Source organism: Lissotriton vulgaris, chromosome 1_1 (genome assembly GCF_964263255.1).
Source record: "Lissotriton vulgaris chromosome 1_1, aLisVul1.2, whole genome shotgun sequence".
Taxonomy (NCBI): Eukaryota; Metazoa; Chordata; class Amphibia; order Caudata; family Salamandridae; genus Lissotriton; species Lissotriton vulgaris.
The window spans coordinates 1013883128-1014370714 of NC_141685.1; the positions used below are offsets into that span (position 1 = coordinate 1013883128).

A 487587-nucleotide genomic window follows, 5' to 3' on the forward strand; every position below is an offset into this window, starting at 1 on the left:
CAACCAATGACAACTCATCCAACACTTTACTGAAGGGCCTCGGCATTAGGCAGCACACTTTCTTCTTCCCCCCTCTCCTGATCATTTCCTGTACTGCCTTCAAAACTTCATCATTATTGATAGCACATGACCACTCTGACTTACTAACTGCTCCACAACTCCAGTGAATGGCATCCTCCACACTGGCTACCACTCCTACCTACACCTTCCTCATCCACACTCTTCCAGTCCAATGATACAGTTGACAGGCAGTCGGCTTGGACGATCCTCCAGCCCGGTATGTATTTAACTGTAAAACAGTACTCCGGCAACTGTGAAGCCAGCCTTGCCGATCCTTTACCTGAACTACCCAGGGATGACATTTCCATTAGTGGCTTGTGGTCAGTTTGGAGCGTTATCTGATGTCCCCACACATATGTTCTAAAATATTCCATACCCCATGCTGCTGCTAATGTCTCCTTTTCAATCACAGAGTAGTGATGTGCAACAGCGTTTTCGCCGCTGAGTTATGCACTGATACTAGTGGTACTGGCATCCACTGTGAAAATTGGCCTTTTGTTGGTGTCAAAGGGAACAAGAATAGCGACATTAGAAATCTCTTGTTTAATGTTATCTAAACATTTTTATTGTTCGACGCCCCACAAGTATTTAACTCCTTTCCTTATCAACACTTTTAAACATTCGGTCTTGCTAGCAAAATTGTGTACAAACTTTAAATAATAGTCGATCAGTCCTAGGAATGACTGCAATTGGTCCTTCCCCTGCGGTATGGGTGTGAATTTTATTGCTGCAAATAAATCTTTCTTTGGTTTAACCCATGCAAAGATAAGGTGTGTCCTCTGTTACCTGAAATGCACATTTCTCTTTGCGCAATGTTAGACCTAAGTCCAAAAGTCTGCCCAACACCTCCTTTAAAGCCTTATTATGGCTTTCCATACTGTCACTATACACCAATATGTCATCTTGTTTTTACCTGTCGCCTGCCTAAGATCAGGAAGCAGGCACACCGAACCGGCACCTCCTTACCACTTATTGTTAGCCAATAGCAACCCCCATGCCCAGCATACACAGAGAACTACACTGCTATGGCACAGCACTACCAACTGCCTGCCTTCCTGCCCCTACACTGTTACCCCGCGGTGCAGCCACAAGACAGTGGCTACATTGCCTGTGTGCCCCGCAACACGTTGTTCCTGCCATGGTGGTTTCCCACAGCTGGGTGCAGTTAATAAGTACAGGGACCCAAAGATATGTGGCATCGCAGAATAAGAACGAACGTGGTACAGGTAGGCTTTTTTTTATTTATTTATTAGTTTTTACTTTTATATAGCGCAAACTTTTACCGCAGGTATCGGAGCACTTTAAATCAGCATGCTTATAACAAGCAAGACTAGCACTCTATATTACTGCCAACTTTGCTTAGCATAAGCAACAGCTAACAATTCACAAACAAATTTTATATACCAATTGTAAATTTAAAATTTTTTTTATGCAAAGCATTGTCATTTACAATGCCAGTAACTCAAACTTTAATGCTGCGAGAACTATTGCATTGTAAATGCTTGTTTACCAAGGCTCCCATTCCGACGATGGGGAATGATACAAGCTATGGGAATCTATGAAAGTTCAAATACTGGGTTAAACACCTGTATCGCAAAATCCCTTCACAGAGAGGGGATGGTGGGTAGGTCGGTAACAAATCTGCGACTAGACAGTCTCTACCAGGTAAGGCATTACCAAAGTAAGTAACTTGTTTATCTGATAGAAACTTATAGCCACAGATTCCTTAACTCAGAATAAATACTCAAGCAATAACTCCCACTGAGGATGGTCTGTGAACCAGATTTAGATCACATAGTCCTTCAGGACAGAAGGAAACTGGGAAACTGGGTTTTAGTTGCAGTACTCCTTCACTTTTTGCCTGGTATCTGCTGCAACTTTGACTGAAAGTGTGCTGGGTTCCTGCCAATCAGGGTTCCCGCCTACTAGAGGGTAGTCTCAGGCAGCCTGCTACCATTAGACATTTTTCTGGCCTCCTGGGGCGAGAGTCTTCGCACTCGAGCCCAGGAACAAAGCCTGCTCTGGGCCGGTGGTCACACCTCGTCCAAACAGGAACTGCCTTCCAGGGCGACCCAGGCCTCCCCAGTTAATGGAAGATGCCAACCCCCCGTCATACCCCACTTTTTGGTGGGGACAGGCAAGAAAACAAGTTAGATTAGGAGGTGGGCCAACACCTAGCCAGCATCACCCCTAATGTGGGGAAGCTTATGTGGATCCCACTTTTTAGAATCCTCCATTCTGTGTTGGAGGGAATTAGCCTATAAGGGTGAGGGTTACGCCCACTACCTACAGGAAGCAGCATATAGAGGGTGTAGTCACCCTAAAGTAGGTGGCCCATTGGCAACTACCTGGTACCTTAGCACCCCTAAATTGAGTAGTTATGTGGCACCCCTTGACCAGCGCTTCAGATTCAACATACCCAAAGGAGAAAAGGAGAAAACAAAGAAGAGCTACTGAACACAAGTACTGAGACCCAGTTGAGAAGTTTTGGGGCAAACCCCTGCCTTCCGCTTTAAGACTCGACAGAGGTGAACTGTCGCATCCTGGTGCTGTGTGGACTCTGAGAACCCCAGAGGACCGCCAGCCTTCACCAATTGCCATGAAATCCCTTGGAGTAGAGTAGCTACTCCCCTGAAGTCCCAGGACGCGACTTCCAGCTCACCGGCATGAACTGACGCACCAACCAACCAGGAAGAGGTATTCCAGCTCTTGGAGGTCAGATCTGCCTTCCCCTTGAGAGTGAAGGCACCAGGACTACCCCGAGCTGTGCAGTACCAATCCCCGGCGTACCGGACGCCCTGCATCAAGACCAACCACCAAGATTCCAGTCGGGACTCCAACTGCCCAGGAAGCAAGCACCAGTCGAGGGACATCAGCACTCCTAAAGCCCACTCTGGGAGTGGCCCAGCCGCCTTGAAACCGTCCCTGCCAATTGTTTGCTCTAGACCGCAAAGACTGTCTTTGCGCACAGAGTCCAGCTGACCTACCTGCTCTGCACTCAGAACCCCCAGCCAGGGCAACAACTGCCCAACTGTGGTCCTGTACTACTGAAGCCCTTACGGCTGTGCCCCCGCTTAGGAGCTCCCAGATTTGCCTACCAGTCTCCATCTGCAGCCTGTTTCTAGGCGGCCCCCTGCATAGTGTACTAGCTACCAACGCCTTTAGCCCCCTGCTCCCAGGCAAATCCAGCACTCTCCAGACGAAGTGCTGGTAGAACATTAGATCTGGGTTTGCTACCTCTCAGAAGCCACATGGTGGACCCCGTAGAACAGTCTTCCCAATTTTCCGTGCATTTCAGCTTTTTCCTTCCATAGGAATCCATTGTGCATAATTGCGCACAACAGTGAACTATTTTCTGAGCTTTGCTAATTTATAAGAAAAGCAGTACTTACCTTTGAACGAGGTTCTTGGTTTGAAAAGATATATAAAAACAAGTGTTATTTTTCTAAATTGGTCTCTGATTTTTTCTTAAGAGTGTGTGTCTCCATCTGCAGCCTGTTTCTAGGTGGTCCTCTTCTGCGTAGCGCACCAGCTACCGACGCCTTCAGCACCCTGATCCCAGCCAAATCCCCTTTTGTATCGCTTTGTTCGCCCTAAGTTGGCAGGGTATGCTCAGACGTGAGTCCCTTGCTCACTTTGCACTGGATTCAAGATAGCCTGGCTGATGAGGATTATGAATCCGAAACCGGTCCCAGAATGCTTGTTTCTGGTCCAGGGAAGACATGGCTTGGCAGTTCGGGCTGGACTGTTCCCATGAGGCACAGGGTTAGACTGATTTGCATATGGCCATGTCTGAACTGGGGTGGCGGAGTGAGCTAAAGAATGGTAATGGATTAAACCCAGATCAGTTGACTGGGGGTGAATGTTTGATTTGCTCAAACGCTCCGTCCATCATCCCCTTTTGTATCCCCCAGTCAAATCCAGCACTCTCTCGACGAACTGCCTGCTGTCTAGGTAGTAGTGCATCATGAAAGTGTGCAGCGAAGCCCACAATGCAGCCTGACAGATGTCTAGTAACAAAACTCAACATTCTAGCACATTGATTGCAGCCTCTGCTCTTTGGAATGAGCATGCAAGCCCTCCAGGGGTTGCTTCTTGGCCAATGTGTAGTTAATGCAGAGCATAATCTATCAGGAGATTGTTTGATTCTGCGCTGCCTTTCTTTCTTGACTCCGATATAACCCACGAAGAGTTGATCATCCACCCGGAATGCTTGTGTGCAGTCAAGGTAGAACAAGAACACTCTTTTGGAGTCCAGCCAGTGGGGTCTTTCCTCTTCTACAAAGGGATGAGGCAGAGCACAAAAGGTAGGCAAGGTGATGGACTGGCCTACATGGAATGGGGTGACTACCTTCAGTTTTTCTGGGTAAAAAGAGATGTACTTAGGCTGAGATGTCAGCGCCTCTCCAGGCACATGTGATTGCCACAAGAAAGGAAGTCTTAATGGTGAAGAGTCTAAGAGGGCAGTTATAAAGAGGCTCAAAGGGCACGCAGATCAGAAAAGTAAGAACCAAATTGATGTCCCATTGAGGGATAACGAAAGAAGTTAGAGTAAACGTGTTGGAGACCTTAAAGGAACCTATTTACAATAGAAAGGGCTGATCTGGCAGCCGCAGAAAGGCTCAGAGCGCAGATAAAAAGGTCCTTCAATGTTCCCATTGCAGAGTATAAACAGAAGAACTTGGGGAAGGGGTGCAGATAAGGGGTCAACCGATTTTTCTGTAAACCATGCCACAAACTTTTGCTAACGGCTGGAGTGTATAGTCCTGGTGGAGGGACGCCGAGCTGCGAAAATTACACTACAGACTTTGGGCGGAAGGATAAAAGGCTGTCAACTTTCACTGCTCAATCTCCACCCATGAAGGTGTAGTGTTGACAGGTTCAGGTGGAGATCCCTCTCCTTCTGCTGTAAAAGAAGATCCTCCCAAAGGGGCAGCCTCATCAGAGGATGGATGAACATGCCAAAAAGCTTGGGATACCAGAGCTTCCGAGCCCAGTCTGGGGCCACAAGGGTGACCAGGACCCGGTCATACCTGATCTTCTTGAGAACTCTGGGCAGGAGTAGTATTGGTGGAAAGGCATACGGTAGGTAGTGCTCCACTCTGGACAAAAAAGTCTAAGCGAGAGCTGCCTTTGAAACCCCAGTGCGCAGAACTGCTGACAATACGTGTTCAGGGCCTCTTGACAGAGGGTCACGACCCCACCCCGTCCTATTTGTTACAGTACCACATGACCGGAGTATTGTCCGATAACACCTGCACTAGCCTTTCTTTCATGGAGGATTGAAAGGCTTTTAATGCTTATCGGACCACTCAGAGCTTCATCAGGTTGATATGGAGTCTGGATTCCACTGGAGACCAGAATCCTCTGATCTCCACCTCTCCCAGCTGGCCGCCCCAATCCAGGAGTGACCCATCTGTCACTACCGTCAGTTCTGGTTAGGGCAGGGAGAGGGTTCTGTTGTTGACGTATCGCGATTCGTCAGCCACCACTGCAGATTTTTAGGTCGAGGACCTAAAGGCTGCGCTGGCGCAGTCTGGGTTCGGAGATTTAATGTCCCTTAGTAGCTCTTTGGAACCCGCCTCCCTGCCCTGTCTCTCCTCCATTGGCTGGCTTCCTAAATGGAGGCCAGCCATTGGAGGAGAGATGCGTCACTCCGATTTAGCCCTGTCTTTTTCGGATTTGGGGGCGTAAGTTTTGCTGTTCTTTAGACAGTGACGTTGTCTGTCACTCAAAACAGCAAAACCACGCCCCCGAATCCGAAAAATTCTGAAGCTGGCAGGCGCCATTTTTTCTCGTCTGCGGTGAGGTGAGGATCGATCGTCTTATGCCGCAGGACCCTGCCGCCGCCTCTTCTACCCAGTCCCCCACCCTCCTGTCCCCTGGGCGCCCGGAGATCACTGCTGCCGCCGGCTCCGTTTGAAGGTAAAGTTCTGGGGCATTTATTTAATCAGCGCTGAATCCTCGAAGGCACGCTCTGCCATTCAGAAAGGAGTGGTCTGCCTGTTTCTTGACAATTGTTCTGCCATGCCTGCGCGCGCGCGCCGCGCTCACCGCGGCTCCCCGGCGAGGGGCTCTGAGGCAGCAGACGAGCAAGCCGGGCTCTCTTCCTCCACGAGCGGGAGTGGGCAGACGCTGCTCTCCTCGCCAGCCTCGCTTCACCTCCTTTGGAATGATTTTACCTCACGAGCGGTAAGGGCAGATTTGGTCTGCCATGTTTATTTACAAAGGGGGAATCTTTGGCGAGGTCACGGGGCAGGTTTGGGGACGAGCAGCATTATTGAGAGGCATATGCGCGTGTGTGTGGTGGTGGGCACGGGAAACGGCTGTGTGTGTGTGCGCTGTAGGTGCACCTTTGGTTATAGTGTAGCTTAGAGCTACGCGGATGGCTTTCTGAGCCCCTGATACGCATAGTCGTAATTAGGGAGGCTGCGTAGCTCGTTTTGATTGATGCATGTTCAGAAGCATCTTTTATGAAAGGCACCACCTCCCTTTCTCGTGCATCGTAGAGTCAAGGGCATGGGCGGTAGTCTTTCTTTCCTGTGGCTTGTGTATGGCAGAAACAGATGCAGCAAATAGCGCCGTGTGCAGCATTTCAGCCTTTGTCTGTCAATGCAAGGAACAAAACAGTAATTGCGTCTGCTCACTGGGATGTGCAGGTTCCTAAAATGCTGCTGTTTCATCATCATCGTCATTGCACCGCTCACAATGGAGATATTTGCACAATTCTGCCATGGTGTCTGGGCACTGCGTATGCGGTGAGCACAGTCCAAATGGAACAATATCCATAGTGCCTGGTTGCAACCCTGCACCTAATTGTTTAGCATTAATGCAGAAAGACCGCATCACTGTGAGTGTATATTATGGCAGAGGTTAGCGCGGTCAGGAGATGCTGGGTTCTTTCTCCAAAGCCTGTTGGTGCAGTGATTCACAGCGGTCTGGCAGATGCTTCCTAATCAAGGTTAGAGACTTCAGAGCACGTGTGTCAAATAGTTTCCTCTCCAAGTTAATTGGTCCTGTGGCCTCTGCACCAGCCTGAGAAAAGATCTGCATCTCTCTTCAGCAGACCCTGAAATTGTACTGTGCAAGTTCTTGCTATGTTTGGTCTAAGTTGTACACTTTAGCCATTAGCTGATTTTACTTGTATTTCACCATTTTGTAATGCACTGCTCTGTGTGTGTGTGTGGCATAGGAGCAATGCATGGATGTAATTAAATGTGAATAATCGTTTATTATTGTAAAGGGAAATATAGTCAATTTATTTGTGCATCTACTGTTGTGACAGAAATTCAAAGAAAGACTGGCAGCTTCGAATATCTAGTCTTTCTATTGGCCTACTTTGAATCAAATGTCTGATTTTCCAGAAACCCGTTTCTGTAGATATTTGTACCCTACAGAAACTATTTTCATTCTGGACTAATGTGTAAGGTGTTTCCAAATTCCATGGACCGCCACTGTAAAAAAAAGTCTTGATCCAAGAAGATAGTGTGTACTGTTGGGTTGTTACCCCCTCCTATTTTGAGGTGACAGAGAACTACAATATTATTAACAATGACTCTTTTAGAACTTTCTAACCTACTGGTAAATGTATTCACTTTTGTTAGCTATTTTCCATACATAACCTCACTCGCTCTGTCTTCCAGTTTTCTCACTATTTGGTAAACTCTCAGTCATAGGTTTTAAAAGCAATATGCGTTTTTTAGAAGGCTTTCAAGCCAGAAATATATATTTACTTTCAGCAGCTCAGATCATTTGGTTCAGGCATGTGTACTTAGTTCTCTTTTACAAATAAGCCAAAGTGTAGAGATGTTTGATTGTGAATATTATGCTATGCTTCTTTGTATTCTTTCTCCTTATTTACTCTCAGACTCGTGGCTTTCTCAAACCCCTTATCAGCTCTGTCAATTTGTTTTTGTGGGGCTTTCAGTTTTGACTCATTATCGTTGATGTAATCCCATATGGTGTAAATGCAAATCTTAATGAGGTTACTGCGGTAACAACCAGTGGTGAAATGTTTTGAGTGTGTGCTACTCTTGTAGCGTGGAAACAGGTTACAAGCTGAGGGTAGATTCTGAATGATCATTATTGACAGAAACAGGAAAAAAGAAAGTCCCTCCAGCAACTATTGAGAGTATAAACTGCCAGTGAGCCAAGAATAGGGCCTTGAATCTAGGGATTTTCTTTCATGAGTCTGCAAAGAGAAGAAGCTGGCTGCTGATGGGTCATGTGTGTTTGAGATCATCATCAGTTGTTTTTTATGAGATAGAAGCAGACCTGTTTTCAGCAAGATTAAGGAATTGATTACAGAGGGTTCTGGGTGGCACATCGGGTATGACCCCAAGCTAATCCTCCTACACATCAATACAATCATTGACTGGGACAGTCAACAATTAACACTACTTTGGCTGGGACTCACAGTGATGAAACAAGACATTACCCATTATTTGGTAAAACAAAGACACCTACTCGGTTGGGGAGCAGAAAGCGGGAATGGATTATTGAATGTGTATTGAGAGGGCAGTATATGAAGGTCTGGGATGCTGCAGGAAATACATTAAAATATGGAGATCTTGGGCGGAATATCGAGGTATCAAGATTACTCCTAGGATAGATTGGGTTGAGTCTCTCTGTGGGGATACACACATAATAGGGACAACCGTATGGTGTCTCAACACTGGACTAACTGGATTTCAGACTGGGAAACATATACTGGAAGAGCATGGTTTGGGGATACATGGGGAGTGGGTAGGAGTATCCAAATCAGCACCTCTGTGCCTTTGGTTTCTGTAATCGTTTTGTTTACACTCATTATAGTAACATTCATTATGGATGTTTCCAGAATTAAACCAACAATTACATTTGTTATAAAATGGAGGGGCCGAGAAAAGCAACTCCAACATAATGCTTTAGAAACTGCTTTCTGGCGTCAGACTTCAACATGCAGTTGAACCAACTGCAAGGCAGGCACAAACTTGCCCTTGTGAACAGAAGCCATGCTAAATTGCTGTTTACAATAAACTATGAAAAGTTTCAGATTTGTTGATTTCCAGTAAAGAATAACTCAATATTACCAAGTGTGATACTTTACTATGACTGCACCTCCGAGTCATTGACCATATAATGATCGGAAGCAGCATATCAATCAATCATTAGATTTGTAGAGTGCTTCTTGTCACCCATGACGGTATCCAGGTGCTGGCAGAGTCCAGTTCATTAGCCGAATAGCCAGGCTTTCAGGGACTTTCGAAACTCTGAAAGAGACGGGGAGGTCTGTAGATGAAAGGGTAGCTCGTACCTTGTCTTTGGAGTTAGGAAGGAGAACAAGCTACATGCGGTCTCTAGGGCGGTGCGACCAGTGCCACCGCACCAGGTGCTGACTTCTTGGGGGCACCGTGTTTTTAAGTTTATTATGTTTTTAAAGCACCTGCTGCCTCTTTCCTTTCCTCCGGCAATTACCAGGCCTCACAAAAATGTCAAGTTTACTCCTGTGATTAATGTTCTTCCGGGAGAGAGAGAGATTGGAGTTTTGGATATTTGATGTTTTGACTTATGTGAAAGTAGTGCAGAGGGTTAATATGCCTTCTATAAAGAACGTGTACAATGTAGATTCCAGAGTGCATATAATGTAAATAGATCAGCAGTGAGGTATTAACTTTCATCATAGAGCTGCATACACACTGCAAAGTATACATTAGAGCATAGATTCATTTTGCAAAAAGGGTTAATTTGGGTATAAATTGATTCTTATTTATAAAGAAAACTCCCAACTATGCTGTTTCTTTTTCCACGCTGAGTTTGTGCTTCTCCACACCAAGCGCTCCTAAACTATACTACCTACCAATATGGATGACATGTGATTCCTACACTTTTAGTCCTTTGGCTTATGTAACATATCGTATAAGCTGATTTACACACATATGGTTGATTGTGAGGAGAGTTGTTGGCTGATGGCTTTTTCTAATACTATGGCCGGGGGCAGGGAGATTGGACAGTAGTTATTGAGTTTGCTGGAGTCTGCGAATGGTTTCTTTAGTAAGGTGTTCCTCGGTGAAAGTGGCTGTGGCAATTCAGGTGTTGAACAAGGCGGTGAGTATGTGGCCGATTCTAGCTTCATTTTTGTTGTTCAGGTGGTGTCTGTGGTGTGTTGGGGTGGGGCTGATGGTGGGCTGGTGTGCCTACTGTAGCAGGTGAACTGGCAGTGGGTGCAGGTGAAAGGTCCTATTGTGGAGCATGGGTGACAGTGCTTGTTGCTGGGTCGAGGATGTAGAGCTCACCGATGGTGTATCTGCAGGAGGCCCAGGGATGGTGGCACTGGGCGCAGTCCAGTCGTGGATGAGCACAGACAAGCTTGCCTTTCGCACGCCGGTAGTGCGGTTGCACTGCGGCCTGCATTAAGTAGGTCCTGAGGTGAGTAGGGCTTCAGTCGGTGGGAGCTAGGGCTTCTGTTGGCGGGAAGAACGGTGATCGAAAAACCTTGGTGTGAAAACCCAGGCAGAGGCTTTTGTCACGAGATCAGGCCTGAAGAAGCAGGATCTGGAGGCAACAGGCAAGGTGGGTGCCCAGGTGCCTTCTAATGTGGTCATGCATTAAGTAGGTCCTGGAGGGGGCAGGGCTTCTGTTGGCTGGAAGAATGGTGAGTGGGAAAACCCTATGGCTGGTGTGATAAACATCACTGATGGCTAGTGACTGTGTGCATAATATTATCGTTTGCTTACAGACCAGGCACTGGGCATTTATATTAGTGCATTTTCTGTACAATTGGAAGGCAAAAGGAATGGAAGAAATTGGCTTTTAGTGTGAGAACTACACACCTCGATGTCCAGTAGTACTGAAAAATCTATAAGAACAGCTGAGGCGTTTTCAGCTAGTCGAGCAATATCCCAGAAGTAAGCTAGTGAGATAACAGTACAGCATTTGCCTCATGGTCCCAGTTACAAGGTAATTGTGAAGGAATCAGGGGCTAGTGAAAAGATTGAAGTAGCACTTGCACTCTCAGCAAAATGCACAAGCAAAACATTTGTGCTTTTAATGAAGAACCCCCTGGTTCTCCTGCCCCTTTGCGGTGCTTGTTCTCCTGCCCTCTCACTGTGCTTGCTCTCCTGCCCCCTGGCTGTGCTTGCTCTCCTGTGTGTGTGTGTGTGGCTCTGTGTGTATGTGGCTCTGTGCGTGTATGTAGCTCTGGGTGTGTGTGGGGGCTCTGGGTGTGTGTGGGGGCTCTGGGTGTGTGGCTGTTTGTGTGTGTGTGGCTCTGTGTGTGTGTGTGTGGCGCTGTGTGTGTGGCGCTGTGTGTGTGTGTGGCGCTGTGTGTGTGTGTGGCGCTGTGTGTGTGTGTGGCGCTGTGTGTGGCGCTGTGTGTGTGTGTGGCGCTGTGTGTGTGTGTGGCGCTGTGTGTGTGTGGCGCTGTGTGTGTGTGGCTCTGTGTGGATAGCTTTTTTTGTAGGTGGCTCTATGTGTGGATAACTTTTTTTGTAGGTGGCTCTATGTGTGGGTGGCTCTGTCTGTGTGAGGGTGGCTCTGTGCGCGTGGCTCTATGTGAATGACTCTGTGTGGGTGACTCTGTGTGGGTGGCTCTGTGTGGGTGGCTCTGTATGTGTGTGTGTGTGTGGGTGGCTGTGTGTGGGTGGCTTTGTGTGGGTGTAAATGCAATAGGTCATGCATTTGCCAGCGATTAAGCTATTGGCATTGTAAATGACAATGCCATTTATTTAACGATTAAGCTATTAGCAATGAAAATGACAATGCCATTTATTTAACGATTAAGCTATTAGCAATGAAAATGACAATGCCATTTATTTATGAAATAAAAAAAAATAAAAAATGCAATGAGCAATGCCAATAGCTCTACCTTTAATAATGCCGAGACCATTGCATTGTAAATGCTTGTTCCATTACCCGCCTGGATCTGGACCATGTCAGACAGATTCACCTGATGCTGCGCTTAAAGGAACTTTCGGTCCCACTGCAGAACCCACATATGCCAGAAGGCATGCATCACAAGCACAATGCAGAAGGCAATAAGGCCCAGCAGCCTCGGAGTCAGTCTCACCAAAATCTAAGATAGAGGCTGAAATATCGGTATTATAGCCTGAATGTCCTGAACTTGCCGCCCAAAACTGCAATCTGTCCAGACACCTCTTCACTGCCAAAGCAAATGAGGTTCCCTCCTCCGTAGCTACATTAAGAGACAAATTCAGTATCTGGGGCAGCAGGTATCCAGACCACTGGAATCCACCAGATCCTCACACCAGGTGTCCTTGGTGACTTTCTGGGGGCTGGTATTGTTCATAAGGGTCCAGTGGCCCCTCCCAATCATCCCAAAGTCCTAGCCCCATACAAATAGGACACAGGTTCCGGCATAGCTGGAAGAAACAAATAGATTAACCCCTTCCAAATATGCATAACTATAGGAGACTTAAATAACTATGGATGATCCGGTAAACAAAACTCAAAAAGATTGACAAATACACCTTAACAGTGCCCACAGCAAACACTTGCAGGGAAAAAGAAAGCGTAAAGTGCAACACATCAAATAAATGCACCTTCACATGATCTATTCTGCCTCTGCACGCCAAGTGTGTGTGCATAACAAATATACTCAGACTGCCCCACTCAATCTCCAGACATGAAGGTTGAGGCTCTGGAGTTTTGGATGCAGAACCAGTCCTGCACTGCCCACTATGACAAGTAATCTGCCGGAAGCAGACGAAGAAGCGGGCACAGGGACAAGCAGAAAAAATCAGATTACCCTGCTCCTCCATGGCCATTTTGCCACAGTGAGAGTGCTCCCTACTGTAAATTGATGTATTGATTAGTGGTTCCATGATTGGATGTTTGGTTTACTTGTCAGACCCTAGTACAGTGCACTGAGTCTGCCCAGGGCGTGTTAATCCAAATGCTGCTAGTGGGCTTGCAGCACTGGTTGTGCCACCCACAGAAGCGGCCTTGTAAAATGTGTCTAAGGTCTGCCATTGCAGAGCCTGCATGCAGTCTGGTACGGTCATGCTGACTGGGCAAGTACTCCCACTTGCCAGTCCCTAAACCTTCCCTTTTCGTCATATTAGTCACCCCTATGGTAGGCCCATGGGCAGGGTGCATTCTAAGTATAAGGTAGGACAAGCCCTGATGTGTGTGGCATGTCCTAATAGTGAATTACAGCTATTTTTGTTTTTCACTATTGCAAGGCTACCTGTTCTCCATAGGCCAGAATGGGCTGTTAGAATTATTACACTTTATAATCCTAGCAGACTCAGAGAACATGGTAGAAATTCGAGTTTAGTATGCCTGGACTCAGAATAATAAAATACATCTTTTAGTGAAGTTTATTTTAATATTCTGTGTTTGCAAATACCACTTTTAGAAAGTAGGTATTTGCTTGCCTGACCATTTGAGCCTGCCTCTGCGAGGTTGTTTATTCCTTATCTGGGTTTGTGTGCGACAGGGCTGGGGAATTCCAGGAAACAGGCTGGGGCTGCCCGGTGGTGAATAGGGAGATCTGCATCCAGATGGGAGGGAGGAGTTGCACCTGGGACCTGAATAGGGATGGGCCTTCCCTTTACAATGCTGGTTCCACCTCCTGTGGTGCGTCTGATGTGTCTGCCCTGCACATTGAAAGAAGAGGAGGAAGACTGTCAACAAAGTGCTCAAGGACTGTACTTGCCTTCCACAATGCTGGTTCCACCTCCTGTGGGGCGTCTGATGTGCCTGCCCTGCGTTGTGAAAGGAAAGGAGACGTCTTGTAAACAGAGTGCTTCAGAACTGGTTTTGACTGGGCACAGGCCCCTCTCCCCTCAGAGAACAAAGGATTTTGGGGTATAAGTATTGGGACCCTGATCCCAAGAAATTAGATCACTTCTGGACTTACAAGACGAAACCTCTGCTGAGGAGAAGGAATCTGATGAAACTGAGGAGAGACTATTCCCAATCTGAAGTGCTGCTTGGGGGATTGGTCTGCAGTGGTTGCCTGACTGCCAAAGAGAGGAGAAAGAACTTTGGACTTTTTTTTCAACTTGTGCAAAGATCTCCAAGGGCTTGGAAGAGAGCTTGCCCCTCGACCGAAGTTCCAGGTCCAGTGGACTTCACCAGCCTTTGTGAATTGCTGCTGGAAACAAGTGGCTACAGAGGCAGGGAGCTGTGACCGACTCGCACGACCGGCCCGGTGACCTGTAGGCACCCCATCAAGCATTGTCCGCCTCGAACAATGCAAGCTCTGCGCTCACCGACTTCGTCCTGATGCCGTCACTGAGCCGTAGCCTGCACAACGACTGGAAGGACACCGTGGCGTGCAACGCCTGGCTACACCGAATCGAACTGTGCTGACCGACGCGGTCACTGCTGCTGACTTAGAGTCCTGCAACCGCACCGGAGTTGGGCACCGCCTCTCACACTTTGCGACGCACCGCCCGACTCGCACCGCTGTCTGGACTGATCAACGCCAGCTCCAGAAGCAGCGTCTCGCCCTGCAACGCAAGCCTTGCATCCACCGACTGTCAACTGGCCGCTGCCTGAACCGCATCGAGGGACAACGTGTCCTGCAACGCTTCCTTTCTGCACCGCGACGATCACCGGAACCGGCTCGCACATCCGTGCCGGCCGACCCAAGTAAAAGGTACTGTCACTGAGCCTGTCGACCATTCGAGTGGGCCCGTACCGACGCGGTCTGCTGGTCCGGGCTACCGACTCGCACAGAACCTTGATTTAAGCCTTTTCAACACGAACTCTCGAAAGCTAATAGTACTGTGGATTCTTTTTATTGTTTATTGGTTTTGTGGTAACTATATAAAGCATAACTTATTTTTTATATAAAACCTGTGTGGTGTCCATTTGTAGTGTTGTCACTGGGTTACTGTATGTGGTCATAAATGCTTAACTTACACCGCCTCTGAAATAAGCCTTGCCTGCTTGCACACCTCAAGGGTGAGCAGGGGTTATTTTGGGAGTGTAATCTCCCTTACTCTGACTAGAGGAGAGGGTCCCTATTTGTCACAAGTACCTACCTGTGCCAACTAGAGACCCCCAATTATAACTTTCCCACTTAATCTCCAGACATGAAGGTTGAGGCTCTGGAGTTTTGGATGCAGAACCAGTCCAGCACTGCCAACTAGGACAAGCAATCTGCCGGAAGCAGACGAGGAAGCGGGCACAGGGACAAGCAGTAAAAATCAGATTACCCTGCTCCTCCATGGCCATTTTGGCATGATTGAGATCACCAGTGCACAGTCCTGATGCAGCTATCAAGACAAATGGGATGAAACGCGTAGGGGAGATGGAAGTCCCACCTCAGACAGAAAGCATCTCCTTACAGCAGAAACTACAGGGCACAAAAAGCTGCAGCAGTGCTTGTTCTCATGAGTGACAAATAGGTCCACCAGAATAGTGCACCAAAGGGCAAAGCTGGATTGGACTATCTTCACGTGAAGATGCCACTTATGTTTGGCTAGATGGTACCAGCTGAGATCATCTGGCCACATGTTCAGGGAAGTCACCCATATGGTTCACAACCATCCATTGCAAACCTTAGTCCTCTACCACAACATTAAAACCTCCAGAGGGGAGTGGAAGGGACGTGAGCATACCACATTGCAGGATCTTATGTAACCAATCACGGATGGAGAACAGGAACACCTTAGGGGCCAGAGGAATCGCATTAAGCTTGAGGAGGTTGATATCAGACCTCCGTGCTGAGGGAGGCCAAAAGCCTCTGCTCTACAGTACGTCTGGATGACCAACTCACAAGAGTGTGGAGACTCTGGTCAAGAGCATGACCAATTGTGGTAGAGGGCAAAATGGCTTCCCACATGTGAAGTAAACTTTTACCATCCACCACTACAGATCTCGAGCTTCCTTTTCAATTGACATCCGGGTGATGTCAGTGTGGACTCCCCAGTGATAGTTCTGCCGGAAGTACAAACAGCACTGGAGTGCACACATTGCCTCCAAGCGTGGGACACCAGCAAAATGCAGCAATTAATAAAGCCCAGAATGTGCAGATTGTCAGGACTGGAAGAACTATCTCCTGAAACATCAGTATCAAAACCTGGGTATCCTGTATCCACGGGAGAGGCAGGAAAGCCTTAAGTTCAAGTTCAAAATTTGTATAGCGCACTACTCACCCAGAGGGTCTCAAGGCGCTTGAGGGAGGGGGTTTCTTTACTTATCGAATATCCAAGTTTTTAGTTGCTTTCTGAAGGAGAGGTGGTTCTGTGTAAGGCGGAGGTGGGTGGGGAGAGAATTCCAGGTTTTGGCCGCTAAGTAGGAGAAGGATCTTCCTCCCATGGTGGGTCTATGGATTTTTTTTTAATTTTTTTAAAATAATTTTTATTGTAGTCATACCTGTACAGGCCAATACACACATATAAGTAGCATCATAAGTTTTAGCAGACATATAATACATCTCGTCAATCAGTACACAGCCGTCCGGCCCACAACCCGGGGGTTGGACGGCGTTGAAGCCTCTGCTCATCCATGCCTGACGTTCAGTACAGAGGAGTGGTTAGTGTCCGGATTAAGTGTATGACTACTTTTATGGCCCTACTAAACTACGCGCTAATCCCCAACTCCCCTTCCCTGCGCCAACCCAAAAACTCCCCCCCCCCATCCCATCCCACACACCACCACCCGCCTAAGGCCACGCTGTTACCATCCCTGGGTTGCTGGCTGCAGTCTCCATACCTTCCTGCTGCTCCTAGGGCCTCAACTCGCCTCCTCCGTCCCCTCTACCCCAGGAGTCTCCTCCTCTGCGTCAGCTTCGCTATCCCTGAGTGCCTGCACCATTACTTCCCATGCGGTCGCAGTGTCAGCTGCTGTCTGGCTAGGGGTCCTGCGCGCAAGTTGGTATCTATGTGTGCTGTCAGCCGTAGCCCATTTTAGAAACTCCTGCCGCCATCTCCGTGGAGTAGGCCCCATCCTCGCCTTCCAGTTCTTGGTGATCTCCCTCTTAGCCACCATCAGTCCCATGTCGATAAACTTACTCGTGAGTTTATTTTTGGGGGTATGGGGAAACCAGTGCAAAAGACATTCCGCCGGTCCGTACTCTATAGATCTTTCAGTCACCTCATTCAGCACCTCCCCTACTTCCTGCCAATAATCCCGTAGGGCCGGGCATGCCCACAGCATGTGCACTAGCTCAGCCCCCTCCTCCGGGCACCGGGGGCAGGCTGCCGTATCATCGCCAAAATACCGCCTGATTCTACCTGGGGTCATGTACGCCCTATGCAACACATAGTAGTGGATCAGCTGGAACCTGGCGTTTCTCGTGCTGTTGCGAGCCCTACGGACAAGTTGTGCCCACGTCGTGTCCGGTATGTCCCTATTCAGATCCGCCTCCCATTTGGTTTTTAGGGATGTGAGAGGAGGGATATTCTCCCTAATCATCCGATCATATAGGCACGTAACCGCCTTAATCGTGCCCGCCGCCATCATGGTGTACTGGCACGCCGCTGCCGTCCCGGGTTCCTCAAGTCCCGTGCCCCAGTGGGCGTGCATCGCCCTGGTTACTGCTGCATGCAGCAGAAATCCCCCTCTCGGGATACCGAAGCGTTCGATTAACTCCTGGAACGGGAGCAGTGCGCCATTTTCAAAGAGGTCCCCAACTACCTGTATCCCCGCTTCCTCCCACTCCTGCAGTTGCGACCAGTCGCCGCCATGCGGTAAGGCCGTTAGCATGCCCAGTGGTATCTCAGGCGCGTATGGGCGCTGGGTACCCGCTCTCTTCTGGGTCCGGTTCCAGCATTGACGGTACGTGCGCTGCTCCAGCGACAAATCCCGACTGTCCAGCCGTTGTTGGAGGGTTATATACGCCAGGACGTGTCTGGGCGTCCCCCGCGAGCTTTCGTCCTCTGGGCCCCGAAATACCCTCGCTACCTCCTGCGTGAAGACTTGCAGTTGGGCTGCTAGGTAATAGAGCTCAAAGTCTGGCACTGCCAAACCCCCCTCATCTTTCGGGCGATAGAGCGTGGCCAGCGCTACTCTGCACCGTCCCGCTCCCCAAATGAACGTTGTGATTTGAGATTTAAGGAGCTTAAAGAAGGAGCCAGGTATCCAGATTGGGAGCGTCCGGAAATAATACAGTAATCTCGGTAGGGCAACCATCTTTAGTAGGGAAATCCGGCCCGCTACTGATAGTGGTAATGTGGACCAGAAGGACATACAGCCCTTCAGTCCACGTACGCATCGTCCCAGGTTGCCCTCAAGCAAGTCCTTCGGCTTATGGTAGATATGGACCCCCAGGTATTTCATGCAGGTAGGGTTCCAGGTCGCCTCCGACTGGTGTTGTGGCTGGGCAGTGCCCTCCAGTAGTGGGAACAAACTTGTCTTGGGCCAGTTAACCCGTAGGCCCGACATCTCTCCGAAGCTCTCCAGTAGAGCTTCCGCTCTCCGTAAGTCCTCACCCCCGTCGCAGAGGAACAGTAGTAAATCATCGGCATACAGCGAGATGAAATGCTGTCCGTCACGGGCCCGCACTCCGCGGGTGTGCCGCCCCGTTCGGGCCGCAGCCGCCAGCGGCTCAATAGCCAGTGCAAAAAGAAGCAGTGATAGGGAGCAGCCCTGACGAGTGCCCCGCTCCACCGGGTATCGGAGGGACACCGCCGGTCCCACCCTTACCCTCGCAATCGCTTCCGCGTAAAGGACCTCCGTCCAGTGAATATAACCAGCACCCAGACCAAAGCGCTCCATGACAGCATAGAGGTAGTCCCACTCGAGGCTGTCGAAGGCCTTTTCAATATCGACCGAGAGGACCAGTTCCGTCCCTGCCCCTTCGTTCAGCCCGTCCATGAGACGGATAAGCCTTCTGATATTGATCGTGGTGTTGCGTTTCGGTATAAAGCCGTTCTGGTCGTCGTGTACAAGCCCCGCCATGTGGGGCAGGAGCCTCGCCGCTAGTACGGAACTCAGGATTTTATAGTCTGCGGTGAGCATAGAGAGCGGTCTATAGGACGCAGGGTCACCACTCTCCCTGCCGGGCTTCAGCAGTGGGACCACTAATGCCTCCCTCATCGACTGCGGTAGCCGTCCCGTCGCCTTGGCCTCCTTATAGACAGTCAGGAGTCGCGGTGCCAGTATGTCCAGATATTTGTTATAGAACTCTATGGGGAGTCCGTCTATCCCCGGCGATTTGCTCCTCGCCATGCGCCGCACCGCCGATCGTATCTCCCCCACGTCAATGTCCGACCCCAAGTCCTTCGCTTGTTCAGCCTCTATCCGGTGTAGGGGCAGATCAGCCAGGAAGGGTTCCACCAGTCCCGTCCTGTCTCCCGGGGCACTCTTGTACAGGCCCTCGTAATATTTCTGGAAGCCGTGGACTATGCCCAGCTGAGTTTGTTGTATCACGCCCGTCATATCCCGCAGTTGGAGTACGGGAGCGCATCGTCTGGCGGGGTTCGAGAGCCACGCTAGGAGGGTGCCCGCCTTATCGCCGTCAACATGGGAGCGCAGCACATAGCGCTTGTAGTCAAAGGCTCGGAGCCTCTCCACTTCAACGGCTACCGTCTCCCTGGCCAAACAGAGAGACTCCTGGAGTTCTGGGCGTCCGGGCCGCCTCCTCTCCGCCTCCCTCAGTCTAGCATCCGCCGTAGCCAAATCGCCCAGCAGTACCTTCCGCACGCCTACATAATCCCTGATACAGATACCCCTCACCACTACCTTGAAGGCGTCCCACTCCGTCGCCCTTGAGGTCGCCGTCCCTTCATTCTCCGTGAAATACAAGGCCACTCCTTCCGCTAGGGCCTCCCCGAAAAGGGGGTCCTCCAGAGTCTCAGGCCGCAGTCTCCAGAGCGGAACCCTGGGCTTCTCCGCCACCCACGCCAGCCGGATCAGGAGCGGATTATGGTCTGAGATTGTTCTCGATAGGTACTCTGAGCCAGTGACGCATGGTAGCACCTCCCGGGAGCAAAGTATGGTGTCCAAACGGACATGCAAGTCATGGAGCCCGGAGAAAAATGAATAATCCCGGTCAGTCGGGTGTTGCCCTCTCCAGACGTCTACAAGTTCCCAGCTCTCCTGCCAGTCCCTCCTACCTCTAGAGAGCCTGTAAACCGGGGAGTCACGAAGGGGGGGGGGTGAGACCTGTCCAGCAAGGGGTCGGCAATGGAGTTAAAGTCACCCCCTAGTAGGACCGGGCCTGCAAGGGAGTGGGCCAGCGTCCCTGACAGTGTCGCGAGGAAAGCCAATTGGTCCGTGTTTGGGGCATAAATGCTAGCTAATACTATATCTCTACCTTCAAGCTTCCCCTCCACCACCACATACCTCCCTTCCTGGTCAACCCATTGGCGTGTGAGTTGGAAAGGCGTGCCTGCCCTAACCCATATGAGCACTCCTCGCGCATAGGCCGAATAGCTGGTGTGATAAACCTGTCCCCGCCATCTCCTCTGTAGCGCCTCCCCCTCCTGCCGTGTGAGATGCGTCTCCTGCAGCATTGCGATGTGTACTCCCCTCCGCACTAAACAGGCATGTATTTTGTGTCTGCGCTGCATAGTGTGTAGGCCCCGGACATTCCAGGTAATACAGGTCAATCCATTTACATTAGCCATTATCCCAGTAATCCGGTCGAAACACTCCCTCCAGGTCCAGCCCGTCGGCGGTGGTGGTGCCCCCCCTGAAAAAAACAAAACTCCCCAACAGCCCTACCCATGGTACACCCAGGGTCAACAACTTCAAAAAAAGCAAACAATCCCCAACTGTGGAACCCCCCCCCTCCCCCAGAACAGGCCCCAATATCGAAATACCAGTCCCCATCCAAACTCCCATACCTGATGACCCAGGTCTCAACTACACAGCCGTAGCTGTGGGTGCCTTAAGGGCCTACGGAGCACGGCCTTGTCCAGAGGGAGGCCGCGTCGCCCATCTCCACACTCCCTCCCCAGTTCCTCATGGCCCCTCTGCCCTGAGCCCCGCCGTGTGCCCCGGCCCCCACTATGTGCATAGGCAATGGTCCCCCCTCACAGCTCCCCAAACATTACCCACTCTGCATCAACAGTAGTTCATATATTGAGGATCTCGTCCGCCGTCTGCGGCGTCACCAGCGGCCCTTCCGTGCGGTGAATCCCCGATAGGTCCGACTCCGAGCCAGAGGCCGATACATGAGTGTCCGAGTCCGTGGCCCCCCTAGATCCGGGACCTTCTGCTCGACCGAGCTTCTCCACCTCCAACAGCGCCGCCTGCCTTTCCGCTTCAGTCTGAGAGGCCGATGGGCCTAGCTTCCCTCGCCCTCGTTTCCATAGTCTCTTCGATTTCCGCAGCCGTTTGGGCGAGCGTTCCCGCTCTTTTTCTCGCTCTTCTCTCATCCTGGCGCCGTCAGTCCCGGCCTTGTATGTCTCCCACCAGTCCCAGGCTTCCGCTGAAGTCGCAAAGAAGATCGCCTTGTTGTCCACTACCACTCTTAGCCTGGCTGGGAAGAGCAAGGAGTAGGCAATCCCTTCATTCCGCAGTTCCCTCTTGATCGTGAGGAAGGAGGCTCGTTGTTTCTGCGTTTCGAAGGTGAAGTCCGGAAAAAGTGTGACTCTACTGTTCGCTATCTGGAAAGGGCCATCCTCACGAGCCTTCCGCAGGAGCAGATCTCTGTCCTTGTGGTGTAGCAACTTGGCTATGATCGGTCTGGGTGGGAGCCCGGGCTTGGGCGGTCCTGAGGGGACCCTGTGGGCCCGCTCCAGAGTGAAGAATGGCGAAAGCCCTTCCGGCGCCACCACCGATTTCAGCCATTCCTCCATGTAGGCAATCATGTCCCCCGTCCCCTCCGTCTCCGGCACACCTACGATCCGCACGTTGCTGCGTCGGCTTCTATTTTCCGCGTCCTCCGCTCGCCTTTCCAGGGTGCTTATGCGGTCCAGGGCCTCCGTCAGCTTACTCTCCATCGCCTTGTGAGCCGGCGCCATGACATCGAGCACCACTTCAGCCTCCTTGACCCTGTCTTTTAGTTTGTCGTGGTCCGCCCGGAGTAGGCCCAGCCCCGACGCCACCTGCGCTATGTCGTTGTGGAGCGCATCTCTGGTGGCCGTTATGGCGTCCAGTATCCGGTCCTGCAATCGCTGCAGGTCTGTCTGCTCAGCGGGGCCCCCTTCCACTACTTCCGACGTTGCCGCCTCCTCCACCTTGGCCCTCGGCTTCCCCATCGTGGCCGGCCTCGCCGCTCTCGCTTTCCTCGCCTGCCTGCTGTCCCCGGGCCTCGGCCGCGTGGTCCGCCCCTGTGCGCTACGGGGTCTCGCTGCTCGACCACTGCGCCCCAGAGTAAGTGTCCGTCGTGCTGTTCGACCCCCGGGTGCTGTGGGGTATCGTTCACTCCCCCCTGGGGTGGCGTGGTAGGCTGGACGCCGCCAAAGTCCCTTCACTGTCCCTCGGGATCCTTCGTTATGCCCCCATATGCTGCACGGGCCACTGCTGTGGGGGCGAGGGGGGGAGGGGGGCCCAGGATGCACAGCTCCGCGCACCGTCTCCCACGGACCCCCTCTCAGGGCGGCCCCCGCTCACCTGTTGGGTCGGCCGGTGCCTGGGGCTGGGTTGGAGCTCCGGTTCTCGTCCTCTCGGCAAGGAGTCCGCCGGGAAGCCTCGCCCGCAGGAGCGGACCCGGGCGGCCGTCACCGCCCACTCCCGATATCGCCGCACACCGCGGCCGGGCTCTAAGGATCAATCCTCGCCGTGTGGGGTCCGTCGCTGCCGGCGATCGCGCCTCCCCTATGTACGCCGGCAGTGTGTTCCTCTGGCAGCCCACCGCCTTTCAGAGCTCCGCCGTGGCAGCCATCTTGCTCGGCGCCGTTCTCCCCTCCGCTCCAGGGGCCGCCGCGATCGGCGGTCGTTCTCGGCTCTGCGATGCCGCCGGCAGCCCAGATCTCGTCCGAGCAGTCACCGCCGGACTCCCAATCGGCGCCGGGGCACACACGGGCTCTCCGGCCCTTCTGTCAGGATTCCTGTGGGGAAGAGGCACGGAGCTCCGGGCTCACGCCGCCATTTCCCTCGGCGCTCAAGCCACGCCCCCCCATGGTGGATCTATGGATGCGCGGAATTGCGGCGAGGGCTTGATTGGACGATCGTACTTGGCGGGTGGGGGTGTGAAAGGACAGGCGCGTGTTGAGGCATTCTGGTCCTAGGTCGTAGAGGGCTTTGTGTGCGTGGGTGAGGAGACGGAACATTATTCTCTTGTTGACGGAGAGCCAGTGGAGGTCTTTCAGGTGACCGGAAATGTGAGCTTGGCGGGGGATGTCTAGTAGGAGTCTGGCTGAGGCGTTTTGGATGCGTTGGAGTTTTTTCTGTAGTTTGGCTGTGGTTCCGGCGTAAAGGGTGTTTCCGTAATCCAGTCGGCTTGTGACCAGTACGTGGGTGACCGTCTTTCTTGTTTCGGTGGGGATCCAACGGAAGATTTTTTTGAGCATGCGTAGGATGTTGAAGCATGATGATGAGACGGCGTTGACTTGTCTGGTCATCGAGAGGGAGGAGTCCAGGATGAAGCCCAGGTTACGTGCGTGATCCGTAGGTATGAGAGCAGTTCCCAGGGCCGGTGGCCACCATGAGTCGTCCCAAGCAGAGGGGGAAGAACCTAAGATGAGGGCTTCCGTTTTGTCCGAGTTCAGTTTTAAACGGCTGTTCTGCATCCACTCGGCTACTTCTTTCATTCCTTTGTGTAAGTTGGTTTTGGCGGTGTTTGGGTCTTTGGTGAGGGAGAGGATCAGCTGGGTGTCGTCTGCGTAGGAGATGATGTTGAGGTTGTGTTGGCGCGCGATGGATGCGAGGGGACTCATGTATACGTTGAAGAGGGTGGGACTGAGTGAAGATCCTTGTGGTACGCCGCAGAGGACTTCGGTGGCCTCTGATCTAAAAGGGGGGAGGCGGACTCTCTGGGTTTTTCCGGCGAGGAACGAGATGATCCAGTCCAATGCTTTTCCTTGTATTCCGAGGTTGCTGAGGCGTTGTATGAGGGTGCTATGACAGACTGTGTCGAAGGCTGCGGAGAGGTCAAGTAGGATGAGGGCAACTGTTTCTCCGTTGTCCAGTAGTGTTAGAATGTTGTCTGTTGCTGCGATGAGGGCGGTTTCGGTGCTGTGTTTGGTTCGGAAGCCGGATTGTGAGGGGTCGAGGGATTTGTTGGATTCGAGGAAGGCGGCGAGCAGACTGTTGACGGCTTTCTCAATGACTTTGGCAGGGAATGGGAGGAGCAAGATGGGGCGGTAGTTCTTAAGTTCAGTGGGGTCTGCTGTGGGTTTCTTCAGAAGGGCGCTGAGTTCGGCATGTTTCCAGCTTTACGGGAAGGTAGCGGAGTTGAGGGAGCAGTTGATGACGTCTCGGAGATGGGGTGTGATAATGGAGTCTGCTTTGTTGAAAATGTGGTGGGGACATGGGTCGGTTGGCGATCCTGAGTGGATGAAGTTCATCAGGCGGATGGTGTCTTCAGTGGTGATTGGGTTCCAGGTGTAAAGGTTGTTAGAGGGGGGTTTTGGTTCGGAGGTGGGTGGAGTGGACTGGTCTCCGGACTGGTTTTCAAAGCTGTTATGTATGTCGGCGATTTTGCTGTGGAAGAATGAGGCTAGGGAGTCGCAGAGGTCTTGGGAGGGAGTGATGTCGTTGGTGCCGGCGGTGGGGTTGGTAAATTCTTTGAAGATGTTGAATAGTTCCTTGCTGTTGTGGGCGTTGTTGTCAAGTCGATCCTTGAATGCTGATTTCTTGGTGGATCGGATCAGTTGGTGGTGTTTGCGGGTGGCGTTCTTTAAGGTGGCCAGGTTGTCAGTGGTTGAGTTTTTTCTCCAGGCTTTCTCGAGGGTGCGACAGAACTTCTTGGATTTCTTAAGGTCATTGTTGAACCAGGGGGCTTTTTTGCTACCTTGCTTGATTTGATGATGTTTCAAGGGTGCTAGTTCGTCGGCGCTGTGGGAGATCCATTGTGTGAGGTTGGTGGCTGCTTGGTTTGGGTCCGATGATTTGGCAGGAGGGTTTTGGTGAAGCGATGTGAAGAGCTGGTTGGTGGTAATTTTGTTCCAGTTTCTTCGGGGGATTGGTTGTGGGAGGTTGTGGGTCGTGGTCTTTTTGTAGTTGAAGTGAACGCAACTGTGGTCCGTCCAATGGAGAGCTGTGGTGTGGTTGAAGGAGATGTGCTTGCTGGAGGTGAAGATTGGGTCAAGCGTGTGCCCGGCATAGTGGGTGGGGGTATCAACAAGTTGTTAGAGTCCGAGGTTGGCCAGGTTGGCCAGAAGGGTGGTGGTGTTGCAGTCGTTTTTCTTTTCCAGGTGGAAGTTGAGGTCTCCCAGTAGAATGTAGTCCTCGGAGGGGAGGGTGTGTGGGCTAATGAAGTCAGCGATGTCTTCGCTGAATTGTGTGCGGGGTCCTGGTGGCCTGTAGATGAGGGTGCCTCTGAGTGTGGTCTTGGGGTCGGTGTGGATCTGGAAGTGAAGGTGTTCGACGGTAGCGAGATTATCGTCGGAACTGGTCGTGATGCGGATGGTGTTCTTATGGACGATGGCGATGCCACCTCCTGTTTGGTTGGTGCGGTCCTTTCGGATGATCTTGTAGCCCTCCGGGATGGCTATGGCGATGTCGGGAGCTGATGAGGCGTTCATCCAGGTTTCTGTAAGGAAGGCGACGTCCGGCGAAGTGGTGTCGAGTGTGAGAAGTTGGCCTGATATATAATGTTCACTATTCTAGTGAGCACTTTGTATCAGTCCAAACAACCCTTATGGTGATTGGTTGTAAGTCAACCTTATAGACCAGCTATCCTAGTAGCGTGGATACGAGCAGTCTTCGGGCTAAACTCTAGAGGGCGTGTTAAGCCAGCTATTATACCATCACATATACCCCTTGAACACCAAGTGAAAGGACACCACACAAGTGTTATGAAAATAAACAGTGTATTTATTTAAGTCACAACAGCCCTGTACTCTTTATGAGGAAAGGGTACTAAGCACACAACAAAACTCTTATGAAAATACTTCAAGTTGCAAAATTTACACAAATGCCCGAGGGGCACGAAAAACCATATACTATGGAAGTGTAATGCGAAATTACTAGCAGGTAAGTACTGTACTAATAGGCTTTAGAATCGCTAGGACTACGTTACTGAACCTTCAGATTACTAGTAGGAGGCCTAGGGGTCTCGGGTGCAGAGTGTGCACTCTCACGCGGGATGCGGGACAAAGTCTATGGGAGCTAGTAAAAGCAAAGTTAGTGTTCTCGGGCGAACCCGATAAGGTAGGTTGAAAACGACAGTGACTCTGGACCCTTGGATAGTGAGGCTATGCTGGGGCACCGAAATGCCGAAGTTACCTAGCCCAGGGGCTGCAGCTGCATAGGTCTCAAAAGACGTCGGGAATCCTCGTTGACGGACCAGGAGCCTGAAGAAAGAAGTTGCTGGCAGGCGACCAGTGAAGATGGTTCGAAGTGATCCAAGCCTGGATCGAAGATGGATGACACCTGAAAGCAGAGGGGACCAAGTTCGTGACCACTAGCCAGTGATCAGATGGCACCAGGAGGGCAACGGATGGTAGTCACCTCGACCAGGTGAGTGGGCGACGCTGGGCTCTGCAGTCTCACGGACCAGGAGGCGTTGTCGGCGACCAGGATGGAGGTGCGAGCTGTCAACGATGGTTGATGCTGTCGACGTTGCAGGACCCAGGATTGGGGCAACAAGTCTTGGCAAATTCAAGCCCACGCGGTGGACCTAAAATGGCGTCTGGAGTGGACCAGGAGGGTCCGGGGTGCTCCTCTTTTGGAAGGGAGCAAGGGCTAGTCTGGAGCAACCAGACCAGCAGTGTTGTCGTCGTTGATCGTCGTCGGGAAGGCCACAAGCCAGCGGGCTAGTAGCCAGACAACGCGGTGAGCAGCAAAAAGCAGAAGGGCCCCACGCAGATCGTGGAGATGCTGGGGGGCTGGACTTCGGTGCTGGAGCTGCTCCGGGTCGGGGCTTCTCGGACCCCAAAGCACTCACCAGAGGATCCCTCGGCGGTCGTGCTGGATAGAAGTCGTGCAGTTCTGATGATGGCCGGTCCCTCAAGGTCTCGTCGCACCTACGGTTCTCAGCTTAGCTGTAGAGGTAGGTAGAGGTCAGAGGTGCCAGGGAAGCCGGGTCTCGTCGTGCTGGTCGGTCGGATTCCTGAGGAAGGACGTGCAGCAAACCGCAGAGTTCTTAGATGGTGCCTGCGGATGCAGGGTGACTACTCCTTAGCCACAAGGGAGAAATCTTGAGAAGAAGTCGAGAGTTCCTTTCGTAGAAAGTAGTTTCTTGATTCAAAGATGATCTAATTTGGAAGGGTCCACGCTCCAGCCTTTATCCTAAAGAAAGGGGTGGGTACGCGACTAGGTCCTGCCCTAGGGGTGGGACCAGGAAGGGGGGTGGTTACACCCCTCTCCCATGCCGGACTTTCCCCAGGCCAGGGGCTGGTGTGCCCCTGGAACTGGTTCTAGCCGGCAGATGCGTAGTGAGCACCGGGGTGCCACTTGCAGTCACCTTCCTGTAAAGCCCTGCCTACCCAGGATACACAAAACCCTGTCTGGGATGGTGCTAGCACCGCCCCTGACAGGAAACCCTTTGTCCAAGCTCTCCTCGCTGGAAGGACTCCCAGCAGCAGGAGGTCAGACTCGTGTCTGTGGTGGCAGCATCCATTTTGTGGAGCTGAGGCTTAAGTTAACTTTAACCGGGGTTCACAGTTACATACATGTCGTGTCCCTCTAGAAGGGTGGAATGCTAACCCCGTCGCCAGAATTGGCGAGGGGTTAGTATTCCAATTCGTATGACACCTTACTCGACATGTTTTGATAAAGCGATACCAAAGATAGCATTTAACCGCGAGGATTATAATGCACTTAGGAGTATATGGTATGCGTTGAACAAGTTACTTACCTTCGGTAACGATATATCTGTAAGAAACATTAGTTAGTGTTAGATTCCTTACCTTAGAATATCCCCAGGCGTCAGTCTGGATCCGGAAACTTTTGCGTAGCAGTACCCCTGCGCGTCGGTAGGCGTCGTCTGCAGGCGTCCCCTGCGGCTCCGCGTACGTCGTCGGCGTCGTGATGACGTCGCTGGAGTATATAGACGCCGCCTCCGCGCGCTGACGTCAGTTCTTTGTACACAGCTTTTCCGCGCCAGAAAACGCAGAGCCATGAGAGAACCAACACTGGTGCCATTTGAAACTAGGGCCCTGAAAGGGATGTCCTTAACCCTAGGTATCAGTTCGCAGAACGGGGAGGATGGGTGGGTTCGGTAAGGAATCTAACACTAACTAATGTTTCTTACAGATATATCGTTACCGAAGGTAAGTAACTTGTTCATCTGAAAGAAACACGTTAGTGTTAGATTCCTTACCTTAGAATAGATACCCCAGCAATACCAACCCCGGTGGTGGGTCTGCGAACCAATACATTCCTACACCAGAAAGTCCTGGAGGACAGAATGGCCAAAGAAGCCATCCCTCCAGACTTGACTGTCCAGGCAGTAGTGCCTCGCAAAGGTGTGCAGCGAGGCCCACGTAGCCGCCTGGCAAATGTCCTGCAAGGGGACTCCCCGGCCCAGGGCAGTAGTAGCCGCCGTGGCCCGAGTGGAATGGGCCCTCAGACCAACAGGAGGCTCCTTCCGAGCCAAAGAGTAGCACGCTTTGATGCACAGAACGACCCACCGAGAGATGGTTCGTTTACACACCGCCCGTCCCTTCTTCGCACCCACGTAGCCAACAAACAGTTGGTCATCCACCCGGAACTGGCGTGTGCGATCCATATAAAATGAAAGCGCACGTTTTGGGTCCAGACGATGGAGCCGCTCTTCATCCTTTGAAGGATGCGGAGGCGGAAAGAAGGAAGGGAGGGTGATGGACTGCCCGATGTGAAAAGCAGAAACTACTTTGGGCAGGAAAGAAGGTCTAGTCCTAAGAACCACCTTGTCAGGATGAATGGACAGGAAAGGGGGTTGGACAGAAAGAGCCTGGAGCTCACTCACTCTCCTGGCAGAGGTGATGGCAACCAGGAAAGCCGTCTTTAAAGTCAGGAGACGGAGAGGACAAGAATGAAGGGGCTCAAAGGGAGCACACATCAAAAAGGTTAGAACCAGGTTCAAGTCCCACTGAGGCATCATAAACGGAACAGGTGGATACATGTGTGTGATGCCCTTCCAGAATCTCGTGACAATCGGGGACTTGAACAAAGAAGGCTGATCAGGAAGCCTTAGAAAGGCTGAAAGGGCCGAAAGGTAGCCCTTGATAGTGCCCAGAGCAGAGCCCTGCTGGGCAAGAGAGAGAAGAAACAGAAGAACCTCGGAAAGAGGGGCAGAAAGAGGATTCACAGCCTTTGCTGTGCACCATGCCACAAATCTGTTCCACCGACAGGCGTATACCGACTTCGTGGAGGGACGCCTGGCTGCCAGAATTACATCACAGACTTCAGGAGGCAAGTCAAATGGCCTCAACTGCCGCCGCTCAATCTCCAAGCATGGAGGTGGAGACTGGACAGGTTCGGGTGGAGGACCGTCCCCTGCTGCTGCGACAGAAGGTCCTCCTGAAGGGGCAGGCGGATCGGGGGACCGACTGACATGCTGAGTAGCTCGGGATACCAGTACCTTCGAGCCCAGTCCGGAGCCACAAGGATGACTTGGGCCCGGTCGCGCCTGATCTTCTTCAGCACTCTGGGCAGAAGTGGTATAGGCGGAAAGGCGTATAACAGACCGCAACTCCACTCGCGCCGAAAGGCGTCGCCGTGCGAGTGCCGTCTTGGAAACTCCAACGCGCAGAACTGATGACATTGCGCATTCTCTTCTGTGGCGAATAGATCTAACCAAGGCTCTCCCCACTGCTGAAAGAGACCTTGCGCCACGTCCGAGTTCAGACGCCATTCGTGATCCATCGAGCACCGACGGCTGAGTTCGTCCGCCCTGGCGTTCAGAGAACCTGCCAGGTGTTGAACCGTCAAAGTCACGCCCTGACGTTCCAGCCACTGCCAGAGGCGCAGAGCCTCCTGGCAAAGGGTCCACGACCCCACTCCGCCCTGTTTGTTGCAGTACCACATGGCGGTGGTGTTGTCGGTGAACACCTGCACTGCACTCCCGTTGACAAAGGGGAGGAATGCCTTCAGTGCTAGACGAATCGCCCGCAGCTCCAACAGGTTGATATGGAGCCGGGACTCCGCCGGAGACCAGATGCCTCTGATCTCCGCCTCTCCCAAGTGGCCACCCCAGCCCTGGAGGGACGCGTCCGTCACGACAACGTGCTCCGGTTGGGGAAGGGAGAGGGATCTGCCTCTGACCCAATCGCGGTCCGTAAGCCACCACTGCAGTTGTCTCGCAGTGCCCTCCGAGATCAAGACGTGGTCGGACAAGTTGCCCTGATGCTGGGCCCACTGAAATTTCAGGTCCCACTGCAGAGCCCGCATCCGCCACCGGGCGTGATGCACCAGAAGGATGCAGGAAGCCATCAGTCCCAGCAGCCGCAGCGTCAACCTGACCGAAACCCGGGATAGCGGCTGAAAGATGGGAATCAAAGCCTGTATATCCCGGACCCGCCGTTCCGGAGGATAAACCCGAAACTGCGCCGAGTCCAGAACTGCTCCGATGAAAAGGAGCTTTTGAGAGGGACACAGGTGTGATTTCGGCACATTGATGGAGAACCCCAGGACGTGCAAGAGGTCTGCCGTCATCTGAAGGTGGTGGACGACTGTCTGGGGCGAGCCCGCCTTCAACAACCAGTCGTCTAGGTAGGGGAAGACTGAAACCCCTAACCTGCGCAGATGGGCTGCGACCACCGCCATCACCTTTGTGAACACCCGTGGGGCGCTGGTAAGGCCGAAGGGAAGCACGATAAACTGAAAGTGCTCCTGGCCTACCGTGAACCGCAGGTAACGCCGGTGGGCCGGCAGGACGGGGATGTGAAAATACGCATCCTGCAAGTCCAACGCTACCATCCAGTCTTGTGGGTCTAGAGCAGCCAAGACCTGAGCTAACGTCAACATCTTGAATTTCTCCTTCCGGAGGAAGCCGTTGACGTTCCTTAGATCCAAGATAGGACGTAGGCCCCCCTTGTCCTTCTTGGGTACCAGAAAGTAGTGGGAATAGCAACCACGCCCTACTTCTGGCCTAGGAACGCGCTCGATGGCCCCCTTGGCCAAGAGGGCCGTAACTTCCTCCTGCAGAAGTGCCAAGAGGTCCCCCGACACACGGTGGTTCTGCGGTGGCATGGCTGGAGGAGTAGTCTCGAAGGGGAGGGAGTAGCCCCTTCGGACGAGTTGCAGCACCCACCTGTCCGATGTAATTGTGCGCCAGTGAGCGTGGTGATGGCGAACCCTGCCACCCACTGGCGTCACATGGGGCCGAAAGCACGGACTAGGAGGATTTGGAGGCAGATGCTGCGGGGGGAGGTGTGGCCTGACCCCGCCGTTGACCCCGACCGCCTCCACGGCGGTTTCCACGGCCGCCACCGCGTTGAAAAGATTGTTGCGGTGCGTGGCTGGCAGCACGTGTGGGGACGCCCCTTCCTTGGCCACGAAAGGGGCGAAACGAACCCGTTTGCTGGCGCTGGGTCGAAAGACCCAAGGACTTGGCCGTGACCCTGGAGTCCTTGAAGCGTTCCAGCGCGTGGTCCGCCTTGTCACCAAAGAGGCGACAGCCATCGAACGGCATGTCCATCAAGGCATTTTGGACGTCTGCCGAAAAGTTGGCGGATCTCAGCCAGGCGTGGCGACGAATCGCCACCGTCGTTGACATAGCTCTGCCCAGCGAGTCGGTCGTATCAAGACCACACCGTATGGAATATTTAGCTGCGTCTCGGCCCTCAGCCACAGCCTTGCCGAGCTTCGCCCGCACCTCCATGGGGCATTCTGGCAGCACTTCCGCGACCGTGTCCCACACAGAGTGGGTGTAGCGGCCCAAGAGGCATGCGGTGTTGCAAGACCGCAGTCCCAGACTCAGGGACGAGAAGACTTCTTACCATACTGGTCATACCTCTTGGATTCCCGATCGGGCGGGGCCGACGGGAATGCGGTCTGGGAGGTAGAGGCCTGGATCACCAGACTCTCGGGAGTGGGATCGGCGGACAGGAATTTGGGGTCGTCCGGACTAGGACGGTGGCGTCTGGCCACGTTCCGATCAACAGGCGAACCTGAAGCGGGCCTGGACCACGTGCCCAACAGAACGTCTGACAGGGCTTCGTTAAACGGCAGCAGTGGCTCCTGTGGGCATGACTGCGGTTTGAAGACCTCAGTGAGGATGTTAGGCCTCACGGCCGCGACGGGGAGCTCAAGGTGTAAGGCCTTGGCAGCCCTCATCAGCACCACTGAATATGCAGCTCCCTCCACCGACTCCACGGAAGGAGGAGAGACAAAACCAGGGTTAGGAGAGTCGTCCAGACCACTGGCATCCCCCAAATCACCTGTCCAGTCCGGGTCATACTGGCACTCACGTGACAGAGGGTCCTCAGACCCCTCCCAACCTTCCCCGTACTCTTCATCATCTCCATACTCGGAGTCAACGATGTAGACTGGCTCCTCGGGGTTCACAGGCCCCATCGGCGTCGAGCCCGGCGTCGATCGACGCCGGTCCGACTCCGCGTCCGGATTCGGGGAAGGAATGGGGACGGCGCCGCCCGGAGCCGGCCGAAGCCGGCACAGGAGAACCGGCGCCGCGCTGGGGCAGCGTCGGGGGTAACCCCGATGGAATCGGCGCCGGGCCAGCTGGCAGGCCAGCCGGCGTCGACCCCGAAGGCCCTTGCGGCGCCGGGGTCGGAGCCGTCGGCGGCACCGGGGCCGGAGCACCCGATGGCGTCGAGCCAGGGATACCCGACCCGCTAGGGCCCCCGGACGGTAGCACTGGGCCCGAAGGCGCCGTAGGCCCGTCGGAGAACTGAGCGCCCTCATGGCCATGAGGAACGCCTCAATCTCCTCAGGCGTCGCACCGTGCCCAGGGACCGGAGGGTATGGGGCAGGCCGCGCCGGCGACTCTCGCGGAGCCGCGGAGTTGGGGTCACCCGAACCCCCGGCCGCGTCGCGCGAGCGTCGGGGGGAGTCGGGGGTACGATGACGACGCCCCGACTTCTTGTGTTTCTTACCTGATGAGCCCGACGAATGGTGACGACTTCCGGAGCGCTCGGCGCGGCTCCGCGACCGCTCCCTCGAACGCTCCCTGGACCTCCGGCCGGACCGAGACCGCTCCCGACGCGGGGCCGACACCCGGAGCTCAAGCAGCTTGCGGGACCGCTCCCGTCTAGCCTTGTTAGTGAGAGCCCGGCAGTCGACGCAGGCGTCCACGTCGTGGTCGGGGCCCAGGCACCGGAGACAGAGTCGGTGATGGTCCGTGACCGACATCCTGCGGTCACACCCGTCACAATTCTTGAAACCGGGCATCCTACCAGGCACCAAAAAAGATATAGAGTTTAACAAAGTTGGTCAAAAGACCGGAGTACTGCTCTTCGGATCTGCGCTAACTGGCGCGGAAAAAAGAAGAACTGACGTCAGCGCGCGGAGGCGGCGTCTATATACTCCAGCGACGTCATCACAGCGCACGACGCAGACGACGGACGCGGAGCCGCAGGGGACGCCTGCAGACAACGCCTACCGACGCGCAGGGGTACTGCTACGCAAAAGTTTCCGGATCCAGACTGACGCCTGGGGATATTCTAAGGTAAGGAATCTAACACTAACGTGTTTCTTTCAGATATCATGGAACAGCTATTAGGACTTGGTTCCGCAAGCTGCAAACGGGCTCAGCTCATGCCAGAGCACCATCTCTCACGATTCCAAGCACTCTGCCTTCAGGATTGTCAAGGCCTGCCATAGGAGTGACTGATAGGAATCTGTGTGTCCATTTTTAGGGTTAGATATAGGTATACTATATCTAAAGCAAAGGGTGATTACACCACCTTGCCCCAGCTGTCATGCAGCCAGTTGTGTCAGATTTAGATGGCCATCCAGGGGTGGCATAATATATGCTTCAGCCCCTGGTAGGCCCTGGGTACACCTATGCCCTGAGTTACAGGGTCTGATAAGGTGGCCCAGTTCCAATTGGATAATGCACCTAAGTTACACATGTCAATTTAGTGAGAGAACAGCTAGGCTGTGGGTCTGATTAGCAGGCCCACAGCCAGAGAAAGTCGTAAACCAGTGAAACAATAGCAAAAAATCTGGGCGATCATAGGATTGCAGACCCTACTCTCCTACATGACCCCCCCCCCAAAACTTTGGGACAATAAACTAACCTTGACCAGGTGAGTCTTCTTGTTCTAAGTGGAAATACCTGGAGAGCCCATCTGCATTGCCATGATCAGTGCCAGGTCTATGCTCCACTGTAAAATCCATCCCCTGTAGGGAAATGGACCACCTAAGCAGTTTGGGGTTTTCACCCTTCATCTGATTTAGCCATAAGAGGGGCTTATGGTCGGTCTGAATCTTGAAATGAGTGCCAAACAAGTATGGCCTCAGTTTCTTCAGGGCCCAAACCACAGCAAAGGCCTCCCTCTCAATAGCTGACCAATTTTTCTCTCTGGGGGTCAGCCTTCTGCTTATAAAAGCAATGGGCTGGTCATTACCATCAAAATTCAGTCGAGATAGAACAGCTCCCACACCCAACTCCGAAGCATCTGTTTGGACAATGAATGGTTTGGAGTAGTCTGGACTCTTGAGGATAGGTGCTGTGCACATGGCCTGCTTTAGGTCATCGAATGCTTTTTGACAGCCTGCTGTCCACTGAACCTTTTTTGGCATTTTCTTACTTGTCAGTTCATTTAGTGGAGTCACAATTGATCCATAATTCCTGACAAACTTTCTGTAGTAACCAGTCACACCAAAGGGCATTACCACAAATTGATAATGCCCACCAGGGGTAGAAAATGCTGTCTTGGGCTTGGCATCCTCAGCTAACCTGATTTGCCAATACCCAGCTGTCAGGTCAAATGTACTTAAGTAGTTGGCAGAAGCCAATCTATCTATAAGCTCATCTGCCCTTGGTATTGGGTGGGCATCAGTCTTAGTGACTGCATTGAGACCTCTGTAGTCTACGCAAAACCTCATCTCTTTCTTATCACCCTGGGTGTGAGGTTTTGGCACTAGAACTACTGGGCTAGCCCAAGGGCTATCTGAGGGTTCAATGACTCCCAGCTCCAACATTTTCTGCACTTCAGTTTTGATGCAGTCTCTAACATGATCAGGCTGCCTGTAGATTTTACTCTTGACTGGCAAGCTGTCACCAGTGTCAACCTCATGGGTACACCAATTGGTCTGACTGGGTGTCAGAGAGAACATATGCCTGAAGGATTGAAGAACTTGTTTGCAATCCTTCTGTTGATGTTCAGAGAGGCTGCCACAAAAGACAACACCATCTACTGACCCATCATCAGGATTCTGAGTGAGCAGGTCTGGGAGAGGGTCACTCTCTTCCTCCTGCCCCTCATCTATGGCCATGAGCAAGCTCATGTCCTTCCTGTCGACATATGCTTTGAGCCTGTGGACATGGAGCACCCTGTGGGGGCTCCTGGGAGTTCCAAGGTCCACCAGGTAGGTGACCTCTCCCTTTTGCTCAAGAATTGTGTGGGGCCCAGACCATTTGTCTTTGAGTGCTGCTGGGGCCACTGGCTCCAACACCCACACCTTCTTTCCAGGCTGCTAAACAGTCAGGACAGCCTTTTGGTCATGCCAAGCTTTTTGGAGTTCTTGGCTGGCCTTAAGGTTTTCAGATGCCTTTTCCATGTACTCAGCCATCCTGGAGCGGAGACCAAGTACATAGTCCACTATGTTGGTTGCAGGCTTTTTGAGAGGTCTCTCCCATCCTTCCTTCACCAAACACAATGGTCCTCTTACAGGATGCCCATACAAAAGTTCAAAAGGGCTGTAGCCAACCCCCTTTTGTGGGACTTCTCTATAAGCAAATAAAAGGCAGGGAATCAGGACATCCCATCTACGCCTGAGCTTTTCAGGTAGTCCATGAATCATCCCTTTCAGGGTCCTGTTGAACCTTTCAACAAGCCCATTGCATTGTGGATGATAGGGTGTAGTGAACTTGTAGTTGACACCACATTCCTTCCACATAGCAGTTAAGTAGCTTGACATGAAGTTTGCACCTCTGTCAGAGACAACCTCCTTGGGGAAGCCCACTCTGGAGAACACTCCAACTAGGGCTCTTGCCACAACAGGTGCTGTAGTGGTCCTAAGGGGAATAGCTTCAGGATACCTGGTGGCATGGTCCACCACCACCAGTATAAACTTGTGCCCTGATGCTGTCTGGCGTTCCATTGGACCAACAATGTCAATCCCCACTCTTTCAAAGGGCACCCCCACCACAGGCATTGGTATAAGGGGGGCCTTTGTTGTGCCACCTGACTTACCACTGGCTTGGCAAGTGACACAGGAGCGACAAAACTCCTTGGTATCCTCATTCATGTGAGGCCAGTGAAAGTGTGAGACAAGCCTGTCCCAAGTCTTTGTCTGGCCTAAGTGTCCTGCTAAGGGAATCCCATGGGCCAAGGTAAGAAGGAAACCTCTCTGAGACAAGGGGATAACCAGCCTCCTGGCCATGCCAGGCTTGGGGTCCCTTGCCTCAGTGTACAGGAGTCCATCATCCCAGTATACCTTGTGGGTACCTGTGGCGTTCCCAGCAGCCTCAGCAGCAGCCTGCTGTCTGAGGGGTTCAAGGGAAGGGCAGTCTAACTGGTCCTTCCCCAGGTTTTCTCTTGAGGGTCCCCCTGAGCCCAGAAACTCAACCTGATCACGTTCAAATTCTTTAGGCTCAGTTTCCCTCAATTCCTGTAGGTCAGCCTCCTCTGAGACTTGATCCTCAACCTGGGGCAAGGGGGAAGGCAATGCCTTAACCCTACTGCTCTTCTTCTTGGGAGGTGTCTGGTCCATTGTTCCAGGATCCAGCACCTGTTCAGTGGGGCATCTTCTGACCTGTGACCTAGTCACAGCAAGCACATGTGCTGGCAAGCCTAACATCTCCATGTGAGTCCTCTGCTCCACTTCTGACTATTGTGATGACTCCAAATCATTGCCAAACAAACAATCCACTGGGAGGTCTGAACTAACTACAACCTTTTTCTGGCCATTTACCCCTCCCCAGGAGAAAGCAACAATCGCCATACTATGACTGGTAGTGACGTTGCTGGCATTGGTCACCAGGAAATCTGTACCTGGCATGATCTGTCCAGGGTCCACAAAGTTAGGTGTCACCATGGTGACACTGGCATAAGTGTCCCTATAGGCCTGAGCCATTTTTCCATTTATCAAAGGTGTCTGCCTGTATTTGCCCAAAGTATTGGGACTGACATCAGGGGATATATCCATATCCCCTGTACAGACCAGGACAGCCTGAGTGAGTGTGCCAACTAAGTTGTCATACCCCTCAGAACCCAAGGTTAACCCCACTAAACCCTTGGGAGGTGCACTACTACTGCTGGCTGTACTAGGGGGCACAGGTGCCTTAGGGGCTGCAGTAGCAGGAGTCTGCCCTCCTTTCTTGGTGCACTCACTAAACCAGTGAGTTTTACTTTTACAGTATTGGCACCACCTTTTTGACTGGCCTTCTTGATTCTTCTTTTTCTGGGAAGCCTGACCCCCACCCTCTTTGGGCTGTTGGGGACCTGTTGAAGACTTCTGGTCATTTTGTTCACCTTTAGAATCTTTACCCTTCTGGTCTGCTTTCTTCTGACCACCCTGGTTCTGGCCCTGGTTTTGCTTAACCCTTGTTCTGACCCATCTGTCTGCCTTCTTTCCCAATTCTTGGGGAAAGGTCAGATCTGAGTCAACAAGGTGCTGATGCAACAACTGGTTCTGACAATTGTTTAAAATCTGTTCCCTCATGATCAGATTGTACAATCCTGTATAATCAGTAACCTTACTGCCCAGCAACCAGCTCTCCAAAGCCTTAGTGGCACAATCTACAAAGTCAGACCAATCCTGAGACTGAGTTTTCTGGGTATCCCTGAACAGCAACCTGTACTGCTCAGTGGTTAGGCCAAACCCATCTATCAGTGTATTTTTCAGGACTTGGTAATCATTAGCATCCTCAGCTCTAGTAGTGAGGAGCTTGTCTCTTCCTTTACCTTCAAAGGAGAGCCACACGATAGCTGCCCACTGACTCTGGGGGACACACTGCACAGTGCAGGCCCTCTCCAAAGCAGTTATCCATTTGTGGATATCATCCCCTTGTTTAAAGGGGGGCACTATCTTACTCAGGTGTCTAGTATCTAAACTCCTGTTTTCCCTTGGGGGAATGCTGCCACCAGTGGAATCTAGTCCACTTAGCTTTTGCTCTCTAGCAAAGGCAAGTCTCTCTTTGGCCAGGGCAAGTTCTTCCCTTTCAATCCTCAGATTGACTTCCCTCACTTTGGCTTCATACACTCTCCTCTGAGGGGATGTCATCCCTCTTTGAGAAGAGCCCTGAGAGCCATTGGTTCGAATGGATCTGTTAGAGCCTCTGGATAGAGACCTAACTCGTCCATTCCCAATGTAAAGCTGGCCTGAGAGGGGCCCCAGGGGTCTCCTAGTACCATTCTCATGCCTGCTTAAGTTGTCCCTAGTTAGCTGGCTAACTACTTCTTGACCTTTGTCTGCCTCGTCCTCAGATGGCTCTAGATCCTCATCCTCCTCTTCACCTTCTGCAGAGAGATGGATAAGGTCAGGGTCACCTGTGGTTCCCTCTAGGGGGGGCATGTTCCCATCTGGATTAGAAGGGTCTGGGTTACCAGCCCTCCTGGCATCATAAGTCTCTAAGAGACCAATCAGGAATGGGATTGTAGGGTTAGAACCCTGTTTTAGCTTCCTGGAGGTACACACTTGTCTCATCTCCTGGAAGCTAAGATCAGCATATCTAGAAGCGACCTGTGGAGGGTCTACTGACACAAGGGGAGACTCAGAGTTTCCTCCTTTGTCCGACATGCTGTTTCTAGTGTGGTGTAAGTGATGCACCTACCTACACTATTTGTTTGCCTACTGATCCCTTGCTAAAAGTTGTAGCCAAGGTGTGCTAAGCCTTGAGGAGCTACAACAGCTGGTTCAGTAGAACTCAGAGTATTCTAAGTTAAGTTATATGTACCTGGAGTACTTATGTGATCTTTCACAAGATATTCTTAGGATACGTGTGGTAAAACAACAGCAAGCTCAAATCCCAACCGCTGCTCACCAATGTGAAAAGTTGGCCTGATATATAATGTTCACTATTCTAGTGAGCACTTTGTATCAGTCCAAACAACCCTTATGGTGATTGGTTGTAAGTCAACCTTATAGACCAGCTATCCTAGTAGCGTGGATACGAGCAGTCTTCGGGCTAAACTCTAGAGGGCGTGTTAAGCCAGCTGTTATACCATCACATATACCCCTTGAACACCAAGTGAAAGGACACCACACAAGTGTTATGAAAATAAACAGTGTATTTATTTAAGTCACAACAGCCCTGTACTCTTTATGAGGACAGGGTACTAAGCACACAACAAAACTCTTATGAAAATACTTCAAGTTGCACAATTTACACAAATGCCCGAGGGGCACGAAAAACCATATACTATGGAAGTGTAATGCGAAATTACTAGCAGGTAAGTACTGTACTAATAGGCTTTGGAATCGCTAGGACTACGTTACTGAACCTTCAGATTACTAGTAGGAGGCATAGGGGTCTCGGGTGCAGAGTGTGCACTCTCACGCGGGATGCGGGACAAAGTCTATGGGAGCTAGTAAAAGCAAAGTTAGTGTTCTCGGGCGAACCCGATAAGGTAGGTCGAAAACGACAGTGACTCTGGACCCTTGGATAGTGAGGCTATGCTGGGGCACCGAAATGCCGAAGTTACCTAGCCCAGGGGCTGCAGCTGCATAGGTCTCAAAAGACGTCGGGAATCCTCGTTGACGGACCAGGAGCCTGAAGAAAGAAGTTGCTGGCAGGCGACCAGTGAAGATAGTCGAAGTGATCCAAGCCTGGATTGAAGATGGATGACACCTGAAAGCAGAGGGGACCAAGTTCGTGACCACTAGCCAGTGATCAGATGGCACCAGGAGGGCACCGGATGGTAGTCACCTCGACCAGGTGAGTGGGCGACGCTGGGCTCTGCAGTCTCACGGACCAGGAGGCGTTGTCGGCGACCAGGATGGAGGTGCGAGCTGTCCCACAATGGTTGATGCTGTCGACGTTGCAGGACCCAGGATTTATTTTATTTATTATTACATTTATTAAGCGCGCAGCTACCCGGAGGTTTCCCGGCGCTAGAGCAAACTGATCAGAGATAGAAGGGAGGGACATTAGTTGTTGAAAAGCCAGGTCTTTATTCCCTTACGGAATTTCAGAAAGCATGATTCCGTGCGCAAGGACTGAGGAAGAGAATTCCATAAGGATGGGGCCAACAGAGCAAACGAGCGGCCACCCATTTTAGCTCTGTTGATGCGCGGAATTTTAAATATGTTATGCGATGAGGACCTAAGTGTGCGGGGGGGAACATATTGCTGAACTAGAGCAGCAAGATAGCGCGGGGCTCTATCAGTCATGATTTTATGCATGTAGCAGAGTGCTTTAAAGTGCACTCTGCTTTCAATGCGCAACCAGTGCAGGTTCCGCCTGTGGTGGGTGACCGAGGATCTGGCAGGCAGGTGACAGATGAGGCGGACTGCCATATTCTGAACCACCTGGTATTTTCTGGTTACCTCTTTGGCAGCACCTAAGAGCAGGATGTTCCCATAGTCCAGGCGCGAGATGACAAGGGCCTGGACGACGGTCCTCAAGGTGTCTGTAGGCAGCATCCAAGTGATCTTTCTCAGCCACCTGATGATGGTCGTACAGGTGGCTGCAACTTTCACAACATGATGTTTAAAGGTAAGTTGGTTGTCGAAGATTACACCGAGATTGCGAGCAGACACTGATGGAGTGGGTAGAGTACCCATCTCCGGAGGCCAATGGTGTGGGCCCCATAGAGAGGTGTCGGGGCCAAACAGGAGCAGCTCTGTTTTATCCCCGTTAAGCTTCAGTTTGTGCTTTAACATCCAGTCCGATATATGCTTCAGTCCAATTTGGAGAGAGGAGGAAGGGAGGTTTTTATTAGTAGATAGGGAATAGATGACTTGAGTGTCATCGGCGTAGGAGTAAATTGTGAGGCCAGCCTGTTCAGCCAGGAACGCAAGAGGCCTTACGTAAAGGTTGAAAAAAAGGGGACTCAGGATGGAACCCTGGGGAACACCGTGAGAGGAAGGGAGGGTGGATGAGGCAGAAGAAGAGGAAAAAACCTGAAACGTGCGGTCAGATAAAAAGTTAGCAATCCAGGCCAGGGCGGTGCCACCGACACCTACTCCCTCCAGGGTGGATAATAAGATGGAATGGGAGACGGTGTCAAAAGCGGCACTCAAGTCAAGCAAGATGGGGGCAACAAGTCTTGGCAAATTCAAGCCCACGCGGTGGACCTAAAATGGCGTCTGGAGTGGACCAGGAGGGTCCGGGGTGCTCCTCTTTTGGAAGGGAGCAAGGGCCAGTCTGGAGCAACCAGACCAGCAGTGTTGTCGTCGTTAATCGTCGTCGGGAAGGCCACAAGCCAGCGGGCTAGTAGCCAGACAACGCGGTGAGCAGAAAAAAGCAGAAGGGCCCCACGCAGATCGTGGAGATGCTGGGGGGCTGGACTTCGGTGCTGGAGCTGCTCCGGGTCGGGGCTTCCCGGACCCCAAAGCACTCACCAGAGGATCCCTCGGCGGTCGTGCTGGATAGAAGTCGTGCAGTTCTAATGATGGGCGGTCCCTCGAGGTCTCGTCACACCTACGGTTCTCAGCTTAGCTGTAGAGGTAGGTAGAGGTCAGAGGTGCCAGGGAAGCCGGGTCTCGTTGTGCTGGTCGGTCGGATTCCTGAGGAAGGACGTGCAGCAAACCGCAGAGTTCTTAGATGGTGCCTGCGGATGCAGGGTGACTACTCCTTAGCCACAAGGGAGAAATCTTGAGAAGAAGTCGAGAGTTCCTTTCGTAGAAAGTAGTTTCTTGATTCAAAGATGATCTAATTTGGAAGGGTCCCCGCTCCTGCCTTTATCCTAAAGAAAGGGGTGGGTACGCGACTAGGTCCTGCCCTAGGGGTGGGACCAGGAAGGGGGGTGGTTACACCCCTCTCCCATGCCGGACTTTCCCCAGGCCAGGGGCTGGTGTGCCCCTGGAACTGGTTCTAGCCGGCAGATGCGTAGTGAGCACCGGGGTGCCACTTGCAGTCACCTTCCTGTAAAGCCCTGCCTACCCAGGATACACAAAACCCTGTCTGGGATGGTGCTAGCACCGCCCCTGACAGGAAACCATTTGTCCAAGCTCTCCTCGCTGGAAGGACTCCCAGCAGCAGGAGGTCAGACTCGTGTCTGTGGTGGCAGCATCCATTTTGTGGAGCTGAGGCTTCAGTTAACTTTAACCGGGGTTCACAGTTACATACATGTCGTGTCCCTCTAGAAGGGTGGAATGCTATACCCGTCGCCAGAATTGGCGAGGGGTTAGTATTCCAATTCGTATGACACCTTACTCGACATGTTTTGATAAAGCGATACCAAAGATAGCATTTAACCGCGAGGATTATAATGCACTTAAGAGTATATGGTATGCGTTATCATGGAACAGCTATTAGGACTTGGTTCCGCAAGCTGCAAACGGGCTCAGCTCATGCCAGAGCACCATCTCACACGATTCCAAGCACTCTGCCTTCAGGATTGTCAAGGCCTGCTATAGGAGTGACTGATAGGAATCTGTGTGTCCATTTTTAGGGTTAGAGATAGGTATACTATATCTAAAGCAAAGGGTGATTACACCACCTTGCCCCAGCTGTCGTGCAGCCAGTTATGTCAGATTTAGATGGCCATCCAGGGGTGGCATAATACATGCTTCAGCCCCTGGTAGGCCCTGGGTACACCTATGCCCTGAGTTACAGGGTCTGATAAGGTGGACCAGTTCCAATTGGATAATGCACCTAAGGTACACATGTCAATTTAGTGAGAGAACAGCTAGGCTGTGGGTCTGATTAGCAGGCCCACAGCCAGAGAAAGTCGTAAACCAGTGAAACAAAAGCAAAAAATCTGGGTGATCATATGATTGCAGACCCTACTCTCCTACATCGAGTAGGTTCCAAAGGTCGATGGCGTGTCTGTGGACTGAGCGGGTGTTGAGCAGGATGCATTTCAGGTGGTTAGTGTCGGGGCTCTGTTTGTAGTTTGTAGATTTGGTGCGGCTCCTGGTGCAGTCGAACTTGCAGGAGTGGCAGGTGAAGGGTCCATGGGTGAGTCCTGGGACGGCTAGGTAGCAGTTTGGTGGTCGACCGGGGTTAAGGGCTGAGAGGGTTGCGGCGTCGTACGTTATGCGGGCGGAGTGGATTTTGCGGGGGACAGGGGGTCTGGCGCTGGGCGCGGTCCAGGCGTAGACGGGCTTACCTTTGGCGCACCTTCGGCACGCATAGGGCGCGTCCGCTGCGCGCAAAAGCATCTGTCATAAGTGGATTGTGGAGGGGGGCGGAGCGAGGGAGGAGCAGCTGAGAGGCGGGATTGGGGTGGAGAGGCTGGCTACGAGGCACAACAAACAAAATGGTAGCGAAAGCAAAACTGAAACAGGACGAGATTGGGGCACACAGATGAATGACGCTATGGGCAGTGGTACCAGCACAATCAGGCAATAATTATTAAGTTAAAAGTCCAGCAATGCGAGCGCGCCGACAGTCAGATAGCACAGATAAAAATGCGAGCAGGGAAATAACTTCCACAAATTAAATGTGAGCAAAGGACAATAGCAGGCACAAGATCTTTACGAGTAATGCTAACAAGCGCTACGATACCCAGGCAGCAATATTTTTAGAGGCAAGCAGTGAGAGCCAAGCGCTACGATATCCAGGCAGGGAGCCGGTGGAGCAACCGCTTCTCACAGAGTCAGAGAGGTCACAGCGCTACTTTCAACGGGACGAGCCTAATCAGTCAGTGGGAGGGAGGAGCAGCTGGGAGGCGGGAGCGGGGTGGAGAGGCTGGCTACGAGGCACAACAAACAAAATGGCAGCGAAAGCAAAACTGAAACAGGACGAGATTGGGGCACACAGATGAATGACGCTATGGGCAGTGGTACCAGCACAATCAGGCAATAATTATTAATTTAAAAGTCCAGCAATGCGAGCGCGCCGACAGTCAGATAGCACAGATAAAAATGCGAGCAGGGAAATAACTTCCACAAATTAAATGCGAGCAAAGGACAATAGCAGGCACAAGATCTTTACGAGTAATGCTAACAAGCGCTACGATACCCAGGCAGCAATATTTTTACAGGCAAGCAGTGAGAGCCAAGCGCTACGATATCCAGGCAGGGAGCGTGGGGAGCGACCGCTTCTCACAGAGTCAGAGAGGTCACTCTAAGGGAGCGGGAGGCAATGTACAGCTCTACCCTGATGAAGAGCAGATACTGGAAGGCAGCTATTGCGACATATGGAGGTTGCTGGAAGACTATGGTAGAGGAGCAAAGACATCCCTACCTATTGTTGGGCTGAGTGGCAGTTAAGGATAAGGGTGCCTTCAATAACAAGCAATCAAGGTAAAGGCACTGGTGCTGACACTAATGGTAGGGTAGCCTGCAAGACTTTCGGAAGAGAAAATGGTTAGGCGTGTGCCGGAATGGCACCAGCACCAAGGTTAAAGCTCCCAGTTAGCACATGTCCGGTGCCCTGTGCCTTTTGGAGCCCTGGAGCAAATCAGAGACGTAAGTGATGGAATTTATTTGAGAGAAGGTCAAAGATAGCCTGGGTGGGTTAAAGCCGTAATCTGTGGGGTGCCAGTGCCGGACACTCGAAAAACAACAAGCAGATCAGAAAGTCCAATGCTCAGAACTGGTGACTAATCCAGCAACATTATCTCCACCACTTCTCGATCAAAAGCAGATGGTGCGGCCACGGCCCTACAGTCCTACCTCTAGAATGATAACCGTGCCCGGGAGTCAAAGGGTACCTCCTGTGCATCGTTTTGAAGGATCTATCCCCATCACTGGAAGCTGCCCGTATCAGGGAATTGGCTTTTAACCCTTTCGATGCTGATGACGAGCTGGGCTCGTCATGGTGCACAGTGGTCGTGTGCTGATGACGAGCCCAGCTCGTCATAAAACAATGAAAAATAGCAATTTCCAGCACAGGAGGGGAATTGCCTTAGCAGCGAAGGTGTTAAAGGAGAGCCGGAGCAGCACCACTTATACCAGGGCAGCGCCTAGAAAAGTTTAGGCTACCACTGGGCGCAGGGTCAATACTAGTATGCCCAGACATGGGCCCTGTGCTCTCCATGCCACTGGAGTCAAACTATCCTGGCTGATGGGTTGAAAGCCTGATACCATTCCTAGGATGCTTGTTTCCAGTCCAGGGAGGACCTGGCCTGGCAGTTCGGGCTGGTCTGTTTCCATTGGGCGCAGGGTCAAGACTGATTTGCATATGGCTGGGTCCAAACTGGAATGGCATGGTGAGCAAAAAAACGATAGATTTAGGCCCAGATCTCTGTACTGGGGTGAATGTATGACATTGTTCTGCATTCTGTCCATCAATTGTTCTTTTTGCAGATCACCGAGTGGGACGGGTATGCCCAGACGTGGGTCCTGTGCTCTCCATGCCACTGTAGTCAAGCTATCCTGGCTGATGAGGCCTGAAAGCCCGAAACCGGTCCTAGGATGCTGGTTTCCAGTCCAGGAAAGACCTGGCCTGGCAGTTCGGGATGGATGGTTCCCACTGGGCGCAGGGTCAAGACTGATTTGCATATGGCTAGGTCCAAACTGGAATGGCATGGTGAACAAAAAAACGATGGATTTAGGCCCAGATCTCTACACCGGGGTGAATGTATGACATTGTTCTGCATTCTGTCCATCAATTGTTCTTTTTTCACCGTTTGATGGCCTTTGCATGCATGCAGTAGTACTTCCTGTAGGATTTGGAATCATAGTTGGTCCTCAAGCATTAAAACAGAGGTCATGGAGGTCCAAAAGCGACGTACCACAAGAGTGGCTCTGTGTAAATCCTGACAACTTCGGAAGAGATATTTACCGTATTTAACAATGCCAATTCAAATCTTATGGTAACTTCGAATTGGCATCGACAGGCATAGAAAAAAGAAATTGACATTAGTGCGCCAGATTAGCGCCTTGTGTGACTGCTTTAAAATTTGGGGCGGTTTCAAGAGACAAGATTGAGTGGTGGCACCACTTACTGACACAAAAATTATTACAAATTTTCCGGTTCCAACATGGTACCTGGAGGTTTCAAGAGGCAAGAAGGAATCTGCAGGTATAAATAACCATCAGCAACATTACTATTGCACTTCAGGTCATTCAAAGTTAAGGGGTTCATCTGTAATTTAAACTTCGTTACCCCTCACATTCATTTTAGTTCACGGATTGCGCTTTAGATCTGTTCTGAGGCTATATGTTTTGCTACTTCGAGTAATGTGCTGCTCACACCCCATATACATCTGATGGTTTTCTTTCTTTTTCTCTCGCATCTAAAATTATGGACCTTATTTTTTGCTTATATTTACGATATGCAACACCCACAGCCTTGCGGCTGAAGGACAACTTTTTTTAATTGCCAAACCAAACCTTGACCCGGTATTTAGCCATGTAACTGTAAATGTTTTTCCTCTTTTGTTTACCGGTTAGTTTTCCGGCTTCCATGTACTGATATATTTTCATGCATTCTTTAAACACTTAAGAGTTGATTCAGGCACATAATTTCTTAAAAAAGGTCAGTTTTAACATGTTTCCTGAACTGCGGGTAGTTTGGTTCTGCTCTTAAGCATTCAGGGCATTTCACCGGTTGTGGCAGGGTACTCCTATGGATCAGCTGACAAGGTTCAACCGCTCCAAGGGGTTTTAAATTCAATGCACTTAACACAAAATAATAAACTCTCATAGCATAAATAATACTTAAAGAGCTGATGTCAAATCTGATGGAAACAATTATCCTGGGGTTTCTTTTTATAAAGGGAGAAAAGAAAGCTATTTAACAGAAATAGAGTACGAATCTACAAGACAAACATACTGACAGCAGTGGTTTCTATGCCACATTCACCATATGAAACTGAAGAGGAGAGCCCTTCTAAAGTAATGGCTTTTTCAACCTTTTGATGAGAGTAACACAAGGTAAGCTCTAAATGGTCAGTGCAGTCACTTAGTGAACTATTCATTTCCCCACAACTCTGTTTATTTTGCAAAACAAACTGACTGAATAACAGCCACCTTAAATATAATTTTATTTTTTTAGGAGACATAAAACAGAATAGTCTGAATGTGCATTTGACAGTTGAAATGCAATAAATGTGTTTGTGACAGTAATTGCCATAACATCAATGTTAAGCTCTTCTTAATGTGTTCCAATGTTTTCTTTATTGTGAATGCCCTTTTCTGGAAACCTTAAGATATCTTCGAAGAGGAGAATCTTCAATTTGCTGGAAGGATCGCAAAGCTACGAAAAGGAAAAAAAGAAAACATGCTTGTAAAATGTTTTTCGAGGCATTTGTCATGCTTGTTGCACAGTATTATCTCAGATCCTCGGAAAAAGGATGTCGCTCTAGACTGCAGCATGCTCTAGCTGAACTGATGAGAACATAGCAGCATGATACTCTCTACCAGGCATCTCTTCTGTAACAGCATATACTGAGAAGATACATTTCAGTGACCTACTTATTTGAAGCACAATACAGTTGTACGAGCGATTGGCTCTGAAATTTCTTCATACACAAGCGTATTACCTCAAAGTTAAGAAATGACCACTTCATAATAAACTTCGTAGGTGACACTTCTAAATAAAAAAAAATCCATAAGCTTGCTTTTTTCTCGGAAAAAGCCATTTAAAAAGCAAGATACATGTAAGGTAGCAAGATGGAGCACGAAAATGAGACATGATTGGAATGGATGGAGGAGAAAGAATAGAAAAAAGGAGGACACAGGTTCGCATCAGAGTAAAAAAAAATATGAAAGCAGAAGAATTCAGAATCGCGATTTGCACAAGGTGGGTTATTTATTCTTTGCAACCCATTAGTAGTTTGTGTGGAATTTCTGAGGTAGATGAACTATGTTTGGCAATTCAACCTGCAGTGTCATGTACTCCTTCTCAATGAAGGTCAAAGGACATTTAAGACTTGTCTCAATGTTGACACAGGTGACGAAAACGGGATAAAACCCCATGCATGCAATTAACGCCAGGAATTGCCAAATGGCGATACAGGTTGCAAGATTATTCTTACAAAGAGGAGTACTCGTGTCAGGAATATGATGTCATGATTTGAGTGAGTGGGCCTTAAATGTTAATGTACAAATTCCTGAAGAGGAGATTGGAGTGCAAGAGTGCTTGGCAAATTCAAATACTGCAATGGGTGCAGATGGAAGAGGAATGCAGTTTGGGAAGACAGGATGATGAACTGTTGTGTAGAGAGGTGACAAATGAACACCAGAGATGGAGGTCCTAAAGTCAAACGAACGAACAAGGAAAATAGTGCATGTTTTCACATTCGCAGAGAGCTGACTTTGGAAGGTTGTAGGGTGAGGTGATTAGGTTTGTTGGTGGTGCAGCTGAGTTAGAAGGTAAAGATCTACCATTTGGATTGTGAGGGGCTCGTTAGAATGAGTCATGAAACAATCTGGGAGAATTCTTGGTGGCCATTTCTGGAAAAGTCTGGCACATTGTGTAAGGTATTGTGGAGCTTGTATAGGCAGTCAAAGCGGTACAAAATGGGGGTGGTGATGGACGGAGCATCTGAACCAATCAAACACTCACACCCAGTCAACAGATCTGGGTTTAATCCATCACCGTTCTTTAGCCCACTCTGACCCCCCAGTTCAGACATGGCCATATGCAAATCAGTCTGTCCCTGTGCCTCATGGGAACAGTCCAGCCCGAACTGCCAAGCCATGCCTTCCCTGGACCGGATTCAAGCTTCCTAGGACCGGTTTCTGGCATTACAGCCGTCTTCAGCCAGGCTTGCTTGAATCCAGTGGCAAAGTGAGCAAGGGACTCACGTCTGAGCATACCCTGCCAACTTATGGTGAACAAAGCGGTACAAAAGGGGGGTGTGATGGACGGAGCATCTGAACCAATCAAACACTCCCACCCAGTCAACAGATCTGGGTTTAATCCATCCCTGTTCTTTAGCCCACTCTGCCGCCCCAGTTCAGACATGGCCATATGCAAATCAGTCTGACCCTGTGCCTCATGGGAACAGTCCAGCCTTGGCAGTTCGGTCTGGACTGTTCCCATGAGGCACAGGGTCAAGACTGATTTGCGTATGGCCATGTCTGAACTGGGCTTGGTGAGCAAAATAACGATGGATTAAACCCAGATCTGTGACCGGGGGTGAATGTTGTGCCATTTTGCAACATTCCGTCCATCATCTTGTGTGTTTTGCTGTTCACCCTATGTGGGTAGGGTATGCCCAGACGTGGGTCCCGTGCTCACTACGCCACAGGAGTCAAGCTATCCTGGCTGAAGCCGGTGGATAGCCAGAAACCGGTCCTAGGATGCCCGATTTCGGTCCAGGGAAGACATGGCTTGGCAGTTCGGTCTGGACTGTTCCCATGAGGCACAGGATCAAGACTGATTTGCATATGGCCTGGTCTGAACTGGGGTGGCTTGGTGAGCAAAATAACAATGGATTAAACCCAGATCTGTGACTGGGGGTGAATGTTTTGCCATTGTGCAACATTCCGTCCATCATCTTGTGTGTTTTGTTGTATAGGCAGTGACATGCCCTTAGGGGCGGCACCAAGACTGTAGTTACTGTCAAAGTGCCACAGAAGGTGTGGATTAAGCTAGCAAAGGCTATTGGGGGCCTTTTGCAGTTTTTGGAGGAATATGGGGATGGTGGGCTACTACATAACATGACCAGAGGTGAGGTTTGTTGACTGTGCATCCACTACGATAATGCTCGAGTTTTTGAAAGACGTTTTTGGTTGGGAAGGTTTACCGGACAAGACGGTTACTGACAATGGCAAACAGTTATGGTCTACAGATATGGAGGTGTTTCCCAACTGCACTGCGGGGTAATATGCAAGGACATTGGTATGTCAACTCATAAGTAATGGTCTTGTTGAGCGAATTAGTAGGGTCATTAAGGATATTTTGGGCTGTGCAGAAGACACCCAAATTTGGGGATTTGCTTTCTGTGTTGTGCAGGGGCAAAGTGACTTGATTCAAAATTAAGAGAATGGATAAAACATGGTGTGGTTCCTGTGGGCTAGGTTGGAAGGTTTGGGTGAAAAAGTGCCAGTTATATAGATCTGGGAAGGCCTAACTTTGTCGCAAAATTCTATATGGCACTTTGGAGGAACTGAAAGGGAGTGGGACAAGATGGACTTCTCTTTACTCTGTGAAACTTAGAACCTCGAATCTATTAGTGATGTGTGTATAATTGTTAGACCTGGCACCTTGGCGTGGGTCTCCCTTCCATTTTTGCTGTTGCCTCATGTGTTTTTACTGGTGTTAGATGCTTTGGGCACTGTGCTACTGCTGTCCAGTGCCACAGTGCAAGTGCTCCCTATTGTAAATTGATGTATGGATTAGTGATTCCATGAATGGCTGATTTGGTTTACTTGTCAGACCCTAGTACAGGTACAGTGCACTGAGTGTGCCCCCCATGGTAGGCCCAAGGGCAGGGTGCATTGTAAGTATAAGGTAGGACATGCCCTGGTGTGTGTGTGGCATGTCCTAATAGTGAATTACAGCCATTTTCGTTTTTCACTATTGTAAGGCTACCTGTTCTCCATAGGCCAGAATGGGCAGTTAGATTATTACATCATATAATCCTAACTGACTGAGAGAACATGGTAGAAATTAGAGTTTAGTATGCCTGAACTCAGAATGATAAAATACATCTTTTAGTGAAGTTGGTTTTAACATTATGTGTTTGAAAATACCACTTTTAAAAATTAGGTATTTTCTTGTCTAACTATCCAGGTCTGCCTCTGCTAGGCTGTGTATTCATTGTCTGGAGTTTGAGTGACAGGGCTGGAGGATTCCAGGAGACAGGGCGAGTCAGCCCAGTGGTGAATAGAGAGATCTGCATCTAGATGGGAGGGAGGAGTTGCACCTGGGACCTGAATAGGGCTGTGCCTTCCCTCCACAATGCCGGCTCCATCCCCTGTGGTGCGTCGGATGTCTCTGCCCAGCACTGTGAAAGGAGAGAAGGAGTCATGTCAACAGAGTACTCGAGTGCTGTGCCTTTCCTCCACAATGCTGGCTCCAACTCCTGTGCGGCGTCTGATGTTTCTGCCCTGCGAAAGGAAAGAAGGAGTCATGTAAACAGAGTGCACCAGCACTGGTTTGGACTAGACAAAGGCCCCTCAGCAGTCAGAGGACAAAGGATTTGGGGGTATAAGTATTGGGACCCTGATCCCAAGAATTTAGATCACTTTTGGACAACAAGAAGAAACCTTTGCTGAGGAGAGGAACCTGAAGAAACTGAGGAGAGACTATCCCTAAGCTGAAGTGCTGCTTGGGGGATTGGCCTGCAGGGGTTGCCTGGCTGCCAAAGAAAGGAAAAAGGACTTTGTGTGCTTTATTCAACTTCTAAGGATCTCCAAGTGCTTGAGAGAAGAGCTTGCCTCCTGCCGAAGTCTCAGGGACAACAGACTTTAACCCCCAGCTCCCCAAGAGTTTTTTGGAAGTGCCTGCTGCTGTTGTGGGCCTTCTGAGGGACTGCATGTCGCAAGGAGCTGGAAGCACGACTCAAGAGGGAGCAGCGTGTCGCCGTCGCAGCCATCGCATCGTGGATGTCGCCGCTGTAGCTGTCGCATTGCACCGCATTTAAAAAAAAAAAAAAGTCCTGCAACCCAGGAAGAAGCGTGTCGCCGTCGCAGCCGCTGCCGTCGCATCGTGGATGTCGCCGCTGTACCTGTCGCATTGCACCGCATCAAGAGAAGCATCTCGCAACGAGGAAGAAGTGTGTCGCCTTTGCCGCATTGTGGATGTGGCCGCTGTAGCTGTTGCATTGCACTGCATCAAGAAAAGCGCCTCGCATCCAAGGAGAAGCGTGCCGCCGTCGGAGTTGCTGTCGTCGCATCATGGAACAAGGGTGTCGCCGCTGCAGCATCATTCGAGACTTCTTGCAACATCGGAGAAGCGTGCCGCATCAGGAAGAACTTGACGTCTATTTCTTTGCACCGGATCTTGGCCGCATATCCATCTCTGCAACACTTTTGCTGCCCTGCGTGTCGCATCTTAAGGTACATTGACTCAAAGTGTTGCATTTTAAGAACTAAAGAGAACTAAGCTAAACCTACCATTACCAGGAGAAGTGAGGCTCAATGGTTAGAGCGGCAGACCCTGATGCAGAGGTCTAGCCTGGGACCAGGGTTCAATTCCCCGCCTCGGCGGGTCTTGAGCTCAAAATTCCACGGACCTGATAATTCTCGCCTCGGTGCCTATTCTAATCATAGAGTCCCACTCTGCAACTCTGGGCAATAGCTTGCTTAATCTCCACAACGGCCCCCACAACGCTAAGGATGCCTGGCCGTCACCCTGGGGGTGCCCAGGAGTGGACGCCTCACAGGGAAAGCCAGGACGGGTTCCACAGCGGTATTCGTACAAGCGCCTTGAGACCCTTGCGGGTGAGTAGTGCGCTACACAAGTATCAATTTACATTTTAAGTACAGTATTGTGGATTTTTGTCGTTTGTGGTCTTGTGTTAAAACTATATAAAGAATACTTATTTTTAATATAAAACTTGTGTGGTGTCCATCTGTAGTGTTGTCACTTGATTACTGTATGTGTTCACAAATGCTTTACATGCTGCCTCTGAGATAAGCCTGTCTGCTCGTGCCAAGCTACCAAGAGGGTAAGCAGGTGTTATTTTAGGAGTGTACCCCCTTACCCTGACTAGAGGCAAGGGTCCCTATTTGTCACAAGTACCTACCTGTGCCAACTAGAGACCTCCAAATCTAACAATATTCAACAGGACAATGGAATCATGTGGGCCAGAGCTCCAGCTTTGGCAGTTGCGGCCATCTGAGGGTGCATAAATATCGTGTGCGGTTTCATGATTAAATTTCACAGTACATACAAGACAAACATGCATCAATCTTCTCATGATAGTCTTGCAAGAAAAGCAAGTAGCAGCATGATAACAAAAAAGAGCTTTCAATTTTTTTTTAAAACGGGGCATAGAGGAGGATGCTCCTGAAACAGTGAAACAGAAAGAAAGTGCATAACCACACATACCCAACTGAAATACAGAAAGGAAAAAAGTAATAAACAAAGTGAACACAAAGAGGACGGAATGCAAATTCCGAAGAAGTTAATTCGATATTAGCAGACTTGTTTTTAGTTTGTTGCTGTTGTGTGCATTTTGTTAGTGTTTTCCAATGCTTTAAAAAATTGTTAATGGTCATGGACGTGATGTTTTTTTCAGTACTTTTGAAGAATGCAGCTTTTATTTTCTTACTTTTAGTATTCCTATTGCTCATTATTCCGTTATTCTGTGCTGCTCCTAACGTTCCATTATGTCCCCTCACATCCCTGCTGATCTCATTTCCCAGCAAATAAATTTCTCTCTAGTAGTCCTGTCCCATCCCCTGTCCAGGATGAACACGAATGCCAATGTTTGCACATCATTAGGATTTAATTGCTGCAGATAAAAGGTTAACTGTGAGCATTTAAGAAACCTTACTGCTGCCCTATTTCCCAAAGATTGAAGAGTGAGGAATCTGTGGTTAGATAGAGTATCCACCAGAGGAGAGTGTTACAGAAGGAAAGTGGTGTTCTGTTGCAGTAACTCCTCCCCTCCACCATTTTTACAGATTTTTGATGCACTTTTACTGAGTGTGTCCTGGGTCCCTTCTAATCAGGTTCCCAGGGCCTTTGTTCTTTCTCTAAACTGTAGCATTGGTTCCCCAATTGGCACACCTATGGGCTGCATATAAGTCCTTTGTAAAAGATACCAGTGGTACAAAGGGCCTTGTGACCAGAGAGGGTCCCTTAAGGCCGCTGCATGTATTGTGCCACCCTTACGGACCCCACACTTAAACACATACACTCTGCCACTGCAGACTGTGTTGTTGTGTGACTAAACTACCCACCACTACCTGTGGCATAGGTAAGTCACCCTCTGACAGGCCTTACAGCCCTAAGGCAGGGTGCACTATACCACAGGTGAGGGCACAGCTGTATGAGCAGTATGCCCCTACAGTGTCATTGTCCATTCTTGGCCACTAAGTGCAGTGAGGCCATTCTGAGTACATGGGTTGGGTGTCAGTCAACACGAACTCCACAGCTCCATGATGGCTTTACTGAAGACTGGGAAGTTTGGTATCAAACTTCTCAGCATAATAAAGCCACATTGATGCCAGTGATGGATTTATTAGAAAGTGCACTCCGAGGGCATTTTAGAGATGCCCCCTGAAAAACGACCAACTATTAGTGTATTGGCTGACTGCTCCCTGTCAGCCAGCCACCACAGGCAGGTTTCTGACCCCATAGGGTGAGAGCCTTTGTGCTCCTGGAGATAAGAAACCAAGCCTGCTCTAGGTAGAGGTGCTTCAAATCTCCCCCTTGCAGGAACAGGAACAGCAACACTTGGTGGTGAGCCTCAAAGGCTCTCACCTTGTGTTATGTTGAATTGGGCAGCTCCAACTAGTAGAGATGCCCACTCCCCCTGTCCAAGCCCTACTTTTGGTGGCAGGACAGGCAGGAAAATTAGAAAGCAGAGTAGAAGTGTCCACCTTAGCCTGGCACACCCCTAGGGTGGGCAGGAGCGGATGTGAACCCCTCTCTTAGAAATTCTCCATCTTGAATTGGAGAATTAGTCCCAATAGGAATAGGGATGTGTCCCCCCTCCCCAAAGGGAGGGGCCATGCAAAAGGTGTAGTCACTCTAGGGAACAGTAGCCATTGGCTACTGCTCTCCAATCCCAGTAATACCCTTAAATTTACTATTTAAGGGCTTCCCTGAACCTTCTTCCTCAGTTTATGAAGATTACGAAGAAGGACCAAAAAACCGTGAGACTGTGGAGGAGAAGGTGACAACTGAGTTGACCCAAGCCCTACCGGCCTGTCTCCTTCTCCAGAGACGCTGCTCGAAGAAACTTTTCTTCTGTGGAAACTGGTTGTCCAACAAAGAAACTCCAAGGACTCCAGATCCAGGCGGATCGAGGACCCCTGCACACTCTGCACCAGACGCCCACGACCCAAGTTTGAGTGACTCGCCTATACTGTGAAGTCGCCCCAGTGATCCGGACCACGTCAACATCGCTGGCTGGCCTCTCAAGGAACCCCCCACCCCCTTCAACGTCTACAGCCTCTATTTGAAGCCCCCCCCCCCCGACAGCGACCGGAACAAGCTGAGAAAACCAGACACCAAAAGGTACTCTGCATCCTCTGCCCCAGACCTTCGGAGCCCAGTTGACGGTGCCCAGGTATCTCCCAGCTATCCAACTTAGCCATTAGTCGCCTTCGTCCAGCCTACTGGTCCAAGCATGCAGCCTCTTTCCTAAACCAACGATTTCCATTGGAAAGCATTGGGTGCCCAACACTGATTTGTATGTGCCGCTGGTGGTGCAGCTTTAGTGCTGCATTATTGCCCCCCCCCCCCCAATGCTCACCTCAATCCCCAAGGCACTTGCCCTAAGACCGCGGGTACCTACCTGCAAACCATGCCTCTACAAGGTGCTCCCCCGGCTCCATTGGATATCATCGGGCTAAGTGACCTCTGCACACAGCCACTCTAGGCCGCTGGTGGTGCAGTACCTACCTGGTCTTGAACCTTTCCCTATGTTGGGGAGGTAGGTCGAGTACTTACCAGCAAACTGCTTTACATTGTTTTCCTCCACAGGATTGCATTGTAAGTCTATCTGTTGTATTGAACTGTCTTAACTTTTTCACTGCAAAAGCTTTCAACTGTACTAGATTGACATACACAGAAAACATTAACACTAAGATATTTAAATGTATTTGCAAAACATTACTGCATTCTTGAAAAGTATTGCTACGTCTACAACACTGTAAAACCTACCTGCCCCAAATGATTCTTGGTTCTAGAATAAAATAAAGTAACATTCTTATACAAACCATTTGTTATAGATTCAGTCTTTGTGTGTGTGCTATTATTTCTTGCCTGAGTCACAACTTTTGCAAAAAGCTGACCCTAGTCCCCAATTCCGGTTTGTCTGGGAAAAAGATGATGTAAGCAGTTTGCACCGAGAGCGCATAAAAGCTCATTCATGTGGATGCTGGAGTAAATGTGATAAGAGAAACAGTTTCCAGAGAATGGAGACCCAAAGAACAGCTGTGCATTGGCATCAAGGAAATCAGATGATGAAAGTCAGGACCAAACTGAGGTCCCACCATAGGTTTTGGCGGAAACATGTGTCAAACCTTTTAAAAACCTGATCACAACAGGCGATTTAAACTACGACAGCTGGTCCGGCAAATGCAAAAATGTTACAGCGGTCAACAGAAAACCTTTAATTGTGCCCACTGTAGGTACTTACTGGATCAAAGACAAAATAAACAATAGCACTTTGGATTAGCCAGCAACGGTTTCCAGTAGGGTGCTCCACACAAGGCCACAAATGAGCTCCAGGGCCTTGCACAAAGGTATTTTTTTTTAGAAGTTTGCAAATCAGCAAAGATAACATCCACAACCTCAGGAGGTAGACTGAACACAGTGAACTGCTGCCACTCAATGTCCAAGCATGGACGAGTAGACTGAGCGGGCATGAGTGCAGAACCCTGCCCTGCTGATGTGGAAGAAGGTTCTCTCGTACTAGTAACCTGATCAGGGGACTGATGCACTTGCGCAGGAGCTTAGAGTACTACACCCTCTTTGCCCAATTTGGAGCCTCTAGGATGACTTGGCCTTGGTCGTTCCGGATCCTCTTCAAAACTTGGGACGGGTGAACTAGAGGTACAAAGGCATATGCTCTGCTCTAGCTTGAATGCATCTCATAGAGATCCTTCTTGGGAACTCTTGAGCACAAATGTTTTGAAGCTGCACATTCTCGATGGTGACAAAAAGATTTAACTAGGCTTCCCCCATTGCTGGAAGATTCCCTGTGACATCTCGAGATGCCAGCACTCATTCTGATCAGCTAAACACCACAGGACGAGTTAATCTATCCTGGCATTCACAAATACTGCTAGGTAGTTCACGGCCAGGGATTGGCCCCGACGGTCTAACCGACTACTTGGAACAGGACCAGTGCTGAAGTTGAGCCAGTAGGTTCCAGTGCTCGGCACCGGCACTTAATTGGCAACACCGGCACCGACCCTTATGACCGTCATCAACACGGTGGCGCTGCTAGTCTAATGGTGAGATCAGTATCACAACATGTGATTATGAATTCAATATACTTTAAAAATGACTAAAACAGCCAGCCAAGCTATTTTTGCAGCCTTGGGTGCCCTAAAATAGTCTCCTTGCGTTTGCTTTGGTTTGCCATAGTGTGAACTGTCATACTTGTAAAGTGTGAAATGTTAGTAGTTGTGGTGGGATTGACAGCAGGAAGGGCTTCAACTTCAGGCAGACGGGCAACAACTCCAACAGACTGAGATGGAATCGTGTTTCCACCAGAGACCAGAGCCTCTGGTCTCCACCTCTCCCAGATGACCTCCCCAATCCAACAATGATGCTTCCATCACCACCGACAACTGAGTGAGGACGGGAGAGGTGTCATTTGCTGGAGATGTGGTCAGCAGCCACCACTGAATATCTTTTTCAGTCTCCTCTGAAAAATTGAAGGAATCGATTAGCTTCCCTTGGTGCTGAGCCCACTGAGACTTCAGGCCCCACTGCGGAGCCCATTTGAGCCACCTGGCACAGATGACAAACAGGATGCAGGAGGCCAATATGCCAGGAAGCCTCAGTGCTGCTCCCCCTGAGATCCAGAGTAGATACTAACACTGGGATCATAGCCCCTAATGTCCTGGACTCACTGCAACTGAGAGAAGAACCTGAACAGCACTGATAAAAGAAAGTCTTACAAAGGAGTCAGGTGTGACTTCGGCACAATGATCGAAACCCCAGAGATGTAAGAAGTTTCAACATCATGTTCTCTGAGGTGGTCTACGATTGACTGAGGCAAACCTGCCTTCAACAGAGAGTTGTTGAGGTAGGGGAATATTGTTATCCTAAAACTCAGAAGATTTGCTTTGACAACCGTCATTCCTTTCATGAACAACTGAGGGGCACTGGGAAGGGCGAATGCAAGCACAGCAAACTGGAAATGCTCCTGGCCTACCCTGAACCCCAAGGTAACATCAGAGGGTCTGCAGGATGGGTATGTGAAAATACACATTCTGCAGTTCCAGGGCTTCTATCAAAGAAAGATAGAACCTGTGTGTCTTCAAGTTGTCCTTCTGTGAAGGACAAAGTCTTTCATCCTGCTTTGGCACCAGGAAGAAGCAGGATTAACATCCAGTCCATATTTCCGTGGCCTGCACCTTCTCTATGGCCCTTTGGAGAAAATGAGACTGCTCCACCTGCAGTAAATAGGCTAAGCGGTTGTCTTGACCGTTTTTTTGGCTCTATTTCGGAGTGATGAAGACTTTAAACTTGCTCACACCTATAGGCTGTATTCTTACCTTGTGTTGGCCCTTTTAAGCCCTTTTTCCAGACCTAGAAGAGGATAGCTGCTTTATATGATGATAGATCCCTTATTCTTGACTCTAATAGAGGGTGGATCCTGTGGTCCTGACTTTATATTACACATTGGTATGGTTTGTGTAGGTACTCTGACAGAGCTAAGGGTTATTTCATCCTTCTCAGGCCTACAAGGCCCAGAACTAGAGAGACTCCATTTTGCTTCCTATCCCTGCAGAGATGAGATGTTTGAAGGGGAAAGGTAATGTTTATAGTTAAGCCTGTTGTCTGCTAGGGGAAAACCAGCCAGGGCTGGTTCTTATCCGAGGAATGTGTTTGTCTCTTGGGTTCAGACGTAACATGCAGATGGTTACTGCGGCTGCGCAAGGGGCCCTGGAGCTGGCACAGGAATTCGGTGGGAGGCAGCCCTCTGTTGGAAATTTCCATGAGGGAAGAGCATTCTATAATAGTGAAGTGCAGAGGCGGAGTTAGTTAGTTGAGTTGGAGGAGCGGAGAGAGTTAGTTGCGCTGGAGTGGTAGAAGCAGTTGAGTTGGAGGAGCGGAAAGAGTTTGAGCTGAAGGCAGCTGAGCTGGAGTTGCAGAAGGAGTGGAGAATCAGAAAGAGTTTATGTTGAATTGGAGCAGAGGAGAGGAGTGGAGTTGCAGGAGGAGAAGAGACAGAAGCAGTTACTTATCAGGAGGAGTTGTGAATAGCTGGAGTCTGAAGTAATGCCTTTTAGAAGAGACTGAAGTTATATCGTGGATTAATCTGTGGGAGCAGCTGGAGTTAATTGGACATTGGCATGGAAATATTCAAACAGAGTGAAGAAGCTAGTGGAGCGAACGGTTATCAGAGCGGCAGAAACCATTAGACTGAAGTTGGAAGGTGGAGAGAGTCCGTGGGGGAGAGGAGTCCAGTGCAAAGTAATCAGCGCAGATGTGTGTCCAAGAGTGCAGGAGAGAATCTAATACGAGCTAAGGCACAGACAAGAGAGGAGCCCAGATGACAGCTAGAGCAAGACTTCATACTAATCAGGTGATATCTGTTCTGTTATATTAGTGCTTTTATTCCCTAGGCTATTGTATGTCTAATCCTTTTCTTTCAGCGGTGTGTTACAGTTACAGAGACCCCGCAGATAATCTTGTCCTTATACTGTATGTCTAATCCCTTTCCTTTCAGCGGTGTGTTACAGAGACCCTGCAGATTTGTGTATGTGTATTCTATTGTTATTGTAATAAAGATACCCCAGTTCTTAGTGAACTAGTGTGCATGTGTTGTTCTTATGATAGAGAGCGTTTTTACTCTTGCATACAGTGTGTGTCTATTGTTCTTAAAGCACAGGTAACCTTTCCTTCTAGTCAGGTGTTACAGCCAGAACAGATGCTGCCCCTGATCCGGTAAGTAGCCACTGAATAATTAGGGAGAGAGAGGAGCCCTTGAGCTAGGGAAATATTCAGACACTAAGTAATTCGGCCATCCCATAATATTATTGTAGTAGCGAACCCTTAGTGAATAGTGAGAGAGACTTCCCAACATAGAGAGAGAGCTGAAGGTATTCATAGGAAAATGATCTTGAGAGAGCACCGGGGGGATACGGTGTGTAATGAGATCGCCTCTAGGGAAAGTGACGTTAGTGAGAGCATCAGGTGGAAGCCTGATGTGTAGGTCCGCCGGATTGTGGATCGGGTTGTAAGTGAGCGAGCACTGGGAGGGAGACCAGTGTTTAGGTCCGCCGGATTGTGGACCGGATAAAAAGAGAGCACTGGGGCTGCAGCCCAGTGTTTATGGCACACCGGATTGCGTGTCGAGTGAGCACTGAGGGTGATCAGTGTGTATGGCACGCCGGATTGCATGTCGAGTGAGCACTGATGGTGATCAGTGTGTAATGGTAAATAATCAGAACTGCCCCAGGGTAGATTAGTCTGGACCCATGTGGTCGCGAGACTATGAGGTATGAGTGTGGTGTAGGGCATGGATGTCCTTAGTAATCAGTGAGTATTCCTAGTAATCCCTATAGATTTAGTGGTGTTTCTGATGATATGAGCTTGTATATTGCGAGTTCCCCATCCTCAGGTAGGTACCCAGGTGCCTGGATAGATGGGTCCTGAGGAGGGAGGTGGTTACGTTCCGGCTGGGTTGGAGGTGCTCCAAGGAGCTGATACCATCTGGTCTGAGAACCCGGTCGTTACATCTGGCGTATTCGGCAGCTTCGCACATGTTGCGCAGAGGAGGGAGCCCTGGTCATGTCTTTGGATAGTTTCCCATTAGTTGTGGGGGAGTGCCCTAATCGCCAGTTACATCTGGCGTCAACGAACGTTTTACGAAGCCTGTGTGCGCTGTATTGGTTTTTATCTTGATGGTTTGCACTTGGCACGAAAATTGGCCTATGGGCTTGAACAGTTGGAGTGTAAGGAGATTGCAGTACATCATGGCATTTGACTTATTCAGGGTGGAAGAAATGCTTTTCATCTTGGTGTTTGAACTGTCAGGCTTGAAGGGTGACATTACATGAGGGAGCCAATTACATCTTTGTGATGATCCAATTGTACAAATGTGTGTGAAAAATGCTTTTATATTGCCCATTAAATTGCTTGCTGCGTTTGCTTATGCTGTGCTATGTGAAATGTGTTCAATGTAATATGACTTGTGGAGTTCCTTGTAAATAGCGCCATGTAATTATGGCTTGTGAGGTGCATGTTCTCATTTTGACTTGCTGTGTTCCTTGTGAATTGCGCCTTGAATATATTCCTTGTGAAGAGCATGTCATTTTTTGGACTTGTTGTCTTTCTTGTAAATATGGCTTGTGAATAGCGCCATGTAATTATGGCTTGTGAGGTGCATGTTCTCATTTTGACTTGCTGTGTTCCTTGTGAATTGCGCCTTGAATATATTCCTTGTGAAGAGCATGTCATTTTTTGGACTTGTTGTCTTTCTTGTAAATATGGCTTGTGAATAGCGCCATGTGGATATGGCTTGTACAGAGCATGTTATTGTTGCGTTAGGCAGGAGAGAGCTGGATCTCTTTCAAATGCTTGGGGAAAATGTTTTGTAGATGTGCGCTCGTGTTATTTGAAAACGTGGAGTGATAAGTTCTTGAATTTCCCATGTACTGCAGACATTGGGGAATGATTGTGTTTGAGCTGCCAAAGGGTTAATATCTTGAATTGTGACGGCAGTATTTATTTTAACATGCTGTTCAACATGCATGGTTATGTGAGCTGACACTAAAAGTCAGTGAGTGTTTAGATGAATGGTGGTTTGATTTGACTTTCATTGGTTGCTGGGTTCTGCCTATGTGCTTTGTCAGCTTCCTGACAGAATGGTAACATTTTGCATGGAGAGAAAAAGCGGTGTTCATTTAACATTCTATTTGAAATGCGTCCACGAATTTGTGTGGGTTTGCTTTGAAACACATAATTTAATGTGTCTGACTCAGAGGTCGGAAAGTTATAAATCAACCAGTCGGATTGAGACAAGGGTTTTCAGCTGTGGATGGCACACGAACCAGTGTTTTAATTGATGCTTTCGCGGTTGTGAAGAACGAAAATATAAAAACAGACCCATCATAGAATGTGCTTTTAATTAGTGAAATGCAACTGTGTGCTTTTAAAACAAATGTGTTCTAGAAAATATACATGATTATTATTTTTTCCAATGCAAGCTGCCCTTTAGAATAGCGTGTGAAAGTTAACCCACTCAGTTTGAAAAAATGGCTATTTGAAAAATAAATGATGTTGAATCTGGCCCTTTTTGATAGGTAGAGTAGAAATGCTTGCACACTAAATTATGAATTCTTGGTTTTGCAATGCAAAATTACATGTTGCCCCTTGTTTAAAAAAGAAAAAATGTAATGTGTTTGCATGCAATGTTGTTCTAATTATTTTTCCCTTTCAGCCAGTAGCTGTTTTTATGATAGATTTATTTTAAAATGCTAGCATGTGACTTAGTTCTTAAAAGTATGTCTTTATTATTTTGCTTTTTACCACGTTTCAATCTGCTTCATTTAGTTAGAAAATACTGGTCAGTGCTTCTGGCCTGGGAAAAGCTGTAATGTTTTCAGTTTCAAGGCATCTGCTTTTGACCTTGACTGATATGAGCCCTGCATCTGTTCATGCTCTGAGTCTTGAAAGGGTGGAGGCCATGGGTAGCTTTTGAGAGCAGAGAGAGCCAGCTTGTTATTCTTGGCTATATTCCAATTTCTTTCCGCGGAGAAATGTTTATGTAAGGGGGGGTCAAGTCGCTCTTCCTTGCTGTTGGCGCAGACAGCTTCATTGACTTCAGATAAGGGATCCTTGCACATGCAGAATAATTGGCAGACGCTTGGCCCTTGGAGTTAGATAAATACAATAGGCCTAAGTGAGCTTCCCTGACTAGAGATTAGAGATGCTTGGACAGAATGGTTGGCAGTAGCCTTGCTCCTGCAATGAGATCAGCATTTGGCAGTGATTCAAAATTACATCGCACTGTAGCTCGGCTCCTGCTTATTTTTTGGAGCGGATTCAAAACTCTGAGCGCGAACATCTTTCGGAAGGGAGGGGCTGTTTCTCAGATGAGTAAGGAGTAGCTAGGCCCCAGCCCTTCTGGCTGTGTATGACAAAATTGGATTTGCCCAAACAAATTTAAAAGAATATGATTTAAATTATTCCTTGAATTTAGAAGAATTACTTTTATAAATTAGGAGGTTTCTTTCGACAATAAAAAAAGCAAAGCACTTGGGGTGCTTTTTAAATGGAAAATGTATTCTTGCTAGATTAATGATACTTGTTTTTTCGTTTCAGGTTGTTGGGTTGTGGTGTTTGGTGTTTGGTGTGTGCGTCGGCCCACCCCCCTCCCACTCCCTTTGTTATTTTACTTTATTGTTTTCATTTTTTTTATGTTAGTTTGTTGTTTTGGAATATGGAACCAGACCAGACCGGATTGGTGGCGGATGAACGGCGGAAGCTGGTGACTAATGACCAGATCGGAGGAAGTGCTTCCTTGGCACCGGATACAGATGAAGATGAAGGGTGGTGACCTACACTGATGAATCAACAGACTGTCTTTCCACAATTGACTGCCTTGAACCCTAAATTACAGTATTGCACGAGTCATGTGCTATGATCCCTAATGATGATATGCTGAAGAACCCATTTTTATTTGGTTATGTTTCCAACAGAAGGAGTCATTTTTCCCATGTTTCTATTTCAGATGGACATTATGCCACTTTTGCAGTTACCATATACAGTCCCCACTTACAAAAGAGTCTCACAGTCCTGTTCATGGTTTTGATGTTTATGCAGTGATTTTTCCTTTAGTATGCTATGCCATTTCATTATTGATACACTTGTTTATCTTTCACCTATTTCATAGTTTTCCTGTTTTCTGCAAAACAGTCTTGCCAATGGAAGGAAAAAAAAATGATGGTGCACACATGTGTTCCACAGTGTGATACAGTGAGGAACTAGGTGCTAACTGTTTTGTGATATTGTGTCCTTTACCTATTGCCTTTGGCATGGTTCAAATTTATCTTTTAGATATGCACCACACTTAGATAATTTTCTTTGACTTATTGCTTGATATGCATAGTACTACACCAGCTATTTTGTAGGAATGGGGTTATCCTTATTTTCCTGTTATTCCACTTTCACTTTGATTCATCAACTCTTAATTAGAACAGTGGGATTAGTTCCAAGGGTGGTTACCCTAGACTTTAAGTTGTCCTGGGAGGTGTGTCTTTTAGTCAGGTTATGTCTTACATCTATTAGTAATGTTTGCCCAGACCTTGAGGACCCTTTGTCATGTTTATTTGTCAGATTTCACCAAATTCTTTCTTAAGTTGACCAAAGTAAGTAGGCCTCATTTAGGCCCCTTGTTATTTTTATTCCACACACATGGCCCTTCACCAATAGATTTCATGAGTTATCATTAGAAGTTGAAGCACATTTAGTTCTTAAGTTGACCAAAGTAGGTAGGCCTCATTTAGGCCCTTTGTTGTTTTATCATTAGAAGTTGAGGTACATTTAGTTCTTAAGTTGACCAAAGTAGGTAGGCCTCATTTAGGCCCCTTGCTGTTTTCATTCTACAAACATGTCCCTACATCAATAGATTTTATCAGTTATCACTAGAAGTTGAGGCACATTTAGTTCGAGGGTGCTTTGGTTGGTTTCTGTTGTTATCAGATCAATCTTAGATACGTTTCAGCATTCAGGTCAAGGGTGCTTTGATTTGTTTTCAGTTGGTTGTTAGATTTGTATTCCCTACATCAAGTTTTAGGTGGAATTTCCTTAAGTTGTCATTTATTTTAGAGAGTCTTTTGGTTTTTGGTTTTGTTGGTAGATTGTGTTGATGTTTGTTTATTAGTTTGTTGTTGTTTATAGATGTTCGCAAGATAAAGTCTAGGGTGGAATGTCTTGACCGGTTTTTTGGCTCTATTTCGGAGTGATGAAGACTTTAAACTTGCTCACACCTATAGGCTGTATTCTTACCTTGTGTTGGCCCTTTTAAGCCCTTTTTCCAGACCTAGAAGAGGATAGCTGCTTTATATGATGATAGATCCCTTATTCTTGACTCTAATAGAGGGTGGATCCTGTGGCCCTGACTTTATATTACACATTGGTATGGTTTGTGTAGGTACTCTGACAGAGCTAAGGGTTATTTCATCCGTCTCAGGCCTACAAGGCCCAGAACTAGAGAGACTCAATTTTGCTTCCTATCCCTGCAGAGATGAGATGTTTGAAGGGGAAAGGTAATGTTTATAGTTAAGCCTGTTGTCTGCTAGGGGAAAACCAGCCAGGGCTGGTTCTTATCCGAGGAATGTGTTTGTCTCTTGGGTTCAGACGTAACATGCAGATGGTCACTGCGGCTGCGCAAGGGGCCCTGGAGCTGGCACAGGAATTCGGTGGGAGGCAGCCCTCTGTTGGAAATTTCCATGAGGGAAGAGCATTCTATAATAGTGAAGTGCAGAGGCGGAGTTAGTTAGTTGAGTTGGAGGAGCGGAGAGAGTTAGTTGAGCTGGAGTGGTAGAAGCAGTTGAGTTGGAGGAGCGGAAAGAGTTTGAGCTGAAGGCAGCTGAGCTGGAGTTGTAGAAGGAGTGGAGAATCAGAAAGAGTTTATGTTGAATTGGAGCAGAGGAGTGGAGTTGCAGGAGGAGAAGAGACAGAAGCAGTTACTTATCAGAAGGAGTTGTGAATAGCTGGAGTCTGAAGTAATGCCTTTTAGAAGAGACTGAAGTTATATCGTGGATTAATCTGTGGGAGCAGCTGGAGTTAATTGGACATTGGCATGGAAATATTCAAACAGAGTGAAGAAGCTAGTGGAGCGAACGGTTATCAGAGCGGCAGAAACCATTAGACTGAAGTTGGAAGGTGGAGAGAGTCCGTGGGGGAGAGGAGTCCAGTGCAAAGTAATCAGCGCAGATTTGTGTCCAAGAGTGCAGGAGAGAATCTAATACGAGCTAAGGCACAGACGAGAGAGGAGCCCAGATGACAGCTAGAGCAAGACTTCATACTAATCAGGTGATATCTGTTCTGTTATATTAGTGCTTTTATTCCCTAGGCTATTGTATGTCTAATCCTTTTCTTTCAGCGGTGTGTTACAGTTACAGAGACCCCGCAGATAATCTTGTCCTTATACTGTATGTCTAATCCCTTTCCTTTCAGCGGTGTGTTACAGAGACCCTGCAGATTTGTGTATGTGTATTCTATTGTTATTGTAATAAAGATACCCCAGTTCTTAGTGAACTAGTGTGCATGTGTTGTTCTTATGATAGAGAGCGTGTTTACTCTTGCATACAGTGTGTGTCTATTGTTCTTAAAGCACAGGTAACCTTTCCTTCTAGTCAGGTGTTACAGCCAGAACAGATGCTGCCCCTGATCCGGTAAGTAGCCACTGAATAAATAGGGAGAGAGAGGAGCCCTTGAGCTAGGGAAATATTCAGACACTAAGTAATTCGGCCATCCCATAATATTATTGTAGTAGCGAACCCTTAGTGAATAGTGAGAGAGACTTCCCAACATAGAGAGAGAGCTGAAGGTATTCATAGGAAAGTGATCTTGAGAGAGCACCGGGGGGATACGGTGTGTAATGAGATCGCCTCTAGGGAAAGTGGCGTTAGTGAGAGCATCAGGTGGAAGCCTGATGTGTAGGTCCGCCGGATTGTGGATCGGGTTGTAAGTGAGCGAGCACTGGGAGGGAGACCAGTGTTTAGGTCCGCCGGATTGTGGACCGGATAAAAAGAGAGCACTGGGGCTGCAGCCCAGTGTTTATGGCACGCCGGATTGCGTGTCGAGTGAGCACTGAGGGTGATCAGTGTGTATGGCACGCCGGATTGCGTGTCGAGTGAGCACTGATGGTAATCAGTGTGTAATGGTAAATAATCAGAACTGCCCCAGGGTAGATTAGTCTGGACCCATGTGGTCGTGAGACTATGAGGTATGAGTGTGGTGTAGGGCATGGATGTCCTTAGTAATCAGTGAGTATTCCTAGTAATCCCTATAGATTTAGTGGTGTTTCTGATGATATGAGCTTGTATATTGCGAGTTCCCCATCCTCAGGTAGGTACCCAGGTGCCTGGATAGATGGGTCCTGAGGAGGGAGGTGGTTACGTTCCGGCTGGGTTGGAGGTGCTCCAAGGAGCTGATCCCATCTGGTCTGAGAACCCGGTCGTTACAGCGGTCCTCTGGAAGCCGCTCTGATGTAGGTAGAAAATGCAGTGGGTCGAAAAGGAATGGAAGAGCATAAACCCTTTGGACAATTTGAAGGACCCATCTGTCTAGATGTAACCTGTCCCCACCCCTAGAAAAGTGTTGGCTCTGACCTCCAACAGGAGGTTGTGAGCCCATACGGGCAAGTTAAAGCAAGTTGGAGGCTGCAGCTGCAAGGCTGGGGGAATGACAATATCGGTGTCCTTGCTGTCCAGCATGTTGCCAGTCTGAAACCGTACCATACCCCAAACTACGGGGTGCTTGATTTGGCAGCAGGTTGCCTGGAATCGTCAGTATGCCACCCTTTTGCAGAATCCTCTAAAGGGACGGGTATTACGTGGTAGAAACAAGGCGTTAAGTGTTTCTGGCCAGAATCGGCTTTCTCGCCAAACAGGCTGGATCCACCAAATGGCATACCCATTCCAAAAGGCCTGGACATCCACAGAAAAGCCAATAGACTTCATCCAAGAGCGGCAATAGAGTACATTATGAGTGAAGCAGAGCACTGGAGTTAGTTCCAAGTATTTTTCCACACCCCAATAAGGTATGTGGAGAGTATTTGAGAGAGCCACAATAGAGATAAATATAGTACGAAACAGATTTGCATGCCCAGGGGCCTTATTAATTATGGCACTAGCCCATCCAGGGTGTGGTGGAGGAGGTGTGGGGGTCAGGGAAACATCTGCAGGAATAGTATGGATCCATCAGATATATTCCCTGTGAACGCAAGGAACTTTTTTGTCCGATAGCTACATCATTTCACAGATTTCTTACCTTATGAAGGAGTCCAAAAGCATTACCCTCACAGGAGGCAGACTGAGCGGTGCTAATTAGCGAAAGAAATCATGCAACATAGCTCAGACAAACTACCTGTCACTGCATGCTTGAGATGCAAACTAATAGTGCTTAGTAAAAGTATGCAAGGATAACCACGTGGTTGCCTGACGGTGTTGACAATTGAGATGTCTCTGGAAAGAACTACGAAGTAGCCATGCCCCTGGTGGAATGAATACAAATATCTTATGGAGTATATTTCTTGGCTAGGGAATAGTATATCTAGCCCCCAGTAGTGAATAAACAAGAACTGGTGGCTACATGCCAGAAGAAATATGTACAGCCAAATGGGCTACCCCTCCGTACACTCCGCGGGTATCTTTGTGATCATTCTCTCACCTAAGGAATCTAACATCTAGTCATGAGAAGAGACCATGGGTAGAACTGGGTAGGTTGACATCAAGTGACCTGTTCGAACATGGCACGCTGTGCACTTTTCAGGCCATCAAGGACGTACGTGGGCCGGGCCAACAGCAACTCATAATCTTAGTATTTGTGTAATTATAGAGTGATTGGGGCTTTGGTTTCTGTACCTGAGGAGGAGGGCAGGGGGGCATGGTAATAAGGAGAGCAGCAGTGGTCTTAATCTGACACTTTCAACTACTGAAGTCAAAACCAACCAGTGCCCTCACTGAGGCCCTACAGCTAGAGCAGAGGTCACAGGAGTCTCTCCTGCCATTAATTGAGGCCCTTACCAACACATTGTTGGCCACCTGGACAAAACAAGGATCTTTCCATTCCATTCCTACTTGAAGGAGTACTGCCTAATTATGTCGGGCAGATAACATAAGTGACCTGAACAAGAAATCCTTTTGAACTATGGTGATAAAGAACAAATAACTTACCTTTGATAACACTTTATCTGGTAGAAACTATCTAACAGCAGATTGTTTACCTTAGAATAATACCAGGGCATCAGACTGGATTCCATTTTTTTTTTTAAGAGCAGTACCCCATCGGCAAGTAAGTGGAGTCATTCGGCTCTGCGTAGTATTGTCCTCATTGGAAATGATGTACACAGTGCCTACATAGGTGCCGTGCCACCACAGCACGCTGACATCAATTTCTTTTCATAACTTTCCATGCCAGAAAAGCGGAGCCACAAAGGACACTCACCACTGGTGCATGACACTACGGACCATAAAAGGGGCACTGTCCCTTAATCTGAAATCCATTCAAAAAGCAGGGAGGATAGGTGAGTCGGTAATGAATCTACAGCTAGATAGAGTCTCTACCAGATAAAGCATTACCGAAGGTAAGTAACTTGTTCATCTGATACAGATTTCTACTCGCAGATTCCTTACTTTATAACAGATACTCAAGAAATACTTCCCGAGATAGCACTACAGATTTATACTAGAAAATCCTGTAGGACCGAATGGGTAAAATGCCTGTCTCGCTGAACCCGACTTTCCAGGCAGTAGTGCTTGGTAAACATGTGAACGGAGGGCCACATTGCTGCCTGACAGATATCCAGGACAAGTATTTTGTGAGCTAAAGCAGAGGTACCAGAGTTGGCTCTGGTGGAGTGAGCATACGATCCTTCAGGAGGTTGCTTTTTAGTCAATGTGCAGCAGATTTTGAAGCAGAGTACTATAGGTTGTGAGATGGTCCACTTCTGTACAACCTTCCCTTTTTTGGCTCAGACATCCTCCACAAAGAGTTGACCATCCACCCAGTACTTTTGTGTTGTCAGTTAGAGAGACAACGCTGTTTTAGGGTCTAGCCAATGGAGTCTCTTCTAGTCTTTAGAGAGGTGAGGCGGAGTGTAAAAGGTAGGCAGGGTGATGCGCAGGCCTACATAAAGGTAGTTACCACCTTCGGAAGAAAGGATGCTCTAGTCCAAAGGACCAATTTGTCTGGATAGATGGTGAGTTTTAGCTGCAGCTCACTGACCCTTGACGCATAAGTTATAACCACTAGGAAATCTGTTTTGACCGTAAGAAGCCTGATGTGCAATGGCTCAAAAGGAGCACACACTCGGAACGTGAGGACTAAATTAAGGTCCCACCGTGGGATTATGAAGGGTGCACATGGAAAAGTGTTGAAAACCTAAAAAACTATGTACAGTAGGAGACTTGAAGAGAGACGGCTGATCTGGCAACCACAGAAATGCAAAGAAGGTAGAAAGATAGCCTTTCAAAGTGCCCAAAGCAGATCCCTGCGGGGCTAGGGAAAAAGAACCTAGAATAGAGGATCAACTTGTCTGTCTGTACACCATGCCACGAATGTGCTCCAACAGCAGGCGTATACCATCTTGGTGGAGGGACGCCTGGATACCAAGATAACATTGCAGGCAAAGTGTTTTCAGGTGTGGGTGCAGAACCCTGCTCTGTTGCTGCGACCACAGATCCTCCCGAAGAGGCAGCCTGGTCGGAGGGCCAGTGCTCAACTAGGGATATCTTGACTCTGTCACAGTGGAACGTCAATAACGCAAAACTGCTGACACTGCGCATTCTTACTGGAGGTAAACCTATTTAAACCAGGTTCTCCCCATTTTGGGAAGAAAACTTGCGCCAACACCGGATGGAGATGCCATTCGTGATCCGCAAGGCATCGATGGCTAAGTTCATACACCCTGGCCTTCAAGAAGCCCACCAGGTGTTAATCAACTGGGGATATTCCCTGACATTCCAGCAATGTCCAAAGGTGCAGAGCCTCTTGACAAAGAGTCTATGACCCCATTCTGCCCTGTTTGTTGCAATGCTACATGGTGGTGGTGTTGTCCGTGAATACCAGGACCAGCCTTTCCCTGACTGTTGGAAGAAAGGCCTTCAATGACACCCGGATCGCTCGGAGCTCCAACTGGTTGACGTGGAGTCGAGATTCCACAGGAAAAGAGAGTCATTTAACTTCCACTTCTCCCAGATGCCCCTCTCACCCCAGAAGTGAGGCATCTGTCACTACAGTCAGCTCTGGTTAGGGAAGGAAGAGGGGTCTGCCACTGACAGAATTGCGATTTGTTAGCAACCCCTGCAGATCTTTTGCAGTTCCTTCCAAGATCTGGACCAGGTCGGAAAGATTCCCTTGATGCTGTGCCCACAAACTTCAGGTCCCACTGCAGAGCCCCCACATGCCAGCGGGCATGTGTCACGGGAAGGATGCAGGAGGCCATGAGGCCTGCCTACGAGTCAATCTCACTGAAATCCCAGATTGAGGCTGAAATAATACAACATGTCCAGACCAGCTCAGATGAAAAGGAGCATCTAAGAAGGAGTCAGTTGTGAATGCAAGTGCAGTAGGTTTGCCATAGTCTGAAGGTGTACGACGACAGCCGGGGGCGAGCTCGCCTTCAAGAGCCAATTGTCGAGGTAGGGAAAGACTGAAATCCCGGACCTGTGCAGATGAGCTGCAACCACCACCATCACTTTTGTGAACACCTGAGGGGCACTGGTAAGGATGCAGGGGAGCACAGCAAACTGAAAATGCTCTCTGCCAACTGTGAACCGCAAGTAATGCGTGTGGGCCAGCAGGACGGTGATGTGAAATAAGCGTACTTTAAGTCCAGCTAAACCATTCAGTCTCCTTGGTCCAGGGCAAACAGAACTTGTGCAAGCCTGAGCATTTTGTATTTCTCTTTTTTTCCAAGAAGAAATTGAGAAGGTGCAGGTCTAAGATAAGAAAGGCCTCCATCCTTCTTGGGCACCAGAAAGTAGCGGGAATAGCAACCACATTCTACTTCTGATGTTGGCACCTTCTCCATAGCCACCTTGACCAAGAGAGCTAACACCTCCTGACGAAAAGTAGTCCTCCCTAAGCTTATCGCAAGTAGGTGGTGGTGGTATCACAAAGGGGAAGAAGAAACCCCTTAGGACTACCTGCAAAACCTAACAGTCGGATGATATTGACTCCCAATAGTGCAGGTAATGCTATATGCTGCCCTCCACTAGATGACCATGATGGTCAGAGGGGCTTGGAGGCAGCGGCTGCCGGGGAGGGGGGGGGGGGGGGGGGGGGGGGGGGGGGTTAACTGGCTTGACCTCTGGCTGCCTGACCCACATGGTCTGTGAGAACCACGTCCTCAGCCACAAAGCAATTGATTGGTTTGCTAGCCGAAGTGGCTCAGTGTGTACAAACATGATTGGAAACCCCTTCCGTGGCCACAAAAGGTGTGGTAAAGGTGGGTGGGTGGGTGGGGGGCTGGGGAGGGGGTGTTGGAAAGGGCCAAGAACCAGTCTGCAGCTCTGCTATCTTTTTCTCCAAACAACCGAGAGCCATCAAGGGACATGTCCATCTGCGAGGCATGGACATACGCCGAAAAGCCAGTGCTTCTCAGCCAGGTGCGGCGTTGATGGGTCACTAAAGATGAAATAGCTCTGCCCAGCGAGTCGGTCAATTCCAGTCAACATCTGATGGTGAACTTAGCTGTATCCTTTCCACAGCAAATGCCTGAGAGAGTATGGCTCGAGTCTCCTCCGAGACCATTGGCAGCACTTACACAACAGAGTCCCAGATAGTATGGGATTATTGGCCCATACACGCAGGGACACCAACCCAGTGCCAGGCTGGCAGAAGAGAACCTCCTCTTCTCGAAGGCATGCAGCCTTTTGGATTCCCTACCCAGGTGGGAGTGTGGCGGGGTTAACCTTAGAAGTGCAGACCAGGCCCACCAAATTCTCCGGGGTGGGGTGCTGGGTAAAGAAACTTGGGTCCCATGGGGCCGGGTGATGGCCGCGGGCAATTGTTCTATGCCCAAGAGCCCCTGCGTAGGGCATGGAAAAGGCTCAGAGTAGTAAATCCGTAAGGGCTTTATTACATGGGAATAATGGGTCTGTGGGGGTGACTCCCACTTGAAGAACCTCAGTCAAAATGTTCTGTCTTGACAGCCACTGAGGGCAGCATAAAGTCAATGACATCAGCCTCCTTCGCTCCACCATTACGAAAGAGGCACCATCCTCCATAACCACGGTAGGGGGAGGGACGAGGTCAGTGTCTGGGAGGGTGTCCAGTCCACTGGCATCTGCCAGATCCTCGTACCAGTTGTCATTGGTCTCTTCTAACTAGTATCCATAAAGGTCAGCAGACCCCTCCCATTCACCCCCAATCCAGGCATATCATACGAATAAGGCACTGGTTCCGTCATGGGGAGTCATAGCTAGATGGATGTTTTCCGACGTGGGGCAGTGTCGGAGTAATGGATGACGATGGGGATGGTGTCACCGTGGGCCGTTGGCCATGGATCAGGGGCTGGGGAAGCTGGGGGCGAACCCGCTGGCAGCCCTGTAGATGTTTCTCCCAAGCCTGCGGGGCTCCAAGGTGCTCCAGAGTGGATGGGCCACCCAAATATGTGATGCATGGGCTCATAAAATGTGCATAACAGGGCAGGGGTCGCAGCCGGAAAACTCTAAGAGGAACGGAGACAGCCCAGGCTTATCAACAGAGCTAGGCCTCGAGAGCTGACACGCCCTCTCACGTCAGATGACTTCAACAGACATGTTGAAGTCAAAGATCTCTGAGTTCTTGCTCTTCTCGTGCTTGTGGGACTTACCCGATTTTCTACACAACCTTGACTGCGGCGACGAGTGCTTGAAGTGGCTCCGTGACAGATGGAGACCTTCCCCTTGACTGAGATGATGAGCATCGCAACGTCGAACGGGTTGTAGCTTGAGGGAACTCTTCCTCAAGGCCTCGGGGTGCATGGCAATCGAAGCAGATCTTGGTGTGGTGGTCGCACTACGAACATCCGAGGGACACAAAATGTGGGCACAAAAACCATCATCTGTCGTTAGCAGGTGCCAAAGGGCTTGAAATCAGGCTTCCTAGCGGACATACTCCACGGACCAGGAGACAAAGTCTAAAAAAAAAAAGGTCAGTCAAAAAAGGCTAAGGGCAGCTCTACTCCGAATCTGCGTTGACTGGTGCGGAAAGAAAAGAACTGACATCAGTGTGCTGGGGTGGGGTCTAGGCACCACCCATGTCACTTCTGACACGGAGGACGTTACCACCTACTGGCACGCAGGGGTACTGCTCACGGAAAAAAATCTGAATTTAGTCTGAAGCCTGGGGATTATTCTAAGGTAAGAATCTGCTGCAAGAAGTCTTGATCGACTTGTGCTGGCTCGGTTTACAGGTTTAAAAAGCAAAGACTTATTAGGAAAAATAATCTATCCAGACGTGCAGTCAATGTAGTAAGACACTGCAAGTCTAATTTCTAATCTATGTACCCATGTCTCCTTCTTGGATGGATGCCAAAAAGTGAAGAAAGATGCAAGGGTGACAGACTGACCCATATGAAATGCAGATACCACCTTGGGTAGGAAGGATGAACAGTTGCTAAAGACCAACCTATCCAGGTAGAAAACTGCGAAGAGTGGACAAACAGAAAGGGGTTCAAGTTATCAGACCCTAAGAGCAGAAGTAATTCCCCCCCATCCACACTGTTTTTAGAGTTGAAAACAGAGTCTGAATCGAGATGCCATTAATAAAGTCAACACGAGACCCCAATCTCACAGAATAAAAGTAAATTGCCTTGGAGGAAACGAGAAAAACAAACCTTTCAGAAACCGCACCACTACTGGCCGTTTTAATTGGGAAAGCTGATAAGGAAGACACATGAAGGCATGCATTCCTACTATTCCTTCTGGATAATTGGCCTGTCTTATCTGTACACCCATATACTTAGACGTCCTAGGATGTTTTTCACGTATGCATTAACCTTAGCCAACAATTAGCTCTGTTGATCAAGCGACAATGTAAAACATAAGATGCTGAAAATGTAAGATTTCTAGGGGTTGATGCCTTCAGACTATTGTGAGAAGGTGGCCTGATATGCAGTGCTCACTATTCTAGTGAACACTATGTATCAGTCCAGCAACCCTTATTGATGATTGGTTGTAAGTCAACCTTATAGACCAGCTATCCTAGTAGCATGGATACGGTGGGCTTGTTACAAAAAAGTCGTGCAGTCTTGGCGATCGTCGGTCCCTCGAGGTCTCGTCGCACTCACGGTTCTCAGCTTTGCTGTAGAGGTGAGTAGAGGTCAGAGGTGCCACGGAAGCCGGGTCTCGTCGAGCTGGGTCGTCGGATTCGTGATGAAGGACTTGCAGCAGACCGCAGTGTTCTTAGGGTGGTGCCCGCTTGATGCAGGGTGACTACTCCTTAGCCACAAGGGAGAATCTTGAAGAAGAAATCTTGATGTCCTTTCGAAGAAAGTCGTGTCTTGATTCCAAAGATGATCTAATTTGAACAGGGGGCCCGCTCCCATCTTTATACTAAAAAAGGGGGCTGACCCGGTGACTAGGTCCTGCCTATGGGTGGGACTAGGAGGGGGGTGGTTACACCCCTCTGCCATGCCGGACTTCCCCCAGGCCAGGGGCTGGTGTGCCCCTGGAACTGGTTCTGACCGGCCTATGCGTAGTGAGCACCGGGGTGCCACTCAGCAGTCACCTTCCTGAAAAGCCCTGCCTACCCAGGATACACAAAACCATGTCTGGGACGGTGCTAGCACCGCCCCGGACAGGAAACCCTTTGTCCAAGCCTCCCTCGCTGGAAGGACTCCCAGCAGCAGGAGGTCAGACTCGTGTCTGTGGTGGCAGCATCCATTTTGTGGAGCTGAGGCTTCAGTTAACTTTAACCGGGGTTCACAGTTACATACATGTCGTGTCCCTCTAGAAGGGTGGAATGCTAACCCCGTCGCCAGAATTGGCGAGGGGTTAGTATTCCAATTCGTATGACACCTTACTCGACATGTTTTGATAAAGCAGTACCAAAGTTAGCATTTAACCGCAAGGATTATAATGCACTTAAGAGTATATGGTATGCGATATCATGGAACAGCTATTAGGACTTGGTTCCGCAAGCTGCAGACAGGCTCAGCTCATGCCAGAGCACCATCTCACACGATTCCAAGCACTCTGCCTTCAGGATTGTCAAGGCCTGCCATAGGAGTGACTGATAGGAATCTGTGTGTCCATTTTAGGGTTAGGTATAGGTATACTACACCTACAGCAAAGGGTGATTACACGACTTTGCCCCAGCTGTCATGCAGCCAGTTGTGTCAAATTTAAGAGGCCAGCCAGGGGTGGCATAATACATGCTTCAGCCCCTGGCAGCCCTGGGTACACCCATGCCCTGAGTTACAGGGTCTGATAGGGTGGCCCAGTACCAATTGGAAATGTACCTAGGGTACATGGAATCCATTTTACAGAGAGAGCAGTAGGCCTGGGGTCCTGATTGGCAGGGCCCCAGGTCGACTATGTCAAAAACCAGCTAAAACACAGGGCAAAAAGTTGGGGGCAACCATAGTCAGGAGGTACCTTCCTACACAACCCCCCCCCCCCCCAAACGAAAGGAGATAAGGCTATCCTTGTCCAGGTAAGCCTCTATTACCTAAGTGGCCATATAAGGAAGGACCAGCTCTGGCTTGGTTTCCCCCTGTGTCATGGTCCACTAGGCAACCCCTCACCCTAAGGGTATCTGAGGGTCTCCACCATAGGGAATCTCTGTCTCTGGTGTGTCTTGGGAAAGAAAAAAGCTGATGCTGGGATGGAGTACTGAAGTGAGGCTCCTCTACCTTTGGGCTCAACTTCCTCCAATCACCATTCATCATGTGTGCCTTTCTTTCTTTAGCTGAGATGCACTGAGCTCTCAGGGTCAGCCTCTGGCTACCTAAAGCTGGAGGCTGAGTCCCTCTGTTTGGCTTACTGGAGGGACAGGTCAGGTCTGGGGTTTTTAGGCCCCATGTTTGGCTGTGCCCAACAGTGTCCAGCTGTGGGAGGTCCCTAACTACTTTTAAGGGGGATCCCTCAGGAGTCTGTTTTATTTTCACTTGGCTAGGGTTACCAGCTTCAGTGATCCTAATCTGCTGATTAAGGAGTTCTTTTGGACAGGGGGCCCTTTGGGGTCCACCACTGGCCTGCCTGTCCTCTTCAGCCCTGGGCTGACTGAGGCAGGGTAGAGAGGTGCAGGTTACCTGCTCCAGACTGGGTCCCACCTGGGAAGGGTCCACTGCCATCAGGGGCACTGCCAGGCTAGGCCTGACTACCTCTGGGGCAGTTCCTTCAACAGGGGTAGAGTCAGTTCCCTGAGGAGGCTGGCTCTCACCTAGTGTCTGGGAGGGGGAAGACTCTTCTTCCTCCTCAATGCTCTCTGTTTGAGTGGAGTGATCCATTGTTTCAGGCTTCACAACCTCACTATCTGTTTGAGTAGAGGCTGAGACCATTTCAACCTTGCCAACCTTTTCAGGAGGGCACTCAGTTTGTGTTTGGGCTGTGACTGTCACAGCCCTCCTATCCTGTTCTGGAAAGTCTGTCTGAGCCTGGGCAGTGGCTACCACTGCCCTTCCAACCTTTTCAGGGAGGAATGGTGCTTGGACTGGGGCTGTAGCTATTACTGCCCCACTACCCTGTCTGGATAGGCCTATCATTCTGGAGTGAGTTTCTTGCTCCACCTCAGCCCATGCTGAGAGTTCCAGGTCATTCCCCAGTAAGCAATCTACAGGTAGGTTATCTGTCACTGCCACTCTCATGGGCCCTGTGACATTACCCCAGCTGAGTTTGACTACTGCCATGGGATGCCTTCTCTTCACTCCATGAATGTCTGTCACCTGATAAGTAAAACCAGGGGTCAGTTGAGCAGAGGGGACCAGATGGTCAATCAACATGGTGATGCTGGCCCCTGTGTCTCTGAATGCCTCAACTTTCTGACCATTTACTATGACCTCTTGTCTATACTTTCCCAAAATGTGGGGTCCAGTAGTGAAGTTGGCAAACCCCATGCCAGTCTCACAGACAAGAGTGTGGTCAGGGGACCTGGCTAGGCCATAGTCCTCCTGATGGCCCAAAGTAATGCCCACCACATTCTTGGGGGCACTCCCACCACCTGGGAGATTACCACTAGTGGTAACAGGAGGTTTAGGAGTATTACCTGGGGGCATGTTTCCCTTATTGCCATTTTTAGGGCAACTGGCATCACTTTTGTAATGGCCCACCTGTTTACAGGTATGGCAATAAGGTTTCTTTTGTTCAGAAGGAGTGTTCTGGGACCCACCACCCTTGTTGGAGTTTTGGGGCCCTTGGGAAGTCTTCTCTGTGGATTTATCCCCACCCTTCTCTTGAGGCTTGGTTGATTCCTTTTTCTGGTCACCACCCTGGTTTTTAGGCCTAACCCTGGTTCTGACCCATTTGTCTGCCCTCTTACCCAATTCCTGTGTAGAGGTCAGATCAGAGTCTACCAGGTGCTGGTGTAATAACTGGTTCTGACAATTATTTAAGATTTGCTCCCTCATAATTAGATTATACAATCCTTTAAAATCAGTAACCTTACTACCCAGTAGCCAGCCTTCAAAAGCCTTAGTGGCACAATCAACAAAGTCAGTCCAATCTTGAGACTGAGTTTTCTGGGTGTCTCTGAACAGCATCCTGTATTGTTCAGTGGTTAAACCAAACCCATCAACCAGTGTATTTTTCAAGATTTGGTAATTGTTAGCATCCTCAACTCTAGTAGTGAGGAGCTTATCTCTACCTTTACCATCAAAGGAGAGCCACAAGATAGCTGCCCACTGACTTTGGGGAACACCCTGCACAGTGCAGGCCCTCTCCAAAGCAGTTATCCATTTGTGGATGTCATCCCCTTGTTTAAAGGGGGGCACTATCTTACTCAGGTGCTTTGTATCAAAACTCCTTTCCCTATTGCTAGGTTTATTGCTGCCACCAGTGGGGACTACCCCACTTAACTGTTGCTCTCTAGCAAAGGCAAGCCTCTCTTTGGCCAGGGCAAGTTCTTCCCTTTCAATCCTCAGATTGGCTGCCCTTTCTTTAGCTTCATACACTCTCCTCTGAGGGGAAGTCATCCCTCTTTGAGAAGAGTTGTGAGAGCCATTGGTTTGAAGGGATCTGCCAGAGCCTCTTGACAGAGATCTGGCTCGTCCATTCCCAATGTTAAGCTGACCTGATAGTGGCCCCAGGGGTCCCCCAGTACCACTGTCATGTTTGCTTAAGTTGGACCTGGTTAGTCTGCTGACTTCTACCTGTCCCTTGTCTGCCTCATCCCCAGAGGGATCCTCATCCTCATCCTCCTCCCCATCTTCATTCTCAGTGGAGAGGTGGATTAGGTCAGGGTCTCCTCTGGTTCCCTCAAGGGGAGGCATGCCTCCATCTGGATTAGAAGGGCTAAGAAGTCTCTCAGCCTTTCTGGCATCATAAGTCTCCAGGAGACCAATCAGAAAGGAGGTGGTGGGGTTAGCCCCTTGCTTAATCTTCCTAGAGGTACACACTTGTCGTAACTCATGGAAGCTAAGCACAGTATATCTGGAAGGAAGGACCTGTGGAGGGTCCACTGACACAAGGGGAGACTCCGAGTTTCCTCCTTTGTCTGACATACTGTTTCTAGTGTGGTGTAAGTGATGCACCTACCTACACTATGTGTTTACCTACTGATCCCTTGCTAAGAGTTGCAGCCAAGGTGTGCTAAGCCTTGAGGAGCTGCAACAGCTGGTTCAGTAGAACTCAGAGTATTCTAAGCTTAGTTATATGTACTAACAGTACTTATGTGATCTTTCAACAAGATATTCTTAGGATACGTGTGGTAAAACAACAGCAAGCTCAAATCCCAACCGCTGCTCACCAATGTGAGAAGGTGGCCTGATATGCAGTGCTCACTATTCTAGTGAACACTATGTATCAGTCCAGCAACCCTTATTGATGATTGGTTGTAAGTCAACCTTATAGACCAGCTATCCTAGTAGCATGGATACGAGCAGTCTAAGGCTAAAGACTCAAGAGGGCGTGTTAAGCCAGCTGTTTACCACACATATACCCCTTGAATACCCAGTGAAAGGACACCACACAAGTGTTATGAAAATAAACAGTTATTTATTAAGAATCACAACAGCCCTGTACTCTTTATGAGGACAGGGTACTAAGCACAAAACAAAACTCTTACGAAAATACTTAAGTTAGCACAGTATATACAAATGCCCGAGGGGCACGGAAAACCATATACTCAGAAAGTGGAATGCGAAATTACTAGCAGGTAAGTACAGTACTAATAGCCTTTGGAATCGCTAGGACTTGACTATAGAATCGTTAGATTACTTCTAGGAGACCCAGGGGACTCGGTGCAGAGTGTGCACTCTCACGCGTGATGCGGGACAAAGTCTATGGTAGCTAGTAATTGCAAATTTAGTGTTCTCGGGCGAACCCGACCTGGTAGGAGGAAAACGAAAGTGGATTCTGACCCTTGGATAGTGAGGCTATGCTGGGGCACCGAAATGCCGAAGTTACCTAGCCCAGGGGCTGCAGCTGCATAGGACTCAAAAGACGTCGGGAATCCTCGTAGACGGACCAGGAGCCTGGAAGAAAGAAGTTGCTGGCAGGCGACCAGTGAAGAGAGTTCGGTGGACCCAAGCCTGGATCGATGGAAGATGACACCTGAAAGCAGAGGGGACCAAGTTCGAGACTACTAGCCAGTAGTCAGTGGGCACCAGGAGGGCACCGGATGGTAGCCACCTCGACTAGGTGAGTGGGTGACGCTGTGATCGCAGATCTCACGGACCAGGAGGCGTTGTCGGCGACCAGGATGGAGGAGCGATCTGTCCCACGATGGATGAAGCTGTCGGCGTCGCTGGACCCAGGATTGGGCAACAAAGCCTTGGCAAATTCAAGCCCACGCGGTGGACTTAAAATGGCGTCTGGAGTGGACCAGGAGGGTCCGGGGTGCCTCTCTTGAAGAAGGAAGCAAGGGCCACTCTGGAGCAACCAGACCAGCAGCAGTGATGTCGTCGGGCGTTGTGAAGAAGGCCACAAGCCAGCCGGCTAGTAGCCACACAGCGCGGTGAGCACGCAAAAGCAGAAGGGCCCCACGCAGATCGTGGAGATGCTGGAGGGCTGATCTTCGGTGCTGGAGCTGCTCAGGGTTGGGGCTTCTCGGACCCCAAAGCACTCACCAGTGGAAGACTCGGTGGGCTTGTTACAAAGAAGTCGTGCAGTCTTGGCGATCGTCGGTCCCTCGAGGTCTCGTCGCACTCACTGTTCTCAGCTTTGCTGTAGAGGTGAGTAGAGGTCAGAGGTGCCACGGAAGCCGGGTCTCGTCGAGCTGGGTCGTCGGATTCGTGATGAAGGACTTGCAGCAGACCGCAGTGTTCTTAGGGTGGTGCCCGCTTGATGCAGGGTGACTACTCCTTAGCCACAAGGGAGAATCTTGAAGAAGAAATCTTGATGTCCTTTCGAAGAAAGTCGTGTCTTGATTCCAAAGATGATCTAATTTGAACAGGGGGCCCGCTCCCATCTTTATACTAAAAAAGGGGGCTGACCCGGTGACTAGGTCCTGCCTATGGGTGGGACTAGGAGGGGGTGGTTACACCCCTCTGCCATGCCGGACTTCCCTCAGGCCAGGGGCTGGTGTGCCCCTGGAACTGGTTCTGACCGGCCTATGCGTAGTGAGCACCGGGGTGCCACTCAGCAGTCACCTTCCTGAAAAGCCCTGCCTACCCAGGATACACAAAACCATGTCTGGGACGGTGCTAGCACCGCCCCGGACAGGAAACCCTTTGTCCAAGCCTCCCTCGCTGGAAAGACTCCCAGCAGCAGGAGGTCAGACTCGTGTCTGTGGTGGCATTATCCATTTTATGGAGCTGAGGCTTCAGTTAACTTTAACCGGGGTTCACAGTTACATACATGTCGTGTCCCTCTAGAAGGGTGGAATGCTAACCCCGTCGCCAGAATTGGCGAGGGGTTAGTATTCCAATTCGTATGACACCTTACTCGACATGTTTTGATAAAGCAGTACCAAAGTTAGCATTTAACCGCGAGGATTATAATGCACTTAAGAGTATATGGTATGCAATATCATGGAACAGCTATTAGGACTTGGTTCCGCAAGCTGCAGACAGGCTCAGCTCATGCCAGAGCACCATCTCACACGATTCCAAGCACTCTGCCTTCAGGGTTGTCAAGGCCTGCCATAGGAGTGACTGATAGGAATCTGTGTGTCCATTTTAGGGTTAGGTATAGGTATACTACACCTACAGCAAAGGGTGATTACACGACTTTGCCCCAGCTGTCATGCAGCCAGTTGTGTCAAATTTAAGAGGCCAGCCAGGGGTGGCATAATACATGCTTCAGCCCCTGGCAGCCCTGGGTACACCCATGCCCTGAGTTACAGGGTCTGATAGGGTGGCCCAGTACCAATTGGAAATGTACCTAGGGTACATGGAATCCATTTTACAGAGAGCGCAGTAGGCCTGGGGTCCTGATTGGCAGGGCCCCAGGTCGACTATGTCAAAAACCAGCTAAAACACAGGGCAAAAAGTTGGGGGCAACCATAGTCAGGAGGTACCTTCCTACAACTATCACCACTGAACAAATTTAATCCAGCAACCTGCATGGATGGATTTAGTAGCTGGCCACAAAGATGGGGTCAGTGACCGCAATAGACAGGCAAAAGGACTCTAATCATCATCACTCCAATGATCCCCTGGTCTTACTTTCTAGAGTAATCCCGGTCCCCTGGTCAGATCACTGTCTTATTCTCTTCAATTTACCCAACAGATTAAGGGAAGGACCCAGACGACACCTATTAGAAGATGGTCGAAGCTGTATCCCAAGGTCTGGAAAACTGTCTTGAAGGACACAATTCCTAAATTTGTAGGTTATCTAGAAGAAGATGATCAACAATGGGAAAACTGGATTGTCCAGTCTGTAGATGCATGCATTCCCAAGATTAAATCCAGTCCGAAAACTCATACAGAACAAGTTCCAGGGTACAACGACCACCTCTTTGCACGTAAAAAAAAAAACATTGCAAGAAACTAGAAAGGAATTGGACCCAGTGCTTAAAATAAAATGTAAAGCTTCAATTAGATCCTTTCACAGTGAAATAAAGAAAGTGCAGGCCAAATTCTACGAGGAAAAAATTACTCAAGCTTTGAATTCCCCAAAGGAACTATTCAGAGTGGTCAAAACCCTGTCCACTCCACTTGATTGTAAAATACCACCCCAAGCCACAAAAGGAAGATGCAAGGAAATAGCTTCCTTCTGCCACAAAAAAAGTAACAGATATTTATGATCAATTCCAGATCAATCCTGAATCAGGTAAAATGAAGGAAATCAAGAGCAGGGATCTGCCACCGCCCCAAACTATAACACAATTCCCCAAGCTAACCTAATAAAGACCACCCGATATGGATCTCCTTTAAATCCTGCACCCCCCACATATTCTATCCAAAGTGGCAGAGGTTATACTACCTTCACTTATGGAACTACTTAATCACTCCCTTAGCTGTGGGCTTGGTTCTTAAAGTAATGGAAGCGTGCAGTAATTAGACCCCTATGGAAAAAACCTCAGCTAGATCCAGCAATCCTGGCTAACCTGCGACCCATCTCACTACTTCCTTTCATAGGAAAACTCCTAGAGAAACAGGTCAACCGGACATTAGTAAACTACCTGGAAAAAAATTACATTCTTCATCCCACTCAGATGGTCTTCCGAACCCACCATAGCACAGAGGCAGCTATTCTGGTGGTCACAGAAGAGCTAAAAGCTATACTAGATAACGGTGGCTCAGCCACTATTTTATTATTGGATATAAGTGCTGCATTCGACACAGTGGATTACGTTATCCTAAAAGACAGACTTCGGGCTGTGGGAATGGGGGACATAGCATTAGACTGGCTCACTTTGAATCCGGAAAACAAATCCTACCAAGTCAAGGACAAAGATTGCCTCTCAGATAGCTTACCAAATATTTGTGGCGTCCCTCAGGGATCATCACTCAACCCCAAGCTATTCAATATATATGTGCGCCAGCTTGCCACCTTGGTTCAGGATTATGACCTGTCAGCGGTCTCCTATGCGGATGACAGCCAGCTGGTTGTCTCTCTAACAGAAGGTCCTAATCTAGGAAATAAACAATTGGCACCCTGCCTAGATAAACTGCACCGCTGGATGGAAAGTTACCACCTAAAGCTGAATAGTGATAAGACTTTACTAATGTTATTAGGAAACCAAGCCACACACAGACCCTTGATTAGCAGGCCAGTTGACATGAGCCATCCCCCGATCCCAAAACGGTGATAAAAAAACTTGAGAATCTGGTTGGACAGTTAACTAGCAATGGACCACCAAGCAAACAAATTGTCAGGCATTTGCTTCTCGCTACTCCGAATGCTCAAGAAGTTACTGGAAGTGATCCCAGAGCATCTAAGGGGAACGGTCATTCAATCCCTCAAAGTTTCCCTCCTGGATTACGGTAACTCTCTTTATATTGGCGCACCATAATGCGGAAAAAAGAGACTTCAGACTGTACAAAATGCTGAAGCAAGGATCCTTTTAAAGGTTCCTAGTGACGTCTCAGCAAGAGAACCCCTCAAACAGTTGCACTGGCTCCCAAGTAAGGCAAGGATTACGTTAAAATCATTTGTATTGCTCATAGGGCCATAAATAACAAGGGTCCAGCAAAGCTCAGAGTTTGCAACCACCTATGCTCCAAATAGACACCCAAGATCCATGCATCTTCATCTCCTCAGTATATCTAGGATAAAAAAGCATGAGATGGGGAGGAAGATCGTTTTCTCACTTAGTACCAAAGTTGTGGAACGATCTACCACCCAGAAACTTAAGACACGGCTATTTCCTTGTTAATGCACCAGAGACAAATGTCTCAGCACACCACTCACCAACGCGGGGAAGCTCTCGGGTAGCCAGGTGCTTTACAAAACACAAACTCAATCGTCATGTATGTAGCCGCAGCATTTGGAGTTTGGACTATAGGACCTGATTATCCTGTTGTAAGAGCAGCTTCACTCTGCATTAGAGAGGAAGGGTTTGCCAAGTTACTGAGTGGCACCAGATCAGTATATAAGATTCACATCACTGAGTTGAGGGCAATCAGAACTAGTTGTGCATAATCTTCTCACACATTCTGGAGTACTTTAGATAGAAGTGGGATAAGCTAGGATGCACAGAGGAGGCCTGAAGACATCCCTCAGAAAACCATTCAGAGGAAATTTGTGGCACAAAACCAAGAACACTTCCTATTCTAGGCTGTGGTAAAAAGGTCCATGAATGGAAACTCCAGTCTGGAGAAGATCAACTGTCAATTTGGTGTGCAGGGCCACTTTTTGGATAATTGTCCATCACTGAATGCACCCTACACCCCCTTGTCTGTTGATATAATAGATGGTGTTGCCCCATTGAGTTTGTACATGTTCCCGGATATGGAAGGAAGGACTTCAGATTAAAGCAGACCAGCTACAGGTCAAGCACATATTTTTACGTGCTGACTTTTTCTCTGGCATGGACCATTGGTCAACACCCTTCTGTTGCACAGATGAGCTTCCCAGTTCAGTGTAGAGGAATCAGTGACCACAGTGGCTACACCCTGCAGAGGACTGAATGGGCGAGCCCATCACAATGTTGAAGGGTCCATCTACCTGTGCATATCCTGATGCACCAAGTGGAAGAGCCGCATATGACCTGAGAGACTTCTTTGGTATTGCATCCACAGCAACCCCAGACACCACCATGGGGGTTCTGAACCACCATCTGGCACCAGGGACCAACAGAAAACTCAAGGCCATGATGCCTACCAACTGGAAGACCCGCTGACCAGGATCTGAACCTAAATCGCAATATAATGGAATCATCACCAGAATATTCATGATACTCTGGAGAGGAGGAAGGTCCTTCATAAGGACTGCGTATCGCCCTAATAAAAGTCAGTCTCTTTGTGGGAGTAAGGAGATAATTCTGGCCGCTGATGGTTAAGCCAAAACTGTGGAGAAGAACTGCTGTCTAGAAATTTTACTTGACAATCATTGGGGACTCCACCGCCACAAGCCGGTCATCGAAGTACAAAAATACATGGACTCCCGACTTGCGTCCGCAGTGGAGCTGCCATCATCACTAGCACCTCTGTAAGGATGTGAAGGGCTGTTGTCAGTCCAAACTAAAGGAAAGCAAACTGAACATTTTGGACACCACAATGAACCTCAATTGCACTTGAGGGCACTGAAAATTGGAAAGTAGGCATTCTGGTGATCGCGGGACACCAACCAATCTCCAGAGTTCAAGGACCACAGGAGCCGATTCAGGGACAAAATCTTGAATTGCTGGATGGAAGAGGTGAGCCAGGACAGGCATCAAGCCTCTGTCATTCTTGGGGAGCAAGAAGGGAGAAAAATCCTGTGCCCTTCTTTCCTGGAGGCACTACTCTTTAGGCCCCTTCTCCAGTAATGCAAGGGTGTCTGTCTCTAGGACTGAAGTATGAGCTAGTAAGCAGGCTCTGAAGGAATGGTGGTTATCTGGTGTGGAGGACAGGAAGGAGATAGAATGTAGCCCCAGTAGATCAGCTGGAGCATCCAGCGGGCCATTATGATCACATCCAACTGAGTGACAAAATGAGACATTCTCCCCCCACTGGAAGGTGAAGCTGCAACAGGGGACAGTGTGGACTGAATCTGCTGCTGCAGGCGACATCTCCTAGATCCACTCATGCCTCGAAAATGTGTAACACTATTTATGTGGGATTTAGACTGGCTGAGTCGGTGAACTTATTTGGATAGAACAATCGTGGAACGTCTGATACTGCTACTGGAATTGCTGTGCAGAAGGCAAGGCCCAGGTCACAAGTCGTAACCCTGTTGTTCTTGAAACCTTCCAAGGAGGTGTCAGTCTTCTTTTGGTATATTCGCTCTCTGTCACATGGCAGGTCCATGAATGTAGCCCAGACATTTTCCCAAAATTAAGTGGAATGCATTCAAGCATGTAGATGCAGAAGAAAACAAGTTACTTACCTGTAACTTTAGTTTTCCAGTATTGGAATCTTTCATAGATTCACATGCCTGAATCATTCCCCGTCGTCGAGACGGGAGTCTCCGGTATATAAACAAGCATTTTCAATGCAATAGGTCTTGCATTTACGTGAGTTTGAGCTATTAACATTGCAAATGACAATGCCTTTTATTTTCGTTTTTAAAACATAAATAAAAGGCATTGTCATTTACAATGCCAATATCTTAAGCTCGCGTAAATGCGAGACCTGTTGCATTGCAAATGCTTGCTTTCTATGCTTTCAAGGGCGAGGCAGAGTGAATTGTTGGGGTGTGTATATCAACTTCTAATTTTTACAACGCCGGGTGTGGAGTTCCGAATACACGCGTTAATGTGAAGTATTTTATTGTTTGTCATGGTGTTATAAAGACACGTTGTTATATTGACTAAGCAGTGTGCCATTTTCGTGTGTAAGTGTTGGTTGTATAGCTTTATTTCGAAATGTTTCATTTCATAAAAGCATTACAGTAAAAATCAATGTGGGCATAAAAACAGTTGTACATCAAAACTGACAAAATCTCAAAAAGGGCGCTAAAAATATACAACATAGTAGATAACATCCATTCTAAAAGCATTTGTGCAAGTACATAATTATCAACTTCGAATAGGAATAATGGGAAAGGGACACATACAAAAAACAACCGGGCCACTGGAATGTAGGTTGGCATCCTTACTGGAGGATCATTCTCCTCGCGGTTCTTATCCTCCAAGCCCACCCCAGGAATTTTGCCAGGCCACAAGCAAACAGTGGTTGAGGGTCTGATCTTAACAGCTGTAGGGCCTCCAAGTGTGACCGAGTGCCCAGCCTCGCGCAGAGCGGTTTCAACCATCTGCGACGGGGAGCAGCGTAGGCTGGGCATTCGAACAACAAATGGGGAATGGATTCATCCCTGGTTGTGCAGAAAGGGCAAGTTTCTATGGTTTGCCATGGTGGTTTCCATTTAGCTGTCCTTGTGCCTAAGGGCAAAACCCCAGCCCTAAATTTAAAATACAACGCCCTATCTGCTGGATTCAAAATCACATCAAGGTAGGGTTCTCTGAAGGGATGGCATTTGATAGCCAAAAACTCCTCAGCTGATCTGCACAGATTCGGTTGGGACACTCTCTCGTTATCCACCCACGACCAGAATATTTTCTTTAGCAGCTGTTTAGGTGGTGAAGATCTACTGGCCCAAGCGTCATCCAGGCCTAAGTCACAAAGGAGGCGCTTTACTCCAAGGAGCCAACCGATCTTATACCAACCCGGGGTTGAAAGAAGTTCGCTTAGTGCATCCGCATAACTTGAAAGTTCAGGGACATTCCATATACGGGCCCACAAAAGGAGGGGACATAACTTGGCCTGATCGGCTATGGATCGTGTTCCTGTATCAAGTAGAAGGGGTAGAGTGGGAGACCTGTGGGGGAGCCGCATTAGGTCTTTGTGGAACTTATTCTCCAGATGGGATAGGGTATCAAATTTCTGGGTACCCCACAACTCAGCCCCGTACAATGCCGCACTCACAGCTTTTGCCTTGTAGATGTCGAGTATCACCCCGATGGGTTTGAGGGGTGAGGCGCGATGTTCTTTTAGGAGGGCGCCCGTAACCCTCCTATGTGTCAAAATGGTTTTTTGGTGGTGCGCCTTCCAACACATGGAATCACAAAGTCTGATTCCTAAGTAATCGAATTCCCTGACCCTTTCTAAAGGTACTGCGTCTATAGATGGCGGGTAGACTGTCTTCCTGGGGGGATTCAGCACAAGGAACTTGGTTTTACTGATGTTAATAGCCAAGCCCCTTGCGTCACAAAAGCCCTGGAACCTCGTTAACAGGGTTTGGAGGCCCTTCGGGGATTTCGAAATCAACAGGGTATCGTCTGCGAACAGGAGCGTTGGTATCTTCCTGCCCGCCAGGGAGGGAGCATCTGCTGGTAGTTGGAGAAGGTGCTCTACCACTCCGTTTAGATATAGAGAAAACAGAGTGGGAGCTAGCACACACCCCTGACGGACGCCCCTGTCAACAGGAATCCGAGATGTTTTTTGGCCCTGCTGACCCCATCTAATTTGGGCAAAGTTGCTTTCATGGAATTTGATAGTTAAGGCCAACAAGTACACGGGCATACCCATACCCTCAAGTACAGCCCACAGTTGGTTACGTGGAACAAGGTCAAAGGCAGTCCGTAAATCGATGAAAGCGAGATACAGACTGCCCTTGCCCAGTTTGACCACTTTCCAATAAAGCATTAGGAAACGGAATGTCTGCTCAATCGTACCGGTTCCGGATCTGAAACCGGCCTGAAAGTCAGACAAAACCTGCATTTCCTCGGCCCACTGCAAGATCCTACCCAAAACTACCTTCCCTGCTGCCTTCTGAGTGGAATCAAGCAGACTTATGGGTCGGTAGTTGGCAGGGTCGTCCCTGCAGCCCTTTTTGAAAATGGGGACGACTTCCGCACCCCTCCAAGAATCCGGGAAACCGCCACCCACCATTGCCTCATTCAGGAGTTTAGCAATATATAGGCTCCAGACCTCTACGTTGCTACGAAGCAAGTCACCGGGGACTCCATCTGGGCCTGCCGCCTTGTTGGGGACGATACACCTGATTGCTATTTCCACCTCCCTAGATGAAAAAGTGGGGCCAGGATGAGAGCTATTATCTGACACTATATGACTAGTACCCCTACTTGGACCCAGAACCCCCAAGGAGTTAGAGTAGAGTTTAGAAAAGTGGGCCAACCAAACTTCCCCTGTGATATTACATGTTAGCAGGGAGTCAACAGGCCTGTCCCTGCCTCTAATCAGAGCCCAGAAAGCCCTTGAGTCCTTTCTAGAGCCAGCCTCCATTAAATCACTCCAGAAGTTAGTTTCGTGCGTGACCTTTGCCACAGCTTGGGTCTTCTTGTAGTTTTTCCTAGCTAGTGAAATCAAAGCCGGGTCTTTAGCACTGACCGCCAGGATTAGCTCACTTTTTGCTTGACGGCAAGCATGGGAGTACCATTGATCTCTACCCCTAATCTCGTTTCTCCGCTTGGACCCCCCCCTCCCCTCAGGAACCAAGAAAAGATTACTAAGTGATACAATGGTCTCCACAAATGGCACGAGGATAGGGGTGTCAGAGTCCAGCGTGCCTACGATACACTTAGCTTCCATCATTATGGACTTTACTTGGGCCATTCTTGTAACATCAGAAGCAACCTTAGCCCACTTCAATCGCCTCCCGCAGTTAGATGGAACAACTTCATGGGATGATTTCCAAGTTAGCCGGGATAATGCTGTGGCCCCTGGGTCCCACGGGAGAGCAAGCGAGAGGACCAAAGGATTGTGGTCACTATCCGTGGATTGTTGAACAACCATATCAAGGACATATTCCCACAGGTTGTAGTTTAACAGCACGTAATCAATTCTGGAGGTGTGTCCAATCCTGTTGAATGTGTGCGCACCCCCAGTATCTGACTTGCAACGGCCATTAGTGGCTCTGAGGGCGTATTCCAAGCAAAGTGCGTTGATATCAATGGCATTCTGTGTCCATTTCTTAATGGGGTCAAGAGCAAGCAAGGGAATGCCTCTCTTGGCATCGTCTTCCCATGTGTCCAAAATGTCATCACTGGCCAGAGGCTCGAAACAACAATTAAAATCCCCGGCCAGAATAATGAAGGAGTCAATGTTGCAGCCAGTTAGCTCCTCTTCAACTCCAGTTAAAGACAAGGGGCTCGAGTTCCCCGCCCTGGCCCCCCTGAAGTACAGGTTAAAAAGCTCTAGAGTCTTGCCCCCCGGGCATTGGATAGTGAGTCTCAAAAGATCTGGGGAATTTATATGTTTTACTGTGAGCCCCAGCGATACACTAACCCAGATGAGAAGGCCACCAGAAGGACGGCCTTTACTGCCTTTGGACCTGGAGGCCGGCACAGAGTAGGTGGTAAAGCCGACCCTGTGCACGGGCTCCAGGCACCAAGTTTCTTGTAGGAGGCAGATCCCAAAAGGCTCCATGAAAGAAATCCAATCAGGTTTGTCAAAGTTCCGGGCAAGCCCTGCCACATTCCAGCTTAGGATTTTAAGCTGGGGAACACCTGCCAAGGTCTTACCAGACTGTGGCTCAGAAACTGGAGAGATGACATGGATATCATCGACCCTGGAGGATTGGAGAGGAGCTGCAGGTGACGAGGCATCAGGTGCAGTCAGGTTTAAGGCTAGGGGAATAATAGGAGAACAAACAGCTGAGGGAAGGTGCACCAGATCCTGTATAAAGGGGACCTGAGTTGAGGACAGAGTCGGAGGGGAAGTACTAATCACACCCACGATAGTCGCCAAGGACGATCTCCCCGCCTCCAGTGTAAGACCATTGGGATTACTTGGTAGTGCTGTTGCTGGGGGCGTTAGGAGTCAGTCGACATCCTCCAGGCTGCCAAACCTATTTGAAGTTACAGTTCCAAGCCAGCCACTGTTTGGATTATACACAGTGGGAGGGTATCCCCAACTAGGCTGTTGAGGGACTGTAGGCCAAAAACCCCCCTGCGGGCATACAGCACGGGGGGGATAGAAGAATGACAAAGGCCTCGGAGCAATAGAGGAACCCCAGTCTTGATTCCCAGGAGACCAGATATGTTTGGCCGTATACACATCATCAAAGGTTACGACTATATAGTCACCGGGGGTCGATTTCCTCGTGGTACCCACCCACGGAACTCTTCGTGTCGTTAAGACTCTACTCCTCCTACCATTGGGGATAGGTCTATAAGTATTAAGCCAATGCATAACTTTATTGCGTAGGGAATGCTGGTCTTCGTATTGGCCATTCTCTAATTCCGGGACACCCGTCAAAACCACCATATAATCATTTGCTTCAGGAGGAAGGTCGATGTAGCCTCCTCGAAAATTACTCCTGGTATAAGGACCCCCAGCAGAATGAGTAGGGGGTTTGTTCCGGGGGGCCTGGACAGGACGGGAACTAGAGCTAACTGAGTTCTGAACTCTCAGTGCAGCTGGTGTAGTGTTGTTCCGAAGGGCCTGGGCAGGGCGGGAACTGGAGCTAGCTGAGTTCTGAACTCTCGGTACAGCTGGTGTAGTGTTGTTCCGAGGGGCCTGGGCAGGGCGGGAACTGGAGCTAACTGGGTTCTGAACTCTCGGTGCAGCTGATGTAGTGCCAATATGAGATTGTGTTGCTGGAGCATTTAAGGTGTTAGCCCTGGCCTGGGGGGGCGGATTTACAGTAATGAGGCTCCTGGTGCGGGGTTTGGGAATAGGGTGGGTAGGGCAGGGCACAGTGGGATTAGGGGGCAAACCAGGGATAGCTGTGGGAGGTGGGGTAGGAACCTGTGTAACCATGTTACTATCAATCAGACCCTGGCGTTCAAGGCCTCTCAGGCCAAGAGTGGCCAAGGCGATAATGCTTTTCTCCATCTCAAGGAGATTGTTCTCTATACGAGAAAGCCTTAAATCCAGGGGAGATAGAAGATTTTTTAGAGACTCCCAAACCACTCCTATAAATTCCCTCTCCCTCCCTTCTTGATTAGTCCAACCCGGGTCTGATCTCTCAGGTGGTAGGGTGCTTACAGGATCTAAAGGGACTTGCCCCACGATATTTTCGCCACAAGGAACCAATGGGGAGGGGAAAGACGTAACCGGACTGGCATCAGCTATTGTATTCTCAATGGTGGACAGGTTGGCCCCCTGCATTGGCATTTTTTTCCGTGGGGAGGTTGGACTGGGGGAACGTTTTCTCTTATTGGAATTCACCGGGATGTTATCGAGGCCGCCATATGAGGTGGAGGCCAGAGATATATCAAAGGATTGTGGGGAAGAAATGGGGGGAACAAGAGGGCTACCCTCAACAATGGGCGGGCCGTCAGGCAGAGTAGGTGAACGTAGAGGTGGAGAGGGGATGGGCAGAACAGGCATATCGTGAACATCAACCAACGCTATAACGCCCTCCCGAATGCAAGTGCGATTAGGGGAAATAGCAGTAGCTATGTGTCCAAGGGAGGATTTCTTATGGGAAGCAAATTCAAGTGACAGCTTCCTAGCCGCTTCCAAGTCAAGGGACACTCTAGTTTGCAATTTATTGATTTCATGATCTATCGCCTTGCTTGTCCGCGTAATGAAGTCGTCCATAGGCCCGTTATGGACCAACCCTCCCTTGGCCGCCCTATTACGTGTAACGCGGGTACACATGTGGACTAACTATGGCTAGCAACCCGGGCAACAAGAATAGGCAAACACAAAACCCAGGATGCGAGACGAGGGTGTAAGAAAAGGGGCCCAGACCAGACCGCTCAGACCTCGAACGGCCTCAAACGGCCCGCTCTTAGCCCGGTCTTTGCTCCGGGCTGCGTCCCGCGCTGCGGGAGGGATGGGCCTAATTATACCAGCGTTGGGGGCGGTGGGCGGGCCGCCAGGGAGAGCGGACCGGAAGTGGTAGACGGTCTGGCAGGGACTCCTGGGTCACGGAGTCCCTGACGCTCGCAGCCCTGCAGCCCTCAGCCAAGATGCAAACGGCAAGCTTTCCCCGTGGAGTCCAAAGCAGATGACCCTCACAGCCTCCGGCAATGCGGCACCCGCGGAGCGGGTGCGGCGAGGTCCGGCGTCGAGTCGGGTTCAAGACGGGTTTCTCCTTATCCGGTGAGCGCGTCCTGCCAATGCGCTTGCAGAGAGTTTTAAAAGTGTCCCACTGGTGATGTTGAGGCTAGGGGTTTAAGAAGCCCTCAGGTGGGCGGTGGGCGGGCCGCCAGGGAGAGCGGACCGGAAGTGGTAGACGGTCTGGCAGGGACTCCTGGGTCACGGAGTCCCTGACGCTCGCAGCCCTGCAGCCCTCAGCCAAGATGCAAACGGCAAGCTTTCCCCGTGGAGTCCAAAGCAGATGACCCTCACAGCCTCCGGCGATGCGGCACCCGCGGAGCGGGTGCGGCGAGGTCCGGCGTCGAGTCGGGTTCAAGACGGGTTTCTCCTTATCCGGTGAGCGCGTCCTGCCAATGCGCTTGCAGAGAGTTTTAAAAGTGTCCCACTGGTGATGTTGAGGCTAGGGGTTTAAGAAGCCCTCAGGTGGGCGGTGGGCGGGCCGCCAGGGAGAGCGGACCGGAAGTGGTAGACGGTCTGGCAGGGACTCCTGGGTCACGGAGTCCCTGACGCTCGCAGCCCTGCAGCCCTCAGCCAAGATGCAAACGGCAAGCTTTCCCCGTGGAGTCCAAAGCAGATGACCCTCACAGCCTCCGGCGATGCGGCACCCGCGGAGCGGGTGCGGCGAGGTCCGGCGTCGAGTCGGGTTCAAGACGGGTTTCTCCTTATCCGGTGAGCGCGTCCTGCCAATGCGCTTGCAGAGAGTTTTAAAAGTGTCCCACTGGTGATGTTGAGGCTAGGGGTTTAAGAAGCCCTCAGGTGGGCGGTGGGCGGGCCGCCAGGGAGAGCGGACCGGAAGTGGTAGACGGTCTGGCAGGGACTCCTGGGTCACGGAGTCCCTGATGCTCGCAGCCCTGCAGCCCTCAGCCAAGATGCAAACGGCAAGCTTTCCCCGTGGAGTCCAAAGCAGATGACCCTCACAGCCTCCGGCGATGCGGCACCCGCGGAGCGGGTGCGGCGAGGTCCGGCGTCGAGTCGGGTTCAAGACGGGTTTCTCCTTATCCGGTGAGCGCGTCCTGCCAATGCGCTTGCAGAGAGTTTTAAAAGTGTCCCACTGGTGATGTTGAGGCTAGGGGTTTAAGAAGCCCTCAGGTGGGCGGTGGGCGGGCCGCCAGGGAGAGCGGACCGGAAGTGGTAGACGGTCTGGCAGGGACTCCTGGGTCACGGAGTCCCTGACGCTCGCAGCCCTGCAGCCCTCAGCCAAGATGCAAACGGCAAGCTTTCCCCGTGGAGTCCAAAGCAGATGACCCTCACAGCCTCCGGCGATGCGGCACCCGCGGAGCGGGTGCGGCGAGGTCCGGCGTCGAGTCGGGTTCAAGACGGGTTTCTCCTTATCCGGTGAGCGCGTCCTGCCAATGCGCTTGCAGAGAGTTTTAAAAGTGTGTAAGTGTGATCCTGCCTCCTCAGGCCCCCCTGGTGCCATCTCAGCAGCACAGGAATTCTCAGGTTCCCCAGGCAGGATGATGGAAGACCAAGGTCATTCGTGGTCTAACAGTGCGTTGCGTGATAGCCCACGAGTTGACTGTGGATAGAGAAATTTCAAAACAACTGTGGCACCAGACGCTTTCACCGTGAGTAAAATATTCATCTCACAAGCTGCTTTGCGTACATACCACTCCTGGCTCTGCCAAGCCGTAATCTGCTCACTGCTGCTAAGCTCTGCCCGGCAGAGGAGCCGTGTTCAATGTGTCACCGAGTGCAGTTCACACTCACCCGTGAAGAGCCACCGGTTTGGTGCCAGTCGCGTTTGCATGCTCCACATCGGTTCACCCGAACGAGTCTCGTTGATCATGTGGCTCTTCTTGCTACTTGGATGATGTCTAAGCGCTAAACAATTTAGCAGGTACAGGACATGGCTCTGAGAGACGAAGTTGTCCAAGACCACAAAATGTGTTCAAACGAGGATCCTGGGATTAGAACCATGTACGAACGGACAGAAAGTAAGCGGTTTGGACAGTAGACTATTTGGAGGGACCTTGTACATCGGGCTGTGGGAGGTGTACCCCTACATCTTGGAGCATTGTCTCTGGGCCCAAGCGCTATGTTTTCAAAGCGGGTATATTTTATGTGAAGTGGACGGGTGATGGGGAGGGACAGAGCTGTCTCGGGGAGGCTTCGAAAACAACCAGCTGTGATGTCCACGTGCCGCCCACTCAATGATGCCTATTTTAGCCTGCTTGTGCCTCAGAATTTGGCGTACCAGTTGACTGGTCGGAGGCTGTGTGTGTGTGTGTGTGTGGGTGGGAGCTCGGATGCTGTCGGACATCGGTTTGTTCAAGCATCTCTTCTGTGGTCAGTGGTGTGTTGCTGTTTGGCGTCCATGGTGCTTGTGGAAGAGCGGACCGGCGGCCGAACGAAGGCATGTTGATGATTAGTCAGTGTTTAACCCTCGGACCAAAGATTTTCACACCCTTTTGTACGACCAACTCACATCAGAAACACTTACTTTTCTACTGCTTTGGGGGTGAGCGGGTAGGGAGCGAGGGCTTAACTGAAAGCGCACAACCCTGTGCTGTGATGCCATCGAATAATTAAAACAACATGTAAAACTTTGGCAGCACAGAATCGAACGAAGGAAAGTGTGGAAATTGGAGGTGGGGATGGGACACGGGTCGGGGAGAAAGAAGGAGGAACAAGAACCCCCTCTCTTTTAGTAGGTAAAGCAGGGTTTTCCCCTGGCCGGGTCTGATGAGCTGAATAAACTGGGGACACACTGTTTACTCTGATTCGTTTTAGTTCTTTCCGCGCCTCCCTTGTTTCCAAGTGCACATGCTTAACACTTTAATGACAAGCCCTTCGCAGTGAGGCTTCTTGGGCTGGGGTTGAGGCACACAGTCTGGGCGGGACTGGGGCACAGGTCGGCCTGGAGCGCAGAACAGCCTCCGTAGTAGAATAAGACGGAACGGAAGAGACGCGGGAGCGAGACGCCGTGAGCGTGCACGTTGCCGTGCCCTGCAGCTCGTGCCAGTGGTGGCGCATGCGGTGTTCGCTCGCTGTGTTGGAGTACTGCTGCACGGCTTGTGAGGCTATGGGATGGGTCCGCCAAAGCTAAAAAAAAATAGCCCCTGCACGCCATGCTGCATGCCGGAGGAGCCTCCCTGCTCGAGAAGAGCTACCAGGAGGCCATCAAGACGGGTGAGTAGCCACACTGCAGTGTTTGCGAGCGCTGCGTGCTACTTCTGCTTGAGTCTCTCCTTTTGCCTCTCTCCTTGGGCAGGCTCTATGTCTGTGGTGGTTTCTTTGCTCCCTTGTAGGTGACAATATATTCTGCTCTTCCACCCAAGACCATGCTTGTCGTGTAGTCATTGAATGGCGCGCGACGTGATCTCATTCAGCATACTGCTATGAAGCTTTCAAGAGAGACACGAGAGCGGGGCGACGTGGATGTGCAAAGGCACTTTTAAGCGGGACTCCATAAAAACCAGAAATGGCAGTCTCAACTGCAAAATAAGCGCTCTGAAGTTTGGGCACCATGGATCATTTTGCTAACTCTGTGTACGAAGCTTTCTTTTAAAAGTTTCAGAATGCTGAGGGGGGGGGGTCTAAAGGTGCCGCTGACCGCAAATACATAAAGGTGCTTTGGCACGCTGTGGTGGGAGGCGGGAGGGGTCTGAAGGCGCCGCTGACCGCAAATACGTAAAGGCGCTTAGGCATGCTGTGGTGGGAGGCAGGGGGATCTGAAGGCGCTGCTGACCGCGAATACTTAACGGTGCTTTGGCATGCTGTGGTGGGAGGCGGTAGTTGTCTGAAGGCGCCGCTGACCGCAAATACAACAAGCACGAGCCGCACTTGGCGTACAGGCAGGCACAGTGCGATTTAGTACGCTTGTGGCGGACGGCACGTTGGTAGCAAGCATGAGCCGCACTTGGACATGTGCACGTTACACATGAATGAAAGCGAAACAAGCAGCCAAGGCGCCAAAGCGCGCCCACAAGGTCAAATCTCCGGCAGGAGAACGTCGTGTCAGTCTGCTGTCCACATTCCCCCAAAAGGGATAACATAAGTTGTCGAACTAGACAGCAAAAGCTTCGCTTTTGCTTTCGTCTAGGCTCGACCTAAAATGCAGTGCTTAGTAGTATAGCAAACTGAAAAGAGGCCTAGGCCCATTTCCCTTTTGCAACCCATAGCCTTTGTTATGTAAAAAAGGCCCAAACTTTTCCCTGAACTAATCAGAGCTCCTCACCCTCTAGAACACTCCTGAGAGAACCTTTTGCCCCTCAGATTTTTCGCGCACTTGTGCAAATAACACACTTCCTGTGCTAAATCCGACGTGAGCCTCTCAGGGGAGGAGGGTGGGTGCATGTGAATCTATGGCAATTCCCCTCTTCGACAGTGGGAACCCTTTCCTGGGTGCGCTGAAGGCGAAGAAAAACTGAGATGTCTTGCGAAATGCCTCAGTTTCTTTCAAGTAAAATTTCATACATCTCTGAACGTCCAGCGAGTGCAATACTCTTTCTGCCGCTGTTGATGGATGAGTACAGAAACGTTTCAACATCAATGGTTCGTTCAAATGAAAATCAGTTGGCACCTTAGGAATGAACTTCGGGTTTGTCGTGAGAATCATTCTATCTTCCTGGAACTGCAAGAAAGGCTCCTGAATCGTGAGCGCTTGTAGTTCACCTACTCTTCTCGCTGAAGTCAGTGAAATGAGAAGAGCCACTTTCCAGGACAAGAACTTCAGGTCTGCCCTGTGTATAGGTTCAAATGGTGGCTTCATCAATTGAGAGAGTACAATATTCAGATTCCATAATGGTGGTGGAGGCTTTACTGGTGGTAAGACTCTGAATATCCCTTTCATAAATTGTTTGATAATCCTTGAGAACCATAAAGATCGGCCTGACGATGACCTTCTGTAGCGGGATAACGCAGCCAAATGCACCTTGATGGAGGCGTGTGCTAATCCTGACGTTGCTAACAGCAGAATGTAAGGTATAAATTGAGGAGGTGCAGCAGTAAGAGGGTGAACATCATGTCTCTTACACCACAGACAAAACCTCTTCCATTTCATCCTGTAGGTTTTGTTGGTACTCTCCGATCTGGCCTTTGACAGGATCTCCCTACATTCGTGTGAGATGTTCAGATGGCTAAACTCACAGTGTTCAGGAGAAAGGCTGCTAATCGAAAGGATTTCGGGTCCGGATGGAGCACCTGCCCCTTGGACATTGTCAGATGCAATGGAATTAGGCGCAACCGAATTGGACGGTCCCCTGACAGCAGCAGTAGTTCCGTGAACCAGTGTTGTCTGGGCCACCACGGGGCTACTAGGATCAGCCTGCACAGCTCTTTCTTGATCTTCACCAGTACGCGGGGGAGAAGAGAAATTGGAGGAAAACCGTAGGCAAAGATGCCAGACCATGCCATGGAAAACACATTCCCCAAAGATCCCTTCTGGGGAAGCCAGTTTGCGAAGTATTGGCATTTTCTGTTTTTCCTTGTAGCGAAGAGGTCCACTATCGGTGTTCCCCATCTTCGAAAGACGCTGTCCAGGGTCACCTGGTCTAGCTCCCATTCGTGGCAGGAGGATTTTAGCCTGCTGAGAGTATCCGCCTTGACGTTCTGATCCCCCGGGAGGTGTTCTGCTGCCAATGATATTCCTTGCTGAAGAGTCCATTCCCATATCTCCTGGGCTTCCTGAGACAGGGAGAGAGATCTCGTCCCCCCTTGCTTGCTCACATAATGCATCGCCGTGGTGTTGTCTGTTCTTACCAACACCGGCGAACCTTTTATCCTTGGCAGAAAAGCAAGTAATGCCAAGCGGATCGCTCTGAGCTCCAGCAGATTTATATGTAATTGCTGCTCCTGTGCTTTCCAACGACCGCTGACTTGAAGGTCCTGAAGGAAAGCTCCCCAACCTTCTAACGACGCATCCGTTGTTACTACTAGCGGAGCCGCTCTTGCCAGAAACGTCAGTCCTTGAGACACATTTGCTTTTTGTGTCCACCACCTTGCTGCCTGTAGCATCACTGGTGTCACCCTTATTGCATCGTCGAAGGATCCCTCCGCCTGACGCCATTGGAGATCGATCTGTTCCTGCCATGGTCTCATACTTAGCCTGCAGTGAGGTACCAGGGGAATACAAGAGGACATCGTGCCCAGCAAAGATTTGTACCTGCGGACTGAAAGAGACTTTCTTTTTACCAAGTCTTGAAAGAGGGACACAATCCTCAGTTGTCTTTCCTCGGAGGGAAACGCTTTGTTGCATTCCGTGTCCAATATTGCCCCCAAAAATGTGATCACTTTTGTTGGGTGGAGGTTTGACTTTCCCTCGTGAAGAGTCAATCCTAGATCGGCGAATCAGGCTATGCAGGCCTGCGTCGACGCTCTGGCCTGCACCTTTGATGGTGCTTTGACTAACCAGTCGTCGAGGAAAGGAAATATTTGATGTTTTTGCTTCCTCAACAAAGCCGCCACTGGAGCCAGACATTTCGTGAACACTCTTGGCGCTGACTTTAAGCCGAATGGCAGTACCCTGAATTGGTAATGTCTTCCGGCTACCCGGAACCGAAGGTACTGTCTGTGTGCAGGATGTATCGGCACGGGGAAATACGCCTCTTGTAGGTCCAATGTGGTCATATGATCCCCTGGGTTTAATAACGGAAGGATGTCCTGCAGAGATACCATCCTGAAAGATTGTTTCTTGAGATAGGTGTTTAAGGATCTGAGATCCAAAATGGTCCGCCACTGGAGCTTGCTTTTCTTGATAGGAAATAAACGGGAGTAAAACCCCTTGTTTTCCTGGGATTTCGGTACCGGTTCTATTGCTCCCTTTCGGAGCATTGTCCGAATCTCCTGCCGGAGTTGATGCAGATGGTTAGCTCTCTGGTGCATCGGTGGCGTACAAGGGGGCGCTTGAAAAAATTCTAGGGTGTGACCGAATTGAACTATTTTGAGGACCCATTGGTCCGTTGTTATTTTCTGCCGATTGTGAAGATAGTGGGCAATCTTTCCACCGAGGGGAGCATCTGACAGAGCCGGAAGATGGAGGTTGTCATTGTCGACCGGTGTTGTCCTTTCCTCGGCCACCCCGTCCTCTTGGAGTGGATTTTGTATATCCTCCTGATTGACGCTGGTTGTGTTGCAGACGGTAAGGCTGCCAAGAGGACTGATAGGAAGAAGAATATCTCCCCTGTTGATATCCTCCTCTATACAAGGCCTGCCCTCTACCCCTGGAGCCACGAAAAGGGGTTTTCCTGTACTGTAGTGTTCCCAGAGCCTTTGCCGTATCAGTATCCTTCTTGATACTCTCTAGAGCAGAGTTCTTCAAACTGTGGGGCCCGCCCCACAAGGGGGGCGCGACACCATCCCAGGGGGGGCGCGCACTCGACCCTAACATCTTACTTTTGTTGTCCTTAACACTGATCTCCGCGTGGCAAGTATTTATCCATTTCAAATGGGAATTTCTTTTCATTAACAAACTCCGGTGACAGAGGGGGAGGGAGGGGAAATCACTGGGCGCGCTGTGCCGTGCTTTTGTCTGCTAAGTGCTAAGAGTTCACCGTCCCAGGAGGGGGTTAATTGCTGGAGCTGAAATGCTTCAGCTGCAGTGGGAGGCAGGAAGTCTCCTCTGGTAACAAGCACTGGCAAAGCCAGCAGGTTACACCTTTACAAAATCTATTGGCTTTCAATTGTTTTACATATTACACAGCACTAGAGCTGCTGCACAACATAGCTTATGATTAAAAAAAAAACTATGACACAGTCAATGGTGCACGCATCATAGCACTTTTTTTTATATTAAGCCAGGTTTCACAGAAGCTCAACTGCTATGCAATATGTAAAAAAAAAAAATTGCCAAACCCAATGGATTTCATATAGTCGAAACCTATTGCCTTTTGCCGATGCAGGTTGTTCAAGTTGGCAGTTATGATGGCCTGAGTGAACTTGTTCTCCCTGTTCAGCAGGAAGTCACCATACCGGAGGAAGGGCTTTAAGTAGAATGAAAAAACTTGTGGGGGCTCCCAGAAGGGCATGGTCGATGTAATGAAGGGCGTGACTTAAAACCCCTAACTGAAAATCCATGCCCGGTATAGTGTGTCGCCCCACTGGTATTTTGCTGCTTCATCATTCCATCCATATACATGTAACATTACATCTACTACAAGCCAGGACTATTGTCTTTGTCAATGGTTGTTAGTTGCATAAGATAAATATGCATCAGCGATGGCTTTGAAGCTTGAGAGGGTGCTGCTAAGGGTGAGAGTGCGCTGCGAGGGGTGAGAGAACTGTAGCTGGTGTGAGAGCTGCGCTGCGTGGGTGTGATGGGCGCTGCGATGGTCTGATGGGCGCTGCGAGGGTGTGAGGGGCGCTGGAAGGGTGTGAGGGGCGCTTCGGGGAGTGAAAGGACACTGTGAGGGGTGCTGCTGGGGATGAGAGTGGCGCTTCTAAAGGGTGAGAGGGGCTCTGCTGAAGGTGAGAAAGAACTTCAGGTGGTGTGAAAGCTGCACTGCTATAGCGAGAGAGGCCCTGGTGGGGGTAATGGATGTGATGAAGAGGGAGCGAAAGGGCACTGTAGTAGACAACCAGTATTTAGGGGTGAGAAGGGTACTAAGGGGTTCGGGGACAGAGGATGCAGGGGGCAAGGGATGCGCTGCAAGGGTAGAGAGAGGACATTGCTGGTGTGAGAAGGGCACTGACGTGTGTCTGGGAGCTGTGCACGAGAGGGGATCGCCGCAGACTTCATCGAGGGCATTGATGAGGGTGAGGCTGGGGGCACACCCAGAGTGAGGAGTGCCATGGCAGTGGCTAACAACAAAAGGAGTGTGATAAGTGTGTAAACGGGGGCACTTTGAGTGTGAGATTGGATGCCCCACGGAGGGAGGCCGGGCAGCGTACAACTGTTTGAAGATGTAACTTGGGGAGTGATCAGAGGTGCGCATCTGGTAGTGAGCCGTCACAGTGAGATCTTGAAAGGAGTGAGTTTGTATGGGGGGGGGGGGGCTGAGTCCCTGTCTACCGGGACTGTGTGTGCACGCGTGTGGCTGAGGTGTGAATAGGGCGCACACTGCAACAATTCACTGTGGGGTGAGTGGATGTGTGCATGGGTGATAGTGAGTGTATGGAATCACCGTGTGAAGAAGGTTGCATCCGTGCAGGTGGTGGGGAAGCAAAGAGAGGGTGAACCAGTGTTGTAATGACGGTCTGCTGGCGGATTGTGTGCAGCGATGAGGGGCTGCTCGGTGAAGGTGTGTGCAGCATGATTGTGAGTGGACAGTGAGTGCAGGTAGTGTCTGAGAACAACTGTCTGCCAGCAGTGCGTGATACGTCACCGGGGGCCCTGAAAACGCGCTAGCGGTACATATAGCGCTGTGACACCCCCTCATGGAAAGTGCGTGCAAGGCGAGTGTCTACAGAGAAATATGTGCACCGGGAACCATTGTGCAGACGTTGTATCAGAGGGAGTGTGTCAGTGAGATTGTGCATAGAGAGGCTTCTTGCAGAAAGTCACTGCAACAAAGTGTGTGCAGGGGTAGTGCGTGTATGGGGGTCACCAGCTAGGAAGTCACCACAGCCGATTAGGAAGTCACTGCAAGAAAAGTGTGTGCAGACGGGGTCACCAACTAGGTACCCTAGCCACAAGCCACTGCAGGGGGAGTGTGTGCAGGGTGAGTGCGTGCATGGTGAATACCAGCTAGGAAGTCACCACAAGGAAAGTGTGTGCAGGGGGGGTCACTGGCTACGTGTGTCAGCCCGGCCTGGAAGTGTGTCTAACTTGAATACTACAATTACATTGTAGCAGAACTAACGCGCAAGCCGCAGAGCTGCAAACAGATTTAGCAACATTATTTGTCGGATATGACCCGTGATATGCACGTGGCGGTCGATTCCAGAAATTTCTGTCAGGTCCTGGGGGGGCCCAACATCTAAAAAAATTGAGATGGTGGGGCTCAACCTACAAAAGTTTGAAGACCTCTGCTCTAGAGTATCATCAATATGTTTTCCAAATAATTCTTCTCCACTGAACGGGAGGTCTAAAATCTTGTTTTGCACCTCCGGCCTAAAAGCTGTTGCTCGCAGCCATCCTCGTCTGCGCAGGACCGCTGCTCCTCCCAATGATCTAAATGCCGTGGTAGCTATATCCATAGCGCAGTCTATGACTTCAGCCGAAGTCCTCTCTCCTTCCATGAGAATTTTCTTCGCCTCCTGCTTCTCTGGGTCTGGCACCAGGTTAACGTATGGGGACAGGTCACACCACATCTGCCTGTCATACCTCCCCAAGATAGCGAGGGCATTAGCAGCTCTCACAAGTAGAGCCGACATTAATGAAAACCGTTTTCCCACGTTATCCAACCGTCTTCCCTCTTTGTCTGGAGGTGCTGCAATCGGAGCAGAAGGGTTCCTGGATTTCTGTTGTGCCGCCTGAGTGATAACAGAATCCGGTTTGGGATGACCCAAAAGGCAAGATGGAGCATCAGCTGGTGCCTTATACTTCTTCTCCAGTCTGGCCAGAACCGGTGTTACAGTTGCTGGCGTCTCCATGACCTTTAATCCTTCCTTCCAAATATGAGACACTATAGGCAGGGATCGTATGGATTTCCGATATGAGTCCTGGATTTCCGATATGAGTCCTTGAAGTCATATAGAAAACATTCAGTTTTCTCTTCTGTCATGGTCAGTGCAAATCTCTTAGTGGCTCTTTCAATCAAATTATGAAATCCACCAATGTCCTCCGGTGGAGAATCTACTGGTTTCTGCGGAGGAGTTGAAGGTGATGGGGCGATATAGTCATGCCATTCTGCATTTGTGTCTGCAATCTCACCATCCTCATGATCCTCATCGAGGTATCGTGGTGTGTCGTCGGCGGTGGGGACCTAGCAGTAGGTTCCGGTACAATCTCTCTCCTACGAATCGGCATCCCTGGAACCGATCGTGGACGTGGAGTAGCCTCTAGGGCCTGTTGAGCGACTGCAGTCACTGGGTATCTCTTCCTATAATCCTCCAACATTCCCTGGAGATCCCTCAACAAAGGGGATGGCACACTTGTCATCTCCTCCCGTTGCTGTTGGCGAGATCGGTGCTGTTCCTGGGGTTGTTCTTGATACCCCCCATATTCCTCCTCAGAATCGTCTTCTTGGCACTTGACCTGTAATTGCGAAGGGCTACTGGCAATTCCATACTCATCATCTTCTTCCGAATCTTCCTCCTCCAGCAGGTGGGATGGCAGCAATGGGGAGACCTTGCTTGGAGATGTAACCTCCGGTGTTCTAGGTTTTTTCCAAAGCACCAACCTTTTTTCTGGTGTTTTTTCCCTCGTCGACGAGCCAGTCGACGAGATTCCCATCGCCGTCGTGAACCAAGACGGTGGCGTCGACGTTGTAGTTGCCATCAACACTGTCCTCGTCGTCGTCCTCGTCGACGCTGCCATCGACACTGCCGTGGTCGACACAGTCCTCGTCGACGCTGCCGTCGTCGATGCCGCCGTCGTCGACGACGGTGAACCCGTCGACGATATCGCCGCCAACACGGTTTTCTCACCAGCCTTAACATTATCCTTTTTCGACGACGACGGATGTGTTTTTGTCGTCGTCGATGGTCCCTTCTTAGTCGACGGTCCGGTCGACGGAGCTGAAACAGCACCCTTCTCCTCAGAAGGCGTAGAAGAAGACCGGTTGATGGTAATCTTGATCTTCTGAGGGGACTGTGGCAGATCTGAGGTGGCTTTTGCTCCTTTCACCTCACCAGCAGAACCCTTCTTCCCCTTAGATGAGACTGAAGGGGATTTTGAGGGACTGCGCCCTGAAGACCCTGTAGAGGTCTTTTTTGGGGCCTTCTCAGGTCTTTCCCCTGAGGAATGTGTCTGAGGAGATCTACTTCTCTTCTTAGATCTCTTAAACGCCACAGATTCCTCCTCACTCTCACAAGAGGATTTCCTTCCTGGCTTTGACCTTCTGAAGCCAGATCAGTAGCCTTCCCTCACGATCTCTCAAGGTCTTATTCGAAAAGGTACGACATACCTTACAATCTGCTGCCTTATGATCTGGATAAAGACAGTAGATACAGTCCTTGTGAGGGTCATCTGTGTAAAGCCTCTTCTTGGAGCAGGTGGAACAAGCTCTAAATAATCCTTTTTTCTCCTTATCAGACATGGTTGATGTTAAAAACCTAAAATCTTAGTCAAAATACTGTAGTAGTAAAGGGTTTGAGCAGAGCTCAAAGGAGACTCCCTAGCACAACGCACGGTAGAAAATTCTGAGGGGCAGAAGGTTCTCTCAGGAGTGTTCTAGAGGGTGTCAGTCAGTCAGTCAGTGCCTGTCAGTCAGTGCCTGTCTGTCTGTCAGTGCCTGTCTGTCTGTCAGTGCCTGTCTGTCTGTCAGTGCCTGTCTGTCTGTCAGTGCCTGTCTGTCTGTCAGTGCCTGTCTGTCTGTCAGTGCCTGTCTGTCAGTATCTGTCAGTCAGTCAGTCTCTGTCATTCAGTCAGTCTCTGTCAGTCAGTCAGTCTCTGTCAGTCAGTCAGTCTCTGTCAGTCAGTCAGTCTCAGTCAGTCAGTCTCAGTCAGTATCTGTCAGTCAGTATCTGTCAGTCAGTATCTGTCAGTCAGTGTCTGTCAGTCAGTCACAGTGTCTGTCAGTCAGTCACAGTGTCTGTCAGTCAGTCACAGTGTCTGTCAGTCAGTCACAGTGTCTGTCAGTCAGTCACAGTGTCTGTCAGTCAGTCACAGTGTCTGTCAGTCAGTCACAGTGTCTGTCAGTCAGTCACAGTGTCTGTCAGTCAGTCACAGTGTCTGTCAGTCAGTCACAGTGTCTGTCAGTCAGTCACAGTGTCTGTCAGTCAGTCACAGTGTCAGTCAGTCAGTCACAGTGTCAGTCAGTCAGTCACAGTGTCAGTCAGTCACAGTGTCAGTCAGTCACAGTGTCAGTCAGTCACAGTGTCAGTCAGTCACAGTGTCAGTCAGTCACAGTGTGTGTGTCAGTCAGTGTGTGTGTCAGTCAGTGTGTGTGTGTCAGTCAGTGTGTGTGTGTGTGCCAGTCAGTGTGTCTGTCAGTCAGTATGTGTGTCAGTCAGTGTGTGTGTCGGTCAGTGTGTGTGTCAGTCAGTGTGTGTGTCAGTCAGTGTGTGTGTCTGTCTGTCAGTCAGTGTGTGTCTGTCTGTCAGTCAGTGTGTGTCTGTCTGTCAGTCAGTGTGTGTCTGTCTGTCAGTCAGTGTGTGTCTGTCTGTCAGTCAGTGTGTGTCTGTCTGTCAGTCAGTCACAGTGTCAGTCAGTCACAGTGCCAGTCAGTCAGTCACAGTGTCAGTCAGTCAGTCACAGTGTCAGTCAGTCAGTCACAGTGTCAGTCAGTCACAGTGTCAGTCAGTCACAGTGTCAGTCAGTCAGTCACAGTGTCAGTCAGTCAGTCACAGTGTCAGTCAGTCACAGTGTCAGTCAGTCAGTCACAGTGTCAGTCAGTCACAGTGTCATTCAGTCAGTCACAGTGTCAGTCAGTCAGTCACAGTGTCAGTCAGTCACAGTGTCAGTCAGTCACAGTGTCATTCAGTCACAGAGTCAGTCAGTCACAGAGTCAGTCAGTCACAGAGTCAGTCAGTCAGTCACAGTCAGTCACAGTGTCATTCAGTCACAGTGTCAGTCAGTCAGTCACAGTGTCAGTCAGTCACAGTGTGTGTCTGTCAGTCAGTGTGTGTGTGTGTGTGTGTGTGTCAGTCAGTGTGTGTCAGTCAGTATCAGTCAGTCAGTCAGCATCAGTCAGTCAGTCAGTATCAGTCAGTCAGTCAGTATCAGTCAGTCAGTCAGTGTCAGTCAGTCAGTCACAGTGTCAGTCAGTCACAGTGTCAGTCAGTCACAGTGTCAGTCAGTCACAGTGTCAGTCAGTCACAGTGTCAGTCAGTCAGTGTGTCAGTCAGTCACAGTGTCTGTCAGTCACAGTGTCAGTCAGTCAGTCACAGTGTCAGTCAGTCACAGTGTCAGTCAGTCACAGAGTCAGTCAGTCAGTCACAGTGTCTGTCAGTCACAGTGTGTGTCTGTCAGTCAGTGTGTGTCAGTCAGTGTGTTGTTGTGTGTGTGTGTGTCAGTCAGTGTGTGTCAGTCAGTATCAGTCAGTCAGTCAGTATCAGTCAGTCAGCATCAGTCAGTCAGTCAGTATCAGTCAGTCAGTCAGTATCAGTCAGTCAGTGTCAGTCAGTCAGTCAGTCACAGTGTCAGTCAGTCACAGTGTCAGTCAGTCACAGTGTCAGTCAGTCAGTGTGTCAGTCAGTCACAGTGTCTGTCAGTCACAGTGTCAGTCAGTCACAGTGTTAGTCAGTCACAGTGTCAGTCAGTCAGTCACAGTGTCAGTCAGTCACAGTGTCAGTCAGTCACGGTGTCAGTCAGTCACAGTGTCAGTCAGTCACAGTGTCAGTCAGTCACAGTGTCTGTCAGTCACAGTGTCTGTCAGTCACAGTGTCTGTCAGTCACAGTGTCTGTCAGTCAATCACAGTGTCAGTCACAGTGTCAGTCAGTCAATCACAGTGTCAGTCACAGTGTCAGTCAGTCAGTCACAGTGTCAGTCAGTCACAGTGTCAGTCAGTCAGTGTGTCAGTCAGTCAGTCACAGTGTCAGTCAGTCACAGTGTCAGTCAGTCAGTCACAGTGTCAGTCAGTCAGTCACAGTGTCAGTCAGTCACAGTGTCAGTCAGTCAGTGTGTCAGTCAGTCAGTGTGTCAGTCAGTCACAGTGTCAGTCAGTCACAGTGTCAGTCAGTCACAGTGTCAGTCAGTCAGTCAGTGTCAGTCAGTCAGTCAGTGTCAGTCAGTCAGTCAGTCAGTCACAGTGTCAGTCAGTCACAGTGTCAGTCAGTCACAGTGTCAGTCAGTCAGTGTGTCAGTCAGTCAGTCAGTGTGTCAGTCAGTCAGTGTGTCAGTCAGTCAGTCAGTGTGTCAGTCACAGTGTTAGTCAGTCACAGTGTCAGTCAGTCAGTCACAGTGTTAGTCAGTCACAGTGTCAGTCAGTCAGTCACAGTGTCAGTCAGTCACAGTGTCAGTCAGTCACAGTGTCTGTCAGTCACAGTGTCAGTCAGTCAATCACAGTGTCAGTCACAGTGTCAGTCAGTCAATCACAGTGTCAGTCACAGTGTCAGTCAGTCAGTCACAGTGTCAGTCAGTCACAGTGTCAGTCAGTCAGTCACAGTGTCAGTCAGTCAGTCACAGTGTCAGTCAGTCACAGTGTCAGTCAGTCACAGTGTCAGTCAGTCACAGTGTCAGTCAGTCACAGTGTCAGTCAGTCACAGTGTCAGTCAGTCAGTGTGTCAGTCAGTCACAGTGTCAGTCAGTCACAGTGTCAGTCAGTCAGTCACAGTGTCAGTCAGTCACAGTGTCTGTCAGTCACAGTGTCTGTCAGTCACAGTGTCTGTCAGTCACAGTGTCAGTCAGTCACAGTGTCAGTCAGTCACAGTGTCAGTCAGTCACAGTGTCAGTCAGTCACAGTGTCAGTCAGTCACAGTGTCAGTCAGTCACAGTGTCAGTCAGTCACAGTGTCAGTCAGTCACAGTGTCAGTCAGTCAGTCACAGTGTCTGTCAGTCACAGTGTCAGTCAGTCAATCACAGTGTCAGTCACAGTGTCAGTCAGTCACAGTATCAGTCAGTCACAGTGTCAGTCAGTCACAGTGTCAGTCAGTCACAGTGTCAGTCAGTCACAGTGTCAGTCAGTCACAGTGTCAGTCAGTCACAGTGTCAGTCAGTCACAGTGTCAGTCAGTCAGTCACAGTGTCTGTCAGTCAGTCACAGTGTCAGTCAGTCAGTCACAGTGTCTGTCAGTCAGTCACAGTGTCTGTCAGTCACAGTTTCAGTCAGTCAATCACAGTGTCAGTCACAGTGTCAGTCAGTCACAGTGTCAGTCAGTCACAGTGTCAGTCAGTCACAGTGTCAGTCAGTCAGTCACAGTGTCAGTCAGTCAGTCACAGTGTCAGTCACAGTGTCAGTCAGTGTCTGTCTGTCAGCGTGTGTCTGTCAGTCAGTCAGTGTCTGTCAGTCAGTGTCTGTCAGTCAGTATCTGTCAGTCAGTCAGTATCTGTCAGTCAGTCACAGTGTCAGTCAGTCAGTCACAGTGTCAGTCAGTCAGTCAGTGTCAGTCAGTCAGTCACAGTGCCAGTCAGTCACAATGTCACAGTGTGTGTGTCAGTCAGTGTCTGTCAGTCAGTCAGTGTCTGTCAGTCAGTCAGTGTCTGTCAGTCAGTGTGTGTCTGTGAGTCAGTCAGTGTCTGTCAGTCAGTCAGTGTCTGTCAGTCAGTCAGTCACAGTGTCAGTCAGTCACAGTGTCAGTCAGTCACAGTGTCAGTCAGTCACAGTGTCAGTCAGTCAGTCACAGTGTCAGTCAGTCACAGTGTCAGTCAGTCAGTCACAGTGTCTGTCAGTCACAGTGTCAGTCAGTCACAGTGTCAGTCAGTCACAGTGTCAGTCAGTCACAGTGTCAGTCAGTCACAGTGTCAGTCAGTCAGTCGCAGTGTCAGTCAGTCACAGTGTCAGTCAGTCACAGGGTCAGTCAGTCACAGGGTCAGTCAGTCAGTCACAGTGTCAGTCAGTCAGTCAGTGTCAGTCAGTCAGTCACAGTGCCAGTCAGTCACAATGTCACAGTGTGTGTGTCAGTCAGTGTCTGTCAGTCAGTCAGTGTCTGTCAGTCAGTCAGTGTCTGTCAGTCAGTGTGTGTCTGTGAGTCAGTCAGTGTCTGTCAGTCAGTCAGTCAGTGTCTGTCAGTCAGTCAGTCACAGTGTCAGTCAGTCACAGTGTCAGTCAGTCACAGTGTCAGTCAGTCACAGTGTCAGTCAGTCAGTCACAGTGTCAGTCAGTCACAGTGTCAGTCAGTCAGTCACAGTGTCTGTCAGTCACAGTGTCAGTCAGTCACAGTGTCAGTCAGTCACAGTGTCAGTCAGTCACAGTGTCAGTCAGTCACAGTGTCAGTCAGTCAGTCGCAGTGTCAGTCAGTCACAGTGTCAGTCAGTCACAGGGTCAGTCAGTCACAGGGTCAGTCAGTCACAGGGTCAGTCAGTCACAGGGTCAGTCAGTCACAGGGTCAGTCAGTCACAGTGTCAGTCAGTCACAGTGTCAGTCAGTCACAGTGTCAGTCAGTCACAGTGTCAGTCAGTCACAGTGTCAGTCAGTCACAGTGTCAGTCAGTCAGTGTCTGTCAGTCAGGCTGTCAGTGTGGGTCTGTCAGTGTGTGTCTGTAAGTGTGTGTCTGTCAGTGTGTGTCAGTCACAGTGTCAGTCAGTCAGTCACAGTGTCAGTCAGTCAGTCACAGGGTCCGTCAGTCAGTCACAGGGTCCGTCAGTCAGTCACAGGGTCCGTCAGTCAGTCACAGGGTCCGTCAGTCAGTCACAGTGTCAGTCAGTCAGTCACAGGGTCCGTCAGTCAGTCACAGGGTCCGTCAGTCAGTCACAGGGTCCGTCAGTCAGTCACAGGGTCCGTCAGTCAGTCACAGGGTCCGTCAGTCAGTCACAGGGTCCGTCAGTCAGTCACAGTGTCAGTCAGTCAGTCACAGGGTCCGTCAGTCAGTCACAGGGTCCGTCAGTCAGTCACAGGGTCAGTCAGTCAGTCACAGGGTCCGTCAGTCAGTCACAGGGTCAGTCAGTCAGTGTCAGTCAGTGTCTGTCAGTCAGTCAGTGTGTGTCAGTCAGTCAGTGTGTGTCAGTCAGTCAGTGTGTGTCAGTCAGTCAGTGTGTGTCTGTCAGTCAGTGTGTGTCTGTCAGTCAGTGTGTGTGTGTGTGTCTGTCAGTCAGTCAGTCAGTCAGTGTGTGTGTGTGTCAGTCAGTCAGTCAGTCAGTGTGTGTGTGTGTCAGTCAGTGTGTGTCAGTCAGTATGTGTGTGTCAGTCAGTCAGTGTGTGTCAGTCAGTCAGTGTCCGTCAGTCAGTGTGTGTGTGTCAGTCAGTCAGTCAGTGTGTGTCAGTCAGTCAGTGTCGGTCAGTCAGTCAGTGTCAGTCAGTCAGTGTCGGTCTGTCAATCAGTCAGTCAGTGTCGGTCAGTCAGTCAGTGTCAGTGTCGGTCTGTCAATCAGTCAGTCAGTGTCTGTCAGTCAGTCAGTGTCTGTCAGTCAGTCAGTCAGTGTCTGTCAGTCAGTCAGTCAGTGTCTGTCAGTCAGTCAGTCAGTGTCTGTCAGTCAGCCAGTCAGTGTCTGTCAGTAAGTCACAGAGTCAGTCAGTCAGTCACAGGGTCGGTCAGTCAGTCAGTCACAGGGTCGGTCAGTCAGTCAGTCACAGGGTCAGTCAGTCAGTCACAGGGTCAGTCAGTCAGTCAGTCAGTCAGTCACAGGGTCAGTCAGTCAGTCACAGGGTCCGTCAGTCAGTCACAGGGTCAGTCAGTCAGTCACAGGGTCAGTCAGTCAGTCACAGGGTCAGTCAGTCAGTCACAGTGTCTGTCAGTCACAGTGTCTGTCAGTCACAGTGCGTGTCAGTCACAGTGCGTGTCAGTCAGTCACAGTGCGTGTCTGTCAGTCACAGTGTGTGTCTGTCAGTCACAGTGTGTGTCTGTCAGTCACAGTGTGTGTCTGTCAGTCACAGTGTGTGTCTGTCAGTCACAGTGTGTGTCTGTCAGTCACAGTGTGTGTCTGTCAGTCACAGTGTGTGTCTGTCAGTCACAGTGTGTGTCTGTCAGTCACAGTGTGTGTCTGTCAGTCACAGTGTGTGTCTGTCAGTCACAGTGTGTGTCTGTCAGTCACAGTGTGTGTCTGTCAGGTAGTGTGTGTCTGTCAGTCAGTGTGTGTCTGTCAGTCAGTGTGTGTCTGTCAGTCAGTGTGTGTCTGTCAGTCAGTGTGTGTCTGTCAGTCAGTGTGTATTAGTCAGTCAGTCGTGTGTCAGTCAGTCAGTCGTGTGTCAGTCAGTTTGTCAGTCAGTCAGTATCAGTCAGTCAGTATCAGTCAGTCAGTCAGTATCTTTCAGTCAGTCAGTATCTGTCAGTCAGTCAGTATTTGTCAGTCAGTCAGTATTTGTCAGTCAGTATCTGTCAGTCGGTATCTGCCAGTCAGTATCTGTCAGTCAGTCACAGTGTCAGTCAGTCACAGTGTCAGTCAGTCAGTCACAGTGTCAGTCAGTCAGTCACAGTGTCAGTCAGTCACAGTGTCAGTCAGTCACAGTGTCAGTCAGTCACAGTGTCAGTCAGTCACAGTGTCAGTCAGTCAGTCACAGTGTCAGTCAGTCAGTCACAGTGTCAGTCAGTCAGTCACAGTGTCAGTCAGTCAGTCACAGTGTCAGTCAGACAGTCACAGTGTCAGTCAGTCAGTCACAGTGTCAGTCAGTCAGTCACAGGGTCAGTCAGTCAGTCACAGGGTCAGTCAGTCACAGTGTCAGTCAGTCACAGTGTCAGTCAGTCACAGTGTCAGTCAGTCACAGTGTCAGTCAGTCACAGTGTCAGTCAGTGTGTGTGCGTCAGTCAGTGTGCGTCTGTCAGTGCTTGTCTGTCAGTGCTTGTCTGTCAGTGCTTGTCTGGCAGTGCGTGTCTGTCAGTGCGTGTCTGTCAGTGTGTGTCTGTCAGTGTGTGTGTCTGTCAGTGTGTGTCTGTCAGTGTGTGTGTCTGTCAGTGTGCGTCTGTCAGTGTGCGTCTGTCAGTGTGCGTCTGTCAGTGTGCGTCTGTCAGTGTGCGTCTGTCAGTGTGTGTCTGTCAGTGTGTGTCTGTCAGTGTGTGTCTGTCAGTGTGTGTCTGTCAGTGTGTGTCTGTCAGTGTGTGTCTGTCAGTGTGTGTCTGTCAGTGTGTGTCTGTCAGTCAGTGTTTGTCTGTCAGTCAGCCAGTCAGTGTCAGTCAGTCAGAGTCAGTCAGAGTCAGTCAGTCAGAGTCAGTCTGTCAGTGTCAGTCTGTCAGTGTCAGTCTGTCAGTGTCTGTCTGTCAGTGTCTGTCTGTCAGTGTCTGTCTGTCAGTGTCTGTCTGTCAGTGTCTGTCTGTCAGTGTCTGTCTGTCAGTGTCTGTCTGTCAGTGTCTGTCTGTCAGTGTCTGTCAGTCAGAGTCAGTCAGTCAGAGTCAGTCAGTCAGAGTCAGTCAGTCAGAGAGAGTCAGTCAGAGTCAGTCAGTCAGAGTCAGTCAGTCAGAGTCAGTCAGTCAGAGTCAGTCAGTCAGTGACAGTGAGTCAGAGTCAGTGAGTCAGAGTCAGGCAGTCAGTGGTAAGGCAATCAGTGGTCAGGCAGTCAGTGGTCAGGCAGTCAGTGGTCAGGCAGTCAGTGGTCAGGCAGTCATAGTCAGTCTGTGTCAGTCAGGTTCAGTGTCAGTCAGAGTCAGTCAGGTTCAGTCAGTCAGTGTTAGTCAGGTTCAGTCAGTCAGTGTCAGTCAGTCAGTGTCAGTCAGTCGTGGTCAGGCAGTCAGTGGTCAGGCAGTCATTGGTTAGGCAGTCAGTGGTCAGGCAGTCAGTGGTCAGGCAGTCAGTGGTCAGGCAGTGTCAGTCAGAGTCAGTCAGTGTCAGTCAGAGTCAGTCAGTGTCAGTCAGTCAGTGTCACACAGTCAGTGTCGGTCAGTCAGTGTCAGTCAGTCAGTGTCGGTCAATCAGTCAGTGTCAGTCAGTCAGTCAGTGTCAGTGTCTGTGTGTCAGCGCCTGTGAGTCAGAGTCAGGCAGTCAGTGGTCAGGCAGTCAGTGGTCAGGCAGTCAGTGGTCAGGCAGCCAGTGGTCAGGCAGCCAGAGGTCAGGCAGCCAGAGGTCAGGCAGCCAGAGGTCAGGCAGCCAGAGGTCAGGCAGTCAGAGGTCAGGCAGTCAGAGGTCAGGCAGTCAGAGGTCAGGCAGTCAGAGGTCAGGCAGTGTCAGTCGTCAGGCAGTGTCAGTCAGTCAGTGTCAGCTAGAGCAGCTCTGCTGACCTGGTTTTCTGACTCTACAGCAGCTCTGCTGTCAGAGTCCGTGTCAGTCAGGTTCAGTCAGTCAGTGTCAGTCAGGTTCAGTGTCAGTCAGTGTCAGTCAGGTTCAGTGTCAGTCAGTCAGAGTCAGTCAGTGTCAGTCAGGTTCAGTGTCAGTCAGTCAGAGTCAGTCAGTGTCAGTCAGGTTCAGTCAGTCAGTGTCAGTCAATCAATCAGTGTCACACAGTCAGTGTCAGTCAATCAGTCAGTGTCAGTCAATCAGTCAGTGTCACACAGTCAGTGTCAGTCAATCAGTCAGTGTTACACAGTCCGTGTCAGTCAGTCAGTGCCAGTCAGTCAGTGCCAGTCAGTCAGTGTCAGTCAGTCAGTCAGTGTCAGTCAGTCAGTGCCAGTCAGTCAGTGCCAGTCAGTCAGTGCCAGTCAGTCAGTGTCAGTCAGTCAGTGTCAGTCAGTCAGTGCCAGTCAGTCAGTGCCAGTCAGTCAGTGCCAGTCAGTCAGTGTCAGTCAGTCAGTGTCAGTGTCAGTCAGTGCCAGTCAGTCAGTGTCAGTCAGTCAGTGCCAGTCAGTCAGTCAGTCAGTGCCAGTCAGTCAGTGCCACACAGTCAGTGCCAGTCAGTCAGTGTCAGTCAGTCAGTGTCAGTCAGTCAGTGCCACACAGTCAGTGCCAGTCAGTCAGTGCCAGTCAGTCAGTGCCAGTCAGTCAGTGTCAGTCAGTGTCAGTCAGTGTCAGTCAGTCAGTGTCAGTGTCAGTCAGTGCCACACAGTCAGTGCCAGTCAGTCAGTGCCACACAGTCAGTGCCAGTCAGTCAGTGTCAGTCAGTCAGTGTCAGTCAGTCAGTGCCACACAGTCAGTGCCAGTCAGTCAGTGCCAGTCAGTCAGTGCCAGTCAGTCAGTGTCAGTCAGTCAGTCAGTGTCAGTCAGTGTCAGTCAGTGTCAGTCAGTCAGTGTCAGTCAGTCAGTGCCACACAGTCAGTGCCAGTCAGTCAGTGCCAGTCAGTCAGTGTCAGTCAGTCAGTCAGTGTCAGTCAGTGCCAGTCAGTCAGTGCCAGTCAGTCAGTGTCAGTCAGTCAGTGTCAGTCAGTGTCAGTCAGTCAGTGTCAGTGTCAGTCAGTCAGTGTCAGTGTCAGTCAGTCAGTGTCAGTGTCAGTCAGTCAGTGTCAGTCAGTGTCAGTGTCAGTGTCAGTGTCTGTGTGTCAGTGTCAGTCAGTCAGTGTCAGTCAGTCAGTGTCAGTCAGTCAGTGTCAGTGTCAGTGTCAGTGTCTGTGTGTCAGTGTCTGTGTGTCAGTGTCAGTCAGTCAGTCAGTGTCAGTCAGTCAGTGTCAGTCAGTCAGTCTCAGTCAGTATCTGTCAGTCAGTATCTGTCAGTCAGTATCTGTCAGTCAGTGTCTGTCAGTCAGTCACAGTGTCTGTCAGTCAGTCACAGTGTCTGTCAGTCAGTCACAGTGTCTGTCAGTCAGTCACAGTGTCTGTCAGTCAGTCACAGTGTCTGTCAGTCAGTCACAGTGTCTGTCAGTCAGTCACAGTGTCTGTCAGTCAGTCACAGTGTCAGTCAGTCAGTCACAGTGTCTGTCAGTCAGTCACAGTGTCTGTCAGTCAGTCACAGTGTCTGTCAGTCAGTCACAGTGTCAGTCAGTCAGTCACAGTGTCAGTCAGTCAGTCACAGTGTCAGTCAGTCACAGTGTCAGTCAGTCACAGTGTCAGTCAGTCACAGTGTCAGTCAGTCACAGTGTCAGTCAGTCACAGTGTCAGTCAGTCACAGTGTGTGTGTCAGTCAGTGTGTGTGTCAGTCAGTGTGTGTGTGTCAGTCAGTGTGTGTGTGTGTGCCAGTCAGTGTGTCTGTCAGTCAGTATGTGTGTCAGTCAGTGTGTGTGTCGGTCAGTGTGTGTGTCAGTCAGTGTGTGTGTCAGTCAGTGTGTGTGTCAGTCAGTGTGTGTGTCTGTCTGTCAGTCAGTGTGTGTCTGTCTGTCAGTCAGTGTGTGTCTGTCTGTCAGTCAGTGTGTGTCTGTCTGTCAGTCAGTGTGTGTCTGTCTGTCAGTCAGTGTGTGTCTGTCTGTCAGTCAGTCACAGTGTCAGTCAGTCACAGTGCCAGTCAGTCAGTCACAGTGTCAGTCAGTCAGTCACAGTGTCAGTCAGTCAGTCACAGTGTCAGTCAGTCACAGTGTCAGTCAGTCACAGTGTCAGTCAGTCAGTCACAGTGTCAGTCAGTCAGTCACAGTGTCAGTCAGTCACAGTGTCAGTCAGTCAGTCACAGTGTCAGTCAGTCACAGTGTCATTCAGTCAGTCACAGTGTCAGTCAGTCAGTCACAGTGTCAGTCAGTCACAGTGTCAGTCAGTCACAGTGTCATTCAGTCACAGAGTCAGTCAGTCACAGAGTCAGTCAGTCACAGAGTCAGTCAGTCAGTCACAGTCAGTCACAGTGTCATTCAGTCACAGTGTCAGTCAGTCAGTCACAGTGTCAGTCAGTCACAGTGTGTGTCTGTCAGTCAGTGTGTGTGTGTGTGTGTGTGTGTCAGTCAGTGTGTGTCAGTCAGTATCAGTCAGTCAGTCAGCATCAGTCAGTCAGTCAGTATCAGTCAGTCAGTCAGTATCAGTCAGTCAGTCAGTGTCAGTCAGTCAGTGTCAGTCAGTCAGTCACAGTGTCAGTCAGTCACAGTGTCAGTCAGTCACAGTGTCAGTCAGTCACAGTGTCAGTCAGTCACAGTGTCAGTCAGTCAGTGTGTCAGTCAGTCAGTCAGTGTGTCAGTCAGTCACAGTGTCTGTCAGTCACAGTGTCAGTCAGTCAGTCACAGTGTCAGTCAGTCACAGTGTCAGTCAGTCACAGAGTCAGTCAGTCAGTCACAGTGTCTGTCAGTCACAGTGTGTGTCTGTCAGTCAGTGTGTGTCAGTCAGTGTGTTGTTGTGTGTGTGTGTGTCAGTCAGTGTGTGTCAGTCAGTATCAGTCAGTCAGTCAGTATCAGTCAGTCAGTCAGTCAGTATCAGTCAGTCAGTCAGTATCAGTCAGTCAGTGTCAGTCAGTCAGTCAGTCACAGTGTCAGTCAGTCACAGTGTCAGTCAGTCACAGTGTCAGTCAGTCAGTGTGTCAGTCAGTCACAGTGTCTGTCAGTCACAGTGTCAGTCAGTCACAGTGTTAGTCAGTCACAGTGTCAGTCAGTCAGTCACAGTGTCAGTCAGTCACAGTGTCAGTCAGTCACGGTGTCAGTCAGTCACAGTGTCAGTCAGTCACAGTGTCAGTCAGTCACAGTGTCAGTCAGTCACAGTGTCTGTCAGTCACAGTGTCTGTCAGTCACAGTGTCTGTCAGTCACAGTGTCTGTCAGTCAATCACAGTGTCAGTCACAGTGTCAGTCAGTCAATCACAGTGTCAGTCACAGTGTCAGTCAGTCAGTCACAGTGTCAGTCAGTCAGTGTGTCAGTCAGTCAGTCACAGTGTCAGTCAGTCACAGTGTCAGTCAGTCAGTCACAGTGTCAGTCAGTCAGTCACAGTGTCAGTCAGTCACAGTGTCAGTCAGTCAGTGTGTCAGCCAGTCAGTGTGTCAGTCAGTCACAGTGTCAGTCAGTCACAGTGTCAGTCAGTCACAGTGTCAGTCAGTCAGTCAGTCAGTGTCAGTCAGTCAGTCAGTGTCAGTCAGTCAGTCAGTCAGTCACAGTGTCAGTCAGTCACAGTATCAGTCAGTCACAGTGTCAGTCAGTCAGTGTGTCAGTCAGTCAGTCAGTGTGTCAGTCAGTCAGTGTGTCAGTCAGTCAGTCAGTGTGTCAGTCACAGTGTTAGTCAGTCACAGTGTCAGTCAGTCAGTCACAGTGTTAGTCAGTCACAGTGTCAGTCAGTCAGTCACAGTGTCAGTCAGTCACAGTGTCAGTCAGTCACAGTGTCTGTCAGTCACAGTGTCAGTCAGTCAATCACAGTGTCAGTCACAGTGTCAGTCAGTCAATCACAGTGTCAGTCACAGTGTCAGTCAGTCAGTCACAGTGTCAGTCAGTCACAGTGTCAGTCAGTCAGTCACAGTGTCAGTCAGTCAGTCACAGTGTCAGTCAGTCACAGTGTCAGTCAGTCACAGTGTCAGTCAGTCACAGTGTCAGTCAGTCACAGTGTCAGTCAGTCAGTGTGTCAGTCAGTCACAGTGTCAGTCAGTCACAGTGTCAGTCAGTCAGTCACAGTGTCAGTCAGTCACAGTGTCTGTCAGTCACAGTGTCTGTCAGTCACAGTGTCTGTCAGTCACAGTGTCAGTCAGTCACAGTGTCAGTCAGTCACAGTGTCAGTCAGTCACAGTGTCAGTCAGTCACAGTGTCAGTCAGTCACAGTGTCAGTCAGTCACAGTGTCAGTCAGTCACAGTGTCAGTCAGTCACAGTGTCAGTCAGTCAGTCACAGTGTCTGTCAGTCACAGTGTCAGTCAGTCAATCACAGTGTCAGTCACAGTGTCAGTCAGTCACAGTATCAGTCAGTCACAGTGTCAGTCAGTCACAGTGTCAGTCAGTCACAGTGTCAGTCAGTCACAGTGTCAGTCAGTCACAGTGTCAGTCAGTCACAGTGTCAGTCAGTCAGTCACAGTGTCTGTCAGTCAGTCACAGTGTCAGTCAGTCAGTCACAGTGTCTGTCAGTCAGTCACAGTGTCTGTCAGTCACAGTTTCAGTCAGTCAATCACAGTGTCAGTCACAGTGTCAGTCAGTCACAGTGTCAGTCAGTCACAGTGTCAGTCAGTCACAGTGTCAGTCAGTCAGTCACAGTGTCAGTCAGTCAGTCACAGTGTCAGTCACAGTGTCAGTCAGTGTCTGTCTGTCAGCGTGTGTCTGTCAGTCAGTCAGTGTCTGTCAGTCAGTGTCTGTCAGTCAGTATCTGTCAGTCAGTCAGTATCTGTCAGTCAGTCACAGTGTCAGTCAGTCAGTCACAGTGTCAGTCAGTCAGTCAGTGTCAGTCAGTCAGTCACAGTGCCAGTCAGTCACAATGTCACAGTGTGTGTGTCAGTCAGTGTCTGTCAGTCAGTCAGTGTCTGTCAGTCAGTCAGTGTCTGTCAGTCAGTGTGTGTCTGTGAGTCAGTCAGTGTCTGTCAGTCAGTCAGTCAGTGTCTGTCAGTCAGTCAGTCACAGTGTCAGTCAGTCACAGTGTCAGTCAGTCACAGTGTCAGTCAGTCACAGTGTCAGTCAGTCAGTCACAGTGTCAGTCAGTCACAGTGTCAGTCAGTCAGTCACAGTGTCTGTCAGTCACAGTGTCAGTCAGTCACAGTGTCAGTCAGTCACAGTGTCAGTCAGTCACAGTGTCAGTCAGTCAGTCGCAGTGTCAGTCAGTCACAGTGTCAGTCAGTCACAGGGTCAGTCAGTCACAGGGTCAGTCAGTCACAGGGTCAGTCAGTCACAGTGTCAGTCAGTCACAGTGTCAGTCAGTCACAGTGTCAGTCAGTCACAGTGTCAGTCAGTCACAGTGTCAGTCAGTCAGTGTCTGTCAGTCAGGCTGTCAGTGTGGGTCTGTCAGTGTGTGTCTGTAAGTGTGTGTCTGTCAGTGTGTGTCAGTCACAGTGTCAGTCAGTCAGTCACAGTGTCAGTCAGTCAGTCACAGGGTCCGTCAGTCAGTCACAGGGTCCGTCAGTCAGTCACAGGGTCCGTCAGTCAGTCACAGGGTCCGTCAGTCAGTCACAGTGTCAGTCAGTCAGTCACAGGGTCCGTCAGTCAGTCACAGGGTCCGTCAGTCAGTCACAGGGTCCGTCAGTCAGTCACAGGGTCCGTCAGTCAGTCACAGGGTCCGTCAGTCAGTCACAGGGTCCGTCAGTCAGTCACAGGGTCCGTCAGTCAGTCACAGGGTCCGTCAGTCAGTCACAGTGTCAGTCAGTCAGTCACAGGGTCCGTCAGTCAGTCACAGGGTCCGTCAGTCAGTCACAGGGTCAGTCAGTCAGTCACAGGGTCCGTCAGTCAGTCACAGGGTCAGTCAGTCAGTGTCAGTCAGTGTCTGTCAGTCAGTCAGTGTGTGTCAGTCAGTCAGTGTGTGTCAGTCAGTCAGTGTGTGTCAGTCAGTCAGTGTGTGTCTGTCAGTCAGTGTGTGTGTGTGTGTCTGTCAGTCAGTCAGTCAGTCAGTGTGTGTGTGTGTCAGTCAGTCAGTCAGTCAGTGTGTGTGTGTGTCAGTCAGTGTGTGTCAGTCAGTATGTGTGTGTCAGTCAGTCAGTGTGTGTCAGTCAGTCAGTGTCCGTCAGTCAGTGTGTGTGTGTCAGTCAGTCAGTCAGTGTGTGTCAGTCAGTCAGTGTCGGTCAGTCAGTCAGTGTCAGTCAGTCAGTGTCGGTCTGTCAATCAGTCAGTCAGTGTCGGTCAGTCAGTCAGTGTCAGTGTCGGTCTGTCAATCAGTCAGTCAGTGTCTGTCAGTCAGTCAGTGTCTGTCAGTCAGTCAGTCAGTGTCTGTCAGTCAGTCAGTCAGTGTCTGTCAGTCAGTCAGTCAGTGTCTGTCAGTCAGCCAGTCAGTGTCTGTCAGTAAGTCACAGAGTCAGTCAGTCAGTCACAGGGTCGGTCAGTCAGTCAGTCACAGGGTCGGTCAGTCAGTCAGTCACAGGGTCAGTCAGTCAGTCACAGGGTCAGTCAGTCAGTCAGTCAGTCAGTCACAGGGTCAGTCAGTCAGTCACAGGGTCCGTCAGTCAGTCACAGGGTCAGTCAGTCAGTCACAGGGTCAGTCAGTCAGTCACAGGGTCAGTCAGTCAGTCACAGTGTCTGTCAGTCACAGTGTCTGTCAGTCACAGTGCGTGTCAGTCACAGTGCGTGTCAGTCAGTCACAGTGCGTGTCTGTCAGTCACAGTGTGTGTCTGTCAGTCACAGTGTGTGTCTGTCAGTCACAGTGTGTGTCTGTCAGTCACAGTGTGTGTCTGTCAGTCACAGTGTGTGTCTGTCAGTCACAGTGTGTGTCTGTCAGTCACAGTGTGTGTCTGTCAGTCACAGTGTGTGTCTGTTAGTCACAGTGTGTGTCTGTCAGTCACAGTGTGTGTCTGTCAGTCACAGTGTGTGTCTGTCAGGTAGTGTGTGTCTGTCAGTCAGTGTGTGTCTGTCAGTCAGTGTGTGTCTGTCAGTCAGTGTGTGTCTGTCAGTCAGTGTGTGTCTGTCAGTCAGTGTGTATTAGTCAGTCAGTCGTGTGTCAGTCAGTCAGTCGTGTGTCAGTCAGTTTGTCAGTCAGTCAGTATCAGTCAGTCAGTATCAGTCAGTCAGTCAGTATCTTTCAGTCAGTCAGTATCTGTCAGTCAGTCAGTATTTGTCAGTCAGTCAGTATTTGTCAGTCAGTATCTGTCAGTCGGTATCTGCCAGTCAGTATCTGTCAGTCAGTCACAGTGTCAGTCAGTCACAGTGTCAGTCAGTCAGTCACAGTGTCAGTCAGTCAGTCACAGTGTCAGTCAGTCACAGTGTCAGTCAGTCACAGTGTCAGTCAGTCACAGTGTCAGTCAGTCAGTCACAGTGTCAGTCAGTCAGTCACAGTGTCAGTCAGTCAGTCACAGTGTCAGTCAGTCAGTCACAGTGTCAGTCAGACAGTCACAGTGTCAGTCAGTCAGTCACAGTGTCAGTCAGTCAGTCACAGGGTCAGTCAGTCAGTCACAGGGTCAGTCAGTCACAGTGTCAGTCAGTCACAGTGTCAGTCAGTCACAGTGTCAGTCAGTCACAGTGTCAGTCAGTGTGTGTGCGTCAGTCAGTGTGCGTCTGTCAGTGCTTGTCTGTCAGTGCTTGTCTGTCAGTGCTTGTCTGTCAGTGCTTGTCTGTCAGTGCTTGTCTGTCAGTGCGTGTCTGTCAGTGTGTGTCTGTCAGTGTGTGTGTCTGTCAGTGTGTGTCTGTCAGTGTGTGTGTCTGTCAGTGTGTGTCTGTCAGTGTGTGTCTGTCAGTGTGCGTCTGTCAGTGTGCGTCTGTCAGTGTGCGTCTGTCAGTGTGTGTCTGTCAGTGTGTGTCTGTCAGTGTGTGTCTGTCAGTGTGTGTCTGTCAGTGTGTGTCTGTCAGTGTGTGTCTGTCAGTCAGTGTTTGTCTGTCAGTCAGCCAGTCAGTGTCAGTCAGTCAGAGTCAGTCAGAGTCAGTCAGTCAGAGTCAGTCTGTCAGTGTCAGTCTGTCAGTGTCTGTCTGTCAGTGTCTGTCTGTCAGTGTCTGTCTGTCAGTGTCTGTCTGTCAGTGTCTGTCTGTCAGTGTCTGTCTGTCAGTGTCTGTCTGTCAGTGTCTGTCTGTCAGTGTCTGTCTGTCAGTGTCTGTCAGTCAGAGTCAGTCAGTCAGAGTCAGTCAGTCAGAGTCAGTCAGTCAGAGAGAGTCAGTCAGAGTCAGTCAGTCAGAGTCAGTCAGTCAGAGTCAGTCAGTCAGAGTCAGTCAGTCAGTGACAGTGAGTCAGAGTCAGTGAGTCAGAGTCAGGCAGTCAGTGGTAAGGCAATCAGTGGTCAGGCAGTCAGTGGTCAGGCAGTCAGTGGTCAGGCAGTCAGTGGTCAGGCAGTCATAGTCAGTCTGTGTCAGTCAGGTTCAGTGTCAGTCAGAGTCAGTCAGGTTCAGTCAGTCAGTGTTAGTCAGGTTCAGTCAGTCAGTGTCAGTCAGTCAGTGTCAGTCAGTCGTGGTCAGGCAGTCAGTGGTCAGGCAGTCATTGGTTAGGCAGTCAGTGGTCAGGCAGTCAGTGGTCAGGCAGTGTCAGTCAGAGTCAGTCAGTGTCAGTCAGAGTCAGTCAGTGTCAGTCAGTCAGTGTCACACAGTCAGTGTCGGTCAGTCAGTGTCAGTCAGTCAGTGTCGGTCAATCAGTCAGTGTCAGTCAGTCAGTCAGTGTCAGTGTCTGTGTGTCAGCGCCTGTGAGTCAGAGTCAGGCAGTCAGTGGTCAGGCAGTCAGTGGTCAGGCAGCCAGTGGTCAGGCAGCCAGAGGTCAGGCAGCCAGAGGTCAGGCAGCCAGAGGTCAGGCAGCCAGAGGTCAGGCAGTCAGAGGTCAGGCAGTCAGAGGTCAGGCAGTCAGAGGTCAGGCAGTCAGAGGTCAGGCAGTGTCAGTCGTCAGGCAGTGTCAGTCAGTCAGTGTCAGCTAGAGCAGCTCTGCTGACCTGGTTTTCTGACTCTACAGCAGCTCTGCTGTCAGAGTCCGTGTCAGTCAGGTTCAGTCAGTCAGTGTCAGTCAGGTTCAGTGTCAGTCAGTGTCAGTCAGGTTCAGTGTCAGTCAGTCAGAGTCAGTCAGTGTCAGTCAGGTTCAGTGTCAGTCAGTCAGAGTCAGTCAGTGTCAGTCAGGTTCAGTCAGTCAGTGTCAGTCAATCAATCAGTGTCACACAGTCAGTGTCAGTCAATCAGTCAGTGTCACAGTCAGTGTCAGTCAATCAGTCAGTGTCACACAGTCAGTGTCAGTCAATCAGTCAGTGTTACACAGTCCGTGTCAGTCAGTCAGTGCCAGTCAGTCAGTGCCAGTCAGTCAGTGTCAGTCAGTCAGTCAGTGTCAGTCAGTCAGTGCCAGTCAGTCAGTGCCAGTCAGTCAGTGCCAGTCAGTCAGTGTCAGTCAGTCAGTGTCAGTCAGTCAGTGCCAGTCAGTCAGTGCCAGTCAGTCAGTGCCAGTCAGTCAGTGTCAGTCAGTCAGTGTCAGTGTCAGTCAGTGCCAGTCAGTCAGTGTCAGTCAGTCAGTGCCAGTCAGTCAGTCAGTCAGTGCCAGTCAGTCAGTGCCACACAGTCAGTGCCAGTCAGTCAGTGTCAGTCAGTCAGTGTCAGTCAGTCAGTGCCACACAGTCAGTGCCAGTCAGTCAGTGCCAGTCAGTCAGTGCCAGTCAGTCAGTGTCAGTCAGTGTCAGTCAGTGTCAGTCAGTGTCAGTCAGTCAGTGTCAGTGTCAGTCAGTGCCACACAGTCAGTGCCAGTCAGTCAGTGCCACACAGTCAGTGCCAGTCAGTCAGTGTCAGTCAGTCAGTGTCAGTCAGTCAGTGCCACACAGTCAGTGCCAGTCAGTCAGTGCCAGTCAGTCAGTGCCAGTCAGTCAGTGTCAGTCAGTCAGTCAGTGTCAGTCAGTGTCAGTCAGTGTCAGTCAGTCAGTGTCAGTCAGTCAGTGCCACACAGTCAGTGCCAGTCAGTCAGTGCCAGTCAGTCAGTGTCAGTCAGTCAGTCAGTGTCAGTCAGTGCCAGTCAGTCAGTGCCAGTCAGTCAGTGTCAGTCAGTCAGTGTCAGTCAGTGTCAGTCAGTCAGTGTCAGTGTCAGTCAGTCAGTGTCAGTGTCAGTCAGTCAGTGTCAGTGTCAGTCAGTCAGTGTCAGTCAGTGTCAGTGTCAGTGTCAGTGTCTGTGTGTCAGTGTCAGTCAGTCAGTGTCAGTCAGTCAGTGTCAGTCAGTCAGTGTCAGTGTCAGTCAGTGTCAGTGTCTGTGTGTCAGTGTCTGTGTGTCAGTGTCAGTCAGTCAGTCAGTGTCAGTCAGTCAGTCAGTGTCAGTCAGTCAGTGTCAGTCAGTCAGTGTCAGTGTCAGTCAGTCAGTGTCAGTGTCTGTGTGTCAGTGTCAGTCAGTCAGTGTCAGTGTCAGTCAGTGTCAGTGTGTCAGTGTCAGTGTGTCAGTGTCAGTGTGTCAGAGTCAGGCAGTCAGAGTCACACAGTCAGTGTCACTGTCAGTCAGTGTCACTGTCAGTCAGTGTCACTGTCAGTCAGTGTCACTGTCAGTCAGTGTCACTGTCAGTCAGTGTCACTGTCAGTCAGTGTCACTGTCAGTCAGTGTCACTGTCAGTCAGTGTCACTGTCAGTCAGTGTCACTGTCAGTCAGTGTCACTGTCAGTCAGAGTCACTGTCAGCCAGAGTCACTGTCAGCCAGAGTCACTGTCAGCCAGAGTCACTGTCAGCCAGAGTCCGTGTCAGCCAGAGTCCGTGTCAGCCAGAGTCCGTGTCAGCCAGAGTCCGTGTCAGCCAGAGTCCGTGTCAGCCAGAGTCCGTGTCAGCCAGAGTCCGTGTCAGCCAGAGTCCGTGTCAGCCAGAGTCCGTGTCAGCCAGAGTCCGTGTCAGCCAGAGTCCGTGTCAGCCAGAGTCCGTGTCAGCCAGAGTCCGTGTCAGCCAGAGTCCGTGTCAGCCAGAGTCCGTGTCAGCCAGAGTCCGTGTCAGCCAGAGTCCGTGTCAGCCAGAGTCTGTGTCAGTCAGTCAGAGACAGTGAGTCAGAGTCAGGCAATCAGTGGTCAGGCAGTCAGTGGTCAGGCAGCCAGTGGTCAGGCAGCCAGTGGTCAGGCAGCCAGTGGTCAGGCAGCCAGTGGTCAGGCAGCCAGTGGTCAGGCAGCCAGAGGTCAGGCAGCCAGAGGTCAGGCAGCCAGAGGTCAGGCAGCCAGAGGTCAGGCAGTCAGAGGTCAGGCAGTCAGAGGTCAGGCAGTCAGAGGTCAGGCAGTCAGAGGTCAGGCAGTCAGAGGTCAGGCAGTCAGAGGTCAGGCAGTCAGAGGTCAGGCAGTCAGAGGTCAGGCAGTCAGAGGTCAGGCAGTCAGTGGTCAGGCAGTCAGTGGTCAGGCAGTCAGTGGTCAGGCAGTCAGTGGTCAGGCAGTGTCAGTCAGTCAGTGTCAGCTAGAGCAGCTCTGCTGACCTGGTTTTCTGACTCTACAGCAGCTCTGCTGTCAGAGTCCGTGTAGGTCAGGTTCAGTCAGTCAGTGTCAGTCAGTCAGAGTCAGTCAGTGTCAGTCAGGTTCAGTGTCAGTCAGTCAGAGTCAGTCAGGTTCAGTCAGTCAGTGTCAGTCAGGTTCAGTCAGTCAGTGTCAGTCAGGTTCAGTCAGTCAGTGTCAGTCAGTCAGTGTCAGTCAGGTTCAGTCAGTCAGTGTCAGTCAGCCAATCAGTGTCACACAGTCAGTGTCAGTCAATCAATCAGTGTCACACAGTCAGTGTCAGTCAATCAGTCAGTGTCACACAGTCAGTGTCAGCCAATCAGGCAGTGTCACACAGTCAGTGTCAGTCAGTCAGTGTCTGTCAGTCAGTGCCACACAGTCAGTGTCAGTCAGTCAGTGCCACACAGTCAGTGTCAGTCAGTCAGTGTCACACAGTCAGTGTCAGTCAGTCAGAGTCAGTCAGTGTCGGTCTGTCAGTGTGTTAGTGTCAGTGTGTTAGTGTCAGTGTGTCAGTGTCAGTGTGACAGTGTCAGTGTGTCTGTGTCAGTGTGTCTGTGTCAGTGTGTCAGTGTCAGCGCCTGTGTGTCAGCGCCTGTGTGTCAGCGCCTGTGTGTCAGCGCCTGTGTGTCAGCGTCTGTGTGTTAGTGTCTGTGTGTTAGTGTCTGTGTGTTAGTGTCTGTGTGTTAGTGTCTGTGTGTTAGTGTCTGTGTCTGTGTGTGTGTCAGTGTCTGTGTCTGTGTGTGTGTCAGTGTCTGTGTGTGTGTCAGTGTCTGTGTGTGTGTCAGTGTCTGTGTGTGTGTCAGTGTCTGTGTGTCAGTCAGAGTGTCAGTCAGTCAGTCAGAGTGTCAGTCAGTCAGTCACAGTGTCAGTCAGTCAGTCACAGGGTCAGTCAGTCACAGGGTCAGTCAGTCACAGGGTCAGTCAGTCAGTGTCTGTCAGTCAGGCTGTCAGTGTGGGTCTGTCAGTGTGTGTCTGTAAGTGTGTGTCTGTCAGTGTGTGTCAGTCACAGTGTCAGTCAGTCAGTCACAGTGTCAGTCAGTCAGTCACAGGGTCAGTCAGTCACAGGGTCAGTCAGTCACAGGGTCAGTCAGGGTCAGTCAGTGTCAGTTATTCAGTGTCAGTCACTGAGTGTCAGACAGTGTCAGTCACTGAGTGTCAGAAAAAGAGTGTCAGACAGTGAGTGTCAGACAGTGTCAGACAGTGAGTGTCAGACAGTGTCAGACAGTGAGTGTCAGACAGTGTCAGACAGTGAGTGTCAGACAGTGCCAGACAGTGAGTGTCAGACAATGAGTGTCAGACCGTGTCAGTGAGTGTCAGTCAGACAGTGTCAGTGTCTGTCAGTGAGTTAGTGTCAGTCAGTCAGTGTCGGTCAGTCAGTGTCGGTCAGTCAGTGTCGGTCAGTCAGTGTCGGTCAGTCAGTGTCGGTCAGTCAGTGTCGGTCAGTCAGTGTCGGTCAGTCAGTGTCGGTCAGTGTGAGTCAATGAGGCAGTGTCAGGCAGGCAGTGTCAGGCAGGCAGTGTCAGTCAATCAGGCAGTGTCAGTCAGTCAGTCTCAGTCAGTCCCAGTGTCAGTCAGTCAGTCCCAGTGTCAGTCAGAGTCAGTATCAGTCAGTCAGTCCCAGTGTCAGTCAGAGTCAGTGTCAGTCAGTCAGTGTCAGTCAGTCAGTGTCAGAGTCAGTCAGTGTCAGTCAGTCAGTCAGTCAGTGTCAGTCAGTCAGTCAGTGTCAGTCAGTCAGTGTCAGAGTCAGTCCGTGAGTGTCAGTCCGTGAGTGTCAGTCCGTGAGTGTCAGTCCGTGAGTGTCAGTCCGTGAGTGAGTGTCAGTCAGTGAGTGAGTGTCAGACAGTGAGTGAGTGTCAGTGAGTGAGTGTCAGGCAGGCTCAGTGTCAGGCAGGCTCAGTGTCAGGCAGGCTCAGTGTCAGGCAGGCTCAGTGTCAGGCAGGCTCAGTGTCAGGCAGGCTCAGTGTCAGCTAGAGCAGCTCTGCTGACCTAGTTCTCTGGCTCTGAAGCAGCTCTGCTGACCCAGTTCTGTCCCTTTAGAACAGCTCAGCTAACCTGGTTCTCTCCCTCTAAAGCAGCTCTGCTGATCTGGTTTCTCTGGCTCTACAGCAGCTCTGCTGATCTGGTTTCTCTGCTCTACAACAGCTTTGCTGATCTGGTTTCTCTGGCTCTACAGCAGCTCTGCTGACCTGGCTCCCTGGCTCTACAACAGCTCTGCTGACCAGGTTCTCTGGCTCTACAGCAGCTCTGCTGAACTGGTTCTCTGGCTCTGGGGCAGCTCTGCTGACCTGTTCTATGGCTCTACAGCAGCTCTGCTGACCTGGTTCTCTGGCTCTACAACAGCTCTGCTGACCTGGTTCTCTGGCTCTACAGCAGCTCTGCTGAACTGGTTCTCTGGCTCTGGGGCAGCTCTGCTGACCTGGTTTCTCTGGCTTTGCAGCAGCTCTGTGGAACTGGTTCTCTGGCTCTACAGCAGCTCTGCTGACCTGGTTTCTCTGGCTTTGCAGCAGCTCTGTGGAACTGGTTCTCTGGCTCTACAGCAGCTCTGCTGACCTGCTTCTCTGGCTCTACAGCAGCTCTGCTGACCTGCTTCTCTGCCTCTAGAGCAGCTCTGTTGACCTGCTTCTCTGGCTGTAGAGCAGCTCTGCTGCCCTGGCTCTAAAGCAGCTCTGCCGACCTTGTTCTCTGGCTTTACAGTAGCTCTGCGGAACTGGTTCTCTGGCTCTACAGCAGCTCTGCTGACCTGGTTTCTCTGGCTTTACAGCAACTCTGCAGAACTGGTTCTCTGACTCTACAGCAGCTCTGCTGACCTGGTTTCTCTAGCTTTACAGCAGCTCTCCTGACCTAGTTCTCTGGCTCTAGAGCAGCTCCGCTGACCTGGTTCTCCCCCTCTAAGGCAGCTCTGCTGACGTGGTTTCTCTGGCTCTACAGCAGCTCTGCTGACCTGTTTCTCTGGCTCTAAAGCAGGGCTGCTGACCTGGTTCTCTGGCAATGCAACGGCTCTGCTGACCTGTTTCTCTGGCTCTAAAGCAGCTCTGCTGACCTGGTTCTCTGCCTCTAAAGCAGGTCTGCTGACCTGGTTCTCTGCCTCTAAAGCAGGTCTGCTGACCTGGTTCTCTGCCTCTAAAGCAGCTCTGCTGATCTAGTTCTCTGCCTCTAAAGCAGCTCTGCTGACCTAGTTCTCTGCCTCTAAAGCAGCTCTGCTGACCTGGTTCTCTGCCTCTATAGCAGCTCTGCTGATCTAGTTCTCTGGCTCTAAAGGCTCTGACCATTCAAACATACCTCTGTAGTCCAACCCTGCCTCACACGAAATATACTCGTCAGCTCATCATAATGTGCAAATGAATGCATGAATCGATTTCTTTAAAAAGCTAAACACCAGAGAGATAAGGTGTTTTGATGATGCAGCAGATTTCAACATTTTGCGAGGGTGGGGGGCTGAAGCAGGAGAAGCTTTCAGTGGCCATTACAAGCATGTGGACGGCGCTGCAAATTAGAAAATAAAAGTGTTTTGAGTCCTTTGAAGGAAAGAGTGTAAATCCGCCCGTTAACAATCCAATCCAGTGGGCATGCCTAAAAGGAGACAGGGTGGCAACAAGGAATGATTGGCATGCTTTCAGTGCAATCATTGCACTGCTTTAGGCATAATTCGAGACGCCATCCGACGTGCACGAATGAAAGCTGAAGGCAGAGCTGAGACAAGGCTTCTGGAATTGTATCGATTCCAAGAAGTCTCGTATGACGAGAGCAGCGCATGCACTGCTGACGTCAGGCTGAGACCTAAAAATAAGTATGCCCACAGTGGTGCTATATTTCTTGCAGAGGATTGATAATGTAGTTGAAAGATTTGTTGACAGTTATTTCTGTCAAAGGCAGCCAAGAAGGGGGGAAAACAATTTTGCCTCAGATCCCTTGTCACATCAACTTCCACTCGTAATTGCTGGGACAGAATGGTTCATTGATGAGAATGTCAGTGAGTGAGTGTCAGTCAGTGAGTGAGTGTCAGTCAGTGAGTGAGTGTCAGTGAGTGAGTGTCAGTGAGTGAGTGTCAGTGAGTGAGTGTCAGTGAGTGAGTGTCAGTGAGTGAGTGTCAGTGAGTGAGTGTCAGTGAGTGAGTGTCAGTGAGTGAGTGAGTGAGTGAGTGAGTGAGTGTCAGTGAGTGAGTGAGTGAGTGAGTGTCAGTGAGTGAGTGAGTGAGTGTCAGTGAGTGAGTGAGTGTCAGGCAGGCTCAGTGTCAGGCAGGCTCAGTGTCAGGCAGGCTCAGTGTCAGGCAGGCTCAGTGTCAGCTAGGGCAGCTCTCCTGACCTAGTTCTCTGGCTCTGAAGCAGCTCTGCTGACCCAGTTCTGTCCCTTTAGAACAGCTCAGCTAACCTGGTTCTCTCCCTCTAAAGCAGCTCTGCTGATCTGGTTTCTCTGGCTCTACAGCAGCTCTGCTGATCTGGTTTCTCTGCTCTACAGCAGCTTTGCTGACCTGGTTCTCGGGCTCTACAGCAGCTCTGCTGATCTGATTTCTCTGGCTCTACAGCAGCTCTGCTGACCTGGTTCCCTGGCTCTACAACAGCTCTGCTGACCTGGTTCTCTGGCTCTACAGCAGCTCTGCTGAACTGGTTCTCTGGCTCTGGGGCAGCTCTGCTGACCTGTTCTGTGGCTCTACAGCAGCTCTGCTGACCTGGTTCTCTGGCTCTACAACAGCTCTGCTGACCCGGTTCTCTGGCTCTACAGCAGCTCTGCTGAACTGGTTCTCTAGCTCTGGGGCAGCTCTGCTGACCTGGTTTCTCTGGCTTTACAGCAGCTCTGTGGAACTGGTTCTCTGGCTCTACAGCAGCTCTGCTGACCTGGTTTCTCTGGCTCTACAGCAGCTCTGCTGACCTGCTTCTCTGGCTCTACAGCAGCTCTGCTGACCTGCTTCTCTGGCTCTAGAGTAGCTCTGTTGACCTGCTTCTCTGGCTGTAGAGCAGCTCTGCTGCCCTGGCTCTAAAGCAGCTCTGCCGACCTTGTTCGCTGGCTTTACAGCAGCTCTGCGGAACTGGTTCTCTGGCTCTACAGCAGCTCTGCTGACCTGGTTTCTCTGGCTTTACAGCAGCTCTGCGGAACTAGTTCTCTGGCTCTACAGCAGCTCTGCTGACCTGGTTTCTCTAGCTTTACAGCAGCTCTCCTGACCTAGTTCTCTGGCTCTAGAGCAGCTCTGCTGACCTGGTTCTCCCCCTCTAAGGCAGCTCTGCTGACGTGGTTTCTCTGGCTCTACAACGGCTCTGCTGACCTGGTACTCTGGCTCTAAAGCAGCTCTACTGACCTGGTTCTCTGCCTCTAAAGCAGCTCTGCTGACCTGGTTCTCTGCCTCTATAGTAGCTCTGCTGATCTGGTTCTCTGCCTCTAAAGCAGCTCTGCTGACCTGGTTCTCTGCCTCTATAGTAGCTCTGCTGATCTGGTTCTTAGGCTCTTGAGCAGCTCTGCTGACCTGGTTCTCTGCCTACAGCAGCTCTGCTGATCTAGTTCTCTGGCTCTAAAGGCTCTGACCATTCAAACATAGCTCTGTAGTCCAACCCCACCTCACACAAAATATACTCGTCAGCTCATCATAATGCGCAAATGAATGCATGAAACGATTTCTTTAATAAGCTAAACACCAGAGAGATGAGGTGTTTTGATGATGCAGCAGATTTCAACATTTTGCGAGGGTGGGGGAGCTGAAGCAGGAGAAGCTTTCAGTGGCCATTACAAGCATGTGGACGGCGCTGCAAATTAGAAAATAAAAGTATTTTGAGTCCTTTGAAGGAAAGAGTGTAAATCCGCCCGTTAACAATCCAATCCAGTGGGCATGCCTAAAAGGAGACAGGGTGGCAACAAGGAATGATTGGCATGCTTTCAGTGCAATCATTGCACTGCTTTAGGCATAATTCGAGACGCCATCCGACGTGCACGAATGAAAGCTGAAGGCAGAGCTGGGACGAGGCTTCTGGAATCGTATCGATTCCAAGAAGTCTCGTATGACGATAGCAGCGCATGCGCTGCTGACGTCAGGCCGAGACCTAAAAATAAGTATGCCCACAGTGGTGCTATATTTCTTGCAGAGGATTGATAATGTAGTTGAAAGTTTTGTTGACAGTTATTTCTGTCAAAGGCAGCCAAGAAGGGGGGAAAACAATTTTGCCTCAGATCCCTTGTCACAGCAACTTCCACTCGTAATTGCTGGGACAGAATGGTTCATTGATGAGAATGTCAGTGAGTGAGTGTCAGTCAGTGAGTGAGTGAGTGAGTGTCAGTGAGTGAGTGTCAGTGAGTGAGTGTCAGTGAGTGAGTGTCAGTGAGTGAGTGTCAGTGAGTGAGTGAGTGTCAGTGAGTGAGTGAGTGTCAGTGAGTGAGTGAGTGTCAGTGAGTGAGTGAGTGTCAGTGAGTGAGTGAGTGTCAGTCAGTGAGTGAGTGTCAGTCAGTGAGTGTCAGACAGTGAGTGTCAGACAGTGTCAGTGAGTGAGTGTCAGGCAGGCTCAGTGTCAGGCAGGCTCAGTGGCAGGCAGGCTCAGTGGCAGGCAGGCTCAGTTTCAGGCAGGGTCAGTGTCAGCTAGAGCAGCTCTGCTGACCTAGTTCTCTGGCTCTGAAGCAGCTCTGCTGACCCAGTTCTGTCCCTTTAAAACAGCTAGGCTAACCTGGTTCTCTCCCTCTAAAGCAGCTCTGCTGATATGGTTTCTCTGGCTCTACAGCAGCTCTGCTGATCTGGTTTCTCTGCTCTACAGCAGCTTTGCTGACGTCAGGCCGAGACCTAAAATTAAGTATGCCCACTGTGGTGCTTTATTTCTTGCAGAGGATTGATAATGTAGTTGTAAGTTTTGTTGACAGTTATTTCTGTCAAAGGCAGCCAAGAAGGGGGGAAAACAATTTTGCCTCAGATCCCTTGTCACAGCAACTTCCACTCGTAATTGCTGGGACAGAATGGTTCATTGATGAGAATGGTGGGAGCTGAAGTATGCATGCTTTGTCTATAGCTTAAAATAATTATATGGTATTTTTTTCCATTCTTGGAGGAAAGCATTCCCATTCTAAAGAACATGTTAAATAGCTCACATTAAACAGACTATCTTCAATAATGTCTATGAGCCTGACAATGAGTTTGGCGGTGTAGCGCCTTGTCCGCAGCACCGCAAAACCCATGGTCGGTCCGCCCGCCTGGTTACAAGTGTTTCTCGTATCTGGCTGGCTTTTTTGTTACCGTTCCCACGGTGGAGCCCTGAAAATGGGAACCACAATGGCAATGCCAAAGGCATAGACTGAAAAGTCCATGGTGTGCCGAAACTGGGGTGCATGCACACAGGCATACACCCCATGGTTCAGAGGCACAAGGGGACTTTTCAGTCTATGCCTTTGGCATTGCCATTGTGGTTCCCATTTTCAGGGCTCAGACCCCCCTTGGTTTCCTCTATGCCACGGTTTTCATGGAAGATGAACCACCATGAACACAGTGGCAGAGATGAAACTTGTAATATGCTTGGTGGGATCGCTGCAATTCCGCCAAGCATATTGTGGCCTCCTGACCGCCACAACACCGACAGGGAATGAGGGTTCTCCAGCGGCTGCTGCGGGGCAGTGGCGGTCCAACCGCACAAGCTGCACTAGGGTGGTCAGAAGACAGTCATCACCGCGCCCCAGGTCTTTTTGATGACCTGGCCAGAAACTGTCCTTGGCATACTCTGCGGGAGAGATTAACATTCCTTTTTAGTCATTACAATTTTATTTTTCAAACGCACAATAAAGGCCACCAAAAAGTCTTAAATTAAAAGTTACTTTGTGTAACCCAACAATGACCGTCATTTATATTACTGGCTAAATTCAATATGACCAGTAGCAGGCATTAGCTGGTGAATCAGGATTATGAGTTGTGTGGGCAAAACATTACTCACGGTTTTTTCCTTCTAGGTATTTCACCATGAAAACCCTGAAAAAAATCTAAATTTCACCAGTAAAAGCCTGGCAAAATTTGTAGGTGAAAAAAGGCCTGGAATGATGGAATCTTAGCAGAAGCATACATTCCGAAATTTATCATCCATTTAAAAGTTCAGAATTTGTGATGGCCTGGTAACTGTCTAACCTGGAATTACTGATCCCAACTGTATCAGTATTTCGGAGTGTGAAATGACCTAGTTGGAATTACCAATGCAATAATAATGAGGGCCTATGTATTTCACTATACCTCCAGCTTCTGGAGGAATATTTTGCCCAAGTGAAGAAAGCAAAAAATATACAGAAGCTGAAAGAGAAGAATTGCTATTTTATCAACACATTGTATGGAGTAATTCTATGATTTATAAGGAGAACCATCTTCTTTGTGTACTTTGATTAAATTGGTTCGATTAGCAGGACCTGACGTGTTTATTCCAGTGTACAATACCAATTTCGGCAGCAGCACATTTGATCTTCTTGGCCCAATGATGAGATTGGTAATCCCAGTACTATATAGGCCTGTTTTTGAACGTATTCACAAAATATAAATCAGAAAGAAATTCCATGTTATCTGTGTACTAACTTTTATTTTAATTAAGAAGCACCGTCAAAAGGCTACCTTCGGTTTCACTGATACAATCCTCAATCAAATGCCCTTTTTCTCACTTTCTCACAATAAAGTTCTCAACAAGATGACCTTAGGAAACTAACCAAAATCATGAAATCGGGTTTGGGCAGGTTAGTGGTGGTGAAAATCAAAGTATTAAAATCCATTATCACTCTTTCATTTTCCAAATTAGATCTACTGGCTGAAGCAGCTAGAATATTTTTTTGATCTGGGACATTACATTTCCCAAGAAAAATACACAACTGCTTTAAGTCTGAAAGATTTGTATGCGACATTGGAACACAGAACACACTTGTCAAAGTGTACCTGCTTCGAGTCCATAGTCAAAATATTACTTTGCTACATGTAAGTAAACAATCAATGCTTGTACTGCACATGTTAAGAATGATTCTGAAGCTCTTACTCAACCCCTACCTATTTTATCTCTTCAGGATATGAATGGGCAGAGAGTGTGAGCACATAAGTATGGTATATTATGCGTAGGCCCGTTCACCATCTTTGTGACCGTAAGAGTCTGTAGGTCTTTAGCTATGGCAGAGATGCACTGTCATGTGACAATAAGTAAACTGGATGATCTACTGGAATGATCTTGTCCCACATTTTATAATAAATATAAAATAAACGTTAACCAACTTTGAACACCTCATTTGAAATTCTGTACTCAAACATGACAAACATTAATTGATCTGATTTTCAGAACCGTTGGCAAACTATTCATGAGAAAAAAGTGGACTATTCTCTGTGGTGAAGCAGCTCTACATTTGTGATCTGTAGGCATCCAGAAATGTGTCATTAGGACAGACACATACATTGCCTATCTACATTTTTCTAGTCTTATTATGAATTTAATTGAAAAGAAACAGGTAGGCGTCCCTTACCAAGTTCTGCCGAAATGCTCTTTAAATACTGGGAATTGTCTTCCATAAACGAGTGGACTATGGAGACAGCCTGCTGCAGCTCATCAATCTACAGAGAGAATACAGTGCATTGCTTTAGAAATCGTAAATATGTGCATCATACACATTTTCTAGGCAGTACCTACACTTAACCGATCAAAAGTGCTTTGAACGTGACCGCCACCCCTAATCTGACAAACTACAGTGCGTAGGGTCTTCTCCTAAATCCAAATCGAAATCATACATTGCACACTTAAACTAAATTACCAGGTAGACAGATCAAGTTATAAACTCGTTATGTGGCAGATGTCACCTACATTAAATGTGGGAACAATTAGGGGCCTTTTGTTATTAAAGAGTTGTGTTAACTTGTACAATCATTATTTCCAGATTAAAACATCTTGAGATGGGGTGTAAAACATAAGACACAGTGGGCAAGATCTCAACTCGATATACACGATATTAAAATTAGTTAAATTACAATTCATTGCATGCATGTCCTGAAAATAATCCACTGATGTGAACCTTTGTGTTGCAAAGTGATCCTTGTTTAGGTTGTCACACCCTGCTTTTCTTTTTTTCTGGGACCTCATCTGCTGGTAACCTTTATCTCGAATACTGGGACACTGCTATCCAGTGCACAGAGTATGTGCTCTAACTGCTAAAATAGGTCACAATTGACTTAAAACCTGATTGGCACATATAACCTTGTGATAATGCCATAGTATATTGGGCAGAATTGTGGAGTGGAGCAGGCCTACCCAGTGTACCTAACAGCAGCAGCTAGAACCCTGCAGCACAGACTTTTGACAGGTCAGAAAACCTGATTTTAAAGCAGTCACCCCCTAAGCACAACTTGCAGCCCAAAGTTGGGTGAATAATATTTAAGAGTCAAACATGTATGATATTATTAGAAATGGCATGTTCCCCCAGTGACTAGGCCCAAAACAATATTGTTACTGATGAGGCAGTAGCTGGCACATCAGAAAAGTCAGAATACAGATGAAACACTTTATAACATTTGACCTGTACCAGCCACAGACTCCATTCAAAGACTTCTTTTTATATATAATACAAATCCAGTCTAGCCGTGAAGTTGGTTGTTTATTAAATATATTGAAAATAGAACTTTTCTAAAGCTACGTTTTCTCTGCCCAAGGATGCAGGAGGCTAATTTGCATTAGCTCTCCAGCAAATGAACAGTAAGTACTTGGCCTGAATTAGGTGTGAAAACTGCTCCCAGAGCACAGACAAATACCTGGGATTGGGGAGGGGTTTTTCTTCCACTAATTGAAAGGCCAGTGAGAGTAGGCCCAGGAAGAAAATAAGTTACTTACCTGTAAATATAGTTCTCCAGTATTAGAATCTTGCATAGCTTCACATGCTTGAACCCTTCCCCATCATCAAGATGGGAGTCCCCGGTATATCAAAACAGCAATGCAAAGTTAGCATAAACTAGAAAAAGAGGCTTAGGCCCATTTCAGTTTTGTAACATATGTGTAGCTTTTTTGTAAAAGAGACCAAATCTATGCTTTAGCCAATCAGAACACCCTACCCTCTAGAACCCTCCTGAGAGAACCTCTGGCCTTCAGATTTTCACAGCACCAGTGCAATAAGCATATCCGTAAAAGTCTTAAAGGTGAGCTTCTCAGAGGAGGAGGGTGTGTCGCAAGTGAATCTATGAAAGATTCCAATACTGGAGAACTATAGTTACAGGTAAGTAACTTATTTTCTTACTCCAGTATTTGAACTTTCATAGATTCACATGTGCACGTGAATCTATAAAAGATTCCAATACTGGAGAACTATAGTTACAGGTAAGTAACTTATTTTCTTACTACATTATTGGAACTTTCATAGATTCACATGCTTGAATCAGAATAGCTAGCAGCACATTTTTGCTGTAATTGTCCTTGAATAAAAAATACAAATCAAAAGGTAAAAAAGGAAGACAAGTTTGTAATTCTTATTTACTAAAACTGCAATAGGACAAAGTACATAACTCATACTCAACAATTTATCTAATAATGCATATATATATTTATATAGAGAGAATGTGCAAGTGCATTCTGGGAGCAGTAGTTTAACAATATGTCACATGACCACTGGGAACAATGATATGAGATTTTGACCCATTGTGATTTGCCTCACCTCTGACAAGGCCACACCCAGCGGCCGAAACGTGCCAGGGTGATGTTCTGCCTGCCTGAAGCACAATAAAAGCCTGCGTGTTCTTCAGTTGGGCTTCGCTTTTCTTTTAGTTCAAGTGCTACATGACGGGACTCTCCATGCCCGTTGGTGCAAAGCCGCCCTGCAGGGATGGGGGCTCCCCTTCGTTGGAGACATTTTGCTTAATTTAAATAGGGATCATGTCCCAGACGCCGTTTTGCTACAAAAAAGGACTATCCATGGAATTTTGCATCACGGCGTGAAAGGGAGTACAAGATGAGTTACGTCTCCTCTGGCCAACTGGAACTCACTAGTGTTGGAAGTGCGAGGACAGCAAGATATCCTTTTGGCAGCACTTTGAAAGGCATCCAACACTACAAGGGTAACCGCTATATTTAGCACACGTGACATCCTGAATAACAATGCACCTTGTAAGGACTGTGGGACAAGATGTCACAGAGCAGAATAATACCAACATCACAGTCCTCAAACACCGAGACATGTATATACTGCGAGCTGTTGGTTAAAGAAAGCTATTGAGCCAAAAGAGTACATCTACCACAGCCCGCAGAGACTCTACAAATGCATTTGTGGAGCAGTAGTTTAAAATCATGTCACGTGACCTCTGGGACCAATGATATGCGATTTTGACCCACTGCAATTTGCCTCACCTGTGATCAAGGCCACACCCAATGACTGAAACGCGTCAGGGTGATGTTCTGCCTGCCTGAAGCCCAATAAAAAACCTGTGTGTTCTTCAGTTTCGGCTTCGCTTTTCTTTTATGTGGAAGTGCTACATGACAGGACTCCCCATGCCCGTTGCTACGAAGATATTGCTTGAACCAAAGTCGAAGTTACTCTGATGATATCCTCCAAAAAACCGACCACTTGACACCATTTTAAGTTTAGTTGTTCCTGAAGGGGCTGTATCCTCAGGCGGAAAAGGGAATGAGGGGAATGCAAGATGACATTGACCCTAGGAGAGACTTGTAACGGCAAACTGAAAGGTACTTTTTTCTTAGGAAGAGCTGAGCAACAGATAACAGTTTGGTTTGTCTTTCGAGCGATAAACAGGCTTTATTCAGTTGTGTCCAATATAGCTCCCAGAAAGGAAATGCTTTTGGAGGGTTGTAGGTTTGATTTCCCCTTGCTTAAGGTAAGGCCTAGACTTTCGAACAGACTTGTGCAAGTCGCCGTGGACATCCTGGTTGCCGAAATAGACGGTGTTTTGATTAGCCAATCATCCAAGTTAGGTAAGAATTGGTGATGCTGCCTTCTGAGGAGAGCCCCACCGAGGCCAGACACTTTTTAAAAAACCTTGGCGCCGATCTTAGGCTGAAAGGCAGGCCCTTGAATTGGTAGTGGCTCCTGGCTACAGTAAAGCAGAGATACTTCCAGTGCGATGGATGAATGGGAACATGGAAACAAGCGTCCTGTAGGTCTAGAGTAGCCATGAAATCTCCTGAATTTAGAAGCAGTAGTATGTCTTGCAAGGAGACTTTGCGGAAGGACTGTTTCTTGAGGTAGGTGTTGGGAGTTGTCAAGTCTAGGATAGGACGTCATTTTCTGAAAGCCTTCCGTACCAAAAAGAAACAGGAGTAGAACCCTTTCCCTCTCTGGGATGTCGGAACGTATTCTATTGCCTCTTTTTGGCACATCAACCAGGCTTCTAGCCGCAGGACGTATAGATGCTTTGTTGTTTGTAAGTGAGGTAGAATGGATGGTGGAATTTGAATAAACTCTAACGTATTGCCAAACTGAATAATGTTAAGCACCCATTGATCAGTTGTTATATTTTGCCAATTGAACAAGTTACTTACTTTCGGTAACGATATATCTGTAAGAAACAGTAGTTAGCATTAGATTCCTTACCTTAGAATATCCACAGGCTTCAGACTGGATCCGTAAATTTTTGCGTAGCAGTACCCTTGCGCGTCGGTAGGCGTCGTCTGCGGCTCCGCGTCCGTCGTGGGTGCCGTGATGAAGTCGTCGGAGTACTTAGACGACGCCTCGGCACGCTGACATCAGTTCTTATGGTACATATAGATACGGGGTCCCCGTAAGAAAAAAGGTGTGTTGTACTAGCTACACTAGCACTTAACAGCATTCAAGAAACAAAGATTCACAATTTTGAGAAATTACACATGTATTGCAGTTTATTAACAACACTGAGCACCTATAATGGTGACATTCACTTTATATTAATTAATATTGAATAGGAAGCCCCAAGGTGAGGGGGGAAAGGAAAAGAAGGGGGGGTGCTTAAAGATGTGAAGTTCAAAAAGAGATAGGCACATTTAGTCAAAAAAACACAATGTTGATACCACAATCAATAAAGGATCAAACATTTCAAATGCAAGAAGCCGAAATTTGTGGCCAATATTAATACAGTATTGGAGGGAGACATTCTACGGTCACAGCCTAAAAATGGAAATGTCAGGGACTTGAGCCGGATGTCCAAAGGGAAGGAGCTGTCGACGTTTCGACCCCTGTTTATCCGAGTTCCCACATCAGAGCCCCCTGAGGCCTTTTGACCATGATATTATTGCCCCACAACCTCTTTCCTTGTTTTGTCCTGATGAAGACCCCGCTTAAGGACCTAATCTGACCTATAAACAGGGGTCGAAACGTCGACGGCTCCTTCCCTTTGGACATCCGGTTCAAGTCCCTGACATTTCCAATTTTAGGCTGTGACCGTAGAATGTCTCCCTCCAATACTTTATTAATATTGGCCACAAATTTCGGCTTGTTGCATTTGAAATGTTTGATCCTTTATTGATTGTGGTATCAACATTGTGTTTTTTTGACTAAATGTGCCTATCTCTTTTTGAACTTCACATCTTTAAGCACCCCCCCTTCTTTTCCTTTCCCCCCTCACCTTGAGGCTTCCTATTCAATATTAATTAATATAAAGTGAATGTCACCATTATAGGTGCTCAGTGTTGTTAATAAACTGCAATACCTGTGTAATTTCTCAAAATTGTGAATCTTTGTTTCTTGAATGCTGTTAAGTGCTAGTGTAGCTAGTAAAACACACCTTTTTTCTTACGGGGGCCCCGTATCTATATGTACCACATAGCGCCCAGGTCCCCGTGACTGCATGGGTTAAACCCCCTTTAGTGTAATGACATCAGTTCTTAGACACAGCTTTTCCGCGCCAGAAACGCAGAGCCATGTTAAAAACCAACACTGGTGCCATTGAAACTAGGTCCCTGAAAGGGGATGACCTTAACCCTAGATATCGGTTCGCAGAACGGGGAGGATGGGTGGGGCGGTAAGGAATCTAATACTAACTACTGTTTCTTACAGATATATTGTTACCGAAGGTAAGTAACCTGTTCATCTGAAAGAAACAGGTTAGGATTATATTCCTTACCTTAGAATAGATACCCCAGCAATACAAACCCCGGAGATGGGTCTGCAAACCAATAATCACACCAGAAAGTCCTGGAAGACGGTGCGACCAAAGAAGCCATCCCTCCGGACTTGGCTGTCCAGGCAGTAGTGTCTCGCAAACGTGTGCAGCGATGCCCACGTAGCTGCCTGACAGATGTCCTGCAAGGGGACACCCCGGCCCAGGGCAGTGGTAGCCGTCATGGCCCGAGTGGTATGGGCCCTCAGCCCAACAGGAGGCTCCTTCTTCGCCAAGGAGTAACATGCCTTGATACACAAGATGACCCACCGAGAGGTTGTCCGCTTGTCCACCGCCCATCCCTTCTTAGCGCTCAAGTAACCAACAAAGAGTTGGTCATCCACCCGGAACTGGCGAGTGCGATCCAGATAAACGATAGCGCACGTTTTGGGTCCAGACGGTGGAGCCTCTCTTCCTCCTTTGAGGGATGCGGAGGTGGAGGTGGAAAGAAGGTGGGCAAGGTGATGGACTGCCCGATGTGGAAGGCCTTGACAACCTTGGGCAGGAAAGAGGGTCTAGTCCGCAACACAACCTTGTCCGGATGGGCAGAAAGGAAAGGAGGTTCGGATGAAAGAGCCTGGAGCTCACTCACTCTCCTGGCAGAGGTGATGGCAACCAGGAATTCAGTCTTCAGAGTAAGAAGGTGGATAGGACAGTTGTGAAGTGGCTCAAAGGGAGCGCGCATCAGATAAGTAAGAACCAGGTTTAAGTCCCACTGAGGCATCACGAATGGAACAGGTGGAAACGTGTGTGTGATGCTTTTCAGAAAACAAGTTACAATAGGGGACTTGAACAAAGATGGTTGATCAGGCAGCCTTCGAAAGGCTGAAAGGGCAGAAAGGTAGCCCTCGATAGTGCCCAGAGCAGAGCCCTGCTGGGCAAGAGAAAGAAGGAAGAGAAGAACCTCAGAAAGAGGAGCAGAGAGAGGATCCACAGCCTTTGCTGTGCACCATGCCACAAATCTGTTCCACCTGCAGGCATATACCGACTTTGTGGAGGGACGCCTGGTTGCCAGAATGATATTACAGACTTCAGGAGGCAAGTCAAATGGCCTCAACTGTCGCCGCTCAATCTCCAAGCATGGAGGTGGAGACTGGACAGGTTCGGGTGGAGGACCGTCCTCTGCTGCTGCGACAGAAGGTCCTCCTGAAGAGGCAGACGAACCGGGGGATCGACTGACATACTGAGTAGCTCGGGATACCAGTACCTTCGTGCCCAGTCCGGAGCCACAAGGATGACTTGGGCCCGGTCGCGTTTGATCTTCTTCAGCACTCTGAGCAGAAGTGGTATAGGCGGAAAGGCGTACAACAGACCGCAACTCCATTCACAACGAAAAGTGTCTCCGAGCGAGTGCCGCCTTGGAAATTCCAACGCGCAGAAATGATGACATTGCGCGTTCTCTTCGGTGGCGAATAGATCTAACCATGGCTCTCCCACTGCAGAAAGAGACCTTGCGCCACGTCCGAGTTCAGACGCCATTCGTGATCCATCATGCACCGGCGGCTGAGTTCGTCCGCCCTGACGTTCAGAGAACCTGCCAGGTGTTGAACCAACAGGGTCACGCCCTGATGTTCCAGCCACTGCCAGAGGCGCAGAGCCTCCTGGCAGAGGGTCCACGACCCCACCCCGCCCTGTTTGTTGCAGTACCACATGGCGGTGGTGTTGTCCGTGAACACCTGCACAACACTCCCCCGGACAGAGAGGAGGAATGCCTTCAGTGCAAGACGAATCGCCCGCAGCTCCAAAAGGTTGATATGGAGCCGGGACTCCGCCAGAGACCAGAGGCCTCTGATCTCCGCCTCTCCCATGAGGCCTCCCTAGCCCTGGAGGGACGCGTCCGTCACAACTACGTGCTCCAGTTGGGGAATGGAGAGGGATCTGCCGCTGACCCAATTGTGGTCCGTGAGCCACCACTGCAGCTGTCTCGCAGTGCCTTCCGAGATCAGGACATGGTCGGACAAGCCGCAGCGTCAACCTGACCGAGACTCGGGATAAAGGCTGAAAGATCAGAGCCTGAATATCCCGAACCCGCTGCTTGGGAGGATAAACCCAAAACTGCGCCGAGTCGAGAACCGCTCCGATGAAGAGGAGCTTTTGAGAGGGACACAGGTGTGACTTCGGCACATTGATGGAGAACCCCAGCAGGTGCAGGAGGTCTGCCGTCGTCTGGAGGTGGCTGACGACTGTCTGGGGCGAGCCCGCCTTCAACAACCAGTCGTCGAGGTAGGGGAAGACTGAAACCCCTAACCTGCGCAGATGAGCTGCGACCACCGCCATCACCTTCGTGAAGACACCCGTAGGGCGCTGGTAAGGCCGAAGGGGAGCACGGTAAACTGAAAGTGCTCGTGGCCTACCGTGAACCGCAGATAGCGCCGGTGGGCCGGCAGGACGGGGATGTGGAAATAAGCGTCCTGCAAGTCCAACGCTACCATCCAGTCTCCAGGGTCCCGGGCAGCTAAGACCTGAGCCAGTGTCAGCATTTTGAACTTCTCCTTCCGGAGGAAGCCGTTGACGTTCCGTTGATCCAAAATAGGGCGTAGGCTCCCTTTGCCCTTCTTGGGTACCAGAAAGTAGTGGGAGTAGCAACCACAACCTACTTCTGGCCCAGGAACGCGATCGATGGCCCCCATGGCCAAGAGGGCCGTAACTTCCTCCTGCAGAAGTCGCAAATGATCCTCCGACACGCAGTAGAATTGCTGTGGCATGGCTGGAGGGATCGTCTCGAAGGGGAGGGAGTAGCCCCTTCGGATGATTTGCAGCATCCACCTGTCCGATGTGACAGTGCGCCAGTGGAAGTGGTAATGGCGAACCCTGCCTCTCACTGGCGTCACATGGGCTTGAAAGCACGGACTAGGAGGGTTTTGAGGCTGATGCTGCGGGGGGAAGGTGTGGACTGCCCTCGCCGTTGTCCCCGACCGCCGCCACGGCGGTTTCCACGGCCGCCACCGCGTTGATAATTAGTCTGCGGTGCATGGCTGGCAGTACGTGTGGGGGAGCCCCTTCCTTGGCCACGAAAGGAGCGAAAGGCACCCAATTGCTGGCGCGGGGCTGAGAGGCCCAAGGACTTGGCCGTACCCCTGGAGTCCTTAAAGCGCTCAAGCACATGGTCTGCCTTGTCGCCAAAAAGGTGACGGCCATCAAACGGCATGTCCATGAGGGTATTTTGGACATCGGCCAAAAAGTTGGCGGACCTCAACCAGGCGTGGCAACGAATCGCCACCGTCGTTGCCATCACTCTGCCCAGTGAGTCGGTGGTATCCAGCCCACACCGGATGGAATAGCGTGCTGGATCTCGACCCTCCAAAAGGGCTTGGGTGAGTTTAGCCTTGACCTCCTCCGGGCATTGTGGCAGCACGTCCGCGACCGTGTCCCACAGAGAGTGGGTGTAGCGGCCCAAGAGGCATGCGGTGTTGGAAGACCGCAGTCCCAAACTGAGGGAGGAGAATACCTTCTTGCCCTATTGCTCATACCTCTTGGAATGCGGTCTGGGAGTTGGAGGCCCGAATGACCAGGCTCTCGGGGTGGGATGGGTGGATAGGAAACAAGGGTCGCCCAGGGCCGGGCGGTGGCGTCTGGCCACGTCAACACCACACTGAAGGTTGCCCCCTCCTCCTCCGTAGCCACGGTAGGGGGTGAGACAAAACCAGTGTCTGGCGAAGTGTCCAGACCACTGGCATCCCCAAGTTCACCTGTCCAGTCCTGGGACTCACGTGTCAGAGGGTCCTCAGACCCCTCCCAATACTCATCACCCATGTCCTGAAATTCAGGGTTGTCAAAAGATGGGGCCGGTTCATTGAAGTAAAACTCTCCAACCAGCGTCGAAAGCGGTGCCCAGGGGTGCCGTTCCGATGCCGGAACCGGATCGAGGGAGGCATCGGGGACGGCGTTGCCCGAAGACGGCGCCGGAGGTGACACCCTAGGGACCAGCGACGGTGATGTCATAAGGTCAACCGGCGACGACCCGGAAGCGGATCCAGCGGGGCCCTGCGGCGCCGGGCCTGAAGGCGTCAGCGGCGTCGGGCCGAAGCACGCGCCGGCGTCGGGGCCGAAGCACCCGACCCGCTAGGGCCACCAGACGGGTCCGCTGGGCCCGAAGGCGCCGCGGAGCCCGTCGGAGGAGAGAGGGACCTCATGGCCACGAGGTAGCGTGTGATCTCCTCCGGCGTCGCTTGCTGCCCAGAGACCGGAGGGTATGGGGCAGGTCGCGACGTCCGCTACTCCGTCGGAACCGCTTGGGCGGTGTCACCTAAACCCCCGGCCGCATCGTGCGAGCGTCGGGGGGGGGGGGGGGGGGGGGGGGGGGTAGATGGGGGGGGGGGGGAGGGGAAATGTTGGCAGAGCGATGACGTCTCTTCGACTTCTTGTGCTGACGACTTCGAGCCTGAAGAGTGATGTCGACTCCCGGAGCTATGATGGCTCTGACCCCGTGACCGGTCCCTCGACCTCTGTCCGGACCGGAACCTCTTGCGGCGCGGGGCCGACTGCCGGAGCTCGAGCCGCTTGCGGGACCGCTCCCGCCTAGCTTTCGAAGTCAGGGCTCGGCAGTCAGGGCAGGCCTTGTCATCGTGGTTGACACCGAGACAGTGAAGACACCAGCGGTGAGGGTCGGTGACCGACATCAGTCGGTCGCAGTCCTCACAGGGCTTGAAACCGGGCATCCCTACCGGCACCGTTCGAATTCGAAGCCTCAAAAAGGATCAAAAGGGATCGTAAAAAAGTTTAGTCAAAAAGTGGATCTGCGCTGCTGGCGCAGAAAAAAGAAGAACTGACGTCAGCGCGCGGAGGCGGCGTCTAAGTACTCCGACGACGTCATCACGGCGCCCACGACGCAGACGACTGACGCGGAGCCACAGACGACGCCTACCAACGCGCAAGGGTACTGCTACGCAAAAATTTCCGGATCCAGTGTGACGCCTGGAGATATTCTAAGGTAAGGAATCTAATACTAACCTGTTTCTTTCAGATCTGGATGTATAGAGATTTTTTTTACCCTCCAGGAGCGCTTGAGCCTGGGCAGGAAGACAAGCCAGAGCCTGAAAGTTGTCATTGGAGACGTGAGGAACCCTTCCCCTGTCGCCCAGCTCTCCCTCTGGGTGTCAATCTGGAATAGGCCGTAGATTGGGATTGCTGCTGGGTGTATTGCGGCTGATAGGGTTGTGTAAGAGAGGTGTAAAAGAGATGTATGTATTGTTGGTATCCACCTCTATATGAGGGTAGACCTCTCCCTCAAGCCCCTCGAAAAGGTACCTTATGGTACTGGAGCGTCCCCAACAACTTTGCAGTCTCAGTGTACTTCTTCATATCTCGGAGAGCATCATCGATATATTTCTCAAAAAGGGCCTCTCCATCAAAGGGTAAATCCAGTATCTTATTATGGACCTCGGGCTGAAAAGATTTCACTTTGAGCGAATCTTGTCGGCATAAGTCTGAAGCTCCTGCCAGAGACCTAAAAGTTGTTGTAGCGCTATCCATTGTGCAGTCTATAATCTCAGAGGAAACCCTCTCACCTAATTGGAGGATCTTCCTTAGTCTCTGATTTACTCTTATCAGGAAGCTGGTTGATGTAAGGGGATAGGTCGCACCACATCAGGCGATTCTAGCGACCTGAGATCGCTAAAGCATGAGCTGCCCTGACCATAAGTCCTGACATCGAAGAGAATCGTATGCCTGCATTGTCAAGGTATCTGCCGGCTTTGTCCAGAGGTGTTGTGATAGGAGCAGACGGGTGCTTGGTTTTCCTTTAAGCCGCCTAGGAGATTTTGGAGTCTGGCTTTGGGTGGCCCATCAAGCAGGCAGGACTATCCTCTGGGGCTTTGTATTAGTTTTCCAATCTAGGAAGAACAGCAATAACTGGGGCTGGGGTAATCATGACCTTAAGGCCCTCCTCCCATATGTAACCAACAATGGGAATGGCTCGCACTGTCTTCTTTTGGCTGCTCTTTCAAGTAGGTTATAAAAACCACAGAAGTCCTCAAGTGGAGAATCTATAGGAATTGGTGGGGGTGAAGACTAAGTGGGAATAAGATAGTCGTCCCATTCCCTGTGTAGATCTGGAAGCTCCTTCTCCTTCTGGTTGTCATATGAGGTGACAGGGTGCTGGTCAGGAGGCGCTGTTGATGGTGGAGGAGTCACTGTGTATAAGATCGCCTCTAATTGTGGGGTGGAAGGAACTGGAGACAACAAAGCACGTCCTGGAACAGCAGAAGGCAATGGAAATATTTTCAATAGTCCAAAAGCATGAACTGCATTTCAGAAAAAAACGAGGATAGCATACAAAACATCTCCTCCTGATACTGTTGGTGGTAGTCTCGAGGAGGCACGTAATAGAACTCCTCTTCATAACTCTCCTCGAAGTCATCTTCCTGGCATTTTAAATGCAACTCCGATGGACTGCGGGCGTAACCAAAGGGTACATCGTCTACATCGGAGTCCTGTTCCTCCAGAAGATCGAATAGTTTCTTACCGGTCGGTGTCGTTTTGCAGCTTGAAGATCTTTCTGGATTCACTATGCTGTGCATTATTCCGCGGTCTAGTGGTTGGATCCGCAATCGTAGTCTTTACTTTCTTTTTTATAGCCCAGGTGGGCGTTGACGTCCCACCTTTTGGTGTACTTCCTGTGACGTCGCAACGCTTCCTGCAGAAGCTCCCACCTTTGGGCGCCATCTTCGGATTCTTTTTTCTTGTTTTTGTGTTCTGTTTGTGAATCCTTTGGCAATGTTTTCTATTTCTTCTTCAAGTAAATTATTTTTCCGCTTTGTCCTTTAAGGTGTCTGTTTCTATATTGTCTTTGTATTACCACCTTCTTCTCCTGCCTCATCTTTCTGGCGGAGGTGGGTGGGTTCGCTAGTGAATCCAGAAATATCTTCAAGCTGCAAAACTACACCGACAGGTAAGAAACTATTTGTTTTGCAGCGTGAATCTTTCTGGATTCACTATGCTGTGCACAGACTTTGTAGCGGTTTGTTATGTTTGTTGCGGCTGGGTGAAAGATGAGCGTTAGTTGTTGAATATATGTTGAAGCACCTTCTGTCCTACTTGTGCTTCCTTGTTCATTTGTATATCCACACAGTAGTGCTTAGTGAACGTGTGCACCGAAGCCCATGTTGCCGCCAGGCATATGTCTTGAATGGGTGTGTTAGCCAGAGAGGCTATTGTTGCTCCCTTCTTCCTGGAAGGATGTGGGCTTGTGCCCCCTCTGCTAGTTCCTGGCTTGCCTGTTTGTGGCAGAATTGTATAGTTTGTGCGATCCATTGTGTGATGGTTCCCTTTGTTACTGGTCTACACAGGAAACTGCTTGCGAAGGACACAAAGAACTGCTTTGTTTTCCGGTGCTCCTTAGTTCTTTCCATGTAATGCATCACTGCTCTTCTATCGTCCAGAGTACAGTGCCCTCTCTGCGCTTGTGGATGGTTTCTGAAAGAAGCTTGGTATTTGTACTGTCTGGTTCATGTGAAACCTCGACACCACCTTTGGCATAAAGTGTGGGTCCGTTCTCATTACCACCCTATCATTGTGTATTTGAATGTAGGGTTCTTGCAGTGTTAGCGCTTGTAGCTCGCTTACCCTGCGCAGCGAGGTGATTGCTACCAGAAAGGCGGTCTTCATTGTCTGCATTTGTAGGGAGGCCTTATGGATGGGTTCAAAGGGCGCTTTCATGAGCTCTGTTAGGACTAAAATAAGGTTCCATGCCGGTGGCGGCAACCTCTTAGGTGGTGCGATCCTTTTTGCCCCTTCCAGGAATCTCTTTACTATTTGTGATGTAAAGAAGCTCTTTCCTGTCTCTCCTCTTGTGTAAGCTACTATCGCTGCTATGTGTACTCTTAGCGAGGATGAACTTAGTTTTGCTTTCAGCAGGTGAGTGAGATATCTTAGCACCGTTGATTCCCTGGTCATCTTCTTGTGTAGTTTCTTCTTGCTGCACCATTGTGTGAACCTCTTCCATTTTGCCACATAGCACCTTCGTGTGCTAGGTCTTCTTGCCTCTCGTAGCACCCGCAGGGTGCTCTCAGGTAACCTTAGGTGTGCAAACTCGATGTCTTCAGGAGCCATGCCGCTAGGCTGAGGCTCTCTGGCTCTGGGTGTAGTACTTCTCTGTTTTGCATGGAGAGTAAGTCTTTTCTTTTCCCCCAAACTTGTGGGGTGGCCCCTGTGCCATTTCCATTATTTGTGAGTACCAGGTCTGCCTTGCCCACTGTTGTGCCACCAGGATCAGTGCAATGTTGCTGGTTCTGCACTTGTTGAGTACCCTGTGTATCAGCGGTATCAGGGGAAAAACGTAGGCAAATGTTTTCGACCAGCTTATCCATAGGGCATTCACCTAGGATCGTTCCCCTGGTTGCCTGGATGCGAAGTATCGGCATTTTGCATTCTGGTGTGTTGCAAATAGGTCTATTGTCAGTGTTCCCCACCTCCTGAATAGCCTTTGCGTTTCCTGTGCATTGAGCTCCCACTCGTGAGATGCTGAAGTCTGTCTGCTGAGCCAGTCTGCTTCCACATTGTCCTATGGCTATCAGGTCTATTTTGAGTGGGATGGCCCATCTCCATATTTCCTGCGCTAGGTTGGACAGTACGACTGATTGTGTTCCTCCCTGTTTGTTGATGTAGAACATCGTTGTTGTGTTGTCTGTTTGTATCAACACTCTCTGGTTGTACAGTTGTTTCTGGAATGCCTTCAGGGCGAGGAACACCGTCTTCAGTTCCAGGTAATTGATGTGTCTGACCGCATCTGCTGGAGTCCACGGGACCCCTCACTTTGAGTTAGTTCATGTGTGCTCCCCATCCTATCTGGGATAAGTCTGTGGTGATGGTCACCGTTTGGGTTGGTGATATTAAAGGCTTCCCTTTTGTTATGCTCTCCCTGTTCCACCACGTAATCTCCTCCTGCACTGCGTGCGTTACAACCGCTAGATCTTCCTGTAGCTTGTGACCATTGTTTTGCAGCCATTCCTGGAATGGTCTCCTGCGGAGTCGTATATTGGGGACCAGGTGTATGCAGGACGCCATCATCCCCATGATCTTGCTCGCTGTCCTCACTGTCAGAGCTCTCCCCTTCTGGTAGTGACGTGTCTCCTTCAGCAGGACCAGTGTTCTCTTGTCGCTGGGAACACCTTGCGCTGTATAGTGTTGATCTGTGCCCCCAGGAAGATCTTCACTTGCTCTTGTTCCATTGAGGACCTCCCCCAGTGTATGGAGAATCCCAGGTCTGTCTGTCTCTGTGACCCGCTGTGTGTGTTCCTTGCATGTCCAGTGTGAACTTGCTTTTATTAGCCAGTCGTCGAGGTAAGGGTATACATGAATCCCTTCCCTGCGCAGGTACACTGCCACGGCTGCGAGACATTTGGTGAACACCCTTGGTGCGGACTTTAGTCCGAAGGCTAGGGCTGTGAACTGGTAGTGTTCTTTGTTGATGGTAAATCTTAGTAGATGTTTGTGCTGCCTGTTCATGAGTATGTGCAGGTACGCATCTTTGAGGTCTATGGTGGACATGAAGTCTCCGTCTCTTATCTGAGGAATGACCTCTTGTAGGGCGGAAGAACGTGAGGAGGTGTACGTTGTTGCTGCTAGTTTTCTAACGCTACCATTTAGATGCTGTTACTCCTAATTATGCTATGACACATGCACTGCTGCATAGGGCGGTAGGCAGGCATAGGAGGGAAGGAGGTATAGCGAGGAACCATGATGCCCGCTCGGGCTGGACACTGAATGAGAAAATGTATGTGAAATGCTGATTTAAAAAATGTCAATAAAATACGTTTAAAAAAAATGATACATGCACTGAATTTTTAAAATCTTGAATACTTTTATATCGCTTTTACTAGTTTTATTGTTACTTTTCCAAATCGCTTGGTACTGTACCTGTTGTTCTCCCCGTTCCACCGCGGGCTCCTTGGTCCCAATTGTGTGAAGGGAGACAACTTCCGGTCCAGTGGAGGTTGGCGCTCTAGTCGCCTCCCCACCCTTTAAAACTGGATTCAGACTAGAGCGCCCAGCGGACGCGCGTGAGGAGGTGTACGTTATTGCTGCTAGTTTTCTAACGCTACCATTTAGATGCTGTTACTCCTAATTATGCTATGATACATGCACTGAATTTTTAAAATCTTGAATACTTTTATATCGCTTTTACTACTTTTATTGTCGCTTTGCCAAATCGCTTTGTACTGTACCTGTTGTTCTCCACGTTCCACTGCGGGCTCCTTGGTACCTATTGTGTGGAGGGAGACAACTTCCGGTCCAGTGGAGGTTGGCACTCTAGTCGCCTCCCCACCCTTTAAAACCGGATGCAGACACTAGCGCGCAGCTTCCGGGCGGGAATATTCAGTGCTTATGACTATTGATGAGGATCCCCTGGAAGAGAATATAGTTTTGGCCCCGCCCCCCACGTATTCTCAAAGCCTTGACTGCACAACGTCGGGCTATCTCATTAACACTAGATCTTTGGTTAAGAATAGAATTGCATTTGAAGACTTTGTGTTCTCAGGAACCCAGATTGCGTCTTTATCACCGAAAACTGGGCCTCGGACTCTTAAGGGCCTGATCTTGTTGAGGTTATTCCGACTGGCTATCAGCTTGCCAGATGTGACCGGACTGGACGGCAGGGCGGAGGCGTGGCTGTCCTTTATAAGGAAGGTTTGGTCTGCCGCTCACAGCAGCTTTCCGCTCCTTCGGACCCCTTTGAAGCGCTTTATTTTTCTATTAATTCCCTTCCCACGGAAAGTTTTCCCGGTGTTCTCTGCTATAGGCCCCCGGGATCTAGGATGGCCTTTGGCCAGAAATTTAGTAACCTTTTCTAGATAGACTGAATTTCACTTTCCTTGGTGATTTTAACTTTCATTTGGACAACTCTCTCTGCAGGGACACTCAATCCCTCATTGAAATTTTTAACGGCTGGGACTGCCCTCAATTGGTCAGGAGTCCCCCTCATGTGGTGGGTCACACCCTTGATGGTATTTTTTCCAATGACCCACGAGTCATTGTGGGTGACCCTGTTCCTCTGACATGGTCGGATCATTTTGCGGTACCTCTTTACTTACGCAGTGGTTCTTCCGGTAAAATCACTTCAGATCATAAACATTGGGTGGAAAGAAGAGACCTCAGCCGTATAACTAATTAGGCCCTTACTAGCTTATTAGATTACTACCCTTCTGCTAGGCATTGTGATGTTAATCAGGCTGCTATGGAGTTGTCGCAAAAATTGTCAGATGCTTTGGACAACCTGGCGCCAGTTAGAAAGCACTACTCGGCTAGACTAAAACCTTCCGCTCCTTGGTTCTCGGAGAAACTTAGAAAACTGAGATTAATCTGCCATAGACAAGAAAGGTTATGGAGTCCAAAGTTAGATCCTGCAGACAGGGAACTCCATAAGATTTCTCTGAAACATTACAAGGAAGCCATCACAGAAGAAACAAGCATTTGCAATGCAATAGGTCTCGCATTCACGCAAGTTTGAGCTATTGACATTGTAAATGACAATGTCTTTTATTTATTTTTTGGGTTTTAAAACATAAATAAAAGGCATTGTCATTTATAATACTAATAGCTTAAACTCTGCAAATGCGAGACCTATTGCATTGCAATAAAAGGCATTCTCAACTGCGTGTTAGGTTGTAAATATCAGAGGAACATAAAACAGTCCATGACCAGTAAGTGGAAGTCCTCTTGAAGGGATATAGTATCTGGAGAGTCTATAGGGAACAAGTTGGGGGACCACCATTGTCGTATCAGTGAGTATTTACATATTGGTGCAAGTTTCCTAACTTCTCAGTCAATGTTGTTTTCGCCCAGCCGCAATTGGTTCTTTTTCAGGGTTTTTTTTCAGGGTGTGTGTTATGGGGGGAGGAGAGGGGAATCTCCGAAACTTCAAATGGGAGCTCTGTCTCCTCTCCTTCATATTCAACAGCCTGACCTGATTAAAAGGCTGCCCACAGTGACATTACAAGGTCTGGGGCAAGAAGAGAAGTAATAACGTCACCGCCGATTATGGAGTATAGCACAGTTTCGGTAAATAACTTAAAGAGGAGCACCAGAACATGCATAATAAAAGTAGCAGGGAATTTATAAAAAAGAGGGCGGCGGTGTATGAAAATCAATAAACCAAAGCCCCAAATGTAAACAAGTTGAGTGGGGCTGAAGATCAACCCTATGTCTTTTTGATTTAAAAACAAATAATGAAACTGAAGTCATGTGTACACAGACCGATTGAAGAAGTGGCAATTGTGGATGCATGGAGACCAATAATGAGACGAGAAGTGTCCTGTATCTTGAAATTGATATGAAATCACTTGGCATGCTGTAATTAGACAAAGAAAACGATCTCCGACAGCTGCGCCAACACAGTACTCAAATAAGGGCAGTATCTAGCCGGTCAAAGTGGAACATACCGGGTAAGTAACAGCGTGACACACCCAACCTGGTGTTGAAAGAGGGTAAAAAAGTACACAGGAGGCTTGATAAGCCTGAAACCAAAGACACAAATACATTTATGTGTTGATGTGACGTGCTATCATGATGGAAAGGCAGAGTGATATCAAGTTAGAATCGAAGTGCACGGAGCTCTTACCTTCAGAAGTGATAAGCAGTCTGTGAATGTAATCCCGACAATGTGCCAATGATATAGATCACGGCTGAGAGAGAAGGACTGGCAATGAGACGAGAGCTATATTTAAGGTGCAGACGGTTGCCAACATAGCAGAGGCAATTGTCCCCAAATGCGCGAATGCAGCAGCATGTATTTTATTTTGCATCGCGCTTTCACTTTAACAATAGCAGTTAAAGTGAAAGCGAGATACTTAAATAAACACGCGGCTGCTGTTGTAGGGTGACCAGATTCTCAAAACAAAATGGAAGTGCGTGAGTCTCGCCCTGCAAACTAAAATAAAATAGGGAGACATGATGGGTGGGAACACACGGAGTATGGAGGGAGACATGACGTTCGAACTCCTTATCCGTCAGCGGCGATATGAGGAGAATTAAACAGGCAGCCAGTTTTTGGTGGTGGGAGGGAGGGCACCCTACGGGGAGATGAAGCTGCTAAGATGAAAGCACGGCGCTCATGAAATGGACACCGCGCTGAATAGTTTAAAGTAATAAAAACAAGCCTGCAAAAAGAAAAGACCAGCTCTGACAGCGAAAGCGAAACCTTCCTTGGGGCGGGAGCCCGCGCATGCGCCCACGGAGAAGCAGTGCTCGTGACGTGGGGCTCATGCCCGAGGGAGAGCCCCGCGGAGGCTGCAAGACTTTAGAATGACGGTAAGTGGGGGGGGGGGGGGGGCGCTTGCATGTATGCGGCGGCTGGGGGGGGGCACTTGTATGTATGCAGCGGCTGGGGGGGGGGCACTTTTATGTATACGGCGGCGGCGGGCGGCGCTTTTATGTATGCGGCGGCGGCCAGGGGGAGGGGGGCCGCTTCTATCTATGCGGATGCGGGGGGAGGCCCTTCTATGTATGCGGCGGCGGCGAGGGAGGCTTCTATGTAGGCGGCGGCGGGGGCCTTCTATGTATGCGGCGGCGGGGGGGGGCGCATCTATGCATCTATGTATGCGGCGTCGGCGGGGGGTGGTGGGGGGTTCTGTATGTGTGTAGGTGCTCTCCTGTGTGTGTGTGCCTTCCTGCCTGCATGTGTGTGTTCAGTGTGGCTTTCCTTGCGCGGCGACGTGCGCGCTCACGAGATACAATCTCCGGCTGGAGAAGCTCGTGACAGTCTGCTGTCCACATTCCCCCAAAAGTGATTGCATAAGTTGTCTCGCCCTAGACAGCAAAAAGCTTCGCTTTTTGCTTTCGTCTAGGCGAGACCTAAAAAGGTTTTATTACTCAAAGATGATGGATTTGTCTAAATCCTCTAGGAAACTGTCCAAGGTCATTAATTCCCTTACTGTTCTGACACAACTCATACCGTGGACGTCTCTCAGTCATTTTGTGACAAAATCTCTGATTTCTTCACCCACAAGATTAGAGATATACATCTGGCTCTGGAAGTTGCCAATGTAGGACAGTCGCCATCTCCGATTACAGTAATGGAGGAACTGGTTTCCTCTGAGATTCTCCCCGCGCGCCTCTTTTCCATTATTATCGCACGAAGATACAGACAGATTGCTTCAAGGTGTTAAGTCGGGTTCTCCTCTAGATCTGTGTCCCCTCAAGATATTAAAACGCTGTCGAGATGTAATTACACCACATCTCACTGTGGTTCTGAATGTGGTTATCCGTGAAGGACAGTATCTTTTGTCCTGGAAGATGGCAGTGGTAAAGCCGCTGTTGAAGAAGCCCTCGCTTGATCCGGTGGAGCTTAAGAATTATCGTCACATATCCTTGCTCCTGGTCCCGGCCAAGATCCTTGAAAGGCATCTCAATTTTCACCTTTCTTCTTATCTCAGTGATCATCAATGGCTGGACGATTCACAACACGGCTTTAGAAGCCTGCATAGCAGGGAAACGGCCCTTACGGTGGTTTTCAATAACATCCGTACGCAGGTGGATGCAGGCCACACTACCCTGCTTATTCTTCTCGACCTCACAGCAGCTTTCAATACCCTGTTCCCTGTGAGGCTAGTACAGCGCCTCAGGGAGATCGGGATCAGGGGTTCAGCGCTGGGGCTTCTTGCTTCCTTTTTGAATGATCGGACTCAGATGGTGAACCTTGGGCCTTTTTTTTCTGCCCCCAAGACTATGGTGTGTGGCGTCCCTCAGGGCTCCTCCCTGAGTCCGACGCTTTTTAACCTTTATGTGGCCCTGCTCGCCAAAGTTGTAAGATCGTTTGGGTTGGAAGTTTTATCCTATGCAGATGATACGCAAATTATGGTGTCTATTACCCATAATATCAGAGATGCGGCTTCCAATTTCAGGGTCTGCATCGAAGCAGTTGCTTCCTGGATGAGTTCAAACTTTATTAAATTAAACGGGGAGAAGACTGAGGTGTTGATTTTTGGCAGTAGTTCGGATATCTGGTCCAGCAACTGGTGGACAGATTATTTGGGCACCTGTCCCTGCCCTGTATCACTTGGAATAAATCTTGGCATTCTGGTGGACAACTCTCTCACCATGAGTAGGCAGGTGAGTAGGACAGTTTCCACCTGTTTCGGGATTTTCAGAACTTTAAAGAAAATCTCACGCTATCTTTCATTAGAGTCCCGTAAACAGGCTGTGGCCGCACTTGTGACATCCAGACTGGACTTCTGTTATGCCCTTTATTTGGGCATCAACAGAGGTCTGATTCAACGGCTACAGCTAGTACAGAACGCTGGGGCCAGGCTTGTGATGAACCTGCCTAAATTTCATTCCATCTCTCCCTCTCTCAGGGCGTTACATTGGCTTCCCATTGACCGCAGGATTCTCTTTAAAACCTTATGCTTAGTTCCCAAGGCTTTTTCTGGTACTGGTCCAGAGATCCTGTGCCATCGAGGATGCCGAGCCGAAGCTCGTTGGGAGATCATCGTCGCCTTCTTCCTCATAGTATAGGCCCTCTTTCTCTAGGTGTTCCTGGGGCACTGGAGTTTTCGGCGGCCCTTAAGCGTTGAACTCTTCTTCCTCTTCTATTGCGATGATCGGCGGCTTCGACAGAATCGTGAACCTTTTCATTTTCTTGTCGAAATCTCTCTTCCTTTGAGGATGTTCTCCATTTCTTATGATTCTCTTTAAAACCTTAGGCTTAGTTCCCAAGGCTTTTTCTGGTACTGGTCCAGAGGGTATTAAGACACTTTTACATCACTCAGTCTGCAGTGTAAGACTCTCTTCCTCCATCGTGCATAGTCTGCCTTAGCGCCTTGAAGCCCTTGGGCTAAGTCCGCGCCTTATAAGATCTAAAAAAATAAATAAAAAAAATAAATGTCATTTTGAACTTTTGTATCTTTATGTATTTGTTTAGGAACCTTAGATCCAGGATGGGTCTTAGCGTTTCGTCCACTTTTGGAACTAGGAAATAGTTTGAGTACACTCCCTTGTTCCTTTCTCCAAATGGAACTGGTTTGATGACCTTCTTTCGGAGGAGTTCTTGTAATTCCTCTAGGAGTAGCGCTAGTTCTTTTATTGAATGTGCCTTCCTTTTTGGTTTTCTATTTGGTGGTTTCTTTTCCAGTTCTATGCAGTATCCAAACTGTATGATGTGGAGTATCTATTTGTCTGTAGTTATCTTCTTCCACTCCTGGAAGAAGTGTCTTAGCCTGCCTCCTACTGGTGTTACATGTTCGTCGATGTTTGGTCCTTGTAACACCCTATTGTTGGCCTTGTTGTGCTCCACCATCAGAGGGGTCGTGTGGGTGTGCACGCTTTGCATGACGGAATCACTTTGAGGTGGATTGTTGGCCCCCTCTTCTTGTTTGCCCTCGTCTATTCGCCCTCCCACAAAAGGACTGGTCCCGAGGCTGGTACTGCCAGGTTTTCTTTTGCTGCCCCTGCTGCGATTGCTTGTCGCCCTGGTGTGCCTGCTGGAATGTCTGGTGTGACGTTCCCAGTTGGTTTCCCCTTCTTCCGTTTGGTCTCCGTGTCGGGGTACCCCTTCTCATCCCTCTGAATTGTAAGGCCCCCATGGACCTTGCAGTTTCATTTTCTTTCATGAGATGGGTGAGCTTCTCATCCACCAGTGCCCCGAACAGTGTCTCTCCATTGAAAGGGGTGCTCAGAATGTTGTTCTGTACTTCTGGTTTGAAGCCTGATATCCTAAGCCAGGCCTGCCTTCTTTATGTGATTCCTATCATCATAAGGCTGTTTTCAGGCAAGCATTTGCTATATTTTTTCCTTCCTCCACCAGGTGTGATGCCCTTTGCTAGTATTCCTCGGGGAGGTGCTTGAGCAGTTGCCCCATCTCATCCCAATGCTGGTACTGGTGTAGGGCATTGGAGTTCGCCATGCGCCAGTCTACTGCTGCATTTCTCTCTATTTTTCTCCGAGTTAGGTCCATTCTCCTACTTTCTTTGTCTGGTGGTGGCCTGATGTTGTTGGCACGTTTGCCCTCTTCCTGGCTGTTGCCACAATAATGGAGTACGCCGTGACGGATCCTTGGATGTAGGGAGGATCCTGAGAGGAGTCTTTGTATTTTTTCTCGGTCCTAGGTGTGACAGACCTGCAGGTCGCTGGATCTTTGAACGCCTCCCTCCCTTGGTCCATGACACTCGGAAGCATGGGGAGGAACTGACTCTTTGTTTGAGTGGGGAACAGGGTCTCCAAGAGGAAACATGGCTTTGGTTTTTCCTCCTCCAGTTTGACTCCATAAGCCGCTGTCGCATTCTTGATGACCAGGTTATGGGCCCCAATGTCATCTGGTGGCGAAGGCCTCGAAGGATAAGTCTCCACCGGCTCTTCCGGTTTTTTGGAGTAGAGGTCCTGCCATTCCAGATCCTGTGCCATCGAGGATGCCGAGCCGAAGCTCGTTCGGAGGTCATCGTCGCCTTCTTCCTCATAGTATAGGCCCTCTTTCTCTAGGTGTTCCTGGGGCACGGGAGTTTTCGGCGGCCCTTAAGCGTTGAACTCTTCTTCCTCTTCTATTTCGATGATCGGCGGCTTCGACAGAATCGTGAACCTTTTCATTTTCTTGTCGAAATCTCTCTTCCTTTGAGGATGTTCTCCATTTCGGCCTCAAGCCTTCTCTTTTTCCTCTACAACTCGGCGGCATGCTCGGCGTCGAGCATTTCGGCCGATCTCTTCGACTTAGTTGTCGACGTCGAAGCGACCTTCGGGTCCTTCTCCTTCGGAATCGAGCGGTCCTTTTCGGGGACGTGCTTCGACGACCTTGGCTTTTCGCCGGTCTTCGCCGCCTGGGAGACCTTTTTGAAGGATCCGCTGGGCTGTTTGTCCTTGGATGCAGCTGCAGCCGTCGAGGTTTTCGGCGCCAGTGCTCTCTTCGAGGACTTAGACTCTGTTTTTCGAGGAGTCCTGCTCAGGCTTTCGAGAGTCTGTCGGGAGTTTAGGGGTCGACGTCTCTCCCACCTCTTTAGATGCTTTCTTATTGGTCTCTACGGCCGTGTAGTCATCTGGTCCCTCGGCGATGTTGTCCTCTTCGTCTCTGAAGAGGCCCAGGTTCCGAAGCGATGGAGGTTGGCCTTTGCCTTGCATGGTGTAGTTGGCTCTCCTCTGTCTCTCCCTAACCCTGAGTGTCTTCGGGGTGAAGGCGGAGCAGGCGTTGCAATCCTTGCTCTCGTGGTCGACCGGTAAGCAGAGGTTGCAGACCGGGTGCTGGTTCTTCTGCGCGTATTTGTGGTGGCAGTTACGGCAGAATTTAAAGGGTGTTTTTTTCATTCCTGAGCTCAGGGGGCCCCCTGTGTGCACATTCTTCTTTGGACGTCGAAGAGCTCGAAGTTCACCTCCTCCTTCGTCGTCCCAGCTTGGTGATCTTGTTCCTCGGTATCATCTCCAATCTTTTCTGTGAAAATTTCATATTTTTCCTCTTCTTTCCTCCAAAAACTCTGGAGCCTCTCGGTGACAATCCAGACCCAACGGCGGAAAAAAAGAATCGGAAGATGGCGCCCAAAGATGGGAGCTTCCGCAGGAAGCGTGCAGACGTCACAGGAAGTACACCAAAAGGTGGGATGTCGACGCCCACCTGGGCTACAAAAAAAAAAAAAAAAAAAAAGAAGAAGAAAAGACTACAATTCCGGACCTAACCACTAAACCGCGGAATAATGCACAGCATAGTGAATCCAGAAAGATTCACGCTGCAAAAGTGAAGGAATCAAAGGAGTCCCCTTACTAAGTGATGTGACTTCTGGAGTGAACGGTCTTAACTCTTAATTTCTATGCAGGCATGTTTTCCCTCGACGACAAGGTAGTCGACTGTGTCATCGATGAATCCACTGTCGTCGTTGACAGAGTCGAAGGCAGACTGGACACCGTCATAGTCGATGCCGCTGAAGGCACCATATCAGCCATAGTTGTCATCTCTGTTGAAATCGTCAACAAGGATGTTGGCATTACAATAACCGCAGATGTCTGCAAAGTCTTCGATGTCGATCCTGTCATCAATGCTGTCAAATGAGGTATCAACGATGACTGCTCCTTGACTCTTGAGACCTGGGAAGCATTGCTCTGCATCGACGATGTCTCTTCATCACCGCTATTGTCGATGATGATAATTTCTTCGACATTAAAGCCTTCGTCAACGGTTTCTCCTCAGGGAGAACAGAAGGCGGCTGTTTGAAGGCTTGCCTCCCCTCAGGAGGTGTTGAACGCAGCACTGAACTCTCCTTTTCACCTCGGTGAGGAGATTTTGTCAGACTATGCCTGTAAGACCCATGGGTGGTCTTTTTTTTAGGCTTTATGAGGGCGCTCACCTGATCAATGAGGTTGAGATCTTTCCCTCTTGTGAGACATTCTGGAAGATGAGTAAGAAGAAGCCACATCACCATCATCAATAGATAGAGGCTCTTTTCTGGTCTTCAGCTTTTGGAGCCAAATGAGAAGGTGCCCCTCATGATCACTCATCGTTTAGGTGGAGAAAGTGAGACACACCTTACAATCCTTGTGGTCAGGGTACAGGCAGTAGACACGGGTCCTTTGAGGCTCATCGATCTGAAGCACAAGTTACTACTTGTGTAACGATATATCTGTAAAAGACATTAGTTAGTGATGGATTCCTTACCTTAGAATATCCCCAGGCGTCAGACTGGATCTGGAAATTTTTGCGCAGCAATACCCCTGCACGTCGGTAGGCGTCGTCCGCGGGTCCGTGTCCGTCGTCGGCGTCGTTAGCGCCGGAATGATGTCGTCGGAGTACTTAGACGCCGCCCATGCGCGCTGACGTCAGTTCTGATACTCAGCTTTTCCGCGCCAGATACGCAGAGCCATGATAGAACCAACACTGGTGCCATGAAACTAGGGCCGTGAAAGGGGATGACCTTAACCCTAGATATCAGTTCGCAGAACGGGGAGGATGGGTGGGTCGGTAAGGAATCTATCACTAACTAATGTCTCTTACAGATATATCGTTACACAAGTAGTAACTTGTGCATCTGAAAGAGACACGTTAGTGATAGATTCCTTACCTTGGAATAGATACCCCAGCAATACCAACACCGGTGGTGGGTCTGCGAACCAATAATCACACCAGAAAGTCCTGGAGGACGGAACACCAAAGAAGCCATCCCTCCGGACTTGGCTGTCCAGGCAGTAGTGTCGTGCAAACGTGTGCAGTGAGGTCCACGTAGCTTCCTGGCAAATGTCCAGCAAGGGCACTCCTCGGCCCAGGGCAGTTGTAGTTGCGGTGGCCAGAGTAGAATGAGCCAGCAATCCAACAGGGGGCTTCTTTTTGGCCAAGGAGTAACATGCTTGGATACACAAGATGATCCACCGCGAGATGGTCCGCTTGTGCACCGCCTTTCCCTGCTTAGCGCCCATGTAAGCAAGAAAGAGTTGGTCATCCACCCGGAACTGGCGTGTGCGATCCAGATAAAAAGAGAGCGCACGTTTTGGGTCCAGACGGTGGAGCCTCTCTTCCTCTTTCGAGGGATGCGGAGGCGGAAAGAAGGTGGGCAAGGTAATGGACTGCCCGATGTGGAAGGCCGTGACAACCTTGGGCAGGAAAGAGGGTCTCGTCCACAACACAACCTTGTCCGGATGGACAGAGAGGAAAGGAGGTGTAGAAGAAAGAGCCTGGAGCTCACTCACTCTCCTGGCAGAGGTGATGGCCACCAGGAAAGCAGTCTTCAAAGTAACAAGACGGAGAGGACAGTTATGGAGCGGCTCAAAGGGAGCACACATAAGATAAGTAAGTACAAGATTCAAGACCCACTGGGGCACCACGAAGGGAACAGGAGGGAACATGTGTGTGATGCCCTTCAAAAACCTATTTACAATGGGGGACTTGAACAAGGAAGGCTGATCAGGTAGTCGTAAGAAGGCGGAAAGGGCAGAAAGGTACCCCTTGATAGTGCCCAGAGCAGAGCCCTGCTGGGCAAGAGAAAGAAGAAAGAGGAGAACCTCAGAAAGGGGTGCAGAGAGAGGGTCCACAGCCTTTGCTGTGCACCATGCCACAAATCTGTTCCACCTGCAGTCGTATACCGACTTTGTGGAGGGACGTCTGGCTGCCAGAATGACATCACAGACTTCGGGAGGCAAGTCAAATGGCCTCAACTGCCGACGCTCAATCTCCAAGCTTGTAGGTGGAGACGGGACAGGTTCTGGTGCAGAACCGTCCCCTGCTGCTGCGACAGAAGGTCCTCCCGAAGAGGCAGACGAATCGGGGGATCGACTGACATGCTGAGTAGCTCGGGATACCAGTATCTTCGTGCCCAGTACGGAGCCACAAGAATAACCTGGGCCCGGTCACGCCTGATCTTCTTCACTCTGGGCAGAAGTGGTATAGGCGGAAAGACGTACAATAGACAGCAGCTCCACTCGCGACGAAAAGAATCTCCGAGCGAGTGCCGCCTTGGAAATTCCAGCGCGCAGAACTGATGACATTGCGCGTTCTCTTCTGTGGCGAATAGATCTAACCAAGGCTCTCCCCACTGCTGAAAGAGGCCTTGCGCCACATCCGAGTTCAGACGCCATTCGTGATCCATCATGCACCGACGGCTGAGTTTGTCCGCCCTGGCGTTCAGAGAACCTGCCAGGTGTTGAACCACCAAGGTCACGCCCTGACGTTCCAGACACTGCCAGAGGCGGAGAGCCTCCTGGCATAGGGTCCATGACCCCACCCGCCCTGTTTGTTGCAGTACCACATGGCGGTGGCGTTGTCCGTGAACACCTGCACTACATTCCCCCGGACAGAGGGGAGGAATGCCTTCAGTGCTAGACGAATCGTCCGCAGCTCCAAGGTTGCTATGGAGCCAGGACTCCGCCGGAGACCAGAGGCCTCTGATCTCCGCCTCTCCCATGTGGCCTCCCCAGCCCTGGAGGGACGTGTCCGTCACAACCACGTGCTCCGGGTGGGGTAGGGAGAGGGATCTGCCACTGGCCCAATCACGGTCCGTGAGCCACCACTGCAACTGTCTTGCAGTGCCCTCCGAGATCAAGACATGATCGGACAAGTTGCCCTGATGCTGGGCCCACTGAAACTTCAGGTCCCCCTGCAGAGCCCGCATCCGCCACCGGGCGTGATGCACCAGAAGGATGCAGGAGGCCATCAGCCCCAGAAGCCGCAGCGTCAACCTGACCAAGACTCGGGATAAAGGCTTAAAGATCGGAATCAGAGCCTGAATATCCCGAACCCGCTGTTCGGGAGGATAAACCCAAAACTGCGCCGAGTCTAGAACCGCTCCGATGAAGAGGAGCTTCTGAGAGGGACACAGGTGCGACTTCCGCACATTGATGGAGAAACCCAGCAAGTGCAGGAGGTCGGCCGTAGTCTGGAGGTGGCCGACGACTGTCTGGGGCGAGCCCGCCTTCAACAACCAGTCGTCGAGGTAGGGGAAGACTGACACCCCTAACCTGCGCAGATGAGCTGCGACCACCGCCATCACCTTCGTGAACACCTGTGGGGCGCTGGAAAGGCCGAAGGGGAGCACGGTAAACTGAAAGTGCTCGTGGCCTACCGTGAACCGCAGGTAACGCCGGTGGGCCGGCAGGACGGGGATGTGAAAATAAGCGTCCTGCAAGTCCAACGCTACCAGTCAGTCTCCAGGGTAGCTAAGACCTGAGCCAAAGTCAGCATCTTGAACTTCTCCTTCCGGAGGAAGCCGTTGACGTTCCGTAGGTCCAAGATAGGGCGTAGGCCCCCTTTGCCCTTCTTGGGTACCAGAAAGTAGTGGGAGTAACAACCACACCCTACTTCTGGCCCAGGAACGCGCTCGATGGCCCCCTTGGCCAAGAGGGCCGTGACTTCCTCTTGCAGAAGTTGCAAGTGATCCCCCGACACACAGTGGAATTGCGGTGGCATGGCTGGAGGGGTCGCCTCAAGGGGAGGGAGTAGCCCCTTCGGACGATCTGCAGCACCCACCTGTCTGACGTGACAGTGCACCAGTGGGAGAGGTGATGGCGAACCCTGCCTCCCACTGGCGTCACATGGGCCTGAAAACTCGGACTAGGAAGGTTTTGAGGCAGGTGCTGCGGAGGGAGGTGTGGACTGGCCTCGCCGTTGTCCCCGACCACCGCCACAGTGGTTTCCACGGCCGCCACAGCGCCGTTGAACGTTCTGCGGTGCGTGGCTGGCAGCACGTGTGGGGGCGCCCCTTCCGTGGCCACGAAAGGAGCGAAAGGCACCCGATTGCTGGTGTGTGGCCGAGAGGCCCAACGACTTGGCCGACAGCCATCGAACGACATGTCCAGAAGTGTGGCCTGGACATCGGCCGAAAAGTTGGCGGACCTCAACCAGGCGTGGCGTCGAACCGCCACGGTCGTTGCCATCGCCCTGCCCATTGAGTCCGTGTTATCCAGCCCACACCGGATGGAATATCGCACTGCATCTCGGCCCTCCACAAGGGTTTGGGTGAGTTTAGCCCAGACCTCCTCCAGACATTGTGGCAGCACGTCCGCGACCGCGTCCCACAGGGTGTGGGTGTAGCGGCCCAAGAGACAGGCGGTATTGACAGACCGCAGCCCCAAACTCAGGGACGAGAACACTTTCTTCCCGAATTGTTCATATCTCTTGGATTCTCGATCGGGCGAAGCCGTCTGGAATGCGGTCTGGGAAGTGGAGGCCTGGATAACCAGGCTCTCGGGGTGGGATGGGTTGACAAAAAGCAAGGGTTGCCCGGGGCCGGACGGTAGCGTCTGGCCACGTTCCTATCCACAGGCGGACCTGTGGCGGGCTTGGACCAAGTGCCCACAAGAACGTCACACAAGGCCTCATTGAACGGCAGCAGGGGCTCAGTGGAGCTTGTCTGCGGTTTGAGGACCTTAGTGAGGAGGTTAGTCCTCACGGCCGCGACGGGGAGCTCAAGGTTTAAGGCCTTGGCCGCCCTAGCCAACACTACACTGTAAGTAGACCCCTCCTCCGTAGCCACGGTGGGAGGGGAGACAAATCCAGTGTCTGGTGAAGTGTCAATACCACTGGCCTCCCCAAGCTCATATGTCCAGTCCTCTTGAGACTGGCACTCCAATGCCAGAGGGTCTTCAGACCCCTCCCAGTCACCCTCGTCAACCGTCTCCTGTAAAACAGGGGCAACAGACGGGGCCTCCTCATGGAAATAAAAATCTCCAAAGGCCTTCGGAAGCGGCGCCCAGCGGCGCCGTACCGGCGCCAGAGTCGGACCGAAGGGAAGATTGGGGACGGCGTCCACAGCGGGCGCCGGGGGCGACCCGCTATGGCCTCCAGCCGGGACCGTTGGGCCCGTAGGCGCCACGGAACCCGGCTGAGGAGGGAGGGACCTCATGGCCATGAGCTACCGCTCGATCTCCTCCGGCGACGCGCCGTGCCCAGGGACCCAAAGGTGTGGGGCAGGCGGCGACGCTTGCGACTTTGTCGGAGCCGTGCGGGTGGTGTCACCCGAACCCCCGGTCGCATCGTGTGAGCGTTGGGGTGGGTGGGAGGAACGATGACGTCTCTCCGACCTCTCATGCCTCTTACCTGAGGACTTGGATCCTGACGACCGATGTCCACTCCTGGAGCTGCGATGACTCTGACCCCGCGACCGGTCCCTCGACCTTCCGTGGGACCGGGACCTGGAACGGCGCGGGGTCGACTGCCGGAGCTCGAGTCGCTTGCGGGACAGCTCCCGCCTAGCTTTAGACGTCAGGGCCCGGCAGTCGGAGCAGGTGCGGTCGTCGTGGTCGAGGCCTAAACACTTCAGGCACCGGCGATGGGGGTCGGTAACCGACATCAGTCGGTCGCACTTCGAGCATTGTTTGAACCCGGGCATCACTACCGGCACCGATAGAGTCGAAGACTCGAGCAAAGAAATGATCAAAAAGATCAAAAAGTTTAGTAAAAAAATGACTAGGGGTAGAGCTTCTCCGGATCTGCGCTAGCTGGCGCGGAAAAAAGAAGAACTGACGTCAGCGCGCATGGGCGTCGTCTAAGTACTCCCACGACGTCATTCCGGCGCTAACGACGCAGACGACGGCCGCGGAGCCGCGGACGAAGCCTACCAACGCGCAGGGGTATTGCTACGCAAAAATTTCCGGATCCAGTCTGACGCCTGGGGATATTCTAAGGTAAGGAATCCATCACTAACGTGTCTCTTTCAGATGTCGTTTATTAGAGAAGGTGGCACAGGCTCTAAAAAGACTATTCTTCTCGACGATGGGTAATGATTCAAGCATGTAAATCTATGATAGTTCCAATACTGGAGTAATGTAATTTAAAATAAAGGGGCCTTCTGTGTCACAGGTAAATGTTGGGTGACACCTAGAAGGGCTACAGATTTTGTCTGGTTTAGTCAGGCTGGCACCAAACCCTGTGGGAGGAAATCTACCCCCAGAACTGTTTATAAGTTATCATAAAGGAGGAGACTGCTCATTACCGTGGACATACCTGTGTGTGTGCAGGCAGGCTCTGTCTAAGGGGAGAAGTATTTCCCCATCTTGTATTTTAAGAGTGAGGTGCACTGGGGGATGGTTTTCAGTAGGGAAAACAAGAGCTGTTGAACTGGGTAGGGTTGGCCCCAGTAACGTTTACCTCAATGGTTAAGAAATTCCCAGGAGTTACCCCTAACCACTAACTGGTGCCAGGAATAACGTTCTGGACCTGCCGAATATCAGAAGAGTACTGGACTTGGTGTTTGTGACCTGAGGGTAGCTCTGAAGGGCTGAACCTGCTCCCTCTTGTACCCAGGACAAAGAAGTGGACTCCAAGGGTCAATTTGCTGACCACCTGTGTGGCTGCGGCAACACAAGACACTGCAAGAGCCTTTTACCTGGAAGTACCCAGCTGGCCAGTGGCAATATGACCTGAGATGGACTTTGCTGTTGGCCCCTGCCTGACCCCCTTAGAGTCTCTAAGTCCCCTCCCTTGAGGTCCTGGGGAGCTTAGAAGTGTACTCCTGTGGTTGTTTGCGCATCCGATGATAGTTTGAACACCTTTCCTCCAGAGCTTCAGGTAGACCTGCGCAAAAAAGTATCAATCTGGCAGTTCTATGGCTTTATTCCGGTTAAGCCTCACAGCACCTCAGGAAAAACAACTGCGTTTCATTATGCAGTGGGACTTGGAAACGTTTCAAGGACTTAGCCAATTTACAGCAGCAAATTCCAGAAGAACCAAATGGCTTCAAATATCCTGCCTTCGGTTCCAGCGTGGAGAATACAATTTCAGTGGCACCCTGCTCAAATAGAATTTTGCTGCTCAAAAAGTAACAAAGTAGGTGACACTGTGTAAGGACTTAAACACGTTTTCAAACTTTCTGATTTCCAGATTTTCTCTGGGACCAATCCACTTGTATCTGACAAGGGCTCTGTTGTGGTATGTCTCAAATTGAACCTAGGTCTCAGTCTACGGCTGTCATAGACTAGCCTTGGTGCTTTGCACAACATTTTCACTTAAATCTTTAAATAATCATATCTCTGTTTCCTTTAATTGGATTTTTGTCACTTTGGTCTTATTTTACATATAAAATGTTACTCTTTATTTAAAAATTGGTTATGGAATTTTATTGTGTTTTGCATGACGTTTTCACTGCTTACATACTTTACACATTGCCTTTGACTTAAGCAGGAAGGCTTTGTAACATTACATGAGACTGACACCCAGGTTTATTTTATTTACTTTGTGTGAAATCTAGCAGGTGGTGGCCTTATCCATGGAGTTGGACTCTTATCCATCCCAAATAATAATCCACGTTCCTGCACTATGGAAATCAAAAGTAGTTTTGGAGCAGCAGGAGATGAGAGCAGGAGTGTGTACTGTGTCTCTGTTTATTTGACTTCCTAATTCAAAATTGGGAAGGTTATTGGGTTGCTATTACTTTTGAGCTTATATCTGATCTGCTGTTACTCCAAACTCACTCACCACAGATGGTCTTTTTTAAAAACCATTCTTTGACACCTTTTCACCAGTACAATCAACTCCAAGGACATCCTCAAGAAAATTCATTCTTTACAAAGGCTCTCGCCAGAATAGTATGTATTTTGTGGACGGGAAGAGGGCTTTTTACATACAGTGACTCACCACAAGCTCCATGTAGTCAATCACAGGGCACTGATCACTCAGTATTTTCTGATAATTGGGCTTGCTTTTCAGGACTTTATCTTGAGATGTTCCTTGTACTGTGGCATGCATGTCACACACCTTTTTACACTTCATTTCTTCTAACTGCCTGGAAAACAGAAAGCATATTTGTTACGTAGGAAGCACCAACATTTCTTACTGAGCACCTAGAATCAGTTTGCCCCTAGTAAGTGAAATCAAGAGGCAGAACACAAGTTGACTTTTGTGAAATGGTCAAGCCATTTTTTTCAACAATTGATATTTTGCTTCAAAATTGGCATTAAAAATTGCGCAGAGATATTTAATACTAATTTAGTCATGATTATTTACAATATTTCAGATTTAAAGAAAAATTATCAATCACAAATAAAAATGTGAAATTGAGAGGACATGGTCACCGCAATGTAGGTGGGTGTTAAATTAATGACAGTCTTCAGAATCATTGCAAAGCTGCCCGTAATTCACTGCAGCAGTCAGAAGAGTCTCAACTATCTACATTTTTACTCAATGTTAATATCCATTGGAACTGGTATTGGTTATATTGAAAGGTCATACCTATAATGTTGATATTTAATTCCTTATTTCAAAGAACAATGGTCCTAAGGGATCAAGATATAACAAAAAATGGCAATACAGACTACAATGAGTACTATATTTTTGAAACACGTCCAGCCGGACGCAAGTTTATTCAAAAGATAACATGAAGTTGTTGGCCCAAGAGGGGGCCAAAAAATATAATGGCAAGATAGGGTACAGTCCTGTACCTATCCCAAGAGGTTTAAGAGAAGATAAACCAGGAAGAGAGGGATAGAAAAAGGAAAACTTTTCAGGCAAAACAAGAAGTTTTTGAGCCAATCGGTGACTTGTAGTTAAAGTAAATACAAATACAACAAATTCACCGTGCAGTGCCAACCATTTCATATGACCATATTGAATAATATGCTACACTGCTTATTGCGTCGACGTTTCGATCCCTAGGGGCTCATAGTACAATGGGATCATCATCAGGACTATTTTTATAGTTATTGCCTGCAATACATAAAGCCTGTAGAAAGGAAGGGGGAGATAAAAGACAATTTTAAGGCCTAGGCCTACAACAACGAAAAATCAGACAATACATGACAGGGCACAATTAAAAGTTTTAAAAGCGGTCATTATTTGGGCTCGCCGGTTTTTTTGCTAGTGTATTTGTGATTTTAAGAAAAAACATTTTGTGCCGGTGAAAACGTGCGGAAAAACGGCGCAGTGACAGCGGTGTCATTCATCAAGACTTGTGCTGTATCGACGGTGACATTAGGGTCGCTTTTGATACAATGTCGTGGTTTGTGAATAGTGACATCGTGAGTGAAACAGTGCCAAACAGCATCTACCGTTTAGGATAATGCATGCTTAATCTGGGTTTTTTCCGCCCCCACGGGAATTGCTGAGCTAAAATCAACGCCTCTGTGTAAAGCTGTTGCACCGGAAAACCAAGATGTGTTACCCGGTATGCAATGTCAATTGCAAGGAATTATTAGAGTAAAGGGACCAATATACATTATGGAAGCATCGGCGGCAAGCAGGAAGCTTACCTACCAATTGGTGTTGACTAATGAGGCCTGGAGAGATAACCTGTAATTGGTTGTGGCAGCGAGGTTCCCTCTGATGGATCCTCGTGGTTGCTGGGGGTTAAAATGTAAAGGATAAGTGGCGCCGCTCCACTTTGGGAGTAATACTACTTATCGATTTGGGTTGGCTTACCTAGCTACATATGGTGTAGCAGGGCATCGGGTGGTCTCTGTATGCGGTGGGCTTGGAGTCAGACCGTTCTTTGACTGAGGATAAAAATTAGCGTAATAAGGTGTCAGGCTTCGGGAATGGCGGATTAATTGCAAACATCGGTATTTGAACCGTGGGCTTACCTTGCTTCCGGTTGAAATGCAATGGAGTGTAGGGCGAAGCTCAATCGGCTTTTGGCCCCTTCTTAGTTACAGCACGAGTCTGCTGTATGTAAACGCTCAATGCCAGGCTAGTCGGGATGGTAGAGAATTTTACCCGTTCAGTGGCTGGGGAAAATAGAATTAAGGGCTGGATCAGGGGTCGGGCTCCGTGATTAGCGGAGTTTTACGTTTAACGGCTTTGGCAGGGGCTTACCTTGCTTTCCGATGAGAGCAGCGGCGGGTTGGGCGTAGCACGATCTGCTTCTGCCCCCTTCTCAGTTGCAGCGCGGGTCCGCTGTGTGTGGAACCCGCGTTCGACAGGCTTATGGGGTGGTTAGTGGAAACTAAGGAAGGACTTATTTCGGCAATGTGGAAATGGCAGCCATCTTAGAGTGGTGTTGAAGTCAATGTCGATTCATTAGTGTGCGGCAGACATCTTAGAATGGTTTAGGAGAAGCGCGATCCAATACTTGTGAATTACCTGCTGATTATATCAGAGTTTGGAGGAGTGATATATACTAGGTTAACACATGGAGCATTATGGCATGCAGTGCTGCTACGAAAGTGAAGTGAATTATATTAATGAAACAGGCGAGTAGTGCTGACCGACCATGCTTTGCATATATACACATCTGGGTTAATATAGTGACAACCACAAAATTCAGGTATTCAATTCAAAAACATTATCTGCAATGTAGGGCTGTATACAATTACTTAGAGAAGTGATGTCCAATCCTCTGTTCGATTAAGTCCCTTGTGAATAGAGTCCAGTAGGATTATACATTTGAGCTCTTCTTTGTTCAGTAGGTGGGGCATGCTGCCCCCTCTGGGTGGGAGCTTTAGTGATTTCAGGATAGTCCAGCGAATGTCATCTTCATTATGGTTGAATTCCTCGAAGTGTTCCACCAGTGGGGCGTTAGGTGTGCGGCATCTGATGCGGCTCCTATGTTGGCATATCCTGGTTTTAATTTTCTGAGCAGTCTGTCCTACATAGTTTTTCTTACACGGGCATTGGATCAGATAAATCACATTGGTGGTGTTACAGTTTGTTAGTGTAGTGCATGTGAAAGTGACTTTGTCAAATACAAAACTTTTCCCTTCAATTGTGAAATTGCAAACTACACAGCCACCGCATTTAACATGTCCGACTGTGGGGGACAGACCCCAAGCGGATTCCAGAGTGGAGGAGTTGCTAGGGCTAGGAAGGGCAGCGCGGACCAAATGGTCCTTAAGGTTCCTACTCTTTTTGAATGCAAAAAGTGGGCGTTCCAAGTCTAGGATGCCTGCATTTATTACAGGCCAATGTTTCAAAATCATTTTCCTTATATTATTGGAAATGGGAGAGAATGTTGTGACACAAGCTATTCTGTCCTGTTTAGGTTTCTGGTTAGGGACAAGAAGTGTCTCTCGTGGGCGATACCACGCTCTTTTGAGTGCATTTTTAACAATCTTTCCTGGATATCCCCTATTTTTCAGTTTGTTCGATAAGATGGTACTTTCAAGGAAGTAGTCTTCCTTGCGGGAACAATTGCGCCTGATGCGTAAAAATTGGGAAAAAGGTAGGGAATCCCTCAATGCCCTAGGGTGGTTACTTGAGTATTCCAACAAGGTATTTCTCTCTGTGGGCTTCCTGTAGAGTTTTGTGAACAGCTCACCATCCTGATGTAATATTGTCAGGTCAAGGAAGTTAATGGACTCTTTGTCAGAGGTAAGGGTGAATTGAAGACCCATACAATTGTTATTCATCCAGTGTAAGAATTGGGAAAGCCCATCGATGTCTAATCTCCATAACATGAAGATGTCATCGATGTAAAGAAATTTTTCTTCACCTTCCAAGGTCTATTTTACCAACAAGTCAAGGGGACCTCCATGGGAGCTATTTTTGCTCCAAACCTAGCCGTGTTGTTCATGGACGAGTTGGAGAGATTAACCATCCTTGTACCTTCCAACCCCTTTTTCTCCGGTGTCATTATGTGGAGGAGGTACATCGATGACATCTTCATGTTATGGAGATTAGACATCGATGGGCTTTCCCAATTCTTACACTGGATGAATAACAATTGTATGGGTCTTCAATTCACCCTTACCTCTGACAAAGAGTCCATTAACTTCCTTGACCTGACAATATTACATCAGGATGGTGAGCTGTTCACAAAACTCTACAGGAAGCCCACAGAGAGAAATACCTTGTTGGAATACTCAAGTAACCACCCTAGGGCATTGAGGGATTCCCTACCTTTTTCCCAATTTTTACGCATCAGGCGCAATTGTTCCCGCAAGGAAGACTACTTCCTTGAAAGTACCATCTTATCGAACAAACTGAAAAATAGGGGATATCCAGGAAAGATTGTTAAAAATGCACTCAAAAGAGCGTGGTATCGCCCACGAGAGACACTTCTTGTCCCTAACCAGAAACCTAAACAGGACAGAATAGCTTGTGTCACAACATTCTCTCCCATTTCCAATAATATAAGGAAAATGATTTTGAAACATTGGCCTGTAATAAATGCAGGCATCCTAGACTTGGAACGCCCACTTTTTGCATTCAAAAAGAGTAGGAACCTTAAGGACCATTTGGTCCGCGCTGCCCTTCCTAGCCCTAGCAACTCCTCCACTCTGGAATCCGCTTGGGGTCTGTCCCCCACAGTCGGACATGTTAAATGCGGTGGCTGTGTAGTTTGCAATTTCACAATTGAAGGGAAAAGTTTTGTATTTGACAAAGTCACTTTCACATGCACTACACTAACAAACTGTAACACCACCAATGTGATTTATCTGATCCAATGCCCGTGTAAGAAAAACTATGTAGGACAGACTGCTCAGAAAATTAAAACCAGGATATGCCAACATAGGAGCCGCATCAGATGCCGCACACCTAACGCCCCACTGGTGGAACACTTCGAGGAATTCAACCATAATGAAGATGACATTCGCTGGACTATCCTGAAATCACTAAAGCTCCCACCCAGAGGGGGCAGCATGCCCCACCTACTGAACAAAGAAGAGCTCAAATGTATAATCCTACTGGACTCTATTCACAAGGGACTTAATCGAACAGAGGATTGGACATCACTTCTCTAAGTAATTGTATACAGCCCTACATTGCAGATAATGTTTTTGAATTGAATACCTGAATTTTGTGGTTGTCACTATATTAACCCAGATGTGTATATATGCAAAGCATGGTCGGTCAGCACTACTCGCCTGTTTCATTAATATAATTCACTTCACTTTCGTAGCAGCACTGCATGCCATAATGCTCCATGTGTTAACCTAGTATATATCACTCCTCCAAACTCTGATATAATCAGCAGGTAATTCACAAGTATTGGATCGCGCTTCTCCTAAACCATTCTAAGATGTCTGCCGCACACTAATGAATCGACATTGACTTCAACACCACTCTAAGATGGCTGCCATTTCCACATTGCCGAAATAAGTCCTTCCTTAGTTTCCACTAACCACCCCATAAGCCTGTCGAACGCGGGTTCCACACACAGCGGACCCGCGCTGCAACTGAGAAGGGGGCAGAAGCAGATCGTGCTACGCCCAACCCGCCGCTGCTCTCATCGGAAAGCAAGGTAAGCCCCTGCCAAAGCCGTTAAACGTAAAACTCCGCTAATCACGGAGCCCGACCCCTGACCCAGCCCTTAATTCTATTTTCCCCAGCCACTGAACGGGTAAAATTCTCTACCATCCCGACTAGCCTGGCATTGAGCGTTTACATACAGCAGACTCGTGCTGTAACTAAGAAGGGGCCAAAAGCCGATTGAGCTTCGCCCTACACTCCATTGCATTTCAACCGGAAGCAAGGTAAGCCCACGGTTCAAATACCGATGTTTGCAATTAATCCGCCATTCCCGAAGCCTGACACCTTATTACGCTAATTTTTATCCTCAGTCAAAGAACGGTCTGACTCCAAGCCCACCGCATACAGAGACCACCCGATGCCCTGCTACACCATATGTAGCTAGGTAAGCCAACCCAAATCGATAAGTAGTATTACTCCCAAAGTGGAGCGGCGCCACTTATCCTTTACATTTTAACCCCCAGCAACCACGAGGATCCATCAGAGGGAACCTCGCTGCCACAACCAATTACAGGTTATCTCTCCAGGCCTCATTAGTCAACACCAATTGGTAGGTAAGCTTCCTGCTTGCCGCCGATGCTTCCATAATGTATATTGGTCCCTTTACTCTAATAATTCCTTGCAATTGACATTGCATACCGGGTAACACATCTTGGTTTTCCGGTGCAACAGCTTTACACAGAGGCGTTGATTTTAGCTCAGCAATTCCCGTGGGGGCGGAAAAAACCCAGATTAAGCATGCATTATCCTAAACGGTAGATGCTGTTTGGCACTGTTTCACTCACGATGTCACTATTCACAAACCACGACATTGTATCAAAAGCGACCCTAATGTCACCGTCGATACAGCACAAGTCTTGATGAATGACACCGCTGTCACTGCGCCGTTTTTCCGCACGTTTTCACCGGCACAAAATGTTTTTTCTTAAAATCACAAATACACTAGCAAAAAAACCGGCGAGCCCAAATAATGACCGCTTTTAAAACTTTTAATTGTGCCCTGTCATGTATTGTCTGATTTTTCGTTGTTGTAGGCCTAGGCCTTAAAATTGTCTTTTATCTCCCCCTTCCTTTCTACAGGCTTTATGTATTGCAGGCAATAACTATAAAAATAGTCCTGATGATGATCCCATTGTACTATGAGCCCCTAGGGATCGAAACGTCGACGCAATAAGCAGTGTAGCATATTATTCAATATGGTCATATGAAATGGTTGGCACTGCACGGTGAATTTGTTGTATTTGTATTTACTTTAACTACAAGTCACCGATTGGCTCAAAAACTTCTTGTTTTGCCTGAAAAGTTTTCCTTTTTCTATCCCTCTCTTCCTGGTTTATCTTCTCTTAAACCTCTTGGGATAGGTACAGGACTGTACCCTATCTTGCCATTATATTTTTTGGCCCCCTCTTGGGCCAACAACTTCATGTTATCTTTTGAATAAACTTGCGTCCGGCTGGACGTGTTTCAAAAATATAGTACTCATTGTAGTCTGTATTGCCATTTTTTGTTATATCTTGATCCCTTAGGACCATTGTTCTTTGAAATAAGTTAAGTAACCCACGGTCCAAAGGCCCCCTACTGGGTTCCCTTGTGTCCTTAAAACGATATTTAATTCCTGTCATTATGATAACAAGCATTGAAAATGCAATAGGTCTCACCTTTGATTAAGTTAAAGCCATTTGCTTTGCTAATGGTATTTGTATAGCAAAGCAAATGGCTTTAACTTAATTAAAGGCAATACCTATTGCATTTTAATGCTTGTTCCTGATTTGCCCCACTCACAACTTTATTTTCATGAGCCTTGAACTTATCACCTATTTGAATTCGCGTGAGGTGTTTGATTTGTGCAGGAAAGAATGGTGCAGGCTGCTTGCGCGCTACTGCCTCCTGCAAGAAATGCGATCACTTCGCATTCAGAAATAAGACTTTGAGGTACCGTCAATACATGCCCTGATGATGCCTAGCAAGACATGGAGCGGACTTTCTGTTTACCTGAACTGTAAATTGACACTCTTTGGAACTCTGTTAGCCCTAAGCGTCTGTTGGCCCGCTGTCTATCTATTAACAACATAGCATCATCAGTGGGCCGAGAAAAAGAACCGGGGAAGCACCTAGAAGAGGAGAGATGGAGTTTAAGGCACATTGCCTTCGTTTGTGGCAGAGCAGAGCGCACTGGTGTGCTGAAAGTCTGTCGCGTCTTCAGCCAGTGTGTGTCACTGCATCCATACAGCAGCCAGGCATTCCTAGACACACGCTGCTTTCCAGGCACTGTACTTCCAGAGTATGAACAGAAGGCGCCCTTCACATTTCACTTTTTGTAAGATACACAGCGAGTGTCTTCCACTGTACATGTGTGAAAGTGGCGAGGCATAAAGATTAGAAACCTTTTACAGCAGAAGTAAGTCGGATGAGCCCGTCCAAGTGGGCCGTCCGACAAAGAGAAAAGTGTACGTCACACTAACCTCTTTCCCAATGGCTGGCCACCGCTTAGCATAAAGGGTGACACCAGCCAATAGGAAAGAGGGGCGGGGCTTAAAGTCTGTAACTAAAAGCTCCTCAAAATCATTAGATCTCACCAGCGAGACTGCGCATGTACGCAGCTCTAGGTTTCGACCTAAAAAACTACCAAGTATACGGTCATCTTGAATTATGCGCTATGAACTTCGGAAAATACACTATTGCAAGAGAGCAAACGAAACCGGTCACTGAATTTCCATGCTTTACATTCTCAAGAATTCTGAATACATGAGGTATTCATGGCTTCCTGGGCTCATGAGAAATGTACACCATTACAGCTCCAACACAGCTCAATTTTCTGGGGTTCCTTTGGGCAGTGTGAGGAGGCAGGTGCTGTTGCCGGATGGATGAGTAACCCATCTTGGAACCAGCAAATAGACAAGGGAGAAACATTATGATCCTTATAGAATGAAATCGAACTGTGGATCTCCACTTCGCCAGGTCTTTATAGGTTCAAAGATGGCACCCAAAATTCAGTCACTCAGAAGCGGTGAAAGCTCTCCGTGCATCGAAGTGATCTAATATCAGGGAAACAGTTGAGGTTAAAAGGCAAGGTGGCGCCTACAAAGAGTGAAAGTGGGAGGCAGACCAGAGATAGTCACCCTATTTTTCTCTTGACGCGTGTACTTATGGAGAACACAGCATGGAAGTAAAGCTGCAAAGCCACATGCCAATGGGTTTGCGCATCAACAGGACGGAGACCTATTCATTAAATGAACAGCGGGACTGAGCAACTCTGAGCCCCAGTTGACAGCCTGTTGTGGGCTCTTTTGCAGATTGAAAGTTTGATTCTCGAGTGGAATAAAGAAGGTCCTGCTGCTATGTCTCAAAAAGTAGTAAAAGGCAAAATCAAGAGGGCTAAGTCTGATCACATGGGACAGGAAAATCCCATGCGATTCCTGGGGCAGTAGCAAATGATTGAACAGATGGTGCCCCCTCCCAAATCATGGAGGCAATTTATTTGAGAGCTCAAGAGCACTATAAGGAACACAGAAAAATGGTCATGTTGGTAGATGTCGCTTCGCTGGCAATGGATAAGTATTGGAATAAAGGAGTATGTGCTCTATAGTGAGTGCCAGCAACAGTGGGGAAATTAGAATCCTCAAAATTGTCACTTGAAGCAGAAATCAAACACCAGTGACTTTAGAGACTCCACAGTAAAACCAATGATCCTCCTGAGATCCCAGACTTAATATGAAAAAACACGGTAAAGGCAGCACATGTTCTTCTACTGGGGTTCCAGAGCATGGGGATAATGTACCATTCCAAGAACAAAGGTTTTTCAACTACACACATTCATGGAAAAGTGTCCACAAAGCCAAAGCGTGGTTCATCCTTCCTGGGCAACGTAAACTACAATCTTACACACAAATCCTAGTTCCGCTTCCACGGACTAATTCTACTGAACAGTCCACCACCTGCAATTACTCCCTGTAATTTCAAAACCACAATCACCTATGCTGATGGCTACCAATTCAAACGCTGGATGCCATACATCCTGGTCCTCTGTCCAACGGATGCATCAAATATGACAGCAATTCTACTTGAAAGTCCTATATCCTCTCACCCCCCGAAAACCCTGGTTGTCATTCCACAATCATCCTTGACTGTTGTGTCTCACAGCAGGTCTCATCCACTTCATCATGGCCATGAACATGATACCAGTAAACTGATTTCTGACAGCATTCACCTCCTCCCTAGACAGACACATGAAGCACTGACACTCGGGACTCATACTTACTGTCTGCCAAAGAGGAGTCTATGGAAAGGCAAGAAATGTTTGGGACCAGAGATTGCTATTCTGGGCAGTGAGTCTTAAATAGAGCTGCGCCTAGGGGCAGTATTGGGGAAAAGTGAATCAAAATTAACTGACTCCGAATTTAATATTTCCAGACTCCAGCAGATGCACAACCCAATCATAGAGAAAAATGCAGCAGATTCGGTGAGAATGACAGGCTCTTAGAACCACACCTGCCAAACTGAAGGCAGTACATGAATGCAGGGCACATGTTTTTACTCAAGCTCAGTTAGTGGGTGCATTTATGGATGCTGTGTCATGTTACACTGAAATTACATGGGGTTATATCTGTACATTTCCCTGGCCTGAAAAAGGAAACTACATCTTGTAAGAGAAAAGGCTGGCTTTTTATGCTTTCACACGCAGATAGGTGGGGGCATTCACACACTCAAAAAAAAAGAAAAATGTTGATGAAGGCATGATTGGTGGTTCTCTCCGACTCCATTAATGAATTCTAAAGCATGCAAATCATGGAAGCGAGCAGGAGGGAAAACAACAAACTTCTCAAGTTGAAGCTAAACTAAACATTATGCTGTCAGGGAGTTCTTATTTTCTTTTTTTTATGAGATGTTATAAGAGTCTCAATTGTGCACTAATCAAAACACAGTTAAAAAACAGTCAAACCTGGCTCTTTCCATTGCTGTTTTCTGGTAACTCAGCAAAATTTGTTCCCATGAGTGACACTCCTTGGTAAATCTGTAAGAGTAGGCACGCTGCATTAATAGATTTCAAGACAAGACAGCGAAACATTTAAAAAAGCACCTTCTTCATAACAACATTATTTTGTGGCTTTGCAAACAGCACACCAATGCAACAGGATGTACCACCAGAGACTGATCACTGTCAAGACTTGACATCGCATAGCTATATTACCACTGAAAACATGTATTTAAGGTATTTTCCAAGTGAGATCATATATATATTTCTGGCACTGGTTAAGCAAATTCTTGATAAGCCAATTGAAATGGGAGTACAATTAACTGACTGAACTGCATCTACCATATTGTATTGGAAGGGGGTGTGTGAGAAATTGGCCTGATATGCAGTGCTCACTATTCTAGTGATCACTATGTATCAGTCCAAATGACCCTTATTGATGATTGGTTGTAAGTCAACCGTAGACCAGCTATCCTAGTAGCATGGACAAGAGCAGTCTTTAGGCTAGACTCTAGAGGGCGTGTTAAGCCAGCTGTTATACCATCACATACACCCCTTGAACACCAAGTGAAAGGACACCACACAAGTTGTTATGAAAATAAAAGGATATTTATTTAGAACACAACAGCCCTGGACTCTATGAGGACAGGGCGCTAAGCACAATACAAAGCTCTTATGAAAATACTTTAAGTCGCACAATTTACACAAATGCCCGAGGGGCACGAAAAACCATATACTCTAAAAGTGGAATGTGAAATACTAGCAGGTAAGTAACTAGTCTCAAAGGCTTTGGGATCGCTAGGACTGGACTACTGAACCTTCAGATTACGAGCAGGAGGCCTAGGGAGATCGGGTGCAGAGTGTGCACTCTCACGCGGGATGCGGGACAAAGTCTATGGATGCTAGATTTCGTAAAGTTAGTGTTATCGGACTAATCCGACTAGATAGAGCTGAAACGAAAAAGGATCTGGACCCTTGGATAGTTAAGCTATGCTGGAGCACCGAAATGCTCAAGTTACCTAGCCCAGGGGCTGCGGCTGCATAGGTCTGAAAAGACGTAGGGAATCCTCGTTGCAGTCTATGGAGCCTGAAAGAAGAAGTTGCTGGCAGGCGACCAGTGTTGAAGTTCGATGTGATCCAAGCCTGGATCGGGGATGGAGGATACCTGTAAGCAGAGGGGACCAAGTTCTGAATCACTAGCCAGTGATCAGATGGGCACCAGGATGGCACCAGAGGTCACCTCGACCAGGTGAGTGGGCGACGCTGGGCTCTGCAGTCTCTCGGACCAGGAGGCGTTGTCGGCGACCAGGATGGAGGTGCGAGCTGTCCCACGAAGGTATCTGCTGTCGACGTCGCTGGACCCAGTATTGGGGCAACAACTCTTGGCAAATGCAAGCCCACGCGGTGAACTCAAAATGGCGTCTGGAGTGGACCAGGAGGGTCCGGGGTGCTCCGCTGTTGGAGGGGAACAAGGGCCAGTCTGGAGCAACCAGACCAGCGTTGGAAATGTCGTCGTTCGTCGTCGGGAAGGCTACAAGCCAGCAGGCAAGTAGCCGGACAACGCGGTGAGCAGCAAAGAGCAGAAGGGCCCCACGCAGATCTGGTGGATGCTGGGGGGCTGGACTTCGGTGCTGGAGCTGCTCAGGGTTAGGGCTTCTCAAACCCCAAAGCACTCACTCGAGGATCCCTCGGCGGTCGTGCTGGGCAAGCGTCGTGCAGTCTTGAAGATGGCCGGTCCCTCGAGGTCTCGTCACACCCACGAATCTCAGCTGGGCTGATGATGCAGGTAGAGGTCAGAGGTGCCAGGGAAGCCGGTTCTCGTCGAGCTGGGCAGTCTTGATCCGGAGGAGAGACTTACACCAAACCGCGATGCGCTTAGGTGGTGCCTGCTGAGCAGGGTGGCTACTCCTTAGCCACAAGGGAGAGTCTTCTGAAAAGTTCAAGAGTTCTTTTGTGGAAAGTCATCAAGATTCGGAATTATCTAATTTGGGAAGGGGGCCCGCTCCTATCTTTATACTAAGGAAAGGGGCTGGCACGCGACTAGGTCCTGCCCATGGGTGGGACCAGGAAGGGGGGTGGTTACACCCCTCTCCCATGACGGACTTTCCCCAGCTCAGGGGCTGGTGTGCCCCTGGAACTGGTTCTAGCCGGCCTATGCATAGTGAGCACCGGGGTGCCACTTGCAGTCACCTTCCTCTAAAGCCCTGCCTACCCAGGATACACAAAACCCTGTCTGGGATGGTGCTAGCACCGCCCCTGACAGGAAACCCTTTGTCCAAGCTCTCCTCGCTGGAAGGACTCCCAGCAGCAGGAGGTTAGACTTGTGTCTGTGGTGGCAGCATCCATTTTGTGATGCTGAGGCTCGAGTTAACTTTAACCGGGGTTCACAGTTACATACATCTCGTGTCCCTCTAGAAGGGTGGAATGCTAACCCCGTCGCCAGAATTGGCGAGGGGTTAGTATTCCAATTCGTATGACACCTTACTCGACATGTTTTGATAAAGCGATACCAGAGTTGGCATATAACCGCAAGGATTATAATGCACTTAAGAGTATATGGTATGCGTTATCATGGAACAGCTATTAGGACTTGGTTCCGCAAGCTGCAAACAGGCTCAGCTCATGCCAGAGCACCATCTCACATGATTGCAAGCACTATGCCTTCAGGATTGTTAAGGCCTGCCATAGGAGTGACTGATAGGAATCTATGTGTCCATTTTAGGGTTAGATATAGGTATACTATATCTAAAGCAAAGGGTGATTACACCACCTTGCCCCAGCTGTCGTGCAGCCAGTTGTGTCAGATTTAGATGGCCAGCCAGGGGTGGCATAATACATGCTGCAGCCCCTGGTAGGCCCTGGGTACACCTATGCCCTGAGTTACAGGGTCTGATAAGGTGGCCCAGTACCAATTGGTAAATGCACCTAAGGTACACGTGTCAATTTAGTGAGAGAACAGCTAGGCTGTGGGTCTGATTAGCAGGCCCATAGCCAGGGAAGTCGTAAACCAGTGAAGCAAAAAGCAAAAATCTGGGGTGATCATAGGATTGCAGACCCTACTCTCCTACATGACCCCCCCCTCCTCCCCCCCCAAAAAAAATTTGGGACAATAAACTAACCTTGACCAGGTGAGTCTTCTTGCTCTAAGTGGAAATACCTGGAGAGCCCATCTGCAATACCATGATCAGTGCCAGGTCTATGCTCCACTGTAAAATCCATCACCTGTAGGGAAATGGACCACCTAAGCAGTTTGGAGTTTTCACCCTTCATCTGATTTAGCCACAAGAGGGGCTTATGGTCGGTCTGAATCTTGAAATGAGTGCCAAACAAGTATGGCCTCAGTTTCTTCAGGGCCCAAACCACAGCAAAGGCCTCCCTCTCAATAGCTGACCAATTCTTCTCTCTGGGGGTCAGCCTTCTGCTTATAAAAGCAATGGGCTGGTCATGACCATCAAAATTCAGCGGAGATAGAACAGCTCCCACACCCAACTCAGAACCATCTGTTTGGACAATGAATGGTTTGGAGTAGTCTGGACTCTTTAGGATAGGTGCTGTGCACATGGCCTGCTTTAGGTCATCGAATGCTTTTTGACAGCCTGCTGTCCACTGAACTTTCTTTGGCATCTTTCTACTTGTCAGGTCATTAAGTGGAGTCACAATTGATCCATAATTTCTGACAAATTTCCTGTAATAACCAGTCAGGCACAAGAAAGCTCGAACCTGAGTCTGGGTGGTTGGAGGAGCCCAATCTTTGATGGATTGTATCTTGCTCTCCAGTGGCTGAACATGGCCTCCACCTACAAGGTGGCCCAGGTATACAACCTGTGTCTGCCCTATCTGGCACTTTGTGGCCTTGATAGTGAGACCTGCTGCTTGCAGTGCCTCTAACACTTTCCTCAGGTGGACCAGGTGATCCTCCCAGGTGGAACTAAAGACAGCTATATCGTCCAGATATGCTGCACAGAAGTCATCCAGCCCAGTGAGAACTTGATTCACCAGCCTTTGGAAGGTGGCAGGTGCATTTTTCAGACCAAAGGGCATTACCACAAGTTGCTAAGGTCCACCAGGGGTTGAAAATGCTGTCTTGGGCTTGGCTTCCTCAGCTAACCTGATTTGCCAATACCCAGCTGTCAGGTCAAATGTACTTAAGTAGTTGGCAGAAGCCAATCTATCTATAAGCTCATCTGCCCTTGGTATTGGGTGGGCATCAGTCTTAGTGACTGCATTGAGGCCTCTGTAGTCTACGCAAAACCTCATCTCTTTCTTACCACCCTGGGTGTGAGGTTTAGGCACTAGAACTACTGGACTAGCCCAAGGGCTATCTGAGGGCTCAATGACTCCCAGCTCCAACATTTTCTGCACTTCAGATTTGATGCAGTCTCTGACATGATCAGGCTGCCTGTAGATTTTACTCTTAACTGGCAGACTGTCACCAGTGTCAACCTCATGGGTACCCAATTGGTTTGACTGGGTGTCAGAGAGAACATATGTCTAAAGGATTGAAGAACTTGTTTGCAATCCTTTTGCTGATGTTCAGAGAGGCTGCCACAAACGACAACACCATCCACTGACCCATCATCAGGGTTCTGAGTGAGCAGGTCTGGGAGAGGGTCACTCTCCTCCTCCTGTCCCTCATCTGTGGCCATGAGCAAGCTCATGTCCTTCCTGTCGACATATGCATTGAGCCTATTCACATGGAGCACCCTGAGGGGGCTCCTGGGAGTTCCAAGGTCCACCAGGTAGGTGACCTCTCCCTTTTGCTCAATGATTGTGTGGGGCCCAGACCATTTGTCTTTGAGTGCTGCTGGGGCCACTGGCTCCAACACCCACACCTTCTGTCCAGGCTTGTACACAGTCAGGACAGCCTTTTGGTCATGCCAAGCTTTTTGGAGTTCTTGGCTTGCCTCAAGGTTTTTAGAAGCCTTTTCCATATACTCAGCCATCCTGGAGCGGAGACCAAGTACATAGTCCACTATGTTGGTTGCAGGCTTTTTGAGAGGTCTCTCCCATCCTTCCTTCACCAAACACAGGGGTCCTCTCACAGGATGCCCATACAGAAGTTCAAAAGGGCTGTAGCAAACCCCCTTCTGTGGGACCTCTCTGTAAGCAAACAAAAGGCAGGGTATCAGGACATCCCATCTACGCCTGAGCTTTTCAGGTAGTCCATGAATCATCCCTTTTAGGGTCCTGTTGAACCTTTCAACAAGCCCATTGCATTGTGGATGATAGGGTGTGGTGAACTTGTAGTTGACACCACATTCCTTCCACATAGCAGTCAAATATCCTGACATGAAGTTTGCACCTCTGTCAGCGTCTGGAGTAGACCAGGAGGGTCCGGGGTGCTCCTCTGTTGGAGGGGAGCAAGGGCCAGTCTGGAGCAACCAGACCAGCGTTGGAAATGACGTCGTTCGTCGTCGGGAAGGCCACAAGCCAGCAGGCAAGTAGCCGGACAACGCGGTGAGCAGCAAAGAGCAGAAGGGCCCCACGCAGATCTGGTGGATGCTGGGGGGCTGGACTTCGGTGCTGGAGCTGCTCAGGGTTAGGGCTTCTCAAACCCCAAAGCACTCACTCAAGGATCCCTCGGCGGTCGTGCTGGGCAAGCGTCGTGCAGTCTTGAAGATGGCCGGTCCCCCGAGGTCTCGTCACACCCACGAATCTCAGCTGGGCTGATGATGCAGGTAGAGGTCAGAGGTGCCAGGGAAGCCGGTTCTCGTCGAGCTGGGCAGTCTTGATCCGGTGGAGAGACTTACAGCAAACCGCGATGCGCTTGGGTGGTGCCTGCTGGGCAGGGTGGCTACTCCTTAGCCACAAGGGAGAGTCTTCTGAAAGGTTCAAGAGTTCTTTCGTGGAAAGTCATCAAGATTCGGAATTATCTAATTTGGGAAGGGGGCCCGCTCCTATCTTTATACTAAGGAAAGGGGCTGGCACGCGACTAGGCCCAGCCCATGGGTGGGACCAGGAAGGGGGGTGGTTACACCCCTCTCCCATGCCGGACTTTCCCCAGCTCAGGGGCTGGTGTGCCCCTGGAACTGGTTCTAGCCGGCCTATGCATAGTGAGCACCGGGGTGCCACTTGCAGTCACCTTCCTCTAAAGCCCTGCCTACCCAGGATACACAAAACCCTGTCTGGGATGGTGCTAGCACCGCCCCTGACAGGACACCCCTTGTCCAAGCTCTCCTCGCTGGAAGGACTCCCTGCAGCAGGAGGTCAGACTTGTGTCTGTGGTGGCAGCATCCATTTTGTGATGCTGAGGCTCGAGTTAACTTTAACCGGGGTTCACAGTTACATACATGTCGTGTCCCTCTAGAAGGGTGGAATGCTAACCCCGTCGCCAGAATTGGTGAGGGGTTAGTATTCCAATTCGTATGACACCTTACTCGACATGTTTTGATAAAGCGATACCAGAGTTGGCATATAACCGCAAGGATTATAATGCACTTAAGAGTATATGGTATGCGTTATCATGGAACAGCTATTAGGACTTGGTTCCGCAAGCTGCAAACGGGCTCAGCTCATGCCAGAGCACCATCTCACATGATTCCAAGCACCCTGCCTTCAGGATTGTTAAGGCCTGCCATAGGAGTGACTGATAGGAATCTATGTGTCCATTTTAGGGTTAGATATAGGTATACTATATCTAAAGCAAAGGGTGGTTACACCACCTTGCCCCAGCTGTCGTGCAGCCAGTTGTGTCAGATTTAGATTGCCAGCCAGGGGTGGCATAATACATGCTGCAGCCCCTGGTAGGCCCTGGGTACACCTATGCCCTGAGTTACAGGGTCTGATAAGGTGGCCCAGTACCAATTGGTAAATGCACCTAAGGTACACGTGCCAATTTAGTGAGAGAACAGCTAGGCTGTGGGTCTGATTAGCAGGCCCACAGCCAGGGAAGTCGTAAACCAGTGAAGCAAAAAAAACAAAAATATGGGGTGATCATAGGATTGCAGAACCTACTCTCCTACAGGGGGTGAGGGGGGGGGGGGCAAGTGCAGCATATTAAGAGTGTGTTTCACTTCTGTGAATCGTTAGTAACTAAACATTTGAAAAAATCTAATATTTACTCATCAATATCTCAAAAAATAATCTTGCTTAAATGTTTGGAAGAACATTAGACGGAACAGAGACCAAACAGGTCAGCTGAATTGTGATATTATTTTAATATTTTTTAAAACAACATTAAACCTTGCACTACTTCCTTGGGCATGGTGGGGTTATAAAATACTGCTATTTTTAAAATTATGGCCCACTCTTCTTTATTAATCACATCATACATGAGCCCAATGTTACTGGTCAGCCTCTATGGCCAGAAAGCGTCACTCATCGGCTTGGTCCATCCTTCCCGGGCAACCAAAACTGCAATCTTACCCACTAATCCTAGTTCCTCTTCCAAGGACTAATTTTACTAAACAGTCCACCACTTGCAATTACTCCTTGTGATTTCAAAACCACAATCACCTATGCTGATGGCTACTCATTCAAATGCTGGATGCCATACATCCTGGTCCCTTGTTCAACGTATGCATCAATTATGACAGCAATTGTACTTGAAAGTCCAATATCCTCTTGTGAGAAGTTGGCCTGGTATATGATGTTCACTATTCTAGTGAGCACCTTGCACCAGTCCAAACAACCCTTATGGTGATGGTTGTAAAGTCAACCTTATAGACCAGCTATCCTAGGGGTAGCATGGACAAAGCAGTCTTAGCCTAAATTCAAGAGGGCATGTGAAGCCAGCTGTTTTACCACATGAAATCCATTTAATACCAAATGAAAGGACACCACACAGGATATATATTCAAAATATATATGTATTTATTTCTAAACAAACCCCTGAACTCTTTATGAGCACAAAAGCACAAGCGCAAAACAAGTAACTTAATAGAATAGACAAAAGTTGCACAATTATGGATAGGGCGGGGTGGCCCATCAAACCATATATTAAAAAAGTGGTATAAGTACCACGTCACGAACAATGGTAAGGCATAGGGCCTGGGGAATCGCTGGGGCTACACTGGACTAACAATGGTTAGGGAGCAGGAGGCCCATGGGATGCGTGTGCAGTGTCTAAAAGCACACAAGTTCACACATAGAAGTCAATGGGTGCGTAAAAGTTATAAAGTTAAAGATTTAGGAGTCTTCCAACTGGAATAGAACTTAACCACTTGAAACTAGGACACTAAGAGTGTAAACCTTTACAGGAGCACCGTAGTACTCGCGTTACCTAACCCACAGGAAGCGGGTGCATAGGTACCAAAGTGTGTCGGGTATCGTCGTGGAGATCTATGGAGCCTTGGAGAAAAGATGCTGCAGGCGGCCAGAAGAGAAGAATCCGGGTGGATCCAAGGTTGGATCAAAGATGTAGAGGACCTGAAAGCAGAGGGGACAGAGTCTGGGTCACTAGCCAGTGACCAGGATGGAACCAGGTGATGTTGCGTTGCAATAAGGTGCTGATGGGAAGCTCGTCTCTGCAGCCACGTGGACCAGAAGGCGTCAACGGCGATCGGGATGGAGGCACGGACTGTCCCACGAAGGCTCTCGCTGTCGGCGGTGTCCGCTTGAAGATTGGAGGCAACAAGCCTTGGCAAAGGCACCCCACGCAGGAATCGATGTAGGCTTCTTACTCAGACGAGCAAGGTCTGAGGGGCTGCTTCTTTTGAGGGAAGCAAGGGCCAGTCTGGAGCAACCAGACCAGCAGTGTAGTTTCTCGGATTCGTCACCAAGATGGCCACTAGTCAACGGGCAAGTGACCGGGCAGACGCGTCGAGCAGGAAAATGCAAAAGGGCCCCACGCAGAACTCGTGGAGTGTGCAGGGCTGATCTTTGGTGCAGATGCTGCTCGGGGCATCCCAATCCCAAATGCACAGCTTCGAGGAGGCCGTGGGGGCTGTACAGTTAGAATGTCGCAGACTTTTCAAGATGGCCGGTCCCACGTCTCTCGTCGGCTCCACGGGTCTCAGCTTTGCAGGGACTGTGGATCGGGCTGTTGGATGTCTGGGAATCCGGGTCTTGTCAGGCTCTGGGCTCGGGCTCCGGCGGCGGCAAAGCAAGTCGTCGATCGCTGGATGGTGCCTGCTTGTGCAGGGTGGTCACTCCTTGAAAACAAGGGAGATTCTTCAGTCGTCTTCTTCCAAAGTAGAGTGATGAAGATCCAGAGTTTTGTTTCAGTGTTTCAGTCAGGATAATCTAAAGTCTCTAGACTCAGCTCCTACCTATATACGAATCTTAGGGGCTGGATTACCTGCTAGGTCCCTCCTATGGGTGGGACCAGGGAAGGGGGCAGTTGCACCCTTTCCCTTTGTCCAGTTTCACACCAGAGCTGGGGCAGGGAAGCCCCAGCACCGGTTTGAACTGGACTATGCATGGGACACCTTGTGTGCCCCAGGCAGTGTCTCAATCCTTTCAGCCCTCCATGTCCCAAAACACAAAGTCCTGTCTGGAATGGTGCCAGCACCTCCCAAGGCAGGAAACCTATTGTCCAAGCCTCCCTCGCTGGAAGGACTCCCAGTAGCAGGAGGTCCGACTTGTGTCTGTGGCAGCAGCATCCATTTTGTGATGCTGAGGCTCTGGTTAACTTTAACCGGAAATAGTAGGAACAACATGTGTTCTCCCTCTAGAAGGGTGGAATGCTACCCCCGTCGCCAGAACTGGCGAGGGGGTAGTATTCCAAATCGTATGACACCTTACTCGACATGTTTTGATAAAGCCAAACCATAGTTAGCATTTAACCGCGAGGTTCATAATGCACTTAAGAGTATATGGTATGGCAATATTCTAGAACAGCTATAAGGACATGGTTCCGAAAGCTGCAGACAGGCTCAGCTCATGCTAGAGCACCATCTCACATAAAACCAAGCACTCTGCCTCCAGGATTGTTAAGGCCTGCCATAGGAGTGACTTATAGGTGTATATGTGTCTAGATATAAGGTTAGATATAGGTATACTATATCTAAGCAAGGGGCGATTGCACGACATTGCCCCAGCTGTGTGATCAGCCAGTTGTGTCAATTTGGGTGGCCAGCCAGGGGTGGCTTAATATATGCTGCAGCCCCTGGTAGGCCTTGGATGCACCTATGCCCTGGGTACCTATAGTACACTGTACAGGGGCTCATAAGGTGACCCAGTATCCAATTGGAGATGTACCTAGGGTACATGGAGTCCATTTTAAAGAGAGAGCAGATAGCCTGGGGCCCCGATTAGCAGGATCCCAGGCCAACTAAGTCGAAAACCAGCTAAACACTAGGCAACAAATCTGGGGTAACCATAGTCAGGTATCCACCTTCCTACACCTCTCATCTTGAAAACTCTTGTTGTCATTCAACAATCATCAGTGACTTATGTTATACAGCTAGTCTCATTCAGCTCATCATGAACATGATATCTATAAACTCACTTCTGACATCATTCACCTCCTCCCTTGACAGACACCTGAAGCATTGACAATTGGGGCTTACACTTACTAACTACTGCCTTTCAACAAAGCACTGAACCCTAAAGAGGTGAAGGCATTGCAATTCTCAACACTGATTCAAAGTCCAAAAACAACATTGCTTGTGCTAAAATTCACAGAGGAAAACTATTTCAAACTCATCTCTAGTAAGTAGGGTACTGAAATACCCCCAGAAAATAGATGCACTGTATCTATTTATTTATGTATTTATTCAGATTTTATATATCGCGGACATGACCCGCATGGGTATCAGAGTGCTTCACATTCGCATAGCCTTAATCTTACGACAGCAGGTTTGACACAAACTTTAAGCAAATGTAGCAAGCGTACAACAATTTGAGAGAGAGACATTCTTGCTTACGAAATAATTTATACATCAATTCGAGAGAGAGAGAAATTTGTGCTTACAAAATCATATATACATGTCCTAACGACTACTAGAAATCTATTTGTATTATCAAAGTGTGAGACCAGGAAAGTAACCTAACAGTGTCTGGACTACTGTTATTATGGGAGGAATTTGTTCATAAGAAGTCTTAGCTTCTTTTTTGAAAGCTGAAATGGACGAGATTCTTCTAATGCTCGGGGGAGTGAGTTCCAAATTCTTGGTGCTGCACCAGAAAATGCTCTGTCTTAAGTTCTCTTCTTCTTTCGGAAGAGGGCAGATTTCAGTAAGAGATCTCCATTGCTCCGAGAGACTCTGCTGCCGCCTGATAATGTGATTTTTCTGGGCTACGTATAGTAATGCATTGTAATTTATTGCTTTGTGTGTGATACATGCCATCTCTAGTTGTATTCTTGCTTCGTAATGTAGCCAATTATGCGCTCTCAGATGTGGGGTGATGTGGTCAAACTTTCTGGAGCCTGTTATAAGTCTTGTGGCCGCATTGAGACATGCTTTTAGCAGGGCTTTTGAAATCTTGGGTAGTCCTGATAAAGTTGTGCATCCGTATTCTATCCTCAAGATGACTAATGCCTGGACTGCCGTTTTGAGGTCTGATGTAACTATGAAAGGTTTTAGTTTTCTAAGATAGCTTAAATGGAAGCAGGCATTTTTGCCATCATGTTAATGTGGGTTTGCATGTTCAGGTTCTTGTCTAGCACAATTCCAAGATACTTGGTTGAGCCTACTAGACTCGGAGTATCGTTTAGCGGAGTGATCAACTTGGTCCAAGCCATTATTATCGTAGAGCTTTTCTGGGCGAAATCAGAAGGAATTCTGTTTATGCAGGTTAAGCTTGAGGTAGTTAGCCAATGAACAGTCTTCTTTAATGCCTGGTTCATGATGAGGATCTCTTCCAACGATGTAATCTTGATATGTAGCTGTTTATCATCTGCATTCATGTGGAAGGAAATGTTTGCCTGCTGTAACATTTCTGTTAGTGGTTCTACATAGAGATTGAATAGAGCAGGTAATTGTGTTGATCCCTGCAGTACTCCAATAAGATTTGGGTATGATGCTGAAAGTGTTTGGTTCACCATGAATCTTTGCGATATGTTCTCCAAGAACGATCTAAACCACTCTAGGACTTTGCCCACTAAACCCATCCTTTCCTCCAGTCGGTCCAGTATTTTGGCATGGTTTACTGTGTCGAATGCGGGTGAAAGGTTGCGCAGAATTAGGAGACCGGTTTCATTGCGGTCTAGAATAGCGTCATCCACTATGTGAAGAATTGCTGTTTCAGTACTGTGATTTGGTCTGACCCCTGATTGGCAGTTATTCAGAAGTTTGAATTCAGAAATGTGTTGGCTCAGTTGTTGTTAAACACATTTTTCCAGAACTTTGGATAGCATGGGAAAGTTTGTTACTGGTCGAAAGTTGTTAAGGTCTGAGGGGTTCTCTGTAGGTTTTTTAAAGATTGGAATTACTTGCCCTGTTTTTAGGCGCAGTCTGGTAATAAGGCTTGCGATAGCGAAGCATTAATAATCTTGGTCCAAGAGGGGATGAGCAAGCGGTTGATTGTAGACCAACATTTTGAGGGGAGAGGATCATTAAAATGATTGTTTAGTTCTATGGTCAGTAGAGTTTTGGTAATATCTTTGTGGTCATGTAACTTGAATTCTGACCATAGAGCATTATTTTTGGGCATTGCCGCACATGGTTGAGATTTAAGCTTAGCTAGAGTGCTCTTTTGGATCGAGGGGTTCTTCGCAGCATTCTTGAGCTCCACCTCCAGGGATTTGGCTTTGGCTGTAAAGAAAGAAGAGAATTCTTCACAGCTGGTGTTCGAATTTGGTGCTATTAGAGCGGATTTGGCCGTTTTGTTGGATTGATCTTTTAGCAGTTCGAAGAGTTTCCTCTGTCTGTTTTTTGCATTATCCACTTCTCTTCTAAAGAAGACTTTTTTTGATTTGAGAATACTTTTATTGTAGACGTTTCTGGCCTGTCTTAGTAATTTTAGATGGGGTGATGACAGGTGTTGTCTCCATTTCCGTTCTGGTAGTCTGAGTGACAGTCTTTCTTATTTGAGCGATCAGTTAAACCAAGGGTCTTTATCTTTGTCCGGTATTCTTTTGAGTTTTAAAGGGGCTGTGTCATCAATTATTTTCGTCATTGTGGTGTTGTAATATTCTGTGAGTTAGCTAACTTCTGCCAGGTTTTAAGGAGGTTGCAGTTTTTTCTCACATCATACTACAAGATTCTCCATCTTGAGCCTTTGGTGTCACAAACCCATTTTCTTGGTTTGATTGATTGTGAGGATGTTTTCCTTTTTACGTAGGGCATTTGTAAGGTAATGTGATGATCTGAAATTTCACAGGGGATGATCTCGATTGTATCAACAGGTTTTTCCTTATAGATGATCCAATCTAATGTGGAGCCTTTTGTTTGGGTTGGTAGCTTGCATTTTTTAAGCAAAGATTGATCTTCAAAGAAGTCTTTGAGCAAACTGATCTGAGTATCATTGTGATCTTCCCAGTGAAGATTGAAGTCTTCTAAGAAATATCGTAGAATTGAGCAAAGCTTGCTGTGATGATTTTAATCGCTGGTCTATGAACAGGGTGTTTTTGCCTGGGGGTGGTAAAACATGTGTAGTTTGCAAAGTTGCTTATCTATGGATCTCAAGGACAAACCAAGGTATTCAAATGACTTGAGGGGTCCAAATGTACTTTCGTAATGGTAATGTCAGATGTATGTATACAGGCGATACCTCCACCCGTTTTGTTTAGCCTGTCTAGTCTCACAATGCTGTAGTTTGGTGGGACTAATAGATCAAGGCATGGGGAGGATAATTCCGATAGCTATGATTCCGATTGATAGTTACGTTAATTTCCTGGTTTAAGATGAGGTCGGCTATGTCTGCAGCATGTTTCTTTGCTGAGCGACAGTTAAGTAGTAGGCATGAGACAGGTTTCTGTGGGATGACTCTTATTGAGTCTTGCTTTTCGGAAATTAAAGTCACTTTTTTCAGGTTGTTGAGGTTTGGTTTTCTGTCGTTAGCCTTTGAAGTTCTATTTGTGTTGATTAGGACTGACTGAATGTTATGTTCGTTTACGTTAGAGGGATATTGGGCAATGATTCATATGATCGCAATGGGATTTGTATCTCAGTATCTGTCAGATACTTACGTTGATTGTGAGGTCAGTATAGTCTGTTTTTCAAGGACATTGGGTTAGTATTTAGTATGCTATAGGGTTTGTGTACTGATTTCTGAACAAGCTCGATTTTTTAGAGAGATTTTTCTGAGAGGTGTTACATGTTCTTCATATCTCTGATAGAGAGTTGCAAGGCCTTGTAAGTCTTGTTAAATTGAGGGCTGATATTTTATAGCTCCAGATGGGAAGGAGGAGAGACTGGCGGTTGTTGGGGGTGAACCTGTTCTCTGGAAGATTGTGGCTACTTTTTGTCTTTACTGTAGATGTTTTCCGATTCGTTAAGGCTATCTCGAGATTTTAATATCGAAAATACCTTTCCAGGCAGAATGCTCAACTTGGAGCAATCCCCGAGATATATATATATATATATATATATATATATATATATATATATATATATATATAACTCCTTATAAACAATACTAGAGGAGGAACACACTCACAAAGCTAGCCAATGAGAGCTTCGCTTGAGGCAGATCTTTAACATTCACATTACAGAACATGGTCTCTTTCATCCCAAGCAAATAAACCAAAACATTGACAACAATTGCAACTGTGGCTTTGCCTCCTTGGCACAAAAACATGCACAAAGTCCACTGATACCTTTGCACAAGCAGTCTCCACCACCGAGTCACCCCTGAATAGTCCTACTTCTCAGACAGCAAATAACTGGTACCTCGAGCCAATCATGTACGCCTTCCCCAACTAACACTAGAACTGCAAACCTACCAGAATCTGCAGAACCCAACACCAGTCGCGGAATAATTAATTTCCCCTCGGAATCACCCCTCGCAATAAGGCCCCCCCCCCCCCCTCCCCCGTGGCTCCACCGATGTTACCTGCACAGACCGCGGCTGAACAACACTTTTCCCTCACATTACTGAAGAATGAAAGTCTTACCTTTCAATATATTCTCGTATTTGGGCTTTTGCATCATCCAGTGCTGGATTTGTTGGTGCACTAGAAACAAAAAAGAAAAGAAGTGCAAGACTAACTTTTATTTAAACACAGGTTCAAAGGATACTTTTGTCAGCATTACAACATTAAAATTTCAAAAACAAATATCCTCTCCTTGAAAAAATAAGTTTTGAGATCTGAGATTGAGTAGATAAAACCAAAGGAGGTTTAAGAACATATAGGCATAGAGAAGACAACTAAGATTCAATGCAGTTAGGTATTCTTAGCATGTCTGCAGAGTAAAGATCACTATTGCGACCAAGGGTTTCCTCCATGGAGGATTCATACTTTCTCTCAACCAAATTCAAAGATAAGTGAATGAAAATATTGGCTAGTCAGAAAGAACTTGTCTTTTTCTCTTAGATGTTGCTCATTCTGGCATGAGAGCGGTGAAGTGACAGCTGACAATAGTGGCAAATAGACCAAGGCTCTGTGTGCTTCCATTGGTTCACATGGATACTGGGAACCAGCACAGGGGTGTACCACAAGGAAGATTGGATACTGGAATGATTTAAAGATTCTGGCACTGGTTTTGGTCTCCCCCAGATAACTACTGAAAACAAGCTACATTTCATACTGTGCTAGGGGAAAAGCAATTGTAGAGTACTGCTTTGTCCTTACCAAAACAAACTGGATGTACCTTTTTGTTTATAAAGGGGAAAGAGGAGGACACATCAACAGGCTTCTTCAATTTTCAGTTCATCAACCCCTCACAGTGCACTCCAAGGCGACAGTGCTGAGCCGATAAAACCACGTCCAAGATACCAACCACTATGAAGCTTGAGTTGGTGCAACACCCATTCTGACATCAGCCCAATCATTTCTTTAGTTGCTTTCATGCGCACAGAAAGATCAGGAAACATAGTTTTCATATTTGTTTGTGAATTTAACAATGGTTTTGTACAAAATGATTTTAGTTGGCATTGCCTGCTATCTGACCTCTGTTTACATTTCTCAATGCCTCGCTTCTGAACACATCGAGTCTGGCATTTTCACGCACAATTCTGTACGCCCATACTTTGTGCCACCTCTACAGTGAAGTCATCTCATCGGCGTAATATTAGTAAGCATCTAGCACATCGCAGTTAAATGCATTGGGAGTCTTCTATTTTTAGCTGTACATAGGGAGTCAATACCTTACAAGCATTATTAAATTGCTGGTATGTAGATATTTACCTACCAGCAATGTAATGACTCATGAGATGCACATATATCTATCTTCATATGAGTGACCGGACAATAGGCTCCACCCCTCTTTTAAGAAGGGGCTTGTTTGAGAATTGGCCAGAAACCAGTTTAAATTTCTGCATACCATGTGTCACCAGTTGTGGTTTTGCAGAATGAGCCTTACCAGAGCACATTTCATACATTTAGTGTATCCAACATGAGGAAAATTACATGTTTTGATCCACCTAGAGTCTCGTTACAAGAACTTTTTTTTTTTAATGCAATACAAATATGTGGCACATAATGAACAAACAAAATACTTCACCAAAGTACATGTCCATGTGTGGATATAAGAAAAATATGTTAATTTCTCTGTATTTGTATGGGACACTATTTTCACAATAGGTACCCAAATGTATGTATCTGTAAAGTGTATATACAAAACACACACAGAGGACACACTATGCTAGAAAAGCTGATCTAGATAAAAAATGTCAAATGGCTGGTCAATCGTATACAAAGTTTCAATTCTGAAATTGTGGATAATTAAATTCTATTTGTCTTATAAGGAATCACATAAACATAGTAAAAAGACTCAATGTGAGCATATCACCGTTTAGTAGAATGCCGGATACTCAATGTAATTGATGTAAAGGAAGCAAAGTCAGAACTAAATCATCACTGAAATTAGGATTGATTAGCCAAAGACAATATTTAAGAAAAAAGTAGAAAGGACACAATATCAGAATTTCACCTTGAATGACGCATTAGGGTAGATTCAGTATACTGTTCACCAGAAACAAGGTTGAGACCTAGTTAACAATCAGTGAGCATCTCATGATATTTGATCAGCACTGAATAAGAACAAGTGTGTATCTGTTAAATTTCTCATAATAATTTCACAAGAGACTCTTAACAAAAAATCATTCTTTAGAGAAATGCATCCTGGGTGAGCATCTAATACAGTTTCTCCCAATACAGAATCCTCATTTAACAGTATAAATACTTGAGCTGTCATAGTGTTTACATTAGTTCTTTGCATTTCACACTAAAGTATTCATATCTTAAGAGTATCCATGTGCTAAACCAAGGAAGAAAGAACAAATGGATGCAATACTAAAACACATACGTGAATACCTCAAAACAGAGATTCAATTAATCAGGGATGTTAAGTTATAGCATAGATCATACATGTCCAAATTTTGCTTCATCTCGGTTAAGAGTATACAGGTGCAAACACTCAAAATCAAAATAAATATTTGGATTCCATTTGTCTAAGCTCAAGTATTCCGTTGGCTCTCCATTCTTGGGACATGACCAATACCGAAGAATTTCAAATCTTGCCATTGACTTTGATGTGTTTCTGCTGAGTTTTCAGAAGTACTTTAACTCATGTTGATGCTAATTATAGCTCTTTTGTGATCCCACTATCAATTATTTGGCCGGAAAAATTGCGCACTCTATGTATAATTCTAGGCAGGGACATTTGATTACATGTACTTCAAATTGTTTTACATGTAATTTGATTTGATATTTTTATTTTTTTCCTACATCCCGAAGTACCAAAACTCTGTCTTTTGCTTTGTACAGGGGAGGTTAGCCTCAGGACCAGATCAAGTGACCAAACAGCATAAGTGACCAACCCACAATATGGACAGCCGTTGGCTGTGCACCGAGGTGGTTGGCGAAAAACCCTGACCAAGTACCAGCCAAACCCTCTACAAGTAGCCAACCCATGCTGTGTATAGACATCAGCTGTAAGCAACTGGGCTGACACGTAAATAAATCTTTATTAACCAAAAAAGTACTAAACCAATTGGACAAAAAAGTCTAAATTCATAATTTATTAATACAAAAATATATTTTCTTTCCTTTTATTATGCCTCAGTAGAGAGACACAGCATCGATGGACGGTTCTGGTGCGCCACACCCTCCGTAAGGCCCATTCCGAAGAAGTCCGTCTCCTTTTTACGACCTAGGTTCTTCAACACCAGCCGCGTGGCGCTTTGGACGTTCACGCCGTCCCGAAGAAGGCGGTTGACGCCGCTCTGCTTAGCGGTGTAGGTCATAGCTCGAACCATATTTGTAATCCAACGTCACTTAAGGACGTGTGACACCGGGGACATGATCTATTAACTCTCGTAATACCCTCCAGACTCGGCATATATAGGGGGATTTATCAGATACCAACCCCCACACAGTATATAGAAGTGCGCCCTCCATCGTGGTTCCGTATCTTTTGAAGTTCAAGATACCAAATATACATGGCTACCGGATGAAGGCTCTGCCGAAACGCGCGTAGATTGTATATTCATTTAATATCCATTTTAACCATGAAATGTTGTGATGATTTATTTGTTTGGTGTTAATTGATTGTATTAGTAATGTTTTAGTGTCTTTTTTTCATTATAGAATGATTTTTTGAAATGTGTAAGTGTACCATTGTACATATGGCGATCTATGAATTTAATGAATCTAGATGCCAAATAGAAACTGGCTGAATAATTATAAAACGAATTGCAGTTGATTGAATGTACAGATATATCTATATTTATTTGGTGCAACTGTCTCACATTTCTATAACTATATAAAAAAACAAAAAGGAAAGGAAATATATTTTTGTATTAATAAATTATGAATTTATACTTTTTTGTCCAATTGGTTTAGTACTTTTTTGGCTAATATATTTTTGGTCCACTCGTCGAACTGTTTCCTATAGATTTATTTACATGTATTCGGTTTACCCTGATATAGGAAACGTTTTTAGGGGTACCCCTTCTTTATTACAAATTGAGCAACTGGGCTGACTCCAAAGCATAACCGAAAACCATGCCCTGAACCCAACCCTTCACAGGGGGGTCAACCCCTACTTCACAAGTCCTTAGCAAAGTGCAGCAACGGTATGCAGCAGACACTGCGCACATCACCACAAGAGACCAAACCCTCCATACATGGCTTTTGAACGTGTACAGGAGGGACTGGCCAAAGGGACCGAACCAATGGCTAGGCCATGTACTTAATCCTCCCATGGGTGGCCTCTTGCAACAAACATGAGTGACTGGCGATTTACCACTGCACAAAGCCTTTAGAGCTGCACAGCAGGGGTCAGCTGCAGGGACAGCACCCAACCCTTTGAGAGCAGCCATTCCCCACAGCGTATAGAGCAGCGGCTGGCCATATTCCAAACCCTGGCCTATTTCTCCGCAAGCATTTAACTCCTGTTGCATTAATAATTTTTGTTGTACAATTTTAATTTCCTTTTTTAAATTTACAAATCACACTCAACAGCACTCTCAAAGATATTATTGGCGATGTTATCAGTGACGCCATTGATTATGTAATTTGAATTAGCGGTGATGTCATCAATAGTGTCATTTAACATTACATAAATTATGTCATATTATAAATCAGAAGCAATGATTTATGGGTGCAGCATGAATTACGGTTAGTTTAAATAGCCATAACTGGTGAATTTCAAAGGTTTTTAGGTTTTGCTTTATAAACATAACACCTTTAAACTTTAGTTTTTGTCAGTGAATGTCTGAGTTAACATACGTTAACCCTTCGCTGCTCATGACGAGCTGAGCTCGTCATGAGGCGCAGTTGAGCTGTGCTTATGACGAGCTGAGCTCGTCATGAATAGAGGGATTCACGGAATGTCAGCACAGGAGGGGAAAACCACTAGCAGCCAAGGTGTTAAGGTCTTATAACCAAAGAAAACCATTACTTAATTTTAATCTGTTTTTTTTACCCAGCGATTTGTGTTAAAAAAATATTTCACCACATCTAAGAAAACAAGTTACTTACCTGTAACTTTGGTTCCCCAGTATTGGTAACTTTCATAGATTCCCATGCTTTGTATCATTCCCCGTCGTCGGAATGGGAGCCTCGGTAAATAAAAAATACCATGGTAGTAAGCACAAAGTGAAAAAATAGGCCTAGGCCTCATCTCATTTTGTAGCTTAACCACCTCTTTTTGTAAAAGAGACCAAATTCTTGCAGTAGCCAATCAGAGCAGCCTCACCCCATAGAACCTTCCTGAGAGAGCCTCAGATTTTCGTAGCCGTTGTGAACAGCAACATCATTGGATAATAAGGCTGAGCTTTCCCAGGGGAGGAGGGTGGGCGCATGGGAATCTATGAAAGTTACCAATACCGGGGAACCAAAGTTACAGGTAAGTAACTTGTTTTCTTGCCCCAGTATAGGAAATTTCATAGATTCCCATGCTTTGTATCAGAATAGCTAGCAGTAAAGAGAAAAGCATATTTTGTAATATGTGTACCTGTAAATGTCATACGTAATCCTGATAAGAAAAAAGATACACATTTGCATCACAAAGCAGAACAACAACAAGTAATACAAAATATGCGATACAGGAAGGCGGGATAGAAAGGAAAGCTCACCGACTTATTGGAAAAGGTTCCTCAAGACCGCCTGGCCCACTGCTGCATCCTCTTTCACAGAAGAATCCAAGCAGTAGTGGCGAGTGAAGTTGTGGACACTGCTCCATGTCGCCGCTCTACATATGTCCTTGATCGGGACACCTGAGAATAGAGCCACCGATGAAGCCATTGATCTCGTAGAATGAGCACGAACTGCTCGCTGAAGTGGTTTCCCCGCTTCTCGATGGCAAAAGTGGATTGCACTGGATATCCAGCGGGAAATGCAGGGTTTAGAAATTGGACAACCCTTTCGTGGAGCACTGAATGAAACAAAAAGCTGGGAAGATTTTCTGAACAGTCTTGTGCGCGCCAAGTAGAACTTGAGACATCTGTGAATGTCCAAAGAATGCAAAGCCCTCTCTGCTGGCGTGGAGGGCCGCGGAAAGAAGGACTTTAAGATCACCGGCTCATTCAGATGAAATTCTGAGGGTACCTTAGGAATAAATTTAGGATTTGTTCGTAGGATGAGAACATCATTTTTAAATTGTAGAAAAGGTTGCTTAATTGTGAAAGCCTTTAGCTCACTAACTCTTCTAGCCGGTGTCCGGGCCAAGAGAAGAGCCGGTTTCCATGAGACAAACTTCATGTCAGCTCTATGAATAGGCTCAAATGGGGCCTTCATTAGATGTGACAGTACCAAATTAAGATGCCAGGCTGGTGGTGGAGGCCGGACTGGTGGAAAAACCCTGAACAAACCCTTCAGGAATTGTTTAATGATCCTTGCAGACCAAAGGGAAGGACCTGATGATGATCGTCCAAATCTAGAAATGGCCGCTAGATGTACCTTTACAGAAGAATGAGCCAATCCAGATTTCGCAAGAGAAAGGATGTAAGGCAAGAGTTGGTGCGGGGCAGAAGTATAAGGATGTAGACCTTGTCTCTGACACCAAAGGCAGAATCTGTTCCACTTTGCCCGATAGGTTTTATTCGTACTAGGCACTCGGGCCTGGGCCAAAATGTCTTTACATTCTCCTGAAAGATTTAAACCCTGGAACTCTCTGAACTCAGGAGCCACGCTGTCAATTGTAGTGACTTCAGGTCTGGATGCAGAACCTTCCCGTGAGCCATTGTTAACAGTGATGGAACAGGACGCAGGAGAATCGGTTGATCTTGGGAGAGAAGAAGAAGCTCTGTGTACCAAAACTGCCTGGGCCATGCTGGTGCAATCAGAATCATTCTGCACGGTTCCGCCTTGAGCTTGCGGATCAGTCTCGGGATCAGCGGAATAGGAGGAAAGGCGTAAACAAATGCGCCGTACCAGGCAATCAAAAGCGCATTCCCCAAGGATCCCTGATGGTGAACCCTGCTTGCGTAGGACTGGCATTTGGCGTTCTGAGGAGTCACAAACTGATCGATGGTTGGGGTCCCCCAACGTGAAAACAGTTTGTTCAGAATGGTCTGATCCAGATCCCATTCGTGGCTAATAGTCTTTTGGCGACTCAAAGCGTCCGCTGTGGCATTGAGTGTGCCCGCCAGATGTTCAGCTGAAAGAGTGATATTGTGTTGGATCAACCAATTCCAAAGCCTCTGTGCTTCCTTCGAAAGGGTGCAAGATCTCGTCCCGCCCTGCTTGTTTATGTAGTGCATGGCTGTGGTGTTGTGTGTACGAACCAGCACTGAACGATTGCGGATCCTTGGAAGGAAAGCCTGCAAGGCTAGACGAATGGCCATAAGTTCCAGCAGATTGATGTGGAACTTGCCTTGGACTGAGCTCCAATGACCACTGACTTTCAGTTCTTGGAGGACCGCTCCCCACCCCTCCATGGAAGCATCTGTTGTCAATACCATGGGAGATGGTGGAAGTTGGAATGGCAAACCTACTGAAAGATTGTCTTTTAGCAAACACCAGCTGCCTGCCTTTCGCATTTCCGGAGTGATTACTATCTTGTCGTCGAAGGAGTCTGTCACCGGACGCCATTGTTTGCCCAACTGTTCCTGCAGTGGACGCATTCGCAGCCTGCAGTGTGGTATCAATGGTATGCAGTGTTAAAACCTAGACTGCAGTGTCAACATTATCGGCGCCATCTTGCCCCCTTTTCGAGCCCATTCGTGCGCGTAAGCGGCAGCCATTTTAAGTACCATGGCCTCTCTGCCCATTGCCGACAGCCAGCGCGTCTTTCTCTCTCTCTCCTGACCTCGCAAGCATCCCCCGCGCGCTGACAGCCCCCGCTCTCACATGCCTTGGGCCATAAACCCCTCTTCAGCACAACTCTGCCTCGGAACCCCATCCTGTTCCCAGCGCGACACCTCCCTTCATTCCTTTCATGATCCCGGGTCCTTTGATAAAACCCCCTTTCCTCTGTGCCCGTTTGTCTTACTCGTTCCCAGGCCGCCACCTGGCCCTGCGGATACTGTTTATTGCCCCCTATACAGTAGGAAGCTTCTCCCATCAAAGGATCCACGAGTTGATCAAAGCCCCCCACCCCATGAGATCCGATCAACCACATACATTCCGTGAATCGGCGGAATGTCCAGCTGCGCAACAATCCTCACCTGTTGTGACCGGGGTGGGGACTTCAACTGTAAATGTGTGTGGGAACGGGCCTGAAGCGGGGATTCCGAGGATGTCCTTTCATACTTCAAAGCATTGCAAGAATGTGCCACATGCAATAAAGATCATAAACCTGTGTATAAGAGGCCAGGCCTCAGAGATGCGGTTAGAGCACCTCGAGAAGATACCCTGTTGTCTGATTTGATGTGTTCTGCTCCGTCGGAATAAAACTTCTGTTTCCTGCCTTCCAGTCTCCAGCGCCTGCCTCTTTGTTTGGTAACTCGAGTGGGTATAGAGGCGGTTAACGCCGGGCAACTCTGAAAAAGGTCATCGGCCCTACCTTTTTCCACAGCAGGATGAGATCGATCCGAGAAGCGATTAGTATTTGCGAACTGACAGAAACTTCTGTGTCTGTAGGAGGCGAGCTGAGAGAATCAGTTTGGTCTGGCGCTCTTCCTAAGGAAAAGCCAGGCAGCACTCCGTGTTTAGGATCGCACCCAAAAACTTTGCTGTCTTGGAGGGGCGCAAAATCGATTTTTCCTTGTTGAGCCGAAGGCCCAGCTGCTCGAACAGTTGACTGCAGCTCGTGACTGCCCTGGACGCCTCTTGGAACAAAGGAGCCTTTACCAGCCAATCGTCCAGATATGGGAAGACTTCGAAAGACTGCTTCCTGAGAAAAGCTGCCACAGGAGCCAGTATCTTTGTAAAGATCCGCGGAGCGGACCGGAGACCAAAAGGCAGTACTCTGAATTGAAAATGGCTCTTGCCTACTGTAAATCGAAGATATTGCCTATGAGCTGGATGAATGGGCACATGGAGGTAAGCATCCTCCAAATCTAGGGCTGCCATGTAGTCCCCTGGATTGAGAAGGCGGAGGATGTCCTGAAGAGTGACCATCCTGAAGGACAACTTGATGAGATAAGTGTTGAGCTGCCGTAGATCTAAGATCGGACGCCACTTGTCCTTCGTCTTCCGAACCAGGAAGAACCTGGAATAGAACCCTTTCCCCTTTTGGGAGAGAGGTACAGGCTCTATTGCCCCTTTGGTGAAGAGTTGGTGGGCCTCGAGACGAAGGAGTCTAAGATGTTTGGGTGTAATGGCGTCTGGAGCTCTCGTTGGAGGAAGATCTTGGAACTCCAACGTGTGTCCTTCCTGGATGATGTTCAGGACCCACTGGTCTGTTGTTATGACCATCCAGTTGTTGAGGCAATGGGCAATCCTGCCCCCCACTGGTGTTAACGAGGGTACAGGAACAGTAGAAAGAGCCACCTGGCCGCTATTGTCTCTTGGTATTATCTCTCCTCTGCTGCCCCTGTCGTCCTTCCGGCGGCTGGCGAGAGAAACACCCCCTCTGTGTATACTGGGGTTTGTATGACTGGCCAGGTTGGGAGTTGGAAGAGTAGCGGTGCCAATTGCTGCCTCTGTAGGATGAGAAACCTCTTCCTCTTGCCCCCCTAGAGGGCACCTTGCGGTATTGTAAAGTTCCCAAGGACTTGGCTGTATCCGTATCTTTCTTTATGCCTTGTAGGGCGTCATCCACGTGTTTGCCAAATAACATCTCTCCATCATAAGGCAGATCCAGAATTTTGTTTTCTACTTCCCGTCGAAACCACGTGGCTCGCAACCAACCCTGGCGTCTTAAAACTGCCGAGCCGACTAGCGCTCGGAAGGCCGTAGTTGCTATATCCATAGCGCAGTCGATTACCTCAGAAGAGGCACGCTCCACTTCCATCAAGATCTTTCTGACCTCGTCCTTAGACCAATCCTGAAGTTCTTCCACAAACGGGGAGAGGTCACACCACATCTGGCGATCATATCTCCCCAGAATCGCCAAAGCATTAGCCGCCCTAACGAGGAAGCTGGCCATTGTGGAGAATCTTTTTCCAACATTGTCCAGACGCCTCCCCTCTTTATCCGGTGGAGTCGTTAGCGGCGTGGATGGGTTCTTAGATTTACTTTGTGCGGCCTGGGAGATAACCAAATCCGGTTTTGGTTGACCTAGAAGACATGCCGGGCTGCCCTCCGGCGCCTTATATTTTTTCTCCAGTCTGGGGAGTACTGGGAGGACCGTGGCTGGATTTTGCATAGCTTTTAAGCCTTCTGACCAAACATGTTCAATGATGGGGATTGAAAGAACTGACTTCCGGAATGGCTCTTTGAAGTCATACAAAAAACATTCAGATTGAACTGTGGTAACTGGAAGACCAAATCTCTTGGATGCTCGTTCCATTAAGTTGTGAAAACCTCCAATATCTGCTGGAGGAGAGATTGCGGTATCAGGTCCTGTGACGCCTGGATCTCGAAGGCCATCCTGATTCCAGTCCATATCCTGATCTTGGTCAGGGTCCACTTGCTGAGCTACATCTGATGAGGCATTATCATCATCCATATCATCCCGAATGGCAACCACCTCTTGTGGATGTTCTACGGGCTCTGGGCCATGCCCTCTTGAATGCAAAGAGTTGTATGCCATTGGTTGAGATAACTAAGGCGGAGGTGAGGGAGGACGTACTTGTGGAGTACTGTGGAGCAGGAAACCGCCTCCGATAGTCCTGCAACATTAATTGTAGATCAGAGATGAGAGCGGATGGCATCGCTACCATATCCTGCTGGGACTGACGTGGAGGTTTCTGCGAATGAACCTGCATGCGAGGCCTCTCCTGCTGGTCATAATAGTCTTGTGGAGCATAGTGTTGTTGCTCCGTTTCACCTTCTTCAGAACTGACTTCCTGTAATTTGACTTGTAAGTCAGATGGGCTATAAGCCGCCCCATAATTGCTATCAGTCTCCTCTTCAGAGTCCTCATCAAGAAAAAAGGGAGGATGCAACTGCGTAACTCGCCGTGGAGATGTCATTTCCGGTGTTATCTGTCTTTTTCTGTGAGAAATTGCAAGTTTTCCAGTCGTCGACGACGTCGTCAACGGAATCGTCGTCGACGGTTGAATCTTCAAGACTGTTTCGTCGACGGAAGCGCTGACGAAGAAACTGTGCTCGTCGTCGAAGGCTGAATCGTCGACGGGGAGATGGTCATCGTCGACTATGGCTGGATCGTCGACTAACTCGTCGTAGGCATCCTGGTCACCGGCGTCGTCGACGTTGTCCTCATCGCCATCGACGCAACTCTCGTCGTCATCGACGTGGAAAAAGTCATTTTCGTCGACGACGAACAGGCATCAGGCGTCTTAAACATCGCCGAGGGCGTAGATGCCGTTGTCGTAGCCATCGTCGACGAGCCCGTCGACGAGGCCAATTTTAGAGACAAGTCTTTCTTGACAGGAATCGTCGACGTACCTGTGGTTTTCGCCGTCGACGAACGCTGTTTCTTGTCAGAAACAATCTCCTGAGGCGCAGTGGAAGGCTTTTTCACCCCTCTATCCTTTTCAGAGGGTGGTGAAGTCACAGGGACAATCTTTTTAGCCTTTTTTGAAGGTTGCGACTCCTCAGGCTGTCCCTGCCTCTCCTTTTCACAGCGGTGAGGAGATTTTAGGGAAGCAGGCCTATCAGACCTATCAGAGGTCCCGGGCAAGGCCTTGACATGGGGCTCATCAGATGTAGTAGGGGGAGACCTACACCTCTTCTTCGATTTTCTTGATGACACCATCGAAGAGGAGCCCTCACTGTCTGAAGACAGAACTTCCTTGCGGTCCTTCATTTTTTGTAGCCAAGTCAGCAGGCGTCCTTCTCTGTACCTCAAGGTCTTGGTGGAGAAGGTTCTGCAAATCTTGCAGTCAGTGGCCTTATGATCCGGATATAAGCAGTATATGCAGTCTTCTTGTTTGTCTTCAACAAACAACCTCTTTTTGGAGCAAGTAGCACAGGCTCTAAAAAGTGCTTTCTTCTCTTTGTCAGACATGACGAAAAACAGGCAAAAAGTTGTAGAAAAATACTTAGAAGTGAAGAAAATTGAGCAGAGCTCAATGGAGACTCCCTTGCACAAAGTGCGGTAGAAAATCTGAGGCTTAGAGGCTCTCTCAGGAAGGTTCTATGGGGTGAGGCTGCTCTGATTGGCTACTGCAAGAATGTGGTCTCTTTTACAAAAAGAGGTGGATAAGCTACAAAATGAGATGAGGCCTAGGCCTATTTTTTCACTTTGTGCTTACTACTATGGTATTTTTTTTTTACCGAGGCTCCCATTCCGACGACGGGGAATGATACAAAGCATGGGAATCTATAAAAGTTCCAATACTGGGGCAACTGTTCCTTGCACTCCTACTTTGGGCCTCAAGGCCTGGTCTTCGGGCAGACCCTGCAGTCAACCCGCCACATGCAGCCAACCCCTGCAGCACAGTCTTCAGCTGTGTGCAACATGGCTTCCAGCAATGCCTGGCCTTTGGCTAAGCCTTGATTCCAAACTGCCGCGGACAGTCAACCCTTGCTGCACATAGCTGAAGGCCAAGAGCAGCAGCAGTTTGAGAAATGCAGAATAACATTCCAAATCCTTTAAAAATACATTTTAAAGGTTTGTGGGAATCCTAAGCAAAGGTTGCGTATTCTGAGATCCCGGGAAGGTTACTACACCCATGAAGGGTCTAGGATTATTGAATCTGGCAGAGGATGCCCAATTCCTGCAATAATAATTGTTTTTTAATATTCAATTTAATGCCAGGATGGTCCTGGTCCAAATGGGCCTTAGAGTCAGGGTAGGCTCACCATTCTCCCTTAAACCTTTACTGTTCCTACTTTTCCCAACACAGTGCATCGCGTTGGGTAATGTTGACCACAACAGCTTTTTTACAGAGATGGGCAGACAATCAAAGTGGGGCAGATTCGTGGATCTGCAGCTGGATTCACAAATTCGTAATGGACAATGGGAGAAAAAGCTTTCTAATACAATGGTGAGATTATATTTTCTTAAACTGGATATGTGAATTCATGGAGGATCTGTGAATTAACAAGGTCTAAAATGTAACCTCTTCATTCCCAGACATAAACACTTTTTAGATGCCAATTTCTTGAAATCTACTGAATGGTTTTTAGGGCAAACCAAGCAAAGGCATTTCTCGGAGTAAAGTTCCAAATGCATGCCAAGTTTGGGGTAATTAGATTCAACTGTTTTATTTTGTGTCGAGGACCATAGAATCTTACGGTAGGTAAACTGACAAATGTCATTTTTTGGACCCAGCCCACTCCCTCTTTTGGCCACCACAGCTTGACACATCTGCATGAAACTTTCAATGAAGTGCCCATAATGAAGATGCATTTACTAGAAAGATTTCGCTGAACAGAACCAAAGTGATAAGCAAAACACAAAAATGCCTTTTTAAAGGACGTTCGTACACAAGTGCTGTATAGAAACAGTGGCAGTAACTGGTGTGTATTTACGGTTCAGGCAGCGTTTCCATTGAAAAACATTTTTTGATTTGCTTATAACTGGTTTATCAACAGGCAGAATTGTGTGATATTTTGCAATCTACAAATTCAGTCAACTAAAGTCTGGCATGCCAGGTTTCGTGAAGATCCTGCCATGCAGAAAAAATTTCAATGAAGAGCGAAAAGAGGGTTTTCACATTTTAGTTCATAGGAAATTCTTTTCAAGATTTTTCACCAAACTTTGCATAATCACTGCCATTTTAACTTTCATGTCACATATGTGGCACAATGGGACGTATGGGAGGTTCCCGACCCGGTCCACTATGGCGGAACTGCCCTTGAATGAAGAAAGTATGTTGATGAGGTTTCTATGATCACCATAATACACTGATTTTTCTCATGTGCAAGATATTTATACTTATGATGATATACATGTATTCAGTTCAGAATCTTTATTTCGATCGCAAGGATCATAAAAGACATTTGCAGTAATATACAAAACATTTTGTTATATAAATAAGCACCCATTTGACAAGGCAATGCACAGCTGTTCCATGTTGGTGTACAAGACCGTTTAGAGAATAACATGAATTAAAAGTTGATTATGCGAGAGGAAACCTTAAAACCATTATATCCACATATATAAGACTTTCATTTCTTTTTTGATTTCTATAAAATGTAAGATTTAAAATGTGACTATTTCATTAAAAAATGTAATTAAAATATACAAATCTGTCTTTAAAAAACAAAAAGTATGCTGTTCTCATTAAGAGTTGTGGGGAATTACAAGATTTTGTTCATTATTAGCAATCACTATTGAGTACCCAGCAGATATACAACGCTGGGTGTCTGTGGGCATAATGGATTAGTTACTTACCTGTAAATCCTAGTTCTCATCCAGGGGTATACTCAAAGTCTTAATCTATGAATAATCCCTGCCCATGTGCGGGATCCCGGAGCATATAGAAAATACATTATATATATATATATATATACATACATACATATACATATGTGAAAACATATACATGCAGCCTAAAATATTTCCAAAATGGCAAAGATGCTGAAAATTACATAGGTTTGCATAGTAGCAGCTATACTCTCCTAACCCCCGAGGAAGAAAGAGAGCAGTAAACATTTGCATACAAAAATGCTTTATTGCCATAGAAAAACCTGTAATTGCAGGCATTTGCCAGTAAGCTGCAGTAGAGTATAAAGAAACAAAGAAAGACTGACACCTTGCCTTTAAGGCATTAGAGTAGGGGTATTGTGCCTTTAAGACCTGAAGGCGACCCCCTGCTCCCATGATGCACCACTGGTGGCAGTTAGGTCAGTTCTTTTTGGAGATGCATAAACACCTGAGTAGATCCATAGTAACATATCATAACTTTGCAATAATGCTCGTCCGGGGAGGTGGGTGGTTCGCTTATGACTTTGATGAGTATACCCCTGGATGAGAACTAGGATTAAAGGTAAGTAACTAATACTTCTCATCCAGGGGATACTCATCAATAGTCATAATCTATGAATAGATTAGCAAGCCCATTCCCAAAGTCTCGCGGACAAGCAATCAAGTATGCAGCAAAAACATGAATCATCATCACATTTACAATGCAGTTATGCAAACAAATTCCTCAAAGAGGCCTGTCCCACTTGGGCATCGGCCTGTGTATCTGAATCTAGGCAACAATTGCGGGTAAAGGTATGTACTGACCATGTAGCCGCCTTACAAATCTCAAATATTGGAATGTTACGAAGGAGAGCTGTAGTAGAAGCTTTCTAGTAGAGTGTGCATGAGGTTTGTCCTGTCAAGCCTTGTTCGCTAATTGGTAAGACAGTGCTATACAGGAGACGATCCATCGTGAAATAGATATTTTTGAGGCTGAGAGACCGGTATTAGTTAACCCATAATTAACAAATAACTGGTTAGACTTCCTAAGTGGAAGAGTTTTAGCCAGGTAAAATTTCAGAACCCTCCGGAGATCTAGAGAGTGAAGAGACCTCTCCGGGGGAGTGGTTGGTTGAGGAAAAAAGATAGGCAGAGTGATAGTCTGATTAATATGGAAGTCCGATACCACCTTGGGCAGGAAGCCTGGATGCGTCCTTAACACCACCCTATTGGCATGGAACACTGTGTAAGGTTCCTTGCAACACATGGCCTGGATTTCGCTCACCCTACGGGCAGGGGTGATAGCCACCAAAAAGGCAGCTTTCCAGGTTAAGTGCTGTAAAGAAGCCTTATCGATAGGTTCGAAGGGGGCACCCATCAATTTGGTGAGTACGATGTTAAGCTCCCAGGGAGGAGAGGGGGACCTCACTGGTGGAAACACTTTAAGCGCCTCCAAGAAATCTTTGACCACAGGCATGAGGAAAAATGAGGTCTGAGAAGGCGACTTCCTATAGGCTTTGACTGCCCTGATGGAGTGATACTTCAGGCCTGACCTTGCCAAATGTAACAAGTAGGGGAGAATCACCTGCTCTTGACTGTGGATAGGATCGAGAGAGTTGTCCAGGCACCAAATGTAAAATTTCTTCCACTTGAGAGCATAAGACTTTCTAGTGGAGGGTCTCTTTGCCTCCTTAAGAATGTTCATGCAATCTGCTGAAAGGTCTAGGTGGCCATATTGGATGACCTCAGGAGCCATGCCGTCAATCGAAGGGAAGGGAGGTTGGGGTGAAACACCCTCCCCTCGTCCTTGGTCAGTAAGTCTGGGCGGCAGGGCAATCTCCGGTGAGGAACCTCCGACAGCTGGAGGAGATCCGGGTACCACCACTGGCGTGGCCACTCCGGCGCTATCAGGATCATCCTGGTGTTGTCCTGTAGAACTTTTGTATCACCGCCGGGATCAGAGACAGGGGAGGAAAAGTGTACAGCAATGTCTGAAACCAGCTGATCAAAAGTGCATTCCCCCGTGATCCCTGCTGGGGGAATCTGGACACGAAGACGGGGCATTTTACGTTTGCCGCGTCTGCGAACAGGTCTATGTCTGGTACGCCCCATTGCTGAAACACCTCCTGTGTGACCTCTTTGTTGGGCACCCAGTTGTGCGCTTCTACCAAGTCTCTGCTTAGGCCATCCGCCTGAAAATTCAGGATTCCTGGTAGGTGAACAGCCACGATGGAAAGACCTCTCGCCAGGAGCCAGCACCAATGGCTTGAGCTTCCAGAGACAGAACTTGTGACCTTGTGCCGCCCTGCTTGTTCAGATAGAACATTGTTGTTGTGTTGTTCGTCTGAACTTGAATGTAGTTGGTGCGCACAGGGCCGGACTGGCCATAGCGGGCACCTGGCGTTTCCCCGGTAGGCCGCTAGGGTGGAGGCCTGTTTTGGGCCCCTGGGGGGCCGCTTTTGTTACGGGGGTCGGCAATGTCGGCCCTCGGTAACAAAATCGGCCGAAACCGGCCGTCGCAAACTGCTCACCTGCACTCCCCCTGACCCCAGGGGGGGGGCCAGCTGAGCAGTTTGCCAGGGCCGGTTTCTGTTCTCAGTCCGGCCCTGGGTGCGCAGAGATGGGTAGAGGGATTTGAGCGTCAGATAGATAGCCCGAAGCTCCAAGAAGTTGATGTGGTAGCTTCTTTCTACTTCGGACCAGAGACCTTGCACTTAAAGCTGGTCCATATGAGCACCCCAGCCGTGCATTGAGGCATCTGGAACCACTGTCTGCGATGGGGGCAACTGATGAAATGGGACTCCCTGCAGAAGGTGAGAACGTTTCATCCACCATCTGATGGAGTCTCTGGAAACTTGTTGGAGAGAAACACGATCTTCCCAGTGGCCTGATCTGAGATCATTGGTCATCGAGAGCCTGCTGCAAAGGCCTCATGTGAAGGTGTGCATTGGGCACAATGTAGATGCACGAGGCCATCAATCCAAGTAGGGACGACACTTGCCTGGCTGTGGGACTAGAGTTTCAAGCAGGGTACGACACTTCAGGAGCATGGAAGACAACCTTTCCTACGAAGGACACACGCTTGCCTCTGCAGAGTCCAGGGAGGCGCCCAGGTAGTGTATTTGTTCGGTGGGATTGAACATTGACTTTTTGTAGTTGACCTGCAACCCCAAGGAATGCATCAGGTTGAGACAGAATGATAGATGGCTCTGAAGAAGAACAGGCGTGGAGCCAGTCATCTAGATAGGGATAGACGAAGATCTTCCGCCTGCGGAGAAAGGCAGCCACCAACGCCATGCATTTGGAGAATGTCCGTGGGGCGGATTTGAGGTGGAACAGCAGCACTCGATACTGGTAGTGGTGACGGTCTATCTGAAACCTGAGAAATTTACGATGCTTTACTGAGACAGGTATATGAAAGTACGCATCCTGTAGGTCGATGGCACACATCCAGTCTCCCTGATGAAGATGTGGAAAGCTCTGGTGCAGGGCTAGCATGCAGAATTTTTCTTTTTTGATAAACCTGTTCAGCGGACGTAGGTCGAGGATAGGTCTGTACTCTTTGGTTACTCCTCGTTTTTGGACTAGAAAGTAGCAGGAGTATACTCTTTGATTTCTTCGCATGGGAGGGACCTCCTCTATGACTTTCTTCCTGAGAAGTGAAGACACTTTGTCCTTCAACAGCTGACTTTGAATTCGAGGAAGGTGCTTGAGTTGAGGAGACACTTGCGGAGGAGGGGACTTGAACCTCAGCAAGTAACCATGCTGCACAATACTCAGCACCCATTTGTCCTTTGTTATGATTTCCACTCTTCCAGGTGACAAGCTACACTCCCTCTCACTGGAGTGGCGAACGGTTGAGGAGGAAGCAACGACTCAAGGTTTCGGAGGCTGCTTGGAGGTGGACTGTTTGTTGTTATTGCCTCTGCCTCTACCAGGGCGTCTCTGCTGGAACCGAGATCTTTGCTGTGTTTGGGAGGACCACTGAGGGTTTGAACCCTCTATTGGTACGACCGCTTGTCGCCCTGACGGAAGAGCTTTTTAAACTCCTTCCGTTTCTCCAAACCCACAGCTTTAACCGTGTCCATCTCCGCCTTCATCTTAGTCATCTCGTCGTCAGCGTGAGACCCAAACAGAGATGTACCATTAAAAGGAAGGTTTAGTATCTTCTTTTGAGCATCAGGCTTGAGGCCTCTGAGGCGTAGCCAAGCCGAGCGTCGTGAGCAGACTCCATTGGAGTAGCCATGAGCGGCGAGGTCAGAAGCATCCGCTGCGGCACTGATGACCTGGTTAGCTACGAGCCCTCCCTCTTGTAGGATCTCAGTGAAATCCTGCCGGTCTTCTTTGGGAAACTTCTCGGTGAAACGAGTGAGAGAGTCCCAGAGAGATAGGTCATATCTCCCGAGAAGGGCAGAGGCACTGGCAATCTTCATGTATGATACCGAAGTGTTGCATATTTTCCTCCCATAAGAGTCCATCTGCTTACTATCCATTTACGGGGGCACCGAGGATGATGTGCAAGCAGAGTGCGATTTCATGGATGCCGCCTCGATGACTGAATCAGCTGGTGGATCAGTCCTGAGGAACAAGGGGTCCTCCGCAGGAGCCTTGTTCTTCTTAGCGATTCTGGAGGGTACAGAACCCACCGTCGCAGGAGTAAGAAAGGTGGCCATCGCTGGTTCCAGGAATCCAGGCACCAGAGGTAGCAGAGGTCTGGGAGCTGTACGGTGATGCAGGATATCAAAGATGATTGATGTGGGAACCACCCGGGTATGCAAAGAGATGTTAAGTTTCTTTGCCCCCCTACCCAGAACATCAGTAAAAGTAGAGATGTCGTCTATGGGTGAAACTCATGAAGGCAGTGTGGAGGAGAAGGTCGGAGAGTAGTCCCGGACCGTAGATCTCGCTGACGAGGAGATCTTGTGCGCTTTCTCTTATGCGGCCTGTCGCGATGACGGCTGTGCCGACCCCTGGATCTAGACCGATGTCTAGAAGGCGATCTTGGCCTGGAGGGTGATCTTGGCCTGGGAGGTGTTCTTGACCTGGCAGGAGATCTTGGCCTCCGAGGAGGAGACTTTGATGGTCTGGCTGGAGTGCTTGTTCTTGGTCCAGATGGCGAGGATGTGCGGGAGTAATCCGAGCCCGGACTACTACGACCCGCCAGATACAGCACCTTGTGGATCGCGAGGCGACAAGCTGCAGGATTTTCCCACCTCAGATTTGGGGGAGACTTCTAGAGAGATCTCCACAATATGTAGTCCAGGAGACTATGACCGGTCCCCTGATGATACTCTGGGCCTGGGATCTGATCGCCTCGGTGACGCCGCAATGCCTGTGACCTCGTCCCTCGACGTCGAGTGCTTTGACGTCGACGATGTCTGGGTGACCATTGTCATTGAGCGCGGTCTCGAATGTCTCGATGTTGAACGTCCACGTCGAGGTGACCTCGACTGCGATATTCGGCGTTGAGTTGGTGATGTCGACGTCGATCTTCCACAACGTCGTGTCAACGGCGACCCTGCATGCCGTCGTGTAGACGAGGATCTTCTTCGAGGTCGTGTCAACGGCGACCTTCCCTGGCGTCGTATCGACGTCGATCTCCTCGACGTCGAATGGTGGGATCTCAACGATCCTCTCGACAGTGGCCCGCCAGCCGGCGGCGATATGTCAGTCCTCTCGACGCTGACCCCCTGGAGGGTGGCGGAGAGTGTCTCGACGTCGACGGAAGCCTCAACATCGACAGAGACTTAGTCTTGTCAGCAGCCACAGACTTCGAGCCCAAAGTGTGGGGCCTCGACGCCGACTTACTTGGATGCGGTGGAGACTCTCGACGTCGCAATGGTGTTCCTGAAGAGTGTCAGGGCCTCTTCGACGTTGACTTAGACGGTGAATCTCTTCTCCCCTTCCTCTTCCTGGGGTCAGGAGAAGTGGTACGTCACCATTTTTGGCCTTGCTTGCTGGAAGACGATGTCCTGGGGCCTCCATGGCCACCCACCTGATGACTCTTGTCCTTTTCCAGCATGGCATGGAGTTTAATCCGTTCTCTGTCGCGTAAGGTCCGCCTGGAGAACTTCTGACAATAGTGGCACTGGTCAGGATTGTGTGAAGATGGAAGGCACACAATAGACACTGAGTGTGGATCTGCTAGTGCCCTTTTCTTGTCACAGGAAGGACACTTCCTGAATAAAGTTGGTATTCTCACTGAAAAAATTCTGTGGAATTCCACAAAAACAGTAGCAGAAGCCTTAATAAACCAGGAAATGTCGAATTTTCTGAACAAATTCACTTCAACAAACGGTTACAGTCAAAAACTGAAGAGCTCAAGCTCCAGGATCCTCTCAGAAGGAGCCGAAAAAAAGAACTGACCTAACTGCCACCTGTGGTGCATTATGGGAGCAGGGGGTCGCCTTCAGGTCTTACAGGCACGGTACCCCTACTCTAATGCCTTAAAGGCAAGGTGTCAGTATTTCTTTGTTTTTTTATACTCTACTGCAGCCTACTGGCAAATGCCTGCAATTATAGGTTTTTCTATGGCAATAAAGCATTGTTGTATGCAAATGTTTACTGCTCTCTTTCTTCCTTGGGGGTTGGGAGAGTATAGCTGCTACTATGCAAACCGATGTAATTTCCAGCATCTTTGGAAATATTTTAGGCTGCATGTATGTAGAGTGTTGGCTGATACATACCTGGTGTTTAGGCCTTTTTCATCTGCAGGCAACTTGTGTTGGTATGTATAGCGGCGTGCCTGAGCCGCTAAGAAGTGCCCGGCTGCTGTTTGGTCAAAAGGCGGAACTGCTAAAGGGGACATCGGGTGCCAGTTTCTGGAGGTGCAAGCAGTTGGTGCGACTCAGATCAGCCTCGAACCGCAATCCACTTGGATTTTACAATGCACAAACTCTAATGACTGAACGGCAGCTCACTGGAGGATAATGAGACACTGCAACTACCACAGGCCACTGGGGTGGCCGCGCCCACAGGGCGGGGACTATGATACTTATGGCAGCGTTGAGTAAATTGCCGCTCTGTTCATTTTAAAGCTGAGAGCCTCAGAAGAAGTGTTAATCACACGAAACGCGTTGGGCTGTTTAATGTTTGGCGGACTGGGCTGACTCGCCGCATCACTTCCTCCATTAAAGAGTGTTGGCCGATGCATACCTGGTGTTTGGGCCATTTTCATCTGCAGGAGATTATATATATATATATATATATATATATATATATATATATATATATATATATATATATATTTCACAAAACCTCCGGCAAGCAGCTCAGCAACGCCGGCAAAAAAGGAGACGGACCACAGGCTCAGGTGCGAGGATTTATTCTTGCATAACAGAAACAGCTACGCGTTTCAGGCTACACGAGCCCTTGTTCACACTGCAAGTTAATGAAGTTTTGTCGCTTTTTTATATGCATAGTTGTGCTCACCCTCATTAGTGACATCATTAATCACATGATCATAAAAAGTTAAACCATACTACATTTTGTGTTTTCACTTATGAAATCATATCAAAAAAGTTTTATATCTTCCTGCGTAAATGCAGAGTATATATAATATTTAATCCAGTGTAACACAACATTATATCTATTCATGATATTAGATCTTAAACATTGTTTGCACTGTGTTTCAAATTCATTCTGCCTGTATAAATACAGACAATGAAACCAAATAAATATATAAATATCTATACAGTCATTTATATACATCCTAATATCCTTGATTTTATACAAAGATAAAAGATGTTACATATATACATTGTATTGTATGATCAAAGTAGTGCAAAACTTAGCAAAGCAGCAACCAATTTAAAGTGCAGAAAGCTGTGCAAATTTTGTGCAAAGAAGCATATATAAAGTGTAAAAAACTGTTTGATTCAAGAAGTGTATCAATATTTATAACAATAATCCACATCAGAGCCCTGAAATGGATTTGTTAAAATCATATAAATAACCTTCTAAAATTCATCAAAACAGTAGTAATAATGCGAAAAAAGGAAGGATCATAATACGAATAAGGACAATAAATATGTACAAAAAGTTTTATATAAAAAAGGGGATCATTTCATACTATATACACAAGTTGTTATCAAAAAGACATCATATTCACAAAGGCACAGTATAAAAATAGATAAGCTATAAAGGTCGGACTAATAATCTTTATTAAGCTATCCTGCTACTATCATCTATACATGTTATTAAGCCACAATATTAGGGAACCTATATATTGGGAATTTATTTAGTAGAAAGAAAATTATACATATAGATTTCGCGAAGAGTAGGATAATAATAAAAATTGTTATATAAGTGGATTGATGCAGACTATGTCAAGATATTCGATTTAGATAGATCAAAACATTATAAGAAGCTATGCATTTCTTCAGTATTGTTCAATCCATTTGGCTATTTGCTATCGAATTCTAAAATCATTTTGGTCTCAAATTGTCTTAACCCCTTGACTGCTGGCCCGTTTCCGCCCCTGTGCTGTAAACAAATGAACAGGGGCCGGCCATGACGAACCCCAGCCGTCATCAGCACACGAGCACCGTAGTGCATGACGGCTGGGGTTCGTCATCAGCATGTAAGGGGTTAATAAGCGCTCACGATTGCCTCCTCTTTAAGTTTAGGAATGGCTCCAACAACATAGTATTTTAAGCAGGCCACATCGTTGTTATGAACATTTTTAAAATGCCAGGCCACCGGATAAGCCGGGTCACTATGCAGTATTACTCTTAAATGTTCTAGTATTCTCACATGCACCTGTAGCTTGGTGCTTGGTGCTCCCAACATAATTCAAGCCATAGGTGCATGTGAGAACATACACTGCAAATTCTGTTTTGCAGTTGAAGTTACCTCTAATGGGCACCTCACGCGTACTGAATGGAGTACAATAATGAGTCGCATTGAGACCAAATTTACATGCTCGACAACTTGTGCATTTTCTAAATCCATTAATAGATTGCAACCAAGATAATTTTTGTTTCATTTCTGGTGATGCCTTGTCCAAGACAGACCCCATATTCTTGGCTCGTCTAAACGTTTGTGTCAGATAGGACAATTGGCCAATTTTTCTTGACAATAGCTTTTAGTTTTCTTTCCTCACTGCTAAAGGTTGTTATTAGTCGTGGGCATTCATTAGCAGTGTTGGAATTAGCTACAACATCAGAAGTTTCTATTTCAATATTTACCACGTCGGTGTTTTTAAACAAGCTATCCCTTAATCTAAGTTTAGCTTTATTGAGAGCTTTTTGTAGAATTATATCCGTATAGCCTCGTGCCTTAAATCGTAAAATCATAGCATTAACACGGAGATCAAAATCTTGAGACGAACTGCAGATCCTTTTTAATCTCAAAATCTCACCGTATGGAATGCTCGATATAAGATGCTTAGGATGCATACTAGTCGCATGCAAAGTAGCATTTCCAGCTGTGGATTTTCTGTGTAAGGTTGACTTGATAATTTCATTTTCTATATACATTTCTACATCCAAGAACTCTATTCTGTTTTTGTTTATGTGAGATGTGAAATGTAATTTGAGGGAATTTTGGTTGATGTCTTTCACAAAATTTAGAGCTTGCTGTTCTTCTCCACTCCACAGGATAAAAATACCATCTATGTATCGGAGGTAACAACGGATATTGCTATCTACCCAATGCTAGTGTTCGGTAGCTAGGACCTGTTCCTCCCACCAGCCAACGTGTAAACACGCATAGCTGAGGGAGAAACAGGATCCCATTGCGACTCCCCTCAATTGTTTAAACAAGTCTTTACCAAATACAAATAAATTGTTATTAAGGCACCAGTCAATTAAATGGACAATCATTTTGTTATGTTCATAGTATTCAATACTCCGACTAGATAAAAAGTGCTTGACAGCTTCAAGCCCTTGGGAGTAATTTATACTTGTGTAGAGTGACTCTACATCTAATGTTATTAAAAACATGTAGGAATTCCATTTTAAGTTATGAATTTTACTTAGAAAATCACTAGTGTCACGTACATAGCTAGGTAATGTCTTAACAAAATCTTGAAGAAAATAATCTACATATTCTCCCACATGTTCTTCCATACTATTGAAGGCAGATATGATTGCTCTGCCGGGAGTTGGATTTATTAGCTTATGTACTTTTGGAATTAAGTATAGAGAAGGCAAGACAGGGAATTCTATATTCTTCAAGAGAGATCAAGCCTTCCCTGCGCCATTGTCCCAAAATCTTTTGTAAACTTTATTTGGCTTTAGCATATTCCTTTTGATTTGTCTTTTCATAACAGATATTGTCATTTAATTGTCTATTGGCCTCCTGTATATAATCTTTTTTACGCCAAATAACTAGGTTGCCGCCTTTGTCAGAATTCTTGACTACAATTTTGTTATTTTCTGCAAGTTTTTTCATCAATTTAGCATATTCTCTTGTCATATGTAGATTTTTCTTTCTCTTTTTATTGTTGATAGATTGATACAACTTCTTGATATCATAAGTTACGCACTCATGAAATACATCGATGGAATCTTTGGACATCATAGGTATAAAGCTTGATTTCGTTTTGAAGGGACTCATGCCAGCTCCTTTTTGGTGTATGTCAATTTTGTTCAGTCTGGCCTGTGTGGCCAAGTCAATATCAGATTCAGGTGGTCCTGTGGAATCCTTCAAATCATGCATAGTTAGTAAAATGTGAGCATCTGAAGATGGTAAAGTTGCCTTTCGCGATTTTTCACCTTTATCTATTTCGGATTCCACTGAGACCTTGGCATCTTTCAAGGCAAAGTATCTTTTCAATTTAAGCTTTTGGATGAAACAAAAAACGTCAACTCGCCATGGCATAGTTAAGACCTTGGATAGGACAGTAATTTAGTCCAAGAGACAGCAGTTGTTCTTCAGCTTTACTGAGGGTTACTGTAGATAAATTGATTAGTTTTATCCCCTATTGCCTGTTGCCAAGTGCATTTTTTCTTCTTCTTTGGCTGATTTTTGTTTGCACTTGCGTCTCCTTTCTTTTCGTCTTTTGTTTCTTCTTTTTTTGTTTGTTGCCTTGTCAACATCGGTCTTAATGTTTGGAGTCTCTCCTCCATTAAAAAATCCAGCTCTTCTGCCAAGTTTAATCTGGTTATTGTTTGCTGGTTAGAAAGATCAGATTCACAGCTAGATTCACTTGTAAGAGAAATTGAATCAATACTAGTCAGGTCTTCATTATCATCGGTTCTAGTATTGGTATTATTACTTGTAGATGCATTCTCTGGTGGTGCAATACTTTTGCTTTTTTTGCTGCTGTATTCTTGTTGTTTCGTCGCATTATATTTACAGGCAAAAGTAAATATTTGACCATTATTATAGTCATCTTCGTCATGTGCAAATATATGCGCCTTTCTAAATGTTATCTTTTCCTCGTGTTTCTGTAGTCGATCATTCATGGCATCAAATAGTCTTTTTATTTCATCATTGGTTCCTCTTATCAATTTCAACGGTTAAAGCCTCAATTTCTTCCAGGATTTTGTCCCGATCAATGGCCACATATTTAATTAAAATATGTACCAAATTCATTGAAGCTGATAGGTTTCTCTCACCCCACTCTTTTAGCATCGCAGGGTTTGGTTTGTCAAAGCTGGGGGCCAAGAGAATACGTAGCCCACGAGGAACTCTACCTACTTTGGCATATTTGCTTAACGATCTGTGTTCCCACCACTTCGTGATTTCCATTTTTTTGTTTTTTTCCAGATTTTTAAATAAAGTCTTTATGTTTGTTGTGCCTCCATCATTTTGGTTCTCATTCTGCATTTTTTTTTATATACTTGATGTACTGCTAAACAGCTCCTCTACTGCTTCTTCGCGCATTTTTACAGCTTCTGCTGACATGTTGTTGTGCAAATTATGCTGGTATAGGTGGCGTTGATAAAGCAGACCGCAAAATATTCCTGTCCATTACCTCCCAACCTGATACTGTGCCTTTTTGTCAATCACCGCATACCAGGAACCATCCAACCGTAGGTCCTCCGACCCGACCAGTCTGGCGATTCCTTCCCTCGGCTTCAGTGATGTATCGGCAAATCAGGGGGCAGCCTCTTTATTTTCCGCCACGGAACACAAAGAAGAGAGGTTTGATGGCGGGCGCCGGCTTCTTGGAGAGGGGGTCCGTTACCGGAAGCAAACCAACTTCCGCTGCAATATCTACGAATACTCCACAAAACCTCCAGCAAGCAGCTCAGCAACGCCGGCGAAAAAGGAGACGGACCACAGGCGCGATGATTTATTCTTGCACAACAGAAACAGCTACGCGTTTCAGGCTACATGAGCCCTTGTTCACACTGCAAGGTAATAAAGTTTTGTTGCTTGTTTTATATGCATAGTTGTGCTCACCCTCATTAGTGACCGCATTAATCACATGATCATTAAAAGTGAAAAGATACTTCATTTTGTGTTTTCACTTATGAAATCATATCAAAAAAGTTTTATATCTTCCATATCATATGTATGTATGTATATATGTATATTCTATATGCTCCGGGTTCCCGCACATGGGCGGGGATTATTCATAGGTTAGGACTATTGATAAGTATCCCCTGGATGAGAACTTTTTAGTTTCACAGCCTGTTACAGCAGTAACCCAACAGTTGGCCACTAACATTATCCTACTAGTTGGCCACTGCTGTGGGAGCTGTAATTGAAGTAATCATTTTATCCCATATTGTTCACATCCAGATTAAATATTTGGCAGTTGTAACAACACACAATTCATCAGTATTTGTCTGCAATATTCTCAGAGCAGTAATGCTGGCCCTAGTGCCCATATTTCTACACAATGGTTTTAACTATTTTGTTTGTGGGGCCTTGCAGGCAGAGCAGACAAATAAAATGTGTGAGCGAGTCTCCTCATGTTCTACACATACATTGCATCTGCTGTCGTTTGTGTCGTGCCATTTAGGGGTGAATGATTTTAATGGTAATGAGCCCACCCGAAATTGGAAGTATAGGACTCTGTCTCTTGGCTTGGATATGACATCCCAGTATGGTTCATATTGGGGGCTGGGGTTGAACTCTAGGAATTTGCCTGTCAGTGACGAACTCTCAATGATTTGTGTGCTATTCATTGTGATCCTGGACCAGTAGAGCTCCTTCATTGTTTTTTTCGAGAGGAACCCTTGGCCCACGGGGTCTTCCCATAGATGTCTCAGACCCATGTTAACCAGTGTACTTTTCACCCTTTGCAACCAAAATATCTTGTGGGAGGTGTTGGCTTCCTAAACATCTTTAAGTGCACTAGAATAATATGACAGCTGAGGGTTGGTCCATAACCTATGCCAGAATGCTATCAGGCAATATCTTGCTATCTCGTCAGTTGCATCCTAGGTCATAATAAATGGGCTTGAGTGGTGTGTTTTGTGGGAGCCCAGTGATTCCTCTAATTAATTTGTTTTGAGCTAAGGCTAATGGTGTCAAATTGCCAAAGCCCCATAGCTCAGCTCCATATAGTACAGACGCTGTAACGTTGGTGTTCTATATCTTCAAGGCTGGGCTTATTTGCTTAGTATGGGAGGTCTTATCTCTTAGTAGCACACCTGCCAATTGGCAGTGCTTTAAAGCCATAGTTTCTATCTGGGGTTTCCAACTGAGTATTTTTTCAAAGGTAATTCCTAGATAATTAAAAACATCAGTCTGGTCAAGGTGCTCATTGTTTAGGTGAATACTACCCTCAATTGCTCGATTCTTGTGAAGAACCATTCATTTTGTTTTGCTTGTGTTTATCACAAGACCACTGGCCTTGCAAAATTCTTCAAAGCTGGTTAGTGCCAGTTGGAGGCCACTCTGTTTTTGAGAGGACGAGTGTGTTATCTGCAAACATAAGTATGGGTATTCTAGTGCCTGCCAGTAATGGTGCATCTGTCGGGTAGGAGGAAACGAAGTTGACAACGCCATTTCAAATCAAGAAAATCGTGTTGGGTCCATAACACACCCTTGGCGGACCCCTTTGGATACAGGGAATCGATTTGTATTGTTGCCCTGTGTGCCCCATTGAACCACTGCGTAATTGTCTTCATGGAGCCTCATAACTATAGACAGTAGATCTAGTGGCATCCCTAGGTCATTTAGGAACCTCCAGAGTTTGTTTCGTCGAACCAAATCAAATGCAGATTTAAGCTCCACAAATGCACCCATGTTAAAATGCAAGAATAGAACATGTGGCAGAATTTAGAATAACTCATCAGCTTCTCCCTTTTCATCTACTGCTAATTGTGATGAGAAGTGTGAGAGACACTTATCTGGGGCTACAGAATTACATAGGGGAGAGTGCTTGCCCTATTCTCCCCCATTTTACCATTTGCCAGAATTTTTGGAGGTTTTTCCCTGTACTGGCTAAGTAGAGATCTTGTCATCTCTGCTCATCCCAGTCTTTTTTGGCTTTCAGTGGCATTGCTTTGGATCTGTTTTGTGTTTGTTTAATACTAGCCAGATCTTTTGATTTGATTGCTACCGCTAAGGACTGGTTTGCCTCTCTGCAGACCTTGTTGTACCAATTGCCTTATGTCGCTTTCTCCTTACTGTGGTCTCCAAGAGGTTTTAAAAAATAAGGCTTTATTTTTCTAAACAGGTCTTCGTGTGCCCTAGTTCTAGAGTTATTTAATGGTATTTGAGTGTGTGTGGGTGGGGGGGGGGGATTCCAACACTGCCAGAGTTTCATTAAGCCAGGATAGCTTGACTCCAGTGGCATGGAGAGTACATCTGGGCATACCCGTCCCATTAGGGGTAACAAATGCAAAAAGAACAATTGATGGACATAATGCAGAACAATGTCATACATTCACCCCAGTACAGAGATCTTGGCCTAAATCCATTGTTTTCTTTTGCTCACCATGCCATTCCAGAAGACCTGGCTTGGCAGTTTGAGCTGGACTGTTCCATGAGGCACAGGGTCAAGACTGATTTGCATATAGCTTGGTTTGAACTGAGGCGGTGAAGTAAGCTAAAGAACGATGATGGATTCAACCAAGATCTGTGACTGAGGAGGAGTGTCTGAAAAGTTTCAGCGCTTCGTCCATCATCTCCGTCTGTTTGCTTTGCTTGCCCTATGTTGGCTGGGTATGCCCAGACGTGGGTTCCCTGCTCTCCATGCCACTGGAGTCAAGCTATCCTGGCTGATGAGGGGTGAAACCCCGAAAGCAGTCCTAGGATGCTTGTTTTTAGTCCAGGGAGGACCTGGCCTGGCAGTTTAGGCTGGACTGTTCCCTTTGAGTGCAGGGTCAAGACTGATTTGCATATGGCTGGGTTCAAACTGGAATGGCATGGTGAGCAAAGAAAACGATGGATTTAGGCCTAGATCTCTGTACTGGTGTGAATGTATGACATTGTATTGCATTCTGTCCATCAATTGTTCTTTTTGAATTGGACTGCTAAAGCACCAAAAATGAAGTCTGTTGTCCAGGTTTACAGTTTTGTATCCTGAAACACTTTAGAAGCAGGGGCTAAGAGGGTTCATGGATCAATATGACAAAGTCCATTAGGCCAAAGAGCATTGTTGTTTGGCACATTGTGTGGCATTAAATGACTGGCACCAGCAAAGTAAGGGTGGGTCTGATTATTTGTTTTCTGCAGACGTGGAGAGATGCCATTGATATATAACTACACAAATCAATAGACCTCACAAAGCATTGACGTTTGAAGTGCTGAATGTGAAATTGTGATTCCCAATATAGTTACTGCCACGGATGTGGTAACACTGATCCGATCAAGATTAGATTTTTTCACATTTTTATTTTTTAACGTTACTTTCTTCAACCTCTGTGTAGCTTCCTCACAACTTTTATCCGCCCCCTCTGATCCTTCGCTGTGTTGCTTCTGTATTCCCCTGGCCTCCTTCATAAGTTGCTTCTACTCCCACTGTCTGCTTAAAATAAAATAAACGCTTTTGAGTTTCATGAATTTTTGGTTCAAGTGTGTTTATTTGTTGTGGCTGGTAGTTTGGGTTACCCTTTGTGTCACTGTAAAGGAATACTTTGGAGTGTACTGCAATTATAATAAGTAGCTTTTGTAAACCAGACCAATAAAGACACTATGAACTGTACTGTAACTTAAAGACACTTAACTGTACTGTAACAAATCAACTCATTTTGTGGAAATATGGAGCTGAAAAATGTGATTCTCTACTTTTATAAACGTATTCCTTTAATTGGGGTGGGGGAGATCTTGGTATCTAGAATAAAAATGGTTATCCTGGTTATTTTGCCCATCTTAATACAAGGAAATGTTAAGCAGTTTCTAAATGTATACCCAAAACACTAAGAATGCTGCATTTAAGCCAAACATACCATAGTGAGCTGCACTATATATATATATATTCACTGAAAAAACCATAGGTTTCACACCAGTTATAGTTAGGAATTAGCATTTAAAAAACCTATTAAATTCACTGAAAAAAAACATAGGTTTCACACCAGTTATAGTTAGCTGGAAATTTTACTGACATGAAATCATTGAAATTCCCACGTTATAGTTAGTTGGACTCACTATAACTTGCGCGCCTGCAATGCACTGCTGATGACGTCACATATTACATCACTCATGACATGGTCAGTGACATCACTCATGACATCACTGATGACACCATCCAGTGAATGTGTGTCTTTCTGAAAAATAAATATGTTTTTTATATGTATATGTAAAGGTCGATGGAAAAATAAATGTTGAAATAAGTGTCTTAATGTATGTTTTTTTATATGCGTGTGTTAGTTAGTGAATGACTGTCTCACTAGTGTCTTCATCAGTAACTACATATGTTTTAATCTAGTATATGTGAGTATTGATATATATAAGTGAGTATTTGTGAGAGATTGAAAGAGTTCCTGTTTAAATAAGTATGTGTTTCTATAAGTGATTGTTTAAGAGAGTAAGTATGTGTAATTTTCTTTAGAAGTAAGGTGGTAGTGTGTGTATAGTTGTATATGCAAATAAATGGATGTTCAATAGTTTATTTGCATGTGTGAGTATGTGTGTGAGCAACTTTTGAATGACTGTCGGTGTGTAAAAGGATGTATAGGTGTTTCACTACATATGAGTGACTATATACAACTGTTGGTGAATGAGTGGATGTGTATATAGATGGTGGTATTACTGAATTGGTTGTTGTAACTGGTATGGGTATCTCTATTTTTTTGAAAATTTTAGTTTCTATTTTTGAATATGTGTTTCAAGGGTTACATTACACTGAAAGGAGGTCTGTCACAAGGATGGTGTCATCAGTGATGTCATGAGTGATGTCACTGACCATTTCACGAGTGATGTAATATGTGACGTCATCAGCAGTGCATTGCAGGCGCGCAAGTTATAGTGAGTCCAACTAACTATAACGTGGGAATTTCAATTGTTTTAGGTCAGTAAAATTTCCAGCTAACTATAACTGGTTTGAAACCTATGGTTTTTTCAGTGAATTTAATAGGTTTTTTAAATGCTAATTCCTAACTATAACTGGTGTGAAACCTATGGTTTTTTCAGTGAATTTCATGTTTTTTAAATGCCAATTCCTAACTATATATAGGACCTCAAATCTATGAAATGTAATATGTCTTATAATGAATCCTATATTGTATATTTATATTATACTATTTTATTATTTTTGTTTATGATTTTTTTTTTTGCCCTGGTGCGCTCCCGTGGCGCGTACCGGGGAGCGCCCCGGTCAGCGCAATTTTGCTGCGCGCCCCGGGGCGCGTAACGGTGAGCGTCCCGTTAGCGCTATTGGCGCAAATGAAAACATCATCATGATGTATCGCGTCTGTGTGATACGCACGGCGTAAGCGCGCCCGGAAGCACCCACGCGCATAGGAACGCGCTACGTAAGCGCGTCGGGTCATGTGACCTGAAAATAACACTTTTCATTGGTTCATAACAGTTTTGGTTTCATAATGATGAAACCCCTGGTCTTGTGACCTGAAAATAACACTTTTCATTGGTTCAGAACAGTTTTTTTTCCAAATGATGAAAGCCCCCACCTTTTTTCCTCATTCTCACTTTGTACTTTGAGTGAGGAAGACCTGTTTCCAGAGCTATTACTACCTATTTCTACTCAGAAATGGCTACAGTAGCAGCAGCAGCTGGATCATCTGCCCCACCACCACCACAAGGACAACCAGAACATCTCATTGGTGGTCAAGAAGAAGAGGAGGAGGAGGAGGAGGAGGAGGAGGAGGAGGAAGAAGAGGAGGAGGAAGGGACAAGGCAGTTCCTGCAAGAAAACACTCCACCATACAAACCTAAGGAGCACTATATATGGGAGTTTTTTAAAATCCCAACTGGTTTAAAAAAAGTAAACGCTGCAAAGGTGACCTGTCTCATCTGTGGTGCTGTGCTATCCAGGGGGAACCCTACAAAAAAATATTCCTTTGGGAATCATACAATGATTCAGCATATGCAGCGTTTGCACCCTATTAACTTTTCAGCAGCAGAGATGAGAGAACTCTGCAAAAACCTACCCCAATCATCTGGCACAACCTCAACAACCAAAGAACCCACTCCATCGGGTCCAGAAGCAAGTCAGTTGATTTCAAGTATCCAACCAAAGTTTGGGGGATACAAAATTGTGTGTGTACATTGTGGGAAATTAATCACTTATGGTGAGCAGAGCATTACACTCATCATGCTTGCTGGTGATAGCCACAAATGCACAAAGAAGCCTTAATTTTTTCCTGTTTTTTTTGCTCCAGTTGAGCCATTTCCAAATCCCTGTTTTTTGTTTTTCCCTATAAAAAATACAAAAAAAATATAAAACTGTTCATAAAAGCCAAAAAAAGTAAAAAATGTTCAAAAAAACAATAACAAAAATATAAAACAACAAAAAGAATTAAAAAACAGTTCTTTTTAGAACTACCTCCAATTTATAAAAAAAAGGCTTCATTTTTTTTAAACGATTCAGAAAAGGGGGTGGTGATGAACAGAGTGTCTGAATTAAGCAGACCACTCTTACCCAGTCCAAAGATCAGGGCTTGATCCATCACCGTTTTTTAGCTCACTGCACCATCCCAGCTCAGAACTTGGCTATATGCAAATTAGTCTGACCCTGGCCCAGTGCATCATGGGAACAGGGCAGACCAAACTACCAAGCCAATTCTTATACTGGGAAGGAAACAAGCTTCCGGGGCCCGGTTTCTGGCATTTCAGCCGTCTTCGGCCCGGCTTGCTTGAATCCTGATGGTGCAATGAGCAAGGGACTCACATCTGAGTATACCCTTCCACGCTTATGGTGGACAAAAACGATTCAGAAAAGGGGGTGGTGATGAACAGAGTGTCTGAATTAAGCAGACCACTCTTACCCAGTCCAAAGATCAGGGCTTGATCCATCACCGTTTTTTAGCTCACTGCACCATCCCAGCTCAGAACTTGGCTATATTCAAATTAGTCTGACCCTGGCCCAGTGCATCATGGGAACAGGGCAGACCAAACTACCAAGCCAATTCTTATACTGGGAAGGAAACAAGCTTCCGGGGACCGGTTTCTGGCATTTCAGCCGTCTTCGGCCCGGCTTGCTTGAATCCTGATGGTGCAATGGGCAAGGGACTCACATCAGAGTATACCCTTCCACGCTTATTATTCATTTTTTTTAAAGTCTGTCATTCTTTTTTCCCCATGGTATGCTCCCAGGTGCGCGTACCGGGGCGCTGCCATAGATATATATATTTTTTTGAACCTAAATTACTCAAAAACCACTGGAGCACATATCTTGAGACATAGCAAAGGCACATCGGGCTGCCAGTCCCTACAATTTTGCCAAGTTCGGTGGAAATCCATTCAGCCGTTCGGGCTAAAACTGAAGTCAACCGCCCTATGGAAATTAACATGGGGAAAACACGTTTTGGGACCCCCCTTTTATCTCGGCCCCCGCTTGATGAATTTGACAAAATTGTAGGGACTGGTAGCCCGATGTGCCTTTGCTATGTCTCAAGATATGTGCTCCAGTGGATTTTGAGTAATTTAGGTTCAAAAAAATATATATATCTATAGCAGCGCCCCGGTACGCGCACCGGGGCGCGTACCGGGCGCGCCACGCGACTTGCGCACGGAAAGCTGATTGGCTGTCGGGTGTCTGTGAACATTCTAAACAGTCCGGAGCGGCCGCCATCTTGTGTCTCGTAGGATCGAGACACAAGAGGTGGCCAAAACAAAGGGGGAATTGACCATAAGGGGGCAGAGTAGACCCTCCCTGACCCCCTAGGTTTGATGTGGGGGCTTTAAAAGGGCCCCGTGGGGCAAAAAAACAAAGTGATTTTTTTTCCGATTTTTGCGGGGGAAGCGCCCGGTACGCGCACCGGGGAGCGGACCGGGTGGTGTACTATGGGGGAAAAAGAATGACAGACTTTTAAAAATTGTATGTTTATTAATTGGGTTTTTTTTTGTTTTTTTTATTTAAGTACCAACATGTAGGTATCAATGTAGAGTCTAAAATTTAATATACACCGTCTCCTTTGTAGATATCTTGCATGTTATTACAGAAGTTATTGTGGTATATGGAATTCATACCATAGTCTGTCAGGAAAGCAGAAACAACATGGAGGCGGAAGATGATAAAGAGATGTTAAATACACATTGGAGATAATATAGTGGGAGAAAGGAAGTAACTATGAGCAAACTTACTACGTAACACAAAAAAGTTGTATCGTATATTTTAAGTCTCACTTTATATTATATCTATTTTGGTACTATTTCATAATTTACTTATAAAAAAGAATAATGTCTCAAACAATTTTTAATTTTTAAATAAAAATGTATTGTTGTGATTTTTCAAAATCTAAAAGAATTTGCAACATTAATTCATCAGGTATGTCCTCCTTTTCATTCCATGATTCAATTTCTTCTACACAATTAAGTCTTGGTCCAGAGAGTTATCCATAAAGTCTATTTCATCTTTGTCTTCCTTAGGGTTGTTTTCCCTATTCATTTCCTTCCATTTTCTTGCTGTAAATTGCATAACAAATAAATATATCAGTAGAGATAGGGCATTGTTGGGTTTAAGTTCAGACAGGTACTTCTGCATTTTTAACAGTGAAGTAATTTTTGGGCAGTGTATGGTTTCAGGCAGGAAGTAGAACTATTAAAAAGTGCCTGTGATGAAGCCTAAGTAAATTCATAATTATACCAGAGAAGCCTAACTCAATCCATAATTATAATAGTCAAGCCTATCTGAATGTCTAACTCTTACAGAGGGACAGTATATAACTATCTGAAAACGTTTCCCAAATTAACTTAAAGTGCATAACCTAGTTCTCCTTTTAAATTAACAACTTACCTTTTTCAAATTAGTTGAAGTTTTCTGTCAAACTTTTTTCCAAATGTACCTTAGGTAGTTAGTCAAAATGGCTGTGTTTCCCTCATTTTTCATATATATTCATGTACTTAACCAATCAAATGTCAGCACATAAAAGTACAAAATGTAAGTAACATTTTAATTGGTTCAAAATTCAAACAGTTTCATATGTGTTTTTGTCATGTAATTTACCTCAGGATATTTAGACAGGGCTACAGCTCAAATGGCTCAATGGAATACCACCAAATTTGGGTAAATGCTAGGGACTGCTATGTAGTAGGGCGTATTCTATATTTGGTGCAAGTGTCTCCAGTGGTTTTTCTGTAAATTACTTTCCCACCTTTTTTTTGGGAGCACTTACCGGTGCGCGCCCCGGTACGCGCACCGGCAGCGTTACGGGAGTCCTCCATTTTGTGTTTCGGTACAATCGAGACACAAGATGGAGGACAAACAACGTTGGGAATGGGTAGAAGGGGGCACGGTAGACACTTCCTGACCCTCTAGGTTTTCTGAGGGGGGCTTAGGAGGCTCATATAGGCCACACAAAAAAAATTAAAAATTTCGCGGGTGAGCGCCCGGTACGCACACCGGAAGCGTACTTTGGTGAAAAATAGCGAAAAAGTTAGAAAATGAAAATCTTTATGAGTGATCAGAGGTAGGGTAGCCCTGAAAAGAGCTTTTGGGTTCTGTGGCTGATTTAAGTACCTACAAGTAGGTTCCAATGCACAGTCTTAAATTCAGGAGGAATATTCTATTCCCCTCATCTGAGAAGTGCACACCATCTCCCCTGTAGATGTCTTGCATGTTGTAACGCAAGTTGTTGTTGTATATTGAACCCATTCCATAGTCTCTCATGTAAGCAGAAACAGATTTATTCACATGTTTCCGTGCTTTCTCAAATGGTGGACAAAATTGGTTGGACCAGTTCCATTTCTTTCTTTGGCATATATTGGAATATACCAAGGCAGTTTGTGGAAAAAGTGTCATCAATTGATCAAAGGTGTCCTTTAAAAGCATTTCCAGACCAACCCCAGTCATAGTGCCCAAATCATTTCCACCACAGTGCACTATTAAGAGGTCAGGGTTTGGCAGATGCAAAAAGGTTTTCACCAATGGTATCAATTGGTGACATCTCAATCCTCTCTGGCCAATCCACTTAATTTTCACATTTGATAAATCAAGGTTGTGATAATTTCTGCTTGTTGTATACCTTTGAGCCCAGTGGATGTAGCCATGTCCAATAATCCATACAGAATACATGATGTGAGAAGGTTCTGGTGCAGTCAGATGAAGTGTGGGAATGAAATGGCAGTTGGAACAGTAGGAGTATACAAAATAAAATTGTGGAGTTTCCCTGCTGTTGAATCACAAGCAATGATTGGTGGATTCAGATAGTAGAAAACTGAAAGTTAGGGTGCATGGTTGTGTTGCGTGAAAGAAGCAATTTGAATGGTTAAGAAAAAGTCACTAAAAGCAATAATGCCCTGGATAAGCTGGTGTATTGAGAGGTCAAACATCCTTGCTGACTTAATTTGCAACATTGTAGAATAAACTTTTGAACCTGAGGGTTCAGGTAGGAGGGAGTTGCTATGGTAACAGACAGAAAGGTCTGAGGGGGGGGGGAGGGTGTTGGTTTGAAAATAGTGAGGGAAGACTTTTGATTGGTTTAAATAAGGCATATGTGTGTAGAATTAGAGATTTTCTATGCCAGTCTTGGTTTCAGTGTATTGAGTGCACACCTTTTGCTCTGCTAAAGAAAAATTGGTGTGTGTCTGACACTGTTCTCAATCTCCCAAAGCATTTGTAAAGGTAAGTAATGATTCATTTAATTTAATTAGAGATTTGTTTGCTCTATGGAGAATATTTGGAAGCAGATAGTGAAGTTTCAGTAGTGAAATTGATTGCTTGTACATAGGACTTGTGCTGTGTTTGTAAAAAGTTATTTAAAAAACGATTTTGGGGTAAAAGAATGGCTTTTATATTTTTGAGAAGTAATTAATAGTGTTTGCCACATTAAATAAATATATTTGAATCTTTTAGAATGATGTCACTTGCATTACCTCAGATTTAGAAGCATATTGAGATTCTTTTTTATTGGTTTGTGGCATGTTTTTGGGAAATGCTGGCTATGAACATTTACAAGATAGGGGATTTGTATTTTGTGAAACAGTGAGGTTTCAGTAGTGAAATTGAATGCTTGTACATAGGTCCTGTGTTGTGCTTCTAAAATGTTATTCCAAAAACGATTTTGGGGGCAAATCAATGGTATTTACATTTGGGCTTCATTTATGATTGCTTTGTGCTGCCGGTGCATCTCTTTAAACATGGAAAAAAGTGACGCTCTGGTGGCGCAAGGCCTTCATAAATAAGGCCCTGAGTTTTTTTGCTGTTGGTTTGTGTCTTGCTTTTTGATAATGCTTGCTATGAACATTTGCAAGATAGAGGATTTGTACTTTGGGAAACAGTGAGGTTTCAAAAGTGAAATTGACTGCTTGTACATAGGTTCTGCGCTGTGTTTCATAAATGTTATTCAAAAAACGATTTTGGGGGAAATCAATGGTATTTTCATTTGGCCCTTATTTATGATTGCCTTGTGCTGCTGGTGCATCACTTTAAACATGGGAAAAAGTGACGCTCTGGTGGCGCAAGGCCTTCATAAATAAGGCCCTGAGTTTCTTTGCAGTTGGTTTGTGTCTTGCTTTTTGATAATGCTTGTTCTGCACATTTGCAAGATAGAGGATTTGTAGTTTGGGAAACAGTGAGGTTTCAAAAGTGAAATTGAGTGGTTGTACATAGGTTCTGCGGAGTGTTTTTTAAATGTTATTCAAAAAACGATTTTGGGGCAAATCAATGGTATTTACATTTGGCCCTTATTTATGATTGCCTTGTGGTGCCGGTATGTCACTTTTAACATGGGAAGAAAGTGATGCACTGGTGACGCAAGGCTTTCATAAATAAGGCCCCGAGTTTTTTTGTTGTTGGTTTGTGTCTTGCTTTTTGATAATGCTTGATATCAGCATTTGCAAGATAGAGGATTCGTATTTTGTGAAATAGTGAGGGTTCAGTAGTGAAATAGAGTGCTTGTACATAGGATTTTCGCCGTGTTTCTAAAATGTTATTCAAAAAACGATTTTGGTGGTAAATCAATGGTATTTTCATTTGGCCCTTATTTATGATTGCCTTGTTGTTGTCCTGGTGCATCACTTTAAACATGGGAAAAAAGTGACGCTCTGGTGGCGCAAGGCCTTCATAAATAAGGCCCTGAGTTTATTTGCTGTTGGTTTGTTTTTTGCTTTTTGATAATGCTTGTTATGAACATTTGCAAGATAGAGGATTTGTATTTTGGGAAACAGTGAGGTTTCAAAAGTGATATTGAGTGGTTGTACATAGGATCTGCGCTGTGTTTTTTAAATGTTAATCAAAAAACGATTTTGGGCGCAAATCAATGGTATTTACATTTAGTTCTTATTTATGATTGCCTTGTGGTGCCGGTATGTCACTTTTAACATGGGAAGAAAGTGATGCACTGGTGGCGCAAGGCCTTCATAAATAAGGCCCTGAGTTTGTTTGCTGTTGGTTTGTTTTTTGCTTTTTGATAATGCTTGCTATGAATATTTGCAAGATAGAGGATTTGTATTTTGGGAAACAGTGAGGTTTCAAAAGTGATATTGAGTGGTTGTACATAGGTTCTGCGCAGTGTTTCTTAAATGTTATTCAAAAAACGATTTTAGGGGCAAATCAATGGTATTTACATTTGGCCCTTATTTATGATTGCTTTGTGGCACCAGTGCGTCTCTTTTAACATGGGAAGCACTGGTGGCGCAAGGCCTTCATAAATAAAGCCCTGAGTTGCTGTGGTATAAACTTTAATATGTTGCAAAATAGTGTTTATATCGTTTGCTTTTTGTCATTATTTTGTTGTTTGCTAATAGTGGTCTTTAATGTGTTATTTTTTTCAGAACCACAGATTGAAATCAACATTTTAAAAGCAAGCAAAAATGCAGTCAAGGCAAAGGAGTAGAAAAAATACCATACGTAAAAGGACAAAATCATCAAAGGAATTAAAGGAATCCTCTACAACAAGTACTTCAAAAAACACCAGAAAAGCTCCTGGTAAGACAATTAAGTCTTTTCTTCGCAATTTATGTAGATCAAAAAGAAATGTAAACGGTAATGTGAAGATCCAGAAGCAGAGACCAAATCTAAAAAGGAAGGAGAGGCCCTCAAAAAATTTCTCTATTGGAGTGGGAGAGAAGAGTATGGATAGCAATAGAAGGTTAAATCAATTTAGGGACATTCGTAGACGAATAAATCGCAATAGAGTAGTTTTAAATTTGCTGAAAAATGAAAAGAAAGGTAAACAGAGAGCTGCTTTTTACAAGAAAAAGAAAAGTGTAGAGAAGATTGTTGATCAGGCTTTTGAAGTTAAGAAAAAATTATTTATTTTAGTAATCAATAGAATTAGGATACTTAATAAGGCAATTGAGGTTTTCAAATCGAACAGTAGATGGAAAAGAATTATTAATCGGACTAATTTTTGTGAAGTATTTTCTGGAGAATGGATGCATAGTTCAAGTTCTGAGCCATTTTTTAATGAGGAGAGTTACTTTCAGGAAAATGATTTGGTGCATGCAGTTGACACCAGTGGTCGAGCATATGAGGTGAAAGATGGTTGTGTGATGGAAAAAGAGAAACTTATGTCTAGAGATGCAGAAGAGGTGTTAAGTGATGAAGTTTTAGGGAGACGTACTAAGGGTCCAGTGTACACATGGAAGTGCAGTAGTATTTGTAGTGTGCGACAGGATTCAATTGATTTGCTTCGAAATTTCTTACGTACATATAGTACACAGGTTTGCATGGGCATTCACTGGCTTGTCTTTCTAGAAAAGTATGTCAGAGTGTTTTTCATCATTTTAGGATGTTAGCAGTGCATCATAATAAGGTGAGGAAATTAGTGAGAAGGTTGTATTATGCAAAAAGTCCAGAACTTAGGCTTAAACAGTTAAACAGTGCTCTTTTGCATGGATCTGAAGTAGATGTGAAGACTATTTGTGAAGAAATTTAGTTTTGTTATTTTGGGAACAAAGAGGACAGTGTAGAAATGGATATAGTAATGGATGGTAATGTGGAAGACAATGTACAGATTTCAAGTACAGAAAAGTTTGACGAGGAAATTACCAAGTTTAAGGTGAAATCAAGTGAAAGGCCTAATTTAACTTGTGTGTGTTGTCGACGGACTCATAAGATTCAGACTAGGTTAGTTGATTTATATGCAAAAAGTGAAATGGAAAACAATAGTGAATGGAAGGATTTTGTAAGTTATTTGTTGGTGGAGAATTCTTTTGATTTGAGTTTTGATCAGCGTATTTGTAATTATTGTTTTAAAAAATTAAATGAAAATAGAATGCCTGCTAGAGCTGTTCATAATAATCTTCAGTTGATAGATATTCCTTCTGAATTGATGGATTTAAATACTTATGAATCTATTTTGATTCAATGTGTCCATCCTTTTCAGGCTATTGTTCGCATGGAGCCTAAGATAGGGAAATTGCCTCCTACAGATTTACAAAGAGGATTAAAGGGAAGATTTGTTTATTTGCCTCTAGATGTCAAGAAAAATATTGATACAATTGGTGTAGAAAGAGTAGAAGAGGATCCTCTGGTTATTCTAGTTAATGGGGTTCCGACAAAGAGTAAGAAAATCTGGCAAGATTTAGTGGATGTTAGGAAAGTCAAAAAGGCAACGTTGCATTTAGTCAAAAACAATGAGTACTATAAAGATGTAAGTGTTGGAGCAGAGGAAACAGCTACAGAAGAAGACAGTGATTGTTCAGTTGGCCAAATTGAAAAAGTTGATGTGTCTAGAAGTGAAGAAATATATGAACATTATACTGTTCATCCTTTGCATTCCAAAGAAGTAATGGGGAATGCAATTGACTTGTTTCAAATGAAAGCAGCAAAAGGAAGTCCTATTAGTGTATGGGAAGAAAGTTTGGAAGCTTGTTGTTTTCCACAGTTATTTCCAACAGGTCGAGGTGGACGATATGACGATCGATCAGTTCAAATTCCTGCATCTGAATACCGGACTTTAAGATTATATGCTGAAGATCCAAGGTTTTGTCAATGCATTCCGTATTTGTTTCATCTACTGTATGAAAGTGATTTGTCTGGGCTTTCTTATGCAGTTAATCATATATTGAAAAGTGGAGCTCATCTGCAAAATGTTTCAGCAAGGGACTTTATGGAGAAAGTCAATCTGCAAGACAGTATTTTGGAATCTCAGCTAATCAATCTCATGGCATGTCAGCGTGGAACAAACGAGTATTGGTTCCGTCGTCATGGGGAATAGAAATGTATGCTAAGAAACTTAGGAACTCCTACATGGTTCCTCACTCTTAGCTGTGCTGAGTATGCATGGGACGACTTACTTCAATTTCTATGAGAGGCAAATGGAAACATACAAAATATAGAATTGAAAACACCTGGAGAACTGTGTTCTTTAGATCCAGTGAATGTTTGCAGATATTTTAATCATAGATTTGAAGCTATGATGTCTTTTATTACCAACAAAATAAATCCTCTCCTTGGAGAGGTTTTGGATGTCTTTTGGAAGAAGGAATATCAAGCGAGAGGTGCTCCTCATATACATATGTTGTTATGGATTAAAGATGCACCCAAATTTGGATCAGATTCGGATGAAACAGTGATGAGTTTCATTGAAGAGTATTCAACATGTGCTGTTCCGAAAACTACTGAAGAAAACAGTTTAAGGCAACAAGTTTTACGTTTTCAATCTCATCGTTGTGGAAAGTACTGTCGTCGAAAATTCGAAAACAAGGAAAAGTACTACACAAAATGTCATTTTGCGTTTCCACAACCAGTGATTTCTAAGGGAAGAGTAAATAATTTGATGTCATCTCTACGACATACTGTGACGAGGAAATCACCCAAAAATACATATAATTTAAAAAGAAACGAAGAGTCCAAGTACATCAACGACTACAACCCAGTGATTTTGTCCATGTGGAATGCTAACATGGATATTCAGTTTGTTGCTGACTACTCTATTGCTGTGGCTCAATATGTGACATCTTACATCACAAAAAAAGAAAAAACAGAACTGAAGGAAATGTGGGAGGACATTTCACATGAAAAGAGTCTAAGCAAGAATTTATACAGTTTCAGTCTAAAGATGTTGTCGCATCGAGAAATTGGAGCATATGAATGTTCTGATCGGTTATCATCAGCAAGTCTCTATGCCAAATCAAGAACAATCATTTGGGTGAGTCTAGGTCTTGCTGCAACACGAAACCGAGTTTTGAAATCTGTACAAGAAATTGAATATTTGGCGGAGAAAGAACCAAACAGTACAGATATTTTGAAGACAAATATGTTGGATACATACTATCCAAATAGAAGTACTCACCTTGAGAACACTTGTTTGTATGAAGTTCTGCAAAACTACAGTTATAAGAGGAACATTACAGAAGATATCAATAATGGAAAATATGCTGTCATTGGGTATGAAGGATGTCTAGTGAAGCAGAGAAAAGGCCATTTGATTAATCATCAAAAATTGAGTTGCGAAGCTCCAGACAAAAGAGAATTTTACTATTTAGCTCTTTTGCAACTCTTTAAGCCATGGCGTACACAAGAGGAACTACTTGGAGATTTTCTCCGTTATGAAGAATGCAACTAAGGATACCATAGAATGTCGTGTTTTTCAAAATTATCTGCAAATGTTGAACGAAGAAATAGAGCAAGAAACCACAATTGCTGAAGAGATTGCTAGAGATAGTTCTCAAGACAGTCAGAGTTCTACTTCATTGAGTCAGGTTCCACTAGGAGGACCAATTATCCAAAATGAAGCTGCAACTGCCATGGATGAGGTGGAAAGAGCTATGGAACAAGCTCAAGAGGATGGAGTTAACTTAGAAGATTTGGTAAAGCAACTAAACGTTGAGCAGAAAAAGATATATGACGAAGTTACATAACAGATTGAACATGGATTCAGACATGAGAAAAAAGTGTGCTCATGTACATCATTTAAGCCTGTTCGACTGTACGTAAGTGGACAAGCGGGACCAGGAAAAAGTTTTCTGATTAAAGCCATTGCAACTTATTTGCAGAAAAGGACTGAATCACCGTTGTCTTGTGTTGTAACCGCTCCAACTGGACTGGCAGCACATAACATTAAAGGGATTACTCTACATCGTTTACTGATGCTGCCAGTTGAGCATGATAGTAAATTGCATTACAACAAGCTATCTGGTGATGCGTGTTCTGAAGTTTCCAGAGTCTTGAAGAAAATGAAACCTTTCATCATTGATGAAGTAAGCATGGTCTCAAATCTAATGCTTGCTTTTGTGCATTTGAGAATGCAAGAAATTCTTAGAACAGAGTATGATGTGTTATTTGGAGGAAAACACATTATTGTTTTTGGAGATCTACTGCAGTTGACTCCAGTTAAAGGACAACCAGTGTTTAAAATGCTTAAGCATGAAGATACCAGAAAGTCCCTTGGAAGCATTGGAAACGTTAATATATGGTTAAATTTTAAATATGCTGAACTGCTTCAAAATATGTGACAAGCAAAGGATGAAGATTATAAAAATATTCTACAAGATGTAAGAATCGGAAAAGTACGTGAGCTTGGGAAAGAAGCTTTACATGCTCGATTAATTTCAAATTTGTATCCAAATGAAAACATTCTTCCAGAGAATATATTTAAAAAAATGACTGAGAAGAAATCTGGGATATGTTTGATGCCAACTCCGCAAGAATGTTCCATCTTCAACAACAAAATGTTAAAGTTAGAAAATGAAGAGATTGTGAAACTGGAAGCAATAGATAAAATAGAGCATATGGGTGTAACAATTGTTTTGTCAGAAAATTTGAAAACAAAATTGGATTCATTAGAGAAGAGTATTTCTAAAACAGCTGGTTTTGAAAAGACTCTGAATGTGTGTTTAAATTGTCGTATCATTTTGAGAAGGAATTTAAATGTTGAAAGAGGTCTGGTAAATGGAGCAATGGGTTATGTTGTTGATTTTGTGAATTATAGAAATAGAGATGGAATTTAATTTTTAAAAATAAAATTTGATGGCATTGAGCAAGTACAACAAATCAGTCGTTGTTCTGCTAGATTTTTGCTTGTAAAAGACTTATGTGTTCGCCAAAAACAGTTTCCTATTTGTTTGGCATATGCGGTGACAATTCATAAATCTCAAGGTTTAAGTGTAGATAGTGCTTTGGTGAACATTGGAAGATCTGTGTTTAAAGAGGGTATGGCATATGTGGCATTATCACGAGTCAGAACTTTATCAGGATTGTACTTGATTGAGTGTGATGAGACATAGATTTGTGCAGATCTAGTTTGTGTTAAAGAATACAATAGGTTAAGAAGAGAGTATGCTCCACATTTGCCTCAATATCCTCTGTTTGAAAAACGTGTGGTAGGCCGAAAAAGAAGAAATGAGGATAATAGCAGTGAGGTAGTAGCAAAAAGACAAAAAGTAGATGAAACTGTAACTCAAAACAGAAAGAAAAAGGATTCTGATGAAAATGTTGTTGGATTTAAGTTTGAAAACAGTTCTGATTGTTGAAAATCAGGATCAAAGATTGTGTGGTTTATTGAATTCTGTGTTTGAGAAATGTAGCAGTGATAGAACAAAAATAGAAAGTGTAACAGAAATTCGAAATATTTTAGATATGTGTTCTGGTCAAGATAAATTTTCACAGAACATTCAGCAGGATTGTCAGGCCTTTCTTATCAATGGCAGCATGACTGCCACAACTGTAGTTCATCAAGTACTACCAGAATAGACACTGAAAGATTTATATATTTGACTTTACCAGACTGTAAATCAGTGTCATTTAAAAATCTAATTAAAGCAGCAGATCATAATATGGTGTGTACCCAATGTACGTGCCCAATGCTATCCACATTATTTATACAAAGTTATGGTCAGTATATCATTTTAGTTTTCCAACGATGTAGACCTGATGGAACTTAATCGACAACTTGTATCAAAAATTTTGTGGCTTCTCAGTTATCAATTTCAGGAAGAACCTTTACAACTGTAGCTATTATTTATCATGACGGTTCTTCGACAACATCAGGACGTTATACATGCTATTTAAAATGTGAAAAAGGTTGGAGTTACTGCAATGATTCTCATTTGAATTATAAACAACGTTTGCCTTATGACTTTAAAAATCCTTACCTAGTGTTTTTAAAACCAAAGTTTTAGTAAAGGTAATTGGCCTTTGAAGACAGGAATAGTTAATAAAAGTTAGTTAGTTAGTTAGTCTAATGTTTAAAATTATTTATCTCATATAGGTACTGTAAGTGGATCTCACAGTAAAAAATACTCATATCTGACACGATTTGGCCGTAAGGAAAGTGTAAGGTATGATTTTCTTAGATCTTTTTTCATAGGAAGTCGATGAAATGGAAGTTATAGAGAACAACAGACTTTTTTTCCACCAAAAGGACCTTCACTATCTTCTATTTGGCCTCAAGGAAAAGTAAGTGAATCAAAGATTAGTGTACATATAGGAGTTGTAAGTTTATGTTTTTTTTTAAACACAATCTTTTAGATTGTGTTTTTTTCCCCCGCTGTTATATGATGAAGAGTTTGAACTCACTAATTTAAGTGAAATTCAATATATTCTGAGAACAGCAAAAATAAACAATGTAACATATTGTATAAATCATTCTATAGTTTGCATTGTGTATATTATATTGTATTCCCATTGTCTTACACTCATTTCCCTTTCTCCACCCTTATTTAGCTCTCTTTACTCACTTACACTGCCTTTTTTTCACTTTGTTTCATCGCTGTTCCTTTACTCCACTTCATTCACAACTCCTCAATCCAATTTCAACTGTCTGCATTTCCTCTCTCCCTTCCACTACTTTTCATCTTTGTCACATTCTCTCAGTACCACTGCTTTAGTTCTCTTCCCCTCTCTTTCCTTCTTTTGCTCCTTTACTCTTTTTCCTTTCTCACTCATTGTACTGCAGTTCACTCAGTCCTTCCCTTTGTCTTTCTGTGTACTTACTCTCTCACTCCTTTTTCCTCTATCGTTCTATATTAACCTCATTCCTTACATTCCTTCACTCTGTGACTCCCCTTCACTCACTCTCAGTCATCTTCCATTCCACTTTCTTATTAATAGTTCCTCATTTAGACTCCTCTCCTTTTCATTTATTTTCCTTTTACTTTCTTCTCTTTCCTGATTTCGTTTTGGTATCTCGCATTCTTTTAGTATCTTACTTATCTTCAGTAATTTGTTCTCTTTCTATTTCTTTTTCTCTCTTTTTTTCTCTTTCTACATTACTTTATTTCTGATTTTGTATCCTTCACTATTGCTTTATTTCTTAGTACACTTTTTTTAATTTTTTACCTCTTGACCCGTTTCCTCTATTTTAACCCCTTCTGTGCGGCGCGAATTTTGCCCCGGTGCTGAACGTTCCATTCGGCCTATGGAACCATGACGGAACGGTTCCGCCATAAGCACAGGCCACCTTACGCTCATGACGGAACCGTTCCATCATGAGCATGGAAGGGGTTAAAAAATATATTTTACTAATTATAACTTGTTTTTTCTTTTGTCTTTCACAGATACAAAGTGTAGTTCAAAGATGCAAGTAAGTTTTCATTAATTATATGGTAAGTGTGACTACAAAATGTAGTTGATCATCACCCTTTGTTTTAACCTCACTACTTTTCTCTCACCCTACCTCACCTCTGTTTTCTTGCTCTGCTTCCCTCAGTTATTCTTATCCTCCATATTTACTTCTCTTTTCCTTACTTTCCTACCACATTCAACTTCTTTCAGTGCCCCTGCTCACCCACACTCCCTCTCTTTTCTTTTTTTCTGCTTCACTTAGTCCCTTTCTGACACTCCTTCCTTTACTCTCTCTGTTCTTTCTCTCTGTCACTCCCCATGTCTTACCCTTATTCACTTTTATCCACCCTCTTTCACTCCTTTTTACTTACACTCACTGCTATTTTCTTTCCCTCCGTCACCACTGTTCCTTTTCTCTGGTTCCGTCACTACCTTTCATTCCTCATCCTTTACTCTCCTTCCTTTTACTCTCATCACTCATTCACATTCTCCCAGAACATCTGCTTTAGTCTTCTTCCTCTTTCTTCTCTTCTTTTGCTTCCTTATTCATTTTCTTTTTCTCAGTTACTTCCTCTTATACCTTTTCTCTGTTTTACTATCTATTACACAGTTCCTCTGTGTTCCTCCCTCTAGCTCTCTTTCTCTTTACACCACTCTCTTTATCCCCATTCCTCATGATGTCATGAGTGATGTCACTGACCATGTCATGAGTGATGTAATATCATCAGCAGTGCATTACACGCGCAAGTTATAGTGAGTCCAACTAACTATAACGTGGGAATTTCATTGGTTTTATGTCAGTAAAATTTCCAGCTAACTATAACTGGTGTGAAACCTATGGTTTTTTCAGTGAATATATAAATATATATATATATATATATATATATATATATATATATATATATATATATCAAGGTACTTGAAAATTTTGTAATGAGGAATATGTAGCAGAAGAAATTACCTGCTAGGTTGTTCCGTGCACCTGTGCAAGGTCCCGTCACGTTGTAGCCTTTCCGTAAAATGGTTCAGTTCCTGTGTGATTATTGAAACTGCAACAAAGAAAAAAATAGAAAGAAATCAAAACAAGCAGGAACTTGTGGGGTCCACTGTTCTTATATGAATCTGTGGGAAATGGTGTAAAGATATCATAAGTGCTTATGCTAAAGTACTATTAGAAATCATTTATCAAAGGGACTAATTAGATACATGCTAGATGCTTCAGTGTATATTTGGGACATGTATTTATCGGGCAGAAATGATCTCAACAACCACTGATGATATATCCAATTTATGATTTGTGAAAAACATCTGAGTTTTACGCAAACACCCAACCACTGGGACTGAAATTATATTATATATACAGGAAGTGAAATATCAATGACAATATTGGAAACAGAGATAAAAAAAACAGAGGTTGCCTTACATAAATAAATTACAATAAAAGGTAACATGAGAGGGCTCCTATAGTGACAAACGTTGGAAGATGCAATTTAAAAAGACAACGGTAAGTAAGGTCTAATAATTCTGTCAGCTTCCCAACCAACTGGCTGTCTTTCGATAAAAAGCAGTACTTGACTGCTTCTTGGACTGTTCTTCAGTTGGCTATGATGAATCCAGACTCATTATTTGATGGTAAAGGTGGTACAAAGGAAATGTGGTACAGTGTGTTGGCAAGTTGGATACATGCATGACAGAGTACAGCTGACCATCATTGGTAGAACTGGTTATTGAAGGCTGGGCCGAGTTATGCAAGAGTCTTTTTTTGATGTATTGAGGAAAAGTGTGAGTTTGTCTTAACAAAATTGGTCTATTTTTTCTGCAAGTGTTTTGACAAGAAATGCAATACCAACTGCTATTTTTTTTCCGTTAAGTTTGTAGAACCCATATTCAAGGAATTAGTGGAGTAAGATGGAATTAAGGATGCAGATGAACTTCTTTGAGGGCTCAGGTTGTGCAAACGAGCGTCAGTTATTGGGCTTGTGGAATCTGGATACGAAGAATTGACTGAGCCAGGTGAAATTGAGCGGTCAGGTAAGATTCTTGAGGGGAGCAGATTATTCACTGGGGTGTCATTACTAGTCTGGTGATGTTAATCGGCCTCCTTTTGAGGGAGAATTCATTGAATTAGGGTTCTACGATTAGTCTTATCTGGCGTGACCTGATTCTCTGTTACAGATAGATTGCTTGTGATTAGTCTGCCGTAGTGGATTCTCCCCTATTAAGTATTGGAAAAAGGCTAAGACTTATTAGTTGAATTGGCTTTTACCTAAGTGGGCTTGTTTTTGTTATGATTAGATTTTTTTGTTCAACTGCAATAATTATTTTAAGTGACGCTTACTGATATACGGTTGGAATTCATCATTTGAGATCCTTAATAGTAAGTCATTTGAGGGTTCATCTATTAGGCAGGCATCTGTTAAAATTTCAATTTCATCCAAGTGACCTTTTTTTGCCCTTGGTCTTTACTCGAAATAAGATACGATTCTTCAAACTGTTTTGCTAAGTGGTCATTCAAATTACATCGATATTGGTTTGCTGTATTAGAAGGGTGTACGGTATTGCTGACTTCAGCAGACGTCAGAGGAGTGGTGGCCGTCGTTTAAGGATGAGATTTTTGCTTCCCTTGTTAAAGTTGTAAAAATAAAATATTAATAAATCAACTACGTCGTCCAATCTAGACAGGTTAGATAAGTAAAATTCCTTCGCCTCTAGTAAATTAGTGTTATCAAAGGAGCTAGCAAGAGAATCATGTAGCGATGGATGGTTGATTGTTGTATAGGGTCTACTTCATGTTCCTCTATCCGAGGGTCGACTCCACATATTGAGTTAGTTTCTACATAGCTGGTGAATACGTTTGCATTGTCGTAAACCCTGCTAATTGCAGCCATTGTCGTGATCGTGTGCAGAATTGTAGAAGGTAGAGGGGAAAGCCTTGAAATAGGATTCTTGGATTCCATCAAGTTTGGATGAGTAGGCAAATGGGCCTGAACAAGACGAATGTGGAGGCTGGGATTGGTGCTTCCCGTAAAAGTGGATCCTGTTGGAAAACAGTCTCGAATAGAGGGTTGCTTTGTCACCACTGGGGTAAAGGGTCATAAAATCTGACAAAAAAGCAAAGAAGGTTGATCCATCATTTCATGAGTTGCTAAGCAGGAAAGATGCATCAAGAGTTGTATAAGTCGGTCTGGCATCCGGTGTTCGATTTCGTGAGGTCTCAGTTAGTATTCCCTACTTTCTTGGTTATAGGATTTTTTTTATTATACTTTTGTTTGACCTTGTTTTTTTTTTGTTTTTTTTTTTAGAAAACAGCGGTTCCAGTGGAGCCATACATTTACTTACAATAGTCAACAAAAAGCATAATAGCAATATCAATAGGACGGTTAATGGGGATGCTAGAGAGAGAGAAGGCTCATGACACCAGGCTTGTATAACAAGTAGATTTGTATTATTTTTTCAAAAGTAATAACATATCAAATATTAAAAAATGAATTATTAACTGTGCGAGTGTCCCAAGTGTATCTGAAGAACCAAAGAACAGTTAAGTGACAGTAGGTGAAGATATTTACAAGGTTTCTAAACAATTATATTCAAGAAAAGCGACCATTCTCGTGATGTGGACAGTACAATGTTACAGCGAATTTATACAATCATAAGCGCTGTCTGAGTGGTTCGCTTCCATAACTAGTTGACGGCGTTTCGACCCGACTGAGGATAAGGGGTCTTGTCAGGACCAAGAGTGTGGGGGACATCTAAGGGATAAGAACAAGAGGTGTCTTAAGGACTGGACCACGTACTGATAAAGGATAACTATATGGAAGGCTCGAAGGAAGTAGGTACCTGAGTTCCAAAATGCTCAATCACGTGTGGTGAGGTGTGCCAACCTTGTGCGTGAAAAACCAGAGAGTAAAAGTGTTTACTCACAGTGAACCCAGTCGGGTTCTGTACAGCGTTGAGGAGCTGGGGGGGAGACAAGAAGGCATGATAATGAGATGGGGAACAATGTGAAATAAAAAGAGGCTGGAAGATCAGTTGACCGGTTGTTTTACTTACCATTGGCGGTGGTGAGTGAGCAACTGATAGGGAAATCAAGGATTCGCTGGAATGTTGGTCTTGGTGTGGAGCCCACCAGGGGCAGTGAAATGTTCGGGTGGGTAACCGACTGGATAGTCGTTGTTTCGCTCAATCGCTAGGTGAAGTGCGCGGCCCACGATGGGGCAGTAGAAACCAAGGATGATGCCTGGGAAAAAGGAGTTTAAAGGTAAAGGTATCAGATCTGGTGTGCGACATGGGACAGGTGGGGCTGGGATCCCCAGCGTTCAATACGCTTACCTTGGGCGTCCGCTAGATAGCGTGAGGCAGTCTTACAGGATCGGACTGCTTGAGTATGGATTAGCGCACTCGTACAACGTACACGTATTACGTGCGCAGGGAGAAAAAAAGAAAAGAGCTGCAAGCTCGATCTTCCAGTGGGGAGGGGGGTGTTGTGGAGGGCAGATGGCACTGATGTTATGGAAAAGCATGTGGATTTGGAAACGAGGGCGCACACGTGAGGGACGTGAGTTGTGTGTGGCAAAATGTACGGCCATAGTATTACACAAACCACAGTGAGGGGCACTTATGTACATGAAGGCTAACAGAATAAACCATTTACATTTCGTAGTTGCCTAGTCGGGCATGTTGAGCACACAGAGTGCCTGGAGGCAGAACAATGCAATACATACATAGTATTCGACACATGGTTTATTTTTTGTTCGAAAAAACAGACACAAAAGGAATACCTCATTGAGGGTGCAATGGATACGCAGGAATAATAAAAATGCTAGTTGGAACATGCTACACGGAGTAAAAGAATTCATCATTAGACTTGCTATGGATATACAGGTAGAATGAGAGAGCCGGTTGGAATATGCTGCACAGAGCACTCTTTTGGGATACAGTTAGTTAACTGGAAGACACATTGTGAGAATGGTGAGGCGTGATGTTATCGTAAGGTGACAACAAAACCTCGCCATTCTTCAGCAGAATTTAGACCGTTATTGATTGAGTCAATACTATCAATCCAATGACATTCACGACGCTGAAGTATTTGTGTGATGTCACCACCTCTCTCTGGGATTTTCGCAATATCAATAATCTGCCATTTGATCTCATCAGCTGTGTGATTTTTTTTTGCAATGAAATGAGAGACCGCTCGCCGAGGAGACTCTGACCCGTGTTGTTGCTGCCTGCCTGGAGCCCCGTTGGGCATTGGAAGCTGCGTAGGGGAGTTGCTGCTGCAGGAGGACGGGACTGCGAGGCCCACCAGGCTGTGCGTGTCCCATCGAGCACACCTGCCGCCTCTTCCCGTGTCTCTGCCCCCTGCTCTGTGCTGCCGCTGATAACTCCTCGCGGCCCCCGCTTCGCGGGAGCCGCTCGCCGAGGAGACTCTGACCCGTGTTGTTGCTGCCTGCCTGGAGCCCCGTTGGGCATTGGAAGCTGCGTGGGGGAGTTGCTGCTGCAGGGGGACGGGACTGCGAGGCCCACCAGGCTGTGCGTGTCCCATCGAGCACACCTGCCGCCTCTTCCCGTGTCTCCGCCCCCTGCTCTGTGTGTCTTCCTTGCCCATACTATGTATGTATTGCGTTGTTCTGCCTCCAGGCACTCTGTATACTCAACATGCCCGACTAGGCAACTACAAAATGTAAATGGTTTAAATTTGTCAGCCTTCATGTGCTTAAGTGCCCCTCACTGTGGTTCGTGTAATACCATGGCCGTACATTTTGCCACACACAACTCACGCCCCTCGCATGTGCACCCTGGTTTCCAAATCCACATACTTTTCCATAACATCAGTGCCATCTTCCCTCCACAACTCCCCCACTCCCCACTGGAAGATCGAGCGTGTAGCTCTTTTTTTTTCCTGGGCAGGTAATACAGGCTACACAGTAATTCCCTTGTGTAAGCCGTACGAGTGTGCTAATCCATACTCAAGCAGTCGGATCCTGGCAGACAGTCTCACGCTATCTAGCGGACTCCAAAGGATCCCACCCCCGCCTGTCCCATGCCGCACACCGGATCGGATACATTAAACTCCTTTTTCCCAGGCATCATCCTTGGTTTCTTCTGCCCCATTGTGGGCCGCGCACTTCACCTAGCGAATGAGCGAAAAAACGACTATCCAGTCGGTTACCCACCAGAACATTTCACCGCCCCTGTGGTGCACCTCACCAAGACCAACATTCCAGCGAATCCTTAATCTCCCTATCAGTTGCTCACTCACCACCGCCCGTGGTAAGTAAAACAACCGGTCAACTGCTCTTCCAGCCTCTTTTTATTTCACATTGTTCCCCATCTCATTATCATGCCTTCTTGTTTCCCCCCGGCTCCGCAAGGCTGTACAGAACCCTGCTGGGTTCACTGTGAGTAAACGCTTTTACTCTCTGGTTTTTCACACACAAGGTTGGCACACCTCACCACACGTGATTGAGCATTGTGGAACTTAAGTACTTACTTCCTTCGAGCCTTCCATATTGTTATCCTTTATCAGTATGTGGTCCAGTCCTTATGACACCTCTTGTTCTTATCCCTTAGATGTTCCCCACACTCTTGCTCCTGACGAGACCCTTATGCTCAGTCTGGTCGAAACGCTGTTGACGATTTATGGAAGCAAACCACTCAGACAGCGCTTATGATTGTATAGAGTCGCTGTAACATTGTACTGTCCACATCACGAGAATGGTCGCTTTTCTTGAGAATATAATTGTTTTGAAACCTTTATAAATATCTTCACCTACTGTCACTTAACTGTTCTTTGGTTCTTCGGATACACTTGGGACACTTCGCTCTGTTAATAATTCATTTTTGTATATTTGATATGTTATTACTTTTGAAAAAATAATACAAATCTACTTGTCATACAAGCCTGGTGTCATGAGCCTTCCCTCTCTCTCTAGCATCCCCATTAACCCTCATATTGATATTGCTACTATGCTTTTTGTTGACTATTGTAAGTAAATGTATGACTCCACTGGAACTGCTGTTTTCGATATAAAGTATATGCCCTGGTTCCTGAGTAAGTAGGGTTCCCCTTGTTTTTTCCTTCCGACTTGTTTTCATGGTGGCGTAAAGAATAGATGGTATTCGCCAGGAGCCTCCCCTCGAAATCAACAGCTGGAAGGTGGTTAATACAGTAGGAAATGATGGATCAAAAATTTGCCAGCTTTGAATAACTGGGCAGCTGCCATCATGTGAAGTTGATTGCGATGGAGAACAGCATATCAGCCACTCAAAGCTGCCTTTTACCCTGTACAACATCTCTGCCTGTGCCACCACACACCACAGCTCACCCACACCATATGTCCCACCATAACCCCACTGTCTGTACCTGAGAACGTTGCCCCAGGTCAACCGTTCAGCTGGTGAACCTACATTGTGCACTGGTCTATCGCACTGAATCCCAGCTGCAGGAGACTAGCAGGCTCCTCGCTCTTGAAGGGCCAGATAGTAGCAGGTGATTGGTGTCACCCGGGCCTCCAAAACAGAGGCAATAGTCTGCTCAAACTGGGAAAGGGTTCAGGACTCAGCCCTTACACCTGAAATCTGACAGACTGAACTCGGAGAGTGGGGCCAAACATCAATTTGGTGGCCGGAGCCGAGGACACATGTAAGCTTGGGGTTGACAGCAAAACCAGGAACTGAGCAGATGGATGGAGCAGTAAGCAGTGAAGTGGCTGCGGACTGGTAAAAGCTGCCGAACTGGGCCGACAAGATGAAAGCAATGGGCGTGGAAGGCGCAGTCCCTGGGGCGCTTAGCACTCGAGGTCACCACCTCCAGAAGACCTAGAGGCACAGGGTCGGACTGGGAACAGCAACCAGCCCTGGCTGATTTCTGCTCGACCGCCCCTAGGAGCGGGGGCTAGTAAAAAGTACCACTCCCACTTTTGTTAATGGGGGCCAATATTGCAGCACTGCTGCAAAACCAGTCCCCCATGGCCAACTCCCCCTCCCCCTGCCCCTCCCCTCCCATCCTCCTGGAGAAACGCCCAGGACCCGCTACGGCCAGTCCGGCGCTGCACAAGCATGAGAATGACAAACTGGGTCTATGTGTATTGTAGTTGAACATTTACTTTTTGTTTTAAAGAGGACATCGGTATATAACCACCTGCATTAAAAAACATTGCCATTGTGCAAGTGGTGAACATTCAGAAAGAGATAGAAAACATGCAAATTATGTCAGTTAATGATTGTATCCTGTGGTTGTTCTAAGATGCAGTCAATAAGACATTTGAAGCAAGATATGTGCTGTAAAACATAGCGCAGGCTTTAAGAGTTAGTGGAAGACAGTATTGCCTTTAAAAAAAGTGGTATTTTAGGGTGCTAATCGTAAGACTTACTTCCTATTTAGAACTCACATTTTTAATTGAGATATGTCAAATGCATGCCAGTTTTCACAGTATCTACATAAAATAAATTTACGACCACTAATCTGAATAGAAATTGTTCACGTGGTTAGTGTTTACCCCGAAATTCTAACAAGCTTACGGCCCTCATGAACCCACACTCAACACTCTTGTAAATCATAGTTTAAAAACTGAAAAGGTGAAATTTCCCTGAATAATAAACAAAGCGCACTGGCCCAAAAACAAACAATTAAGAATGCAGGTTAGCCTTGTCCTAGCTAGACAAGTGATCCACTGGAGTGTAGAGATACTCAAAAAGGTGTACCACACCAAGCTTATGCGGTGCTGTAGATCATTAGTATGAAGTCTCTTATAATCAGGATTATAGCGCTCTAAACAAAAACAGATAGTGTACTGCACTACCCGTGCGGGTAACCCCTTCAGCAAAACACATAGGGGAAGTAAGGGCTTTACAAATACTACAACAAAATTTACAACCAACAATAGCCTGCGGCAGGGTAGTTATCCAGTGTTCTGTACAAGAGCTGATAAAGCCCTTCAGGAAGGCCAAACTGCAGAGTTTATCACAAAAATTACAGAAGAAATAACTTATCCTTAAAGAAGCAATAGCAAAACAATGCAGTTTCCAACTTCTTGTTTCCACCGTATATCAAAAGAAGGGATTTTGCATTTAAAGAGCTTCTTTTTCTTTCATTGCCAATAAAACCTCTGTACATTCATCAGTTTGAAAATTGCAAAAAACACAGTTGATGGACAGAATGTAGAACAATGTCATACATTCACCCCAGTACAAGGATCTGGGCCTAAATCCATCGTTTTTTTGCACTTCACACCACCCTGGGTTAGACACTGGCTATATGCAAATCAGCTCTGACCCTGTGCCTCCTGGGAACAGTCCAGTCCGAACTACCAAGCCATGTCTTTCCCAGACCGGCATCAAGCATCCAAGGAACGGTTTCTGGCTATCAGCCTTCATCAGCCTGGATAGCTTGACTCCAGTGGTGTGGAGAGCCTGGGACTCACGTCTGAGTATACCCAGCACACTCGGGGTGAAAATTGCAAAAAACAAAGTTGATGGACAGAATGTAGAACAATGTCATACATTCACCCCAGTACACGGATCTGGGCCTAAATCCATCGTTTTTTTGCACTCCACACCACCCTGGGTTAGACACTGGCTATATGCAAATCAGCTTTGACCCTGTGCCTCCTGGGAACAGTCCAGTCCGAACTACCAAGCCATGTCTTTCCCAGACCGGAATCAAGCATCCACGGACCGGTTTCTGGCTATCAGCCTTCATCAGCCTGGATAGCTTTACTCCAGTGGTGGAGAGAGCCTGGGACTCACGTCTGAGTATACCCAGCACACTCGGGGTGAAAATTGCAAAAAACACAGTTGATGGACAGAATGTAGAAATAGGGGCACGTGTGTCTGTTCCGACGTCCGAGCCCAAGGGAATCAAGCTCATTTGATAGGGATTCAAGTTGCACCCCAATGAGGCGACTCAACAGAAGGATACAAGAAGCATTTGCAATGAAAAAAGTCTTGCATTTACAAGAGTATGAGCTACTGGCATTGTAAAGGACATTGCCTTTTATTTATGTTTTGGTTTTTCAAACCTAAGTAAAACACATTGTCATTTACAATGCAAATAGTTTAAACTTGCGTAAATGCGAGACCTATTGCATTGCAAATACTTGTCTTTACAGCCTGTTGATGTATTGCGGCCATCTGCCATGTTCTTTGAAAATCCCCAAATCAAAAAAACGGTCATCTGATTGTGAGAGAGATGGGAGGAAAATAAAGCGAGGAGGTCGTATAGGCTGTTGAATGATGGCTGCATTTATTGTCAGAACATAAAGAAAGTAGAATTAGGACTGTAACTGTACACGGTGTGATGATTGGGAAAAGAAAACCGCTGTTGTCACTGCCCGGGAGATTTGTTGGTTGTGGCTTTTCCTCGTCTTCTTCTCCGATGGATGGTGATACCGCCCCGGGTAGACAAAAGGAGAAAGATGCGGTTAGATGCGGCTGTCCTGTTTTAAGGCAGGACACATGTAGTGTGAACCATGCCGCCACCGTGGATACAATAAGAGAAAGTAGAACATGAGCAATGAAACAGAAGGGGGGAAAAGGGTCAAGGAAAGTAGTCCGGCGTGACCACTGGCAGGTATCGTCCGGACTGAGGGAAGATAAAAAAGTAAAGAAACCGTAAAAGGAACAAAAAAACAAAAAAAGTTGGTCTATTAGTTCGCCGGGGTTTGGTTTATCTCGTCCCCCTCCTTTTATCAGGAGAATGACTTCCACTCAGCCTTTGTGCAATCGGTAAGGTTCCTGGGGTTTGCTCTAGATAAGGAACTCAGGGTGTGGGCGAAAACCTGAGGGGAAGTGACAAAATGGTGATAAAGAAAGAAACACCGCCACCGCCCGTGCCCTTTAAGTCAAAAGGACTCTCCACCGCCTCCCTTCCCAAATATCTGTGACCTCTGCCCCGCTCCATGTACCGCAGCTCTCCTGAGCTACGGCGGCATTGTAGCGTCCTCAGGGGGTGTCCCCCAATCTTCCGTCCACTGCTCCCGCTCGGCGTCTTCTCTCTCCTCACGTCATTGGGGTGCCTAGTATGCTTCTCGTCCTGGGTCCGAAACCGACACGTCTGCTTCTCGTCCTCGGGTCCAGGTCAGCCCGTCTGCTTCTCGTCCTGGCTCTTTCGGGGTGCTTTGTTCTGGTCTCTCTGTTTCCCGTCTCTCAAACGTGCACACCTCAGCGTCTTCCGGGATCTCCATTTCTGCAACTGACTCCGCCCCTGGTCCTCACGTAGCGTCGTGGCTGTGGCTAGGAAGAGGGCATTCCTCGTCCTGCAGGGGAAAGGGGCAGAAGGACGTTAACTCTCTGAGCTTCTTACGAACCTTTGTTAGTTTGTCTCTGCATCGTGAATGGTCTTATCGGGTGGACGTCCGGCTCCTTCTCACACTGACCGAAGCCCCTCAATTCCCTCGGAGCACTGCACTATTGTGCTTTCTTCTGTAACTAGGTAACAAACACTGCTCCGTACAGAGGGTGGCAGCGGGTGCACTGCTCTCAGTACTTTGTGCTAAAAGCATTGAAAAAGCCTAAGCTCTAAAGTTTCATTGACGGACAATCACCACTGCGCATCAGACACATCTGCCTTTCCGGTAAGAATGGACCCGGAAACTATCTGTATCAATGCCATACAAAATGGTAACATGCCCTGCTTTGTGACTCTACCGCTCTGTAATAAAGAACGCGTCGTGAATAAGATGTCAGCTCTGTTTCCCAGAGGGCGCATACCTGTTGCTTGCTTTTACTGTAGAATTTTTGAGGTAGGCTGACTGTAAGAAACGTACAGTGTTACATGTGAGAAAAACAAATAAAAAAAATAAAAAACATTGGCATAGCCAACAGGAAGGCACCACCGACAACGGGAGGGAGGGAGGGAGGGAGAGGGCGGGCAGGGGTAAGGCAGGCATCACGGAAAACGGGATGGAGGGTGGGGGGGAGGCACGGACAACACAACATCATAAAGAAGGCATGGATAACGGGAGGGAGGGCGGGGGTAAAGAAGGCACAGAGGAGAGGGTTAAAGAAGGTACGGACGGAGGGCGGGGTTGTAGAGAAGGCACCACAGACTGAATGTAAGCACCTGCAGAAAGAGAAACACGATAAAGAAAATAGTACTTAAAGACTAAATTACAGGTACCGTGTAACAACTGAATTAAAAGGGAAAGTTGCCATGGAAGGTAAAAATGAAGACAAGGCGGTACTAAAGATAGACTAACAAGCCTATTTACTAATCAGAAGCCTGCATTTAGGAAAAACAATGACAAGCTGTTCGATTTGGGGGTCTCTAGTTGGCATAGGTAGGTACTTGTAACAAATAGGGACCCTCTCCTCCAGTCAGGACAAGAGGATTATACTTCTAAAATAACCCATGCGGGGCGTGGCCAAGATGGCGGACTAACCAGACGTCCGATCGGAGGCTCCCCGGCACTGAACCCCGTTAGCCCCCACATATCAGCAGAAACATCCCCCCTACCTACGCCTTGCTGCTGTCCGGTGAGACCCCTGCTCCGGTTTCGACCTGCACCGGCCATCCTGGGGCTGCTGAGACCGCCACTACGCTGGAGTGATTGCGGCTTGCCCGAGGGATAGAGGCCCGGGTGCGCTCGTTTGGCGGTAGTGCCCTGGGGGGAGCCTGTACAGACTAGGCTGAAACACTGCCACAGCTGGCGAATGCGGGGGCTCTGAGGATAACCCTTCTCCGGAGCCCGAGGGGACCTGGCGGGACCTGCCGGGATAGAGACGGAGGAAGCCTCGAGAGGTGGGCGGGAGGCCGCGAAAATTGAGGCCCTGGTCTTGGGCCTGTCCGGAGCTGACGGGACACCCACGAAAGCACCTGGAATTAGAAGCTTCCCCTCGCCTGCAACCATCGCCCTGCTATTGCCTGATGGGGCTACCGCCCTGGCGCTGTCCTGTACCGGATGCCCTGAGACCGCGGGAACGGCCGTTACACCGGAGTGCCTGCCGCGAAAATTGAGGCCCTGGTCTGGGCCTGTCCGGAGCTGTCGGGCGCCCACGCAGGTGCCTGAAATAGCAGTTGACCCGCCTCGAAGCCTCCCACAGCACACAGAGCACAAGACGAGGAAGCGCCGACCCAGAGGTGAGCTGCCAGTGGGAAGCGCGCAAACTGAAACCGGGACTGGCCTGGGGGAGGCGTGGAAATTGAGGACCAGGCTTCGGGGCCTACCGGGAAGAGGAGGGAGTCAGAGCTCTGCAACGCATCTGTCGGTTCTAGGGGGTCCGCTGAGCCCCCCGACCGGCCTGATACCTGTGCACCGGAGGTGAGGAGGAGGGGCAACCATCACAGGGAGCAACGCGCCTTCTTTCGACGGGGCCCGACCTGGGGAAGGGACTTCGCCACCGCCTTTTACCTACCGCAGGCATTCCCCGCCATCACATTCCACAACTTCTGCCCGAGGAGCAGCTACACCAGGACTCTCATACCGGGGCCAGCAGGCCAGTGAGCCAAGTTTTCGGGCAGGGCAGGGGCGTGGGTCCAACAGCTCGCCTCGCGACGCAGAGCCTGAGGGCTGTCACTGTGCACACTGGCGGTCTCATCTGGGGAGACTCACCCCCCGGCGGACTTACTCCCCTACTTAACGACTGAGCCTGTCGCAACGCAAAGGACCCGAGCAGGGAGCCCCCACAACTCTGCACCTTGAAGTTCAGCTTGTGCACCAGGGCACCTGCCCAGCGACCTTGGGGGCACAGCGGGCCCGGATTGGCACTGACTGGCTCTCGGCCCTCCGGAACGGGCTGGAACACTAGAGGGCCCCCGGTGGCTCGAGCATAACAAATCTTCAGACCCCGGCTTCGACCCACAGGCCTAACGTGCTCTGCCCTCGACAACGCCTGCGACATGGCTACCGCGGGACACAAAGGTTCCCGCAACATTGTGGACATGCTCAACAAAAGCGCTCCGAAAGGAGAGAAGGCTCAAGTGACGCCGCCCCCAAAGACACCGGTCAGCCCCCAAGGCCAGGATGACGAGTCTGCCCTCATCACAAAAGCGTTCCTAGCCTCCCTTTTTAATACCCTGAGGGACGACTTTCAAGCTCTGAAGCAGGAACTGGCAGGGGAGCAACGGGAGCTCCGCCGGGATGTAGACGACCTGGGGAGCGCGTGGCGGCGGTGGAAGAAGCGGACCAGACCCGCAGCAAGGAGGTAGAACGGCTACAGCAGGAGATCATCCGTCTTCAGGAACAGCAGGTGGACCTACAAACGCACTCTGAAGACCTTGAGAACCGCTCTCGGAGGAACAACATACGGGTCCGGAGGGAGTCCCATTAAAATCCGAGGGGAACAGCGTGGTCAACTAACTACAGGAGCTGTTCTGAGAGATCCTTGGGGACTCCGGTGAGTTTGACATTCGTATTGACCGCGCACACAGAGTCGGACTGGCGCGACGAGCACCGCCCCCCCCCTCCGGACATACTGGCCTTCCTCCCCGATTTTGCACTGAAGGAACGCATTTTGAGAGAGGCTCGATCGAAACATCCAATCCATTTTAGGGGGGACACTGTGGCCCTCTTCCAGGATCTCTCTGCCATTACCATGCAGAAAGTTAAGGCCTTCAGAGTTTCCACGAACTTTCTAAAGGACAACGGAGTGCCATATTCCTGGGGCCACCCATTCCGCCTCATTTTCAAATGGAAGGGGTCATTGCATCAACTCAGATCTCTCCGAGACACTTGTGCGTTGCTGGGCATTGAAATGCCAGAGGAAGCTGGATCTAGAGAAGCCTCCCCAAGTAAATCACAGGACGGGCCCACACGACGCTCCGGAGATGGGTGGCAGACTGTGCGACGGCGGCGGTCCCCCAGGTCTCTCCCGAGGCCTGATCCCACCACGGCTGCTCAGGAACGAGAGGCGGCGATACAAGAGGTGGTTGACAACACAGCGACCAAACTGTAAGGTGTTATTAACAGGGGATGTGCCTCTATACTATAGTTCTGTAGGGGGGGAAGGGCGGGGGAGCCGCTGAGTGAGCTGCCGCCACGTTACCCTCCACATTGACACTCTACGGACCTGAACGCTGTTCCGGCAGGCCAAAAACTATGAGTAGCAGTTCTTTGCGGGTTGTTCTGGGAGGGACTGGTGGGAGGGAGTGGGTGGGTGGGGGGGGGGGGGGGGTGGAGTGGTTGATGTTGGGGTAAGAAATTGGGGGAAGGTGGGTGGGGGGGTTGGCCGGGATGGGGGAAGGGTGGGAGAGAGGGTGGGTTGTCCAGTGCTCCGTCCTATTCACAATAGTCTGGGCCTCAAACCAACGTCCGGCATCCCTCCGGGTGTGAGGATTAGCAGGTCTGTTTCCAACGGTCATCATGCCGCCTACAACCCTTAAGATCTTAACCTTGAATGTGCGAGGTCTAAACAACCCTGTCAAACGACGTGCCATTTTGTCCCTACTAGAAAACTCCCAAGCAGACATCTGTTTGCTACAAGAAACCCATCTGGTGGCTCGCGATTGTCATAGACTCTGCTCCCGAAAGTTCCCAACTCAACTCTTCTCTTCGGGCCCTAATAAGACAGCAGGGGTGGCGATCTTAGTGGCACGGACATTCAGAGGGGAGGTTCTACATAAATGTGCAGAACAAAAGGGGAGATTGTTAGTGTACCGCTTTGCCTTAGGTGGTCTAGTGTTTACAATCGGGTCCTTCTACAGTCCTGGAACGCTTTCTGCACTCAGCCCTCACTGACGTCACTGACACGCCGGACAGACACATCATACTGGGGGGGGGACCTCAATATGGTGTTTGACACGGTAATAGATAGGTCAGCACAACCTACTCCCCAAACTGGTGCATTCTCCACCAACTGCACAGACTGATTAACAGAGCTTGACCTCCACGACCTCTGGCACCGCACACACCCACACGACAGAGAATACTCTTACTATTCTAACACTCACAAAACCTATGCCAGACTGGATCACCTCTTGGCTACTAGCCCAGTTTGCGCTCTATCCACCTAAACGGAGATAGGGGTGCTTTCACTCTCAGACCACGCGCCAGTCACCACCACCCTCGCCTTACCACCTGCCTCAATTCCCCCCAGGGTCTGGCGACTCCGGGACACTCTTTTGCATAGAAAAGATGTTATAAAACGCATTCAGGACGTTATTCACGACTATCAGTTACACAACGCTAACGATGACACGACACGGGCGACACAATGGGCGGCCTTAAAGGCGGTGATTCGAGGAGAATTTATAGCCCTCTCCTCAGCAGAGAATAAAGACAGACAAAACAAACAGGACGAGCTTACACAGAAGGTGCGGGAATTGGAGCGCATACATCAAGGAACAGGGGCTCCTAGAATAAGGAAACAACTTAAACTGACCAGACACCTCCTGTCAGCACTAGATATGGATCGGGCGGAATACGCAGCCTTACGGCTGCGACATGCCTACTACACGGGAGGGGATAGATGTGGCCGGTTATTGGCAAACAGGCTCAGAATAATGCGCCAACAACAGGTAGTGAAAGAACTCTCCTGCCCAGATGGGGCTACGGTCACGGAAGACGCGGAGATCACGGAAACATTTCGAAAATTCTATGCGACTCTTTATACTAGTGATCCTCTAGACATCCAGGCAGCGGCTGCATATCTGGACTCAGTCACACTATCCTCCCTAGCGCCCTCCCAGGCGGAACACCTTGACAAGGATATCCGCATTGAGGAGGTGATCTCTGCCATATCCAAACTCAAACCGGGGAAGGCCCCGGGGCCGGATGGCTTCACGGCCCTTTTTTACAAGTCATTCTGCACAACACTAGCCCCGATTCTCACCCATCTTTTTAATACTTTCTCGGAACCCGGTGCCATTCCCCATGACCTTCTGCGTGCATCCCTCTCAGTCATCCCAAAACCTGGGAAAGACAGAACCAAGTGTGGATCATACAGGCCGATCTCGCTACTAAACGTAGACCTCAAATTATACACGAGCATCCTGGCGGCACGATTGGGCCCCCACCTACCAGACCCGGATCAGGCGGGATTCATTGCGGACCGCCAAACAGTAGATCATACCAAGGGTTACACACCTAGTAGAAAAGACCTCCCGAATTCCCGGGGAGTATATGATGCCAGCGGTGGACGCTGAGAAGGCATTCGACCGAGTCCACTGGCCATACCTAGAGATGGTCCTGTAGAAAATTGGCATCTGAGAGAAATTCTGCACTCTCATTTTTAACTGTTATAAATCCCCTACAGCAGTGGTCCGAGTAAACGGCTATAGCTCACAGAGCTTTGACATCGAGAGAGGCACGAGGCAGGGATGCCCACTGTCGCCTCTGCTCTTTGCTTTTATATGGAGCCATTTGCTCAGAGGATACACCAAAACGAAACAGCGACAGGGATACAGTTTGGTGGATATACACACACCATTAGCCTCTATGCAGACGACGTCTTACTTACACTTCGCAGCCCCTAGACAGCCCTGCCGGCATGCATGGCGGAAATAGATGCTTTTGCGGCGGTAGCCGAATTTAAAATGAATACTGACAAATCAATGGCCCTCGACCTATCTCTGAGACCCCCTACCAAGAAATACCTGCAGACCCTCTTTTCCATCCAATGGGCGACGGACGCGGTGCCTTATCTGGGGATCCAGCTGACCCCCACACTCCCCACAATGACAGCAGTCCACTATAATGCGCTTCAAAAGAAAATTCGCGAAGATCTGGGTCGTTGGAGAAACCTCCCCCTCTCTTGGTTGGGCAGGATAGCAGTGGTCAAAATTACCATTTTACCCCAAATCCTGTACCTCTTCCGAGCACTACAGCTCCAGCCGCCTGCAGGAGGAATTCGGCAAACGCAGACTGACCTCGCCTGCTTCGTCTGGCAGGGTCGGAAACCGAGAATGAAAAGGGCACTGACCACTTTGGCTCCTGAAGCAGGGGGATTGGGAAAACCAGATCTGCACAAGTACTTCCAGGCAGCACAGCTACGCTATCTGGTGGAATGGAGCAAGTGGGAGACGGAAAAACACTGGCTATTCCAGGACCAAGCCGTGGCAGGGCGCCCACTTCAGGAAATCCCCCTTCCTCAGCAAAGCCGCCCGACCGGCTAACCTTTACGCTTCATTCATCACAAGATTTCCACTACAAGTGTGGGATGCCACTAACACTACACATGAACTCACCACCTTTCCCTCGCCGCTCACGCCCCTGGTCGGTAACCCGGACTTCACTCCGGGCGTGGCCAAGTGAGCTTACGCCCATTGGCGATCGGCGGGATGTCGTTGCCTCGGTCACATCTATAGCCCGGAGGGTGTGCTCTCCTTCCCACTCTTTAGACAGGAATACAATCTCCCCGAGACAGAGCGGATGCGCTACCTCCAGGTCCGCCACTGGGCACTCCAACCACAAGTGAGGGAGATGGCAGACAGGCGCCTTCAGCCATATGAGAGATGGCTTCTATCCCGCACCACGGATACCAAATTAATATCTGATCTTTACAAATTCCTTCAACCGCAATCAGCTCACCTTTATAACCCGGGCAGGGAACGTTGGGAGCGTGAGCTGGGCAGAACCCTGAGCCACAAAGAATGGGACCAGATTTCATACAGGGCACGCCATTCAGCATACCACACCGGACTTACAGAGACACTAACTAAGATCACCACATACTGGTACTACACCCCTGAACGAATAAGTGAGATGGACCGTAGCAAGGATAAAAACTGCTGGAGGGGCTGTGGCCACATAGGCACACTACTGCATATCCTGTGGGACTGTCCCCTGGTACAGCCGTACTGGACACAAGTGATAGACAACATTGACACACACTTTCACACTGAACTCCCACGCTTTCCTGCCTACATTATACTTGGACTTCCTAACCCCCTGACATAGCCATCTGGCGCTATACAAAATATCCTAATACACTGGCACACCACCACGGTCCCCTAAACTACAGGTTGGCTTCATCAACAGTGGTGTGTACTGGGGATGGAGAAGATGTTGCTTACTCTTGCCGGGGATATAGATCAATATGAAGAGCTTTGGCAGCCGTTCCACTCACTATTGGTTACTGAATTCAGAGAACTTACCTGCCCAAGGTATCTCCGCTTGTTGAGACTCACTGGTCCAGAAAGGGGGGCCTCATGAGGGAGGGACAGAGGAAGTATACAACAGGATTTGGCGAGAGGAAGCGGAGAGGGACAGTTTCGAGCACTGGACGGGAGGGTGAGGGGAAGGAAGGGCAAGGGGAGATTGGGGGGTGGGGGGGGGCCTTTCGCCTGGTTGGCATTACGTAACACCTCATGTCTTTCCATCTTGCTGTGGGTTAGGAAGATCCTAGACTACTATGCTCACTCTGTTAAGAATTCTCATAACCCATCCCACGTTTATGACTGATGATGGCTATGTAACAATTGCATTGAATAACTTGTTTTCCAGGTGCAGATTTCAAATAAAAAGATTTAAACCTATAATAACCCCTGCTCACCCTCTAGGCTGCGTGGCGCGAGCAGTCAAGGCTTATTTCAGAGGAGTTGTAAGTTAAGCAGTTGTGACCACATGCAGTAACCCAGTGACAACACTACAAATGGACACCACACAAGTTTTATATAAAAAATAAGTAGACTTTATATAGAGTTACCACAAGACAAACGACAATGTAAATGTTAATGTAAATGTACAGGAATTTATATAGCGCAAATCACAGAGCGGTTTCTAAGCGCTTGCTTAGGGAACCCGTCCTGGTATTCCCCTGTGAGATAACCCCGGCAGGGTATCCGCAAGGTGAAAGCCAGGCATCCCGCCGCGAGGGGCCGTTGTGGAGATTAAGCAAGCTATTGCCCAGAGTCGCAGAGTGTGAACCCGTGAATCGAGAAGGCACCGGAGCGAGAATTGTCGAGTCCATGGGCATTTTAGGACTCAAGACCCCGCCGAGCCGGGAATTGAACCCTGGTCCCGGGCTGACCTCTGCTTCCAGGTCTGCCTCCTCTAACCAGTGAGCCACACTTCTCCACTATATAATACACACTATGATTACTTTAAGATGGTAGATTAAGCTTAGTTCAGTTCAGTTCTTAGATGTGACACTCTGCGTCAATATACCTTAAGTTGCGTTGCGCTTCCAAGACAAGCAATGTCACAGCAATGGGAAATGCGGCAAAGTTCAGATACAAAGAAATAAAGACGTGAAGATCTTCCAGATGCGGCATGCTTCTCGGGATGCAAGAAGCTCTCAGTTCGATGCGTGGACTGCAGCGGCGACACCCTTACGATGAGACGGCAACAGCTCCAGCGGCGATGCTCTTCTCCACGATGCGTGAAGCTTCCGCTCGATGCGACAATTACAGCAGCGACATCCAAGATGCGAAGACAGCAGCTCAGACGGCAGCGCGCTTCTCGGGGATGCGAGGTGCTCTTGATCGATGCGGTGCAGTGCGACAGTTCCAGCGGCGACACCCTCCTTCCCCGGAGTTGCAACGGCAGGCACAATGACTGCGACACGCTCCGACCTCTTTGCGAGATTCTTCTCCTGATGCGGTGCAGTGCGACAGCTCCAGCGGTGACACCCTCCTTCGGAGTTGCGACGGCAGCAGCGGCGACACGCTTCCTGGTCATTGCTGCACGCCTCTCTCTGATGCGGTGCAGTGCGACAGTTCCAGCAGCGACACCCTCCTTTCTCCGGAGTTGCGACGGCAGGCACAGCAACGGCGACACACTTCTTGTTGAGTCGCGCTTCCAGACTCTTGCCACACGCAGTTGCTCAGAAGGCCCAAAACAGCAGCAGGCACTTCCAAAAGAACTATGGGGAGTGAAGTCTGTTGTCCCTGAGACTTCAGCAGGAGGCAAACTCTTTTCCAAGCCCTTGGAGATCCTTCACAAGTTGAAAACAAAGTTACAAAGTTCCTTTCTCCTTCCTTTGGCAGTAAGGCAACCACTGCAGGCAATCCCCCAAGCAGCACTTCAGCTTGGGAATAGTCTCTCCTCAGTTTCTTCAGGTTCCTCTCCTCAGTAAAGGTTTCTTCTTGTAATCCAAAAGTTATCTAATTTCATGGGATCAGGGTCCCAATACTTATACCCAGAAATCATGTGTTCTCTGAGGGAAGAGGGGCCTTTGCCCAGTCCAAACCAGTTCTGAAGCACTCTGTTTACCAGACTTCTCCTTTCCTTTCACAGTGCAGGGCATGCACATCAGGCGCCCCACAGGAGGTGGAGCCAGCATTGTGGAAGGCAAGTGCAGTCCTGGAGCACTTTATTGACAGGACTCCACAATTCTGTGTGCAGGGCAGAGACACCCGCCGCTCCCCAGGGGGTGGAGCCAGCATTGTGGAAGGCAGGCACAGCCCTATTCAGAGTTCAGGTGCACTCCTCCCTCCCATCAAGATGCAGATCTCTCTATTCAACACTGGGTGACTCAGCCTGTCTCCTGGAATTCCCCAGCCCTGCCACTCACAGAAACCAGACATAGGAATACACATCCTAGCAGAGGCAGGTTTGAATGGTTAGACAAACAAACACCTACTTTCTAAAAGTGGTATTTGCAAACACAGAATATTAAAATAAACTTTACTAAAAGCGGTCATTGTGGAGGGAAGGCACAGCCCTATTCAGGTCCCAGGTGCAACTCCTCCCTCCCATCTAGATGCAGATCTCTCTATTCCCCACTGGGCTGACTCACCCTGTCCCCTGGAATCCTCCAGCCCTGTCACTAAAACTCCAGACAAGGAATACACAGCCTAGCAGAGGCAGGCTTGGATAGTTAGACAAGAAAATACCTACTTTCTAAAAGTGGTATTGTCAAACACAATGTTAAAATCAACTTCACTAAAAGATGTATTCTATCATTCTGAGTTCAGGCATACTAAACTCTAATTTCTACCATGTTCTCTGAGCCTGTTGGGATTATAAACTGTAACAATTCTAACAGCCCTTTCTGGCCTATGGAGAACAGGTAGCCTTGCAATAATGAAAAACGAAAAATGGTTGTAATTCACTATTAGGACTTGCCACACACATCAGGGCTTGTCCTACCTTATACTTACAATGAACCCTCCTCTTGGGCCTACCATAGGGGTGACGGATATGAAGAATAGGGAAGGTTTAGGGACTGGGAAGTGGGTGCACTTGCCCAGTCAGCATGCCAGTACCAGCCTGCACGCAGGCTCTGCAATGGCAGACCTTAGACACATTTTACAAGGCTGCTTCTGTGGGTGGCACAACCAGTGCTGCAAGCCCACCAGCAGCATTTGGATTACACGCCCTGGCACACCAGTGCACTAGACTAGGGTCTGACAAGTAAACCAAAGAGCCAAACATGGAACCACTGATTAGTACATCAATTTACAGTAGGGGGCACTTGCACTGTGGCACTGGATAGCAGTGGCACACTGCCCAAAGCATCTAACACTAGCAAAAACACATGAGGCAACAGCAAAAATGGAAGGGAGACCCACGCCAATGGTGCCAGGTCTAACACAAGCCAATGGCAAATATGGGCAGAGAGTGGGCGGGGCTTCTATTTTCTACTCCACTATAACAAGTTTCGCAGAGCAGCGAATGCGCACGGACTCCAGGCTCGACCTAAAAATGGCAGCTCATTTGTGATGGAACATCCTGTAGAATCTGTCAATGAACACATGGATAAATAATTGTTCTTTTGTAAAGTATGGTCTTAACTTTTTTTTATCAGATGGAACGGAAACACTAAGAGATAAAGCGATTTGCCTAGGAGCACATGATAAAGCAGGGAAGCACACAGGTCGTCCTTACTCAATCAATCAAGAACTTGCAGAGCACACTACTTACCCGTGAGGGTCTCAAGGCGCTGGGGAAAAGGGGGGCGCTACTGGTCAAACAGCCAGGTCTTGAGTAGCCTCCTGAAGGTCAGCAGGTCTTGGGTCTGTCGTAGGATCAGTGGGAGGGTGTTCCAGGTCTTTGCGGCGAGGTGGGAGAAGGTTCTGCCGCCGGTAGTTGTTCTTCAGATGGAAGGGACTGTGGCGAGGTCGGTGGAGCGGAGCTGGCATTGGGGATGTAGAAGAAAAGTCATCTGTTGAGGTAGGTTGGGCTGGTCTTGTGGAGTGCCTTGTGTACGTGGATGAGGAGCTTGAAGGAAATCCTCTTGTTGACGGGGAGCCAGTGCAGGTTTCTCAGGTGGGGGGGTGATGTGGCTGTAGGGTGGTACGTGAGGATTAGGCTGCAGAGGCGTTTTAAATGTGTTGCAGTCGTTTGAAGAGCTTGGACGGGGCTCCCCTGGTAGAGGGCGTTTCCTTAGTCTAGTCTGCTACTGACAAGGGCCTGGGTGACTGTTCTTGTATCTGTCGGGATCCACCTGTAGATCTTGCGGAGCATGCGGAAGGTGTTGCAGCAGGAGGAGACTGCGTTGACTTGCTTGCTCATGGAGAGTGTTGAGTTGAGGATGACTCCCGGGATGCGTGCGTGGTCGGTGGGTGCGGGGCTGCCCCCAGTGCCGTTGGCCACCAGGAGTCGTCCCAGGCTGAGGGGTTGGAGCCGAGGAAGAGGACCTCCGTCTTGTCCGTGTTCAGCTTCAGTCGGCTGATATTCATCCAGTCGGCGATGGCCTTCATTCCTTCGTGGAGGTTGGATTTGGCAGTGAGGGGATCCTTGGTGAGGGTCAGTTGAGGGTCGTCTCCGTAGGAGATTATGTTGAGGTTGTGCTGTCGGGCGACATGTGCAAGCGGGGCCATGTAGATGTTGATCAGTGTTGGGCTGAAGGATGATCCCTGGGGTAAGATGCAGATGATCTTGGAGGCTTCGGATCGGAATGGGGGGAGGCGGACGCTCTGGGTTCTGCCGGAAAGGAAGGAGGTGGTCCATTCCAGGACCTTGTCTCCTATCCCTGCGTCGTGGAGGTGTGTGCGTAGTGTGCAGTGGCATACAGTGTCGAAGGCGGCGGAGAGGTCCAGGAGAATGAGGGCTGCGGTCTCACGGTTGTCCAGGAGGGTCCTGATGTCGTCGGTGGCGGCGATGAGGGCAGTGTCTGTGCTGTGGTTGCAGCGGAACCCTGACTGGGATGAGTGCAGGATGCGGCTTTCTTCGATGTATTGGTATAGCTGTCTGTTGACGATCTTTTTGATGACCTTGGCTGGGAACGGGAGCAGGAAGATGGGCCGGAAGTTCTTGAGATCTCTCGGGTCCGCCTTGGGTTTTTTGAGTAGGGCGTTGATCTCGGCATGTTTCCAGCTCTCTGGGAAGGTCGCGGTCTCGAAGGAGAGACTGATGATGTAGCACAGGTGAGGTGCGATGGAGCAGCTGGCTTTGTTGAAGATGTGGTGCGGGAATGGGTCTGACGGGGAGCCGGAGTGGATTGTACTTATGGTCTTGATGGGGTCATCGATGTTCACCTTGGCCCAGGCTGGCAGGGGGGTGTGGTCGATGGTGTGCAGAGAGTCTGGAGTGTTGATGTCTGTTGGGGCTGTCTGGGTGTTGAAGCTGTTGTGGATGTCAGCGATCTTGCAGGGGAGAAAGCTGGCGAGGGAATCGCACAGGGCTTGTGACGGCGGGATGTCGTTGGTGTTGGAGCTGGGGTTGGAGAGTTCCTTTACGATGTTGAAGAGCTCCTTGCAGTTGTGTGCGTTTTTGTTGAGGCGGTCTTTGAAGGAGGTCCTCTTGGCAGACCTGATGAGGTGATGGTGTTTGGGATGGAGTCTTTGATAATGATAATGATAATGACATTTATAGAGTGCTCAAATACCAAAAATGGTGTCTCGGCGCTAAAGTCCTTGTGGGCTGCGAGGCTGTCCGTGTCTTTTCATTGTGCCGTTTCTGCTCTAGTTTCTGGCAGGTTCCCTTGGAGGCTAGGAGTTCTGGAGTGAACCAGCTAGCTCTCTGGCTGGTGTCTCAGTGGGTGGGTTTCTTCATCGGGGCGAGGGTGTTGGCGCAGTCCTCGATCCAGTGTCTGAGGTTGCAGGCAGCATCGTCTGTGTTGGAGGGGCCAGTGGGTGGGCTGAGAGCGAGGTTTGCGTGTAGTTGGTCTTCAGTGATTTTGCTCCAGCAGCTGCGGGGATCTGTTGGGTGCGGTGGTGTGTGGTGGGTTTCTGGATGGTGAAGTGGATGCACCGGTGGTCGGTCCAGAGGAGTTCGGTGGTGTGGCTGAAGGAGACGTGGGAGCTTGAGGAGAAGACTGGGTCGAGTGTGTGTGGCGGAATGGGTAGGTGTTGTGACGCGCTGCCTCAGTCCGAGGTTGTCGATCAGGGTGGTGGAGTTGCTGTTGTTGTTGTTCTTCAGGTGAAAGTTCAGGTCTCCGAGGAGGATGTAGACGGTGGAGGTCAGGGCGTGCGTGCTGATGAAGTCGGCGATGGAGTCGCTGAACTGGGGTCGGGGTCCGGGGGGTCTGTAGACGAGGGTGCCTCTGAGGGTGGTGTTAGGGTCTGGGTGGATCTGGAAATGCATGTGTTCGGTGGTGCTGAGTGTCGTCAGTGCTGGTCGAGACCCTGATGCTGTTCTTGTTGACGATGGCGACTTCCTCCAACTGATTCCGTTGGTTACTAGTACAAACCTCCTGTTTTTACTTTAATCCCGGACAAGAGGGACGGATGTTGACCACTTCTGGCCTTCAAGCCACATAAAGCGTCATTTGCCAAAGAGGATACCATTAAATATTCTCTCTCACTCCACACAAAGCTCACTAGATTAGATTACTGTTCCGTTAAACAACAGTGGTGCAACACTGTTGCTGATTCACCTCCTTAGTAACACCATTGCTAGTCACACAAATGAACACTTGCACAATCTTACCTTTTGATTTAAAATCCTGGGGGCTGAAACCATCGGCTTTTTTCAAAGACTCCTGCAGCTTCTGAATTGAGAACTAAAATAAAAAATGACAAAAAAGAAGAAATATTCGCAAAGCAAGTAGTGCAGTCTTGATTTGGGGGTATGAATGGATGCAAAAGGACAAAACAAATAGGCCCCCATTTGCGGAGAAAAAAAATATTTTTCTCTCTTTCTCCGATATCACAAATTTCATTTGTGGATTTTTTTTATAACACAAAATGCATTAGTATAAACAAATCATATTTCGCATGCACACGTAAGATATTTCATAATATAGCTTTCATCATACTAGTGACTACAAACCACCCTGAGAGCTTTACCAATGTCAGGGCGACTAAGCAACATAGCAATAGAGGACCAAATTATAAGGCAGGGTTATCTACATTAAGAGGCAAAATAAGGAAAATTTTGCAGCCGAGTATGGCACATTTTCCATTAGTATTTGTTTGATCCATTTGAGCTGGAAACTGCATTCCTATAGAAATCTGCATATTATCTGGCAAATTATGAGGCATAAGTGTTAAATCCACATTTCTGTGGTAAACACCACAGCATCACATAATTCCACATAGCATAGAGTGTTTCAACTCTCACCAGATTAGAAGGCTGGTTTCGGAAAGGTGGAGCAGCAACACCGAGAGCAGATGCCGGCAGTCAGCCGGGAGGAGATTGCAGAAACAGAGCTAAACGGGAGAGGGGAGGGTGCGCAACGGGGTTGTGCTGGTCCGGTTAGCTACTTTCTCACCAGCCCAGCAGCATTGGCTGCAGCAGCTTCATCAGCACCAGGGCCTCGGGCCATTAGGGGTGAGTCCGCGCCGCCCTCTGTAAGAGCCCGCCCCGCCCCCTCCCCCAGCAATTCAAGGCTAACTTTAAACTGCACCAGCGGCGTAACCTTTTCTGGAGTACATCGGATCCAGCTGCAGCCTGCAAATTTTTCTTGACTTTACCGGTTGTCATCTGCTTCAGCTGCCCTCCTGCACGAGACAGCCTAATCCCGCCCAACGCCCCAGCCTGAACTCAGTCTAAACTGATGTAGTGTTAGTGCGCAGCCCACTGCCAGACAACCTGCAGATATGCCCAGAAAGAGGCACGGGCCGGTGGCGTTAGGCTGGTGGGACTTGTGCCTCTCCGACACTAGGCCGCGTATCAGCCCTGCTCTGCGAGTAGAACATAAGTGGAGCTCACTCACGGCGTTTAGCAGTCCCCTCACAGCCACCATCTGCTACACACCCTGCCATCATGAGACCTGGCAAGATACGTGGTACAGCTAAACCTGCAAAAAATGGGGGGCTAAGGACAAAACTAAACCGTTAGACCTCGTACCAACAACGCAATCAATAATATGGAACTCTTGCTGCAACAGTGAGATCTCATTAGCCACAGCAGCCACCCTCACATAATTCATCAAGGACCCAGGGACCACAAAAAATTACAGACTTTTTAAAAAACCCCAATGGATCCAACTTAATCGGCTCAAGGCAGCGCGCCCACTAGACTTCACTCACCACTGTGTCTAACAACCCAGCCAACCTTTCACTAGTTCTCTCCGAAGCGCAAGTCCACGCAACTGAACATGATGATGAGCAATTACCACAGAAGTTGCAAATATGCCTCTCCTCAACAAATGCCAATTAGGAAAAATCTCCTGGTCCCCGGGAGACCCCTCTCCATTTCATTGGCCACTGCCAGAACATCTTACTCAAAAGGTCACCAGAGGTCTAAAAAGCAAAATCTGTCATTGAGCCCTTTCGACAAGACCCACAGTGCCACGGATCAGCATAACATTACAACGAACTCTGATCCCAAACATGATTACAATGTCCTGCTTTCTCAGATTAAACTTCAGCAGGACACTCCCACAATTCGGTCTGAAAACAACCCACTGGGCAAGTCCAGCATCGAGAGATGAATAGAGAATAACACTGGCTCCCCCACCCACATATCCAGAGGCAGAGGTGCCTACACTAGACATCAATCCCACCTTAGAAAACAACATATTAGTTCCAACCCCTCTGTGGGCCCTTTGCTGAACACGAAGGAGGAGATTTCCTCAGCGTTATCATTTCACGTGGAAAAACTCAAACTCCAAGTTGACCTATTGAACGCCTTAGCCGTGCATGTCTTTGGCATCGATCAAAAAACTCTAGGGACTAAACAATTTGATTAGGCGAGAGCAAAAAGACCCCACTACTGCTTACCATTCCGCCCAAGCCCAACAACCTTGGAACACTTAAAAACTATCCCAGTCATTCATTCGGATATCTTAGTGGAAGTCAAAACACCTAACCACTCCTCCCCCACACCCCTTACGATAACAAAAACACTAAAACAGTAAATCACCCTGCGACAGACCTCCTCCTTCACTGTCAGGCGAAACAGATCTGGGAAGACCACCTGCCTGCAAGCCCGCATGGCAAACCCCAGCAGGCATCCCAGTCCAAGCACAATCGCAGGAACCATCAGGATACCTTAGAGGATGTAAAATCCACCCCCAACTAATCACAACTAGCAGAGACATCAGTCATCCATGGGGCACTCCTTACTGCTTGACCATCTTAACTCGCCGCAGTCTCGATCGCCTCAAATCCTAGACCTTCCTTCATCAAAAGAGAGAGCAAACGCCCCAGGAAAGCAGGAACAACAAGCAGAAAAGACCAGTAGTACAAAGCTCACACCTGCACAGCCATACTAATATGGAATCCGGCAACCAACAGACCCGCAAAGGAAAGCAAGCCCCAACAGGGGACAATTCCCCCTTACCCACTATTTTAACAGAAAGAAGGGGCCCACAAACATTCCAGGCCGATAAGGCCCAACCTTTACAATCATGTAATTATAGGACTCATATTTCATGGCCAAGAAAAGTACATAACCTCCTCTGATCCGATGCCAGAAAAAGCATCCACCACTTCTAATGGCTCTAAAATACCACATCCTTTGGAATCTCCTCTCCCAACCGCAATCAGAGACATGCTACAATAAACCTTGCAGTTACCACTTGGGATTGGTCAAGCCAAGTATCCCCTTTCTTTGCAAGACCACAAGATTCCCCCTTATAATACCCTCTTAACAGAACCCTCAGATTGAGCAACTGTACCCGCTCAGGTCACCGACGCACTGCCACACGATTCTAGCTCAACCCAATCGCCAAGGACCACTGCTTCTTAACCCTCGATTCCCACACGCCAATACTGTACCTTTTGTGGCATTCAAGTGTTACAGATTGTACCAGGTGTAGGTCTGCATTCAATGCACCCTGCCATGACTTCTGTACAGTCTACTAACTCATGTTGTCTGTCAACTCAAATGACTTGTATACTTTAGAATCTAGATGTCAATGATGACTTAAGAATATGGTTCAAGCGAGGGGTGGGGTTAACAAGGAGTGATAACTGTTATTGTTGTATTATACTACCCTGTATGCATCCGAATATACAATGAATTGTTATCCTTTCACGTGTCAATTGAACACTGCTCTGTATTGTATGAGTCATTGAGAAAAGTTAATAAAAAAAAGATTTTTTTTAAAAAGAATGTGGTTCAAGCCAGCATTCAGGGATGCAAAAAATGTGGAAATCATAGCGGAAACGAGATTGGAGCTTTCAAGGTGGTAAAAGGTTTACTGACATGAATATTAAAATGGAACTGGTGCTTGGTGTAGAATGTGTGTAGGTGGAAGAGCATTTTATACTGGTGAAGTTGTTTACGTTGGTGTATTTGGAGTGAGAGTCTATGGAGCGAAGGTAGCAGTACCCAGAAGGTAGGAATAAGAAAAGGGCTGGATGAAGGCACATTGTTGAGCTTGTTTAGTGAGTTGAGCAGTAGAGTTAACATGTTGCAGGTGTGTTGTGGGTTAAAGAACAGTTTCAGAAAGCTCATATTCACTTGATCAGGCTTACAAAGTGAAGATAGTCCTGTACATAAGGTGGTCAGAAATATTGAAAGCAAGTGACTGGAGATAATTTAGCTTCTAGTTCTCTGTTGACTTGAGAGTGACAAAGTGTTAATTGGCAGCGTTGTGGAAGAGGTGGTCATCTATGGACTGCAATGAGGAGACTACAGCAGACATAAGTGCATTGTTGACCAATGTTGGCACATCTGTGCTGGATTTTCTGGATATTCAGATAAGATAAATTTACATATAATGAATCGAAATGGAAAAAAATATTTTATAGGCAGTGGTCATCCTGATACTCAGACACAGATCCAGCGCTAAACACCTTTGGCCGAAGTGGAAATTGCGTGTACAGACACAAACCTTTTGTTCATCTACCCAGAGACTCAAGATGTACCAGACACATGTCTGGGATACGTGCGGTCACATGTTGAAGGGACACAGCTCATAGGTTTGACCTAGACTGCTCTTTTCTGGGAAGGTTGGTATCCTTCTGTAATCACACAGGAGAGGTAAAACATGAAGTAGATGCTGCTAGCTTGTATTTCCAGTAGTTGTCAGTCTTACTGTGTACATTGCTGTCACATTTGGTTTGCTCTCTCCGATATTCTTCTCGCTTTGAAATTCACCTCTATGGCATGCATGAACTTCATAGTGTGCTTACAAGTCTACAGAGCAATACTCTTTCAACATGTGGTAAAACCAAAGTGTAGAGGACATAACAGGATGTTTTAGACACCTACACGTCAATTAAGCAACACAATTAAGCAGTAGTACATAAAATGAGGGAAATGCAAGAAAACCAGACAATGCATGCAACATTGTACCATAAGCCTTTCTATCACAGTAACTCAAATGCATAGACTGCTTCAAACAGAGCAACTATTTTTGAAAAGACTGCAATACTTGTTCTTCATAGGAGCTTGCAATACGTATGTGGGCAACCTCAGAAGGATGAAAGACTGAGTGACCCTCTAGGCTTTGCATAGAACCCCTAAATTACAGGTTATGCCTAAATACTAGCAGCCAAACTTAGAACAATGGTCCAGTGGGCCTAATTTATCCACAGATCTCCAAGACATACAAGCACAATGGAGTAAAGCACTTAATCGATCACAGGTTCCACTTTCAATTTGAAAGCACTTTATTATTCAGTAGTCATAATATATTATATATCATTAGTTAGCGCATACAACACATGGTGCGAAAAGTGGGAAATATGGGATTGCCTGCCCCCCTGTTATCCTTAATCATAGCATTACATCTCAAACCTGGTGTCAGGCATTAATGGGTGGAAACCAAGGATTCCTAATAGAAAATGGTTTGAAACAAGGTGTTTATTAGCACCAATACTTTTTTCCTTATATTTAGCAGATTTACCCGACTGTCTTTCTCAGCGAGAGGGCAACGCTCCAAAGATAGGGAGCCATCCTTTCGCTTGCCTCCTTTATGCAGACGATATTGTTGTGATTGATCTAACTCCAATAGGCTAAAATAAAAAATTATCGTCATTACAGAAGTATACAGCGGCTCATTTCTTGAAGATCAATGTTTCTAAAAGCAAAATTTTAATTTTGAAAAGTGAAAGAAGCAGAAAATTAAGTAAGTTTAATTGGCATATTGGCAAGGAAAAGTTGGAAGTGGTTGATTCATATTTATATCTAGGGAAATTAATCACGAGCAATAAGAAGCATAAACTCCATATTGAACACAGTACCAGTAAAGCTATGTCCCACGCTACTGGTCTGCACATTTTTTACAATACAATGTGTAGAAGGCATTTTATACATCTACTGACGGTGCTGAAAGCAAAAATTCCATCAACCTTACTTTATGCCATTGAATCAATCTCTGTAAAGGAATGGAGTTTTCTAGAGAAGATAGTAAAGGAATGGAGTTTTCTAGAGAAGATAGAAGGTCAGATTTTACGAAAACGGTGTAATTTTAATACGTTAGTTTCCTCTGCTGCTATTAGATTGGAATTTGGACTGATAAGCACGTATATCCAAGGCATTTCTAGAGTCTTACGTCGGGGATGCCAGTTAAAAAATAGTGAACATTATTCACTAAGGGGTTTCATGTGCAAGGAAATTTTCGGTAGTATGCGGGAGAAATACTCTCTAAATCGAGATTTCTCTCTGGCCCTAAAACTGTTTTGTGTTCAGGAGGAATCCGAGATACCCTCCCGCCTTCAGAATTCAAATCCTTTGTAAAAAACCTAAGTTGTATGATCCGCTTTAATAGAGATATTGAGTTCTGTAAGACTAAAGAGAGACTAAAGATAATAAAAACTACTTCACCGAAACTGCCTCAGAAATATCTAACTTGGAACTTAGATCATGGAACAAGACGCTGGTTCTCCTTATTTAGAGTAAATCTTCTACCTTTAAATGATCTAATTGTACACTGGTCTCAGAATCTGAAAAATTGAAAAAACTAATTTTTGTGAACTGAGTACCCAGAACTTGTATCATGCTCCGTTTGTTTGTCCGGCACTAGCCTTTCATCGCCGTCGCTGGCTTAGGCCAATGTTTTTACAAAATGGTATTAAGGATGTAGCTTCTGCTTGCAATTTTCTTTTTAATCCTAAAAATGAAGCAGTATGCGTAAAATTGGTTAACTTTTTTAAGGAATTTATGTATATCTTTTAACTGTATATTTCCCAAGTGGGATTTATTTTCTGAATCGTTGACCTATCTAGATGTTTTATCTTCTCCTAATTTCTGAAGGTATTTCGCACTATTGTGTCTTCTACACTAAAGGTTCCGTGTTCATCTAATTTTTAATTTGCAAAATTTGCACATGAATCGGTTGCTTTCTATATGTCAGTTGCATATTTCCGGATATGTCCTGTTCTCTCATTTTCTGCTGCTAATTGTAAACTTTGATCCATGAAGGTGCTCTATGGTGTCCTGGCTGCTACCTATTTGTTACTTCCACAATTCATGATATGATCTGCGCTCTCCTCGTCGACTGCTAAATTTAAAATGTTATCCCCTGATACTGCTGTTTCCTCATGTTGGCTGCTAAATTCAAATTTTTTATTTTTGGATACTGCTATATGTTGAAAAATGTTGTTCTCGGACCGCCTTATCATTTTGTATTTTTATATGGCTTTATTGTATTTTATGTATGAATTGGTATGTATCCTTTTAAGTGGACCTCATTAGATTTCCAAAACTTTAATAAAACATGAATTGAATTGAATTGTATGGTGCGAAGAGTGGTCAGTTTTTGATGATATTTACATATACAGAGACAATGCGGGGTGTCACTATGTTATACACCATGCTTGTTCAATGTCCACTCAGAAGCATAGTTTGACTTAAGTATAAGTGACAACACTGGGAGTACGTCAACCAAGTTAAAGTAAAGCCCCAGGTCTCTTCAGGGTAATATCATTTGTCTAGAACATGAGCATTAAAGAAATATGGCTATTAATGGTTTCTAACTACAGAGGCTTGCTTGTGCTTTCTCTTAGTAACAGACTACATAATGCAGGCGCTGAAATTCCACACTGGAGGCTATCCTCTGAACAATGTGTGATTCCTGGTGTTATTCTATAAATAATAAATACAGACTCATTAATAGGAATACAGAAACATGCAACCTGATGGCAACACATGTAGAAAGATTACTGTTTAAGTGACAGAGAATTGTCCAAAGCTTGTGCATGTATTATAAGGGCTTAGTAGTACCTGCTGCTTTATGATTCTACTCAATCAAGTGTAAGAGCCATATTCCAAACCGACTGCTGTGCTTCCCAAGCATGCTGTACCATACTCTCCATAGTACTGGGGACTCGCTGTGTAGGGCATGTGTCAAAACAAAATTCTATAGAATGTGAACCAACAGCAGGCTGTGGTGGCAATGTACCACCAAGTGAGAGAGTTTAATAATTAGGTCTTGTGAATACTGTAGGAAACTGGGTTTTTGTTGCAGTACCCCATTTTGCCTGGTTTTTGATGAAACTTGAGTGAAGTGTGCTGGGTCGCTGCTAACCAGGTTCCCAGAACCAGTGTTCTTTCCCTAAAAAGGTACAAGTGTTTACCCACTTGGTAAAACCTTTAACACCCTCTGTAAGTCCCAAGAAAATGGTACCCCTGGTACCAAGGGTTTGAGGTACTAAAGAGGGTCCCTAAGGACAGCAGCATTATTTGCTCCACCCTAAGGGACCCCTCATCAAGCACATGCAAGGCTGCCATTGCAGACTACCCCTCTAGGTGCAGACAAACATGAAAGCACAACATAACACATTCCTGTGTGCCATGTCTCCAGAAACTGCATACGATACTTGAAAGTCACCCCCTACAACAGGCCTGACGGCTCTAAAACAGGGTGCTTAGTACTACATGTGAGGGCATCCCGGCATGAGCAGATATGCCCCTGTGCTGGTCAGTTCCATTACTGCCAGTACAAGTGACCTGGGAGGCCATTTTAGAACATGTGCTGGACAGCTACATGATGGTTTCCCTGAAAACAGGGATGTTTGGTATCAAACATCTCATATTGGTAAACCCACACTGATGTCAGTGTTGGATTTATGACTACATGCACTCAGAGAGCAACTTAGAGGTGCCCCCTGAAAATCTACCAGCCTTTGGTTTCCATGTTCACTGGTTTCTACCAGCCTGCCACCTGAGAGCTGTACTGACCTCCTAGGGTGAAATGATTTTGCTCTCAGTAGACCCAGAACAAAAGCCTGTCGAGGAAGAGGGTGTAACGCCCCCTCCCACAGAATGAACTGCCGATTATCCTCCTTGGGACGGCGAGCTTCAACGAAGTTGCCGCCTTTGGAATGCGAATCGGACTCGCCTCAAATTATAGGAAATAAACGGGGTGTTTGGGTGTGAAGCATTTAGAAACTAATTCTCTCTCATTGAGGCAACCCAGGTTTAATCAAATGATGGTCATATTGCATATTTGTTTTGTATTTTGGATAACCGATCACTTAGTTAACGCCACGAGTCCGTTTAATGGGTCTGTGGGCATTTAAACCCTTCTCTTCCATGATGTTCTCTTGAGTACCATAGCTGGGTAGCAGCTCTTGTTCTCTGCAAGTCATTTGTCTGGCCATAAACCCTGGGGGATAAAGGTATTCAAAAGACGGAATTGTTAAACACTCTCTCGCTTGATGCACACCACATCCTGCTACCGGTTCACATTCTATAGAACGTTTTGTTGACACATACCCTGCGCGGCGAGTCTTTGATCCTATGATATGGCATACCTAGGGAGCACAGCAGTCATTTTGGAATAAAACTCTGACACATGATAATGGAGCAGCAGTGACCAACAAGGCTTGATAATACATGTTGGAAGCTTTGAATACATCTTAGTTACCTACACAATCTATCGCAATGTGGTGCTACGGGGTTGCACGTTTTGGTAGTCATAATGAAACTGTATGTATGATTTATAGAATATCACCAGGAATCAAACATGGTTTGGAGGATAGACTGGAGTGCAGAATTTCAATGCCTGAGGTATATAGTCAATTATTTCCCTGACTCAGCACGAGCAATCATCTGTATTTAGAAGACATTAAGGGGCCAATTTCTTAAATTCACAGTTTTAGACAAACGGCGTTGTCCTGAAGAGAACCTTAAGTTGACTCCAACAAGCTCAAAAGGTCGACGTGCCCCCAGGATTGTCTGTCATACTGAAGACAAAATGATACTGAGTGGACATTGAAGAAGCATGGTGTATAACTTTGTGACACCTTATGTTGTCTGTGTATTTGTAAATATCGTCACACGCTGCACACTTTTTGCACCTAGCACCATTTGCTCTAACTAATGACATGTACTGTATTATCAGGGTACCAGAGCGCTTTAAATCAAATATCAATGCAGTCAACACAATAAAGTAACAGTAAAAACTCAGTTCAAACATAGTGAGTAATAATAATAAGCATATTGAATCGTGACGAATCTAGTTCAGGGAGGGGTGACAAAGGAGTGAGACAGGTGGTAGTTGAAGTGGTGGCCTTCTAATCGAGATGATTGTATGTTGCAATGTGCGAGATTCTATGTTGAGCGTCAGCTATCCGTTCAGACGAGTTCTGTTGAGAAATAAGTCTTTGAGCTGGCTTTTGAATTTCGGAAAGGATGGGTTAGTCCGGATATGGACTTTGGGCGCCTTTCCAGAGAAGGAGCATGATAAGGCTTTTTTTAGAAGAATGAGAAGTAGCAGATTGGTACTCCTGAGGTTCCTTTTCTGGCCTGCTTTGATGAGTTTGGAGGCTCGGGAACGCCGATTTAACAGTATGTAGGGCTTTGTGTGTAAGACCGGCCGTTCCGAAGCTGGCGAGCATTTCGATTGGGAGCCATTTAACTTCTCTGAGAGCAGGAGAGATGTGTTCGTATACTCTTAGTGACCATCCTGGCTGCTGCATTTAGAGTTGCTCTGAGGGGAACTAAGTGAGATTTTGCTGTGCCTGTGTGGGTTGCATTCCAGTAGTCCATTCTGGACAATACCAGGGATTGAGTAGCTTGTTTGAGGTCAATGGGAGGGATGAAGGGTTTTATTTTGTTGAGCCGTTTTAGGTTGAGAAAAGCGCTCGTAGCGTTGTTCTTGATGTGTTTACCCATGTCTAAGTTTGGGTCCAGAGTGATTCCCAGCGATTTTACGGTGTCTGCCGGGGTGAGACTGCAATTGAGAGCATCATGGTTTTTAGCCATTATGTGATTTGGGGGGGTCCGCTCCTTGTTGGTGATGACAAGAATTTCCGTCTTATCTTGGTTTAGTTTCAAGTGGTTGAGGGCTAGCCAGTTTGGGACTGCTTTTAGGGTGACAATTAGACTCTGAATATTGTTAAAGGAGGTAGGTTCTAAGTAGATCGGAGTGTCTTCAGCATATAGGTGGAAAAGGATGTTGGCTTTTTTGAGAATATTGGTGAGGGGCTCCATGCATATGTTGAACAGTGATGGGGAGAGAACTGATTCTTGTGGTAGACCCCTGCTTACGGGGAGTAGGTCGGACATGCAGTTGTTCATTTTTATTCTTTGGATGCAGTTTTGCAGAAAGGAAGTAAACCACTGTAAGACCACCTCTTCTGCTCCTACCCTTTCTCGCAGTGCACTGATGAGCATCTATGATTAAGTGATATATTACCTTACCCCATTATGATTGCATGTCTTGGGTGGGTAGATCTCTGGATAAATCGAATCCACTGGACCATCATACTAGATGTAAGTATTCCACTCGGGTTCTGGTCTGGGTAAAAGGGTCAGCCCTAGCAGCAGCATCACTGGGTTGCATTTTTGCCATAGACTGCCTCACAAAGAGGCAGAAGTAGTAGGGGCTGACTAGATGAGGCAAAACAGAGCTTTTCAAAACAAATAGAGTAGAAGTGGGATCCCAGAAGTTGTGAAACTGGAAATATTAAGGATTTTAGTTATTTGGGAAATTTCCATTGCACAAAAGACAGGAACCGGATTTGTAATCCTTCTATGAGTAACCTAACAAGATTTTACAATGCTTGAATGTAGCAAATTGACACCCCACATACAAACACAAATCAACTTAGCCTATACTAGATGTATTTTACATTTCATAGCTGCTAAAACATTTAACACTCAGCATGTCTAAAGGAATACTGTGCGCCAGTGTGAGAAAGTGCCATCTTTCTTGCATTGGTATGCCCCCACTTTTTGCTGAACTGCTGATTTGCTTTGACTGAGTGTGCCCTGGGCTCCTGCCAACCAGGTACCCAGGGCCTGTGTTCCTTCCCTAAAGCTGTATTGAAACAAAACCCAATTGGCATCTCTGGCCACCTATTAGCACCTAGTAAAAGGTACCCTAGGTGCCCAGGGCCTGGTGACCAAAGAAGACCCCTAAGGGCTGCAGTACTTATTGTGCCACCCTTAGGGGCCCTGTACACCCGGATACCCACACACTGCCTTTGCCGGCTGAGTGTCTAGGTACAGAATGCACATCCTGGGTGAGATGCTAGGTCTCCTCCCCCAGGATGGGCAGGGGGAAGCTTCAAAGGCTTGCCGCCTCTGTGAGCTTCTCCAACAGGCCCCCACCAGTTCCAACCCCCACTCTGGCGGGAAGACAGGCGAGAAACCCCACGTCAGGAAGAGGAGACCTCAGGTGGGAGAGGCGAGGTGAAGGACGACCCCGAGCTCCAGCCATCTTGAAGATGGGGAGCCCTGCCCAATCACAGCTAGGCTCCTGCCCCCCTCCCACAGGAGAGGAGCAGGCTAGGGGGTGTACCCACCCCAGGGCAGGGACCTATTGGTCCCTGCCCTTGCCCTACCTGTAACACCCCTGAATTTAGTATTTAGGGGCACCCTGAACCTTCCATCCTCAGATCCTGATAAGACAAGAAGATCAAGAAGAAGACCCGCTGTGCAACTGCTAACAGGACGACACCCACTGACTTGTCCCCAGCCCTACCGGCCTGTCGATCTTGGAACCTGCTCCTGCTTAATCCCGGCGACTCCTGCGGACAGCAACCTTGGGACACCCGGAGGACCTGCCTGCCTTGACCCTCTTAAAGACTGGGACTCCCATAAGCAGAGGCTCTGCTTCAACAACCAACCCCTGGTGCCAGCCACGAAGCTCAAGACCTAACCACTCTGCACCCGCTGAGCCCGTCCCGTGCCAGAGTGATCCAAGACCACAAGGACGTCCCCCCGGCGACTGGGACCCAAAGTCCAGTGCCCAAAGACCCTCCTTGACAAACTAGACGACGCCTGCAGCCTCAGAACCAGGGACCTCTCCAACCGCGACCAGCCGAGGGTAAGATTTTCCGACACCCAAAGACACCCCTGCACCCGGTGCCCTGCGACCCCCTGTGCCTCCCTTTGGGGTACCTACCTCTTCACCAGGATCACAACTTACCTCTCGAAGTGGTGGTCGCACCTGAAGAATCACCGTCCCGAGTCTCCAGCCTTTGTTCCTTTTTTACCTTTCCCATTAAATAACATTGAGGGCCCGAAGGCTCAAAGGCACCCTGCACCCAGCCGCCCGAGTGCCCCTGGCAGCGCAACCTGTGCCCTATCCTACTTCCCCATTTGCCCTGAGCAAGTGACCAGGAGCCCAGCTCCCACAACCGCGTGGCCTGCTAGCCAGCAGCCACCAACTGGAGGCCCCCTGCCCCTCATTGGATAACATTGGGCCTAACTACCGCTGCACCCAGCCGCCCCTGTGCCGCTGAGGGTGAACCAACTGTACCTACCCGACCCTGGGGGACCCCCGAGTCTATGCCCAGAACCCTAACTTCCCCAGCCAAGTACTCACCTGGAAACCGGTAACTCACTTACCTGCCATTGGATAACATTGACTGGTTTGACTCGAAAAATCTTTTAAGTGTGAAGTTTTGAAAACTTAAAACATTCCCATAAAATCAACTGAATTCCGAAGTACTCACCTGTGATCAGGAGAGAAGCCAGTACTACATCTTGTAGCCCAGTACTGAACCGCAAAAGTAATCCTAGTCGGGTTTACTAGTAACTTGAATTTTCTCCCTAGGAATTCATTGTGCTTTCCTGTAAAATTTCTTTTTAGAGTCTACTTTGAAAACTTGAAATATTCTTTAAAAATGGTACTAAATACTGAAACGTAATTACTTACCTGTTTTAAGTTGAGACCCCAGTGCTGGACCTAGGAGCCCAGTACTGGATTACAAAACTAACAAGATCTTATTTTAACTGCAACCTGAATTGTCTTTGGATAACATTGCCAGTTTTTCATTGAAAAGTTTCCAAGTGTAAACTTTTACAATTGCTTTATATTCCTTACAAATCACTGCAATAACAAAAACGTTTTTACTAAACTGTTTTCAGCTTAGATCCCAGGACTGAATCTAGGGTCCAATCCTGGAACTACCAGAGTACTCTACAAAGTAATCAGCTGTATTTATATAGAAAAACCCATTGAGCTCAATGCTAAATTGTGTTTAGAATTGTGTTGCCTACTGCAACCCCTGTACCTATTGTGTTTACAACATTTCTTGCCTTTCTGCAAAGTACTCATCTGAGACCTTTCATATTGAGAACAGTACATTTTTGATACCTGTTGGTTCTAAAAATAAAACAACTATATCTTTGATATAAAAACAATTGGCCTGGAGTTCAGTCTTTGAGTGTGTGAAACCTTTTGCTGAGTGGGTACAACAAATGCTTTACACTGTCCTCTGGTACTGCCTAACTGCTCGACCAAGCTACCACTTTAGAGAGTAAGGTCACACCTGGCTTTAACCTCGGTTATACCTCTGGGGTTTGTGGACTCTATACACCCTGTACCATATTTTGGTCCAGGATATATAAAGCCACTTTCTCACAGCCAGTTAGATCAACTTGGTTGGAAACGAATAGTTTCTTACCTGTTGGTGTAGTTTTGCAGCTTGAAGAACTTTCTGGATTCACTATGCTGTGCATTATTCCGCGGTCTAGTGGTTGGGTCCGGAATCGTAGTCTTTTCCTTCCTTTTTTTTTTTCGTAGCCCGGGTGGCCGTTGACGTCCCACCTTCTGGTGTACTTCCTGTGACGTTGGCACGCTTCCTGCGGAAGCTCCCACCTTTGTGCGCCATCTTCGCATTCTTTTTTCTTGTTTTTGTGTTATGTTCGTGAATCCTTTGGCAATGTTTTCAAGTTCTTCCTTATAGTAAATGAATTTTCACTTTGTCTCTTAAATTGTCTGTCTGTATTTTTTCCTCGTCTTTCCACCTTCTTCTCCTGCCTCATCTTTCTGGCGGAGGTGGGTGGGTTCACTAGTGAATCCAGAAAGATATTCAAGCTGCAAAACTACACTGACCGGTAAGAAACTATTCGTTTTGCAGCATTAATCTTTCTGGATTCACTATGCTGTGCATAGACTTTGTAGCGGTTTGTTATGTTTGTGGCGGCTGGGTGGAAGATGAGCGTTGGATGTTGAATATATGTTGAAGCACTTTCTGTCCTACTTGTGCTTCCTTGTTCATTTGTATATCCACGCAGTAGTGCTTAGTGAATGTGTGCACCGAAGCCCATGTTGCCGCCAGGCATATGTCTTGAACGGGTGTGTTAGCCAGGAAGGCTATTGTTGCTCCCTTTTTCCTGGTAAAGTGGGCTTGTGCCCCCTCTGCTAGTTCTCGACCTGCCTGCTTATGGCAGAATTGTATCGTTTGTGCGATCCACCTTGCGATGGTCCCCTTTGTTACTGGTCTACCCAGGAAACTGCTTTAAAGGACACAAAGAACTGTTTTGTTTTCCTGTGCTCTTTAGTTCTTTCCATGTAATGCATTACTGCGCTTGTGGATGGTATTTGTATTGTCTGGTTCATGTGAAACCTTGACACCACCTTTGGCATAAAGTGTGTGTCCGTCCTCATCACCACTCTGTCATTGTGTATTTGAATAAAAGGTTCTTGTGGCGTTAGTGCTTGCAGTTCGCTTACCCTGCGAAGTGAGGTGATTGCAACTAGAAAGGCTGTCTTCATTGTGAGCATCTGTATCAGTGGTATTGGGGGAAAAGCGTAGGCAAATGTTTGACCAGCTTATCCATAGGGCATTCCCTTGGGATTGTTCCCCTGGTTGCCTGGATGAGAAGTATCGGCAGTTTGCATTCTGGTGTGTTGCAAATAGGTCTATTGTTGGCGTCCCCCACGTCTTGAATAGCCTTTGTGTTTCTTGTGCATTGAACTCCCACTCGTGAGATGCTAATGTCTGTCTGCTGAGCCAGTCTGCCTCCATGTTGTCCTTTCCTGGTAGGTGTATAGCTAGGAGGTCTATCTTGATATGTCCTGTGCTAGGTTGGACAGTGCGACTGATTGTGTTCCTCCCCGTTTGTTGATGTAGAACATCGTTGTGGTGTTGTCGGTTTGTATCAACACTCTTTGCCTGTACAGTTGCTTCTGGAAGGCTTTTAGTGCTAGGAACACAGTCTTCAGATCCATGTAGTTGATGTGCTTGATCGCATCTGTTGGAGTCCACAGGCCCCGCACCTTGAGTTGGTTCATGTGTGCTTCCCATCCCTTCTGGGATGCGTCTGTGGTGATGGTCACTGTTGGGTTTGGTGGTGTTAAAGGCTTCCCCCTTGTTATGTTCTCCTTGTTCCACCACGCTAACTCCTCTTGCACTATGTGCGTTACAACCACTAGATCTTCCCAACTCCCTGTAGCTTGTGACCATTGTTGTTGCAGCCATTCCTGGAATGGTCTCATGTGGAGTCATATATTGCGGACTAGGTGTATGCAGGACGCCATCATCCCCATGATCTTGCTCACTGTCAGAGCTCGCCCCTTCTGGTACTGACGTGTCTCCTTCAGCAGGGCAAGTGTTCTCTTGTTGCTGGGGAACACTTTGCTCTGTATGGTGTTGATCTGTGCTCCTAGGAAGATCTTCACTTGTTCTGGTTCCATTGAGTATTTTCCCCAATTTATTGAGAATTCCAGTTCTGTTAGCGTCTCGGTGATCCACTGTGCATATTCTTTGCATTGTTTGTAGGAACTTGCTTTTATTAGCCAGTTGTCGAGGCAGGGGTATACATGAATTCCTTCCCTCCTCAGGTGCGCTGCCACGGCTACGAGGCACTTGGTGAAGACCCTTGGTGCATATTTTAGTCCGAAGGCCAGGGCAGCGAACTGGTAATGTGCATTTTGTCGATGGCAAATCTCAGTAGATGTTTGTGCTGCCTGTTCATGGGAATGTGTAGGTAGGCGCCTTGTAGGTCTATGCTGGACAAAGTCTCCGTCCCTTATCTGAGGGATGACTTCTTGAAGAGATGTAATTTTGAATTTTTGTGTTTTTATGTATTGGTTCAGGAACCGTAGGTCCAGGATGGTCTTAACGTTTCGTCCACCTTTGGTATGAGGAAGTAGTTAAGTACACTCCTTTGTTTCTTTCTTTGGATGGCACTGCTTCTATGTCCCCTTTGTGGAGGAGTTCCTGTGCTTCCTCTATAAGTAGCGCTAGTTCTTTTCCTGAGCGCGCTTTCTTTTTTGGTTTACTGTTTGGTGGTTTCTTTTCCAGTTCTATGCAGTATCCGAACTGTAAGATGTTCAGTATCCATTTGTCGGTTTGTATTTTCCTACCATTCCTGGAAAAAGTGTTTTAGTCTTTGTTCTTTAGTCCGTGTAACCCTTTTTTCTTGACTTTGTTGTGCCCCTCCCATAAAGGTGTTGTGGGGGTGGGCACACTTGGTGGTGCGGAGTCACTTTGAGGTGGGTTGTTGGCCCCTCGTTTGCCCTCGTCCATTCGACCTCCCGCAAAAGGTCTGGCCCGAGGCTGGTATTGCCAGGTTTGTTTCTGCTGGCCCTCCTGTGCTTGGTTGTCGCCTTGGTAGGTCTGCTGGAATGTCTGATGTGACGTTCCTGGCTGGTTTCCCCCTCTTCCGTTTGGCCTCCGTGTCGGGGGGCCTCTTTTCATTCCTCTGAATTGCAAGACCCCCATGGATCTTGCAGTTTCATTTTTCAGTTGGGTGAGTTTCTCATCCACTGGTGCTCCGAACAGGGTTTCTCCATTGAAGGGGGTGTTCAGAATGTTATTTTGTACTTCCGGCTTGAAGCCTGAAATCCTCAGCCAGGCATGCCTTCTCTCTGTAACTCCGATCATCATGAGCCTGCTGGATGGGTCTGCCGCATCCAGGGCCGATTTCAGGCATGAGTTAGCTATAATATTGCCTTCCTCCACCAGGTGCGTTGCTCTCTGTTGGTATTGCTCAGGGAGGTGTTTGTGCAGATGTCCGACCTCGTCCCAATGCTGGTACGTATGTTTGTTGAGTAGGGCATTAGAGTTGGCAATGCGCCAGTGTTCTGCTGCATTCCTCTCCATTTTCCTTCCAGTGAGGTCTATCCTCTTACTTTCTTTGTCTGGTGGTGGGCCTGAGTTTATGAGAACATTGCCCTCTTTCTGGCTGTTGCTGCAATGATGGAGTCAGCCGTGACGGATCCCTGGATGTAGGGAGGGTCCTTAGAGGAGTGCTTGTATTTCTTCTCTGCCCTAGGTGTGACAGACCTGCAGCTTGCTGGTCCAGCTCCCCTGGTCCAGGACACTTGGTAGCATGGGGAGGAATTGACTCCTGGTTTGACTGGGGAGCAGGGTCTCTAAGAGGAAGCAGGCTTTTGGTTTTTCTTCCTCCAGTTTCACTCCATAAGCTGTTGCCACGTTCCTGATGACCATGTTGTAGATATCAATGTCATCTGGCGGCGAAGGCCTCGAAGGATACGTCTCCAGGGCCTCTTCTGAGCTTTTGGCATCGAGGTCCTGCCAATCCAGGTCCTGCGCCACCGAGGATGCAGAGTCCAAACTCGTGCGCTGGTCTTCCTCTTCATAGTATAGGCTGTTTTCCTATTGGTGTTCTTGGGGCTCTGGAGTTATCGGTGGCTCTTCGGCGTCAAACTCCTCCTCCTCGACGATCGTTGTCACCAGCTTCGACGGGATGATGAACCTCTCCATCCGTTCGTCGAATTCTCTTTTCCTTTCCAGGATGTTATCCATTTCAGCCTCAAGCCTTTTCTTTTTCCATTCCATCTCGGCGGCCTGTTTGGCGTCGAGTGTTTCGGACAATCTCTTCGACGTAGACGTTGACTTTGAAGTAGCCTTCAGGTCCTTTTCCTTCGGCGTCGAGCGCTCCTTTTCAGGGATGTGCTTCGACGAACCTAGGCTTTTCTTGTGTTTCGCCGTCTGGGAGTCCTTTCCGAAGGATCCGCTGGGCTGTTTGTCCCTGGATGCAGCTGCGGCCGTCGAGATTTTCGGCGCCAGTGCTCCTTTTGTGGACTTAGACTCTGTTTTTCGAGAGTCTGACTCAGGCGTTCGAGAGTCTGCCAGGGGTTTTAGCGGTCAACATCTCTATCTCTTTTGTAGTTTTCTTATCGGTCTCTACGACCGTGAAGTCATCTGGTCCCTCGGCGATGTTGTCCTCTTCGTCACTGGAGAGGGCCAGGTCCCGAAGCGACGGAGGTTGGCCTTTTCCTTGCATGCCGAGGTTGGCTATCCTCTGCCTCTCTCTAATCCTGAGAGTCTTCGGGGTGAAGACTAGGCAGGCGTTGCAATCCTGGCTTTCACGGTCGAACAGCAGGCAGAGGTTGCAAACCGGGTGCTGGTCCTTCTGCGTGTATTTGTGGTGGCAATTGCGGCACAATTTGAACGGATTCTTGTCCATTCCTGCGCTCAGGGGGCCCCCTGTGTGTGCATTCTCCGTTGGACGTCAAAGTCTTTGATGTTCTCCTCCTTCTTCGTCGTCCCGGCTCAGTGGTCTTGTTCCTAGATATATTCTCCAATCTTTTTTGGTAGAATTCAGTCTTTTCCTTCTTCTTTTCTCCAAAAACTCTGGAACCTCTTGGTGACGATCCAGACCCAACGGTGGAAAAAAAATAATCTGAAGATGGCGCCCAAAGGTGGGAACTTCCGCAGGAAGCATGCCGACATCACAGGAAGTACACCAGAAACCAGAAGGTGGGACGTCGACGCCCAACTGGGCTATGAAAGAGAAAAAAAAAAAACTACGATTCTGGACCCAACCACTGGACCACAGAATAATGCACCGCATAGTGAATCCGGAAAGATTCCCGCTGCAAAATTATCATTTATCACATGGGCTGGGTACATCACATTAACAAACCAACAAAACAAAAAATACTAACTAACCCAGACGTACACAGGCATCAAAGATCTGGGGGTAATTTGGGGTAACAACTGTTAAGATTATTACCTGAAAACATGTTTGCAGAAGTTGGCAAAGTCTTTCTGGTTCAGACAACTCCAGACTGATAGCCTTGCTGAGACCTAAAAATGAAAACACAAATCAAAACAAACCTGTGAGAATATATTGTACTCAATATAATATTTCTTACCAGAAGGATTAAAATGAAATTGACAGACCCAACTGAGTTTCATGTTTTTGGATCAAAATACAAAGGTCTGTCATTTAACAAATGATTATATGAGGTTCACAGCAATGATCTAATACTGTACAGTGGACCAGTACTTTGGGCTTTTTATGCAAGGGCATCGTGCCTGTACCCAAATATATATGTTAATGAACAAAAAAAATGCTCTTTCATCATGCCTGGAACTTGAGTTCACTTGCTCAGTTTCTAAAAATGTCAAAACGTTTGTTTTTGTCTTATTTTCATCCAGTTGTTCTAGTTCACATAGGTCCCCTGTGGTTTGAATGACTAGCATAAATAACTGATGATGACTAGTCTAGGATAAATACAGAGTCAAATGCAAAAACACCTATGAATTATTTTCAAATCCTAAGCATTTTATAACAAAACAAAGATTTTCATTAAAAGAAAACTATTTCAAAAAAGATTTGGAATGTTTTAGCCTATGACTAGCAGAAGCAACAAGGAAACATACAAAATGCAGCAAACAGGAGAGACATCTGGAGTCATATAGGAAGCGCAAGTTCAGATATTCATTATTACAAAGAAAAATGAGCGATGGACTCAATGTTATCACTGAAGTTCCCACAGAGATAAAATTTGGATCTTAAAAGGGAAATCAGATTGTATAAGTAAGGAAACTCCACCTATGTATATTTTAAAGAGCATATCGATTGCCACTCTCTAGATCCTATGCTTAAGTCGCCACGCAACGCTAACGGGGCTGTTACGGAGACAAGAAATCAAAGCAGATCAAGTTTCCCACCTTGCTAAAGCTGATGTTATCCAATAAGTCAGTAAAATAGACCTATTTATCAGAATACCAGTGGCAGGATTTCCGTAGCTCTGTCCGACATCTCCAGTTGGTAGCAATGCATGCGCACCTGTGGAAAAGCACTACACCCTCGTAATGTATCTGCTATTTCTAGAAAATACTTGCTTTGTATGACCAGGTGACTCTTTTGGATTGTTTAAGGATCTGCATTATCACATCCAGCACCGTCCAATAGAAGGAAATATACTCAGGAATGCAATAAGTTTTTATTTAATTCTACTTCCTCACTGTGCATTCCTAGTGTAGTTCAGCGTTGTAAGCTTCTCATCTCTATTACTTTCCCCCAAATATTGCTGCATCGGAGTCTGTAGTTTCTTGCAAGTATCAGCCATGGACTTCAATTGTATGGCAACCATATTCTGCTCGGCTTTTCTCCTGCACTCCTCCACTGCTTCCCAGTCTCACAGGCGCGTTTGTCAATCCTCTGGAGGGTTATGGTACCATGAGACTAGAGAATATAATGAATATACTGTTCCTGCCTTGTGAACGGGCACACCCAATTAATTTAATGTGTGATCTGGAGCAGGTCTCGGAAAAACGTACTAGTTTTAGAAAACAAATGCAGATGGCAATGGCAGCATGATAAAAACAGATGTAACATGTTTGTGCAAGTTGATATGTCAAAACAAGCGAGAAGTCACATTCTGCTCTGTAGAGTTCACCTGGCCAAGTACATCCATAAGCTCTAAACAAGTGTTCTTGTTTTGAGAAATATAGTTAGGCATGGATAGCCATTTGAATCAATCCTATAAAATTAGGTTAATAAAAAATAGTCACAAAAAAGTTGTATTGAAAAAGGTGGGAGTTTAAAATAATTCCTGTGACTGCAGAGTATATATGAATGACAAATAAGGAGTTTGCAATAAGTCCACAGATAACTGAAAAATATTTAAGCAAAAATTGTTTATAAAATGTGGACTATACTACAACAATTCGCAATGCACAGTTTTAATTTGATTTAAACATGGGCTCAAGTTTCCAAACCAGATGCTATCTTAACTCCTGACACACTGTTTATGTAGTTCCATAAGACATTTCCTGCACTGAAATTCTGTTCAGGCTTTTTCTTTCCACAATCAAGCTAATTGGCAAGTTAAAAAGTGGTTCCATGTGAACATACATTCCAGACCTGAATAGTCAAAAGTCTATTGAGGAGTTGAATAGCTTGAGTTTTTGTTAAATCCAACAAGAAGAGCAATTACTGCCCTTGTATGGACACATCATTTGCCTTTGAGGAATAATAGACAGTATCTTTTTTAATCTCCAGTATTCGTAAGCCGTATTTACCAGGATAACCAATCTTGAAACCGAGGAGTATTGCACCACATAGTTTTGCATTGCATTGAAATAATCACGGTACTTGCCTGTGTTGTCGCAGCGCATAGGGGGCAAAGATCTTCGGGAGTTATTCCCTTTCATACTGGATCGCCGCCAAGACCGTCTCCTTCTGTCTGGGCTGAACGAGAGTGGCACGGGGCTAGTGCTACATCTTTTCTTGGGACTGGGCTTCAAAGGGGATATCTTCTGGGGACTTAGATGGTCGATGCTGCTCACTTTAGAAACAGGGCTGGCATGGTTTTTGTCCCCCTGATCGGTTCCCGTCTTTTCTCTAGGACTTGAAGGTACACTGCCAGTCTTGACAGGGCTTTTTGTTCTTTGAGATGAACTGCCCGACGTCTCCATCTTCTCAATCGGCATTTCTAAAGGAAAAAGAACACAAAGTATTGCTACCAACCCAGTGTGAGTATTAATGTATTTTGAACTACCAAAGATAATTCCGTTACTATATTATGCATTGCTGAGGCAGTTCAAAGTACATACGCCGTATGGGGTTCATTAATGTGTTCTGATATTATGATTGAAGATATCATTCACCAAAGTACCTATGCATTAGCAAAATGTAGATTTTCCCCAACCTTGATGGTCAGAAAATCGGGATTTTATTAAAGACACGGAGGCTAATATTATTGCAATCTTCCTTTATTAGCATACCACAGCCACTTTATAACTTATAACGTTGTAACAACAAGAAATTCCAACCTAATAAAAGGCCAGAACACTCATAACTCTTCCTTCTTCATTTGCTGGCTACATCTCAATATGAGGACTGTACCCAAAAATAACGGCAGAAGTAAACATTGAAGCTTGTAGATTCCAATGAAGAAGGCCCAAGCCCAGAATAATATACTCTAAAAGGTAGCTAAAAACTGATATCACTGTGATGTTAAATAATTACAGTTACATTTTGCATGTATGTGGCTCATCGGTGTAATAGAAATGAAATATCACGAGTAGTAAAAAGCAAGAATCACAAAGTAATTAATCTCCAGGTAACAGTGAGAATGTTACGTATGGACAGTCCTTTAATTGTAATGTGCATTAGAAATAGTTAATTATTCATGGTCACTTACCCACCACACAGCTTCTGATAGCCCTTTATAAAAGACAGAGACAGTACTCTGTGTAGGCAGAGGTTGACCAAGATACATTCATGAAGGAAATTATGTAGTTATATTTAAAAAAAACTCTACAGCTGTGGAGAGCTTACATGATTGCAATAAAAAAGCAGTCAATATGGGGGAAAAAAACGTTGCATTGACTTGTGCACCAATGCATGTTCTCCTAGTCTACTTACATAATGCTGAGCATACTGCGACACAGCCAATATGGCTATTTTGTGATCAGGGATAATCATTTTGATGTGTTGAAGATGACAACTGGATTATCTGACCAAAATGTTATCAACAGACATAACTGAGACAATTTAAGAATTTAACTGTCCCTGGGTACAACATTTGCAATGTAAAATGATCTCAGATGCAAGTTTGAAAACCAAAATTAAATAGTCGTTATTGAGAGAAAAAGGCATGGGACAAGAAGTAAAAAAGCTAAAGATCTGGCCATATTTAAGATTCTAGGCAGGGAATATTTCCCGAATCTCAACTGCAGAGCAGCAGGCTCCATGGGTGGAGCAAACAATTATAGGACTTTAACAAAATGCTCTAGGAGCGATAATAATTTAACATTGCAGGCCTCTAGTAGAGCATGTTGGAATAGATTACAAAATTGAAAATCCAGTTATGGATTTAAGCTTCACACAACTGCTAGACTATAAACAAAGTTGAGCTAATGATTATCCCAGTGTAGGAATTAATATTTCCAAATTTGCAAGAAAGGGATAGAATCCTGCCAATGCCTGTAGATTACATTAAGGACGTGATGGCCTCCCTCACAAGCAGAGACAGGGAGCATCAGCCTTTAAATGACATGCTAGAGGAGGCTGGATTCCACACCAAGAGTACAAAATAGCTCGTCTACCAGAACACTTTTTTCCAACTGCCTTCTTTCGGCTGATTTGTCTGACCTCATGTTGAAACTATTTCTTCAATTCCTTTAGGGAGGCTTAATTCATGAGCAGATACGGGTATAGTCAACCTATTTCATACCTTGGGAATCTCTGTCACTGCTGGCTACCAGCTCAGCTCCAAGGTCAAAACACTGCTAAAGGGTTTCGCTCTAAAGTCAGACTCTAGAATATACGGTGTTGCTTCATGTTCCCATTCCAGTGATTGTATCTTTGTCTTCCTAGTTTACTTTCCTTGTGACCCGCACAATCGTGAGCAAAAATTGGAACTCAAATTCCCATCGATAAATATCAAATTTCATAGATGATGTTTATAGGCAATGAAAACTACTGAAAGCAGGTCATTTGTTCCCAAGCAGTAATAGATAGAGAGCACATCTTGCTTCTGATGTTGGTCTATATTCCTTAACATCATCTTTCAGACCAAATTTTCAGAAAATTCTAATAGCCCCGTTTTTACCCAAATAATCTGCAGTCGCTCAGTTGTGGCGTAAATCAATATAGATCCTGTGGTCTGTTAACAGCTTTTGACATCTTCAAAGTCACACTGCTAGCATGTAGGCACAATTCTTGGCATGTTAATGCCCTGATATAACCTCAACTTTGAACAAACAAACAGGTATATTGCTTTCTGAGAATGTGCATAATTAAAAATTGCACACAAGAGGCTGAATCTTTACATGTCTACCTACTCCAGCTGGCAGACAAACAGATCACCACAAGCTTCAAATGAATGAAGGGGGCACGTTTCTTGTTGAGTCCAATAACTATAAATATGTTCAAACAAAAGTGTCAGTTAATTAACTAAATAAAAATATTCCTGCAAAGGCACAACAGAGATGTCGAAAATTCACATAACATAATACAGATTTTTATATACCTTGAAGAAAAGTAAAGAATAGTGTGGTAGATATGTCTTTCTTTACTATTTATTATAGAATTAGAACGTGTGGTGTCATTTTAGTATCGTCGCATCATTTTAGAATTTTTATCTGTAATGTGGAACTTGCTGTGGCATGAGATTGGAGTTTGAATGTCAGAGAAGCGGTTAGAGTTGATCTGGCAGGATGCTTGGGCTTGTGCACCAGTGGGTCTTTCTTCGGCACTGAAATAAACAAGTATTTTATTTATCTGAGGCTCCCTCGATTCTTTACAATGGCGACGAGGTCCTTTTAACTTTGTGCCGACCCACTGTGCCGAATTTTGATATTTTCTGATTTGTGAAGAAGGATTTACTTGCTACTTACACGGATACTGCGTGATTGTCTTCAGCCTGTCCCCTTCAGCATGTCTGTGTTTCTCCTGCAACAGTACTTTCTTGTGAGGAATTCAAGGTATTGATATTTACATTATTTAAATACGGAGAGCTGTTTCTCGCTCGTGAGTCTGCTCGCGCTTGATATGGAGTACACGCTCTGTGCTCCTCAAGCAAGAGATCCTGTGGCGTCTGACTGACTACGGTTGCTTAGCGAGCGCTTGGTCCTTCTCGCTCTAGCTATTGTGACACGTCAATAACGGCCATATTTGAAGGACGTTTTGACGCGCACTGACGCAACGTATCGGTCATATTGGATTCGTGATACAGAGTCAAACTATATGGAGCTTTATTGGTATCAGCTGATTTACGAGCTGTATTACTTCTACATGAATTTAACCGGCTTCGCTTCGATTTTGAGCTCATTTCTAATTTTGCGAGTTCAGTGATTCGCACACTTCTTCCAAGTAAAATTTTTAAAAAATTGAGATTGAGAGAAGATGACCTAGCTGCAACACAGTACATCGACTTTACTACAGTTTGCACACTTCATTTATTATTGTGCATACCTTTTCTGTGTGAATTTCTACTACAGTGATATGCACACTATTCTACTTTTCAAGTGCATATTAATTTAGGATTTCTGCAACAGTGATATGCACACTGCTCTCTCTATTCATCAAGTGCATATTCATATAGGATTTCGGCAACAGTCATATGCACACTTTTCTACTTTTCAAGTGCCTATTTCTTCTACTGTGATTTTTATTCATTTATTGTTTTTATTTCGTTTTTTTGTTTTACCAAATTTTAATATAGCATCTTCTCAAATTTGTAACCAATCCACAGTATTTTTGCAGATACCAGGTAAACCCAAATTGCGGATGAAGAAGTGGTTTGAAACTTTCGAAAAATATATAGTAGCCATTGATGGTAAAAAAAATTCAGCTGAGAGAAAAAAAGCCATTCTTTTTAGTTATCTTGGCACAGAAGCCATTGAGATTTTTAAAAACCTTGTACCCATTGCGCCACTAAGTGATGGAGAAGATGGATGGAATGTATTGAGAAACAATTTGAAGATGAACCTAATGTAATGATTGAGAGACATGCGTTTCATAAGAGGAAACAGTAATCTGATGAAACTGTTGAAGAATATGTGGCAGTTTTTTGGGTTTTAGCTGCAAACAATGAGTTTGGAGGAATGTTGATCTTTCCATTAGAAATCAATTTGTGTTTAATTGTGAGTCAAAAAAAATACAAGAGAGGCTTCTTGCGTGTCTTAATCCTACTTTAGCTGAAGTTGTAGATTTAGCCAAAGGCATTGAAAGGTCTATTGAATCTTCAAAAATTATTTCTGCTGAAGAAATGAAAAGTACTAATTATTCTTCTCCTGTTTGCACTGTTCAGTCTTACAATAAGGGTAATGTCAAAACAACTAGAGATTATTAACTAAGTTGTTTTAGGTGTGGATCTAAGTTACACTTGGTAAACTCCCCAGATTATCCTGCTCTGAAAAAGAAATGTGGCAAATGTGGTAAAACTGAACATTTTTTGTCGGTATGCAAAGCACCTAAGAGAAGCTCTAGTACCAGTGTGAATAATATTTCAAATGTCGAGCATGATATGCAAAAAACGTACTTCTTACTGTTTATGATGATTTATTCAATGATGTCAATTATCTTACTTTTCCTTTCAATGCACTGTTGGGAACTGCTATGGTTGGCAAAATGGCCTTTGAGGTCATGGCTGATTCAGGTTCACCCATTACCATTTTGTCTGATGTTTTCTTTAAAGAAAATTGGATGGATGTCAAACTCATTGATACTGATATCAATCCTAAAGCTTTTGGAAATTGATATTAAGATGTTAGGTTTCTTTGAAGATACTTTAGAATTTGAAGATCGCAAAATCTTCACCAAAATGTATGTAGCTATTGATGGTAAAAATATCGTTGGGTGGTATGATTTAGGAAAGTTGGGTGTTATTTTATGCCCAGGGTCTGATCGTCCAATACAGCTGAGAGATATTTCTATCAATGATATCTCTTTAGAGAATTCTTCTCTGGATATAATCCTTAATAAGTACAAGAATGTTTTTTTAATGTAGTTGGTCAAGTAAAAGGTTACACACACAAAATAAAACTAAAAAAAGGAGCTGTACCAATACAACATTAAGTGAGCATGGTTACTTTAGGCATAAGGGAAAAGTTAAAATCACATTTTGATTATTTGTGTTCTCAGGGTATTATTGAATCCACTGACAGTTCAGAGTGGGTTTCTGCAATAGTTATTGCTCTTAAAAAAAATCAAGATCTTAGGTTGTGTGTGGACCTTAGGTCACTTAATAAAAACATTGTAGTCGATACGTATCCATTACCTAGAATACAAGAAATGCTAGCTGCTGTAAATGGAGCAAAAACTATTTTGATTATTGATTTAAAATTATCAGCTTATCACCAAGTGGCTCTTGATGAATCTTCGAAAGATCTCACAGCTTTTAGTACCCCATTTCGCCTTTATAGATTTTTGAGCATGCCATTTGGGCTGGCATCAGCGGCCAGCGTCTTTCAGAAACTAACTGAATGTCTATTACAGGGTTTGAATGGTGTGCAGTCTTTCCAAGATGATAATCTAATTTGTGTTGAGACCAGTGAGCAGCACAATGTCATATTAGATAAAGTTTTAATGATTTTAGACAGCAAAGATATGACTGAGTAGAGACAAATGTACATTTCTGGTTGATGAAATCAATTATTTGGGCCATAGGATCAATCCTCATGGAATATTTCCTAAAGAAGATCTTATCAATACCTTGGAAAAAGCAAGTAAACCACAAGACAAAGATTATTTAAGTTCTTTTCTTGGGTTAAGCGAATATTATGCCAAGTTTGTTAAGGGATACGCTCTTGTGGTTGAGCCTCCAAGACAACTTCTCAAAAAGCGTTCTCAGTTTAATTGGACAGATGTTCATGATGAAGCTTTTAATAATGTGATAAAGCTTATTGCCAAAGCACCAGGCCTTAACACTTTTGATCCGCAAAGAAAATCTTCTATTATTGTTGACGCTAGCGCTATAGGATTAGGTGCTGTGTTCACACAGATTGTTGATGGCAAGGAAAGAGTCATTTTGTTCATTTCAAGAGGTATTAGAGGTGCAGAAGTACATCATAGCACAATTGAAAAAGAGGCTCTAGCCTGTGTATAGGCTGTGGAAAAATTAAAAGATTCTATGGGGAAGACCTTTTGTTCTGGTCAAGGACCACAAACCACTTGTCTAAATGATGGACGGGGTTAGGAGTGGAAAAGATTCATCCAGGTTGGTTAGGCTTATTGCTAGATTACAAGAATTTAATTTTGAAATTCAACATATACCTGATGGAAAATGTTTTACTGCTGCCTGTCTATCTATACTTCCACCGGCTAGTGAATCTGGAGATGAGATATTGATCAGCAGGAGTGTGTTGTGGCCTTAGTAGATGCCACTGATTCATTTAACCTGGCTGTTTCTGAAAAGGAGTGGATTGACTGTGCAACTATGGATACCGTTTTGTCTAAAGTAAAGCATTTTGTGACTAATGGTTGGCCCTCATGCAAGAACTTAGAGATTCCTCTCGGGAGTTTTCCACAGGTTGCCGATAAACCTAGTATTGAAAATGATATATTATTGAGACAGGATTTGTTTGTACCACCTGTTGGTGTCCGGAATAAACTTATACAATTAGCCCATTCTGGACATACTGGAATGTCTGGAACAAAATAATTGCTAAAAATTCATTACTGGTGGCCTGGTATGGACGCCTCTGTTGAAAGGTTTGTGGGCAACTGTTCTTATTTGTGTTAAATCAGATAAACACTGGAAGTTTTCAACTGAACCTTTGTCAATTCAAGATGCTCCTATGGGTCCCTGGAAAAAACTCTATTGATTTTTCAGGGCTGCATGAATGTTTAGGCAAAGAAAGGAGATTTTTAATTTTACTTATTGATAATTGTTCAAAATGGTTATAGCACACATTTGTGGAACATCCTGTAACTGATGAAGTTATCTCATTTCGGGAACATGTATTCAGGATTGAGGATGCACCTGCCTCTATTATGTCAGATAATGGAGTGCAATTTATTTCAAGTAAAATGCAGACATTTTTGAGAAAGTTTGGTGTACGTGCTGAAAGATGACCACTTTATAGTCCTCGTTCAAATGGCCAAATTGAAAGGGCTAACAGATTTATAAAATAGGGAGTTCAGGCTGCTTTGGAAAGCAATCTTGATGTATTTGATTTTCTTAAAGAGAAGATTTGGAGTTATCATATGACTCCTAATACATGCAAAGGAGTATCTCCATATTTGTTAATGAGAGGCAGACAAGCAAATTCTTTGTTAATGCCCTTTTTCAAAAAGAAAAGAATGCTGAGCGAGATACCCTTGAGTCTTCTATCATCAAAGCTACAAAGAACATAACTGAATCTCCAATCTATGGGAAATCTTACCATGACAATTATCACAATACTAGGAGTAAAAGTGTTAAGGTTGGTGACTGGGTGCGGTTCATTAAACCTACCTTGGCACGTAAAAGGTCATCTAAGTTTACTGTTCCTTTCAAGGTTGAAAGTGTCACTGATTCCTCTGTTTTGTTGAAGGACAAAGGGTGGTGGAATAAAAGTTCCATTATTGTTCTCAAACAGGTCAGGAATGTTTTTTTGAAAATATGGAGGATGGTGATGGTGGTAATATCTGGGTTGATGAACCTTGCTCTGAAGACTCTTCTCATCCAGGTAGTTCTGGAAATAATGTTATTTGTAATCCCGATTCTCTTCACTCAGATTCTAACATTTGTGCTGATCCTTCCATTCTTGATAACTATTTTGCAGAAGAGGTGCACCAGACTTCCAAAAAAATTAGATTATATTGTGGAGTAACAATTGTTTATTCTGTTGTAAAAAGATATATGTGGTAAATATGTCTTTCTTTACTATTTATTATAGAATTAGAACGTGTGATGTCATTTTAGTATTGTCACATTTTAGAATTGTTATCTGTAATGTGAAACTTGCTGTGGCATGAGCTTGGGTTTGAATGTCAGAGAAGCGGTTGGAGTTGATCTGGCAGGACGCTTGGGCTTGTGCACCAGTGGGTCTTTGACAATGAAATAAATAAGTATTTTATTTATCTGAGACTCCCTCGCTTCTTTACAAATAGTTCAAAATGTTGCATCATTCTGTTACTGCCAGCAGCAAAGATATTAAACAACAAAAACTTCACATTACATTGAGAGCAGGAAAAACAGAACAAACAATCCCTTTCAATTTGCATTAACAATGGTCCATAATGCACTAACTGTACTTCGCCTCCTGCTAAACACATTCTATTTCTCCGATAAGTCCTTCTAAAAACAAAACCATAATTTTCATTAATATCCTCGGCTACATCATATTCACCTCACGATGAACACATCAACTAGACTCAGCTTAGCAACACTGAAAAAGTACAGAATGATAAAAGATAGATTATAGTGGAGAAAGGGGAAACAATCTGAATTCATCATGCTGAAGATTAGTACTGGTCTCCTTTTCTTTATGGGAACTGAGGCTAGATTAAAGTGCTCTTTTCTATGACTAGAAGGCAGGTGTCATGATGTGCATGTTCAAAGCATTTTAACAACTAAATTAGAGGAATGGTCAATCAACTTAAAACGTGTTCTAAACATCATATTTCTTCACACTGCTAATATCCTCCAGTCCATATTCTACTACAAATGGCAAACAAGCAGTTGCCATACTCGCTAAACGAGCTCTGAAAAAAAAGAACTTCATTGTAACCTGTTGAATCATCTCACTCACCCACTGAGCCTGTGTGGGTTAGGAGAGCGTAGGTGGGTGAATAATAGCTATATGAGGGCTCCAAGACAACTTTGTTCGGAAGATGCCTTCAAGGGCTGAGCCACCTGAGAGAAAGACTTTAGGCTTGTAACCATGTTCACACATACCTTTGATTGTACAGAAAATATGAGACACAAAACCCACATTTCTGTCCTCCATCAGTAGAGGTCACCCATCCGCTTACACCAAGAGTTTGTTAAAGCAAATAGAGCACTACATTTTCTAGTGCAACTAGCTTCAAGGGCAAGCTATAATTTATGTATTCCTTCCAGGAACAGGGACAGCAGTGAGGTGGGTGAGGAGATAGGTCCAAGGGGACCCACCAGCCACCACTATACCATGAGGCCAAGAAGACCTCTGGCAGTTGTTTATGATGAAACAATAACTTATAGAATTCGGTAAAAGGGCATCCTGCTAACTCCATATGGTGAGATGCCAAGTGCCTCTGGAATTGTATAGCAGATATTGTGTACAGAGAATTTATGAGTGTGACCATAACGATTAGATCTGTGAATCAGAGTAGCAGCCACAGGTTAGTAGACCTGGTGAGCATGGTGCTCACATGAAGATAAGGTAATGAATGCAGAGGACTCGAGGTCAGAGCTTTATGCTGGAGAACCTTCCCAGGGTCAAGCAGCGACCGGTGGAGTTAGGCAGGCAATGACTAAACTGTCGGAAGATACAATCATACTATTTATTATGATTCCCGCTAGGCATGAGCGGTATTATTTTGTCAGCTCATTTGACCTGCATAGAACATTGGTTAGAGCATAGCGTTTGTAAATTATACGGACACAATCCATGACAAGGCGCTTTTTCTGGGGTATATGAAAGCTAAAGGGCCGCAGTAGAACAGGACATGTAACGTGGAGAAGCCCCTCCTGCTTTCTTGCCATCGGATCCCTTGTGTATTTTCTTGCTGTTGCCCCGGATGAATTCAGGTGAAAAGGGGAAGAGCCTTTGTGACGATCTTTGACAATGTCTTCATTAGTATCGGTCAGCTCATTGGCTTGACTTTACTTGACTGGTAGCCACAGCACAACTAAAGGCTATTCCCAGAAAGCAATAATAACTTTGAGAATTGCAAAGACATTTCTCTTTATTTTTCATGGTGTGGTGCTGTAATTTATAGTAGTAATTGTGTTTTTGTGATAGTAACGGGAAGGCCACTTACATTCAAAGATCTAGGACCAAACACACCAAGGAAGTTTCGCTAGGCATTAGTGGAAGCATCTCCTACAGAATGATGGTCTTCCATCAGTACCTGTGTTACCCCTCAATTAAAAATATGCAGGGTCTGGAAGGCACTCATTTGCCACACCCCATTAAGAAGCCTCCATACAAAGGGATATGATCATAAACTAGCTGGGACTTCTGCCATGTGCTCATGCCCTGGCAATATTGCATGACATATTGTCCTGTAACACAAATCTCAATGTGGAAAAGGTAAAGAGATTAGTCATTTGAGCTTCTCCTGCTGGTGTGTTATACAGAACCAATTCATACAACAGCCAGTCGAATTAAGCCAGGTTGTTTTATAATACTTAGCTTTGCAGGTGCCTGCGAATCTCACATGTAAATTGGAATACTGAGCTAAAGCTCTGGAACACTGTAACCCTCAACATCATCAATTCCCTGATCCTATCTTGTTTATTTGGGTATCTTGTTAATTATAGCACCCTTGTCTTGGGGCGCCAATGCTTTATTCCCCAGGTATCGTCTTCCGCACTCTGCTCTGAGGAGTTTGTTTCTTTTTGGCTGATTAGTTCCAAAGAAAGTTTCACATTTTGCCACATAAAGCAGTAGATTACACTCTTAATAAACTCGGTGATTAAAGATCCATGAAAATGCACTCTGTTCCGAGTCAAAGATTGTATGGCTGTGTACCTCGTCCATTACAGCCATAACATAACACCCATCAAGGCCAGAGGGCTAATGACAGCAGTCAATCAGTAGTCAGACAACAATTGCTTCTTCTGGAATGTAAGTACTGTTTTGTTGACCTATAGACAAAATGGTCTATTGCATCGGGATCCCAAGAAACAGTGACAATATATAGGCCAACTTGCTCTAACCATACCAGAGGCGGGGTAAAGGGTGCATGGCTGGAATCTTGAAGGCATGCAACTTGGTTCTTATTGACATTGTCAGGATGGGAGTACTTCCTATTTCTCAATTTGGCTGAGGTCTTAGTGAGAGGTAATGCAAACGGCTACCACTTCAGTCATTTTATAGCCGTAGTATTTTCCTGAGCTTAACTGTCTTAATGTGCCTCAAGGTCATGCATAAATGATCATACTAGTGCTCTCAACGTACTTACACAAGCACATTTCAGTCCCTTTTGGTATGGAGCCGATCATGCACCAAAAAAGGCTTGAGTGCTTCCCCTGCTCATGAACGTCTCTGGGACGAGCTGGAGGTAAAGACAAATGGAATACCTAACCCAACTTCAAAAAGCAAAAGACCTTCAAAGCACTGCCTGGCCAAGTGTTACAGTGAGGCAGTATTACAGAGTGAGATAGGTTTGATCTATCAGGTATGAACCTGTAACAAAACAAGGCCGTTATCTGCCAGTTGCAATAAACAAATACAACAACATTCACAACTACATTTTCAGATTCTTTGTTAGGCAGAAATCCTAAAATTCCACCCCAAAAAATTTAGAAAGCATTCCACAGTTCTTGAAGTTTAAACTACTCCATTGTTACAGCTGAGTGATCAAATCACTTCAGTGAGAAAAGAAATGAAGAAATTAAATCAGTAGTTAGGAAAAGTTCTTGAGAGAATACACTTTGATTTTGAGAGCAAAACATGTTAGATATATTTTTTCAACAATCTAAACACAGAGAAGAAACATAAAAAAACAAGTAGAAAGAGAATGAACACGTGGCAGTACACGAATACTCGTAACGTTTCAAATCTAAAAGTCTTTATTTAAACATAATCCAATTTCTAAAAGTCTTTAGCTTCATGTCTCGTAGTTTTGGAGAATGCCTGGCTTCTCATGGACATTAAAAGCTTCCAAAAAAGGCTTAATCTGAGGCATAGCGCAAAACATCAGCACAAATATTCCAGTGTATGAAAAGATCACAAACAACCCAAAAAAATGGCAGATGATATAGTTAGGAGGACACAGTGAATACAGAGTGCACCGACTGCGATCGATGCAGATACACATAGAAACATGGCTTCTGATTTACATTTAAGCACTGGTAAAATATATTTGATTTCTTATAAATTTGCTTCTAGCAGTTAAGCAGAGAGATTAATGCATTACAAAAGCCTCACATCTTTCCCTAGAAACCTTATGAAAGCTGGAGATAATTCCAGGAATGTAATCAATAGTGGAAGTAAAGCACAAGGACATCATGGCATGGACACAGTCACTCAGAATGTGTCTTTATGCATATATGGAGCGTGTTTCAGTTACAAACTTTCAGGTTAAAAGCAGCCAGGCTAAGGTTTGGCCTACTCATACATCACTATACCGCTGAAATACAATGGTTGCAACAACAGACATGCATTGAATACTTAGGCTTACTTAGATGCGAAGTCTGCATCTATTAGATGTTTTCAGCTCAAGCAAGTCTTGACATCAAGAGAACACCAACCTTTACCCGAGACTTGCTATCCTGAGTTAGTAGTGCAACATCTGTGGAAAAAACAACCATAGAAGGAAATATGCATTCACTTAGAATGTTGTGTGGCAGAGGTGCTGGAGGCAACGACTAACTAGGCACACAAAGACCAAAATAAAAGGGGGTGGAGTTGGGGGGGTAAGCAGCAGGAACCCAAATTTGGAGAAGATTAACAAACTCAGTGGTTTGTTACATAGAGCAAAAAAAAAGTGCAAATTTACACAAATTCTACTGCGATTTCAAACGGACATATGAGAAAAACGAATATATGTGCTTTTTTAGGGCTCGCCTGCTGTGCGCTTGCGCATAGCTGGCGAGCTATATTGCAGCTTAAACAGAGTTAAACCAACTCGGCGATTTCTTTGAGTGCCCGAGAGCGCGTGCACATCAAAGCCACCAGCCTCCTCGGGCATCTCAAGCTTCCCTCAGCCGGCATTTCTCCTCCCCTAATTAGTCATGCACGGCCGGCCGGTCAGCACATCAAAGGCTGCTGCTCCCGGCCCCTATTCTTCCCTTCTTGCCTCTCCCCGCCCCCCTTCTCACCACAGCAATGCAGAGGGCTTGTTTATATTGCAGCCCCTAACCATCTCGCATGCTGCTCTTGAAACAATAACCATTGTTGGTCATGATATAATAAACGCTCTAATTATTTTATCAGGGCCACACAGAATTTTATAAAGTCTTTTGCTGGCATTTTCGTTTTATGCTGATTGCTATTTTACACCTTTCACATGCTGGCGATTTACTTCAAAGATATACATTCATCCTGAATCCCGTTACTAGAGCTTTCTCCTCTTCTGCTATATATGGGTTTTAGTTGAATTTCATTGATCTCTTTTACTAATGATTTATAAAAAGTGCCACCCACCACACAGCTCCACCTACACAGCTCCACCGATGCACCCACCACACAGTTCCACCGATGCACTCACCACCCAGCTCCACAGATGCACCCACCACCCAGCTCCACAGATGCACCCACCACACAGCTCCACAGATGCACCCACCACACAGCTCCACAGATGCACCCACACCCAGCTCCACCGATGCACCCACCACACAGCTCCACAGATGCACCCACCACACAGCTCCACAGATGCACCCACCACACAGCTCCACTGATGCACCCACCTCCACCGATGCACCCACCACACAGCTCCACCGACACAGCTCCACCGATGCACCCACCACACAGCTCCACTGATGCAACCACCACACAGCTCCACCGACACAGCTCCACCGATGCACCCACCACAGAGCTCCACAGATGACCCCACCACACAGCTCCACTGATGCACCCAAGACACAGCTCCACCGAGGCACCCACCACACAGCTCGACCGAGGCACCCACCACACAGCTCCACCGATGCACCCACCACACAGCTCCACTGATGCACCCACCACACAGCTCCACCGAGGCACCCACCACACAACTCCACAGAGCCACCCACCACACAGCTCCACCGATGCACCCACCACACAGCTCCACCGATGCACCCACCACACAGCTCCACCGATGCACCCACCACACAGCTCCACCGATGCACCCACCACACAGCTCCACCGAGGCACCAACCACACAGCTCCGCCGATGCACCCACCACACAGCTCCACCGAGGCACCCACCACACAGCTCCACCGAAGCACCCACCACACAGCTCCACTGACACAGCTCCACCAATGCACCCACCACACAGCTCCACAGAGGCACCCACCACACAGCTCCACCGATGCACCCACCACACAGCTCCACCAAGGCACCCACCATACAGCTCCACCAAGGCACCCACCACACAGCTCCACCTACACAGCTCCACCGATGCACCCACCACACAGTTCCACCGATGCACCCACCACATAGCTCCACCGAGGCACCCACCACACAGCTCCACCGAGGCACACAGCTCCACCGAGGCACCCACCACACAGCTCCACCTATGCACCCACCACACAGCTCCACCGAGGCACCCACCACACAGCTCCACAGAGCCACCCACCACACAGCTCCACCGATGCACCCACCACACAGCTCCACCGAAGCACCCAACACACAGCTCCACCGAGGCACCCACCACACAGCTCCACAGATGCACCCACCACACAGCTCCACAGATGCACCCACCACACAGCTCCACAGATGCACCCACCACACAGCTCTACAGATGCACCCACCACACAGCTCCACCTAGGCACCCACCACACAGCTCCACCGAGGCACCCACCACACAGCTCCACTGATGCACCCACCTCCACCGATGCACCCACCACACAGCTCCACCGACACAGCTCCACCGATGCACCCACCACACAGCTCCACTGATGCAACCACCACACAGCTCCACCGACACAGCTCCACCGATGCACCCACCACAGAGCTCCACAGATGACCCCACCACACAGCTCCACTGATGCACCCAAGACACAGCTCCACCGAGGCACCCACCACACAGCTCCACCGAGGCACCCACCACACAGCTCCACCGATGCACCCACCACACAGCTCCACCTATGCACCCACCACACAGCTCCACCTATGCACCCACCACACAGCTCCACCGAGGCACCCACCACACAGCTCCACAGAGCCACCCACCACACAGCTCCACAGAGCCACCCACCACACTGCTCCACCGATGCACCCACCACACAGCTCCACCGAGGCACCCACCACACAGCTCCACCGATGCACCCACCACACAGCTCCACCGATGCACCCACCACACAGCTCCACCGATGCACCCACCACACAGCTCCACCGAGGCACCAACCACACAGCTCCACCGAGGCACCCACCACACAGCTCCATCGAGGCACCCACCACACAGCTCCACCGATGCACCCACCACACAGCTCCACTGACACAGCTCCACCAATGCACCCACCACACAGCTCCACAGAGGCACCCACCACACAGCTCCACCGATGCACCCACCACACAGCTCCACCAAGGCACCCACCATACAGCTCCACCAAGGCACCCACCACACAGCTCCACCTACACAGCTCCACCGATGCACCCACCACACAGTTCCACCGAGGCACCCACCACACAGTTCCACCGAGGCACCCACCACACAGCTCCACCGATGCACCCACCACACAGCTCCACCGATGCACCCACCACACAGCTCCACCGATGCACCCACCACACAGGTCCACCTAGGCACCCACCGCACAGCTCCACCGAGGCACCCACCACACAGCTCCACCGATGCACCCACCACACAGCTCCACCGATGCACCCACCACACAGCTCCACCGAGGCACCAACCACACAGCTCCACCGATGCACCCACCACACAGCTCCACTGAGGCACCCACCACACAGCTCCACCGATGCACCCACCACACAGCTCCACTGACACAGCTCCACCAATGCACCCACCACACAGCTCCACAGATGCACCCACCACACAGCTCCACCGAGGCACCCACCACACAGCTCCACCGAGGCACCCACCACACAGCTCCACTGATGCACCCACCTCCACCGATGCACCCACCACACAGCTCCACCGATGCACCCACCACACAGCTCCACTGATGCAACCACCACACAGCTCCACCGACACAGCTCCACCGATGCACCCACCACAGAGCTCCACAGATGACCCCACCACACAGCTCCACTGATGCACCCAAGACACAGCTCCACCGAGGCACCCACCACACAGCTCCACCGAGGCACCCACCACACAGCTCCACCGAGGCACCCACCACACAGCTCCACCGATGCACCCACCACACAGCTCCACCTATGCACCCACCACACAGCTCCACCGAGGCACCCACCACACAGCTCCACAGAGCCACCCACCACACAGCTCCGATGCACCCACCACACAGCTCCACCGAGGCACCCACCACACAGCTCCACCTAGGCACCCACCACACAGCTCCACCGAGGCACCCACCACACAGCTCCACCGAGGCACCCACCACACAGCTCCACAGAGGCACCCACCACACAGCTCCACAGAGCCACCCACCACACAGCTCCACCGATGCACCCACCACACAGCTCCACCGAAGCACCCACCACACAGCTCCACCGAGGCACCCACCACACAGCTCCACAGATGCACCCACCACACAGCTCCACAGATGCACCCACCACACAGCTCCACAGATGCACCCACCACACAGCTCCACAGATGCACCCACCACACAGCTCCACCGAGGCACCCACCACACAGCTCCACCAAGGCACCCACCACACAGCTCCACCGAGGCACCCACCACACAGCTCCACCGAGGCACCCACCACACAGCTTCACCGAGGCACCCACCACACAGCTCCACCGAGGCACCCACCACACAGCTCCACCGAGGCACCCACCACACAGCTCCACCGAGGCACCCACCACACAGCTCCACCGAGGCACCCACCACACAGCTCCACCGAGGCACCCACCACACAGCTCCACCGAGGCACCCACCACACAGCTCCACCTATGCACCCACCACACAGCTCCACCGAGGCACCCACCACACAGCTCCACAGAGCCACCCACCTCACAGCTCCACCAATGCACCCACCACACAGCTCCACCGAGGCACCCACCACACAGCTCCACCGATGCACCCACCACACAGCTCCACCGATGCACCCACCACACAGCTCCACCGAGGCACCAACCACACAGCTCCACCGAGGCACCAACCACACAGCTCCACCGATGCACCCACCACACAGCTTCACCGAGGCACCCACCACACAGCTCCACCGATGCACCCACCACACAGCTCCACTGACACAGCTCCACCAATGCACCCACCACACAGCTCCACAGAGGCACCCACCACACAGCTCCACCAATGCACCCACCACACAGCTCCACCAAGGCACCCACCATACAGCTCCACCAAGGCACCCACCACACAGCTCCACCTACACAGCTCCACCGATGCACCCACCACACAGTTCCACCGAGGCACCCACCACACAGCTCCACCGATGCACCCACCACACAGCTCCACCTATGCACCCACCACACAGCTCCACCGAGGCACCCACCACACAGCTCCACAGAGCCACCCACCACACAGCTCCACCGATGCACCCACCACACAGTTCCACCGATGCACTCACCACACAGTTCCACAGATGCACCCACCACCCAGCTCCACAGATGCACCCACCACCCAGCTCCACAGATGCACCCACCACCCAGCTCCACAGATGCACCCACCACCCAGCTCCACAGATGCACCCACCACCCAGCTCCACAGATGCACCCACCACCCAGCTCCACAGATGCACCCACCAAACAGCTCCACAGATGCACCCACCACACAGCTCCACAGATGCACCCACCACACAGCTCCACAGATGCACCCACCACCCAGCTCCACCGATGCACCCACCACACAGCTCCACAGATGCACCCACCACACAGCTCCACAGATGCACCCACCACACAGCTCCACAGATGCACCCACCACACAGCTCCACTGATGCACCCATCTCCACCGATGCACCCACCACACAGCTCCACCGACACAGCTCCACCGATGCACCCACCACACAGCTCCACTGATGCAACCACCACACAGCTCCACCGACACAGCTCCACCGATGCACCCACCACAGAGCTCCACAGATGACCCCACCACACAGCTCCACTGATGCACCCAAGACACAGCTCCACCGAGGCACCCACCACACAGCTCGACCGAGGCACCCACCACACAGCTCGACCGAGGCACCCACCACACAGCTCCACCGATGCACCCACCACACAGCTCCACCTATGCACCCACCACACAGCTCCACCGAGGCACCCACCACACAGCTCCACCGAGGCACCCACCACACAGCTCCGAGGCACCCACCACACAGCTCCACCGATGCACCCACTACACAGCTCCACCGATGCACCCACCACACAGCTCCACCGATGCACCCACCACACAGCTCCACCGAGGCACCAACCACACAGCTCCACCGATGCACCCACCACACAGCTCCACCGAGGCACCCACCACACAGCTCCACAGAGGCACCCATCACACAGCTCCACAGAGGCACCCACCACACAGCTCCACCGAGGCACCAACCACACAGCTCCACCGATGCACCCACCACACAGCTCCACCGATGCACCCATCACACAGCTCCACAGAGGCACCCATCACACAGCTCCACAGAGGCACCCACCACACAGCTCCACAGAGGCACCCACCACACAGCTCCACCGATGCACCCACCACACAGCTCCACCAAGGCACCCACCATACAGCTCCACCAAGGCACCCACCACACAGCTCCACCTACACAGCTCCACCGATGCACCCACCACACAGTTCCACCGATGCACCCACCACACAGCTCCACCGAGGCACCCACCACACAGCTCCACCGAGGCACCCACCACACAGCTCCACCGAGGCACCCACCACACAGCTCCACCGAGGCACCCACCACACAGCTCCACCTATGCACCCACCACACAGCTCCACCGAGGCACCCACCACACAGCTCCACAGAGCCACCCACCACACAGCTCCACCGATGCACCCACCACACAGCTCCACCGAAGCACCCACCACACAGCTCCACCGAGGCACCCACCACACAGCTCCACCGAGGCACCCACCACACAGCTCCACCGAGGCACCCACCACACAGCTCCACAGATGCACCCACCACACAGCTCCACAGATGCACCCACCACACAGCTCCACAGATGCACCCACCACACAGCTCCACAGATGCACCCACCACACAGCTCCACCGAGGCACCCACCACACAGCTCCACCGAGGCACCCACCACACAGCTCCACTGATGCACCCACCTCCACCGATGCACCCACCACACAGCTCCACCGACACAGCTCCACCGATGCACCCACCACACAGCTCCACTGATGCAACCACCGCACAGCTCCACCGACACAGCTCCACCGATGCACCCACCACAGAGCTCCACAGATGACCCCACCACACAGCTCCACTGATGCACCCAAGACACAGCTCCACCGAGGCACCCACCACACAGCTCCACCGAGGCACCCACCACACAGCTCCACCGATGCAGCCACCACACAGCTCCACCGACACAGCTCCACCGATGCACCCACCACCCAGCTCCACCAATGCACCCACCACACAGCTCCACCGATGCAGCCACCACACAGCTCCACCGACACAGCTCCACCAATGCACCCACCACCCAGCTCCACCGATGCACCCACCACACAGCTCCACCGACACAGCTCCACCGATGCACCCACCACACAGCTCCACCGATGCACCCACCACACAGCTCCACCGAGGCACCCACCACACAGCTCCACCGAGGCACCCACCACACAGCTCCACCGAGGCACCCACCACACAGCTCCACCGAGGCACCCACCACACAGCTCCACCGAGGCACCCACCACACAGCTCCACCGAGGCACCCACCACACAGCTCCACCGAGGCACCCACCACGCAGCTCCACCGAGGCACCCACCACACAGCTCCACCGAGGCACCCAGCACACAGCTCCACCGAGGCACCCACCAGACAGCTCCACCGATGCACCCACCACACAGCTCCGCCGATGCACCCACCACACAGCTCCGCCGATGCACCCACCACACAGCTCCGCCGATGCACCCACCACACAGCTCCGCCGATGCACCCACCACACAGCTCCGCCCATGCACCCACCACACAGCTCTGCCGATGCACCCACCACACAGCTCCGCCGATGTACCCACCACACAGCTCCACGGATGCACCCACCACACAGCTCCACGGATGCACCCACCACACAGCTCCGCCGAGGCACCCACCACAGCTCCACCGATGCACCCACCACACAGCTCCGCCGATGCTCCAACTAAGCTCCACCAATGCACCCCCCAAACAGCTCCACTGATGCACCCGCTAAGCTCCACCGATGCACACACCACTCAGCGCAACCACAGCATCACTCAGCGCAACCACAGCATCTCTCAGCGCAACCACAGCATCTCTCAGCGCAACCACAGCATCACTCAGCGCAACCACAGCATCACTGGTTCAAATATGTTCTTTCAATGTTTCAAGCTGTTTTCAAGCTTTCACGCTTCATTACAAATCACAAAAAGATGTTAATATTTCACTTCTGTTCTTGAATTTTCGTCACAATAAAAAACACTGAACATAATCTTCACAAAAGTTATTTACAAAAGTTTAAGCTATTGCCATTACAAATTAAATAAATTATTTAAGTATTAATTATTTTTAAAAATTAAAAGCCATTGTTATTTGTAATATCAATACATCTAAGTCACGTAAATACAAAACATGTTGCATTACAAATGCTATAGGTGTCACATTTACGAAAGTTATAACTATTGGCATTGTAAATGACAAAGCTATTAATTTAGCTATTTAAAAAAAAACACATAAATAAAAAAAAATTCATTTATAAGACCAATAGCTCAAACTTTCCTAATGCGAGCCCTATTGCATTTCCAATGCTTGTTTTTACCTCTGATTGAGAGGGTATTGGATTTGTGCAAATTAATTTAACAAATATTTTCTTCATGACTTTGGTCCGGGCCAGGTCGGGCAAACCTTAAGCATCGACTTGTATTTCTTAAAACTAACATTTTAATAGCTTTTACAATGTCAAACAACAGAATTAATCATACAGCGCTATTTATAAATGGCTGTGCTTGCTTGTGCCAATTAGACAAAGAACCAAATGAAAGAAGGGAGAATATCCACAAAGAATTGTTTACATGTCTGCAAAAAAGCTAACACATGAGCAGCACCAATGAACTTAATAGCCACCACTGAAACTGTACAATTTCCCTGATAACGCATATTCTCTCATTGCCTAACTACGACAAGCATCAGAATAGACGACGAGGTTTACTAAAGCTTGCTGAAAGGAAAAAAATAAGTATTTACCAAGGCCTTCGTCTGTTTGCATCCTCTTTTCTATGGGGTTCTAAAATATACAGGAATGAAACATACATCAGGCAAACTATTTGATTCAACATCGGAGATAAATTCAATATTATGCAGTAATAAAATAGTGCAGTCAATTCCATAGAAAACGAGAGACTGGGTGTATATACCAGTGAATTAAATGGGAGTCGACGAACAAAAGAGAAAGTGACATGACACCTGAAAGCCCGATTACCCAAGTGCATGGTTCCACTGGTAGGATAAGAAGAAGGCCTAGTTCACAGGAGGGATGCAGCATGCTTACGTGGATTTCGATCTGATTTTTTTGCGGAAATTTCTTCACAACACACTTATACATTCAGCATGCAAAGAAGGTTGAAGTGGCTTCCAAACTTTTTTATATTGCCTTTTTAGGTCTCGCACCTGGCGACGCAACGCGAAGCGCTTTCGCCAGCGAGACCTATTGTGGTCGACAAGGCTTTTAAGGGCTCTCAAGGCAGACAGGAGATGTGAACGTGCCTCGCCGATCTCCTGTCCCCTTTGGGAGGCAAGTCAGCACGCAGTTTCACTTTCACTTTTGTGAAAACTCACACCATCGTTGGACAGGAATGGAAGCATAGAAAAATCCTGTTACAGACCAGAGGGGGCAGAGGGGAGCAGTTTCGGGCGAGGCAAGGGGCAGCCTTGGGCGCCACCCTGAAGTTGCTGCTGACACCATGTGCCGTGCCAGGGTGCCTGCTGCCAGAGAGCGCCCGAGTCACAAGTGAGGAGTTTGCCAATTCCGCACACTATTGCATGCACTGATTGAGAAGGGCTCACCCACCCCACGGGCCTCTCCATGAACACACTCCTCTTAAACTACAGATGCCCCCTGTCCCCGTGCACCCCCTTAGCTTGGCTGGGGCACTGTCAGCACCACAGGGGCAGGCGACGTCCCATGCCACTGGTTCTCTGCTGCACCGGCGACCATCAACCAAAAGCACAACAAACATGGGGTCTGACCGCCCCCCAGCACCTAGATCTGTCCCAAATGCAGGGGTCGCCGCTCTCCTTACCTGTGTAGGTCTCGCCTTCCCGCTCCCGAGCCACAAGTCCAAGTAAAGTCCCAAGGATCGCAGCTAGCGCCCACGCCATGGGTGCTGGCGGCAGCGGGAGGTGCCCCTGCGCCCAGTCGTTCCACTCGCGCGTCCTCCTGGGGCTCTGGCTCCCTCTCGGCTGCCGCATGCCCCCGAACAACTCCTTGCTCCACCAACAACTCTTTGCCGGCGCGCCCGTCTCGCACTCCAGCAGCCTCCACGCCCAGGCGGCCGCGCCGCTGACGCTAGCCGTGCGCGAGCTGTTATCTCACACCGTGCCACTAGAGGGCGCGTGCCAGCAACAACAGCTGAAGGGAAGGGTTAGCTCCCGCTGGGTACAGAGCGCGCACAGATCTAACTGTACAGGAGGCGCAGTGGTAGGGGAGCCCGGGGGCTTCGTCAGTGTTCCAGGACTGTCAGAACAATGCTCGATTTCCTGCAGTTCTACAAACCTTCAGAATAGTATTCAAGCACTTTTTTTTTTTAAATGGCTTGACTGCGTGCCATAGGACCACAGCACAAGCCATAGAAAAACAAGCATTTGCAATGCAATAGGTCACACATTTGTGAGAGTTTGAGCTATTGGCATTGTAAATGACAATGCCTTTTATTTACGTGTTCATTTTTAAAACCTAAAACATCCGCGCTCTCCCGCACCCCTTTCCAAACTTACCCCCTATCATTTAATTTAATTTTTCCCAGCGCCATGCTGCTTTCACTTTTATGAAGGTGCACGCCCTTGCTTTATAATACGGTAGGAACAGTGTGCAGTCAATGCGGCACGCTCAACAGTAAGGCTACTGTGACCTTTAATACTTTACTAATTGTAATTCATATATGGTAGATACAGCGTACTCAGTGTTCTGCTGAGATCGAGCTTTACTTCATGGTTTAGTTATCTGTCACATAAGGACTAGAAGATATGTTGTCTTTTGTATTTTCATGTTATACAAATTGATCAAAAAAGAATCCACTCAGAGAAGTGGTAGTGGTCCCTAAAGTGATGGGGAACACACAGTGTTGTTTAAATGCCCCTCACACACCAACAGGCCCCTTGGTGTCATGCTTCATCATCGGGGCCTTCGCACCCCTCTACGGGATGCGGCGTGCTACGACTTGCGGCTACGCAGGAGCACTTAGAAGTGAACTATGTGAGGGTGTGTGTTGTTGGGAGTGAGTAAGAGAGGGGGGGTGAAAAAAAGTGAAGTTAAAAAATACCTGGCTCGTAGGAAAAAATAACTTTATTATGTCCTCGGCTGGTATTATTAAAAAGGTGCAAAGTGGGGTTGTTTATATACGTGTTAGGGTATATCAACCAAGTGGTGTCAACATGTTTCGGAGTGCAAAGACTCCTTCTTCAGGACAAGGATATGCACATTATCCTCCCCTTACTCACATGAGATGTTAAAGTGTATTATACAAAAAAGACTAGGTGAAATGTACCTGTCAATGTTATAATGGATATGCTCAGTTGCGCCCAATTGGCGTTTTCGCAAAGAACCTGTGAAATAAAAAGACAAAATAAAAATCACAGTCGGATGTCCAGGAGCTGTGGAAAGAACAATGCCATCCAGGTATATAAAGGGTGAAAGAAAGAACCAAAAATAAGGTTCAGAAGACCCTATAAAACAAGCATTTGCAATGCAATAGGTCTCGCATTATTTAAGTTTGAGCTATTAGCATTGTAAATGGCAATTGTTTTTTGCTTTATGCTATAGTTATGTTTTTACATAAAAAGCTACATATAAAATATCTTTTATTAAAGTTATTTATGCAGTATCTAAATTTTCTTTGCATAAAAAAAGTATAATAATATCTTAGTAAAAAAGTCAAATATTTTAATGGAAATTCACCAAATGTTCATTTATGTGTTGGTTTTGAAAATAGCTAAATTAATAGCTTTGTCATTTACAATGCCAATAGTTATAACTTTCGCAAATGTGACACCTATAGCATTTGTAATGCAACATTTGTATTTACGTGACTTAGATGTATTGATATTACAAATAACAATGGCTTTTAATTTTTTTTAATACTTAATAAAAGTGATTGTAATTTATAATGGCAATAGCTTAAACTTTTGTAAATAACTTTTGTGAAGATTATGTTCAGTGTATTTTATTGTAACGAAATCCAAGAACAGAAGTGAAATATGAACATCTTTTTGTGACATTTGTAATAAAGCTTGAAACATTGAGAGAACATATTTGTGCTGTGGTGGTTCTGAGTGATAATGTGGTGGTGCTGAGTGACTGTACTCACTGTCACTCTGCACTCACTGTCACTCTGCACTCACTGTCACTCTGCACTCACTGTCACTCTGCACTCACTGTCACTCTGCACTCACTGTCACTCTGCACTCACTGTCACTCTGCACGCACTGCACTCTGCACGCACTGTCACTCTGCACGCACTCTGCACGCACTCTGCACGCACTGTCACTCTGCACGCAGTCACTCTGCACTCACTGTCACTCTGCACTCACTGTCACTCTGCACTCACTGTCACTCTGCACTCACTCTGCACACACTGTCACTCTGCACGCACTGTCACTCTGCACGCACTGTCACTCTGCACGCACTGTCACTCTGCACGCACTGTCACTCTGCACTCACTGTCACTCTGCACTCACTGTCACTCTGCACTCACTGTCACTCTGCACTCACTGTCACTCTGCACGCACTGTCACTCTGCACGCACTGTCACTCTGCACGCACTGTCACTCTGCACGCACTGTCACTCTGCACGCACTGTCACTCTGCACGCACTGTCACTCTGCACTCACTGTCACTCTGCACTCACTGTCACTCTGCACTCACTGTCACTCTGCACTCACTGTCACTCTGCACTCACTGTCACTCTGCACTCACTGTCACTGCACTCACTCTGTACTCACTGTCACTCTGCACTCTGACTCTGCACGCACTGTCACTCTGCACGCACTGTCACTCTGCACGCACTGTCACTCTGCACGCACTCTGCACTCACTGTCACTCTGCACGCACTGTCACTCTGCACGCACTCTGCACTCACTGTCACTATGCACGCACTCTGCACTCACTGTCACTATGCACGCACTCTGCACTCACTGTCACTCTGCACGCACTCTGCACTCACTGTCACTCTGCTCGCACTCTGCACTCACTGTCACTCTGCACTCACTGTCACTCTGCACTCACTGTCACTCTGCACGCACTGTCACTCTGCACGCACTGTCACTCTGCACGCACTCTGCACTCACTGTCACTCTGCACTCACTGTCACTCTGCACTCACTGTCACTCTGCACTTACTGTCACTCTGCACTTACTGTCACTCTGCACGCACTGTCACTCTGCACGCACTGTCACTCTGCACGCACTGTCACTGAATTCACTCTGTACTCACTGTCACTCTGCACTCACTCTGACTCTGCACTCACTGTTTCTGCACGCACTCTGCACTCACTGTCACTCTGCACTCACTGTCACTCTGCACGCACTGTCACTCTGCACGCACTGTCACTCTGCACGCACTGTCACTCTGCACGCACTGTCACTCTGCACGCACTCTGCACTCACTGTCACTCTGCACGCACTCTGCACTTACTGTCACTCTGCACGCACTCTGCACTCACTGTCACTCTGCACGCACTGTCACTCTGCACTCACTGTCACTCTGCACTCACTGTCACTCTGCACTCACTGTCACTCTGCACTCACTGTCACTCTGCACTCACTGTCACTCTGCACTCACTGTCACTCTGCACGCACTGTCACTCTGCACGCACTGTCACTCTGCACGCACTGTCACTCTGCACGCACTGTCACTGAATTCACTCTGTACTCACTGTCACTCTGCACTCACTCTGACTCTGCACTCACTGTTTCTGCACGCACTCTGCACTCACTGTCACTCTGCACTCACTGTCACTCTGCACGCACTGTCACTCTGCACGCACTGTCACTCTGCACGCACTGTCACTCTGCACGCACTGTCACTGCACGCACTGTCACTCTGCACGCACTGTCACTCTGCACGCACTGTCACTCTGCACGCACTGTCACTCTGCACGCACTGTCACTCTGCACGCACTCTGCACTCACTGTCACTCTGCACGCACTCTGCACTCACTGTCACTCTGCACGCACTCTGCACTTACTGTCACTCTGCACGCACTCTGCACTCACTGTCACTCTGCACGCACTGTCACTCTGCACTCACTGTCACTCTGCACTCACTGTCACTCTGCACTCACTGTCACTCTGCACTCACTGTCACTCTGCACTCACTGTCACTCTGCACTCACTGTCACTCTGCACTCACTGTCACTCTGCACTCACTGTCACTGCACTCACTCTGCACTCACTGTCACTCTGCACGCACTCTGCACTCACTGTCACTCTGCACGCACTCTGCACTTACTGTCACTCTGCACGCACTCTGCACGCACTGTCACTCTGCACTCACTGTCACTCTGCACTCACTGTCACTCTGCACTCACTGTCACTCTGCACTCACTGTCACTCTGCACTCACTGTCACTCTGCACTCACTGTCACTCTGCACTCACTGTCACTCTGCACTCACTGTCACTCTGCACTCACTGTCTCTGCACTCACTGTCTCTGCACTCACTGTCACTCTGCACTCACTGTTTCTGCACGCACTCTGCACTCACTGTCACTCTGCACTCACTGTCACTCTGCACTCACTGTCACTCTAGCCATGCTGTTCACACAAACACACCTGCTGGTTCCATAAACAACCATGTAAAGACTACATCTCGCTCCAACTACACATTGTGGCTAGATTTCTACGTTTTTTAAACATTTTTATAGTGCTACTCTACCCAAGGGGATGTCAGAGCACTAAATAAGCAAACCGAGAAACCCTAGTCTGGAGAAACACATTTAACAAGGGAAAAACAGCGTCTCAAGAAATGCACGTAACAGGAGAACAGCAGCAAACCAGCAAGTAACATCACAAAATGCAGCAAAAAGGAGTGAGGAGACACGGTAGACAAAGGATGGTGAAGAGGGCATAGGTAAACATCGGAGAGAAAAGACTAGAAGGGAGAAGTATAGAGAAAAGATGGAAAGATTATCTGTTTGCATAGCTGAGATGTAAAACATTACAGGCAGGAAAAAATAAAGCACATTTGAACATTCCCGCCGCAATTTATTTTAGCACTAAGGCATTGACATGGTCAACGTAAATTCCCCTTCACGTACTTCGCTTAAAATCAAACCCCATACATGTCCACTGTGGCCGTCATTTTACTATATATACACTCCTATAGATTAAACAAGACGTGCTTTGAGGCAACATTTCTCAGACAACCCTGCATCCAGTACGGTAAATAAATACCGCAAGTCACCGCCTTCCGTCACTCTGCCGGCCTGCGACCAGGAAGTCAGGCAGGCCGGCGCGACAACAGGAAACAGGAAGTAGGAGGGCGGGAGCCTACCCCGCCTCCCACGGAAGAGCCGCGATTAGATGGAGCCGCCGTGTTTGGAGCACCGGAGCAGGCAGGAGCCTACCCTGCGCCCCGGTGCCGAAGGAGGGAAGAAGAGTCCTGCTGCCGGGCCCTGCAGCTGAGGAGAGCCGCCGCACGAAGGAAGCCGGTGAGTGGGTTGCTGAGCGGGGGAGGCGGGGGAAAGCATGTGCGCGCGCGAGTGCGGGCGGGCTTTGTGTGCGTGCGTGTGACTGTGGGGGAGGGGGGTGTGTGTATGTGTGTGTGAGCGAGTGTCTGTGTGCCTGCGTGTGTATGCGCTCGCCTGTGTGTGCATGCATGCAGAGGGGTGGGGGCTGCCTGCCTGCGTGCAAGGGGGGAGGCGGGGGAAAGCATGTGCGCGCGCGAGTGCGGGCGGGCGGGCTTTGTGTGCGTGCGTGTGACTGTGGGGGAGGGGGGTGTGTGTGAGCGAGTGTCTGTGTGCCTGCGTGTGTATGCGCTCGCCTGTGTGTGCATGCATGCAGAGGGGTGGGGGCTGCCTGCCTGCGTGCAAGGGCTGTGAGTTACTCTGCGCATGCGCGGGGACTCAGCGCATGCGCGGATCTGACGCGCGCTCCCGCGGTAAAAACTGCGAGCTCGTAACAGATTGGTGTACCCTTTTTCAGCATTCTCACTAACGGGCCACAATAGGTCTAGTGAATTAAATGGGAGTCGACGAACAAAAGAGAAAGTGACATGACACCTGAAAGCCCGATTACCCAAGTGCATGGTTCCACTGGTAGGATAAGAAGAAGGCCTAGTTCACAGGAGGGATGCAGCATGCTTACGTGGATTTCGATCTGATTTTTTTGCGGAAATTTCTTCACAACACACTTATACATTCAGCATGCAAAGAAGGTTGAAGTGGCTTCCAAACTTTTTTATATTGCCTTTTTAGGTCTCGCACCTGGCGACGCAACGCGAAGCGCTTTCGCCAGCGAGACCTATTGTGGTCGACAAGGCTTTTAAGGGCTCTCAAGGCAGACAGGAGATGTGAACGTGCCTCGCCGATCTCCTGTCCCCTTTGGGAGGCAAGTCAGCACGCAGTTTCACTTTCACTTTTGTGAAAACTCACACCATCGTTGGACAGGAATGGAAGCATAGAAAAATCCTGTTACAGACCAGAGGGGGCAGAGGGGAGCAGTTTCGGGCGAGGCAAGGGGCAGCCTTGGGCGCCACCCTGAAGTTGCTGCTGACACCATGTGCCGTGCCAGGGTGCCTGCTGCCAGAGAGCGCCCGAGTCACAAGTGAGGAGTTTGCCAATTCCGCACACTATTGCATGCACTGATTGAGAAGGGCTCACCCACCCCACGGGCCTCTCCATGAACACACTCCTCTTAAACTACAGATGCCCCCTGTCCCCGTGCACCCCCTTAGCTTGGCTGGGGCACTGTCAGCACCACAGGGGCAGGCGACGTCCCATGCCACTGGTTCTCTGCTGCACCGGCGACCATCAACCAAAAGCACAACAAACATGGGGTCTGACCGCCCCCCAGCACCTAGATCTGTCCCAAATGCAGGGGTCGCCGCTCTCCTTACCTGTGTAGGTCTCGCCTTCCCGCTCCCGAGCCACAAGTCCAAGTAAAGTCCCAAGGATCGCAGCTAGCGCCCACGCCATGGGTGCTGGCGGCAGCGGGAGGTGCCCCTGCGCCCAGTCGTTCCACTCGCGCGTCCTCCTGGGGCTCTGGCTCCCTCTCGGCTGCCGCATGCCCCCGAACAACTCCTTGCTCCACCAACAACTCTTTGCCGGCGCGCCCGTCTCGCACTCCAGCAGCCTCCACGCCCAGGCGGCCGCGCCGCTGACGCTAGCCGTGCGCGAGCTGTTATCTCACACCGTGCCACTAGAGGGCGCGTGCCAGCAACAACAGCTGAAGGGAAGGGTTAGCTCCCGCTGGGTACAGAGCGCGCACAGATCTAACTGTACAGGAGGCGCAGTGGTAGGGGAGCCCGGGGGCTTCGTCAGTGTTCCAGGACTGTCAGAACAATGCTCGATTTCCTGCAGTTCTACAAACCTTCAGAATAGTATTCAAGCACTTTTTTTTTTTAAATGGCTTGACTGCGTGCCATAGGACCACAGCACAAGCCATAGAAAAACAAGCATTTGCAATGCAATAGGTCACACATTTGTGAGAGTTTGAGCTATTGGCATTGTAAATGACAATGCCTTTTATTTACGTGTTCATTTTTAAAACCTAAAACATCCGCGCTCTCCCGCACCCCTTTCCAAACTTACCCCCTATCATTTAATTTAATTTTTCCCAGCGCCATGCTGCTTTCACTTTTATGAAGGTGCACGCCCTTGCTTTATAATACGGTAGGAACAGTGTGCAGTCAATGCGGCACGCTCAACAGTAAGGCTACTGTGACCTTTAATACTTTACTAATTGTAATTCATATATGGTAGATACAGCGTACTCAGTGTTCTGCTGAGATCGAGCTTTACTTCATGGTTTAGTTATCTGTCACATAAGGACTAGAAGATATGTTGTCTTTTGTATTTTCATGTTATACAAATTGATCAAAAAAGAATCCACTCAGAGAAGTGGTAGTGGTCCCTAAAGTGATGGGGAACACACAGTGTTGTTTAAATGCCCCTCACACACCAACAGGCCCCTTGGTGTCATGCTTCATCATCGGGGCCTTCGCACCCCTCTACGGGATGCGGCGTGCTACGACTTGCGGCTACGCAGGAGCACTTAGAAGTGAACTATGTGAGGGTGTGTGTTGTTGGGAGTGAGTAAGAGAGGGGGGGTGAAAAAAAGTGAAGTTAAAAAATACCTGGCTCGTAGGAAAAAATAACTTTATTATGTCCTCGGCTGGTATTATTAAAAAGGTGCAAAGTGGGGTTGTTTATATACGTGTTAGGGTATATCAACCAAGTGGTGTCAACATGTTTCGGAGTGCAAAGACTCCTTCTTCAGGACAAGGATATGCACATTATCCTCCCCTTACTCACATGAGATGTTAAAGTGTATTATACAAAAAAGACTAGGTGAAATGTACCTGTCAATGTTATAATGGATATGCTCAGTTGCGCCCAATTGGCGTTTTCGCAAAGAACCTGTGAAATAAAAAGACAAAATAAAAATCACAGTCGGATGTCCAGGAGCTGTGGAAAGAACAATGCCATCCAGGTATATAAAGGGTGAAAGAAAGAACCAAAAATAAGGTTCAGAAGACCCTATAAAACAAGCATTTGCAATGCAATAGGTCTCGCATTATTTAAGTTTGAGCTATTAGCATTGTAAATGGCAATTGTTTTTTGCTTTATGCTATAGTTATGTTTTTACATAAAAAGCTACATATAAAATATCTTTTATTAAAGTTATTTATGCAGTATCTAAATTTTCTTTGCATAAAAAAAGTATAATAATATCTTAGTAAAAAAGTCAAATATTTTAATGGAAATTCACCAAATGTTCATTTATGTGTTGGTTTTGAAAATAGCTAAATTAATAGCTTTGTCATTTACAATGCCAATAGTTATAACTTTCGCAAATGTGACACCTATAGCATTTGTAATGCAACATTTGTATTTACGTGACTTAGATGTATTGATATTACAAATAACAATGGCTTTTAATTTTTTTTAATACTTAATAAAAGTGATTGTAATTTATAATGGCAATAGCTTAAACTTTTGTAAATAACTTTTGTGAAGATTATGTTCAGTGTATTTTATTGTAACGAAATCCAAGAACAGAAGTGAAATATGAACATCTTTTTGTGACATTTGTAATAAAGCTTGAAACATTGAGAGAACATATTTGTGCTGTGGTGGTTCTGAGTGATAATGTGGTGGTGCTGAGTGACTGTACTCACTGTCACTCTGCACTCGCTGTCACTCTGCACTCACTGTCACTCTGCACTCACTGTCACTCTGCACTCACTGTCACTCTGCACTCACTGTCACTCTGCACGCACTGTCACTCTGCACGCACTCTGCACGCACTCTGCACGCACTGTCACTCTGCACGCACTGTCACTCTGCACTCACTGTCACTCTGCACTCACTGTCACTCTGCACTCACTGTCACTCTGCACTCACTCTGCACACACTGTCACTCTGCACTCACTGTCACTCTGCACGCACTGTCACTCTGCACGCACTGTCACTCTGCACGCACTGTCACTCTGCACGCACTGTCACTCTGCACTCACTGTCACTCTGCACGCACTGTCACTCTGCACGCACTGTCACTCTGCACTCACTGTCACTCTGCACTCACTGTCACTCTGCACTCACTGTCACTCTGCACTCACTGTCACTCTGCACTCACTGTCACTCTGCACTCACTGTCACTCTGCACTCACTGTCACTGCACTCACTCTGTACTCACTGTCACTCTGCACTCTGACTCTGCACGCACTCTGCACTCACTGTTTCTGCACGCACTGTCACTCTGCACGCACTGTCACTCTGCACGCACTGTCACTCTGCACGCACTCTGCACTCACTGTCACTCTGCACGCACTGTCACTCTGCACGCACTCTGCACTCACTGTCACTCTGCACGCACTGTCACTCTGCACGCACTCTGCACTCACTGTCACTCTGCACTCACTGTCATTCTGCACGCACTGTCACTCTGCACTCACTGTCACTGCACTCACTGTCACTGCACTCACTGTCACTGCACTCACTGTCACTGCACTCACTCTGCACTCACCCTGCACTCACTGTCACTCTGCATGCACTCTGCACTCACTGTTTCTGCACGCACTCTGCACTCACTGTCACTCTGCACTCACTGTCACTCTGCACTCACTGTCACTCTGCACTCACTGTCACTCTGCACTCACTGTCACTCTGCACTCACTCTGCACTCACCCTGCACTCACTGTCACTCTGCACGCACTCTGCACTCACTGTCACTCTGCACTCACTGTCATTCTGCACTCACTGTCACTCTGCACTCACTCTGCACTCACTGTCACTATGCACGCACTCTGCACTCACTGTCACTATGCACGCACTCTGCACTCACTGTCACTCTGCACTCACTGTCACTCTGCACGCACTCTGCACTCACTGTCACTCTGCACGCACTCTGCACTCACTGTCACTCTGCACTCACTGTCACTCTGCACGCACTGTCACTCTGCACGCACTGTCACTCTGCACGCACTCTGCACTCACTGTCACTCTGCACTCACTGTCACTCTGCACTCACTGTCACTCTGCACTTACTGTCACTCTGCACTTACTGTCACTCTGCACGCACTGTCACTCTGCACGCACTGTCACTGAATTCACTCTGTACTCACTGTCACTCTGCACTCACTCTGACTCTGCACTCACTGTTTCTGCACGCACTCTGCACTCACTGTCACTCTGCACTCACTGTCACTCTGCACGCACTGTCACTCTGCACGCACTGTCACTCTGCACGCACTGTCACTCTGCACGCACTGTCACTCTGCACGCACTGTCACTCTGCACGCACTGTCACTCTGCACGCACTGTCACTCTGCACGCACTGTCACTCTGCACGCACTGTCACTCTGCACGCACTGTCACTCTGCACGCACTCTGCACTCACTGTCACTCTGCACGCACTCTGCACTTACTGTCACTCTGCACGCACTCTGCACTCACCGTCACTCTGCACGCACTGTCACTCTGCACTCACTGTCACTCTGCACTCACTGTCACTCTGCACTCACTGTCACTCTGCACTCACTGTCACTCTGCACTCACTGTCACTCTGCACTCACTGTCACTCTGCACTCACTGTCACTCTGCACTCACTGTCACTCTGCACTTACTGTCACTCTGCACGCACTGTCACTGAATTCACTCTGTGCTCACTGTCACTCTGCACTCACTCTGACTCTGCACTCACTGTTTCTGCACGCACTCTGCACTCACTGTCACTCTGCACTCACTGTCACTCTGCACTCACTGTCACTCTGCACTCACTGTCACTCTGCACGCACTGTCACTCTGCACGCACTGTCACTCTGCACGCACTGTCACTCTGCACGCACTGTCACTCTGCACGCACTGTCACTCTGCACGCACTGTCACTCTGCACGCACTGTCACTCTGCACGCACTCTGCACTCACTGTCACTCTGCACGTACTCTGCACTTACTGTCACTCTGCACGCACTCTGCACGCACTGTCACTCTGCACGCACTGTCACTCTGCACTCACTGTCACTCTGCACTCACTGTCACTCTGCACTCACTGTCACTCTGCACTCACTGTCACTCTGCACTCACTGTCACTCTGCACTCACTGTCACTGCACTCACTCTGCACTCACTGTCACTCTGCACTCACTGTGCACTCACTGTCACTCTGCACGCACTCTGCACTTACTGTCACTCTGCACGCACTCTGCACGCACTGTCACTCTGCACGCACTGTCACTCTGCACGCACTGTCACTCTGCACGCACTGTCACTCTGCACGCACTGTCACTCTGCACGCACTCTGCACTCACTGTCACTCTGCACGCACTCTGCACTTACTGTCACTCTGCACGCACTCTGCACTCACTGTCACTCTGCACGCACTGTCACTCTGCACTCACTGTCACTCTGCACTCACTGTCACTCTGCACTCACTGTCACTCTGCACTCACTGTCACTCTGCACTCACTGTCACTCTGCACTCACTGTCACTCTGCACTTACTGTCACTCTGCACTTACTGTCACTCTGCACGCACTGTCACTCTGCACGCACTGTCACTGAATTCACCCTGTACTCACTGTCACTCTGCACTCACTCTGACTCTGCACTCACTGTTTCTGCACGCACTCTGCACTCACTGTCACTCTGCACTCACTGTCACTCTGCACGCACTGTCACTCTGCACGCACTGTCACTCTGCACGCACTGTCACTCTGCACGCACTGTCACTCTGCACGCACTGTCACTCTGCACGCACTGTCACTCTGCACGCACTGTCACTCTGCACGCACTGTCACTCTGCACGCACTCTGCACTCACTGTCACTCTGCACTCACTGTCACTCTGCACGCACTGTCACTCTGCACTCACTGTCACTCTGCACTCACTGTCACTCTGCACTCACTGTCACTCTGCACTCACTGTCACTCTGCACTCACTGTCACTCTGCACTCACTGTCACTCTGCACTCACTGTCACTCTGCACTCACTGTCACTCTGCACTCACTGTCACTCTGCACTCACTCTGCACTCACTGTCACTCTGCACTCACTGTGCACTCACTGTCACTCTGCACGCACTCTGCACTTACTGTCACTCTGCACGCACTCTGCACTCACTGTCACTCTGCACTCACTGTCACTCTGCACTCACTGTCACTCTGCACTCACTGTCACTCTGCACTCACTGTCACTCTGCACTCACTGTCACTCTGCACTCACTGTCACTGCACTCACTCTGCACTCACTGTCACTCTGCACTCACTGTTTCTGCACGCACTCTGCACTCACTGTCACTCTGCACTCACTGTCACTCTGCACTCACTGTCACTCTAGCCATGCTGTTCACACAAACACACCTGCTGGTTCCATAAACAACCATGTAAAGACTACATCTCGCTCCAACTACACATTGTGGCTAGATTTCTACGTTTTTTAAACATTTTTATAGTGCTACTCTACCCAAGGGGATGTCAGAGCACTAAATAAGCAAACCGAGAAACCCTAGTCTGGAGAAACACATTTAACAAGGGAAAAACAGCGTCTCAAGAAATGCACGTAACAGGAGAACAGCAGCAAACCAGCAAGTAACATCACAAAATGCAGCAAAAAGGAGTGAGGAGACACGGTAGACAAAGGATGGTGAAGAGGGCATAGGTAAACATCGGAGAGAAAAGACTAGAAGGGAGAAGTATAGAGAAAAGATGGAAAGATTATCTGTTTGCATAGCTGAGATGTAAAACATTACAGGCAGGAAAAAATAAAGCACATTTGAACATTCCCGCCGCAATTTATTTTAGCACTAAGGCATTGACATGGTCAACGTAAATTCCCCTTCACGTACTTCGCTTAAAATCAAACCCCATACATGTCCACTGTGGCCGTCATTTTACTATATATACACTCCTATAGATTAAACAAGACGTGCTTTGAGGCAACATTTCTCAGACAACCCTGCATCCAGTACGGTAAATAAATACCGCAAGTCACCGCCTTCCGTCACTCTGCCGGCCTGCGACCAGGAAGTCAGGCAGGCCGGCGCGACAACAGGAAACAGGAAGTAGGAGGGCGGGAGCCTACCCCGCCTCCCACGGAAGAGCCGCGATTAGATGGAGCCGCCGTGTTTGGAGCACCGGAGCAGGCAGGAGCCTACCCTGCGCCCCGGTGCCGAAGGAGGGAAGAAGAGTCCTGCTGCCGGGCCCTGCAGCTGAGGAGAGCCGCCGCACGAAGGAAGCCGGTGAGTGGGTTGCTGAGCGGGGGAGGCGGGGGAAAGCATGTGCGCGCGCGAGTGCGGGCGGGCTTTGTGTGCGTGCGTGTGACTGTGGGGGAGGGGGGTGTGTGTATGTGTGTGTGAGCGAGTGTCTGTGTGCCTGCGTGTGTATGCGCTCGCCTGTGTGTGCATGCATGCAGAGGGGTGGGGGCTGCCTGCCTGCGTGCAAGGGGGGAGGCGGGGGAAAGCATGTGCGCGCGCGAGTGCGGGCGGGCGGGCTTTGTGTGCGTGCGTGTGACTGTGGGGGAGGGGGGTGTGTGTGAGCGAGTGTCTGTGTGCCTGCGTGTGTATGCGCTCGCCTGTGTGTGCATGCATGCAGAGGGGTGGGGGCTGCCTGCCTGCGTGCAAGGGCTGTGAGTTACTCTGCGCATGCGCGGGGACTCAGCGCATGCGCGGATCTGACGCGCGCTCCCGCGGTAAAAACTGCGAGCTCGTAACAGATTGGTGTACCCTTTTTCAGCATTCTCACTAACGGGCCACAATAGGTCTGAAGCAGACACCTCAATGCTCACGCATTGAGGGTTAGGTCTGCTCGACCTAAAAAGGACATAGAAATACATAAAAAGGAACACACAATGGACACAGACACAACACTACATTGTAAATTACGTTTTCCCAGGTCTGGTAATGGGAGGAGAGGAAGGAGTGCTGGCTTACTTATAGTTCAAGGTTAGGAGACCTCATGAGCCTTAGCGTGGTATTGGGGGGATCCCTTCCTTGCTGCTCAGTATAAGCAACCTAAAGGATATTAAGGTTGAGATTTAGATAATATGGTGACAAGGTCAGAGCAATATAAAAAGGTATAGGTCGCTCCTCCTCGTTATCGTAGAACTAACTCACGATTACTGCATGACCAATTTGCCTGCCTTCCCCTCAACGCTGCTCCGATGAAGTGAGGAGTGAGTTAGGCGGATTCCCCTTATATACTCCTTACACCATCATGGAGGATGAACATGGCCTGACTTTCAGTGAGGAAGACATCGATAGAATACTCGCAGATGTCAATCCTTTTGAAGGACTAAGCAGTAGCGACCCGGGACCTGCAGTAGCAGACTGGGATGAACTAATGAACACTAGAAAAATCCAGATCAGGGCAGCCCTACATGGACTGTTGATGAGGGAATATCTCAGAAACAAGATAGCCCCACAGGGCTTATTGGTAAAGAACGAACCCTTTATTTTCCAGGACGACCTCGTTTTCAAAAAAGCGTGGTCTCTTATCTCCTGGCATTGCACCAGGGACACGTATATAAACAACCCCACTTTGCACCTTTTTAATAATACCAGCCGAGGACATAATAAAGTTATTTTTTCCTACGAGCCAGGTATTTTTTAACTTCACTTTTTTTCACCCCACCTCACTTACTCACTCCCAACAACACACACCCTCACATAGTTCACTTCTAAGTGCTCCTGCGTAGCCGCAAGTCGTAGCACGCCGCTTCCCGTAGAGGGGTGCGAAGGCCCCGATGATGAAGCATGACACCAAGGGGCCTGTTGGTGTGTGAGGGGCATTTAAACAACACTGTGTGTTCCCCATCACTTTAGGGACCACTACCACTTCTCTGAGTGGATTCTTTTTTGTTCAAACATATTGCCAAGGGAGACCGAATCCACTTGTCCTTCTCTCTCTCTCCCTCTTTTTGGTTACATTCAAGTTCTAGACAGCGCACAGCTGTGGGAGCCCCTTCCCTATTTTATAGACCACACTAAGACTTTGTCGACACACACTACATTGTTCAAAGTCATTCAAGAAAAACCTTCCTACCCTCCTTACACCATCATGGAGGATGAACATGGCCTGACCTTCAGTGAGGAAGACATCGATAGAATACTCGCAGATGTCAATCCTTTTGAAGGACAAAGCAGTAGCGACCCGGGACCTGCAGTAGCAGACTGGGATGAACTAATGAACACTAGAAAAATCCAGATCAGGGCAGCCCTACATGGACTGTTGATGAGGGAATATCTCAGAAACAAGATAGCTCCACAGGGCTTATTGGTAAAGAACGAACCCTTTATTTTCCAGGACGACCTCGTTTTCAAAAAAGCGTGGTCTCTTATCTCCTGGCATTGCACCAGGGACTGGCTGGTATTAATAGTGCAGACCGCCACAAGGAAATCCTTGGAATTAAAAGTGGAAATTCAGAAACTTGAAGTACAGCTAAAAGCCTATATTTCACCAGCAGATATAAAGAAAGGGTTGGAAAAACTTAATCAGCAGATTATGGAGTTCGAGGCTACTCTAAAACAAAGTAAATTTAACAAGTTGAATAAGGATAAAGAACGCTTCACTCCAGAGAGAGCCTATCCATATACAAAAGCTGACTATGTGACAAAAGGGAATGTGAGTGACACGGACAGTGTAAGCTCAGATGGCAGCACCACTAGCACGAACTCTGGTGGGTTCCAGCAAAGAAAACAAAAGGGAGGTTTCCGGCAACAGAGATCTCAATTTCCCCGCCAGAGAGGATGGCGAGGCTTTCAGGGTCCTCAATATAACCCTTATCAAAATCCTTTTCAGTTTCCACAATACCAATTAGGCCCACCGCAGATGGGGCAGATGTATCCTCATTGGATTCCAGAACAAGCTAACGTACCTCAGAATGCTCAGCCTTTTTTATCCTGGGGCCAGGGAACCCGCAGGGGGAGGAACAGGAAGGGCAACAATGTCACCTGGCAACCCTCAGACGAAACAGACCCCAGGGTCCTCACAAGGAGCATGACCGCGAACCAAGCAACAACGAGCAAGAGGGGGGCCTAGTTATTCATATAACCCCTTGGCCCCTCACTGAGTTACAACAAAAGGTATTGAACAAAGGCTTGGGTTATGTTCCAACCAACAAGCCTGACACCTTTTTGTTACACAAGGAAATTCAGGATTTCATGAGAACTATCAAAAACTCAAGGCTTTCTTTCAAAATAAAGAACCTTTTCAAGACAAATCTGATACAGGTTTGAAACCAAAGTCTACCTTTACGCCTCTAGACAACCAACTCCCTGTGGAGGTGTTAGCATTTGAGAAAGCCGTCATGCATGAACTCAAGGAACTTGATACCAAACAAAAAGTGTTCCAGAATATGAGCAGACTAGAGAATGAGGCAATAAGAGAACTGGGACTCAATAAGAACCTAACCATAAACCCTGCAGACAAGGGTGGGGCAGTGGTTATTCAGACCACTCCCAATTATGACAAAGAGTGTAGAAGACTCCTGTCAGACAGAAGAAACTATCAGGTTCTGACGGAAGACCCTACAGAGTCTATCCGAATACGAATAGACAGGATGATTGAAGAGGCCCTAGCACATGATTGGCTTACTAAGAAAGAATCTGAATTCCTGGTGCAGAAGAATCCACGCACCCCTTACTTCTACACCATACCCAAGGTCCACAAGAACCTTGAAAGTCCACCAGGGCGCCCAATTGTGTCCGGCATTGCATCAATTCTCGAACCTTTGTCAAAATTTGCAGATGCCTTTTTAAGACCCCTGGTACAAGCCACCGACACATACTTGAGGGATATAAAGGAAGTACTGCAACTGCTACAGAACCACCCCTTTGACCCTGACTCACAAATGCTTCTAAGCCTTGACGTGGAGAGTCTCTACACGAGCCTCCCACATGATGAGACGCTCTTGATCATCGAAGAAGTACTCCACTCTGACCGATGGAAATACCAAACCCCTCGCGGAGTTGTCATGGAGTGTATCTCGATGGCCCTAACCAAAAACTTTTTTGAATATCAAGGCACTCTCTTTTGGCAAAGCCATGGGACCAGTATGGGGAGCACTTTTGCTCCGAGCCTAGCGGGACTCTATGTCCATCACCTGGAGTCCTCTAGGATTCTCCACCCCAGCAACCCCTTCAGGGGTAGAATCCATACATGGCGACGATATATCGACGACATTTTGGTGATATGGGAGGGTGATGGCGAGACAATCACGGAGTTCATGGAATGGCTCAACGGCCAGAACCCTTTCCTAAAATTCACGCATGAAATGTCTAACAGTTCAATGGTTTTCCTTGATCTCAACATCTACCATGAAGCAGGCCTCCTGAAAACAGAGACCCATTTCAAGCCTACGGCGAGGAACTGCCTCCTCAGGTTTGACAGTTTCCATCCCCGTCACCTGAGGGAGAACTTGCCATACGGGCAGTTCCTACGTCTTCGTCGGAACTGTAGCGACATAGCCAAATACAAAACTCAGGCTAATGATCTGAGCATCAAGCTGAAACAAAGAAAATATCCTAATCAGGTCATCACCAAAGCTATGAAAAGAGCCAGGAACAACAATCGTGAGGCGCTCCTAGAGGATAAACCACAAAAGGACGACCAACTGAATCGAACGGTCTGTGTCACCACCTACAGCCCAGTAACTAACCAAGTGCAAAAACTGATCAACAAACACTGGCGCACATTGACGAGTGGCTCACTAAACCTAGAAAAACCTCTTTTTGCCCACAGACGGGGGAGGAACCTAAAGGACATGCTTGTCCATACTAGACCTCCTACACGCAGAGTGGAACCAACGAGGCTACAGGGTATACATGGCCACCATCCATGTGGCAATTGTAATAGCTGCCACCTCACCAAAAAAAGCCAGTCTCTAGTTTTTGCCAATGGTACCAACTAGGAACAACGTGCATTTACCAATTGCAACAGTAGAAATGTAGTGTACCTAATCACATGTCCCTGCCGTAAGGAATACGTGGGTATGACAACGAGGCAAGTGAAGGTGAGAATCAATGAGCATAAGAGCAACATCAGATGCAAAAAGTCCACCACGAAAATGGCAGCACATTTCCTGGAGTACCAACATTGTGTGAATGAGTGACAGTGGACAGTGATCGAACAATTACCTTCAGAATCTGGGTTATTTGAGAAAGAACAGCGGTGGGTGTTCCGTTTGGGAACCGACACATTTGGACTCAACGACTCTATTCCCTGGAGCCAGTTACGCTGAAAAGACAGAGTCTTCCTAATCACCATTATTCTGATCGTAGCCTTACCCTCTTTTATGTAGCAAACATCAGGTACCCCTGCTTGACCAATACCATGCTCAACCTGATTCATGGTTCAGCCCCTACCTCAGTAATGAAAGTATACTTTAATTATTAGGCTACCATATATGTAACAGTATGTAGATTGATAAACTGCTTTACATGCATGTTCAGAATCCCTGGCTTTGCCTTTCCTATGGGCCCCCTCGTGAAAAACAAGGACTGATGGCCCTGTTCATCACAGCACCATGTTCCTTGATCACTGGATTAATGTATCAGTTATTTGGGTCTACTGCCTCAGGGTGATTAATAACAATAGCCCCTTTTGTTTAGACATTGCAGCGCTGGTTTCCATTTGTTTGCTTTTTGACCCTTTAACGCAATACGCACTGATCCCCAGCGCATTTGCAGACTTGCAGAAACACCGCGCATGCGTAAGACTCAGCCCGCTAGTCTCTACACGCATGCGCGTTGTAACGCGGTAACCGAGCCTCTGTTCACAGCGCATGCGCAGTGCAACGCGGTAGCCGCGCCCCTGTTTACAGCGCAAATGCGGATCCTTGTACCTGAGACTACCCGTATTTGGGCACTTTTCCGTTTTCAATCAACCTAATTACTAAACCCAATTACCTACCTTGGGAGTATATAAGGGGAATCCGCCTAACTCACTCCTCACTTCATCGGAGCAGCGTTGAGGGGAAGGCAGGCGAATTGGTCAAGCAGTAATCGTGAGCTAGTTCTACGATAACGAGGAGGAGCGACCTATACCTTTTTATATTGCTCTGACCTTGTCATCATATTATCTAAATCTCAACCTTAATATCCTTTAGGTTGCTTATACTGAGCAGCAAGGAAGAGATCCCCCCCAATACCACGCTAAGGCTCATGAGGTCTCCTAACCTTGAACTATAAGTAAGCCAGCACTCCTTCCGCTCCTCCCATTACCAGACCTGGGAAAACGTAATTTACAATGTAGTGTTGTGTCTGTGTCCATTGTGTGTTCCTTTTTATGTATTTCTATGTCCTTTTCTTATAGGGTCTTCTGAACCTTATTTTTGGTTCTTTCTTTCACCCTTTATATACCTGGATGGCATTGTTCTTTCCACAGCTCCTGGACATCCGACTGTGATTTTTATTATGTCTTTTTATTTCACAGGTTCTTTGCGAAAACGCCAATTGGGCGCAACTGAGCATATCCATTATAACATTGACAGGTACATTTCACCTAGTCTTTTTTGTATAATACACTTTAACATCTCATGTGAGTAAGGGGAGGATAATGTGCATATCCTTGTCCTGAAGAAGGAGTCTTTGCACTCCGAAACATGTTGACACCACTTGGTTGATATACCCTAACACGTATATAAACAACCTCACTTTGCACCTTTTTAATAATACCAGCCGAGGACATAATAAAGTTATTTTTTCCTACGAGCCAGGTATTTTTTAACTTCACTTTTTTTCACCCCACCTCACTTACTCACTACCAACAACACACACCCTCACATAGTTCACTTCTAAGTGCTCCTGCGTAGCCGCAAGTCATAGCACGCCGCATCCCGTAGAGGGGTGCGAAGGCCCCGATGATGAAGCATGACACCAAGGGGCCTGTTGGTGTGTGAGGGGCATTTAAACAACACTGTGTGTTCCCCATCACTTTAGGGACCACTACCACTTCTCTGAGTGGATTCTTTTTTGTTCAAACATATTGCCAAGGGAGACCGAATCCACCTGTCCTTCTCTCTCGCTCCCTCTTTTTGGTTACATTCAAATACAAATTGATCAGACAGTATAAATCCTAAACTTAAGTATGTTTGCAACATTTCAAATCGGAGGAGTAAACTAAGCAAATGTATATATGTTATCCTTGAAGTTCCTATTAAATAAGGATAATGTTTACGGAAATAATGTATATTACATTTTGTTAATGCACTGCTGTTAGAACTCAACGTTTGTTGGCAATCATTTTAGACAAATTGTGTTTGATCGCAGGTGCCCCATCAGACCGTATACAAGCACTTTGCAGCTCCCTGGCAGTCAGCAAAAGTCTTAAAAGGCGATTTTAGCTGAGATAGGGCATTAAAGGCGAGAACAACTCCCAAGGGACCCCTTTGTGGGGTTGGTAAGTTAGGTACGGATTCAGCAGTTTGCTGCTTAGGTGATGTGAAGATCCTCTAAAGTGAAAGGGGAGTTTTTGCTAGCTCACTTCTTAATTTTATGCAGGTATCGGAGCGCTTCACATGAGCACCAGTTCAGAACATTCATTTTGGGTAGGCACTGGAGGATTAAGTGATTTGCCCGAACCACATGCTGCTGAGCCGGCGCCAGGCTCGAATCTAGCTCCCCAGCTACTAAGTCGGCAACTCTGACCGTTCGGTCACATCATCTCCTTAAACCCTATAGAAGAGGGTATGCATACAGACCGGGCATCATGGTGTTTCGTTTTTCTGCCAGTACCATGTTCTTTCATATAAATTACAGGTTTGGTGCAGACAATGCCTTAATTGTTGCCTGCATCTCTGCACCAGTTTGTATATGAAATTACTTCACCGGAGCCAGCAAGTATGTTTTAGAATATTCTGGAGTCGCTTTACATGTTTATTCGTTTACTGGGGCATTGAATTCAGGCCTTGATGGGAAAACATCCCTACTGCAGCCGACGATGGCGCTGGAAATGTTTCTGCCTTATAAATGCCACACAATGACCCCGAAGAGCAGGCAGCGATGTTTTTGTTATTTTTCATTTTGTTCTATTCTTATCTCAGGGGTTAGCGTGTAGAGCTAGATTCACTTGTTGAACTTTCATTTGTTTGATTATTCTGATCCTTTGGTTTACCTGCTTCGCATTTTCTGTATTCTCTCATTTGCAACACACTGAAGCGCTGTGGGTGTATCGGCGTGTACCACCGTCCCAAAGTGACTGTGTGTCACTAGTGCTCTTTCAACCCACCCCGTTTTTTTTTTGCCACCATGATATTGCATTATGGTACGTGTGGTTATAAGATTTACTCTTAGATTTATGTGGTGAAACCTTTGTAAAGAGTGTCATTACTTGTCAGTAAAAGGTCAAGACTTGTCTGGACAGAACATTTACAAATGTTTGACGAGATAAGGTGCACGGTCAAATCTTAGGCGGTGCTGACAGAACCCTAAGAAGGGCTTTCTATATCCCCCTAAAAATCGGGCATTCAGCTGGAAACTGCCACGTTATGCAAAATAGGTTGAGAGGGGTGGGACATTTAAACTTTACAAATCAACATGGCGTCTGTTGCACGCCCCATATCGCCTCCTAATAGCTGTAGCTGCCGCTGCACTCACTGCTCTGTAACGTGGCTCAACTGCTGCTGGTTACCCCCTCAGACTTCCTGTAGCCCAGGGGTAGCTTGGGTTGCTCTTAACCAGTGCACTCACAATCATCATTACAGTATATATCTCCCTCACAAATACAGCCCACTTTTACAAACTTGCAGTTTGATGTTTTTTGTTTTCTATTAAACTTTGTCATGTCTTTGTGTGCCCCATAGTCTAATCACATTTTAAACACTGCAACTCACAAGAATCTGTCCCTCATGTCAATCACCCTTTACAGAAAATCAGTTCTTTTTTCAATGGATAAATGGCAAAAATCTGAGACTGTTTTTATTTACTCTGCATTTGCATCCTGTCTGTGTGACTCGCTTTCGGTGCAGGAGCTTTGTGTGAAGTTTGTTTTGGCCAGCCTGCACCCAGGAAGGGGGTTGAGGGTTTTATTCATCATCACGTCGGTGCCCATTCATATTGGCGTGTAAAAGCATCTTGTTTAACTATCTGTATGGCAAAGCATTCCACCACACACAGGACAGCAATGCCACTGCCAGGGAAACAAGCATCCAGCTCTCAGTGAGCCGCCCTCTCTACAAGCTTTTGCAATGTTAGGTCTCACTTTACTAAATGTTGCAAATGACAATGTTTCTTAGTTAAAAAAAAAAAAGACTATCCCAGCAGTAGCATAAGTAATAAAATCCATCAAGCAAGAAAACGGTGCAATACCATGGGCTGTTACTTGGTGTCCATGTGGAGTTGTAATAGGACCTCTATTAGCCACATAATGCACAGCACCCTTATTTATGCTACTGCTAGGATATATATAAAAAATAAATAAATCTAAAAAGCATTATTATTTGCAGCGTCAATAGCTCAAACTTTCAGTAATGCGAGACCTATTGCATTGCAATTAAATGCTTGTTTGTATATACTAAAAGACACGCACGAGGGTGGACAGTGAATTACTTGGTCGCTAATTTGACTATTTCAGTTCGGAGTCTCTGTCCACCACACTACATCCATAAGATGTCGTTAACTGCTCCCCCTTGTGATCCTGAGAGTCAAGTATAGAAATTATGTTCTTGGTCAGTTTGCAGAGCCATAGTAGGACAGACCACAGGACACGACAGTAACACAATCCCAACCACCACGAGTGTAGCGCAGTAAACCCTGCCTGCCATTTTGTTGCCCCCTGAACAGGATATGACATGCACATGCTCAGGGTAAGCTTCTTCCATGTATTTGAAACAAACATGAAAGGTGGTATAATATATTTTGAAAACATGGAAGTCAAATGTATAATAATACTCATCATGTACGCAGCTAGTTGCAACAGTGTAATGGCATCTAAATAACAGGCCCTAATAACTACCACCTCAAAGTTGCCCGTTTTATCAATCTCTAGCGAATGCAAGGAAGAAAGGGTGAATGGCAGCAAGAAGGAGGAAACAATAAAACTACATTTACCTTTGGTAAGTTCTGAGACTTGGTATCTTCATCACTAAAAAAGGAGAAACACAGATTGTAGAATCACTATTTAACTTGGTAACTATAACATAAATGAAACACAATTCTACTTTTGGTGAACCTTTCAAGATTTACTAAATTTTTTATTGTATAGAAGAGCCCAGAACCAGTCTTACAGAGATGTTCCATGTAATGATTGTGAGAGAAAATAGTCTACGTATTACGCTTAAACTGGAAGGGTGTCAAACACAAGACAGCTTTTGTATTGTGTGTTTGCCAGATATGATTTTCCATTAAGCATCTCCAAGGGCAGACCTCGGCGGCCCCTTGGGCAGGGTCACTCCCCATTATGGGTGCAATATTTTGGCCATTTTCTGCCCTCGCTGGGGGCAGATCGGCCTTATTTTTAGGCCCACTTGCCCCCAAGTGAGGCAGAAATGCACTAGATACGAGATTTAACTTATTTATATGTTGGGGAGCTACCCCTATTATGAAGGAAATATTTTGGCCACTTTCTGCCCCGCCAGGGGCAGATCGGCTTTACTTTTAGGCCCCTCTGCCCCCAAGCGGTAGGGGTGGGGGGGTGTTGGTGGGGGCAGAAGGCCACCAGACACTAGGGTTTTTCTTGATTTATATGTCACATCACGGCCCTATTACAGGGGCAATATTGTCGCCATTTTCTTGGCTGGCGGTGTGTGTGGAATGGCAGTGTGTTGGTGGTGGTAGCCATTATGTGTATGTACTTGCTTGAGGTGTGTTTGTCAGTTGTATGATATTTTGGTGCTTGGTGGTGAGATTGATGTGTTAGCTCTGTTGGCGTATGAGAGTGAAGAACACTTTAATGGCGCTATTTGTAAATGTAAGTGTTGTATTGTGTTGGGCCCGCATCGTGAATGATTTTCTCTGTCTGACTAATGAAAGGTGCGTGAATGGACTGTAAAGTGGTTGGTGACTTGAAGTGGCTTTACAGCTCATGGGCTGTAAGTCAATGGTTCTTTGATGTAATGTTGAAATTAATAACAATGATTTTTGCAGATTGTATTTCGTAAAGTCACTAGTGAATAGTTAAAAAAAAAATTATTAACCATTTACTTACCCTTGTGCCAAACCTAACCAGAATGCCCGTGATCGAATAATGGGTGGGTGTGCAGTTAAGATTTGGTGTTTTTTTGCATTTTACATTCAGTACATACTTGTTTTGTGGTGAACACCTTCTGCCCTCACATTTTTGGGGAAACTAGTCACCAAGGGAATAATGTGTTATGTTTTGTGTGGATCCCACAAGGTTTACTAACACAGAAACCCTTGCAAATTTGATTCATTGACAAAAACATATTCCCTTGTAGGAAAGTTATGGGATCACCGGGCCAGCACAAATCTCCTGAGCCCGTGACCAAAAACCCGGGTGTCTCCCTTGCAAAAGCAGGTAGTTTTGAACAGATCATTTTGATGTCTCCACAACAAGTTTTGGACCCATCCTTGTCACAGGCACTTGGCCCACCCATACAAGTGAGGTATCATTTTTATCTGGAGACCTTGGGGAACGCTGGGTGGCAGGAAATTTGTGTCGGCCCAGTGATCTGACAACTTTCTCACACATAAATGTGAGAAAAATTTTATTTATTTTTTCGTTCTGGGTAAGAAAATGTTGGGGGAACAGAGAAAGCCACACCTCCCTGGATCCCCCCGGGTGTCTAGTTTTCAAAAGTGTCTGGTTTTGGTAGGTTTCTGTAGAATGGTCGCCGAGCCCGGGACAAAAAACACAAGTGACTCCCTTGCAAAACAAGATAATTTTGTGATAAATAATTTTGATGTCACCACAGAATATTTTGGGCTGTTTCCTGTCACAGGCACTAGATCTACCCACACAAATGAGGTACCCCTTTTAATTGGGAGACTTGGCAGAATACTGGGTGGGTGGAAGTTTGTGGCTTCCCGCAAATTCCAGAATTTTGCATCACAGAAATATGAGGAAAATGTGTCTACTTAGGCACATTTTGAGGTTTGCAAGGGATTTTGGGTAACAGAACCTGGTGACAGCCACACAAGTCACCCCATCCTGGATTCCCCTGGGTGTCTAGTGTAAAAGAAAATGTACAGGTGTGCTAGGTTCCCCTAGGTGCTGGCTGAGCCTAGAGCTCAAAATCAACAGCTAAGTACATTGTAAACAAGCATTTACAATGCAATGGTCTCGGCATTGTTAAAGTTAGAGCTATTGGCATTGCTAATGACATTTTTTATTCATGTTTTTGTTTTTTAAACATATAAATAAATGGCATTGTCATTTACAATGCCAATAGCTTAATCTCTCGCAAATGCAAGACCTATTGCATTTGCACCCACACACAGAGCCACACACAAAGCCACCCACACACACATACAGAGCCACCCACACAGAGCCACCCACAGTCATTCACATAGAGCCACCCACACACAGAGCCACCCTCACACAGAGAGAGCCACCCTCACACAGACAGAGCCACCCTCACACAGAGTCACACACACACACACAGAGCCACACAGAGGCAAGAAAAAAAAGCATTGGCACAGCCAATAGGTTTTGCCTATGGGTGAGCTTATGGCTATGCCAATGGGGTCGGGGTAAGCAACAAGGAACAGGAGAGCAGGTCGGGGTGGGTAACGGGTCAGTAAAAAGTGCAGCATAACACTTTTCTTTGTATTCTGTCCATTGAGAGGGGCAGAGAATAAACAGAGTTGAAAAAGAAACTGGGTTGTTTAGGCATCTCTTGGAGATGAAGCAGGGGCGGGTGGGAGGGTTGGGAAAGAAGCAGCAGGGGCGGGTGGGAGGGAGGGAAAGAAGCAGCTAGGGAAAGAAGCAGCAAGGGCGGGAGGGAAAGAAGAAACAGGGGTGGGAGGGAGGGAAAGAAGAAGCAGGGGCGGGTGGGAGGGAGGGAAAGAAGAAGCAGGGGCGGGTGGGAGGTTCGGGAGGGAAAGAGGAAGCAGGGGTGGGTGGGAGGGAGAGAGGGAAAGAAGAAGCGCGGGAGGGAGGGAGAGAGGGAAAGAAGAAGCAGGGGCGGGAGGGAGGGAAAGAAGAAGCCGGGGCGGGAGGGAGGGAAAGAAGAAGCCGGGGCGGGGGAGGGAAAGAAGAAGCCGGGGCGGGTGGGAGGGAAAGAAGAAGCCGGGGCGGGTGGGAGGGAAAGAAGAAGCAGGGGCGGGTGGGAGGGAAAGAAGAAGCAGGGGCGGGTGGGAGGGAAAGAAGAAGCAGGGGCGGGTGGGAGGGAAAGAAGAAGCAGGGGCGGGTGGGAGGGAAAGAAGAAGCAGGGGCGGGTGGGAGGGAGGGAAAGAAGAAGCAGGGGCGGGTGGGAGGGAGGGAAAGAAGAAGCAGGGGCGGGTGGGAGGGAAAGAAGAAGCAGGGGCGGGTGGGAGGGAAAGAAGAAGCAGGGGTGGGTGGGAGGGAAAGAAGAAGCAGTGGCGGGTGGGAGGGAGGCAGGAAAGAAGAAGCAGGGTCGGTGGGAGGGAGGGAAGAAGAAGCAGGGGCGGGATGGAGGGAAAGAAGAAGCAGATGCACGGGAGGGAGGGAGGAAGAAACAGGACCTATTATATGCTTACATTCATTTGTGATTATGTGCTACTTATCTCTTTGCATTTTTTACTTCTCAATTTTACTTGTATACTGTAAGGCTGGTGTGTTGTGTGGTCCATTGCAGCACTGTGGTTAAAGTGTAAACTTCCTTCAAATAAACAGCTTTAAGTAAACTCCACGCTTCGTTTGCACCAAACATCATCTATGACATGCCCAATGTCAAGCTATTTTTCAAACGTTTCAATCCACTGTGTCACAAATCCATACATAGCGACATTACTGGTCATTAATGCATCCACACCTAGTCTTTTGCCCAGCATCATTTTCGTCTTCTTATTTTTACAACCTGACAGCCCAGGATCATAACCAGGCCAGGATAATGATTATATAACTTCAAAATACTTGCAAAAATTGTCTTATGGAAAAGAGTACATTTACCTCACCGGCACAGGGTCTGCTGCGCCAGCACTGCTGATCGGTAGGTCTGGCACAGGTGCTGCTGCAAATATGGACATGGACATGGAATCCTTTGAAAGGGAAGCATGCAGACTAGGGGATTCTGGTGCCTGCAGCACGGCATAGGGTTCCCTGGATGTAAGAGCTCTTGAACAGCAAAAGAAGAACTATATTTTGTGTGTTAGCACAACTGGCTTCCACGTCTCATCCACCATGGGACATAAATGTTGGAGTATGCTTACCACTCCCATGCATGCCTCTACTATTCGGAAGGGAACTCTGCGCGCATAACAGCCAACACTAGCAATTTAGCAAAATGTTATCCTTTCACCAAAAGGTTTCATGTTTCAAAAATGTCACAAAACGGAGCCATCATTAATGATATCCTGCTTAACTAGTGAGAAATATATCTGTGTTGATAAAACAACGCCTTACAAAAATCGAGTTTTTTGAGAGCTAATACTAAGTGATTTGTCAAAAGGGGTAGTAATTTCAAAACACTTAAGGTCTTTAATCATCCAAAGATATAAAGGGCATTTCGGCAATGGGCTAACAACTATTCAACAGACTTTGCAATAGCACCTACAAGCTACAACACTTTTTCTCTACCGAGATTGGAGGCTGGCTCGAGCACACATGGAGTCTGCTTAAAAGACCCGGGCACTATATGCACGCATGTGGGTGCAGGGCACTCGCATGCCGTTCCACAGCTAGCTTACTTTCCACCTGTCAAAAGAGGAAACTACACACCTAGTCCTTAAAGGCACTGCTGTGCAGGTCGCCAAACCCCATCTCAGCCCCCACCCGGAGCTCAGCACTTTGAATGTGGAACCTGTGCTGGCACACCCACGCAACACGCCGCACATACATTCAACTGTGAAGCACCTATGATAAGAAACAGGGTTTCAACATCAGAGGCAATTTTGATGCAACAGCTGAAGACAATTACATTTTTTTTATTGACCGGAAAGTGAAATATAAATGTTATCCTTAAAAAGGGAGTGCAAATAATTTACAAAGAATATAAATGAAAGGTAAAGTCTGCACCTGCACTTAACAAACCATACAAAAAAGACTAGAAAATAAGGATAACATGAACTTCCTTCAAAACACACCTTTCTGCAGTCTTGTGTCTCCATTGGTGTACGCACCGGAAGTCAGGCAATGTCGACTGTGACGGGGGCGGGGCCACGTCCGGACCGGAAGAGGAGGCAGGCAGAGTAAATGTGTATCACGGCCCGGGGCTCCTGTGAGCGGTGGAGAGCCCCGGGGTCGCCAGCAGGAGGTAACGCAAGTGTTGCAGGGCTCCCTTGACCAAGAGGGTGCCCCGGGAAAGGAGCTGGCAAGAGCCGCAGCGGCGGAGTCCCCCGAGATTGGCCCGGTAAGTTAAAAAGGGCTGGGGGGTCTTGGTGAACTTGTGTGTGTGTGTCTGTGTGCGACGGGGGGGGAGAGCACTCGTGTGTGTGTGTGTGTGTGTGTGCGCGCGTGTGTGTATGTGTGTGGGGGGGTGTCTGTATGTGCGTGCGTGCATGGGCGCTCGTGTGTGTCTGTGTGAATGCGCGACAGCAGCTGGCCACAGCGAGCGCGTTCGCGTGCCAGTTTCAAATCACCTCCAAGGAGATGCGCGCGGCCAGGATTGTCTCCTGAAAAGCACACACGGCGACAATAGGTTCTCGGCGAGAACGCGCTTCCGCGAGCTTAGCCGAGACCTAAAAAGGGGTCCGTTTTCAGTGTAAAAAAGTGATGTGTCCATCTTGCGATTTGGACCGCATCCTGTTGCAGACACTAGTCCTACCCACAGAAGTGAGGTACCATTTATATCGGGAGACTTGGGGGAAACACAGAATAGTATAACACGTTTAATTAACAATTGGCTTTCTCTACATTTGTGCCTACCAAATGTAAGAAAGTGTGTAAAAAAATTGAAAAATGCCCTCTAAATCACATGCTAGTATTGGTACCCACAAATTCAGAGATGTGCAAATAACCACTGCTTCCAAACTTCATTTCTTGTTCTCATTTCGGAAATACATAGTTTCCCATGATACCTATTTTTCCACTCTGTAGATTTTACCACATGGCTTGCTGTATACCCCAGTCCCTAATAAAAAAACAGTCAAACGCCGGCCTCAGATTTGCATCGTTGTACTGAAGGAGTCCGGCTGAAACCCAGTCGTTTTAGGACACAGTTTGCGGAATCTCTTAAATAAAACTAGTCATTTTGAGTTTTCCTCTCTTTAGAGACTGACCAGGCTCTCTGGTCTCCTACTGCTGTTAGTTTGCAGCGTGAGCAGGCGACGTGCCCTCGCTCCCTAGCAGTACACATCCCGGCAAACACTGATATTTCCGATGGATGACAAAACCAGTCCTTCTGAAACGAGCAGTGGTGTGCGCGCTCGCCCCTGCTAACATATGTTTTGAATTATCTCGGCTGTCAAGCCGCGATAATTCAAAACATATGGGCTTCTGGTGCGCGTAACAGACAGCAGCGGGGCATAGGCGGAGCTACTCGACCGCCTATGGCCTATTGCGTGTTCTGTTCCGAAAGCACACGCACGCAAAGGCCACTTGCAATGCAGCTGGCAAAAAAAAAAATCACGAAAATGCACGAGCAGCCTGGAATTCGGTAGTTACGTTTTAGTGAGCCCTCAGAAAAGGACTCTTAGGCCACGCCCACTGCCGACGCAGTGGAACGGTAGGCCCGAGCCCTAATCATTGCAAGGTGCAGCTCAGTTATTGGCTCTGGGTACCTCGGGTTCTTGGTGAACCTACAAGTTCTATATATCCCAACAACCAGAAGAGTCCAGCAGATGTAACTGTATATTGCTTTCAAAGAACAGCCATACTTACAAGAAGTTACAGGTGAAAACGTTGGCATATTTGGCAGGTTTTTTTAACTCCATTTCCAATATTTATTTATTTCCACTGTAATTTCTATAGGAAAACCTTGAAGGAGTTACATAAATGACCCCTTGCTGAATTCAGACTTTTGTCTACTCTTCAGAAATGTATAGCCTTCCGGGATTCACTCATTTCTACCACTAACTGAAAGGAGGTTGAACGCAGACAAAATAGGAAAAATTGGCTAAATCCCAGTAAAATTTTTAAACTGTGTTGAAAAGATGTGAGACCCTTGCTCATTGCACCATCAGGATTCAAGCAAACCGGGCCGAAGACGGCTGTAATGCCAGAAACCGGTCCCCGGGAGCTTATTTCCTTCCCAGTGTAAGAATTGGCTTTTGTAGTTTGGTTTGCCCTGTTCCCATCATGCACTGGGACAGGAACAGACTAATTTGCATACAGCCAGGTTCTGAAACTGGGATGGTGCAGTGAGCTAAAAAACGGTGTTGGATCTAGCCCTGATCTCTTGACTGGGTGAGAGCTTTCTGCTTAATTCAGAGACTCTGTCCCTCACCACCCCTTGTTGTAAATATTTTTGTCCACCCTAAGCGTGGAAGGGTATTCTCAGATGTGAGACCCTTGCTCATTGCACCATCAGGATTCAAGCAAACCGGGCCGAAGACGGCTGTAATGCCAGAAACCGGTCCCCGGGAGCTTGTTTCCTTCCCAGTGTAAGAATTGGCTTTTGTAGTTTGGTTTGCCCTGTTCCCATCATGCACTGGGACAGGAACAGACTAATTTGCATACAGCCAGGTTCTGAAACTGGGATGGTGCAGTGAGCTAAAAAACGGTGTTGGATCTAGCCCTGATCTCTTGACTGGGTGAGAGCTTTCTGCTTAATTCAGAGACTCTGTCCCTCACCACCCCTTGTTGTAAATATTTTTGTCCACCCTAAGCGTGGAAGGGTATTCTCAGATGTGAGACCCTTGCTCATTGCACCATCAGGATTCAAGCAAACCGGGCCGAAGACGGCTGTAATGCCAGAAACCGGTCCCCGGGAGCTTGTTTCCTTCCCAGTGTAAGAATTGGCTTTTGTAGTTTGGTTTGCCCTGTTCCCATCATGCACTGGGACAGGAACAGACTAATTTGCATACAGCCAGGTTCTGAAACTGGGATGGTGCAGTGAGCTAAAAAACGGTGTTGGATCTTGCCCTGATCTCTTGACTGGGTGAGAGCTTTCTGCTTAATTCAGAGACTCTGTCCCTCACCACCCCTTGTTGTAAATATTTTTGTCCACCCTAAGCGTGGAAGGGTATTCTCAGATGTGAGACCCTTGCTCATTGCACCATCAGGATTCAAGCAAACCGGGCCGAAGACGGCTGTAATGCCAGAAACCGGTCCCCGGGAGCTTGTTTCCTTCCCAGTGTAAGAATTGGCTTTTGTAGTTTGGTTTGCCCTGTTCCCATCATGCACTGGGACAGGAACAGACTAATTTGCATACAGCCAGGTTCTGAAACTGGGATGGTGCAGTGAGCTAAAAAACTGTGTTGGATCTAGCCCTGATCTCTTGACTGGGTGAGAGCTTTCTGCTTAATTCAGAGACTCTGTCCCTCACCACCCCTTGTTGTAAATAAAATGTTTTCTGACAAAGGTTTATCTGTTCCTGAAGATGGTGATTTTGGCACCGCAACTCCTTAGACGATGCCATTTGCAGGGGGGAAAAAACCAGACTCTGCTGCACTTTTTCCCCCATTTGTCCCCCAAAAAAACAAAATGTTCCTGTATATTTGCTAATTTCTCGTCTCTTCAAAGGGAATCCACAAAACCTTGGTACCTTTAGAATCCCCAGGATGTTGGGGGAAAAAAAAACGACGCAAATTTGGCATGAATACCTTATGGAAACAAAACGTTATGGGAGACTAAGTGTAAAGTACTCCAAATAGCCCAAAAAAAGTTTTGCACAGGAAGGTGGCGGAGGGAGGGGGAGGTCACCTGGCATCAAAAGGGATAATAATAGTGATTTACAAAGCCAATGGAAATTGGAGGATAGTACAAGATTAAAGGACTATTACTGATTTAGTGAGGATAGCCTGTATCTTTTTGCCTTCCAATTCAGAAATAAGGTACTTGTGGGGCACAGACTACTTAAAGAGTAAACCGAGTCACCTTTCAGCTTTTCACAATCTCTCAAGAAAGAACAAGAAGAATTGAGATTGAGACTGCGAGTCAGTCCTTGTCCAATATACAAATGACCTTATGTTACGATTGCCGCAAACACAAAAGAAGCTTGTAAACTGGACACCACTGCATCGTTAAATCATTTGGCTGATGAGGGACACAAAGTTTCATCAACATAATTAGAATACTGTCAGACAGAAGTTACCTATTTGGAACATCAGGTTCAGAAAGGAGAATGGTGTCAAAAGAGAACACCTTCCCTATTCTGAGAATGAGTCCACCCCGTACACAGAGATGTGCAAGTGTGTTCTTGGGAATGATGGGATACTGTCACCAGTAGATTCCCAATTTTTCATTAACTGCTAAGCCATTGCAAAGACTGATACATAGTGACTTAACTGATCCAGTACACCCTTGGATGGAAAATGCATGAAAACCTATCTGGAGATGAGACACCCCACGTACAACACCTGCTATAGGAATGCAAGATTATGAGAAAGTTATTTTTGTATCTTCACAAATGAGGTGCTCTCTTTCTATTCTCAATCACCAGCATGGCAGTGAGAAAAGATGTGTTGCATTCTTTTTTGAACCCTAGATCCAGTTGCTGTTGTTCTTCCTGGATGTTTCCGATTGCTTGCAACTACTGCTCTTCTCTTGCCTTATACACCACGCTGCACGCTGCGTTCCGCGGATCTGCATTTAGCATGCGTCCCTAGAGTCCAAAGAGCAAGAGCAGGGGGACGTTCTTTTAAGGCGCTGGCATCAGCCCTCTGGAAATCCCTACAAGTGACCATCAGGAGTATCCAGAATCCTGTGGCTTTCAGAAGGACCAAAAAAACCTTGGCTCTTCCCGGTCTAGTTGTTGCCTCTTGTTTTCTACACTCTACAATGTTATTTCTGGGTTTAGTGCTGGGACGCCCCGTTGCTGGGGCAGCTACGCGCTTTATAAATCTAGTAACACAATAACTGCTGTAGCCATCACCCAGAGATTCAGTGGTTTTGGGTCATAAATTCATTATATTTGTGCCACACTCAGTGGGGATACTTTTACCCCACAGCAAGACTCTGCATCTAACTAAAGTGAGATTAAACAAGCATGAGCAAATAATTTTGACAGCCTGTCAATCAGAAGATGTGGTACCTTACATCCTGCTAGTCTTTTATCACTTCCGAAAGCAGATAAGGGGGGGGGGGGGGGGGGGGGGGCTACGCGTTAAGCATGATGGCCGCTTAGGACCTCGGTTCTGCGTTACCTGCCCTCCGCCTCCTCTATCGTGTTGAGTATCCTTGCGTCGGAGCTCTTCACCCAACCGAAGAAGTGTCGCAAAGCTCCCGGCAGTTGCTCTGGCCCCGCTACGACATCGGGGGCCAGAGATACAGCACCTGGCAGTTGCGGCCTGGATGGAAGCTGAGGCCGGGGGCTTGCGTGAGCCCGGTGGCCGCAGCAGAGTTAAACAACAGCGGGGCTGTGACCCGGAAGTGTCCGGTCCGGCCCGCTAGAGACTGACGGCGGCGGGACGTTCCATCGGGAGCTGTGCACTGGCGGAGTGGTCTTGTTGGTGACGTCAGGTGCAACCCCCGGACTGTGGTGAGACTCTGTAACAGGCGGTGGGGGGCATTGGGGCATCGGGGGAGTGTGGACGACTCTTGGCTCCCCCCCCCCGCTGGGGAGGTGGTGCTGCAGCGCGTCAATTATGGCTGCCAATCCCAAGCTGCTCTGGAGGTGGCCCCCGGGACAGGAGCGAGGGGGCAGCGCTGCCTGCAGTAGTGGAGGGGATACTGATATAAGGACTGCTGCAGCAGCGGACAGTGCCGGGGTTGAATGAATCAGTCTAGCTCACACTACGGCTGCGATATGAACCCCCAGACACACTGAGTCTGTCCTCAGACGCAGCCAGCCTGCCCACCCTTGTTGTGCTCTCAAAGACCCTGAGCTGCGCCCACAGTACAAAGCCTGATAATGTCAGCAGGATACAGCCCCCCACCGGTGACTATTTGGACTGGCCAGGCAGATTTGGTATACGGTGGTGCCACAGCGCGTCTGATAAGGCTGCCAACTCCGGGCTGCGCTGGAGGTGGCCCCCGGGATGGGAGCGTAGGGAGCAGCGCTCCGTGTGGTTTTGTCCGAGCCAGGAGCCGTGCCGCAACATTAGCAGCCCCGCAACATGGGTGCCTGAGGAGTGACGGACAGCGACAGCCGCTTAAGGAGCGCTGCCACTCCGTCAACCGGCGGATGGGACTGTCCTGCTTGGCCGAGGAGGCGGGCATTGTGAGCCATCTATACAGTATACTGGGGGTCCAACGGAGTAGTTCCCATGCGGGGCGCCTCCTGGACTGTCTATCCTTTGGGTTGCAGTCGCCGCTATATTGTGGTCTACCGTTGCAGCTGACCTCCCTGTGAGGGCTTCGGACGGGCCTTCACTCTCCTGGCCTTCCGATGGCGTATGGCTGTGTTATACCCGGCCCATGGGGGAAGTGTGTTAACCGGCTTGGTTCTGGCCTCTGCTTTCAGTACTGCCTCTTCGTGACCACGAGTTGTAGCATTGCCTGGGACACCTTGCATCCTTGGCCCGACCCAACAGGTGGCATCGGACGGCGGCGAAGGGATGGCAACCTAAAAGTGTGTGATTGGCTTGGTCTGGGTTTCCATGTGTCCGCGCGGAGTCCGGGAGTGGACGCGCCCTTCGAGCGGTGTTTCAGATGGCGGCCAAGCCGCATACCGACAAGCATCTGCCCAGATCCTCTAGAGGGACGAAACAGATTCAGTCCAACAAGCTGGACCTCTACACTATGCCTAAAGGCTCGCCTATAGACCTGAAACGGGCCCAGTCGGTGGGTGGTGAATCTACGGGCCACCGGCGGAGCCGACGCTACTGGACGTGATGGCAGCCATAGATGGTATCCAGTCATCACTGGGACAGAAAATTGAGTCCTTGGACAATAAACTGGACACGGTCACGATAGAGGTCAACCTCATCCGGGCAGATCTCACGAAAGCGAGCGAAAAGGTGAAATCGTTGGACACAAAGACTGCCAGTTTGATCAACGATGTGGCGCTGCTCCAGCAGGAAGTACGCGACCTTACGGCTTCCCGGGCCCTGACAGACAAGAAGCTGGATGATTTTGAGAGAGAGCCAGACACAATAATATCCGCATCCTTGGGGTCCAGGAGAAAGTTGAGAACCCGGCCCCAGACCTGTTCGTTGAGGACATTATCCGGAATTACCTCAAGCCCAAAGGACTGGGTAAATTCTTTACAATCGAGCGAGCGCGCAGGGTGCCCGGTGGTCCGCCCAGGCTTGGGGCGCCGCCTCGCCCAATGATCGCGAGGGTCTTAAACTTCAGAGACCGAGATGTTATACTGCAGGCGGCCCGCTCGGGGGGCCCCCTCCAGTACGAGAATGCCACCCTCTCCTTCTTCCCTGACTTCACGCAACTTGTCCAGAAACAACGGCAAAGTTTTCTAGCAGTGAAGAAGAAACTTAGAGACAAGGGCCTGAGGTATGCAATGATGATCCCGGCGCGCTTGAGGGTGGAGGCCGAGGGGAGGGTCTGGTTCTTCGACAACCCGGAGGTGGTCTCGGACTGGATTGACAGCCGCCCCCCAGCCACGCCGGAGGGGCATAATCGCGAGGGAGACGGCAAGCAGAAGGAGTAGGAATGAAGGAGGTAGATGGATCTATGGGACTGATGTGAACTGTGGGGCGGTGGGGCTGGACCCACAGATGTTTCTAAACCTGTTGATACAGGGACACTGTGAAATGTGTGGGGTATTCCGAACTTGCGGGCTAATGTCTGCTGTGGAGCGGGGGGGGGGGGAGGGGGAAGACATCGATTCTCCTCCTCGTTACTACATTTAGGTAGTTTGTAGAGTTAGAGAGTGGGGCGACAGGCACACTGCAAGTTGGTGATGGGCATAAGCCGAAAGCAGGGGTCCAGGGAGGGGGGAGGGGTTGGCGGAGGTACGGGGTCACACCGATTTGTTTGGTTTTTGTTGTATGTTTGTAACATCAGGGGACAGTGCAGCAGACAGGATGCTTCCATACCAGTCTAATGTCAAGTAGTGGGAGGGGATTGGGGATCAAAGAGCTTAGCTGAAATGTGAATGGATTGGGCGATAAAATCAAGAGGGGGATGGTAAGTCAGTTCATTAGGCGTCACTCCCCAGACGTGGTGCTTTTGCAGGAGACACATCTTAATCGGGAATAGATGCATGGCCTAACACGGGGGGGCTATAAATTGGTGGCACATGCAGAATTCACTTCTGGGTCGCAGGGGTCGGTATTTTGCTTAAAAATTAGTTTCCCCTGACTATTCAAGCCACGTGGTCCGATCAGCGGGGAAGATATGTGGGCATCTCTGGCCAATGGGAGGGGAGGACTGCTACTTTTGTTTCCATCTATGTCCCACCAGGCCTGCAAACTGATACATTTCGTGACTTGGGCACTATTTTTTTTAACTCTACCTCTGGGGACCCTGGTCATGGGAGGAGATTTTAATGCAGTGGTTGACGGAGAAGCGGATCGGCACCCGGCTAGATTACTGCGTCCGGCGCAGAGGTGGCTCCCCCACTATTTGGATATAACGGGGTTAGTGGATAGTTGGCAGGAGCTGAACCAGAATAGCGTGCAGTATATGTATGGGTCATCCGCACACCACAGTATGTCCAGGATAGACTACATCTTAGTTCCGTCCACCCAGACATTTATGGTTCAGGAGGTACGGCATCTGGGGAGGGGCATATCCGACCACTCCCTGGTCTGGTTGCAGTTAGAATTCGACCGGGTCTCCGTTGGTAGTATCGCTCCCATAAACCCCTGGCATTTGAGAGACCCCACTATCAAGAGAGATATAGTCAAAGTCATGGATAGGTACTTCCAGGACAACCAGGGCATGGTGGACTCGGCACAAACCTTGTGGGAGGTGTTTAAAACGGTAGCACGGGCGAGGCTCTATCCCTGATCGTAAAGAAAAAGAGGGAGCGACAGGCCGAGTTGGAGAAAGCGGAGGAGGCAGTGATTAAGTTGGATAGGGAAGTTTCCCAGACAGTAACCCCAGAAGGTCTCCACCGTTTCAAATTAAGACAGGATGAGTTTGGTAATTTGGCTAAGAAGGGGGCCGGGGCTCAGTGCGGCGAGACCCAGAGTAGGGTATACGAACATGGAGACAAAGCGGGAAAGCTGATTGCTTGGTTGGAAAAGAGAGTGGGCGTCGCGGTTAGTGCCTGAGTTGCAGGGGGAGGATTCTGAAGTGATCACTGACCCGCAGGCCATTGCTGACAGGTTTGCAGACTACTATAGTACGGTGTATCGTTCAGAAGGAGTGTATTTGGAAGACGATAACAAGGAGATGATTAGGGACATCCAAATGCCCCGGCTCCCTGAAGATGACCGTAGATACTTGGACTCCCCGCTAACTAATGACGAGGTGGCAAAGGGAGTAAGGGGGGTCAACTCTGGCAAGGCCTCGGGACCGAATGGCATCCCCGTAGAACTTTACAAACTGAATTCTAATAAACTCGCTCCTTTTCTCAGTTCTATGTTTATGGAGAGCAGGGATAGGGGGGGAACTTCTATATGATCAGCGTATTGCAAATATAGTGGTTATCCACAAGGAGGGTAAGCCTAAGGTGAGCTGTTCATCGTATAGGCCCATCTCGCTTTTAAATGTGGAGCCTAAGGTCCTGGCGAAGTTGCTGGCGACAAGGTTAGCCAAGGTCATTACCACCTTGGTACACCCCGATCAGTCGGGCTTTATGCCACGGCGAAATACGGCCCTTAACCTGCGCCACCTTCACGGGGTCCTGGGCCGGGCCCAAACGATTCAGGAACCGGCAGCGCTGGTTTCATTGGATGCTACCATGGCATTCGACAGAGCCCCACCTTTTTGCGGTGCTGGAGAAGCTAGGCATCGGACCGGAATTTATAGACTGGGTGCACCTTCTCTACTCTGCCCCTTTAGCCCGGGTAGTGGTGATAAACGCAAGTCCACAGATTTCCCCTTGAGCAGAGGGAGCAGACAGGGATGCCCCCTGTCCACGCTCCTATTCGCGGTGGCTCTGGAGCCATTGGCGGCATGGGTCCGGCAGGACCATTTCATACGCCGGATGCGATGGACTTTTGAGTGGGAAGATAAAATCTCACTCTATGCGGATGATATACTGCTTTATCTCACTAACCTGAGGGGGTCCCGGAGATGCTTTTTGGACATCCTGTCTATTTTTGGGAGGTACTCAGGCTTCGCTATCAATTGGTCCTAGTCTGTTCTCTTCGTCCTCAGGGGGGATCCACCAATCATCCCTAATGTTTGCCCTATTCAAATTGCTCAGCACTGCTTTCGGTATCTCGGTATCTATATTACCCTGGACCCCAGGACCCGATTCACTAATAACCTGTCCCCCAACCTCTGGCTAGATTTAGTGGAGATGTGGCACGCTGGAAGGAGCTCCCATTCTCCCTTCTCGGTAGAGCAGTACTCTTTAAAATGTTGGCCCTGCCCCGGTTCTTGTATGCCCTGCAGAATGCCATGGACCCAGTTCCTGCGTCATATTTTAAGGACATAGAGCCCCTCCAGAGGCAGTTGCTCTGGGATGGTACACCCCGCATAGCAGTTGCTCTGGGATGGTACACCCCGCATAGCGTATTCTAAGTTTACTCTTCCCTGGTATGATAGGGGCATAGGACTGCCAGATCTGAAGAAATATTATTGGGTCTCTCAATTAGCAGCAGTTAACCATGGGATATGCGGGGCCTCTAATGACCCCCGCTATGCTATGGATCGTTGGCAGATGCCAGGGGGAGACTATACCAGAGCACTATATGCGGGGCCCCGCAGATTCCATCTCACGGCACATGCCGTCCAGATGTGGCAAGCGGCCAACAGGCACCTTAAGTGGGAAGGTAGGCTTACACTCGCCACCCCGTTGTGGAGCTCGGAAAAGTTGGGAAGTCTGTGGAAGTCGAAAGGCTTCAACAAATGGGCTCTAATCGGCATTACATGCATAAAGGATATCTGGGGGGACGGTACGATTCTGTCATTCGACTCCCTTAAGCTACAATATCGCCTGAGTGACAGTGAATATTTCCGGTATCTTCAGGTACGCCACGCACTACTGACACATATCCCTGGGGACATGACGCTCCCTAACGCCTCTCCACTAGAAGACAGAGTGTTAGACGGCCATCTTCCTGAGAAAACTATCTCTTTACTATACAAAAAGCTCATTAACAATATGGAAGACCCACTGGAGCTCCTCACAAGGCAGTGGCAAGAGGGTGGCTTGGGATTGGAGGACGAGGACTGGCAGGAGGCGGTCTCATCCCCACGGGTTGTGGCAATTCCGATGAGGCTTAGATTGGTGCAGCTTAAGATCTTACACAGGTCGTATGTCACAGGGCCCCGACTGGTCCACATGGGCCGCTCAGAGAGGGGAATGTAGGAGGGGATGCGTGGAACTGGGGACGTTTATACATATTGTATGGCATTGTACGAGGGTGTCGGGGTTTTGGGGGAGGGTCAATAACACGTTGCGAGCGGTCCTGGGAATGGAATTGCGGATGGAAGCCCGTAGGTGTATTCTGAATATCTGGGAGCCAACCGACCTTAACACATATGGAAAGCAATGGGTGACGTTGGCGCTCATGATAGCGAAGCGCAATGTGGCCCAATTGTGGGGAGCCAGTCAGCCACCTCGGGTGGAGAAATGGAGGGAGGACTTGGACTGGTGTATATTCAGGGAAAGATCAGTATATTCTGCCAGGGGTTGTCCAGGGAAGTGGAGCAAGATCTGGGAGGCCTGGAATAAATATATGGGTCCCGATGAGGCCGAGGAGCACATATCCCCTTGATCCGCCAACTGAGATAGCGGCAAAATACTCTGTAGGTATTGAATGTCGTCAATTGATTTGTATTTTTTTGTTCTGTGTCCCCTGATGTCTTCTTTGTTGATTTTGTTTAATAAAAAGAATTATTATATATATATTAAAAAAAAGCAGATAATGATATTGATGATGATGATTCTTTGGACATCATACAATTGTGCACAAAACCTGGACCTGATATACAAGACGTGCCACTGTACCATGCGGATTTGGTTCTATTTGCTGATGGCTTATGTTTAAAAGACATTGAAGGACATTTGTGTGCAGCATACTCTGTTTGAGATTAACATACATTGTTGAAGCATCAGATTTGGGCAATGTGTTTTCTGCGCAGGTTGCTTTGCTGTAAGGTCTAACTAGAGGCTGTTGTATTGCTTGTGCACAGTGATACAATTTCCACCTATAGCACGCTTTTGGAGTTGGGCATGATTTTGGACAGTTGTGGGGATACGGAGGTTTCATGACTTCTGCTGGGATACTAATTTAAAATGGATTGTAATTTCTTGATTTGCTGTATTCTTGGAGATTGCCATCTAAAACTGCAGCTGTGAAATGTAAAGCACATGGACGTGGCAGTGATAAAATAATTGCCCGGTAAGAAAATAATTACCTAGAGTGAGGAAGTAATTGCCCATAAGCAATTACACCTTAACACGCAGCACTGTGTACTGAATTGTCAATGCAGGTTGGTAAAGACCCAGGCACCTGTTCTTATTTGGGAGTCAATGCCAAAATTGTGAAAGCTAAGTGAAGTACAGTTACAATGTCAGATGGAGAAAAGAAAAAGTGAGAAAATGCAGGATGTAAACATGGACATGATGTCTTCTGGTAAAGGAATGATGAAAGGTTTGTCTTTCCAAATTCACTTTTACTACAAATGGTAAGATTGTTTCATGGGCCTACACATGTGGCAACAAATGGAATGATAAATGCATTTAATTGCTACTGGTTTAACCTTCCCTTCAGGAATAGTGCAAAAAGTCATTGTCAGAGGTGTACAGTTTCAAAACAAAGTTTGAAAAAGAGCACTCTAGTACTCACGAGTCATTTGGAAAAAGGACAAGATTGTAGGTCCATTTTGTGAAGGAAATACCAACATGCAATAATTTAAGGTACATCTTAGTAGTGGTGTGCATGTTTGTAGGTTGAGGCATAACCAATAAAGAGATGTGATGGACGGACAATTGCAAATTATTGCTCAGAGAGTGAATCCGTAGGCATGGAATGCAGTCGACGATAGAATAAGACTGAGGTGGCATTTTAAGAATCAAGTCATGAAGGTACTCTGTGCCACATTAGGCACTGACCAAACATTTTACTGCATTTACCACCCACAGTCATCTGGTGTTGTTGAGAGACTCAGTGGTCTGATCAAAACAAGCAGGCAAGTGTATCTACTTCTCTGAAATGGCCAGGTACACACATGAAGCACTCATGGTTAGATCACTGCTGATCCCTTATATACCGTCTGCATCCCTGCTCAGTATTACTAATGACTATTAAAAAAGTATTGTAACATTCTATTTCATATAAATACAGAATCATAAGTTAAATGTCCGAGCAAACGCGTTACCACTAGTCAATGAAGATGATGCATTTTAATATAACCTCTCCATTTGTGTCAGTTTATCAATACTTTTAAAAGAAGGTTTATCGGGGGGGGGGGGCTCTCCCCCCTCCTTCCCCCTCTCCCCCTCCCTCTCCCCCCTTTCCCGTGATATATTGAACGTTTAATTTCGAAAGAGTCTACATGTCAGATACGATATTGTGATGGCTAAATAATTAGCAATTAGCAGAGGGGTGATTTAGAATGCTAATTAACTAGTCAGAAATGTATAGGACAGCATTTTGTTGTTGCTAACATTGCATTCCCAAAACGTGCATGTATTTCTTTCTCTGCAGAATAGGAAAAGATTGTGAATTGTATAAAACTGCCTGTTGCTCTGTTGTACCTTTCCATTGTAATAGAAGTGCCATTACAAGGACAAAGTCTGCAGTGCATTTTGGCATAAGTTCTCATATTGTTATCTTTTATGTTGCGATTCCTTTTGCATCCTGAAGTATATGTAAAAAATGAAGTAACAAAATATATTTGGAAGTTATTTTCCATTTTGTACAGTGTTATGAGAAAGGAATAAAATACCTGAATAAAAATAGTGTAGTTTATTTATATTTTAGAAAACAAGTGTCTGGAATGAAAGTAATGGAATTTTTTTTAATTTTCATGTAACATTTTTGATGTCTCCTGATGCTGACAGAATGTTTTGTATTAAATGGGTCACAAATATTGTTAGTTCTGCATACAAGAATTGTTAATATTGTTCAAAATCCTATCAGAAGAATCAGATTAATTGGCAAGTAGCTCACTTTGGTGCTGTCGTGCAGAAAACTCTGTTGCTCAGCAAATTGATTTGACTATATTCTATTGATTTGGCCTGTATATTTTTCTGTAAGCAACTTATGTGCAGTGAGTATAATGTACTGATGATTGGTACAAATGTTTGCTAGTTACACTACTGTTGTAATGTTAACTATATTTGTTGAATAAAACAATCTAATACTTTGAAAAGACCAAATGAGTGCCTTTGGGGCAATTCTTTGCGGCGAAATTCGAGTCTAGTTTGACTCCCACTGATCCTAAGAATCAACTCTTCTTGGTAGAACAGAAGCACTGACATACACATTACTGAATTACTGATGAGACATGACGTACTCAACACAGAGCCCTGGAACAAGGAACTACAGAGCATGGAGCAAGTTAACTGGGAGCATAATGGAGATAATGTCTTGTGAGAAATATGAAAACATTGGGGCATGCAGAATGAGACAGTATTTTCAGAGCAACATCAGGAATGCCCGGGTCAGGCGGGACACTACTTCCCACCAAGTGAACCCTCCAAGCCACTAAATTAGCCTAAGCTCAACCCCCTTGTAGCTATGGCGCAGAGCAGACCAGCGAAACTTAGGGCAACGTGTAAAGTATTTATGCAATACCAAAACAGTGATAAAGTCAAAATACAAAACAATGAAAATCCCAAAGCAAATTAGAAAGAAAGAGTAAAATGTACTTAACAAATTAACACCAAAATAACAAAACTCAAATATGGAAACCGGAGATATGAATTTTTAAAGTTTTAAGTAGAAATAGAGCCAAAAAGCATCAGTGAGAGTCAATGGTTGCGGTAGACCGGGGGCCAGGCGCAATAGGAGTCTGGCCGAACACAACAACCAGGTTGGTTTGTCCTAGTCAAAGATTTTACCTTCTGATTTAAGCCCCCATTTATATGTTGGTGTTAAGCCAACATAATAGCCCACTCGCCGAATTTAGATGAAGGAGGACATTTTGATTAAGCGCGGGGGTGAATACTCCGTCTCTACATTCATTACACCCTTCTGACACCCTGTAGAGGAAGGGCCATCGGAGGCAGACCTCTAATTCCATCCACCGAATTTAGATGGGAAGGATTAGAGGTCAGTGTTCACTGCCAGGAAAACCCGAAGGTAACGGAGTGAAAACTGCTAAATACTCCCCTCGCCAAGAGAAAGGACACCCATTGTGAAGGAAGCATTTTATTTTCGAAAAGAAAATCCTGCCTTGGAATTTTCTTTTTGAAAAGAAAAAAGAAAAACGTTTGGGGAAGGGCTCCATCTTGTTGACGGAGCTCTGCACCAAACTAAAATAAGTATAGGCAGGACCCACCATGATGGCAGTTCCTGGCAAATCTTCAAGAAATGACCACCTGCTTGGGAGTCATTTCTAAATCCGGTGGACAGTACCTCCGTCGGGCGATGAAGTAATTTACTCCAACGCCGTGGCAGAGAAACGATCTGTCCCTAGATTATGAATCTGTCCTTAGTCTTTTAAATCCCAATCCATCACAAGAGTACACTTCTAAAGGACTTCAGGGGAGGCCCTTAGAGATTCATAGTGTGTTAGATGCCAAAAGTAGGGTCCGGTCCATGGCTAGTTGCCAGTGGTAAGCTGGGCTTATCCAGGAAAATGCCTCTTGCAGACGATTGTCTTCATACAGGAGGTTAGCCTTCTGGCCTTTGGAGTCCACTTCTTTGTCCTGGTTAACGAGGGAGCAGGCCAAGTCCTTCAGGCTCCTCTCAGGTCAAAGACAGCAGGTCCAGTCCTCTTGTGATCTTCCTCAGGTCCAGAAAGTGCTCTGTAGTGGATGCCTAGAGGTAACACATATGTCTGGAACCAGCTAGGGAGTGGTGAAATTCCTGCGCACCACCTGATCAATGGGGCAAAGGTTTCCAAGGACAACCCTACCAACTTTTTCAGTAGGTCCAATTTACCTTAGTGCAAGCAGGCCCAAAGACCCATGCACTGTGGCTATTCTAGTGTCCTTGCACATCTAACACTAAAATCCAATTTAAGGCAGGTACTGTACCCACAACAAACCCAGAAACAATAGTCTAGTAGGGCAAAAGCAAGGTCGTCTAGCAACCAGAGAGTTAATACTCAAGATATGTCTTAGCAATCTGTTCTCGGCCTTTCAAGGGCACCCAAAGTGTTATTTGTGGCTCAACAGAGCTGTCAAGCAGGACTTGACACTGTGCTGCCAAATGGAGCTCTACGGGTCCAAAACCACACATTCTTTGGAGTACAGACCAGTCATCTCTGCCCATTCAGCTCAGCCTACTGTTTGCTTTGGGAGGCATTTCACACCTTTTTACACACCTATTCAAAGCTGACCACAGGCTGACAGTTGGTTGAGAATTATTGTAATTGTATTTATATAGCGCTTACTATCCCAGACGAGGCATTGAAGAGCTTTCTACAAGTAGCAGGCTACTCCGGAACCCAAAAAGGATTAGTGGTGAATTAGTATGAGGAAATAGGAGTTAATTTGGGCAGGGAACATGCAAGTCTGTTAGTTGGATTTATTAGGATAGAAGAAGGAAGAGTCTAGAAAGTTTTATTTGGGGGATCGTAGTAGTAAAATGAGGTCTGGGATGAGTAAAAGGAGAGATGGAGGGGGGAAGAGTCTCTAGAAAAGAATTAAGGAGATCATAGTAGTAACATAAGATTTGGGATGAGTCAAAGGAGAGATAGAGGAGGGAAGAGTCTAAAAAGGGTTATTTTGGAGATCATGGTAGTAGGATGTAGTTTGGGATGAGTCAGAGAGTGGAGGTAGAGGCTGTTGAGAGGTATAGGGTGAGAGAGTAATGCATTGAAAGGAGTCCGTTTTTTTTTCTTCTACAGTAAGAGTAAAGTAATAAATATATAGATACATGACTACATAGAACGAGTACACATGTATAAGGTAGATAAAATTTAAAGATGCATTGTATAAACTCAGACTTTCAAGTGTTGCTGTACTTGAAGCCTTGAGTATTTTTATAACTATTTTTTTATTGCATCTTTTCCTCAATATTTCAATAGTGAAGCGCTTGTAGATAAAGTTGTTATAATATTTACATATTGTGACAGAAAAATAAATCAGGGACCCATAAGCATCTGATCAAATAACTTAAATGACTATGCAGTGGCCTATAAACATGTTAAGCATAGTATATTTAACCTTAAGTAATTTATACATTGGTTAAGAAGACCTAAAGAATATCTATATATAGAAATACGTATCTAGATATATACATATATTGAAATTATAAATTTTTACAAACACAGTGATATGCTGTACATTAGTGTTTGAGTATTGAGGTTATGCAGGAAAATGCCAACTCTCGAGTAGTCTTCTGAAGATAAGATAGTTATCCATGGACAGAGAAATATGTACCACACATGCTAAATAGCCTTCCGACAGTTGAGGTAGGTAAAGTGTAATATTTCGAAAAGCTACTTTTCCTTATTATTTCTTGGAAATCCAACGTAACCATTGAATTGGACTTCAAATTACTATTAAAATTGGTGGCTGAATTATTTTTCTAGCTGGTCACGTTGCAGAGCTAAAATCTTAGTATTTAGGATTGCTTTCCTGTGTTTCTTTATGGCAGTCCAGCCAGCCTTACTACAGTGTAAATAGCTTCTGTGTGCTAGTCACTGTAAGAACGTTAACTTTCCATTTCTACATGCCCCACTTTAAAATACTATGCACCCTGTCTACATAGGGATGAGTTTCTAATATTTAAAATGAAGGTTTTTACCGGTCAACATGGTTTATTCAGACAAGTCGCAGTTTGTGTTTTGCACTGTAAATCTGGCTACAATGGGAGGCCTGGCGCCATGTTTGCAATCCCACTATAGTGGATGGCATAATAGGGACCGCAATCCACTAGTGGCAAGTAACTTGTATGTTTTGGGTAATTTTTGCACCTTATACTAGTAACTAGGGTCTTACAGGCACGTTAAATATACCAATTAAGAGTATGGCAATTAGACCACGATTAAAGGGAGCATATAAAAGTGCAGAGTTCTAAAGCCAGCTAAAAAGACAAGGCAACAAGTAAGGAGGGTTGGGGGTCATTTCCTACAGAAAAGGATGACGAGAAGAGGAAGAACAATAGGTAGCAGTACAGTAGGAATTCATGCCATCAGAGGGATGAAATTGTGATTTGCAGTTCAGCATTCAACCAGCTGGGCCTGTTTCTGTATCACTGAGATTGTCCATGGTGGCTCCATAGCATTCTTAAGAGTTAACTCCAGGATCAGAGGTGTCCTCTGTCAAAGACAACTCAGCTTGCACAGTACAAAAATACAAGCAGTTGCATGTCATGATGACGCCGTCTCACCATGCAGTGACAATAGATGCCTTGAAGTTCAAGCCAACCTTTCAAATGCCTTTCCTTGACACAGACGAATAGACTGGCCTCACCATGGCTTGCTGGAATATGATCTTATTTCTTCCTTTCTGAATCATGAGGCCATACTTTCAGATGCAGTTGTGAATTGGTTCCTCTGTGAAGTCAGTTATTTTGGTTCTGTTCAGCCACCTGAATCTGTGTACTGCCGTCGAGGCATCATTTCTACGATATGGGCTGTCACTGCTGTCACATACTGTCAGACTGAGTCTTATCAATGTAGAGCGTAGCCTTTGCGACTTAAGAGTGCTTTTCTTAGTATTGCTATGGAGCACTCAAAAATATCATTGACCTGAGGCGACAATGGAGTTACTTTCTGGTGGATGAAGCTTAAATATGCAGGAAAGTTGTTGAATTCTTTCCTCAAAATGGAGGACCACTATCTGCCTTCTCTGCGGACAAGTTGCCAAAAGTATAAATAATAATTTACTCAGCACAGGTATGACTACTTCTGTTGCACAGTTTGGAACAGACATTACGTTGTGATAAGAAAATACTAATTAATTACAACTAACCAATTCTGTTGTGTGGTGATAACTCCCAAAAAGTTTATTTTAATTGCTTTCCAGGCACTTGTAGGTAGCGTAGACGTTTATAGTGGTTCTGGAGCACTGTCCTTCTCCATACTCTGACAGACATGACACTCCTCACTGTCTTCTCCTCGGCTTCATCAAAAAACAAGAAATAACCGTTCTACAACCAGTTTCTGAAGGGAGCATGAGAGGATTAAGCAGGTTCTTTGCAGTAGACATCCACTGCGATTCCTTGCCAGTTCATTGTGTACTTGTTGAAAAGCCTTGAGATTATTTATGTGGCTGCCCTTTTGTAACTTCGGGGCATGTTCCAGGTCTCTCCATTTTCTGTGTCAATAAAGATCAGACATAGCTTGTTGGGTAGGGTCACCTAGTGCATCTTGGAGGATTGACTTGTTTAGCACATATGAGCATGGCTGACTGAGGACATAACGCAGGTATTCTTCTGAAACAGAAGGCTGGCAAGCTGCATGGGGAAATCTGAAAACAAAAATCAGCTGGAGCTTGATGAATTATCTTTAACTTATAATCATGCAGTCAAACACCCAAAATATCTATCCTTGAAGCATCTTAGCCTTTGTATAACGAAAAATGGTAACCAGAACCTGATGTTAATAATGATGAATGGCTTTCAGTAAACAAAGAGGAAAAAATGCCTGTACTACTGCAAGTCTTTCCTGTTCTGCTGCCAAATAACAAGGGAACCAAGAGGGTAGAGAGGCCCTGCTGATGAACTTTGCCTCCCAGTTATCCTCTACGCCTGGGAATGAAACAAACAATATCAGACTAAGGATCCCAAGAAATGGGCTTAAAACAAGCAAGGATTTTGGAAAATCATGTGCGGGCCACCGGAGGAGGAGAGCTATATAAAAGGTAAAGATACTGGATTACAAAATGCAGGCATTGCTGAGGCAACCGCTTCAGTACACAATTTATTTTCATACAGCAGTGCAGTCAGCCCTCTTGTTCTGCCAAGAGGCAACAAAAGCAGGCAGAAAATGTATCCATCTCGGGCCAGGACACAAGTGAATACAGGTGAGAAAGAAAAACAAGCATTTGCAATGCAATAGGTCTCTTATTTGCGAGAGTTTAAGCTATTGGCATTGTAAATGACAATAGCTTTTATTTATGTTTTGATAATTAACACATAAATAAAAGGAATTGTCACTCACAATGCCAATAGCTCAAACTCTTGTAAATGTAAGACCTACCGTATTTTCCGGCGTATAAGACGACCCGGCGTATAAGACGACCCCCTACTTTTCTTGATAAAAAGTAGGTTTCGTGCTATACTCGCCGTATAAGACTACCCCCACTTCCAGCGCAGTCCAACGCAGTCCTGCATAGCCATTTCGAGAATTTATTTTGGGCTTACCGTATTAGTGATTCTAATCCTCCTCCCTGTGGGTGAGCAGTAAGGCTTTATCAGTGGACAGTGTTAAGCGTTTATTGTACACACTCAAAGACTGAACTCAAACAAATTGGTTGTATAAACAATATTGCTTTAGTCGCAATATTTTTATTTAGAACCATATGAAAAACTGTCACTTGTGAACATACCTGTTTGTCATCAAACATGTACGGTACGGTAAACATAAATTAGTGCAGGAAACAGTGCAAGTGGATTAAACTTTTCATAAGTCCAAGCCATTTTTACAGGATTTGCCAACGTTCCCTTTAAAAGCCTTCAAAATCCTCCTCTTCGTCATCTGATCTCATAAGTAAATCAATGAGATCTTGTGGTACATCTGTAAGGCAGTCATCGTATGGATCTGGTAATTCCGTATCAGATGGTGTGGTCTCGGCTTCGGCATCCTCTTCATCTTGCCACAAGTAGTCGTCCTCCATACCATCTAATGAATTTGATATGCCACACTTCTTGAAAGGCTTTATGACTGTTTCTGCATCGATGTCATTCCAGGCTTTTATGACAAAGTTGCACAAAACATCCAACTGTGGAGCACGCATGTTTCCTCCTTTTGTGAATGTTTTTTCACCGCTAACCATCCACTCATTCCACTGTTCTCGGATGCGATCTTTAAATGGCTTGTTTAGGCACACATCCAGTGGCTGCACCAACGATGTCAATCCTCCAGGTATAACTGCAGCATCTGTTTTTAGTCTTGCCAGCCTTTGCTTGGTGCTTGGAGTTAAATGAGCCCTGAACATATCCCACACCAGTAGACTAAGTCTTTGTAGAAGTCCACCTGGTCGCCTGCTCCATACATTATCAAGCCATAGCTTTACCCCTTCTTCATCCATCCAGCCTTTCTCATTCACATGCACAAAACAACCAACAGGAAACTTGAGTTTCGGCATTGTTTTTCTTTTGAAAATAACCATTGGTCTCAGTTTTGCGCCATCAGCTGTGCATGCTAGTACCACTGTAAAACTGGACTTCTCATGTCCTGTTGTTTTTATTAAAATGGTCTTTTCACCTTTTTGATGGACAGTTTTGTTTGCAACCATATCAAAATTCATTGGAGTTTCATCCATATTTTCGATACTACTTAGCGCATAGCCATGTTCATTGCGCAGCTTAATAACGTAGGGATGGAAACTATGCATTTTGGCATCAAGATCCGCAGGTAATTTTTGGGCAATTTTTGTCTTTTGCCTCATTACCAGATTATGCCTTCCCAAGAATCTAGTACACCAGGATACAGTGGCCTTAAATCTGTTGCTGAGATCTGGGTTAGATTTGGCCCACTGAAGTGCAACCAATCGTATTTTATTTCGGGTCACTACATAACCACTTTGGCGATGCTCATTCACCATGTCTGCTACATGCTTTTCGAGTTCTGGCCAATGTGGGATGCCTCTTCTTAATGCACACTTACCCCTTGGCATACTCCTTAATGCTTTCTCATTTGCTCTCCAGGCCCGAACCATCTTTTCTGTTACTCCATATTGTCTTGCAGCAGCACAGTTATTATGTTCCGTGGCAAAATCCACAACTTTAAGTTTGTAACTGGCTTCATATTTCCTTCTTCTTGCTACTGCTGGAGCCTTGCTGGGTTCTTGACTGTCAGCCATTTGCACTGTATGTACTGCTGGAGCCTTGCTGGGTTATTGACTGTCAGCCATTTGCACTGTATGTACTGCTGGAGCCTTGATGGGTTCTTGACTGTCAGCCATTTGCACTGTATGTACTGCTGGAGCCTTGATGGGTTCTGGACTGTCAGCCATTTGCACTGTATGTACTGGTGCTATACAGTATGAACAGGTGCAGAGACTGGTGCTGTACTGTCTTCACCACCACATGTACGGTAAATATCTGCTCACCAGACTGCCTTTCCTGTTTGCAACAACCAGCCAATCACGGCAAGTGCTCTACTGCCATCGGGAACATTCTACAGTCCCCTTTCTATGCCCATGTCATGGAGAGTGCATGTGGAGGAGCGCGTGCCAAACGTGCAACACAGTGGGGGCTGCCATCTTCGGCGCTGGCTGTCCGTTATATATTTCGGACGTCCTGCTGCCTCGTCCTGCTGCCTCGTCTGCCTGGGGATGTGCAAGCGGTTGGAGGCGCGTGTGCAGCGGCAGCGGCAGTCTAGGTAAGACTCATGGCGCCATTTGCTCGCTTGTGAAGCGGTCTGACACCTTCGAGTGAAGTCCTCGCTATGTAAAAACGCTCGCTTTCGATACTTGCACAGTTCATGGCGCGGGGCCTGGGTGTGGACGTTGCCAGTGCCGGTGGTTGTATTTTTTAACATAAGGTGTGTTGTATTTCCTATTGTGAAGCGGTCTGACACCTTCGAGTGAAGTCCTCGCTATGAAAAAATGCTCGCTTTCGATACTTGCACAGTTCATGGCGCGGGGCCTGGGTGTGGACGTTGCCAGTGCCGGTGACTGTATTTTTTAACATAAGGTGTGTTGTTTCTTGTTATTTCCTATTGTGAAGCGGTCTGACACCTTCGAGTGAAGTCCTCGCTATGAAACAACGCATGAAAACATACCATAAAATTTTGCACCCGGCGTATAAGACGACCCCCGACTTTCCAGAACATTTTATGGGGTTAAAAAGTCGTCTTATACGCCGGAAAATACGGTATATCACTTTAAAGAAGCGGCCGCCATTGTCCTGGGCTGCTTGGAAAGTGAAAGCGCGCATGGCGCGCTGAATGTTGCAGGAAAGCATGTGGTGCCTGCAGTAGAAAAAACTAATTCAAGAAAATAGTGCTTACAGACTAAATAAGACATGCTGTGTAACAATAGAAGTAAAAGGGCCACTCCTCATGGGAGGTTACAAATCAAGACAAGGCGGTACCAAGGAGGGACAAACAAGCAAAAAAACGAATCAGAAGCCAGCATTTACAAAGGACAATGACACAAGCCAATGAAAAACATGAGTGGAGCTTCAAGTCCATATTCCAATACTACATGCCTCACAGAGCAGCGCATGCGCTTCCCAGGCTCGACCTAAAAAGCAAGTAATACACATACACTGGAGAACGAAAAGAGGGATCAGGGCCAAAAACAAGAAAGGTAGCCAGCAGATGATGACTGGTTACAAACTGGATGAGACTTTGGTAACAAGTCACATGCAATGTTGCCAAGCACCGATTGAAAGGAACCTCCCGTTATAATATTACCACTGCAACGAAGGCTCTGGAAGAAGAAGCAACAGCAAATAGCACAATAATGGATAAGGGTTGTTTCTGTTATATCTATACAACAATGGGCTTTACAGAATCCAATATGACCTACTCACACGGAGACAGGGCCTTTAAAACCGATGGCAGATTTAGGGAGATAGTAGTGGGGACTCTTGCCTCGTTCTCGATGCTAAGCTGCTCATCCTCGAAGGACAACATATTTCTGGGCAGGGAAAAAGTGTGAGTATATCAACAGGAAAAGGCTTATGAAGTTAAGGCAGTAAACGGAGGCCAAAAGTCACCTTGTCACCAGTGCAGAGACTGACACCCACAACTAATATCAACTAGACAAGGAATTCCATGAACAAAACAATTTATTCTGGTGATCAAGGAGTTCAAACATGAATGTCCACAGCCACGAGACATCAGGCCTGATGTGCGAGAAGCTTGGTGCAGGGAACTCCCATGCAGTGGAGCTATTCTCTCATTCATATTGACAATAAAATCTTCGCTAAATTAATCGCCTCTCGACTGCTTCTACTCATGCCTCTCATTGCCCTCCCTGACCAGTCTGGTTTTATTCCTGGCCGGGCCACCTTGCACAACCTCCGGACCATACTTTTGGTTCTTCATCAGATCAACCCCAACCTCCCCGCAGTGGCCACTCTTCTGGACGCCACTAAGGCGTTCAACGCGCTCGAATGGTCCTTTTTATTTTTTTCTCCAACCATGCATCGGCTGCAGCACTATGTTTATACGAAAGGTATCTCTCCTATACACCTGCCCTTCGGCTCGTCTCCGGATCAATGGGCAAATATTGCAGCCCATCTGTATTGAAAGGGGCACTCGGCAGGGGTGTCCTCGGTCACCTATGCTCTTCGCCATCGCAATGTAAATGTAAATTAAAAAATGGAGCCCGTGTTGGCCAGACTCCGGCAACATCACACTCAGAGGGGTATAGGTTTCTCGGCCCGCTCCCTCCTGGTCTCTTATGTATGCGGAGGACATCACTTTGTATGTTCGCCACCCCCAAGGAAATCTTAGCCCTCTTGTACGTGAGATAATACGCTTTGGTGGACTGTCGGGCATTCAGGCGACCTGGAGTAAGTCCATGTCATTCCCCCTTACGGATGCCACCAGACCATTTACGCCGGACTTTCCCTTTATATGGGCCAATGGCTCTACCCGCTACCTGGGTATTTGGCTGAGTAGGGACCTGGATGGCGTCTGGAGATCTAACTTCGGGCATGCGGGGGATTGGCTAGAATCCAAAATTCCGAATTGGAGCCGGCTTCCATTGTCTCTGGCCGGCTGGGTTGCCATTGCCAAGATGGTGGTTTTGCTGAAATTCCTCTACCTGTTTTTGAACATCCCTATCCTTCTTAATGCTCATTTCTTTCGCAAACTACGTTCCTTGATCATCTCTTTAGTTTAGGCAGGTAAACAACCTAGAGTCGCGTGTGACATCCTCACTCTACCTATGTCGGCAGGGGGTATGGGTGCTCCTAATTTCAAGCTTTACCCCTTATACACTCAGGCCAGCTTTCTGCATTAAAACAATTTAAGATAGGGAATTATCCCCGTAGGGCATGGCGAGGCTCGGCGGACACCCCTGCAGTTAAGCAGGGTGGCCAAGCAACCAGAATTTCAGACAACATTCAGAAATTAATAACCCCAGGCATTACAACCAGTAAATCATTGTCACTAAGGCGATCAGCTTCGGCCAGCCGAGAGCCGAATGGTGAGGAGTGTGACGATTTGTCGAGTTTCTGTGCAAAGGCGAGGGCCTCCCTGGGATCATGGAATACCAGTGTTCTAGCTCACTGTCGAACTCTCAATTTTCCTGGGTACGCCAAAAAGTAAGAAACCTCGTGTTTTTTGCAAAATTCGCTTTGCAGGAAGGAATTCGCGTCTGGCAGCCTGTTCAGTGAGAGCATAGTCCGGGAAGAACGAGAGCAAATTGCCTTGATGGTTTATTTTGCCCATGTCCCGCGCTGCTCGAAGAATAGCATCCCGATCTCGGAAATTTTATATTTTTGCAATGATAGGGCGAGGAGGTAATCCGGGGCCGGGGAGTGGACCAAGGGAGCGGTGTGCTTGTTCAACAATGAAGACTGTGGAGAGTATATCACTAAAAAGTTCCCTGACCAGTTGCTCCACATAGTCTTCCACGCAAGCTATGTTGGTGGATTCTGGGACACCAATTATGCGGAGGTTACTCCAAGTCCTCGTTTTTCTCCCGAATCAGAGCAAGGGTTTTGTCCACCAGTAGTAGCTTCTGGTGGTCCTGAGTGGCTGCGTCCTCGGCGTTCGAGACCCTCGACTCGACGTGGAGGAGGAGATTGCCGTGGGAGTCCACACGAGCCTTCACAGAGTCCAGTCGGGCAGACAGCTGGGTCGCTATTCCTGTGACCGCCGATTTGACATCTAACATGATCGCTTTTAGGTAGTCGTCACGAGAGAGGGGCGGGTCCATGATTGCAGCGGTGTCACCACCGTCCAAGCTGGTGCCTTCCTGGCGAGTCGACCTACGTTGCGCAAATGTGATTTTGGGCTGGTTTGGATCGGACCTTCCCATGGCAGAGGAATTTCACAGCAGGCACTGCCAAGGAATGGGGGGAGCAACAGAGCACCCCGGGCAAGCAGATTTGGCGCCAGGAGAAACCGCAAAGCTGCAGTCAATTGTTTACAGCGACAGAAACAGAGGGAACCCAGTTGGAGGAGATCGCCCCCCAGATCTGAAGGAGCAAAGGGAGGCCGCCGCACAAGTCACACACCACGATGAAGCCAGAGGGCCCCCTAGCAATGGGCCCCGGCCGCCGGCGCCAGCAACAGCGGTGCTGAGCAGATCCTTGGGAGTGCGGGAGGCAGAGTGGGATAGCGCCTATGAGTCACAATTGACCTCCACGTGGGCACCAAGTGTGAGGCCGGTGCTCCCGTGAGTAACTGCCAAGGCAAGGGGTAGTGGTTGAAGCATATGATCCGCCATTCACAGGAATAACCAACGCGAAGGAGCAGACCACACAAGTACAGCAGCCAAGACTCGCAGCCGACTTCGGCCCAGGGACCATACGAGTGCAAACTCCGGCAGCAGGATCCAACAGGGGCAGGCGGAGGGCACTGCATTTTGCCTCTGAGGGTGCCTACAAAGTGTGCCCCCGAGCCCAAGACGCCATGGGCCGGGGACTCCAGGAACGTAGCGGTGTGACTTCAGTTGGGGCCAAAAGCCAGCACCCAGAGGCCACCAGCAGCGCACCAGCCCAAAGTAGCGGAGGAGTCCGGGGCACTTCAATCGCGGACCTTAGATGCAAAGGCGCGGGAGCGGGGGGAACCTTCCTCGCCCCACATCAGGGGAGAGACTGGTAGGTGCACGCCGGAACAGGCGCCACACTAGCGGGGAGTAAACTGCACACCTCCACTGAGCCCGGGCACCATCGGCCACCGCGCAGCCGAGCGTGGCCGCGCAGAAAGGTGGCACCCCGGTCGCAGCAGCCCGGGCAGCATAGCGAGTCGTCCCCCAACCCCAACAGGGACAGCCGCTACAGCCGCACCACTCACCCGGCCTCACCGAGAGAGTCCGCCGGCGTCCAGCTGGAGGTGGAGGTGGAGCACACCAGGCGCCCCGCACAGAAGAGAACGGGATGAGAGCCTACCAAGGCCGGCCGGAGTACGGAGAGCAGGTTGTGTCGTCAGGCGGTGAAACTCAGGCACCCATCAACGCCAAGAGACGGAACATGGTTCAAACGACTCTGCCAGGTATAGATCAAGGAACAGCTGCTATTTTGGAGTATGATAGCTGTTGCACGCAGGATGTTAAAGGATTATGAAGCTTGGCTGGCAGAGCCCACTCAGAGTGCGGCCATCTTGCAGCCGGCCAAGCCACACCCCCACCAATGCCTTGGGCTACTTGTAGTGCCTGGGAACAGGGGTGAAGTGGGTGGGAATTACTATTACATGCACATGTGAAAAGGTGCAAAACTTGTGATGGTCCTACCATACCAATTGAGACACGAAAGCTCTCATCACATAGTACTTAAGAGTTGGCCTATTATTTCTGCCTTATGATAGTGTTTTGCCATCCCATGGTAAGTAATTCAAAATGTGCAATTAGTATGTATATCTTAGGTATTTGTTCTACTTCTTGCTTGAAAAAAATACAGTCAATGCCACATCCTGACTTTTCTGAAATGAAGACTTTTGACAAGTTTCACAAACACAACACAGACATAGCATCGGCTGGGGTAATGCAAGTTCCCATTAAAAGGCAAGCATTGGCAAAAGCTATAGGTCTCCCCTCTGGAAGAGCTATTGGCTTTGTCAATGAGTTTTAGCAATGTTGCACACCAACATGGCCGCTATTAAGCACGGGTAAAAGCTAGCAGCATAGACGAGAGAGTAGTGGCAAAGAGTGGAGAAGAGTGTCAGAGTGAAGTGTCGTGGAGTGGCATACAGTAGGGGAAACACCCATTATATCGATGTAAATGCATCGCGGTGCTATCGCACCGCGACTTTTACATCCATTGTCGTTGGCATGGCAGCCTTTTAGTGCGCATGCTACAATGGCGCGATGGCATTAACATCGAATGCAATTACAACGCATGCAATGTTAACATGCCATTACAACGCAAGAAAATGCGACTTTCCTAAAAACAGAACTTTTAAGGATGCAAATGGAAACGGGCTAACATTTATGTTACAATTACAATAATTAATTATACAAAACGGAAACAGTAACAAACGGGCTATAAATATTATATATACAAAACGGAAAAGGGGTGACAAAACGGAAAAGGGTGACACAAAACTTTTCAATTACAATAATTTACAATTATACTAAACGGAAACAGTAACAAACGGGCTAATAAATATTATATATACAAAACGGAAAAGGGGTGACACAAAAGTTTTAAAAAAAGGAGAACAGAAGCAAATGGCCTTTTACTAAAAACGGGCTAACATATATCTTCGAATGACCGCATCGATGACAGTGTGAGGATGTGGCCTGACGGATAGCTCTGCCGACTTTGGTGTTGTCAACCAGGGTTCGAGCCTCCTATCAACTCGCCAAAAGTAAAAGTGCAGTGCTGCATTGCATTTTTATTACTGTATGGATGGATGCATGGATGGGTGTATGGGTGGATGGATGCATGTATAGGTGGATGGGTGAATGGTTGGCTGTATGGATGGATGCATGGATGGGTGTATGGGTGGATGGATGCTGTGTGGTGGGTGGATGGATGCATGGATAGGTGCTGGATGGATGCATGGATGCGGAAAAGCCACGCAGCGCTAGATATGTTATAATGGCGCAGATGTCAGATTTAATGAATGGGTGGCGGATGGCAGGGTCGATGGATGCATGAATGAAGGCTGGGTGGAAGGATGTGTGTGTGGTGGGTGGATGGATGGATGAATGGATGGCGGATGGATGAATGGATGGCTGTATGGATGGATGAATGGGTGGGTGGATGAATGGGTGGGTGGGTGGATGAATGGATGGCGGATGGATGGATGCATGGATGAAGGCTGAGTGGAAGGATGTGTGTGTGGTGAGTGGATGGATGGATGGCTGTATGGATGGATGCATGGATAGGTGGATGGATGCATGGATGGCTGTATGGATGGATGCATGGATGGGTGGATGAATGGATGGCGGATGGATGAACGGGTGGATGCATGGGTGGGTGGATGAATGGATGGCGGATGGATGAATGGATGGCTGTATGGATGGATGGATGGATGGATGCATGGATGGGTGGATGAATGCATGGCGGATGGATGGGTAAATGGATGGCGCATGGATGAATGGATGGCGGATGGATGAATGGATGGGTGTACGGCTGGCTGGATGGATGCATGGATGGATGCATGGATAGGTGGATGGATGCATGGATAGGTGGATGGATGCATGGATGGCTGTATGGATGGATGCATGGATGGATGGATGGATGGATGGCGGATGAATGGATAGCTGTATGGATGGATGGGTGGATGAATGGATGGCGGGCGGATGGATGGGTGGATGAATGGATGGCGGATGGATGGATGCATGGGTAGGTGGATGGATGCATGGATGGCTGTATGGATGGATGCATGGATGGCTGTATGATGCATGGATGGCTGTATGGTGCATGGATGGCTGGATGAATAGATGGCGGATGGATGAATGGATAGCTTCTTCAAAGAACATACCCGGTACCTCATATGGTGTCTTATGCAATACATAGACAAACCTCGGCAGGGTAAGCATGGCCTTACTTGAAAGAGAGAGCTGGAGTTTTTTCCAGTGCAAACATCTTTTTCTACATCAACCAGCAGCGTACATTATTCGTGTTTGGCAACCACTCAACTAAATTGCTTCCAATGGGCTTGAGATGCTGCAGATCAATTAATTATATTGATTTCCATATCATATTTCAGGAGATATGTTCACTGACTCCCCATTCGGGACAGAAATGGACCTAAACTTAGTTGCTAGATGTAAAAGCGCATTAATGGTTTGTCCTCCCCCATTATCCCCACTAGCTGGCTTATCCGGTTTTTCCTAACTGTGCAAGCGAAGAATTAAGGCTTCAAAATAAAATGCTACTGTGCATCCACTGTAGCAAGGTCAAAGGAGGCACAGCATTCTCTGTCTCGGGCCTGGTGATGCGTAATTATCACGAACAAAAAGGGGAAAACAATAGAAACAGAGGGCAAAAGGGCACGAAAAACGAGTCCAACAGAGAGCAGAAGGACACGAAAAACGAGTGCAACAGAGGGCAGGAAAAAAAAGGGGAAAACAATTGAAAAAGAGGGCAGAAGGCCACGAAAACGAGGGAAACAGAGGGCAGAAGGACACGAAAAACGAGTGCAACAGAGGGCAGAAGGGCACGAAAAACGAGTGCAACAGAGGGCTGAAGGGCACGAAAAACGAGGGCAACAGAGGGCAGAAGGGCACGAAAAACGAGGGAAACCGGGCAGAAGAGCACGAAAAAAAAGGGGGAAACAATTGAAACAGAGGGCAGAAGGCCACGAAAAACGAGTGCAACAGAGTACAGAAGGACACGAAAAACGAGTGCAACACAGGGCAGAAGGACACGAAAAACGAGGGAAACAGAGGGCAGAAGGGCACGAAAAACGAGTGCAACAGAGGGCAGAAAGGCACGAAAAACGAGGGAAACAAGGCAGAAGGGCACGAAAAAAAAGGGGAAAACAATTGAAACAGAGGGCAGAAGCATCACGCATTGGATGACAATATTTTAAACGTGTGGGCTCAAGCATCGCGTTGTCATGTCGCGCGATGTAAAGTTGCCGATGTGACACGCTAACCAATTAAATGCCCGCATTTGCGTCGCAACAACATGCAATGACAAAATTGCCGATGTGACTGCCGTCGCGATGTTATGACCGCAATGAAAACTCCTGCGCGGTCTTTGTTTCCGATGGAACGTCATACAACCATACAGTAGAGTGAACTAGAGTGGAGCAGTGTGTTGTAGGGAAGAGCGGAGTGGCATAGAAAGAGTAAAGTGGTACAGAGGGAGTTGTGTAGAGTGGAGTAGACGTTTTAGAGTGGAGTGCAGTAGAATGTCAGTGTGGGGTAAAGGGTCGTGGAGTGGTATAGATGTAGTAGAGTGGAACTGCCTAGAGTTTTGTAGAGTGGAGTGACCTAGAGTTTCGGGCAGTGAAGTGGTACACAGTGGAGTTGTGTAGATTGGTGTACAGTGGACTAGCATAGAGTGCATTGATGTAGAATGTAGACACTAGTGGTGCAGAGCAGAGTGGCATAGAGTGCAATGCAAAGAGTAAAGTGGTGTAGGGTGGCATAGAGAGCAGTGACGTAGGATGCAATAGTGTAGAGAGTGGCACTGTGGTGTACAGTTGAATGTTACAGAGTAGAATATAGAGGCATAGAGTGCTGTTGTGCAAAGTACATTAGCGTAGAGTGCACGGGTATCGAGTGTAGTGGTTTTGAGCAGAGTGGTGTATATAGTGAATTGGCGCAGAGTATTATGGGATAGAGTGCAGTGGTTTAGAGTAGTGGCATAGAGTGCAGTGGTGAAAAGTGTAGCTGTGTAGAGGTTAAAGTTTATATAGTGGCGTGGAATAGAGTGGTGTAGAGTGAAGCGGCATAGAGTATACTCTTTCAGAGTAGAGTGGTGCAGGGTAGAGTGGAATTGAACAGGGTAAGTGCAGAGATAAAGGGTTGAGTGCAGTGGCATAGGGTAGAGTGGCATACAATGCAGTGGCGTGCAGGAGTGATGTGGCATTGAGTGCAGGGTTGCAGGGTAGAGCGAAATAGAGCAGTACAGGGTAAAGTACAGGGTAAAGTAGAGCGGCATGGAGTGTAGTGGAGTTTCCCTGCGTAGAGTGAGGTGGCATAAAGTGGAGTGATGCAGGGTACAGTGCAGTGGCAGAGAGTAGAGAGGCGAAGAGTAAAGTGCCATAGAGTGCAGTGGTACAGAGTAAATTAGAGTGGCAAAAGTGAATTGGGGTTGAATGGAGAGGTACAGAGTAGAGCGCATTGGTATTGAAAGCATTGGAGTAGAGTGCAGTGAGGCGAAAAGCCGTGGCATAGAGTGCAGTGTTGTAGAGTAGCATAGAGTGGAGTGGTGCACAGTGGAGCGGCTCTGACTAGAGTGCAGTAGAGTGCATTGACGAAGAGTGCAGAGTAGAGTATAGTAGCGTAGAGTGCATTGGCATAAAGCAGAGTGGTGCAGAGTAGAGAGGCGACAGAGTGAAGTGGCGATGAATGCAGTGGTGTAGGGTGCTGTAATGCAGAGTACAGCGTGGTGTAGTGACACAGAGTGGAGTGGCGTCGTTTGGGAAAGAGTAGAGTGCAATGGTGTGGAGTGGTGCAGAGTAGAGTGGCCTAAACTGAAGTGTGCATGGCGTGGTAGTGCACTGCCATTACAGACAACACATCTTCAATTTAAATGACTCTTATATTTGCATAAGCATACAAGTTTACTGATAAAAGTATACAATGTGCAAGCGATAATGTTTGGAAAGGTAGTCACCTAGTGTACTGATTTGTTTTATCATATTCAAATATTTGTTTCTACCACACTTCAGAATTACGAAAAATGTGCTTCATTTGTGCTTTCTTAGTTCTGATATAGTCTGAACTATATGCCTAATTCATTTGCAGACATTTACATTTTGTTGTGTGCTATAAAAAAGCCTTTACTTTCATAGAAAGATTGTCACATAAATCCTCTCACTTTGAATTCAGAGAAAGACAAGTAAACACAAGGCTCCCTCTGAAGTCAGAGCCTGACATTTGGACAGCAAATGTAACAAGATAAGAACAAGATTTAAAGACCTGTTTACATAAAGTGGGCACTCATGGAAGAATATAAGGAGTGATGTGTTATATTCAATGTGTTCTTGAGTGTTCCGGTTGGAATGTGTGTGGTTGGGATTCTGGAAATGACGTTCCAGGTGGTCAATTCATAGCTGACACCTGGAGCTGAGAGAATGTCGTTGTGCTGTCTGGCATTAATGAAATAAAGCCACTTATCAACACTTCGCTGGAGGCCTGTCTTTTCTCTACTCTGAAGAATGCAACATAATTTGGCGACGAGTGGGCCTCCAGACAGCACCTATTAATGGCACTGCAGAGAAGGAGGGAGGAGACCAGAGCGCCGGATTGTCTGGGCCTACAGTGAAACTCTGCCCATCAACTATGAGTCGTATTTGCTAAGGAAGTTTAGGCTGATTTGAGATACCATGTTAAATGATCTACACAAGAGCTGCGCAGGAGTATCCTGTGAAGACGATAGTTGTAGGATCAGCACAAGAGCTGCATGTGAGTGACCCGTGAGCTAGAGCACGCTTGAGGCTGAAGTGAACGTAAGGTAACCAAGTCGTCCCTTGTTACCTGGCAAAGCCCCGGGCACCTCACGCGAGCACGTTGTGCATGTCACTACGTGTAGTACACGGCGTGACGCCATTTCGAGGAAGGATCGTCACAGGAGGTTAATGTCCTGTAATTGTTCAGCACCCAGGGAGACTCACAGCCGACACTAATGACTCACATGAGGTTAAAAAAAAATTCTATCCACTAACGAATTTACATTCTGGCATATTTGGGCAAGCCTCGTGAACTGACTCCCGCGCATCGTAAGCGGACTAAATGCCGGTACGCTACACAGTCTGCACTCGCAGCCTTCTTTCAATTGTCAACCTCATGAATTTAATTTCTAACGGTACATGACAAAGTCTACAAGCACTGCGCAGCTTGAGACACCACCTATCATGAGCTCACCTCATTTCAGCCTCCATGTACTGAAATTCCTTCAAGTTCATCGGATTTCTTCATGGTATCCCATTCTACTCCCTGGTTCTGAGTCTCTACTCACCATCTGCAAGTTTTTCGTCGGAAAGGCAGTGAATATTGGGGTTTTATGCTCTCAGTCAAAGTTGAACAAAATATTTTATGCTCATTTCCATTGGCTAATTACTTTGTCGAGTGACTAAGCATAGAATGCTAAACTCAGTTTTGTTTTCTTTTGCTCCTATATAATTATTCATATTATTTTTAGCATTCTGATATTCATTTTTGTGTTCAAGTGTCATCATAAAAAATAGAAGTTGCCCAGCTAATTTTCTAGCAGAACCTGGGGTACAGAAAACTAAATGGAAACAATGGTTCAAAGGTTTTGAAAGCTATATAAAAGCAATGGATAGATCTGAGTTTGAACCAGTCAGGAAACTGGCGCTGCTGTATAACTGGCGTCAGAAGGGCAACGCATTTTTGACCATTTACCAGTGGTTACACAGTCTGCTGGAACTGACTGGAATGTTCATGAGGAAGCTGTATGCAGATGAAGTAACCACTTCAAGTATGATACAAGTGTAATAGTGGAAAGGCACAGATTTTATACCAGGCGTCAGCTACAACATGAATCCACTGAAAATGTCTTGGCTGAGTTGGGATTATTAATTGCCACAAGTGAATTTGATGGTAATTCGCTACTCTGAAGAACCCAACACAATGGATAAAGCTGATACTACACAGGATGCACAAAGACGTGCTGAATAGCCTACAACATATAAAGCCAGCAAATTGAAAGAAAGCAAATGTGAGTTACAAACCACAGAGCCAATGGCAAGCGAAGAACGGAATGCATTCCCATAGAAGCTTTCTGAATGTCTCCAAGAGGTCTTTAGAAACCAGACAACAGCGTTGTCTGGTAGGTTTCCACCAAAAAAAAAAAAAACACTGCTGGCTCTTCTATAGCAGCACTGCTTACTCCTAATCTACGGAGGTACTCACTGTGGCTAATAGAATTAGAAGGATCTTAAGGCACAAACACCATACTTTGAGGCGATGGTAACTAGTAATTTTGTCCCAACAAATGCTCTTTTGTTGTCACAAGTAGATAAACAAGCATTGGCATAGCCAATAGGTATCGCCTTTGGGACCTATAAAGTGTTTAGTTATCCAGCACAATATCCTTGGTGCAACAACATCAAGTGTTGCATGGCTAAACACTTATAAGGTCCCAAAGGGGAGACCTATTGCCTATGCCAATGCTTGTTGGTTCTCAAGATCTGGTCACCCTACATATATTCCAATACAGTAACAATAAGCCTTGCAGTAATCTCAAACTGAAAGATAAATTGGATATACAAAATATATATATATATGATAAACACAAAACTTGTAATGCCATTCAGCAGCAAAAAGACATTTTCTGTTGGAAAGGAATTATGGGCCACAGACTAGTTAGTGATCAGTTCCTCACTTGTTTACAAGCGTCGCCAAACAACTGCAGAGAAGCATTGCAACAGTGAGCACATGCTGTTTTCACTGTTGTGACGGGATGCTTGCTGAAAAGAAAAAAAAAAAGGACTGACCACCCCCTCCTTCTGCCAGCATGTCTACAGTCTGTCATCGATTGCTCTGAGGGGGGCCGTTGGTGGCCTTTGTAACATCACCAAATGAAGCTCGCCGTGAGCGCGTAATACTTCTGATTGGTTTTAAGAAGCCATTGTTTTATGAAGTAGAACAGCAAGCAAGAAAGAAACAAGATAAATTAGCATATGGGATTACTTGATGGAATTTACAAGGCACACCGGACTGCCCACAACAAATTCAGCATATGAGCCTTTGTGCTGCCGACCAATGCTGTCTGTATCAGCTCTTCTGCCTTTTGTTTTTTGAAGGCCATTGCCTAATCAAATGCTAATGTTCCCCCTTTTTATTTTTTATCCAAGCCACACTAGCTCCAGGTAGGAGGTAATTGATGTTTGCTAAAGCCGCGTGAGCTCTTCGGAAAGACAGAAGTAGTGTGTTGCTGAATGAGCTTAACTCGGAGCAGAGGAAGAGTTGGTAAAAGAAATCTGTTCAGTCTTCGAATTTTAGAGGGTGAGACAGAGGAAAGCGACCAAATCCAATTTAACGCCGGCATTTGGTGTCCCAGAGACGGACCCTTGCATTGTAAACACTTTCACTATTGCTCGATGGCGCCTTGCAAACACTTTCCTCAACGTTAATACCAACAGGACAAACTGGACAAAGCAGGCAAAATAACACTGTGTTAACAAGTGGGAGGGGTGGGGGTAGTGCGGACGAGAGCACACAAAGCATTTCCCTTGCGGGAGCGAGCAGGGGCACCATCTGTTTGCAAGTTAATTACAAACAGATGTCGCCAAAGCTCGCTCCCGCAAGGGAATCGCCAAACGTGCACGTGTTGCCATTGAAAGCAATGAAATGCGTGCACGTTTTTGGCCTAAAAAGCTAATCAAATCCAAGAGGCTTCCTCCTACGCAACACATGCGCGCTGCATAGGCGAGACCTAAAAAGAAAATATAGCGCTGTTGTAGCCCCTCAGATCCTATAGGGATAAAATAATCCAGTGAGCTAATGCACTTGCCGCCAATAAATTCCTATAATCTAAGACTTGGAAAGTACAAATCTTGTCAAACGCTCATTTCTGATACAAGAGTGGGACATCTGGTACGTCCTACCATCAATATAAAAATTCAGAACTGCTCAGTCACAGATCTGGATAAACAGCACTGTTATATGAGCTTCAGATAAAGGTGGTCTTTTGGGGCATTGCGAAAGACAGAACACATAACTCACTAATATTATTAGCTGTTGATTAACTAGCAGTTGGGGTGGTGTCCTTTTATCAGTAGTTCTGAAAACCAACGTCCACAGTTTTTACACCTGTGACTCTGTAGTGTAGTAAACATGATTAACAATTTTAGAATCCTGGCAAGAGGAAATGGTGATGCAGTGCAGAAATGAGAAACGTAGGAGGGTGATTAGAGGAGAGTGTCAGGATAGAAAAGATGGTAAATGAAAAGAAAAAGAAGGATAAGACATGGAATGGTTAAGAAAGATGTGGATGAATTAAGAGTAACAGAGTGAATGGAAGGCGCCAGAGAACTATAAAAGATGTTGATTAGAGAAACGTAGGAGGGTGTTGACAAATAAGAGAAGGCAATGAAGATGGTGTTAGAGGTGGACAAAGAGGAATGAAAGAGGAGTGTGGGAAAGCAGGATTATGATGAGCAATTTGGGGGATTGGTAGACATGCACTGAAAAAAGGCGCTGAGATGGGAGAGGAGTATGAATTGGTGAAAGTAGAAGATGAAGCTGGTGAAGTATGAAAACGATGAGAAAGGAAGAGGATCAGATTGAATGGTCATGAGCAAACGATACGTTGTGGGGGAAGAAAAGGAGTATTAAGAGGAGAGTGGTAGAACACAAGGGCAGGCAGGTGATGGGAATAGGATATACTAGTGGGAGAAAAGAAGAAAATTGGAAAGATGGATCATGCTAGTCATAATTTAGAAAAGTGTTCAGTTTTGAAGCGTTCATGTAGGTGTCCTCTGGGTTTCCTTTTTTTTTTTTTTAATATATTTTTATTTTATACTTTACAACCAAAGCACACATTTGAAAGAAAAAACATATTCCATCTTACATTTGTTCATCTCACAATAAGAAGAAAAAGAAAATCCGTTACATCAGTGTATAATATTATAGAATTTTAATAGAATCCAAAGAGTCAGCATAAAACAATAATAAAAGCAAAAAAAAAAACCCCAATCAACCTATCCCTGCTCTCGACCTCGCCAGGTGCCCCCAGATTTTAATACCCGGAGCCCTCCCAATCCTACCTTTTCTTGCATAAATATGTTTCTCTAAATTGTGTATCGAAATTAAATTTGATAACCATGTTTGCATGGATGGAGGAATCTTATCTAGCCATACTCTAGCTAACATTAGTCTAAGAACAGCAGTCACCATAAACAAAAACATTGCATCATTTGGATCCATTGAGGTATTTTCAGTACCAACTCCCAACATAATTAAACTCGCTGTAAGGGTTATCTTTATCCTTAATGAGTTATCCAAAAAGTACTCAATATCCTTAATTAACGTATATAACTGAGGACATGTAGCAAACATATGCACAATATCTGCATCAACCGAGTTACATCTGGGACAAGTAATACCCTCAGTACCCCCCATTTCGCAATCCTAGCTGGAGTATGGTATAGTGAAAATAAGGTTTTATAATGTTGGGATTGCAAGGGAGCAGAACAGAGAATGGAACGACCTAGTTCCAGGGATTCATGGAAAGATTCAGACGTAATCCCTACTTTCTCCACCCATTTATCCCTGGGTTTATCCAAATCATCCGGCCTGCTTTTTGACAAAAAGGCATATGCTGACCTAATGGAATGCTCCTCCCCCGTAGTTATCCCTTCCATCAAATCATTAGATTCAAATCCCGCCGGTCCCCCTTGCTTATTTCTCAAAAAACTCCTAACCTGAAGGTATTTAAAAAAGTCACTTCTACTTATTTTATATCTACTTACCAAATCCTCAAATTGGACTATCCCCACTGAATTTCTTAAATCCCCAGCCTGCCATTACTGAATCCGCAAAGATCTCTGCAGGGAAGGATTTATTTTGATATAATTTGGTGTACCTATTGAATCTTCCCAGACCTGTCTTTTTTAAAAAAGAACTCCAAATTTTAAGTGCAGCACTAAGGGTCTTATATGTCTGTCTTCTAAGATAGCCCAGGTCCGTATGGAACAGGAAGCAGTTTTCTGCATCTTGGCCTAGTACAGCTGCGTAAACTTCAGTTGACATAGTAGTAATTTTCGGTAACCCACCGCCCCCTCCTATTAGCCCCTGCATATAATGAAGTGCAGCAGCAAGATAATATAATCTAAAATCTGGTGCACCCCAGCCCCCTCTATCCCTTGGTAGAGTAATAAATGTATAAGCCCTGCGGGTCTTTCCATGAGCCCATATAAATCTATTTACTATACCCTCCAACATATTAAACCATTTATTCTCAAAAATTAAAGGAATTGATCTAAATAAATACAAACATTTAGGCAAAACCACCATTGTCAACACATTCGTGCACCCAACCAATGACAAATGCAAATTATTTATTCTTTCTAAATCTCTTTTAACCTTCGCCAGCAATGGACTCATATTTAACTCGACCACCTCCTCCAAATTTGTAGAGATTTCAATCCCTAAGTAGGTTGCACTGTTAACCACCCTGTTATCCACACTACTTGCAAAACTATTCACGACTATCTGGGTTTTTGTCTTATTTAAGCTATATCCTGAAACCTGCCCAAAGACATGTGCCTCTGTCTCCACTCCTACCATAGCTAAATCCGGATTCGGAGTCAATATAGCCACGTCATCGGCATAGGCAAGAGTTTTCACAATACAACCATTCAATGACATAGGCTGTATCTCAGGATTTCCCTCCAATTTGCAAAGTAGTGGCTCGATATATAGGGCAAAAAGCAGCGGGGATGATGGACAACGCTGTCGAGTCCCTCTTTGCATATTAACTATGTCTGAGTGCCCTCCGTTGGCTCTGATCCTTGCAGCCGGTTCTCTATACAGGGCTTGTATAGCAAGTATATACCCTGGCCCTATACCACACCACTTCATAACCTCCCATAGATATTCCCAGGCGACCCTATCAAAAGCCTTTTCGGCATCTAAGAAGAGTGCTGAAATAGGGTCGCATGTGGCCCCTGCTGCATCAATCATAGTTATCGCCGTTCTAATATGCTGGGTAGTGCCCTTCCCGGGTATAAAGCCGTGTTGTGATGGGTTCACCAAATGTTCAATACACCCTGCTAACCTCTTTGCCAACATCTTTGAATAGATCTTAACATCTGAGTTCATCAGCGTAATTGGCCTATAAGAACCAGGGAGAGATGGGGGCTTTCCTTTTTTAGCAATAACAATTATATCGGCCCCTCCCCATGAATCTGGTGGTTGCCCCCCCTGTTGTACAAATAACATAACCTCAAACATATATATCAGCAAACATTTACGAAATACTTTGTAGAACTCGACCGGAATTTGATCTGGCCGGGAGGCCTTTCCTGATGGTAAGCTACCCAATGCCTCAATAAATTCCTCCAAACGTAAGGTAGATTCTAATATTTCTCCTTCCTCCCTTGAGAGAGATGGGGGGATTATGTCCCTAAGATAGTTGCTAATTTCTACGATTCCCCCTGTATCTTCCCATGCATACAACTCTTTATAAAATACTCTGAAAACATCTCTTATCCTATCTGGATCTGTGACAATATTCCCCTGTGAATCCAATATCTCTTATCTCTGCCGCCGCTCTCTGCTGCCTAGTTTTAACCGCAAGGATATGACCCACTTTCTCACTACACTCTTAGGCCTCCTCCCTTTTAGCCAGATATTTCTCCGCCGTCTTTCTAGAAAAGCTTTCTACAGCTTCTGCCTTTAGTGCTACAAGTTTTTATAACAAATGCTCCAGACCAGACCTAGATTCTACCGCAGTAACTAACTTCCCCTCCTCAATAATCAACTTTTGCCGAATAGCTTCAGTCTTCGCCCTCTCCTTCTTACGCCTTGTCAAAACGTAGCTCAATGTTTCTCCTCTTACCCCTGCCTTAAAACAATCCCAGGTTTGTCCTACGGGCGCAGTACCATGATTAATTTCCCAAAAGAACTTAATCCAACCTTCCATATGTTTCTGATATTCAGTATCTTGAAGAAGGCTCCGCTCAAAAGTCCACGTCGACCTCTTACTCTGTATCTGAGGAATCCTCACTGTCAATACTAACGGACTATGATCAGAAATGATCCTCGGTTGTTTTTCAATCAATGTAGCAGAAATAAAAGCCCTTGAGATTAGGAAATAATCCAGCCTAACCAAAACCTGGTGTGGTGCCGAAAAAAAGGTGCTACTATCTACAAAGGGGTGTTGTATCACCCAGGGATCCACCAATGAGTTATGCTCAACCATGCTAGCAATATCCCTATATACCTTTCTCTTCCTTCCAATATACCCCCTTCCTGTATTCAACAAGCATTGGAAATGCAATAGGTCTCGCATTAGAAAAGTTGGAGTTATTGGTATTGTAAATGACATATGTTATTTATTTGTTGGTTTTTAAAATTGCTAAATTGATGGCTTTCTCATTTACAATGCCAATAGTTATAACTTTTGCGAATGTGACACCTATAGCATTTGGAATGCAACATGTTTTGTATTTACGTGACTTAGATGGCAGCTCTTGTCGTTAGGCCACATCTCTAGAGAGCAGGAGAGTGCAGCAGGGGAGGGAAGCACAGCAATGCAATAGGTCTTGCATTAGGAAAGTTTGAGCTATTGGTATTGTAAAGGACACATTTTTTATTTATGTGCTTGTTTTGAAAATAGTGAATTAATAGCTTTGTTATTTACAATGCCAATAGTTGAGGGTGAGGGTGAGTGAGGGTGAGGTGTTGAGGGTGAGTGAGGGTGAGGTGTTGAGGGTGAGTGAGGGTGAGGTAGTGAGGGTGAGTGAGGCTGAGTGAGGGTGAGGGGTTGAGGGGGAGGGGTCGAGGGTGAGGGTTGAGGGTGAGGGAGGGTGAGGGTTTGAGGGTGAGTGAGGGTGAGGGGTTGAGGGTGAGTGAGGGTGAGGGTGAGTGAGGGTGAGGGGTTGAGGGTGAGTGAGGGTGAGTGAGGGTGAGGGGTTGAGGGTGAGTGAGGGTGAGGGTGAGTGAGGGTGAGGGTGAGGCTGAGGGGTTGAGGGTGAGTGAGGGTGAGTGAGAGTGAGGGTGAGTGAGGGGTTGAGGGTGAGGGGTTGAGGGTGAGTGAGGGTGAGTGAGAGTGAGGGTGAGTGAGGGGTTGAGGGTGAGGGGTTGAGGGTGAGTGAGGGTGAGGTGTTGAGGGTGAGGGGTTGAGGGTGAGTGAGGGTGAGGGTGAGTGAGGGCGAGTGAGGGCGAGTGAGGGCGAGTGAGGGCGAGTGAGGGCGAGTGATGGTGAGGGTGAGGGGTTGAGGGTGAGTGAGGGTGAGGTGTTGAGGGTGAGTGAGGGTGAGGGGTTGAGGGTGAGTGAGGGTGAGGGTGAGTGAGGGTGAGGGATTGAGGGTGAGTGAGGGTGAGGGTGAGTGAGGGTGAGGGGTTGAGGGTGAGTGAGGGTGAGGGGTTGAGGGTGAGGGTGAGTGAGGATGAGGGGTTGAGGGTGGGTGAGGGTGGGTGAGGGTGAGTGACGTTGAGGGTGAGTGAGGGTGAGTGAGGGTGAGGGTGAGAGAGGGTGAGGATGAGTGAGGGTGAGGGTGAGTGAGGGTGAGTGTGAGTGTGAGTGAGGGTGAGTGTGAGTGAGGGTGAGTGTGAGTGAGGGTGAGTGAGGGTGAGGGGTTGAGGGTGAGTGAGGGTGAGGGGTTGAGGGTGAGTGAGGGTGAGTGAGGGTGAGGGGTTGAGGGTGAGTGAGGGTGAGTTAGGGTGAGTTAGGGTGAGGGGTTGAGGGTGGGTGAGGGTGAGGGTGAGTGAAGGTGAGGGGTTGAGGGTGAGTGAGGATGAGTGAGAGTGAGGGTGAGTGAGGGGTTGAGGGTGAGGGGTTGAGGGTGAGTGAGGGTGAGGGGTTGAGTGAGGGTGAGGGGTTGAGGGTGAGTGAGGGTGAGTGAGGGTGAGGGTGGGTGAGGGTGAGTGAGTGAGTGAGGGTGAGGGGTTGAGGGTGAGTGAGGGTGAGGGTGAGTGAGGGTGAGTGAGGGTGAGTGAGGGTGAGGGTGAGGGTGAGGGGTTGAAGGTGAGTGAGGGTGGGGGTGAGTGAGGGTGAGGGGTTGAGGGTGAGTGAGGGTGAGGGGTTGAGGGTGAGTGAGGGTGAGGGAGGGTGTAGGTTGCAGTACTGCGGAAGAGCGGTGCGCATTGATAGGTCACGAGACCTAAAGAGAGCCTCTAAGAATGAAAAAAAGTGTCAGAATAGCCAGCCAAGTAAGAACTATCCACTCTAGAATGAGCTGTGCCTGTCAGCGATGTAGAACTGGCAGGCAATTACATGAGTAAGGTAACTTGACCGTGCTGCAGGTCGAAGAAATCGATAATGATTCTGCGGATCAGGAACTCGTGACTGCCACTTGAATAAATATGCTCCAGCTGCGAGGAGAAATAGATAAGATTATGTGGCCTAAGAACTCGTGACTGCCTTTGAAGAAATCTGAAAAACAGAGCTCCCGCTGTGTGCAGAACACCGCTCTGCACGGGTAAAAACTCAGTCCCAGAAGGAAGACAGCGGGTAGAACGTTCGCTGAGGCCCAACAGCTGAGCGCACACTAGGCGGGAGGCCGCCGAACGCTCTGGCAAGAGAGTTCCCGCTGAGAGGAATCACTGTGTGGAGATGTGAGCTGGGGGATGGGGCGGAGCGGGTAAAAAAAAAAAAAAAGACGGAGGGAAGGCAGATAAGGGGAGGGGGGAGGAGAAATGCGACACGGCGGGCAGGGGAGGGTTAAGCAGCCATCTGTTCAAAAGCACTGGCTACAACTGACGGAAGCGGCACAAGGCCAAGAGAGTTCAGATAACACCGCAACTCCAGGGGGAGAATGTCGCTTCAATTGCAATCACTAGGCAAGGTGAGTTCAGATAACATCACAACTCCAGGGTGAGAGCGTCGCTACAAATAGTAATCGCTGGGCAGACGAGGCAATTCAATACTAGGGCGCTCACGAAACACTCCGACAGAACAGTTGAGGGAAACGCGCTGTAGATGGCTCTGTGTTCCTCGAATGCATTTAGGAGGAGGAGGGGGGAGGAGAGTAGGAGGAGAAGGGGGGAGGAGAGTAGGGGAGGCACGGCCTAGCGGCCGTGCAATCAAGAAGTGAGGGGGCGGAGCTGGGGGAGGCTGTGACAGAGAGAGTAGGCAAGGCAGGCGGCTGGGGGCATGTGCACGCGCTTTTAAGCTCATTGCGCATGCGCATTGAGCTTAAATTTCTCGTGCACTGCAAGGAATCGCCACGATTCCTTGCAAGTTGGTTAAAGAGTGGATAAGCCCCCATAGTCTCGCAAGCTCGATGCGCATGCGCATCGACAGGCGAGACCTAAAAATGAGCTTGTAGGATCATGCATATTAAAATCTCCGCAGCATATCACTGGTTCAGGCCACTGGGCTAATTCTGCATCCATAAATTGCCATATCTCAGGATCATCCTCTGTGGATCCATACATGGTTACCAGCGTTAACCTGAGACCTTTAAAGCATAGTTCCGCCATAGCCCATCTCCCCCATTGATCCTCCTTCTTCCTTTGAACTACCACATCCCTTCTTCTCCCCAAAATAGCCACCCCTCTTGTCCTAGATCCTTGCCTACTAGCTGCTAGTACATCGAACCCCAGTTGATTCATTAAATATATCTGCGTTTCTTCTATGTGCGTCTCCTGTAAACATACTAGATCCGCTTGTAGAGTTCTGATATAGGCTGCTACTTTTGACCTCTTCCTTGGGTCATTTAGGCCACATACATTTATTGAAACTAACTTACAGGACATTGAGAATTATCATAAAGAACTCTCCTGCATATCCAACTTATGTTAGCACTTTCCTCGATTGTGCTTATCCAGTCACCAATCTCCCTTCTATCTTTTCTACCCGTGAAACAGACAACAAAATACATGAGAAAAATGTGCGCTAAGGAACTTAACCAACCTACAAACTGACACTGATTTTTAATCCCCTCCCCCCTTTCTGACCCCCCCTTACAGGCAAATAGGTCAGCAATGACCTATGAGTGGCCGCTTCTGGGTTGCGTTAGTCGCACCCCTCTCCCACCCTCTCCAACATCCCCCCCCCCTTTGGCCGCTCTTATACCCCATTCATTGGCCCATAATACTAAACCTACAGCAATCCTAGAAAATTACACTTTCCCAACAACCTCCTATTCCCCCCCCCCCCCCCCCCCAACTCCTGGATGAACTGCTGGGCTTTAACTTCCGACATAAACATCCTAACTCTTCCCTTTGTAATGACTTTCAGTTTAGCTGGGAACAGTAGGTACGCCTCTGACCCTAGGGCCTGGAACTGCGAGATCAGTTGCCTGAGCCTCCACCTCCTCTCAACTGTTACATGGCAGAAGTCTGGCCTAGAGAAGAAGGTAACTCCCTCAACAGTTCTTTTGCTGTCTGGCCTAGCTTTCTGAATGATTTCTTCTCGAAGCAAAAAGTTTTCCACATATACTAATATTGCCCTGGGGAGTATTGCTTTAGAGCCTCCTTCTGCCCCATATGTCTTCCGCTGGGCAAAGGGGAACCTGTGTGCCCTCTGGATCTCCGTCTCCCACTGCCACTGGGACTCAGGAAATGCGCCCTTTAGTAGGTTGATCACAAACCCTCTAGGATCCTGCCCTTCAGCCACACCCAAAATGCGAACATTGTTACGTCTTTGACGATTTTCAAAATCCTCCATCTTCCAGAGGAAATCGTCTGCCTTCTTCTCCTGTTCCGTTTTAAATTCCCGAAAGCTACCAAAATCATCCTCCATCTTGCCAGTCCTTTCCTCTACCTCAGCAACTCTCCCAGCCAAGTCTTCATAAAGTTTATTTGTTTTCCGAAGTGTTGTTTGTATCTTCTTGAAGTCTTGCCTTGTTTTCCGGCTTGTCGATCTTGCTTCTGTTTGTATTTGCTTCAGCATATTGAACACCATTCCAAATGAGTCTTCCTGCCTTGGGGCTGCATCTTGCTCTCCCCGATAGGTCTGTGATGTCACCGAATAATCCCAGACCAGTCTCTTCTCAGCTCCCCTTGTGGGCGACCCTCCGCGTCTACACAACCTGGTCTGTTTCCTCTTTTTCATAGAGTCTTTGCCTATATCTGTTCCCGAGGAGGTGGTGGCTGACCATGACTCCTCATCGTCTTCGTCTTCCTCCTTTTCAACCTCCTCCTCATCTGATATTTCTTCTCCCTGCTGTATGGAATCAGAATCCTCGTTTACTGAAAAGAAATGTTCCCCCTCCAGAGAGCATAAATCTTCCTTCTCCCTAGGGTGTCCGCCTGTCGTTCTTGCTGCCACCAGGCTTACAGAGCTTCCCCATGAGGATTTAGGGGTTTTAGTTAATAACTCAGCTTCGACCTGCATAATTGCCACCAACATATCCGCATTTCCTTGCCCCCCTGGCTCCCCCTTACCGGCAGCCAAATCATCCTCAGTAATCCCTCCTGGGGATACCATCTTCTGCAGAGCCTCCGTCTCCCCTTTCTCTCCAGCGCTCGTGTTAGCACTCTGCCCTGCTGACACTCCAGCGCTCGTGTTAGCACTCTGCCCGGCAGTCACTGAAGGCGGTTGCCTAGTAACGGCTACTTCGGCGTCCAACACGTCTCCAGCTGCCGCTCCTGCTGCTGCGTCCTCGAGGACGCTTTGCTGATTGCTTCTGATACCAGTTTCCTCGTCGCAGGGGCCTCCCGCCGCCGATTCTGCTATGATTGGGCGGGAGGTAAAGGACTCCGGTAAGGTGGGCTGCCTAAGGGGGGTTCCTCTGTTTTTTACTTTCGTACTGCCTTCAGTCCCGAGTTTTCCTGACGCTTTTGAGCACGAGTTCAGTGTAGCGTTTTCATCGCCGCTAACTGTCTTCCCCTTTGAGTCCGTTTTTTTCCTTGCCGGGGGTGCGATCACCTTCCTGATTGCACCCAGATTCTTCATTGGCACCAGAGTCTTTTGCGATGCGGGTGTCTCCGGCTCAGTAAGGGTCGTTTTCGAGACCTCAATCCCATCCTTAGCCTTCACTTTGTCGGTCCTCGCAGGCCTGAGGGGCATTTTCAGGAACAGTGAGAAGGCTAAGGCTTTAATTCTTCGGTCAGATGTAGCCTTGACGTGTGGCAGCAAGCTACTTACGAGGGACCTTAGTTTACTTTTGAGCCTGCCAAACTCAGAAATCACACTGCCTCTAAGCCAGGCACCAAATGGCTGCGATGTATCAACAGATACACACTCTCCTGCTCCAGCAAAGAGAGAATCATAGGCCATCAGGGGGGTCTCATGCTATCATTATAGCATTCTGCTACTGCTTACTGGTGGGAGAGAGGTTTGGTGCGACCGTTCACCACAACCCTCCCGGAGCCATCTTGCCTCCAGGCCTGACCATTTCCTTTGATGGTGTCCTCTGGGTTTCCACTAAAATGCATTCTGCTCAAGGAGCTGATAGTCAAATGTTGGTTGAAAAACTAGCCACCGAATTGAGAGTCCAGTTGTCAATCCCGGAAGCTGTACTCTTAGCACAGTGGGCAGCTAAGGGTTGAAACAGACCCTACATTTGATATTTGGTTGGTTCAGCTTAGTTTGATCTGCCAATTGTTACTGCTATTATGTGTAGTACATGTAGTAGACACTATCCACAACTTAAAAAAGCTGCATAGGCCATTACTAGGTTTTAAAACATTTATGGCTCCCAAGTCTTTGTAGATGTTCAGCATTCTCGTGAGCACATTAAGTATATATTTCAGGACTTCGTGCTGCTGCTATTCAAAATGTTAAAGGGCACCAGTGAAGCACAGGTAAAGGGCAGCAGGATTGCAGGGTGCAAGTTCACACATACACACACCCACAACCAATTTTACGAAAGCAGCAAGCTTCCTTTACATACACAAAATCGTTATCCTATAAGGCGAAACTGACAAGAGGGTGAGGTGGAGAGAGTCAAGGTTGAAGCCGATAGAAGGAGGAGATTGTGAAGCAGTGAGAAGGAGGAGATTGTGAAGCAGTGAGAAGGAAGGGTTATAGGTACAAAAGAGTGAGGAGATGAGGGAGGATAGGAAGAGAGGATGGTGAGGTGGAGAGAAGGAGGCTGGTGAGGTAGAGACTGAGAAGAGGGCGGAGAAAAGTTGGGTTACCTAGAATGCGGAGGAGGCACAGAAAGAGCATGAGAGGTGGAGAGAGTGCAGCAGAAAGAATGAGGTGAAAGAAAGAGGAGTGTGTGTCAAAGAGAATAGAAGTCAAGGCAAGGAGAGATGTGGCGAGGCAGAAAAAGTGGATGGTGAGGTGAAAAGAAGGTGAGGTGGAGAGAGAGATGGAGGAGGTGGAGAGAGCGAGATGGAGGAGGTGGAGAGAGGGGTGAGGTGGAGAGAAAGGATCATGTTGCACAGAAAGCAGAAGAGAATAAGATCATAGGTAGGTACAAATCCCAGGCAGAATTTAAACTAATATGCATGACCTTAGCAGTAGGTAGGTAGAGGTTGCAGCTTAGCCCCTCTCCCCAACAAAAACCCTCCAGGACACCTGGGAGATGCTAAGTAACTACATTCATCTAAATGGCCCACCCATGCTTTTCTTGGCTCTCCCAGATTCCGAATCCGGGAGCCGAGCCTGCAAATGGTCCATTTCGTGATAAAACCTCATGTTTTTCAACCGCGATCCTATGAATGCAGGGAAGCATATACTTATATTTGCAAGGTATACGTGAAAATACAGGTCGAGAATGGATAGTCGTCACCTTTGCGTGAAAAAATAAAAATCTAAAAGTAACCTTCTTCATATCAGACTACTGGACAGAATACACCCGCATTTACAGCACATATAAAGTGGCTTAGAACAGCAGCGGTCCTAAAACCTGACCAGTGGTAACTTTTGCTTCCGTACGTCATCAAACCGCGACATACCATGAAGGAAAAGCGTCAAACCCTGCTTTCTTAGCCTATGTCTCTATGCTGCGTCAAGTCAAAATCGTGAATACCTACAGGGCCAGGAGCCCTCCACCGGCCTTCCTATCTCAGCCATATAGCGTTCCTTTTCGAACTTCTCCGTGTTAGTTGAAGCGCGCTCAATAGAAACAGAAGACAGACTTGCCATCACGACACAATCTGGCGACCATTTTGGAACGGTACATCCTGCGCGAAAATAGCAACAGTAGCCGAACATAATACATCACCCCTTTCGCGAAGGAGTGTAAGCAACTACGGTACTTACTCCTTACGAGTTTCTGAAAAAGTATTGAAGTTCTTGCTACACTGCCGTTCTTTCACTAAGAAAGAGAGAATTCACAATACAGCCGAATGATTACTTCGCTCGCCAGCAGTGACTGACGTCAGCACAGTACGTCTTTAGACGCAATGAACTGCGCTTGACTCCTTGGGATTTATAGTTTTAAATTGGTAAAATAGTGCGCATGCGCACTGTACAAGTACCAGCCTCAGAAGTCAGAACTTAAGTTTCCGTACAACTACGAAGTTACTACTGCTCCCGAGGGGTCCCCGGAGGGCGGGACTCACACTGGAAGTAAGGCAAAGTAAGTGTTTCGGCGTAGGTAAGTACTAGAATAGGCAGGGAAACCTTTGGTGTGTGAACGGCACCTAAACAGACCAGGAAACACCTGTAACAGGTAATCTGTAGCAACCAGGAAATGCCATTGATGGTTAACTGAGACCAATAAGAACGCGGAAACATATTAAACAGGGGATGCAAGCTAATATGGTCCAGAAAATACGTGGGACAGGTAACCTGGATTATGCTGCATATAATGCTTTACATTTTATGACTGTACTGTTTCATTATGTTACCATTTTTACACATGCTAACACTGTATAGGAAAGTGTTTTCACTTCATTAATACCAGTTCAATACCCAAAGACAGCAATAAGCAACAGAAAGGTGACCAGTTAATTTGCGAAGGGACTTCCTCTTTGCGTCAAGGAGTGTAATTGTGTGTTTTAGTAACTTTTGATCAATTTTAGCTAGACACTTTTTGGGGTTAAAATCTGTGGATAATGCAGCAGAGGATGGATTATGTGGCAAATGCAGCGAATCAATAACTATGCAGAAAGCACCACAGCAGCAAAATCGTATAATGCCAGTGTCTCTGAATATAGACAAGGAAAATATGGATGACTGCATAACTATACCAATAGGGATAATTGACCATATGCATAAGTAAAACTTTTTACTCCTCAGAAAAAAAAGGAGACAGCTGTTTCTCATAATTACATTTTATAATTATGAGTGTGTGGGCCATGACCCAGTTTTTTGATACACATTTTTTTGAATGACCTAAACAGAATGCAATATAAAAGTGAATACTGCATGCATTGGTCAGTGTTGGAATAGGTAGTTTTGAGTTCTGTATGTGTATCTTTCTAGTCGAACATGAAAACGATTTTTCTCACAGTTGATCCCTTCCTAAATGTATACAAATATTTTATTTACCAGCATCAGAATTTAATATTGATTCTTCTTGTCATTGAGTTCCTCTTCAGTAGTTGGTTCTGGTAAATATAGCGTACCCCACTTATTCATGCCCTAAATATGCACATTTTGCCTAAGATACAGACATTATATAGCTCCACAGGTGTCTGCGCAGACTTGTGATTCATGTTGTACAAATCATGGGTTTAATACAGTGATCTGTATTCTGTAGAATACACATAATCATCTTTATGGAACGTAATCACCATTAATGTTCCATCACACGTGTGCAGCACACTTAATCAAAATACTTTTCTAGACCTGTGTCTGCTGTAATATATACATTATTTCCCAACAAGACTGGTGGCAGTTTACCTGCAGCAAACCTCTTCAGACCTGATGATGACCACGAGTGGTTAATCATTGTAGGGTAAAACCTGCACATTTTAAGGACGATTTTGGTCGTCAACTTCCCAAATCAGTGAATTCTAGGACACTGATATCGAAGCAATGTAATCAATTAAGATGAAGGACATTTCTGGCAAAATTATAATTTTCGACAAATATAAGTAATAGTCTCTGAAAACGTAGGAAAACAGTGAGAAAAGCAATGTTCCTGTATATTGAGTCCTGAATTAATCAGACGGCAAACACTTAAGGCAATCAGTGCATTTTCGCTGAAATATTAAACCACAGACATCACATGTGAATATACAGTTTGATCTGGACACACCATCTTTTTGCTTTAGCATTTTCAAACGGCAGCTCAGAGTAACATCATTATATCCTTCAGTGTTACTTCAAACATATATTTGTCTGTCAGGTACAGCTATGTCTCAAAAATGTTAGACAAAGGATAGGACATATGCAATTGGATTTTTAGCAGCCCAAAATATAACATTAAAACATTCAGTGATGCGTTTAGAAAGTTGATTACTTCGAATTTTGATTTATTAGTTTAATTTTTTGTGACATTTGTGTGCTTAAACATCTGACTTAGCTAATGCCAAAATGTTGGGTATTTACATATTTTTAAGTATTACTTCTTAGCACGATACATTGTGCTATTTGTTCAATGTAATCTTTTCACCTGTTTATTTAGATCATGCAAAACTGCATTTCAATAAACTAATATCTACGCAAATAAGCTCATGATTCTAAAAGCTTATTGTAAAACAAAGTTACCCCCTTTTTGTTGATTTTGATATTTTTTTCTATTCAATAGCAACTCCTATTGATGTATAGTAGTCACTTGCATGTGGTCAAATAATTATAACTTTGAATCACAAATATATCTGCACAGAAAAATGTCTCAGTATGCTTTATTAGGAAACACATGAGCCAGGTGAACTTTATCAGTACATACCACGAAACTCTTATGAAATGAGAGTCATACCAGCATAGAGCAGAAAACACATGACCGGTGCTAGGAAAATATATGAACAAGAAAGGACCTTTGAAATGCAGATTACCCGGAATCACCATTTACAGGTAATACCGTTCTGGAAACGTGTCAGAGGAACCATACCACTAGAGGTCACAAACATCCTTGTCTGGTAACTCAAATCAGTCGAGACCAGGAAATGCTCTCGATGGGTGAAATACTTCAGTACAGAGCAGGTGACAGTGACCAATATATTGCAGGAAAACACATCTGATAGCAAATAGTTAGATCCCTACATTCTACCAGAAGTGATGTGGCGCGGGACATCCTAGAGGAGGTTTTGGGAGCGCGATGACCAGTGCCTGTGCCATCGTATTAGGTGGAGAGCCCTTCTGCGGTTTTAAAAGCTTTCCTTGCTGGGACTGACCTGCTTGCAATCCTACAGCTCGCGGAACCCGCTTCGCGGGTCCCGCATCGTGTTGGTGTAACTGCTGCTGTTCCAAAGGTTTGGAGGGTCCTTGGAGGGAAAACCTTGACTGGGGCTGCGAGCGAGTGCGTGCGCTCACGGAGGGACTCCATATCCCAGGAGCGCACGCCAGCACAAAGGAGCAACACCTGGGCCGCTCTCCCCGACCCCTCCCACCCTTCCACCGATTATCATCAAAAGGGCACTTTCCTGAGCAGAAAGCGGGACGCTCTGCGGTTTTAAAAGCTTTCCTTGCTGGGACTGACCTGCTTGCAATCCTACAGCTCGCGGAACCCGCTTCGCGGGTCCCGCATCGTGTTGGTGTAACTGCTGCTGTTCCAAAGGTTTGGAGGGTCCTTGGAGGGAAAACCTTGACTGGGGCTGCGAGCGAGTGCGTGCGCTCACGGAGGGACTCCATATCCCAGGAGCGCACGCCAGCACAAAGGAGCAACACCTGGGCCGCTCTCCCTGACCCCTCCCACCCTTCCACCGATTATCATCAAAAGGGCACTTTCCTGAGCAGAAAGCGGGACGCTCTGCGGTTTTAAAAGCTTTCCTTGCTGGGACTGACCTGCTTGCAATCCTACAGCTCGCGGAACCCGCTTCGCGGGTCCCGCATCGTGTTGGTGTAACTGCTGCTGTTCCAAAGGTTTGGAGGGTCCTTGGAGGGAAAACCTTGACTGGGGCTGCGAGCGAGTGCGTGCGCTCACGGAGGGACTCCATATCCCAGGAGCGCACGCCAGCACAAAGGAGCAACACCTGGGCCGCTCTCCCCGACCCCTCCCACCAATCCACCTTTTTTGTTGCAGGTCCTATAAACATCCACTAGTACTCCCGCGGCGCGGGAGAGCGCGCGGGAGAAGCCCGGGACAAGGGCGGGACCGTCTGTGGCCGTCCGGGGCCGAAGGTGGCCGGTCTGGGCCACCCCCCCTGGTCAGCGTGAAACTCCATCTACCTTAGTAAGTGACACATCGTCCTTTGTATTGTTTCGTAACCATTATGGCAACTGCTGCAAATACAAGTCCTGCAACCAGCCACTTGATGTCTCTTCCCACGGAGTCCGGCCCCTTGGCCATTGGTCCTTTAGATAAATTCTTTTTCAATCGCTCACTGGCAATAGAGAAAGAACTAACTTTGGCAGAGAAGCGTGCCGAGCGTAGGCTTTCCATTGAAATACTCAAGAACTCTACGGACAAGTTTCCAAATGTAGTTTATCCCACTTTGGTAACCCCTCTATCATCAGTGAGCATCCCGGTTACAAACAGAGACCCTGAGGCCCTGGGTGATAAAACTAACAAGACTGTTGTGGCAGATATAAATAACACTTGTGGTACTACATCTCACCCATCATTGCATACTGACGTGGGTCCACACGTTATATCGGCCAATTCTAAAACTGGGGCTAAAAGGAAACGTCCAGCTACTGTAAAAAAGTGCAAAAAAATGGTCCGACCGCCACCAAAAATCAGGAAGTTACATAAACCTGTGAGCATTGGGAATCCAGTTAAAGAACCAGTACAAAGAACAGGATGTGTAATATCAACTATCCCTACTTCCCATGATAACCAAGATAAAGTGGACAATTCTTGTTCTGTTCCCAAAGCATCAAGTAAAGATAATGATGTACTATTAGCAAATGTGCTTCCAGAATTGGAAAAAATGTTTAGACTTGTACTCACTCCCATTGAGGATAGAATTGCCAAGCTCATAGATAGGTTAAACCACTTTGAGCAAGCAACTCTAGACAATTTCTATTCTACTAAATCCCTGATTAAAACGAGTAGGTTGGAAACAAACTCAAATTCTCAGGTCGTAAATAACCCCCATACACAGGACAAGGGTAGAAATCCTAGAAATGGCTCCCCTTTACCTTCCAAACAAAACAAACCCCCAGCTAAAGTCACTGCAAAACCCCCAGTTAGGGCTGAGAAAGCGACCACGGGTTCAGAACCATCGCAGTCGAACTCAACACATCCCATACAGTCCTCATCTCTCCAGCCACAAAATCAACCGGCCGTTGCAAACGTTGTGGTTGCTTTGTGCCAACAAGTGGGTAAAGTATCAACACCTGTAAACGCAACTACCAATACACGTATACCTCCCAACACCACGGGGGTAGGTAGCGGGGTCAATGTTCATCAGCTGGCTGTTAAAGCCCCAACAGTGCCCCTAGCTAATAATAAACAGGTGCAGAAACCAGCCCCCCAACCTCCTCCCCAAGTCCCCAAACCTATCCCAACGCCCTTGCAAAAGCCACCTCATAGAAAACCCCCGATCAATCTTACTCCAGACTCCTTCCCCTATGTGGCAGTTCTTATCAATGTACCATCTTTATCCCTAGGACAGAGAGAAAATTTCCAGATGCTTAAAAACAAGACCATGCACTGGTTAAAGGAAAATCGTCCTCTGCCGGGTGACATTGATGGGCTAATAATTGGGGCAAGGAGAATAGACTGGATGGGCTATACACCAAAAACCCTGGGGGGGGACTGTATAGTGGTTAATTTTCAAGATCCTAGGGTGGTGGGATGGATAACAAGGCAAGGATGGGGAATAAATAAGGGCGGTATTGGTATTGTGGACCTTACTTTCTTTTACCCCAGACCAACAAGTGTAACTACAAGCCTACTCAACGAGCCCATAGTCCCCCCCCTGGCGCAATGGCCAGTAATTTCTTTACCACCTCCCCATGTTAGTTTTAATTATACCCCACATACATACAATAATCCCCATGTAGGATGGCAGGACTCAGGGTGGGGGTATTGACATACTGGTATTGACAACACGGGTGGAATTACAAAAGAAGTAGTAGCGCCAGGTGATGTCTGTGGTAATATTATTGCTACAAACATTAAGGAGAATAACATCGAGGCTGGGTGTGTGACCGACGAAGGTGGTTCTAGACTAGGAACATTAAATTCAAATGTCTTACACCCTGTAATGGATGATTTAGCTGTGGTCTCAATAGATGATCCAGAAAAGCTGCCCAGCCTAATGGGAATACCAATGCCATCCCACGAATCTCCACTTGCCAAAGCTCGGGACGGGTCAAATGTAGATATTGGCACCTTTTTGTCTTGGAATGTCGCCGGATTGGCCAGCAAGTTGGACTCCCAACTTTGGGTGGATTTTATAAGTGGTTTTGACATTTGTTGTTTTCAAGAAACCTGGGCTTGTGACCCTCTCTTTTGCTTAGGTTACTTGAATTATTATATACCAGCCACAAAAGGGGGAAGAGGGAGGCCAAAGGGTGGCCTAACAGTGTGGGTCAGACAGGGTTTGCACATTGATATAAAAATCCTAGACCTGGGAAATAGTGATTTACAAGCCCTTAGAATCCCTGTTGTAAATGGCCCACCAATTGATTTATATAATGTCTACGTGAGAGGTGGCAAAGCAACAAATCTATCTACAATCGAGTTGTTGTCCGACGTCATGGAGGTTAATTCCCTGGGAAATGTAAAGATAATTGCTGGGGACCTAAACAGGACTTTTGAACCCTTGACCTGTACAAATGTCCTTATCGAGTGTGAAGAGGATAATCTATGGGGAGTACCTTCCTTAAACCTACAACCTGTGAAGCGATGGACAAAAGAGATTCTACTATTAAATGGAATATGTTCGGAATACGGTCTAAGAGCCCTCAATGGTAGGACACCCGGTGATAAGGAGGGCAGTTTCACTTTTGACAATGGTATTAACAGGAGCCGAATTGACTATATATTGTGTAGTCTCCAGCTGTGGAATGGGGTTGTTGACATGGCTATCAGGCCCCGGGTTGAAAGTGACCACAACCCCCTATGTGTGTCACATAAGTGGTGGAATGCAGGTTCAAGAAATCCTATTGAGACACATGATGAAACCCCTCTATTAAGCAACGATGAGCGAAGGTTAAAATGGCCTAAGGTGCTAGCAAACGAAGTCACTATGACATATATAATTAATAAGGTAGATTGTGCAATTTCCGCGATTGAAGCAGTAGCCCCAGTGGCCCCTGGGGACAACGGTATCACTGAAATCCACAATAAGTTATTCTCCGCCTTAAGACCATGTTTTTTCACAAAGAAAAGAAAAGGGAAGAAAACTAAAGAAGTGGGCAGGTGGTTCGATAATCATTGCAGAACAGCACGTTTAGATCTGGGGCATGCGATAAGGAACAGGGATCGTGCCGCAGTGATAAAGAATAGGAAATTGTACAAAGCAGCCATTTACCGTGCAAAAAAGAAATGGGACGAAGACCATTGGGCCCAACTAAAAGAAGCCTCTGATAATAAAGATCCAATGTTATTTTGGAAAATTATCAAGTGGGGTAGTGGTGCGGGCCCAGCAAAACCCGACAATAATGTACCAGTGGAATCCTGGGTCGATTATTTTGGGCCCCAGTACGCGGAAAGTAATAAATCTGTGACAGCTGATGAAATAACACCGGTCTATGCAACCGAAGATCTTTTTTTCCTCAGTGAAGCAGTAATTGCCATCAGTTCTGCGAAATGTGGGAGGGCGCCAGGCCCAGATGGTATCCCCCCTGATATTTTTAAACATGATGTGGCCAGATGGGCGAGATACATTCTGCTTATAGCTAATGCCCTAGCAAAGGGGGCAGTGGTTCCAGATATTTGGAAAGGTGCAACCATCATCCCCATTCATAAGAAGGGCGATCGCTCATTGCCTGCTAATTACAGGCCCATAAGTTTAATAGCCACCGTGCAGAAAATAGTCGGGAGAATGGTAACCAACCAGTTAATGGACTGGGTAGAAGATAACAGCGCCCTCTCGCCATACCAAGCGGGATTTAGGCGTGCAACTAGCACCATTGACCAGGTCTTTCGCTTCACTATATTGCGGTGGAAGACCGTTGAGCTGGGGAGGGGCAGCCTGTATGTCGCGTTCGTCGACCTGCGGGCTGCGTTCGATCTAGTCCCCAGGTACAAGCTATGGTCGGTGCTCCAAAAGCTGGGGATTCCCGCAGAACTGCTAACTTTAATCATGCGACTGCACGAATCCAATTTTGCCAGAGTCCAATGGGGAGGAAGTAGCGAGACAACGGTGGACTTTCCTGTAGAAAGGGGTGTTAGGCAAGGTTGCTCCATGGCCCCTCTACTTTTCTCGTTATTCATTAACGGGATAGTCGAGAGAATGTTGGGGGCTAGTGTTGACGCCCCATCGTTAGCGGACACCAGGGTCCCGATCCTGATGTTCGCTGACGATACCCTTATTTTGTCTAAGACTCCTATGGGGCTCCAACGTGCATTAAGCATTTTTGATGCTTTTTGCTTGGAGCATGGGCTTGAGGTAAACGTAGGAAAAACTAAATTAATGGCCTTCTCTGCTGGATGCAGAAGCTACCCTAAAATTACCCTAAATAACAGCAGGCTCGATATAGTCAATGAATTCACATATTTGGGAGTACAGATTGCGGGGGGGACTGGCTGGACGCATCACGTGAACAAAGTAGTCCTAAAGCACCAGCAGCTATCAGGTGCCTTAAGGGGGGAACACCGTAAATCAAAAACAAAACCTATAAAACCCGCACTGACAGTGTATGACGCGAAGGTTTTGGGTGCTACCTTATACGGCGCTGAACTATGGGCTTGGAATGGTCTGACGGCTCTTCAGACTTCCGAGAACAAGTTCATGCGTGGGATTACAGGACTTCCGCAGAGTACCCCCCTAATCCCATTGTTCATGGAGCTTGGTAGACGCACGATCATCGACAGAGCTCGATTGCGGCCAGTTCTTTACTGGAGACGCCTTTGGACGACTCCGGAAATAAGACAGTACGCTGAGAGCTTTCTGTGGATCATCAAGGAAGATATCTTCCATAAGATAAAATGGCTAAAACATCTGAAGACCATGTTGGAAAATCTAGGGTTTTCAAATCTTTGGAATAACCCCGAGGGAGAAACCTTCCCAAGCAAAGAAGCTCTTAAAGAGCAATATTGGGATTGGGTGGGCTGCAAGATGCTGAATGACAACAGGGCAGATTCCATGTCTGGTCGTTTCATGGAGACTAAAATTTTACCTGTCTTGGAAAACTATTGGGACAATGTTACGGTACCAATGGACAGGAAACTTGTCTTCCAGTTGAGGTCAGGATCTATCCCTCTTAAGAAATTGACATCTGGTTGGCACAGACCCACTAACAGCCTATGTCCTGCCTGTGAAAATGCCGAGGAGAGCCTTGGTCATTTTCTCTTTTCATGTGAAGCCTATGTGAATCCGAGGAGGAAATGGCTCTCGCCGGTATGCAAAAACTTGGGGACACGCGATAGTTCAGTTGCCCTAAGAATCCTACGTACAACACAGCAGGATTCGATAGTTATGGGTGTCGCCAAATACATGGGTTGGGCTTGGGCGATAAGACGACGGTCCTTGGGGGGTTGTAGGTAATCAGGAATTCCTTTTTAAAATTTTTATGTATTGGCATATATTGTTTTATCAGTAATGTTGTATGAGCTGTACTGTGTTTAATGAATTTTTTATTCTGTATTATGTATTTTGTGAAAATGCTCTGATTTTATGTGCTTTTATGAGAATTGTCTCGAATAAAGCTTATACAAACGCAACGCAAACGCAAATAGTTATCAGTGTAGAAAAATAAATAAATGTGACCCATAATGTGAAGCAGTAGAGGTCAGACTTAAGAAACCTATTCCAGGTGATTGAGACCAGTGCATCACAGGACAGCTTATAGCAACCAATGTAGGTAAGGTCTGTGATGGGAATTGTCTCAGTACAGACCAGGAAGCAACAGTGATAGAAATGATAGATCACTAGATAGCATGAAACACAAGTAACAATATTTATTGCTCAGTATAAACCAGACAACATGCAACACGTATTTGAGAACATTTTATCATGAGAATCGTGGGTGATGGTGATTAACTGAGAAAGGAAATACTTCGCTTTAGAAAGGAGTCTGTACACACAGGACAATAGGGGGTTATTTTAAGATTAGGGATGATTGTTTGTCATGTGTGGTCACTGTATTTGAAATACTTATTAATGTTCAAGTGTAAACACGTACCCCAGCTTTTCTTCTTTTTAACGCAATCAGTATCAAGTTGTACACTGCAAAACAGTACGTCTTAACAGAAAACAATATTGTAAACCCATATAAAGGCCTAAACATCAAAGTTAAATTCAATTTTGTAGGAGGTTTGGCACATTGTGTCTTTTTCTGCTTTATGCTCAAGGTATCTGTCCAATAGGGCTCAAGACCGTTCACATTTATTTGATACTATTTGTATATTACATGTCCATCATTGTTACACTAGAGACATCAGCTAGACACGTTTCATAATTCAATGTCTAGCAACAGAGGTAAAAGAACAATTGATGTATGATGTACAGAATGTTGAACAATGTCAAACTTTCACCCCGTTAAAGAGATCTGGGCCTAAATCCATTGGTTCTTTTTGCTCTCCATGCCATTCATGTTTAAACTAGCCATATGGAAATCAGCCTTGACCTTGCTCCCCATGGGAACAGTCCAGCCCGAACTGCCAGGACAGTCCTCCCTGTACCGGAAACAAGCCTCCCGGGACAGGTTTCAGAGTATCACCCCTCATCAGCCAGACTAGCTTGTCTCCTGTGGCATGGAGAGCACTGGACCCATGTCTGGGCATACCTGTCCCACTCAGGTTGAAGATGGAAAAAGAACAATTGATGGGCAGAATGTTGAACAATGTCAAACATTCACCCCAGAATAGAGATCTGGGCCTAAATCCAACGTGGGTCACGGGCTCACTGTGACACTGGATTCAAGCTAGCCTGCTTGATATGGGGTGATACCCCGAAACCGGTTCCAGGATGCTTGTTTCTAATCCAGGGTGGACCTGGCTTGGCAATTCATGCTGGACTTTCCCCATAAAGAGCAGGGTCAAGACTGATTTGCATATGGCTGGGTCTAAACTGGGGTGACATGGTGAGCAAAAGAATGATGGAGTCGTAACCCAGATCTCTTGACTGAGGATGAATGCTATATTTGTTCTGCATTCCGTCCATCATTTGTGTGTCTTTAGCAGCAGAGGTAGGCACATAAATGTAGCTGCTCACCATCTCCCAGTTAGTCCTTATCCTGAGGCTCAGGGTGTATATGTATTTGGCAGCTGAGGACAGATGACCCCTGATATTTTAGTAGACACATATTCTCAAAATAAGGTGCGGACAGGATACTGAGCCAACATATGAGCCCAGTCTCCTTATGCAATACACACAAGTGGCGTATACAATATTGAATTTGTAACAACTAAGCAGGAAAAAGGATGCTGTTAATTATTTTAATAATGCCCAATACAGTAACTTGAACTCTCTTGAGACCACTTCTACACAAAGCAGCTTCCCTTTCAAGGACTAGCTGAAATCTTCAAAGATTGTTTTTACCTTTTGGTATCAGTGGATTGAATAGAGTATCTCTTCATCCACAGTAATGTGTGTTCAAATCGGAATTAATATTTTCTGCCCGAGCTTGTAGTATATTAAATTGTGCTTTTCTCAGCCCTCACAGCCAAGCAATCTCGTTTGTATGTGGGTTTTTTCAGTGAAGGCTTCCTTCCTGTGACATTCTGACAGATACATGTAGAAGGCACATTATGGCGCTAAGTGGTTTTGAGCCTTGTGCCATCAAGTCCCTGAGGCAAGTGAACTCACTTTTGAAAACTTGCATATTGTGTACTTCTTTAAGACTATTTCAAATTTTAGGACAACAATTCATATACCACGCTAAGGTCTTCTAAACATCGATTAAAAAAGAAAAAATCAAAACACTTTTTTAAAAAAACAATGTCCTTTAATACGCCTGGCATTAAAACTATATGTACAACTTTTTAAAAAAAATCTGTACCCTCATGTTTCCCTTTTGACACCATCACTGGTGGATTTTTCCACTACAGGTCAATAGATTGCACAAATAGATTGCACAACCACTGTTCACCGATTGCCTGTTTTGGGAGGTGGAAATGGGAACACAATATTTGCTGATTTACATATTTATTTGTCCTTTGCACTAAGTAAGGGTACATATAAACCATTCTATTTATAACCGATTCTTATGCCCTTGGCCAAGTTTCTAGTTATTGGTTAATTCTATGTGATACAGTATATGCTGTATGTCTATTAAGAGGATATTTATGCTATTACTGAGTAGACAGAATTGTGATTAGTGCCACTTAAATGTCGGTAGGAGGACATGCACCATTTCAGGAGTAATTAAGCATATGAAAGTGCTTTATGGAAACTGGATTCAGCTATGTTTTGTTCAACCATGTATATTGTGGCCATGTGGGCATCCTCTCTTATATCTTCTATGATTGTTCCCTTTTTGAGTTTGCTTGCATGTTAGAAACAAATTAGTGTTTTTGAATTTTGGTCATAACCTTGCTTGCATGTATACTTTTTCTGTTAGTGACTTCTAACCACAGACTCCTCACCTTGTACATTTTACAAGGCACTAGACTGGATCTAGAAGCTTTTGTAGCAGTTCCCTCCTGGATCATGTGGATCTGAACCCATCCCCCATATGTGACACCAGGGCCCCCAAATATGTGTCCGCTCTGATGACAGTTCCTTTCTTTCCATGCCTCTGACGTGGATCAGGAGCTGACAGTCTGGGGGGGGGGGGGGGAGGGGGGTCACCAGCTGCTTGAGGTAGGCACATAAATGTAGCTGCTCACCATCTCCCAGTTCGTCCTTATCCTGAGGCTCAGGGTGTATATGTATTTGGCAGCTGAGGACAGATGACCCCTGATATTTTAGTAGACACATATTCTCAAAATAAGGTGCGGACAGGATACTGAGCCAACATATGAGCCCAGTCTCCTTATGCAATACACACAAGTGGCGTATACAATATTGAATTTGTAACAACTAAGCAGGAAAAAGGATGCTGTTAATTATTTTAATAATGCCCAATACAGTAACTTGAACTCTCTTGAGATCACTTCTACACAAAGCAGCTTCCCTTTCAAGGACTAGCTGAAATCTTCAAAGATTGTTATTACCTTTTTGGTATCAGTGGATTGAATAGAGTATCTCTTCATCCACAGTAATGTGTGTTCAAATCGGAATTAATATTTTCTGCCCGAGCTTGTAGTATATTAAATTGTGCTTTTCTCAGCCCACACAGCCCCCACCCACTACGCCGGACACACACTCGACCCCGTCTTCTCATCCAGCAAGGACATCGTCTTCAGCCACGCCACCGGACTCCACTGGACGGACCACAGCTGCATCCACTTAAGCTTCAGAAGAACAACGGTCCACCACCACCAGCAACAAGTCGCACGCAGAAGCTGGAACAAGATCACAGCCGACCAGCTCGCCGCATCCCTGAGCCAGCACCCCCCCACAAGCTCAGAGGACCCCAGCCAGGCCGCCGAGAACCTCACGAAATGGATCAGCAACTGCGCAGACTACCTCGCCCCACTGAAGACCCCGCCCAGCAGACCCGGCAGTAAGAAAGCACCCTGGTTCACCGCCGAACTCAAGAGCTCCAAGAAGAACTGCCGAGCCCTCGAAAGAGCCTGGCGCAGAGACCCAACACCAGACAACATGACCACCCTCAAGCTCGCCACCCGAAAACACCATCAACTGATCCACGCCACCAAGAAAACTGCATTCAAGAAACGACTGGACAACAACGCACACAACAGCAAGGAACTCTTCAACATCGTTAAAGAGCTCTCCAACCCCAACGCCGGAAACAACGACATCACCCCATCTCAAGACCTCTGCAACTCCCTCGCCTCCTACTTCCACAACAAGATCGCGGACATTCACAACAGCTTCAGCACACAACCAACGCTCCCCACGACCACACCTATGCCCCCCCATCACCACCCTCCGCGCCTGGACCCCGATCAACACCGAAGACACCATCCGCACGATGAACACCATCCACTCCGGATTTCCAACTGACCCCTGCCCTCACCACGTCTTCAACAAGGCCGACGCTGTCATCGCACCCCACCTGCGGGACATCATCAACACCTCCTTCGACACCGCAACCTTCCCGGAGAGCTGGAAGCACGCCGAACTCAGCGCTCTACTGAAGAAACCATCAGCGGACCCCACCGAACTCAAAAACTACCGCCCCATCTGCTCCTCCCGTTTCCAGCCAAAGTCATCGAGAAGACCGTCAACAAGCAACTGGCCGCCTTCCTCGAGGCGAATGGATCCCTCGACCTCTCGCAGTCTGGCTTCCAGGCCAACCACAGCACCGAGACCGCCCTCATCGCAGCCACCGATGACATCCGAGCCCTGCTCGACAACGGAGAGACAGCGGCCCTCATCCTCCTGGACCTCTCCGCGGCATTCAACACTGTCTGCCACCGCACCCTAGTGCAGCGCCTCGGCAACGTCGGAATCCAGGAGAAGGCACTGGAGTGGAACATCTCCTTCCTCGCCGGAAGGACACAGAGAGTCCGCCTACCCCCGTTCAGATCAGAAGCCACCGAAGTCATCTGCGGCGTCCCTCAGGGCTCCTCGCTCAGCCCCACCCTCTTCAATGTCTACATGAGCCCCCTTGCGGCCATCGCACGCCAACACAACCTCAACATCATCTCCTACGCCGACGACACTCAGCTGATCCTCTCCCTCACCAACTACCCCACCACCGCCAGAGCCAACCTACACGAAGGGATGACAGACGTAGCCGAGTGGATGACGACCAGCCGCCTGAAACTGAACTCCGACAAGACGGAAGTCCTCATCCTGGGCTCCTCACCCTCCGCCTGGGACGACTCCTGGTGGCCCCCCGCCCTGGGCAGCGCACCCAAACCGACAGACCACGCACGCAACCTGGGCTTCGTCCTGGACTCCTCCCTCTCCATGACCAGACAAGTCAACGCCGTCTCCTCGTCGTGCTTCAATATCCTCCGCATGCTACGTAAGATCTTCCGGTGGATCCCCACCGAGACCAGGAAGACGGTCACCCAGGCCCTCGTCACCAGCCGACTGGACTACGGCAACGCCCTCTACGCTGGAACCACCGCCAAGCTCCAGAAGAGACTCCAGCGGATCCAGAACGCCTCAGCAAGACTCATCCTCGACATCCCCCGACACAGCCACATCTCCGGACACCTCAGAGACCTGCACTGGCTCCCGGTCAACAAGAGAATCACCTTCCGTCTCCTCACCCACGCTCACAAAGCCCTACACAACCAAGGCCCAAGATACCTCAACAGCCGCCTCAACTTCTACACTCCCACCCGCCAGCTTCGATCGACCAGCCACGCCCTCGCCGCCGTCCCCCGCATCCGAAGAGCCACAACTGGAGGAAGGTCCTTCTCCTACCTGGCCGCCAAGACTTGGAACTCCCTCCCGACCCACCTCCGCCTGACCCTAGACCACCTCGCCTTCAGGAAGCAGCTCAAGACCTGGCTGTTCGAGCAGTAGCGGACCCCCCTCCCCAGCGCTTTGAGACCCTCCGGGTGAGTAGTGCGCTATATAAATGTTATGATTGATTGAGTCTGTGTACTTGACAGACTTTTCTCCATTAAATTTGGGATTTCTCTTCTAACAGTGTGCTGATATGGGCCCCAAAGTGACAGGGTTTAAACTGTGTCATGACTGTCTCCGACAGATGTCGATAATGGACACACACACGACATCTGCCACCTCAGCACCTCTTTCGATTCAGAGTTGTGCCCTTACTGTGTGAGGATGACCCCCCAAGAGCATCGCGATAATGATGCCAAATTAGTCATTGCTGAGCTCGAAGGCGTGAGCATGCTCTCGTTCCCAAAGCTGCTTATGCAAGCTTTCCAAATCAAAGTCACAGAGTTCTGGTAAGTCTTGAAGGTCGCAGGAGAAACACAAAAATTCCGTAGCCATTGGAGGGATGGTGAAGTAGGGTTGCCCCAGTTTTGTAGCAGTGGGAAGGATGTTGGAGTAGCGCACCCTCAGTTATGTTTGACCCAACAGCTGTACCAACAGACATTCCTAGATGATGCCAAACAAGTGTGGCAGGTGGCCCAAGGCTGCATATATCAGTGGGGTGACCAATCAAGTAGGCTATTGCGTAGGCTGTGTCAGGCACCCCATGCAGTTTCTAAAGTGCCCGTGATCCGAGATGAATGAAATGAAAAAGAAACTTGGTTAAGCGCACTGCGGCCAAGCGGCTTCCTGGCGCTGAGGACTCATCAAGACTCACAGAGGGAACCCAAGGGACTAGCTGGGGAATGCCTGAGAAAAAAGAAAAGTTTTGAGGGCCTTACGAAAGTGGGTGTAGATAGGGATAGAACGGATGGAAAGAGGAAGACTATTCCAAAACCGGGGGGCCAGAACCGAGAATCGGGTGCCCCCTGTGCGTGATTTACGGAAACGGGGGACGTGGAGGAGAGAAAGTGATGAGGAGCGGAGAGTGCGGCTGGGGGCGTGAGAGGTGATAAGAGAATTGATGAAATGTGGGGCGGAACGAGCGTGCGCCCGAAAGGCCAAACAGGCTAGTTTGAAGTAGGATCTGAAATGAACCGGGAGCCAGTGAAGGGACTTGAGTGCAGGGGTGATGTGAGAAGATTTGGGAAGGCGGAGGATGAGGCGCGCCGCCTGGTTTTGAATGGCTTGGAGGCGGCGGGTTTCGTAGGCAGGGATGCCTACGTACAGGCCGTTCCCATAGTCCAGGCGAGAGGTGATGAGGGCCATGACTATGGTTTTGAGGGCATCTACAGAAAAAAAACGGGAAATCTTATGGATTAAACGAAGGGACAAGAAACAAGAAGACACAACGGAGCTAATTTGGGCATGCATGGACAGATCGTCGCTGACCTTGATGCCCAGGGTCCGAACAGAAGAAACTGGTGAGGGAGGGGGACCAAAGGAAAGGGGCCAGTGTGCCGGGGACCAAGGGTTGGAGGGACCACCAGTGAGGACAAGCTCTGTTTTGTCCGGATTGAGCTTCAAATGATTGAAGCTCATCCACTGAGAAATAAAAACTAAAGTGGAACAGAACTTGGGAAGGGAGTCAGAAGGGGATGAAAGGTCAAAGACGAGCTGGAGGTCATCTGCGTAGTTGTACACAGAGACCCCCAGCTCGAGAAGAGAAGAGATAAGAGGGCGGATGTAAAGATTAAAGAGCAGTGGGGAGAGGGAGGAGCCTTGAGGGACCACGCAGATACCCAGGGAGGCTGCTATCAGATCCGAGTGAAGTGGGCCAAAGTTTTGCAGCGTATTTTAAAACTGTATAAGCCCAAAGGGAAGCAATTGACATGGACCAAGTAATAGAGTTCATTGAAACTTTGCCTCCACGGCCTCTGATAGATGCAGCGCAAACCCAATAAATGACATGATCACTGAATAGGATCTTTTACAGGCCCTGGCGGAGCTACGGACTGGACGCGCACTGGGGCCAAATGGTTTCCAAAGTGAGTACTTTCACTCCTATATGCCGCAACTAAAGACACACTTATTAGGGGCGATGCACTCCTCACTTGAGAACGTGTTGCTTCCGCCGGATTGGCGGCATGCTGAGATTGTTGTCTTCCTTAAACCGGGCCATCCATGCCGAAGAACACTCCTCGTACCGTCCAATTTGTCTCTTCAACATAGAGGTAAAGCTCCTTGCCAAGACCCTTACCAATAGATTAATTTAACATATGCCAGATCTGATCCATCCGGACCAGGCTGGCTTTATTCCCCACCGTGCCATGCACCACAAAATCAGGAGAGTATACAACACCCATGCCATGGTGGTCCGCATTGGGAGACCGGCTGCTGTGCTTCTAGCAGACATAGCTAAAGCACTCAATTCTGTCAGTTGGGAGTATTTACTCTTCTCAAATGCATAAGTCTGGGCCCAGGATTACGGTCTTATTTTTGCCCATTGTACACCGATTTCACCGCCATGGTCCACGTTGCGAGCGCAATCTCTGACCCTTTTCAGATCTGCAGAAGGACAAGGCAGGGATGCCCACTGTTATTTGCTCTGGCCATGGTCCATGAGTGAGAGTGGACACCCAGGTGCGGGGTTTTGAATGTTCTGCAGCGCTGTCCGATAGGATAGCCCTATACGCAGTTTATGTTTTATTTTTTATAACCGATCTAGCAGTCTCGGGGCCCTGCATCTTACAGAATATGGGCTATACATGAATGTTGGGAAATCAGCAGTTTTCCCGGGGGTGGGGGGGAGGTTTGCTGGAGACCTGGAGTGGGCAATGGGGCTGAAGATAGCTGCCATGGGTTTCATATATTTAGAAGTCTCCATTTCCATGGACCAACCATTATCGTTGGCCCATAGTGTTGCCATCTTCAAAATGGTCCCTCTGCCTTGAATGCTATATCAACTCTAATCCATTTGTCCTGGTTTCGTCCGGTTAATGCAGGACTGAAACAGTTTCTGTGAGGTAAGGGGGAGGGGGGATGGAGCGATGTGTATAGCTCCCCAGACTTTTGTTCAGTCTTCATACTGTGGGGGCATTGCTGCAGCTGACATGCAGTTTTACTATGTGGCCTCTCATCTATTGTGCAACGGACAGGTGGGTGCGATGGAAGATACGCCCTTACTGGATCTCCTCTATAATAGACAGGGGGAGCGATTTCTTCCCCCAGCAACTCGGGTAGTTATACAAGTGTGGTGATATTCCCTCTGACGACTGGGGTGGTGGGGTGGATTGACTCAGTTGACACCATTGTGGCAGGGCATCTTCCTTCGGCTGGTGGCACTATTCAGAGGTTTTCAGAAGTGAGACATTATAGGAATTTCCATATTAGGGGATGATATGCGAGGCACTGTGTTAAAATCATTTCAAGAAATGCAAGGCTGCTACCAGTTACATCGTAGCCAATTCAACCAATATTTGCAGCTCGGCCCGAGTTTAGACGGCAATTTGCTAATGGGGGACTTAGACTCCCATAAAATCATGAACGCATACCAGAAGTTGATTTAGAACAGCTCCACCACGCTGCCTGCCTTGAGAGTGGCCGCCATTGAAAACTTGTATGACTATCACTGGACAGAGGCCCTGGCAGCCCCTCGCGGGGCAGTGATATCATCCGACTCCGCCTGATTCAGTTCAAATATCTACATAGAGCCTACTATACTAAGCACCACCTTCATGCTAATGATTGGATCCCCTATGTGCCTGTGTTGAGTCAGAGAAGGGCATATTTCTTCATACGGTGTGGAGCTGTGCATCTTTGATGCGTGTTTGGCAGGGGGTGACATCTTGTCTCAGAGAGCTCCTCTCCTGTGAGACTCCCTTAGCCCCTAAACTGAAACTTCTTAAAAGTGCAGAAGACACAGGGGGTAATCAGTAGAACCTAATGTTTTTGGGACTTACCTTGGCGAAAAGAGATCTCGCCAGAATGTGGAAGGCCTCCTCACCTAAATCAGTAGGGGCATGGAAAAAAGGGATGGATCATTGTTTGGGTCTTGAGGTGGCAGTGGTCCAGGCATGGGGATGTCCATACAAGCATCCAAAGGTATGGAAGCGATGGACCGATTATAGAGGTATCATTTTGGCCCCAGTATGCACTCTTGAATCCCAACTGGAAGCTGAGATGCAGGATTATGGGTTTGCAGTGCGAGAATCAGAGGCTGGGGTCTAATGTTGTACTTGAATATGAGTCTTATTTGTTGTGGTGGTGTATCTGGGAAGGACTGAGCACGTTTTTGTTTATTAACTGTTCACCGAAGTTTATATAGCAACCTCCTATGTATGTACATGGGCCAGTTGGGCCTTCAGATATTGCAAAACTCCGTCAAATTTGTTATGAAAAAAAGAAAGAGAAAAACTCCAACATGGATTCCTGATGTCCCACCGCTTGTACCGTTCAGAGACACACAACGCCTAGGTACCTCCAGGCTGCAGAGCCATTTCATGGAATGAACTCTTGAAGTGCTGCTACTCAACCTCTTCACCAGTCGACAGCATCAGCAGACAAGATGATCAGCTGCGAGAGGTCATAACCAAAATCTTTGGTACCGCACCAGATCGGCTTCAGGCTGCCAGTCGGACCCACACCGGCGGCTCCGTCCCTGATGGTGCCAACCAAAGTCGTCTCCTACTACGAGCCTAGGTGCCTCCGGCTCCTAGACTCAGTGAGACTACCAATACAATTGGCCAGAGTTTTTAACACTGGTACCAGATACAATAGTTATGTTGGATCCATAAGCTCAGCCCCTACTCTCTGAATCTCAGCACCATGCCGATTTTAACTCAAAAGCATTCTAACTATATGATGATGATGACGACTATGAAGGGGACGGTCTATGAAGGAGGTCTTTGCAGACCATCAGGATGTGATTGACCTAGAGACTTCACCAGACCTTGGGTTATCTGCCCCATACCAGGGTATGGTACTGAAGACTTTGTCTCCTGATCAGTGGGGTGATGGTAGTCCTTATCCCTCCTTTCGTGCTAACTGAGGTACTTAATCTAGAACAGCCAAGAACCCTTGCTAGCTTTTAATGAGGCTGTCAGTGATGTTCTGGCAGGCACCCGGGCAAAACCAGGTTGCTGCCGTCAATTCAACAGCTTGTGGCGAGATGGCATAGAACTGCCCCTGGAGACTCTGACTTTCTACTTCAGCACCCCACAATAGAAGGCTTGGTGGTACAAGCATCCTCCAGCCCCCTCAACTCCAATTTTCTCCCAACCACTCCACCAGACAAGGAATCCAAACAAATTGAAACTGCTGTAAAAAGGGTCTTTTCCAGCACTACCCTTATGCTCCAAATAGTCAAAACCTTATGCCTCCTGGGTTGTATGTCATTACAACGCATTCCGTTGCAACGCATGCCTTTACCACGCATGCGTTACAACGGAATGCTTTTTCCACGCATAACCTTTACCACAAATATTCCTTTACCACGCATAGATTTACGATTTTCGTTGTAAATTTATGCATGGTAAAGTCATACTCTTGGTAAAGGTTATACCACTCCCCTGTACCCTTACATGACCCCCAGCCCCCACTTCTTATAATTACCCCTGCCCCCAGGTATAAACCCATGCTGATTTAATTAAACTAATGGACTGATAACGTTTGACGAGCGGTTGGCCAAAATTTTTCAGTATATTTTGCCATCGCAGTTAAACAAAGTAATCTGGCGGTACGATCCAGGCAATTCCGGGTCTTCACCCTTCTTGCTGAAGACCACACTGGTAGCTTCATTCCATGATTTAGGAGCTTGCCCATCCTGTGCAGCCCTAAAAGTAGCCAGTGTTTCACCCTTAAGCTGAAAAAATATCTTATCAATCTCCCCGGAAGATTATCGGGTCCTGCAGCTTTCCCCATCGCCAAACTATTGACTGCCATTTCTAACTCTTCCATGGAGATTGGACTATCCAATTGTTCCACCTTGCTTGGATCAAGCAGTGGTATAATTCCCCCCACCCCCCCCCCCTCCCCACCCACATAAAAGTGTTATTGCCCAAATCTGCCACTTCCTGATGTGTATACAATTCCGTATAAAACTTTTGGAAGATTGTCAAAATCCCTTGTGGATCATGACACAATACACCTAAATTATCCTTTAGACCAAAATACGACGGGAGGCTTCTTTCATGTGCAATCGTAATGCAAGGCCCCTACCAACTGCTTCCCCATAGTCATGGCATTGTCTTTTATTAACCAAATATTTTCTCGCATTCTCCAAATTCCACACCCCATTTATTTTAGCCCAACATTGTGAGAAAGTGGCTCTATATGTACTGGACCAAAGTAAGGTACAGTGTGTATAGAGTCCACAATCCCCAGAGGTATAACAGATGTTAAAGTCAGGTGTGACCTTACTCTCTAAAGTGGTAGCTTGGTCGAGCAGTAAGGCAGTACCAGAGGACAGTGTAAAGCATTTGTTGTTCTCCCTCAGTCAGCAAAAGGTTTCACACACTCAAGAACTGAACTCTAGGCCAATTGTTTTTATATCAAAAGACATAGTTGTTTTATTTTTAGAACCAACAGGTATCAAAATATGCTTTTTGCAATATGAGCACTCTCAGGTAATTACTTTGCAAAGAAGCAATAAACTTTGTAAACACAATAGGTACACTGATTGCAGTAGGCAACACAATTATAAACACAATTTAACATTGAGCTCAATGGATTTTTCTACATAAATGCAGCTGATTACTTTATAGATTACTTTTGTAATTCCAGGACTGTATCCTAGATTCAGTCCTGGGGTCTAAGCTGAAAACAGTTTAGTAAAAACATTTTAGTTATTGCAATGATTTTTAAAGAATATAAAGGTATTTCAAAAGTTCACACTTAGAAACTTTTCAGTGAAAATGTAGCAATGTTATCCAATGGGAGAAAATTCAGGTTACAGGTAAAGTACGTTCTCCTTACTTTTGTAATCCAGTACTGGGCTCCTAGGTCCAGCACTGGGATCTCTACCTAAGACAGGTAAGTAATTACGTTTCAGTAGTATGTACGATTTTTAAGGAATATGCCAAGTTATCAAAAGTAGACAGAAGAAATTTCATAGAAAAGCAGACAATGGATTCCTATAGAGAAAATTCAGGTTACTAGTAAACCCGGTTAGGATAACTTTTGCGGTTCAGTACTGGGCTACAAGGTACAGTACTGGCTTCTCTCCTGATCACAGGTGAGTACTTCGGAATTCGGCTGATTTTAGATGAATATTTTAAGGTTTCAAAACTTCATACTTAGAAGATTTTTTGAGTCAAACCAGTCCATGTTATCATATGGAAGGAAAGTGAATCAAAGTATGTTTTAAATTTCTGTTTTTAATCTTTTAAAATTTTTATGTATTGTCAAATTTTATACTCCTTTTATGATTCTGTAATGCTTTTATGATACTTGCTATCGAATAAAGCTTATTTGATTGATTGAGTCATCTGTTTTCAGGTGAGTACTCGACTGGTGAAGTTAAGGTTCTGGGCATAGACTCAGGGGTCCCCCAGGGTCAGGTAGGTACAGTTGGTACTCCCTCAGCGCAGCGTCACAGGGGCAGCAGGGTGCAGAGGTAGTTAGGCCCAATGTTCTCCAATGCGAGGCAAGGGGCCTTCGGTTGGTGGCTGCTGGCTAGCAGGCCACACAGCTGTGGGAGCTGGGCTCCTGGTCACTTGCTCAGGGCAAATGGGGAAGTAGATAAGGACAAAGGTTGCACTGCCAGGGGCAATCGGGCGTCTGGGTTCAGGGTGCTTGTAGCCGGGGTAGGGGGGCTTGGGACGCTTTCGGTGGTGACAACAGATGGCTCAACAGACACTTGACCCGTATATCTTTTTAAACTCTGTTTTATTTTTAAGGTGCGTCTTGTACGGAACGTTAGTCTCTCCCTCGAAAACTCTATTTTATCCGTGGTGGTGGTCTTCGGGGCACGCAGGGCAACAGTTATGGAAAGACCCCAGTGTTCAGGGGGAGGTGCAGGATGAGTGGTTTCTTCTTGGGAAGCAGTGTTGCAGATACTTCAGGCAAGGCACAGTCCCCGGCGCTACTCTCCCCGGTGCAGCCACATGGAAGAGAGAAAATGGACAGAGGGAGGCCGTTAGTCGTTTTGCCTGACAAGCGTCTGCACCCAAGGGTTTCCCGTGGTTGTGAGGGACACCGGTGTATATTACAAACACGCTAGTGATTCGGTGAACATACGGGAGGGAAGAGTGAGGAACTGCGGGGTAGGTGCGGTTCGGGTACGGGTATGAGGTAAAGGGAGGGAACGGGAAACACAGAGGTTAGGCACACACAGGGGCTTTGTACACTATTCACACGGGGCACTCTTTCTCCCCACCCAAGCCGCCCAACGCCGCCGTACCTGGCTAAGCCACACTCCTCCCTCTGGAGCGTGGCACGGCGGAGCACAGGGTCGTTGGCCTCCTGGCTTTCCTTCTTCTTTTCGCCTTCCGTTTTCTCCTTCGTCTTCTTCCTCCGTTCGGTGCTCCTCGCGTTCTCTGTCCCTCGGCTCGCCGATGACGTCACACGCCGCGTACAGGGCTTCCCCTGTTTTCACCCATCCAGGATCGTCGACGTCAGTGGTAGGCGGGTCCTCCTGGAAGTCATCATACGCCCACTTAAAGGGGGCTGTGGACGTTTCTTCGGTTTGCTCCACGTCCCAGTCGCCCCTTGGAGTTGTAGTCTGCGGAGTAGAAGGGGCACAATCAGGGATCCACCAGTCCTCTCGGTAACCCGACCCGGCCCCGTTACAGTGCTTTTGAGCCGTTGGGCGCTCAATGTTATTCAATGGATATCTTGAAAAGGGAACAAAGGCTGCAGGCTCGGAGACAGAGGATCTTCTGGTGTGACCAACATCTCGAGGGGTAAGTTGGGATCTTGGAGGATAGGTAGGCACCCAGGAGTTTAGTCATAGGGGGCCGTGGGGCGCCGGGTGCACGGGTATCTTTTTTGAGGTCGGAAATCTTACCCCCTGCTGGTCGCGGTTGGAGGGGTCCCTTGTCCTGAGGCTGCAGGCGTCGACTGGGTCGTTGAGGGGGGTCCTTGGGCACTGGATTCAGGTCAGAATCGCCGGGGGGACCTCCTCGGGGTCTTGATTAACTCCAGCACAGGCTAGGCGTGTGCAGGGTTTGTGGTTCGGGGCTGATGCCAGGGGCTTGTTACTTGCTTGAGCAGTACCACTGCTCGTGGGAGACCCAGGTTGTCGAAGTCACAAGGCAGTCGGGTCCTGAGGTTGCTGACTACTGAAGATGCCGGGGTTTAGCAGGAGCAGGTTCGAGGGTCGACAGGCTGGTAGGGCTGGGGCCAAATCAGTTGGTGTCTTCCTCTTTTTAACAGCTGCATGGCAGGTCTTCATGTTCCTTGATCTTCTTTCTTGTTTCGTAAACTGGATCTGAGGAAGAAGGTTCAGGGTGCCCCTAAATACTAAATTTAGGGGCGTTACAGTTAGGGCAAGGGCAGGGACAAATGGGTCCCTGTCCTGGGGTGGGTACACCCCCTAGCCTGCTTCTCTCCTGTGGGAGGGGGGCAGGAGCCTAGCTGTGATTGGGCAGGGCTCCCCATCTTCAAGATGGCCGGAGCCCGGGGTCGTGCATCACCTCTCCTCTCCGAACTGAGGGGTGGAGTTGGCACAGGCTGGCACCCCCCCCCTTTCTGACGTAGGGTTTCCCGCCAGTCTTCCCGCCAGAGTGGGGGTCAGAACTGGTGGGGGCCAGTTGCTTAGTACAGCAAATGGTCTGGAGAAGCTCACAAAGGCGGAATGCCTTTGAAGCTTCGCCTGCCCATCCTGGGGGAGGAGGCTTGGCACCTGGTCCCAGGATGTGCATTGTTGCAGGCCCAGGAGAGCGGGGGCTCTCCACCCAGGGGTCCAGCAACATGTATGCTGTGTGGCAGCTGAGGCAGGCTCTCAGACAAGATGTGGATTGTAGGTTACATTTCAGGGGGCATCTCTAAGATGCCCTCTGTAGTGCATTTTACATTAAATCCCACACTGGCATCAGTGTGGGTTTAATGTGCTGAGAAGTTTGATATCAAACTTGTCAGCCTTCAGTGTAGCCATTATGGTGCTGTGGAGTTCGTAATGACTGCCTCCCAGCACCATATACTCTTAATGGCATCACTGCACTTACAGTGCCCAGGAATGGCCCTGGGTACTCTAGGGGCACAGGGCTCATGCACCTGTGTGTGTGTGTGTCAGGGTACAGGGCCCCTAAGGGTGGCACAATAAGTGCTGCAGCCCTTAGTGGTCTTCTCTGGTCACAATCCCCTGGGTGCCTAGGGTACCATTTACTAGGGGATTTACTAGGGGCTGACATGTGGCCAGAGATGCCAATTGGGTTTAGGCTTTAGTACAGTTTTTAGGGAAGGAACACAGTCCCTGGGTACCTGATTGGCAGGGACCCAGGGCACACCAAGGAAAAGTGTATCAGGCAAAAAGTGGGAGGGGTGGGGGGGGGGGGCACGGCAACTTAAACTCACTTTCTCACAGACATCTAGCAGTTGCATACTCTCACTCCGAAATATTCCCTCCCTGTGATATCCCTTGAGTCAATTTTTGCTCTGCCAGTCTTAAATCTGAATATAATTGCTGCATCTCTAATTTAATATTTTTTTGATGAAATAGACCCATGCTTAATACTTCGCCCCTAAAGGCATCCCAAATAATTGCTAGATGGGCAGATTGTCTGTTATTAGCAAAAATATTCCTTGATCCAGCTAAATATATGCTCTCTGAAATACTCATCTAAACAGAGCTTCCGATCAAAAGTAAAACCTCTAGGTTTAACATTGAGACCTATTGACGCAACTTCTAGAACAATTGGGGCGTGGTCGGATGAGATCCTCTGGAATATATGGGCCGAAGCCCAGACTAAGGAAGCAGTGGATAAAAAGAAATAATCCGTATCTCGTAGTAAAGGTATGCGTGGTAAAGGCTGTCGTGGTACCCACGCATGCTTTGTAATGCATTCGTGGTAAAGGTTTGCGTGGAAACGGCCCATTGTAGTGGCCGTTTCCCGCCTCCTGAGCAGGTACTCATACACATTGAGGAACAGGGGGGCGGATGTCTTACTAGCTGTCCTAGAAGAGATAGGTCAACCCTACAATGCCTAATCTTAGATGGTCAAGACACACTAAAGTATACCACCTGCTCAGGTCTGGACATGGACAACTGCCTGGGTAGGGCTTACTTAGTCTTAGAGAAATTTAAGGAAAGCAAAGCCATTGTCCGCACTCTGGACCTAGCTCAGCAGTTCCTCCAACAATAATGCCCCTTTCAAGCCCTTGATAGGGGATATCTGCAGAGGCAACCTCAATACTTGCCTCAGCAACAACAAGCCTCCCTATCCCTTTAGGGTAGAGGCTGGGGAGCAGGCCAACAGCATCTACACCCCCCAGGGGCAACTTAAACCCCAGCCACACCTCCTGCAATCACCCCAAAAACATTTACATTTCACCTTGGTGGCACACAGTTGCCCAGTAGGAGGTCAAGTCACCTTCCCCAGAAGGAGAGGTATCATCTCAGACTAATGGGTACTCCAGATCGTGGAACACTGAGTCTCCCTTCCCTTCATATCCTCCGGACATGCCTCTCACACCGCAACACCTCCCAGAGGACCACATGTTCATACTCTGAGAAGTTCAGACTCTCTTGGGCAAGGAAGCTGTAAAGTCGGAATTGGAGATCATGACTGGTTGTTACTCTTGCTGTTTCCTGGTGTAGAAAAAAGACTGAGGCCTCCGCCCTATCCTTGATCTTGCCCTCTAAACTTCTTTCTCAAGAAGGACAAGTTCAAGATGGTCACTGCGACCCAAGTTCTGTCTGCTCTGGATCCAGGTGACTGGATGGTGGCGCTAGACTTGCAGGACACATATTTTCACATTCCCGTCCTATGGTCCCACACACACCTGCGGTTTTAGGTAGGATAATTTCAATACTCTGTGCTCCCCTTTGACCTTACCAGCGCACCTCTGGTATTGACAAAGGTGATGGTGGTGGTTGCAGCCATCTATGGAAGATGAGAATACCAGTCTTCCAATACCACGACAACAGGCTACTAAAGGTGGATTCGCCTCAAGCAGTTATAAACCGCCTCCCAGTTGACAGCTGAACTGTTGACATCTTTGATCTTTTCAGTCAACATGCCAAAGTCACACCTGACTCTTTCACAGATGCTTGGAGACACCATGGAGACAGTGCTCCTTTGGGCCATCTCTGCGATTCAGCAAGTCCAGTTTGGGCTATGATTGTGATGTTTCAACCCTAGACCTCGGTCTCAGTGAGAGCAAGTTTGGCTTTTGGGCCTATTGGCCCGTGCATCCTGTTTGTGGACCACATCAGTTGGCCCACGCAGGCTCTGCAGTGAGATCTGAAGTCTCAGTCCGACCCTCCAGGATTTCGGAGTTTGCAGCAAAATCTGCACTTTTTAAAAAATGCAGCGATTTTTACATAAGTGCCAGCGAAAATGAAGGAGGTGGGGAGTGTGGCCTCATTTGCAGATTATGGCTTGTCAGCACAACTCGTGTGCCATCAAGCCTCTTAGAATCTACATGCCAGGAACTGCACAACGCAGTGGCATATGAGTATGCCAAGTATGCCCATGAGTAAGCCTGGACGTCTGTGGATGTCGAAAGAAGAGATGCATTATTACACCAGGGCGCACAGCTTCTAAACATTTTAAATCTACCGCAGGATGTGAGTTACCAACAGTTGTTTTGCAGTTCAAACGACCTCAAGGACCATTGCCGTTTGCAATCTGCCAACCTGAGTCAAAAGGCAGCGGTTTGTTCTGTCATTAAAAACAAGATACAGGGTTTTACTGTCATTTCAGTAATCCCATTTCGGCCACATCCAGTAAGGTGAACCTAAGCTTAGCTGCCCGTCTCCGTGTAGGACAGAATAAACCTTTCAAATTCAGAAGTTGCTTTAATATATGAAAGTATGGGTTGTCTCAATGCATCAATATATATTTTAAATATAGGCACATTGGACATGGAAGGTGAGGCATTGCCAACTAGAGCATGGGCGTCCATTCACTAAAATGCTTGGGGTAGTGGAAGGGACATCAAAAGAAATTACTTCACATTAGAGCCTATTTCAAAGTGAAATACTCTGCTAAAACAGTTTTCATTGTTTTAAAGCTGAAAATGAATGATTAGGAGTAAAATAAAGTGCCGCAGAAATTACGCTAAATTTCCATATTTGTGCCGCTAGATTTCCATATTTGTGCCGTTAAATTTGCTAATCCATGCCGCTATATCCTGGGGGTCTGCAATGGGACCAGCACCAAGGGGAATTGTCAGAGTCCCTACAGGTGTAGAAGGAGATTGTAAAAGGCCTATTTTGGTGACTGCTCAACTGCAGTTGGACAAGCAGTAGACACCTCTCCATACCCCACCAGAATTAACTGTTGTGACAGATGCATTGCTGTTGAGGAGGGTCACTTGAGAGAGGTGAACATAAGATGGCTCTAGTCTCTGGTGGAAGCCTGCCTCCACTTCAGCTTGCTGTAGTTTCAAGTGATTTGTTTGGCTGAAGGAGTTCCTCTAAACAAAGGGGAGCAGGTGCAATTCCTTACAGACAAAATGGCTGCCATGTGGTAATGGAACAGACAGGGCCAAGTGGATCATGGGTCCTATGCTACAAGTCTCTACACCTCTGGAAGTGGCTGCACTATGAGAGCATTCCCTTATTGCCCAGCACTTGGCAGGATATTTTAACGCCAGGGCAGGCAAACTCAGCTAACATTCCCTAGCAGATCACAAATGGCAGCTACACTCGGAGGTGGCATAGGGCATCTTTCAAGCAATGGCAAGAACCCTGACTCGATCTATTTGCCACTGCAGCCAGCGCATGCAGTCAATAGTTTTGTTCATTGGAGTACCCAGGCTACTCTCTCAGAGAATTCTTCCACCTGGACTTGGGGTCTGGGTTTCTGTTTGCCTTTCTGTCCCTACCTCTCCTACCCTGACTACTGAAAAAAATCAATAAAGACTGGGCTCTTACTAGCCCCAGACTGGGTGAGGAGAGAGTGGTAGCCAGAACGTCTGAGCATGTGTCCTCGAATTTAGCTGCCACTTCAGAAGGACCTCCTATCAAAGCAGCAGGGTCTAGCATTGCACCCAAGCCTGCACAAACTACACCTCCATGTGTGAAGATTGAACATGGTACTTAATGGCCTTTGATCTCCTTCCTGAAGTGGTTGGTTTTATCTTTGCAGACCGGTGTCCATCAACCAAATTGTTTTATGCAGGACCCTTGTAGAAGTTTGTTGCCTAGTGTTTCTCTAGTAACCGCCAACCCATGCATGCGCAACTATCGAATGTTCTGCTTTTTTGTTTGTCTTTAGCCCTGCAAAGCCTTGCTGTGGCAACAGTTAAAGGTTATCTTTCTGCCCTTTCGGTCTTTTTAAGTTTACTTGGATGTACCATGTTACAACGCATACCATTACGACTACCTACTGTTACAACGCGACCATTACAACGCATACCATTACAACGCATAGCGCTTTGAGGTGCTGGATAGTGGTAAGTATAATTTACTATTCTAACTCCAGTCCCCGTGGACACTAGGGAAGGTGTTGGATAGTAAATTATACTTATTCCCTATCCTAGAGCGCCCCCCAGCGCAATGCGTTGTAATGGTATGCGTTGTAAAAGTTGCGTTGTAACAGTAGGTAGTCGTAAAAGTTGCGTTGTAACAGGTGTATACCAGTTTACTTGTTCAGCCATCCTTCTTCAAGTCATCTGTTTTGATTTGTGTTTTTTGAAGGGGCTGGCCCAGGATACCGCCAACACTGTACTTAATGTGCACGCTCCCAAGCGTAGTTCTTCTGTTCATTTACTTACCATCAAGACAGTGCTTCCCGTCGCCAGACAAGAGTGAGCTCCAGGCATTGTCTGTGGTACCACCATACACCTCTTTCTTCACGAACTAATTAGTCCTCTGCCCAAAAGGTGCATTTTTGCCAAAGGTAGTCGCACTTTTCCACATAGGGCAATCCATTATATTTCCTTATTTCTACCCATCACCTCACCCCCCCCCAAGGAGGAAGAACATCTCGATCTCCTTGTTCTAAAAAGAGAGCTCAGCTTCTATGTCATTCAGACCAAAGATTATAGACAGAATGGCCAGTTCCTCGGAGCTAAGAAAGGACAAACAGTGCAATAGAAGACTGTATCTAGATGGATTGTTGTATGTATTAAGATCTGCTATGGTCTAGTCAAAAAGCAGCCCCAAAAGGTTTGCACACTCAGTCTATCAGAGCAAAGGCTGCTTCCACTGTGCTGGTGGGCGGCGTCCCAGTTATGGACATTTGCGAGGCTGCTTCGCAGGCTTCCCTCAGCACTTTCACAAGGATTACTGCGTCACCATCCAGGTTCGGCAGGGTGAGCATTTTGCCCAGTATGTCCTGCTGGATATCCTGGTCTGAGCCATTCCACAGGCCCAACACCAGAGGAGATGTACTACTGTGGTATCTATTCACAAGGTTAGGAATCTGCGGTTAGAAGCATCTGTCAGAAGAACAAGTTACTTAACTTCGCTGATGCCTTTTCTGGTACACATTATATCTGACTGCAGATTCCTCACTAACCCCCCCTCTTCCCCTTTCTGTGGAATGGACTCATTTCTATTAATAAGATGACAATTTAAAGTTCTGCACACAGAACTATCTGATTTTGATGGCTCCACGTCTGATGGCACTGACAGTGAACAGAAAGAAATGGCCTTTCACGTCTAGAGTTGGCCCTTCTACGGGGCCCAGACATCGCATCTGGGGTGGAACATATGCTATGTGAACCTGCACGATGTGGGAGGGCGTTACTACAAAGGTTTCAATATCCAGTCTGGCATCTGGGGAAATTCACAAGGTGAGCAATCTGTAGTTAGATAGAGTCTGTACCAGAAAAGGCATTACACAAGGTAGGAAGTAAATTTGACTCCCTCCCTCCCTCCCTCCATCCCAAAATATCTTATTTATTTATATATATATCAAATTCTTCATTGCAATAAAGAAATGTTCATGTTTGTCACTTGAGCAGCATCCTAACAGAGCTTTGATTTGTTTAGTGATAATGATGTGTTTTCATTTTAGGTTAGAAGCTGCTTGGAAATCATGGCAGAAGCCGATAGTCGTCCACTGACTGGAATTGCTTGGACTTCCAATTCCACAACGTGTGCCAAAGATTACAAAGTGGTACGTTTGTCCACCAAACTTGTGAATTGATGGACTCTTTTAAAAGTCAACATGTTCACTCGGGATTGTAATCTGTGGAACCTCAGTTGGTATAATTCTTGACGTAACATGCAGAAAAATGCACATCTGTTGTGTGGGCCTTATGCGAGGCAATTTGAGTGTACCTAGTGAGTTTTCCAAAACTATAACATAACTTAGTATTGGCCAGTGAATTCTTGATTATTTATTTATTTATTTTTGTTATAGGCAAACTCGTTAAGAGCGCATCTTCCTGCAGTAGACACATACAATGGGAAGCTTTTGTTTATCGGCGTGTTAGATCAGTCACTGTATCATACAACAATATGTGCGCCAATTGAGCTTCTGGTAGCAGTCCCAAATTCCACAGAATTTGTAGAGCTAGCTGGTAATATTGTGTTGCGCTAACAAAACTTTTCAATTTACCAATGCTTATTCCTTTCATTTACCAGCTTCTTGCCACATCTTAACACTTGAGGATGCGGTCTGTTGAATATTTCTAACCAAAGATTCCCACCTTTATGAAATTCCAGGTATCAGACTTGATCTGGACATATTGCATGCAACAGCTCCCATGCACCGGCAGGCGGTGCCATCTGCTCCTTGGCAGATCCACCGCCACCACCACCACCACCACCACCCACCCCCACCCCCAGGATTGGTGCCGCAAAGTTACATATGGGTGCCACCACTGAAAGCCCCAATCACTTCCTTTTTTCCACGCCCTTAGATGCGGATACTGTGCTCTGCTCCCTTTTATCATCAGTACTGACTTCAAAATTTGAAACATAGCAGCGTGAAAGGAATATGTCTTCTCTGATAATGACCTGTTTTAAACTGTTCCACACCAGTAGAAAGCAGGTGTTTATCACAGATCCACATTGCATCTGTCTTTGGTGTTTGGGCTGCACACCTAACTTGGAATACTGTGATAAATGCTCCTTGATGCCTCCAAAGGCATCAGTGGTGAGAATATAAACTATACTTCTCCAAATAAAGCAGGGTTGCTCCTGGTCCAAGTGTCGTTTACGGTCCTGGTCCCCATCCTTAGGCAAGTCCCAAACAAAGTGGGAGCTTAAATATAGGAGGTCCAGGTGGGATTTCACACCTTCCCGCCATCCCCTTTGCAGGGAGAATCCGCTCAGATCACATTCTAAAGACCCAACATCACAAATACCATCCAATTCTGAACAGAGTCTGAAGTTGGAGCCAATATGCCCCGAAATACCCAGGCCATTGTTGACTCTGCAGATGATTGAGGCCATCAAGGAGAATTTCGGCACCTTTTCTTATGCTGCTCCTGACAGAAAAGCTAAACAAATTGATCCAGTTTGCAAGAGGATTTTTTTCCTTCACCAGCTTGGCCATAAGGTCCTTGACTGCTGTGTGTCTTTGTGTCATTCCACACACTTAAGGACACAGTGTGCAAGACTTACCCAATGAGGAGTTTAGTAAAACCTTTGCACAGATGATGCATGCTGGTTAGGACACAGCCAAATATGTCTGGCAGGCTGGACTGGACACCACAGACTCTGTCGGAAATGCCATTGGCCCCAGTTTCGTTATTCAATGCCATGCCTGCATGCGTGCCACAAGATTGTCCACCAATGTTTATGCATCCGTGATGGACATGCTGTTTGATGGCTCCAGACTGTTCAGAAAGAAAGTGAATTTGGCCCTGTAGCCCTTTAAGGGTAGCCGGGCAACGGGCAGCTTACTGGGGGCTGCCTGCAAGTTCCACCAACATTAACGGAAGTTCTGTGTATATAATTATGTCTTTGCCTGCTAGTAGCAGCAGCTTTCCCATTCTCTTCACAAGCTACCCACCATTTCATAGCTCCAAAGGATGCTCACAAAAGGTTGTGGTCCATCTTCGTATGTCAGAAAACATATATTCCTGTACCTCGATGACTGGATTTTGAAAGCGAGGTTGCATCAGTCAGTTGCAGACCACCTACAGACAACAGCTTTGTTGCTGTCCACCCTGGGGTTCTGCATTAGCAAGCTATAATCCCATCTTAAATAAGTGTAGAGGATTCGCTTTATCAGTGCCTCCTGAAACGGGCGGCTTTGAAGGCCTTTCCGTCCATAGCGAGCATGAGACATTCAGGTAGTGATCCCGGTTTCAGGTTTGTGTCTTGTCTCTGTCCTTAAATATTAAGCTTCTTGATCTCCTGTCCTCATGCATCGTGCTTGTGCCACATGTAGGCTCTGCAGTGGAGCCTTCTCCTTCAGTGAGCTCAATACAGGGGTGTCTCTTAAACAACATCTGCATCTCGGATGCAGCAGCCCAGGACCTTCAGTGGTGGATGATGGATGCCAACCTGACTTGCAGCAGGCCATTTTCCTCGACGTACCAAAGCTCATGGGGTAATGGATGTATGGACTAGGTGGGGGGGGGGGGATCTGAATAGATGAGGTACAGATCAGATGCCTCTGGTCTCAGGTGGACTCCATCAGCCTCTTTGAGAGCGGTGCCATCTGGCTGTCTCTCAGGACCTTCTTTTTTCCATCAGTGGCAAGCCTGTTAAGGTTCTGATGGATAACACCACCTACATTTGTTACTGCAGCAAGCAGGGCAGATAGGGGTCTTGTGCACTGTGCATGTAAGTGCTGGGACACTGGTGGTGGCTAGACCTTCATGGATAGTCGATCCCCTTATGGATTCTCTGCACCAGAGTAGGTGAGTTTAGCATATGTCATCATGCCAACTAGGATCTGTGTCTGCTCCAAAATGTGGTTTGAGACATGTTTGCCCAGTGAAGCATACCTTGGGTAGATCTTTTTGCAACTGCCAAAAATGCTCAAAATCGCGCCTTTTGTGCCCCAGATTTCCCCATTGGTACTCTCTGGGTGACACTTTCCACCTCACCTACTCTTTGCATTTCCCCCGCTGCCTTTTATTCCCTGAGCCTTGAGATCAGGAGGGACCAGGTTCCGCTCATCCTGACCGCTCCAGTTTGGAGCCATGGAGAGTCCGGTACTCTGAACTGTTGAATCTGAGAATCTGTCCTCCACGTCACCTACCTCTGTGGGAGGATCTGCTGTCCCATCAACAGAGCTGAGTTCTACATCAGAAAATTCACAGTCTGCACTTCCTGCCATCAGAAGCAATAGATGTGATTCTGGCGGCTTATCGGCCTTCCACCAAATCCTTCTAGTCCATCTTTAAGCCGAATTTTGTGCCTTGGTACCTCAACAACCGCATTTACCTTTTTCTGGCAAAGTTGTCTGATATGCTTATTTTTGTTTTGCTCTTGTCCTGGCAAGGCTTTGCTGTGGCCAGTGTCAAACATTACGTTTTGACCCTTTTGACTTTTGTATGTTTGGCCTTTAAGCTCTCTTTATTCAAGTCACCTGATGCGATGTGCATTTTAAAAGGGCTAACACATATATTTCCGTCTCCATCTTTCATTTTGTCATGACAGGACCTTAATTTGGTTCTTATCTTTTTGATGCGCATGCCTTTTGAGCCTGAAATTGTTCTTTCTTCCTTGTTTTGATCATTTTGGTGCGTTGTGTCTTTGAATTACATGCAATGCTGTGTACTACCTTCTTTCTGGACTACTTGATGCTGAGGACTAATGCATTCTTATTCCCAATGGTGCTTCTTTGATGGACAGTCCCATGATGCCCCCTGCTTTTTTTCTCTGCCATATTGCTCTAAAGAGGAGGACCAGGTGTACAAACAACTCTTAGCTACATACACCACTGCAAATAAAATATCTACAGTCCAGAAAGGGACCGTTATCTAGGTGGATTGTCCTGTCTATCAAACTGAGCCAGGCATTGGCCAAAAAGGAGTGGCCTATGGGTTCACTCTACCAGGACGAAGGCAACTAATAATGCCTTGGCTAGGGAGAGTGCCTGTGTTGGCCATCTACAAGCCACCACATGGGATTCTGTCCATACCTACAACAGCTACTGGTGTCGTTCTCAGGTCTGTCCGTTCGGTTCTGCAGTGCGCCCTGGTGTAAAGTCCATTCCCCCGAGCCTACTGTTAGAAATAGGGATCTCTAGTTGGCCGCAGCTGGCGCCGTGTCCAAATAGGGATCCTTCTTCCTAAGTCAGAGTAAGGGGGCTACACCCTTTATTAACCCCTGCTCAACCCTGTACAAAACAAGCATTAGAAATGCAATCGGGCTCGGATTTATTTGAGTTTGAGCTAATGGCATTGTAAATGCCAATGTATTGTTGCTATGTGTTATGGAGTGTGTTCATGTGGTGTGTACTGCCAGTGATCTCCTTGTGAGTGTGAGAATATTGCACCGTTACTGCCTGTGATGTCCTTCTTGTGAGTGTGAGAAGCTTGCACCTCTGCTGCCTGTGGTCTCCTTGTGAGCTCTGCACTTACTACTCTTCACTCACTACTCTCCACTCACTACTCTGCCCTCACTCACTCTGCACTCTCTAGCACTCCGTGCACAGTGGTAGTGCAGAGTGGTAGTGCAGAGTGCAGAGTGGTAGTGCAGAGTGCAGAGTGGTAGTGCAGAGTGCAGAGTGGTAGTGCAGAGTGGTAGTGCAGAGTGGTAGTGCAGAGTGGTAGTGCAGAGTGGTAGTGCAGAGTGGTAGTGCAGAGTGGTAGTGCAGAGTGGTAGTGCAGAGTGGTAGTGCAGAGTGCAGTTTGGTAGTGCAGAGTGCAGATTGGTAGTGCAGAGTGCAGATTGGTAGTGCAGAGTGCAGATTGGTAGTGCAGACTGGTAGTGCAGAGTGGTAGTGCAGAGTGGTAGTGCAGAGTGGTAGTGCAGAGTGCAGAGTGAGTGCAGAGTGCAGTTTGGTAGTGCAGAGTGCAGTTTGGTAGTGCAGAGTGGTAGTGCAGAGTGGTAGTGCAGAGTGGTAGTGCAGAGTGGTAGTGCAGAGTGGTAGTGCAGAGTGGTAGTGCAGAGTGGTAGTGCAGAGAGTGCAGATTGAGAGTGCAGAGTGGTAGTGCAGAGTGGTAGTGCAGAGAGTGCAGATTGAGAGTGCAGATTGAGAGTGCAGATTGAGAGTGCAGATTGAGAGTGCAGAGCTGCTGCCTGCGAGTATGAGAATATAGCATTGTGCATCTCTGTGCTATTCCTGTTTTTCGTTGTTGCGCGTGTGAGCAGTTTGCACCTCTGCTGCCTGTAGTCTCCTTGTGATTGTGAGAAGCTTGCACTGCTGCTGTTTGTGATGTCGTTCTTGTGAGTGTGAGAAGCTTGCACCACTGCTGCTTGTGATGTGCTTCTTGTTAGTGGGAGAAGATGGCATCTCAGCTGCCTGTGGTCTCCTAGTGGATGTGAGAAGTTTGCACTGCTGCTGCCTGATCTATTCTGCAGGGCTCCTCTGTCTCATCATCCTTCTTGAGTATGCAAATATCCACTGCCTGGCACTGAAGCCTGATCTGTGGTAATGTAATCTGCAGGGCTGCTCTGTGTCTTTATCCTTCTTGCCTCTGCAAGAAGCCGCTGCCTTGCACCACAGCTGTTTGTGATATCTTTCTTGCGAGTGTGAGAAGATTGCACCTCTGCTGCTTGTGGTTTCTTTGTGAATGTGAGAAGCTTGCACTGCTGCTTCCTGCGGTCTCCTTGTGAGTGTAAGAAGCTTTTACATCTGCTGCCTGTGATGTCCTGCTTGTGAGTGTGAGAAGCTTGCACCACTACAGTTTCTCATGTCCTTCTTGTGAGTGGGAGAAGGTTGCACCTCACCTGCCTGTGGTCTCCTTGTGAGTGTAAGATGCTTGCACAGCTGCTGGCTGTGATGTCCTTCTTGTGAGTGTGAGAAGCTGGCACAGCTGCTGCCTGTGAGTATGAGAATATAGCATTGTGCATCTCTCTGCTATTCCTGTTTTTCGTTGTTGCGAGTGTGAGAAGTTTGCACCTCTGCTGCCTGTAGCCCCAATAGATTAGATGCTTTGTTCTCCCACTAAGGCAAGTATTAAAATAAATTACTAAAAAAACATCATACTCTCTAACACATAAGTTCCTTCAAAGTTTTTGTGTAATAGGAAATGTAACAATACCTGCAACAGTAAGCCATGGATCATAACATTTCACGTACAATGTTTTCAACTTTAGATGTAATCCACACAGTGGGACACATTGCCCAAGGCTACGCAAATAACTTTGCAAACTGCAAAAGATTCTTAATAAAAACTAGTGAAAGAAAATAAAACAGTAATTTCTATAATGGACAGATTTAATAAGGAGAGGAGTAAGGTCGGTGTATAGAGGGGTGGCTTTCTTGAAACGGCCTTTTTGTAAAGCAGAAGTTGTTCAAGCTGTTCATGCAGCCATTCTTGTTTTGATATGTGAAAGAAGGGCATGCCTAACTTGTAAGTCTCTGTATTATTCAGAGTTTGCTAATTGATCATCTTTCTTGAGGGTCTCCACAGGGATTGCACCCCCCCTCTTCCACAGCCACCCATATTTGAGAAAACAATTTGGTCCCATTTCTGAACATATAGGTTGCGCACCGCTCTCAGTATGTTGCTGTACCAGAGCAGCATGTGATCTGTTACATTACATTTCCACCGCAGGTATGCTGTCGTCTTTCTTCAGGCCACCACCACTGTTTCTGCGTGGGTCGGTAGAGTCCCTTTTAATTTTACCCTATATAGCGTTGCCGGATATCCCCAGTCTCCCATCATAACTGTCTACTCTTACTGCCGATACATCTAGGGCCGTGAACACCCAGTCATTTACTGTTCCCAGGGTGGGGTTAAGTGCACATGATAGAAATGGGCTCCATGTGCTCACAGGTGAGAGGAGCTACATCATCTCGACAATGTTGAGTTGCCTAATTTAAGTCTGAGTAGCGTAGGAATATATCTGGAAAGAGATCAGAGGGGCTACGTACACACAGATGAGATTTGGCTATGTGCACAAAGTTTAAAGTGTGATCTATGTGCACACACATGAGATGGGGGCAATAACACATTTCAAACATGACTTAGTGAAGTAACGTGCCAGAAGTTGGATGCATAGGTTTCAAAAAAGGTATAAGATAGCACATGTGTGTCTGCTTGGTGATTTGTAAGGCACACAAGGGTGCTATGTGTAGGTGCACATGTTTAAAATAAAATAATGTATTCTGTTGGGTAGCAGCTTTTACTTAAGCACGAATAAGCAGTTCTGTCTGTGGAGTGTGATATATACATGGTTAAGATATTTAATGTATATCAGAGGAAGCCATTATAGAACAGTTTGGAGCTAGCTTTCAAGTTTATATAAACGGCAGGATAGGCGATGTAATGTTTCTTTAACATTGTAGATAAATCATAAGACAACAAAAGTGTACTTTTTCAATAATTTTACGTTACTAACTTAAATGCAGAGAGGAAAGTATGTTGACAGAAAGAAAAGGCCTCCTGCCCTCTGAATACTGAAGGGAACATCTGTTTACTGTTAATCACTTCTGATCTCATCTTGTCACAGTAGTGTTAAATCCCTACACTTCCCTGTGGCCTCATGCTTGACCGAGAGGGGCCCAATAAATTGGATGCTTTGTTCTCCCACTAAGGCAAGGATTAAAATAAATTACAAAAAAACAGCATACTCTCTAACACATACACTTGTGTGATGAAAAGGGCCGGCCACCTTGCTTTGGCTCTCCAATGTTCACAGTGGCTCCAAAAGACGAGGACTTTCTCATCAGGCGGCCCCAATACCCGTAAAGTCCCATAAGAGAACAGGAGGAGTTTGATTTGACGAATGGGTCCTGTGCGTTAAAGTTTAGAGCCAACTCACAAGCACTAAGGAAATGATTCTAAGAACACAGTGATATAAAGCAGAACACAACAAATGTTTTGTTTTTAAAAATAAAAGTGAAGTTACAGAAAGTAGAAAAAAACAGACTCTCAAACACTCTTGGCCTCATAAAAGTTAAGAGGACATCTGTTGTCTGTTAATTACTTCTAATCTTGTTTTCTCAGAGTAGTGTCACATTCCTGGCCTCTTCCCTGACCTCAGGCTTCATGGAGACGGGGAAAACAGAGTCGGAGCTTTCTTTTCCCACTAACAGAAGGATCCATTTAAAAAAAAATAGGCAGCATATTGTCCCAAACAAAAAGCCCCTTAAAAGGAATATTACATTAACAGAACGGCAAAGGAGGCACGCTTGCAGAACATCCAGGTTTTTTAGTGATTGTTCTATATTTCCGTTTAATAGCAAATGTAAGAGGACCTGCAACATATTTGCTATATTGATTTGTTCCAATTATGTGATGTTCGTACCTTTTGTGCTGCTAGCTGAGCTAGTCCCCGCTTTCATTCAAAAGGTGTACTCAGCAGCAGCTCTCTCCCCACTCACCCTGGCCGGGCTCTCCTTGAGCCTGGACTCAGGAGTAAATATAATATTTTTCAAAAAGTGATGTAGAGGACACTGTGCGGTGCTTATGGGACTTTACTGGCCGTTGTTGGTATTTCCACCAAAAGTATTCTCCTTTTATCCACATCAAAAGGATGAAATGCTGAGCCAGTCCCCTATCCACATCAAAAGGATGAAATGCTGAGCTAGTCCCCGCTTTCATTCAAAACGGCGAAGTGAAGCTATCACGCTGCACTCACAACCTGCCACACGCGACTGCAGCAGGCGCACGCTGCCACTGAGCTATACGAGGAGAGCGGGAAATTAAAGGAGGCGCTTCAGGGTGTTCTGGCAAAACAGAGAATATTCGTGCAGTCTGCACTATTTTCAATATTAGCATTACTGCTTAAACTCGGTGCTTTTATTGTCAATGTCTTGTGTATTTGCGTCGGAGTGTGGTGAGCCTGGACTCAGGAGTAAATATAATATTTTTCAAAAAGTGATGTAGAGGACACTGCGCGGTGCTTATGGAGCTTTACTGGCCGTTGTTGGTATTTCCACCAAAAGTATTCTCCTTTTATCCACATCAAAAGGATGAAATGCTGAGCCAGTCTCCTATCCACATCAGTCCGGGAAAATGGTGCGGGATTGTTAAAATGCGGGCCTCATTTCACTACTTTACTTTACTGTGTCTCTACAATGCATCTACAATGAAGGCAACCTTTGTTCACTCCTACAGTAGGTATGGAAGAGTACACACACTACACACAGACATATAGGCACACCCATATGCATTTAAGGTAGCAGCATTGTTGGTATTTCCACCAAAAGTATTCTCCTTTTATCCACATCAAAAGGATGAAATGCTGAGCTAGTCCCCGCTTTCATTCAAAACGGCGAAGTGAAGCTATCACGCTGCACTCACAACCTGCCACACGCGACTGCAGCAGGCGCACGCTGCCACTGAGCTATACTAGGAGAGCGGGAAATTAAAGGAGGCGCTTCAGGGTGTTCTGGCAAAACAGAGAATATTCGTGCAGTCTGCACTATTTTCAATATTAGCATTACTGTTTAAACTCGGTTCTTTCATTGTCAATGTCTTGTGTATTTGCGTCGGATTGTGGTGAGCCTGGACTAAGGAGTAAATATAATATTTTTCAAAAAGTGATGTAGAGGACACTGTGCGGTGCTTATGGCGCTTTACTGGCCGTTGTTGGTATTTCCACCAAAAGTATTCTCCTTTTATCCACATCAAAAGGATGAAATGCTGAGCCAGTCCCCTATCCACATCAAAAGGATGAAATGCTGAGCTAGTCCCCGCTTTCATTCAAAACGGCGAAGTGAAGCTATCACGCTGCACTCACAACCTGCCACACGCGACTGCAGCAGGCGCACGCTGCCACTGAGCTATACGAGGAGAGCGGGAAATTAAAGGAGGCGCTTCAGGGTGTTCTGGCAAAACAGAGAATATTCGTGCAGTCTGCACTATTTTCAATATTAGCATTACTGCTTAAACTCGGTTCTTTCATTGTCAATGTCTTGTGTATTTGCGTCGGAGTGTGGTGAGCCTGGACTCAGGAGTAAATATAATATTTTTCAAAAAGTGATGTAGAGGACACTGTGCGGTGCTTATGGCGCTTTACTGGCCGTTGTTGGTATTTCCACCAAAAGTATTCTCCTTTTATCCACATCAAAAGGATGAAATGCTGAGCACCGTTACTGCCTGTGATGTCCTTCTTGTGAGTGTCAGAAGCTTGCACCTCTGCTGCCTGTGGTCTCCTTGTGAGTGTAAGAAGCTTGCACTGCTGCTGCCTGTGATGTCGTTCTTGTGAGTGGGAGAAGATTGCACCTCAGCTGCCTGTGGTCTCCTTGTGAGTGTAAGAAGCTTGCACAGCTGCTGCCTGTGATGTCCTACTCACTACTCTACTCACTACTCTGCACTACTCTACTCACTACTCTACTCACTACTCACTACTCTACTCACTACTCTGCACTCACTACTCTACTCACTACTCTACACTCACTACTCTACTCACTACTCACTACTCTGCACTCACTACTCTACTCACTACTCTGCACTCACTACTCTACTCACTACTCTACTCTACACTCACTACTCTACTCACTACTCTGCACTCACTACTCTACTCACTACTCTGCACTCACTACTCACTACTCTGCACTCACTACTCTGCACTCACTACTCTACTCACTACTCACTACTCTACTCACTACTCTGCACTCACTACTCTGCACTCACTACTCTGCACTCACTACTCTGCACTCACTACTCTGCACTCACTACTCTGCACTCACTACTCTACTCACTACTCACTACTCTACTCACTACTCTACTCACTACTCTACTCACTACTCTACTCACTACTCTACTCACTACTCACTACTGGTGGTGGTGGTAGTGGTAGTACTGGTGGTGGTGGTAGTTGTAGTACTGGTGGTGGTGGAAATGGTAGTACTGATGGTGGTAGTACTGGAAGTACTGGTGGTGGTGGTACTGGTAGTGGTAGTACTGGTGGTGGTGTTACTGGTAGTACTGGTGGTGGTGGTGGTACTGGTAGTAGTGGTAGTACTGGAGGTGGTAGTACTGGTAGTGGTGGTACTGGTGGTGGTACTGGTGGTGGTGGTACTGGTGGTGGTGGTACTGGTGGTGGTGGTACTGGTACTGGTGGTACTGGTGGTGGTACTGGTAGTGGTAGTGCTAGTGGTGGTGGTACTGCTGCCCGTAGTACTGGTAGTGGTAGTACTGGTGGTGGTGATACTGGTGGTGGTAGTACTGGTGGTGGTAGTGGTACTGGTATTGGTAGTACTGGTAGTGGTAGTACTGGTGGTCGTAGTACTGTTAGTACTGGTGGTGGTGGTAGTTGTAGTAGTGGTGGCTGTAGTACTGGTAGTACTGGGGGTGTTGGTGGTACTGGTAGTGGAAGTACTGGTGGTGGTACCGGTAGTGGTAGTGCTAGTGGTGGTGGTGGTACTGCTGCCCGTAGTACTGGTAGTGGTAGTGGTAGTACTGGTGCTGGTGGTGGTACTGGTAGTGGTAGTACTGGTGGTGGTACCGGTAGTGGTAGTGCTAGTGGTGGTGGTGGTACTGCTGCCCGTAGTACTGGTAGTGGTAATACTGGTGGTGGTGGTACTGGTGGTGGTAGTACTGGTGGTGGTAGTGGTACTGGTATTGGTAGTACTGGTATTGGTAGTACTGGTGGTCGTGGTACTGTTAGTACTGGTGGTGGTGGTAGTTGTAGTACTGGTGGCTGTAGTACTGGTAGTACTGGGGGTGGTGGTAGTACTGGTGGTGGTGGTACTGGTGGTGGTGGTAGTGGTAATGGTAATGGTAGTACTGGTAGTGGTAGTACTGGTGGTGGTAGTACTGGTGGTGGTAGTACTGGTATTACTGGTGGTAGTGGTAGTACTGGTGGTGGTGGAAATGGTAGTACTGATGGTGGTAGTACTGGAAGTACTGGTGGTGGTGGTGCTACTGGTAGTGGTAGTACTGGTGGTGGTGTTACTGGTAGTACTGGTGGTGGTGGTGGTACTGGTAGTAGTGGTAGTACTGGAGGTGGTGTTACTGGTAGTGGTGGTACTGGTGGTGGTGGCACTGGTGGTGGTGGTACTGGTGGTGGTGGTAGTGGTAGTACTGGTGGTGGTACCGGTAGTGGTAGTGCTAGTGGTGGTGGTACTGCTGCCCGTAGTACTGGTAGTGGTAGTACTGGTGGTGGTGATACTGGTGGTGGTAGTGGTACTGGTATTGGTAGTACTGGTAGTGGTAGTACTGGTGGTCGTGGTACTGTTAGTACTGGTGGTGGTGGTAGTTGTAGTACTGGTGGCTGTAGTACTGGGGGTGTTGGTGGTACTGGTAGTGGTAGTACTGGTGGTGGTGGTACTGGTGCTGGTGGTGGTACTGGTAGTGGTAGTACTGGTGGTGGTACCGGTAGTGGTAGTGCTAGTGGTGGTGGTGGTACTGCTGCCCGTAGTACTGGTAGTGGTAGTACTGGTGGTGGTGGTACTGGTGATGGTGGTACTGGTGGTGGTAGTACTGGTGGTGGTAGTGGTACTGGTATTGGTAGTACTGGTAGTGGTAGTACTGGTGGTCGTGGTACTGTTAGTACTGGTGGTGGTGGTAGTTGTAGTACTGGTGGCTGTAGTACTGGTAGTACTGGGGGTGGTGGTAGTACTGGTGGTGGTGGTACTGGTGGTGGTGGTAGTGGTAATGGTAGTACTGGTAGTGGTAGTACTGGTAGTGGTAGTACTGGTGGTGGTGGTACTGGTAGTACTGGTGGTGGTGGTGGTACTGGTAGTAGTGGTAGTACTGGAGGTGGTGTTACTGGTAGTGGTAGTACTGTTGGTGGTAGTACTGGTAGTGGTGGTACTGGTGGTGGTGGTACTGGTGGTGGTGGTACTGGTAGTGGTAGTACTGGTGGTGGTACCGGTAGTGGTAGTGCTAGTGGTGGTGGTACTGCTGCCCGTAGTACTGGTAGTGGTAGTACTGGTGGTGGTGATACTGGTGGTGGTAGTACTGGTGGTGGTAGTGTTACTGGTATTGGTAGTACTGGTAGTGGTAGTACTGGTGGTGGTGGTAGTTGTAGTACTGGTGGCTGTAGTACTGGTAGTACTGGGGGTGTTGGTGGTACTGGTAGTGGTAGTACTGGTGGTGGTGGTACTGGTGCTGGTGGTGGTACTGGTAGTGGTAGTACTGGTGGTGGTACCGGTAGTGGTAGTGCTAGTGGTGGTGGTGGTACTGTTGCCCGTAGTACTGGTAGTGGTAGTACTGGTGGTGGTGGTACTGGTGATGGTGGTGGTAGTGGTACTGGTATTGGTAGTACTGGTAGTGGTAGTACTGGTGGTCGTGGTACTGTTAGTACTGGTGGTGGTGGTAGTTGTAGTACTGGTGGCTGTAGTACTGGTAGTACTGGGGGTGGTGGTAGTACTGGTGGTGGTGGTACTGGTGGTGGTGGTAGTGGTAATGGTAGTGGTAGTACTGGTGGTGGTGGTACTGGTAGTACTGGTGGTGGTGTTAGTGGTAGTACAGGTGTTGGTGGTGTTAGTGGTAGTACTGGTGGTCGTGGTACTGTTACTACTGGTGGTGGTGGTAGTGGTAGTACTGGTGGCTGTAGTACTGGTAGTACTGCTGGTGGTGGTGCATGTATCAATGAGTCTAATTTTTCCTAATGAAATAGCCATTGGCATTACGTGAGACACACAAGACATTTGTGAATTCCCATTGTAACAGCGGGAAGGCTCTGTTTTCCATGATTATTGCGTATTCACGTTTTTTCCACAAACTTTAAAATAATGATGACTGCATGTTAACTCTGGGAGTCAGGCTCGACAGCACGTGTCACGAAGGTCACTTTTAACCTTCATCATTTATTCAACCAGTAGTCTGCATGTCAGCACTTATTAAAATTCGGAAACAAAGCTTACAGAACCAGAATCCAAATGTTTTATAATAAAACGCCTTTAAACCCCGTTTTTTAAACCACAGACAAAAATAGCGCAGCGTGCGAGGAAAAGAAGGAAATGACCTTTGGAAATGAGAGTATTCAAGAAACACAAGAACTACAGTGTGGACGAGCATGTATGAGTCATCTTCTGTGAGCCTCGCCTGCTGCCTGAACGCGCTCACCGCTGTGAAAGTGCACGCATCATCTGGATTGCATTACACGGGCACTCTGACAGCTCCTAATTAAGATTAATCCCTCTGCTGTGCTCGTTCACGTACAGAATATGCCATGAAACTGACATCAATGACGGACCAAAAGTCAATATAGCCTATCACGTCAAGGCTACTAAATAGACAGCACAGCGAAGACGAATCACTAGGCACATGCCATAAAACACTATGGAATTTAAGGAATGTGTCTGGCCATAGCCCTACATATCCTTTTTTTTTTCTTTAACATTAGGATCTCGAAGCTCCGCCCCTTCGGGGGCGTAGTCCGAGCCCTAAAAAGGACACATATTCAACCCAAGTGGTACCCTCTAACTTCTTACAGGTTCTAAATCTCTGCCTGTAAATTTCTGGGGTCAAACCATATGACGTCATCAAGGCCTCTTTCATATGGGCTTACACCATTCTGCTCTCTTCAGGAAGGTCCACCAGGGTATCCCTCCCTTCACTCAGAAAGTGTCCCCACAACCCCGCTCCCCAATCCTTCTCAGGGACTCGGTGGGACACCATGGCTATTTCATATGCGGCAAACCATTGTCCAATGTCCTCACTCTTATGGAAATCCTTGATGACATCCTTGGGTATGTAAACTCTACTCTCTGTAGGTACTAACGGTATGCTGCCACCAGAGGGGGAGATCTCTAGACTCTTAGCCTTGATCTCCAAATCCCTCAATACTCTGATGCTCAAGTTTCATTTTCTCAAGTTCAAATGCCAACCTGTTATTCTCAATATCCAACTTTTTACTCTCTAGATCCTTCTGACCTTCTAATTTGGCCAATTCCAAACTATGCCTCCTATCTCTCTCCCTGTCCTCCATCTCTTCTGGAGACCGACCCTTTGAGGACACATTAGTACCTGGATGGGAAAGTGCTTTACATCCCGCTAAATCCACTTTGTCATCCTGCTGCTCTCCAGCATTCTCTCCCTCATCCCTAGCAGACTCGCTTCTAACCAGGCCTTAAGGGCCTTCTGATACTCCTCCTTCCTAGAGGGACCTGCAACAGGGACTGTGACTCACTTGCAAAAAGACTTTAGCTGTTTGGCAGTGTAGGTTTATTTATTTATTTAAAGAGTTTTATATAGCGCCGGCTAGACCCGAAGGTATCAGAGCGCTTTACATAAGGTTCCACAAAGTTGCAAACTTACATCAGTTCCATATTACCAATGATACCAGTAAAAACATTCAAGGAGCATATAAGAAAATTAAAATGGAGTGAGAAGGGAAAGGGGGTAGGGGAGAAAGGGGTAGGGTAAAGATATAACGGAGAGACGAAGGGAAGGTCTGCCCAAGGTCCGGCTGGGTAGGTGACGGCCGAGGGGGAATCCACAGTCTATCTCCTCTTCAGCTATCAGGTAGCTCCACCGGGCATCGGTCAAATAGCTAAGTCTCAACAGACAAATATTAAAGGGATAGAAGGCATGAAGAAGGGAGCGTGGAGGGGGAAGGGGGTAGGGTGAGGGGGTAGGAGGGAGATACGAAAGTGCATCTGCCCAATGTCTGGCTGGGTAGGTGACGGCCGAGGGGGTGGGGGGATCCACAGCCTGTCTCCTCTTCAGCTAACAGCTCCACCGGGGATCGGTCAAATGGCAGAGTCTCTACGGTCGAGGGAAAGTTCAAAGAGTACATGTCCTAGGGGAGAGCAGGATCAAGGTGAGGTGAGGGAAGTGGTTACGTTTCGAACTCATCTTCCTCAAAGATGAGATCCTCTGACGCATTAGACATTGGCCTACCGATTGTAGACATAACTGGCAAATACAATCAACAATAGAACAAAATCAAACCATATGTGGTTGCGCCTAGGCCTACACTCACTAATAGCGTACACTAGTTATTGTATGTGGATCATAAATGCCAGTCCTGATCCCACTGCTGCCACCAATGTTAGAAATGGGGATCTCTAGTTGGCCGCGGCTGGCGCAGAGGTACAAATAGGGATCCTTCTTCCTAAGTCAGAGTAAGGGGGCTGCACCCTTTGATAACCCCTGCTCAACCCTGTGGTAACGTAGCACGGCAAGACAGGCCTATCTCAGAGGCAATGTGTGAAACATTTATGACTATACACAATAACGCAGGGAAGACGCTACAAACTGACACCACAAGCAGTAATAGAAAAATAGTTATCTTTATATAGGCTAAACACAAGGCTTAAAAGCGCTCAAGGAGCCACAAAGCACATAATTACAGATTCACTTCAAAAGCAATAAAAGCACTTAAATAGCATGTGGAACTAACTTAGTTCGAGGCCGGGGTCCACGCGACCCGGTGCTGCACAATGCACCTGAGATTTAAAGGGGGCACGGCCCTCAGCCTCACAAGGAAGCCGCAGTGATGACAGGTGGACTCGCATCGGCCACAGCACCCCGCTGTAGCGGTCCGCGGCGTGCACTCATGATAATCCTGGGACGGGGCTTAAAGGCGGGCACCCGGCGGCACATGCAGGTGGTAACAAGATCCTTGAAGTGGTGACTAGTGCGGGCACTCGGCGGCACAGCTCCTCGGCTGCAGCGGCCCACCATTGCGATTGCGATGATTCTCGTAGGACGGCAAATGTGGGCACTTGGCGGCACAGCTCCTCAGCTGTGGCGGCCTACAATAGTGATCACGATGACTTTGGTAACCCAGGCAAGTTCGGGCTCTCGGCGGCAACAGCTCATCTCGGCTGCGGCAGCCCACAATAGCGATGCGATGACTTTCAGCCCACGTTCCCCGCAGTAGAACTAGAGGCTCTGGAATTCTCAACAGAGGCCTCACCTGCGAGTAGAATCCCCCTCAAATAGGAATCCGGATGGCTGATGGGTGAAGTCTAATGTCCCTGAGACTTCGGAGGAGGCAAGCTCAAATCAGGCCCTTGGGTAGTTGCTTCAGCAAGATGGATGAAAGTTTCAAAGTCCTTTCCCTCTAGTTACACGGACAGAGGTTCTTCTTGACATCCAGAAGTAACACACCGTGTAGGGGTTCTTGCACAGATCTTTATACCCCAAAAGTCTTTGTTCTCAAAAAGTCACAAATCACTGAACCAAGCCAGAACCAGTTTGGTGTCGTCCTGGAGCACTTTGTTTACAAGGCTGCATCCTGCCTTTCAGGAAGAGGGGGTCTGCCATCAGACGCACAGTGGGAGGTGGAGCCATCATTCACCTTGCCAGGCACAGCCCTGCTTAGATCAAAGGGTCACCCCTCCCCATACTCCAACTGCAGATCTCTCCATTCCATCCAGGTCGGGCTTAGCCTGCCCTGACCCTCCAGAACCAGACAGCCAATACACATAACAGCAGAGCACACTGGAAGGTTTAGGCAAGAAAATACCTACTTCCAAAAAGTGGTATTTTCAATCACAGAATATAAAAATAATCGTCACTAAAAGATGCACTTTAATATTCGGAGCTGAGGCATATTAAATTCGACTTTCCTATCATGTTCTTTGGGTCAATTAGGATTATACCAATTCATACAATCTATTTACAATAGGGAGCATTCGCGCAGTGGCACAGCGCCCAGAGCATCTAACGCCGAGGAGACAAAAGCGAAAAGTGGAAGGGAAACCCACACCAATGGTACCAGGTCTAACACCCGTCCCCTCCAGCTAAAATGTGGGGAAAACTACCCACCTACTTGGGAGTTCTCATCACTAAGGCGGAAAAACCTGGCAGACCATCAGCATTGGCGTGTTCTGTACCAGGGCGGTGTTCCACCGTAAAGTCCATACCCTGTAGGGAAATGGACCATCTCAACAACTTTGGATTCTGTCCCCTCATGTGCATCAACCATCTGAGGGGCCTGTGGTCTTTCTGAACCTGGAAGTGAGTCCCAAACAGGTATGGTCTCAGCTTCTTCAGTGCCCAGGCCACAGCAAATGCCTCACGCACAATTGCACTCCACCACTGTTCCAGTGGAAGTAACCTCCTACTAATGAAGGCTACAGGTTGGTCTAGGCTCTCCTCCTTGATCTGTGACAGAACTGCCCCCACACCTTGCTCAGAAGCGTCTGTCTGGACAACAAATTCTTTTGAAAAGTGGGGCGTCTGAAGTACTGGTGCTGTGCACATGGCAGTCCTCGGGGCGTAAAAAGCTTTCTGACCGGTGTCAGTCCAGTCCACAATCTTTGGCTGGTTCTTAGAAGTCAGCTCAGTCAAGGGTGCAACAATGTTGCCACACCCCTTGACAAACCTCCTGTAATAACATGTGAGTCCTAAAAAGGCTCTCACTTGTGTCTGGGTCGTTGGGGGCTGCCAAGCCAGGATGGTTTCAATCTTGGACTGTAGGGGCGCCACCTGGCCGCTCCCCACCTGGTGTCCCAAGTACACCGCAGAACCCTGCCCAATCTGGCACTTACTTGCCTTGATTGTGAGGCCTGCCTTTCGCAGTGCCATCAACACTTCCCAGAGGTGGCGCAGAGGGTCCTCCCAGGAAGAACTAATCACTGCAATGTCATCTTAGGTAGGCAGCACTGAAATCTTCCAGCCCAACCAACACCCTGTTGACCAACCTCTAAATGGTGGCAGGGGCATTCTTCATCCCAAAGGGCCTCACAAGGAACTGGTAGTTCCTATGTGGTGTGGAGAATGCTGACCTCTCCTTTGCCCTATCAGTTAAGTTGATCTGCCTATACCCAGATGTCAAATCAAACGTGCTGAGGTACCGTGCAGCCTCTAGCCGATCTATGAGCTCATCAGCTCTGAGGATGGGGTGCGCGTCAGCCTTCGTGACTGAATTGAGACCTCGGTAGTCCACTCAGAACCAAAGTTCTAGGGTGGCACCAGGCGTTGCAGCTTTTGGTACCAGGACCACGGGGATGGACCAAGGGCTGCTAGAGGACTTCAATCACCCCTAAAGCAAACATTTTGGAGACCTCCTCCTTAGGGTATGCCTTGACCCAGTCAGTCACTCTGTAAGCCTTGTGCTTTACAGGAGGACTGTCCCGAGAGTCTACATCATGGATGCACCAATCATTGACACTAGGCACCTGGGATAACAGATCACTGAATTGTCCCAACAGTTGGTGACAATCGCTCTGCTGCTCAGGGGTCAGTGTGGTGGAGAGGACCACACCCTCCACTGACCCATCTTGTTCCTCTGCACACAAGAGGTAAGGAAGAGGCTCACTCTCCTCTTCCATTCCAGCATCTGTGGCCAGGAGCATGCCCACTTCAGACCTCTCAAAGTGGGGGCTTCAGGCGGTTAACATGCAGGACCCGCAAGGGGTTCCTGGGAGACCGCAAGTCCACCATGTAGGTAACCGGACTCACTCTTATGCTCCACCACCTCAAAGGGGCCGGTCCACTTATCCTGGAGCGCACAGGGCTCCACTGGGGCCATGACTCAAACCATTTGACCAGGCTGAAACTCAGAGTGGCATTCTGATCGTGCCAGCGTTTCATCTCTTCCTGGCTGGCTTCCAGATTTGCCTCAGCAAGTTTTCTGAAACACAGAGTTTGGTTCCTGAAAGCCAGCATGTAACTAAACACATCCTGGGAAGGAGGTTTCCTGGGAGATTGCTCCCAGCCTTCTCTGACCAGACTCAGAGGTACTCTTACCGGGTGACCATAGAGCAGTTCAAAGGGACTGAACCATAAGGACTTCTGTGGCACCTCACGGTAAGCAAACAGCAGGCATGGTAGGAGGATGTCCCACTTATGCCTCATGGGCTCCTCTAGGCCCATAATCATGCCCTTAAGGGTCCGGTTGAATCTCTCAACCAGACCATTTCCTTGGGGGTGGCAAGGTGTCGTAAACTCGTAAGTTACCCCACACTCCTCCCACAGGGACTGCATATATTTGAAAATGAAGTTAGTACCCCTATCAGACACCACCTCTCTGAGGAACCCCACACAGGCTAAAATCTCCATCCGTGCACGTCCCACCACGGGGGCTGTCACTGTCCTGAGTGGGATGGGTACCGGGTGCCATGGTCCACCAAGACCAGGATGAACCTGTTGCCCATGGCTGTCTTGGGGTCCAAGGACCCCACACTGTCAATGCAAACTCGCTCGAATGGGGTGCTGACCACTGGAAAGGGCTGGAGCGGGGCCTTGACCTCTCCACCCCCACCCCACTCTTCCCACTTGCCTGGCAAGTTTCACATGTCCTGCAGTAAGCATCTGAGCTCCTGTGCATCTGGGGCCAATGAAAGTGGGTTACCAGCCTCTCAAAGGTCTTGGTCTGCCCCAGATGTCCGGCCAATGGCACATTATGAGCCAACCCCAGTAGGAAGGCTCTGAAGCACTGGGGTACCACCAGCACACAGGCTGACCCAGGCTCAACAACCTTAGGCTTGCTGTAAAGGAAGTCATTCTCCCAATAGATCAGGTGTTACCCTGACTGATCACCTGCCGCCTGGGCTGCAGCCTGTCGCCTCAGCCCTTCAAGAGAAGATCACGTTCTCTGCTGTTCACAAAATTCCTCCCTTCTGGGTCTTCCTTCCTACTGCCAATGGGTCAGCTCCAGCAGGTCCCCCAGTTTGGCTACTTTCCCATGTAGGCTCCAGGGCATCCCCCTCAAGGTCTGCTCCCTCCTGGACCGTGGGAACCATGGTGGCCGGTTTCCCGCGCCCCCTACCCCTTCTCTTTAAGGCAGGGACCTGGGCCATACTCTCAGGCTCCAGGTCCTTCTGAACATCCTTCCTGGCCGCCATGGACCGAGTGGTAGCGCACGCCCACTCAGGTAGGCCCAACATTTCCAAGTGAGATTTCCCCTCCACCATAGCCCACAGGGAGTTCTCTAAATCGTTGCCCAATAGACAGTCTACCAGCATGGCTGGCCTCACAGCTACATGAAGAGTTCCTGAGACAACCACCGCCCCACCCCCACTTAAAGGGAACTTGAGCCTCCTCTCACTGGCTCTCAGAGTTGTCTGCTGACACTACTGGGCAGAAGGCATAGGGGACAACCTGCTCTTTGGACACCAACCGGGAGCTGACAGCTGTCACACTAGCTCCTGTATCCCTCAGAGCCTCCACTCTATGGCCATTGATGGTCACCCACTGCCTGTACCTCTTAGCGTTATCAGGCAATGTGGTGTTAGGGACCTTCTCAAAGTCTCCTAAGGACTATGGTCAATTCTATGAGATCCCACCCCTCTTGGGCACCCATCTTCTCACCTCCCAGGGCTACACTAGCAATCTGGCGGGGGGCGCACCGGGTGGTGCATTGGAGTCCCTCTGGGGACACTGGGATCGTAATACCGGTGGCCCACTTGACCACACTCAAAACAAGAGGCCTCCTCTGACCAGGCCTACCTGCCGGGGGCACTGGCGTCGTCTCAGGGGGAGTCTGGGACACCACTCTTTGGTTCCTTTGGGACCCTCTCTGGAACTCACTCTGTTTACCCCTGTCCCCCCCACATCTGAAAGAGACACGTTAGTGATAGATTCCTTACCTTAGAATATCCCCAGGCGTCAGACTGGATCCGGAAACTTTTGCATAGCAATACCCCTGCGCGTCGGTAGGCGTCTTCTGCGGCTCTGCGTCAGTCGTCGGCGTAGTTAGCGCCGGAATGACGTCGTCGGAGTACTTAGACGCCACCCATGCGCGCTGACGTCAGTTCTTCTTTTTTCCGCGCCAGCTAGCGCAGATCCAGAGAAGCTCTACCCCCAGTCACTTTTTGACTGAACTTTTGGTCTTTTTGATAATTTCTTTCTTTGAGTCCTCGACTCTATCGGTGCCGGTAGGGATGCCCGGGTTCAAACCCTGCTTAAAGTGCGACCGACTGATGTCGGTCACGGACCCCCATCGCCGGTGCCTGAAGTGCCTAGGCCTCGACAACGACGACCGCACCTGCTCCGACTGCCGGGCCCTGACGTCGAAGGCTAGGCGGGAGCAGTCCCGCAAGCGGCTCGAGCTCCGGCAGTCGGACCCGCGCCGTTCCAGGTCCCGGTCCCACGGGAGGTCGAGGGACCGGTCGCGGGGTCGGAGTCATCGCAGCTCCGGGAGTGGACACCGGTCGTCAGGCTCCAAGTCCTCAGGTAAGAGGCATGAGAGGTCGGAGGGACGTAAACGTTCCTCTGACCCACCCCGACGCTCCCACAATGCAGCCGGGAGTTCGGGCGACACCGCCCAGGCGGCTCCGCGGGAGTCACAAGCGTCGCCGCCTGCCCCACACCTTCGGGTCCCTGGGCACGGCGCAACGCCGGAGGAGATCGAGCGGTACCTCATGGCCATGAGAACCCTCCCTCCTCAGTCGGGGTCCGTGGTGCCTTCGAGCCCAGTGGTCCCGACTGGAGGCCCTAGCGGGTCGGGTGCTTCGGCCCCGACGCCGTCGGGTACTTCGGTCCCAACGCCGCCGGCGACTTCGGTCCCGGCGCCGCAGGACCTCACCGGATCCGCATCCGGATCCGGGTCGTCGCCGGTCGACCTTACGACCTCACCGGCCCCACGGGTGTCGCCCCCGGCGCCCGTTGTGGACGCCGTCCTCAACGTTCCCTACGGTCCGACTCTGGCGCCGGAACGGCGCCGCTTCCGACGGCCTTTGGAGATTTTTATTTCCATGAGGAGGCCCCGTCTGCTGATCCTGTTCTACAGGAAACGGGTGACGAGGAAGATTGGGAGGGGTCTGAGGACCCTCTGGCACTGGAATGCCAGTCTCAACAGGACTGGACATATGAGCTTGTGGAGGCCAGTGGTGTTGACACTTCGCCAGACACTGGATTTGTCTTCCCTCCGACCGTGGCTTCGGAGGAGGGGTCTACATATAGTGTAGTGTTGACGAGGGCAGCCAAGGCCTTAAACCTTGAGCTCCCCGTCGCGGCAGTGAGGACTAACCTCTTCACTGAGGTCCTCAAACCGCAGTCAAGATCCAGTGAGCCTCTGCTGCTGTTCAATGAGGCCTTGTGTGACGTTCTTGTGGGCACTTGGTCCAAGCCCGCCACAGGTCCGCCTGTGGATAGGAACATGGCCAGACGCTATCGCCCGGCCCCGGGCGACCCTTGCTTTTTGTCCACCCATCCCACCCCCGAGAGCCTGGTTATCCAGGCCTCTAATTCCCAGACCGCATTCCCGACGGCCCCGCCCGATCGGGAATCCAAGAGATATGAACAGTTTGGGAAAAAGGTGTTCTCATCCCTAAGGTTAGGGCTGCGGCTCTTCAATACCGCCTGTCTCTTGGGCCGCTACACCCACACTCTGTGGGACACGGTTGCGGAAGTGCTGCCAGAGTGCCCGTTGGAGGTCCGGGCTAAACTCGGCCAGGCCCTTGTGGAAGGCCGAGATGCAGCGCGATATTCCATCCGGTGTGGGCTGGATACCACGGACTCGCTGGGCAGGGCGATGGCAACGACGGTGGCAGTTCGACGCCACGCCTGGCTGAGGTCCGCCAACTTCTCGGCCGATGTCCAGAGCACTCTTCTGGATATGCCGTTTGATGGCCGTCGCCTCTTTGGTGACAAGGCAGACCATGTGCTGGAACGTTTTAAGGACTCCAGGGCTACGGCCAAGTCCTTGGGCCTCTCGGCCCCACACCAGCAATCGGGTGCCTTTCGTGGCCACGGGAGGGGCGTCCCCACACGTGCCGCCAGCCACACGCCGCAGAACGTTCAACAGCGCGGTGGCGGCCGTGGAAACCGCCGTGGCGGCGGTCGGGGTCAACGGCGAGGCCAGTCCACACCTCCCTCCGCAGCACCCGCCTCGAAACCTTCCTAGTCCGAGTTTTCAGGCCCATCTGACGCCTGTGGGAGGCAGGGTTCGCCATCACCTCTCCCACTGGCGCACTGTCACGTCGGACAGGTGGGTGCTGCAAATCGTCCGAAGGGGCTACACCCTCCCCTTCGAGGCGACCCCTCCAGCCATGGCACCGCAATTCCACCGTGTGTTGGGGGATCACTTGCAACTTCTGCAAGAGGAAGTCACGGCCCTCTTGGCCAAGGGGGCCATTGAGCGCGTTCCTGGGCCAGAAGTAGGGTGTGGTTGTTACTCCCACTACTTTCTGGTACCCAAGAAGGGCAAAGGGGGCCTACGCCCTTTCTTGGACCTACGGGACGTCAACGGCTTCCTCCGGAAGGAGAAGTTCAAGATGCTGACTTTGGCTCAGGTCCTGGCTGCCCTAGACCCTGGAGACTGGATGGTAGCGTTGGACTTGCAGGACGCTTATTTTCACATCCCCGTCCTGCCGGCCCACCGGCGTTACCTGCGGTTCACGGTAGGCCAGGAGCACTTTCAGTTCACCGTGCTCCCCTTCGGCCTTACCAGCGCCCCACGGGTGTTCACGAAGGTGATGGCGGTGGTCGCAGCTCATCTGCGCAGGTCAGGGGTGTCAGTCTTCCCCCTACCTCGACGACTGGTTGTTGAAGGCGGGCTCGCCCCAGACAGTTGTCAGCCACCTCCAGACTACGGCCGACCTCCTGCACTTGCTGGGGTTCTCCATCAACGTGCCGAAGTCGCACCTGTGTCCCTCTCGGAAGCTCCTCTTTATCGGAGCGGTTCTAGACTCGGCGCAGTTTCGGGTTTACCCACCCGAACAGCGGGTTTGGGATATACAGGCTCTAATTACCATCTTTCAGCCTTTTATCCCGAGTCTCGGTCAGGTTGACGCTGCGGCTTCTGGGGCTGATGGCCTCCTGCATCCTTCTGGTGCATCACGCCCGGTGGCGGATGCGGGCTCTGCAGTGGGACCTGAAGTTTCAGTGGGCCCAACATCAGGGCAACTTGTCCGATCATGTCTTGATCTCGGAGGGCACTGCGAGACAACTGCAGTGGTTGCTCACGGACCGCGATTGGGTCAGTGGCAGATCCCTCTCCCTACCCCACCCGGAGCACGTGGTTGTGACAGACGCGTCCCTCCAGGGCTGGGGAGTCCACATGGGAGAGGCTGAGATCAGAGGCCTCTGGTCTCCGGCGGAGTCCCGGCTCCATATCAACCTTCTGGAGCTGCGGGCGATTCGTCTAGCACTGAAGGCATTCCTCCCCTCTGTCCGGGGGAGTGTAGTGCAAGTGTTCACGGACAACACCACCGCCATGTGGTACTGCAACAAACAGGGCGGGGTGGGGTCGTGGACCCTATGCCAGGAAGCTCTGCGCCTCTGGCAGTGGCTGGAACATCAGGGCGTGACCCTGGTGGTTCAACACCTGGCAGGCTCTCTGAATGCCAGGGCAGACAAACTCAGCCGTCGGTGCATGATGGATCACGAATGGGGTCTGAACTCGGACGTGGCGCAAGGCCTCTTTCAGCAATGGGGAGAGCCTTGGTTAGATCTATTCGCCACAGAAGAGAACGCGCAATGTCATCAGTTCTGCGCGTTGGAATTTCCAAGGCGGCACTCGCTCGGAGACGCTTTTCGTCGTGAGTGGAGTTGCGGTCTATTGTACGCCTTTCCGCCTATACCACTTCTGCCCAGAGTGCTGAAGAAGATCAGGCGCGACCGGGCCCAGGTTATCCTTGTGGCTCCGGACTGGGCACGAAGATACTGGTATCCCGAGCTACTCAGCATGTCAGTCGATCCCCCGATTCGTCTGCCTCTTCGGGAGGACATTCTGTCGCAGCAGCAGGGGACGGTTCTGCACCCGAACCTGTCCAGTCTCCACCTACAAGCTTGGAGATTGAGCGGCGGCAGTTGAGGCCATTTGACTTGCCTCCCGAAGTCTGTGATATCATTCTGGCAGCCAGGCGTCCCTCCACAAAGTCGGTATACGCCTGCAGGTGGAACAGATTTGTGGCATGGTGCACAGCAAAGGCCGTGGACCCACTCTCTGCACCCCTTTCTGTGGTTCTCCTCTTTCTTCTTTCCCTTGCCCAGCAGGGCTCTGCTCTGGGCACTCTCAAGGGGTACCTTTCTGCTCTTTCCGCCTTCTTACGGCTACCTGACCAGCCTTCCTTATTCAAGTCCCCCATTGTAAATAGGTTTTTGAAGGGCATCACTCACATGTTTCCTCCTGTTCCTTTCGTGATGCCCCAGTGGGACTTGAATCTTGTACTTACTTATCTAATGTGTGCCTTCTTTGAGCCGCTCCATAACTGTCCTCTACGTCTTCTTACCTTGAAGACTGCTTTCCTGGTTGCCATCACCTCTGCCAGGAGAGTGAGTGAGCTCCAGGCTCTTTCTTCTACACCTCCTTTCCTCTCTGTTCATCCGGACAAGGTTGTGTTGCGGACAAGACCTTCCCTTCTGCCCAAGGTTGTCACGGCCTTCCACATCGGGCAGTCCATTACTTTGCCCACCTTCTTTCCGCATCCCTCGAAGGAGGAAGAGCGGCTCCACCGTCTGGATCCAGTGCGTGCGCTCTCTTATTACCTAGATCGCGCACGCCAGTTCCGGGTGGATGACCAACTCTTTGTTGGTTACGTGGGCGCTAAGAAGGGAAAGGCGGTGCACAAGAGGACCATCTCGAGGTGGATCATCTTATGCATCCAGGCATGTTACTCCATGGCCAAAAAGGAGCCCCCTGCTGGATTGCGGGCTCATTCTACACGGGCCACGGCGACTACAACTGCCCTGGGCCGAGGAGTGCCCTTGCAGGACATTTGCCAGGCAGTTACGTGGGCCTCGCTGCACACATTTGCTAGACACTACTGCCTGGACAGCCAAGTCCGGAGGGATGGCTTCATTGGCCGTTCCATCCTCCAGGACTTTCTGGTGTGATTATTGGTTCGCAGACCCACCACCGGGTTTGGTATTGCTGGGGTATCTATTCTAAGGTAAGGAATCTATCACTAACGTGTCTCTTTCAGATGCACAAGTTACTACTTGTGTAACAATATATTTGTAAGAGACATTAGTTAGTGATAGATTCCTTACCGACCCACCCATCCTCCCTGTTCTGCGAACCGATATCTAGGGTTAAGGTCATCCCCTTTCAGGGCCCTAGTTTCATGGCACCAGTGTTGGTTCTATCATGGCTCTGCGTATCTGGCGCGGAAAAGCTGTGTATCAGAACTGACGTCAGCGCGCATTGGTGGCGTCTAAGTACTCCTACGTCATTCCGGCGCCGACGACGGACGCGGAGCCGCAGACGACGCCTACCGACGCGCAGGTGTATTGCTACGCAAAAGTTTCCGGATCCAGTCTGACGCCTGGGGATATTCTAAGGTAAGGAATCTATCACTAACTAATGTCTCTTACAGATATATCGTTACACAAGTAGTAAGTTGTGCTTCTCTGCTGGGGACCCTGCCCACCTTTGGCGAAGTCTCCCACAGGACCCTTTCGAACCCGGGTGCTCACCCAGCGGTCCGCCTCCTCAGCAAGCTTCCCAAGGTTAGTTAGCTTGCTATCAATAAGGTGCCTGCATAACTCTGGAAAACAGTTACTAGATAAATGCCCCCATGCAAACAAATCATACAATTGCTCAAAAGTTTCCACTTTGCTACCCTTTACCCAGCAATCCATTGCTCTGCAAACAAGCACAACGAGGGAACAGGGCGGGGGGCAGAAAAGCAAGCACAACGAGGGAACAGGGGGGGGGCAGAAAAGCAAGCACAGCGAGGGAACAGGGGGGGCAGAAAAGCAAGCACAACGAGGGAACAGGGGGGCAGAAACGCAAGCGCAACGAGGGAACAGGGGGCAGAAAAGCAAGCACAACAAGGGAACGGGGCAGAAAAGCAAGCACAATGAGGGAACGGGGTCAGAAAAGCAAGAACAACGAGGGAACATGGGGGCAGAAAAGCAAGCCCAACGAGGGAACGGGGGGGGCAGAAAAGCAAGCACAACGAGGGAACAGAGGCAAGAAGAGGCAAGAAAAGGGGCACAATCAGGGAACAGAGGCTGGGACGGAGGACTCGGCAGCTTCTCTTCTTATTCCGGCGGTGGTCCAGCAGAATGGGCTCTCCGAAAAGCCCCGACATTTTCGGACTGGGTGGCGTGTTTTTCATTCTCTCCTCTTCCCATTGGCTGGAATGTAAAATTCCAGCCAATGGGAAGAGGAGAGAAAGAACCTAAAAAAACACGCCCCTCAATCCCAAAAACACGGGGCTTAAATGGACAGACGCCCCTCTCCTCCAATGGCTGGCCTCCGTTTAGGAAGCCAGCCAATGGAGAAGAGGGACGGGTTCAAGCCCCACACTGAAAAACATAAGATCTCGCCGGTGAGACTGCGCAAGCGCCGCTTACGCAGGCCGAGACCTAAAAAGGACACCTTTTCAACCCAAGTGGTACCCTCTAACTTCTTACAGGTTCTACATCTCTGCCTATACATTTCTGGGGTCAAATCATATCACGTCATCAAGGCCTATGTCATATGGGCATACACCATCCTGCTCTCTTCCGGCATATCCAACAGGGTATCCCTCCCATCACTCACAAAGCGTCCCCACAACCCCGCTCCCCAATCCTTCTCAGGGACCCGGTGGGACACCATGGCTATCTCATATGCGGCAAACCATTTCCCAATGTCCTCACTCTTATGAAAACCCTTGATGACACCCATGGGTATGTAAACTCTACTCTTGTTAAGGACGAACGGTTCGCTGCCACCAGAGGGGAAGATCTCCAACTCCCTCAATACTCTCTGATGCTCGAGTTTCATTTTCTCAAGTTCAAATTCCAACCTGTTATTCTCAATATCCAACTTTTTACTCTCTAGATCCTTCTGACCTTCTAATTTGGCCAATTCCAAACTATGCCTACTATCTCTCTTCCTGTCCTCCATCTCTTCTGGATACCGACCCTTTGATGACACATTAGTACCTGGATGGGAAAGTGCTTTACATCCCGCTAAATCCACTTTGTCATCCTGCTGCCCTCCAGCATTCTCTCCCTCATCCCTAGCAGACTCTCGCTTCTAACCAGGCCTAAGGGCCTTCTGATACTCCTCCTTCCTAGAGAGACCTGCAACAGGGACTGTGAATCACTTGAAAAAAGACTTTAGCTGTTTGGCAGTGTAGGTTTCTAACCTATCTTCCTCAAAGATGAGATCCTCCGAAGCATTAGACATTGCCTACCTATTGTAGACCTAACTGGCAATTGCAATCAACAATGGAACAAAATCAAACCATATGTGGTTGCGCCTAGGCCTACATTCACTAGTAGCGTACACTAGTTATTGTATGTGGATCATAAATGCCAGTCCTGATCCTACCGCTGCCACCAATGTTAGAAATGGGGATCTCTAGTTGGTTTGGCTGGCGCCGAGGTCCAAATAGGGATCCTTCTTCCTAAGTCGGAGTAAGGGGGCTACATCCTTTGATAACCCCCTGTTCAACCCTGCGGTAACGAAGCACGAGCAGATAGGCCTATCTCAGAGGCAGTGTGTGAAGCATCTATGACCATACACAATAACGCAGAGAAGACGCTACAAACTGACACCACAAGCAGTTATAGAAAAATAGTTATCTTTATATAGGCTGAACACTAGGCTTAAAAGCGCTCAAGGAGCCACAATGCACATAATTACAGATTCACTTCAAAAGCAATAAAGGCACTCAAATACGTGTAGAGCTAACTTAGTTCGAGGCCGAGGTTCACGCAACCCAGTGATGTACAATGTACATGAGATTAAAAGGGGGCACAGCACGCAGCCTCACAAGGAAGCCGCAGTGATGACAGGCAGACTCGCTGCAGCCACCGCTCCCAGCTGTAGCGGTCCGCGGCGTGCCCTCACGATAATCCTGGGACGGGGCTTAAAGGCAGGCACCCAGCGGCACACGCAGGTGGTAAAAAGATCTTTGAAGTGGTGACTAGTGCAGGCACTCAGCAGCCCAGCTCCTCAGCTGCAGCAGCCCACAATAGCGATTGCGATGATTCTCGTAGGACGGCTAATGCGGGTACTCAGCGGCACAGCTCCTCAGCTGCAGCGGCCCACAATAGCGATAGCGAAGATTTTGGTAACACAGGCAAGTGCGGGCTCTCAGGGGCAACAACTCCTCAGCTGCGGCGGGCCACAATAGCTATCACAATGACTTTGGTAACACAGGCCGATGCGGGCTCTCAGCGGCAACAGCTCCTCAGCTGCGGCGGCTCACAATAGCGGTGCGATGACGTTCAGCCCGCGTTCCCAGCAGAAGAACCAGAGGCTCTGGAATTCTCAACAGAGGCCTCACCTGCGAGTAGAATCCCAATCAAATAGGAATCCGGACGGCTGATGGGTGAAGTCTAATGTCCCTGAAATTTCAGCAGGAGGCAAGCTCAAATCAGGCCCTTGGGTAGTGCTTCAGGAAGAGCGGGTCTGCCATCAGACGCATGGTGGGAGGTGGAGCCATCATTCACCTTGCCAGGCACACCCCTGCTCTGATCAAAGGGTCGCCCCTCCCCATTTTCCAACTGCAGATCTCTCTGTTCAATCCAGGTCGGGAGCAGCCTGCCTGCCCCTCCAAAACCAGACAGCCAATACACATAACAGCAGTGGGCGGATCTCTATGCAGTTCTGCGTCTTGGAACCATCTCGGAGCCCAATAGCACCACCTGCCTGTCACGACCAGGCTTCCTCAGGATCAGGACGATGCTTAAAAGGGGTCCACCTCCAGATTGCCCTATACTCTGACTGTTATATAATACCGAGCATAAAGGAAATCGGGCGAGGGAAAGGTAAGGAAGGGACTGGAACGGGAAAGGAAGGCTGAAACGAATAAAAGAAGAAAACACACAAAGGTAAGTACAGTAAATCACTGACTACTCTCATTCATTTCTCGCTAGAACACCACCTACCAAGTCATCTAGCTGTGTACTGTTCTCCTCCTCTTTCTTGGTAGGTATCAGATAAACGCCTCTATACCCTAGCATACAACTCTGTAATACAGAAACAAAAGAAAGCGGTCATGCATGGGATTCAGCACACCAAGCACCAACAATCACCTCTCTCATGTTTCATGCATACCTTCCAGCCGTCCCAAAATAACTAAAAAGAAATCCCTTTTGTCTCTTCATCAAAAATAAGGATAAGGGGGTAATCAATAATCTTGGAGGAATCCAGAAGTCAATGAAAGTCTTGCACAATCAAATCCAATCGAAGAAAGAAATAAGATTTCCTTATCCTTTAATAGAACCAAGTCCGAAATTTAGTGTTCCACTCGCATTAAGTGCCAAGTTCTTCCCTTTTCTTTCCAGTCTAAGGCAATAATCATTGAGGTGCGTCTCAGCCGAGAACGCAAGTACTCACGTTACGTAGAAAACAGTTGCTGCCTTCCACATAGCAACTGAACTCAAGGATTCCTGTATTGTTGACGACGCGTCTCACCCGAGAACACGTTCGTTAAAATTGTCCTTTCCCCAACGTTTGAAAACTGCTCCAGGAAATAATGAAGCAGCCGCTTAACGCAGTAAATCAATAGTTGTAAGGCAAACAGCTTCTCTCGTGTCACAGTCCAGAACACGGGAGAATCCAGGAAGGCGCTCGGCAGCCGCCGAACGCTAGCAAATGGCTGTAAGCAAACAGCAGCTCTCGTGTCTCCTTCAAGACACGATAAAGTCCCCAGCAGGAAACGAGAACGTCCAGCAGCCGCTGAACGCGAACAATAATCCAAAAACAGATCCCAGAACTAAGTTCCAAATTCGGGTAGCTAATCACTTACAACGCGCAGCACTAACCTGGCCATCTAAATAAGTTACCCAACTCCTCCCAGTTTCTAAGCATTGTGGGACATGTAGTCCATTACTCGCATATGATAACCTTTATGCAGCGCTAACCTATTTTCATGTAGGCGCTTTATGTAGTTCAAAGGCAATCCATGACACTGCCAGCATGCAGGAGCTCTTGCATGAAAACTTTCCAGATGCAGTTTGAGGCCTGAGGGATTCTGCGGTTAGAGTGTCAGACAGAAAGAGCATTACTCAGGGTAAGTAACTTGTTCATTGCATTAATACATTTTGTTCAGCTCTTTGTTAAAAGCAGTGTTAAAAAAGTCATAAATATAAATAAGCAAAGTGGTGTGTTCTAGTGCCAGGTAGGTGATATAGTTTTCAGATGTGGGGCCTAACAGGTGTGTCATAATGACATAATAGTTGATCTGTGGTCTAGTGTCAAAGGTATAATTTGGCAAGTAGAATGTATAATGTAACGCTTGAAGTTTGGTGCAGTAACAATATTTTGTGTTCCAATGAAAGACTAGTTTTTTTGTAATAACAGAGGCATGTCTAAGTGCTCAGGCATTTTTTTTTAAAGGGTCCAGGATTTTCCTTTGAAGTGCACACCAGCTCTTGGATGACAGATATAGTTTGTCCTCAGCACTTTCTTAATACCCCTGCAAAGCTGTTTGGCCACTTTTAGGTTTTCCCTGGGATGCTTGTTTGAAACCCTCATCCAGTCCTTTCACATTCCCCCAGAGCTGTTGTTCAATGCCAAAACTCTTTCTTCCAGATCTCAAGTACGGTGGAAAACACATTAGCAAACTTTGGGAAAGGATTTGGACAGAAATCGGGTTATTTCCTCAGCGCGAGTTCAGCTCCAAGTGAGGTAAGCAGAGTCAAGTCACGAAACATGTACATATTTACACGCCTCTTCAAGACATCTTTGCGTTTCTGTTGATTTAGTGACTGTGGTTGACACAGGAGAGTGGAAGATAATTGTATGCACTCTTTGGACACAGCTGCGACAATCTGTGTCTAGGCAATAATTTGTGGCAGCAATGAAACTCTTGGACTGTGCTTTAAGTGCACATATTTCTCAGCAATGGCATGTTGAGTCTTTTTTACAACCATCTTTGATACATTATAACTCGAGGAGGTCAAGAACTGAGACATCTAATTGCATGTTTTTCAAAACCTAAACCAGAGAATTTATAGTTCAGGAAATGCCTTTAGGTAATCCAAGGGCATAATTAGTGACCAAGATTCTTTGCTTTCCAAATCGCAAAGGGAATCATGTGTGGTATTCCTGTCACCCGAAGGGGCTTCAAGGATAATAGATTTTCATCTTTATTTTGTCCACTGCAAAGTAGGTCCAATCCCCTGCAGCACACATTTTTAGTTTGCCATTTGCTAGTACCACGACATGGATCTGTGAAAGAAGATTGTCTGCCATTAAGGCAAGGTATCCATATGCATAAATTGTTCAGACTTGTATGAATGATTCATTAATGCGATGCTGTTATTATTAGGGCACGTTCTCCAAAGAAATGCAGAGAGCTATTAGCTAGGGTTGTTTTACCGACAGAGGTTCCAGTACACATACGTGTACTTGTTTACAACATTTAACAATTTAAGTTAATTATAATGCTCCTAGAATGCTTTCTGATTTAGAGTACATAAATGCAGAAGGATTAAAGTAAGATTGGTGATTGTTTACTTTCAAAATAAGACACACGCAATACAATTTGCAACTTAAAAGCTTTGCTAAATTATTACAACTTTAAATATTAATTCTCTGAGGTATCATAAAATGTTTGATGCATGGCAGCATTTTAAAAAAAGATTAATGATGGAGATGTAATGATCAGTGTTCAGCGATGAGAGCAACATTATAGGTAATAAAATAAATTGCGGCCTAGTTTGTAAAGAAAGTCACAGAATGCACAGATAAGTATATGTGCTTGAATTTATGCAGGTTTAAGACTTTCAGGAATTCTCGAGCTTTCAAAAGTAGGCATTAAAGTCATACTCCTAACAGACGTTAGTAAATTCCATTTATACAAGAGGAAATGGACATCTTTATAAACAATTGTAAAATGACTTTCCCTACAACCTCTTATTCCCACCCTGGGCAAAGCTTTATTAGTGCTCTTGTCAGTAGTACATTTTGAAACCTGTTAATTGTGGGAAGAGCCTGAAAGGAACTGGTGAATACCCTTCTACATTTTATTTTGTGACTGTGCACTGACCCGCAGGGCATTTCAACCCTGGAACAACTGCTTCCTTCATACTTCCAAGCCACTGTATGTAGATTTGCGGGGAGGTGGCAAAATCAGAAATTGCTAGAAACCAAACATAGGCATATTTTGAGCCCTACCATAATCCGAAAGGCTACTAGACGTCTAGTTTAATGAGAATGCTGCCATAATTTGTTACTTCTCTACATAAAAAAAATGTCCTCATTTGTGCAGCAAGAAGGCAAAAGGAGCTCAATATGGAGAAACAAGGGCAGAAACTTACTACCTCTCACCAGAAAAGGAAGAAATGAACTAGGTCCATGGCACTCCTTTGAACTGGCTCACGAGCCTCATAAATAACCTTGTTTGATTGGTGAATTCTTTGGATAGCTCTATTAGAAACTCCTCTTGAAAGGTTATTGCTTAAATGCATAATCATTGGACATTCTCGTTCACAAGTCAAAGTTACCCTCAATTGTTATTTTGCATAGACTTAAACCAATGTTCCCAAAACTTTATTGTCTTAGTTGGGCAGCTGCTACGGACTAAACTATTCACCCGTTGGACAGATGCTAGCCATTCCCATAAAATCAGGGGGCTATGGAGTACCCATTTCAAACCGATCTTCCTTTGTGCCAACAATATTAATACAGAGTAAGGATTTTTGCATCTTACGCAATTTCACAGGTTACCCTCCACCATCTGTGACCTAAATAAATCACCAGTGCCAGGCTTATGTTACCTTCTTGACCCATTACCTCTGTAAGCAACTTACCCACTTCTTGCCAAAAGATCTGGATCAGAGGGCACTGCCAAAACATGTGGACGTCATCCGCTTTTTCCTCGCCATACTTAAGGCACTTATTTACCTCTCATCCTCCCAGAATCTACAGCCTTTTTGGTGTCAATATGCCCTGTGCACTAGATATTGGTGAACGGCAATCTTACTAAGCAGATAAATATTATAAGAGGGTTCCTTCAGGGTTACCCACTGTCACCTTTGCTTTTTAATCTATGTATTGAGCTGCTAGCAAATAAAATGAGGGCAAGCCAAAACATCCCCTCTTGAGTGTTATAGTAGGGAGAAAAATGTGGCCTTGTATGCCGATGGCTTGATGGTGTATGCAAGAGATCTAGCAAGATCGCTCCCCTTGATCCTGAGTACCTTGCAAAACATTGGGAAGGTCTCTGGTCACCTGGTTAATCAGCAAAAAACAGATTATGGAATGGAATACATGTTGTAACAGGCTTGTCAATCAGGAAATACGATAGCTGGGAATTCAGGTGGTGGAAGTCCTAGATAAAATGGCTCAGGTAAACGTTAATAAAGCAGCAACAGGAACCAGGAGGTCACTAAAGATGAGGAGGCGACTCCCATTTTCCTTCTTAAGAAGGTAATATCTAAAAAATGTCAATACTCCCAAAATTCGCATTTCTTTTCAACGCAATAACTTTAGGATTCAAGCCGGAGTGGTTTAAGAAATTGTAGGAGGAGCTGAGCAGTTTCATATGGTCTTCTGAAAGGGATAAAATCGCGTGGAGGAAACTACATAGGAAAAAAAAAACATGGGGGCATCGCAAGTCCAGATTTGTATCAATACTATTGGGCTTTTCAATTAAAGAACAAAAGATCTCTACTTTTGGATAACTCCGTCTTTACCCTGCTTTCCTTTGTAAATTTGGCCATCTTAAGTATTTCCTGTTGAAGATATTGGAGTCCGCTTGCAAGCTATGGTATCAAGTCAGATGGATATTAGGAATATTATAACGGATAACTCTCTGGACTTTTGGGAGTCTGTCAGAAATCACAGATGGTAACCTTTCCAAATTGAAGTGTTACCAACTGGCAAGCTGAGCACCGGAATTAGGTAAAGATGGGAAAGAAACAGCGTTTGAGAGGATAAATTACAAAGAAGATTGCTCCAAAGTAAAGAAGTCTCCAAGTGGTTTGGATGCTAGTACATGGTGGGGAGGAAGTTGTCACCCTACCAACTGAGATCTGAAGGAAGGACCTGCCGACGCTGGTCGTGAAAACCTTACCGCAAATATCGATGTCTACTCTTTACATGTCTACTAAATCTGCCCCTGTCAGGAAAAAACATCTGTGTACAGTGCACATGGCATATTGAACACCGAAAAGGCTGTTGATTCTGGGAGGACGAGAGATAAAGAAGCCTTAAGTGTGGCGAGGAAAAGGCAGATTACATCCACATGTTTTGTTAGTGCCCTTGATCCAGATCTTTTGGTCACCTCTATACATGTCTAAAATAGGACAAGTGGATTTTTTTTTTTTTCTTTGCAGGGCATGTAGATTTCTGAACCATCATGTCCCTTGGATAAAAGGACATCTTATACAATTCACATCCCTGGAAAGGAGGTTGGATAAGCCCTGCAGGACGGTGTCTAGAGTGCAAAGATATAATGGGCCTCACCACCCACAGCTACAGCACTGACCATTCTGGGGCAGTTGATGGACGTGGTGTGCTTTGGGCTCGTCCAGCGACCTCGCCTCATCTGGACACTCCTCCTCCCTTCAGTTGTATCCACAATACAAAAACAACCTGTGCTTGAGGTGGTTTGATAAATTGTCTTGCTTTGCGTTTGTCTAAATCTTTCTGTTTTTCAGAACGTGGTGACAGACATCCAGATTTTGAGTGAACGGTCCCCACTGCCTGCTGGTTACACCTACATCGGCGAGACCTTGGAACCTAGTGAGTAAAAATCTGCATTATAATTGCTTCTACCTTGCAAATATGCCATTACACTAAACATGTTTACACTGCCAGCAAATTAATAACATTTATGTATTAACTTGTGGTAATGGATGGAATAGGTCAAAAATCAAATAAGAGAACTCATGTTAATATAAGAGACAAATTCCGGGGTGAAAGGAAAGAAAAGGTGCATGTATGTGCAAAAGGGGAGGATTCAGGAAAAGTTAGATGTTGGAGGGAAAGTAAGGGCGTGGTGGGAGAACCACCCATTGATTGTCGGGAGATGTAGTAAGCGGATGATAAAAGTCCGGTGGAGGTCAATAGACACCTTTGTGACCATGTGTCTGCACAGACTGTCAGTGTTTTGTGTTATCGATTACTGTCTGATTCTTAACCAGGTGGTTAGTTGACTGTACGGGAAGGGCCAATACTAAGGAAGGAAACAACTCCTTCCTGCAAAAGTCCGTCTCCCTAAGAAGCATGTCTTTTTGGCTGATTTTAGGATGAGTAACTTGTAACAAAAAAGTAATGGTGGGAACATAGACATTCTGCATTATTACAGACAATAGCTGTGGAAATATAAATAACGGACTTTTTTTATAATTTTGGACAATTGGAGGATGTATCAGTTATAATTGCAAGTTGTTTAATAAACACTAAAGCCTTTAGTTTGTAAAGGTTTTTAGTCCAGGTTCAGCAATTTCATGGTCTTGAATTCCATCATTGGTCTGACCCTCCAAAAGCCCTATTTTGGAGAGCAGTTTTCATCAGTCTTTAAAAAACAAAACGGTGACAAACTTTACATGATCCTGCGACTGCTATATTGAGGATTACATTAGAGCAGAGGAATCTGTGTGTTCCCCTGTGATTTCCCTGGTGTTTCACATGGAATTCTATGCGTGAAACACAAACAGCTTGTAATTTCTGAGGGCCCAGGAGTTATGAGGGTCATTGGAATTAAAGGAGCACTCATAATGGCGGCATAAGTGTGATGTTTCTCTTACAGTTTAACAACTAAGACGGGGCCTGCAGTGTTGAGGGATAGCAAATTAGACTAAGTAAGGCTGCGCCTGTCACACTGAGGTTTCTAACTTTTATTATTATTATTATTATTACCACACACCATCATCAAATCGTCACTTGGCACTAAAATAAAAATGCTTCATTAGGGTCAGTAAACAAAGTGGGATTACATTCAGAACTCTCACCTGGACAAGGGGTTAAAAAAACAAGCTTTTACAAATCAATAGGTCTAGAAATTGCGACATTTTGAGCTATTGGCATTGTAAATGGCAATGCTTTTTATAATATTAAAAGGCATTGTCATTTACAATACCAATAGGTCAAACTTTGGCAAAAGCAAGACCTATTGTATTGTTGAGCACTGTGTCCGTGAAGCGGGCGCAGTGCCACCAATAAAGTAAAAAAAAATAAACCGAGCGCGGTGTCCCTGAAGCGGGCACCACCCTCCCCATTATCATAAATAAAAAAATTAACCGGAGCGCTGTGTCCCTAAAGCGGGCGCCACGCTCAGCAGGAAATTATTTTGGGGGGGAAAACATTAAATGAGAAAAAACGTTGCCCTTGTACCATAGGTGCTGTGGGGTTAAGGGGCAGCCACTTTTTCAGTTAGAGCTGCATAGCGCTCTATAAGAAAAGCGTCTGCCATTGTCCTGTGTGGGCACGCTGCAAATGCAAGAAGCAGCCGTCATTGTCCCCATTAGTGAATAAACAAAATAGTGCTCACCCACTTATAACGTAGACTGCGTAACAAGCAGAGTAAAGGGTCCACTCGATATGGGAGTTAACAAATGCAGACAAGGTGGTACCACGGAAGGACTAACAAGCCTATTTACGAATCAGAAGGCAGCATTTACTAAGGACAATGTCACAAGCCAATGACTAATATAGATGGAGGGGGGGGGGGGGGGGGGGGGGGGACACACATTTAGTGCATACTCCAATACAGCATGCCTCACAGAGCGAGCAGCTCCTAGGCGCGACCTAACAAAATAAAAGGGGCAGAACGGGCAGTTTTAATTCCTCCTTGACATCAGAGTGTAGTCCTCCCAGATCGCATGGCAGGTGGTGTCCCCCACTTCTAGGAAAGGACTCATTTGGCTATCCAACTGAAGGCCCAGAATTCATTTTTGCCATTTAAATACTAGTACTCCATGTCAAATTAATGACCCATACTCATTTCAGCACCTTCAGAAGGATTAATGGGTGAATTGACCTGGAGTTTGAACTCATTACCCATACAAAACAGTGCTGGAGACAGACACATCACTATTTTTCCAGGTTTTGCTATATCTACCCTCTTATAGCCGAGTCCAGCAGGGATATATAATATAAGCAAACGGCTCATAAATGGGGTTGAGGAATTAAAACCTAAATCCCCAAATGAAAAGCAACACAGTACGGTCATTGCCCTCAGGTTATCAATGCTATATTTCCCTGCAAATAATTTCACCAACACCCCAATAGTAGTTCTGTTGCTCTGAGTGGACTGTGCCACATTTGCAATGGAGTATCTTTGAACTCGGTGAACCTTTATGGGTTTCTTCACCGGACTCTTTGAGCATTGAAATGTACGCTATCTCATCTTGAAAGATTGTGCCTGATAAGTAGTCTGAATTTTATTGTGCATTTATACAAGTGCAGCTCTTGGAGTTCTCCACTGTGCACCCAAGAATACAATAAAAAATACGTATAAAAATTGATTTGATTTCACTTTACTCCAGAGACCTCCATATCAAAGAAGAAGCGAATATGCGTGAAACTTCTCCCACAGGGTGCATCGGACATGGCTGTTTTTGACATCAAGTTAACTTCTTCAAAAAGTAAACAAGCTGTGCCGCAGTTTATGCGTGTCGGGTATGTGTAATTTATGTCTGTGAGGTATTTGAATCTTTTCCACATAAGACTGCCACATGGATTCTGCACAATCAGAAATATATTGACCATGGTAGCCCTATAGAGATACCTATATAATTATTGGGAATAAAGTTGAAGATGTAATACGAATGGTCTTTTCATTATGCATTCTTCATAAATATGCATCCTTCATTTTGAAGTGGCCTTCCCATCATTCGGATTCGGGTACTGGGATATGGAGGAAGGAGATCACTTATCTTTTGAAGTCTGGTTCCACATCTTTGATGCATTTGTTCCAGTCATAAAAAAAAGTGTAATGCTGTGAAAAGTGCAACTCTTTATCCTCTGTGGTTGTAATTGTTGTTTAATTAACTATCCCTTCCAACTGTTCATATGCTATAAGATAATCTAGTTTGAGAATTTCACATCAACTCTGTCCCTGTGTCATCCTCTACTCTTTTTGAATAATTCCTAATAGAGCTTCCAAGAATAAAGCATCAAACGGGAACTGTAGAATACGGTTAAAAAACCTTTGACTTATAAGGGTGACTGGTAATCACGAAATTTGTAGGATAAAGATGGGGCAAGCAATCTGTTAGGCAAGGAAGCCTTAAGTTCACTAGTGTGAACTTTTATTCTGTTTAGCGACGAGACGAGGATGCCACACTTCATGATCTTTAACATGCTTCCATTTTACCCCAGGGACATCAACGGCTTTGTCATCTGGTGCAAAAAGGATAAGGTTACTGCGCCAAAGCCACTGCCCAAACCGAGAAGCTTCAGTTTGGACGTGAGAGGGCTGTCCTTGGAAAACGCAGATCCCACTGAGACGCAGTAAGTCTTGCGCAGCAGATCTTGCCTTCCTTGTTCTGTACTACCTTACACTCAATTTTTCTTCTTCCTTAACTCCGACAGCGAGCCTATTTATGAGCACTCCCTATGTTTGCAAATAGGTTACCCAAACTAAGCAAGATAGTTTAATACTCAGGATTACGCAATTTGGTCAAAGGCAGAAGCCAGGTAAGAACTGTATATCACAGTGCCAGAATTCATCAACTTATTAGTGGAGGTTTCAAGCAGATATTGTCACTCTGAACTGTCTGGGTTCTGTGTCTAGATATTGAAGCTACTTTTCAATGTTTTTGCCCAACAAGGACTGTTGTAGCTGGAAATCTAAAAAAAAAAAAACTAACTGGAATATTAGCCAAAGGAATTTAGAGTGGTTTATAACTTTTAGCGTAGGCATTCTCATTACAATTTGGCTCCTACTGAAATGCAAGGACATATTTTTCTTTTTGAACATTTGTGTGCGAAGTGCTGCATAAAAAGTAGCTGGTCCCAAATGTGGTATCCTGTGATGCTAATAGAATGTTTTTTTTAATGCAAGTATAACCATACTGTACACAGACTTTACTGCTAAACATTCTATACATGCAATTTCACTTTTAAAATGCAAAAGTTCTTTGTCTACAGACTCAGGCGGTCATCCAGCGCTGCACCGGCAAGGCCCAACGTGAAGCCAGCTTCTCTAGAGCGCTCAAATTCAGTCTACGATGCAACCAATATCTACGGCATGACAGGTACTCACTGTGTGCTTTGTAGTCTGTTTCATTTGAAACAAGCTGCTGTGCATTTCTAGCAGTGCCAGATTATTAAATTGACAAATAACATTACTGCCACTGATATTATTGAGACCAACTGTTACTTTAACTTGTAACACAGGCACATATATATATAATAGAAACAACTAAATATTTACTTTAGGTTCTCTACACAGTTTATTTCAAATACATTTTTGATATGGTTAGATAATAGTACAAATACATATTTAAAATGTTGTTGTATTTTAATTCATTCAATAATAATATGCATTTCATTTTTCTTAATTTAAGTCAGTGATGATATAAATAAACATTTTACCTTTGTTATGGTTCAGCAATTTGTTAATTAGTTTAATAGTTATTAACCATTTGTTAAGCTTATCAGTTGTTCCCAGAATGTTTGTTCCCTCCTGAGGCGGAAGCCGGGAGGTTGTGTGGTGTGTGCCTATTCCTACTTTATTTTCACGTTTTGTTGTTTGATTAGAAAAGCCAAATACTTCATTTTAAGATCGTCGTGTTTTTAAAAAAGATCGAATTTAAAATTACATTTTGAATAGCCCCCACTGACCTGGCCTGCCACTTATCTGTTGGCTCCCCACTTCGTTACTACAGTGAACTTTCTACTGGTGTCCAGCCGATTTAGGGCTGAGACACACGGACCTGAAAAGCGTGGCGGCCATCTTAGCTGTGTGGGAGGATTCTCCCTCAGCGCTCTAGTTGTTGAGCACATAAAAGAATCGGCGATGCCTCCGCGCAGCGGACGTGCGCTGCGGAGGCGCCGGAACATCGCCGGAGTCACGCCAGAGTCTAGCCCGTCTGCGCCCGTCTGCGCCCTTTCGCGCTGAGGACGGGCTGCAGTACGGGCTACAGGAAGGTCGGATTGGCTCCCTCCTCTCCTCTGAGGAACAGGAAGTAAGCCTTCCTTCTAGACTGCTGACTCCTAGACCTCCCCCTTCCTTCTGCCACTATACTTATCCTCCTGAAGCTATTCCGACCATGACATGTAGCTGTTGCTTCTCCAGATACACCCAGAACAGATTTTTTACTACAAACCAGTCCAGAAGGGTTAGATCAGAACCTTTAGAAAATCCGGCAGGCTTTCTCATAAACGCAAGGTCTCTGATAAAAAACAAAGTTGCATTTAACGATTTTGTAACACAGAGGAAACCCCCCCTGGGTTTTTATAACTGAAACTTGGTGCATGGACTCCTCAGGACCAGATCTGGTGGAGGCTATTCCTGATGGCTATGCCTTAACCAGAATGGACCGATTAAAACGTAGGGGTGGAGGATTGGCAATTCTATGTAAAGATTGGTACATATGTCGTATTGAGCCTCTTTCATCTTCATCTGGCAACCAGGAGGCACTTTATTTTACTATCCAGCTTGCCCCCTCTGCCTCATTTGCTGGGATTCTATGTTATAGACCCCCTGGCCCTAGAACTACCTTTTGTCATGACTTACTTACACTTCTAGAGCCTTTTATTAGTAACCCCAATTTTACTCTTCTGGGGGATTTTAATTATCATCTGGAGAGACATGATGACAACGATACTATATCTCTAATAGAGCTACTCCTGTCATGTGGGTTAAGCCAGTTGGTGAATGGTCCTACACACCTTGCCGGACATACCCTAGAGACGGTATCTTTTCCAATGACATCAGACTATCGACAGCAACTCCCATCCCCCTGTCGTGGTCTGATCACTGTGCAGTCCCACTCTTTCTTAATGCGACCCCCTTTGGGGTAGGGAATCAAGCTAATAGGAAGATCTGGAACTTTAAAAGAAACCATAGCAAGATTTCAAATACTACCCTTGCTCCTTTCATCTCAGACCTAGGTTCCCCCTCCGATTTAAATGCAGGTGCTCTGAATCTAGCAAATGGACTCTCCAAGGCAATGGATGCCCTGCCCCCCCCCCTTAAAAAACACTATTCCGCAAGAAAGACCCCTTCAGCACCATGGTTTTCAGAAAGACAGACTCCTACGGCAAAAATGTCGACAGATGGAAAGAGCATGTACGCACGCCCCGATTCCCCGGGGAAGAGGCAACATAAGTTAGCACTGAGAGATTATAAAAAGGCTATTGATGATGAAAAAAAAGAACTATTTCAGCGAAATCACCACCTCGCTAAAATCATCAAGGGACCTGTTTAAAGTCATCAACACTCTGTCAATCCCCAGAGTTATTGACCCCATTGCGGAGTCACATGAACTATGTGATAATATAGCAGACTTTTTTCATTCCAAAATTTCTGACATCTATCTATCCCTCAAAACCCGCAACATGGAATTGGATATTAACAAAGAACTGTCGCCCTCATCTGTACCCCTTTTAAACAATGAACCCCTGGAGCAGATTCAGGCTGTCAGTTTTTCTAGTTTTCCCCTCCTGACCCAGAACGAACTAAGTATCCTTCTGGACACCATTAAATCTAGTTCACCTCTAGATCCCTGCCCATTAAAAACATTGAAGGAATGTAGAGAGGTAGTCTTCCCCCCCCCCCCCCCCCTCCCCCCCCTGTTAGGAGTTATGAATCAGGCCATCTCTGAAGGATCCTTTCCAACCATATGGAAACTGGCAGTTGTTAGGCCGCTCCTTAAGAAACCATCTCTGAACCCAGAAGTATTAAAGAACTTCCGACCCATCTCCTTGCTACCGGCCCCGGCCAAGATGCTGGAGACCCATTTAAATCGTCATTTGACCACATATCTAGAGGAAAATGGTCTTCTCGATATTTCCCAACATGGGTTTCGGGCTATGCACAGCACCGAGTCAGCACTTACGGTCGTGGCAAATAACATCCGCCTGGAGGTTGATAGGGGACAGACTACGCTGCTGGTACTTTTAGATCTTACAGCATTTGACACCCTATCCCCTACAATTTTGGTCGAGCGGCTGAGGGGAATAGGAGTGAGGGGAAGTGCACTAAGCCGCCTGACCTCCTTTCTCCACCAGAGACAACAAAGGGTAAAGCTTGGCAGTTTTCTGTCCCCTTCCAAGACCGTGCAATGTGGGGTTCCTCAGGGCTCTTCTTTGAGCCCTCTTCTATTTAACATCTACGTAACCCCACTTGCCGAGGTAGTACGATCTTTTGGATATCAAATCTTGTCATATGCAGATGACACCCAGATTATCGTATCTTCCACCCTACCCATCACAGAAGCGGCCTCCAAATTTAGAACATGTATGGAGGCTGTATCAAATTGGATGGTGCGAAACTACCTACAATTGAATGGGGAGAAGACAGAGGTTCTCATCTTTGGGGGAAACCATGACATCTGGTCAGGAGACTGGTGGCCACCAGCCCTGGGAAATTGCCCCCATCCCACCAACTCTGCCAGGAACCTTGGGGTTCCTATGGATTCAGCCCTCTCTTTTGATCTTCATGTCAATAAAACAGTATCCACCTGCTGCAACATCATTCGGATGCTCAAAAAGATTGCTCCATACTTGTCATCCGAGGCACGCAAGCAGTCAACCGTGGCCCTGGTGTCCTCCAGGTTAGATTACTGCAATGCGCTGTATGGAGGTATAAATAAGAAATCACTGCATCGCCTTCAAACTGTTCAAAATGCTGCAGCTAGGATGGTCCTAAACTTACCTAGGCTTTCATCGGTGACCCAAGCTAGGAAGGACCTCCACTGGCTTCCTATACAAGCCAGAATTTCATTCAAGATCATTTGTCTTACACACAAAGCTCTGTTTGGTGCTGGTTCGGAAGGCATAAGAACCCTCATCAGCCCTTACATCCCTAATAGAACACTTCGGTCATCCTCAAAAAATCTTGTTGTCCCCAGACTTAAAAAATCTAGATGGGCTGGCCGAGCCTTTTCCACCATCGCCCCGAAACTATGGAATAGTCTCCCTCCTGAACTGTCTAGCCAATCCTCCCTGTCGATTTTTCCGGAAGCACTTGAAGACTTGGCTCTTTTCTCGGGCCTACTAAACCTACCTCCTGTCTTATCTGCCTGCTTGTCCCTATCTCCATGTAGTTATGCGCCTTGATGCCCCCGGGCTAAGTTCGCGCAATATAAGTCTCATTCCATTCCATTCCATACGTTAACTTTTGTTGATTGATATATTTTAACTATATATGTGATTTTGGTTAGGGTTACATTTTTTTTTTAATATAATATTGTAATTAAGTGTTTGAGATTTGTGTAGCTTATCATTGATTATTTGTTTAACATTAACCCTGGCCGTAGTTCGCGTAGTAGCGCTACTCTAAGTGCACTATGCGAGCTACACAAACTGAGTAGTGCACTGTGCAAAATGCTGTTCGCACTGATTGCACAGTGCCGGATGCTTGTCTGCACTGTGCGATCAGTGCAGACCGCATCTTGCACAGTGCAATCGGTCATTTTGTGCTGCTCGAGTAGATTTCTACTCGAGCTGCAGCTTTGTCAACGTGGACTGGTAGTCTCTCATCGCAAGCGGTCACGAGCATACGCGACCACTCGCCATGAGAAACCTGACCTCCCCGCGTTGAGAATCTCGCGGGGAGGTTTATTTTCCACGCTCGTGATCGGCAACTTGATGTTGCTGATCGCGAATGAGTAAACCATCTCACCGGGATGTAATTTTGCTCGCTCGCGGTCGCCAACTTGACGTTGAGGACAGCGAGCAAGTAAAAAATGACTGCTACCTTACGCTATGCGTGTTTGCGCTGTGCTACGTGCAATTTGCTTGAGCGAAGTAGCGCAAACTATGCGAGTGTAGCGTAGTACTTCGCCCAGGGTTAATTAACATGCTATTTAAAGCTAATAGTCTTACCAATTGTTTAAGAATTAATGTAAGACATTTTATAATCAGGTATTTGTTAGAGATAGGATAGTGGTAGGTTTCAATTTTTATTTTAAATAAATGCAATTTAATAATAAACTAATTAAATATTTGATACAAGTTTTTATGTAATTAATTATTATTATTAATAGTATTAAATATGGTATATTTCACAGTTTAAAAGTGGCAGGGTACCATGTTGGAAGAGGAATATCAACATGCAGTGGGTCACCTGAAAGATGCTTTAATGAGGACCGGAGTGCAAACGATGAGGGTGGCATTCTGGAAGTAAAAAAAGACCATTAACCATAGAACAATTGAAATTTAACATTATTTCTTTACCTTGTTTTAGAATGCCAACTGCAGAATTCTGAGAGTTACTTTGAGCATGCTACCCAACATCACTGGTTCGAGTAAATGTTAGGGGTTTAGCAGTGTTGATCAAGGCAAAATGTCGAGATACTCGAATGCTGTTAGCAGATGACTTCAATTCACCCAACTAACTATGCTCTGGTCAATGAGATTCTTTTTACAAAACATTGATATCTGATATATTAACTCCACGTGTAGAATGCATTGTGTTGAATGAAAGAGCAGGACTATAGTGTTGTGGCCTTGGTGACAAGGACATCTTGAACCTCATCAGTGATCAACCTCGCCGCAATGTTTAAAATGTAACCTTTCTGGTTTGGGACCTTCCTGAAAAATTCCAATGACAGTTGAAGCTCTGAAGAGTAGGAAAACATCCAGAATATCTCTAGCATTAACGTTCAGATTAAGTACCAGATCCAGCCATGTGAAAGGTGAAAACTGTCAGAAACTGCCATTACACGCTGAGCTTGTCGCTTGAAGAAGAGTTCATCTCGACCCGTGCCACTGTTTTTCTTGGTTTGAGTAGGCATCTGAAGACCTCTAACATAAAAGACTTTTGCTTCTTGCAGCTATGGATGGAGTCCCCTTTGCTCTGCATCCCAAATTTGAAAACAAGAACATCTCTCCAAATGTGAGTATTACTTCAGAGAAGAAACGGATAAAGCATTGCCGAAGATGTGATTTGTAACGCTGGATAAACAGCAGTCACTTTGGAATATTTTGCAGTGTTGTTTTGTGATCCAGATGTTCCGGAAGGAAGTGCTATTTACAAGGTCTTCAAGGCAATGCTCCATTGTTTCTACATGCATATTGTGCATCCTTCTATATCTGGGTGCAATACATTTTTCAGTATACATCAGGAAATTCTCAAGATGTTCCTTAATGCTCTGCTATTTTGGGTCGCGCACGTTTGCTACTGCTTGGAAATGTAGGCTACTCTTGGTAAAGAATAGTTATCTAGAGTATTTAACTCTTGGTATGCATGACTGTTGGCTCACCTTTTCAGAAGTACTCAGAATTTGTGTTTTTGCTTTAACCGGTTTGATATGCTGGTGACATTTCTACCGGGAAATAATTCAAAAGTAATTTTACATTCAGAAGCTTCTACATTCAGAATTGCTTCCTCTGCACTGTATAAATGGAATGCAAGGACAAAAAACAAAAATGGGAGTTTTGTTCTCTCGTTTGCACTACACTTTAATAAAATCAACGTAGAAAAAAGTAATTGATGGCATAAAAGTCTAATGAATACCAAATGACCTACAGCCTAATTATTTTTCTAAACGTTTCTGTTTGTTTGTGCAGGTGTGGTCCTCTGCATTTCTAGATCTGCAGATCAAGACTCTCAAAGACATCGAAAACGAGGTTTGTAAGATCTGCAACGTACAATTTTTGGGCTCATATGTGGTATTTTAAGATGTCTGTATCCAAGAACTGCAGTCAGAAAATGTTTTTATAATCATTTGAAGTTCATGCCACACACACACACACACCACAGTCATGTAGCAGGATATTACCTGAGTGATACAAAATTCAACCAGTATCAAAAGAAATTGTATTCATAGATCAGTGAAAAACTGTCGTAAGCGGTGGCTACTTTTTGTCAGAAGCTTGGTTCTCAGGCAAGGCAACATGGATTGGGAGTAGGGCAGAGGGTCTCCCAAGATAATGATGTTTCACTTAATTGAAAGCCCCCACCTTCTAGTTCAAGACCGTCTTACATGACCAGCATGAAAATACTGAACCCTTCGCCCAAGGATAGCATACTCTCTGATTTTGCTGTTAAAAGATGAAACATAGGAAGTGGAAGATATGGGTCCCCAAAGACACCCTACAGTGCCCACTACTCAACCCAAGTGCGAGTCAAACCTCAATTTCCTTATTATTCACCTGCCATGTTAAAATATATGTGGCTGCAGCTGGCCCGGGTTTACATATAGGTGTTGGTTATAACTTTCCCGTAATCTTCCCTCCAAGTCCCACATAGTTTCAAACAGTCTGTACCAGTTGGTGGGTGGATGCATAGGTTGTCCCTGTAAAGTACAGCCAGGTTTCAAATAGATAACTGTAAAGGAAAAGCCAGTCTAAGTATTTATCAGCAGCGGAACAGTCACCCAAAGGCATTTTTAGGTAAATAACGGGTGCAATAAAAAGCTACATCCACCGGATAAGTTTCAGCAGGTCAAACCTGCCCATGTTCACTGAGGGAATAAATACCAGGAAAATAACAGAACATGTGGAATTTGGTGCAGGAAGCACCAAAAGCCACTTCATACCCAGTTTGTGGTCAAAACTTGAAATAGGCCATGATTATTGCACCCGAAATATTCCAAGCACCTTTGTGGCTCATTTTATAGTATGCAATATTTATTTCGCAGGAAGCAGAGCTACTGGTCATGAAGGCCTAAGTGTGCATATTATAACAACCATGCCCACAAAGAGTCTCCCATTTTATCAGTGTAAAGGCACTATTTGCTTTACCTTTTAAACTTTAGCTCATAGGGTTTGGTAAAAGATGCACAGAGCCAAATCCTAAGCTGATCTCAGAAAATAATACAGAGACGTCCTGGTTCATGCGCAACAGAAACACAAATCTACTTGGACGTTATTGCCTAGTTAGGAACTTGCAACAAATGAGTGCTTTGTTAGCACGCAGTGACCTGCTGCCTGTACATTTGCATGTTTGTTCCTGGCTGCCGTCACTGAGTGACAGCAAGCGATTCTACAGGTGAAGTCATTTTTCATTGACAGCTTCGATAAACAGGGTGCAGCAGAAGTGCATCTCATGTTATGTGCCATCTAGTGGTTGTGTATGGATGCCTCCCAGCTCCCTCCGTAGAAGACGCTGCCGGTTTGAAGTAAAGCTGTGCACGCTGCAGCATGTGTGGCTTCAGCTCAAAGAACTGTGCGGTCTGGAAGTGGGAGCCATGGGAGGTAGAATTCATTACATTGTTGTGGAGTCTACCACAACCCACGGTTGTCTAGATTGAGTTTCACACACTGTGAACTGATCACTTGATTTGTAGATGGGCATAATGTCCAGCTCATACTGCATGTGTGCACCAATGTAGACGTCATGGGAGGGAGATGGCTTATGGAACATGCTTCTGCATGTCCACGGAGGTCCCCGAAGAGCATGTTCTAATTGCTGTACCCAGTGAGCATTTACTACCATAAAGGTAATTATATTTGACACTTTTTAGGAATTCTCCTCTTTTGCGGTGGACACACATCTCGGTTGGCAGACGATTATTTCACAATAGCACCTACTTTTCTGTGCTATAATAACCATGTTTCTGGAAATTATTTGCATATTGATAGCCAAAAATGAAGATTTGTCAAATATATCCATCACATGTTGGTACACAAGTGTGCAACACATGAGTTTGTAACTGTAGCATCCCTGCCCTCTCCGTATTTGTTATACATTATATTATAACAAAAACACTGTTGACGGTTTTTTAAAGAGGATCTACACACCAATATATGAACAGGAAATTCCCTTCCTGGAGTTTAAAGATGATAAAAAAGATGGTGATATTGAATAGCAGTTGCTTAGCTACACACCACAAACCTGGTTCCCTTGCTTCACTTGAAGATAATCCGTATTATACCTTTATTGCCACCAAAAGGAGGAACAGTGTGTTCCTCTCTTAATTCAACATATTCTTAGTAACAGGTGGGGAATACCTCCAAAACCAGGTGCTGCTGTAGTTATTTGGCATAAGAGGTACAAAGGCTAATAGTACTTTTAAATGTTATTGCAGTTTGTGGAACGTGCCACCATTTACAAATTGTCAAAACAGGTAAACAATTACAGAGAATCAAAAAACTATGAGTTGTAAAAGGTAGGCACACACCAATTAAAATCCGTATCAATAATGAAAATCTTCAACAGTGGGTAGTACATTTTCCGAGGTTGAGCCCCACGCTCCGAATTAACAGGCGTTGGAGATGGTGAATAAGAGCTAAAAAAAAAAAAAGGAAAATAACAAACTTCAGCATTGAAACTGCATTGGTCCTCATGTGGTGTGTCTGAGTGAGGGGTAATTTTGTCTCAAAGTAAGCTTTGTTTGTGGTTATCTTTTTGTGTTATTAGAATATTTGATCTGGGAATAGATCCAGTGCTGATGGTTAATACTAATAATCCTCCTCCCTTTCATTTTTCAGTACAACTATGGATTTGTCGTTGAAAGAACTGCAGCTGCCAGACTTCCCCCTAATGTCAGTTAGACTGGACTAAAGAAGCCATTGACCTGAAAGCACTAATATAATGTGGATAAATCTTACAGCAGCACTCCACAAACCCCTTGGATTTTGAAAGAATTGACATATTATCAGAAAACAGTTAATTAACCAGTGTACGGAAGAACTAAAAATGATGCACCATGTGACCAATTTGTTTGCTCCTGGAAAGACTCCATGTATTGGATATAGCCTAAACCAGGCTTCTTCAATGAGTAGCTCGTGGGCTACTAGCAGCTCTCCAGCTACCCACATGTAGCTGTCCTGTGTCCCGTCTACTAAATTAGAAGAGTTTGCTGACTGAATTATTATTTGTATACCAAAACTATGTATTTGAAACAAATATGTGTATTTTCCTAACGGACACGCGGATTGAATTTTCTAAATATATTTAAAGCCGATATTTGACTGATAAATCATGTGGCATTGAAGAGGTGTAGTACTGATATTATTACTCTGGTGCCAAGGGCATTTAATCTGTGGCTAGTATGGATTACCCAGGTAAAGGCATACAGCACTAATCATTATAGTAGCTGGGGATAATTTTTATTGATCATAAGTAGCTCTCATTACAGAAAAGTTTGAAGACCCCTGACCTTACCAGTAGCTAACTCTTATTGGGGTATTCCATCTTCGGACAACAAAATAATTCTATCATTTAATCAAGTGGGTCTTTAGCAGGGCAGAAAATAACAAATGGAGGAAAGGTGGCATGGTTTTAATAGAATACTCCTACAATCGGCTAAGGCTACCCCCTCGCAGGTGGGCCGCAATTTGTCACTTTACCTTGAGCAGCAACAATCCTTGTTTAGGTTGTAAAGCTCTGAATTAGACATTAGCGTTAGCAATGTTAGAAGTGTCTTGTATGGTTCCCATTCTCAGAGTACGGCATTATATACATAAGAAGACCATACCTTAATCTAATTGTGAGCCAGAGATGGAGGACTTTACTCAGGAAATTGTGATCAGGACAGTTGTATGTACTTAAGGGCTTATTTACATGCCCCTTGCACCACTTTTGCATCATTTGTAACATGGGAAAATTGACGTACGGGTGGCTTGTAAATCTGCCCCCAAGTGTTTCCAGTAAAACGACCTCAGTGTTTGTTGTGTGTCCTTCTAAAATATGTAATTTCAATATAATATTTGATAATCACTGAAAATAAAGCACTTTGAGAACTTCCAATATTTTCGTTATCCACAAATAATATCGAATTTGCACACTGCTCAAATACACAGTAATGCACTGTATTTGATTTGTGCATTACCTTTCGGACTGAAAACCCATGGTCAGCTTCATTAGAACAACATGTGTGTGTATATATGTGTGTATATATATATATATATATATATATATATATGTGTGTGTGTGTGTGTATGTATATATATATATATGTATATAATATATATATATATGTAATCTGAAGTCCCTAATCAACTAATACTTTTTCTGGGGCTTGATCTATATAATTATTGATCTGTGCCAAATCTCACCTACTCATTAAATGTGCCAAAATTATTCACTTTAAACACATTAAAAATGGCACCAAAGGATCACCAAGTGCCCTCCTGTGAGTGTATATTAACATATTTGTTAATGTAGGTTTCTACCAGGTGGTGGAGCAAGCTCTTTTTAATTAAAGTTAATATTCTCACCACGCCCCATTTTGTTTGTTTAAAAATAACTGGTAATCATGCCATACATTAAGGTAGACAGTGATACCGTGCATTTAAACAAGTAGAAGTAACTCTTCCTGTTAGTTTAGGATTCCATAACGTTAAAAAATAGTGATCGAAACGTAATTCTTGCAAAACATAAAATAGATTATTGCCATTTGCAGGAGGGCATTAACTGCTAATTGCCTGCACTTCATTTCCAAAAAGAGAACTCCTAAGAGATGTTAATGGCCGGCAGCCAACAATTTGCCAGTAACGCCTCTCCCTCACATGCAGAAAATCTGTCCTTGTCTGTTCATGCCTCAGTCTGGCACTTATTCCTCTCAGACCTATAGTTCACGCCAACAATGGTACTTTCTTGCATTCTAAGTATTTCGAATGGTTGAATCAATTTCATCTTTTTATTAATAATACCTGTTATTGGCAATGCCAAGATAGTTCAGTTGGTTACTTGCCTGCTGCCTATGTGTGTGTCTGGCTGATGAGGGGTGAAACCCCGAAACCAGGCCTAGGATGCTTGTTTCCAGTCCAGGAAGGTCCTGGCCTGGCAGTTCGGGCTGGACTGTTCCCCTTGGGCGCTGGGTCAAGACTGATTTGCATATGGCTGGGTTCAAACTGGAATAGGATAGGGAGCAAAACACAATGGGTTTAGGCCTAGATCTCGGTACTGGGGTGAATGTACGGCATTGTTCTGCATTCTGTCCATCAATTATTCTTTTTGTATGTGTGTCTGACCAGGAAATGGCAGAATTGAACCTAGATGGACCAACTCAACTTTTCATTTTTCAAATATCAATGAAATGGAACTTTTGAGTTTGGTATTACTAACATCTCTTCCTCCAAATGCAAAGTCTTATGGTTTGAACACTACATTAATACCCATATTATACAAGTTTCTATAGGTGGTTTAAGCATATAGAAATAGCTGGTGTGTTGCTACTCAGTATTGATGCACTTCTACTGTGAACCCTCCGATTACATGAATGCTATGTGCTTCGTAAAAATAAAAAAAATAAAAACCTTCCTTTGGGCATATTGTGTGGACGAATTGTGGATGCAAAACTGTACAATTCCACTTTATGTAATCAAAACACGTAAGTTCTAAATTAAACTGGCACCATGGCATCCATACATTTTTGCCCACGATAGGCTATATTCAAAGTTCTTAATTTAAATAGTATTGGCAAAGCTAATAAGCCCCGCCTATGCAAAATTTATTAACTTTGTCAATGGTGTTTTTTTTAGCCATGTTGGACAGCAGAATGGCTGAAAATAAAACCACTACCTATGTCGGAACGCTATTTTTTCCTTCACATTCAGTCATGTTGCACAGCATTCATAACTCACAAGCCCAATAGATCTTGCATAGGCAAGACCTACTGGCTTTGCCTATTGGTGCAGATGAATAAGAGCGTCACCGGGTTGTGGCTGCATAACAAAATTTCATCTGTGAATAAGCTATGGGCGCCGCCGAGTATCACCACCCTGTTTACAGCCTCTGCCTTCTAATACATCCGTCTTTGGTTTCACAGCTTGTCAAGTTGAAGCTGCTCTTAGGCATGCTGCATCTCCCCCACCCACAGTGGATGAGGTGAGGAGCCCGGGCGGGAAACTTATGTGAGGACTAGGCTTTTGCTGGCTTTTACTGGCCCAGTAAAATAATTGAGGGACACTCTGTGCTACACACTCTGACCAGAGAGGGACCAAGTGTCATACTGAATATCTCTAGTGTGTTCTAGGTGTTTAAATCAAGTAAAGCAGTGGCTTGCACGTCCTGCTCTGCTTTGTGCATTGGATGTCTCGTACAATCGGTTTTATTGTTTTTTTCAAACAGAAAATATTTTTGTAGTGACATTGCCGGTAAGGTGTTTATACTAATATGACAAGTTGAAAGTGAAAAAAATGGTGTTAAATTATAAGAATACTTGTTGGTGACAATTTGAGACTTATGGGTGTGTTCTCGGCGTATACTTTGTTGCAGTCAAACGTCTGTTAATAAAGACCTTTCAGTCTGTGAATTAGCTGGTGCTGAATAAGATGTCCCTGCTATGGAGGGAGCAGCAGGCAGGGGGAGTGGGAGAAGAAATAACACTTCAATTACGTCCGGAGCAGTGGGGAGGCACGGATTAACGTGACTCAATCTGTGCTTGGGCTCTGCTCCACAGCAAAGAAATGGCGTTTGGCCTGCACTGGCTAATTAAGGCGGCTTCAAAGAAGAGGGAAGCTGCAGCCAACAAATAGTAAGTAATGGGAGGGCTCGAAGCCCCGTTTGTATAGAATAGTGACTTGTGCATGCACTCACAGGTTCGGCCCTAAAAAGGGAAAGGTGAGGGCTATTTTTATACATCATGACTAGAACACTAACACATTGTCAACAATTTTTGCACAGCAAAAGGCATATAATTATTGAGGGTGAAGGGCTGCCTCAACAATCAACACTATATTCAAGGCAGACTATGCACTGCCAGGTTTACCTGCATGTTAAAATTGCACACATGGTCTTCTTCCATTTTATGGCAATATAATGGTTATCCACAGCTTATACTTTTACATAGCCCCAAATATCAATTAACACTGTAATGATTAATTTTTAATGATCATATAGAAAACAATCATTCTAATTTGCATTTAACACTTATTTTGTCTACTGCTTCAATACACCTTGACCAATTAGCTATCCTGTACATTGATTTGTGCAAGTATTCATTGTGAAATGGAATGGGATACAAATGAGAACTCCAATTGAAGTTGCCTCACCACTCTTCTTTTTTATGGCCCACAATTTAAAGATTTGTTTTTAAAGTTCTCAAAGGATGCCACTTAATCCAACTTTTAAATAATTTATTTTAAACTTTAACCCGTTCTGTGCTCCCAACGGCCGACGGGAACACTACCTGGCTGGTGCTGCGAACGACCGTTGGCTGAAGCAGCCCCACCCGTTTTTTGAACGTTCCGCACTGGCGCGGAACGTTCAAAGCAGCTAAGGTGTTAAATGCATTCTATAAATAAAATCAGCACCTGGTAAATTGAATTTATAAAATCGCTGAATTTGGTTTTTTGGATATGAGTACAGAGTTAATTCTGTTTCTGCACATTTGTTTAGTCATCCTAATGGGGAATGACCTTTACCATTCCACTTGGAATACAGTTCCATTGGAGTTTAAATATATACTAAGTTGTCTGCTAGAAAATGACCTTTATGGAGAGACATAACCTAATTTAAGCAAGTACAGTTATTAGTTATTTCATAATTGCTCATCTTATAAAATGATAGGCAGTCTACCATTTTAGGGTTGCTTTAGATGTCTTTTTAAATCAAATCAATAAGATTGTGTTTGTAATTAAACTGATTCATAAATGTATCTAATATGTATAATCATGATTTTTAATTATTTGCATCTGTTTTCTGAAGTTTCTTAAGTGTCTGGTAAATCTCAAAGTTGCAGTGTGAATAATTCAAATTATGAAATGTACTTTACTTAAATAAAAATCATTACTTGTACTATTGCACATAAAAAAACACGTATGTTGAAACTTAATTTTTAAAGTTATTTTATTTTGTGCAAATCCTTGGCATTCGATAAATGTAGAAGTTTCATAAAAAAAAGTAAACATTACTCTCAGGGTTATTCCCTAATTACCTCTAACACTTTGTTTGCAGCTTTTTATTGCACTTTTGTGTCATCTAGTGTTGGGTTTGTAATTTTGAAACGTATGTCTTCAGATTTTTTTTGATTTTGAGCATTACTTTCACCCAAACCCATGATGTACCCACACCAGCCCCATCTGGTAACCTGTATAATAATTGTAATACGAAGCAGCTGCTCAATAGTACTTTAAAGTTTGTTGGGCAGCTCTCCAGCGAGATGTTCTCCACTTCCCTGGCTAAAGCCCGCCCACTATACTTGGAGATCCTGAAAAGTGGGTGGGAATCTTTGTGCCCTCAGCAGAGCAGAAGCTCTACTAAATACACTGAAGTTTTTCCCCAGTTTTTTTTTTTTAGGTCTCGCCTAGCGTATTGCGTAGCAATCGCTCTGCGAGAGATATAGAGAGCTGCTCCAGTAAAGCTTACCAAGGGGCTTTTCAATGCGGATTATCGACAGTGCATGTGCTCCATGCACGCGCTCGCCATTTGCTCCCCCGGCCCCCTCCATCGGACGCTCGCACACCACCATTTGTGCCTCGCATCACTTCAAAGGCCCATCAGACTTGCGCGCTCGCCATTTACTCCCCCGCCCCCCAATCCAACGCTCGCAGACCACCATTCCACCATTTGTGCCTTGCTTCATTTCTCTACCCGTTTCCTCTCCTACTCTACTCTCTCACCTTCCCTCTCATTAAAACATAGTCCTTGGGATCTTCCTGTCTCTTCAAGTCGACACGCGTTTCTCCCCCCCCCACCACCAGACTTTACAGGAATCCGCTCCCCTACCCCCCCCCCTCACCCGCCCCCTCCACGCAAGAGCTTGTTCTTGGTCCTGTTGTTCAGTGTTGCCCCTTCCTGCCCGCTCCCCTTTCAGTGCCCCACACCCAGAGCGGTGCTCTGTCCCCTCCCCGCCTCCGTGTTCTTGCTTTCTCTTTTCTCGCTCCCATCGAGCATGTTCTCGCTGCCTCTTCTTTTTTTTTCTCTCTCTATATTTTTCTCTCAATCTAATATTTCTTTTCACCTCTCTATTCTATCTTCCATCTCTTTCCTCGCATCTCTGTCTCCCTTCGCTGTACTTTTCTCTGTTCTCTCTTTTTCTCCCACTCCACATTTCCTTGCTTAATTTCTCTGTCCGTTTCCTCTCCTACTCCTTTCCTGCTGGCATTCCCCCCACCCCCCCCCCCCCCACCCAGGAAATTCGATCACATCCGCTGCCTTTACACATTAAGTCCTAGGCACACATGGGGGCAACACCATGTCTAAAATAGGTAACATGTACATGTTTAGAGTGAGAGGTGTAAAGTATAAACGTTTATTGCATTATATGGATCATGCTCATACTGCGCTATAAAGCGACTTTTAAAACTGTTACGAGTGACAACTATCAAACGCAATATTAAACCAGTAGTGACCATTTTAAATGTACACCCACATTTTGAAAAAATAACGCGCCAGCCTATTTAGAATAAAGGGTAATAATGTGACGTGAAAACTGGCCTTCATGCTGCGCGCAGTAACGAACAAGTTACTTACCTTCGGTAACGATATATTTGTAAGAAACAGTAGTTAGTATTAGATTCCTTACCTTAGAATATCCCCAGGCGTCAGACTGGATCCGGAAATGTTTGCGTAGCAATACCCCTGCGGGTCGTTAGGCGTCGTCTCTGGCTCCGCGTCCATTGTCGTCTGCACCGGAGTGACGTTGTCGGAGTACTTAGACGCCACCCATGCGCACTGACGTCAGTTCTTAGACACAGCTTTTCCGCGCCAGATACACAGAGCCATGCTAGAACCAACACTGGTGCCAAGAATCTAGGGCCCTTAAAAGTGGATGACCTTCAACCCTAGGTATCGGTTCGTAGAACGGGGAGGATGGGTGGGGCGGTAATCTGAAAGAAACAGGTTAGTATTAGATTCCTTACCTTAGAATAGATACCCCAGCAATACCAACCCCGGTGGTGGGTCTGCGATCCAATACTTACACCAGAAAGTCCTGGAGGACGGAACGGCCAAAGAAGCCATCCCTCCAGACTTCACTGTCCAGGCAGTAGTGCCTTGCAAAGGTGTGCAGCGAGGCCCACGTAGCCGCCTGGCAAATGTCCTGCAGGGGGACTCCCCGACCCAGGGCAGTAGTAGCCGCCGTGAACCAAGTGGAATGGGCCCTCAGCCCAACTGGAGGCTCCTTTCTAGCTAAGGAGTAGCACGCCTTGATGCATAAGACGACCCACCGAGAGATGGTCCGCTTATGCAATGCCCTTCCCCTCTTCGCACCCACGTAACCAACAAAGAGTTGGTCATCCACCCGGAACTGGCGTGTGCGATCCACATAGAATGAAAGCGCACGTTTTGGGTCCAGACGATGGAGCCGCTCTTCATCCTTTGAGGGATGCGAAGGCGGGAAGAAGGAGGGCAAGGTGATGGACTGCCCGTTGTGGAAAGCAGAGACTACATTGGGCAGGAAAGAGAGTCTTGTATGCAACACCACCTTGTCCGGATGTGCAGATAGGAAAGGAGGTTTGCAAGATAGAACCTGGAGCTCACTCACTCTCCTGGCAGAGGTTATGGCAACCAGGAAAGCTGTCTTCAAAGTGAGAAGATGGAGAGGACAAGAATGAAGTGGCTCAAAGGGAGCGCACATCAAGAAAGTAAGAACCAGGTTCAAGTCCCACTGAGGCATCACAAAGGGGACAGGTGGAAGCATGTGTGTGATGCCTTTCAGAAAACGAGTGACAATAGGGGACTTGAAGAAAAAAGGCTGATCAGGTAGCCTTAGAAAGGCGGAAAGGGCAGAAAGGTAGCCCTTGATAGTGCCCAGAGCAGAGCCCTGCTGGGCAAGAGAAAGAAGGAAGAGAAGAACCTCAGAAAGAGGATCCACAGCCTTTGCTGTGCACCATGCCACAAATCTGTTCCACCGGCAGGCGTATACCGACTTTGTGGAGGGACGCCTGGCTGCCAGAATAACATTACAGACTTCAGGAGGCAAGTCAAATGGCCTCAACTGCCGCCGCTCAATCTCCAAGCATGGAGGTGGAGACTGGACAGGTTCGGGTGGAGGACCGTCCCCTGTTGCTGCGACAGAAGGTCCTCCTGAAGGGGCAGACGGATCGGGGGACCGACTGACATATTGAGTAGCTCGGGATACCAGTACCTTCGAGCCCAGTCCGGAGCCACAAGGATGACTTGGGCCCGGTCGCGCTTGATCTTCTTCAGCACTCTGGGCAGAAGTGGTATAGGCGGAAAGGCGTATAACAGACCGCAACTCCACTCGAGACTAAATGCGTCGCCGAGCGAGTGCCGCCTTGGAAATTCCAACACGCAGAACTGATGACATTGCGCGTTCTCTTCGGTGGCGAATAGATCTAACCAAGGCTCTCCCCATTGAAGAAAGATGCCTTGCGCCACGTCCGAGTTCAGACGCCATTCGTGATCCATCGAGCACCTTCAGCTGAGTTCGTCCGCCCTGGCGTTCAGAGAACCTGCCAGGTGTTGAACCACCAGGGTCACGCCCTGATGTTCCAGCCACTGCCAGAGGCGCAGAGCCTCCTGACAGAGGGTCCAGGACCCCACACCACCCTGTTTGTTGCAGTACCACATGGCAGTGGTGTTGTCCGTGAACACCTGCACTGCACTCCCTCGGACAGAGGGGAGGAATGCCTTCAGTGCTAGACGAATCGCCCGTAGCTCCAAAAGGTTGATATGGAGCCGGGACTCCGCCGGAGACCAGAGGCCTCTGATCTCCGCCTCTCCCAAGTGGCCTCCCCAGCCCTGGAGGGACGCGTCCGTCACAACCACGTGCTCCGGTTGGGGAAGGGAGAGGGATCTGCCGTTGACCCAATTGCGGTCCGTGAGCCACCACTGCAGCTGTCTCGCAGTGCCCTCCGAGATCAGGACATGGTCGGACAGGTTGCCCTGATGCTGGGCCCACTGAAACTTCAGGTCCCACTGCAGAGCCCGCATCCGCCAACGGGCGTGATGCACCAGAAGGATGCAGGAAGCCATCAGCACCAGAAGCCGCAGCGTCAACCTGACCAAGACTCGGGATAAAGGCTGGAAGAGAGTGATGAGATCCTGTATATCCCGAACCCGCTGTTCGGGCGGGTAAACCCAAAACTGCGCCGAGTGGAGAACCGCTCCGATGAAAAGGAGCTTCTGAGAGGGGCACAGGTGTGACTTCGGCACATTGATGGAGAACCCCAGCTGGTGCAAGAGGTCTGCCGTTGTCTGGAGATGGCAGACGACTGACTGGGGCGAGCCCGCCTTCAACAACCAGTCGTCGAGGTAGGGGGAAGACTGAAACCCCTAACCTGCGCAGATGAGCTGCGACCACCGCCATCACTTTCGTGAACACCCGTGGGGCGCTGGTAAGTCCAAAGGGGAGCACGGTGAACTGAAAGTGCTCGTGGCCTACCGTGAACCGCAGGTAACGCCGGTGGGCCGGCAGGACGGGGATGTGAAAGTAAGCGTCCTGCAAGTCCAACGCCACCATCCAGTCTTGCGGGTCTAGGGCAGCCAAGACCTGAGCCAAAGTCAACATCTTGAACTTCTCCTTCCGGAGGAAGCTGTTGACGTTCCGTAGGTCCAAGTAGTGGGAGTATCAACCACACCCTACTTCTGGCCCAGGAAAGCGCTCGATGGCCCCCTTGGCCAAGAGGGCCGTAACTTCCTCCTGCAGAAGTCGCAAGTGGTCCCCCGACACGCGGTGGTACTGCGGTGGCATGGCATTTATGTGAGAAGTTGGCCCGATATGCAACGTTCGCTACTCTAGCGACCGCTATGTATCGTTCCAACGACCCTTATGGTGTTTGGTTGTAAGTCAACCTATAGACCAGCTATCCTAGTAGCGTGGATACGAGCAGTCTAAGGCTAAAGACTCGAGAGGGCGCGTTAAGCCAGCTGTTTACCACACATGTACCCCTTGAACACCCAGTGAAAGGACACCACACAAGTGTTATGAAAATAAACAGTATATTTATTAAGAATCACAACAGCCCTGTACTCTTTATGAGGACAGGGTACTAAGCACAAACCAAATCTCTTTAGCAAATACTTCAAGTGCACAGTTTAAAACAAGTGTCCGGGGACACGGAAAGGTTAAGGCAAGTCGGAAGCGAGGGACTCGGGACCCTAGAGTAAGGAGGCTATGCAGGCACCGAAATGCCGAGTTACCTAGCCACGAGGGCTGCGGCTGCAAGTCTTACAGGCGTCGGGGTCTTCGCTGACGAGCCAGGAGCCGGAAGAAAAGGAGTTGCTGGCCGGCGACCAGTGATGAATAGTTCGTAGAGATCCAAGCCTGGATCGGAGATTGATGAAACCTGAAAGCAGAGGGGACCAACAGCCTGATTCATGTAGCTAAATTGCACTCGCAAAGGGCCAGATTCTCAGAATCTGGCCCTTTGCGAGCGCAATTTTTGCATTTGGTATTCATGATACCAAATGCAAAAATCGCTATTTAAGAATTCGCATATTTGCGTGGAATGGCATTTAAGGAATCTCTAATAGAGATTCCTTAAATGCTATTCATGACACACAACAAAATAGCGATTTTGGACTTTTGGGGCCGCTATTTACCGACAGGTCAGACCTGTCGGTAAATAGCAAAAACTCCGAAAAATGCTTTTAAAAGCATTTTTCAAAGTTGCATGTAGCACACACACATGTCCTTTGGACATGTGTGTGCGCAACACCTGTCCAAAAGTGCATTTTAGGGGTGCTACAGGGCGTCCTTTGGACACCCCTGTCACCCTTAAAATCGCTATCTCAGTTGCGAGTAGCAAATTGCTACTCGCAAATCCCCATTCATTCCAATGGGCCTCTTGGCCCATAGGAATGAATGGGGAGTATTTGCGAGTAGCAAATTGCTACTCGCAAATAAAGAACATGTAGGAATCGCTATTTAAGTAGCAATTCCTACATGAATGCCGTTTTGCGAGTCTCAAATAGCGATTCCTTATGATTCGCTATTTGAGCCTCGCAAAACGGCCCGTACATGAATCAGGCTGCAAGTTCGTACTACTAGCCAGTAGTCAGAGGGTACCAGGAAGGCACCGGTTGGCCGTCACCTCGACCAGGTGAGTGGGCGACGCTAGGCTCTGCAGTCTCACGGACCAGGAGGCGTTGTCGGCGACCACGGTGGAGGTGCGAGCTGTCCCACGACGGATGTCGCTGTCGGCGTCTTGAGTGGACCAGGAGGGTCCGGGGTGCTTCTCGAAAAGATGGAAGCAAGGGCCAGTCTGGAGCAACCAGACCGGCAGTGTTGATTTTCGGATGTCGTCACAGAAGGACACAAGCCAGCGGCTAGTGACCAGACAACGTGCTGAGCAGCGAGCAGAAGGGCCCCACGCAGATCGTGGAGATGCTGGGAGACTGCACTTCGGTGCTGGAGCGGCTCAGGGTCGGGGCTTCTCGGACCCCAGAGCACTCACCAGAGAGTTACCTCGATGGTCGTGCTGGTTTTTAAGAGCGTGCAGGTTCTGATGATGGCCGGTCCCTCGAGGTCTCGTCGCACCCACAGATCACAGCTGAGCTGATGACGTGGGTAGAGGTCAGAGGTGCCAGGGAAGCCGGTTCTCGTCGAGCTGGGCCGTCGGATTCCTTGAGGAAGGACTTACAGCAAACCGCAGAGTTCGTAGATGGTGCCCGCTGATGCAGGGTGACTACTCCTTAGCCACAAGGGAGAAATCTTGAGAAGAGTCTTGAAGTCCTTTCGTAGAAAGTATTCTTGATTCAAAGATGATCTAATCTGGAAGGGTCCCCGCTCCGGCCTTTATCCTAAAGAAAGGGGTGGGTACATGACTAGGTCCTGCCCTAAGGGTGGGACCAGGAAGGGGGGTAGTTACACCCCTCTCCCCTGCCGGACTTTCCCCAGGCCAGGGCTGCCGCCCCTGGAACTGGTTCTAACCGGCAGATGCGTAGTGAGCACCGGGGTGCCACTCCGCAGTCACCTTCTCGCAAAAGCCCTACCTACCCAGAATACACAAACCCTGTCTGGGACGGTGCGAACACCGCCCTTGACAGGAAACCCTTTGTCCAAGTGCTCCTCGCTGGAAGGACTCCCAGCAGCAGGAGGTCAGACTCGTGTCTGTGGTGGCAGCATCCATTTTGTGGAGCTGAGGCTTTAGTTAACTTTAACCGGGGTTCACAGTTACGTACATGTCGTGTCCCTCTAGAAGGGCGGAATGCTAACCTCGTCGCCAGAGTTGGTGAGAGGGCAGCATCCCGATTCGTATGACACCTTACTCGACATGTCTTGATAACGCGACACCGAAGTTACCGATATGGTACGCGTTATCATGGAACAGCCATTGGGTCTTGATTCCGCAAGCTGCAACCGGGCTCGGCTCGGGCCAGAGCTTAGTTTACACGAGCCCATGCACTCTGCCTTCAGGATTGTCAAGGCCTGCCATAGGAGTGACTGATAGGAACTCGGGTGTCCATTGGAGGGTTAGATATAGGGCTACTATATCTAAAGCAAAGGGTGATTACACGACTTCGCCCCAGCTGTCATGCAGCCAGTTGTGTCAAATTTAGGAGGCCAGCCAGGGGTGGCATAATACACGCTGCAGCCCCTGGCGGCCCTGGGTACACCTATGCCCTGAGTTACAGGGTCTGATAAGGTGGCCCAGTACCAATTGGTAAATGCACCTAGGGTACATCTCGTAATTTAGAAAGAGAACAGCCAGGCTGTGGGTCTGATTGGCAGGCCCGCAGCCAGAGAAAGTCGTAAACCAGTGAAACAAAAGCAAAAAAATCTGGGTGATCATAGGATTGCAGACCCTACTCTCCTACATGACCCCCCCCCCAAACGTCGGAACAACTAGCTAACCTTGACCAGGTGAGTCTTCTTGTTCTAAGTGGAAATATCTGGAGAGCCCATCGGCATTGCCATGATCAGTACCAGGTCTATGTTCCACTGTGAAGTCCATCCCCTGTAGGGAAATGGACCACCTAAGCAGTTTGGGGTTTTCACCCTTCATCTGATTTAGCCACAAGAGGGGCTTATGGTCGGTCTGAATCTTGAAGTGAGTGCCAAACAAGTATGGCCTCAGCTTCTTCAGGGCCCAAACCACAGCAAAGGCCTCCCTCTCAATAGCTGACCAATTCTTCTCTCTAGGGGTCAGCCGTCTGCTTATAAAAGCAATGGGCTGGTCTTGACCATCAAAATTCAGTTGAGAAAGAACAGCTCCCACACCCAACTCAGAAGCATCTGTTTGGACAATGAATGGTTTGGAGTAGTCCGGACTCTTGAGGATAGGCGCCGTGCACATGGCCTGCTTTAGGTCATCGAATGCTTTTTGACAGCTCGCTGTCCACTGAACCTTTTTTGGCATTTTCTTACTTGTCAGTTCATTTAATGGTGTCACGATGGAACCATAGTTCCTGACAAACTTCCTGTAGTAACCAGTCAGGCCCAAGAAAGCTCGAACCTGAGTCTGGGTGGTTGGAGGAGCCCAGTCCCTGATTGACTGTATCTTGCTCTCCAGTGGCTGAACCTGACCTCCACCGACAAGGTGGCCCAGGTATACAACCTGTGTCTGCCCTATCTGGCACTTGGTGGCCTTGATAGTGAGACCTGCTGCTTGCAGTGCCTCTAACGTCTTCCGCAGGTGGACCAGGTGATCCTCCCAGGTGGAGCTAAAGACAGCAATATCGTCAAGATACGCCGCACAGAAGTCATCCAGCCCAGTAAGGACGTGATTCACCAACCGTTGGAAGGTGGCAGGTGCATTTTTCAGACCAAAGGGCATCACCACGAACTGATAATGCCCACCAGGGGTTGAAAACGCGGTTTTAGGCTTGGCGTCCTCAGCTAACCTGATTTGCCAATACCCAGCTGTCAGGTCAAACGTACTTAAGTAGTTGGCCGAAGCCAATCTATCGATAAGCTCGTCTGCCCTTGGTATTGGGTGGGCGTCAGTCTTAGTGACTGCATTGAGACCCCTGTAGTCTACGCAAAACCTCATCTCTCTCTTACCACCCTGGGTGTGAGGTTTCGGCACTAGAACTACGGGACTAGCCCAAGGGCTATCCGAGGGTTCAATGACTCCCAGCTCCAACATTTTCTGCACTTCACTTTTGATGCAGTCTCTAACGTGATCAGGCTGCCTGTAGATTTTACTCTTTACGGGCAAGCTGTCACCAGTGTCGACCTCATGGGTGCACCAATCGGTCTGACTGGGTGTCAGAGAAAACAGATGTCGGAACGACTGAAGAACCTGTTTACAGTCGCTCTGTTGATGTTCGGAGAGGCTGCCACAAAAGACAACACCATCTACCGAGCCATCGTCAGGATTCTGAGAGAGCAGGTCGGGGAGAGGGTCACTCTCCTCTTCCTGTCCCTCATCTAGGGCCATGAGCAAACTCATGTCCTTCCTGTCGACATATGCTTTTAGCCTGTTGACATGAAGCACCCTGTGGGGGCTCCGGGGAGTTCCCAGGTCGACCAGGTAGGTGACCTCTCCCTTTTTCTCCAGGATGGTGTGGGGCCCGGACCATTTGTCCTTGAGTGCTGCTGGGGCCACTGGCTCCAACACCCACACCTTCTGTCCGGGCTGGTAAACAGTCAAGACAGCCTTTTGGTCATGCCAAGCTTTTTGGAGTTCTTGGCTGGCCTTAAGGTTTTCAGATGCCTTCTCCATGTATTCAGCCATCCGCGAGCGGAGGCCGAGCACATAGTCCACTATGTTGGTTGCAGGCTTTTTGAGAGGTCTCTCCCATCCTTCCTTCACCAAACACAGGGGTCCTCTTACAGGATGCCCGTACAAAAGTTCAAAAGGGCTGTAGCCAACCCCCTTCTGTGGGACTTCTCTGTAGGCGAACAAGAGGCAGGGGATCAGGACGTCCCATCTACGCCGAAGCTTTTCCGGTAGTCCATGAATCATCCCTTTTAGGGTCCTGTTGAATCTCTCAACAAGCCCATTGCATTGTGGATGATAGGGTGTAGTGAACTTGTAGTTGACACCACATTCCTTCCACATAGCAGTTAAGTAGCTCGACATAAAGTTTGCACCTCTGTCGGAGACGACCTCCTTAGGGAAGCCCACTCTGGAGAATACTCCAACTAGGGCTCTTGCCACAACAGGTGCTGTAGTGGTCCTAAGGGGAATAGCTTCAGGATACCTGGTGGCATGATCCACTACCACCAGTATAAACTTGTGCCCTGATGCTGTCGGTGGTTCCATGGGACCGACGATGTCGATCCCCACCCGTTCAAAGGGCACCCCCACCACAGGCATTGGTATAAGGGGGGCCTTTGTCGTGCCACCTGACTTACCACTGGCTTGGCAAGTGACACAGGAGCGGCAAAACTCCTTGGTATCTTCGTTCATGTGAGGCCAGTGAAAGTGCGAGACAAGCCTGTCCCACGTTTTCGTCTGGCCTAAGTGACCTGCTAAGGGAATCTCGTGGGCCAAGGTAAGTAGGAAACCACGCTGAGACAAGGGGACGACCAGCCTCCTGGTCATGCCAGGCTTGGGGTCTCTTGACTCAGTGTATAGGAGTCCATCTTCCCAGTATACCTTGTGGGTACCTGTGGCGTTCCCAGCAGCCTCAGCAGCAGCCTGCTGTCTGAGGGGTTCAAGAGAAGGGCAGTCTAACTGGTCCTTCCCCAGATCTTCCCTTGAGGGTCCCCCTGAGCCCAAGAATTCAACTTGATCAAGTTCGAACTCTCTCGGCTCAGTTTCCCTCAATTCCTGTAGGTCAGCCTCCTCTGAGACTTGATCCTCGACCTGGGGCAAGGGGGAAGGCGCAGCCTTAACCCTACTGCTCTTTTTCTTGGGAGGTGTCTGGTCCGTTGTTCCAGGATCCAGCACCTGTTCAGTGGGGCATTTCCTGACCTGTGACCTAGTCACAGCGAACACATGTGCTGGCAAACCTAACATTTCCATGTGAGTCCGGTGCTCCACTTCTGACCATTGTGACGACTCCAAATCATTGCCCAACAAACAATCCACTGGGAGGTCTGGACTAACTACAACCTTCTTTTGGCCAGTTACCCCTCCCCAGGAGAAAGCTACAATTGCCATACTGTGATTGGTAGTGACATTGCTTGCATTGGTCACCAGGAATTCTGTACCTGGCATGATCTGTCCAGGGTCCACAAAGTTAGGCGTCACCATGGTGACGCTGGCACAAGTGTCCCTATAGGCCTGAGCCATCTTTCCATTTATGAAAGGCGTCTGTCTGTATTTGCCCAAAGTATTGGGGCTTACGTCAGGGGACACGTCCACGTCCCCTGTACTGACAAGGACAGCCTGAGTGAGTGTGCCAACTAAGTTGTCACGCCCCTCAGAACCCAGGGTTAACCCTACTAAACCCTTGGGAGGCGCACTACCACTGCTGACTGTACTAGGGGGCACAGGTGCCTTAGGGGCTGCAGTGGCAGGAGTCTGCCCTCCTCCTTTCTTGGTGCACTCACTAAACCAGTGAGATTTACTTTTACAGTACTGGCACCATCGTTTGGATTGGCCTTCTTTCTTCTTTTGGGGAGCCTGACCCCCACCCTCTTTGGGTTGTTGGGGACCTGTCGAAGACTTCTGGTCATTTTGTTCCCCCTTAGAATCTTTACCCTTCTGGTCTGCTTTCTTCTGACCACCTTGATTCTGGCCCTGGTTCTGTTTAACTCTCGTACGAACCCATTTGTCTGCCTTCTGCCCCAATTCTTGGGGAGAGGTCAGATCCGAGTCGACAAGATGCTGATGCAACAACTGGTTCTGACAATTGTTTAAAATTTGTTCTCTCATCATCAAATTGTACAATCCTTTGTAATCAGTAACCTTACTGCCCAGCAACCAGCCCTCAAAAGCCTTAGTGGCACAATCGACAAAATCAGACCAGTCTTGAGTCTGCGTTTTCTGGGTATCCCTGAACAGCACCCTGTACTGCTCAGTGGTTAGGCCGAACCCTTCAACGAGTGTATTCTTCAAGACTTGGTAATTGTTAGCGTCCTCTACCCTTGTGGTGAGAAGCTTGTCTCTTCCTTTACCTTCAAAGGAGAGCCACAAGATAGCTGCCCACTGACTCTGGGGAACACCTTGCACAGTGCAGGCCCTCTCCAAAGCAGTAATCCATTTGTGGATGTCGTCCCCTTGTTTAAAGGGGGGCACTATCTTCCCAAGGTGTTT

The 487587-nt window shown here is 47.5% G+C and overlaps 2 protein-coding genes across 5 annotated transcripts; one reads left to right on the forward strand and one right to left on the reverse strand.

Annotated features, from left to right (window-relative positions):
- Positions 1–47151: 47151 nt before the first annotated feature.
- On the reverse strand, positions 47152–388453 carry DSN1 (DSN1 component of MIS12 kinetochore complex). Of its 4 annotated transcripts, none has more exons than XM_086961432.1 (12): positions 388312–388453; positions 334327–334360; positions 309600–309639; positions 287939–288274; positions 285562–285635; positions 265987–266059; positions 241257–241344; positions 193020–193079; positions 178046–178117; positions 167560–167707; positions 134999–135086; positions 47152–47380 (listed from the first exon to the last, which is right to left on the reverse strand). In XM_086961432.1, the coding sequence occupies exons 3-12, from the start codon at positions 309619–309621 to the stop codon at positions 47301–47303; spliced, it is 1041 nt and encodes a 346-aa protein (XP_086817558.1). In that variant the 5' UTR covers positions 309622–309639; positions 334327–334360; positions 388312–388453; the 3' UTR covers positions 47152–47300. The 4 variants fall into 4 exon arrangements, with proteins under 4 accessions (XP_086817558.1, XP_086817540.1, XP_086817549.1 ...); XM_086961414.1 differs by lacking the exon at positions 388312–388453 and adding an exon at positions 388079–388282; XM_086961423.1 differs by lacking the exon at positions 388312–388453 and adding an exon at positions 388083–388174.
- Positions 388275–470576, forward strand: MVB12A (multivesicular body subunit 12A). The gene is made up of 10 exons (XM_086961450.1): positions 388275–388630; positions 419819–419920; positions 452104–452199; positions 456177–456261; positions 459009–459141; positions 459844–459975; positions 460615–460721; positions 466470–466531; positions 467206–467265; positions 470071–470576. The coding sequence occupies exons 2-10, from the start codon at positions 419840–419842 to the stop codon at positions 470131–470133; spliced, it is 819 nt and encodes a 272-aa protein (XP_086817576.1). The 5' UTR covers positions 388275–388630; positions 419819–419839; the 3' UTR covers positions 470134–470576.
- The last annotated feature ends 17011 nt before the right edge of the window (positions 470577–487587 follow it).

What these genes read in the sequence shown, in the direction of transcription:
- DSN1 (XM_086961414.1), bottom strand. Translation starts at nt 388,263, where the DNA reads ATGTTCGGCTACTGTTGCTATTTTCGCGCAGGATGTACCGTTCCAAAA. An exon ending in GCAAACAGACGAAGGCCTTG is followed by an intron (nt 288,275 to 309,599) that starts GTAAATACTTAT and finishes TTTTTCCTTTAG; the next exon opens with AAATGCCGATTGAGAAGATG. An exon ending in TTCTGCAAACATGTTTTCAG is followed by an intron (nt 266,060 to 285,561) that starts GTAATAATCTTA and finishes TTTTTATTTTAG; the next exon opens with TTCTCAATTCAGAAGCTGCA.
- MVB12A (XM_086961450.1), top strand. Translation starts at nt 419,840, where the DNA reads ATGGCAGAAGCCGATAGTCGTCCACTGACTGGAATTGCTTGGACTTCC. An exon ending in GCAGATCCCACTGAGACGCA is followed by an intron (nt 459,976 to 460,614) that starts GTAAGTCTTGCG and finishes CTTTGTCTACAG; the next exon opens with ACTCAGGCGGTCATCCAGCG. An exon ending in TCAAAGACATCGAAAACGAG is followed by an intron (nt 467,266 to 470,070) that starts GTTTGTAAGATC and finishes TTCATTTTTCAG; the next exon opens with TACAACTATGGATTTGTCGT.